We start from the raw sequence: 576,716 nt of genomic DNA on the forward strand, positions 1-576,716 counted from the left end.
AGCTGCACTGGTGAGCCAGCACCAGCGCAGCACACGGAAACGCTGTTTAAGGTAAAGGTAAAGGTACCCCTGCCCGTATGGGCCAGTCGTGACCGACTCTAGGGTTGTGCGCTCATCTCACTCAAGAGGCCGGGAGCCGGCACCATCCGAAGACACTTCCGGGTCACGTGGCCAGCGTGACGAAGCTGCACTGGTGAGCCAGCACCAGTGCCACACACGGAAACGCCGTTTACCTTCCCGCTATAAAGCGGTACCTATTTATCTACTTGCACTTAGGGGTGCTTTCGAACTGCTAGGTGGGCAGGAGCTGGGACCGAAAGACGGGAGCTCACCCCGCCGCGGGGATTCGAACCACCGACCATACGATCGGCAAGTCCTAGGCACTGAGGTTTTACCCACAGTGCCACCCGCGTCCCCGCTAAGATGCAGCTAAGATGGTGCCAAATGTATTGCTCTGCTTTCCTTTGGGCCACATCAGTGAAGCAGAGAGAGGGATCTTGTTGTCTGGGCAGCCCAGGACCTCCATACACACTGCCCAGGCTTGCACCCTGGGAGGTCACATTGGTGCTGCTAATGCAGCAGTTTGACTTCACCTCTGGAGGCACACTCCATTGTCTCTTGAGACAGATGGATGCCAACAATACTAGCTACAACAGAATGCAGCTTTCAATTCTAATTTCAGGGAGGTGAGGGCATCCTGTGGGAATCTGCTGGTGCCACATTTGCAGTGCCTGAAAGGTGTACTTTTTATGTATGACTCCAAGCATCTCTTGATCATTCTTCAGAAGAATGAAGAGATGCAGGGCAGGGCAAAGCAGAACTTTCTGGCATCTCTGTAGTCCTATGGATTAGGCACTTTTAAAAAGAAGTGTGTCTTTGGCCATTTTCACATGTCCTAGAGAACTGCACAAAGGTACTTCAGGGGCATGTGGGCCAGCAGTCATCCTCCTGCTTATTTTCTACCCTTCTTACTCCAAACTTTCCTCCTCCCCATCTTATGCCAAGTTTGTCCCATTGTACCTACTCACTACAGATACCTTACCAAACACTTTAGACCTGACTTTCACCAAATCAGAACCTAGTGACTTCATAAATCCTACATACCCTCCAACATTTTACAGATGAAAACAGACACACATTTGAGTGCTTACACCACTGTTTTCACACCAAGGACTGCTTGCTTGAGCACATGTATGTGAGCTCACTTACAAACACATCACTAGGTGCCTTCTATACAGCAATCTTCAGAAATCATCTGTCCTGCCCTGTTTTCTGAATCAAGTGTGTGAGTAAACTGATCGTATCCATTTCCTTTTTTAAAAGGCTGTTTAACAGAATAATTATAATCTCACAATGGACCTGGTTGCACTTCTTATGGAAAACTACAGCATTAAAAAGTTGAACAACATTTACTACTTGGATAAGCAGTTACTGGTGGCTGGAAGATTAAACTACTTCGCATGAACATGCACACTAACAGATTTTTGTTTTAGAAAAAGACCATCATCTCTAACGTTTCCACAGAAGACAAAACAAGGACTACTACAGGCCAGTCACTAGTATAGGCTGGTCTACCCCTAGGCAGAGTGAGGTGGTCTCCTCAGGTAGGTGATTGTTAAAAGGCAGCAAACTGATGGTTGGTTACTCTCTCTCTCTGTGTCTCTCTCTCTCTCTATATATATATACTGTGAGGAGGAGAGGCACTTGTAGGATTTTATACCTCAGGCACTGTTTTGCCAAAGGCAAAAAGGGCTCTTTATTAAGGATCTCTGAAACAAAGGCAAAACACAAGGAATGAAGAAAGTCTTAAATGTATTGAGTAGCAGGCTCATCATACACAAGAATAATATAGACTAACATACCAGGCAAACAGCAATCCTACTTTTTCTGCTGGGAGTCCCAGGGATGTAGCAGCAGAGTAGACCTCAGGCTGCCAGGCTATACAGCACCAATATTCCATTTAGGCCTGCACCCCACTCTGACTCAAACCCTGTGTTTTTTTTATACCATAGTCTGCCCCAAGTCATGAGGCTTAATTGCTAAGCTACCTTCACAAGGCTTGGGGGGGGGGTCGCAGGATATAGGAAAGCAAGTAATTGATGTAACACTCTGTTATCTGCGCACAAGGAGCCCTTCTGTGAGCACTCAAGTCAGCAGGGATCAGCATTACAATCACTACTGCTGAGCTTAGGAGAGTGGTGAAACCCTGCTTCCATATGGTGATATGAAGGGTTAAGTGTGCAAGGCCACCTCCATCATCTGCATTTCCACTGCATTCAGTGTTATGAACGTACCAGGGAGATATGGGTCAATGGATGCCCTCTAAGCATAAGAGACAAATCAGATCCTAAATGATGTGCAACCAGAATACTGTTCTGGCTGTCTACTTTGTGTCGGATGCCTAGCTTAAGCTGTCGTGATAGTTGATATGCATACACTTCTTGGTCAGTCCTGTACTCTTGTGTTTCAACTTCTATAGACCAATGAATAGATCGTGGGGTTGGCCTCAACAATTTTGGGAATATTGCTGAGCCTGGAAACAACAGTTTTAAGAACTGAGCCCAGATCCACGTGGTCCCAATCCACTGCACTGCTTGTTCACCAGTATTAAATGTTACCAGCTGTAACAGCACCAATCATCTGCTGCAGTTGATGGAGGAAAGAGGAAGTGTAGAGGTGCTCAGCCCTGACTCCTGTTCCTCCAAACAAATGACTATTGCTGTCAGAGCAGATGATAACCATCTATTAGGGACCATGTACACAAATCTGATGCCAGAAAGGCATCATACAAGAGTCCCAGATAGGAATCCTAGGTATGAGATGCATGATCTAAAGCCTTTGCTGTATATAAGAAACACATCCAACAAGGCAATGTGAACACATGAATCTGTTTCCATGTGCAGATTTTTCTTTTTGCTCAGGGCTTGCACATCTATACCTATTTAATGCTTAAGATGCTTTAAAAGACTTCCTTTCAAACTTCCTTCATTGTAAAGACCTTATTTTGCCATAAGGCCCATTAGAAACAGAGGGACTTACTCAAGTAAACATACTGTACATAAAACTAAATTTTAGTAAAGTCTTTGTTAATACTAATACTTGTACACTAATACTTGTGAGAACACTTGCCAAATGTAGAGAGGTGTCTGAGTTGAACCTGGCAACACACATAGCACAATCCTATGCATGTTTACTCAGAAATAAGCCCCAGTGTGTTCAAAAGGCTTACTCTGGTAAATTGGAATAGGATTGCAGCCTAATAGGAACCAAGAATTGTCCAAAATCCATTGCCTAAAACTGCTGCCAAAGCCCTTTCAAAACAAAATTCCAGTAGGGTGCCTTCCTTCCCCACGTTTTTGCATTATTACACAAAGCAAACAGAATTAAGATCATGATAAATATTTTAGCAGTCGTCTTGTTGCTTAACATCAGGTTTTCTGTTCTGAATCCTTTTTCAGCAATTACTCAGGCATGGTCTTGTGCTTTGCAGAATTAGGATCTTAGCTGGTCATGTCTCCCCACCCTCAAGCAATACAGGAAATGGTTGTTTATTATAGAATAAATCTCTGGCAAACAGCTGGCTGCTGCTCTAATGAAGCAACTTGGGTATGATGATTATAAAATGTAAACAGAAAGTGGGTCATATTCCCCATTTGCTGGAAAGATGACAGATGATACTGCCCAAGACCTTCTGGCTGCCTGATTGTCTGTTGTAGCTTCACTTCATGGGGGGGGGCAATAATGTATAATGATGGCATTCATTATTATGTTAATAATGAATAGTAATAGTAACAATGATGTTTATTATTGCTATCATTATTATTTCCCCTATTTTTTCCCCCAGGAGTAATTTAACATTGCTCCCAAGAGAAGAGAGAAGTTTCTATCTAATTCACCCACAAAGGTTTCATCTTGGCATAGAAAAGGATTAGAGAATAATAATAGAGGAATTGATTCACATGCGTTAGAGGGTTAAACCTGGCATCTTCAGAGATCAAGCTGGAGGAATAAAAAATCAGAAGATATGGAAACCTCAGAATGTATAGCAGAACTGCGGAGGGAAACCTGAGAAGGGGCAAGCAGGCAGGAGTAAATGCAAGGAATGGGACCCAAATTTTGGGGTTTGTAGTTAATGAAGTTGAATAGGTGCAAAATTGAGTCAGAGGGAATGGCAACATTGCCTGTAATTTGGGCAATGATCTGACCAGGAGAGAGGTCTTGATTGTGGAGTGACCCATAAAATTTCTCTGGATATTATAGGAACAATTGTTGCTGTGGAGATTTGTCACTATGCAATTGACATCCAACTATTTTTTTTATTTCCATTTAATCCAGGTGATACAGCAGATGCACCAAAGAGGTGCTTACAGTCAATAATGGGACAGTTGATTTGAGGGCTAGTGAACTGAAGCCAAATTAAAATAAGATGGAGATAATATAAGTATTTTTCCCCCAAAAAAATGTTTAGGGATACTCTCACTTTGACTCAAGAAAATTGGGGGAAATAAATACAGTAAATGGATAAAAGTACAAAGATTCACAAAATATTTAGGGGTATATGTATCCCCAGAAAAAAGTACTGGGTAGAATGACTGTGGAGGTTCTGTTCAGCTTGTAGTGGATGTGGTTCCAACATCCATGGTTTCACTCACAGTCAGGATTGCTCCTCAATCCACCATTGCTGTTGAATGCCCAAGTGGCCCCTTTTCCCAACTTTGGTGTGCTGGCTGCATCCCCACCCAAAAAATGAATGATGCAGCCACAGTTATCCATGCTCTAGCAGCATCCAAGCTTCATTGCTGTAATGGGTAATTCCATGAAAATGTCAACCTACGGACCCATTTTTTCATTTTCATACACAGTTAGCATGTTCTGTGTTATTTTAACAATAATTTCCCAAAGTTTCTTGATCTGGCCACTGTTTTTCAAAGCGGCATTTTTCACATAAGTAAAAAGTTAAAATTAAAAGCCCCAGAAGCATGGCATGTGAGATGTCTCAGAATTTTTTTATCTTCCCCTCAAACCTTCAGTTAATGACCTCTACAAGGAAATAGGTTAATGATTGTTTAATGTACTAATGGTTCTGCTTTCTCATTTCATAAACTAAGAATAAATTTTATGTTAGGACCAAAATCCGATGAGCTTAGGGCAATACGGTACAACTTATATTGGCTTAGTGTGTTATGTAGGTCACAACAACACATACATAGCCTATAGAGATGCAAAAAAATTACCTCAGAAGATGAAGGTCTCTTGCCTTATTGTAACCATCTCCACTCCTTAACAATGGAGAATTAGGTAGCCAGCTCAAAGAGAAGTCAGGGCTCCTGCACCTTTAAAAATAGTATGAAAACTACACTTACTGAAATTTCAACTTTCTTGCAACTATTAAATCCCACCTGTTCAGAATACATACTCTAAGCTGTCAGGGGTTTGAATAGATGAATTCCTTTTCTTCCTTAGCCTTCCATTCCCCCTTTTTTCTTTTCTGGTTTTGTGTTCAGATGAACATGAACATTTTGTATCTTAAAAGTACTCTGTCACAGTCTTATTAGCAGACTTGCAGTCTGCCTGACTTTTCTTTAGGTCCCAACCCCAGGTCAACAGCTATCAACATTCTGTAAACTCAGAAGCTCCTAACAGCCAATTTAGATATATTTAAAGCACATTCTTCCCCAGATAATCCTGAGAACTGTAGCTTGTTAAGCATGTTGGGGACTGTAGCTCTGTAACGGGGAACTGCAGTTCCCATAATTATTCAGGGGAGGCCATGTGATTTCAGTGTACATTGAATTAACTTTAAACTACATTATGTTTGGGTGTCCTCATTTCACTGCCAAATTGATTGCCAGTTAACCACTTAAGTTTGCTGTTAGAGGAAGTGATTGCTCTGAATAGTAATACTCTGCTGACAATCCTTCATAATCCAAAAAGCAGCCTTGTATGCAGAAGGTCACAGCCTTCTGCAGCACATAATAAGAGTTCATCTGCTCCTCATAAAAGGCAATTCCAGGCAAAGATGTTCCTCAGTGCATTGCATTACATAGTCAGCAGTTTCCAAATGGCCCAACAACAAAATTGCTGACAGCATGGATAGCTGTGCATGGATGCAAATCCTTGCACAATGGGGCAGAAATGTTCTTAAAAGTCAAAAGAAACTGTTGTCTGGCTGAAGAAAATTGTACTTGGAAGAACAAAGCTTTTTAGCTTAGAACTCTGATGTCATACAAAACCCAAAGATTTTGCAGGTACTGTTCTGGTAAATATAGTCATATTTGAAAACATCTGCAGAACTCCAACACCCAATATATTTGTAAGCTGTACTGAGGGCTCAGTTTAGGTAAACTGGAAATGTAAAAACAAAAATTGAGTATGTATGTATGTATTTGAATTTCTAAACTACCCTTCATCAGGTAGAGATCCCAGGGTGGATTATAAAATGGTGAATAAACAAACAAATAACAGTTAACATTAATAAAACCCCGAACAAGACAACTACAGTGTCTTAAAATTGTTGCAGACAGCAAACACAGTAGCTCCATAAAGACTTTGGACCATTTAATCAGATTCCGCCCAAAGGCCTGCACCCCAATAATGTAATAGTTACCCACGCCTCTCTTAAATTTCTGGCACACAGTTTCACCAGTAAAAGCCACAGCAGAAGCTTTTGCCAATATAAATAAAATTAAAACCAAATATCCCACAAGTGTGGGTGTGCAAAGAGCTGGATTCAACCCTGTCCCTCCAGCCACTCTTTTTTTCTGTGGAGCTAGTTCTGGATTCACACAGCCCACCATGGAGCTTCTTGGTCAGGGGTGGTGCCAATGTTTAGGCTGGCCGGAACCTGAAAGCCCCAGGCAGGCAGCAGAATAACAACCAGCAACTGGAACTAGTCTGCACCAAATACTTTATATATAGACCTTTAGAATATACCAGGAATCCCAGGAAAATGGCTCAGAATTAGGGTTGCCAACTGGCCAGAATAATAAAGTAAAAAAGATAGTTCTGGCATTCTCCATTCTCCTTAACAGATTTCATAGGTAGCAACTTGAAAAAGTTTTTAAATGGCATAGATCAAAACACTAGGTAAAAGTTAAAGGTAAAGGACCCCAGGATGGTTAAGTCCAGTCAAAGGCATCTATGGGGTGCAGCACTCATCTCGCTTCAGGCCGAGGGAGCCAGCGTTTGTCCACAGACAGCTTTCCCGGTCTTGTGGCCAACATGACTAAACCGCTTCTGGAGCAATGGAACACTGACAGAAGCCAGAGTGCACGGAAACACTGTTTACTTTCCCACCACAGCAGTACCTATTTATCTACTTACACTGGTGTGCTTTTGAACTGTTAGATTGGCAGAAGCTGGGACAGAGTAACGGGAGCTTACAAAAGGTGGCAACCATACTTTGTAGTGAGCCTGTTTGAAAGAAGGCTATTCTGTGTTCAGCATTTATCTTGAGGATTTTTAGTGCAGATATTAACATCCCAGTCTTAACCCAGATGTACCGTAGTCAGAAGTAAATTCCACCTGGACACTCCAGAGTAGAATGGCACTGAAATCAGCTCCATTCGACAAGGGTGGAATTTTGGAGTAAACATGCCTAGGATTGTGATGCAAGGTGACACCCACACCCTACACCTAAAGCACATTTATATCCCATAAAAAGTCATGTCTTCTTGCAAATAACCCTGGGAACTGTAGACTTGTAACAGAGCTACAAATCCCAGCATCCTACAGTTCTCAAGCGTCCGTGGTGTGGATGTGACCTAAACAGAAACCAGTTGCTCTGCAGCACACCCAGGAAGCACTGCCACATATAGAATGTAACAAGTGGATCCTTTCTCGGTGCCCATTGGGCTCAAGGCAGCAGAGCTATTTGCACGTTTACTCAGAAGCAAGTCCAGTGAAAGCCAACGGGGCTTGCTCCCCGGTACGCGTGCAAAGGCTCTTTTCCAGCCTTTTCGCTGACTCGTGACACGCTTCTGAATGGCGCGTGCACACGACCGCCGCCCCACGCGTGTTTACTCAGAAGCAAGTCCCGCCGGGTTCCACCGAGCCAGCGGCAGCAGAACCGCCGCTTTACGGAGGTCACCTTCCGGGAGGAAGAAGGCGGGTCGTCACGCACGCCCTTTGTGACGCGGCGCCGCCCGCTAAACAGGGACACCCGCTAGCCGCCGTTAGAAGCTCGTAGAAAAGGAGAACGGCTGGCAGCTCGGTGACGTCACCGGCTGCTCCTTTGGCCGCTGACGCTTTAAAAGGGAAGCGGGGGCTTCGCGCGGGAGGATCGGCTCAGTTATCGCCGCTCATTGCAGAGTTCCCCCAGGAAGTACGGCTGACGGTGAGTTCTCCCAGCCTGCCGGTAGAGGGAGCATGTGCGCCTTCTGAGTGGAGCGCGCGCGCGGGAGAGGAAGGCTTCCCTCGGGAGGGTCTGATGAACCGCGCCTTCCCCCAACCTGGTGCCCTCCGCGTGTGCTGGACAACCAACTCCCGCCAACCCAGCTGGGGGTGATGAGAGCCGTAGCTGGCGGAGGGTGTTAATCGCTTAAGCCGCTTCGAGGTCTTTTGGGTCACGGAGCGGTCTATAAGTGGAAAGAGCGCTCAAGCAAATAAAGTCGCTCCTCTTCCCGCGGCACAAGAGGGAAGCACGAGCATTGCTTTATTTGTGCTCGCGCTTTGCAGGGTGCGCCACTGTATGTAATGTTGCCCGCTTTGGATTATTTATCATGCCTTCGCTTAATAAGCTGAGATAAGAACGAGACTATTCCTTTTTCTTTTGTAGGGTGAGTAATCAAATCCAAAAGCCACACGTGCCCTCTTTTTTTGGTCCAAATAGGGAAACTAGGTGCTTCCAGAGATGTGCTTTGGGTGGGAGTGGTGCTGTTTGTGCACGGAAGCGCTTTTTTTCTTTTTCTTGCAGCATCCAGGTGGTGATTTCATCAAAAGGCCGGTTTGTATTCTTACCCCTCCCCAATTGAACCTAAGTGTACCATTTCTGGTAAAAATCTGACAAGTTTTTCTAAAAAAGAAAAACGAACCTGTTGCCAATATCTCTTCTACAGTATTTAGCCCCCTTCTGGAAGCACCCTGTAAGTCCTAGCGTTGAAACAATCCAGGATATTAAATCAACTTATTTAATGCCCAGGCTTGTTTTGAAATTGAACGGTATAGTTTCCCAGTCTGAATGCTCATCCTATGAAGGGGGCAAGTGGGGGGAGGCAAGAGGTTTACTTATATATTGACTTATTAAGCTAAGATATAGTCACCTCTACTTGCCCTGTATAGCATGATATCATTTGTGTGATATGTGTTACCTTCTCTTCTCCTCCTTCCCCTCATTGGCTTGCAGGGCCACACATAGTGTGGTGACATAATGCCACTGACTGCATTGCACAAGGCATAACACCATGGCTTAATGTTATGTGAACAAGCCTTGGACGTAACAGCTCTCCCCGATCTTCCTTGGGCATGGTTGTGAGGGCAAGATCGTAATGTTCTGTCTGAACCCAGACAAAGTGTTGTTTGTCTTAATTATGTTGGCTTGTGAAGTCTTCTTTTCCTAAAGTATAGTTAAAGCTAGCTGCAGTTTAGGCACTGGATGTAACAGTAAACAATGGTGAATTAAAAACAGAAATCATCCCACAGCTGCACCAGGGGAGGGCAGAGGAAGGGAGACCATGCTTGCCCAAGACTCCTTCATATAATGCTAAACCAGCACTTAGCATTGCATCTGAACCAGGTCATTGCCACTAGCTCCCCTCCTCCTCCTCCTCATCACTGCTGCCGGCTTGCTTAACAGGCAAAGGAGAGGTGAGGGGGAATGGTAAGCAGCATGAGCAGCTGCTTTCAGATGGGTATTTGGTGTGGGAGTGGGGCTCCTCATGCATGGAAGCAATTTGAAGCCTCCATATGATCTTCTTGGCATTAAAATGCCAGCCTATGTCCCCCCTCCCAACGCAGAGGGGCTGCAGGGTTGTGGGCTTCAGTAAATGGGCAGGGCAGCTTTTGGGTAATGAAAAAAGAACCTGAATCTTTGGGGAGATGGCTAGGAAATGTAGTTATTGATCTCCTCCCTCTGTCTTTTTGGTTAGCGTGTTTGTGACTGCCTGAACAAATTCATTGGGCTATATATATATTTTTAAAGTCAGGACACAAGAAATGGAGTCCCAAGAAATAAGCTTGAACCGCTATCGCATGCAGCGCACAGCAACACTGGCCCAGGAAGTTCTGGAGCGGGCAAGAACACGGAAGTTGAACTGGCCATTGCCTGCGACATTTGAAAGGAGGGCTTTTCAGGTAAGTGCTGTAACCAAAGGCAGCTGCTTCCATACCTGAACCTTTTAATGCTACCGAGAAGCTGCTGTTCCATTGTGAGTAAGTTGTAATAATACCTAAACAGAGCTGAATGTCCTCTGCGTACTTCTGGCCCACTATGGTTAAGAGCTCGGTTTCACTCTAGATGCACCAACAAAGAGATTAGACAAAGTTACTCAGGGGCGGTGCATCCAATTTTGCCACTTGGGGCAAAATGGGAAGTGCCACCTTGCCACTGACGATGACGCCATAACTGCTACTGCACACCCTGTTCCATCTGCTGGCAAAGAAGCACCACAGCCATTATAGCCCATTTCAGGCAAGATCATGCTGATTTTGAGTGAGCTCTTGCATGCTCTGCAAGATTTTGGGTGAGGACTCGCCCAAAGTGGATGTGATCTTGCCTGAAATCGGCGCTGATGGGCTTGCTTGGGGGGCTTTGCCACCTGAGGCAGCGACCTCACCCTGCCTAATAGCTGGTCCGACTCTGGTGTCATCTAATGATTCTTTGGGGTTCCCATTGTTCCCATTATTCCCAACCATTGGCCTTGCTGCCTGGGGCTGATGGAGTTGGAGTCCAGCAACAGCTGGCTATTCTGGTTCCAGATGATAAGGCCGTGTCTGCTTCTGTTGTGTATCTTACAAGATTGCTTGTATAACTAACTGAACAGGGGGTGCTACTTGGCTCATTACAAAGATTGCTAAATATAATTGTCACTGTAGATACTGCCTTTTCTCAAAGGTTTGCCCTGCATGTAGGTATGTAAAATATTATTTCATGTGCCATCTGTGTTTTCCTTTACCTGTTACCTTTTTGCCCACATTTTCTTTCTTGAATCATCAAGCAAGTTATTTTTGCCTGCCATTTGTTAAACGTGGGACTCTGAATAAGACAGAAAATGTCAGGTAAAACCAAATGGGAGGCAAACAGTTGTTGTTGTTTCATTTGTTAAAATGACACATACTCAGTCCACAGCAAACTGTACAAGACTGAAATCTTTTCTGAAGCAGCAATAATCCAAAAGAAACCACTCAAATGTTCTCTTTACTTCAGAAACTAAGAAGATTTTTTTCAATACCAGAAATGGAACTGAAATGAAAATCTCTCCGTAAAACTAAAATGTAAAAATGTCATTCTACCCCTTTAGAGGATTTGTAGTGTCTCATCAAAACCCTTGATGTGCATGAAGTCAAGGCAGGGTGGGTGAGCAAAAGAACAGAATTCTTCCATAACTCTTAGGGTAAGGGAATAGAATTCTGCCACAACTCTCAATATCCTGTTTCTTTGATTGGATAGCTGCAGGAAGCACTTGATAATAGCTTATAATAATCCTCAGATATTGGATAAAGAGCTGCAAGGAGTAGTTCAGAATCTTTTGCTACTGTCCATGAGCAACTGTGGTTCATCATGTTATCAGAACTCTGACAACCTGTGGTTAAGCTTAACTGGTTTGTCTTAAACCACAGTTTGTTTTCGTAGAGATATATCCTGCCTCTCTTCATCTCTTCATGGAAACTACAAGAAAGAAGATTCCACCTAAACATTAGGAAGAACTTCCTGACAGTAAGAGCTGTTCGACAGTGGAATTTGCTGCCAAGGAGTGTGGTGGAGTCTCCTTCTTTGGAGGTCTTTAAGCAGAGGCTTGACAACCATATGTCAGGAGTGCTCTGATGGTGTTTCCTGCTTGGCAGGGGGTTGGACTCGATGGCCCTTGTGGTCTCTTCCAACTCTATGATTCTATGATTCTATTCTATGATTCTATGATCCATGGAACCCAAAGCATTCATGTGTTTTCCAAGTAGTCACCCATCCAGGCACTGAGCAGACACATGCCTTATGTGGCTTCAGACCCTATGAAGCCTGTTTGTTTCAAGAAAATATAGTTAAAATAACCACAGTTTAAGGTTTAGCTCAGATCAGTTGAAACTCAGCATATGGCCTGGAACCCTGTCTCTATTTTGGTTTTGCTCTGAGCAATGAGCGTGTTGCCATTGCAAAGTAACAGAGACAGAAGCATTGGTTTAAACAGGAGATCTTCCTATAGTAGCAGCTGTGCATAGGAAGGAACAGTCATTTTGATGATGACATAGTTGCAAGCCTAACTAGTTTCTTGCTGTATCTAATGTAAGCATATGCTCCTTTTTGGCCCTGAGGGATTTTCCATCATCTCCCACCAGTAATTGGATTAAGTCTAAATATGCATTTCCTGGGAAAGTGCCACTGTCTTCCCTCATGAGGGATACTCCATGTGAGTTCTGATTAGCCAGAGACCTCTCATGACCAACATTTAGGGAAACATATTGATATGTTTAGTAGTGATTCTGTTAACTAGCATCTAATGTTCCTTACATGGGGTCACAAAGAGTCGGACACGACTAAACAACAAAATGTTCCTTCTGTCCAGAACTGTTATTAAAGCAATTGCCCATTGTGTTAGAGCTAATGCCAGAAAACCTGTTTCCTATAACTGGACATCTTACAGATCCAAAATATGTCCACAAACCCTGTGTTTCATGCCTGCTGTAATACTTGGATGCCTTCAGGGGCCATAGTTTGACCTTTCCCTTCCCTTTTCTCCCCGTTTACCTGCCTCTCATCTGTGTTTATTTTCTTTGGATTAGTCAGGAGCATCGTGGAAAGCAACAGCCAATGCTACATATCATGTAAGGAATGCCTTTTTCTGTTTTTGAAACTTTGTTAACTAGAATCTAAGGAAGCTAAGGTTGGAATCAGCACTCCCTAGGAAGGCTTGCTTGCCTTCAGTCACCCCATCACATCCTGAGCCAACAGTGTTCTTTCAGAGGATAGAGGAAAACATGCAAGTTTTCATCTTCTGCTTATAAAGGGCTCACCACCCAAATGAATTGATTACACTACAAAGAACCTTGGGTTCAGTTACAGCCATGCCACCACAAGTCATGGTGAAACTTTAGAAATCACTTCTGTTCACTCTCCCTTCCTCATGAGAAGTGATTATTAGTGTCTTCTCTTTCCAATCCCTAGTTTTCTCATTTCCTTAATCTTGCCGTCTGCTAATACTTGCATTAACCAACACCCAGTCTTTTGCATTTCAGCTTTTCCCTTTGAGGGTTTAGGATTCCACTGCAACTCAGCTGGTTTTTTAGTACCTGATCCATGCAAGGCGAATTCTTCTCCTCCCATCTTCACCTAGCTTAGTAATACCAATAAAGTGGTACCTTGGGTTAAGTACTTAATTCGTTCCGGAGCTCCATTCTTAACCTGAAACTGTTTTTAACCTGAAGCACCACTTTAGCTAATGGGGCCTCCTGCTGCCGCCGCGCTGTCGGAGCACGATTTCTGTTCTCATCCTGAAGCAAAGTTCTTAACCTGAAGCACTATTTCTGGGTTAGCGGAGTCTGTAACCTGAAGCGTGTGTAACCTGAGGTACCACTGTATAAATTTATAGATCAGGCAGCTTTTGGTAGCCTGTAACTGTTTTTTTTAACAACTAGCCATCTTGCTATTCTACATTTCTCTATTGTATTGATACTTCCAAGCTGCAAAATCATTTAACTCACTGCCAACCATTTCGTGAAAAGAAAACATTTCATATTCATTTTGACAATATTTGTTGGTTCTCGATCATTTTTCCAAGTAAGCAAGGCAGTATTTCTAAATTGTCACCATTGTGGTGGGCAATTTTCTCTAGATTAAAGATCTCCAATGCTGTGCCTCTGTGAATATATGTGTAAGATACAGGCTCATGTGTATGTGTGAATAGACTCGCAAGTAGATCCAACAGCATATATAGAACACTAAACTGTAGTTAATGAAAACCAAAGCGAAAGTTTTCCTTCTACAGTGGTGGAGGATAATGGAGGGGGGAACTCAAGCCTGAGGCTTGCTATGACTTGTTCCTATCACAGTAAACTATAATTTAATATGGAGATTTCAGTATAAAAAATGACATGCAAACACAACCACTTTGTTGCCTTTTTGGGCTGTATATTTCCCATTGTTTTCATAGTGACAGGACATTTTATTTCATGGAAACAGGAAGGCGAGGATGAAGATGCATGTCTTGCTGCTGCTTTTGCTTCTGTTGCTGAACACATGGGCCACATCTCAGCAGAATGCGAGGTAAATGGTTCTTGAGATGGAAGCAATGACTGCTGTCCTGGGAGTCAAGTACAGAAGCTTGAGTGACAACTATTAGGGACATAGGAAGCTGCCTTACATACCATTGGTCGATGTAGCTCAGTACTGTCTTCACCCACTGGCTGGCTTTCCAGGGATTTAGGCAGGGGTCTCTCCAGGCCCGGATATTGAATCTGACACCTTGTGCGTGCAAAGCATGAGTTCTACCAGCAAACCACATTAAGGCTATATTGCAACTGCATTTTAGGAAATACCAGTTTATACTGTGTTGAATTATCAAAACTCAATGGGCTGAAGGAACACCAAATCGCCATCAAGCAAGTCTGGATTCTGTTCCATGAGTATCTTTGTCAGCTTCCTCAGAGATCCCTTTGACAGGGTGGAAATGTTCAGGATTTTCCCCCTCCCATGAATCATTTATCATGTCTAACACGAAAGAGCCAACATTCAGGCATATTATATTTCAGCCTTGTATTTAACAAGGCTCTTGCAGCTAGAAAGTCCATGCAAGATCAGCCTGTTCCTCCTTTGATAGCCTGTATAGCTACTGTGATAGCTGTAGAAAGAGGAAAGACACTTTCTCCCTAGTCGGCATGGGACCACAGTGGGCTAGCGGAAGAGGAATGGAGCAATCTGCCCCCGCACTGGCCAGCTTGACAGAAGAGGCAAGCTTTTTCTTACTATCCTGCTGAGAGCTGAAGCCTGCATTTCTGGGATTTCCTGCCTCCATGGAGAAACTGTTAAGTTTCTTTGCAGGCTAGTAACATTTGTGGGGTTATTGGCAGGGCTTTCATTTTGACATTTCTTGGGGATGCGGGCTTCTTCTGACTTTGCAGTACCAATTTCTACACTGATTTAATTACCCCAACACTTCCAAGCGCTTGCTCTGAGGGCAGCGATCAGCATGGGCCAAATATGAATCAAGAGACATCCCAATTTCCCATTGTCAGGAAAGGGATCCAACCACATGGAGCAGAATGCGGGAGGAGGAGTTGGTCAACTTATTTATAGCAGAGATGGGAAAGCTGTGACCCTTTGGATGTTTTTGGACTCCAACTCCCATCAGTCCTGGCCAGCATGGCCAATAGTCAAGGATGGTGGCAGTTGTAGTCCAGCAACATCTGGAAGGCCACAGGTTCCTAACCCCTGATTTACAGTACCAAATACAGGCATTTGTCTGACAAAGTCCTTTCACATTTGTCCTTCTGGTGGCAGCAGAGACGAGGAAATTGTTACTCACATCTTCATGGGGCAGGCCCACATTAAGACATTTCGTTATTTTAGCACCACACATACTTCTTGGTTTAGTAATTAATATTTTCTTCTTCAACTCTATTCCAGAACTATTACTGTTGCGTACCACCATTTCAATTCAAAGAGTACGAAGTTGCACATATATTCAGATACCACAGCAGGGAGTCATCTGCAAACTTGCTAAAGGCATTTGAAAATGAGGTGAGTGTACTGAACATAATTCTCCATTTAAGCTAGGAATGGCTAAACTGCAGCCCCCAACCCCCAAATTACAGCTTGAGGGCCACAGGTTAGCCATCCCCATTTTAAGCAAAGATATGTTGTCCAAGGTTCAACTTACTCAAAGGAGTCTCTTGATGCCACTTCAACCAAGCCTCTGCTAATCTTCTAAATGACATATAAATTTGTAATTTATTTGGAAGAATTTTCCAACATTGCCTTAAGGGGCATTTTGTTATCAGTATGGACATCTCCTCCTGTGGACATCTTCCTACTGTATTATCCTATCCTTCCAGAATTATCCTTCCCAGGAGAGGCTCGGGCACTCTGCAGGCCCCGCAGTAAGTGCCGTCCCCAGTCTGCCCCCCTGCACCCCCAAATATGCCTCTAAAGCTGCTACAGGCGCCTTCTTGATACTTGCTTTGTGCTGATTTGGATTAGTTCTGTTTGCTTGAGGCTGGTGGATAGGCTGAACTTGGTCACATCCAGCTTGAGATTCCATAAACTATATCTGCTCTCTCTAGGAAAGTAAAAATGTCCCAATAGTGGAAGAACCTGGTTGTCCTGATACAGATACAGCTGCTTTAATTCCAGCAGAGAATGCTGAACATAAAATAAAAGCAAGTATAAGTTCACTTAACATTTTAAGGTTTTTGTGGGTTTTGTTTTTATCTGTGCAGGGTGCACAGGCATTCAGTTGTTCGATGAATTAGAATGCATAGTGCTTCTGGAATGAAATAAATGCTATTGGTTTTTACATAGAGGAAACCACAAACACACTCCATGGTGACTTCCCCTCCCAGCTCCATCAGCCGACATGCTCCTGAACATAAATAATCAGAATTCTTTGTTAGCTACAGTAATTTCATTTTAAAATTTTATTTATTTAAAACTTCTTTATATTGTCTTACATTTAAAAAAAGGTGGTGGTTGTTTAGTTGTTTAGAGCAATAGCCACAGGAGTCTTACGGGACAAACACAGCAATCTGGTATTAATGAGCTGCAAAGGTCTGGGAGAACATATGTATTTTTTGCAGGTTCTGGAAACCCAAGTACAGTAGGGAGGATCCTGTTCCAAAGGGTCGGCACCATAACAGAAAAGGCCCTCCCCCTTTTTGCTGCAGGATGGACCTCAGCAGGCTGTGGCACAACCAGGAAGACTTTATTAGATCATAGCAACCATGCAGGTCTTTATGGGAGAAGGTTTTGTGTCTGGACCAAAATTGTTTAGGGCATGGTAGCCCTACATTTATCACATCCTGGATTCACCTCTACACACACACACACCCCTGGCTATCTCAAAGGAAGCAATGATGGACAAAGGTCAAGGGGGCACTTGGCCAGCTGAACTTTACTTTAGCCCACATTCTCAAGCTGATCCACAAAAGCTGACTAGATGGTATGTCAGGCACATCACTCAGACATGTTACTGTGGTGTCCTAAGTCTTGAAGGTGGGCAATTTTGTCCACAAAGTGCCTTGGAAACTTCCAAACACAACCAATCAATAAGTCACCCTCTGGTTATGCAGTATGTAAAAATATAAATCTCACACCACCAGCAGCACATCTTACAAGAGGAGGATGTCCTTATAGTTATCCAGACACCAAATACCCCACCCACCCAACCATACAATTCACCTGACTTACTCTTGGGAGCCTCTCCCTCCAACCACCAGTCATGCTCTCACCTGGACAGCTGCTCTCCAGATACCCCTGGCTCTCACCCAGAGGTGTCTTTTCACATTCAGCCTCACCCATAGCTCTCACCTAAAGTGACAACACTTCATTGAGCAACCCACTTCACCAGTCAGCCAAGAGGATGGCATCCCTTTGTGTTACCACAAGGGCAAGGGTGCCAAATGTTGTCTAAGCATCTCAGAGCAGCCGCTCTCTTCCTCTCTCACCACCAGCGTTCTTGGTCTTGTCAGTTGTCTTCTAGGACAAGTTGAGTTTTGCATCTTTGCGTTCATATGCTGTGGTTAAGAAAATTTGATGAGAGATTTTTTGTCCAAATAGTTAAACATTTATTTTAGTAGTTGGAGCTATTTAGCATAAGAACATGAATGGGGTTTTGATTTGAAAAATCTTGACATGTATATTTTATATTCAGGATATCTACATTGAAGTTTCTCCTGGCACCTACACAGTCTCTGCCTCTTCGTATGACAACACAGTCAAACAAACACATCTGGTAGACGTTCGGTCAGGAGAAAGTGTAAATTTGACCTTTGATTTATGACCGATAGTCTTTCTGTTTCATCAAGGTAACAAATGAAATAGATTTTGGTGTCTTTCAAGTGTCACTTTTTAAATAATTTTTTCTCAGGCTATTTACCCTATATAATTAAATATGATCTCAGGTTTTATGCTGTCTGTATATTATAGTGTGAAACTTTGTTCACATTTGCCCTAACTTGAATCATGTGTATTTTCACTTTTATACTATGCAATGCCTTGTAAACAATAAATTTAAAAGTGCAAATGTTTTTGAAAAGACTTTAAATTCTTTGTTATTTGCCTTTCCGAAGGAACTGCTAATGTAATGGCAGAGGCTATTGAAATGAAAACAACAGAATAGAAAGGGGAGTCTTACTTAGTTACGTAGTTCCAGGTAACCGCAGAGTGCACCATTTAGTCAGTCACAGATATTGGTGGTCGAATCCTAGACTAAAATGCATTGCTGCTAACAGAGCATATTTATTCATCTGGAAAACATGAGTTTGACCAAACTGCGGGAGGCAGTGGAAGGCAGGAGTGCCTGGTGTGCCCTGGTCCATGGGGTCACAAAGAGTTGGACACGACTAAACAACAACAACAACTTCCCTTTTTGTTAACCTGGCTGGTCCCGAAAGTCCAAAAACAGTTACTTCAAAATATATTTGAATTTTCTGTTGTACTGTGGTTAGATGCACTGATCTCCCCTAGGGCCCATCCAGTGTTGAAACAAGAGAACACTTGTTAATTTGCTGGGGAAATTACCATATATATAATTTATTAGATGCTAATGATCCAACATCATTATCCTAAATATCTTAATATATTCTTGTGGACCCACAAAAAAGTAGAATAAAAAACAAGCATATGCTTTCAGTGGAGGGTGGTTTTTTCTTTTCTTTTTTACTGTGTTCCTTGCTCTCCTCCTGAGGATGGTTTGACATCTTTGTGACCCAAGACTTCCTTCACAGTAAGTTGCCTTCGAGGAAACTGTTCAGTAGTTTCAAACATGGCACTGTGGTTGATCAGTGCAGTTGGGGACGGATCCATATAAGGAACTGCTTTGGTTTCAGATCTTTCCTTTCTGCAGGTGCTGTCCAAAGTATAATTGGTTCCTATACATGATAGTATAACACTTAATTTGTGAGTAGTTAGATGAAGACAAAATAATCAAACAAGGTATGAAATAGGGAACCGAGTGTTTTGGGGGTTTCCCCCCCTCATGATTTATTATTTCAACATCCCTCTCTTCTGTTAAGGCAATTGGAGACAACTGTGGGGGGGTATGGCTCACGATTTGACTCGATATATATTACTACTTCATGCAAATTATTTCATAAAATTTATACACCACTTGATTGTAAAAATAAAAAACCCCTCAAGTGCTTTTCATCTACACACACACACACACACACACACACACACACACAGTTAACAAACCAGAAATCCCCAAGTATGTTAGTATCTGTGATACCATTAGCAGAAAAATCAGTCTCAGTATAGCTGTTCACCTCAACCAGTATGATAATGCCAGGTAGTTTTTGGCACTCTTCTACCTTCCACTTTAAAGCTCATTCAAAGTAAATATTGTGTACCGTGGCTGTTATGACGAGAGTTGGGATGGCTTCTCTTCCAGTATTTCCAACAAGGTCTCCTGATTTCTTGCAGCTTGGGCTTTTCAAAAAGACTAGAATCCGTGTTCACTGCATGATCTACCATTGTGGTCTTGGTCAAACCTGTTTCTGTACCACTTCTGGAACTGGAGGAGCATGAAGAAGAAGAAGAAGAGCTGGACACAAGAGTGGCTGGTTCTTCCTTTGAAGGCCCTTCCACTGCCAGTAATGGTTTACTGCTGAACTCTTCTTCAACATTTCTCTGGGATGGTTCGGTTAAAGAGGGTGGCCACCAGCAGCCACTGTATTTAGGGCAGCAGCAGAAAGCGTACTGTGGATGTCCAAGGAATGAGCATGTGTGTTGAAAGCACCTGGAGCAAGGGGAGATGAAAGAGCAACATGGCCTCTGGAGCCGGCAGAGGCCACCTACAGCGCATCCATGCATGGAGCCTGTTATAGCCCTACGTGAGCCACTGTAGTGACCGGGTCTTTGGAGTTGCCCTTCAGATGCTTTCCTGCTGGTAAGGGGCATCCGGATCATCTCCACAATCCTCTCCCACTGCACTGGGGAAATCCACAGGGCTACACCCAATGGGACTTTGGCTTTCTTGCCATTCCAGAAGCTGACTATAATTTCTTCATCTTCTTTCCCTGTTTTGAAGAGAAAAATATAAACTGGGGAAAGCCGTCACTCTCCTCAATTTATTAAATTTCTATCCTAATTTTAAGGAAGGGACTGGGGCTGTGGTGTTTTTATTGTATGTTTCCGTATGTGATCTTTTACATGTATATAAATGCTTAATTGTCTAAATAAAATATCTATATTTAAAAAAATCGATTCTGCCCTTCTTCCCAAAGGAGCACAGCTAATGCTAATAATAGTTTGCCAGTTTAAATCAATCTGATTAAGAATAGTTTGTCAGTTTTAATCAATCTGATTATGTAGCCACAAAAGGGTGGTCTTTATATTCCAGTCTAGAAAGTATGCATGATAATTAAATACCTGTTTGAGGGTTTTTTAAAAAAATATTCACCAGAGCTTTGACATAAGCAGTATTTTTCCACCATATGCATAATTTAATAGTAAATGAAATACGAAGAGTAAATGAAAACCACAGGAGCATACTGCACTTCCTATGTTCAGGGCTATATTATACATATACACACAAAAAGCTAGTTCAGCTACTGGCTCATGTTAAAAAATAAACAAACTGGGTTTTACCTCTCAAGGGATCCCTGGTTTCCATGCCTTGGATGGTAGTGCCAGGGCCATATCTTTTTTGCTGTGGCTCCCAGGGTGCCAGCACTTTATCACCTGGCAGTATGGAATGCCTCATTCCATTCACACACTCAAACATGTCACTGCTGGCTGTTTCTTGCACGCATGTTGTGTCCTCACTCAGTCCAAATGACTTGGCAAACTGTACAAGAAAGGTTCTTTTCTCACCCTGGTGCCAGAAACAAGATGGGGAATTAAAATGAAAAACTTAACAAGCTGTAGTCATGAAATAATCAGCAGTCACATCTATGATAGCTTAAGAAATAAAGGGGAGGAAATGCAGGATGCTGGCCATGTTAGTACAAAGTTTTTGATGTTGGAGGAAAATGTTAAGCTTGTGTCTTTTCATGCATGGTTTTTAAAAAGTTGATCAGGGTGGCAAGATAACAAGAAAAACAATTTAAAGCTGTAGAAAATAATTCTATACCAAAAAAACCACACCTTTTGCTGTTAACTTAAAGTAGAAAACATGCCGCTGTTCAGCTGGCATGCCTGGAAAAACTATTCTCAAAGGGCAAGTTCATAATAAAATGCTAAACAGATATAGCTCAGTGGAAGAGGATGCACTTTACAGGCAGAAATCCAGTTTAAAAGAATTAGCTAATAGATGGTATGGAAGATATCTGAATGAGACCTTAGGCAGCTACTGCCAGCCAAGAGTAAAGAGTATTGGGCTAAATGAACAATAGTCTAATCTGGTATAAGGCAGCTTCCTGTGTTCCAACCGTTGGTAACAACTTTAGGAATTGCAAAATGGATGTGGGGTTTATCTGCCTACAATGGCTCCCCTATTAATTTCCAGAGAGGAGCATTACAGTAGGCTATGGGCGTAGCCAAGGGGGTACAGGGAGGGGCAGCTCCCCCCCCCATAATCAGTAAAAATACATAGCTAACTGAGGTTCTCCACCCTAACAAAAATCCTGGCTACGCCCATGCAGTAGGCACATCTGTGTGTGTTGGGTTGGCCGCATTTCCTATGTTACAGAAAGCAGTCCTCTAATTGAAGGACTTATCAAAGGACAGGCAGCCTCTACTTAAATGTGTCCTTTGGTCTAAGTTTGGTTTAAAGATTAAAGAACCATTAGAAGGAAGAACTGGAGCCTTGAAGTTGGCCATCAACAGATAGGACCTGGACCAAAGACTGAGCTGGCCCATAGGTCGCAGTTTCCCCCACTACGGTGAGATATATGGAATTTATTTTTACGTTACATTCGTCTGATGGCATTCAGTTAATGAGTCCCATCAGTGGAAGCCTGCACAGTGACTTAGATTTGTACAATGGGGCTTTCCCTCATCTCTTTCACCTGTGTTCTGCCTGTGCTCCCCAAATTGACTCGGGGGGGTGTTAGAGAGCACCCCTAGAATAGCATGAGGAGGGAGGAGAGGGGGATTGTTCTGTCTGGCAAGCTTGTCCTGTTAGTATTATCAACATAGTACAATGTTGAATTCTTCCCAGTATTTCCTCATCTGCATAAATAAGCATATGGAATTTTTATGCTAATCACATTTTGTCCTTTTAATTAAAAAATCCTCTTTTTTTAAGCAATGCATAAGTGGCCACCATGTTGTGTAATGAAAGGAATCAAACACTACAAAACAAAAATATATTATTGCCAGTCACTCCCACTACATGCTGAATACCAGGCATTTCAAATTTGTCAGTCTTCCAGAAACTTTGATAAACAGCCTTGCCTTTTTCTTACACTTCAAAAACAGCACAACATTTTTTTTTTAAGTTTCAAGTGCTAACAGCTAATGAATTGAAGGTTGTTTTTCCTGTGTACAGAGGACAAAAAGTGTCAAGTTTATATATATTAACACGCTAAGACATTTCCAGCAAGTATAATGTCCATCCGTTTACTCATAACAACGGATGGGATATTGTCCCCAAACAGCATAAATCTCCAGATACACTTGGCAGGAAGGTTAAACACACACACACACACACACACACACACACATACAAGATAACCTGTGCCAATAAGTTGGACAGAGACTTGGGTCACAGCCACACCACACATTTCAACCACATAGCTTTGCCTAAACTAAGAATTTTGGCACTGGTAGTTTGTTAAGGATGCTGGGAATTGTAAATTGTGAGGGGTAAACTACATTTCCCAGGATTCTTTGAGGGGAACAGCATGTACTGTAAATGTATGGTGTAGTTGTGACCTTGGCAGCAGTAGGTCTCATGCAAGATGGACCTCAGACAAGTCAAATGAAATCTAGAAATTTCTGAAAATATGGGAAAGTGGTTGTCAAATGGGGCTGAAAGCTTGGTGGTAATGTGACACAATTTTCAAATACAGATTGTAGCAACTCTGTGCAATAAATGGCTAGAGAGTGGTCCTCATGATCCATCAGAATTCCCAATTATTCAGCAGGTAAAAGGAGGGAAGGATGCCACTAATATTAAAGAGTTTTTTTCTCCATCAAAATTAGGCAGACACCAACTTCTGTTGAATGCAGCAGTTGTGATTGACATACATCCCTTGCCCAGAATCTGATGCCTTTAGCAGAATCCATAAAGATTCTGGGGTGAATTATTAATGTCCCATCTACACATGCCAGAAAAAAATCATATAGCAACTTGCCTCTATAATAGCTTTTATTATTGTGCCAGGATAATAATAACCATCAGTTTCTCTTCTTGCCAAAACAGGAATGCCAACAGTGTCCAAGGATCTCTCCAAGTTTTTTACTGCCTCACATGTTCTAAGAGGAGGAAAATGGAGGCAGTGGCCGAAATGTAAACACCTTCAAATAACAGAGAAAGTGTTAATGCTTGTTTTATCTACACATGACAAGGAAAGCTACTTCATCTACAACAGCTAGAACCTTGATGCAGATGCAAAAGTTTTACCTCAGGAGTATTATTCTTCCGTACCCCTGTTTTGGCATCAACAATACCCCTCACCCCACTTGAAAAATCCAGAGATGTATCTACAATGCAACATCTATAACTGAACACTGGAATGGAATTTGCGTATGAGAGCTGGCATTTCAAAATGCAGCTCTTTTTTTGAACTCTTCAACTTTAGTCTGCCCACCCCCATGCACACTTGTTATTACCTTGTTGTGATGAGCGGTCTAACAACACAGGCAGGATGTGCTGAAATGGCACCAGTGCAGGTGGAACTGGGATTAGCTGTGAAGCTGCTATGCACAGGTTTAGCTGATGCTAGCATTGCACAGCAATGACTGTGGTACGGCAAAGAGAACCAGGTGCAGCCATCCATTCCTTTCGAAGTATTTCACTACCGAAAAAGAAAAGGGAAAAAAGCAACCACCCCATAAGGCACGTTAAGTATTCTGAAGGAGGAAAACATGTCACCATGACATAACAGTAATTGCGGCCACTGCTCAAGCTCATAGCTTGGGCGAGTTCTCCTGAATGTCATCTGCGACAGTTATGAATCAGGCCCTAACGTCTTACATTGAATGGGAATAGATTTGAAAGTACTAACTACTGGTAAGGAATTAAATTCTTTATCTGGACCAACTTTTTACAAAAGCACAATTGTGAGGAACGGCTGAGTTCTGCTCGGGATTTGAAGGTGATGAGCAAAACTGACATCGCTATAGAACTAGCAGCACTGTCCAAAATAACAGCAGCAGCATCAACAACGATAACTTGATAATCCCCATTTGGTGTCTATATTTGTATGGTCTTACTTTTTAAAAAGCCCCATCTCCATTTCCTAGCCACCATCCCGCAGAACAATGCCACTGTTTGTCAGTTGCAATCCTGTGCTCTTTTTTAAGGTTTTAGGATTCCCTGCTAAATACAGCATTTAAGATTATGTTTGAATGTGCAATTCCTGGAATCGCAAGGGAGAAGAAGGGAAGAAGGTAGATGAAAGTCTACTGGTAGACTTTTTGGTTTTTATTCTGTGAACCTCCCTGAGACCTCTGGGTATAGGGCGGTATATGAATTCAATAATTATTATTATTAATAATAATAAATCTCTATGTGATTATTAATTCAGTTCAAGTGCAAGAAAATGTGTGGAAAATACCCACTACTTCAGTATAAATAAAGCTGCAATTGTAGACACGCTCACATGGCAATATATCCCAGGGGTGCTTGCTTCTGAATAGACATGCATAGGTTTGTATTGTGAATTTTTGGTGAAATACAGCAACTTTTTATGTAATACAGAAAAAACACCAATGTAGCATGGAAGTAGTAAGTAGTAAGTACAGTAAGTAGTAAGTACAGTTGGTCCACACAGGTTGGACCAAACAACAACAACAATGGTTGTGCGTTTTTGCATAGGTCTCTGTTTGTAAATAAATTCTCTGAGCTTGGTGGAGAAGTTTAAATCTTTTTGTCCAGAACAGCACTATGTATCCTTTTTGCTGCTGTTGCCAAAATCAGTGGAGTTGGGCAGAGGGAGGAAGATTTGCTTGGGAGCCAGATCAGGTCTCCAGAATGGGGGTTAGCCACCTAACACAGGGGTTCTACTCAAGATGATCCTCAACCATCTACATTGCTGGTGGGACAACTCGGTTATTGGTGTAGGTAGGATTTTGCAACCTGCATGGTCAGTTTGCCGTCGTCAGTTGCAATGTGCCTGTTTTTCCAGAAACACTTCCCACATCTCTGCATATCACATTAGAGGTTGGTATGGGAATTAGACAAATCAAATCTATTAATAAGGCAATCAAATACAGGTTATAGCCAAGAGAAACATTCGCCCTGCTTCCCTTTGTGCACTCCATAACCTAACCAGAAACATAGGAATAGGTTATATAGGTTGTACTCCCAAAGTACCTCATGATTCAGAAAACACCTCAGGTAATGCTTCCATAGTTGAAATAGGTTTAGAAAAAGTCGTTCCATTTAAGTCATGCAAAATTATGGTGGGAAAATATTTTGATCTGTTCTGCGTTCTCTTGTGCTTCATAATCACTGCCTTCTTGCAACAAGGGAATGATCATACAGAGAAATGGCATGTGAAGAGAGAACTTACTCTGCGGCTGTCAAGGTAAGATTTGCAACGTGACAGTAAATGCCAGGCATTTATCAGGCACGCTGGCAAAAAGATTTTGTAGCACTTCAGAGATTGATACAATCTGACTTGATTATGGGTGTCAGCATTAAAAAGGAGATGGGTGTTTTTCAGAGTGCTCATCATGTGCTTATTATTTTGTTGGTTAACTGTTTTAGCATTTCCCAGGAGGAAAAACAAAAACAAAAGAGGTTTGAGGGCTGGGAGACAGGGCTCACCTCTAACAGAAGGACTCCCTTGAGAAAATATGTAGCAACTGTGCAATCATTAAGACATCAAATCATCTGGAAACTGTATACTGCTGACATGCTAATTCAAGCATAATCAAGACCTATATTATCTGTGCCTCACTTCTATTTTATTCTAACTAGGCCTGTCAACCAAATAAATAAAATTTACACCTGCTTTCTTGCTATTAATTGATTACAGTATATTACATGTAAATCAATTAGCATATTCCAAAAGTTATAGCATATAATCTTTGTACATACTGAAGGAAGTGTGAGGTAGTTTTTTTCTTATTTCTTTATTACCTGCCCTTCATCCTAAGGTCACAAGGTGCAAAGCAGCGGTAAAACACATTAAGAACTATTTAAAACAACTTACAACAATAAACAATTTGTTTATTCAAGTGTAAGGCTGCTATCTTATGCACACATACCTGTTCTATTGAATTCAGTAGAACTTACTAAGTTACCATCCATTGGAAATAAATATTATTTTTAATGCTTCTCTATTACAGTAAAACAAATAGCACCAAATATATACCCAAATCTACCAAGTAAATTGAAGCCATCTACCAACTAAACCAGCAAGGGGGAGGCAAGCCTAAAACTCTTCAGTCCATTGATTTGCTAAAATAGTAATTAGAACTCACCAGATACTTGCAGTACTAAATGCTGGGATCTTTCAGTTGGCTTGACTTCAACAATACGGCACCTCTCTGCTGAGAAGGAGTGTTATTGGTGGCTGTTTTCTGTTTCTAAGCAGGTTGCTATAGAGCCACTGCAAACAGGAACTTGTGTCTGATAGTACAGAATGTGTGAAACACACACACACACACATTCATAGTGTGTGAATATCAGCTGTGAATGTTTTCTCAGGTACATCTTATTTCTAAATTCAGTGACACTAAATACTGAAGAAAGAAAAATGACAAGGGTAAAATGAAGATTGTCCAGAGAATGCTCAAGTCTAATGAAAAGAACTTAATTCGTTCTGGAGGTCTGTTCTTAACCTGAAACTGTTCTTAACCTGAAGCACCACTTTAGCTAGTGGGGCCTCCTGCTGCTGCTGTGCTGCTGCTGCACGATTTTTGTTCCCATCCTGAAGCCAAGTTCTTAACCCGAGGTACTGTTTCTGGGTTAGCGGAGTCTGTAACCTAATGCGTATGTAACCTGAAGCATATGTAACCCGAGGTACCACTGTAAAGAAAAAACAAATGCTCAGAGTCACAGTGCACTTTGCACTATAGAGCCTTTCCTCAATAAAAATATTTCTTTATTATTTCACAAGATTTATATACCATTTGATTGTAATAAAACATAAAAGTGGTTTACATTAAACACATGCACACAAATTATAATATATAATTAAAATTATTATCTATTAAATTTAGCTTATTGATAAAGATAAAAACTATCCAGCTAGCTGCAACCACAGTCCACTTTGAGCAGCATCTCATTTCTACCCTGCAGAAATTTATTTAAATGTGACAAAGAAATAACTTTATTAACATGTATTTGGTTGAAAGAACTATTTCAATAGTTGTTTTAACTGTTGTGTTTTAATGGGTTTGTTTTAGTGCACAATTTAATTGTAGCTGTTTATTTTAATATTTTTGACGGAATTTTTTATTGTACATTTATATTTTTTGTAATTGGTTTTGCACCTATGAATTGCTGCTTTGGCAATTAAGCATGATATATATAAATAAATATTACTACTAATAAAGCCATGTGGAAAGAGGACTTTATAAGAAGATTCAAGCTTTTTCTATATTATTGGGGGGAGGGGTGTTCCTCCGATTGGCAGTTCAAAGACCGCTGAAGAAGCATCCTTCTTGGAATGTCTATATCAGTAATATTTATGATGCTCAAATCCTCAAGTAAACAATGGAACAGTACAATAAAATTGAGAGAACCTAAGGTCAGTTTGTTAGTTTCTTTATATTCTTGAAATAGAGGGAGTAACAGGAGGTATAGACACTCCTTCAGCTTCATTTCTTCCACTCACTATCGATGTTGTGACACTTAATTGTCCTTCTCTCACTGTGTGTCTGTATAATACAACAAACTTCTTCTAAGATATAGTTTGATCATGGAACAAGGATTTATTTAGATTTCGAAAAACAAAATATCCAGATAAAATTAACTCAATATTAGCATTTCCAAAGTTAGTGTGTTTTTACAAAACTGTCTTTTTTTGTTGTTGCTGTTCCAACAGTCAAGTGGTTTCCAGTTTATACATTCTGTGCAAACAGAATCTGTACAGAAACTTTATACATTTTATCAATTTATACAGTAACTTAAATTATATTTTTTTAAGAAATAAATGTTAGCAAAGAGAGAGAGGTTACTGTTCTCAGAAAGGAGCAGAATCTTTTTATTAAAATATAACCTAAAGCATTCAGCTTGAGTTGACACATTGGTGTCCTCCCCCGCCCCCTTGTAACCAAAATGAACCACGTATTACTGATCTCTCATATCAATCTGTTAAAATGATTCCAGCCATTTCAGTCATTTGAAACTTCCACACATTTTAGCAAGATTCATGTCATCACAGTCACAAGCCCTGAAATCACCACATTGTAGAGCAAGTTCAGTCTTACAAGCATCTTTGAAGAGGCAGGATTGTCTTTGGAGCTTCCAGACAAGACTTTATCTGATCTCGAGCAGACTATGAAGTCCTTGGAGCGTGATCGCTTTGAGAGCTATCTTTGGGTGCGTGGTGAGCTTCCCTGCTATTCTCCTCTGAATCATTGTAAAGCACAGATTGGAGATACCTGATGTATTTAATTGCAGCTCGGAGTGTTTCTACTTTGCTGAGTCGTTTCTCTAGGTATTCGGCAGGTAGGTGATGTCTGAGTTTGGCGTAGCCTTCGTTGACACACTTTACTCTCTGCCTTTCCCTTTCATTCCTTTTTCTGATGAATGCCGGGCCGCAAGAGTACTCGCATCTGCCAAAATTCCCACAGGGACCTTGAAATGGGAACGCACAAGGATCACTGTAGAAATTCTCAGCCGTCAGCTGCTCTGGTGTGAAAGGAAGCAGAGGCAAATCTTCGGGGCCAGCGAATTGGTTTGGGATCTCTGGGTAGAAATGGAGTGCAGCATAAAGGTCCCTGCAGCCAAGTCTAGACATCTGTCCAGCGTGGGAGTTGCTTAAGATGGGCAATCTGTCCATGGCATCCCAAAAGCTTCCCAAGCTGTGGTGTCTCAGGTATAGAGCTAGAAATGGAGAACTGTGTATCAGCTTTAGTGATTCATACATTGCAATAGGCTAGGTGTGATTGTCAGTATTTTTAGTGCAATTCTGATATTATGCAAATATGTGGGAGACGGCAATGTTGTTGTACTGACCTATTTAAATACAGTGTTCCATATGCAAAGGAGATATTTTAAAATAATCAATATAAGCATAGATACTTGCAACTAGATAAATCTCTTTAGCTTTACAGTTGAGGATGTGAAATCATATGGCAGATTTTCCTAGGCAAAAACACATGCCGTTGTCAGAATGACTGGTACATGAACTTCTCCATTATTCCCTGTACCCACTCTTTTTCTCTGCAGTGTGTGCCTTGCTATTCCTATCACTTACACTGATTATTAGCCCAGGGAAAGAGGGGTGTTGTCTGTGGAAAAGCTTGAAATGTGCTTAACTCTCTCACTGAAATTATTGAGGCCTACATGTATTCACCTTGATCAAATTGTGCCCCATATCTTTTAACAGAAACTCTCCTTTTCAGGCTGTGCCTAACATCAGAATTCAAAATTTGCCAACTCCTCCAGCCAAAATAATGTTGTATCTTTTATTCTGTAAGATAGCAACTCAACAACTTCATATAGCAAATAATGCGAAAGGTAATGGTAAATTAATGTTTCTCATCCTCCCTTCCAATACATTATTTTTATTATAAGCAATAGTGTAAGAAGTTGTTTTCTTCCATTTATCAGGGATTACTGGAGCAGCTTGCTAGCAAATATCAAAGTATTACTCTGACTGCGGGCATTTTATTTAATTGCATATAATCTATGTGGTTAGGATTTAATGGGAAGTTGCTTAGAGAGCAATCAATCTCCTGTAATGACTCAGGACCCACCAGCTGACCTTCAGAACATGTAAGGGATGAAATTGGCTCTCCCTGTGCCTCACAATCACACTTGTCAGTTTCCACCAGCCTACTCCAGCATAGAGAATTCCATAACACATGTACAGAAGAACGCCCCCCCTCCTCCTGCAAACAAATTGGGTCTGCAGCCTGTAATCTAGAGCAAGGAAGATTTAACTGAATTATAGAATCATAGAATTGTAGAGTTGGAGGATCATCTAGTCCAACTTCCTCCAATGCAGGAATCTCAACGTGTCTGGTCCCCCATCCAATTTGAAACCATACCAGACACTGCTTAGCTTTGCAAATGTGCTAGGAGTTTTATATTGCTAAACAGCAATCAATGAAACATATTTATTGATCATGCATTATAAAAGCTGAATCAGTAAATTGTCGATAATAAAAAATGGTTATAATAAAAATGTCAATTAATGTTTGCATTTTAACATTTGGAAAGATTACTGAATTCACCAAACCTTTAACTTGAATAGAAACCTCAGTTAACTGAATTATTTACTAAGAAGTAAAGTCTCATTAATTCAAATAATTTGCTCTATTCTTTCTGAAATTTGCCTCAGTGCCTAAGACAAAACACAAGATCATAAAACAAAGCTAAGTTTTTCATTCCTAGAATTGCTTATGGTGAAATGGAAAAGAATCCCCAGAACCACAAGGAAAAATCTAGAATATTAGACAGGGACTGAACTTCAAAATTCCACACTAAAATTATGTATGTTAGTAAGCTGATTCTTATAGCACTGTTCTCTGTAGATCTATTCTATAAACTAGAGCTCACAAAGTATATATTTATCATGTGCATCATTTAAATTTAACAATCTGGATTAATATTAACAAAAACCATGTAACATTTTGCTATTAGCCTCTATCTACCTTACATTCCTTACCTGAGTTCCACAGTTCTTGTGCCTGTTGGACTGAGTCAAAAGACAGATCTAAATTTATAGTCAATTGACAATATGCAAAGTAGCTTACAGTTAGATCTGCTCTTTTCTGGTTTAGCTTCTTCCACCCACACTGCAGCTATAAAGGCAACAAATATTAGAATTATGGGATAGAAAGTGTAACGTATTAGATGGTTTTTATGGTTTCAGACAGAAGCATATTTATACACTGCCAATGCGTAAGTTGTTGTAATAATTTACTAATTTTTATCAAATAAAGGTTCATATTTACACTGTAGAATAATTTGCTAGATCTTGAATACTTTCCCCACATATTTCTTCAGGTGTGTTAAACACACAAATCAAATCTCAACAAATTTATTTCAGACTATCTTTATAGTTATAATAAATGCCTGTGAATGTGGATATTTTCAAACCAATTTTAGGCCACTGGGAAATCATAAAATGCTGACATTTCTTAGTAAAAGTTAAGGCCAGTTCACTGTCCAGTCATCACCAATTTCATAGACTCATAGAGTTGGAAGGGACCCCAAGGGTCATCTAGCCCAACCCCCTGAAATGCAGGAATCTCAACTAAAGCATCCCTGACAGATGGCCATCCAATCTCTGCTTAAAAACTTCCAGTGTCCATCACCTTCCAAGGGAGTCTGCTGCATTGTCAAACAGCTTTTACTATCGGAAACTTCTTCCCGATGTTTAACTGGAATCTCATTTCTTGTAACTTGAAGCTATTGGTTTGGATCCTACCCTCTGGAGCAGGAGAAAACAAGCTTGCTCCATCCTCCTTGTGAAAGCCCTTTAGATATTTCAAGATGGCTATCATATCTGCTCTCAGCCTCCTCTTTTCCAGGCTAAACATACCCAACTCACTCAATCATTCTTCATAAAGCTTGGTTTCCAGACTCTTGCTCATCTTGGTTGCCCTCCTCTGCACATGTTCCAGCTTGTAAACATCCTTCTTAAATTGTGGCGCCCAGAACTGGACACAGTACTCAAGGTGGGGTCTGACCAAGGCAGAACAGAGCGGTACTATTACTTCCCTTGATCTAGACACGATACTTCTGTTGATGTGGCCTCGAATAGCATTAGCTTTTTTTTGCTGCTGCATCACACTGTTGACTCATGTTAAACTTGTGGTCTACTAAAGCCCCTAGAGACTTTTCACATGTACTACTGACAACCCAGGTGTCCCCCATCCTACATTTGTGCATCTGGTTCTTCCTGCCTAAGTGTAGAACCATACATTTGTCCATATTGAAATTCATTTTGCTAGTTTGGGCCCAGTTCTCCACTCTGTTATGGTCATCTTGAATCCTGACTCTGTCTTCTACAGAATTGGTTATGCCAAGCACTCATTTTAAATGTAATTTGTTTAGCAACTTAACTAAGCAGAAAAGTTTAGTTAGAAACCATAAGAAAAGAGTATGTACAAATACAAGTTTAAATCAGTATTTAATGATATAATTATTTAAGGCTGTACATGTACCTAAGATTGTGTATGGATGTAAATTAATAACAAAAATAAAAATAAATAATAAACAGAAGAGAGCATATTGTGAAATGGTAACCCCCCAACTCTGCCCCTTCTCTGCTCTCAAGTTCCCTCTTCCACTGGCAGATGATGACTAGAGCAGTAGTTGAGGAGAACTTATGATAAATCTGACCAAATACAGGTAGAGTTCATATTAAAATACACTGTTGGCTTATTTTCCCAACATAATTATATCAGTACCATGTAAATCAATGTTCCACATTATGAGGTTATCTGATTTTTGTTTACAACTCCTGGTGGTCCATCCTTGTGAGTTTATTCATGCTTTCATCACAGATGAAGCTCCCCATAATTCCACCTTACTTGGAATCCAGGTTAACATACACACAGACACCTGCTTCACACTCTCACCTAGGAGCAAGCCCACCCACAACCAGTCACCACCCATGGGGGAGTGTCCTCACCCTCATCACTCTCTGAAAGGAAGAACCCACCCAAATAATCAACTCACCTTTGGTGTCACCCTGAGTCCAGCCCGCCAGTTTCAGCTCACCACCGATGGCAGACTCCACATAGGCACGCTTCCCCCTCTGGAAACCAGAGATAGAGAAACCGGCCACAGCTGTGTCAAAATTCTTACTCTTCATGGGCAGGGCTGGCCGGCCAAACATTTTGACTCCTCCAAAGGGCTGCTGTTCTGCAGGTACAGCAGAAAAGGGTTGGGAAGGCTAAGATGGGGTCCACCTCCCAGCCAGCAGTAGCCCAACTACTGCTACCTGCAGGCCACCTGCTCACTTGACCTATATCCATCTTGACTGGCAAGTTTGACCACATGGGTAGAGAAAGTTATGATTCTTTCCTGGGTATGTGATTCCATTTCCTCAGACAGTGACAGCAAGCTCAGAGGGACCTTTTGGAGTGCAACCAACTGCATCCCTGTGGCAACCATAATGGAACTTATGAGCAAGTGGGCAGGTAGTAGTGGTGATAGCAGCCAATACTGCAGTAATAGCTACAGCAGGCAGACTATAGTGGAGTAGGCGGCAGCTGCAAGGCCAACTGGCTTGTAAACAGTATGGTGGGTGATGCATCAACCACCCTTTGTGATCTGCTGTCCAGGCAGGTATCTCACCATGCTTCATTATATGGCTGGCCCTGTATGCCTTGGGCACATCGAGGCTGGACTACGATAACATAATCTGCATACAACTCTGAAAAAGTTTTGGAAACTACAAATGGGAGCATGATGCTCCAGCCAGACTTCTTTCACAGGCCTATTACCGTATATGAAGCCTATTTCTCCCAGTTCTTTTGGAGTTCAAAATACTGGTCCACACCTTTAAATATATTGGGCCTAAACTATATACGGCTTTTAAGGCTTGCCATTTCCCATGCAAAGTGTCCACCTATTGTGTTACTGGCGCTGTGGCCAGTATTTTATTTAGCTGGGCCTTTGGCACTGAGGAATTCATGTTGCCCTGACTATTTTGCCTTACTGTGGTACTACAGTCACTATTATACTCTGCTGCATTATGTTTTCAGTAATTGTAATGGGGCGATTTATTTTGCTTTCATTGTTGTAAGCTGCTTTAAGGGATTTTCAGGCAGAAAAGCAGTCTAAAAATAATGCTGCTTTTTAGGGAGCACCAGAGGCTACAAAATGAAAGGTGGTGGTTAAACGTACCATTGCACAAATGCAAATTTGATCACAGCTTAGGTTTTTGGGAGAAAACTTGTTTTTGCCAAGTATGTTTAGGCCCAAGAAAATCAGGGTTGCAATTCTATGGCTGCTTATCTGGGAGAAGGCCTCATTGAACTCAGCAAGACTTAATTCTGAGCAGATGTCTATAGAATTGCAACTGAATCTAGGTTATATTCCGCATAGACTCCTTGAAATCAATGGAATTAAGTGCAATGACATCAATGGGTTTACTTACATTAATGACAAACACTGGCTACCCCCCCTTAGTTGGCTATGTACTTAAATTACCACCACTAAGCCAAACCTTCAAGTCCTCACACTGACAAAACAAACCAGGTTTAAACACACTACTTTAGGATGAAGGAATAACAGGCTTTGGTGAAATCAAGTCTTGGGTACACACCCCAAAAGTGTTGTAATTACAGCATGGCTTCAAATGCATTTTGAAAGTATTGCTATGACAAAGAAATCTTTCCTTGTTCTCTTCAAATTAATGACCAATCAAGATGAATGTTCATAGCCAAAAAGAAAGAAAGCACAATGGTTTTGAAATGGTAGAGCACAGCTGTAGGGGGGAGATACATAGCACTGCAATGGATTCATTTTTGTTCTTGCTGAAGGACAAGATGAGCATTCCCATGCTGCTGTGGGACAATAAAAGGATTTTCAGCGTCTAAAGCGAAAACACAGAAACACACAATAAAGAAGTTCAGCAACCTGTATAAGTTTGGGGCACAGGGGAAGTATATCAGTTATGGAAACTGTGGATACTATTTGCAGAGGTACAAAGCAGACACAACTGCAATAAGCACACTAGCTTGGTGCGGGGGAGATTGCCTTTTCAAACATCAATATATTGCTTCTGGAAAACTGAAATATTCCTACAACAGAAATGCTGCTTGGACAGTAATTGTTCCAGAGGGCCCAGATGACTAACAGCTGTCTGTTTGTTGCACTTAAAAAAAAAAAAGGTTGCCTGCAAATCCAAAAAAAACCTTAAAACTAGCCAATTCCAGTCTTAAAACTATGAATGCCTTCAAATGCATTGACCTGATGACTGAAATACCCAAATGGATTCCACATGGTATTTCATTTTAAAATGCTTCACTTGTCAAATTTTATGGAATCAAAATAATTTTTCCAAGTATAACTAACTCCCAGGACAAGAGAAGATTCTGAATAATTTATTCGCATTCCGTTATCCAGCTAATTTTTGAAGATTCTTATCATCCACCAACTATTAAGATTTAGATGAATAAATTTAGATATCACATTGTAGACACTTAGCAAGCAACCGAGGAGGTCCAACACTTCCTATTCTGTTCTACATTGTTTCATTTACACAGCACTTCAAGTCTCTAGAGTTCCCTGTCTTAAAGTTGCAGAGGTGCAAGCAATAAAATGCATACAACCAGCCAGTTTTAGATGCAACAGCTATACTGAAAGACCCAGGTTTTTGATACACAGCATCAGACAGTTAGAAAAGAACAAATATACATATATAAAAGTTCAATATGTAAAGTCACTTGTAGCAGAAATGTGGCACACCGTCTCATTTCTTCAAATAGATATTAGGGAAACTTGCATTTAAGAAACATAGTGAATCATCTCTCAATGTCAAAATTAGCACACAAATAATAAGCTTATGCTTTATTAGTAAAAGCAACTTAGTGGTGTACTAAGATTTTGGCTTGTTAAATATTTGAAGATATTCCTTCCCCTCATGTTTGTGCTTCCTTTGCTGCTAACGAGCAAAAATGGTCTTCCGATGAAGTGGAACACCAGGAAAACAATCTGGCACTTTACTTTCGTCCATTAATTTTCCTCCAACACGATTTGGTGATAATTACTCTACTTATTAACTGAGCACAACATGACGGTCAAACACAGATTTGCGCTGTTCTTGGACTTGGCGCTTCCAACGTTGCTGGGCATACTCCACTTTGTTCAGCATGTTGGCTCGGCTTCGGGAACGAGCCAGCACATCGTGCGCATTTGCAAAAGGCTGGTGATCCTGAAATTAAGGGAGATAAGTTTTCATTATTAAATTGTTATTGCTCAGCATGAAGAAGTTGCAGCTGCAGAAGTTGGCAACCCCTTTTCTGCTGTGCATAAGATGAAGTGCATCCACTTTGCAAACACAATACTTTGGCGCCAAGCAATTAAAAATAGCAAAGTTAGGGTTGAAGCTTGAGGATTCTGCGTGCTTGAGAATTTTCACTTGCACAATAGAACTTCCTCTATTTCTTCTCTCTCCCCCCACCCCCATGCCTCCTCTCCTAATCTGCTCTTCAGAGTTGAAGGGAAACCCCAGAAGAGGTTTAAGGTGCACATGGGAAGATGGAAGGAAGGGGAAGTTTTGTTGCACAGCCAAAAGTCCTTGCACTAAGTCAAACAGAACTACTTCATTGGATACTGCCTTGAAAATCAACTAATACTTCCATGAGACCACTAATAACCAGTAGATTGTATCCATGTTTTACTCACTGAAATTAATGTAATGAAATTAGACGTATCTAGCCAACGTTAGTACAGCTAATGTTGGTTAAACCCAATATAAATTGTTTTCCAGTGCAAGATTATCAGGAGTAGTAAAAGGATCCTGTGTATTCTTCAGTTTGTAAGATAGCATTGAAATTCAAACTACCAGCGCACTTGCGACTCTGTCTAAGCAACTACACTACTAATCAGCAACACCTATTGTTGTGAAGCTGTTTAGAGTACTCACTCCAAGATGTCAAATAATACTGAGCACACCTGTTTATATTCAATATCTTAAAAGAAAAGCAAAAATACAGCTGTTTAGGTGACAAAGTTGAACTACTATATTTATGTTAAGCACTCATGCCATCCTATTACACATACCACTGGATGAATGCCATTCATAAACATCAACATTCAATGCTAAACCTACTGTTTAGATTTTGGGCACTAAGCTATGTTTTAAAGATTAGCTTTAGAGAAGGGCATGTATGTGATATATACTAAGGATTAAATATCCACATTGTGAACTGTTTACCATGTTAACATGTCAAAACTGACTAGTACTTTTAGCAGCAATACTTCAAGGCCTTTAGGATTTTTTTTAAACAGCATACAGCAAATTGGATATGAGGTTTTAAGTGAAAAAGTTGCACAAGCTGCCTCAAACAACACCTGGACAAGCCCCAGGAATACATTTGAGCTGGTTAAAATATCCTATACCTGACGGAGCATGGGAAGGAGTGTTTCAGAATCTTATACATACCCATCACCATGTGCATAACATGTGACATGGTCATATGTACACCTTACCACGCCTATTCACTATCAGGGAAATAGGATGTAGACAACTGAACAATAATTCCTCTGTGCTATGGAAGATCAGTGAAGAACTGCCACTTAAAGCAGGACTTTTAAGTTTGGGGCCAAGCCTCTGAAACCATCTTCCATCTGGTAATCTTTGTACATCTTTCACTATCAACAAAGATACTCTTGTTTTCCATGGCATTTGCTGTCTGCTGATTAGTACCATTTCCAACAACAAGGGTTGTTGCCTATTTGCTATTTTAGTATTATATTTTTTTTAAAAATGTTTCTGTTGTATTTTTACATCAGAATTTTGAACGATCAAAATTCAACCTGAAATTTTGCAACTAGGGCCTTGAACATATGGATTTTGGAACATATGGAACATATGGATTTTGAATATTATTCAGACAAATAACTTACCCCAACGTCGTCATCGCTTTGTATTAGCTGTGAATGTCCAAAGAGGCGTCTCTTCAGAATAGGTTCTATCAAGGTAAGATACACCATATACAGCAGGAGGAGACCCAAGATGGAGAGATATATGATGATTGTAACCTACATGGCATAAGACAATAGTTCAGTTATACCATCTGAAAACACACTAATAGGGAGAATGTTGGCTGGCCAAGTGAAACAAACGGTCTATTACAGCATTGTAAACATTTAGGCATTCCATTCTCAGCAATGTATCCAAATGGACTTTTAAACCACTTAAGCATTTAGCATGAGCAAGTGAAACAAAGAGAAAACACACCAAAGCTATCAAAGGGGTCAAAGAGTAGGAAAATCAAAACTCAATTTCTTCAGATAATATGGGTTCATTTTCTCAGGGAAACCTATCATGGCTAAAAAGGTCCCATTCCAACTGAGTCTTTAAAAAACAGGAAACAGCAGCAAAAATGGGTTGGAACAGAACCTCTGGATGCAGCACAAAGTGAAATTGTGAAAGAAGATCAACAAGCGGGTGAGGGGCCTGGACTGCTCCAATGTAAAGCTTGTCACAAACTTGTTTTGAATGCCATCCATGAAAGCAGACTGTACATCAATAAACAAGGCCACTGTCAGCACAGCAGAGAAAGGTTAAGCTGGATGCACAAATTAAGCAATTCTGAAGCTGTTACCACAGCCTTGAAAAAATATTAACAAAATATTAAGCAATTCAAGAACTGGACACAAAAATGAATGGGGTGGGCAGATTTACTGTATGTGAGCATTTAAACATGACTGTCTCTTAGCACTTAATGTCATTTCCAATAATAACTTAAATAATTTATGGTACTGACATCAACAGACCAAATGCTATGCCTGTTAAGCATGCCTTGACTGGCAAAACATGTGCTATGGGGGTTAGCCATTGTCGCTTGATAGAAAAACATCACGAATTGTTGACCGATAAACGGTCTAGGAAGCATGAGACTGGCTGCATTCACAAGTGATGCTAAACAATAGTTTAGCATTATGAAGACAAGCCGTAACACTCTTTGATCTCACATGTACCTCCTGTGCTCCCATCTGGCATTGCTGTGAGGAGCTTGCAAGTTTCCACTTCTATTTTAACTTCAGTTTATTGTGACAACTGAACCTGGACAAACTGTAGAAAGCCCTTAACTGTGGTTAGCAGAAAGAAACCAAATAGGAGAGCTGGCTTATTTACACTAAGCAAAGTACAGAATCAATATTATATAGGGCAAAAATGTTCTTCAAAATCTAGCTACGAGCACTCTATTACTGTAGCTGCTGCATCACACACATAATACTCAAGAGTCATTATTTTATTATATTTTTTCTCTGGAAGGATTTTTATGCAATTTATGTAGGTTATGCTATACAAACTTTTATTTTATAGGTTTGTCTAATCTAAAATGTGGATTTTGGCAAAAGTCTTAACTGAACAAATGAGCTTTAACTGGCTTGAGTTCTAAAAAAAGTTAATCAAGAGGTATTTTACTTTAATAGTTTCAGAGCTTCTTTCCTCATATTTGCATTCACAACGTAAGCAATATGCCTCTACATCTGGTCCCGGAACTGGCATAGGCTCCACAACATGAAGACAATCACTGGGTGGAAAGGAAAAAGTGCTCAGAATAAGTTTAGGTCAAATTATACATTGCAAAAAACATCTTCTTTAGTGAGAACACATGCTGAATGTACCAAGAACTCACAATCTATTATTCATATTTTTGGAAGTTAGAAATAATTGACATTTAACCCAAATAATGATCTGCTTAAATATTTAATTTGGTGCAACAGAACTTAAGTTACTTAGGAAGAGGAAAACACATTAGAGTACAAATGTCAGCAAGGGAGTATCTAAGAGAAGGCCCTGAATCTCTAAATCCCTGTCTGACTTGCTAGGCTCTACTCCTGGATCTTCATCACCATCACGAGCCCTCAGTGGATATCAGCTGTGGTGCATGGAAGTGGTAACACCAGCTGGAGTGATGGTTAAATGTTCAGAGAAGAGATCCTTGCCCTGGCAACAATCCATCTGGCTCCCAAAATCACACATACCGTATCTCTTTACTCTAGCATACTGAAAGGTATTCTGACGTTCAAAAAGAGCATGCAATAGCCTAGGAAGCAATTTGTAGATCTTAGAAAAACCTTATTTCCTTCTTTTGCATGCAGGAACAACTGTCAAATTGAAAGTGGTGCAGAAGTGGAGTATTTTCAATAGGCAAGTGGTCACAGAAAGTTAGGCACAATTGCTACAATTGTCATCTGCTTTCCCTCCTACTTCACATTGTCAAGAGTTCTCCCACCATGTGAAATACCATACACTCTTTTTATGAAACTACCATGCGTTCTTCCTGTACGATCTACTAAAAGCCTAATCCTATACAGACAAGACAGTATTGGTGTGGAAACCTTTCTTCTCTGGTTTTAAGCACAGAATGAGGCTTACACTGTGAGGAACTGTACTGTACCATCCCTTTATCTTCATTAGAAGAGGGTTTAACTGTATATGCCAGAATGCAGTTACTTTTCTCAGTGAAAGTGAACATGTCCATGAAAAACCAAATTTACAAGTCCTTTGTATATGGCTGCTTTCATATACCTTCTGGGCAACACTTACTTATCACAGCTAATTTATTAATTGTTCCACTCTGTTTGTATTGACTCCTGCATCGTTCAAATGACAAGGGCAAATGATCACATTCATGATGGCCAACCTAAGGAGATTCAGTACATGGCAAAGGCATTAAATAAGTATGCTACTAGCCTCATAAAACCTTCCAAGCTAATGCCTATGACATCTAATCATTCTGGGTTGAGCCAGAAAGAAGATGAAACCATACTTCCTAAAGTTTGTAAATGAAACCAAACTTCATCCAGTTGGATTACTTTGGTATCATCTAAGGAACATATAGTAGCTATCGCCAAAGGGCATGTTATACATTGGTGTAGCTAGTCATGAAGAAAAACTTCCAGTCACTACACTAATAGACAGGACTGGTGCCAGCAGTAACCAGCCTAACCTGGCCAGGTCACCATTCACTAATCTCCTTGTGGGATGTTTTTCAGCACTATGGAGCAGCCTTGCTTTTGAAAGAGAGCAAAGCTTGGTTCCCATTTGCGGTGGCCGCCCACCATTTTTCAAGTTACCCAAAACGTAATGTCTGAATGTTACAATGAAATGTATTGATTTCATAGATCCACAGTCCAGACTGAATGGGAGCAGAGCTCATCTTCTGTTCAAAAGTGTTCTTGCCTCTCAACCATGTCTGGGACCATGGTGGAAGGCAGTGAGTGGTTTTGGTGTTGTTGCCACCCTCAGAGTGGTAGCAGTGGTTGTTGCTGTGGCCACCACAAGTAAGCCTGCGCCATGATTGGGTGAGGGTTATTCTGGATCTATTGTCTGCTCTATGCTAAGGGCCCCTATGCTGGCTCTGTTAACAGAAAAGCACCACAGTGTAGGTATTAGCATTCATTGAGAGGAAATACTGTTTTTCCCTCCAAGACTTGCCCTATATATTGAAAGGCACTATGAAAGCCACTGTTTCAAGTTCATATATACAAATTAGGCTAATCCACATGCCTTTGCTTGACTACTTTTGACAGCCAACTCAAGGTATGCCAAAATATTAGAACTGGAGTTTTGTCTGATTGCCTCAAGTGGAAGTGCTTAAAAATAAATCATTTTTGAACTAAAGGCTTTTCTTTCATAAATGCTGTTGTATTTCAGTTCCATCATAAAAAAGAAACTATAGTTTATTACTTATGTTTACTAAATAGCCTGAAATTCAACAGCTCCTTATCTTTTGCCTTTACTGCACCTTTAGGCTCAGCATAAGGATTAATTTCCACATTACAAAATTCTGTATCAACAACAGTACCTTTGAAATGGCAATTAAATAAAGGGCAAACATTTTAGTTAAGAGTACAAGAACAAGACAAAAGTGCCATATACTTACCAGTCTTTCTGTGAAACATTCTTACTGAAAATTTGGCCAGCATGGTCTTTGTAAGGAGGACAGATGCATTTACATCGGACATCTTCAGAATTCTGAAAAATAAACACAAGCTTAGAACTAAGGGATGTGCCATCAAGAACAAAACATAAAACCAATCAACAGGAGAAACATGTTTAAAAAATAATACTTAAGAGTATAAATGACGTATAATGACAATAGTGCCTCTCTTTTTACAGAGTATTTATGATTTTTACCCTGTTGGAATTTATATATGTCTTCAAAGGCTTCAACCTACCTTCTAAAAAATGAATAACAGAAAGAAAACTTAACAAAAATTACACTTCTGATTAGATGTTTGGCTCTATAAATTGAACCATGCTTGATCAAGTTAATTTGACTAGAACTGTAAAAATGGGAACTAGATAGATTACCTCCTTTGGTAGTGTATTAATGCGAAGTCAACACACCTCAAGCTATGTACCTTGAAGCCTTTCAGCAGCTTTGAGAAACAAGGTAAATCTTGCTACACACTTTTTCCACTTTTAAACTCCAGCAATAAACCCAGGGATTCTGAAATCCCCCACTCCAACACAAAATATCTTCCATTTCCCACTGTTGCACAAAGCCATCTAAGCAGGCAATCTTTTATACCAGTTTATACACCACAACTCATCATGAAACACCCAAACACAACCAGTTGTGCTTGATCTTTAAAAACAACTCCTACATTGGTCATGTGGTTTGGATGCCTATCACCTTCCAAAGCAACTACTCTATTCCCAACTTAAGAATGGAAAGCAAAATACTGGTTTAAAGACGCTCTTGAGACAAATCTTTAAAATGCAGTCTGCAAGTGTACAATTGGAGAATAGCCTTTACCAAAGGCGTCATGGACTTTGAACATGAACTCAGGAGGAAAGGGAGAAACGAGCTAAGAGTAAGGCACGTCAAATCCTCACCGTGATCCTCACCCAGAAACCTATGGCCTCCACAGTCACTTACGGACACATTGCTAAGACTGTGTTCATGGAAGACAAATTTACTAGGCTATGAGTGATTGCCAAAGAAGAAGAAGAAAAGAAGACATCTACAGATGTCTAAATACACAAGATGACAACATGAACAAAGGATAGCAATGCAAGACAGCAGTCAGAATTAGAAGCATCATAAAAATCCATAGTAACTGCTGTTGGCCACAAACATGATGCTAAAGCTAAAGGTGGCCACTGAAACTCTCAACAAGCCCAAGTCAACATCAAATACTATTCAGTTAAGTGGAATGTATTTCGAAGTTGAACATGTTTGTAATTATAAGCTTAAGCAAAATGCCTCCCTTTGCTCTTCACGACATCTGAAATGAGAAAACGACAAACATTTCGGGGTGGGGTAAATCGGATAAACACATATGACATAGCAAAAACCTCCCTGTCCGAAAACCGATTCTTTCTGCTGTGCTTTGCAATCCTCCTACCTCGCCCTACCACTTTTTCTTTTCTTTTTTCTTTTTCTTTTTGAAGGAGAGCTCCTACATGCGTTCTGCTTAAGGGATATTTTAAGAGTGCTGCAGAAATATGTATTTTCAGAAATTAAAAGTCGTCGATAACGAGAAAGCAAGCGTCAGCGACGGAGGTGAGATTGACAGCCCCGGCGTTGCGGGCGGTGGTGGTGGCGGGGAAACCGGGACGCCTTATTCCCTAAATGTATGGATTTTGAACATAAGCTTTTTTTTTTTTAACATAACCCTCCGGAAAGTGGGGCTTCCGCTGCCGCTCCCTCCTAGATGCAGAGATATTCCGGGGACTGGAGAGGAAGCGGGCAGACTCAGTGGAGGGAGAGGGAGCGCGAGCGCCACGGGAACGGACGGGGAGGGGTCGCGCGCGCGCCGCATACCTTTTCGCCGGCTACGTGCCCGGCGAGCGCGGCCAGAGCCAGGAGCGCGCACAGCGCCGCCCGCACTCCTCCCGGGGCCGCCATGCCCGACTCCCGCGCCGAGCCAACCCAGAGACCCTCCCCTTATCGCCGCGGAGGCGGGGCGCGAACTCCCAGCTCCGGAACCATCCCGACTTCCGCCTTCGACAGAGGCTCGGGCCCGTCCGCGGCTCGTCACGTGACGCCGCGGGGCCTTCCTTTTCGGGAAAGGGCCCTCCTCCCACCGCCCACTGCTCGAAGGGAGGTCTCGCGGCCTTACGGCGAAATCACGCGAGGGGAGAGAACCGGCGGTGTGGCCCTCTTCGTCTCTCACGCGATCTCCGCCGCGTCTTTTTGCTAGTAGAGAAGGAGGCAGCTCCCCTCAGCCCCCGCGGCAAGGCCTCCGTGGGGTTTCCTGAAGGAGCAGCGCTTCTCCTCTGGGAAACTGGACGTCAAAATTGAGACTCCAGACCTTAAATATGCTTACTTGAAAGTTAGCTCGATCGAAACCAAGAGGATTTGCCTTGGCGGGGGGAAGTGTTTTAAGATGAGAGCGTTCATGTGAAATGCTTTTATTATTTCTCTTTCCGAAATCTTACTTTTGGGGCGTAGTTTCCTCCCGCCGCGCTCCCCCAAATCCATTTTGCCACTTCTGTACCTCCCTCCATTCATTTTCCTGATGCTGCTGCCACGAGTCAGAATCGAGGCCACAGAGGTGGAGACATGAATTAATATTGCTTCATTGTCTGTTTCTGGTCTGGCTTTTGTTTATTCAACAGCTGTTCGCCGGGTAGACGTTGGAGAGCAAAAGCGTTTCTTAACATGAAATGCGTTCATGGCAAAAGCTTATGAAGAGGCACGTCACATAATACTCCAACTTGATTGTGCCTGCAATTTTGTGAACGCTTACAGTAGGGGGATTTCCAAAGCAGCTCAAGCTATACTAGACTGTTGCAGCCCTTTTTAAGTTACTCATTTTGAGGGAAATCCTCATTGCATATGGCTGAACAACCTTTATTTGGTTGTTCCAATACTACAAAGTTCCTGCCATTTAGTAGCTCTGTAGAAGAAGGAATTTCAGCAGGTATGCCACGTAACAATGTTGCATTTTCTAAACAGCTACTAAAGGTAGAGTTTTTTGCATCTGTCTGCCCACCCTAGTACACCCTCAGGGGCAGGCTTTGGTCTTTCAAGTGGTACCCTGTGTGAGCCCAAAATTTGGCACCCTGACCTTTTGCCTTACTTTCTGCTCAATTCGCTATATCATAGTTGTGATACATTGCACTCTGTTCAATGCCCAGTGCAGAGGAACTGGTTGTGCTGCCTCTGAGACCCTAATGAATAGATATGGCACAAAACCCTGCCCCCACTATCTTGCAGTGTGTTCATATTACTGCCTTAAAGTGCAGCAAAGTTAATTTTTTTCTGTGTGTTTTCCCCACCCCAACCAGCTGTTCACATCAGCAGAGCTTCATAGTGTCAGATTAATTTCTGTTTGTGTTCTTGCTCAGGAGAGTGTATTTACGTCATGTGTGCTTGATGCATACTTGTAGCATTGCCTTCCAGCACAATCCTAAACATGTCTACTCATGTGTATCTGACGAAGTGTGCATGCACACGAAAGCTCATACCAAGAACTAACTTAGTTGGTCTTTAAGGTGCTACTGGAAAGAAAAAAAAATTTTTTGTTTTGACTATGGCAGACCAACACGGCTACCTATCTGTAACATGTCTACTCAGAGTAAGTGTCATTGAGCATAAGGCTGTATACCACAACTTGGTACAGCAACATCTTTATCAGTCTTTGAATTTCTAGCATAATAATGTAATCTGTGTCATTTAATAGCTAGTTTTCAGTACTGGAACAATGAAGATATTTGCCTTGTTTTATCTGGATGTCTCAGACCACTCTTGAGCTTAAAGTGCCTTTAAATCTTTGTGCTTGTCAAATAATCACTAAGCAGTATGTGATAAGTATATTATAGCCTGTAGATTTCTCTGAGTATGATTCATTACCTGCTAATAAATATGTGCCCAGATTAAAGGAGACAGAGGGAAGGTTGCACACCCCCTGATTTTTAATCTCATTATAGCCATTTCCTGCAACTGCAAATTAGTACTTTGATGCCAGTTTCACCAACCCACTCTCCCGATCTGTTCAGCCACCTGCCCGCTTTTGGTCTTTACTGGGAAGAACATTGCCTTTGTCTAAATATTCATGCCAAGGAACTGAAAAAGAACAAGTTTTTTTTTCTTATGTATTTGCCATCTCAAAAGCAAGTGACATCTCTGCAGAAAATGTAATTAAAAACAACCCTGCTTTCATGTGGATATTCTTAGTTGTGGTTAAATCCAGTGGAAACAGTGTTTTATTTTAGTAGGGAGGCAAGCTTTATTTATAACTTGTGTGAAAACAAATTAACCACACATGAAAAACTGCTACAGAAAATGCATATTTTTTGCATGTAGTTTCACATCATTTGACTGAATTTATTAATTTGCTGACCCTCAATTCAGTTAGAGAGCAGCTAGGCAGTTTGCTACAGTTCTTGCCACAAACCTTTTACCTCAGGGTCATGAATGGTTGTGATGGTCTGATAATGGCTCACCTCACTGTAGACCATGATTCACCAATAAGAGTGAGGCATTCCATGCTGATTCCATTTTGGCCAGGTGTTGTGTCCTTCATTGTGATGGGGGATTGTCTTAGTAAGACAGGCGATAGAACCCACTCCATTTCCACTCCTTTCCAAACAAATGTATTGCAGCTGTGTTGTCCATATGGATTGCCTGAACAAATGGGACAACTCTTTATATCTTGTAAATATGTATCTTCCTTAAGACCAACCCCCACCCTAGCATAGGGGTCCTTATATAGGCTTATACTAGCTCTGTCCAGTATTGTGCAGAGATACCGTACATTTTTTAAGTGCTATAACCTATTTTACTTCCACATGTTTGTGAGTGGTTTGGACATTAATTAAACTTGGGAAATTGAGGTCTGTCACCTTTGTAGGGCAGGCTCAATGTATCAAAAGTCTAAGACTCCCATTTAGAATAGTAGACTCAATCTGAGTATATGAGTTGTATAGAAATTAGTTTACAATAAGGAACATTTCAATTGCTGTGTAGCTAACTTCTTGACTTGTTAGTAAGCGAAGGTCTCATTTTTAATGGTGTCCAGAAGTTAGCATTGCAGTGTATAGTTTCAAATTATTTTGTTGCTGTTATCAACTTATGTACATGATTCATGTACGTAGTCTAATATTAGAGTTTCCTTGCCTTTGGCAAAAAAACCCCAAACCATGCTGAATTTCCAAGTGGAAGTGAAGCTATGTTTTCAGCAGACTGGAACAGCAATTTCATTCTTCACTGCACAATATACTGTTTCTATCCACTGTTGCTTGCTTCTTCTTCATAAGTTATGTCACATTGACCCTAAAGGTCAGAAGCCAAAGCTTTTCTCCTTGATATTTTGGAATCCTTTGCAAAAGTGCATTCTTAAGTGATCCAAATGTTAGCTGCCCTTTGACCACAGAAGCCTCCTGCTCAACCATTTATTCATCAACGTACGACCCTGGTTATAGTTAATCACAGCCTTGGTTTCCTGCCTGTAAATTGGGATATTATAACCTACCTGCCAGTCTTCAGTACTAAACCAATCTGGAAGTGAGTCCAACTGAAGTCAGTGGGACTTACTTCAGAGTTAACATGCCTAGAATTGGGAATGGTTAAGGACGCGGGTGGTGCTGTGGTCTAAACCACAGAGCCTAGGGATTGCCGATCAGAAGGTCGGTGGTTTGAATCCCCGCGACGGGGTGAGCTCCTGTTGCTTGCTCCCTGCTCCTGCCAACCTAGCAGTTTGAAAGCACGTCAAAGTGCAAGTAGATAAATAGGTACAGCTCCGGCGGGAAGGTAAACGGCATTTCCGTGCGCTGCTCTGGTTCGCCAGAAGTGGCTTTGTCATGCTGGCCACATGACGCAGAAGCTGTCTGCGGACAAACACCAGCTCCCCCAGCCAGTAAAGCAAGATGAGCGCCACAACCCTAGAGTCGTCCACGGCTGGACTTAACGGTCAGGGGTTGCTTTACCTTTTAAGGACAGAAAACAGTTTTCACTCTTGAGCAGCTATAGACATTAATAATGGAATCTTATTTATGCTTCTCTTCTTTTTAACTGCTTTTTCTCAGGCTGAAGAGGCAAATGAGCACCACTTGTCAGATTGTCAAATTTGGTTCTGCTATAGTTTGCTTTTGGGAAGTTGACCTGAAGAGGTCGCTAGATATACATCCAAGAAACAGGTAAAGAAACCAAAATCAAAGTATTTTTAGCATGTGTTAATTGTCCTATTAATGCTGGGGTGTTCAAGTAATCAAGAACTGTCTTCAGCATGTAATTATTCTTGACTGTACTTTTCTGCATTTTGTTTTCCTTTGACCTCACGTTATACCATTTCTGTCTCCCCCCCCCCCCGAAAAAAAACCCCCACGCTCAAAAGAACACGCAACTAGGATAACAACATCAGGATAACATTTCATGTGTTTGAGTAAATGGGTTGTAGTTCACAACAACTTGAGCCATAATAGACATGTTAGTCTTTAAGGTTGCTATTTTTGCCTCAAAAGGTATTCCTCTGGAAATTGTCAAAGCCAAACTGATTTTACGCTTTTGCACCCAGTATTGCATTAGGTCTTCAGGAGATTATTTTTTTAAAAAACCACAACAATGCAACATCAACAACTGTAATAGACTGTAATCAACTGGATGCTTTTTGAAGTATAACCAGCATCAGAGGCATATGAGCACCAAGGCCCTATTTAACCTCCATGTTCCTGATGGAGCACCAAAAACTGACTGTCCCCAAACAGCTTTCACTGTATTGATTTTATGTCATCAGGCTCACAAGGTTTTCCAGAGTATGGTGACAGCATAGCAGATGCCCTACTTGCTCTGTGTTTCCATGACAACTGTTAGAAAAACAGCTCCCGTCCCCACTACCAATGTCTTTATTACATCTCACAGCTGTACTCCGAGTGAGACTTTCATCTCCTGAAGGTGTTTCTTCTTCCAATTAATCACCAATGCTTTGTTGAAATGAAACACAATTGAAATGTCTATGGCTTTAAGTAACACGGTTACAAAAAGCAGCACGGTGTATATATCTAGAAGGCACACAGTGTGACTAGGTCAGGACTAGGAGTACAAACACATTTAAGGGGAATGTAGATTGCTTCCTAAATCTGTGTTTTGAATGTTTCATTTATATGACAAAGAGGGGTCTGGAAGCAGATAATAAAGTACTAGCATTACATTGGCATGACCAAACTGAATAGAGGGGAGGCTGCCCGGGAACATCCGGATTCTGATTTTGTTCAAGTTGAAACCACTGCACGGCAGGAGGAGGGGGCAGTGTGTTCGACTATGCTCCCTGGCTCCTCATGATGTTGCACGTGTGACGTCACCCCCCCCAAATCATTTTCAGAAGATGGTGCCTCTGCGTCACCCCATTAACTAGTTTGCTGCCCTCAAGTGTACTGAGGAACACTGTCCTATTGCCAGGGTTGAAATAAGATTTAACTGCCAGTTTAGGCAGCTTCTATACATGGAATGTGTGTGTTGTGTGTGTGCTATAATAGTGTCCTTTGCCTCAGGCAAGAAAAAGTCTTAAGCCAACCCTGTGAATGACTGCTTAAAAGTTCTTGAATTGGCAGTGGCCAATTCATTAACTACAAATCCTGAAAAAAACAAAAAAAAAATTTTTTTCTTTCCAGTAGCACCTTAAAGACCAACTAAGTTAGTTCTTGGTATGAGCTTTCGTGTGCATGCACACTTCGTCAGATACGAAGTGCATGCACACGAAAGCTCATACCAAGAACTAACTTAGTTGGTCTTTAAGGTGCTACTGGAAAGAAATTTTTTTTTTTTGTTTTGACTATGGCAGACCAATACGGCTACCTATCTGTAACTACAAATCCTGAAGTTTTGGATCCCCCCAAAACCGGTGCCAAAGTTTTGAAGTAGTTTTGTATACCCCCCCCAACTGAGTAATTGATACATCAGAGTGGGCCATTTCGTAGTTAACACTCAGAAATCCAACGTTGTCTGATTCACTTCAAACTGGTGCCCAAGTTTTGTAGTTGTTTTGTAGGGTTTTGTAATGAGAACTGTGCATTTTGTAGCACCTCCCAAACTGAGTAATTGATAGTCAAACCATGGCTCATAGGCATCACCCAGAAATCCAACATGGTGGGATGTACAAAACATCCACATTTTTGAAGTCCTTTTGTAGGGTTCTGTTAATGAAGCTGTAGCCAAACACTGCAGCCTCATCTTTTGTTAGGGAAATTTACAGGCAAATGGCCCAAGATGGTTAGGAAATAGGTAGGTCTTCCTTGAGTGTTTTGAATAGGAAAATCCATTAGAGTTTAGGAGTAGTGGCACATCTCATCCCCCACCTACAATGAATTATATAAACAAGATCTGGTGAGTTTTAACAGAACAACAGAAAAGGGTTTTGGGATAGTGAGACAGAAATTGCAGCTTGAGAATGAAAGTGAGTTTTGAGCTCTGGAAGTTTAAAAGCATCTCAGAATGCTAGACTGCCTCTGGAGATCTGATGCAGGGCAGTGTAACTGCTGTTTTCAGGAGTTCTATGCTGTGTATCTCATCTTGTAAGTAAAATCAAATATAACAAAACACCATAGGTCTCCAGTGGTATTTACTTTTTTCTTCTTTGGTGATCACTCATAGCCAATTAAGATTGTCTTCCATGAATATGGTCTTAACAGTGTGTCCGTAAGTGATATTTACCTACTTTAACAGGAGACGAAGCCTGGAATTCTGCCCCTGGAACGTCATACTGCTTAGGGAAACTATTTCATAAGAATTCAGAAATGTGTGAGCAGCACATGCTTATAGCTGGCCTCAATTATTGTTGCCTTGATGACCAAGTCATTCTACTCATTCCCCCCCTCATTTGTATTATTTATTTTTGCAGTTTTATTTCTTTTTTTTTTCCTGTGGACACATGGGTCTCTAATTATAGCTGTCAGTTTAGACCTCATCCTTTTTTTCCATGTGGCTCAACAAAACAAGGTCCTCTCTCATGGCTAACTTAGATTGTAACCCACTGCATGCAGATTTGAGCATGTGCACCACTGAGGACAGTGGGCTTGCTTCCAAGTAAAGATACCGTACATAGGATTGTGCTGCGTGAATATTGACCTGTACTGTATCAGCTCATACCATGGGCTGCAAGATCTTCATGAAGCCTCATTTTAAAATGCCACAGGGCTCCTCAAGTTTGTAATTAACTCTAATTGGAACTCACAGAATGGGACAATTGCAAACAACTTATGACCTTATCTTGCAGAGAGAAGCCGGCAGGCTACAACAGAGTTCCCAAGCTTCCTTTGCAACAGTTCTTTAGCTCAGTGTGCGCAAAACTTCTATGAAAAAATAATGAAGTTGATATTGCAAATGCCAGATTAATTAGCTCATATGTCTATAGGTCATTTTATGTTGAAAAATGGATAATCATCTCTATTCCAAGGAGTAAACTAAAACTTCTGTGAGCAAGAAAGGAGCTCCAGCTGATGAAGCATCTAAGCCCCAGTGACAGAGCATTAAATCAACAAGCAAGTCATTCAAGAAGGTAAGTGTGTTCATTCATTCATTCTATTTATGTATTTATTTATTTCATCTGCTAAAATAGGGTACAGCAGAGGCATTGTGAGCTAGGAACTAAATTCCAGTGCAGGGCAGACTTGAGAGGCTGCAGTAAACAGCAACCAGAAATTTATATAATAATGGGCAAAACATAAGGGTAGGCCTCAATCCAAGTCAGACATTTAAGCATTAATTAAAAATTAGTTCAGTTTAAGAAACAGCTTTCAGTTCACTTTGAAAAACAGTTCAAAACTAGAGTATGAATTACGACTTAAAACTAGAGGGTAAACTTACACTTGCAAAAAACTTCATTTCAAGCTCGTGTAAGCTTTGGTTAAACTTATCAACCAAAGAGTAAGGATAGGTCTCAGCCCAAGTTAAAAACTCTGATTTTGGTTCTGTTTCAAAATTAGTTAAAATCTAGAATATTTTTTAAACTCCCAATTTACATTTCATCTACCCACAGCCTCCCCTTAATCCCTGTTTAATCCAGCCATTGTCCATTCCCCGGACAAACATTCCCATTGCTAGGGAGCTAAACTGACCTAAGTTTTCCATTCAGAGTTCTGCTCAGTGGAACTGAGTACAAACTCAGCCCAGTAGCTGAGCCACACTTCCTTGTGTTTTTCAAAGGACCACCATCTGATCTAATTGAAGTAGCAGCTGAGGAAAGCTAGACAGGGCTATAAATTAAGGTAACTTACCAAGGGAGTCAAGGGACGTGGGTGGCACTGTGGGTTAAACCACTGAGCCTCTTGAGCTTGCTGATCAGAAGGTTGGTGGTTCGAATCCCCACAACAGGGTGAGCTCCTGTTGCTCGTTCCCTGCTTCTGCCAACTTAGCAGTTCGAAAGCACAAAGTGCAAGTAGATAAATAGGTACTGCTCCGGCGGGAAGGTAAATGGCATTTCCGTGCACTGCTCTGGTTCATCAGAAGCAACTTAGTCATGCTGGCCACATGACCTGGAAGCTGTACGCCGGCTCCCTCAGCCAGTAAAGCGAGATGAGCGTCGCAACCCCAGAGTTGTCCGTGACTGGACCTAACGTCAGGGGTCCCTTTACCCTTACCAAGGGAGCCTATTGTATAAGTAAAAGGTAAGCCCATACTCACTAGTTCTCAAAGATTGTAGACCACCACACTGGTGTGACAGGAGAGGATGGCAAGTGTGGCCAGAAGATTCAAGGACAATCAATATTATAATTTGGGAATGATTAATGTTCTTATCTAGCTACATTGTTTTCTAATTTCTGGATGTCTCATGATCATATTATTAAAAAAAACAGTGGTGTTAGTTTATTGTATAGGAAAGGATACAGTCTTGTATTGTATGCTAGAGAAAAGATTCGTTCCTTCCCTCATTTATAGTAAAAGTTATTTTGACAAATGTGCTTGTGTAGGCTTCCAAACTTCCTTCCCAGAAAGCAAACTTGGAGCATGACCTTCCAACTGTCACAGAACCAGCTAGAGGGGCAGCAAAGCTGGACTTAATCTTAAGTGATGTCCAGGACTAGGAACAAGATGAATTTATTGTTGAACCAACTGGGGACGGTGACTGCATTGCTATTAAATGCAACAGTTCTTGTTGCTGCTCCTTAAAAAGCAGCTGGAAAAGGTTCAGAAAGGGGAAATCCAAATTTTAATGGGGATGCTGGAGTAGATGGGCACTGTGTCTGATCCAGCAGGGCTCTTATGTAACCCTGCCTTCCTTTTGTCCACATAAAAATTGCATTTCTACTAACAATGTTGGTTGGAGTTGAGCAGAGAGGCTTCTGAAGGAGCTATTATCATGTGCTCCTGTAGTGGAGGGACAGGGTCTCTCACAAAGATTTTCTAATAGAGCAGTTATCTGACAGTGTTTCCTGTAATTGGGTTTCTAAATAGAGGCACCACTTTCCCAGCACGCCAGCCTGAAATAACCTGCAAAGCCCTGTGAAAAGAATACTTCCTCTTATGATAAAGAAGCCTGGTTCTTTTTTCAAATGGACACATGGACTTGGTAGAAACATTGGTTGCTAGGTGACACAGACACTGCTCATGGACCCCAGTAATTTTGACATGTTGTGTTAAACCAGAAATCTCTGGGGGGGGACTCTCTTTCCCCAAAAGATCTCCATTTTGAGTCTTGTTAATAGAGTGGCTTCTGTCCTATCCAGATGATTTATTAGTGTTATGGACTTTCACGCCACCCACAATGAGAGGCAGGAGCATAATCTTAAGTTAAATATAGCAAACCTACCCTTTACTCCAAGTCAAGAACAGTTGGACTGAAGTTAGTGAAAGGTGCTCATTATTCCCAAGGCTGGTCCTGTAAAATCAATAAAGGCACTGCCTGAGGCAGTACCTAGGACTGGAAGCTCTTCAGTAAAGCTGCCTCAAATTGTCAAGCCTTTATGCAGATAAGTAGCCAGGGGTGATATATTGTGAGATCAGGAATTTTGAAACTGTTATCATGATCTGGACGTAAAACCATTTTTGCACAATGTACCAGTACGTCACCCAGGCCTACTGATGGAGACCTTTGGATGATTCAGAACTCTGATCTTTCAAGGTTCTAAATTGTGCAGGGAACAAGATGGTGATGGGACAGAGCTCTCTACATTCACGTGTTGGCTTTATGAGTAGAATGACTGAAGGGAGCTTTTGTTGATTTTATGGTTGCTGGATATCATGTTTGGATGGTACTGACTGATAACAGGGGACTTGTTAGAACATGCACTAAGCAGGTTGGGGGGAGGGCAGAGAAGTATATGTGTGTGAGAGGAATCATGTAAGATTAGACATGACTTGTTTTAGTTTTAACATGTACACAAGCAGCAGTTCTTGCTAATATATCGTGGGTGGAGGACCCAATCTACATACAGTATACTGGGTGTAAAAATCCTGCCGCTCCTTCAGGGTTCAGAGTGAGTCCTCTGAATGAGAGCAAGGGTTGCCTTCCCTCCTCTAAAAGTCAGTCTAAATGTTCGTATGAATTAATGTACTGTAAGCCCACAACTTAAGCACATTTAACTTGTGCGCATACAACTATATATGCATGGCAAATTTAAAACAATAATAATTAAGGGCTAGAAAAGGGGTGGGTTTCTGGGGAAAATGACTTTGGCAATCCCACCTGCCATTGAACCCATTGGGTTTTGACTATACGCAGTGTTGGCTTCAGGCGTGATCACCAGAACATAACGCTTGCGTAAGTTGCAGGCTTACTGTATACAAATTTGTACCCTGTGCCCTGAGTCCTTTAAATGCCTAGCAATAACCTTAGACAGATCTGTATTCCCTCCCCCCCCCCCAAGAATTAAATAAACTTAAACCTGGTTGGCTAACTTGAGACATAAGAACCAGGTGTATGTGATATGGCTACAGCTGTCTCATTCTTGGAACTTGAGTTGTCAGAATATCTAAAAGGTGGTGTTTGTTGACTGGAAAAGTATTGACCAACTTCTTTCTGAAGTAAATGTCAGACTACTATAGTAGCTACTTGGTTGTGAGGCATTGTGCCGTGACTTTGTCATATTCAGTATCGACTGGCCTGAAATTAAGCCACTAAAATTCAGTTTTGCTTGAATTGTTCTCTCAGTAAAGCAAGTCCAGCAAAGACTTTCATTTGTAGCAGTTAAGCCTAGATCCTGTAAAGGCACAAATATAACTGACTGTATCATGTGAGAGAATCAATGTGAAAGCATTGCCAATATGCTGAATACCCATTAAAAAAAGCCCGACCCTAAATGTAGAATATCTCCTCAGTATGGAAAAAGTGGATTCTGAAATGGCAGTAGACTTTCATGCTGATGAAAGGCCAATGCACCACTCATTACGCAGAAGAAGAAAGACAGAAGAACACAGGCAATGTCCATTCTGCTTTCATCATGACGCCTTTTAAAATAAGGCAGCCAATTAGATGTTGACAAAAACATGAAATAAGGTGCCCTTGCTATGTTCAAATATCTGAGATCCATTAGTATACCAATGCCATAAATAAAAGCCAGGACAATATGCTCCCCTGAGAGCGTAATTAGGTAGGAAAGAAGTCTGCAAAAGTTCCCCTCATTTGTCTCCCGGAACTCAGCATCAAAATGTTTCATATAGAAAGATAACTATGTTCTGATATATAATGACCAGGAGATAAATTGCTAGTTATTAACAGCAGCAGCATATGTGGTTGTAGCCTATCATTACTGGGATGAAGTGTGGGATAAAATCGCTTTTAAGTATATAAAAGAAATAAATAACATTAGAATACTAACATTCAATACAAATGCCCAGTAATAGCATTTGCTTTCCCCTTGCATCATGCGCCTCGGATAACCTGATTGAGTCTGTGGGTATTTTGCTCTGCTCTATGTTTGTGGTCTGGTTTTCATGTTTGAGAGTTGGTGGTCCCACAGCATGAGGCCAGAAACTTGTTTATAAGAAATATGTATTATTTATTGCCTGCATAGGCCTGATGGAATAGAAAAGTTTTCAGTGGCCATTTGAAAGTTGAAATAGAAGATGCCTTCTGAATCTCGGTGGGAAGAGTATTTCACAATCCTGGACTGATGACCCTAAAAGCTTGGTTCCTTGTTAAATGAGCCTTGCCAACTCAGGAAACGGCCAATAATGCTCCAGCAGATTATTTCAGTGATTGAGCTGGAATATAAGGTTTCAGGCAGCCCTTGCAGCACCCTAGACTGAAGTTGTCTGGACCTTTGAAAATTAATACAAGGACCAGGAACTTGACTTGGTAGTAGATGAGCAGCCAGTTCAAACGCTTTAAAAATGGGGTCACATGTTGTCGGCCAGATGTAACCAGAGGGGATCCAAATACCTTTATTAGTGCTGTTGGGGCACTAATAATTTCTGTTACTTGCTTTTTCCCCTCCAGTGACTTTTTGGACCCCCCTCTACACACATACATTTCCCATTCACTTTTATCTACTATACATTCTGCTATACGGGGTGCAATCTGTTCTAGAAGAATGAGAAGCCCCTGCACTTGCACTTGCAGAACTTGATCTCAGTCAGAGCCACCCTTTACACAGCAGCTCCATATTTTAGGGTGGCTTTACCAAAAAGAAAAAAGAGAGAACAAAAGATGATACAGATTAATATAAATTTTACATATGCTAATTTATTTGTATATATTTAAATTTGAAGATAATTACTAAAATTTAAATAGAAATGCAATACATTTCACCATAGTGGGGAAGATGTGAGCAGGTTAGCTGTTCAGTCTGCTTCCCAGGTGCTAAAAGTTAAAGAGCAACTTAAAGGCTACAGCTTTCCCTTGTTATGGTTCTTTATCTTTTAACTGGGCTCAGACCAGACTGCCATTCAGATATACTATGGTATGAATTTTTGTCTTTTTATATTGTAAACTGCCCTGTGTTTCTTGGATGAAGGATGGTATTGGAATACTACTATTGCTACTAATCTAGGACTGCCCTTAGTAAACACAAGGCCTACCATATTTGCACCAGAAAGCACCGAGGTTTCTGGATCAGGGTGTGTATTTGGCAAAACATACCATGAGAGAAGATAAAGCAGAAATTAAAACACCTTAATAGAAGTTTTACATTTTATTTATTTTCATAATCATCACAGTAATAAACACTAAAGTAGCCAAATGCCACATAAGTAGCATAGACAAATATATTTTATTTTTCAACTACATGTTGGCAGGTATACACACAGTGCAGTTCACCTCGCAAACACATAAAAGTTTTGTTTAGTAAATATAGATATGAGTATTGAGGGCAATGATGCACAGAAAGATAAAAATATATCCAAACACTTATACTTCAAATCTGTGAGCAACACCAGCGCTGTACATGGATGTTATCAAACCCATTGCAAAAAGCCAAACTACAAATTATTAAAATATATATACTAGTTTGGGAGTGCTAAAGATGTTGTAGCCATTGCATATTCTTTGTGGTCACTGCCAGAATGACCAAACCAGATCAAATATTGAAAACTAACGCTAGCCTAAAAGCGTTGGTTCTCTACCCCTTTTCATTCAATGCCAGTACTTATTTCCATTGAATTTAATTAGGGTTCTTCAAAATGTAAGTGCATATTCAGTACAAAGTCTACTAGATAAGTTTTACAAGGGATCTGTTGTGTCTAAAGTGTGTATTGCATCCTGTTGGTTTGACAACACCCACCCACACCCAAGTCTACCAAAGCTTCTTTCCTGCAAAGCATTTAATTAACTGGTGTAATTAGAAGCACATCTGTGATGCTAATCATATAGTCGTAAAGCTAACCATACAGCTCCATATATGGGAGCTTGGTATGGTGGCTTGAGGTGTACTATGGACAGAAGCTTAGAGAAAATAGCTTGAACAAGGAGCAAGGAAGAGGGGTGTCTATATACAAAACAGCTCCCCATGTTCTCAGGAAGGAAGAGAGTGCATGTGTATAAGATCATTTTACTGTATATATTGCTTGCTATTTTTGTTTATATGGATTGGTGCACAAGTATGTCCATCCTAGCCTGTTGTGAATATGGGTTAAGCAGATATATGCAGACTTGAGCACATACTATATAAGTTTTACGATTGCTTGAGCACACTTCAGTTTGCAGCTCAACACATTTGTAACGTAGCTGCTAGTGCAAGTTGAACTGCATGTTGAAACAATCAGACAATTATGTGCTACACATGTTGTTAATCCACACTGCGGCCACAACACACTTATTTTTGAGTAAATTTGCACAACTAAACGTATCACCCAGAACCAATTGAAGAATACCTATTGCTGGTAGCAAAAAGCTCAAGACCATTATAGAAAGCAGTGCCAAGAAGTTATAGGACAGGAATTGTCTGTGGTATTATCAGCCTAATGGAGAAAACCAGATAGTTCGCTGAAGAGTGTGTCATAGCATACAGCATTATTGACTTATGAGACTCTAAGGCCGAGTAGTCCAACTTTTTATTCCAAGTGGGCTGCAAGAGTGATTCAACATGGAGCCCATGGGCTGCACACTGCCTTGTCACGCATGTGCAGGGAGGGGGAGCCTGGCCAAAATCTGAGGCTCCCCCAGCCCTCACACTGCTTTCCCAAAGCTGGCTAAGTGAGGTGGACTTTGGGGAGGCACCATGAGGCTCTGAAAGGTACCTAGAGCCCTCCTAGCTCCTAGGCTTTGGGAAGGAGGCTGGGGGAGTCTTCATGCCTCTCTCCCCAAGCTCAGTGCCTTGCTTAGCCAGCTTTGCAAGGGCAGCGCAAGGGCTGAGGCGGGCCATCAAATATTGCTGAGAGCCGCCAAAAAAGGCCTCAAGGGTCACATACGGCCCCTGGGCCATGTGTTGGACTGCCCTGCTCTAAGGGAATAAAAGAAACAAGGTGCTGTCCCAGGAGCAAGGAGGAAGTGGTTCTGTCTTTCCCTGTGGAAATATGGAAATATGATGTTTAGAACAGTGGAGAGCCTGCTTGAATATATATCATTACTGTAATATTGTCTCTGGTGGTAAGTGTTAAAATTCCCTGTTCGGTGGATAATATTGAGTGATAATTGCTCTTCTTGGGAATCAAGCAGTCATGCCATTAGTGAGAATGACCCCAAAGGGAGTATGACAGGACACGGATATTCATTTTTTTTTAAGAGAAAATGGAAGGGGCTGCCATAGCAACATTGTTTCCCACAGTGTATTTTTATATACAGTACACTCATTCTCTCATTTCTCAATCTGGTTTTATACTATAAAACAATAACCATGCTGAAGAATCAGTCCAGAACTCAATGTTTTTAGATTATTTGGTGAGTTTGCTGCTTACAAGATAAAGGTAAATACACCTGAAATTCTAGTAATATATATATTGTAGAATGCCCTGGAGATACAAAGGCAACAAGTATCTGGGCATTAAGATGATGAATACATATTTAAACCAAGAATGAAATGTTTTTTCCCCAAAATTATCTCATAACCAGCCTTAAGGAGTGATGAAAATTATTATGCCAAAATGTTGGTAACTATTTAGAGGTCTGTCCATGTCTACTGATAATATATTTTTGCCAGGAGTTATGGGCTAATAAAAGGCTCACAGATACAATTTAAAACAATCACAACTGAGAAAATTATGCAACAAAATTTGAAGAAAATAAACTAAAATATTAATGCGGAACAAGTAGACATTAAAATTCTTATGTATGCTACACTGTGGTTCTAGATAATTTGTTTAAAATCTGGAAATCCAGTTACTTATGCTATTATGAAAAGCTGAGTATTATATAGATTTAAATTGTGCTCCACCTTCTTACTGTTGACATCAATATTTCATAATGAGAAATTAAGAACAACATTTTCTGAGATATTGAAATTTGGAAAATATCTAATAATACAAGCAACAATAGTTCCATCATACCACCTTCAGTACCCTTGAAAAAAATATATTCTCTTCAACTTACGTGAGCATTTGGATGAACTTATTTAATTGTAAATAAGCTCTGGTTTGAACCCAATCATGTCCAATTATTAATCATTCTCTGTTTAAAAATAATTCTAAAAATCTGATTCTCACAGCCTCTCATTGCAGCTAAATACAATTAGTTCAAAAGTTATAAAAATTGTCTTTTTCAGTCTCACAAGAGGCAATTCATTTCAATAATCCATTCATAACAAAAAAGATGTAAAAGAAACATTTTCATATTTAGATGACCATAAAGAGGACATCATTTTTAAGAGTGGACTCAGATGTGCTTTTAGAAGTCCACTGTCCACACTCTTGGCATGGTGAGTGAATGCCTGAAGTTGCCCTAGACTCCTTCCTTCATTTAGCTACAAGCTAGCTACAGTCTAGCAAGGTGGGGTTATCAGTATTGCCGACTCTCCTTTCAGCCACAAAGCCTTATTCTCTGAAGCCAGCAGTGCATTCTCTTCAGGCCTCAGAAGTGCTGAAATGAGAAGCATAAACCAGTGTGACAAAAGAGTTGGCTCTGTTTTGGTTTTTTGCCAAGCTCGATCTCATTATAGCAAATACATATGCATATAGCGCTAACTTGGGGGCTGGATGTGCTCATGCAGTCGTTCAACCCCACACTCCATAAGCACCAGGGGCTGCATGCAACCCATGCTGCTTCCCAGCCTGCCCACTCTGCTGACAGGGATGGCTATAAGACCAGCCTGGGCTGTACCACCTGTATGGCCAGCACAGGATATCCTGGAGGAAAAAGGTACCTGCCTTTTCCAGGGACACTTCCCAGGCTTCCAGCTGTGTCCTACAGCTCTGAACCAGGAGCGCAGGTGGCTGCCATGAGGATGTGCCCTAGAAAATAACTGTTTAGCAAGCAAGGCACCTCATAACTGTGTGTAAAATATATTTCCTTACCTAAAACCTCTGATTTCATAGATCCTATATATATTATTTATCAAACTCCTAATCAGCACTTAAATTGTGGAAAGGGGGCACAAATGTACTTGGGGCAACTGAAAGCCGAATTTATTATATTCTTGGTGTAAAAGAGCCTATTTCATCACCTTTGTAATACTATACCTCTTTGGGGAAAAAATATTCCAGAAATAAACCTCCCATGGTACAGTTAACACACATGCCCAGGAGCAATATGGTCCCCATCAACATTAAAAATGCTGAATGGTATACCATTGTCTCATTTTCTCTTTCTTTCTCCCTTTCTTGGAAACTTCCATGCTGTTCCCTGACTAAAATGCAGGAGTGTGTCCTAAGCACTTACTGAAAGCAGGATATCCCAGTGCAAACCCACCAAATGAAGCAGAAAATATACGCATTGCCTGTATGATAGGCTTTGGTAATCAGAACCAATGTTTTAAACCATATTCAGTCTGATTGGTGTTAAAAAAAACCTTAAAAAATATTCATATCTTCTTCACTCACATCTAGGGGCAAGTTCAATAATGTGACAGTTTCACCGTTCAGTTCTCTACTTACAGCAGCTTTTTCGTGCTGCACTAAACATACTTTGGATAGCACATGGTAAACTATCATGAAACCCTCAAATTATATGCCATCCCTAGTCAGGATCCATTTCCTCCACATATTCACTATGCCACTGATTTGACTGGATATTGTCACTCTAAATATATCTGTGCAGCTTTAGAGTTCAATACTCACTTCTCTTCGTGTGCAGAGGCATTAATGACAAAAGGAATTTCTACCCTGTCTGTCTTCCCCAAGATCAAGTGATACTTTTCAAGGTTTATCACACACTAAAATTAGAGGGAATATAAGAAAACAAATTAGACAACAGGTTAAGATCACCTCAGTAAAAGAAAATAGGGGATACGGAAAGTTGGGAGGGGAACAGAGTTTTACCTTCAAAGATTTCAGTGTCTGTAACCCCAGGGAGAAGTTTTTATCATTATCTTCTGGAAAGGGAGAGAAACATGTTCAGATAGAGATAAAATGCTATGATGAATCAATCATACACATACACAAGCTCATATTTCCATGAGATGTGTTAGGTCCCTTAGTGCGGTGAAGGGGTCCCTGCCAAATCAATTTGTCTAAAGCAGCTGGAGAAGAACCTGCTCTTCCCTCAACTTTACCCTTCTTAATAGTTCAGTCACTATGTAAATCTAATCCTTTGCTTGTTCTGTGAAACCAAGTATTAATCAATAGTGCTGAAGGATGTATTAATTTCTTTTCTTTTCTGAATTTTCTTTTCATGCAAGTAACCTTTCTTTCTGTGACCAGTTCCTTATATCTAAGTCACTAATTGATTCCTCTGTAGAACAGTGATAAGAAATCATTGCTGATGGGAAAGAATTCTTAGTGGTCTCAGGGTAGTTTCTGTTGAGCCAAATTTAGAATTGTAAAGGCTGTCATTTATACATGAGAGGTGCCAGTACTGCCTGGAAATAGTACTCTATCATTATTAATTATTATTTATTTTAGGGTTTAGTATTTCACTATGACAGTTAACAGTTAACAATTTCAATTCATATATACTTATTATCCAAATAAATATATAGATATTTCTAATTGTTGTTGTTGTTTAGTTGTTTAGTCGTGTCCGACTCTTCGTGACCCCATGGACCAGAGAACGCCAGGCACCTCTGTCCTCCACTGCCTCCCGCAGTTTGGTCAAACTCATGCTGGTAACCTCGAAAACACTATCCAACCATCTCGTTCTCTGTCGCCCCCTTCTCCTTGTGCCCTCCATCTTTCCCAACATCAGGGTCTTCTCCAGGGAGTCTTCTCTTCTCATGAGGTGGCCAAAGTACTGGAGCCTCAGCTTCAGGATCTGTCCTTCCAGTGAGCACTCAGGGCTGATTTCCTTAAGTATGGATAGGTTTGATCTTCTTGCAGTCCATGGGACTCTCAAGAGTCTCCTCCAGCACCATAATTCAAAAGCATCAATTCTTTGGCGATCAGCCTTCTTTATGGTCCAGCTCTCACTTTCTAATACAGTTATATAAATTATACTCTGAGTTTGTAACCCTGCCACTTAATCACAGAACTTTGTAGTCTGATTGTCTTTACTTGATGGTGCGGGAAAGGGATATTGAGAGGTGCTTAACAACTTTAATACTTTCACTTGTTCTAAGAGAACATGATTCTGCATGCCCAAATTAAGCTAGGAAAAACAATGTACTAACTATAATCCCCTTCTTGGTCAGTCCCCAAAGCATTCCTGTCCAAAGCACAAGCTTAAATTCACATAGAAATGTGTGAAATTGAAATTATAAAGTAGCTGGCTGGAGACAGCTGAAAGATGGTTTTAAAAGGCAATTGGAAAAAGGAATTTCAGCTTCTGCTATATGTACTTATCCTACTTTCATCTCTGGTAAATGGGTTTTGCAGGACTTCATATTGTTTCAGAAACCTACAAACTGTTTTTGACCAGAGGCAACAGTGAGGCTAAATAGAGTTTTCTCAACTAGAGAAAAGGATCCTTGGATCCTTTTAAACTTGAGAAAGTAGGGATTTAAGCTGTGTTCTTGTACATTCCAAGCATGTGTTCCATTACTGAGGATGGGTCCTTCCACTGTGAGTCACTTTAATCCAATAGGGTTGGGCCCAGAGTGAGTTAGTTGCACTTAGAGGATTGGAATTAATGTTAGTTAGTTCTTATTGGGGGAGACGCGGGTGGCGCTGTGGGTAAAACCTCAGCGCCTAGGACTTGCCGATCGCATGGTCGGCGGTTCGAATCCCCGCAGCGGGGTGAGCTCCCGTCGTTCGGTCCCAGCTCCTGCCCACCTAGCAGTTTGAAAGCACCCTTAAGTGCAAGTAGATAAATAGGTACCGCTTTATAGCGGGAAGGTAAATGGCGTTCCGTGTGCTGCTCTGGTGCCGGTTTGCCAGAGCAGCTTCGTCACGCTGGCCACGTGACCCGGAAGTGTCTGCGGACGGCGCTGGCTCCCAGCCTCTAGAGTGAGATGAGCGCACAACCCTAGAGTCTGTCAAGACTGGCCCGTACGGGCAGGGGTACCTTTACCTTTACCTTTTAGTTCTCATTGAAATCAGTGGCAAGTAAGGCTTTTGCGTTTTCCTTTTACAAAGAGTTTATATCCTACCCTTCCTCTGAGGATCTCAGGGCAGCAACATGGTTCTTTATCCCATTTTATCCTCACAAGAACCCTGTTATGTTGCAAGGCAGTGATTGACCCTAGGCCATCCAGTTAACTTCATGGCTGAGTGGGTATTTGAACCTGTCTTCCCAGTCCTAGTCCCACATGCTTAACAGCTCTAATGGGAGTTGTAGTTCAAAACAGCTGGAGGGCACCAGGTTGGCTAAGACTGTTTTAGCCCACCTTCCCTAACCTGATGTCCTCCAGATGGTTCTAGACTGCAGCTTCCATCTGCCCTAACCTGCAGAGCCAGTAGTCATGGTGAAAGATATTCTAACAAGTATTCCACACTAACTCCCCTAAGCTCGATGAATTTAGTCTGGATCCAACCAAATAGATTTTTTTTTTTTTTAAAAAAAAGGAAACTGACAGTGAATTGAGAGAGGTTTGGCTTTTCAGGGTACAACCACAACATATTTTTGTAATCTCAATCCAGCAGATTTAAGAAACAAGTCAAAAGCCTCCCAAACCTGTTTACCAAATAAACTTACAAATTGCACCATAATGTACAAAAATAGGTTTGACAAGTACTATACTTGTATGGCATCTAATCTGCCTGAACACTCACCTGCCACAATTGCTGAACAGTCCACGTGAATAGTCCCCATGGTAAGAACCAGGTGTTCTATGTGGCCAATCACTTTCATACTGTGTGGCAATGAAATCTTCTCACCTTCGGGCTTATAGGGTTTCATGTGCTCCTTTAATCTGCATAAGGAAAAGTCACTGGGTTTACGTCAGGAGTTTGTTCATTTTAGGATGCCAGTACTTGTGTTGTGTTGTGTTGTATCCTGGAACTGAGCATAGTCATTCCTATTCTGTAATTAGTATCTGATACAGATAAATAATTATTTTTATACAGCTTTATATTATTTGTTGTTAACTATACACCTGGATACTTTACCTTTCTTTCAATCTTTAGTCCTGACACATCTTGTAATTTTTGTTCTCATCATTCATATTTTTTACCAAGAGTTTGATTTGTCTTTATTAATCTTAAATCCTGCCACATCCCCCCTTTTTTTAACTCTTGTAAGACTTTCGGGATTGACTCTGTTGGTTCTTCTACAGATATCACCGCATTGTCTGCAAATGCTTTTAATTTATATTGTCTCGGTCCCACTCTTATACTCTTAATTTCTTGGTTACATCTTATTCTTTGTGCCAATATGTCTAAAATTCATATGAACAACAAGGGTGACAACGGGCACTTTCAGAGAAAGAAGAAAGCTCGGATGTTTTTGCTCAGTGGCAGATTGTGCTAGCCTGACTCGTGGGAAAAAGGAACAAATTAGTAAGACATTAAAACCTGGCAAGCCTTTTGTCTTTTGCTAATACACAATGTTCTACTGCTCTGTCAAGTAACATTTGAGGATTATTTGGATTCTTTTCATTTCTTACATACCCCCTCTTTACGCTAAACCAAGTCCACGTCTGGGGAGTGCTCAAGAAGAGTCTAGCGATTTTTCTGATCTACCAGAACTACCATTCAGCTAAAAATGAGAATTCTTCCCTCTGTTTCTTAGACTTGTTTTTTCTTAGGGCATTTTCATCACCGTGCTTATTTCAGCAATTGGATGAGCTTGGATAGGATATCTAATCCCTTTGGATCAAACCCACTGGGGAGTTTAGTCTGTGCTAATTTCTTGCCCCATTACATAATAGACAAGGTCGGGATGGTGCGTTCTCGACACCCACTTTCCTGCAGCGTCTCTAGAGATGTCCTTGAATAATAAATCTCTTCCAGGGCTGCATCCCATGCTTTCAGCCATGCTCTAACAGCATCCAAACAGGGTTATGGGCAACCACCATGTTTGGACCTTCCTAGGATGACCAGAGCAGAGTTTCTATAGGGAAAAGAAAAGCTGAGCATGATGGAATTAGATGAGACAGAGAGAGCTGGTGAAATGTATACATCTCGGGGATCTTTTAAAATTAGATGTTACATTTAAAATGTTGGTTATATAAACATTTAGTTATTTATTTTTAAAAGGGTTTTTTTAAAAAAAATGCTTCTGATATCACAACATACTATTGGCTGGGCTCTTACAGAATCCTTCCTTTTCATTTTCTTTCAGTGGGGCCTACACAGGGGACAGTGTCTCAGTGGATTTGTGACATTCCATAGGGTCAAACCAAGTACTTCTGAGGGAACTCACAATTCCACAATGCTTGCTATTCTTTCCTCCTCACCCTTAGCTTTGTCCTAACAGTGTGCCTGTACTGGACTGACAGTTTTTTGTTTTTTTAAAAACAGTCTGTCCAACAGCTATAATTCCTTTCATTTTCCATGAGAACCTACTTTCATTTGTGCCTCTTTGTGGTATTTTTCTACTGCACTGCTTTGCAATATGAGTCATCAGTGACTGATTTATGACCTATGCAGAGATGAGTCAATGCTAAAGGCACTTTGATATGGTTACTTTGAAGAACCCATTCTCCTATCTATTAAATGAGCTAGATGGATCAGAGCAAAAGACGAGAAAAATGCTCTAACCATTTCCTCAACTTTTTCTTCCTTTGATCTTCCAACAAGTTAAATATAGTGCAGTGTATGACCAGTTCCGATAGCTAAGACGCCCAGTCCTTTATATAATTTGCCATTGTTAAATATTCTGATTAACATGTTAATAATTTCCATAGTCCTTTTCTGCAAAGTACATTGCAATTACTTAATGTGTATTTTGTGCTTGATAATTAAATTGTATCCCACCCTCCATCCAAAGAATTCAGAACAGCAATCCTATTACTTGGCAGGCAGTCTCTAAGATAACTAGTTTGGGCCCGACCTTCTATACTTCAGATTATTAAGATCTGCTTATAGGAGATATGAATGCTTCTATGACATGGGCATTGATCGCAATGCACTTGTGCCTGCCTTTTAGTTAAACAAGTCAGTGTATGAACCCATGTTAATTTTTATTGCCTTGTCAAGGAAGATCTCATTTGGTTAGCTAAAGTTTAAACATTTATCAGTGTGTTGGCATGGAAGCATGCTCTGTGCTGCCCTGGTTGGTAGACAGTACTTCTGGCTGAGATACATGGCCAGAGAACAGATCACCATATGGCGAGTACTACATTCAATGTTCCCTCTCCTTCCGTCCCTCCTCCCCAAGAAATATAGGCTCCAATTTTCCTGGCACAAGTTAAGATTGCACAGCCTGAGCCCACAAGGTTTTAAGATAATTTCAAAAATTAGAGCAGACTGGGGTTCATCTCTCCCCACTGTGTCACAACAACTGAATATAAAAACTCTTCTGACAAAGGCCCACATTCATGTGCTGGGTTGTGGCAAGGCTTACACACTCCTTATATGCTCAGAGGCACTTCTTTCATTTGTATTTCACATGTTTCAAGATAGGGCACTGATACTGAAAATGGCTCAGCTTAAGCGCAAGGGTTGAATAGAGGTGCAACTATATGCAAATTAAGACTCAGTTAGGAGGAAGAGTGCATGACCTTCCGAGAATTCATCCTGTACCAATAACAAACTAATAATCTGCATACAGCTCTTTATTTAGCCAAAATAGCACCATCCACACACAAGAGAGGCATCAGCAAGCTTGAAATAACTCCCAACATTTGCAAAAATACAGAAAAAGAAACAAGAGAAAAGCCTAAGGGAGGGCCCAATGCTCAGGGGCCATAGGATGTTGTGTTTGTTTTGATGGGAAGCAGAACAAGGGAGGTGGGGGATAAAATTGAGTATCTTGCCCCAAACCCTGAACAACAGTACTCCACACTGCAACACACTACTTTGCTCAGGTTTTTTTAAGGAAAAAATTCACCAAATGGTATGACATTATTTCAAGAGAGGAGGAGCCTTGGAAGTCTTTCTTAAATGACTAGGGTGGTCCCACCTCTGACTGGTGCACTGGAAGAGGACTTGAATTCGAAGGATGTTAAGATTAACAGTAAAACAGAATAAACCTTTTATAAGTTCAATCAACATCATGCTATGCAGCCAAAGGCTGTAACAATCAGAAAAAATAGACAATATCATATCTAAAAAGGAGGAATACAAGCTCACAGCTATAAATAATTAGCAAAGACATCTATCATCACCTTTGCAATTAGCAACATGGATTTTAGCTGCTGACATACCAAACAATGCATCTGAGTGGATTGCCAGCTGGCCGAGAAAAAGAAATGGGCCTGACCTGCTCTTGTCTCTTTCATAGCATCTTGAAAAGCAGGAATAAGCAAGTTTTTCACAAGATGGAAACACACATCATCATCTGCTAATTCGCTGCAGATCAAACAGCTGTTAAGGCACCTTAGCAGGGGCCAGATCAAAAGCAGGCAACTCAGCCTCCTAGCAATTGGTTTTAGAGTGGCCAGGCAGGTGATATAGAGGGCAGATCTCCTGCACTTTTAATAGTTGTATAGAAGAGGGAATTTCTGCAGATACAGCTTATAATCTCGTTTGCATCTGACTGCCCCCATTGTTTGATCAGTATTCCTGTAACAAGATGTTTATGAGAAACTTAACATGAGATACACTCCGAAAAGGAATTCCAACTACAAACATCAGACAACATTTTCCCTCTTTTGGACACAGTTGTAGAGAGGGCTCCAAAGCACCATAGCCACAGACACAAAGTTATTCTCAAAGCAGAAGTGGGCAGAAGGTAGACTTAAGGTCAAAGTATAGAGACGATTTTCCTGGCTTGCTAATATTTTCATATCACTGCTGTTAAAACACAGTTACAGTAACCAGTTTGAAAAGCTGGCAAACCTACTTTCAAGTTGCAACACCCTAGGAAACTGCCTTATACCAAGCCCATCTAGTTCCTTGATCCATCTAGTTCAGTATTGTTACCACCTAGTTCAGAAGTGGAGAATCTGTGCCCCCACCACCCCGACATTGTTGGACTGCAATTCCCATCAGCCTCTGGGGTGGCACAAGTTCTGCATCCCTGGTCTGCACTAGCTGGAATAGGTGCCCAGAGTGCTATTGCACTTACATCATGTTGGTAAACCTCTCATAGACATATAGTTGGTCATTGTGGGAAATGAATCCTGGACTTGATTGCTGGATAAGACCATAGACTGAAGTTTTTCTGATGTTCTTAGGGTTTCAGACAGGAGTCTTTCCTGCTTTCTTAAGACTCAAGGGCTCCTTTGCATGTAAAACATCTCTACCACTAAGCTACAGCCTTTCCCTGTTGAATGAGAACTCACTCTAGAACAAGCATAGGCAAACTCTGGCCCTCCAGAAGTTTGGGACTACAATTCCCATCATCCCTAGCTAACAGGACCAGTGGTCAGGGATGATGGGCATTGTAGTCCCAAACATCTGGGGGGGGGGAGAGTTTGCCTACGCCTGCTCTAGAACAAAATTGTCAACTTTTTGTCTGGCAGTCCTTTACCTTTAAAAGTTATGCAACGGATAGAAATTCAACAAGTACTCAGTTTCCTGGTGTGGGAAATAGCATCTCCAATGAAATTTGTGTCTGCCATCCAGCTCTTAAAGGTAAAGAAGCATGCTCGCCAAGTCAGCACAGTGCAAATGCATTAGTGAAGCAGGTCTGGCACTCCCACTGGTGGATTTGCAATTCACTGACCTGCTCCCTTCCCCTATCCATCTTGGTGTGCAGCAGTGAGGTCAGGTGAACACTGTCACATGCTTTTAACTAACAGTCTAGAAAACAAACTCCTTACCCTAGTCGCTCAACACATGCAGATGATATGATATTGCTCTGACATCCAGTATCAACCACAACTTCCAGTTCCTTCCCAGCGCACTGTTGGGGCAAAACAGAGTATTTGAAAGAATCAACTGACAGCTTCAATTTTTATTTGTGCTGTAGTGTAGAATTCTGGAAACAAACACCATTCCCCCCCCCATTGTGATCTATCTGTGGAACCCTTTTTTTGTATCACCAGTGGAGGGCTGATTTCTCAGTTACTAATTCTACTCTTGAAGAAATTCATTCTCCAGCTTTACATGTGAACACTCATTCAAGTTCAGTATTCCATCAGCCAGGATATGTTTTTCATAATCTCATCAATTTTATCTCTCTATCTTACGTATGGCTTGGTTCACACTGTGCATTTTTTCCTCCACATGATGGCTCCAGGCATGTATTCATCCAGCAAACATGAAATGTAACCTCACCACACACTGTGGAGACAGATGCAGCTACTAAGAATGATCCCCCATGGTCACAATGGATTCTTAAAAACGCTGCTGTGAGCACAGATATTGCCGCCACATAAAGCTTTGGCTGTATTTGGATTCAGCCACATAGGGAATTGGGTGCAGCATTCTCACTGTAGTGCAGTGGCGTAGCGTGGGGGGTGCAGGGGGGGCCGGCTGCACCGGGCGCAACATCTGGGGGTTAGGGTTAGGGGGCGCAAATCCACGGGTTAGGGGGTGCAAATTACTTGCCTTGCCCCGGGTGCTGACAACCCACGCTACGCCACTGCTGTAGTGGAAGACTGGCTGAAATATCAAATGTAGGCCCATGAAGCATACCTGGCAACACACCAGGATGAGGTCTTCTTGCTCTGTTTTCTTTGGGCCATCCAGTTTCATTTGATTCAGTTTATTTGTCTGTAGTGAGAGTTCGTTCTTCTGAGAGCAGCTGCCCCGGTTGTGGCGCAACCTGGACATGTTTGTCTCCATCAACCGTCTCTGGAGGATGTTGTGCGGTTGCTTAAAAAAAGAAAAAGAAAATTAGGGTAGGGGGAAATATAGGTTGATTGAAACCAAACAGTTGAAGAATGCTGTCCTTTAAATACATGCATTATTTATGCAACTCAAGAAAAAAATATTTTGGCAGCATTAAATATGTATGTTTGTATCTAAACACACACATACAGAGTGACAAAGTATGTGGCCCTTTGTTGTTGAAAAGTCAAAGAACAGGACTCAGCCTAAAATCTGTTTGATAACCAGCCTCCTATAACCAACAAGGTTAAGTCTAATTAATGCATGAAGGGGTTAAGACCATAGAGTTAGCTGTCCTGGCAGGTGTAGCTCAGCTTGGGAGAGAGTAGGTAATCAAGACTTTGTTCCCCTTAGTCTATCTGAGAAGCTCAGCATGTGAAGAGTCTAAACTCATTACTTCAGTTTAGCTGAATGGCTCTTAAAAGCAACTCTTGAGTTCCCCTATCAATAATTTAGGAACTTGCACCACTGTAACTAAGTCAAGTTTCGTTGTCTGTCCAACTTTTTCTGAATGCTATATGGAAAAGCACATGAACCAGACCTTTGAAGAGTTTGTAAGTAACCTAATTTTTAACTTATCAAACATGTGGTATTTTCCTATATTGGGCAAGAGGAGCATTTTGCAACTCACATGAACATATTTTAAAGGTCTAATTGCCTATATTTCCATGCTTTACTTTGCTACATATTTTGTGTTTTTAAAACTCTGCTTGGGTTCTCTCACTGAAGAGTACTTTCCCCAAACCTGAATCTTGCCATCTAGGGAATTCTCCTTTTATACCTATTTTTTTTTCTTGCAGTCAACAAAGTCCTCATCCCAAAGGTTCTGCAAGGAGAAAATGGCAGGCTGAAATTTATAAAGAAGTGGATAATTTCTGTTGTCATTCAGTATTTACAAATGGTGGTTCAAAGATATTTCAGGACATTTTGACATATTTAGTTGCTTGGATGAGGAAAACAATTTCACATACAGGGGACAGGAGTGCAATTTGGAAAAAAGCATTATCACTCATTTTCTAAATGAGAGTATATTTATCTCTAAAGAGCGAAGCAGCATGTAAAATTTAGTAAGTGGCATAAATATGTTGCTATTATTTTAATGTGTGCACAAACACGGTAGGCTAATGTCAGAGATATTGGGGGAATAATTTTTGAGGATGTGGTTTTGTGATGCCCATTCACTGTTTTCTCTGAATTAGAACAGCTCCAATCACAGGTATATCTGGGATTTTATGTGGAAAATTTAAAAAGTTCGGTTGAGTTCTGTGGACTTCCTGGGCAGATTTTTCATTTTGCCTTTGGCTCTGGGACGCTGAAGATTTTTGCTCAGTTCTGAAGGCATGCAGACACTCGCAGCCTGGAAGCTTCTGAATAAATATGTATTAGGTTGAACTGCATTTATTATTAGGGATGTCACATGCCTTTAACAACTTCATGACATTCAAATTCCAATTGTGTTGCTTTCCAACTGCTGCATTTCCATACCGGAAAAAGCCATAGCCATTAAAGACATAGAGCTTCCCTGAACAAAAGTGAGGCTGCTCTAATTGTAATACTGTATATCCTACATAAGTAGTCTTATAGTACTGGAACAGGGACTATGAGTGCAAAAGCCAGACCAGGATGAAGATATACTATAAAGAATCAGGGAGTCTAGTATTTCCATTTTCTGCTTGGTAGTACATGACAGGATGAACATTCTCTCTCAGCCTTGGGACTCCCCATTTCTTGGGACTTGGAATGCAATGGTTGCAGTAATTCTAAATAAAGACTAAATGCAAAGTTCAGACAATGTTTATTTGATTTGGCCAAATAAATTACTATTGAGCAATTATTACTCTTAGTGCCAAGACTTTGTAGCTGTGGGCTTTCCCCAATCCCTTCCTTCTTCCTTGGACTCTCTTTTCATCCTCCTCCCTCTCTCCTTCTTTAGGATGAAGTTCCTCATTCTATCCACTTTTACTCTCTCCTTCTTCCATCTTCACTGTTGATTGTGTTATTTTGTCTTAAACTCTTATAGTAAATCAACCCATGTCAATCCAGTGGCTTTTAATGTTTATTTGTTGAGTTTTACTATACAAAACTCATTAGCATTACAAACTTGATTTATTTTTAATCTCATGCATGACACCATTGTACAGTTTACCATAAATTCTGAGGGATTCTGAAACAGGTTGGCTGTCACAACATTCACTGTCATCACCATGGAAATAAGAGAAGGTTGGAAATACTGTTGATACGCTTTCCTTCAAAATACTCTGCTATATACCAAGGATAGGATGATGAATATTATTGGAATAACAAAGTAGCAGCACTCGCAATCCTCCAAATAATCTCACATACTTGTGCAGATCAAGTCTAGCCATGTTTACTTGGAAATAAGTTCTGCTTTGTTTAGTGGTGCTTAATCTCAAGTAAGTGCGCATAGGATTGCAGCCATAAACTTCTCAGATGGGAAGTAATGATTCCAAAGTTGTATTCATTACATTTATATGAAAAACAGAATACTTAATGGGATCCAATTATATGTGCATGTAGCAGTGGGCTGCTGAACATACATTCCCTGAAACTGCAGCACCACATTGTCTGATATGATGGTAGTGAAGTTTTAAAAACCCAACCGACCAACCCCCCACTCCCAGAAGAGCTTTTTGTTTTCATATAACTTTTTTTGTCTTCATAAACCATTTTTTTAATAGTTTGAATTTCGGCTGGGTGGGTGAGAGAAAGAGAGACATGCACCTTTAATAGATGCATAGAAGAGCAAATACAGCTTGCATGACAGCTTTCACCTGCTGAAATTCCATCTTCTATGCAACTGTTAAAGGTGCAGGAGCTCCCTTTCCTCTGTTTCACCTGACTACCCACATAAATGCACTTTCTTCCTGCCCGCCCCCCCGCCTCATAGCACTGGAAGGGACTTGTGGGAATACTGTATTGGGCCGCTTCATCATGTGGTAAACACCCTCCATATAAGAACTGATTTTATACAGTTTATACAGATCAGCCCACTGAACAATTTTCAAATCCCTCATGTGGAAGAATGTGTTGTTAAGCAGATTTGGGTGGTTTGAACCAGAATCAGCCTCGTGAATGTTGCAGTGCACGTTCTAATTGACTGCAACTCACCACCTCCTTAAAGTAGAATGAACTAAGGGGGTGTTGTGAATTACAAGATGGAACAAGGAAATATTCACCAGACTGCTTTTGACACTGAAAAACACACATCAATAATCATTGTGAGAGTCATAGAGAGTACTCTTTTAAATTTAACGAGCTTGGTTTTTATTATTTTCCTCTATCCTGCTTTCTGTCCTTTCTTCACAAAGTAGAAGTGTTTAAATATCATGACACTGACTTTTTATATATAAAAAACACACATTCCTATTTAATGCCCCTGTCCTTTCTGCAATCTGTGACATAGCACTGTTTTGAAGCCTTTGAATATTCACACCTGGGGTAGGGTTGTGGGTGTGAGCATGCCATGCTTATTACATCACAAGGGAAACAATTGAGAAAGAAATGACACAAGGGATCACATCAAGAACTTGAGCCGCTACATCATAAAGCAGTAAATTATACTTAAAGGGGTAAGCCAACATAACAACAGAGAGCGATAATAAAACAAACTTACTCTCTGAGCACTGTATGGAACACTACTAAAAAGCACACTCAAGTCTCTCTCACATGTCACGTCACTTAAAGATGTTAATAGGAAGGAGAATTCGGAAGTGGAATCAAACATATGCCCCAGAATCAAGGCAGCCTTCACTTTCACATAAAACACCAATTGAAGCCTCAGGCCTGAATACAATACATACTCTCTCCAAGTTAAGGAAAACTGTATTTCTGTGAAGTAACTAACCATTTCCATAATGGAACCCTCAGGATCCTTGTCAGATTTGAGGTTCTTTGGAGGAAACCATGGCAGTTAAGCTACTATGATAAGTTTATAGGATGGCTGTGCCTGCTGTGGTTCTCTCTTCTTCTGCTATTCCTAAATTTCCCATGGACCCTCCTGGTTCAAGCTATATTATCTAGCAAGATTCATTTTGTGTCTGCATCTAACATAAATATTCCAGAAAGCATTCCCAGCACCAGCTTCTTTTTCTTTGCTATCTGCTTCTGTGAGAACCACTGGTGTCTTGCGGTTACTCTTGACAGAACTAGACTGCACAGGCCTTAAGGCAAGATTGGGGAATTCTTTTGTGTTTCTGCAGGCATCAACAAACTAAGCACTCAGCAAATATACATTAGACGATGAAAGGACAGAGGGCAAAGCTATAAATAATATTTCTCTATCACACATAGTATACTCCCTAGTTGTACAATAAGAACGCACTATATCTATTTCAAACAACCACCTCTGCTAAGCTGGTGAAAGAGACTGGCCCATGCCATGCTGGCTGGGGGCTGATGGGAGTTGGAGTCCAACATTTGGATAGTCACATGTTCCCCATTCCTATTCTCCTTCTCATTGTCCTTTGCAGAGATATCTCAGAAATATTTCCAGTGGCTTTTACAGAAAACCTTTTACCCAGCTCTGCTTATAGTTCTTTGGACCTGAAGGGGAATCATAGATACATAAGGTGGTAAAATACACATTTTTGCATATTTTCACTAATGCTTGCCTCTTTATGCATGACTTCCCCAATACACCTATTTTTGGTGACATATTTTTGAGTGGATAACTACATTGCAGCATTCGGAGCAGTGTGAATTTCAAAGAAAAGCTTTGTCCTAGTTTTGCATATTGTTTTGGGAAGTGTGAATTAGGTAGGTTTGCACTAAAATGTGAAGTGACCCATATTTCTTCCCCATCCTAAGCCCATACACACACTTTTTTCACAACAATGGGGATTTTCCTAATTATATAACTTATTCCTGAGTACTTTAGTGCAGGTTGGTAAGATGCAAAAGAGGACAATGTTCCTGGACCCTTAAAGGTTGTATGAGGAGTGACATTCAGTAGAGTAGCTTGTCATGCAACCATTAACTTTAGCATGACCTAGAAATAGATAGCAGAAGTATATAGGTAGAGAGCTGGAGCCTTGCAAATGAAATAAACTTCAGGGGGGAAATGCTGAAAAAGCCATGGAAGTAAAATGCAAGCAGCCAATATATACTGTATATATTAGATTATGAGTCATGATAGACAAGTAACATGATATTTTAGTTAACTAGCAATCAGCGTAATGAACAGGCAGTAATTGCTAAAAATCAGTATGTGTAATGTAACATTTAAAGCAATATTTCATACTGTCTTGCATATCTGCACTATCTTGTTTGACCTTTTAGTTATTCTAGACATAACCCATCTTTCCAGAAAGTTCAATGCTGCTAACACACACAAATAACTGTCTCTATAGGAAATAAAATTAGAAAATATGAGCAAGATACAAAAAAATGCAAACAAGAAGAAACTGGGCAGTGAAAACCAGAAAGATATAAGAACAGCAGTAAAAAAATCATCTAACAGAGGCTTCCTGAAAAGGAAGATTTGTACTTTGGAAAAGCTTAGAACTCCCTTTATCTGAATCTTCAGATTATCTGAATCTCCAGATTATATATGTATACATATGTTGCACATAAAACATGTTAATAACAAATAACAAAATAGCAAATCTAAAACAGCAATACCATTTATCAAAATGTGTGATGTTTTAAATAAAAAGGGAATATCATGCATTAGTTTATGCATTCTGAATGTTCTACAGGAACGGACTATAAGAATGGAGAAGGTTGGACAGGAAATGAAGTGGATAAAATAATCTGGCGAGGAAACACAGTCCATCAGCGGGTTGTTTCCAAGGAAGTGATCTTTTTCCCTGGCAAAAACTAAGGGGTGAGACCATCTGTCTTTGCCTCAAATTTTTAGTTAAATTATACTTTGATATTTCTGCTAGCATCCTTCTACCACACAGCCAGAATTTATAAAACATGGAATTTATATGCAGAAAAGGCCTTCCCAAATGATCTTTACAACTCTGGATTTTATTTTTACCACTATGTTAACTAGCTTCAATCTAAACACTAGTTGTACAATATCCCCTTTGGGTGTTTTTCATGGACAAAGGCTCGGGATGTAATTTTTCTTTATTTTAGTGAGGGCTTTGATAAAATCCCCCGTGATATTCTTGTGCAGAAGCTGGTAAAATGTGGCTACAAGGAGTTAGGTGGATTTGTAGCTGGTTGACTGACAAAACGCAACGAATGCTCACAAACAGTTTTTGTCAGCCTGGGGAAAAGTTATAAGTGGGGTGCTGTAGGGTTGGGTCCTGTGCCCAGTGTTCGTTCAACATCTTTATAAATTACTTGGATGAAATCAAATTTGTAGATGACACTAAACTGGGAGGGTTCTGGGTATCACAATTTAAGTATATTGAGAACCTGGAACGTGTGCAAAAGAGGCTGACCAAGATGATAAAGGGTCTGGAAACCAAGCTATATGAGGATTGATGGAGGGAGCTGGGTTTGTTTAGCCTGAAGACGAAAAGACTGAGAGGTGATAGGATAGCCATCTTCAGATATCTGAAGGACTGTCACATGGAAGATGGAGCAAGCTTGTTTTCAGCTGCTCCAGAGGGTAGGACCTGAACCAATGGATTCAAATACAATTAAACATTAGGAATAAATTTCTGGTGTAATAGTAAGGACTATTCAACACTGGATTGGATTACCTTGGAAGGTGGTGGACTCTCCTTCATTGGAGGATTTTAAGCAGAAGTTGGAGGGCCATCTGTTAGGGATTCTTTTGCTGTGATTCCTGTGTTGCAAGGGATTGGACCAGATTGCCCTTGGGATCCCTTCCAAGTCTACAACTCTATGATTCTATGTGTACAAAGCGGGAGGCCACATGCGAGAATTGTTGAATGCATAGACTACAAATTCTTGGCTGCAGCTCCTTGCCTTGGGATCAAGCTGAATGATAGATAGGTGTGCTTCATTTTTCTCTTACATGGGGATAAGGGAATAGGCGTCAGGCAATAACTTCTCCCGAGTACCTCCTGTTAGGTCTCTGTGAGAACAGGATGGGCCGTGGTTATAGGTTCAGGTAAAAAATAGGGGGTACTCCCTGGTTACTCCCATTTATTAAGAATGCAGTTTTGCATGAAAATAGAGGGTGCTGTGATGTTTAAACAATTTATCCCCAGTCCTGTCTCTGCTCTGCCCCTTCTCTGACCTCTTCTATAGTTAACAGTTTTGCATAACACTGCCACACTTTTATTTACTGAAGCCAACCCCTGCTAATGTAGCAGTGGGCTATTGCACTGTGTTAAATTGTGGCAGCATGCAGATTCCACAGGTTGTGATGTGGTTCTTTGGTGGCACAGTGGCAGCCATATATTCCATCTTTCTCACTGGCAGTGAGTATGTTCTGTTACAAGAGAACCAATTGCAACTTCTTGCTGGAAACTTCATTTTAATACTGTATTGTCAGTAGCAAGAACAAATCACAACCTTTCTTTTTTTAATCATAACATAGCATGTGTTACTTTTGAGACATACAAAGAGGTTGCATATTGATAAAAGCTGAATCCTACAAATGTGTGTAAATGCCCTGACCTAGCTGGCCATGTCGAACTGGAGCTTCCATTTCCTTGGCTTTGAAAGCCTTCACTCGATCTTCTAGACTTGGAAAGGTGTTAAGATGGGGAGCAATTTTCCGAAATTGTGGCATGATCCACAGAGGATCTTTCTTTACTGGCATTTGATATTTCCTCAGCATGACAGCCCGTGTATCATATATCTTTCCTCGCCTTTTCTTATGCTTGTTTTCTTTAACATATACACAGTTTTTTCGGTTCTCCTCCACCCATTGGTCCCCAAACTTATGTTGAAAGACATCTATGAAGGGGGTGGAAGGACGATAGGGCCTCCCATAGGTCATGGCATCGGGAAGACGAGGTGGATCCCTTGGGAACCTATCCCCATCAGCTCCTTTGCGACGCACATCATGGTGTTGGCGATACAGGTAGTGTTCCTTTGCTGTGAAAAGACCAGCTTTTATTCCTCTATAGTTCATGACTATGTAGTCCTTTGGCTTCTCCTTCTTTTTGGTGACAGTGGGTGTCATTACCCGCCAGTTCCCTATTGCTTCAGGCATTCCTCCGTCGGTCCCGCGTAGAGTTAATCCATACACAAAATCTGAACCAGGAATCTTTGCACACCTTCTGAGGGTCCTTCCTAGCTCTGGTTTTAGAATGAGGTGGTTCTGAAACATGGTGTCTCTCACTAGTCCAAGCCTGTCATTTTCTGTCCCTGGCTTGATATCATCCCTGGTCAGTGGTAGCAGTGGGGGTGGGCAAATGTCACTAACGCTGGCCCTCCTCTTCTGCTTATCAAGGTACCTTCTTACGAATGATTCCATTGCTGATCAATAAGTAGTAATCAAACACTTCATGCTCTCTCTCTTTCCAAACAAATATTTGATGCAGGCCTCTGTGGCCACTTGAGTGTAACCTGAAGCCTTGGGGTGACATCACAAACCATGCAAAATTTATTGTTGTGATTCACTGTGTCATCAAACCCTGATCTATTCATTCAGTAGATGTCAGTAAGTCACTCAATATGGTGTGTGTGTGTGTGTGTGTGTGTGTGTGTGTGGTTGGAGAGGAGGGAGGAGGGCATTTTCAAACGAAATGATGTTCGTTAAACAGGAGGGTGGTTCTCTCAGGTGTTTGACTTCCGTTTTTAGGAAAGTTAACACTTAATTTCTAAAGCATAGGTGGCTAACACTTTTCAGGACAAGAACTACATTGACCCATAGCTAAGCTTCTGGGTACTTTTTATCAAAGTGGGCAAGTGTAAATGTGGGCATGGACAAAGCAAGTGGATGTGGCTAAAGTGTAAAAGTGGGCTCTATTAAATATAAAATTATTTAAGCTCATTTATTCTTCCTTATTAAATTCATGGAGCAATAAGCATTCCTCCCCTTTTAAACTGCCACATGCCCTCTAGTTTGTACTCTGTCTCTCTGCCTTCTGGCTCTGAACTCTCACAACTACACAGGTGAAGCACTCTGTGCTTTCTATAGTTTCATAACTTCAGCTGCTCTTAAAAATGACGGTGAGAAGCCAGCTCTGTTTGGAAGCCATCAGTGTACAGGAAGTGCTGCTCACAAAGATTGCAAAGTACTGCAGAAGGGCCCTCTATAAAGAAATTTGGGGGAATTGTTTGGTGACCCATGGAGTAAAAACACAATGAACACATTTTTAGGACTTGCACAACACAACCATCAGTTCAAGAAATATTGTATTCCAGGTCAACAGAAGTATAGTGTCCTAATCAAGAGAAGTAAAAGCACTGCTCTATTCTGCCTTGGTCAGACCGCATCTGGCATACTATGTTTATTTCTGGGCAAAACAATTTTTAAAAGATATTGACAAGCTGGAACATGTGCAGAGGATGGCGACCAATATTATCAAGGAACAGTTATGAGGAGTGGTTAAGGGAGCTGGGTATGCTTAGGCTGGAAAAAAGAGACTAAGAAGAGATAGGATAAAGTAAAGGTAAAGGGACCCCTGACCATTAGGTCTAGTTGTGACCAACTCTGGGGTTGTGGTGCTCATCTCGCTTTATTGGCCGAGGGAGCCGGCACACAGCTTCCAGGTCATGTGGCCAGCATGACTAAGCTGCTTTTGGCGAACCAGAGCAGCACACGGAAACGCCGTTTACCTTCCCGCCAGAGCTTCCCTATTTAACTACTTGCACTTTGACGTGCTTTCGAACTGCTAGGTTGGCAGGAGCAGGGACCGAGCAACGGGAGCTCACTCTGTCGCGGGGATTCAAACCACCGACCTTCTGATCGGCAAGCCCTAGGCTCTGTGGTTTAATCCACAGGAGATAGGATAGCCATCTTCAAATATCTAAAGGGCTGCCACATGTTTTCTCTTGCTCTGGAGGGCAGGACCCGGACCAACAGGTTCATGTTACAAGATAGGAGATTCCAACTAAACATTAGGAAGAACTTTCTGACAGTAAGAGCTGTTCAGCAGTGGTATGGACTCCCTTGGAAGGTGGTGGACTCTCCTTCACTGGAGGTTTTAAGCAGAGGTTGGATGGCCATCTGTTGGCTGCTTTAGTTGAGATTCCTGCATTTCAGGGGCTGGGACTACATGATCCTTAGGGTCCCTTTCAACTCTACAATTCTATGATTCAGTGATCTTCAACCACCAAAATTTGGGAAGGGATCTCTGGAGGGGGCACAAATATGTCTTCTGGATGCTGGATACAGCTACAGGCCATTGGTTTACCACCCCTGCTCTAGAAAATGCTAAAGAAGTCTTTACACCACTAATTTGTAATCTTTGTACAGGGAGTTTTATGCAAAGCCATAGATACAGTATAGCATTAAATGCTCCATCCCTCTCCCTTTACTAGTTATATATTTCAAACACTGTTGTTCACCTCTGAGTATATTGTGATTACTACAGGGTGATTTGATGTGTAGGGCTCTAGCAAGTGCATTGTAAGACTTCACTTCAATGGGGTTGTGTCAAATGGCTACTGGTCCAACTCAGGGGGAATGGCATATCCTTGATGCAGTATTTACCCCAAATGATATGAGGAATGGACTGACAGTATATGGGGTGCAATTTTCTCCTCTGTGGTGGTCAGACTATACGTTGTGAAGGTTGGACTGGAGTGGGAATTCCAGAGTTTTAAGTTGGAGCAGAAATCATAGTTTTGACCAGTACTTGTTCTGAGGCTAAAGACTGGTATGGTTTTTAGAAACACCTCCTATATATTAAGCAAAACACTGCCACTTTCCATTTTCACTGTTAAACATCTAATCCTAAATTCTGGTGACATAAAAGCTATACAAGGTTAAAGTTTTTTTGTTTTTTAAAAAGATTCACTATATTCATCTTATCGTCAAATGTTGTGAGTAGACAACATATAGAACTCGGGGTGGGGTGGAGGATAAAAATCAGAATGGACACAACTTCCTGCTCAAATAGATTTTCATCCTGTTTTGTGTCTCTGATGTATGCTTCTATTTTCAAAAGCTAGAAAGCTTTGCAGATGTATGTTGTAGATCTCGAAGGAATGTAGCTTCCCCTTATGTGGGAGACAATAGACTTGACTGAGGGCCAAACAGATGAACATCATCAGGAACGCAGCCACAGTACTCCTCACCCACCCCCCCCCACCCCCCAAAAAATATTCTATCAAGGTCATGAAGCTAAGGGAATAATTTAAAAAACCCTCTCCCCAACACTGCTTTTACTGCTTAGTACCATTCTGAAACTGCCCTCTGCAAAAGACAAGACAGGCAATGCAGCAATAAGGCCCCAAAGCTGCAGTTCTGAACACAGTTCCCTGGAAGGAAGTTTCACTGAAATCAACTGGAACCATGTTGAAGTAGCAGGGCTGGAATTTACCTTAATAAAGAGAAGTTAAAGTACAAACTCAGGAAGTCATCACCTGTGTTTGATCTCCAGTTTTCTTATTACAAAACTACGCCTAATCTGATCAACTCATCAACTGACCAATTCACATATCTAACATTTGTACAGAATACATTGAATTGACTATATATCAGTATGGCTGAACAAGGCCATCTTTTCTTTCCTTTTTTAAATCACAATGTAAAGGATGCTTGATTGCACTTGCAAGCATGGGTATATAAATGTTATGTCAGGGACAGGACTTTGGGATAGAAGTCCAGCGTCCTGCTCAACAGAATGAGCTGGGGTGGCTTATTACCACATTTTGAAGGATGTGTTTTAATTATACATTTCCATCTGAAAAGCCCCCCATAATCCTTAAAGTCCAGAGTTCAGAATTACCTAGCTGCACCACCAAATATAAACTATTTTTGATAACAAAAACAGAAAACATATCTCATGTAAAGCTCTTTCCCCACCATTTCTTTATCCTCCCTCTGCATCCCCAACAGCTTAATTAAAATGCTAATTTTCTGTGGCTTCCAAAGACAACAGAGATCATTATCTTCAAAACATTTTTAAAACACCACTAGAATCAACAGACCAAAATGTTTTAAATCCATCCTTTTAATCTTATGTTTTCTCGATATAGATTTTTACACACACACACACACACACAGCATCTTACGGTGTCTTTTGAAGTCCCCAGCTTTTTCAGCCCATCTAATGGTAGCAGGTCAGCCGAGTCCTTGTGGTTAAACTGCACTGCCTGCTTCATTCTCCTCTGTTGTCGGAGAGATGCAGCTTCCCTCAGGTCCACATCCTTTCTGTCTGTTAGGAGCCCTGAGTAAAACATCTTTCCGATCTGTCTCCTCTTGCGTGCCTTTCTTTCTCTCCAAAGCTGCTGCCAAGCGTCTATATGGAAACAAATGCCCCGGCGATCTATTGTGGTGGACTTTATAACAGAATCCGCGTGACGTTTTTGAGAACAGCAGGTATCCCAGCCAGTGCGGCGTAGTAAAGGAGGGGTTATGTACACTGCAATATGTTACACACATCGAATATGGCATGAGTTGGCTCACAATCAGTCTAGGAATTACCAGCTTCCTTTTGAGGGGGCGGAAAGCAATGTTTTGCTGTACTAGGCTGTCTGTCTTGCATCTTTCACTCGCAGCTTGGGCTTTTCAAGGAAAGAACTCTTCATAAAATGAGCTAGCATTTTCTTTCAAAATAAACAGATGTGACCTTCTAATTTTATTTTATTTTTAAAGGCAGTCTGGTATATGTTTAATATGTATATATATTTAAAAGCAGAACCATCTGCTGCAGATGTATAAACCACAGACTAAAGTGTGCTTTCAAAATCAAAAGGCTGTGTGCATATACTGGCTTCCCTGCAAGAATCCTCAGACACAATATAGCTTAGTTAATGCTGCCAATATACAACACACGTGCAAGTCATTTAAGGCAGCTTTGGGTGCATGCTTATCGCACCAAACTCAGTGCTGCTTGGATGTGATAGTGGAAATAGGATAAACAAGTGGAACTTATACCAAAGCCAAAACAAAAAAAATTTTTTCCTTCCAGTAGCACCTTAAAGACCAACTAAGTTAGTTCTTGGTATGAGCTCATACCAAGAACTAACTTAGTTGGTCTTTAAGGTGCTACTGGAAGGATTTTTTTTTTTTTGTTTTGACTATGGCAGACCAACACGGCTACCTATCTGTAACTTATACCAAAGCATTCAGTATGCCAGCCGATATTCCAGTGCTTCAGCCGGCCAGCCAGCCAGCCAGCCTTTTTCACAATATTCCATTCCATTTCACCTCACACTCAGTTTTCCACCCTGTTTCCCAGAAGTGCTTGCTTTTAGCACCAAATTTAAAAGCCCCACTTGCAGAGGAAGCACAATCAAAGGCTTCCAATTGTTCCTTATAACCATGGCTTTACCTGCCACACAGGTGGTAGGATACCCTATGTGGGGCAGATGGGTAGGGCTGGTGAAAAACTGGCTTATGGCCCAAATTAGGGCCTCTGAACATTCCCCAGGGAGATTTGCCTGGTGCCTTCGTTACATATCTTTAAGTGCCAAGCAAAACCATTCTTCTCCTCCCAGGTCTTTGGCTAATTACCGTATTTTTCGCTCTATAAGACGCACCAGACCACAAGACGCACCTAGTTTTTGGAGGAGAAAAACAAGAAAAAAAATATTCTGAATCTCAGAAGTCAGAACAGCAAGAGGGATCGCTGCGCAGTGGAAGCAGCAATCCCTCTTGCTGTTCTGGCTTCTGGGATAGCTGCGCAGCCTGCATTCACTCCATAAGATGCACACACATTTCCCCTTACTTTTTAGGAGGGGAAAAGTGAGTCTTATAGAGCAAAAAATACAGTATACCATCTTTGCCCTTGCAAATTGTGTGTGGCAGTGTGTGTGTGTGTGTGTGTGAGAGAGAGAGAGAGATTGTTTTGTTTGTGTGTATGTATAAGTGTTTTTGTGTTTTTATATTGTAAACTGCCCTGTGATCACCAGTAGAAGGGTGATATGTTAATTTAATAATGATGATAATATTAATAATGATAATATTATGAAATTTGGGCTACAGGCTGGAGGTTCCCCATTCCTGACATATTAATGTAAAGAGTAATTTCATGGAGCCAGCCTCGCAATGTATCATGATCACACCTTTAGTTTTGATCCTGTTCCCACCCTTGCCAAGGCAAGGAATTGTTCTCCAGTCCAATACCAAGGCCAGACATGGGGCTAGTGCAGCCAGTGCCACACCCGCAGGTGTAAAGGAAGGATAGAGGAGTGTATCATCAATGTACAGTGGTACCTCGGGTTAAGAACTTTATCATTCCGGAAGTCCGTTCTTAACCTGATACTGTTAAGGTACCACTTTAGCTAATGGGGCCTCCCACTGCCGCCGCGCCGCCGGAGCACAATTTCTGTCCTCATCCTGAAGCAAAGTTCTTAACCTGAGGTAATATTTCTGGGTTAGCAGAGTCTGTAACCTGAAGCCTCTGTAACCTGAAGCGTCTACTGAAGTGTGTACACATATTGTTGACAGGGCACTCCAAAATTCCAGATGACTCCTACCAGCAGTTTCATGTAGTTGTTAAGCAGCATGGGGGATAAAATCGAACCCTGCAGAACCCCACACAGGGCTGAACAAAACTCCCTCTGAAGATGGTCATCCAAGTAGAGTTGGAACTACCGCAAGGCTTGGAATTATACTCTCATTCAGACACCAAAAGGCCAAAATGCAACTGCGGCCTAGCAGTTTAAACACAGGAGAGGTTTGTCCTGTCCCCTTTTCTTTTTAGAATAGCCCATTATGTAATGAATCATTACAAGCATACAGAACTCTGAGGGTAAAAGCAATCTCTTTTTCACCTTTGGAGGCGTTTGACACTTAGCCAGTTGATTAAATAAAGATGCTTTGTTTGTTCACCTCATCTCTGGGCTAAGGGAGAGAAAACAGAGAGCAAAAACAAAGCCCTCCCCCTAAATGGATGCTGTCTCTTTTATGTAATAGAAAGGAAGAGCTATAGGACAGAAGCCTTGCATCTCGTCTCGCATTAGCAAAGGTTCAATAAGCTCTTATTCGCAGCAGGACTAGTGGCTACATCAAAGCTGAGGTAGAGGAGTGCTATGAAAATGCAATCCTCCTTTTTGAGTACTGCTCAAGGGTAAATGCGTCATCTATTTCAGTATGCAAATGAAGAAGAATTTGGTGGCCTTGAAGGTTTGCATCATCCATAGAAAAGCTTTTCTAATTGCATTACAGGCCACAGTGGTATTAAAAACAGTCAAATACAATAAATCTTGGTGTAGTAATGGAGCTAGGTAGGTAATCTTACACTTTACACTTTAAAAAAACCATTTTTAAATTTATTTTTAATACTTTAAGAAATAGTACAAAATATTGTGCTAAGTGCATAAAATAAACCTCATGCTTTCTCAACAATTACTATATGCATATTTAAAGATGGTGCAATGATTTGCATCATAAATACCTTATATCTTGTACTGAGAAGAATGTAGATATAAAAATGTAGATGTGTGTGTGTGTGTGTGTGTGTGTGTGTGTGTCCACACACACACACACACTGTTGCACACCACCCCAATCTCCAAACAGTGCGAGATTCCAAGGGTTCCAGGCATTTACCCAGGGTTCAGTTTCCTTGGAATGAGGTACAGCAGAGAGAAGTAAGAAATGGTGTCCCTTAAGGGTTGGTATTGGGAGCTGTGCTTTTTAACTTATTTTCAAATAATATTGAGTTAGGAGCAGGCAGTGAGGTGGCCAAGTTTGCAGATGACCTAAATTGTTCAGGATTGTTAAAGTAAAAAAAGATTGCGAAGAGCTCCAAAGGGACCTCTCCAAACTGAGTGAATAGGCAATGAAATGGCAAATGCAATTCAGTGTAAACAAGAATAAAGTGAATGCATGTTGCAGCAAAAAGATCTTAATTTTACATACATGCTCATGGGGTCTGAACTGGTGGTGTCGGACCAGGAGTGAGACCTTGGGGTCATAGTATATAGCTCAATGAAGATGTCAACCCAGTGTGTTGTGGTCATGACAAAGCCAAATTCTATTCTAGGCATCATTAGGAAAGGAAAGGAAAATAAAAATGTCAATATAATAATTGTTGTTGTTGTTGTTGTTTAGTCGTTTAGTCGTGTCCGACTCTTTGTGATCCCATGGACCAGAGCACGCCAGGCACTCCTGTCTTCCACTGCCTCCCGCAGTTTGGTCAAACTCATGTTGGTAGCTTTGAGAACACTGTCCAACCATCTCATCCTCTGTTGTCCCCTTCTCCTTGTGCCCTCAATCTTTCCCAACATCAGGGTCTTTTCCAGGGAGTCTTGCCTTCTTATGAGGTGGCCAAAGTATTGGAGCCTAAGCTTCAGGATCTGTCCTTCCAGTGAGCACTCAGGGCTGATTTCCTTAAGAATGGAGAGGTTTGATCTTCTTGCAGTCCATGGGACTCTCAAGAGTCTCCTCCAGCACCATAATTCAAAAGCATCAATTCTTCGGCGATCAGCCTTCTTTATGGTCCAGCTCTCACTTCCATACATCACTACTGGGATTATGCTGTTATGCAAATATATGGTGTGACCTTATTTGGTGTACAGTTCTGATCCCCTCATCTCTTAGAGGATGTTTTAGAGATGGGAAAGGTTCAGAAAGGGGAAACCAAACTAAGCAAGGGGCTGAACTGACTCCTCTGTGAAGAAAGGTTGTACGCTTGAGACATTTTAGCTTGGAGAAATAGCAAGTAATAGGTGACATGGTAGAAATTTATAAAATTATGCAAGGCATGGAGAAAAACACTGGAGAAAGTTTCTCACCCTCATAACACTAGAACTTGTGGCCATCCAATGAAGTTGAATGTTGGAAAATTAAGAAAGATAATAGAAAGTACCTATAAATGCAGCACATGGTCCAACTATATAACTCACTCCCCCCAGAGGCACTGATGGCCACCAAGCTGGATGGCTTTAAAAGAGGGTTGACAAATTCATGGAGGAGGGGACTGTCAATGGCTGCTAGTCATGATGGCTATGCTCTACCTCCACAGTTGGAAGCAGCCTGTGCTTCTGAATACCAGTTGCTGAAAACCACAGGGGAGAGGGCCCTTTTGATCATGTTCTGCTCCCTGATTGGCCACTCTGAGAACAGGATGCTGGACTAGATAGGCCATTGGTCTGATCCAGCAGGCTATTCTTATGTCATGTTATGTTATGTTTAACCAGTTATCATTGTACTGAATTTGTAGCTTTTTTTGGACCTAGTATCGAAGAAACCTCAATAGCCTTGTTTTCTTTACTTAGGTTCTTAAACTAGAAAGGAAGAGTCCTGCTGGATCAGGCCAAAGGCTCATTCATCCAACAGACAAGTTACCACGGGAACTAAAGAACTCTGGGAAATGAAAACTGTTGTGGGGAAAGATCTTCCTAAGGTGACTTTCACATTAGCCCCTTTACACTAGAATTGCCATCCTTTGTTCTCTCACTTTTTTATGGGGCATCCAGATAACACCAGTCAGCCCGTGCATTCCAGTATCTTCTGTGTTTTTTTGACACAGGCTTCTCGTGGTAAAACACGGTTGCAACAGCAGCCTATCTAACATGAACAGGAAAGGACTATGGAGGCTTTTAGGGCTCATACTTTTAAACCTTTCCTAGACCCTTTTATTTCTTCCTGATAAGTGTAACTAGAATTAATTATCCCTTGAACGGCTGCTGTTAATTGCCCCTATGCCAGTTTCTGTTCTTGTGGGGGGTGGAGGCTTCAATTATTGGCTTCCTTTCCATTTTATATAGTCAAGTAGTTCTGTTTGGCTAAATTACCCACACCACAAGGATAGGACATAACGGACAATTAACAGAGGGACCATTAGTAGGCTCTTTCCAAATAATCACCCACCTTTGGTCCTCAGAAAGCAATAAAGCTGGATGAACTTTCAAGGAAGACAATGGTAGTTAAAATTGCAGAGGATATTTGATTAAGAGGACTTACTTGGGAATATATGGGAAGTCAAACCTAGACTAATTGTTTGTGTGGAACCTTTTGTTTTAGTTCCACTTCTTGATAATTGTGGAAAAGCAATGCCTTGGCAGCACCATTAGGCTCTAGTGTAGAAGCAACCTAAAACTGGAGGTTGTTACTCCAGATAGCCTTGCCCTGCACAGAATGGTCTAATCCTAAATACAATCAATTGTAGCTGCTAGCCCCATACCCAATCCTCCCAAATTGTCTGTGCTTGTACACAAAGCCTTCCATCAGTATTGGCATAATCAAGTACTGCTGCTGTATTCTATTTATTTCAATGGAGTTTGCCCGGGAGAGCCATATGAGCCTCACTGACATGAAAGGCAGTTGTACACAGCAAGTGTTTGGTGAACTGCACTAGGGGTTGCCAGCTAAACTGGGGAAAATCTAGGCTAATGTGTTTCTGTACCTTTAGTTGCAGGTTGATCTGCAGGAATCGGCTGCTGGAGCTTTTCATGATGTGGAGATAAATGCCTTCACCTGATAACACCTGCCGATAAAACCACTGCTAAAGGTTTTACCACCACAGGGGTAAGTTCAAAACCTGGCAGCTCTAATTGCAGCCCTTATCAACACATCTAGGACAAGGACAGTGTATTCCTTTGTCTTGGATGAAGCTTAACAGTTACCTTCTCACACCAATGAGATCGTAAGCATGGGCCTGTCTATTATTTATTAGGAGCATTAGAAATGCTGGATAATTGATGACCTTCACTTCACTTCAGGAGTCCCCTCCATGCCACTTGAGACTAAATGGTCCCACAAGAACCTACCCAGGTACTGGAAGTTGGTGAAACTGTTGTTCTGTTGAGGGACCTTTTCTAAAAAATGAGAGATGTGGCCTATCCAGTTTTTTAATTCTAAAATGTCAGATGTTAAAATTAACTGGAAAATTGAGTACGGACAACTCATTCCGCTCCATGAAAAGTTCCACGTGGCAGTTAAAATTGTGATGATTGCTACAGCAACAGCAGGTAGCCCAGTATCTTATAGAACTAGTTTTCAAGCTGGATGCCACTAGCATTTTCCAGACTGTAAACTTAGGCCTACCTGTAAGCAAGTTCCTTTGGAAGTAAATAAATGGATAGACAAGGCTGGATGGGTATCCAGGAAACTTTCTATGGAACAGACTCAGCTGGAAAAAAAGAGAACAAATTTTGTTGCTACTTTGAGCTCAGTTTTGTGGCTGAATTTTTGAAAGACCCTGCTGCCTGGGAAAAGTTATTTTTGAATTATTATGAGCTTGCATTTGCCTGCATTACTTGTTTATTAAATGGTTTGTTTTTGCTTTACTTATATGCTGTTGTGCTTTTGGATACAGTTATATTGAGGGAAATGTTGCTCGCTTATTCTTCTTATTGTGAGCTGCTTTGAGCTCAACATCATTGTTTGAATAGCAGCATGCAAATATTAAATCAAAATCAAATCAAAGGTCAACAGTCAGTCCTGGAATATGATCCTTCCTCCTCACAGGTCTTGGGTGGTAGACCTCTCTTTGCTTATAGACAGCCCATTCTCCTAATATAAAGCTAGGTGTCTCCTACGTTAGCCCTTTCCACTGGAATTGCAGTGTGTACACACCCTCATTTTTGTCCCTTTCTCAATTTGATTCCAGTACGCATGTTAAAAATGCAGGCTTGTTTGTCACAAAATTGATAACGCTGTAAATAAAGGCCCTATTCATGTATTTACATACGTGCATTGAAAGAGGGATGGGGCTGCTCTGCTCTTGTGTGCCCAGCGTCCTAGTGAGGATGTCTGAAGAGGAATCTCTACTTGAAAGCAGCTGTAGGATTTCCTCTTTGCATATGCACACTTGATGTTCAGAGGTAGGGCTAGGTCAGGTGAGGGGGGGTGGCTAGGGCCAGCAGCACAGCCCCACTTCTAATTCAGTGCTTCAGTGCCCAACCTGCGTGTAATACATTGGGAGGGCAAAAGTAAGGATTTGCAATCCTGGAAGTAGCAGGTTATATTAGAGCTCCCCCCTACAAACATTCATCACTCTCAGATTCACAAACAACATAAAGCCAGGTAAGAAGAGATTTCAATTAAATTAATGGCTTTGTGTTTATATAGCAAATATCTGGTAGAAGGGCCTTTTTCTTCTAGTCAACTATTAAAAAAAACCCAAACAAAAGCTGACAACAAGTGTATTGTCACAAGAAGAAAGCTCACTGACTCTTCTCCCCTCTCCAATGTTTGAGTGCTATCCTTGTTAAACTAGTCCTGGGAGACATCATAATAGAAACTGCTTAGTTGTACTTTTAAATTGATGCAACATGGTGCCCTCTTGTGGGAAATTGAGGGAAGATTTCTACAATTCAAGAAAGCTGCTCAAATCATAGGTAAAGGTAAAGGGGCCCCTGACCATTAGGTCCAGTCGTGACCGACTCTGGGGTTGCGGCGCTCATCTCGCTTTATTGGCCGAGGGAGCCGGCGTACAGCTTCCAGGTCATGTGGCCAGCATGACTAAGCCGCTTCTGGCAAACCAGAGCAGCACACGGAAACGCCATTTACCTTCCCGCCGGACCTATTTATCTACTTGCATTTTGACGTGCTTTCGAACTGCTAGGTTGGCAGCAGCAGGGACCGAGCAACAGGAGCTCACCCCGCCGCGGGGATTCGAACCGCCGACCTTCTGATCGGCAAGTCCTAGGCTCTGTGGTTTAACCCACAGCGCCACCCGCGTCCCGCGCTCAAATCATAGGACCAATATTATTATATATACAGTGGTGCCCCGCAAGACGAATGCCTCGCTAAACGAAAAACCCGCAAGACGAAAGGGTTTTCCGATTTTTTAGCGGCTTCGCAAGACGAAAGCCCATAGGGAAATCTCCGGGGACAGCGGGGAAACGCAGTGCGCCTTCTCCTCTGTTCCCGGACCTGTCCTGAAGGCTTGCGGTGGGAGGTCCGGGAACAGAGGAGAAGGCGCGCAGCGCTTCTCCTCTGTTCCCGGGGCTTGCGGTGGGAGGAGGGTTTTTCCTCCCCACCGCCAACATTCAGAACAGCATTCTGAATGTTGGCGGTGGGGAGGAAAGCCCTCCTCCCACCGCAAGCCTTCAGGACAGGTCCGGGAACAGAGGAGAAGGCGCGCCCTTCTCCCGCCGCCAGCCTTCAGAAGAGTTCCCCCAGGGCTGCCTAGGCTGCGGATAGCAGCCTGCTGCCCCGCGCAAGGGGCGCTCTGCTTCAGAGCACCCCTCGCGCGGGGCAGACATTCGCAGCTTGGAGAGCCCTGCGGGGAAGTCCTGCAGGGCTCCCCAAGCTGCGAATGTCTGCCCCGCGCGAGGGGCTATCCGTAGCCTAGACAGCCCTGGGGGAACTCTTCTGAAGACTGGCGGGGGGAGAAGGGCTTTTCTTCCCACCGCCAGCCTTCAGAAGGCTGTTCTGAAGGCTGGCGGTGGGGAGAAAAGTCCTTCTCCCCCCGCCAGCCTTCAGAAGAGGTCCGGGGACAGACTGTCCCCGGACCTGGTCTGAAGGCGGTCTCCATAGGAACGCATTAATTGATTTTCAATGCATTCCATGGGAAACCGTGCTTCGCAAGACGAAAAACTCGCAAGAAGAAAAAACTTGCGGAACGAATTAATTTCGTCTTGCGAGGCACCACTGTAGAAAGGAACAAACCGCTTGCAACCTTCATTCATAACTACTAGTATATCAGGGATGGTCAACATGGTGCCCTCCAGGTGTTATGAACTTCCATCAGACCCTGCCTACATAGCAAAAGGTTAGTTGATGGTAGGAGTTGTACTCCACAACAGCTGGAGGGCACCATGTTGGCTACCCCTGCAGTAGGTAATGTAATGGCAGAAAATAAAACAGATGGCAATGAAATAATTATATTTTTAATAAAAAAAATTTACACACTGTATACAACTGACTGCGCAGCTTCCTGAAAATTTCCCCATCTTAGAGAATACAAAACAAATCTGCTGTACAGTCAGTAACTTTTTAAGTTTTCAAAATATAGTGTTCACTATTTGTAAGGCCTCAAAAATCTGGAGACTTTAGAGCGCAACAATCGAATAAAAGACCTTGGAAACATCTCTCTGGACTCTTGTGCTGTGTACTTGAAGTAGTTCTGTGGGTGTGCCAAGACATCAAACAATGCCTTTATCAGCTTCTTATCCTGAAAGTGTAAGAAAGAACTCAGTTGTCATTTAATATACAGTAGTTCGAGAAAAAATTAGTGAAAGCACAATTCTTGGTCCAGTTTCTATTACATATTAAGGTAAAGGACCTTCCTATTAGCACTTGCCTGTACTTCAAAGTGCAACCCACCAAAATGCTAAGGCTTAGGCCAAGTTACCCACATATCATTGCTATCATCATTCCTGTGCTTCCAGAAGGCATGTATGATTGCTAGGCAATTACTAATGCTCAAGTTCACAAGTTAGAAACATCAGCATTTGCCATCAGCACTACTATTAGGCAGCAGGCTGAGACAGCAGCTTCAGGTAGCCGATTTACGGCAATATTAATAGGTAGCATATTGTCAGTTATTTAACATATACACTGCATGTTTACTGCATCAGTTATCAACATATCTTGAGTCAACATTGCCTCCACCACTCCCTTCAGACTAGTTTTGGTTCTTGGGGAACAGAGCGATAGCAGCATGTTGCTTCTTGTTTGGGAGATATGCCTGCTGATCCTCCTCCTGTTTAGCTTCCTCTCTGTCACAGTAGATTGTAAGCAAAGCATTAAAGCTTTGATTTCACAAACAGCAGTCACTCATGAATGGATGTTTTCTTTCAGGAGATTAACTGAGCAAGTTTACCTTAAGGATCTCTTGATGATTTTCTGATGCATACAGTCTACCATCTCTGACTATGTCTTCTATTAGTTCCTGATAATCCTCTGTTGGAGACACACACACACATGACTTGCAAATATTCATTTGAGTTACATCAGCAGCACATACATGTATCTCTAGGCTGAACAGGAGGGATACTTACTACTCCTTTTGGCAAGTCACTCTGTTAGCATTTCCCATTCTTTGGCTGAAAATGCTCCCAAACAGAATGTACTCATGCATTTGCATGTACCCATCTATAACCAAGACTACAATTTTCAGATTACCAGATTTAATACCTATTCTAAACAGCCTTCAAGTAACAAACTATACTGTTCAGACAAAGAGAAAGTGTTCCATACCTGCTTACTATTACTTTATATACTCGAGTATAAGCCAACCCGAATATAAGCCGAGGCACCAAATTTTACCACAAAAAACTGGGAAAACTTATTGACTCAAGTATAAGCCAGTTCACCACACCACAAACCTTGTGGTGACGGCAGTGGAGGAGGAAGAACAAGCAGCCCAAAAGAGCTGCTTTTGGGCTGCTCGCTCCTGCTGCTCCGCAGACAGCAGCAAGGGGGGAGGAGGAGGAAGGAACAGCCCGAAAGGGATCCTTTGGGGCAGCTCGTTCCTCCTCCACTACCTCTGCCGCTCGCAAGAGCACGCATAGGAGCCTGGTTGGGAGAGGCGCAGCGCGGCGCCTCTCCCAGCCACATCTCCTGTGCCTGCCCTTGCAAGAGGCCAGCAGCGGTGGAGGGACAAGTGGCAAGAAAGGGCTTGTCCCTCCACCGCTGCCTGCCTCACTCGAGTATAAGCCGAGGGAAGCTATTTCAGCATAAAAAATATGCTGAAAAAGTCGGCTTATATTTGAGTATATACGGTAATCAGTCCATGGCAGAAATCATAAGCAGCCTTGGAGACATATATAAATGCTGGCTATGTGGCAAACTTCAAATACAGCTTTGCTAAATAAATCTACTCTTTATGTTAAAATCTGCCTACAACACTCCTGCTTCCCCCCTGCCCCTTTCACTTTTTTTGTATAATAAACAAACAGCATTTACTATTTTGGTATCAAACGTATTAGCCTGTTTCCACTGGTGTGTTTTCAGGATGGAAATCAGGTTTTAAAAATGTGGAACAAATCCTGTTTCCAGCTAAGGAGGGTGGTTAAGTTTCCACTGAGTGGCAGCAAAGCCAAAGGATTTAGGCCTTTAAGTGCTGCACTTGCAGGCCTTTGGAATCCATCATGCCATAATCACATCAGATTATTACCCCAGGGTAGCTTGGAATAATTGCCAAAGAGATCGGATGTACAAGGAAGATGAAACTTCCAATTTTCTCTGCGTCTGCCTGAAACACTGATTAGTCCCAAATTCAACTTCAAAGTAGAAACTGTGAAGCCATTTGTACCATTATGAGAAAAGACACTTCTTGGGATACAGCAATAAACCAGTTACAGCTTTCCTAAATCAAAAAATAAAACCTACATTGCAGCAAAGCAACTTGGAGGTGTTCAGAGCCTAACTTGTCTCAAATACACAAATATACAATTTTGTGTTAAAATGTGAACTGGCACATAAAAGACAAAATCTGATACAATTTGAGAGTTATACCCCCCAACAGACATCTGTCCCCCACCCCTTACCATCTCCAAAATATTTTCACATTTCATCTCGTAAGGGACATGGTTAATACCCATGTTATTTTGTGTGGAAGCATGTCCTTACCTGACACATAAAAATTCACTTATATAAAATATTCTAGCTATATAAAATGTTGATATCCCCTACTCCCAGACTTTGAGATGGAAAGTAAAAACACAAATTTACACATTGAAAGACCCACACTTTAGTTCCAGCAGTTTTTAAGCTTTCCTTACCATCGTATGTTACATAAGGGACCTGGAATCCTTTAGCACTATTTCCTTCATTGGACTTGAACTGGACCCAGAGCTTCTTAGACCTGGAAGTGAAAGCTATAGGGCGTTCGTAGGTTTGACAGGTTTCATATGTGGTCACGGAATTGGAGGAAGCTTCAAAACAAAATGGACAAAAGGAAGGTATCAAACACCTGTTAGCTTAGGATTTTTCTTTTGAACAACAAAATACTTTTCTTTTATTCTCTCCTCACCAACCCACCCAACTATCTACCATCACCCCAACATGAATTGCCCTTAAGTTTTCTTTCTGCTTCTCCATTGCTAGGATCCATCCTAGTAAAGGGCAGATTATTTACTTGATGGCTACATGTCGTAGCCTAATATGTCCCTCCCATTACTTCCAGGTGGTTTAAAAGCATTGAGGGACAATGTTTCCAGGGAACTGCCACCTCCAGCCTAGGAACAACACCCTCACCATATGTTGCAACAGAAAAAGCTAGTGAGTGGGATATCTCAGTGAAGAAAGATGGACCATGCCTCAACACTGGAGCACTGAGCAACTTTCCAATTCTACTGAGGTCCTATCACAAGTCTATGGTTTTGCTGACAATCTGACAATAAATACAAATAAAAAAATAAAAAATAAAACGTACATTTCAAACACATTACATCTCTAAATTTGATGTGATTTTTAAAAGTATTTTCACTTCTTCTATGTTTTAAAGTACTGTGATTTTTTCTTGATTTTATCATTTTATTTATTTATTTATTTATTTATTTATTATGTTTGTATCCTACCCCACATCCATAGTTCACAACATAAAAATACAAGATAAAAAACACAAAATTAATATAATAATAATAATAATGATGATGATGATGATGATGATAATAATAATAATAATAATAAATCTGCTTTGAGGTTTTTTTTTTTAAAAAACAAGCAGCATATAATTTTTTTGAAATAATAATAAACTAGCTCATTGCACAAGGGAAAGAGAACACTAAATCCTTTTTTGTTCAGTAGCAAAACCTATCCCAAGCGCGTGCTTAATGCCCTGCTTTGTGGGTTGCATAGAAGCTAAGAAACTGAACAAATCTTCTAGATGGAATATTGACTCTGCTTTGAATGTGCTATGCGGCTTTTGCCAAGCTATTTTCTCTCAACCCAGTTCTCACCCATTCTACAACACAAGAGGAATAATAATAATTTTTAGTATGGAGGAAATAATAAAAATGCAGGGCTTTTGTTAAGATTGCAACTAAATAATGCATGTGAACACCTTGGGCAACTGAAAGCGAAATATAAGGGTTTATTATTAAAGGTAGTATAGAAGGAACAGTACAGAAATGGTGGTATAATTCAGGTTTGCAATCAATATTCCTGTTTCAATGTACCATATGAGAACCTTTGGCTCTGTTGAGGTCATTGGCAAAGCACACGTCAAGACTACACTCCAAAGATACAATTTGGCTCCATAAACATGCTATTTTTAGCTTTTAAAGATCTATTGCCTAGGAGCTGTGCCAAGCCATCAGCACAAGAAAATGAAGTGTTGCATCAACAAGAACAGGCCCAGCATGCAGCAAGCCATGACTGAAGCAGTAAAAATATCATATTATTTCCAAACTCACTTAATTCAGCAGGAGTAAAATCTTCTACGCCTCCCTAAATGCTTAGATTACTAGCTGAGTAAAGTACATTCAGAAAGGCTGCTCTTGGATGTGTATATGAAACTTAGTTAATGCCAAAAACAATGGTATTGTTTTTAGTAAGTTATACTAAGGCTGTGCATTCCGGCTGCAGGTGTCTGAAGCTGTGCACACATGACATTAGCCACAACCCATCTCTCCTGTAGTTTCTTGAGAAATACTGTTTAATGCATTTCCCCTCAAACCAGCTTCCATTCAGTTTGAAAACAGAAGCCACTTTCACTCCGCAGTTTAGCTGAGGTGTGAAAATTTGAAACAACTGTTGCACAAGCACAGATCACAGCTTCATGAATAGGAGTTGGGGAGTTGCATGCATAAGGAAACCAAACAGGTAATGCCCCCTCTGGTGTGTATAGCAATGTGCAAATGCAGCATGAAATGCTGCTGGGGGGGGGGGGGGAGCTAATGTGTACATAGCCAAAGTATCCCCATTGAATGGAAAGGCATGATATCAGTGCTGAAAGGCCACTACATTTCAGGATCTCCTGAGCTCAACAAAACTAGTGGCAGCAAGAAGCTGTTGGATTGAAAGCTGCTACGAGCATGGAGAGCCATTAGATTTGCAAAGGCTGAATAGTGGGAAATTGCTGCCAAACACAAATATGCATGAGTGCTTAAGGGGTTACTACAATAGAGCTGGATTCCTAGACTCAGCTAGGTCATGCCCCTTCTCCAAAGAGGGAGGGAGCGAAGCCTTCTTTTCCTGTTCAACTTTCTTTCCACAGCTTGTAACAGAATGTTTTTATCCAAGAATATTCTGCCTGTGTTCTCCTTTGCTGCTGCTTGGATAAATGCATGAATCTGACCTTTCGAATGTTTTGTAAGAAAAGCATTTAAAACTTACTTAACAGTGTATATATAGTCTGTTCAATGCTAAGAGTGGTAGAAAGAGGGAACCACTTCACAAAGCGAACAAAACTGGATTTGCAAAAAGTTTAACAGCCTACATTCCTAACACTTCACTGTGCTGCTTGACTTGGTGAGTTTAAACTCTGCTACTTGGAACTCCTGCTGGAGACTGAATTTAGCCTTGCATTTTGAATTCAGGCGCCCCGATTCTTTCATTATTCACCCCACACATGTAGGTCACAGGGATTCTTATTTCTCTTCCCACATGAACTATTCTACAAAAGCAGTCATTTTCAATGGTTGACTCTGCTTGCTGCTGCCAAAAGCCCATTCATCTTAGGACTTAGTGGTCTTGTGACTGCAGCCATCAGCAGATCATTTGCTCTCTGGCTCCACTCAACCAGCTGGCAGATGTACACCCCAGGAAAGGCAAGCATGTTTGTGTAAAAAAGTAAGATGAATTCCCTACCTCCTTCACCCACCACAAATCACTATAGTTCCCCACTAAATCTAAAATATGTCTGATCGGTGGTGTGTGTGTGTGTTTCACCCATGATGGGTGGAATTTATTGTTACGAAGGCTGTTAGAGCTAGATTTTCACGGGACTTGCTTTGGCACAGACAAAATGTAGCAAACATCCATCAGGAGAAATACATTCATATACCTGACACGGAAACCTAGTTTAACTTACAGCTTTTTCTCATCACCAGGTAGTCTCCACATTCATCTTCTATTGGCAAAAATATTTCCGGAACCACAATCAGGATGCGGCGTTTAGGAGGAGGATTTATACTCCAAGTACATTCTGTGTTTGCAGGATAATTTCCAGGATAGTTTGGGGATTCAATGTATCCAGTATACTCTCCAAGCTCACCACCACAGTGCTTGTCTGGAAAAAAGGAAATATGTTACCCATAGTCAGGGAAGAGGGGAAAGCAATATTCACACCTGTGCAATGCCACCAGCAGCAATCACAACTGATACAATTACTTTGGCTACTATTTAGGAATCATGCATATCTTTTATTCCTTAGACCATTTTTATTGAATAGCTGCTTCAAGATGACTAAAAACAAAGGAGCAAAATCCATATACAGTACAGCTTTGTCTGTGGAAATAAATGGCAGAAAAAGCAGGAAATTGGTATTATCTGGGAGGCATTTACAGCTGCCTTTTCCAACCTAGTGTCCTTTCAGATTTTTGGACTACAACTCCTATCAGCCCCAGCCAGCATGGCCAATGGTCACGGACAATAGGAGCTGTAGTTCAAAACATCTGGAGGGCATCAGTTTGGGAAAGGCTGGTTTAGTGTTTAGAGAAAGCCTGGCCTGGAAGAATTGCCTTAGGCTTAGGGTCTAGAACTTGGCACAACTGAAGCAGAAGCTGTTGGAGAGGACACCAACAGCTCCTTCCTATGTCCACTGATAAGGGCTACTTGGACACTGATACCAAAGAAAGCAATGAAGTCAGGTTAGGAAAGCCTACATCCCAAAGCAGGATATGGCTAACAAGGGGTGATTGCTGTTGGGTGGGGGTATGGCTTCTGCTCACTTAAGGAAAGACCAATAGCATCTATCCCCACTGCAGTTGGTACTAGGTCCTTTCATTTTGGACTGACTACAACATAGATTATCAATATTTACCTTTGCAATGAGTTACATTTGTTGATCCATCATAATCAGTGGTTGTGTTTCCAGGGCATGAAATGCAGTAATTCTGTCCAAACTCAGGCTGGTATGTTCCAACAGAGCAGCGGATACAACGATGTGTTGTAGTGTTGTAGAAATGACCAGGTGAGCACTGCACTGTAGAAGAAGGTGAAAAAGCAACATGCTACAATAACTTTGGTAAGCTGTGACATGATTAACTGCAGCCATTCCACTGAATGACAGTTCATCCAACATGCACACTGCCACAGATGAAGAATGTATATGTTAATTTCACTTGGGAGTTCACACTGTGGGCATCTATCTGTGGGCATCCATCACTTAGCAGGAAGTTTCAGTGCATGTGGAATCTGGCAAAATAAATATGTATTCACCCCACAAGAAGGTATATGCGTGGTGTATGCATGCAATTCCTTTAAGAAAGTTAAGTCCATAGAGGTAGGGCAGGGTTGGAGAACCTATGGCCTTGACTACAACCCCCCAAATTCCTTCCCATTGTTCATGCTGGCTAGGGGTGCTGGGAGTTGGAGTCCCAACAACATCTGGACAGCTTCAGGTTTCCCACTTTTGATGTAGTAAAAAGTCCTGAGGATTAGTCGATCCTGCTTGAATATGTTCTTTCTAATTAGTCTCTGCCCAACAAGCACTTTGGGCCATGTGTATGAATGGAAAAGGGAGGACTTGCCTCCAGCATGATTTGAGTGATTTCCAGCTGCTCAACCCCACTCCCTTGCCTCAGAGCTCATCAGTGGCTCTGCTGCTTATCAAAGTGAGGCCTAAAGGTGATACCAAGGTCTACGGCAGGAAATGTCACCTGCTTTGCACAGTGGCAGCATCGTAGCCAATGAGGTTATCTAAGGCACGGCTATTGCCACCATGGCGACACCATGTTGTTCCTGACACTGGATGTGAATGTGAGTTTTATTGTGAGAATGAGCACTTCTTCTGGCTATTAAACAGGATCAGTATTCTAAGTAAATGAATAGACTAGATCTCCAACTTTCATATTTGCAGTTGAAAGGAATGCTTTCACCCTTAAAAGGTAGAAATGAAAAGTGTGGTTGCCTATGTTCCTCGTGCATCCGTGGTTCTTACCTTTAGTCTCACAATTCTGAAACACTGTTGCACCGGTAAGTTTTGTCATCAAACCTCCACCACAGGTAAAACAAGATGTTCGACCTGGCTCAGGCTGATATGTCCCCAAAGGACATGCAAGACAAGGCTTAAATCCATCAACTGAGTATTCGCCTGGTGAGCACTGTCCTGTAGGAGAGGGGAGAGAATATACATTACTGTAAGCCAGAGGTTTTCAACCTTTTTGATTCCACAGCTCCCTTGACCAACTGCATTCTTTCTGTGGTGCCCTGTGGGGCTCAGGAGCCCAGTTATGTCACCTCTTGCCTGCAGAGCTGGCAGCCTCTCACCCTCAGCCTCCTCTCCTTGGGAGTCCTCTGGGCAGCTGCAGCTGCACCCCACCCCAGTCTCTGAGCTGCCCCACCCAAGAGAGGTGCCTTCTCCTACTGCCCCACAGGGGCCTGGGAAGCACCCCCTGGTCAGCCCCAGAGGCACCATTCACCTAGGGAGCTTGTAGCCAGGGCCGTTGCAGCAAACAGCTGTGCAAGCCTTTGGGATGCAGAAATGCAAGAGGGCATCAGAGGAGGGATGGAAGGAAAGAGGGACAGAAGCCAGTGTTGGTCGTAGCACCCCTGACCATTCAAGGCACCCCAGGGTGCCATAGCACATTGGTTGAAAACCACTGCTATAAGCCATGAATTTTTTGGCAAGCCTATAATATACTGGAGCCTCAGTTGGTGGAAAGTCCTATTGCAAGATAGAAAATGATAGTTATTAAGAATCTGAACTAAATGCAGTTCAAAATAAAAATAGGAACTTGCAGCTAAATAGGTGTCATAATCTGGCCACTGACGTGCATCCAATTCTGAGAGTTACCTAATCCTGGAACTAGAAATCAGCAGTTGCCATTCTATTACATTGTAGATACATAGCTAATTCTTGTATTTCTTTTTAGAAAGTACTAATAATGTATAATGTATAATGTATTTATGATGTTCCATTAAGGCAAAATCCAAATCCAACCACTTAACTGACTACGTTGTGAATTTATCCTTCCAGAAATGGAAAGTCCAAATGCAAAGAGAAAATGCAGGGTTTTCATGATATTTGAAAAGCCTCCTTTTAGAGTCTGTAAAGCACACTTCTGAACTAAACTGGCATTACTAATCAAAGTATTAGAAATGCATTCACTTTACCATGGGTACAGCACCCACATACAGAGGAATTCTGTCAGGCAAAATGGGGCCCAGTGCTCCCACTCTCCTCCCCACCTGCACCCAGGCACCACAACAGGCTACTATGAGAAATAGGACCTCTTCATGTACCTTTCATATCCCCATGCAACATACCTTTCAGACACAGTCATGGAATGTCTAATAAGCCATGTAGAAAAAATTAGGTCCAGGCCCTATCACTGAGCCTTTAGTATTATTTTCTACATTCCTAAACTGCTTTGGTACCGATATACTATACAGACCGAGCTAACCTACTGGAACTGATTATATACCCATATCCATCCTCTGCAGCTTCTTTATGTAAATCTCCAAGCAATATGTCTTCCAAACTTGCAGCAAGCTGATTGCCATGGCAGGCCAAATGATTAGGACTGTTCTGCAAGACATGGGATTACTGCTGCAGCTGTTTGGCTAAGCTGTGAAGTTCTGTCCTTTTAAAGAGCTGGTAAAACTAAAGCTGTTAGCTTTGGTTTATAGCTCTGATAAATCACTTCAATGAATGGTTGTTTTTGTTAGGGGGGGTTAAATTGGCCCTGGCATCATTTCAAGTTATTTAAGTTTGCAGCAAATAAGGCATTAACTGGTCATGATCAGGGATGAGGAATTTTGTTTACAGCTAATGAACTGAGTTTAATAGGGAGTGCCGCCTTGGCTTCTGAATAAAAAAGAAGCATGGAGCTGTATGCGCTTAATGCACCAAGGAAGAAAGAAAATTGCATGCTTAAATACTGACCCGTAGGTCATGACATCAAAAGCCCAATTTTTTTCCTCCAACACTTTTGAGGTTGTAAATATAGCCAATGCATGTTACAGAGCTGTTAAAATGTGAACTATCTAATGGATATGGATTTCTTCTTTTGTTCTGTGATGAGAGTTTTAAGACGTGCCACCTCAGCTACCAATATCCATTTGCTCTATCAATAAAGAGGCAAACTACATTATACTAAAACAACATATTGTAGAAAATTTCTGGAGACTACTATACAGTGGTAACTCGGGTTAAGAACTTAATTCGTTCCGGAGGTCCGTTCTTAACCTGAAACTGTTCTTAACCTTAAGCACCACTTTAGCTAATGGGGCCTCCCGCTGCTGCTGCGCCACCAGAGCACGATTTCTGTTCTCATCCTGAAACAAAGTTCTTAACCCAAGGTACTATTTTTGGGTTAGCGGAGTCTGTAACCTGAAGCGTATGTAACCTGAAGCATATGTAACCTGAGGTACCACTGTACTTTAGAGTAGAGAACTTCATGACTGACCGCATCTCCTTGCCATAAGCTCCCAGGATCACAGAAATTTAAATGCCACAGAGAAACATTTTAAACAAGCCTTCCTTTCTCTTATTAATAATAATTGGTGAATGACCTTTTTATCCATAATATATTAAGCATATATAAGCACAATAAAAATATATAAATAGAAATACAGAATTTATCACTACTGTAGCTCTTCAAATATTTATGCTAAACATTTTTCCCAACAGAAGGAAGCGCCTTCTCAAAACCAAATTCAGGTCTGTGATCCTCCTATATAAAAGGATGCAGTTTTATTTATACAAAGGAATCCTGAGCTCCCTTAATATAATAGAGCTTGCTCATTTCCCCTAAGTGCAACATTCCAGATTCTTATTAACCAACTTTTGACATCAGACACAGTTTGATCTTTTCCAGAGTCTGGGCATGCATACATACTGGCAGCCACAATTAAATTCTGAATATATTTTTTCTTCCTGACTGCTCCCTGGATATTTCCTACAAGCAGAACTTCAGGGGAATTTGGTAATGCAAATCTTGCCATTGTACAAATAATGTAAGAAAATCAGTAATTATCTTAAGAGAACTGAGAGGTCTTACAGGATCCCCTTTCCTCTATTATATTTTATATTCCTCTATATTCTTTAAAATCAAACTGACTCATATGTGTTAAGGTATGACAAAGAATCATAGATGTGGGAGGTCATCTAGCCCAAATCTCTGCCAATGCAGGAAATCTGCTGCTATAGCATCATTGGTTAGCTACACTTTAAAACAATGTTGACATAAATGTATAAACTGTATAGGAGAATATTTTATCATTGCCCACATTTCTATATGTCTGGCAAAAAAAGAGAGAAAAAGCGAAAGGTCTTATTCCTCTTAGTAAACTACATTTTCCAGATACAGAATGTTGCACAGATTACAGTGTCTGAAATATCGTAAAATATTGGACAAATTTAGATTAATGGAAGCTGATGTGCTATAGCCAGCATGGGTCATCTTCCTTCTGTCTAAGACTGTTCCTTAGTTTTCTTTTATTTCCACTTTCCCCCAAACTGGTGCAAGAATCTGATACCGAACTGATCAAAGAAGCACATGGCAAGGATGTACTGGAAGCTGGCAACTTTACCTCTCTTCAGGCTGCATTTCCACGTTATCTCCAGATGCATCAGTGCAAACAACACTGGGAAGGTGAGTACAGTAATGAAATGTATCCACACCCATATACATATTGATCGCTGTCTACGCCAAACCTGCATACACATGCAGCGCAGACACTGTCCAGACCAATGTAAACATGGCATGTGAGAAAAGAAGGCTGAACTAATGGGTGCTTTCAAATCATACCAAGGAGGAAGAAGCAATAGTGTTCATGACTCTGTAAGGTGTAACATCCTCACCTCCACATTCAGATATACTGTGAGCTCCAGCTGTTTTTTGGTTTCCGGGATTCTGTGGGTTTGGGCAAGGTTCACAAGTTATTTGGCCTTCATTGTCTTGGTAAGTTCCATTCGGACATAGAATGCAGCTTTCTTGCTCCCCATCGTAATATGTTCCAACACTGCAGCTAGCTGAGAAGACAAGAGAAACTGTCAGCAACAATGAATCGGTGATCATCTATGGGATGGATGAAAATGGGGATACCAGAAGGCAGAGAATTGAGTCCCATTATTTTTTACTTTGGGATGTTTTTTTCATGGTCATATTTAGGGTCAGGAAGTAAATTTTCTGTCTGGTCACATACAGGGGAAGGCTTCTGCTTTCCCTATAAATAGAAAAATTGACCCTCAAGTAAAGGCTTGATCATCTGTTCTGTTTCAAGAAGACTGCTCTCAGGTTTTTAAAAACCATCTACAGAAACCCAAATGGATTGTCCTACTTTGTGAGGGGTTGGCTTACATGGACTTTAAGTGTTTTTGCTCTCTGATTGTGGCAGAACCATAGGTCAGTGAAAATGTTTCAAGTTAAATAACTGGTAACAGGACTGATTGATAAACTCCTCTTCTCTGGGATAATTATAGCATAGAATACTTGGCTAACTAGACTACTGAAGTATAAGGCAACTTCCTGTTTAATTTCACTTCAGTGAAAGGAAGTAGAGTGACTCTCTCCCACCAAAATCAGTGGGATTTCAAAGTTCTTTGACTAACTATCCACAGCTACTGTCTGGGCTTTTGCATATTTAATAGTTTGAACAGAAGCAGCAGAAACAATCTCTCATTGGTATGTTTGGGAAAGAGACCTAAAATTGTTTGTTTGTTTGTTTGTTTGTTTAAATTATTAGTACCCCGCCCATCTCCTTGTCTTACTCCTCCCCGCCCCTCAAAATAAGGACTATATATTTCTGACCATTCTTTACAGAGTTATGTATCCTATCAAAGGACTGGTTCCCAGTCAGATAGTCCTCAGATAGTTCTTTCCATGGCTGTAAAATATAACCCTTTCCATCTCCATCCTATTAAAAGAGACCCTTATGCAGCATTCATTAGAATGGCCACACTATAAATGAGCTAAGTCTTTTCAGAAATATTTAAGGTCAATGCTTGCTTGTGAAATGTTATCCTCTATGATGTGTCCAGTTCCCTGAAAATCAAAGAGTGGGTGTGTCAGTGTGCACATTTTTAAAGCTACTGAAGCACAACTGATCACTCTGTATGGAGCAAAAACTGAAATAAAAATGTCGCCGCAGCCTTAAATGCTTCTGTACAAATATTAGTTTAAAAATTAAGCTGCAAAGTTTTAGTCCCACAGAATAAAGCACAAGGTGTGCCACACAGTACAAAAAAAGTCTGTTTTCACAACAAAGAGCAACGACTTGGAAATAATGGCACTACATCAAGGATTCAGCAAGCTTTCTTTGCCTGCTTTTTATTTCCCCACAACCTGCTTGTTTTCCTTCAAATGAGCTGAAGAACCATTTGCCTTCAGCAGGATTCATTCCTATAACCACAGTCTTTGTTTGTCTTCAGTGACCATTAAAATCCTATTCTTAATCACTGCAACGCTTTGAAAAAGTGAAAGCTATTCTGATGCAAAAGAAAGAGGGGGAGAAAGGCAACTCCAGGGAGCCAGGAATAGTAGTTATAAGGACATTTAAAGGCTCTTTCACTCTATTCAATACTTTTAGCCTTTAAGATTTTGATGCCATGGACAAACTCTATAGTGTCTCCATGATGGAAAAAGGTGAGCCTCATAAAAGAGGTCGTGATCCACAACTAACTGTTCCCCTAAGAGCCATGCCCTGACTTTATAAGAAAAACACAAAAACCCGATGGAAACTTATTTCTAAGCAGCCCTCTGTATTGTTTTAGGATCTTTTTGTGTTGGTGTTTATTGGTTCACAAGCTGTGGTCATATGGGTAAATTATGCGCATTAGGAGTTAGGTCTTGAGTCTATTATTCCTTAAGCAGCAGGTTGGCAGAATAGCCAGCTATTTATCTCTGGTTTGGAAAATTTATTCCCCTCTCCCCCAGCACCTCTTTCAAGATCTTTTCATTTGAAAGGAAAGAAAGTTGCAAGATGTTGGGAATCAGATACACGGAAAAAAACAGCAGGGGGGGGAATTTCTAAACAGAAAGTTCTTTGTGTCACTTTTTCTTTTTAGGAAAAATAAAACTGAGCCACAGTGAAAGTTAATGTTCTTTTGGTGAAGTGTCACTTTATATGCTTACAGTACAACAAAGACTGACTGAAAGACGCATTTGTGCCCCGTTACACAATTTTTAAAAAATCAGCGCTGATGATGGAAGTTAAAATCAAACAACATTAAAATGCAAACACTGAAAACACCATCCTAACAACATCATAATATAGATAATAAAACCTAAAATAACAGCATCAGATTTACTAAACATTTAAAGTCTGCGCAAATGCCTAATGTGTGCTTCACATGCCTATACTTGGAACAGTTAACAACTTACTGTGTGAAGGGGAGATTCGTTTATGAATATAGAGAGGGTAAAAACTGGGAAACACTTGCCCTTCTAAATTTATGGAGTTCAGAAGGATACAAATACAGCCTATTCACACGGTTTATTAGCCCTCATGCAGCCAGCCCACTGGATGCCACAGCTGAGCATTACAGAAATGAAAAGGAAAGAGTCACCCTGAGTCTTGTCCTCACACACTTCCCCTGCCATCTCCCCTGCAATTGGCCGCAATGAGGACTTTAGCAGAACTTATTCTCACTTTCCACTAATCCTCGCTTGTCATGTTGCACAAATCAGAGATTGTGGTTTAATATATGACTCGTGGTTTGAAGATGGCTTGCTCTGAAACTGACTAGAATTAGCAGTTTGAAAAGTTTCTGATCCATACATAAGGTCATATGAGGTTTTATGGAAAGTGAAGTTAAACACTGTTGAAGCTCACCTCTCAGCTGTGCAGGAAGGGAAAAAAAGAGGAAGGTAGAAATGTGTGAGCCCAAGACCCATGGTGGCGTCTTCCTGCTAATGCCCGTAAAGCTAAATCATGGTTTCTTTTTCCTGTCTCCACCCCACTTGGGTTATCTGTGCCCACAGCCAATCAAAGTGAGGTTTCCCCGCTCAGCACTTTGCGAGACGCTCCACTCTGGTGGAATTCCACTGCACTGCATCACCAGACTCTGGTCTTTCTTAGCTTTCTGTCACCGTTACGTACGCGTTAGATCAATGCATCTGATCACATCTGTGCTCACCACATTTGTTGCCCACATGCCTTTGACCCAGGCCACAGACTTCTTGTGTTTCCAGCACCCTGGCAGACTTCCTGGCCACATCATGATTCACACCAGACAGGCGAATATGGAATTGTTCTTTATTGATCACCTTCCGCAACGTTCTAATTGCTTTACGAAGTCTTTTCTCAGTCCTCTTACGTGCACAGCTCAGATTGCATGTTTCTAGAAAGGTACAGGTGGTCGCGATCAAGAGCAGAAAGCACTAAAGTGCAACAATACTAGATTCAAAAGAGTTGTCAGTGCAATAATGGTAGACTATTAACTATGGCAATACATTATTCTGTGTTAAACTTTTCAATATACCCAAAACAGACAGCAATTAAATGGTGAACATCTAGTGATAGTAGCTTTCTGACCATAGGGGAAATGAATATTAAAGCTTTAAAACAGGAGATACTTTTTTCTTTTTGCATGAAGGTGAAAGTGAAAGAGAGAGAAATCAAGGAACAAACTGCAATAAAGCTCCCTCAAACCCATAATTTTTCAAATGTATTGTGGGTTCCTTTCCAACCAACCTGTCACCTCCTTTTGGTTTGTTTCAAGCTCAAAGTCTGCAGATATAAACATTTCTCTAGCTGCCTTCAAGCTGCTGAGGTCTCCAAGAGTTCTCTTGCCAGAACTGCACGTCAGATTTACATAGTAGAAGTTCTTCTCCATTACTGAATTATGTTTCTCTGTGTGAAGAAAATTAAAGGAAGCAAGAGCCATCTATGCTGTAGGGCCTTTCTAAGGCTTGATAAATGTTGCCGAGAAAATGGTTATGGGGCTGTATGATTCATTCCAGATGCTAACAAACGACAAGCAACTGCACTCGATGGTGTATGGTACAGTCTGGTATTTGGACACATTTTCTATTTTATTAGACTAAAACCAGTGCCAAGGTCTTAATGCTGCCCAAATTAGTTTATTGAAAATTAGCTCCAGTGTTCCTTTTACACGCTTAAACCAGCTATGACAAAGCTCTACACCATTAAAAGTTCAAACTTGGACTGCCAGGACCTCAGTCAGTTTGCTACTAGGAAGATTTGCATGGCTATAGTTCTAAGCATTTGCTCACATATTGCGTTTCTTTTAAGAATGAAAGGAAACGTATCGAGGTGGCCCTAGGCTTGTGATTAGGTACCATGTCTGGGAGTCCAGACATTTACTGCGTCACTTGTCAGCAAACTAATCTGGAAAAATTTACAGCGGCACCTCAAACATGGGCTGAGCTGTGTACCTTTGCATCAACAAGAAATCAACTCAGTCAAGATGTATTCAACACTTTTCCTGGTGATGCACATACATAATCACTAGCCTTTGGGACAGATCCCATTTAGACTGCCCATATGTCCCCCTTCCCCCTTAATTGCCCTGTAACATAACTTGATAGGTAATCTGAAGTTCTCCAGCCATGGTTCTTTAAGCTGTAATGCTTTCTAATCTTTAAGCCTTCCCCATTACACACCTGATGTACAAGCACACATTCTGACTGCAAAGGTTCCTGTCTATTTTGCACTCTTGCCACAGCCCCCATTCTCTTTCGTCTTGGACTCAAAAGTCCATTTCTTCACCTGACCAATATTGGTCAGGGCAGCCTTGCTCCAACCCAGTTACTGACATTAACACTGTACCATCCCTCACGCAGCCTTGCCTATGACTGGCTACAGAAATTATTGTAGACTATCAAACTATAGAAAAATTATCTTAAACTCCTCTCATTGGATTCTTCTGCAGCTGAAGCTATTTTCAAACTCGGATCACCTTAGGCTATACATGTGTTCAGTTCCATGATGGGTGTTGGCTCCATATCCCACCTGGCACCTAACAATGGGTTATTAGGTGAGGAGGTCTGAAGCACCACATAGCAGCAGAAGTGAAAGGAGGCCTGGACCTGTCCTATCGCCCTACCGTTGGACAGAGCGGTTGCAGGGAAGCAGAATAATAGTGTTCTGACTAATCATGTATCTATAGTGCATGATCATGACCAAACATTACCAAGGTCCTTCAAAAAGTAACTACAACTACACATCACAAACCACTGGGAGCCTCTAGCATTTACTGATCTACAAAATTAACCCGCTTTAATCACGCATATTCATCCATACCTGGTATTATATGATGAAGGGCATCTTGAAACATCTTACTCTTTCTCAAGTTACATTTTCCTTCATTAAATTTAAAGGTTACGCTTGTCCTGATGGTAGAAAGATCTTCAGGAAGAAACATTAAAATTGTTACTTTCCTATGCAAGGACGTAAAACCAAGCAGGTAACTCGGGTGGCTTTCGAACACTGCATCATCAACACTTTGAAAAGAAAAAGTGACCACCTGCTTCTCTCTCCAAGAGAAAGAGCTTTCACATAAAGTCAAAGCAAAGCAATAAGCAGTTTGTGGAATGCTCTTCCCAGAGAAGCTCACCAGGTGCCTCCATTATACATTGTTAGGCACCAGGGGAAAATGTTCCTCTTCAACCAGGCCTTTGGCTGATTAACATTCTATGTCCTTTTAAAAGTGTTTGGGGGTTTCTTTCTTTTTTTCTTCGTTTTTATTATGTATTTTGTGTTTTTATTTTGTATTTTTATGCTGCAAACTGCCCTGAAATCTTCAGATGAAGGATATTTTAAAACTTAATAAACAAAGACAACATTTGCAATTCATCCGCTCCACTAATGCCATATGAATACTATTCCTGGCAACTGGTAGACTGTATAGCAGCATCCCTAATGCATTTAAAAGCAGAACCATCCCTTCTACTTCTTATTTTCATGTGTGAATGCTGTTGCTTTTGGATCCAAAGCCTACACAAATGAGGGATGTATCACCAGGCTTGGGGAAAATCCCAAAGTTTGCAGAACTACAAAAAAACTTTAGGGGAGAACGATGGGTTATGTTGGGGTGGGGAAACAGCTTAACAAGGACTGAGTGTGCTTAATGGTGGCCATGGGATGCTAACTGACAAGTGGAGCATGGAGAACAGAAAATGGTAGCAATGACAATCCTGTAGGACTGAATAGGAACACATTTTATTAAAGGTGCCACTCGTAAAGTCTGCCTTACACTGAGACACACTAATGATCCACCTAGACCAGCACTATGCGTCCTGAGCACAAGTCACTGCCAAAGACTGCTCCAAACCCTGCTAACCTGAGATGATTTTACAAGAGATACCTATGAATGAAGTTGAGATCTTTCCCTCTGCCACTGATCTATGCACTGTCTTCAAGAATCTACAAAAGGCTACTCTAGTTTGGTTGCCCTTTTTAACAAAACAGCAGCACAAAACTTGGGTTGCAACATTTATTCAGTTAATTGTTTAAAAACCTTAGGATCAGTTTTAAAAAGTGCCCCCAATTAACTGGGAAGCAGATTGGTTTTTTCAAAAAATTGCCAATAAAAGCACTTGCAGAATCCAAGGTTGGCAGTGCCATCTTAAAAAACACCCCCTTTTTTTTTCCTTACAAGGAAATGCCTCTTCTATGAGGGTACCTGCTACAATAAAGTGAGTATTTTCTGCATAACTGTTTTATTCAGATGCAAATTTAGTCAGATTAGTAAATTAATTGACCACAATTTCTTTGATTAAGCAGAACCCTTAAAAGATATAAACCAGCCCAAGCCCAACATGGAAAAATATATAGCAGATAATTTACCTAGAGCAGTTGACTCACTGGCATTTTGTTTTTTTTTCTTAAGTGGAGAAGGGCTGCCACATTTTATATTGTAGGAATCTTCAAGGCCTAAGAGACAGATCATAAAGCTATACAATAAAACAGAAACACATACTAGAATACTACTGAAATATATTCCTGGAAGCTCAATCCAGTTTCTGAATAGACTCTCAAGCTTACAGTACTAAGGCACAAGTGACGCATCACTAAGTCTGGCACGCATATTTATTTATTTTGAATATTTTGTCTGCCAAGTGATTTTCACAAGGGAAATCTGGTATAAATTCATGTAGCAGGAGATGAATACTACAGAATGTGCATATGGGTAGTGGCATATGATTTAATGAATATTTCCAGAATTTTTCTAGGGTTTCTATTCTTTTACTTAGAAATAACAACAACAAAATAATCACTGTGCTCTGCATGACTTACCAGAGGTCAGATGAATGTCAGAGGGGCAGATTAAAAAACACCTATTGCTTCCATCAGTCTTAATGCAGTGCAGAGATATTTTGGGTAAACTGACATCAGGCATGGACCTTTCTATAGGGCAAAATACAGATACACACAGAAGAAGAAAACTAATGACAGATATGGTTCTAAAATGCAAAAGTGAAGCTATGCATGGCACAAAATCAATATTGATGAAGAAGGAAGGCACAAACAGTATATATACATTTCCTCTTTTCTATAAAATACTGAAATTGGTGTTTTTTTAATGCAGGCAACCACAAAAGGAAAAAACAGCCCAGATTAAAAGCACAGGAAAGAAAGCATCAAAGACCTGAAAGTATCTCCTGTTTTGTTTTGTTTTTAAGCCAGCTTTGACAGACAGCCATGATGGCCAGTTAGAAACAAAATAGTACTGCAGGCTGAAGACATACAATAGATTTTTCAGAGGACTGGCTGCAATTTGAAAGATGGATCACTGCTCTTAGTATCACACTTTCACCTCATGGTAAGCAGATTCTAAAGATATTTGACTGCTCCAGAAACCTGGTTCACCAGATGCAACGGTGATAAAAGAAACATGGATGTATGATAAGAGAAGTGCACTCTCTTTCAGATCACTTCCAGCTCTTAAAAAGTACTGTCTGCCTTTGGCCGTGATAATGCGGATCCACACTGCTGTGCTCAATGGATCATTGTTATCAAAATTGCTTCAAATGTGCAGGAAACCAAAGTTGTAAAAACCATTGGGGGCTCTTGAATCTTACCAACACAGTCCTTTTTGTTCCAGTGTAATTTGTGGCCAGCATCACAGTGGCACTCATAATCCCCCAGTGTGTTTACGCAGGTATGCTGGCAGCCACCATTGTTGATGCTACACTCATTGACATCTATAGCAGAATAGGGTGGGGGAAGAGAGACATTTAACCAAAAAATTAGTGCAGTTCCTACTGTGCTCAGCATAGAGTAGCACATGCAAAACTACTGCTGGGTACAATAATACATTCACTATGCTAGGGGTAGCCAATGTGGCACCTGCCAGATGTTGCTGGATTCCAGCTCCACCCATATCCATGACCATTGGATATGTTGGCTGGGAGTCCAACAAAATCTGGAGGGCACAAGTTGGCTACTGCTGGACTATGGTATATATAGAAAGTGTGGCAAGATCTCTCTCTCTCTCTCTCTCTCTCTCTCTCACACACACACACACACTTAATTGTAAGCCTGTAAAATTCAATAGAATTTTGGGCCAAATAAGTGAGCTTAGTTCTGAAGCCTGGGGAACCGAAATATGCATATATATTATTTTATTAATCACCCTTTCTTCTAAGAGCCCAGGGCATAAGAACCCAGGATGCATAGCACAAGATAAACAACAAAATACATTACTAAATAAATGCATACAAAACTAAGATATTACAAAATAACAAATGACAAAACCCAGACACATGATTTGTCTTGCTCTAGATAAACCATAAGCCGCAACCAATGTTTCTTATTGGCTTAGAGTGGGTGCTTTGTCTGGAGCAAAACAAACCACAAGTGTAGGTTTGGACAACATGCTAAGCCAGGGGTCAGTAAACTTTTTCAGCAGGGGGCCGGTCCACTGTCCCTCAGACCTTGTGGGGGGCCAGACTATATTTTGAAAAAAATAATAATGAGCGTATTCCTGTGCCCCACAAATAACCCAGAGATGCATTTAAATAAAAGGACACATTATCTACTCATGTAAAAACACGTTGATTCCCAGACCGTCCGCAGGCCAGATTTAGAAGGCGACTGGGCCGGATCCAGCCCCTGAGCCTTAGTTTGCCTACCCATGTGCTAAGCCAAACCATGACTTAACTCACAGCAGAAGAGCCAGAGGTGGAGTAAAGTGTCACGGTTTGGTTTAATGTTATGTCGGAACCAAAATAAAATGACTTGAAGACCCAGGCTTTCCCCACAGAAACATTTTAAAACCATAAGAGACTGTAAATGACTTACTCAGCTTGTCAAAGCTACATCTACATATTTCGGTTAGAAAAAACTAAATTACTAAAAACTAAACTAAAAACATAATCTGTTTTTTGAAACCTTTTTGGATTAGGGCCTAGCCTTGGAGGTAGCTACCGTGCATAATACCTGCTGAAACCAATGGGCGTTTTGCAGGCAGCCATTCTGCAAAACCTCTCTCTTAGTACCCAAGTGTGGAATGCAACTGTTTGTTCTAATAGACATAGTTGCTTTCCAGTAAAAGTGAGAAGGAAAAGTTACTTCAGCAAATGCATGATAAATACACAGTTAGTAGTCTTTTGCTTCAAACTGACCAAAAAAGAGAAAGGCAAACATCTGAAAAATCTGCAACACTGGGTTTAAAACCCACATTTCCAATTGATGTTAAAGATGTTAAAGACAGCACAAGCAATAAGAATGCCAGCAAGAACTTTATATATACACTCACCTCCACAATGTGTGAAGCCATAGAGTGTGTATCCTTTGTTGCAAGTACACTCAAAAGTGCCTGGATGATTGATGCATATATGGTCACATGTTCTTTCAAATGTACATTCATCAATGTCTGCAATTTTTAAAGGGACACTTCATTATTTCACATTATGATTAGGAGACATTTATATACTAGGAAAGCTGGATGAAAAGAAAAGTACTCGATTTTTTTGAAAAAGTAGTGGATTTTAAAACACCATGAGACAGTTAGTATATCAAATGTGGCAAACCAAAGAGTAGAACTGCTGTTCAAGTGAATTCTTATGCTTTTTTAGACCACTGAAAACATTTTGTTATAAGGCAGCTGAGACCAGGCAAAGAGGAAACAATATTTCTCAAGCAATACTTAACTTTCCTTCTTCTTTTTCCTACTGACTTAACAACGGTATAAAACATTGGTCTACTGATTAAAATGCCACTGACTGCAGAATAATAAAGTGGTTCTTTGTATCTCTGGGCAGGCAAAATATAGTAAGTCGATAGCCAGCAGGTATTTTCTAAAAATAGAGGTGTTGGAACTTGAGGTTCTTTAGAAACTTTCCCTAACCAGCCAACCTTCCTAATAATCCAAGCAGGGAGGGGACAGCAAGGAAGGAAGGTGCAGTTGCTCAGAGAAAAATAAAAAAGTAGTGTTTATTGCATTGCAAGGGCCAAACTAAACATTACACACAGATGCATGTAACATCATTCTGATTGTCCATTAAAAGGTGGGAAAGACAGTTTGGAGGCAGGTGTGGGGAGGTGAGAATGAAATAGCTGTAAGGGTGTGCCTTTTCTCACCTGCTATTTCCACTCTCCACATTGCCTCTTAAAACAGCTCCTTCCTCCAACACAGATTTTAATAAATATTTTCTTCAATTTAAAAAGGAGGCCACTGCTCTGGAGGAAATTTGGAAAAATGGGCAGGGAAGGTGGTAAGCACCCCCTCCCCTATCAGTTCTCTAATCCCAACCACCCCCTAGAAGTGGCTCTTCCCATTTTTAATAGGGCAATCGGCATCCATACATTTTTTTGTGGAATGCCTTGGTTTATCCCAAATACACCATCTTGTTGGTACTAATACAACTGCTATATGACATTTAATACTGAAATCATTGTTCTAGAAATAACAGGACGTAGGTGGTGCTGCGGTCTAAACCACTGAGCCTCTTGGGCTTGCCAGTCGTAAGGTCGGCAGTTCAAATATGTGCAACGGGGTGAGCTCCCGTTGCTCTGTCCCAGCTCCTGCCAACCGAGCAGTTCGAAAAAGCATACTAGAGCGAGTAGATAAATAGGTACCGCTGTGGCAGGAAGGTAAACGGTGTTTCCATGCGCTCTGGCACTCCTCATGGTGTCCCATTGTGCCAGAAGTGGTTTAGTCATGCTGGCCACTAGACCCAGAAAGCTGTCTGTGGACAAATGCCAGCTCCCTCAGCCTGAAGAGAGATGAGTGCTGCACCCCATAGTGCAATTCGACTGGACTTAACCGTCCAGGGACCCTTTACCTTTTTACCTTACCTTTTACATTTTCTAGAAATAACCCAGCCAAACAGAGGCCAAAAGGTGAACATTGTACATAGACAACACCCAGATGGAGGTTGAGATCAGGGATTAAAAGATAAGTAATTGGTAGAAAAATGAACAATAGGTAGGTGCACAAAATACTGTATTCAACTAGCACTTGTGTAGGTTTTTAAACTGTTAACATATTATTATTTTACTTAGAAAAAAATAGCCTACTTCAAACACAAATTTGAATAGTAGCACAATTTTAATTAAATAATGAGCTAACTACTGATCGTTCCAGCAAGAATGTGGTTGGTAAACAGATTAGGTGGAAAGATGAGAGACTTAATACTAAAACAAACTGTATTCAAATGGTACTTTCACTTGAACTCTCATAAATTCTACATTTCCTATTTGTCATGCTACATCTGATCTTAAAAAAAACAACAACCAAACGATAAAGAACAGTGGATTGAGTTTTGGGTTCTTGGTAATCAGTTCTGCTTTGCAGAAGTCATTGTCAATGATGGCTTCATAAATGGTTGTCTAGAAAAATGGATTAATGCACCTACTAAAGCTGACAGAAGCTGAGTCATGAAATAAATTCAACTCCAGAACATTATTTCTGGAATTCATTAGCACCTCATTACTACCTACATGCTCAAACTGTTCCAAACATATTTATATTTTTATTGCTTGCCCCTGCACATACCTTGACAAGACTTTTCATCAGTTAATAATTTATAGCCTTTTTTGCAGCTGCAATCAAAACTACCAATGGTGTTTCTGCAAAAGTGATCACATCCACCGTTACTGGCCTGACATTCATCAATATCTGTAAATAAAGAAACAAAGGATACAAAGCTTGATTTCCTTTTCTTGACAGATCCTAAAACAGGTAAATACCGTAAATATCAACCATTTTCTGAGTGCTCCTCCCATCTTCTTATACAGCAACCATTAGATTCTCTATCTTTTTTAAAAAAAATACCCTGCTAGGCCACGAGGATTCTAGTTTCAAGTAATTATATAACATTTTAATATTTAAATTATATAACATTTAGGAAACATCTGAAGGCAGCCCCATATAGGGAAGCTTTAATGTTTTATTATGCTTTTATATATGCTGGAAGCCGCCCAGAGTGGCTGGGGCAACCCAGTCAGATGGGCGGCTACAAATAATAAATTGTTGTTATATAAAAATAGTTTTAAAAGTACTATCACGCTGGGCTTAAGTCAGATTCCCACTGATTAAACCTGTAGTTCATACACTGTGTGCATGAACACAATAAAGTAATAAAATAAATTTATTAAAGGTTCCTATGAGGCCAGAATACACAGCTACAAAGGAGGCTGCCTGTGACAGTTCTCAGTGATTTACTGTTCTGGTCTATCAGCCTCAGGCACGGCTGGGCAGCTCTGCTGAATTAGGTATGGCAGGATCGTTTTATGACTCCTGGGGCACGGAGGAAGCAGATTTATCTGCCCTCAAGAGGAGGTGCCCACAGAACCAGTGACAAATGCAGAAACAAGAGGTTAAGGGGAACTAAAAAAAACGTGCACGTTCTTTTGTGACATATTGGTTTGCCTTATAAATACAGTGTCGTAAATTAAATGATGGAAGGTGGGTAGTTCATTCTTATACATTCTTCTTGCAACCCATATTGGTTCTACATGAATGGAAGAAAAGTCAGAAAATGTGATGCACATGCCCAAGAACCCCCAGCCAATTGCCAATTCTGGGTTATGTTTACTATGTATTTTAGACATGAACACCCTAAACACCCATTTCTAACTGTTTGAAAGTGGAGACTATTTAAAGGATCATATGCAAATTACAGCTGAGCTTCCCACTTTTGCTTGTTTTCTTAATAATTTACAAATGGCAAGGTTTTCATTGGGATGCTGCAAAAGCAGCAATTTCTATATGAACATTGCAAAAAAAAAAAAAAGGTCTAAACTCTACCTTTGCATGTCTTCCCATCAAACTGAAGGGTAAATCCAAGAGGACAGCTGCAATGAACACCTGTTGAGGTGTCTTTACAAGTGCGATCACAGCCACCATTATTTACTGCACATGTTTCTAAGGAAAGGAAATAAAATCTGGCATTTGCAGAAGGAAAAACTAAAAGAGAATTTAAAAGCAGCATGTGGTATTTGATCTTTTCCAACTGAATTACTTCCATTCTAACTTGCCAATTTTAAATTAAGATATGGACAACTCTGCTTCAGAAAACTTAAATTATAGCTTCAAAAATTTTCAACAGAAGATGTGACAACTGTAGCCAAATGTAAAGAAGGGGGAAAGCAAAGCCATACTCACTGGCTCAACTCCATCTGCTGGGTCCCCGTTGCTGGTCCTGCCATCCTCCACATTTTGGAGGGCAAAGGACTGCAGTAGGGAATCTACTATGCTCATATCAGGCAGATTGCTGATCGGGCAATGGGAGATATTACAGGGAGGGCAGGGCCAGGGAGCTCATCCTGCTCTTCACTTCACATGTTGGTAACTACGTGAAGGCATGATGCCTGCATAAGATCCTGTGGGGTGGACAACTGACTGCATTCACCCAAAGGATATGGACTCAGGCTTCAGGTTTCCATGACAGAAGGTGCACCCTGTTCACTCAAATGTAAAAGAGCACTCTAAGTCAAGTGAAGGTGAATGGATGTATCAAAGAGGAGGGTGTGCTTAACCACATTATCCTCAGCAGGCCACAGGTTTTTTTTGAGCCAATTAAGAGAAAGAACATGCCTTAATTAGGAAAATAACATTTTAAGGTCTTTAAGATAGGGATTCTCATATCCTGCAGTATAGATGAATAGGCTTGAAATTTAAATTAATGTGAATGAACTCAATTCCTGGCCTTTGTGCAGAACTGCAGCTATGGCCCAAAATATGGCTATTCCTCCCCCTGAGGCAGACCAACAGACCGGAAAGTGGAATGGATTCAAATCACAGTCTTAGGACTGGATCCTCTGCATCTTTACAAAGTCTCCTTGTCTGGGACACTAACTGAAGCACAATATTTGAAGGCAAGTCTTATTTTATTTCAAGAGAATTTCATTTTAATCAAGGGTGCTTGATCATTCCCCATTGTACATGATTTCTACATGCTTAACCACATGACACGACTGGGGGGAAATTCTCTCTTAAGTTGCCAATAACCTCCTTTCATAAAGATAAGATTGAACTCTATACGCTACTACAGATTTCAAACTTAGCACAAGTAGGAAAGGTATAATCCCCTGTGCAAATGCATAAGTGCATTCGCATGAATCTGTGAGACAAAGGGAAAGGACATGATATATGGTTCAACGGAATACTGAACTGTCTTGCCGAGAATTTCCCATGCTAAACTGTACCAGCATGAAAGCAGGCAAAATTCCCATTGACTTTATTCAGTAGAATGGGTAAAAGTGTTTCCTGATGCTGAAAATAATCATATAAGCTACAACACTTAAAACTGGGAAAATGGTATTTCACAAAGGAAGGTTTGGTAAGTTATCAGTGTCAACTATCAGACTAGAGCGCTTCTTACCCATGAGCAGTCGCCGTTTCACCCGCTTGTCTACATCAGCTCCCGCTGTTGCATTGTTTTCAGAGAGCTCAGTTGTAGCCTCCTCTCTCTCTTTAAAAGCGAAAGAAAAGTAGTATCATAATTGGTCCTACATGCAGTAGGTCCTACATTTTGGTTCAGGAAAGAATCTCCACCATTTCCTCCAACTCATAAGTAACTTTGAGCTGTGTTTGCTTGAATCATTTGTCAACATAAGGAGCCCAATTCACAATGGCCGTGTTCAAGTATAAACCCTGTCATTAACTATTGTTAGGTAAATTCATTTGTGCATGAACTGTGTGCTAGTGCAAGCAGCCTCAATACGCTCTCACTTCACCTGTCCCTTTCTCCCAATGGGAAATGGCATGGCTGGCTTAAAAGTGCTCATGGTGTTTTTCTCCCAAACAAACCATTATAGGAAGCCAGGATGAACTTGAAATCCTAATGTAGAAGGACATGTGTGACCTGATAGGTATCATCATCATGACTTGGTGGGATGAGATGCAAAGCTGAAATATAGCAACTGAAGAGTATACCTTGTTCAAAATGAATAACACTTAAAAAAAAAAAAGAATGTTTCCACGTGTAATACTTAAAAGTATCTTTTGAGTCTCTCTCCTTCCATTTGACTCGCATTGAGAATATTGTTAATGCAGAACTGAATGCAAAGTCACAAAGTGGTTTAGGTAAGGTAATGTTCTAAAGGAAAGGTCTGTAGCTCAAGGATAGAATGTCTGTTTTGCCCAGAGAAGGTCTCAGGTTCAATCCCAGGCATCGCCAGCAAGGCCTGGGAAGGTCCCCTGCCTGAAACTCTGGAGAGCTGCTGGCAGTCAGTGCAAGCAATACTGAGCAGGTTGGACCAATGATCTGACTTAGTTGAAAGCAGCTTCTTTTGTTATGCAAACAGCAATGAAAACACCAGTAAAGCCAATGAAAACTCTGCAATTGCTCCTGAGAAATATTTTAAAGGAAAACAAAAGGGACAAAATATAACTCCAGCAAAGTTCTTTTCTCAATTGGAGTCTGGAGGATCAATATATTGTTTTTTTTATTATTATAAGCAGACCTCCTTTCCTTCCAAAACCAACCATTCAAAGTTGCCTAATCAGATGTGGGGCATGTTTCTCACTTTGAAAGGTATAGTTTGACCAGCCAGCCATTTTTGAGCAAAATACGCAGAGATGGCTAAAGGCTGATGTCATACATATTTTGTCTAACTGAAAAGAATTCAAGTGCTTACATACCAAGGCAAGTTTTTCCATTGGAATGCAGCATGTATTCTGGATGACATCCACAAACAGGTCCATCATCAGCATCTTCACATGTATGCTGGCAACCACCATTCCCATGGTTGCAAGTCACTAAAAAGAAGACAGAAAACTGAGCTTCAGAAGCATTTGCAAAGCCTTTTGGAAATCTGCAGCTCAAGGAGACTGTATCTGGAATATTATATCTTTGCCCTCCATGCATTTGGCATGCCTATGAACTATTTTATCAAGATTTTCATCTGTTGTGTATGTACTTTGACACAATTACCAAACCAAAGTTAATTATAACCACGAGCAACAAACAAATTAAACACTCATTGACATGCCTGCTTTTAACTGACTTAACAATTTAAATTAATTTAACGAAATTAAATTAATTATACTAGTCTTACATTTAAATTGTTTTTATTTAAATAGTTCATAATTGATGAAGCAATTTAAATCAATTAAATGAAATTAAATTAATTATACTAGTCTTACATTTGAACTGATTTCATTTAAATGGTTCATAATTGATGAACCAATGAAAAACAACTATCACGCTAATTCAGTAGGTGATATTTCTAGGAATATTTGATCCAAGAATAGTAGTTTAACACAGCTAAACGGCATGGGCAACTAATTATCTGAACAGAAGTTCACCTTAAAAACAGTGTATCTGAATTCAAAGCTGAACACAGGTAGCTCCTAATTTTATATTTGGCAAAAATCCATTGCCAGAAGGCAGCCCTGATCAAGAGCTAGTCAAAACTCAACACTAACTTCTTGTCAGTGATAAAATATTGCAGTACATTAAAGACTATGAGAATTTTGGTGCCATGGTCTGCTGCAGAAAGAACTTCATTGGATGCACCTTAAATCTGTTCTTTCTTTAAAAGTGCCTCCAGGAGCTCTGCTATTTTTGCAGTAACAGACCATAGAACACTCCGAGAACAGCCCACAGTTTCCCTAGGAGCCAGGAAGTAGGAGGGCTAGAAAAAGTCTTCAGGGAGTGAGAGAACCAAGCATAAACAAAGGATAGAGAAAGGGGACCAGCAGTGTATGTGGGTGACTGTGAAATATTGTGCTTTCTTCCAGCTTTATCTGCTTATAGGTTGTTCTTTGGGGTGGGAGAGTAGGCTGGGCTTAAGAATTCCCAACAGGCAGAACCAGGCTGCTGTCTTGTGGTGAGCCTGGCTGTAAAGTAGATACTGTTCTAGGAATTGCTATTAATTAAAAGAGCCATTTCATCACAATCTCTGAAATGATGCTTTTGTACAGTGGCATTTTGAATATCTACCAGTTTAATACCTTATCCCACCAAACTGAATTTTAGATAGCATCATGCTTGCAAACGAAGCCTCACATTAACTAACAGCTACAGGAATGCCATAATTCTACTTGTTCGCCTTGAGAAACCGTAAGTAAGTGTAGAATGTTGCATACAAATGCAGCCTCTCTGGTTTCTGGCCAGTTCAAATCCAGGTCTGCATTCACAGGCCACTCCTCCTTTCGGTGCTTCTTTGCAGATATGGGCACAGCCATGATTTTTATTCATACAGCTCATACCTTCTGCAAAAACAACAAGAGGATGCATCAGTGTTCTTTGTGACTTTAAATGCAGATGACACATTCTAGACAAAAACTGTTTAAATAGGTGACACATTCTAGATGTGAACTATTTAAATAAGTGCCAGGTGGCCTTGAATCTATCTTATTCAAACAAAGAATCCTGAATATTTGTACAGCAAGAGTAAAACCTTAATATGCAACACCACCACTTAATATTTTTCTCTGTGCTGCGCTAGATAACACAGGGTAACACCACTCGCCCTGAAGACACAAGTTTGCAGTTTGGGTGTGCTTCTGCACTCAGTCCTGAGCATGAACGCCTAGCTCTCTGAAGTTAAAGCTAGTGCACCAGTTGATCCCATCCCTTGAGTTGCCTGATTTGGCGTCAGTGACACATGCCTTAATTACCGGTACATCCCATTTGGATTACTGTAATGGGGCTGCCTTTGAAAAGTGCTCAAGAAACTTCAGCTGGCTCAAAGAGCTGCAGCCAGATCGCTGACCGGGGAAACCATATCCCACCTGGACTCATACCCAGCTATGGTCCTACGGGAGAGGTTAAAGAAATTGTTTTAAAGCAGTTAAACCTTTGAATGATCTAATTTGTTTTACATGTCTATTAAACATTATTTATTTTAATGGAACCATTACTAAGTATTAAATTTAACTTCCTGTTTTTCAGGTATCTATGTTCAACATAGCAATGGCTGACCAGAATTCAGTACACACCAACGTGTTCTTGATGACAATGAATAATGTCCCATTAGTTGACTTCTTTGCCCTTTCCGGACACCTCATAAAACCATTTTGTAATTTGTCTCCAACAGTTGCAAGCTGTTCACACTCTTAACACTCAGTTACCTGGAGGCAACAGGGATTGTCCTCCAAAATCATGCTGCCAAAACCTGAAGTCAATTAAACGATGAATAATCATTCCCTGGGTAACAGTTTTAAAGACCCTCTTTCGGCTTGATTCAGTGTGTCACTAATTAGCAGCAATCTATAGCCCTCTTTGGTGTTTTAAATACTGAATCGTACTGTGATTAACCTATGCTTGCATGTGATTAACCTATACTATACTAACATTTTACTAGCTAGTATAAAAATAAATCTAGGTAGCAATAATAGGCCATTACTGGTTTTAAATAAATGCTCGGACAGTTTTACTGGCCAAATCCCTTGCTTCAGGCTGCAGAGCAACCTCAATATCAGAACCTATCCCTTTCTAAAAATAAAGGTCCCTGCCAAGAGCCATAAAAAAATTCTTGTCCCCTCAGGTCAACTTTCCCCTTTTTTCACACTCAGAAAACCCTTTCCGTATCTATTCACCTGCCAAGGAATACCTGTATGTTTGTCATTCACTGCCTGCACATTACAAGGGTTTCTGCAGTGTGTGTTGTAATATTAATGTTGCATTTAAATTGTTAACTTGTCCTACGACCTTAGGGTGAAGGTAACCAATTGTAGTAGTAATAGTAGTAGTAGCGCTAACAATCATAATAAAAACTACCCATTTAACCTTTCTCTTAGGAGCTTTCAATGTAAAAAAGTCCATTCTTGAGATTGGGGGCGGGGCACAGGGAATATTGCCCCTTTTCAGCATTTCATCCATGCAAACAACCGCCATACCTACGTAAAAGAAGATGGAGATGCTATCCCTCCAAGTTGCAGAATTTATTCTCTGCCTCTCTCACACATGCACGCGCACGCAAAATGGAGCCCCCAATACTTCGTTTTTCTTTAAAGAAAATAACAATTGGGGAAAAGTGCATTTTAAACAGGCATTACAAGGATATTCAGAAAGTTGTGGGTTGGTGTGGGAGTAAACATATGAATTGCCTTTAAGTAACACCGTGCACTCTGACGCCATACCTCTGACGCTTACACAACCACAATGTCATTTGGTACAATAATCATTCTATATGGGCTAAGAATAATTGTTTACCAGCAACTTTAGTTGCTTGAGTGCTGGGAAACGGAACACTTTCATAAATAAATAAAAATTGACAGGTTGCAAGGAGACCTCCATACCTCACAAAGCAGCAAACATAAGCAAACAAGCAAAACTTAGCAACATCCAGTTGCAGTTTTTCCACCAGTTGGTAACACACATTTCTAGGTACCACTGAAAGGTTTTGCTGCAGCAGTAAGTTCAAATGCACAAACAGAAGCTTCTGTATGAAATGCAGTTAAATATTATTCCTCTGTGGTAGGTCTGCTACTGAAACATAAAATCAAGGAGGGCAGCAGCATCTACTGTGGCCAAAGGAACTAATACCAGGACACTTACTGAAACCCACATTTCTGCTAGATCCTCTATTCCAAAATGCCACATGTCAGTGACTTGTGCATTAACAACCACACTGCCTCATGGTTGGTGTAGTGGTGTCCAAACTTTTTTCAAAGAGGGCCAGATTTGATGAAGTGAAGGGTCATGGGGGCCGACCAAAGGGCCAACCGAAGTTGTAGACCTTTTTTTAGGATTGATGGTGTTGAGCTTTTTTTAAGAATTCAAGTTGTTGAGATTTTGGGGGGATTAACTTTCACAGGGGCCAGATTAAACCAACCAGCGGGCCGGATTAGGCCCCCGAGGCAGACTCTGGACATGCCTGCTGTAGTCTACACATACCCCTGATGCAACGATTGTCAATCAGGCAGGAAATGCCTTGGCTTGCAGGTAAGCATACAGATTTATCTGCAGAATTGCTCCTCGTAGGATTTCACCCAACTCTGTTCTGCAGCCACGTTATTATTCCAAGAAGACGAATGTGAACTGACAACATGGCCTCTGAAGGCTCTGTAACATTTTAATTAGGCATGCTGTCTTCTTAACACCTCTATTTATGGTACAGATAGACTCCTTCTAAGGCTGCAGCTTTGGACAACAAAGGAGAGTGCCTACAAGGGCTTTGATTATTCTGCTCTGCTGGCTTCTTGATTCCTTTCCCAGAGTGAGAAAACTAACAAGACAATGATGCCTCCAACCCTTCAGAATACACAAAATATCCACATGAAAACTGGCAATCACTATTATGCTGTCAGCCAAACTCTTTGCATCCCAGAAGATCACAAATTAGCCTTATTAAACTCTAGTGTTTTGTGGCATTTGGAAGCTTCAACATGCCATGTGATCTGTCTGTTAGCTAAGAGGTGTTTAAGAAGCATTAAGAGAATTAACAGCTTTAGATTTCTGCTAACAGTGTAACTTCTTTGTGCCATGCAGAAACCAATGGAGACATCATTCAAGCAGGTACTTTGGTAAAGTTCACTGAACTCAAACAAACACTTCAAATGCTGAATAGAGACTTGTTTAGCTTTGCATGGGGAGGGGCGGCGTTGTCTTGCACTCTTATACTGAAAGCTATTGAGTGGGGGCAGCACATTCCAAAACACTACAATTAAATAACAACATACTACCGGTATATACCCTTTGCCTGACTAGTTAAACACACTTTATTTGAAATGTAAAATAAATGTAAAATCTACTAAGTTGCTGAAGTTGAAAGCTTATTTAATCATTGATTAAGTGTTTCTATCTTTATTTATGAACAATTTAAAAAAGAGAAATGAAAGAATGTTTGTTTATTGTATTTCCATCCAGTCCTTCCTCCTAATGGAGTCTAGGGCAGGTAACAAAACTGTTAAAAGCAACATAAAAACCATTAAAACAAGTAAAATTCACCACTAAAATAGAGCACACAGAAAACCCATTTTCATATAGCTAACTACCGAAAGCTTGGCAAAATAAATACATTTTGATTGACATCTTAGTGCAGGCATAGGCAAACTTGGCCCTCCAGATGTTTTGGGACTACAACTCCCATCATCCCTAGCTAACAGGACCAGTGGTCAGGGATGATGGGAGTTGCAGTCCCAAAACATCTGGAGGGCCAAGTTTGCCTATGCCTGTCTTAGTGTCAACAGTGTAGGAGACAACTGAATCTCCTTAAGAAGGAAGCTCCAGAAATGGGGGACTGTGCTACTGTTCTGTGGACTTCTCCTGCAGATGCTACAGAATGGATCAAAGAGCATTGGGGAGGCCCTCCTTCACATGCTTGGGTCTCAAGATGTACAGGGCTTTGTACACCAGCATCAATACCTGTAAGTTAAATTTATAATTCTGATATCAACTTGAATGAGATGATGACTGGAGCGTCAGCATTTCAAAAGTACAGTATTTTATTGGAAAGTACTATGAGAATTAGATAACTTGTTATGTGAAGGATACACAATTTAAAGCAAAATGCTCTGGATTCTAGCACAAACTATGCCAAGATTAGGAAAGGATAAAAGGCATCAAAAATGCCTAATTCAGCACTGTTTGAGCTATTTACATCCATTAGAATAAGTTGTGTCTCAGATTATTTCTTCTGGGTACCAGCAACCACAGATTCAAGACATTAGGTTAAGGTGGGGCCTTGGTTGCAAATAAAATAATCCATTCAGACCTGAAAACAGTTTAACTTCTGACAAACTTCAATCAACTCAAAATGTGAATCAATGATTCATGGGGATGGATGTTCATGTGATGTCCACAATTTATCTGAGTTATTTTGCTCTGTCTTCTACTCTCACCAACCTCACATTTACCTATACAAAGAATTTTCCTTTGGTCCATGTTTCTGCTTTTCCACAAGCTATGTTATATTTACTGTACTTCCATTGGCCATTTAGATACTTCTAGTTGTATTATCTCAACACACACTTTAGTTGAAGACTGAACACTATAAAGGCTGGCCTCCTGGTTTGTTTTCTCTTTAAAAAAATGTTTTGGTTTATTAAAGAACGGCTTCATTCTATATTTATCTTTGCCAACTTTGCAAACCTATACAAATTTTCACCAAGTCGGGCCCTACTGACTAACCACAGACATTGGAAACTCCCTGATTTAAAACTACCACTTTCAAGTTATTGCCCCCAGGGTCTCTATTAAACTTTCGTTCACTGCAGCCTCTAATCAGGCATCCAGTTTCATTTCTGTGTGGAGGATTTACTCATGGTCTTAAAACTAGGAGTTTTAAATAACTCTCCTTACCAAATGCTTAGGTCATGTAGCTTCATGGAAATGGACAATGGCAGTATTCTGTTGCTTCCATTCTTCATTTCAATGGGCAAGCTTAAGAGAAAGCAAACCCTCTTCCTCTCCTATCAAGCAGAATCACTTATCTACCACTGGATTGATTCAACCTTTCTTTACACTAGGATCTTTCCCTTATAAAGGAAAAGTTCTCACAGTCAGTCCCCTTGTCCCCTCTGACACTATGCAAAGGCAGTAGGACATAGCCAGTTATGGCTCATGCTTTGTGGGATGAAGGGGTAGAATGTGTATTTTGTCACTGACCTATAGTGGGTATTGCTTGCATTTCAACAACCATGTACGGTAACTGTGCAATGCAGCCCCAGCTGGACAAAGATGTCCACCAGCAAGGATATGAGACCTCTCACCATTTCAGTAGCTGCTCAGGAGTGCCTTTCAGCAGCTTCTATTCCACATAATTCAGCAACAGCAACTTGGTTTATACATAAACCTGAGTGCAAAAAAACACCAAGCAGGTAAGTCTGGCAGGTTTTGGTGTTTTTTGCTGTTGTTGATGTTTACGTATATGTATAATACGTCCCATGTAAACCAGAAATCTTAAAGGCTGGGATTAGCCCTTGAATTTTGAGCATGCCCAATATGACTTGCTGAAAGACTCAGATATAACATACCCAAGTTACCATGTGACTCATGGGAACAACATGCAGAAGCACACTCAAGTAAAGATCATTACTGAGCCAACCCCTAGAGGGCTCAATTCAGGATACTTTGTGAGGGAGGGAGGGTGGCGCACCCTTTCTGTTTGGTGGAAGAGAGACTTTACCTTCTAAACGGTGAATACAGGTATGCTGGTTATCACTGAGGAAAAATCCATCATTGCAAATACATTCGTAGCTCCCTACTGTATTGACACAAATATGCTGACAGCCTCCATTGTTGAGCAAGCATTCATCCATATCTGAAAAATAAGAGGCAGCAGATTTGTACCAGCTGTTATTGGTCAACACAGCAGCCTGTACTAACCACACAGGAAAGGTCAATTAAGCCATGATGATAATAAAACACCCAACAGGTTGGCCAGTTGTCTTCATTCTCCCTTTCTCCTCACTGGTAGGATGGGCACAACAGAATTCAACACTACAGGGCCTGATCAATATAATGATGATGGTGGTGATGATGATAATGATAATGATGATGATGATAATAATAATAATAATAATAATATAATGATGGTAATGATGAACAAATACTCTTAATGAACATTTCCTAATATGCCATTTTTATGTAACTCTTTAAAAAAATTACCATACTTAAATAAAAATATTTGTGTAGCTTTCAGTGTTTCAAACTATTCCTACTTAAGGAAGCAGTCTTAAATTGTAGATTCAGTTGACAGGTCTTCCTTATATTTACACTTCATTCCGTTTTTCTTTTTACAATAATGTACTAGCATCTGACCAATGGCAACTTCATAATACCCACTTGAGCAACATTTGACTCCCTATTATCTGATGAACTGATAAATATGGGATTCCGTAAAAAAAAAAAAAAGCAATTTAATGCAGTTTTGTGATACTCAGTACTGCACAATACAAGTCAATAGTTGGATTTGCTGGGAGGATATTCTGAGGACAGAATGGAGGGTGATGACCTAAATGCTGCTGCCTCTCGCCTTCTGAAAGCAAGTCTTCTCTCTCTAAGCAGCACTGCCACATCTCTCACTCTCACTTTTAATTTAATTCCTCATTCATTGTCTGAAACATCTGTTTCAGGTAAGAGTGGGAAGGAGAAGCAAATCCTTAGATTGGCCCCTGGTAAGTTAGGCAATGCTCAAACTCTTTATGTGTTAGTTCGACATATTATTCCATAAAAATGGAATTATTTGTGACATTTGCATGTAGCCTCGTAACATAAAATTCTGACTGAATGTTAAAAATGCACTTGACGTTTGGTAAGCTTTCTGTGAAAAGGCACTATTAGGGTTCAAAAGACTGATTGCATTCTGCTGCAACACTAAACCATGCAAAGGCTTATTTTACTAGGATGCTCAATATCTATATAGTTTAGTGTCAACCTAATATCTGTACTTTTTGTAGAGCTTGAGAATATGTTAGCAGGGAGGGAGTACGTAAAGAGAAGGAATGGTAACAAGGAAGTGAAGAGTGAAGTTGTTGAATAAAGGTCAAAGAATGTAATGGAAACCAAGAGAGACAAGTAGGCTTTTAAGACCTTTCTGCGTGTTTCCAACCATATTCCAAACCAAGAAAAGAATAAACCAAACCACAAACAATGAAAAGAATAAAGGCTTGTTTTCCTTTTAAAAATGAAAAGCGTGTTTTCCCTGCAATATAAATTACAGGAAAGGAAGCTAAATTTGTGCAAGATTCTATGTAGATAAATGTTCTTTTTCTTTCATTCTGTGTTCCCTTTGGCTTCCCTGATCACTGACCCTAACCCTCCCCAGTAGCTTTAGGACAGTCTCGTTGCCTTTTGACTCTCTGGCGATCTTCTCTTGAGCTTCCCACACACCTGTCTCCAAGGTGGTTGGCCGCAAACTCTATGGCAAACCTTAGGGTCTGGCACTGAAACAACTTCAAGCAGCGAGTCATTACAAGTAGCAACAATCCTGTAATGTATTCTCCCTCAAAATATCCTTAGGAAGTAAGGAAGAAGACCAGAGAAATGAAATTAATTGAATTAATTGAATCTTAGGGGGAAGGTGGGGAGAGGATAGGAGAGAGAGAAGCTCATAAGATATTCTGGACCTCCCAAGTCTTGAGTGATTATTCAAAACATTAGGCATCCCTCCCTCTCACACACAAAACACTTGTGTGTATATGTGTGTGTTTGTGATATGCTGTGTCTTATACTTGCCAAGAGTATTGCTACCATTTTTTTCTGACAGGTTTCAACAGCTACATCAATTTCAACCAAGGACAGCAGCACTTCTTAAATAGGGCTGTAACAGTGGACAGGAGAAGAATGTGGACAAATGGACTGGTGGGTCAACAGGGTAGGAGGCACAATGGTTATAACCTTCCAGTACATTTAAATCTTTCTGCAACCCTTTGCATACAAGAACCCAGGAGCCATACTCTTAAAAGTACAGAATTGTGGGGGAGAGAAATGAGACCATTATACTTTTCCAGGGCAATATTCAACTAACTTTTGCCACTAGAGCAAGGATTAGCACTAGTGTAAGTGATGTCCGTCCTGCTTTGCACACCCGGTGCTGTCCCCAAAAAGCTCTTCCAGAGGGTTAGAGGAACCACCAGAATAGACTTGTGGGGGAAGAGAGGGGGAGAACATTCTGCGGTGCAAGGAGAAATCTTCGCACTGACAAAACCTTAGCAGCAGTATTACATTGAATACAACCCAAATACTTCCCCCAAGCATTTTGTAATAATGAGTCAACTGTGCACGAAGCATATTGCTTAGGCCTTTGGTTTGGAAACAATGATCTTTTGGTTCCTTTCTGTCATATATTTCTAGATATGCACTCAAACAGTAGCACCTCCATTTCAGAGATGGCAAAACTCCAAATGACCAAACCACCTTTTAGATTTTTCTCATTAAGATAACATTGCTTTTATTCAACCATCTTAAATTTTTTTATGCTCATAAGAAAATATAGGTGGCATTCAGCACTGAGGCTGGAACTCATTGTAGCACAATCCTTACCAAGACAATTATGGCCATCCTGAGCCAACATGAAGCCATCATAACACATGCAGCGATAATTGCCTGGAATGTTGAAACATTCGTGCACGCAGCCTCCATTGAAGTCATTATCACATTCATCAATGTCTGAGAAATAAAGCAAAAGTCAATATGATGGATGCCTGCTTGTTTGCTGTAGACAGGTCATGACATGACTGTATTATATAAATGCTAGCAGTTACTGCTATCTTAGATCATATTTGCCTTTCAAATAAAGCAAGTTCAACAGAGAATTGACAATTTCTCAACAGTAACATAAAGAATTAACCTTTTTATGTGCTGCTCTGATATTATTTTAAGAGTTTTACATATCCAGCTGGGAATGTCCTGCACCACACTCCATTATATGGTGCACAGAGGGAGAAAAATGTTACTACAGGCTTCTGCTGTAGCAATCACCTGCCTCCCCTCCCTTTCACCCAAGTAAGATCTTGTAGAAATCTCAGGATCAGTCTAAAATCTGGAAACCAAATTCTTCTCATAGAAAGTTTCCATGCAAAACATGCACAGGCAAGATAAAAGTGAAACCATCAGATTCAAATATTCATGTTTATATGAACATATGTGTATGCGTGTAATCTGAATACAGTGGATTTCTTATATGGTTAGAAGTGGATTTCTTATATTCATTCATTCAATAAATATTCATTCATTCAATGAATGAATTCTACGAAATGATCAACTCTTTAAAAACTCTAAACAAAAATATAGAACCACCCTCAGGCACTTAATGAACCTTTATGAACTTTTGATTGCCGTATACTAATTTTTTTGGCTCACGCCCTTTTCTATAAACTAACCCATATTGGATTTATTCTTTGCTCTTCATTTAATGAATTTCTGAATAAACTAACTAATTAATCCTTATTCACCTCCTTTGTATTTAAGGAACCTGAATGAACTCTTGACTCTATTTACTTATTAACCATGGACTACCTCTATCTACCTAACCAACCTTATTGGATTATTTTCCTGTCTAATTTAAATCACCATTAATCACTTAGAATTGTAGAGTTGAAAGGGATCTCAAACATCATGTAGTCTAACCCTCTGCAACGCAGGAAGCTCAACTAAAGCATCCATGACAGATGGATATCCAGCCTCTGTTTAAAAACCTCCAACGAAAGAGAGTCCACTATCTCACAATGAAGTCCATTCCACTGTTGAGAAGCTCTTACTGTCAGGAAGTTCTTCCTAATGTTTAGTCAGAATCTCCTTTCTTTTAACCTAAATCCATTGGCTTGAGTCCTACCCTCTGGAGCAGGAGAAAACAAGCTTGCTCCATCTTCCATGCGACAGCCCAGTTTAGATATTTGAAGATGGCTATCGTATCTTTTCTAGGCTAAACTTACCCAATTCCCTCAAGGCTTGAACAAGAATATTACCTTTTAAAAGTAACCTGAACAAATCCTTAAGAAAACATCTCTATGTATAAGGCTACTGGATGGATTTAATGGGAATCTGGGGCAAGAGGCCACAGTGAAGGAGGTGATCAAAGCCACTTTTCACTGAAATAAAAGTAGTTTCCTGTGAGGACAGAAGAAGGGGGTATGTTTTCTATAAACTTTATATAATCAAGCTTCTCTGAAATATATGCACTTTAATTTTTAGCCTCTACAAATTATTATACACATTATAGTATGGATTTATTAATTGCAATGCATTTTATACTATATGATCAAGCTGCTAGGAACTGTGAGCATATAATTCAATTTAGTCTCTATGAAAATTTGTTAGTTTTTGTACAATTTGGTATAAAATTACCATGCAGTGGCTGCTTGCTATTGTATTAGTATGGTTATTACATTTGTTATTAATTTGTATATTTTAACAGATTGTTTTATGGTTATTTTAAGTGTTGCATTGCTCATCTAATCCAACTATGCTATTCACTGGATTATGTTTTGAACTGATTTACCTGCCTTTGGTTGTTATTATAATCATGTACCAATTTGCATTACACAGCTGTCTGACTGGTGTTGACAGTGCTTCCTGTACCCATTGTGAAAAAGTTTAAACTGTAGTCAGCAACTTAAAGTACAAATATACATATATTTGCTTCTTCAGCATAGTTTATTCAGCTTTAGCTAGTAAAGAGGGGGACTAAGCATACTTAGTGTAAAACTACAGAGCACATACATACCTTCACACGTCTTTCCTTCTCCACTGTAACCTGGTTTACATGTACACTTGTACAACTTTGGAGTATTCTGACAAATTGCATCTGGGTGGCAGTCATCAATCCCTTGGGTACACTCGTCCACATCTGTGAAAAGAAATGCAACACAGTAAAAATACATGCAGTGATGTGTCCCACTCAGATGTTCACAGACAAAATGTGACCTTATGATTGTAAGATGGTTCTGCTTATTACAGTAGCATCTTCCTCTCATATAGAACTGCTAAATACAAAGCATAATATACAAATGACTCATTTATCTTTACAAAACTTTTTATCATACTAGGACAGCTTGAAGGTACTTCTGCACAAATCCTTTCCTGTCTTAATGAGATCAGGGCCAACCACAGCCAGGAATATTTAGCACTAGCAAAGACACACTTTGGGATGCAAAAGAACCACTCTATGGCGGCATTCACATGTAATACTAAGTCATGGTTTGTTTAGACAAAGTGTGGACCAACCATGAGTAACCATAGTTTACTTTCTGGCAGCAAGCCATGGTTTGTTGGCTGACAAATTGTGGCTTGCTTTAACCATGGGTTGGCATTACATCAGAACCCAACAGCCTTATTTAACTACCGTTTGTTTGGCTGCCCCACTCGAGATGCTGACTAAGCTACAGAGACATAGGGCAAAAGGAGCTAGGAAGTGAAATTGCTCACAAGTCTCTAGCTGGTACTTTTCTAGAAGTCCTCACTTTTAATTGTACCTAGCAAGCGTCCTTTCCCCACTCAACTGTTTTAGAAACATGCCTGTTCTTCGTATGGCACACGCAGCAGCCCTATCCAAGCCACCCACTCACGAAGTGCTGACTTGCCTCTACAATTTCAGAAAAAACCAGCACTCAGTTGGACCATAGTGAACTCCTTCTACTTCCACTGCAAGGCCCTTTTAGGTCTTGGCTGTTATGTGTCAGAGCAAAGTGAACAGAAGCAGCATGGATTACTAAACCTCCATCATGTCCTCCTCAGTTGACTTCTCCCCACCGCCCACTCCAGACAAACAAGCTTCAAATGCTCTTGCCTTTCTTCATAGATAAGCGACTATCACATTCCCATTTTGGAAGCCCAGGTCTGCACATTTTCCGGCTATACTATTTCTTGAGACTGGACAGCTAGTCCATTCTGCAGTGTTCCAAATGTGGCACCAACAGATATGTTACAATACCAGCAGTTTTATTTTCTGTCCCTTTCCTAGTAATACCTAGCATGAACTTGCCTTTTCACCACTGCTGCGCACTACTGCAATTTTCATTTAGCTACTCAGCATGACGTCAGTAACTCTTCACTGTTTAGTCAGACAGTTAAAACCCAATCATTTTCTACACGAGGTTATGATTTGTTGCCCCAGTGTGCATTATCACTTTACACTTACTTATGTTGAACATCATTTAACATTTTGTTGTTCATAAATTTAGCTCGCTGGACTGGGCCCCTGGTTAGCAAAATGGCATCTTTGTGGACCTCACCCAGCTGGAAGAGCTAGGCCAGAAATGAAGTTTCCTGAATGTAACCCAGATGTCTATCTGCATTTACTTACTGATATGCATGAGATTAAAGCAGGTGCATAGAAAAAAACTTCAGCCCCCCACACCTAGCAGTGGTTTCATCCATTACCAGCTGGCCATATTCAGGCAGTCAACACATGCAGGGTTTTCAAGCTAGCTACCATATTTTCATAGCTTGTGAGCTAGTGCACAGTTCCCTACAGAGATAGGAGTACTGATTTCCAAGGGGGGAAAGCCCTGAAAAGTAAATACATTTCAACTGCAGTATACTAACCAGTTACTGAAGAAATACGACTTTATTACTGTGACATCACTGTCATAAAATGTGATTGGAAAGAAATACTAACAAATAGTGTTTTATAGAAATGAACATTTAGGCAAGTCAGGGCCACAGAAACATTAAACTTTTACTTTTCATTAAACAGATGCTTATTCAATGGTGTGAGTTTTTTAAAACTGTTCCAAAATTAGCTTTTTGCACTGAAAACCAGAAGTCTCATCTGGTAAGAAGCATCACTCAAGCACATAGTCAGCAGTCACCTTTCCAAAAACAACAACTCACAAAGGATGTTCACAGCTAAATGATCCAGGCAGGAATTTCAGAGCAGGACAGCTAGGAAGATGCACAACTCAGAGAAAGGATGGAAATGTGTGTGTATAGGATGCTAAAAATTTCTGGGTTGCATGAAAACTTCAGGAAGGAAAAAAAGTGTACCAAACAGAAATAACACATACCTAGCAAGGCACCAAACATTTGCAATATTTGCTTTTTGATACAAAAATAATACTTATTAGGGGGCATTTATTATTGTGTTAAGATTGAAGAAGGTGGCCACCAGGCAGAGGGCCTTCACAGTAGTTGCACATAGAATGCTCTCCCAAGAGAGGGCTGCCTGGCTTCTTCTTTGTTTTATTTTCAGTACTAAACAAAGATATTTTCTCCCACACCTTTCATACTTAATGTTAGCACTACTGATGTTTTTATATTTGCTTTAGCTGTAGTTTAATATATAGGGCCGGATTCAGCTATTGAGTTTCATTAGCAAAAGTGTGAACACTAGTGATAATGGGCTTCTCCCCTCTTCTTTCCATACGCCCCCCCAATTGGCTACGGGGGTTAAGACAACCTCCAGAGCATCATGTGAGGGCACAAGAGGAGGGATCACGCCCTCTGGCAAGCTGAAATGCTTATGCTGATGCACATTTGCCAGTGCCATGGTGCTATGTTGAATTCCTCCCACACTATTTCCCCTTATACAGGCTTTCTCAACCTCGGCCCTCCAGATGTTTTGGCCTACAACTCCCATGATCCCTAGCTAGCAAGACCAGTGGTCAGGGATAATGGGAATTGTAGTCTCAAAACATCTGGAGGGCCGATTTTGAGGAAGCCTGTTTTAATATAGATCACTGAGGAAATTTCTATTGAATGCCTATTTAATAAAATAAATAAGTAAAGCAGTTGCTCTTCTTTTAAATAAATGGCACAGGTTGGTACAGTCAAGTCCGGTAATGCCCTAGGTTCTTCATTAGCATTGTTCTTGCAAGCATGCTGAGAATGCACTATATTTCAAGGTAAAATTATTCCTAATTTCATGCCAATGAGTGTGCTGTATACTTGTATGATTGTGCACTTATAATCTGATGTCACACACACTAAGGAGTCCCTCAAAAAGCTAAAATAAATCTCAATTGTCACAAGTGGTGAAAACAGAGAGTAGTTAATGCCCAGCCAAAGTAGTAACTAGCAGGAAAAATGAACAATCCAGGGGGTGGATAAATATCACAGAAAAGGGGGTTGGAGAATTAAAATCACTGTTGTAAAAGAGTAGGTTTAGGAGGCAATAACACAAAAAGTGTAACCAAATTAACAAATAGAACTATCCTCTTAGATGTAGCTAGAAAACTGCAAGTATTCAGTCACTCAGCCACTAAAAAAATAAATAACCAATGCTGGTGTCCCAAAGGATGCATTTAGTTGCAAACTGAAAATTAATGAAACCCCTTCATGATCAGTTCTCGTCACACACTGAATTAAACTCAGTTTGCATCATGACAATTTGATCAGGTGAATTTGCCCTAGAACCATCACTGACAAGAGTCCCAACATCTTAGCAGCAACAGCAGCAAAACAGAAAAAAAGGATCTATATAAAATTGATAGGCAAGAAAACGAAGCAGAAATACTAGCAGGAAACAATATAGTCTGCTTATGTAGCATATGCACCAATTGCAAAACAATTTTATATCAAACTGCAAACATTCACATCATAGCTTCCAATGAATGGCATTCCAATTCTCAAAACACTGACTTTATTTAAGTCACCAGGATTTACTTGAAAGTATTTTTCCTTTAAATCTACAAACGTGTTTTCAAGTGAATGTGTTCAGAATCAGTATACTACTCTGCTCTGCAAATAAAGTACAAAAAAGAACTTGCACCAATACCCTAGAATACTTTTTATTTCAACTTCCATCACTAAGTGTATCTATCATGTTCCATGATCACCACAGAAAAAGGTATATGTACTGCAAATTTCATTTAAATCTGCAAGATAAGCTATTAAAGTATATTTCCATGTAAGTCTACTTAAAAAGCAACAACTACAAAAAAATGCATGAAATACCTCATAAAAGTGCAACAAATGTAAATCTAGTTTTTCTACCTACTTGGTGATGCTTTTTTCCTATGAAATATGCTTACTCACAGTAATTTTTTAAAAAACTCAATAAAATACAACAGGCTTTAAGTATGGTAGTGGCAACAGTGTAAAAAAATAAACTTAATATTTAATCAAATTTTATTACTCTATATCAACATCTTTACATTTTTTCAGAGGTTTGGTATATGTTTTAGCAATACTTACTTTCTAGTAGGGTGAAAACATTAAAACAAACACTATTTCTCCCATAAAGCCAAAAATTGTTTATCATAGCCAACATTACAAATCAATGTAAGCCAATAATTTTCCCCAGTTAAAAGTTATCACATCTATTTGTACAACACCAAGAGTATTTTATGCATTATGCAACACACACTGAGAACTCAATTCTAAGAAGTACTGCAACTGAAAACCTTTGGGTGCACTGTACTATTAACACTAGAGTCCGTATATGTGTACTCAAAAGTAACCCCCCTCCCCCGCAGCATTCAATGGGGCTCTTTCAGGTAACCATGTATACTATAGATTGCAGCCTTAGCGTTTCCTACTAATTTTAGTCAATTGCTTTAAAAAAACAACTGGTAGATGGGACTCTCTACAACTTAAGAAAAGCTACAATATGTGTAAACTTTTATACCTGCATATAAGAAAAAAAAACCTATTGTCTTGCTCCCCAAGAGCTTAATTTTCTAGGAAGAACGCAGCCCATTTATCAGAGCTATGAGCCTACTACATACAAAAGCTCATACCACCACCACCGCTTCTCCAACGTGCCACGGCATTTTGTGGCAGCAGCAGCAAACTGACAGGTCTAATCTCCTGAATTACTGGAAGTTAGAGACACTGAAATCAATGGAACTTGACTGCAAATGACTGTGTACTGCAAACACCAGCAAAGGCTCTTGCAGCAGCAGCTGCAGCAGCTGCAGCCAGCGGAACAACTCGCGTTGTTTGTGTGGTGGAGCGCGGCCAACGATGATGCCCATCGTATGCAGAGATGAGCTTGGGCTTTCCCAACTAACCCGCGAAGCCTGTGCGTGCGCGGGTTGACAAAACGAGCTTAAACTTTTTAAAAGTCCCGACGGGGCGTCGAGTCCTTCGCATTCGCAGAAGGGGCGCGCGCCCTTGGGAAACATCCCTTCCCCTCAGCTTTGCCCACAGCAGCCAAAAAGCCTTTTGGAACCCTGCCCTGCAAACACACACACACAAAACCCAAAGCACCCGCGCCAGCCCCGTCGGGTGCCTTCAACCTGGGAGGAGAGGGGAGAATGGGACCCTGCTGCGCATACGAACCGGGGAAGAGGAGCCCGGCTGCGCGGACCTGTCCTTGGGGGGGCGCGTCGAACAGCGGCGGCGGCGACAGCAGCAGCAGGAAGAGCAGCAGCGCCTTCGCCACAGAACAGCAGCAGCGCCCGGACCCCATCGAGCTGCCGGCGCCAGTCGTTGCTGCTGCTGCTGCCGCCGCCGCCGCCGTTGCTCGTGCGGCTGCCGCCCCCTGGGGCCCGGCCCTGCGCGCGTCCACAAGGGGAGGCGTCTGCAAGCGCCTGGCCCGCCCCGAGCGTCGGCCTGCCCTCACGTGCGAAGGAGAGGCAGCGCGCAGGCGCCGGGTGTGGGACCGCAGACGCCGCTGCCTCTGCTCTTTCGCGCTCTTATACGCGAAAGGGCCTACGGACTGTGGGGGAAAGGTGGCCAGATACTTAATATACTTGTATCGGGGCACCTGAACGAAACGACACCACCTCCCTCCTTGTGCATGCCTGGCTCACAATGCAAGCCACTTTGAGCTGGTGGCCGGACTTTAAAATGCGTTTAAAAGGCAGGTGTTGGGTATTATCCTACGACGTGAATGGCATGCAAAAGGCGGGAGACGGGAAATCACGCCACTGCAGCCGGAGAAAAACAAAATACTGTAGCTGACTTAGGACGCTATAAACGGAAGCTCACCTTCTTGTTTGGCATCTGCTTGGGCAAGAAGCATACCGCAGCTCTAGGATTTCTCGGTGCCTGTTGTCTGCCATTGATAGTCCTGAGGAAGGAGTAGCCAATGTGGTGCTCTCCAAAGGTTTTGGACTCTCCCATCGTGGCCAGTGGTCAGAGATAATGAGAGTTGTAGTCCAGGGAGTTGTCCACAATGTCTGGACAGCAGCACCTTGGTTCTGTCTGGTCTAAGGCCTGTCCTGTTTCTTCCCCTTTCTTACTCTTTGCACAATACGTTGCTTCCTTTAGACTGGAATCCAAGGCAGTCTGCTTTCTGCCCTCTGCATTTTACTGAAATTGCCCTCACAATGCCCCAATGCGAACTCTTAAAATGTTCTCTGTTGTCATTTTTCTTACTGTTCCCTTCCTTCGAGGCAGCTGATCACTTTCTTCTGCTTTACTGCCTTTATGCCCTAAGTGTCTGCATTATGTTCTTTCCTGATTCTTCTCATACCTACCTAATCATTCTCTCAAGTGTTTCCATAGGTAGAAACCCCCTGCTTTCAACCTCTTTCTGTTGGGGGTCCTCAAGGATCTGCTCTTGCCCCTCTGCTCCTGTCCAATCTACATGCTAAGCCCTCCCACCAGATGTCAAAGAGAACAACAACTATCAAACTTTTAGAAGACATCTGAAGGCAGCCCTGTTTAAGGAAGCTTTTAATGTTTGATGTATTACGGTATTTTAATATTTTGTTGGCAGCCACCCAGAGTGGCTGGGGAAGGCCAGCCAGATGGGCGAGGTATAAATAAATTATTATTATTATTATTATTATTATTATTATTATTATTATTATTGGTTGATCTCATAAAATCCCATAGCTTTCAGTACCATCTAGCCACAGATGACACTCCCTTCTCCCCTCCACTAACTTGTTCCCTTCATTTCAATCCCACATCTCCAACTGCCCTCTGATAGCTCTACTTGCATGCACCATCATTTCAAGTTCAATAGATCCAACATGAACTTCTCTTTCCTCCCCAGCCCTCCTCCTAGCCTGCTTTCCTTATGCATTGAATTGCTATCCATCCTGTTGAACAGGCACGTTTGTCCCCCATATTGAGTAGCCAAGTCATGTAGAACATTGGCTTGTCACTGTCCCCTCAGCAAGAACTTTGCTTCATGGCCTGGCCCCCTCTAGGCTTCTGAAATATTCTCTTTGGTCTGCTGCTGTCTCAGCTTGGTCCCCTCACATCCATACAACACTCCGTTGCCAAAATAATTAATCTCTCTCACTGCACTAATCTCATGACACCCTCCTTAAATCGCTACACTGGCCAGGTACATCCCTGCCTGTGACTTTCACTCCTCAGCTGCAATGCCACTTATTCATCTGAAGGTTTCCTGTTTCCTCAAAAGACACTCCCCCTCCCCCCGCTGCCCCTTATGTTTAGAACTTCCAGACATCTGTGTGAAGCAACCTTTTCCTTCAAAACATCATCAAAGACACATTTTCTGTGAGAAATATAGTTCCTATTTTATTCTTACAAAGCTACATTTCCCAGAGTTTCCTAGGAAGAGGAATTGATTGTTAAACCACCCAAAGAACTGCAGCTCTATGATGTGAACAGGGTTCTAACAACTCACAGCATACATAATAAACTACAATTTCCTGGATTCTTGAGGGGATGACTATTTAAAATGGTATGATACTGCTTTAAATGTATGGTGCAGATGAGACCTAAGCCTATTGGGTGTTTTGTGAAAGACAACTATAATAATCTCCCTTATGTTTGTGCTTTGTTTCTTCCATATTTGAAAGCTTTTCTCTGTATGGTATTTTCACGTTTCCATTATATCTTAAGAGATGCCTAATTCTGTGGTGCTATCTCAGATGCGGGGCAAACCCACAGGTTTGTACCATTATAGTTAAAACACCCAATGTTAAAAACAAAACAGGCTAATCAGTTTTGACTAGCTATTTTAATCCAATTTTTCCCTGAGGTCATAAACTGACAACACAGTACCTTTGTACCAGCATTCTTCCCTTGGATATAATGGCATTAAAAAGTGCAGGGAATCAGCAGCAATGAACTTTATAGTAAATCAGTGTGATGTGCATATATTTTGCTGTTTATGATCGGACATGTACTTCCATGAACATATGAACATAGTAGAGGGCTGACCCCCTTCATGCATAAATCTTAAATGGTCCACATAGATTTCACAGTAGATTTATTCTATTGTGTTGCCTAAAGCACTTAAAAGTATTCCACAACTCTCAAACCTCACAGGGGATGTTTAATCAAATGTGACCAATACAAAATGGAACACATTCTCTTCTTAGTAATATTTTTCCTCTTCCTTAACTGCAGTTCTAAGAATTCTTCAAGCTCAGATGAGAGAAAGATTCAGAACTACCCAGACTTGTTTACATAATCCAGTGGTTCCAAGGTTGTTTGTATGAGCTTGTTATCTAGAATGTCACCTCTAATTTGTTTACATGGATAGGGTGTCACTGAAAATGGTGCTTGCAGTACACTGCTTTTATTCAGATCACCCCTCCTAAGACACATATTTCCATAATCAAGAACAGCAGCACTATTCACATAGATGGGACAGATTGAGAACTTGATAATGTTGAAAGTAGTGAGCAACAGTCAAAGTATTCTAGTAGGAGAGGTAAAACATAGCAGATCTCGGTAGTTATAGGAAGGCTGGGTAGATAGCTGTTGCTTAGCAAAATGCAGGATAGTGATTGCTCTAAGACTGCAACACAACATTCAGCATGCTTCCAGCTATGAAAAGGGTAAATGAGACACCATCTTCTTTTAGACAAGGCAAAGTAGGATCTACGTGAACCAGGATTAAAAAATCATTGCCCGGGTATGGGGAGAGATGTTTTGTTCAAAGTGTGAAGATGCCAGTATATTGGCAAAATAAGCATGGGAGGGGGGTGTCACACTGCAAAGTGCTTTACATTCCCAGAATCTATACAAGCACCTGTTCAACAGCGCCATCTAGCTAGAACATTTTCTTTGATAAATACAAGTACAGTATTACCGTATATTGTTATTAAACATTTGCATGTTGAATATGAATTAGTTCCTATTGTAATGCTATTAGAGCAGGGAAAGCAACAATTATGTGAAGTAGCTCTTTGCTTAAGGTAAGAATGTATTAAAACACCAGTTTCCATATGCTGCACACTGATGTCATTTGAAAAACAATGTTTCTAGCAATCCTAACCAGCACAAGTGAAAATATTAAAGCAGATTGTAAAGCCTAATTAGAATAAACAGCTGCCAAGGATGGCACGGTAGGTTAATTCTGTTGGTCCTATCAGAAGAAAGCTTTATTGTAGTACAGCAAAGTAAGCTGCATCTGGACATACGTTTAGATTTACAACCTGAAAAATAGAAAAATAAGAAAAATAATATACTGCGTTTTCTTTTCTAGTTCTATAAACTACAATGACTAGTTTTAAAACAGATTATTATTAGCATTATTAAACTTGATTCTGCATTTTGAAGATAAACTACCAATCTCTAGGTATAAAAGGAACTACAAACATGAGAAGTAAATAAACAATTTCCAGCTAATTTGTCAACTCTCCATCTTGAACTATGGCAACAGAAATCTTCCAAAATATATTCATTCTTGCTAAGAACTTAATCGGCAAAAGCAATTATGGTCTGTCTGTTTTGCTCTCTGGCCTGGTTCACACATCACACTAAGCCAAACAATAACCTAGGGTATATGCATGGAGAGGAAATCACTGCCACTTTGCTACTGCTTGGTTGTTTTGCTGCTGCACTGTGCTAAGCTAAGCCATGGCTTGGCTTAGTGTGTCACATGAACTTGGGCTTGTGATTTAGCTCTTTGACATAAACCATAAGTCAGAAACGAAGAACAAACCTTCATTTCAGCTTGTTTAGTCTCTAGAGAGCTAAACCACAACCCTTGTTCACACAACACACCAGGCCAAGCCATGGCTTAGCTAAGCACAGTGCAGCAGCAAAATGACTGGAGAAGAGCAAAGCAGCCACTTTCCTCCTTAGGAGCCTAAGTGCTCATGCATTTTCACTAAGCTGTGGTTTGGATTAACATGATGTGCGAACCAGGTTGATCCCACTGTCTCTCTCTCTCTCTCTCTCTCTCTCTCTCTCTCTCACACACACACACACACACACACACACACCAAGCAATAGACTATTCGAGTTCATAGTATAGTCTAAAAATGACTTAGTAGTCTAAATTACAAGCAGCCTAAAAATTACTTTGCAATGCAGAAATATAGCTGAGTTCATAAGCATTTTAAATGTTGATATGATTTAAAAGCTTATGAGCTATGAAAGAGAAGCTCTTTAATTAAAGAGAATTGAACATCACTACCTTAAAGTTAAATAAAAATAACCCATTTTAACTATGGGATAAGGCTTGCTAATTAAATACAAAGCAGTTTTTGCATTTTCATATAAATCTATGCAGGTGCTTGGATAAAAACAGAGTTATGAAGAGGAATTTTGTTAGCCTTTATGTTTTGACAGGAATGATTTTGCAGCCTACAGCAACTGCATTGTCAGAATTTGTGAATTGGGAGGGCATTAAAGAGAATAGCTCATCTACTGCATTTACTTCTCTTAGGCATGCTTGCAGTTGTGGGAGGACAACCATGTTTGAGCCAATTCTACATCTGTTACGACTCACATTTAAAAATGCAACTACATACAGTACACCAAATTTGAAACAAATAACTTTCCCACATTCATAATTTTCTGTTTGAGCCACTGAATGTAATTTTTGAAAAGTTATATCAGTTTTAAAAGCAGTTTGCTCTGCAGCATGGTGTCAGAAGTGCGTGCAGGAGCCAGGCCCTGTGACCAGTAGGGCTTCGCAGGACTGGGGCCTTCCTACGTTTGTTCTGGAGAGGCAAGGCACGGCTGCACAGGTGAGGCCGCTTGGTAACTCACTGCACCTGGTGGCAAGAGCCAGGTAGGGATATAAGGTCAGCATTTCCCTTCAGCTCTTGGCCACAGCAACACATTTCCTTGCTTCTCGACCCTCGGACCCTTGACTTTGTGACTCCCTGCTTCCTGACCCTCGGACCCCTGGCTTCTGGACTCCTGTTCCTGCTCCCACCCTGCCATCTTGCCCCTGGTCCCAACGTCCTCAGCCTGGACTTCGATCGCCCGTAGATGGACAGTGGCATATGGGGCTTCATATCTGAAAACTTCAAATTTACAGCTATCTTGAATAAACAGATTTGTTTTGTAGTTGTTTGATTAATCTTGCCTGGCAATGATCTATCACAAGAGTCTTGAAGTTCCAGAACTGTGCAGCAAAACCTTTCCCAATGGTCAGCCAGTCTCTTCCTGTATTTCCTGGTGGCATCTGAGAAAGCATTGGTGGTGGAGGTACTGCTTTAAAAAAAATCAGTCTGGCTGGGGTGGTACCACCCAGGAGCTCTCAGTGACTTCCACTGCTCTTGGGCATTCCTAGCCATCTTCACTGGAGAACACAGGGGCAGGTTTGAATGCTTGTGTCCACCTACCTCCTCTGATCTCCAGTTCATGAATATTATCACTGGTGGTTAACTGCACCAGAAGGCAGTATAGCTAACCATGATGTCTACATACATACTTTCGTTATTCGGTTTGCAGGGAAGTAGTTAACTGTGCCATCTACTATTAGAAGCAAGTCTTATCTTGGGTAGATACCCAATACAGATGATGCTGTTATTCTGTTCAATGCAAATTTTTCATAATACTATTCTGTAAAAGGAAGTCTTCAGAAAAACAACAGGCTTTTTCATTTTTCCGGATTCTTTGTGCAGTTGTGTAATATACTTTTAAGTGAGATAACAGAAAATAACATTCTGTTATTGCAGAACTAATGTCAGTAGAGCCATGCACCTCAAGACCAGCATGAGTATGTTTATCCATCGTGTATGTTGTGATAATGTGGGCTGCATCCTTTTCAGTCTCCAGTATGATTTTCTCAAGTTCAACCAATTCAAATTAGAAACAAAGTACAGAAGCAATAATAGCAACTTTTCAAAGTAATAACGAAATAAAACACAAGAAAAGTAAAAATAGTAAAATTTAATACATGTGCTATATTTTTAAGTTACTGGAATAAAAATGACCACAAGATGTAGGAAATAAAGAATAATGCTACTAGTTGGAGACTGACAATTGAAAACGTCTTTATCAGAAGTTAAAGAGGCTAACGTCAGACATGTATACAGCAAAGGCCTGTAGAATCTTGAATCTTAATACAGAGACCTAATGCTTGTATAGTATATCTTAGTGTTTCCTTAGCTCATTATGCATCTCCTAGGGATTTTTGCTGAGAATTCTAACAAGAACAGTTGCTTCTAGGCATTCACTAGATTTTTCCAATTGGAATTTTACTATTTAAAAAGTCCACAAATTCTGAACATTATGAGGGTATTCTAATATTTTTACACCGTGTTCACAAGCATCCAAAACCTCCAGCCTTTAACATATACAAAAATTAGCACACGAATGCTCAGCATTTCAAATAAAAATGTTCCATATGTTCTGCCTGTGAACTGGGTTACCAAGGGAAAGATTTGAAACCTTAACATAGCATTATAACGAGTAGCAGCATAAATTGGTCACAGTAATACTGCTCTCACTTACAGCCAACCTGAAGTATTTGCACCAGCACATGTGCTTGTGAAGCTGTTGTAAGGTAGTGCTAGCATTGCAAGATGACAAAACTGTGAAACAACTGCTGCTGTACCTGATCCTTACACATTTATAGACTGGCCCAGTTTGCACATAATACCAAGCCAAAACATGGCTTAGTGCAAACAAACAAACATTTGCTTTCTGGAGCATATATATTATGCCACAGCACTCCTCAAATCTTGCTGCTGCTTAACCTATGCCTTTGACCATGGTTTGACTTAATGTTATGCCTGAACCATAGTTTATCTGCTGCAGACAAACCTCAAGAGGTAAATCAAGGACAAGACAAACCATGAGTTTGGGTTTGGATGTAACACAAAGCCAATTTATGGCTGAACCCTTTTAGCTGCAAACACTGAGGGAGGATTGCTGCAGCGCAATCTTCACTTCAGGAACCTGAATGTTTGCTCTTTTGCACTAAGTCATGGTTTGGCTTAGTGTTAAATGCAAACCAGGTCAATGTTACATCTAGTATTTGATTAGACTGTTAGCCATTACATAGAGTACACATGGCTTAGGATAATCACTTATGGTGGTATCCAACTATTTCATACTCAGAGCAGACCCACTGAAATCAATGGACTTGTTAGTAATGACTAATAAATTGAAAGGCAGGTTCATGCCAAGACATATTTTGCTAACAGACACTCTTATTCTGGCCTTGTAATTAGGTGGGCTGTACTCTAATTAGGTTCTAAATTGAAAACACAACAGACATGTAACATAGCCTGTTAAGTACTGTATATAGTATTCTTTTCTTAGACAAAGACATTACAACATGATGAAAAGTTAAATAAATAAATGCCAGTTAAAAACACATTTATAATTTTCTCTGTGCAATTTCGTACCCATATGAAAAATATCACTGATCTCTGCACATCTGCATGAGTCACCCCTCAAAACTCTGCCAAAATAATACTGACAACAAAAATTAAAGGGGAAAAAAAAGGATTTGCTAATGAATTCAGTGCTTCAAGGCTATTAAAAACAATATTTAAACTTTTAGTTTTTCTTGCAGAACAGTGACCCAACACGTAAAAGCCAATTATGAAAATGTTTATAATAAACTATTAGATTTTCAATTGCTGAATGACCCTTAGCGGAAATGGAATGTGTGAACTATACTTTTCAACATACAGTCTGAAGGCAAGTTGAGAGAATGCCAATAGCTTCTCACTGTGCCATTTTCAATGGCAAAGAAATATTACAGCTTTAAAATAAGCTGCACAATACTCATTATCTTAACCCTTTCACATGAAAGTGTGTAAAAGCAAATCAGCAAATAAATTCTAAAAGTGATTTATAGGTTATATTTTCCCTATTACACGTTGGGCGTAGAGCTTTCATCCACATTTCCGTTCTCTGTTTTGAACTTCTTTCCAGAAGAGTTGTAGCAAGTGATGTAAATGTTTGGATGCAATGTATTAGCCGATTGAATTTCTGCATACTAATAATGGTTTGTTCCTTGTTGCTTTTTTACAGTGCTTGTAGCAAGAGACGGATCAGATGTCTATTCCTTTAACGAGGGATGCCTCCAATGTGATGTTGAACTCCTGCAAAGTCTGCAACACACGAATCAAGGAATTCACTAGGGTATGATCCTTTATGAGCGCTGTATCCTCATACATCTGAGCTGTGATGGGGCAGTCTGCTAGCAAGGCAATCCAATGGTGCAAGAGGTGATCTCTGTAAGGGAATGTTTTGAAATTTCAAACAAGTTATAAAATCTTTTTAATTCTTTAAAAAAGAAACTTATCACATTTCCTGGTATTTTAGTATCACAATTCTTCTTAATACCACTACCAGTTAGTATTGACAATACTAGGTTTAACTGGTGTGAGTTTATAAAAACTGAACTCTAGGTCAATCTTCTGGCTCAGTATCATTTCTTATTTGCTTCATATCTGAAATAACTTGGAAAAACATGGCCACTCGCTCTATCCAAAATGACTGGCACTTGATGCCAAAGCTATACCTAGCTGTGGTAGTACAGAAGGACTGGCAACTACAGGGGCATCTAATGCAATACAGTTAGGGCAGGCCTATCTGCTATTCTTATTCAATAGCAATCCCATTATTATAGGTTACTACTAAACGGCCAGTATGCAAATTAGAAGCCTCCATACTGACTGAATTGTTAGTTGCATAGAACACCAGTCTTACCCTGCCATGTCTCCTTTCTGCTGATTTCTAGGCTCCATAATGACCTTTACAGAAGCCACATCAGGCAACATCAGTTCTGCTGTGTTGCCAGCACAGCAGAACTGGCATACATTTTGTTGCACTGGCATTCTAGATCAGCCTGAGGCCGTGTCTTGGCTATACCTTTGCTGCTGCAGGAATCCACAGCACTAGGCTGCCCTATGTCAGTGACAATTAGAGAGCTAGAAAGGATTTTAAAAACAATCCTGTAGCCAAATTCTCCCAAGAAAGCGTCATCTCATTCACCAATCAACTTACACAATTCAGACCACAATGCACCACAGACAGGCTCAGGGGAGCTTCCAAAAGGTGTTTACAAGGCAAATTGCTTTAAAACGGCCCAAGCCACATACTGGAAACCATTAGGGGCACTGCTAGTTTGATTGGGAAATGCTCAGTTGTACAAAATTTGCAGCCATGAAGCAATCTTGTGGAAAATTTAACTGGGTGCATCTCCATGCCTTGATCCTTGTTGTGATGACCCTGATTTTCCCAATGAGGAGGGATGCAGAAATCAAGGCCTATGCATGTGAAAGGCGCTTTCTGATTTCAAAGGGCTACAACTAAGGTATAGAAAATGCCACACCATTCTCCATAAATTTCTTATAACTGTGCCCTGAAACCAAAGAGCTTATTTGCTGCCTCTGTGGTTCCAGGAAAGACTGTTTCACAAAAAATTCTGATTTGTCAATTTTTGTTTTGTAGCTGGTGTTTATTGTACATCTGAGCCAGTGTGGTATAACAGATAGAGTGTTGGACTATGACCTGGATGACCAGGGTTCAAATTCCTACTCAGTTATTAAGTTCACTGGGTGACCTTGGGGCAGTCACTGTGTCTCAGCCTAATCTACCTCATAGGTAAGTAGTGAGGATAAAATGAGGAGTTGGAGAACCATGTGCACCATCTTGAGCTCCTTGGATGAAACTGTAGTATATATAAATGTAATAAATAAATAAATCTAGCCTCCTTTAATATAAAATAGTTCATCTCCCTCTTCAGATTAATTCTTCTACTATTTGGAATAATACTTTCATATCCCCTCTCAGCCTTGTTTTTTTTTTTTTTTTTTTTGTAAACTACGTGCATCAAGCACTTTTAATCTCCTGTCAAGATAAATCCCAGTGATCATGTTCTAATTTCAGATTTCCAAAGTGGCAGAATAAGTGTAAGGATATGTAATTTGGTCAAAGGACTCAAAATCTGGACATCAAAACAGTAATAAAAGAAAACTGATCAGTGTGAAAGCAATTCTGTCACATTAGACCAGGCAATTATATACAAATGAAAATATGCTTATGGAAATACAATACCTGGCTCCAAGGCACACCAACATCTGAAACTTGCCATCTTTCCCAATGTTTCTAGGAGTGTTGTTGATGGCTGTGACAAAGCGACAAAAACTCCTGGCCCTTTTCTGCCAGTTTTCCTCTGGGACCAATTCATTTTGCTCTAGAGCCTCATAATATCCTTGTGCTTTTTCTGGAGACAGAGTCATATAGCATAATGATCAGATCAGTAGAAAAACTCAAAACCTTCCTCACATATTGGTGGCAGTATAATTATTTATACAATTAATAAAATATTTGAAGATGGCTATAATTTCACTTCTATTTTCCAGTCTAAACATACCCACTCCTTCAACCTTTTCCCATAAGAAGGTTTTCTGTACTTACCTAGAAAGTCCCAAATGAAGACATTTTTGAAGAGCCTGGGGGATTTAAATCCATGCTGAAACACCTGCTCAAGAGCTGAGACAAGCCCACCTTCACCACACAGCAAAAGTGTTAAACTGCCTCTCTGCCAATGGGATATAAAATAAATATTAGTTTTGAGATGTTTACCCATGGTATATTATGAATATATCTGTCAAATTACTGTGGCTTTTAAAAACAGACTACCAATAGTCTGCACTGACTGAGTTTATCAGTTAGTGGCACCCATTAGAAAAACGCTCAATAATAAGATTTCAACGACAATCAGATCTCACAGCAGCTACCATTTACTCACTTTATGAAATTACAAGTCAGCATTATTACTGATGAAATACCTTTCCACCCTGATTATGTTCACACACACACACACACACACACACACCTTTGTTCACTGCTGCTCAACATGGATAAGAAGCTCTCTCTGTGCAGAGCAACAGAAAACAAAGCACCCGTCCTTGGACCTTCACTTCTGTTTGATGAAGAGCTGGAGAAAATGAGGTGCCTTGATCAGGAAAGGACACTGTTATTTATAAAATGAGTACTACAGTATAAGTATAACACAAGACTGCTGTTCCACTTTGTGGCCTTTGGCATGTGAAATTCAAATTTTGTCCCCTAGTGCTTTTACTTATACATGAAACCACCGGGGAAGGTCAACCAGAGGTTTAGGTTGAGATGCCATCTATTTGCTGATGACATTTCATTTTTTCCCATTATTAAAAACCCAGGGAGGCAATGGAAATAATAAATTAGTGTCTGGCATCAGTTCTGAAGTGAATTGAACCTTAATCCAAACAAAGTAGAGGTACTGTTGTTCAGGAGTTTTGAAGATATGGAAGAAGTTGCCTCAAACATCATTATTGGAACATGTAATTCTAATGTTGTTTAACTTCACTGGCTACTTATTTGTTTGCTCGGTTTGAAGTACTGGTCTTAGCCTTTAAAACCCCAAATGGACTTGGCCCAGATTACTGCAAGGACCATCTGCCTCACAGGCCCTGTTCTCTGTGTCATCAACATCTCAGATGTAAGTAAGCACACGAGACGGGGCCTTCTGGATGGTGGTGTCATGGCTCTGGAATGCCCTCCAGTTGGAGATTCATTAGCTCTCCTTTTTACTGGTCTTTAGTTAGAAACTGGAAATATATTTGACAGCCTTTTAATATGTAATTTCTGTTACTGCTTTTATATGAAACAGGTCTTAATTTGTAATGCTACCGGTTGTGTGTGTGTGTGTGTGTGTGTGTATACACACACACACACACACACACACATATATATATATATATATATATATATATATATTGTGTGTGTGTGTGTGTATACACAATATATACAATACATACAATATATATATATATTTGTAATCTAGACTAGGAGCATAAATATAAGGTACAAATGTTAAACAAAACCCAATCTACTGGATATCACAAGACAGCATATCTAGTACTACAAATCAGAACAAATAGAGAAGCGGTTGTCCCAAAAAGTACCAAATGGGATACTATGATCTTTGTGATCAAAGCACAGCTGACAAATTCAAACAATTGGCATACTGTTTTATCAGACTTAATTCTAAGGCTTGGTTCTGATATAATACTGGATCCAGGGTTAAGCGACTGACTGCAGACTACAGGAGTGCATTCTATTCTCACATGCAAATTTTCCTGCCCCCTTTCACCTGGGTCCAAAGTTATTTATGACCTTTGTTAATCCTGGTTAAGACAAACACAATTTTGGATTACAAATTTACTGAAGAACTCTGATTAAAACTGACATCAAGAAGAAATGTAGCTGCAAGAGTCTGTATTTGGCTATACATAATTCCCTTCAACTCGTCAGCTGCATGTGCACATCTGTGACACACTGTTCTGCTGAACCAACATTCTTGTCAATTGTAGCTATGGTCTTTCATAAACTAACTAGCGAACACATAAATATAAACAGAGAAATATTATCAAGCTCAATGACAATGCTCACCTCTTTCTCTGGCTTGTGGAAGTGTTTGACAATTCCATTTACTGCTTCACCAATAGATTCTTGTATTTGACCTGTGTTTAACTCTGTGCAAGAAGGAAAACATGTATTTGTTTAAGCAATTATTTGTTTTTCACTTGGCCAGGGACTTTAGAAAGGAACTAGATCCAGGCTTCTGCTTTTTACATTCTAAAATAGGACAGATTTATCAAACTTTGTGCATTTATCTTTGGTAATATAGGGTTTTGGAAGTAATGAGCAAAACCCACCAAGCAACCACATAGGGAACAGCTACAGCTACTTTATTGGGTAAATAATGTTTGAAGGTGAAGGGGGAAACATTACACGAGGTTGAAATCTTGATAAATTAAATGAGAAGGCCTCCAACAGCAAGCAATGGTTACAACAGTAGTTTGTAGATTAAAATCAACTAAAGTGTTCTCATCCTTTCCTTCTCCCTTTCCCCCATCACCAGGAATGAGACTGACTCACATATTGTCAAACAAGCTGCAGCAAGACAAAAGAATATTTAAGTAGCCTAATGAAGATTTAAAACCAGAGTACTTCACTGTTTTTGAGATGGTGGAAGCAAGACATGCAACAAAATGTTGCAGAGTGGAGACCTGTTCAAAATTCCAACCAGTCAGCCATTCCCTTTTTTCAGGATAATCTGTTTCATCCCCACCTCACACAAGGCGGTCACTCAACATTTCATTCTCACTGAGCTATTTTTGGGTTTGTCCCCCATGGGATTCCCCCCCCCATAGACTTTTTGTACTTCCACAAACTGTGGGGCTCCCCCAAGTCTACTAATATGTGTATGGATGATGTTTTGGCTACATAAATAACTACACTCAGAGTTTGCTATTACTATATGTAAGATTACTAGTAAAAGGTTTTTTCAATCTAACCAGCTTACTTGGTTTGTTGTTTGGTGATATTGTAACGAATCTTCTAATCATACTTGGGGACTGCTGCAAAGGTGGAGTTCTGCACTGCCTTTCATCTACCTCAGAATGGGATGTCAGCAATTCTCCGACCAGGATCCTCTCTAAACTGCCATCATCCATCCCTTTTCCAAGCCACCTCCCACATGGAAACCTAAAGACATGAAATAAGAAAAAAGACACATGATGCAGCTCTTAATCCCAGATTTTAGCAAGAGGCTATACATTAAGTGATTCAGTAAAATGGCTTTTATTTCATGCTGGGCATACTCCATTTACTAAAATTTCTCATCCCTGCAAGACTGGTCCAGCACAAGAATTGAACAGTATTAATCAGAGGAGGAGTTATGTAACTGACTAATCCACAGGGGCCACATACATGTGCTGTTGGAAACAGAAATCTGAATCTTCTGGACCATAAGCAAACAAATATTTTGGACAGCTAACAGATTGATTGGATTTATTGACCAAATTGGATCTGAACCAAAGGAACACAAACCAATGACTTTCCCACTTCTACGAGGCCCTGGCAGCCTCTTGAAAAACCTCTCACAAGAGTCAGAGGACCCTGAAAAATGGGGCAAACTGTGGTGCGGGGGGGCTGAGAGGAAAGGAAGGGTTTGTTGGCATTTAGGTGGAGTCACCATTTGTAAGCAGGAACTCCCACTGACAGATGGTGCCTCCACCCAATTTTCAGCATTCCCTTCCAGCTCCCCTGTGCCACACCCCATGAGCCTCAGAAGAGGCATTTCAAGGGAACCTGGGGGCTGCTGAGTCTTGGAGAGGTGGGAGAGTCATCTTCCACCAACCCCCTTTGGCTAATATTTCTCTGGATGCAACCAAGTGTAATTAATAATGTTCATTAGATATGAAACTTCTTTGAGACAGGGCTTTTTTTCAGAACTCACCAGAACTAAGTTCTGGCAGTTCTCAGGTGGGTGCCAGGGGAGAACAGGGGAGGCATTTATGCTGAGTTCTGGCACCTTTTTCTAGAATAATAATAATAATAATAATAGTAGTAGTAGTAGTAGTAGTAGTAGTAAATAATACAGTGATACCTCGGGTTAAGAACTTAATTCATTCTGGAGGTCTGTTCTTAACCCGAAACTGTTCTTAACCTGAAGCACCACTTTAGCTAATGGGGCCTCCTGCTGCTGCCGTGCCGCCGGAGCACAATTTCTGTTCTCATCCTGAAGCAAAGTTCTTAACCCGAGGTACTATTTCTGGGTTAGTGGAGTCTGTAACCTGAAGCGTCTGAAACCCAAGGTACCACTGTAATTTATTATTTATACCCCGCCCATCTGGCTGAGTTTCACCAGCCACTCTGGGTGGCTCCCAATTGTGTGTTAAAAACAATACAGCATTAAATATTAAAAACTTCCCTAAACAGGGCTGCCTTCAGATGTCTTTTAAAAATAGGATAGCTGCTTATTTCCTTGACATCTGATGGGAGGGCGTTCCACAGGGCGGACACCACTACCAAGAAGGCCCTCTGTCTGTTTCCCTGTAACCTCACTTTCTGCAATGAGGGAACCGCCAGAAGGCCCTCGGCACTGGATCTCAGTGTCCAGGCTGAATGATAGGGGTGGAGACGCTCCTTCAGGTATACAGGACTGAGGTCGTTTAGGGCTTTAAAGGTCAGCACCAACACTTTGAATTGTGCTCGGAAACGTACTGGGAGCCAATGCAGATCTCTCAGGACCAGTGTTATATGGTCCCTGCGGCCACTCCCAGTCACCAGTGTAGCTGCTGCATTCTGGATTAATTGCAGTTTCTGGGTCACCTTCAAAAGTAGCCCCACGCAGAGCGCATTGCAGTAGTCCAAGTGGGGGATAACTAGAGCATGCACCGCTCTGGTGAGACAGTCTGTGGGCAGGTAGGGTCTCAACCTGCGTACCAAATGGAGCTGGTAGACAGCCGCCTGGGACACAGAATTAACCTGCGCCTCCATGGACAGCTGTGAGTCCAAAATGACTCCCAGGCTGTGCACCTGGTCCTTCAGGGGCACAGTTCCCCCATTCAGGACCAGGGAGTCCCTCACACCCGCCCTTCCCCGTCCCCCCAAAACAGTACTTCTGTCTTGTCACGATTCAACCTCAATCTGTTAGCCGCCATCCATCCTCCAACCGCCTCCAGGCACTCACACAAAACTGCATATGTGTGTGTGTGTGTGTGTGTGTGTTTTCATAGCTTTGCTAGTGTATACAAATAAATATGTATTGTACATTGACAGTATATAAATTTGTGTGTTTAAATGGACAAGAAAGCACTCTAAATCATACAAGCCAATAGATAATTCAGCTTAATTCCAATTTCAGTGAACATAAGCTTATCATAGTGGATATAAACAAGAAGAGGCATCAAATCATACTCTGTAAAACAGTGTATATTTTTTATATACAGATGAGCTTTATGAGAAACAAGTCTTGTGCGATATTAGAATATGTATCAGTAACTGATTTGGTCCCAAAGGGCAAGAAAAGGAATACCTATCAGACCAGTTGGCCCTCTTAAGTATTTTGAGCAGCATCTGGCTGATTTTACAAAGGAAGTTGATGCAGTTATGATACAACATTTTCAATACATCCTTTCAGGCAATCCATAAAAAATCTGAAATGCTGCTTACTTGTAAGTGTGACCCGTTACTTCATTTCTCACCATGACATATTCCACAAGCCACTTTGCATACAGTCCAGAATTATCATGTCCTATTTGTACTGTGGTAAGCTTTCCCAGGTTCTGACACTGAAAATTAAAAAAGGGGTGGGGGGAAATCTGCTGAATCAAAACAGACAACATCACAATGACTATAGTCTAATGAACAGAGCAATAATATCCAAACTTAGCAATGACTAAACACAATGCCACATTTTAGAGAAAAAAGCAAGTTTACAAACCAAATGGTAAGGGAACTTTTAAAATAACACAATGGAAAGTCTATAGAGATAGTTTTACACGTCCCTCTCCAGCTAACATATTTTAATCATAATTTTCTATAGGTTTGCTGGGCTCTCATAGAAGGATTCCAAAAAGGAAGATACATGCAATTTGTATTATACAGGTGCACATATATTTTAGGTTGTGAACTGCCCTGTGATCTTCAGATGAAGGGCGATATGCATATTTAATTAATAATAATAGTAAAATAATAGAAAAAGTCCCCAGCAATCTTCTGATTTTTGACATCTTTTTAATTTTATCTTTAGGTAAGGCCATACCTCAAATGTCATCTCCAGTGTATTCCTTGGAATGTGTAGGACTCCTGTTTCACCCAGTTCTCCTGAAATGCAGATCCATGGGTTGGCTGTGAACATTGAGCCACCAAGTTTTTTGCTAGGAATGATCAATATATGGTATGGAATCACTGTAAAACAAAAACAAAAAACCAATTTGGCTGAAACAAGTTGTCCAAGAACAAATGCAAATACAATTGAAGCAGAATAACAAATACCCATTATACTATATTCTTAGGCAGAAATACCATCCGCTAGGCTTGATCTCAGACTCCCAGGGAGTGAAAGAAAAAGCACTGAAAGCTTATTTTGGATAGCCAAACGGAAGCGTACCAATGGAGTCTAGTGATGCTAAAAGAGGTCCAACTATGGCTCCAAAAGCAGCATGTCTTTCAAAAGAGAACTGAGAACTAATGACGGATCTCTCACAAGGGGAGCTCAGAAGAGAGCATAGGAAACTTAAGAAAAAGAACAGGTCAAAAATTAGTTGCAGGCAGACAATGCTGAGTATGAAGAAGAACATAAAAAGGCAGGTAGGAGAAGGATAATGCAGAGAACTTAAAAGGAAGAATTCAAAATAGGCAGTGTTGGAGGTAGGGAAGATTTCAAATGCATTGCAATATGCTAATCAAATATACTAGAATGTATTGATGAGGTCTCACTGCTAATTTACCACACAGAATCATGCTTAGTGTTATAAAACAGAAATTTGTTTGAAATATATTTCCTGCGGACAAAATCGTAGTAAGTTCACACACTAAAAAAACAACCAACCATGGATTTTACACTCTGCAGAGTTACAAATTATATCATCTCATGAAAGGGGTATTGGTAGACTCCCAGCATGAGATATCTGTACGCTGTTATAAAATAAATGAGGCTATACAAATGTGTCAAACACGCTTTAAACCCCTTTGAAAAGTAACCCAACAATTAAAAGCTATACTTACAGATAGTTGTAAAAACATTGGTAAAACAAAAGTAATCAACAGCGTTGAATGACAGGAGATGATACAGAAATTGCTCTTTTTCATCATCACAGCGGAGGAATGCATAGCGCTTGTAGAGTTTTCTGACAAAGAACACAAAATTATATATTACTATAATAAGACTTCCCAGACAGGGGGTTGCTGGCATTTACAATGAATCAATCTATATGTGCATCATGTAACCACTAAGGTTTTGACTTCTAGCTACCTTACTCCATAGATGTTTCATGTAGGCTTGCAGCCACTTAACTGCCAATGTTTCAATTAGGAATGCAGTGGTACCTTGATTTACGAACTTAATCCATTCTGGAGGTCCATTCTTAGACCAAAGTATTCTTAAACCGAGGTGTGCGCTTTTCCTAATGAGGCCTCCCACCAGCTGTGTTCAGCTTCCATTTGTCTTCCGGGGCAGAGTTCGCTAACCGGAACACCTACTTCAGGTTTTGTGGAGTTTGTTGTCCAAAGCATTCGTTAACAGGGCTGTTCATAGACCAAGGTACCACTGTACTATTCCCCACACTTTTTTAAAATTATCATGATTTTAGCCCCCTGTGGTTTGAATAATAATAATAATAATAATAATAATAATAATAATAATAATAATTTATTTGTACCCCGCCCACCTGAATAGTTTGGAAGCATAGCTGATGAAGGCTCAAAAACCAGGGGAAGCAGAAGGAAAGGCCACAGGAAATATAGTGCCTTATACAGATGAGTATTCTCTCCTTTGGCTACGCCTTCTTCCATCCTTTCCCCATTTGCTCACCTATTCTTATTCACAATTTCCTGCTCTTTCCATTCCCTTTTCCTACTTTCCTTCACCACAGTCCTCATCAAAAGATTTAATGTTATTGGAAAAGTTGAGTTTAGGAAGAAAATCAGAGTATCCAAATATATAAAATAATTGTACACAATTTACAGCACAATCCTTTGTGTGTACTCAGGAATAAGCCCTATTAAGTTCAGTGGAAATTATTACCAGGTAAGTGAATATAGGAATGCAATCTTATTCAGTCATCAGAGTTTTTATGGAATGCAAACTACCATGCACAAGCATTGTTTGTTACCTTAATTTTCTAGTTATATTTACCCCCATTCATTGCCTTGAACAATGTGCTGATGTAATTAAGAAGTGAGAAAAATGTAAAGAACAGAAAATTCATTCCTATAGTACCAGAACAGATGCTAAGGGAATTCCTCGGCTATAATGTGTTTAGATCCTACCCTGCCTCTAAGGTGCTCACAATAGCTCACATCAGGATTATCCCATTATAGTCATTTTTCATAAGAGTTATATTTTTCAAAGTTGAAACCAACAGTCTTCCAGTTTAAGATAGCTGAAAGAAATACTGTTTTGGAGATGTCTTCATCTAGTTTATTTTGGACTTTCTGACCATCACTATACAAAATATGTAGCAAAGGGAATGAACCCAAATTTTCTGAATGCAAACTTATGCATGCCCTCTTTGTTCCAAGCCTATTCTTTTTCAAGATTATTCTGTTTCTCAAGCAGCTTTATCAGTACCTGATAAAATCATATACTGTGTTATCTATTTTCTTTGCTAAAGGCTATGGCAAGTCTATTTAAAAAACAACTACCACAAACCAACAGATCTCCGTTAACCTCAAGCTGGACTCAACTTACTTTGTGAGTTCATGATCAGAAAGAAGGTGTTTCAGGTGGCGGGAAAGTAATTTCTTTTCCATAGAGAGCCGAACCCAAGCTCGAGCCTTACCAACATCAGTTTTGATCTCACTTATATTCTGGATATGCCTGAGAAGGAAAAGCAGGTTATTGTGCTGTCCTACTTTTTACTGAGTTAGAAAAGAAGTTGACAGGAATGCATTGCACAGTACCCCAGGCGAACCAACAGAAAGCCTTCCAGATATTGCTGAACTACAACTCCCATTATCCTTGATTATTAGCTATGCCGGCCAGGATTGATAGGAATTATAGTCCAACCATATCTAGCAGGCATACACTGGCTACCACTGTAATAGACATTACAGTTTAGTATTTTATTTACAAGTCTGCCCCATTCACCTATAAAGTCAGAGTGTTTAGATTTTATTCAAATTAAGCTAGTGGGTAAGGAGAACTTGGCACTGCCCCTGCCTATCTCTTACATCATTGCATTCCATTGCTTCAAACAATCTTCTCATGAGTCTAGGTAGCAGAACTGAGCTGCAAGAAAAATTGAATGAAGCAATGAAACTCAGTGAGGAAAAGTGGGAGAGAGGGCAGGGTTTAGTTCCCCACACCCATGTGCTCCACTGCATGTTGAAGAAAAAGAAAGACTGATTGCTCCACACACTCCTTTATGGAGCAAACCCATGAATAAATACTGCTGCCCTCTTTAGTTTGGCCCTAAGATGACATCAACAAGCAACTAAAGTAGCAGACATAACCGTAAGTGCAAGTAAATATTGAAGTAGGATTTAAAGAGGTTTTACTAATCAGTGAAAGGAATATAAAATTGTGCAGGATGAACATCCCTCTCCCTCAAAAAACACAAGATATACCTAAGTGATCTTACTATCTATCTTTAGCACAGTTGATATCGAGGATAATAATTAAAAATAATGAGAATTTGCTTTGTTTTCATTAATGGCTAGGAACTCTCTTTATGCAAGAATGTTATATTCAGAAAGGCTGAGTGACTTGTTACATATACACACAGCAAATTGGTAGTCATATTCATGAAATGTTTGACTTCTAGGCCTCAGCATTAATCATTGTTTCCAGAAGAGAGAACGTTATTAGAAAGCTGCTAGCTTTGTAAATTCCTCCCGGACAAGCAAGGTATGAAGCAAAGTCAGTGGGGGGTGGGGTGGACTGGAGAGACAGGGATGGCCAGACAGAGACCTGGGGGCTGGATAGAGAGCCTTCTGGTAGCCCCCATGTCTTAGTTTTCCCTCCCTGTAATAAAATATTTATCAGCAATGACTACAACAGCAATGTCATATGACATAAAAAGTGTCCCTGTCTATATTTCTCTATCATACAACAAATGCTCAATAGATTATTAGTTTGTTCTGAAACCATTCACTTCTTCCTGCTCAGCATATATACCTACTGAATCTAACTGCTACAAAAGATAAAGCACTCATGATTTTTGCATTCTGTGCTTATTCATATATTTAAGCTATTTTATATACTGCTTAATTACTAAAGGTAAAATAAGACAATCTTAATACTTGCCACTTGAGAGTAGTTGCCATATTAATGTACTACATATGCTAAAGTCTACTTAAAATGCATGAAATGGACAGGCACTCAACGTAACTCATTCCATCAGTGGAAGGATTTCTGCTTGCTCAGCAGAATTTTCCCCTCCTGCGCCCCTAAATCTGGTCTGGGTATTCTCCAAAGTCTGTGGAGCAGCTTTGGGGTGTGCACACAGAGATGGGGAGGAAAAGGAGCAATGCTGCTGAGTGCTCCAGATGGCTGGAAAGCCAAACAGGATGTTTATGTTATGGGACTGTACCGTGGGAACCAGGGACAGTCTATTATGTGCTCTGAGCACCGGATGTTAGCTCAGAGTGTCACATGACCCTGTACTGGAAGTACATGGGTGGAGTTTTTCTCTCTCTGCAGCTGGGTATCAGAGAGTGCAGACATGTTGTTCTCTGCACTGAGGAAAGACAGAAATAAAGGCATGTAAATACATTTCTGTCTGTCTCTTTCCCCTCCCTGGGGATGGCAGGGAGTGAGGGAGGAGGAGAGTGGCTGTGTTCTTCTTTCACGTTTGAAGAAGGATCGGCCGATAAAGACCTCGCCTTGTCTTGCCGGGAGTCGCTGACGGGGAGGTCAACATGGAATCAAGCCGGGCACCCGGAGAGTGGCCAAATTCCTCTGAAGATATGGCTTGATCCAACATATGGTAGCAGAAGCTGCTGGTTATCTGATCCATGGGAATCAGCATGAGAGGTGAGAGGTTGATGGATCGTGTGCCATCCTCTGCACCAAGGAAAGAAGATAACGTCTGCATTGCAGCCAGAAGCTGAACAGACGGAAGGACACCAAGAGGGGGTGTTTTCCAAGCAACGGAGCCCCAAAAGGTATGCTGAATATCGGGCTAAAAGTGTGAATGCAGAATGATTTATTCTCTGGTTCACGAGAGAGCTGCGTTTGGCAAAACAAGCTCTGAAAGAAAGGCTTGCATACCAGAAATTCTTGCGGCGAGATAAGGATGAAAAGTATGCACAGTTGCTAAGCAACGACAGTCAGTAAGTGGAAAACTACTGACACCTGGGGCTGGCTCAGTCAGAGCTGGGAAAGCGAAAGTTGTTTTGACTTTGAGGCAGCCTGGAGCTTGCCTGCCTGAGAGAGAGAGGCAGAAAAACAGCTCAAAAAGGAGCTTTTGGATTTTAACTAGCTCGAGAGTGGAGAGCTGAGACTTGGATTCAAAATGGATGCCAAGGACAGGGGGAGGGAAGAACGGAGTTCTAATTCCCCCACTGATGAAGCTACTGGAAAGGATGCTGTAGCTTTGAACGTTGTACAGTGCTACAATTGTGGACAGGCTTGGCATCTTCAGCGGAACTGTAAGAAGCCACGTCAGCCAAAAGGAGCAAAGGGCCGCTCAGCAAAGCCTGAGGCAGCAGGCAAAGGTCATACCAAGTCTATGGTGGAACCTGCAAAGGCCCTGATGGCGAAAGGAACCACGCCAGATGTTGGGAACGCGTTTATTATCGACACTGCAGCGACGGTTCATATGTCCCCGCACAGAGGACTCTTTTCGACGTTTAAGAAGCAAAGCTTCGCTGTGGAACAAGCCAACGGTCAGAAGCTGGAGGCGACTGGGGTTGGATCTGTGTATCTTAAGAGTCTGAACTTGACAATACAAAATGTTTACTTGGTTCCTGAATTGAAGTTCAATCTGCTGAGTGTTTCGCAGATTGCAAAGAAAGGACTGAAACTGTCCTATGATGATAAGAGCTGCAAGATCTTCAAAGATGGAGAGTTATATCTTTCTGCCAGACAGAAAGGTGGACTATATTTGTTGGACTTTGACCAAAGTGATTACATGGAATGTAATTCTGAGTCTAACATGATTTCTCTTGCAGGTGTGACCAAAACAAGCGCCAAGAAGGTGGCCAGGGTCGACAGAGCGTTTCAGCGGGTGTATGCTGATGTGATTGGTCCTCTAGAACCATCTAGAGGCAATGCAAGATTTTATCTTGTGTGTGTGGATCATTTCTCTAACTTTGTCTGGGTTTATGTGTTAAAGAAGCCACAGGAAGCCTTAGAAAGGTTTCAGGGGTTTTGTGACAAAGTTAAAGATATGCATGATGCTAACATTGATTGTCTTTTGACAGATGAGAAGCAGATTTTTCTTTTACAGGATTTCCAGAGGTTCCTGCACAAGAAAGGGATCAGACACAAGGTTGCTGTTTCAGCGGAAGCGTGGAACAGGGGTGTTTGTGTAAAAGTGAACAAAGAATTGCAAAAGGGGATGAATGCGCAATTGCTTAGTTCACATCTGCCACATGAGTTCTGGGCGGAGTCACTCATGTCGTTTTGTCATGCATGGGTGAGAAAGGTTTCGAAAGAGTTGGGAAGTTCTCCTTTTGAGAAACTGTTCCAGAGAAAACCTTCTGTTGCCCATTTCAAGGTTTTTGGGTCTCATGTGAGGACAGAAGCTCCAGGTGGAGTAAAGAATGCCAGAGGCATTTTTGTGGGATATGAAAAGGGTCTCTACAGAGTAATTTTGTCTGAATCTGGTCAGGTGATTCTCACAAAATTTCTAGAGAGTGCTCCTGAAAAGGAGAGAGTGATAGTGCACACATTTCCCACAGAGGACGATTCAGATGATGATGATGATGATTTCACAGAGTACAGTGGTACTGAGAGTGACAGTGATAGCTCAGAGAGCTCAGTTGTCACAGTCATTGAGAGGAAATCTCACACAATGGATAGACCTTCACAGGTGAAGGATGAACCACTGTTTACTGTTGGAACTGGTTCTCCTAAGAGTCCTGAGGCTGAACCAGTGAGCAGAGAGGATCAGCACCTCATACGCAGGTCTGAGAGAGTCACAAAGGGTGAACCACCCAAAAGGTACTCAGAAGAGTATGCTAATTTAGCTGTTGCATGTGTTGCTGTTGTAAACAACCGAGGACAGGTTGGAGCTGTGTCTAAGTCAGAGACAAAGACACAACAGAGAGTTGCTAGCCAAGGGAGTGCGGATGCACTCGTTCCTTGGAAACCAGACAACCAGAGAGGTACACTGGGGAAACCAGTGGCGGGGAGTTCCAAGGGTGGAACTGAAACAACAGGGGAGTGTTATGTGTATAACAACTGTTTGTTTTCTTCTCTGGATCACGCTTTGCATGCCGCAACACGCATTGATTCTTTTGGGGGAGGTTGTTACGAAAAAGGAGCAATGCTGCTGAGTGCTCCAGATGGCTGGAAAGCCAAACAGGATGTTTATGTTATGGGACTGTACCGTGGGAACCAGGGACAGTCTATTATGTGCTCTGAGCACCGGATGTTAGCTCAGAGTGTCACATGACCCTGTACTGGAAGTACATGGGTGGAGTTTTTCTCTCTCTGCAGCTGGGTATCAGAGAGTGCAGACATGTTGTTCTCTGCACTGAGGAAAGACAGAAATAAAGGCATGTAAATACATTTCTGTCTGTCTCTTTCCCCTCCCTGGGGATGGCAGGGAGTGAGGGAGGAGGAGAGTGGCTGTGTTCTTCTTTCACGTTTGAAGAAGGATCGGCCGATAAAGACCTCGCCTTGTCTTGCCGGGAGTCGCTGACGGGGAGGTCAACATGGAATCAAGCCGGGCACCCGGAGAGTGGCCAAATTCCTCTGAAGATATGGCTTGATCCAACAGTTCTACTGTGCAAGTGGAAATCTCTGTGTTGATGGAACAAGTTAGTTAGTTAGTTGGTTGGATGCCACTTTTTAACTTTCAAGCTCAACTTGTTAACTGGGTTTTTCTTCCACAGTACACACATACATGCAGACACACCAGCCCTGGCTCCTTTGGGACAGAGGACAGGGCAGAAATTTAACAAATATAATAATAAACTACCCTTTTAAGTTCATTCCATGCATCCAATGGAATAGACTTGCCTATAAATGCTTATGATAAAATAAACTTAACCTATCCAATTCCTACAGCTTCACACAATTTTGAATTAGGCCTTTTCTCCACAGAGTGAGTTTAATTTACAAGAAGTTATTTCACTGTAAAAAGAAAAACAGACACTGACTTTTAATCACTTAAGGAGAACTTTGGAAGAGAAGAATTAGAACTGCAATCCTCAACTTGCTTACTAGGAAGTAAAACCCACTGAACACAATGGGACCTGCTTCTCAGTAACCATTTTTAGGATTGCACTGTCCATCTCAAATCAGGAAAAAGAGGCTAACTAAAAAAGCTAACAGGAGCTATTTTAAAGTCAGCTGTACTTAAAATATTGATAAACCTTTCATGAAAGTTTTGTGTTTTTGTTGTTTTTTAAAACCAACCTCATGTCTTGGATGAGAGATACTCTCAAGGGAGACATTGCTGGGCTGGCATCCGACTTCCTTCTTTCTGATTCAAGTAGTATTCCTAAATTAAAGATAACATTTTGTATTAGTACAAATATTGATTTGTATTTACATTGGTAAATGCTTTCCATTTTAGCAATGCACTTAGTCAGCAAATGAATATTTGGGCTTACTGCAAACATTCACAAGAACCTAGCAGCCAGCCCACAGGGCTCTTTTGGATAGTCTGGAGGTTGCTGACTCCCACTGTGGAGGAAGAATCCCTGGAGCTCTAGATGATATGCTTCTAGATATGACCCCTGCCCATCTTGGATCCAGATGATAGTTAATGTGTAATTGCATGAGGGAGTGATCACTGCCACCTATGGCCACTCTTAAAAAATATAGCCCTGGACCCATTGGTTTGGACTACCAACCAGTTCCAAATATTCTCACCATAGGGAAGGTCGTGGCAGGTTTTGAGACTGAATCACACTTAGTCACCCTGATGGATGAAATGTATTGTGATCAGGTGACTTGGCTTCAGCTTGTGTACTCCTTCAGAAAGAGCATGTTCATAGCTGGGGGTGCTCCTGGATACATATTTGTTGCTGTAAGCTCAGGCAGTCTCAGTGGCTAGGAATGCCTTTTACCAGCTAAAGCTATGGACATTCTTGGGCAGGGATAGCCTGGACACAGTTATGCATGCACTGCTAATCTCAAGACTCAGTTATTGCAGTGCACTCTATGTGTGGTTACCCAGGAGCCAGGTCCAGAAGCTCACCTGGAGCAAAATGCTGCAGCTAGACTGTTCCTGGGGACAGACTTCCACCAGCGCATAGCTTGCACTGACTGTTCATATGCCCACCTTAAAGACCACCTGATTCCTTGTTCTTCTGCCCAATCAAGGACGTCCTCAGAGGAGTCACTATTAGTTATCCCCATGAGTCAGACATACAGCTGGTGTGCTGTGGACCTAACTCTGTGCAGCTCCCTCCCAGTCACGATCGAACAAACCTGTTCTCTGTTAACTTCTGGCACTTAGTGAATACCTTTTTATTTCAGCAGGCATTTTTCTGATTTTATGGTTAAGTTTAACTGATTTTATCTCATTTGTATCTTTTTTGTATTCTTATTGTGCAACACTTAAAAGACTTGGTGTGAAATAATAATATACACTGTTGAAGTTAATAAATAAATATAACTTAATAAATCTGTGTTTGGTGCAATCACTCTTTTGTGACTTTTTCTTTCTCAAAATGGAGAACACTGTTCATAACCTTCATACAAACTAACAATACCTGAGGTACTGAAGCTTCCGGATGTAGGTTTTCGCTGTCTATTTTCTTGGTAATGTAACAAATGTGACCACAAAGCAGACTTCCCCTAAGATTTAAAAGAAAGATTGTCAAATGCAGCATAAATTACTAATTTTGAGCATTATTCATATCTTTAGTTTTATTTCAAAAATGTTCCATATTAAATCATCAGATACTACTGTACCGAGACAAAATCTCTAAAACAAATCTACACACCAACCTTTTCCTATATTCACTAAATGATTCCATTAAACTGCCAATCAGCCTAAAGCAAGCTATACACATCAACTACTTCCACTCCGACCAAATATTCTCATAGCTGAGCCTCTATTGTGTACTCCACTACCCAGTCATTTCATATCACAAGAAGTCTGAGAAAGCAATATAAATATAAAATGCAGTATTCAAAGGCATGCAAAACTGGTATGTTATCCAGATTAACCTAGCCTTTGTTGAAAAGGTTCTCAACTTTACTGTAACCTGCCTTTGATAAAGAGAAATTTAATAAGCTATCACCAACGTGTGTGGCAATACTAGTGTTGTGTTCTTATGACACACAGGTGGGTGTCCTCCACTTGTCCTATCAGCCCCGGCCAGAATGGCCTATAGTCAGAGATTTATGCAAGTTGTAGTCCAGCAACAGCTGGAGAGCTATAGGTTCCCCATTCCCGTCAGATCATGATCAAAAGGAAACCCATCCCTCAATAAGGGACATGGTAATGTTGACAGACCAACTTAAATTCTACTGCCAGTCTCTGCCGAGCTGGGCAGATTTTACTATGCTGTTTTTGACAGACTTAATTTACTCTGGATATTTGGGTTATTCTTTATAAATCCAAGGCTACAACCCTATGTCTACTCAAACTTGGGAATAAGGCCCACTGGATTTAATGGGATTTATTCCCAATATACGTTCACAGGTACCTGCATGCAATCCTACCGAATGCCACTACATTTATTCTAGGACAGACTTCTAATTAAAGTCCCATTTTATGTTTATTTTCTATATTCCTGAATTTATCTTCTGTTTTCCTGAACGGGCTGTTTTGTTTTAACAGAATTTGTTTGCTCCTGGTTTGTCCAAAGCTCTGGTCAAATCTCAAAGTCTTGCCAAGACACTTGAATTTGGATATAATAAAATACTGTACAGTACAATACAGAGGTAACGCATGTGCATGATCTTACTACAGCTAAGCTTCTCATTCTTTATGAAACCCTGATAAAACTGGGGCACCATTTCCTAGCTGCAGATTCAATGAATCCCCACTGGCATCAGATATAGAAAGGAAAGTCTGCACTTCATCTATGTTGTCGCCAGCTTCCAAAATTTGATTCTTGACCTTGAACCAAATCATGGAGCTGTTCCTCATCAGCCAGCTACTTTCCCTTGTAAACAATGCACGGCAACCCATGCATGCTCCCCAAACCCTTCTGTCCTGCTTTAAAGCATCCACGTCTTTCTTGTAGAGAAGTTGTCTTCCAGATCATGGCTTGGGCTGCCAGATGCTGAGTCCAATCTTAACACATTAGGTACCAGTGTCCTGGCTCTTTCTATCGCCCAGAACAACAGAATTCTAGACAACCTTTCAGAAATCCTTGCATAACTGGATGTAAAAAAAGTGGTAGCAGCTACTAAAATGACTCCTAAGCAAGAACTGGATGGCCTAGTCTCTCATGATTGTTACAAATTTAATTCCTGAGTGGCACAAAGACCAACCAGCACGTGGGTTTGTCCAGAGCAATCTACAGATCATCAAAAATACTATCTGAAAGCTGATATCTACCTAGCATAATAGGACATAATGAAACCCATTCACTCATTTGTTGTAATAGGACCCAATTTGGCTCCTGTCACCCTTCCCCAGCATTCCAGACTAAGTGTTCAGGTTAATAGCAGCAAGGTGATTATATCTGTAAGAGAGAACTCATTATTTCAAAGAGAAACATGCTATAACCTATTATGACTGCAGCATAGTTTGCAAGGCATGTGGAAGAGAATACCCTAAAGGACTAGTTCACATAGGGCTAATAACCACCAAATATAAAACGTGGGTAAGCTATAGATAAATTAAAAGAAGCATAAGAATAAGTGCAACTCCACACATAAGTTATTTCCTCCATGGAGATCACCACCATGTAACCAAAATCAGTTTACCTTAGAAGGAATTCAGCCCTAAGGAGATCACTTTATCAGTTTCTGCTTGCCTGATGGAACAATCTCCCTTCGCCCCCCCCCCCCCAGTGCACTGTTATGGGGGTTCTCCTGACCCCTTCAAGCCAATATAGGAGTGGGAGACACAGGGGGAGGAGAGGGTGGGAAATCCTGTTGTGCTAGTTGAACTCACACAAGTTTCCACCAGTGGGATCCATTAATTAAATCTGACACTGTCATAAATGTCAAAATTAACATGTTCTATCATACACACACAAGCATCTGCCAGAAAGCCAGTACTTCTCACCAGATGTGAGTGGTAACAAAGCATTCATAAAATATGATGCAAATGAATTAAACAACTTATTGTACAGAAATAAAACCTGTGTAGGCTGTATCTTTGAAGCATTAAAGGTGAAGGAGGGAATCAGGTAAAGACAAAAACCAGGTTTGCCTTCTGCTCCAACTGAGCTCTCCCTTCCTACTCCAAGACCTTTCATCATTAACATGGGATGGGAAGAACAAAGGGAAAGATGGAGACAGGTAAAGTCAGTATCAGATGACGCTCTGCTAGGCTTGTATTAAGTACCGTATGGTTTTTAATATCTCAATGTATTTAATAAATTTTAAGAGTTATTTTGAGAATGCTGGTCAAAAAGCAAAACATAAAACAAATACTACTATACATTAGCTAAATAAATTTAGGATATAGCATTATTCTGGAGTATAAAAAATGTGAGACACTAACAAGCATCTATAAAAAATGTGAGACACTAAAGAGCATCTATAAATTGACTGATGAATGCTAAAGATTGTTATAGCAGATAATATTGAGAAAATTAATGAATAGTGGTTGATACATATGACCTCAAATATTCAAATATTCAGATAGGATCCTTCAGATGTTAAACTTCTGACTTGGCATTCCAGTAAAATTATATACTTGTACAAATTAGATAAAAGGTAGACTGTACAAAAACTAAACTAATTCAAGTTTATAGCTGCTTATAACCATACTGGATGAGTGCAGATCATGAATGTTATACAACTGCAGCCTAGTCTTCAGCATGTTTATTCATCGGTAACTGCCAGTGTTTCCAGTACGGCTTACTCCCAGATAAGTGTGCATGTGTTAAGTCTTGAAGAGTGGATTAAAGTATTTGCATATTCCATTTTATAACTAACACCAAAAATGTATTTAACATGCAAAAAGATTTGCATTGATATTTAGACACAGAAAAAAGTTACATTAAATATATAATTATTAAAATTCATTATCTCCCATAACAAACATTGCTATATTTCAAGCAAACATGGGAATTAATATCATATTACTGATTATTGTACATATAGCAGGAGAATTAAAAAATGCCTTTCTCAATCTAAGTAATTCTCACCCAGCTGCCATTGAACTTCATTCCTAGTGTTGGATAGAGTTGCTGTTATTTAAGGTTACCAAGACCAAAACAGAGAGTTGAGGAAGCAGCAACCAGAGAAGGTGGAGAGCTGCTGGGAGGGAAGGAATCAGTGCTCATTAACCTTTCCCTTCTTTATTTTGTTTAGGTGAGATATACCATGAGCCAAGGAAGATCTGGGTAACACTGATGATATCAGAATTAAAAAAGATGGTGACAGAAAAAAATTTTGGGTCACATCCCAGACTCGCTATAAAGAATTTGCTGAGAAGTTAAAGAAAGGCTAACATGGAAACCAGCGCATCTTATAAATACACCTGATTTAATAACAACACAGCAGAAATGGCTAGAGATTTATAACAAAATTTATTATAATTACTGTTGTTGACTTCAAGCTTTTTAGTCCAAGGATTTCTTGAGTGTTTGCAAAATGTGAAGTGCCTTTTACAACTGATCATTTATCAGGGAGGGTAACATATTACTAAGAAAAGTTACTTAGGGCAAGAAGTGTATGAGTATAAATACTGACAGCTAAAAATTCACTAATGTATGGTCAGGAATCAGAATGTAGTTTTTAATTGTTATAGGTGAACATTATTGGAGACACACAGAAAAATGTATAGGCTACTAAGGAATGTTGAAGTAAATAATTATTCAAGTTCATTATTTCTAACAAACATAGTAAATATTGAAATTATTCTCACACTATTAATTAAAACAATGTTCATTTAACTGGTATGTTCTAAAATAGGAATAAAGAAACTGAATAGGCTCAATCAGATTAATGTAAGCTGTATTGGCATTTCTGCTCTGGTGGCTCACTCATACAGGTATCAGGACAAGAATATGCAATGAATAGATTTTTCTCATTCTTATCCATCAAACTGGAGCCAAGAAAGATTTTTTCCCCTCAAGATGTTTGGATTTTTGACCACTTATTTTTATTTACCCCTGGCTTAACTTCATATGACTCAAGAAAATCAGCATGCACTTTCTGCAATACACCTACCCCCTGCCTGTGGCCCATTGTGGCCTGGATTTCACTGCCTGATTTGTGAAAAGCTAGAGAGTAAATGATCCTGCCTTGCAGTAGGAGACTGGATTAGAAGACCCTTTTAAATTCTGGTTTAGGACTTATGGTACTGATGGCCCTGTAAACAATAAGGCAGGCAGACAATACAAAAGAGATTTAATGCGTAAATAAAGACATCATTGTAAACATCTCTCTCAATATTACACTTACATGATGAACAACATATATGCTGGCTCCAGTGCTGGAACAGATCACGTAAAGAGCACAAAAGCCCAAGTGAGCTTATAGTAAATGAAAATCACATTGTGTGGAATTATGAATGAAAAGCTCACATGAAAGGTAACAATTCATTTCCTTGAACTGCATGCTGAGATATGGACAAAGTCAAGGGAGAAGAATGGCATGCGTACAAGAGATGACAACAAAGAAGGAAAAATACTCTCAAAGCTGACAGGTAAGCAGTATCATACATCTTGCAACATTAACTGGGTTGATAAATATGAGGCCGCAATCACAAATGGAAGAGCAAGTTGGTAGCTAGGCAGGGCTAAGACGATCCAGCAGCAAGGGGGGGGGGGCAAAAGCTGGGTGTAGTATGGAGGGAGCTGGGGGTATAATCTTCTACTGATGATTTTTCAAACAACAAATTTACAGAAACAGGCTTCTGTGGTTGAAAACCAAAACTGGTTTTACAAGGAGGAATTGTGATTCTTTTTTTTTCACTTTTATTTCAGAAGTGCTTGGATATACTGCACTTCTTCCATCAGATTCCTAAATACTCTACCACAACAGACCGTTCAGCACTGTTTGCCAACATCTTCAATCAATTCAAAGAATTAACCTTATGTAGGGTTGGCCGCTTGCTGGTCTGAAAGGCCCAAATCTGAGTTGTAGCAGAGTATACTGATGCTCTATCTTCTAGGATGAAAGTAGTACAGCTTCTATCCTATGTAGTATATAAGAGGGAAGGTAAGAGTCAGACAGCATATACCTGCACACACAGAAACTGTTACAGTCTAGAAGTGGATTTGGGCAAAGGTAGCTCTACCTAAGTTATCAACAAAAAACCCAGGAAGTTCTAATCTACAAAACAAGATATAAAGGCCACCAAAGCTCCTTAGATAACCAAAATTCAATTTTTTTGTTCTCCTTTGAACTTATGTATAAGTAACGGCAATTTCATACAGGAAATCCATCAGTGCGGTTTCTCTTTAAAGGAATGAGACTTTATGCCTTACTTCATCATTTTCTAGTTAAAAGCTCAAAGTAAAGGTTAAAAAAAACAAGGGAAAATAAGAGTCAGGACTTCTTGCACTGGATCCAGAAATCCCGTGAGCATAGCTTTGCTCACAGAAAATGTGTTCTCTGTCCTGTTGATGGATTGGGGAAGAGGTAATTTTTTGAGTTTCTCCTTTCCCCAGCAACCCCACAAAAACTTTCCTTGGGGTATTGGGGAAGCATTCAGAAGTGTAGGAGGCAACCATGAGTACTGAAAGAGGAATCTGTCAAAATTATCTCTACCTCCTCCATTGAGAAGATCCTCTGCTGGATCCAACCCTTAGTATTAAATTAAGCAGCTCTACCTAAAATGCAAATTCTAATTTAAATAAAATATTTAAATCTCATTCAAAAAAATTCAAGCATGTATCAGCACAACTCATTCTTTATATCTGAAAACAATACAAAAAGATGGCACATTTTTAAAAGGTAAGTAAATATTTGAAAAATTGTAGAGTGGTAATTTCAATTCTTACCTGCTTCACCTGCAGACCATGGCTCCATATCCTTTCCAAGAGATCACAGAGACTAGCTATTAATGTATTCTCTTCTACACCTGTAATGTTCACCTCACCATGACCAAGTTCGACTGCTTCACGACCCATTTTTTCCACTAGCATTCTCTTTGTCTTTTGAGACAGAAAGAGAAATGGACAGTTACTATTTGTCAGATGAAACCACCAGAATATTAAATAGCCTTCACATCATGTGAGCAACGTGTTAGCTGAGTAAAATACAGTGATTTTAATTATAAAATGTGTTGTTTTAACTGGCAATGGTTATCTGTTGTGTCATACTGCCAGCGTTGTTCCCTTTTCTGCCTTGTTTTTCTATAGAAATCAGACATCGCAAACTTGTTCAGCACAATGGAAAAGTTGCTGACAGCAAGTGAATTTAAGTCTATGGTTTGCCTGTGTGTGCAAATCCACAACACCTGTTTTGCAATATTATTTATGTCAGAAATCAGATAATAAGAAAACCGGAGATTCAAAACACAATGGTCTAGAAGATCAAAAAGAAATGTGAACAGAGAATTATACTTGCTGAACAGGGCTTTCCCGCCCACCCCCTTCCTGCTGAAGCCCTTGTTCCCCCCATATCCATACATGAGCATCATGGGCCCCACTGGCATGTCATGGGGTGTAGCACAGGTGGTTACAGCCAGAAAAGGCATTTGGAAACATCCCTGCTTGGAAAACAAACGTGTGTTCTGCGCATACTATAGGCACTCTGTATCCTCCTCTGAGTTCAAGCATTATATGACTTATTTCTAATCTGTAGAACGTATGTTGCCATTGTCCTGCAAAAACTACTCTGCAACTATACTTGTCAGAAATTTTTTTCCCCTAATGGAAAGTTGATAATCCTAAACACATTACCTCTGTGGATGAAAATTACTGCGAGTGCCCCATATTTCTCATCTTTGAATTAGGAAAATACAATTAAAGATCTCAGGATTCCTGCACCCCACCTAACCCTTGGGTAGAAAATCATAGATTAAACTGGAATAATTCTGGGAGGACATGTCTACATACAATCTAGAATTTCTAATTAACAAAGGTTATACTTTGCACATTTGTGCATGTCTGCTTATGTAAAGTACCGGTAACTTCAGGTTCAAAGAGAAAAAAAGTTGTGGTATGTTTATGAATTATTAGGAAACTGCACTCATGATGATGCTGTTTGGGGATTCTCCACTCTGTAGAAATTATCTATGTTCACGAAAAATTATTTACCTGCCTCCAACCAAAAATAACTGCCCTTTTCCTAGCATGCATTGTTATGTGATACTAGGGAGCTCACAACATGCATGTGCTAGAACAAAACTGTGATACAGATATGTTAATATGGGAGAAACTGTCAGTCCAATGCTTCCTGCTCTGCAGTTTAAGATGTTTTCTTTGCTCTCTTTTCTTCAGAGGGATATCTGTTGTCAGATTGGCTGTGCTGTGGCAAAAGCAACCACTGGAAATCTCCTGTCTCATTGGGCTGAATGACTACTGGCTGCTTGTTCAAATTGTCTCCATGGTTGAAATTTATACATTAATCCATCATAGGAAACCAACAGGGTGAGTTCAAAGGAAAAATAAAAGGTATCCTCTGTCCTGTTCCTCTCCCTATATAGCATTCCATAATTTCTATAGGGGTGGACCAAAGAAGCTCCCCTCACCACTTTGTGGAGAAGAGGAAGGGCTTTACAGTGGTCACTGTGGTAGGGATAGTTCTGTCTCTGCTACCAAAGTTGCCAGCACAACCAGCAGCTTCTAAAATGTCACAATTTTAAGCCCTTTTTCATCTCCCCAAAACAGCAAACATCACTGTGTCACACCCTACCTCTCTGTTTCAGGATTCACCTGAAATGGTGCCCCCAAAAAAGGATAAATGATGAAACAGGGAGAAAGGGGACCACTTTAAGATTCCTCACCTATTAAGATTATGTTTTAGAAATATTCAATAGTTATCAACAATCTCATCATTACAGCAGCAAATCTCTTTATCTATAAATTATTATAGAAGCAGTTTTTCTTCTTGGCTTAAGGAATGCGCCTTTGCATTTCAGTAAATTAATTTACATTGCGTGCTACAGCAGACAACTTTAACAACAGGACCTTGGTTGACAATCTGACACAGCAACACATTTTCCTCCAAATGCCCCAGGAAAAATTAAACAATTGATAATAGACTTTACAGCTGTTCTTATAAGATGGTATAAAATGCTAGAGCTATAGAGCAATTGTGACAGGAACAGAACATGATACAGTTTCAGCTCATTTTTTACACAGGTCTTTGCCACTATCAATAAAAGCATCTCATCTTTCTCAGGTAACAACTTTAAAGCAGAGACAGTCCTGTGTCTCTGTCTTTTCTTACAGATATATTATTTGCCTCTAAGGTTTATCCTCAATCATCTCACACTGCAGACTTTACTTCTTATACCCACTATTGCTATCATTTGAGAATTCCAATTTGTCAGTCTTGAAAGATGGGCTTAGCTAATAGAGGGGCTCAGCTGAAATACAAGCATGATTTCACACACACTGTTCAATCCATCTTCCTCTAGCTGACTAATAGCAGATTACTTAAGGCTAACCCTTGGCACCGCTAAATCAACAGAATTCTTTAAGGTAAGATCTGCTTCAAAACTTCACATAGTTATGGATACATTCAAAACATTTAATACTGAAACCTGCATCAGAAGCTTGCATCAGACAGATACAAGTACCAGAAAACCAAGGTTAGATGCTCCTCCCTGTTCCTACATAGAACTGTAGAGTTGGAAGGAACCCCAAGGGTCATCTAGTCCAACTCCCTGCATGTACAATCATGTACAAAAAATTGCAACATTTATGGGCACCATAAAACAGCCTTAAGAAGAATTGCATCAGTTGTGGCTCTGAGACCAAAAAAGAAGAAACCATGACCACAATATGGAAAGAGTACATTATCTGAACTGTACTCTTTTTTATGATTAAACTTATGTTTAAACTTGACTATCCACAAAATTCCTGTACAAGGGGACTTCCCCATACTTTACACAAGAGGGAGCAATTTTGAGGCACATCCCTTTCTATGCATGAAATTCCTACCTCCATTGAAGTAAATGGAGGAACCTTCCATCTCAATATAAAATATCATCAAGGCACCATAAGACTAGGACATAGTCTACTACCTAGCTCCAAAGTACTAGCAAAGGCTGCCTCAATAAAGACCAGCACAATACCTTATTTCGACATTCCTTCAGCAAACCTTCAACAAATTTCCAGTTGGTCTGGGCAATTACTGATGGTGAAAGGTTAGACAATTTGGGCTGCCGAATAGTGCTGCCAAGATTCCGAGCTTCTTGGATATACTTCTATAAACAAAGAGGAACATACATATATAGAAATGCACAACTTTTATAACGCTTAAAGCACTTATATGTGCAAGTATATGTTTTGCTCTTTTGTCAAAGAAATATCTAAAAAAATAATGGCATATTGAGTTCTCAAAGGACTAATGCTTTTATTTTATTATACTGGAGATCAATAACTGGCTATTGTTATTGTTCAAGAAAAAAACTGAAGCATTTTATTGCATGAATAGAGAACCATTGCACTGATTACGTTATCCAATATACTTGTAATAGCATAATAATAAGATGATCCCAGGTTTATATCAAATAAAATGCATTTGGACTGAACTTTTCAGACACTGTAAGAGAAATTCTCTTTGGACTCTGAAATACATACTTAACTATGTATTTTTGTTCAGTACCATAACCGAACACCATGTTTTCATATTATATATAACAAGACACACATGCACGCGCACACAATGTACCTACATAAACACAACATACCAGGTATAGTTCTGAAACAGATTTAAAAGAGTGCCTGAAAGGCCAATCATGCTGGTCCAAGTCTAAACAAAATTGCAACTGAAGGTCTGGCAAAGGAAAATCCAGCTGCTGGCAAAACAGGAAAGACAGCAAAACAAAAAACAAAAACAAACCAAAAATCATATAGCTCATGTTAGATGAAAGCATGGTAAGCAGACATGAAATAATGAGAGCGCACATGCAAAAACAGGACAGAGACTGCTTAAGACAATTTGTGTCTTTCCAAAGTGAGAAAGAATAATGGTGTAATGCAAGTTATAAATAACAGATTTCAACAGAGAAAAGAATAAAATGCATGCATCAACACATAAGACAAGATTTTTTTTTTAAAAAAAGAAAATGACAGAAGCTTAGAACTCAGTTTTTACATATTTGGGGTAGCAGAAGACTGTTCTTCAGTGATTATATAACTGCCCCCCCCCAATTGACATCAATGGCATATTGATACTTTTGGCTCTATATGAAAAGTTTACAGGATTCCTCTGCATCCTTGGTGTAATACAAATCAAGCAATTAGGCAAAGTGGGAGATTACTCTTTGGGTATTGGAAGATGACAACCAAAGCTCAGAAAGTCTAGTGGAGAAGTCATTATCAAGGCTAGAGGGAAGGCATGAGAGAGAAAGCAAACAGGGTACAAACCACAACAAAAAACAAACAATATAACCAAACTGCATAACCACACTGTAAGGCTGTTTCCCCAAAACATACATGCAAACAACATGGGTCCTCATAGATGTCAAGAAGATGTCCAGCCCACCTTTACTCTGTGTCATGGGTGCGAACTGGTAGTTCAGCAGAATGTCACTAATCAGGAAGGGGTAAGGTGTGTGCAATCCAACCCTCACATAAGGCAGGTGATTGGTGTAAATTGATGTGACAGTGTAAATTTACACTTGCCAATACAGAAATGTGGGAAGGAAAGAGGTAAATTTGTGAGACACTTCTTCTTCCAGACAGATTTTGCAAGATAAAGACCCATCCTATGGACTGAGATGATAAAGCTGGAGTTATGCAACCATCACCTGCAGAAACGGAGTTGGCAGTTCATGGAAGGTTTAGGGAACCTTAAAGGGTATAAGTCCACGATGTCTTAGGCTGCTGTGCACAATTGCATTTGGCACAAAACATGGCTTGCCAATGTAATGTCCATGGGTGCACATGGACCAGAGAGGCCTTCTTGGAACCCACAAGATCTCATTGCTCTACCCCTTCTCTGATGAAATTATGCTTGCAAGAAGCCTTCTATTGCAACCAATATGAGGCTATGTTTCAAGGTCAACTATGTCAGGATGGCAATTTTGGGGAATTAGAGCTGGGGAAGGGACCATCAACTCCTCTAAGTCTCATTGTTGTGCAGCTGCATTCTCCAGGAAGTTCACACCACCTCCCAACTAGCTTGAAAAAAAGCAAACACATTTTTGAAAGCCTAACTGCTGGTGGGAAGGACAGCAAACATATGTAGCCATGCTTGCAGTGTGTGTGTGTGTGTGAGAGAGAGAGAGAGAGAGAGAGAGAGAGAGAGAGAGAGAGATCTGCAATAGTTTCTCCTATTTCAAATGTGCCCAAAGGCCCCCAAAGACAGACAATCCCTGGCAAAGAGCTTTATTTTTAGAAGAGGTTACCATTTATATCAAATGAAGAACTGGGCTATGCTTTTTCATGGGGTTGGGAAAAGCATCTTATACATACAATCTGATAACCTACGTTATTATTCTGTAGAAAATAAAGACATTAGATTGGAAATTGTGCTCAACAGTTTTCACCTCTCTCTGATCATTGTCAAGACGAAGGTGCTCTGTGTGCTGCTTCTGCCTGTCTTTCCGCCTCCACTGTGCAGGTGCATTTCGTTTGGTCCATCTAAAAAATTATAATCGACATTTAAAAAATGTATTCTAGCTCACAAACTGAAATTGGGAACATATATGTCTGTTCTGGACTGCAGTCAATATGGAGATAGGGTCAAAAGTAGTACAACATACAGTTTAACCAGAAACCTATACTAGGTCGAACCCCACTCAACATATTTTTGTTATTAATGTTTGAAAACTGACTATGATAGTCAAAGTTTATTTGTGGAAGTGGAGATTACAAGAAAAACTGGATGCTTAATTTCTCACTTCTCAATTTTGTCCCCAATCTAGTACGTAGCTTCAAAACTTAACTCTAGAATGGTTAGCATATCATCTGTAAGTTCATATGTTCATGACAGTCACCATTACATCCAAATCTCAACTGTCACCAGCAGACTACATCTTATGGTTATCACAACCAACGGCCAATTCGAAAGCTGAATGGCCCTCAAATTGTGCAATTTGTTAAGCAGAAGATCTTCCAAACATAGTTTACTCACTTATTGCTTGCTGGCCCCGTAGAAAGAACATCAGACTGAAGTTTGGGGAAGAATCCAGGTTCATATTTTCCTTGTCCAATCTTCATATCTAGCAAGTGGGGATGGACTGCAGTATGATCTATTTTGGCAAGCCTTAATTCAATAGCTTTCTCTGAAGAAAAACAAAACCATTACATAAACATCTTAAACCGTATCATTCTGACAAGAGGTCGTCATGCGTGATTAAAAAGGAGAATAAAAGAGGCAAGTGGGAAAACAGGAACCCCGGGTCTATAAAACACAAGTTAGAAAGCTACTGTCAGAAATATGTATCCTGTTCAGAGTGCTAAAGGAGTATAAAGAACCCCCTTGAGAGCAAAACATTCATATTTCCATTTGAACCCATCTCTTAAATAGTGTCATTTATTAATAGTATTTTAAAACTACTGCATTTCTGAAGATCTTCATTCTATCTGCTCCTAGCTGAGCATTAACTTGGTTTTACCAGGAGACATAACTATAGTGCCTTTAAAGATTTCAGTGCTTACCAGCCTCATCAATGGTAGTACACTTTTGATACATGGAAGTGCGCAAAGTTGGTGTTCGAACATTTAACAGTCTAATTTTATCCACTCTAGAATCAAACACTCTCAAAATAGGGTCTTTATCATCATCATCATGGCACATAATCTTGTTGTCGATAAAGGAAGCAAACATCTGTGTCTCCAAAAATCTTGAGAGGAAAGGCAAATAAGGTTCTGGCTGGTCAGACAAGAATGATGCCTAGTAAATTGAAAGAAAATGTGTTTGTCTCCCCATGTTAAATGATTTCTGAAGGATATGAAGAATACTTTCGATTATCAACACAATCAAATTATTTTCTATTTTACTATATTTTAAATGTATTGTTTTATTATATATTTTATTATATATTTTACTATACACTCTGTTTTGAAACAGATATACAGGTAAAAAGGTAAAGGACCCCTGGACAGTTAAGTCCAGTCAAAGGCAACTATAGGGTTGCGGCGCTCATCTTGCTTTCAGGCCGAGGGAGCCGGCATTTGTCCACAGACAGCTTTCCGGGTCATGTGACCAGCATGACTAAACCGATTCTGGTGCAACAGAACACCGTGATGGAAACCAGAGCGCATTTAAATACCGTTTGCCATCCCGCCGCAGCAGTACCTATTTATCTACTTGCACTGGCGTGCTTTTGAACTGCTAGGTTGGCAGGAGCTGGGACAGAGCCATGGGAGCTCACCCCATCACTCAATGGTTGTCTAATTTGGCCCTTACCAGCTAGAATCATCATAGGCAGATAGCTATGCACAAAGGAAATGTAGTGGGGGAGGGGGCTATCAGTTTATAGCAAAGTGAATAACCTGTGACTAATAAGTCAGTTTACAAAAGTAGTATTTTGTTTCTGATCTATCTTTTTAACAAGATCTGATTCACACCACCCATTAAACATTCCAAGGAATTAAGTCATCATACAGTATCCTTCTCACAATTTACCACATTGATCTTAACAAAATTAGAGCTAATTCTGGCTGATATAAAGGGCTACTTTACAAATGAACACTCTTTTGGTGCCTCAGTTCCCAGTCCTCCAAACCATAGTTTGTATGATTGGGACGGCGCCATGATGCTTCATGTGCCCTACTCTCCTTCCCATTATGAATATGGATCCCCTGTCCTCTGCTTTCATGGTGTCCATCTTTATACTCACTTTATCAAAGTTCTGCATCTGCTCTCTATTGGTGAACCATGACTCTTTGTCTTGACTGGGCTGAATAACAAATACTTCATAATCTGCAAACATCTGAGTGAAACGATTAGCAAAAACCTCCCGCACTTGAATATTCAGCTGGTAAATTCTGAACTCTTCTTCATCACATTGCACTTTGAGATCCTTCTTGCTGCTACCAGTCTCTTCTCGAACTTCAAGCTATAAGGAAAAAGAACTGGATGCTATAATTATTCAAATAGAAATTCTGCATTTAACTTATGTGAGGTCAAGCCTGTCAGAGACTAGGGTTATGCCCATGATGAATATTTTTTGGAATTACAGGAGCTGATACAGGATGGTGCTGTGTTTATATTCATGGCAAGAGCGGAACAACAACAGTGCCTTTTTCCTAATGCATTTTGAGTACGGTAAATTGTTTTCTAAGTGAAATTGTTTTTACAAACAAGTAAACCAGTTGAATCTGATAAAAAATTATTTCAGGTTTAGGGGAAAGGAACAGACCTGTTCACAGTCATTTTTAAAAAATATTGACTAATATCATCTGCCAGTAAAATCACAAATTACTTATTATTTGGGGGAATATATATCCATATCCTGTTACTAAGTGATTTCACAGGATATGGAGCAACCCAGTAAGGTCTAAACTCATTTATAATAGTCCAACTTGGTAAATTGTTTTATACAAACATTCTTTTTGTTCACCAAGGTTTAGAATAATAGATTTGATGATGCTGTATGTATGTTATGTTTTTACCAATATGACTTTATTTTTGTAACTCCAAAAGGAAAAAAAGAAATAATTGGTTTGTTGGCATAACTAACAGCCAGTTTCCAAATACTATTCCATATCAAGCTTCAAGTATATCTTCACCCCCCAAAAAAGGAAAATCAAGGTGAGGAACATTTATAGCATAGGCATTTCAAAATCAAAAGCTTGCCAACATCAAAAGTTTACCATCATGCCTGCTGTCATGACTACTAAAAAAATGCAAAAAAATATTCTCACAACACAAACAGAAATCAACCTTAAAGGAGAAGAGTTATGGGATACAATTCAAATACTGTACTGCAATAAGGTAATGAAAATGACAAATTAATAAATCAATGGCACAATTTAAGCAATACTCATTAAAGACCTTGTATTAGATCAGTGGTACTAGAGCACCACAAATTAAAACAAAAACTCATAGGCAGCCAAGCTGCACTACAACTATGAATGTTGACAAACATATTTGCTCCATACGTAAAATAAACTCCATACATCTCTGTAGCAGACAAGTCTCTCTCAAAATTACACAGGCATAGTGGCATGCAACAAAACTGGGATTAGAACCAAGTAGTAACACAGATTCACAGTAAAGTTCCTTAGCAATCCAGTATCAGCTGCACAATGTTCTAGTGTGAAGCTTCCATAAGTATTATGAAATTACCTTTTCTAGGCTCACACCTGTTCTTTTAACAAGTGCTTGAAGTCTTGCTATGGTCTCATTTTCTTTCAGCAGTTCATATGAATTTAAAGTTGTTCCTCCTAGGTTACCATTTCTCTTATCAGAGACTATGTCACATGTTTTGAGGCTCTTCATCTTGGAGGCACTTTCACTACAGTGCAAGTTTCCCTCGGGTGAAATCCCAAAAGCCATAAGGATCTCAGAGACTTCCTGAATGAATTCAAGTTTATTTGGAAATTGAGGCAAGTCTTCTGGCAATTCAACATAGTGGTTGTCTATGTCCACAAAGCACAAATTTGCCTGAGAATTAAGTCAGGAGAGATATAAGAGAAATCATGAGCAGATATAAAACATTGACACATATTGCACATGTAAAATGCCTGTGTTGTTATTTTGCAATGTGCAAAGAAATCCTAGGCATCGTAATGTGTAAACAAACACTCATTAAAAACTGGAAATGTATATAACAACTTGAGAGTGAATAATTTGAATTAGAAAGGAGGATAACTGCCCAACTAGAAAGGATTAAGGCTGAATTCCTAGGCACACTTTGGAGTAAGTCTTACCAAAATTAGAAGGCCTTATTTCTGATATATTTTCTTGACTCTTTGATACAGTGTCAGATTATTTACAATGCTTGGTCACAGTGGATTAAGAGGAAACACACATATCCTGTTCTTTTCAGCTGTGCTTGAAATGCAGGAAGGAAAGTAATCTGCATTTCCGTAAAGGAAATTTGTAAGACACGTAATAATTGTTTATGCCCTCAACAACAATTCCTTACTGTAGCATACAATTCAGAGAATTGCAGAGGGCAAACATCTTTGCATTAGACTTAAATATGGTGTCAACATTCCAGTTCCAAAGCCACAACTGATGCTGGACAGCAATACCAGCATCCAGTGCTTTAGAAGAGAACTGAAGGGCATCTAAGCTTGCATACACTATGAAGGCAACAGCCTTGGCCAATTTATTAAGGTCCTTCTTAACACAAATGTCAGCCTAAGGCTTTTTCTTAAGTAAGATCCTGGCCCATAACATGGACACATGTGCTATGAAGGTGGCAGCTGCTGTTGCTCAAATAGTTAGGTGATAAGGTTTCATAACACGACCTAAGAATTTGCTCCCTTTTTATTGTCTGGATTTCTTAAAAACTCATCCTCATCCACAGGAGCCAGAATCATAGAGGTCAACTCCAACACTGAAGCATCTACAAGAGTCACTTTCATCTTATTCATGAACTGCTGTGGCAATATATAGTGGGTTGAATTCAAAGTAGTGCTAAGGCGTTTGCAGGAGAATGTGCATACTGGCCAGAGAATGTACAAAATGGAGTCTATATATACACACATACCTAAGTCCTTTTGTAGAGAAGGTCTATTAACTGGGCAATATGTATAATTCTTTATGCATAAATTATGTGCACAGTGGTTGGTTGTACTGCACATTAACCACTCAACTCACATTACCTGTTATACCGATAATTTCCTGGATGAGTTCTGTTCCATTTTTGTTAACATACTTTAAAATTACCATTGAGAAACTATTCCTAGCAAAAGGAATACGGCTAAGGGATACTGCTAACAAAAATATGTAGCCAAAAGCATACCTTCATCTTACAATCTCAAGTGTAGGTCATATTAGCAAAATATTCAATATCCTGAGAATCACATTTAATTTTTAAAGCAATTTCTAAATTTTAAAGTTACAACAATCAGTTTGAAAGAATGTCAGCTTTTTCTTCTTCTTAACTAGTCCTTTACCCAATCTACCCGAAAACAAATTACACATTGTTCTAGAGAGACTCTTCTAAGTGGAAGAGAGGGAATAACACTAATTCAAAATTCTCTCCTTTGGAAACAGTTAGCAAGCAGTGAAGCCTGACTCGAGTAAAATTTCTCACCTCTTGAGGGAGCTCCAGCTTAGACCGGTCATCTAGTCCATTGGAGTGCAAGCCCATCAAATATGGGACAGGAGCATCTAAAAAATGCAGGAGAGAGGCTGGAAGGATGGGAACATAGACATGCTGCCATTGGAATGGAAACATCAGTGCTGTGATTGTCTCTGCCACAGTCATCAGTCTCTGGTAATCTAAAAACAGGAAGTAGTGAAGAAGAGAACACACTTAGAGAGCCACCATGAAAATGCAATCATCAGCACAAACCTAGAGGCTTAATATAAGGAGCACTAAGAAACAAACACAAGGCATTGCACAATACATATTCTAAAAATATCAGTTGCTTAGTCTCTGTGGAAATGAAAGATAAAGTAAAACATAGCTTTTTACCAGATATCATGCAGAGAAGTTTTTATTATTATTTTAAAAATAACTTGCACCCAGTAGAAAGGAAAATGATATATGAGCCACAGACCAACCTCCCATTCTCCCCAATATGTGGGATTCAGGAGAGGGGAAATAGCGCTATATTGAGCCTGCTAAAATCCGACACATATGGCCATTGCATCTTCAGCAGACTCTGTTGCAGCTTGAACTTTTATAATGAACTTTTTCTTCAATATGATATTAAAAAGTTGATACACATAGGCAATTTGTTTCCACAGAAAGGTTTTATCACTTCAGGTTAACCAGTTGTAGTATTTACAAAGTCTACATAAATTATCACAGTAAAAATAATAATTCAAGAACGGTCGTTGATTCAGTTCAGATAATCACCAATTGTTAATGTGGCTTAGCTGAGCCAGAAAGGATATATTTAATTTTCAAGCCTTAAGATATTTTGGGCACTTAACAGCGGAAGGAATCTGAACAAGAGCAGACCATATTTAAACTTTATTTTGAATAGGAACTTTAAAACAATGTGAAGAAAGACAATGAGGGATGGATAGAAGAGGAACTATTGAACCTGCAAAAAAAGACTTCCAGCTTTTTTATCCAAACTAGGTTGACTTACTATGATTTGATAGCTTACTATATTGAGTGATAGTTGAGTAAGTCATACTCAGAGTAGACTCATTAGGTCAATGGATTTAAGTAACACGTCATTTATTTCACTTGAAGTATGACTTATGTTGTCTATCAACCATTATTATGATCAGCATGTTTATTAAAAAGGCTGTTTATAAACTTAGTTCGAATGTTTCAGGGAGAAAGAAAAAACAGTCATTTTCTTACCACAAATTTTTGTTCTCAGTCCTCATATTCCTAATCCTCGGGATGGTGCCTCCCTCTGGAGCACTTAGGCCGGGGCATTCTAAATTGCTTCTCCAGGTGAAAGGACTACCCAACTCCCAGACTAGATTGGAAGAGCAAGCAATACAGGAGGAACAAGCAATTCAGGAGATGATGTGGACGGAACACCCTCCAGAGGATTCTGATCAGAAATTCTCAGTAAAAATATATAAATATTTTCCCCCAGAGCCTCCAAAAGAGCATTACTAATTCTTGTGACATACCTGAACAGGGGGGCAGGGAAAACGGCTGAGGACCAAACGCTACTATTCCAGCACCTTGTGCAGAATCTTATCGAAGCTCTGAGAAGGAACTCAGCCTGACTAAATGCTTTGTTACACAGACTATGGGTGGAATTCAGTGTCCCACTATTGCCAGTTGGCATGATCCTCCCTCTCCTTCCCCCATGCACTGTTCTGGGGGGTTTCCCCAAGCCCCTCAAAGTCAATTTTGGGGGGTAGCAAGGGAGGGGGAAAGCCCCATTGCACGTGGAAAAGTCCTTGTGCAGAACTTCCGCTGAATTGCCAATGGCGCTGGTTAGGTGACTCCTGCCCTTAGTCTGAAAGCTGGGTGGCCCCTCCCCCCTGGGGAAGCAATTTTCAAAATTAATAATAATAATTTTATTATTTATATGCCACCCATCTGACTGGGTTGCGCCAGCCACTCCGGGTGGCTCCCAGCAAAATATTAAAAATACTAAAACGTCAATCATTGAAAACTTCCCTGAACAGGGCTGCCTCCAAATGTCTTCTAAAAGTCAAACAGTTGTTTATCTCCTTGACATTTGATAGGAGGGTGTTCCACAGGGAGGGTGCCACTACCGAGAAGGTTCTCTGCCTGGTTCCCTGTAGCTTCTTGGCTCGCAGTGAGGGAACCACCAGAAGGCTCTCGGTGCTGGACCTCAGTGTCCAGGCTGGATGATGGGTGTGGAGAAACTCTTTCAGTTATATAGGGCCAAGGCCATTTAGGGCTTTAAAGGTCAACACCAGAACGGTCCTGCTTAAGTGATCTAGAGAGAAGCGCCATCCCAAAGATTACAAATGGTCCCTCAGGGGTCTCTAGGGCATTTATATCCTTTGGAAATGTTTACAGGCATACCCAGAGCAGGTGTTCCATAAACAAAAGGCTGGCAACTGGACTGACGGTCTTCCTACTCACACATGTTGGAGGTGATTTTCACCAGTTCCCCCATCTAAGTACCATGTTATCTCCCACACTATGCTAAAGGATTATCTAACATACCTGAACAATTTTTTATTGTAGATATTTATATACCAGAATTTTTAGAAAATGCAAGGGGAAATGAGTTAAAATAACCGTATTATTCTGTGAGCAGGAGGCTGCATGGAGCAGAATATCTGCTCACCTGGGAATCCAGGTGGACGGCCATTGCCGCACAGCGTGGCCATGGTGGGTTCAGGGAAGCTGCCATCTTCCAGTGCGGCCGGGGAAGGGGATTGCTGGCACTGCCCACCTCTGGCCATGTCAGGATCCCAGGTAAGGACAGGCAGTGTCCACTCAGCCAATCAGAGGCTGGGGCTTGTGGGCTGCAAGCAGCCCACTCCTAGCCTATTTAAGGGAGTGGCCAGGTGTTGGCCGCCCTTTTGGAGGATTGTTGTGGGATTTTTCCACCCACCCACCCAGTCTTAAAGGGCCTGCCCAGCTGGGGGGGCGGGGCATGGACAGACACATTGCCTTGCTATGAACCTTGCTATGGTTTATTCAGTCACCATATTTGGGGTCAGGGAGAAATTTTCTCCTGCAAGCAAATTGGCAGGCTTGTAGGTTTTCACTTACCTCATAGCAACCGTCACAACTTTGGCAGATAAGGCATTGGGCTGCATCCTTCGTCTCAGAGGTACCCCGTTAGAGGGGTCCAGGAGGGGTGATTCTGTCCATGAGTCCATTGTGGGGCCAAGGGGTCAATAAAACTCTCCCAGTGGTGGCCTGTGCAGGATTGTGGCATCTAATCAATGTTGGGGGTGACTCCCCAGCACAGGTTTGATCCCACCAGGTTCCTATCAGGTAGCAGGCAAGCTGCCTGATGCAGAATACATACCCAATGCCTCAGCCAAATCTACTCTTTCCTGTTATCAATAAAGTTGTGGCATAATTCAATCCAATACCAGTTTCCTGTGTCATTTTTGTTGCCTTACCTTCACCTGCCATGGCCATTATGCGCCTGTGGTGGCAACTTTATTCATGGGGTCTCTGGAACCAGCCCAATGACACTTTATTATTTTATAATAAAGCTGTGATCTTATACCCACATACCTGGCAGCAAGTTTCACTGAATTCAGTGGAACTTGCTTCAGTTAAACAGCCACAGGATTGCACAGTAAGCATTTATTTAATTACTTTTTCAGTTACCTGGTACTGATGCAGAAAATTGTTTTATCTAGCTAGAAAATATCTGCAAGCACAGTATAACTTTCAATAGTATAAAGGTTTTTACAGGTCTGAAGAGAGACAATAGCATTTTAAGCTTTAGGGTAGCTTTTATCACCAATTATACAGGTATAGTCAAGCACACATATCACCAATTATACAGATAAGGTTTTTTTTTATTTATGTAAGAGAGTCAAAATTTAGAACAAAGCATTCTGTTAGAAATTAATGGCTTTTATATAAATGTGAATTCAGTATGAGCCTTATGCTGAGATATCATTAGCAGCGTCACCAATGACATCCAACTTTATTCCTGACTATGCTTTATCTAACCGACCTCACCTCCTTAAACTCATTTGCACTAACTACCTACTGCAGTCTTGAAGGAAAGAATTAAAAGAAATCAAGAAAGATCACACTCAAGGTATTTGTTTCATTGAGGAAACTTGTGAAAATTTTACTGTGTTTGATGTTTTAATTTGTTGGAAGCAGCCCAGAGTGGCTGGGGCAACCCAGTCAGATGGATGAGCTATAAATCATCATCATCATCAATGAAATGCAGACCCATTTTACAAGATCACCAGATTTTTTTATTTCATAATTTTAATGATCACCAAGGTATACTCAGACTACATCACTAACCCAGGAGCAGGGAATTGGATTCAGTTGGCAAGCCCAATCCTTACTGAATCCTTATTGAAAAACTGGACAGAGACAACATCCATGTGGAGCTCCACTCATGGAAGATGCCTCCCCTTGATTTTTAGGGATACCCCATATTGTCTAAGCTCCTATGCTATGGCCTGCTCCCATTCAGCAGTGCTTTCCAACCCTCAGTAAAGCATTTTGAAGGGCAGGGAGACCTGCCCTGGGGAGCAGGAGTAGGAAAGTCAGCTTCTGCCAGTCCTGCTATGCGTACTTTACTGTGGATTCAATGCATCAAGAACAGGTGTCTCTTTACCACATTGACCATCATTTATAATATAAAAGGCTATACTCACGCTGTGAATAAAGCAATATCTGAAATTCCAAAAGAGCACAGGTGAAGAGCTGAACCATATTCTCTACTCCAAGTAACTCAAAAACTTCTTTAACTGGAAAGTCAAATAATGGCAATTCACTGGTGCTTGGCCTCTGGCAGATAATTGGTCCATAAACTCCTGAAAATTTTAGTGATCTCCCTGCAGGTGGTAGGGGAACTTCATAGAGTATATTGTAGATAAAGCTTTCCAAAGGTAATGGTGGTGGTTGAGGTGAAGTTACAGCTTGGTGAAGTTGCTCAAGCACTCTTCTACACGCCTTCATGAAAGACATTGGGGTTATCAGACAAATGCACTTAGAGACATAAAGAGTGTCTCTGCTAATATCATAGGAGTTAAATCGTTGTAGCTTTGTTACAGAGGTGCCATTACAGTCTTCTATGGTGCTACAGATATCTTTGTCATTGGTAGGTGGAGTATGAAGAATATCATATTCCGCATTGTGCATGTGATATAATGTCTGCATTGCACTACAGATTTGTTTGCTGGTAACTTCCTCATAAAATGTGAGAGAAAACCCAAATGTCCGAGAGCCATCTTCACGGGTAATGATAAAAGAATGGAACTGAGGTTCTCTGGCATCAGCTTGTGTCTTGAAAGACAGACCCTTAGGCATACATAGCTGTGGGAGAAAGGAAGAAATAGAAATATTTATTTTTATTCAGCCAGGTATTTTATTAGATGAAAACACACAATAAAAAACTTGTGTTTTTATGCTGCTTTTATTTTGTATTGCATTTTAGTTTTTTGTGAGCTGCTCAGAGGCCAGCTACTATTGGGTTGCTATACTGACAGTGGTGCTTATGACACTGGTAGCTAAGCTATCTCCCCTGCACCTGTCTTATTGAAAATATATTTACTTGGGTAGATGTCATGAGTTACTCAGTGCCTTCAGGCACAAATCTGAGAGAGCAGACTCTAGAGGAAGATGAAGAGGCAGATGAGGAGGACTAGGGAGGAGTCCCAGCTGCTGCTTCCCTCCCTGTGAGGGCACACTGTTGGAGGCTAGGAAAACTTAAGAGCTGCAGCCTGGGGTGGCTGAACAGAATTCCAAGAAGGAGGGTTTAGTATTTCAAAGCCAAACAATGGCTCCACCAATGGGAACAGACACTCCCACCCCAACAGTTGATGCGCCTGCAGTCTAGACATTCTCAAAAGACTAATTTTCGCAAGTGCTCTCCTTTGGCTATAAAGCTTGGGTTGGGGGCACTTGGGTTGGGACAACTTTGCTGCTCTTGTATGGTTTTGAACACTGTGCCCTGAATCTTGGACTTTGGAATTATGGCTTTGCTTCTAGCTCAGTTAACTCCTCCACCCTGTTTGTAGAAGCTCTGTTTGAGTTAGCTTTTATCTGTTGCTGCACCTATATTGTACTCTGCTTTAATTAACATTCTTTTTTCACTCTCAGATTGCCTCTGTTATCATGTCTGGAGCGGGAGCTAGGACAGTAGGAGAGAGGGTCAAAAGAACATATAGAAGTAGACATCATGCTTAAGAGGACAGGAAACAATATGCCTTCATGATATAGGCTTAGGAAACAATATGCCTATGTGATATATGTTTATAAGTAACTTTAAGTAGTCCATTTCCTGTCCCTTCTTAATCTCTCTGTGAATTCATGTGCATGTGTAAGTGTGTCTCCCAATCAGCCACGTTGTAGGTCAGTCTTCCCAAGCCTAGTGTTGTCCAGATGTTGCTGGACTCCAACTCCCATCATCCCTATTCATTGGCTATGCTAGCTGGAGCTCATGGGAGCTGGAACTGAATAACACCTGATAGGCTCCGTACTGAGAGTGGCTATTCTAGGCTGTGCTAAAGTTGGAATAAAAGTTGCTCTTAGTTAAGTCTTCATAATTTGGCCTGATTTCTGAATGAGAACAAACTTTCTAGAAGCTAATCTACATAAATGTATGCATCCTGGTCCAACATACAAATATGAATATTATAGCACCAGACCATTAGTGCAAGTGCAACAAAGAAAATTAAGAACCAACCATTCCCACTGCATCCTGATCAAAAGGATTCCATTCAACATTTTCTGGATAACGAGCAAGAACTTTGGACTTGAATGTGCGTCTTAATGGAGTTTGTTCAAAGTTTTCACCTGAAAAATGAATACGAGAATCAAAATAGTTTCACTTCAAGGTTTTTTTTGTGTAGATGCCAGAAAGCACACTGAGTAGTAAAAGGAACAGGTTCGAATAGTTCCTTAAAGAGAAACAGGAAATGGAAAGTAGTGGTTAGCAAGAAAGTAAGCAAAATGAGGTTATAATATTGGTTGTATCTTACATACAATTAACTATGTGTGCCTTTTCTTAAATAGGTTCAGCTCAAATTATTTTATTTTTCTTCATTTATTTCAAAAGTTAATCATGAGCATGTTTATTTGTTCACCAAAACCAAACCCCATTTTAAAAGTAATCCAGGAAATGCACACATAGGTAACAGATGCTAAAGTTAAGCAAAGTTTAGTGCATACAAGATCAATGTTAATAGCTTTGTTATGTATTTATACCTAGAATCCATCATCTGTTAGAGAAATCAGCTGAGAAGGGAAAGCTAGAAGGCACAAAATGGTCAAGGGACAGAAATACTAGAAGAGAAATATCTGTATGAAAAAGTTTTGATCAGTTTTCCCTGTGTTTTTTTTTACCTTCTGCTGAACTTGAAATGAAACGGCTACCACCATCTTGGGCTTTAGAGGCCTGTATATACTGGCATAATGCTATATAACAAATAAAAAGAACACTGTATTATGATTAAGTAAGTGTTAACTCTTATTATAACTATAAATCTCCTTCAAAAATAATTTCACTCAACAGGTCTATCTCCATATTTTCCAAATGCATTCAGGATATCAAACAAGCGTTACATTAAAAATCCCTTTTCAAACTGGATAGCAACAGACCTCTGAGCAGCAAATGAGAAACATCAAGGTCAGTCACCTAAATAAACATTCATATTTAGTAAAAGGATCAGGTTCGAATAGTTCCTTTAAGAGAAACAGGAATTGGAATTGGTTAGTTGATATGGATATACTGTTTTTGGAGGAACTGTGATGGTTTTGTGCTCAAAGTATAATTTCAAACAAGAAAATACAAGTGCCAGCTTCTTGTGGGATCATCTTCTTGGTAGAGCTTTCCCCATTCTACAGATAAGGCACTCTTCTCAAAACAGGATGCTGGCTAATTCACATGGATGTGCACTCAATCGGATAAATTTTAGCATTAGAAATTGCAGTGGAGCTATTATCATGGCTGCCCTGGCATAGCTAGGTTAGGCTCGAAGTGACCATAAGAATGTAAAGTATAATGAACAGTAGAAGTAAGAGAGGCAGGGTCAAGAGTGCTTAACCATTAAGTTCTCACCATGGTGACTAGCCATGACTGGGGCTACCTAGACCTAGGAAGCTTATGTAGAGCTTCCAAGCAATAAGGCAACACTAACAACAACAAAAGATATTTAAAGCAACAGGAATGTTGATAAGGTTTATTCCTAGGCCAAATGGCTAAAGTGTCTGCCCACAAGCTTGAAGGACTGAGAGACTACCAGTGATTTCACAACACAGTCCTACGCATTGGTACTCAGAAAAAGCACCACTGAGTTCAATGGGACTTCCCACCCCACCCCCGCATGAGAATGTATAGGATTGCTGCCTTAGGCAAATGTAGTTTAATATTGAGTAAACTATGCTTCTTTCTACTGGAGACATATGAATACCCTGCCAAAAAAAGAACCTCAAAGAACATATTGCTGTTAATTATTCTGGTATAACTATACTTTGTATTCAGGTGACAAATAAACAACTTTCATTAAATTCATTAAATAATTATAGAATTCAAGATGAGGCTCCTTTTAAAAGTTGCCATTCCATGCAAAAATAATGTAAGTCAAAAGATGAATTGTCGGCCAATTGGTGCCAAAGAAGGACAGAACTTTTTTTATGTACGCTACAACAGCAGCAAGAATACTTATAGCAAAGTATTGGAAGACACAAGATTTACCCACTTTGGAAGAATGGCAGATGAAGATGATGGACTATATGGGACTGGCAGAAATGACTGGCAGAATCCGGGACCAGGGAGAAGAGGCGGTGGAAGAAGATTGGAAGAAATTTAAAGACTATTTACAGAAATATTGCAAAATTAATGAATGTTAGAATGATGTTGGATAGAAATTAAGTGGTTTCCAGCTGTAATGCTTTAAGAATATGGAAGAAGGGTATAATTAGGTAAAAAAAATAACTAAAATGGTGTTGGATTGGAAATAAGTGGTATTGGCAACAAAGTTAATAAGAATAAGCAAAAACGAACTGATAATGGATGAAAATACTGAGTTATAAAATGTTAAGTTATAGAGATAAGATAAATGAAAGAGGGTAAGGATTTGCTGATTTGATTATCTAAATGGGAATACAAGAAGGGGAGGTGTGAGGAAGTCAAAGAAACAAGCAAATGAGTTTTATGTTATGAAAAATAATTGTTTTTAATTTTTCTTGTTTTTTCTGTATGTTTTACTTATTTTTTTGTTTTTATTTTTATTATTATGTGTTTTTGTATATCTGTCTTTGTAAAATCTTAATAAATATTTCTTAAAAAAAAAAAGATGAATAACTTGCAAGTATACTATTAACGCTCCAAACACCAAGAATTTTACTGTGCTAAAGGTCAAACAAAATGGTCAAAATTGCTATGCTACATCATACCACAAGCCTATTAAAGCTACATTCTCTACTTCCAGGCCCCTCCGGGCCTCTGAACTCTACCAAGGTGACATTGTCTCGTCAATGCAATTCCCCCCCCATTGGCTCTGCTTTACACTCCAAGTACTTTTACCTGGTTAGAATGTTTCCTTGAACTGAAAGCCTCTTGCTTCCTTGGATGAAAGACAGAGAGTGGTCAGAGCGTGGTCAGAGAGTGTAGAAACTAGCCTACTGTACCTATAAAGGTACAATTTACATTTGTTGCCTCATCCACGTTTGCATCTGACCGTGCCTAGCACTGGCATGGCCCTCAAGACGTTGTCCAGAAGAGAACACAGCCCTTGGTCTGGAAAGGATTCCTCACCCATGCTCAAAACTTCTATATTGTTTTGAGCAATCCTTGGTTGCTTCCAGCATCTGATAATCAGAAAGGTATACTGCTGTGCAATGAAGATTTCAAATTCAAAACTAATAGCAGCCTCAAATGCCATTTGAGAATCTTAATCAAGTAGTTTACTACAGAGTATTTAATAAACCTAAGGACTATGAGCAATGGCCGAATAGATTTTAAATGCAGTACTTCTCTCACTACACTTCATGCAGATATAAATGCTTTCTAAATAAAGAAGGGGGGGATTTTTACTCCAAAAATAAACCTTCATCAAATGAATAGGAAAATGAGCATGTAGAGGGTGACAGCTGCTATAACAATAAACCAAAATTACATGAATTAACATGATTCAAATAAAAGCAAAGCTTTCATCACCACCTGCAAAATGAGATGGGGGAAGCCATTTCAATACTTCATTTATTCTCAAATACACAGTAATTAAATGGCAAAAGAAGCTGATTTCACTGTGTTCTACTCATCAATGGAAAATGATTCCAGATTATACGTTAGTGTTTACTCTTTAGGGCACACTCATTCTACAAAAAATGTTGTCAACATTGGACTTGAGATTCATGACAATACAGAACACGCACAGTGAGGTCTATTTTATAAAATGTTTGGAAAAGTAAAAGGTTTAGAGATGAAATGTGTGACCCCCCTATACACCACAAAGATTCCTGAAAGAAGAATGAAATACAAATGTGTTACATTCCATCTTGCAGCCTCAACTAGGCACACCAGGTAGCTCACATATAGGAATAATGCTGGGCTTACCTGTTGGATATTATCTCTGTGTGAGAGAGAATAATTTGTTCCAGAAACAGAGAAGAACAGAGAAAAAGTTTCAAGAAACAGCAGAAGGCTGAGATTGTTTTGTCTATGCAAGGACGTTTTCTGTGGGAACTGCTCTTTAGCCATGCACAGTGTTACAAGAAGTACTGACAACAATAGTTCTGTGTATCTTGTTGTGAGTCTCTTGCTTGCGTGTTGCGGTGAGAGTAGCAGAGAGAGTGTCTTGGACTCTTGTTGGACTCTAAGCATGCCTTGACCACAGCAGTGGTGAATGTCTTTATGTATCATTATGGTTTTATGCCTATCAAGTAAACTTCTATACTTCACTGAATCTGTACCTTCAACCCCAAAGACACTTCCAAGGAAGGAGCTGCGTTGAGATGTAACGCTGCTGAGTATGGATACTGGCACACACACACAGCAAAAGTGTTGCCGCACCCAATCCTTCTAAATGATCCATCAGAAGTTGATGGATTGATCCAATGTTACCAATGCCAACTATCGGGGGTGAGAGGAATAACAGAATAATGCAGAGCAGTTCCTAGAAGAGCCTACCCTATTGCACTAAGCTAACTTGGTTTTGAATGATTCTTTTTTAAGAAGGGGAGAAGTGACAGGAATCTTGTTTGCTTGTTTGTTGCCTGCCAGCCATGAGTGCTAGTAGTGGGCACTTGCTTCACCCAATAAAGGGGCTCTACAGGTTGCATCCAGCACTGCAGCTCCACTGTCACAATGGACTTCCATGTGTGTGATGGAACTTCCTCTCAAATCTCCTTCAGCCCCCTTTGCAGCCTCAAAATTATCTCCAGAGCACTGTAAGATGCTGTGAGAAAGAGGTGTATGTGTGGCTATGTATATGTGAAATGCCAGAGAAAGAACTTTTGTGTGTGTGTGTGTGTGTGTGTGTGTGTGTGGTGGCAACTTTGTATATTTTTCCTGGTAACCCTGTTTTTACTGGACAAAAACAGTATCATTGTGTAGGGGGGAATCAATATTGTGTGATATCCACAATCAAGAACAGCAGCACGTAGCTGACATCCCATGATAAGCATCTGGTGGCAGCAGGTGCTGCGAGGACTATTAAGGGAAGTTTGGACTCAGCAGACCAGCCAAATTATTTACAGTGGTACCTCGGGTTACATACGCTACAGGTTACAGACTCCGCTAACCCAGAAATAGTACCTCGGGTTAAGAACTATGCTTCAGGATGAGAACAGAAATTGTGCTCCAGCGGCACGGCAGCAGCGGGAGGCCCCAATAGCTAAAGTGGTGCTTCAGGTTAAGAGCAGTTTCAGGTTAAGAACAGAGCTCCGGAACGAATTAAGTTCTTAACCGGAGGTACCACTGTACTTTGTAAGGAACCCATGGAAATCACACTCACCTATCTTTTTTGTAGGTCTGCAAACCTTAGGGCTCCCCTAAGGCTGTCAGTACCTCCCTCTTACATATAGATACTGCTGTCTTAACTACATTTAGACACACACCCAGAGAATTGAGTTTTATTAGTACATTGTTTAATATCCAATGTTAAACTTACACCATAATAGCAATCTACTTCAAATAAATAAAATAAAAAGGGCAGATAATAAAGGTGACAGAAGCATTCAGAGAGCCAAAACATCTGTCTGGCCATGGTAAACTTACTCTTACACCTAACTTGTGTAAGATTTGGATTTGCATAAAAAGTCTCAAGCCCAGCTAGTTAGAACAATGCCTGAAGGACGATTTGAGAGGAAATGTATCAGTTCCCCTTATGCTCACTAATGCACTAACAGCACATTTTTACGAAAATACAGTTATAAACACATGAAGATGCAATAAAAGTTGCTAGCTCACACAACAATGACCTTAAATAAGCATGATCTTTATCTATTCACTGACTCCCAATAAATTCAATCTACGTAAAATAGCAATAAAAAGAAATATATCATCCAACCTTCTGTCATCTAATTGTTTCTGTATTAAGCTATCCGTAAAGCAGACAATTATTGATCCAAGTTAGTCTTGCAGTATACAGCTGATTAAGTCTTGTTTTCAAAATCAAACTGGTAGCAACATTGAACTAAAAAGCCAAGCTTGGGTTTCCCAACACACACTATAAATACTAGCAACCTGATCAGCAATATTTATGCAATTGCTGCCTATCAAAAACATTCTTCTCTCCCACACACAAAAAGTTTCAAGAGTGACCAATTACTTCTTAACCCCATTACTGAATAAGATTCTACCAATTAACAAGACAAGCTAATTTGTTAGTGACCTTGTCATTAGCAGCAAGTTTTAGGCAGGCAGCCAAGAGAGAAATAACAGGAAGCTCTGCTCTACTTCTTTATGCTTGTACCTTGCTCTGCTACTAATGACAGCTTCTTTGGTTCCTGTAGAAAGCGATTATCCTGAACAAGGCATCAAACTAGATGTTCTGGACATCTGATACCATCTTGAGGACTCTTCACTGCTGGGCAGAGAGGGGGGTAACTGCACACAGAAGACAAGAGTGTAGGGTGGGAAGGTGGAGCAAACTGGGAGGTTGTCTGATGCTAGAGGGGAGGGTGAAGTACACCTAAAAATAACCTACTACTGCCACCCATCTATGATGACATTCATGAGTCTTACAAGTTGGATGAAAACACTCAAGAGTTCTTCAAAATTTAACAAAGCATTCGTCTGCGTTTAACTTTATTAGCCTCAAATAACCCTATTCAGATATTCAGTCAAATGCATGAGAGCCCCAGCTCCTAAACGGTGTGGTGGACCATGCTGCTCCTAATGTCCCTATGTACGCCTTGACTGCCTCTACACCCAGCCTTGCTAAAAGTCAGAAGGGGGATTCTAAGTGCTCAATCACAGGCAGAATCCAGTAGTGAATGGAGTGGCACCACAGGTAGGGCAACATTGCTGACCTGGTTTCCCAATAATGCACATCTCTGTTGGTTACAGGGAAGGGGAGGGATAAGGCAGCAGGGAGCTTGGTACAGGCACAGGTGGAGTGGCAGTTTCCCTCTCCTGGTAACTGGCAGCAATGTGCAGTGTTGGGAAGCTAGGTCAGCAGTGCAGCCCCACTTATGCCACCAGTCCTGCACACTAAAAGTTCAGAAGGAAATGAGCGGGGACATCAACCCACACTCCCTAAATAGTCTGTGCCCTCAAACATTCAGCTGAATATCTGGATAAGACTATTCATAACAATTGGCCAAGGACTAACATAACTCACAATGTTGTTGTATGGATAAAATGGGAAAAGGGAGAACCATGTAAGCCACATTGAGTTCCTTGGAGGAAAGGTGGGATATAATTATTATAACAACAACAAGAATAAGAGCTGGAGTCTGGAGGGCCACAGGTTCCACATACCTATCATACCTGTGCATCGAATTGTGATTAATTTATTCCACGAGTTCGACTTGTCTACTTTTCACTAACTGCAATCAAGTGTCTACCCACTTCTGAATGTGTAAAACCCCCCACCAAACTCCTATATCTTCCATTGTGGGGTTTTGTTTGTCTTGACCACCATAGCCTCATCATCTTTTCTGCACTTCCCTCTAACTTTTTCTATTGCATCCTCAGTATTCTCAGTCCTTCCCCTTCCCATGACTTGTGCATGCAGTTCAGAGGGTTTGTATACTGTTAAAATGTTTAGTAGTGGCAGTATCCCATTTTAGCTTTCATCTCTTATTAACTGGTAAGATGCTGAATTCTAGCAACATTCAATTTCCTAAGGCAGCACAGGGCAGTTAAATATACACCATAATCTGGACTCTATTGGGCAGATTCTCCCATTTTATGATTTATGCCTGAGGATAAAGCAATAACTTTTGGCAATTTGATTAAGTTCATGAATAATAATTTTTAAAAAAGAACTAAATTACTTCAAGGATCAGCAAATGTAGGGAGACTAATACAATTCATGTTTTTAGGCCAATATCCTATCTAATTTATTTAAAATATTTCAATTTATAATATGTAAAGCCCAAAATAATGCAAGGTATTAACAAGCAGCCATATATCTTGGAAAGGAAGCAACTGACCCTAAATGACAACTTTGCAAATAACTGTGGCCTATTTGCGGAACATGGGAAGCGGGTGGCACTGTGGTCTAAACCACAGAGCCCAGGGCTTGCCGATCAGAAGGTCGGCGGTTTGAATCCCCGCAACGGGGTGAGCTCCCGTTGCTCAGTCCCTGCTCCTGCTAACCTAGCAGTTTGAAAGCAGGTCAAAGTGCAAGTAGATAAATAGGTACCACTCTGGCGGGAAGGTAAATGGCATTTCCATGAGCTGCTCTGGTTCGCCAGAAGCGGCTTAGTCATGCTGGCCACATGACCTGGAAGCTATCTGCAGACAAACGTCAGCTCCCTCAGCCAGTAAAGCGAGATGAGCGCTGCAACCCCAGAGTCGTCCGAGACTGGACTTTAACAGTCAAGGGTCCCTTTACCTTTACATATTTGTGGAACAAAGCACAACAGTTTTAAAAAGAAGAGGAAATAATACTATCTACCTGTAGTAGTGGCCCGTGGGGGAAAACAGTGTTGCTGACCTGGCTTTCCTGTGTCATGTGTCACTGACAGTTACCAAGAAGGGGAGGCACAAGGCAGTGAGGAATGCAGCATGGGCGCAGTGGTAGAACAATCTGATGCTCCTGCCATTGCACCCACATTGAGTTCCCCACTTCCTTGTTTCTCCCTCTCTTGGTAACTGACATCAACACATGGCATTGAGAAGATAGGACAGCAACATGACCCCACCCACACTGTCCTGCCAGTCGCTACTGTCTGTCTGACAGCCTCAAATCTGAGCAGAATAATCAATTTGCCATGTACAGTTAGATTAATATTCCTGACAATGTTGCATTATATGAATTATTTTTTCCATACAAACTCTTGCAAGCAAGATTGATTATCCTAAGGTACTAACATAAAAAAAACAAAAACATTTTCATAGACTTTCAAATCTGATGAGTGGTCAGGGAAACAGTTGTTTGTTTGTTTGTTTGTTTGTTATTAAATTTGTATACCACCCTTGAGCTGAAGATCACAGGGGGGGTTCACAATATTTAAATACAAAATGAGTTACTATTTAGCTAGTAACACAAGATGTAACCAGGTAAAGTTTAATATTATGCATACAGCTGAAGTTTTAAAAGTTAATTGTTCATTTGTGGAATTAGATAACATAATATTTAAACACCTTGAGACATTTCTGAAGTTAACTATGATCTAAATATTTGCCTCAATATTGAGCGGAGTCAATTATTGCTGTAATTTTGAGTTTTGCAGACACACATTGTAAAGCTAACAGACAGACTTTTAAAGGCTGCTTAGAGAAACAAAAGGAGTGACTTGTTTACTCAGGTTTTATAAATTATGCTCTCCTACTCAGGGTTGTAAATATACAGCCAAATACAAAAACATGGTATCACAACATCAGCCATAAAGCAGCCTATCATATCAGCCTGCAGTCTCCAAAGAAGCTTCACAGCTGCTCTTACTTACATCAGCTACTCCATTCTTCACTGCAGTATCAGCTACCACAGCACGTCTGCTCAGCTCCCAAAGAAACAAAAGAGCTCTTTGGTATTCTGCAACATGGCAAGCAGCATAAGCTTCTTCAGCGGGAGAAAGAAAACTGGGTGATATAGGGCAGCAACATGTACAGAGGATTTCACAAGTGCCATTGCAAACCTCAACCTCAAATTCTTGCCCTATCACTGCAGAATTTATGAAATAAAAGCCATTTCACATAACATAATGGCTTCTCCATCAATTTTAATACCAGTCAATGAATAAGTTTAATCACTAAGAACTCTATTTGCACTTTACATAATTTGGGAAAGAACTAGGATCCGTTTAATTTAGTGCAGATGTACTGCAGCTAACTGGCCTTTGGAAATAACTGCTCCCATTAGTGGTCTACTCACATACACCACATAAAACAGGATTTAGCTCACTGAAGTCTGCAGCTATGCTTCTCCCACCCCAAAATTCACACTGGCAATTCTGGAAGGTTTTGTGTGGAGAAGTTGGTGAGGTGTGGCCACACAGTCAAGCTTGGATATAGATATAGAACATTCATGTTTAAGCATTTTTGTTCATCATTACATGCAAGTATCTACTGAAAACCCAACAGATGCTCTTGAAAACAAGTAGTCATTCTAGAGGCCAGCAGGGGTAGGGAAAAAGAACGGAGCTCAGACCTTTCTCTACCCAACGTTCTAACTTTTTAATGTTTTTAATGTTTAATGTTTTTAATGTTTTACTGTGCTTAAAGTTTTTAATTTGTTGGAAGCCTCCCAGAGTAGCTGGGGCAACCCAGTCAGATGAGTGGTGTATAATTTTATTTATTTATTTATTTATTTATTTATTTATTATTATTCTCACAATCCAATTTTATTTTATTATTTCTAGCTTGCCTTGCCAAAAAATGTTCAGGCTTATAGAACAAGAAAACTTTAAAATATAATATAAATAATAACAAATAAAATGAGGTAGGGGGAAAACCAGTTCAATAAAAATACTAAAATGCCATGGAAATCAACAGTACAATGCTATACATGTTTGCTTAGAAGTAAATCATATGGAGTCCATTAAGACTATATCCAAAATAAGTGTATATAAGAAGCTGACATACTATTGTTGATAAAGAAGTTGGGAATGGGAAGCCACTGGAGTAGAAGACATCAAGCTGTGTCAGAGGCAATAAGCCTCCAAATATCAGTTGCTCAGATTGACAAGTGATAGAATGTTGCTGCACTGAGGTCCTGTTATGGTTTCTCATGAGTACTTGGCTGACCATGGTGAGAACTGGATGCTAGAATGGAACATTACCATGATCCAGCAGGCTGTTCTTAAGTTTATATGAAACTGAAGGTGTTGAGAGAGGGAGTTACCCAGGCAGGAGACTGGAGTTTTAATTGCAGACACAGCTCAAGCACAGAACAAGAAAAACAACAAAAAGGACTTGCTTAATGAGTAGAGTCCATTCCCAGACATGGAGTAAAGGCCCAACAGGACACCATATCATTGACAAGCGGAGGTGGGGGAAGGCCCACATAGTTTCTGTGTCATTTCACTCAGGAAGAGTGGAGAGAAAACAAATGATCCACCCAGCAAAGGTATCTATGGTGCCTCTGACTTGCTGGTTCACTTGGTGGGCAGCATAGGGAGGAAAGAGGCCACCTGATAACTTTTCACTTGGAAAAAATATCCATGGTGTCTCTGCTTCACTCCGGGTCAGTGTTAGAAACTGAGATATGAAAGCTAGGAGCTAAATGGCACCTTAAACCTAGGTTATGGGCACAACAACGGAATGTCTAGGTGCAATTTTTTAATAACAAGAATACAAAGCTGAAAATGAATGAATTGCAGCTAAAATATTACATTCATTTTTCATATGGTTTAGTCCTTCCCCTGCCCACCCCACTAATATCCTTAAGATGGTCTCTTCTCCAGTCTTCAGACAGTAGCTGTATGTAGGGAGGCAGAAAAGGCCTCCTTTCCTTCCACTCTGCAGTTTTGATCTGAAATCTTAGGCAGAGTACTGCACCCAGAGCTCAAAAACTGTGTGCGCTAATGAAATTCCCTGTTGCAAAATGCGCCTAGAACAATGGGAGTTTCGAACACTGCTCAGGGTGGAGTGACAAGAGGCCAATCTGTGCCAACAGGAGCAGGTGACTGAGCAGTGACTCCACCCTTCTTTCTGCCTCACACCCACTGGTATTGACCTACTCTGCCGGCCTTTGTCCATACCTAAACCTGACTTCTCTTCAGCCCCTACAGCCCAAGGCAGCAAGAAAGAGTCCACCAAAGAGCTGCAAGTGAGTTAGCACAGTGGGAGGCAGGACACAAGCCCCTTCTCTCCCATCACCACCCATTTAGCTCCTTACAAGTGGGTATAGGGAGGGGAATATTTTGGCTTTGGTTGCTCTCTCCCATAAAAGCTCTCTGTGTTCTGCCTTATTACAAATTCTCCTCCCATGAATGACAGTTCACTCTTGCAGAAGGTTTCAACTGAACACTTACAGAGGTTGTCTGAAATTGGGCCAAAGCTCACAAGTTACGCACCATTGCTTTACTGTAACTAATATCACTTTAAAGTTTATAATAATAAAATCACATATATGAAAACTGTTATTATATACAACTACCATTTGTAAGTTATATTCTTGAATAAACCCTAGAAGGCAGCATAACATTTATTTCCTAGAATAAATTTGTATAGCCTTGCTAAGTGTTCCAGCAACAACTGTCAGTTTCCCAGTGAACTATGGGTAGTGTTAAAAAAAGTTTTACTCAGAGAAGATCCATTAAAATTAATAGACTTAACTTAGTCATAGTCACTAAATTAATGGATCTACTCTGAGTAAAAGTAGTTGAATACCATCCAGAGAGATTGTGCTCAAGGCAATCTTAACTCTGAGGAAAACTGCAGTGTGCAGCAAATTACTGTTAGTGTTTTTAAGAATAGCTTTTATTTAGGAATCCTATTTTCCTTCCCTCCGCCTCTCTACACTGTAATACCAGTGCTTTATTTGAACAATTGCCACTTATTAGACAAATTGTTTCAGCAGAACAAAGATGCCTTTATAGCTAAAAATGCCTTCAGCAGAGGAAAGTCTACACAATATCCCTTTTTACTCCAGTAAATATATCTTTCAGGAAACACCAAAATTTTAAAAGTCTGCTAAATTCAAATTGTAGAACTCAGAGGAATTGCAGTAGGAGCTGTGTCAATTTTAAATCTAAGGACCAAGGTATGAAAACTGTTGAAACTGCTTTAATACACAACACACATCACAATTATAGTTTGCAAAAAGCATAAAGCAAGATGGAAACAACCTCACCTAATTTATTTGGACTTGAAGTTCATCCTAAACTTACTCTTAGAAAATTTTCCCTTTAAAATATAGTGGCTTCACCAGACTACATCACTTTTGTCATCTGGCTTAATTCTTTGTCATCTAAAAAATAACAATGCTTTATTCCACCCTGACACATTTTACACAGCAGGGGTCTCTATTCATTCCTTTTCTCCAAGAGGCTTCCATTCCCCTTGCATGCATTTAATGCAGAAATTATCTCTGACTTTGTACTTCTCATTTTGTCTTTTGGGTCTTAACTTTGTAATATAAATATAATATTTTTTTCACTTGTCAACTATTAATGCCATTTTGCCTTACAAATGTGTCTCAAAGTCAGTGCCCAGCTGTACATGCCACAGGAACAAGTGCAGAAAGTCTGCTTGTTCCCAAGCTAAGGAGCAGCTGATGTGCTCCAGCCAATGTTGTACACAGGTTCATAAGCCCTTTTAAAGGGTAGCAGCAGGGCCCCAAGCATCACGCCTGCTTCAGGTTCCATAACCCTCTGGGTAGACTTGCTTCTAAAGCAATTGCATGGGGGACACCTCATATGTGAATTGACTCATGGTTTGGTGAGTCGAGGGATGACCTGAGTTCATTCAAATCCAAGCTCAGTCACGGGCTTCCTGGATAGTTTTGGGTAAGTCACTATTTCTCAGTATGTTCCAAAGTAAATAATAATAATAGAATTAATAAGTAGCAGGGTAAAAATAATATAATATTCAATAATATGAATAATATGAACAACCCACTCAGAGTTGTTAAGCTGTTAAATGAGATATTGTGAAACTTCTAGCATCTTGCATGTATCATTTAGATAAATAAATAAAAAGTACATAATATAATACAACTTTCTACTTCGGGATTCCTAACAAAATAACATGGGCAAAGAAATCCAACCTGTGGGGAACTCTGTGTGGTGGAGTCACCAACTTATTCAGAGCCCTACTGTCTCATAGTGCATAAGACAACTAGTTTATCATTTTGCAAACCACAGCTGCCCATTGCAGCCAATGGAAGGAAATAAACTATGCAAGTTCCACGGCTAGCATAATTTTAGGAGTTTTGGGAAAACAGATCAGGATAACAAGGAAAAATTGGATATGGGGATACATGGACTCTCCTGACATATAAGTCTGCATACTAGACTGGAATGTTATATATCACTTAACACAAGATGACACCAGACTTTATTCCAGATAATCCAGAGATTAGTATTTCCATAGCTTTGCGCACACTAAGGAGCACACTATATGGAAAGCTTAGTACAAAATACTTCACCATTTTATATGAAATCTATGCCTCAAAGTCTATGAGGCAATATGGAAAAACAACAAGGAAGTAAACATAAACAGAACTCCCAATCATGCAAATATTCTTCATTTTCAACCATTTATTTTACAGACAAAATTATGCAGTTAGTTTAATCCTCCAAGAAATTACACATACCTTATTAAAGTAGATGCTAAGATCTGTACAGCAGTTTATATGTACCAATCGACTACCAGTGCCAAAACAGAAAAAGTTAACACTGATCTGGTAAAATATATATAAAAAAATTAAAAATTGTCCAGTAGCACCTTAGAGACCAACTAACTTTGTTCTTGGTATAAGCTTTCATGTACATGCACACTTCTTCAGATACACTGAAACTGAAGTCACCAGACCCTTATATATAGTGCTAAGGGTCTGGTGACTTCTGTTTCAGTGTATCTGAAGAAGTGTACATATACAAGCTGATACCAAGAACAAACTTAGTTGGTCTTTAAGGTGTTACTGGACAATTTTTTAATTTTTTTATATATTTCGACTGCGTCAGACCAACACGGCTACCTACCTGAATCTAGAACTGACCTGGTAAGAGTAAGCAACAACACATAAAATGTAAACTATTTTTGTTTACAAGATTAAGAAATGCATAGACATGAGTACAGGCATGGGTACAAGATACAACCAGCAAATAATCATTCTATGTATTGAACGAATAATCTTGGGGTTCCTTAAAAATTAATGGCTGTAATTCTATGCATACTACCTTTTGCTCCACAAAAGCATGCATAGAGTGGGTTACACTGTTATTGTGTCATAAGCATTCATGGACTAGAGCCACATAATTATTTATATGTATGTAAAGGTAATGGACCCCTGGACGGTTAAGTCCAGTCAAAGGCAACTATGGGGTGCGGCACTCATCTTGCTTCAGGCCAAGGGAACCGGGTCATGTGGCCAGAATGACTAAACCACTTCTGGCGCAACAAGACACCATGATGGAAGCCAAAGCACATTTAAATGCTGTTTACCAGCCCACCGCAATGGTACCTATTTATCTACTTGCACTGGCATGCTTTCGAACTGCTACGTTGGCAGAAGCTGGAACAGAGCAACAGGAGCTCACGCCGTCACACAGATTCGAATTGCCAACCTTCCGATCAGCAAACCCAAGAGGCTCAGTGATTTAGACCACAGAGCCACCCACATCCCTTATATGCATGAAGTATTAGCAGTTATGGGACTCTCAAGAGTCCCATGAACTGCAAGAAGATGAAACCTATCCATTCTTAAGGAAATCAGCCCTGAGTGCTCACTGGAAGGACAGATCCTGAAGCTCAGGCTCCAGTACTTTGGTCACCTCATGAGAAGAGAAGTCTCCCTGGAAAAGACCCTGATGTTGGGAAAGATGGAGGGCACAAGGAGAAGGGAACGACAGAGGACGAGATGGTTGGACAGTGTTCTCAAAGCTACCAGAATGAGTTTGACCAAACTGCGGGAGGCAGTGGAAGACAGGAGCGCCTGGCGTGCTCTGGTCCATGGGGTCACAAAGAGTTGTACACAACTAAATGACTAAACAACAATTACCAGTTATATAGGTTTTGAAGAGGGAAATTATTAAGTTGTGCCAAAAGACTATGAAAGGCAAGAGTTCTAGACTCGCAACCATTCCTTATACTTCTGCAAATATGGTTCCTAAATTGCTGCTACCAGTGGTTTCATCTTGTGGTCGAGTGTCTTCTTTTTCCTCCTCTTCCATCTCCATGAGCAGCCCTTTGCATCCTACCACATCTTTTAAACAATTATTTATTTTGCAGGATTACAAAAATAAATACAGTACCAGTTTCCACTGTCAGGAATAAGTGGGCAGAAGGATGTTAATCTGAAGTCAGGGCAGCATTTCAGGAAGAGGTTAAAGGAACAACAGTGTAAACACACACAAAAATAAAGTGCACTAGATTTCACCTCCCCGCAGTGAAATTAATGCCACTGCTGTGGCAACCGCTGCCACATGACCCTTAAAACTGCTTTTGCATCCCACAGCGACAGCAAGATGCAACATCTCCTTATTATGAAGGCCAAGTGCTCTGGGAGCAGAGAGAAGAGGAGGAGGAGGGAGGAGGAGGAGGAGAGAGAATGAGGGTCCTGTTGCTGCCAAAACAAAGCAGTGGCTGCTTCCACCCGCCGCCGCCGCCGCTGCCGCTGCCAAGTAGCCCAGGCACAGCAGCTCGAAGCCCCTCTCGCCTCAGCAGACGCGAAAGAAGCCGCTTCTCTAAAGGGACCGACGGCAACCCCTCAGCCCCGAACTGGGTCGCCCCTCACCCGCGCCAGGCAGGGGCTGAAGTGAAGCCGCTGTCAAAAGCGCCCCCCCTCCCGGCCTAAATAAAATGATGACGATGATGCCCCGGCTGGGCTGATTTACTCTCCCCTCCGCCGCCTCCCTCCCTTGAGGGCAGAGCACGTCGACGCCGGGCGGCAGAGCAGCCCTCGGGCTCTCGGAGGGAGGCTGGCGGGGCTGCCGTCTGACTCACCCGAGAGCTCGTCCGGCTCCAGACCAGTCTCGGTGTCCAGCCCGCAGATCACGAAGTAGTCGGCGAAGCGGCCAGGAGCAGACGAAGAGGAGCCGCTGCTGCTGCCGCTGCTGCCGCCGTCGCCGCTCATGCTGGACGGGGCCCCCAGCGAGGCGGGACGGCTCAAGCCGCCCAGCAGCAGCGAGAGGGAGCGTTCCGGGGCGCTACCGCCGAGGCTCCTGGCCGCCCAGCTGCGGCGGACGCGGCTGCTTCAGGGGCCCCCGCTGCTGCCTCCATGACGGAGCGGCCAGGGCCGCATGGCATTGTGGGTAGCAAGGCCTGACACTCGGGCGAGGGAACACACATAACAGGGCGCTCTCCCCCCTCAGCTCCTCTCTTCCCAGATGTTTCCAGGGGGGGGGAGGCGGGAGAGAAGGAGGAATAGAAGCGAGGACCGCAATGCTGCGCAGGCGCAGTGAGCAGAAAGGATGACGTGATGCTCCTTGCAGTGTGGTTTCTTGAGAAGACTCTGGGAGGAGCGGCGCGAGGGGATAAAGCCCATTTCCTCGCCCGCTGTTGGTTCTTTCCTCAGCACCGGATAGAGTTAGAGCCCAGTCTTTTCTCTCAACGGACATTTCCGCCTCTCTGCTTCTCCCTCCCCTTTTGAGTTGTTGCCCTCATCGCCCCTTCTTCACTTTTAAACCCTGCTTCCTTTGTACCGTATATCTGGAAGGAGAGGGAGCCCAGTATAGAAGCACCATCATTATTAACAAATTCTCCTGGATTTGTGCCCATGTTGTTTGGCCACATGGCAGAAAAGGAGGTTATAGTTATTATCACATTTTTCTTGATTGTTCCAAAGGTTTTGCATTCTTATTATTACTGTCCTCCTCCTCCTTGGCCCACAGCAGGGATTGTTCCCAAATTGTTTTTTCGCGGAGAGATCACCGTGCGAAGACAGAAATATGATTGTTATCTAATTTGAAACATGATTCTTACCCTAATTTTAACATAGCTACATTTAGGTAGTGTTAGGAAACTGCCCCCAAAAGAGTTGTACAATCTGCCAATAGTAATAGGAGGAAGACCAGGTCCATGGGGCAGCTGTGGGCAGTAGATCAGCTAGGCTTGTTGCTTGGGGTCAAAGCATGCAGGTGGAGGGTAATACCACCTAGTGTGGCAGATACTGTGGACAACATTTCCCCCTCCCTGCCTCCAAAAAGCAGTTTTCTGCAAAGAATTAAACAGAAGCATAAGAAGCTGTTTACCATTAACTGATTGAAAATTAATTTTGCTTTCCAAACAGACCCTCCAAAAGCCGTTAAAATGTAGAACTCATTTGGAACTAATCAGGGTTTGAGAATGGCAGGCACAAAGTTCTATGCATAGCCCTATACTGAAGTCTGCATTCACATGAGCACTATGCTTCCAGCTTACTCCACTCTAAAATTCCCCTGCTGCTATATACTTCACGCTTTTTTCAACAGTGTTAAAACTGGCTGAATTGCTGCAGGAACATTCTGCACTTGTTCCAAGTATCCCATAGGGCCAGTATTAAAGAGATGGTACATGAGGCTCCTGGCAGCAGTCAACTGAAACAGATGCAAAGAGTTACCATGGTAATTACCAGAGGAGTAGAATCAAATGCAGCAAACATGAAAAAGGGACAAGGGCTAATGTTGCTGGATGCTAACGCAGAGATTCAGACTTCTGCTCTGCAACTCAAACAGGCCTTTTTGTCAGCCCAAGGGTTAGAGTTTTTCTTGCTCTAGCGGACAGGAGAGATGAGTAAATTAAGGGACTGGTAGCAGTGAGGCAGAAGCCTTTATTGCTGCAAATCCTCTCAACAACTCATCCCAGCTCTTAAACTGAAAGTTTCAGAATTTTAAATTTGGCTACCTTAACTATTAAGTATTTCTATTAACTATTAAGTATTTCACATGTAACTTTCTTCAAAAGCTGTAAATACCAAGGGCTAAGTAGAAGCCTCAGTAGCTGGATATCATCCAACTCCCAACAAGTAGAAAATCAGAACTTTATTAGTACAACACAATTAGCTACACTTTGGGATATTCATCCTGTGTTGTATGTGTATGTCAAAAATCTATTGTAGCAAATGCTCACAGTACTTCACTATAATAACACAAGTCATAGAATGGCAGATTGTTTCAAGCCTTTGCTCTACACGACAATTGTTATTCAGGTTTTTCTCTACCGTTCTAATGTTTGTTATTTCAAATAGGAACAGATGCCATTTTACACCTAAATGCTACACACAAGAACAAGAAAATTCTCCTGGGTCATTCCTTTCCCAGCCAATTCTATTGCTTCATACTCTCTGCAGTCACTGCATTGATTTGCATTCTGAAGGTTACCTGAGACTTCTCACACATAAAAAAAAGTACAAAATGTATTTGACTCAACATGCAGGTACACATGCAATAGTGTTACGAAAAGTTTTGTAATATTTGTATTGTGGAGAAAAGAGTGAAGAGGGGTGAGTTTTCAATCACCCTTCTGAGTGTTTAATACAGATCGAGATATTCCATACAAAAGCTCACATGCAATAAAAAAAAACTGAGGAAATTAGGAGGATACTCTTAGTTCAATTTATTTAGCCTGGATCCAAAGAACCACACATCTAGCTCCATACAGGCAGGGGAACTTTGAACATGGATTTATTTAACTCTAGCCTCTGAAGCTGACAGAAGTTTCAAAAATATTCTGAGATATAACATGGGGGTCTGCTTTTCAAAGGGGTATAAAAGTAATATTTCAGTCTGAGTGCCCAACAGGGGCGTACCTAGGAGTGGCCTAAACTGAAGCGCAGGCCCAGGAGGGAGTGCAAAAATTGCAAAGAAAGGTGGAAAAAATGGTGATTGCCAAGGGTGCAAGGATGGGGCTGGGGTTGTCAATACAGCCCTTTACCAAGGCGCAAGGAAAAGGGTTGGCACCAGCACAGCATAAGGGAGCCTAGGTATGCCTCTGGTGCCCAAGCGCCTTTTGTACAGTTAAATCAGTTGTCCCCCACCCCCCAGCTAGTATACTAATCCATTAGGTAAGTCCATTGTTGTGTTGATAGTTTTATTAATAATGGGGAGGGGGCAAGAAAATGAACACCCCCCCCCCACAAATTTAAAAACCAGATACCCACAAAAAGTATCTCAGCACTTAGTGGTCTTGCCTAACTTAACACACACACACACACACATGTGTGTGTGTTCTCAATCACAGACCACCATTAAGGGTTAAATATGAATATTGTTCTACAATGTGGTGTTCGAGGCAGCTCTTATTTGATTGAATAGCACAGCATTTCCCATAAACATAGCAACTCCCTCCATCTCCATTTTTTATCGTTCCTTCAAGCTTGCGCCTTCTCCCGTTTCTACCCCTCCATTCTTTCATAGAATCGTGGAATCTAGAATTGGTAGAGTTGGAAAGGACCCTACTGATTATTATCTTGATTCCCACCCTCCTGGCTCATATATATTTAAATCATTTGATTAGATCAATTGCCTCTATACTAGACTATATCTATATCATGTGTTGTTATTTACACCCATTTTTTCCTCTTTTTCTTCTTCCCTTTTTTTTGTTCTATAATATGTTGCTTGTCAATTATTTATTGCATTCCCTCACTGCTGCCCTTTCAAAACAGCTAATATTTAAGCAATTTCAAAGTGAACCCAAATATTAATAGGTGGCAAAGGAAGATAATTTAGGTTATTTTTGTATTAAAATTTTTACACCCCCCCCCAAAAAAATATTAGTACTATTGTTGAAATTGTTATTCATGATGCTATCATTGTTACACTCTTCTGCATCAAGTTTAGTGAAGGCATGTTTAGTGAAGCTTCACTGGTTCCTCCTCACCATAAGAGGCATGAAGGTATCCATTATACCAGCAGAAAGTTCGGATCATGCAAGGTGCTCAGTGGTCCAGTTTATGTTTATCTCTATTCTTTTTGTTATTTTTAAAATTTCTCACTACTAAAATTTTTCTTCCCCCCCCTTTCCCCTTAGTTTTCTCTAGTCCTTCTTATGTTTTCTCTTCATCTTTTTAATTAGTTTTGTTAACAGTATGGAAATGCACATTAAGACTGAGGCAGTAAAACTAAGAATTGTACATTTGGCTGAGCAGGATGAATGTCTTCAAGTTTCCTATATAGATATGAAAAGATGGCTGATTTAAAGGCTATTACGTTGAATGTGAGGTGACTAGGAAACCCAATAAAAAAGACACACATTACCACATACATACAGCCGATGAGACTGCACATTGTTTTCATTTCAAAAAAAGATTGCTTTATCTGTTCCAAGTAGAAACATATAAAGGCAAGTACAGTTTTCTTAAACTACTCACAGTAACCAGTTTAACTGAAGTTTTTTCATGTCTAGCCTGTAGTCAGATTTTATCTGTAGTGTTTAACTATTGATTTTCAGACCCAACAGAATATGTTGATTCTTACTCAGATTGCATGCTGTTTAAGGCTTTAAAGGTATTTTAAGCCTGCTCTCTCCCCCCCCCCCCATGATTCTCCCTTAGCACTTTAATAAACATCTGACACTCTGCATGCCTGTTGCCTGAAGTACAATTAGCATTTACATTGTATTACATTAATTCTACAATTCTACAAGACAAATTCTACTAGGAACAGGAAGGTGTTGACTTTATGGAATGCCCTCCCTTAGGAAGCCTGCCGAGGCTCAACACAATGTGCCATTTAGGTTCCAAGTAGACCTGGGTGTTTAGAGACACCTTTGATGGGGGCTGAGGGATACTCTATGAGTTACACTTGAGCCCATACAAACCAGTTGTTGGAAACTGCGGAAGGGGAGTTGTGCTCAGCTCCTGCTTGTGTGCTTCCCACAGGCATCTGGCTGGCCCCTGTGACAACAGGATTCAGGAATAGATGTCCCACTGGCCTGATTAATCAGGCTCTTCTTATGTCTGTTTGGCTGTTTTATGGTGTTGTCGCCATCTTGATTTGTTATACTTTGTTGAAAAACAACGCTGATTTTTTAAAAAGCATTTTCACAAGACTTCCAGTGAGCGTAGTACTCTGCATTTGAAGAATTAGGTCACATACATTTAACTAAGCAGATGGAACTTCATCTTTGGGAAAGCTGCTTTCTGCATGGATATAAATCTCTCAACCATACACAACATATAATTTTCTGCATCAGAATTTAATCAGTTTGAAAGAAGGGCATGATGTATACCACGTGCTACTACTGTTCATGCTGTTCTCTTGAGACAAATGGGAATGAAAATTAAAGAAATAAAACAAATATTTGGGCAATTGTGAATGTTGCTCTGCACAGAAAACTGAACCCACATGTGGGAAGAATTGAGACCACAGAGAACTGTCTCCATTTATTAGGTTTCTATGAGGCATGTTATGTTCCCTAGTAAATGCAAATAATGAAACAAAATCTTACCGAAGTAATATGTAATTTGGATAAGACAAGATATACAAATGTTGCTTTTCCTCTTGCACCAAGCGGCAACAGAAGCCAGGAAGTCATAGTTAAACCATAGCTTTCTGTTATGTGCAAATCAAGTGCTACAGGTAATAGTGTCCAAATAAGCCAGGATATAGAAGCCAGCTTTAAAACATGGCTTCATATTCTGCCATGGCTGGAAGCCATAAACTACCAGGTTGGACATAACAGCAATAGTTAACTGTGGTTTGCTGGCTTGTTTGCAGCTGCATTCAGATTTCTGAATCATGTGTGTATCTTAGCTTATTTAGCTGAAATTTTATTGTCCAAACATAGCCAATGTGTCTTATTAAATTCATCCCTTGTAACCCTTGCATCTCCCCTTCCTGTTTTTCTCTTCCCAAGTAGCAAATAAAAAACAATAACAAGGGAGCCAATCATAATGAAACAATGATCAGATAAAGCCTTACCAGAAGAAGGTGTCCGGGTGGCAGCAGAATACAGTTAGGGAGAAGGCCAAACAGATATCTCAGGATTCCAAAGGCGCAAGATGATGCAACCAAGATCTTCCGTTCTATTACCAACCATGCCACAGAAGAGCTTCTTCGGAGGACCTCAGTGGACAAGAATTGTATGGAATTTTTTGTTTATGCTCCACTGTGAAGAGCCATGTATGTTGACAATACAGCAATGATAAATGTGCAAAATAAAAAGTTACTGTGTTTATGGAGCAAATTTCATAACCAAAACTGTTCTATTTTCAGTTTATTACATAGAATTAAAACCATACAGCTCTGTAAAACCTAGGCTGTTACGTAGTGCAAAAAGATGTCTGAAAACTTAATTCAACCAGTTCATTGTACTGTATTCTTGAACAGCAAAGACAGAACGAAGATTACCTCTTATGTTGTCTCAAAGCAACAAGAACACTACACAGTTTGGAACCGGCAGAGCAGGAGTATCACCTACACGAATCGCCTGCCACAGTTTTACTAAGGTCAAAATGGTTCAGCATTATAATGTGGCATTTGTTGTGACAGGTGTACTTTTAGACATTTCTGAACCAACTTCTGAAAAAATCTAACCAGTAATAAAAATATACCTAGTAAGATAACATTTGGTTATGCCACTATACCATTTATTATGAGGTCAGGTCAACACTTTTTTAAAAATAGGCAAAAAGCAACAAAAACTGCATATGCAGAACACAAATGACGAAGTATATTAATGTATCTTCTGTGTAGTTGCATTTACACATAATACTGTAATAAAATGATTCAATCCATATTATATTACAAAAGAACAAGGCTGCAGTAGGTATTGGTACCTGCCAATATTCACATATACTCTTACATTTCAAAAGTTCCTCTGAAAAGTGGTGCTTTTCAGGATGAGAGGAAAGCTATTTTACAAGATTGCAGAAAAATATTAGAATGTTTTTATTCCTAATAACCCAAAGCACTTGAGCACTAAGCACCATGCAACTTCAAAAACAGACTTATGGGTAATTTCAACCATGTAAAGTAATCTCCACTTTTACCAGCTGAGTTTTAGAGTGTGCCCTTGTCTTGCTTTAAACTCAAAAAGGGCACACTACAGCAAAAGTTACACATTCCATTGCTTTCAATGGCGCTTGCAACTAGCTTTTAATGGATTGTAGCGTTTTAGTGAATAACAATTTCTGCATTTCAAACAGCATAATTTTGCCTCTTGTACATCAGATTGCTTGCCAAACATCTATGGACCTCAGAATCTTTCACTACTGGAGCCATCATCTACCCACACCGCCAATGTCTACCTGTTCACCACTGCTTTTGAGCAATCACAGAAGAGACCTGTAACATTCTTCAGTCAATGCTTATCTGCTGAAGAGCTGCACAGCTCAAGGGAACTGCAAAGGGCCTTTGATTACAGACTAAAGGACACTGTGTACCTTAGATGAGTTGTGAACCAGGTAGGAGAATGCCATTTTGAGAGGGAAGGAGTGCCAACGTATGGGAATGCAACAGGTACTATATGGTAGTTCTTCAGACTAGCGGGCATGTAGTACTTAACTGTCTACAGACTAAATTTGGCATACTAGCCTTGATTCAAAGGAGGACAGCAGAAGCTGGCAAGTACTGTAGTCTACTTTGTTTGTAAGAACTGAAAAATGGCTAAAATTGTTTCGTAACAAAAATAACCGCACAGAGTAATCAGGCCTAGAGATGGATACACTTGAGTGGCATTCTGAACTGGAACAATATAATAAAGCCCAGAAACAGAAACAAAATACCCCTAGCAACAATAATTATTCAAGGAAAGGTATCATTACCGTGGGGAGTAAAAACCATAACAGAGCTCTTAAAATTTCAAAAATAAATTTAATCATCAGTTAGCCTTCCATCAAAACAGGGACACATCTTCCTAGCACGTCTATTTACAAGATGTACAATTTGTACATGATAACCTTAACCCAACGAAAGTATGCATGTAGGCATGGAGCTTCCTCATACTGAGGCACTTACAAAATGTTTCAGCTGCAGGGGCATGAAAACCAATGAGGGATTCCGTGCCTGAAGAACCACTGTTTGGGCACTTGGAGCACCAATGGATCTTTACACCAGAGGTTATGCTATATGGCCATGCTGCATAAATAAAAACCTAGCAAACATTATATACTTAATTAACTATAATGACAGATTGTTTCTGCTTACTAACTGAAATTGATAATTCCTCAAAGTGTTTCCCACATTTTTGCATGCACTTATAAATGCATGCAAATAATTATTTTTGACAGCTGATTAATTAGTTTAATAAAATATTAGCAATTTTGGAAACAGCTGCCATACATATGAAATACTGGCAAAATATATATATATATAAGTTAGCATTTTTCATGTGCCATGATAGATAAAAGTCTGATCAACCCCAACCCCAGCAAAAACATTCATATGACAGGAAAGTCACTCAATGTTTTTCAGTGTCTCCACAGTTGGCATGAAGCAAAATGAAACCCAGGAATTTCTGAAACACTGGTCAAAATATCTCTTCCTGCTCTCCCACAAGGAGCTCGTTAATAAAGATTCCATACAATCCATTACCCACTGGGCTGTAGAAACAACTGTGCAGTCTATTACTTTTTCAGAATTATGAATGATGGTGCAAAGATGAGGGGGGAACAGGAATGAATTTATCACGTTAAGCCTACACAAACAAAATCAGATAAGGCATACATACACATATACATATACATATGTATACATATGTATATGTATATTACATATATTACTGATTAGTTAGAATGAAGAATGCTTTAAAAAAAGTATATGGTTCATCTTAATTTCTTCTGACAGCAGTTATTCTGTCTTTGTGCCCCATAAATAAAACTCAGCAAGAAGTCCAGAAACATTTTTATCTCTTATAATTCTCTCCTTTCAAATTGTGAAAGATGCGATAGAAAAGTGACCATAGAAATAGTGCTGATCCTGAGATGAAATATGGGGCATGAAGATCCAGGCTAGTTCTCATTCAAACTTTTGTTTAAGTTTCTTCTGAAAAATAGCTGGCAGAATGGAGAGAATAGCTAGAATCATGAGAATGAAAACAGAGTTCCAGGAGACTGCTTCACCTGCTGTTGTAAGCTGGTAGAGCGTTGTTCCAGCTTTAATTGCTACAAAAGATGGTGGCGCAACACCTGGAAATAAAAGACAAAAAAATGGATCAGGGGGAAAAAATTAAACACAAAACAGTTGTGTGTGTTTTTAATGTCACCAAATCTTATAGATGATTCAGAAGTCATGAAGGAAGAACCTGCTCTCCCCCAACTTTGCAATTCTATGATTCTATTTTTAAAGCATTTTTATTTAGGTTACCACACTAAAGTATTATCTATATTCCAGCTTGTAACTAACATGTAAAAAGGTAAAGGGACCCCTGACCATTAGGTCCAGTCGTGACCGACTCTGGGGTTGCGGCGCTCATCTCGCTTTATTGGCCGAGGGAGCCAGCGTACAGTTTCCGGGTCATGTGGCCAGCATGACTAAGCCGCTTCTGGAGAACCAGAGCAGCGCACGGAAACGCCGTTTACCTTCCCACCGGAGCAGTACCTATTTATCTACTTGCACTTTGATGTGCTTTCAAACTGCTAGGTGGGCAGGAGCAGCGACCGAGCAACGGGAGCTCACCCCGTCGCGGGGATTCGAACCGCCGACCTTCTGATCAGCAAGTCCTAGGCTCTGTGGTTTAACCCACAGCGCCACCCGCGTCCCTAGCTAACATGTACAAGATGGTCTATACAATAAAATACCGCTTATAAACCCCCCAATAACTAAAGCAATCAAGTGTCACTGGCACTTTGCCTTCTCTACTTCTGTGACTCAGCTGACTAGCCCAACCAAGCCTTGCAGATTTAATAAGCCAGAGAAGCCAAGGATCCAAAGCGCCTATCATGGGTCTTGGTTCTCCAGATAACTTTTTCACAACTTCAGGTTGCGCAAGTTGAAAGGTATTCAATACAAAGTGAACAGTCAGGAGCCCTGTGTGATCACTGGCACTGATTCAGAAATAACCATGGCATCCACACTGTAGTGGATGCTAGCAACTTTATCTGAAAAGCTTCTTGCAAAGCAGTCACCATCCCCCTGCTGGCCAGACTGCAACAAGCCTTTTTACTATTCTGAACAGATCCAATGAGCAGAGAAAACAATGGTGGTGATGTAGGATTTCTTCACCACAATCATGCCACAGAGTAGGCTCTAAAATGGAATGTATCCTATGATAGATATGTAGAATTTCAGCGCATTTTTATTTAGCTGTGAAATTTATGGCCCGCATTCCTTAACAACTAAAAATAAATAAAGCACTAAAATAAGAATATGCAAAAACATTTAATCAAAATTTATACAACTGCCCAAGAGATGGGGCTGTGTACTAATGAAGCATGCAGAAAGGAAAATAGTGTCACATTTAGCAAATCTTTAATATTAATCTGAATTCTTACCTAGAAAAGTACCAATAAAAAATACTTTCAATGGTACATTTATTACAGGAGATGTTATATTGATAAACCAATTAGGAAGGAAAGGAGTTATTCTCAAAAATATTATGTAGTTAATGAGGTGCTCTCTGTGTCGTTCAACCTGTTGGGATATAAAAATTCCAAATTAAAAGAATCCTATTTTAGAAATATAGCAGCAATCTTAATTGCATAATCATTCCCTCTATTTCCAAAGTTTACTTGCGAGTGCTGGTCTTCACATAGCTAAAATGGAACCATTCACACACAGGAGGGAGAAAGCAGCAACAAAATCTTTGGGGAGGAACTAAGGATGTTGGCAAACCCCAAAAAAACCCAAACGAGGACGGAGTGGCCAAGGAATGCTGACTGTTGGATGAAAAACCCCTCTCCAAACTGGGTAAGAAAGAGAACAAAATAGAGCATCATGGAGGACCATGGCTGATTGACTGGAACAGGGAACAGGAATACCCTATACTGCAATGCTTTGTTGTAGGTCCAACTTTACCCCTCTAATAGTGAACTCAGGTGGCTGAGGGTTAAACTGGGCTATCCCAAAATAAAGAAACAATTTCTACATAGGGGATTCTCTAGGTAGGGGTGTGAAAGTTTGTACAGAAAAAATAAAACAATAAAATTTATTATTATTACTACTACCACTGTTGTTACTACTATTACTACGAAGAAGAAGTAAACGACCCAGAAAGCACCTGAGAGTTTCCAGGCTTGAGGGCACAGACATATCAGCCCGCTAGCAACTCATTTCATTGTCAACAAAGGGAACCTGTGGTTGACAGATTGCCAAATCCCCATATTTGCTGTTACTCTGGGGAAAGTAGGGGTGGGAAGAGATATGCTACAACTGGTTTCAAGCTGGCTTGCTTGAAATTAACATTAACCAGTGTTTGTCAAGTCAGACGACACAAGCTATGGTTTAGCACGAACAGCATGCAAGCCCAAAATTTACTTCTAGACTCATTCCTGTCACACTGAACTATGGTTTAGCATGAAATACAGGTTGTGACCAGGAGTGGGGGGAAATGGATACAGTGGTCCTTGGTTCTTGAACTTGATCCGTTCCAGGACTCCGTTCAACTCCCAAAACCGTTTGAAAACCAAGGCGCAGCTTTTAATTGGCTGCAGGAGCTGCAGGAACTTCCTGCACTCAAGCGGAAGCCACGTCGTAAGTTCAGCTTCCAAAAAATGTTCACAACCCAGAACACTTACTTCTGGGCTTGCGGCGTTTGGGAGCCGATTTGTTCAGGAGCCAAGCCGTTTGAGTAACAAGGTACCACTGTATTTGTGTAATTCCTATCCTCTTATACTTAAATGTAAGCATTTAGGGTAGATGTTCCACCAGAGTGACTTTACCTGCTGTGACCATTTCACGGCTTTCTCTGTTAAATATCTATAAACAACAGGTCTTCCAACTAAATAGGACAGCATATAACAGAAAGAGGCCCCAAGTCCAGAGCACTGCAAATGAATGGAAAATGAGACTCTCATATATTCATCCTTCACATGATTAACATGCAATGGGGTTTCAAATAATCAATGTAGTTAAGCATTTATCTATACATTCAGTATTACTCTCTCTTAGTTAGAACTGTATCACCTCAGACCACCTATAGGGGACTGCTTTGTTAGTACTCCCCTTTATGTTAAAAAGAAAATCTTTCATGCAGAAAACTAGCACATCTGGGAGAAAACTAGTCTAGAACCTCTCTTACCATGTATGAGTTGTCTGTATGATTCTGCTGAACACACACTTCAACTCTAGTACAAGAAGCTTCAAAATAGCAGTAACTACAGAAAACTCTTTTTAAACTGATTTGAATTGGACTTTTATTATACAAGGGTGTTTGTGTGTCTGTATCTGGGGCCATCTGTTGTTACAAGTGACTAGCTGTCCACAACATGGTGCACTGAGGCCACCATTTCCAAATTACCTTCACATAGCATTTTGCAAATGACCCTAACCATAATGCCCTTCCTTTTTCCGAAGAAGTTGTTTCAAGTCTTGGAAAGGGATGTACATCACACCCTAATTAATGCATTTAAATTGGTTTCCAGTTGCTCACTTTTATAGCCACCAGAGAAAAAGTGGGCAGAATTGAACATTGCACTATTACAAACATTCTGTCTGCACAAGCATATTAGCTTGCCAGACTGAACAATCCTCCTCCCGCCCACTGTTCTGGGGGCTATACTGACCCCCCCATCCAATTTTGAGGGATTTGGGAGAACATGGGAATTAAGGGGTAAGCCCTGTTGCAGAGGCAGGATGTGAATCCCACCCAATGTTTCTGTTTTACTCAGAGTAAACCCATTGAAATTAATGGACCTAATTTAGTAACTTTCAGTAATTTCATCGGGTCTACTCCAGGCTAAACTTAGTTGAATACTATCTAGTAAAATTATTGTTTTGCTATCACTTATTCAACTTCGTCCATTAGAAAGTACTCATTTCTGAGAGCTGATTCATCACTACCACCCCTTATGTCAAAAGCAAATTTCAGCTGCCCCAGGAGAGCAAGATTTAGTATACTGTCCTCACTAGTAAATGCTACATTTCTATTAACTATTCTATTTCTTTGTTAGTGTTAAAATTCAGTGGAGGAAAAGCCAGGCCTACTTTACATAAAACAATTATTGCTATTAGGCACTGATTTAACAGAGCCAGCTTATTTTAAATATTTAAAATATTTAACTTATATTTAAAATATTCTTACCCTATCTTCTAATCAGTGCACCCAACTGCTCAGAGTAGACACAATGAAATTAATGTACGTGTTTAACTTGAGTCCATTCATTTCAGTGGGTCTCCTCTAAATATGACTAACGTTGGATACAACCTGATGACACCTTTTCAAACCCAATAAAAAAGATAAATACACAAGTGATAGTGTACAGAAGCAGAACAATTCTTCTCTCCTTACAGATGTGGGCTCCACTGGGGAGGGAAGTTTGGGTCTTCTCTCCCCACCAATGACCCCAATCAAGATGCCCCCTGCATCTCAATTAGGCTTAAGGGAAAAGTTCCCGTTGGCACCCACTGCAGCATAACGGAAAGGTTAAATTAAACTTCTCCTTATGCTGCAGTCTCACAGCACACCAGGGAAGAGACACTTGCAATTAAATGGGAAAAATCTATTTAGAGTAAGTAATGTGTATTTTGGCCCTGAGGCGAACCTCTGCCAGCAGGTTTTTAGGTTGCTTTCAACATTCTTTCTGTGTCGGTTTCTATGTTGTTTTTCAGTTATATTACTATTTTGTTTGTTACTGTCTTATTGTAAACAGCTTTGAACTTCCTAAGAAAGTAATAGCTAAACATTTAATAGCTAAACATTTAATTAATAAGAACTCCCCTGTTCATTACTTCAACTGTTACATATTAAAAGGTTAGGCCTGTACTATTCACATCATCTGCTGCTGCGGTAAATAGCAAATACCTTAAACAAATATTTTGAAGAAAAGCATTCTGTATTTGTAATTAATACTTACCAAACAAACAAGAAATAGAGCTAGGGGGAAAGGGTAGAGAAATCCTGAAAGTATACTCAGAAATATTGATCCAGGAATAGCAAAGGTTTGCAAACTGGATGGTAGGTTTAGTTAAGGACATTACTTCACTGTTTTGAACATGCAGAGTATACTAATGCATGTTTACTCAGAAGTTAGGTCTGACTGTTTTTAATAAAACTTTCTCCAAGGTACATAGGATTACAACCTTAAAAATTTAAAACCAATACAATTTTAAATAATTTATATATCAAAAGTATTGCCAATGAAAACAATTTAAAAGATGGTTTAATATTTGAAATATGCATATACTATTTAGGCATGTGGACCCTTAAAACCTCTCTACACTGGGCCTCTTCATATACTGTATTTCATTTTTAGGTACGCATCTAAAGTTCTAGAACATACATGGCAACCACATCTGCAAGGGAAAAAACTGTCACACAGGTGTGCTTATAAGGGAGCTGGGCTTTGCTACCTGTTGAATGTACACATGCTGGTAAACCTGGGACTGCCACTGATCAACAAGGAGCAGCAGCGAAACATTGCAGGCACTGTTTTATAAAACACCACAGCATAAATGCTGAGTACTCTGGGAGGAATTCAACATCACATTATAATCGTTGTTTTGTCAACACAAGCATTTCAGCTTGCCAGATGGAAAAATCTCCCCTGTGTGTGTTTCTGCAGGATCCTCTGACATGCTCTCCCTTCCCCACAGTCAATTGGGGGGGTCCACAGGGGGAAGAGAGGGGGAAGCCCCAATGTATTAGCAGGACTTGGGCTGGTACCTGGCGCTCAGTCATAAATCTGAAACATTCATTCAGCAATGTACAGAACATACTATTATTATTTACTGAATTTATATACTGCCTTATACCTGGAGGTGTCATGGTGGTTCACAGACTATGCTGTTCTACTAATTTAGACACCAATAAAGGTTCACATTGGGTTTTTTTTTTAAAAAATCTGTGGTATTTCTAACCTTTATTGGGTCCCAGGGCAGGCATATAATAAATGAATCTCAGCTTTACCTCTGTGTAGGCTACTTACCGTATGTTCTGTGAACCAAACTCTTACAAAACATAATTTGTACTATGAAGTGCTATTCAATGGTACCATTAAATAGCCTTGTTTACAGCTGCTAAAAGTTGTTTACATAGCACTAACGGAGCATGCCTCAAACAACTTTTAAATAGCTAAGTGAATCAAAGACTCATTTCTATCCAAGTGTTGTTAACAACCTAGCAATAGCAAATTAGCATATTCTATCCCCACAGGGTGAATAACCACTAATAAAAATAAAGCTGCTTGTTTTAACAGGTTGCCTATGTGTTAAGAATTTTTTTTAACAACTTCACAGCACAAAAATATTCCTTTATGCAAATAAGTCAAGTCTTCCTAAATGCTCTTAACCCCTTTGACTTCTTATGCAGTTTTCACATCTTAAAAATACAGGATTAAACCAAGTTAGGTTGCTTCTTAAAATCACTTTCAAAAGTTCCTTCAATTATTGATTACTACACTTAATGTTCTGTTAAAATTGATAAATCTCTCCCACTTGAAATGAAAAAAAGCAGGCTTAGAGAATCTGTGGCCTTCGGGAAGTTGCTGGACTCACTCATCCAGCCAGCATGGCTAATGGTTAGGAACATCACAAGTTGTGGTCTAACATCTGGAAGACCACAGGTTCCCCTTTCATGGAATAAATCAAGCCAGGGTAATGCAGGATAATCCCTGCTCAGATTCCAAAGGCAGTGGCATTCTCTCTGCTTTCATTATCCTCTAGGATTAAATGATTTAACTCACAGGAGTGTTTCAAAACCAAGTCATTTGCAAAGGAAACCTATGTTCACTTAGATGTAGCTTCCATTGCCTACAATGAAGCATATTCTTTAGTAAGTACTGTATATTTAGGAATGCAGCCTTGGCTTCTTGAATTTAATCCCCCAATAATACAATGTACTCCGTTTTTCTTTTTTTCTATCTTTCTGGTGCAATCTTACATGTCAAAATTCTGAAATAAACATGTTCAATGCTGAAGTGGGGAAAGGGCCTTCTTATACAAACCAATGAAAACCCCACACTGTTAACTACCAGCAGTTCCATATTGAAAGATGCCAAGTACGGTCACACAGATTCTTAATGGCTCTTAAAGTTGTTCCCCACATTCCATTCCACGTTGTTCAAAAGCCCCCCCCCCCCATGGAGGTACAGGGGATGGGTACCTTTTCTTCTATGAACTCCCATCTATTCACTTATCTTCTGACCCAATCCAAATAATCAAAAGGGTCCATCACCACCACACAGAAAAAGCCTAGAAACTATTTCACGTCATATTCCAGAAAGCCACAGCTATGTGTATTTTTCAAATAAGGATACAAAACGTAAGTAGCAAAATAGGCCACTAAGACTTGTACATAGAAGTTGTCCTTGTATTTAGAGAGAACTTTTCCTAAGGCTTTAGCATCATCCATGTCTCTGGGAACCTTTATACATTCTCTCTCCTCTCTGTAGGGGAAAAAGAAATCAGGTGAAGTTACCAGCATAAACTACAGATGCTTGCTCCAAAGAGCAGGGATACTAATGGCACTGTGACATAATGTATCATGCACTCTTAAGATTTCATGTAAAATACTAATTACACTGTTTGACTTATTGGATTTTGTAATACATACAGCCAGCTTTAACTACTACTTGATGTTATTCTGTAACCTGTTGAGGTATCAAAGGTACTACATCAAAACATCAGTTGTTCAGAAATTACTAGACAGTTTGATATTATCAAAACCTTTGCCTCCGTTCCAGCAATTATTAATCAAAGTCAATGTTCAAAGCAAGGCCACACATCGTATTCAACATAATATCCAGGCACAACTTAATAACTTTTAATACAAGCAGATGGAACACATGTTCATTGCTTTAGGAGAGAAGAGTAATTGTTTGTGGTGTTTAGACTTTTTATCCACTTCACTTTCAAACTGGACAAAACATTCCTTCAGAGATAGAGAAGGGCTTCAATAGATAACACATCTACAGAGAATACCCCAAATCTCTGCATCTTTGGAAGCAAGTAATTCCTTTCAAATACCTGTAGATATTATTTTTTGGAAAACACTTGGGTGATTCTTAGCAGAACATACAAAGAAGCTCTATGGCCACATCTACACTACAAATGTAAGCCACTTCCACACAGTGTTTGGAATTCCCCAGGTGCCAGGTGTGTTTTGCTACTGGAGCTGCTCCAGTTGTGACTACGTGGAGATTTCTGGGTGACAGGTTGGTGATTGCTATCTGCACCGAGTCTGCTGACTTGTGCACAGCAAAAGACATGCATCTTGTGCTTCTGCATTGCCCTGTGAATCATGGAGCCATTGCTGGTCATCTTAGTCCTCCATCATCACAGACCACAATTTAAAAACCTCTGGCTTAGTCCATTGTTAATACCATTTTCATTTCCACTGTGTGTGTTTCTCCTTCTTGCATACTGGGACAAGTGAATTGTTGTAAGAGCAAGCTACAGTCAAGCAATGTAGTTGATATCATAGAATCATAGGATTATAGCATTGAAAGTGACCCCAAGGACAATCTGGCAAACCCCTAGCAAACAGATATTCCATTGCGGCAACCGTAACCTAGGTTTAAGGTGCCATTTAGCACTTAGCTTATATATCTGAGTTTTTAACACTGCTTCAACGTCAGTTAAACAGTAACAGCTAACTATCACAAATCCTTGAAACAGCAGTGCTAAGCATAACCAGAAATCTACAATTCCAGAGTTTGTTTGGTTTTTTGGAGAGGGGAGCTCCAATAGTTAAAAACTACTTTGAACCCAGTATCGTAACAGCTTTTTGTAGTGTGAATGTGTAGTGAAATGAGCATTTGTCCAAGTTTTGTCTGATGACATAATTTTGAATTGGACAGCTCAGGTCTGCCAGACATTAACAGGTGGTTAGTTTAACTTCTAATCCCAGAATATACAACTATCCACCTGGGAAATTTGCACACTGTGACATATTAAAACTAAGGTTGGGGTTAACCAGCAATATGAAGTGTTTTGGTATAGTAGTACAACAAGCTTCCATAATGTATTGTCTGAACAAAAAATCTTTGTCAGTAATCTTTAAATGGTTGTGTCAAATTTCTGACAGGAATGAGCCAGGTAGCGTACCTTGTGGCTTACTGGTAAATTCTGATATCAAAACTAGACATTTATACACATGGTTCCTTTCTGAAAACTCAATGAACTGTGTCCTTCACTTCTGAGTTCTATAAGTTTGTAAGGTTCTTTAGGTACATTTGCTGGAAACAAAGCAAATTCTTTGTCATACTTACTCACTCAGCTGTGGAAAGTTTTTATATACCAGAAACATAACAGATGCAGCTATTAAGAAGATGGACAATAATATGAGAAGGGACATTCGTGCAGATCCACCTTCTTTATGGGCCTTTCCTGAAATGGAACAAAAATATAATTAATTCATGAGTTCTTACAAATCATATTTGAGGGGTTGAATTGAGGAAGGGCATTTAGACTTCACCCCTTCATGGATCACTGCCTTGCCGTGGCGAAGGGGCTTGAATAACTCAGAGAAGCTATGAGCTATGCCATGCAGGGCCACCCAAGATGGACAGGTCATGGTGGAGAGTTTTGACCAAACGTGATCCACCTGGAGCAGGAACTGGCAAGCCACTCCAGTATCCCTGCCAAGAAAACTCCATGGACAAAGACAACAGGCATATAAAAGTTATGACGCTGGAAGATGAGCCCCTCAGGTCGGAAGGCGCCCAACATGCTACTGAGGAAGAGCGGAGGACAAGTACAAGTAGATTCAGAGGTGATGAAGCGGCTGAGCCAAAGCCAAAAGGTCACTCAGTTGTGGATATGCCTGGAAGCGAAAGGAAAGTCCAATGATGTAAAGAAAAACATTGCACAGGAACCTGGAATGTAAGAACCATGAACCTTAGATGTGGTCAAAAATGAGATGGCAAGAATAAATATTGACATCCTGGGCATCAGTGAACTAAAATGGACGGGAATGGGCGAATTCAGTTCAGATGACCATCATATCTACTGTGGGCAAGAATCCTGTAAAAGAAATGGAGTTTGACAAGGTAACTAGAGCTCACTCAAGTCTACTTCCCTAGCTTACTTTAGTGAGGATAATCAAGCAATAAGTTCATCTCTTCTTAAATTTGCTTCTATTGATGGATAAAGGAAACATGCCCATGACCAACTTGCCTGAAACAACTACGGTATTTCACTCAGGCAGGCAACTGTGTGAGACTGCTACTACATAGTAAACTGGCTAGATCATCCACCCTGCTTATCTGTCAAGAATAATAATAATTCCAGAGTGTTTATTACAATTGGTGGTGCCATGATTATGCAATGTGTACTGAATATTCCCTCTTGTGATGTTACATGGTTATGAGCTGGCAGGAAGAGTACAGAGATGATGAAACTGCCACATAAGTATGAAAATCATATGACGTGGCATAACAAGTGTTCTGAATTTAGCAATTTGCCTTGAAGTTACTACACTTGTGTAGCATGCTTTCATAAAGCCTCATATGTCTAACAGAAGGCACACCATCTGCACAGCTACACCTGAAGTTTCATTAGTCCTCTTAAAATCAGTGCCTCCGAGGAAGAATCTGTATAAAATCATTACTGTCAGCAGAAAGAAAAATAATTGTTTAGTAGCAATTGAATTTCACATTTCTTACAGCAGCAAAATGTACACTCTGCGTGTCACACTATTCCAGCAAGCAAACATCACAAATCATGGAATTGTATCTGTGCTGTAGGCAGCTATGCCTACAGGTAATTGTATGAATGTGCATTCATGTTAGGTCTGAAATATGCACACAACCCACAAAGACATATGAAAATTTAAAATGCCAAACTCGACAAGGGTTTTGAGAAGATAAGCTGATAACCGTTTTTACCTGATTTTTTTTCTGCCATTACATTTTTTTTAAGCTCTTGAAATTATGCTCATTTTAAAAGTTCAATTTCCACATTACATGCCAATTTCTAACAACTGCTATTGCATTGGAGGCTAAACAAAGCTTACAAGTTTCCAATGCATTACACTTTTAAATTTTACTTTGATTAGAGTGCTTTTTGCACAGGGAGTATATCATGATTCAATTTGGAACAAATTCTATTGCAAATAAATTTAAAAAAAAATCATTAGGACCACTCAAGTGACATTATATGCAAAGAACTGAGAGTTAACATTTAACTGCACTCAATCATCTCAAGTACAGTAGATATCTGTAATTACAACTTCAATTTGGCAAAGGCACTTCAATTACTATTCCAACATGAGAAACGGTTCAATATAAAAGTGATACTGAACATTATTTTGATGCACTGTTGTGATAAGCCCACTGAACCAAAGGAATTATGTTAAAACTAGAATGTACTGTATACCTTAATTTTAAAGTCCTTGTGACAAAGCCAACTTTTTAAATGTCTTTGACACAAGTAATTTCACTTACAGGAGTTTGCCACAACCAGCTAAGAGTCAGAGTAAGAACACGTAATCATAAAGTAGCATTTACTGTACTTCCTCTATTCCTTACCCACTTATATCTAAACCGGATAACATAGCAAATTTATAGAATAGGCTTTAAAATTTGAAGTGCAGCAACTCTGAATAACTATGTCAAGTTCTGAAAAAACAATGATTTCCAAAGCATCTAATATAATGTGGCTACAACAATGTCGCCATGCCAGCTTAGACCAATTACATGTTTAAACACTCTGCTCTTTCAGGCATACTCTGCTCCTTCAGGCTGTAAATGTCAAAATGTCCTTACCTGTACCAAGCTACTAGGGTTCCCAATTTTAAAAGGCAAAAGGCAGGACTGGTAACCCAGGGTAAAATTTGAAGTGCCACAAGACCATCATCTTAGGGAACCTAAGTACATGTGGGTCTGGTCAGTCCGTGGATGGTAATCCTCTCAAAACCACACATGCGCTGCCTTGGGTTCCAAGACACAAGAAAGGCAGGCTATACATGCAAAAAAGTACTAAAATGGTCTGTATCCAACCTATGAATTTAATGTATCATTTCTGCTTTCCTGAGAGAATGATATTCCATGTACTGTTCTGGGGGATCCTTCAACCCTCTGGAACACCATCTGGGGAGGGTGCAGACGTTGGACATGGGATAAGCCGTGTTGCACTAGTGGGAATAGTTGCACCGGCTTCCACTAGCAAACCAAGTTAGTTGAATACAGCCGTATGGTTTCCTTCAGCCCCTCAAATAAATGTAGTTACCCCAGTTTTGTATTTAACCACTCACCTGGTTTCTACTGCCAACCAGGAACTCAACACAGATGGGTGAGTGGACTAGCAAAGAGAACCAGAGTACTTTTTTCTCTTTTGCCAGCCTGCATAGCACCCATTCTGGCTAAAAGAAAGGGGCTTCACTTCCTCTGCAGCCACCACAGAAATACAGTGGACTGGCGAAGAAGAAACAGACAACTCAAGTTTTTCCACTGTCAGGCTGTTGTGTTTCTAGCGTACAATAAGTAGGACCTCTCTTAATAAAAAAAAGCAGGCAAGTAAGAAACTTGGGAGGCTAGGAATAGACTCAGTCCGTTCTGAGCAGCCCTACATGAACAGTATCTTACGTCTTAAAACTAATGCAATCAACAGCAGTGTTCCCATCTAAAATGTAACCTGTCAGAAAAGCATGAGAAAGTTGTTATGAGATCTGTCTATCCGAAGACATGCAAGTTATGGCAAATATGGCAAAGAGAACATTTCACACACACAAACATGCTTCACTAATACGCTGGGAGAAAAATGTTTTTGGAGAGAAACATTTTCTCACTTGTGAGCAGTTTGCTCTGCCTTCCCGCAGTTCAACTTTACCCTGTATCAGTAAAATGAATTTCCACTCAGAACCAGTAATGACACACTAGGTCATCACAAGGTTATTCTAATAAAACAACTTCTCTTCCCAAGCCTACTCCCACAAAACACAACATATAATCCTACTTTATTTTCAACTATCAGCTATCTATTCCAGGTGGGAAATGTATGCTTGTGGAAGGTCGCAAATCTCCCAGAAGACAGTCTTTCATACAGCCTAGAGGAAGCAACTTAATCCCACCAAGAACAATTGGACATCCTTCCAAATAAGTCTACAGAGATTGCAAGTGTTTAGTGAAAGACACCTCAGATTTGGGATACGCATTCAACATACAGTATATTCCCAAGAAAACTTTGCTGAAGAGGCTAGACATACCCCATCACTGATAACCATCTGGCAGGCATCACATATGACATTGAAGACATCCCTTTCTAATTCAGTCACAACTACTGTGCCAATTTTATTCACATGAAGGTTTGGAAAGACTTGGGAGAAGTTATTCACTATTGTCTCTAAGACCTTAAGAATCAATGGAACCTGTCATAACCTCACAGCTGGAACTATGCACAGAAGTCCCCCTGTAAATATTACACTCTGAATACAACAGCTGAAAGTTAATGCATTTTAGTAGTCAACTCCTGAACTACATTCCTTACTCCACACCACTTTCCTAGGCCCCTAACAACTGGTTTCCTTCATGCATAATGCTCATCATTAGTATTTATCATATTTAAAGCACTTCTTGTTATAGGAAATCTGTTCTCAGAAGACCAATGGCTACGATTCAAACTCCGAAGCCACCACAGTGCAAACTGGTCTTGATCTGGTCAGTGTCCAGAGGGGTGACTGCTTGGGAACCTTGGGTTCCATGAGTAAATAAATACATAAAGCAAGCTAACAGCAACTTGTCCAATAGGAATGAACACAACTTTACTGCTGAATGCCACAGGCCACCCACAATATCCCAATTGCCCAACATCACCTTCAGAGATTTATGACTAATGAGTCTTGAACCTGAATTATCTGCTTTGAGGTCCAACGTGGAAGAACTGCCCCACATCACGCCATATGGGCCTCCACACCCATAAGAGCACAGTAGGGCTCCTGACAGGCCTCGGGCCCCCCAGAACTTGTTTTCAAAAGGTCTCGACTTAAAAGGCTTAATAAATGCGTCCCTTTGAGCATCTGCAGAGTGCCCAAGAAAACCGAGAACCGGCCAGCCACGGATTATGTGGGAAGACTGTTCAGTTCGGGATCTAGGCGAATTTGAACCCCGGCACTTCTTGTTTTGGGGCATTAAACGCTGCTTCGGAGCATGTGCATTTTCCCTCTGAGTCACCCTCCTCCTTCCTCTTCCTCCTCCTCTCCCTTCCCGCGTCTCCTATCCTTCATTCTCCAGTGACCCCGGAACACCTCCAGGCACACCGCTGGCTTGGTTCCAGCGTCCCCCCCATCCACCCACCCATCCATCCATGAATCTCTCACGCGTTCTCCTCCTGCCGCTTCTGCTTCCCACCTGCAAGCAGCTCCTGTTGCCTTTCCAAGGCAGCCTCCGCCTCCTTCGCTGCCGCTGCCGCCTCTTCCTTCTCCGACGTCCTCCCGGACCCTCGCTGGCTCGTGCCTGGCTGCGCCATGGTACCCCCTTCGGCGACGCCACCAGCCCCTTCGCCGGCCGGCAACACACAGGCCCGGCTCAGCCTCCGCCGGCGCCAAGAACCGCGAGAGGAGGCGGGATCGGCCGCAGCCCTCCCATCAGCGCCGACGCCGCCCGCTCGCCGGCTCCGTAGGCCGCAGGCGCGCACTCTGTGATTCCGCCCCGCCCGCAGAGGTTCCCTCGCCGCCCTTATGCCATGACCTTTGCTCTTGGGTTCCTGGAAGGGCTGCCCACGTTTTCTAGTAAATACCGTGGAAGTCGGTTTCTTTCTCCAAAAGACGCCGATTCGGAAGGAACGCAGTGGTTCCACCATGGGCGTAGGCAGGATTTTTGTTGGGGGGGGGCAGAACCTCAGTTTGCTATGGATTTTTATGGATTTGGGGGTGGGGGGCGGGGAGAAGGGCAGCTGCGCCCATGGGTTCCACCCAGGACCGGGTTTAGGTTTGATGAGGCCCTAAACTACTGGAGGTAATGGGGCCCTTTATATGTCCAGTTGTCCTTTGTCAGCAACAAATTGTTGATGTTTTTGTGTGGAATATATGCTATAGGTCCATATACAACACAAAAGACTGTTGCTGTATGTAGGTTTTATTTTATTTGGTTTTTTTCCTTATATTTTGGAAATGTACATCCACGTGTTTTTTTTCTTTAATTTTTTGTGTGCCCCCCCCCAAAAAAGAGAGTGGGGCCCTAAGCTATAGCTTGTTTAGTTTATACATAAATCCAGCACTGGTTCCACCGAGTAGAAGCGCTGTGGGACATTTCACTAAGTGGCTGCTAGTTATGATGGCTGTCTGCTCATGAGCCTCTCATACGCATCTGGTTGGCTGCTGCAGAAAACAGGATGCTGCGCTATAGGCCTTTGGTCTAATCCGGCAGGGCTCTTCTTATAAAACCCAGGGTTTTATCTTTTCTTGGCTGGGAGTAAGTCCAATCTCACACTGTGGCACTTCCTTCCAAGTAAGGGCCGTAGCTCAGGAGTACAGCATGTGCTTTGCATGTACACAGTCTCAGGTTCATCTCTAGATCGGGCTGAGAAAGATCACTGCATGAAATCCTGGAAAGCCACCGCCAAGTCAGGGTCGAAAATACTGCTAGGTGGACTAAAAGGTCAGGCTCAGTACAAGCTAGCTTCCCATGTTCTTATGCAATATGCATAGAGTGATAGTGGTGTACAATTGGCTCCAGGACAAAAGAGGAGCAGGTTTTTTATCTGCATACTTTTCTGAAAATAAGCCACAAAGTTCAATGGGCTGCAGGCTGCAACTTGATGGAAATGTATGGGATTTCTTCACAAGCAGGAATGCAAAATGTTGTATTATGAGCTTGGATGGTAGTACTTAAATCAAACATGCTAGTAAAACTTATTTGTTGAACTTTGTAGATTTGTGCTTCTTTGTGTGCCTCTTTCCCCCAATATTTCCTCAAAGGGATATCACTTCCTCCCAATATATACAGAACAGTGAATGGCGTACAACCTACCTTCCCCTTGTCAAAAAGACTATCCAGTAAAACTAGCTACTTTAAATAGCCAGTTTAAAACCAGCCAAGCAGAAACCCTAATTATATACCACCATGACATTTACTTCAAATTCATTTTGATACAAAACTGAAGGAAGTTCCTGTACTGAGAAAACCACGACAGGATGTACACAACTTGGTTAATGATGTGGCATTAGGGCCATGGTGTTTTTGTAAAAAAAAAAAAAAACTCAACAACTTTGGGTTTTCTTTTAAAAAGCTTAGCAGTTTTGGGGGTTTGCTTTAAAAAATATCAACTTTTGAAGTGTCCTGGTTTTTATTTTTTAAAATATGGCAACCTTATGCAGCATATCTGTCTGTGGGTTGTGAAACACAACACTGAAGGCCAAGTGCATTCAAATATTCAAAAAGCAGAATTAGCCTCTAAGTTGTATACATTACAGAATGTCTATAATGTTAATATTGTTTCATGCTGCTCCAAGCGGTGTGAGATTCTAAGGGTTCCAGGCTTCGGTTTCTTTGGAATGAGGGACAGTGGAGACTGTGGTGTCTTTATGATAATATAGTTTATTTACATAAATACAACATGAGCCTACGATGGAGGGGTTCACAGCATTAGCACCCCAAACGGGTCTTGTTTCTCCCATAGCCACAACCTTGGATTTGAACAGAAATAAAACATCTTGCTTTGTCTCTCTGGCTTCCCAGCTTGCCTCAGGCCTTTTGTCTTTCTAACTAACCAGGGAGGGAGGCCCACGGGCCATTGTCTGACTGGCCTGGCTTTTCCAGCAGTTGAATCTCTGCTGGATCCAGTAAATAGAAGCAGGGCTCAGGCATATACTGTAGCCTACCCCTCCCCAACTCATAACAAGATGTAGCAGGCAGTCAAATTGGACACGTCAGCAAAATGCTGGCCAATCCACTAAACTGAACTCAAGGTGGCATACTTGGGGTTCCTTGAAAGTATTTCATCCAAGCATTGACCAGACCTAGAGCTGAATAACCTCAGTAAGACCGAATCAAACACCACTAAACCATAACTGCCACAATCATAAGATGTTCCCGCTGAAGCCATGTAATCTGGCAGCATCATCTAGGGGCATTCAGAATTAAAGGTCCTGTGCAGGATGTTTCCTTGTTCTATGCATGCCAAACATGCACAGTATGATTTTTAACAGCCTTCACTCAAAAGCTTTAATATGGGAGTGAGGGGAGGAGTCAAGAAGGGAGAAGAAGGAGAGGTAATAAGACTGGGGTGACTAACTTGTCACCCTCTGGATGTTGTTGGACTTCAGCTGCCAACCATCTTTGACAGTTGGTTATGGTGGCAAGTTAGCCACCCCTTCTCTATTTTCTGCTGCATAGTTCCACAGTCTTCTCTTCATTTATAGTACCTTCCAAAATGAGTACAGCGAACAATATACAGTGGAACCTCGGTTGTCGAACGTAATCCATTCCGGAAGACTGTTCGACTTCCGAAACATTCAACAACTGAGGCGCAATTGCCGGTCGGCAAAGTCAATGGAGCAAAAATTTTAAAAACTCTCAGGAAGCAGTTCGACTTCCAAAAAATGTTCAAAAACAGAAGCATTCACTTCCTGGTAGTTGGCATTTGGGTTCTGAATTGTTCGGCTTCCGAAGCGTTCAACAACTGTGGTTCCACTCTAGTGGATTTAGGTATGCAGACAGATACCCCACCATGAGAGTTCCCCAAATCTTCACACCAGAGCTAAAGCAGATATCAAGGACCTTCTCGCTGAACAACTCTTTCTTTTGGAACTATTGTTAGATCTTTCGGTGCCCATTTAACACATTATTAAATACGATGACTATAGTGGTATGGGCACTTCCAGCTACAGTTCTGTAAACTGTTAGCTGTGAACACACCCCACTAGGCTCTACAAACAAAGTTGTGATTAAATTAAACGTGAAAAGTGACATACGCTGTGTATAAAAGTTTCTCTGCCTAATAATACCTTGTAGCAAATTAGATCAGACTTGGTAATTGGGTCTTCTGTTATTTAAGACTGTATCTTTGTTACGGTATACCAAACAGAAATGAAAGTACAAGCTGAAAGACTAACAGCTTCAGCACATGTTATAGTTGACGATTCAGTCTGAAGTGATTGTTCTCAGTAGTATCAATGTTCCAGGAATAAGTTCTAATCTAAAGTAATCTTAAACTATAAATTTTACTTCAGTAAAATAGATCACCAATAGATTTACTACCTGATCCTCAAGCAAACTGAATGAAAATGTAAACCAGTTTAATCCCTATTGAGATAATTAAGATTTCCACTTGCTACCTTTTTCCTGGCTATGCTTCTATATTTTTAACAGCACCACCATCACCAGAATATCTGATCCTGCAGGAAGCCATGAGGCCCTTTCATGGCATGACACTATGTAGTTGGAATAGTGGCATTGAATTATGCCGCTTGAAAGGACTAGTGAAACAAAGGCATGTGTCATTCTTGGCATTGATAGGAGAAAGTGGGATGCATGATCAGGCCTCTAATTCAACTAATTCAACTGAAAAATTAGATTCCCCACTACATTTTGATATCTCAGTGAAATGTATCTGTCTGGTTCAAAAGACCGACATTTTGAGTTACAACTCTTCTACCCTTAAAGCAGGTTTTTTGTCTTGCAGAACCTTCCTGCAAAATTTTCAGGCTTCCTCAAACTCGGACCTCCAGATGTTTTGAGGCTACAATTCCCATCATCCCTCGCCACTGGTCCTGCTAGCTGGGGATCATGGGAGTTGTAGGCCAAAAAAACTGGAGGGCCAGGTTTGAAGAAGCCTGCTACAAATGTTAAATTATTGAAAGGTATTTCTGTAGAGACAAGATAAAATCAGCAAGGGTTTAAAAATGGAGCTTACAGCTAAAAGGCTAAAAGAGTTGATCATTCCAAATTATCTGTAAATTCCACTTTTCTTTATTATTTAAGAATCATTTTGATGTATAAACACACTAGTTCAAAGTAAATAAAATTGCATTATGCAATTATGATAGATTAATTCCTCTCCATATATGCTCTTATTAATTTGTCTCTGCTTTTTTCTTTATTATGCTGTTTCTCCACACTTTAATTCCCTTATTTCCTCTACTTTAACTTTCTTCCTTTGATAGTCTGAAGTTTACGGTATTTTCCATTGTAAAAGAGCACTATAGTTACATATGAATTATCACTAGCAGAATACTCCCAACACTTGATGGAGTATTTCTTATAATGAGATTAGTAAATAGAACTAGCCCAAAGGTCTGTCCTGGAAAGCGCATAGTGTCACTTACAGCAGTTAATGTGAGGATGAAAAGCCACTGTGGACTTAGCTGCTAAACAGGATTAGTGTTTTATTTGGGAGGGTGGTGTGGAGATTATGAGTACTGCACTAATTTCACCCCACAAGCAACGATCTGCATGAAATCTGTGCGTTCATCTTGAACACTGCAGGTCAGATATTTATTTTGATCTGGATATTTTAACTTTGGTTCCTAACAGAACCATGGTGGTTTCTTGCAGTTGAAGAAAGGGGAATAACCACAAACCCTCAACTATGTGATATCAGAATTCACTGGAACTTATCTCAAAAGTAGAACTTTTGAAGATACAGTACGTGGCTAGGCACAAACCAAGATGTTGCCTCAACACTTGAATGACCTCTGGTGTCGTCTTTTGAAGAGCAGGGCAGACAGAGTCATTCACATGGTTCTTGTCCCAAGCAATGGGACTGGACAAGCAAGAAGAGACTCCTGTGAGTGGCTGGATATGCTGACAGCAATCCCCAAATCTGAGCCATCTAGCATTATAGGAACCTAGGAAGATGCCCTCTGCTGGATTAGAATATTTGGCCATTTGGCCCAGCACAGTCTGTTCCAACTGTAGTGGTTCTCCAGGGCTTCAGGCAGAGAACTTTTTATGTTTATTTTATTTATTTAAAATAATAATAATAATAATAATAATAATAATTTTATCATTTACAATTTCATCTCCTGCTCTGATCCTTTTAAGATGACTTTTGAAGGACTCAGGGTATTCTTAAAAAAACATACTTTTTGGGTGGTCCCCCTAACATCTTTAGTTACTACAAGGAACATCATGATTATATCCAAAATTACCGTACTTACAAGGTTTGTGAATGTAAATAATAATATTATTATTAATAATAATGTTGTTGTTGTTGTTTAGTTGTTTAGTCGTGTCCGACTCTTTGTGACCCATGGACCAGAGCACGCCAGGCACTCCTGTCTTCCACTGCCTTCTGCAGTTTGGTCAAACTCATGTTGATAAATAAATACAATAAAAATATTATTCAACCTAACATTATCAAGGTGGTAAATATTAAAATGAACAATAAAAGAGGTTTCACACAGGTGTTCTGGAAGGTGTTATATTTTCTTGTACGTACTGTATATTTTATGTGTAAGGATCACAAAGGAGTAATAGGCAGAGTAACATATCAGGAGACTTTGAGAGGCTAACTATGGTTGGGTTGGAGGAGTAAAGAGGCAGGAAGGGATACAGCAAGGAAGAAGGGCAGAGAGATAGGCTGTTGGAAAACTTAGTGTCAAGGACAAATAATTTACAGAACTGGAAGTGCCTGAGGAGGATACTCAATGTATAGATGTGGAAGTGGAGTGTTTCATAAGAACCCCTTTCCAAATTAGTGGAGAGTGAGATTGTGCACACCGCACCTCCACACAATGAAGATTTTGGGTTTCATCTTTTTTGTCATAAAAAGGGTAGATTTCACAATGTGGTATAGGTAGATGCAAGGTGACTTCTCAAAAGACTGAATAAGATAGACTTCTATATGATTTGAACAGTAACTAATTTTCTATGTTTAAATGATCTGCAAATACTGTTTGTATTAATTGTTCCAGATTTTTTTATCTATGGTGTAATTATACCAAAGCAAAGCATTTTACATATAATTATTTTCTGTTCTATACTACAATAATTTCCTACCTATACTTTCACATTCATTACATACTTCCTCTGTCTCTTTCATCTTTCATCATGCTGTTTCTCCCCAGGCTCTCATTGTCTTGGTTCCTCCCTCCTTGCATTAGTCTGTTGACTGTTTAAAGTTCATCTAAGTGTTGACTCATCGCTTGCAAAAGACTTGCCTACTTCCAACACTTAACTGGTGAGACTCTGAGTAGCAGGAAGTCCTATTCAAACTGAAAATATTGTAGGAGATTATTCTGGCAGCAGATTTTACATATTAAACTGACCTGAATGAATAATTCTTGAATATATTAAAATTGTTTTAGAAAATGTACATCATGAACCCCAGAGACTAGAGTTATGTGTTACAAGAGGCTCCCCTGATGTATGGGTTAGGAGGTCTGCAACTCCAAAACTTTAATGGAAGAAATCTTGGGAGGACTGTACTGAGGCACATCTGAAGTTCAAGTGCAGCTCTGTCTCTCTTTCCATTTCATATGCTCTTGAAATGATGGAACAAGCCAAGGTTCATAACCCAACAACAAACCATGGCTTATGACTGTTGTTTGTTAGGAACAAACAAACCATGGTAAAGCTAAACAAACCATGTTTTAGTGTTGCAGGCAAACCATGCAAGAGAGAAACTAGGTCATGTTCTGCTAATTTCAGATGAATTATCTGCAAATATCTTTTGAAGCAAAACCTTAAATAAAATTAACAATCAATATAATCTACAAAGGTTGGAAGGCCAGATTTTTAATTAAATTAGGTACAGGTTGAGGGGTAGTAAGACTTATTTCTGGAGGAGACTCTTGAGAGTCCCATGGACTGCAAGAAGATCAAACCTATCCATTCTTAAGGAAATCAGCCCTGAGTGCTCACTGGAAGGACAGATCCTGAAGCTGAGGCTCCAGTACTTTGGTCACCTCATGAGAAGAGAAGACTTCCTGGAAAAGACCCTGATGTTGGGAAAGATGGAGGGCACAAGGAGAAGGGGATGACAGAAGATGAGATGGTTAGATAGTGTTCTCGAAGCTACCAGCATGAGTTTGACCAAACTGCTGGAGGCAGTGGAAGACAGGAGTGCCTGGCATGCTCTGGTCCATGGGATCATGAAGAGTCGGACACAACGAAACGACTAAACAACAACAACAACAACAGACTTATTTCATTGAATTAGCTGCTGAAAGTGATCTCAGGGACAAGTTGTTGCAGGGGTGGGGAACCTCTGGCCCACAGGCCTCCCCATTTTGGCCTGTGAGGCCATTTCTGCCAAGCTGTGAGTGCCTGATATCATATATATATATATGTATGTATATGTATATATATAAGGGACGTGGGTGGCGCTGTGGGTAAAACCTCAGCGCCTAGGGCTTGCCGATCACATGGTCAGCGGTTCGAATCCCCGCGGCAGGGTGAGCTCCCGTCTTTCGGTCCCAGCTCCTGCCCACCTAGCAGTTCGAAAGCACCCCTAAGTGCAAGTAGATAAATAGGTACCGCTTTATAGTGGGAAGGTAAACGGTGTTTCCGTGTGCTGCGCTGGTGCCGGCTCGCCAGAGCAGCTTCGTCACGCTGGCCACGTGACCCGGAAGTGTCTCCGGACAGCGCTGGCCCCCGGCCTCTTAAGTGAGATGGGCGCACAACCCTAGAGTCGGACACGACGGGCCCGTACGGGCAGGGGTACCTTTACCTTTTTATGTATGTAGGTGTATATATATATATATATATATATATATATATATGCGCACAGATCAGCTGACTGTCAGGCATTGCAAAGCCCCTTTTAAAGTGCCCCCAAAGCCACCTATTAGCTAATGTAGAATATTCTGAAAGGCAATTTGCACTCTGTACATTTGTCTGATTGACATGAGGATGGCCCTGCCCACCTATCAAATTTGGCCCGCAGAAGGTGCAGGACATAATGATTTGGCCTGCAGGCTCCAGCTTGACTGGATCTTTTTTTGGGAGAATAACAGGTCAAAAAGGCTGCAAATCAGTAGGATGAGCGTTGGGGTGAATTTGATTACCCAAGACTATAAAACCATGAATATGTACTTGGGCATAGCCATAAAAACACTATAGGATGAATATAGTGGTGATTGATGACGTTAATAGCTTGTGTTTGCATATATGCGGCCAGTGTTCAATACCACGCATGGATGCTGACGGTTGGTTGTCCAACGTTACAGCAGTAGAAAACGCGGGCGGACAGCTCCAAGGCTTGGTCCATCACTTTTTGCTGCCTCTTAGCACCCTCCTTCGCATCTGCCTTATCCGAAAACATACAAGGGAGAGTCGTTTATATTTGCACTAATGGAACCAGTGAAACCACTATATTTCCTGATCCTTATTCTACACACGTAGCATCCACACGTTACACGTTGTCCTCGTTTCCCCCCTCTGCACGGCCAATGTTTGAGTGGCATACGGGGGGCCTGGGAGGAAGCGCTCCGAACGGACTACAATTCCCGTGATGCCCGGCGGCGGCGGCGGCAAGAGTCGAGCGGAAGGCGTCGGGCCTCCCAGCGGCCGCGAGCAGCAGCTCTATCCGGGGCCTTGGCGCGTCTCTCCTCCTTTCGCGCCGCCGGCTGCCGCTGTGGAGCGGCGGGTCCATGTGCGCATCGAGCGGCGCTGCTGCCCCTGCTCTCCTCCGCGTCGCCTCGCCTCGCCGGGCCTCGACCCTCCCGCCATGGATCCCAACACCATCATCGAGGCCCTGCGGGGCACCATGGACTCCACGCTGCGGGAGACGGCCGAGAGGCAGCTCAACGAGGTGAGCGGCCAAGGCGCCAGCGCGGCCCGGCCCGGGGCGGGAGCGGAGCGCGCCAACAGGGGCAACCCCCGCGACCAGGCCGGGCGGCGGGCGGGCGGGCGGCAGGAGGCAGCCCTAGGCCCGCAGGCGCCGACGGAGGGTAGATTGGGCGTGGGAGCCGAGGAACAGCCATGCGGGGCCGGGCGGGGTGAGGGGAAGGCTACGTGCGCGGTGGGTCTGGCGAGGGGAAGGGAGCCTGGCGGGGGGAGCCCTGTGAAGGGTACAAGGGAGGTCACCTCCAAGCTCCGGAGTGAAGGGAAACTTGGCCGGAGGGGGGGGTGAAACTGGGTTGTCGCGCGTGTCACTTTCCCCGTTCACACGCACACGCGGAGGGGCTGCTGCGGGAGGAGGCCGGTGGCAGCAGGAGAGCCGCCCTGCCGCGCCGAGCTGCCTTGTGCGAAACGTGGGCAGGAAGAGGGAAGTAGGCGGCGTGTAGGGAGAGCGGAGAGGCCTTGCTGACGAAGTGTGGACGGGGCGGAAGGGAAGGCCTTGCCCGTGGTCGGCCCCGCTGTCAGGCCGCCTTCGCGCTCCCTCCAGCATTGTCCTCAGGCACATGGCAGCCTCCTCCACCCCAGGGGGAAGCGTGGCAGGGGCTGAAGCCGCTCCAGTGCCGCCACCGCCGCCTCTGGGCAACGAGGCAGGAGCGCCCGATCGTGGCACCGACGGAGTTTTTAAACTGCCCCTTTCGAAAAGTGGTTTTTTTAAAGCGGTAGCCTAGGATGCTGTTAGCCCATATATGGGCGCAACTTCTGAGTTTTTAGGTTAGGCAAGCTGAAAGGAGGTTGGTGGGTAATAGAGCCCTGTAAGAGATCTGAGACGGTCTAGTGATCGGAAAGGAAAGCCTGTTAAGGCTTTTGGAATTAAATGGTTTCATAAGTAATGCAGCACACAGACTTCAGCTGCGAACTGTCAGCTTGACTGCAGGTTAGCGAACTTAGTAACTCAGAAACTGCATTTGGGACAGTTTCTGGGCTCCTTTCTGTTCAGGATGTCCCTTGAGGCTTGAAATCTAGTTAGGCCAGAGAAACTTACTCTTTACCAAAACAAGTCTTCTCAAATAATTCCTAAGGAGTAATAGTTACTATTACTCATAAACTAGTTAACATGCTTCTCAAATTGAAAGGAGTAACAAAACATCAGTATGATGCTGTGTGTTTGAGTGAACAGCTGATGGACTTTCTAATGGCATTTCAAACTACAGTATTTTTATTAAAAGAATAAAGACTAACTAGATGCCAATGTTTGGTATAATTTCAAAAACGTGGTGCCTGCTTTGAAAAGTGTGGTGTTCTTTTAAACAGACAACTTCCAAACATAGCCTGAAAGCTTTGAGGCTGCAGAAAGCAGCAGGAGAACGGTGGACGAGACTGTTTTCGGCACATTGTGGGACTTTCTTGCACACAATGCTTTCCCTTGGTTTTCCATCGATTAAGCTAACTGAAGATGAATGTACACTACTGAAACATTTGAAAGACCTACATTTTAAATATTAGAATGGAAGGAGGCTTCATACAGACAGTAAAATTATGCCCAAATGGGCTATCTCCTCATATATTTGTATGGCTGACTGACTACCTTATCTGAATTGACTTGGGCCTATGTGGCAACAGTCACATAATTGAGGATGGTAGTACTCTTTCAGTGGCAGCTTGTATTGTATTGCTGACACTAGGAGAGTCTGCTATGCTTTTCATATTCTTTGGTTTGCAATAGGTCATCTGGCCTGTACTACACACATGGTTCAGAACAGATGTAGGTGATTTATGATAAGGTAAATCACTCTTTCTGGAAAGGTAGAATGGCGATACCTGAGTCACCATAGGTAACAATGGTTTTAGAACCCAGAAAGTGTAGGAAGTGACATCACTATGGAGGTATAAAAGAGACATACTAATTGACCAATTAAGACTGGGGCTTGGACTTGTCAACAGATGTGGTCATGTAGCCTGCAGTGTTGAAAATGAAATGATTGTGTCATGGCTTCAAGAGGAATTGGGGAAAGCTGCTTTTCTAGGTCTATTTTTATATTGTGGTTTTAAAATTATTGCTGTTTGTGAACAAACATGTTCAGTCTATTTATCTACATAGGTTAAAAAAAGTACACCTTCCAATGTTCCATCGTAATTTGCTTGTGGCATGAAACTGAATTAATAAACTAACAGTTCCATACAGTTCTGGAAAATATGCTAATTTACGGCTAATATGCAACATTTTGGGTTTTTTGAACAAAAGTAATATACACATTAATATTGTAGTATCAAAAAGATCACTAGTATGGCTGCTACACAACATGTGATAAGCAGAAATTTGGAATTATGATCATATTCAGCATAAGTGCAAAATGTGCTTATAGCTTGAAGCTTTTGCCAGAGGAAATATTGTGATACAATTGAGTGAAATACTGCATTAGAAGTGGTACCAGTTCACTTAATGGTCTAGACTTGCTTTTTGTGCATTGAAACATGATATTATATTGTAAGCTTTAATCAGACTTGCATTATATCATTTTGAATGAACAGCCCATAGTTTTCCTGGCATATGTTTAAATAGCAAAGTCCTCGCCTCTTGTCTGAGCTCTATAGGTAATGGCAAAACGTTAACAACATTGTTCTTCAAATGTAGGTCTTTTATATACAGTAAATGCTCGTTCAGGATGTTTGTCCTGATAAATAATGCCAATAAAAAGATTACAGAGAAGTACTGTGTATACAGGTTGAAACTTTTTATCCTTTTTCTCATGTATATATTAAAAATGTTTTTTGGGAAAGTTTCTTGTCATTTGATTTTTTTTATTCTTAAAGTTGTGAGGTGTCCATCAATATAGGTAAATAAAAAGACTTGTGTATATTGTGCATGCTTTGTTCAATAAGTCTTAATCTGAAAAATGTACATTGACCCTAGACTAGAGCTTTGTTCATATATTAGGTCGTTTATTGTTATAAGTAATTCTTTCAGTATTTAATGATATTAATAGGTTCTAACTATGGTGCTTGTGGATCTTTGAGTTATGCTTATATGTGGTAAAACGAAACTCCAATATGCTCTTAGTAATGGGAACTAGGTAGCTGATCACGTACAATGAAGGGTTCAGTTACCTTAACCATCTTACTCTTAAAAATGGGCTCTCATCTGCTGCTTAACATAGGAATACTGTATAGGAAGCAGTCTTATATCATGCAACAGTGTTAGTCCATCTAGTTCAATCTTATATCACAGGCTGACAGTAGCGCTCTGGGTTTCACAGAGTCTTTCCTGGCCATGCTTGGTAACATCAAGAAATGAGTATGGGACCTTTTTCATGCAAAACATGTGCCCTAATACTGAGCCACAGGCCTTCACTAAACAGCCCTTTATATATGATTGGAGTAGATGTCATGTCATCACATCACATTTGAGCAAAATAAAATTATAAGGTGAAATTCAGCAATGCACACCTGCTTGTGCTGTATGACTTCATTTCCTCTCCCCCCCTTTGTGCTCCCATAATTTGTTCTGGAGGGTTCCCCAAGTACTTTTCAAGTAGATCTTGAGGGCAGGAGTGAGAGGAGAGGCTTGCGACATCTTTTTGCATCAGCAGAAGTGCATTCTTGGGCTCTGACAGTGTTGGATGCAACTCGTAAGTTTACAGCTGGCCAACAACAACTGAGCAGTAGACAGTTGCAGCTGGAATGCAGTGGGTGTCCATTGCTGGACTGGTTGCACATTGGTTGAAAACCATGTATCAAGTATTGGACTTGAATGAGGAAAATTACCACTCTGCCATTAGTGCTTGACTGACTGCCACCTATATATCAGTTTAACGTATATCATTCTTTTTGTAAATCACTTTGAGGTTTTCTGCAGTCAGGAGTTATACTGTATAAGTTTTATGAAATACATACATACATACATACATACATACATATATTATGGAGTTGTGAGGTTAAAATGCTGTCCTGGGTTCTTTAGTTGAAGTGTGAGAGATAAATGCAATAGGTAGCTAAACAGATGTGCAATACATAAGTCTCAAAGTTTAGGATGTGGAAAATCTGTGACCCTTGAGCTTCCATCATCCCCAACCATTATGGTCATTGGTCAGGGATAATGGGAGTTGTAGTCCAGCAACATCTTGAGGTTCACAGGCTTCCCACCCCGGTTTAAGATTATTGATGAAGTGCATAGTGGTGTACTGTGAATAGCGGTCTTATTTAAATATAACTTATATTACAGCTTCATATGTGTCTGCCTATTCAGACATTATCCTCATTGAGTTCAGCAGAACTTACTTGTAAGTAAGTGTTGAGAATTGTTCTTCAGTTTTCAAGATTCATATAGTTGCTGTGGAGTGTGCCTTTTGTTAGCAATTAAATGCTAATTTTTGCATATTGTGTAGAGTCCTACAATGTAAGGAATCTAGAGCACATTACTTTCTGAGAGCTACTGGATTTCTCCAGTGTAATGTGTCCTCCTTGTTGTTTAGTCGTTTAGTCGTGTCCGACTCTTCGTGACCCCATGGACCAGAGCACGCCAGGCACTCCTGTCTTCCACTGCCTCCCGCAGTTTGGTCAGACTCATGTTTGTAGCTTCGAAGACACTATCCAACCATCTCGTCCTCTGTCGTCCCCTTCTCCTTGTGCCCTCCATCTTTCCCAACATCAGGGTCTTTTCCAGGGAGTCTTCTCTTCTCATGAGGTGGCCAAAGTACTGGAGCCTGAGCTTCAGGATCTGTCCTTCCAGTGAGCACTCAGGGCTGATTTCCTTAAGAATGGATAGGTTTGATCTTCTTGCAGTCCATGGGACTCTCAAGAGTCTCCTCCAGCACCATAGTTCAAAAGCATCAATTCTTCGACGATCAGCCTTCTTTATGGTCCAGCTCTCACTTCCATACATCACTACTGGGAAAACCATAGCTTTTACTATACGGACCTAGTCTAAAGAAGAAAAGCTTCAGTGATAGAGAGCAGAGGTTTCTTAACCCCTCCTCCTCCTCCTCCCTCCTAGCTTATCTCCAGCCTCCACAAAATGTTGGGCTAGTGACAGCTGCCAAAATTGCCTTTATGTGTACTGCCACAGCCTAGTTTCCTACTGGGAGACAGGAAGCACCATCATTCTTCATTGGGTCCTAGATTCCCTCCTGTCCTGCTAGTGGCTGGATAGAATGCAGTTGCATTTAATCTTGTTTTAAATGTTTATGCCTATTTTGCTGTTTGTTTGGGTTTTTTGTTTTTGTTTTTTGCTTGCCTGGTGAAATGTTAGTGTGGAAGAAAGAGAGGTCACTATTAATTCTTCCACAAACTTTAGAAAAATACCTAGGAAGCAATTATACATTTGTTTTGGTTTTCCAGATTTCTTCAAACTAGAAAAAGAAAATGCTTATTAGTAGTAATCCCTCTGATTTCTAGTTGAAGAATGCATCCTAATAATCTCATTCCTCTTTCCCCTATCTTCAGACATTCTAACCCTTTTAAAGGTTTTGGAGGTCTGTGTTAAGAAGTAAATAATGACTTGAAGTGATTACTGCCATCAAAAGATGCTAAAATAGAACCTTTAAAAATCTGTTGTAGTTTTTTGTTGCTTAGTTAAAATGTCAGTAAACCATGGCAACTAAAAGCAGTGATAATGGTTCTTTTAGTTTTTTGTAGTATCCCACCTTCTATTATCTACAGGAACATATTAATAACACTTACTTTACCATTCTCTTTATAAAAGAAGTTTAGTTGAAATGCCTTTTCCTTGAAACATTCTTATGGCTTAAGTGACTTGCTTGTATGTTACCAAATTATGAAAAATATTTTTAGATTGCCTGTGTTTGAGCTTCTTTTTTATTTTTAGGAAGCTGGTGTGTTATAGCTATTATGTTGGTGTAAAATTGGAATGACCCAGAGTGAGCAAAGTGGTTTGTGTGGCTTAAGCTTTGCTTAAAACATTAAATATGATCTTACATAACTTTTGAGTAAGTGAACTTTGATAAGAAATAATACTTCAAATTGTGTTTAGTTCCTGAAAGAGTAGTGTAACATGCGGTGGAGTGGGAAGAACAACTCTGTTAATAAGGTTGCATAGCAAACATAGATTTTAGAAATGTCACTGGATTCCTTGGCTCTTAAACAACTAGGAAGTCATGCCCATGACACAGCATTTTGAGGACAAGGCAGGGTGTTTTATCTTGTTTACTCTTAAACAAGATAAATAGGCTTTCTTTAAAATGTTAAATATTTTTCAGTTAGTTTCAGGTTCTTCTGCACGCATGTGAATAACAATGCAATATGAAATGGCAAGTCTTAGGAAGTAGCTTCCCTCCATTGTTACCATACTGTATTAACCTATTTGAAGGACTTGAATATGTAGGATTTATTCTTGCCTTCAGACATCATTGCATTTCAGTTCTGGTTCTTGTCAGTAATAGCAAACCAAGAAGTACAATACAGGTAACTTCTTTTACAAGGGTTTGGTTCCAGGGGTCCATGCATATACACAAAAATGTGTAAAGCCAGGAACCCCTGGAACCAAGCCCCCTGCAATGTGGAGGACTGCTTGCCCAGCTTTGGGAACCCTCTCGCTTCCTTTGCAAAGTCATTTAAGTGCTTGCCCTGCTTTGGGAGTGAGGAGGGAGGGCTCTAGATCTCTTCCAGAGACCACATGCCTCCTTCCCAAACTTATCCACTAGATGCTGCCAGACAGGTGGGTGGGTGGGTGGAAATAAATAAATGGATAGTGCTTTTCCTCTGCTCTCCGTTTATTATTTATTCCTTCCCCACTCATGCAAAGCTTATAAGTTAAATAACTGTAAGATGCAAGTTACCTGTGTAGTAAACTAAGAAGTGTTTTTAAAACTTAGTGTAACACGAGCTTTTGCATGGAAGGGTTTTATAAGAGAAGTTTCACTATCTTCTCTGTTGATGAACTAAGAGAGACAATTGGTTGCATTATGATGTAATTTGTGCCACACCAGTGATAAGCCACAATTTGTTCACGTCTTTCTCTCTTTGATTATGAGAATAAAAGGCTGGTATAAAGGAAGGGAAGCATACGCAAATGTGGCAATTTGAAATGCTGCTGGACACTTGTATTACAGCAGTTGTTCTGAGGATGCTTAATAATCAGCATGTGGAAGGAAGAAGGAGAAAGAGTGAAAAATGGGACAATGAGAAAGAAAACCTTGAAAAATTAAGTAGTCTCCATATTGAATGTTGGTTAGAAATTGGAATCTGATCCACAGAAATCTCGCAAGCATTCATGATGTTCTAGAAAAAACAAGTGTACAGAAGATTAGAATGGAAATATTGATTGAAATTCAAAGAAGTTTCCACCTTCCATTTTATTCCCTGTTTTCAGCTTTCCAATTTTAGACAGGCATGTTGTTTATATGCAATATAGTTAAAACTATTTTTTCTTTAAAAAATGTGATTATACCAAAGTCTGCCTGAAGTTACATTAATAAAAATACCTAACTTTTAATATGGCCAAGGCTGTAATTGTACCTTACTAAGCATTTTATAATGAGAGAGCTTCATGTACACAGACACAAATAGCAGATGATACAATATCACCTTTTTGCTTGAACTGAATTCCTAAATTAACAGCATCCATTGCATGCCATTTTGCACCTCTTGCTTTAACGTGTTTGCATTTTCCAGCCTTGCAGTTTGTTTACAAGGGCAGTCTTTCTGATTATAATTCTAACAAGTTAAGTAAAGCAGCACCTTGGAAGAAAGCAATATTTCCATGCAGTTCAGATCAGAAGCATTGTCTCATTTTCTCTCAGTTATGACTTACCAAGACTTCATGTCTTAAGTTAGTAACAATAATAAAACAACAACAAAGTCTGATGAATGAATGCATCCTCTATTAAAGAGAAGTGGTTGGCTTAAAGCTAATGCATCTTTTCCCAAATTTGTATCAGTAGCATGATGATATCACACCTCTTTAGGTAGCATATTTGAACCAAGATTAGATTGTTCTGGGTTCATGCTGTTCTGCTGAATAGGTTTCTTTTTATGTCATGCCTGTTTGTCACTATGCCAATTTTTTTTATATTGGCAGTGAACTAAAAGTGAGTCACCAGTGAGTAGTTCATTATGTTCAAACAACTTGGATTTGTAATCGGCTCCTAAGATGACTCGGCTTTGTCTGGTGGTTAAAGGGAAAATATTTTACAATGAGTTGTCCTAGTTTCTCCATACACACAATGAGGGCGAATGGTGCTTTTGGAAGGTGTGATGAAAAAATCATTCTGTTTTAGAAACTGTTCTTGCCAGTACAGTAGAATCTACTGATCTATACATGCCTCTAGTAAGAGAAGGAAGAAGTTGTCACCCTATTGATCTATTAAACCAGGTGTCAGGGACCTCTGGCCCTCTGGACATTGCTGAACTACAGTTCACACCAGCTCAAGCAAGCATAGCAAATAGTCAGTGATGATGGAATATATAGTTCAGCAACATCTGGAGATCCAACAATTCCCTACACCTGCAATAGACCCAAAATAGAGGCCTATTTGAGCATCTTTCAAATTCACCAGAACTCTTCAGCAGGCTAGATGTTATGAAAAAATGATATAGAAGGACGACATATTCTTGAATGTGATGAAAAACCAAAATATATAGTTTGCAATAGAATGGAATATGTATTGTGCAGATTTAATTGGGTTAGACAGTACCTGCTTGAAAAGGGGATTTCTGGTTGCAGCATGATATGGTGAAGCAATAGCTACTAATCTCTTTTGAAAAATAGGAACATTAAGAAGCTGCCTTATACTGAGTCAGACAAATGATCTATCTAGCTCAGTATTCTCTACAGTAGACTTGCAGCACCTCTCTGGCATTTTAGACAAAGGATGTTCCAAACCCTATCTGGAGATGATGGAACTTGAACCTGGGACCATTAGCATGCAAAACAGATGTCCTACTGTTGAATTATAGCCCTTCCATGGTGTAAGATAAAAAATAAAGAAGACAATTATTCAGATCTGTTTTTAGCACTAATTTTAACACTTGTAAGGTAGAGAACATAAGTGGAGTACTGATGGCAGTCCTTACTCTAGCAAAGCTGGAGATGAATTTTAGATGGTGAATGGAATGTGAATGAAATATAGAGCTAAGGCCTCTTCAGTGTTAGGTGGCAGAAGGTGATCTTCCAGTTCTATATTTTCTTTTCCTGGATGGTTAATTTTGGTATTTAAAAAGATGCAGATTAATGGTTTCATTAGAACCTAACTACAGTTGTTGATTTATCAGTCCATTTGTAGCAAAGGTGACAGCTGTAGTGGTCACAACACCATGTTATAAGAAAAAACTGCTGCTTTTCCCTTATAGGGTATTCCAGAGCCCGTATAGAGCCCTTCTAAGGTTCCCTATCTGCAGGAGAAAGTAACAGAGGCCAACCACAGTATACTGTACTGAGAAGCAAAGCGACTTGGAAGCCTGATCTTTATTAAAGGAACTGTTGCAACAGGGTCCCCACTCACCACATGCAGGAAGGAGGAGAACCCTGAACAGTGGTGCACAAGCCCTTATATTTGTTGTTTAGTTGTTTAGTCGTGTCTGACTCTTCGTGACCCCATGGACCAGAGCACTCCAGGCACTTCTGTCTCACCACATGCAGGATGGAGGAGAACCCTGAACAGTGGTGCACAAGCCCTTGTATAGACACTTGAAATTGTCTACCCTGTAGTCCAAGACCACCCCCCTGAAACATCATATATACATCACAGAAGGAGGCGGTCTACAGCAGAAATCCTGTCTGCCAGGATAACTGATAATAGTCACTGATTGCACTACCTGGGCAGTCTGGCCATTCTTTTGTGATGGTCAATACTTTAGTTCCTGAATCCAGGTCAGAAGCTCACCCTATTCATACACAAATGCGGCCTTTTTGTTTGGAAGCAAAAAGACAATGGGAAGGCTTTCTCCATTTGCCTCCCTTAGTGCAGAGGAATATTTGAGCTAATTGGGAGAGACAAAATGGTTTCAGGATTGCTCTCCCATACTATTTCAGACACGTGGTGTTTGTGTGTGTATATGGTGCATTTAATATGTACATGGTGAGTCCTTTAAAAGATGCCCTGTGGATACAGAGTACACATGTTCCACGGGGCCTCTTTTAAAAGACTCACTGTATGTATTAAATTCACCATATATGTATGCATTTATGGATATTAATATTTATTCTATATTTGAGACCTTAAAATTCTTACAACGATCAAAAGATACCCGTGTTTCCACTACAGCCGACACCTTTGTTGCAAGAGGGCTGATCATTGTAGTTTGGACTCTAATGAAACTAAGGGCTTAGGCTTATAGCCATTGATCTGTATACTCTTCCCCTCCTTCAATACTCAACCTGTGATTTTCCTAAAGTGAGTGCTGGGACTTCTTTAAAAAGGGGCAGGCAGGTGCTTGGAGATGTATTTTTCTTTTTAATATTTGCTGCCAATTGTGTGTGTTTATAGGGCTAGAGATTCTGAATATCTGCGTGCTACTATTATGTCCCCTTTTAAATCCAGTCTTGAGTGGCTGTGGGCATTCTCCCTGCTGCCATTCCCCATTTATTTGTAGCAGGACTTTTAAGAACAATTTCCCCTCTGATCTCTCTGGAGAAACTTTTAAAGCAAACCTTGGAGCCGTTGTTGTTGTTGTTTAGTCGTTTAGTCGTGTCCGACTCTTCGTGACCCCATGGACCAGAGCACGCCAGGCACTCCTGTCTTCCACCGCCTCCCGCAGTTTGGTCAGGCTCATGTTTGTAGCTTCGAGAACACCATCCAACCATCTCGTCCTCTGTCGTCCCCTTCTCCTTGTGCCCTCCATCTTTCCCAACATAAGGGTCTTTTCCAGGGAGTCTTCTCTTCTCATGAGGTGGCCAAAGTATTGGAGCCTCAACTTCACAATCTGTCCTTCCAGTGAGCACTCAGGGCTGATTTCCTTAAGAATGGATACGTTTGATCATAGAATCATAGAGTTGGAAGAGACCACAAGGGCCATCGAGTCCAACCCCCTGCCAAGCAGGAAACACCATCAGAGCACTCCTGACATATGGTTGTCAAGCCTCTGCTTAAAGACCCCCAAAGAAGGAGACTTCACCACACTCCTTGGCAGCAAATTCCACTGTCAAACAGCTCTTACTGTCAGGAAGGTCTTCCTAATGTTTAGGTGGAATCTTCTTTCTTGTAGTTTGGATCCATTGCTCCGTGTCCGCTTCTCTGGAGCAGCAGAAAACAACATTTCTCCCTCCTCTATGTGACATCCTTTTATATATTTGAACATGGCTATCATATCACCCCTTAACCTCCTCTTCTCCAGGCTAAACATGCCCAGCTCCCTTAGCCGTTCCTCATAAGGCATCGTTTCCAGGCCTTTGACCATTTTGGTTGCCCTCCTCTGGACACGTTCCAGTTTGTCAGTGTCCTTGAACTGTGGTGCCCAGAACTGGACACAGTACTCCAGGTGAGGTCTGACCAGAGCAGAATACAGTGGCACTATTACTTCCCTTGATCTAGATGCTATACTCCTATTGATGCAGCCCAGAATTGCATTGGCTTTTTTAGCTGCCGCGTCACACTGTTGGCTCATGTCAAGTTTGTGGTCAACCAAGACTCCTAGATCCTTCTTGATCTTCTTGCAGTCCATGGGACTCTCAAGAGTCTCCTCCAGCACCATAATTCAGAAGCATCAATTCTTCGGCGATCAGCCTTCTTGATGGTCCAGCTCTCACTTCCATACATCACTACTGGGAAAACCATGGCTTTAACTATACGGACCTTTGTTGGCAAGGTGAAATTTTGTTTGTTTGTTTGTTCCATTTCTGTGATGTTCCTCTAAAGCAAATATCCCTCTGTGACAAGATCTCTTAATCAGTACTCATGGTTGATAGGTGTAGTCTGAGACTTCCCCCACCCCATCAAGAATAAGATTGTGTTGGTTTCCTAAATTGTTGTTCAAGCTCTTTTTAGTAGTCTCATCTTAAATTCTATAAATTTGTTGAGGAGGAAGATAGCATGCTTACAAAATGTTTCCTGGCACTACAAGTGTGTAAGTCACTTGCAGTGAACAGCAGGAATTGTCTCTTACACACACCCTAGGACTTTAAACTCAACTTTGATTCATTCTGCATAGATTTGTGTTGCATGTTCCTAATAAACATTGGCAGGTTCATAAGAGTGGAGTATCATGCTCTTGAGATAGAGATAAGGTCCTAGCCACAGGCACAGTGTTCTCAAACCAGGAAGGAGGGAAGAGCACCTTTGTTTGTGAAATGTGGAGGGGAAGAAGGAATAGTCTGCAGCTCAAAAATCAAATTGTAATAGAGGGTAGAGGAGAAGGATTCCTGAGCTGCCATCTTTCCAGACATGCTGTGTGGGAGGTAGAGAAATCTTGAGTACAGTCAATTCTCAAATTATGTGGGGGGTTATGTTCCAGGGATAGCACATAAAGCCAAAATCACATGTAGTCAAAACACATTGGGTGCAGTTGTGGTTAGGATTGCCAAAGTCTCCCCACCCCCCCAATGCCTGTCCCCTTTCTGCCTCCTCCTTAATTTTGTAAAGTGTTTTTCTTTTGCCAAGTGTATAAAGCCGAATGTGTGCAAGTTAAATGTGCATACCGTATTTTTCGCACCATAGGACGCTCCGTCCCATAGGACGCACCTAGTTTTTTGGGGGGGAAATAAAGGAAAAAAATTTTCCCTTTATTTCCCCCCCAAAAGCAGGTCAGGGAAACCGAACCAGGTCGAGGAACAGCGGGATGGTGGCGCTGCGCCTCCCTGCTGTCCCCCGAGCTTGTGGGGCTGGCTGATGTCTGCCTGGCGCGCGGGGCGCTCTGCTTCAGGGCGCCCCACCCGCCAGGCAGCAGGCTGCTATCCGCAGCTTGGGGAGCCTTGCGGGGAACTCCTGCAGGGCTCCCCACGCTGCGGGTGTCTGCCCAGCGTGAGGGGCGCTCTGCTTCAGGGCGCCCCACCCGCCAGGCAGCAGGCTGCTATCCGCAGCTTAGGGAGCCTTGCGGGGAACTCCTGCAGGGCTCCCCACGCTGCAGATGTCTGCCCAGCGTGAGGGGCGCTCTGATTCAGGGCGCCCCGCCCGCCGGGCGGCAGGCTGCTATCCGCAGCTTGGGGAGCCTTGCGGGGAACTCCTGCAGGGCTCCCCACGCTGCAGATGTCTGCCTGGCGCGAGGGGCGCTCTGCTTCAGGGCGCCCCACCCGCCGGGCGGCAGGCTGCTATCCGCAGCTTGGGGAGCCTTGCGGGGAACTCCTGCAGGGCTCCCCACGCTGCGGGTGTCTGCCCAGCGTGAGGGGCGCTCTGATTCAGGGCGCCCCGCCCGCCGGGCGGCAGGCTGCTATCCGCAGCTTGGGGAGCCTTGCGGGGAACTCCTGCAGGGCTCCCCACGCTGCGGGTGTCTGCCTGGCGCGAGGGGCGCTCTGCTTCAGGGCGCCCCACCCGCCGGGCGGCAGGCTGCTATCCGCAGCTTGGGGAGCCTTGCGGGGAACTCCTGCAGGGCTCCCCACGCTGCAGATGTCTGCCTGGCGCGAGGGGCGCTCTGCTTCAGGGCGCCCCACCCGCCGGGCGGCAGGCTGCTATCCGCAGCTTGGGGAGCCTTGCGGGGAACTCCTGCAGGGCTCCCCACGCTGCAGATGTCTGCCTGGCGCGAGGGGCGCTCTGCTTCAGGGCGCCCCACCCGCCGGGCGGCAGGCTGCTATCCGCAGCTTGGGGAGCCTTGCGGGGAACTCCTGCAGGGCTCCCCACGCTGCAGATGTCTGCCTGGCGCGAGGGGCGCTCTGCTTCAGGGCGCCCCACCCGCCGGGCGGCAGGCTGCTATCCGCAGCGTGGGGAGCCCTGCGGGGAACTCCTGCAAGGCTCCCCACGCTGCGGATGTGTTCCCGAAGCGCCGGGCGCTCTGCTTTCAGGGCGCCCGACGCTCCGGGAAGCAGGCTGCTATCCGCAGCCTAGACAGCCCTGCGGGACCTCCCGCAGGGCTGCCTAGGCTGCGGATATGTTCCCGAAGCGCCGGGCGCTCTGCTTTCAGGGCGCCCAACGCTCCGGGAAGCAGGCTACCATCCGCAGCCTAGACACGGCTAGCGGAGCGCTGCGCTAATCCCGAAGTTTGTGGCGTGCGGAGCTCAGCGTGCCCCAAGCTTCTGGGTGCCGGCAAGGTCTCCGCTAGACGGCTAGCGGAGACCTTGCCGGCACCCAGAAGCTTGGGGCGCGCTGAGCTCCGCACGCCCCAAGCTTCGGGATTAATGCAGCACTCCGCTAGCCGTGGGAGAGCTGGGTCTCCCATGGCTAGCGGATAGCTTCCTGAAGCCTGGAGAGCGAGAGGGGTCGGTGCGCACCGACCCCTCTCGCTCTCCAGGCTTCAGTGAAAGCCTGCATTCGCTCCATAGGACGCACACACATTTCCCCTTGCTTTTTAGGAGGGAAAAAGTGCGTCCTATGGTGCGAAAAATACGGTATGTTGTGAGTCTACTGTATTATTTTATGGGAGCATGCTTGTATTCCTCAAACTCACTTCCTTCTGCAATGTAAGTATGAAGGATTGGTAAATTCAGCCAGAAGAACAACTCTGTTCATCTGAAGGAGTGTGTACCATGTGACTGTACACCCTCACCCACACCCATGGAAAATGAACAGCCTGGTGGGAAGATGGTCTGTGATTTAGCTTCGGATTTCAGGGAAGGAGCCAAGAGTTCCTTATCTGCTTGACCTGCTCATAGTTAGTCTGTCAACATTATTACCCTTAGTCTCATTCTCAAAATCACTTCTATGGATTAGGCTTTTTCAGAAGCATGCACTGAAAGGGTAGGGAAAACACCATACTTACAGCATGCTCAACATCCCACTTGAGATTACAGTGGAGTGGTAAAGGGTTAAGTAGCCTTGATTCTATGATCTTTATTACACACCCTTGAAGAAAATGCAGGTAATGGAGCAAGAGAAAGTGATGCATATATTTCCACTTCCTGTGTTAAAGCTGATAACATCTCACGCAGCCAGATAGCAGCTCTTAATAAGATTATGCCAGAGTAAAGGGCATTAAATGTGATAGGCATCTCTTCTCCCAAATGGGAAAGTGGGAGGGGGAGGAAAACAGAAGGGAAGCACACCCATAGGAAATGAAAGAGGGGGGAAACTCTCTGCTAAGAGGCTCTGGGTGCTGTTTCTTAAAGAGTTGGGCCCCCACCTCCTGCTGTCTAGCTTTAGTTGAAGAACATACAGCACTCTGAAAACTACAAAGCTTTATTTGTAATGGTTTCCACAAATTATTTTGACATCTGACTACACCGTATTCACTTACTTTACAGGCTCACAAATCAGTGAACTTCGTTTCAACTCTCCTTCAAATCACTATGTCGGAGCAGCTGGATTTACCAGTAAGACAGGCAGGCAAGTATTGATTTTATTTATTTATTATAGTATGTATGCTAATATTATTTGACCGTGGGCAAAAATACGTAATGATAAGTAGAGTTTAAAGCTGTTGTAACCTAGATAATATGAACAGAACCCATACGGTCTTAGAAAATAGGTATGGGTGTTTTGGTGGGGGAAAACACTTGTACTACCAGTCATCCTTCAACAGTGGTAGAACTAACATACATATTTCTCCATACAAAGCTCTGTGTCTTCAGTGTGCTTATGATTACATGACAGTGGTGTGTTAATATTTTGAGATGAAAGTTCATCTCATCCTCTGCCATTTCATTTCTTTAAAAAGTACATAATGGGAGCTGAAGTAACCTATTTGCTAGAAATAGTACTGCTGGGATAATACCAGACTCTTCAAGCTAATTGTGTTTGAGATGCATGCATTACTAATTTGACTGTTGGAATAACAGCAGGCTATGCACATCATTTGGAGTCCAGTCATGAATGTAGGCATAAAGATTTGCTTCATGCCAGCTGAGGTGTACAAGGGAAATACTATGCTATGGTTCTCTTGTGATATAAGCTGAGCTAAAGTAAGTTCCATAGCATTCTGAAGGCTTTGTTTGCATGGCTTGCAGCTGTATTATATTTTTGCATCATGGTACAGTTACATTTGAAATACTTTGTTTTTACAGTTGGTTTATACTTCATAAAATCTTAAGTTCAATACCAATATGATGAATTGGAAATATAAACATGGATAAAATAATGATTTGTTGAATTCAGTAGTATTGACAACTCAGTCACATTTACCTTAACCTCAGTCCCCAAACATCAGCGCAAATGAGAAAGTTCAGAGTAATTCTGAAAGATTATGTGAAGTTGGGTAGGTTTGACAGTGAATAAATTTCATACCCCTCCAAAGGATTCACTTTTGCCCAAAGGTGACACAGTGATGATCATAGCATAAAAGAGTACTCAAAGTCAGTTTTGAGGATATCCATCAGACATCAGACCTGTATCCCATAATTCCATCACATAGCTTATAGGGGGCTTGTCTCATCTTAGCTGTACAGTAGCCCTATGAAATAGGTTAGACTGATCGTGAGTGGCATAAGATCACCAAGAGAGCTTCATATCTGAGTAGGAAGTTGGTACACAGGTGTCAGTTGTGACACTGTGACCACCTAATCACACTGACATTCTCCCTTAGATATATTCTGAGGTATGTTAGTCACAAGCTGCTGCTTAATCTCCAAATATGTTTCATTTGGGTTTGTTTTTTTTAATATGTGTTAATCAGTATTACTACAGAGACATCATTATCTTAAAAACGGGCTTGGACAATATTAATATTGAATGCTTCTCTTGACAGGTGTTATCTACTTGAAAAATATGATAACTCAGTATTGGCCTGACCGGGAAACTACACCAGGAGACATCCCACCTTACTCAATACCGGAAGAAGATAGACATTGCATTCGTGAGAATATTGTAGAAGCCATTATTCATTCTCCTGAGCTCATTAGGTATACTCTGAGTCATGATCACAGAGCACACTCTTTCCCAACTCTTTCCTTGTTATTTTAAGCCTTCATTGTCACTAGAAATTGTAACGATGTTGCTATGATCTCAAATAAATCTAGGTAGGTGCTGAAAAAGGTATGAACATGACACCCATGTAATTTGGTAATGAGGCAAGGGAGGCGATCTAGCTGTATCACTTTGGAGAAGCATGGCTATTTAAATAAATTCATTTGTGTGCATAAAACTATTGTAAACTGCCCTGTGATCCTTGGATGAAGGGTGGTTTAGAAATTTATTTTTGTTACTTAATTATCAATTCATTAATAATAAACTTGAAATTTCATTTAGTACAACATTGCTTGCTCACTTTAATTAAGAATTCGGTTATCCTACAAAAAATCCCAGCTAACGCATTGTAACAATATTTTTGTAACTTCTTTTGTTCCAGGGTACAGCTTACTACTTGCATTCACCACATTATCAAGCATGATTATCCGAATCGCTGGACTGCAGTTGTAGAGAAAATTGGCTTTTATCTTCAGGCAGATAATAGTGCCTGTTGGCTTGGAATTCTTCTCTGTCTTTATCAACTTGTGAAGAACTATGAGTAAGTTTCTGTCTGTCTTATAAACCCATAGAAGAGCCACATCAGTGATGTGTGGTCCCAGTTCTCCTTGTAGTTTACACAGCTAGTTCCTAGACAGTAGAGTTGTTTGAATTGTCAAACTGAGCAAGCTGTGGAATCGGCCCATTTTGATAATTGAAGGGAAGGTTGCGAGTGCAAAGACTACTTCCATCAGGATCCCTGTACTAGCCTTTTATTTAAAGTGTCTTAAAGTTCAGAACATGGTGGATGCTGCTTCCCAGTCTCCTCTCTCCTCCCAAAGTCCTTGTTCTGTGTCCCACCATTTTACTTAAATTTTATAATCCTAGATGATTTACAAGTGTCTAACCTGCTTTCATGAGAGGTGATTTTAAAAGTTTAAATGTCTGTCCCAGAGCATGGATTGGAGCACTTTACAGAGTTTTATTGCTGAAGCTACACAGGTTTGGTCCTTGGGACATTTCCTGGGAACTTTAATTAAGACGCTTGAGGACCTTGGAGGAGGACTAGGATGTAACTTGTCTAATTGCAGGTGTTCACTTCTTCAAAGTCATGCTTCTCCCAAACATTAAGGAAGTCTGACTGCCACACTCTGTTGCACTAACCCACCAATCTAATGGTGTCCCTTGGCATCTTTATTTTAATCAGTGTGGCATCTAAATTCTTTCTAATGTCAGTTCTCCTCCTCCTTAAAGATATAAGAAACCGGAGGAGCGGACTCCTTTGATAGCAGCAATGCAACACTTTTTGCCTGTTCTGAAGGATCGTTTTATCCAGCTTCTCCCTGATCAGTCTGATCAGTCTGTCCTTATCCAGAAACAGATCTTCAAAATTTTCTATGCTCTTGTTCAGGTAAGAACATTTTTTTCATTCCTAGTGCAATATTGCCTTGAATAACGTATCTACTGTCTGAAGCTATTTTTCATCAGTGCTTAGCTAAGGAAGTCAATGACTCATTTGGGATTATTTTCATCCAGAGTGGGTTTTGTAGGCTTGTTCGTTTTGAGCTTATTTTGGTCTCTATCAAGGGAATACCCCCTAAGAACATATTCACATGGAATATATTTTGAGCATATTTTGTAACCATTGCTTTTTTGTTTGTTTGTTTGTTTGTTTGTTTAATAGTACACATTACCCATGGAACTGATCAATCAGCAAAATCTAGCAGAATGGATTGAGATTCTGAAAACAGTTGTGGATCGAGATGTACCAGCTGTAAGTGCTTGTTACATTCAGGCCAGCCAGTTTATGAGCATGCAAAGAAACCATATGTGTAAGCTGAAGCTTTCTTTATAGTTTTTGCTTCTGTATTTCCCACATCCGATGTGATAAGCTACTTTTCAAGTGGAACTATTGCTTGTCTTATCAGAAGTGGGTATTGCAGTGCTGGAACTGCAAACAGTGTTCCCAACATGTTTGTGGTTCCCTTGCTTTCATGTGACCTGTTCCTTTTGGATCATCTGAAAACATAACTGAATTTGAAGGTATTTGGGGGCCCTTTTCTATATGCTATTTGTCCCACTAGAATATATACAGTATTTTGCCTTTTAAATAATTGCATGGTATACTTTAAGCAAAGATCCTAATTTCTCAGAACCCCCCAAATAATGTGAAGTACTCATTCTGTTAATCTGCTATTGGTTCCTAAAGGAAACCCTTCAAGTGGATGAAGATGATCGACCTGAATTACCATGGTGGAAATGTAAGAAGTGGGCACTGCATATATTGGCTAGACTTTTTGAAAGGTAATGCTTTTCCTCAATATTCCTTTTCATTTTTTAAAAATATAACTTTTGTGATGATGTGCACAATATATTGCAGTATTATATTGGACTTCTCACTAATGCAACAGGTATGGAAGTCCTGGAAATGTTTCCAAGGAGTACAATGAGTTTGCAGAAGTTTTCCTAAAGGCATTTGCTGTTGGTGTCCAGCAGGTAGGAAACTCTCTTTCAAGTCACATGCTTGATTAATAATTACTTGCGGTTTACCATCCTTTCCCCCCTCTTATTTTTCTCCAAATACGAAAGATTATACTAAGCTTGCTAAGAAAACACTTGAAATAAAAGTTCTGTCCCCGTCTCCCCGTCCCCAAAAATAAAGTAGGAACTGCTACTGCTTAAAAGGGTTTGATCCCTTGTTCTTGGTGTTTTGCACCATTTATTTTTGGATTACCAAGGTCTTTAATGATGGTATAGATTAGAGGTGAGCCTGTTGCCCTCCAGATGTTTTTGGACCACAATACCCCCCACCATTGGTCCTGCTGACTGTGGTTAATGATAGGTGTTGAAAGTCCAACAACATGTGGACTACAGGTTTTCCATTCCTAGTACTGAATGAAGCTTGAGTGACCTGAGGTCATATATCAAGTCAGACTATTTGCCCACCTGGCAAACCTCTGAGTTTCAAATTGTGAGAGGGTATCTTTTCTCTAATACAGCTGTACCTTGGTTGTTGAATGCCTTGGTACTTGTACGTTTCAGCTCCCAAACAATCGAAACCTGGAAATGAGTGTTTTGGTTTTCGAACTTTTTTTGGAAGCCAAACATCCAATGCGGCTTCCTCTATTGTTTCCGGCATGCCTGCACAATAGGAAGCTATGTCTCGGTTTCCGAATGTTTGAACAGACTTCCGGAACGCATTTTGTTCGAAAACCAAAGTACGACTGTATTGTGATATTGGATATTGAATGTGGGATCTTCTGCATGCAAAAGATGGGCTCTACCACTGAGCTATGTCACATCTCCAAAGGGGAACATAATTTGTGAGACCATAATCAAGTTTCCTTCCACGTGAATTGTTTCAGTGCTCCTGTTACTTGCAAATCATGTAGGGATGTGCTGACCATTGCTGGTTTATATAAACTACCAGAACTGGTGTTATTGGCACACTCCAAAAGGTACAAGCTCTCGTTTCCTAATTCCTTCTCATGCTAATAGGCACTTTCTAAATCATGTGTGCAGAAAGCTGTGACCTAAACACAACCTAAGGTTAGTTTTTAGCAGTTATCAGCAAGATGCTTTAATCTTTAGAAACAACCAACAGCAGTTGTTTTTTGCTTTTTTAAAGGTTTTGCTGAAAGTGTTATATCAGTATAAGGAAAAGCAGTACATGGCTCCTAGAGTTCTGCAGCAGACACTGAACTATATCAATCAGGGGGTGTCACATGCAGTCACTTGGAAGAATCTGAAGCCCCATATCCAAGTAAGTTCTTTTCCCATCCTCCTTTCTGAATGGTGACTGCATAACAGCATGAATACCTTAAACCTTTTTCTAGCCCTGTGTATTTTGAACTTGAACTTGAACTTCTTGCTATGTTAAGCGGTTTTAAATTTGGTTGTATTGAAGATAATGCTCAGTAAATACCCATAGTTGCTTTGAAAGCCATCAATTAGAAGAAACTTGGTGTGCCAGAGAAATTAACTACAGAAAAATACTTTAGACCTCTTGATTCTAAGTATCTTTGTAATTTTTAATTTATTTTATTTTTTGCATATTTGAGACAATTGTATATTTTTTCCACAGCAGTAAAACTTCAGAGTTCATTAGATTATTTTTCTTTTCCCTTAAATATTTTTTAAAGGTATTGGCATAGATATTTAATAAATAATAATATATTTCTCAGCGATTTCATACTGTGGTATCATATGAAGCCAAAATAAATCAAATTTACATATAGTAAAAGTAACCATGTTGGCCATAGAAAACACTGAAAATCCATATTGGGGCAGTACTTTGAGTAGGCCAACCAAATTGTCATAAAATAAAGTGCAAGCTTGCAAGTTCTTGAGAACTCTTCATTGCACTAGATTACCATCTAAGGTGGTGGAGAATATATAACCAATGGTATTGCTGTGAGTCTGCATCTGGACAGAGTCTTAAAACAGTGTGGCAGAGGATCTAATACACATCCAAATGATGTTCTTTTAGGTGTTATGCAATTATCAGGTTGCACAAAAACTGTTGGCAAGCACCAGCGTAATAACGGCTAATTCATGTTTTCATTTGATTTATTTAAAGTTCTGATTTAACTTGTTCAGTTTATGTTGTAGACTGCCCTGAGAACCTTTTTTTTTTTTGATAGGGCAGCCTATAAATGCCAAACATGCTTCTAACAAATCATATTCCTTATTATTTGCAGGGAATTATCCAAGATGTTATTTTCCCACTGATGTGCTACACAGATGCTGACGAAGAGCTATGGCAGGAAGATCCATATGAATATATACGTATGAAGTTTGGTAAGTAGTTCAAAACTAAGTTTATTTTTCCAGCTAGGTAGTACTAATGAGATGCTGCATATGTTAGGGACATTCAATCCCATCCCTCTAGCTGTTGTAAGAGAGCTTTGCACCACAACTTTTACTGTGGCATCCTGTATGAGGAACACAGAACATAACTGGACAGGTCTGTTCTGCTTGTCTTGTACAGGAAGCCTTCACAATAAAGGAAATGCCTCTCTCCACCCCTTGCACAAACTAGTTTGTAACATTCAGAGGTTAATCCTAACGCAGAAAGTACTTTGTGGATATATTTTACAATACTTAGGTTTTGAAAACAAAATTAATATGTTTACTACTTCCAGTTACTACTTCCAACATGTTAGGCGTTTTACAGTATTGGGATCTTTATGTTATTGTTTGTGTTTTTAAAAACTCCTTGCATAAGTTGAAAGAGGAAATTGCTGCACTTAAATTTTAACAAAACCTGGTGAGTGAGGACTAAAGTGGCTCTGTTGTCTGAATTCACTTCTTCTTTTGCACTAGTTCCTTTTATGCTTCAAAGACCAAACATTTAGACTTCTGTGTTTTGCTTAATAGATGTGTTTGAAGACTTCATTTCCCCCACAACTGCTGCACAAACATTGTTGTTTACAGCATGTGGCAAAAGGAAAGAGGTATGCTTTTTAAGGATTACCTGTAATCCAAGAACAGTAACTTTTTCTGGTATTTGTGTGGGCCCTCATATAGGTTTCAGGCCCAAATGTTTCCTATGATTAATACTTAGCCACTACAATTTACATGTTATTGTCATGTTGAAATGGAATTCTAACAAACAGTTTTAATGCTGCTGCTGTTGTTAGAATTTTGTTTGTTTGTTTAATGAATCATCACTGCTTGAGCAGAGCCCAGGATGATGCACAACAAAGCTGACAACAAAATTAAATCACTGATGAAAACAAACACACAACTAGTACAGTGGTACCTTGGGTTACATACGCTTCAGGTTACAGACTCTGCTAACCCAGAAATAGTACCTCGGGTTAAGAACTTTGCTTCAGGATGAGAACAGAAATCGGGCTCCGGCGGCGCAGCGGCAGCAGGAGGCCCCATTAGCTAAAGTGGTGCTTCAGGTTAAGAACAGTTTCAGGTTAAGAACGGACCTCTGGAACAAATTAAGTACTTAACCCGAGGTACCACTGTATATTCATAAAGGAACAAGTATTAAAAACACAATGCTCACATAGCTGTTCAGGGCAAACATGACCATATCGGGTGGGGTGTGGGGGGGTGTACACACACGCGCACACACACACTATATACACACACACACACACACACACACACACACACACACACACGCAAACACACTATATCTATTTATCAATCATCTACCTATCCACACACACGGACAGGCCTCTTCAGGAGAAGCCACACAACTGCTTTCTTCTAGATGGAAGGCACTACACCATCCCATACTGCAGCATTAATCATTCTCTGGACCTACCCTGTCAATCCATCACAGCTAGTTTGCACATGCCAAGAAGGTTTGAGAAGACAGGTGGTCCGCAAAACCCCTACAGATATCCTGTCTACATCAAGACACAGCAACTCAAACTGTATAAATATATTTATTTGATTATGCACTGAACAAATAATAAATGGATCCCACAAGATGGTGCTCCCGAATCTCACCAATATCTGTTTCAATTGTGATATCAAATTCAGAGTAATTAGAAATGATTTTGCCCTAAAAGTGATTAGCAAATTTGTTGGAGGAGAACAATGTTCTTAAATCTGGGCTGTACTTAACTGGCCATTTAACACCTCAAGCAGCCATGTAGCATCTGAATACCTATAAGGTAACTGAGCAGTGTTCATTTATTAGAAAAATGAAAAGAAAGCCACAAATGACATCATAGACATAAGGATATTTTCTAATATTTTGAATAATAACTGAAATATCTCAAATTGTCTCTTTATACTAGGTTCTGCAAAAGACTATGGGTTTTTGTTATCAGATCCTCACAGAGCCAAATGCTGATCCTCGTAAAAAAGATGGTGCTTTGCATATGATTGGTTCTTTGGCTGAAATACTTCTGAAAGTAAGTGCGCTCAAAACTTCTCTGCCTAATTTTTGCCATATGAAGAAGACACTTTAAAAATCTTGTAGCAACACATAAATCTTGTTAACTCAAGTAATTACAGTGGTATCTTCTCCCATGGCAACAACTATATTTACTAAAATCCTTTGTTAGCACATTTTCGAAGTGTGACATGACTGGCACTAGTATCAATTTGTATTTTGCTATTGTTAGAGGAATGCTAATTCCTGGCCAGGTTTTGTGACTTATTTGTCACCTTTCGAAGACGGAGACCCAATATTTCCAGGCAGTGGTTAACAAAAAAATCTATATTGCCTGGCTAAATTAGATCCAGTCCATTGGTTGGATGATCCATATTTCCTCAATACTGAACCCTCTGACAGGCACACACAACTTGTGCACATGAGGAGTGAAGTTCACCTTTTCAGTTGCTTCCCTTCTTCAAAGCTCAGTGTGAAGTGTAACATGACCCCACACCTTCTGCTAGTTTTTCGGTGTGTAGAAGACATGGTGTGTGTGTGTGTGTGTCTTTTTTGCAGTAGGCTTCATGACAGGTGAGAAACAGCAAGATGCTGTTGCATGCTTATTCCAAATCCCAAAAGAAAATGAGAGAAAATATTACTCCCCTTAAGAGGCTGTGTGTGTGTGTGTGTGTGTGTGTGTGCGCGTGCGCGTGCGTGTGCATGCATGCATGCATGTAGAGAAGTAGGGAGGGCAGTCAGTGCCAGCCACAAATGATGCCTGACTGCTAAGCCAAGCCAAAATGTGAACCTTTAGCAGTGAGATCTCTGACCATCTGTGAAAGGTGGAATTGTGTTGCTGTAACTGACCAGGTGGGCAACCCTACCTTCCCAAACAAACATTTACAATTTGGGTGTATTAGGCTATTTGAGAGAGGGTTAATCCTGTCAGCACTGGGACAGGAGTGCTTAAATGCAGTATATTGCCGGTCTTGAATTTGCACACTTTACATAACTGCCAATGTAGGAGATGCTGTGGTGTAGATATCTTATCTACCTCTTGACCCAGATGCTGGGTTTTCCTATTGGATTTCTAGAATCTTATGAATTGACAATAAACTTTAGCACTCATCTAATTTTTGACACTTTCCATAACAGGCTTTTGTTAAGTTGAGGCTGGAGAATAATTTTTCCGTGATTGCATTTTGACACTCTGTAACTATGAATCATTTAAATGTTTGCGCCTGTCTGTCACAGGCTCTTCTCTTTGTTTTGATAGTCCAGTTTTTGAAAGCTGCTGCTGTTAAATCTGGGAATTGCTAGTTTTGTCCAAGTTCTTTTTTAAATTTAACTTCATGTTGACATACTCTTACTTTAAAATTATCTTAACAGTCCTTTCTGACAAGCTAGATTGATCTCTAATTGTCTAACATTTTGTTGTCTTATATTCCAATAGAAAAAGATATACAAAGATCAGATGGAGTACATGCTGCAGAATCACGTGTTTCCTCTCTTCAGCAGCGAGCTAGGCTACATGAGAGCACGGGTAAGTGTAAAACCAAGTCCAGTCTCATCTGCTCTTTCCATTGGTAGCCTCTTGGTGAAGATATCTAGTGAAGGGGAGGGCTAACATTGCATAGCTTCTTTCACAAAAGGGCTATGTGAAATCGTGAGGAGCATATGATTTCTAACAAGTGGTTTTGGATGGTGTGTGGGTTGTGGCCAGGGCTTTTGCAGAAGGGGTGGTGTAATCTTGTGGAAGTTGTTATCTGGGTTCACAATTTTTTTTAAAGAGGCCACACTAGGAGTGGCAGTGATCTTGAAGATGCCATGTTTCAATATCCTGGAATTCATGATCACAGCTTTTCTCGCAAGTTCCCTGTTAGTATAACTCCTCTGTGAGAGTGGGATAGGGGTGTTGTGGTTTGTAAATTTTAAGAGCAGTTTAGCAATGGTACAACCTGAAAGTGAGGCAGTCGGTTCTTCATGCAATTAAAGCCACCATGTGATAAGTTTCCTTTTTTAAGAGACCATCATGCAGTTTGTCACTTGACTCCTGACTTCTCCTCCCCATGAAAGGCTGCAGGCATTTGTGTGCGTAGCTTCAAATCTATGTTTAGTGGCATGGTCCATTTGCGTTCTGCTTATAGACCATGTTGCTCACATACAACCTGCGGCCAAAGAGCAACTTGAGATCATAGTACTGGTCTAGTGATGTCAAAAGACAAGCTTACCACTGATCAGCCTCCAAACTCTCATACATGTCTATCTAAAGGGGAAATAAACATTTCAGTGTGATTCTCACATTTCTGTCTTGCATTTGTGCTTTTCTCAACTGTTGTATGGGATAGGTATGTCCATAATTACCTAAAATTGCATATCATCTTCTCCAGGCTTGCTGGGTGCTTCACTATTTCTGTGAAGTAAAGTTTAAAAGTGACCAGAATCTGCAGACAGCCCTTGAACTGACAAGAAGATGCCTAATTGATGACAGAGAGATGCCTGTGAAGGTGGAAGCTGCCATAGCACTGCAGGTTTTGATTAGTAATCAAGAGAGAGGTGCTTTTTCCTACCCTTTGACCTATCAAGTAACCTTACTGTGTTGTGTAGGAGTGGCAACCTTTTTTATTTGGAGGGCTGGATTTCCTTGGGGCACCATCCCAGGACAGTGGGGTTGCGGCCAGTGGTGTGTGGGGCCACCCCACTATCTCCCTCTGCACTTCTGTGCTCTTTCTGCCTCTCCTTCTCCCTCTTCCCCGTGCAGCAATTAGACTTAAGTAAAAAGCTCCCGATAGTGACAGTGAAAGCCTTCCCCCCCAAGCCTAAGTTTTCTGTGGTTGGGAGGGGATTTTTCAAGGAGGTTGCAGCTGAAGAGAAAAACATTAACCTCCACACGTGCTTCAGTTTCCCCTGAAAACTTCTTCACACTCCACAGCGAATAGGCTTCAAAAAAATACTTTCACTGGCAGCTTTTTTCCTAAATCTAACAGCTTCACTGGGATTGGGGGGTGCACACCAGATCCAACGGTAGGTGCATGATTTAGACTGAAGGAGCCTTTTGGATTCTCTACTTGGAGGCTGAGGCATCCTATTGCTGGGGAAGCAGTATTCCTAGAGTAACATCCATAATAAGGATAGGGTGGTGGGTGGCAGCGGCACGTGGTCCAGGATTGGCAATCTGTTTTCCATATCAAGAAACTGAGCACAACTGAACCAGAACAGGGAGGGGGGAAAGCGTGGGGGAAGTGGTAGTGGTGTTTTGCAGCTTATAATTTGTACATACATTTGAAAAGATGATTGAAAGCTACATTCATGCCAAGAAGCTGAGGATTACTTGAAATGGCCTTTATCAGAGTGTGGCTTTGTAAAAGAATGCCTAAAGCAGCGGTGGCCAACTTGGTGCCTTCCAGATGTTGGGGCTACAGGTGACATCATTCCTGACCTTTGGCCCCATTGGCTGGAGAATGATGGGAGTGGTGGTTCAACAACAGCTGGAGAGCACCACATTGATTACCTCTTGTTTAAAGTACTTCCTGTTTTCCTGTAAGTTACAATAAAGTAATCTGTTTTCCCCCCCCTTTTTTTTTGCAGCTAAGGAATATATTACCCCATTCATTAGACCTGTAATGCAGGCTCTTCTTCATATTATTCGAGAGACTGAGAATGATGATCTTACCAATGTGATTCAGAAAATGATCTGTGAATATAGTGAAGAGGTTACTCCTATAGCAGTAGAAATGACCCAGCATTTGGTAAGTCACACTATTTTACCATGCACATAGCCTGTATAGTATGCTGGCTGCTGTTTTAATATCCTGATGTTATGCTAATGTAGACAGTCAATTACATATTCTAACCTGCTTAGTTTGCTGCCAAAGTAAGTGTGTTGGTGGTAGCAAAACATACACAAGAAATATTTTTTTTTTTTAAAGCATAATAGAGAAGATTTAATTATACATATCTGAGATACTCTGAATTTTTCAGTGAAAAATGACTTAGTTAATACCACAAAAATCCCAAATACTGTAGCGCTGTTAGGCTATTTTAAAGATTTGGGGTTGGAGCCAGAGTTACAAGAAGCAGAAGTCTGCTCTTGGGACTCTCTGCTGGCGGGCAGGAGGAGGTAATATTTGCCATTTTCTCTTTTCCCTGGAAAGCTGCTCCAGGGGGATAAAGCTTGGGAAGTGGTGCTGGGGCCTTTGGGTAGAAAGCAAAAATATCCTACCCTCCTCCTTTGTTTAGCAGTCCCCACCCCACCCCCTGCAACCGCTTAGCTTAGCTGTGTTTTTTTTTTTAATAGATTTTTACATTTTATCAGTGTGCATCCCTGATTAATTGTATTTTTTAAAAAAAGGTGTTTTTTTTAAGGAAGCCCAAATTTTACATCAGGGTTGAGTTCTTCCCCACCCCACCCTGATGCAAAGTCGTATTTGATAATGTTCTTTTGCAAACACTCCTGAAAATGTTGTTTGTTACACAATGATTCTTTAGTCTGCTGTTGAGCTTCCTATTAACTCTTAACTGAGATTTTATTCTTTCTCTTTGTAGGCAATGACTTTTAACCAGGTGATTCAGACAGGGCCAGATGAAGAAGGCAGTGATGATAAAGCAGTAACAGCAATGGGCATCTTGAATACCATTGATACGCTCCTCAGTGTTGTTGAAGATCACAAAGAGGTAAGAAATTTATTTTGCTTGTATCCAGGAAAAGCTGTAAAATAGCCTTGTTTTAAGAGGGTTGGTAGGAAGCCAGCATCAGTATTTAAATTCTGTGAACCTATTTTTATTGAAAATACGTTACTGTTTTGTTGTTAACCTTTGTTAAACTGTAAAAACAAACTCTAGTCCTGACTGAATTTTACAAAACTGCTTTGCACTTTTATACAAATTATTTTTGAAGAAAGATAGAGGTCACAAGACAAACACCTGCTATTCTAAGTACCTCAGCGCTTTGCAGATTCCAGAGGGAATCAATACTCAGTAGAATTCATTTTTGTGAGAAACTATGTGTGGGCCTGCTGTGCTTTAAAAATAGACCCAAAGTTAAAAACCTGACCTGTATTTATGATATGAAACAAGTATATTTTCATACCTTTCTTAATAGGATTCTGCTCCAAGCAATGGTGAAAGGCTGAAAACTTTTAAGGCAGAGATGGGGAACTTCAATTCCCTGAACACTGGCCATGCTGGCTGGGGCTGATGAGAGTTGTAATCCAACATCAGGAGGGTCATAGGGTCCTGATCCCTGCTGGGAACAGTGACTTTGATGTCATCCATAGTGCAGATAACAATACTTCATAGCCCCCTCTCTGGTTCATGGGATTTCATAGGAATACAAGAGAGCCTTGCTGGATCAAAACTGATCTGTATAGTCTAGTTGGCAGCCAAATGCCTTCAAGAAGCATAGAATCACAGCAAAAAGCAATTGTATGTCCCCAGTATCTGGTTTCAGGGGTACCGTGCTTCTGAAAAACGAAGGTTCCGTTGAACTTCCTATTCTTTTAGATCGGAGCCGCCCAACTTTTCCTACCAAGTGGGCTGCAAGAGTACTTCAACATGGAACCCATGGGACGCACATTGCCCTGTTGGCCATGGGGGCGGGGAGAGAGGTCAAAATTTGATGCACAAACCCAGTCCTCATGCTACCTTTCCAAAAGTGGCTAAGTGAGTCGCTGGGCTTTAGGAAGGAGGTGCAAGGCTCTGGCAGGGTCCTAGAGCCCTCCTACCTCCTTCCCAAAGCTGTGAAAGGACTAACTAGGCTTTGGGAAGGAGGTGGGAGGACTCTCGGACACCGTTAGAGCCCTCAGTCCTCCTTCCCAAAGCCCAGTGCCTTGCTTACCTGGCTTTAGGAAGGCAGCGTGAAGGCTGTGACGGGGTGTGTGTGCCATTGTTGCTGAGGGCCACCAAAAAGGCCTCAAGGGCTGCATGCACACCTTGGGCCATGTGTTGGACTGCCCTGTTTTAGCTAGTTACTGATCTATAAGAGGACCCATCTTTGAATCCTATGACTGATAATTTTACTCAGAAAACTAGCTTCTTATATGTAAAAATAGCAAAGGGAGCTTTGTTAAGCTTGTTGCCTGTGCAGACTGCTGGTGGGCAGTCTATTTTTTTGTCTTCCTTGTTCCTTCTTCTTTGCATTTTATCTTAATGCTTTGTTACTGAAGCTTCCTCACAAACTATCCCTATAATTAATTAATTAATTCATCCATCCATCCAGCTCCCTCCATCCCTATTGTAGCTAATTAGGCTATGACCCTAGGTTCAGAAAGGGGTTCCTGGCTAGCTTGCAGCTCCAAAGTTATTCAGCCGTGCGAGATGACACAGCAGGTATGAACAAGACAGGAGTACAATTAAGAGCCGATTTAAAGACTGACTTTGCAGAATTTCTATCATGCTGTTCCAACTCCAAAGAAAGCTCCAGGCAGTTCATATCAACATAAAAACAAAGCTGTGAAAATAAACCAGAAAGCTAGATATATAAAAAGCAGTGGGTAAAACAAACAAATAGTAGAAAGCCAGAAATAATTAAAATGCTCGTAACAAATTAATTAAGCACAAAAGGATTCAGTTGTAAAGGGAGGCAAACACATGAATCTCCCAGGCTCTCCATTGTGCTGCATGAGTATGAAATGGCACACAGCCATGTTGACTAGAATCCTTCCTCCCGGTACCTTTTCCTATTGTGTTGTGACTTTTTAGATTGCAAGTCTGATCTTTGTAAGCGGCTCTGGGAACCTCTTTTGGCTGAAGAGCAGGTTCAAAATGTTTCAGATATATAAATAAATAATAGATAGGTGGTGAGACTGCAATATCTGATTTCTCTGCATGCCTTGTATTTGAGACCAGTGGCTTCAGAGTCGTCGTGTGTGTTTTAGGACATATGAACCTAGCAGGTGTGTTCAGTGAAATGGATGAGAACTTTGTTGAACAACCTTCTCTGTGACAGAGATAAGAAGGCGATATGCTTAACCCTTTAGTACTCAAACATCTATTAAAGACATAAATTTGATCAGAACTTAACTCTTTTTGTTCTGATGCTTATAAAACAGTCCTAGTGTTAAACACTTCAAATAATGGCAGTGACCACCTTTGTAAATGTGCTTTGCCTCTGATTACTCTAAGCTTTTTGAAACAGGCCACCCACCCAAGTAATTTGTAGTTGTGTGATTTATTTAAAACTTACCCTTTTTTCGTTAAATAATTTTTATTAATTCTCAATTACAAAAATCCAGTATATGCCACATTGTATCAATACTAGATTACCCCGCACATTTCTCATTAACATTAAAAAATAACCAAAAAAGAACACATTTTTACTCCTCCCCCCAAAAAAATCCCCGGACTTCCTTCAACCCCCTCTTCTGGTTCTTTAAATAAACCAAATCATCTTACATTCCAGGTCCCTTTACGCAATTTTCCAACTACTAAACAATTAAACTTGTGATATATTGCACAGATATTTGAAACATTCAGACCGCTTTATACATTACACATCTATGCTTACAGACTATTTCCCCTTTTAAAATTATCCTTATTGTTGCTTTTTGCAAGCATTTAATCCATGTCTGCTGATGTCCCAATTTATTTACAACCGCTGGCCCCTAAATAAAAACCGTTTCCCAGACTGTTACCCATTCTTTTTTCTTACTTTTGGCATATTTAAATCTCTGGAAGAGGCTTCCCATTAGGACACTTCACAATTTCAGCCCTCCTTCCTTCCAAATTTCTCCCTGTCTCCAAGGTTGTGATTTCACTCAAATTGCTCTAACTATTCCTGTCTGTACTCATATTTAAGGCTCCTTGAGAAGCTGCTACCAGTTAGGACCATTTCCAGTATTTAAAACTTATCCTAATCTAAGGTTCAGGGAAAGTTACAGCATTCTATATCGATCCTATGGTTTACTAGCCAAGTTAGACAAAAGCAGCAAAGATAAGGTCCTATTAGAAACCTTGTCCACCCACCCTCATAATTTATAATCCCATCTAATTAATTGTTTTCCTGTACTCTACTTCTGAAGACCCAAATTCGTCCTCCAATACTTAAAACAAGCAATTTATGACATTGACCATGTTTCCTTTAAACCATTCCTTTCAGATTACCCAGCAGTTGGAAGGTATCTGTTTGCAAGTAATAGGAACAGTGTTACAACAGCATGTTCTGGGTAAGAGGTCTCCCCACCCTTCAGCTATTACTTTGCATGTGGTGCACTGATTGGATCAAGCCAAGGTTCATGACATCTTCTTTTCCTGTTCCAGAATTCTATGAGGAAATCTTCTCCTTGGCTCACAGTCTGACTTGTCAGCAGGTCTCAGCACAGATGTGGCAGCTTTTGCCTCTGGTCTTTGAAGTATTCCAGCAGGACGGCTTTGACTACTTTACAGGTGAACTTCCTGCATAGCATAGGCAGGCCACTGCAGAACTGAATGATAATGGTACCTTTTTGTACCTTGCAGCTTTTCATATTGACCAGGAGAACACATAAATAACAACTGTTGATTAATCTTTTTACTGCAGATATGATGCCACTGTTGCATAATTATGTAACTGTTGATACCGATACACTCCTGTCTGATACAAAATACCTAGAAATGATCTACAGTATGTGCAAAAAGGTAAGCAACTCACTAATCCTCCTATCACTGTAGCTAAATTTATACCATTGGAGTGTTTTGATCTGCAGAACTGGCACTGCTACAGGTGCCAAAAAATATTTATTCCATTTATTCCATTTATTTCTCATTTATGTGAGAAATCATTCATTTCATTTGGAGCTTCTTGCCCACTGACATAAGGCAAGTGCCTTTGCTCTGTTCTTTTCAGTGCCTATTTAAATCATTGTTTAGACAAACCTATCCAGACACCTTTCTTTTGAAAGTTTTTTAATACCTGTCTTTCACTAGGGTGTGTTTGGAATTTTAATGTTTTGTTTACTTTTGTAAACCACTTAGATGTTTTATTACACATAAGCAGTAGATAAATTTTGCTGAATAAATAAATCCTGTAGATATCCATTATGCAGTATAGATCTAGGAAAGAAAGACTTGTGCCTTTCCAGCAGCTAATCCAAATTCACATTCAAGAGACTGCAAGGTCCAGCAACTCTACACAGACCTAGATAAGCTAAATTATTGGGACCTATGGAATTGCATGTCCATTTTGCTTAAAAAATACGTGGTGGATCCAACTATACAGAGAGTCAGTAGACCAGGGGTGGGGAACCTGTAGCCTTCCAGGTATTGTTGGACAACTCCCATCAGCTCCAGCCATCATAGCCAATGATCAGATATGATGGGAGTAGTAGCTGAGCACCATATGAAGTGCCACACATTTCTTAATCCTGTATTAGTCCATAACCTCTTCTGAAAGCTCCCATGCGCGTAACCATGCAGTAACCAGTCATACAGTTGTATTACTCTTCCCCTGAAGTGGATTAAAATGGCTACAGTCATGTGTGTGCATAGTTTCTAATCTGTGCCTAGTAATACAGTCCAATTGTGTTTTGCATTTAGACTGTGTTGCTCACATACAGCATTGTGGCCAAAGAGCAACTTGAGATCATAGTACTGGTGCAGTGATGTCGAAAGACAAGCTTACCACTGACCAGCCTCCAAACTCTCAAACATGGAGATTGAATGTGGGCTGGACTCATACTAAGTGTAATTGAAACATATCTCTTTGTATTCAGTCTTTGGCTTACTACTGTGCGGTATTGTGGTTGGTTTTTTATCATAACCTTGCCTTCAAAGTCAGGTTATTAAAAAGTGGTGGATGATTTTAGTTGGATTAAACATGAACACACCAGTTTCCATTACAGCTGTTTTTGTACATGACCTCACAGTGATTTTGCAGCTGAGCTGAACTGGAAAATTATTCATGCTGTGGCTGACTACAGAAATCCCAGTGCTTTCTGAACTTTGCTCTGCTAAACAGATTATTAGAGCGGTTAGGTCTAATACCTGTGATTCCTTGTTAAGATGGGGCAGGTGTCTGTCCCCAACCTGCTGCCAAGTTTCGGGGAACTTCAGTCGAGAAGAAAGATTGAAATGTATGCACTTATATGCATGCAAAGGAGGTTCCTTGAATTGTGCCCTACATATCTATATACACTATTTTAAAACAGAGACTCCCAATTTTAATGCAAACATCAAAAATGAGCTCTTACATATATACTGGCTTTCATTTAACTTGGTGATTGGTAGTGTCAGTTTTACTGGTACGTACTAATAATGTATTTTCACACTAAGGCATATTGTTACACATTAACATGCAAACAGCTGCTTGCTTCTGTGTAGAAGAATCTCCAGAATGGGGCAACATTCCTGGGTGCTAGATGATTCAGTTTTTCCTTCCCCTTCCACAGTCGGGCACAAAATGCTATGTCTGTCTGAAATCTGGAAGAAGAATCTGTATATACAAGCCTGTTTCTTCACCTGGATCACCAGTGCAGGATTAGGCTTGCGTATTGTGTAGCTTTGTGCTCATTTCAGTTGGCAGAACATTTTCTATTTCCACTGAAATAAACAGCAAATTATGTTGGTGAGAGGGACAGAAACACTCACATGTCATTAAGTTATGTGATATGATAATTACCAACAAATGTTTACCTAAGTTACAGTTGAATGTATAAAAACGGTCAGTCACATTCAGATCCTTTACTGGCTAACGTAACCAGGAATTCAGTTTTGTGGATGTAAAATAATATTCCCTAGGTGAAATCCAACACTGCTGTTCTACTTGTAGAACAGCTTTTGATCTTGCAGAGGCACCCACCATAACAGAGAAGAGGAAATAGTCTTGACCAGTTTCTCCCTGCGGTCCCCCACCACCACCCTCCACAGTGGTCTGGAGGGTCCCCCAATCCTCTGGAACGGATTTTTTTTGGAAGTTATAGAAGGCAGCAGCAGGAAGGAGAAATCAGTGAAAATCTCCTCCACTTACATTAGCAGATATCAGCACTGGATCAAAGCCATTCTGCAAATGGAACAGTAGTATTGGGATTTCAGCTAGTAACTTCTTTACGCAATTAATATTTTTTTCATATGGTTCTGGTACACACAGTGCAGCCTGCCTGTGCAGATGGGAAGTAGAATGACAGAGTTTTCTTAACAATTTTGTTCCTTTGAAAATATAAAGAATAAATGCTACTAAATATCCAGTACTGAAACTGATGGGGTATAATTGTATTTCTTAGGTCCTTACAGGTGTGGCAGGAGAAGATGCAGAATGCCATGCAGCAAAACTGTTAGAGGTGATCATTCTACAGTGTAAAGGTCGTGGCATTGATCAGGTAAGTGGAATGGACTTTTGACTGCCAAAAATATATGATAGCTGCAACTCTAGAGGAGACACAGTCACCTACCCTTTTCATGTTTAAACAAAAGTGATGTGCTGGGCTTTGAGAAGGAGGCCTGAGGTCTCTAACAGGGTTCTAGGGTCCCCCCACCTCCTTCCCAAAACCTAGTTTGGGCTTTCCCAGCTTTGAGGAGGAGGTGGGGGGCTCTTGGATCCTGCCAAAGCCTTGCATCCCCTTCCCAAAGCCTGGTGCCTCGCTTAGCCAGCTTTGGGAACGTAACACAAGGGCTGGGAGGTGTCAAATTTTGGGCTTGCTCCCCACCCCCGGTGTCAAGACAGTGTGCGGCCCATGAGTTCTGCATCAAAGTACTCTGGTGGCCCACTTAGTATGAAAAGTTGGGCCGCCCTGAGTTAAAAGATGCATCTGGTTGGGGTTATTAATGAATATAAAAATCAGGGGTTATTACTGAATGTTGTCACTATAAATGTTTTGCAGTGTATACCTTTATTTGTGGAAGCTGCTTTAGAGCGGTTGACCAGAGAAGTTAAAACAAGCGAACTGCGAACGATGTGCCTCCAGGTTGCCATAGCTGCTCTGTATTACAATCCCCATCTACTTCTGAATACTTTGGAAAATCTACGCTTCCCTAATAATGTGGAGCCCGTTACAAATCACTTCATTACACAGTGGCTTAATGATGTGGACTGTTTCTTGGGGTAAGTTTGTGTCTTGGGGATCACAGTGCTGATGCACGGTGCTCTGAACCTTTTTATGCACAGGCAAGAAATTGTGTCCACTCAGTGCATGTCTCATCCACCTTTTCATATGGCTTCTGCAGGGCTACATCTATTGGGGATAAGTGAAAAGAAGCTTTATTGTACATTTAAGACCTATTTGCTCTTGTACTTCTCTAAATTAAGGTCTCCATTGGGTTGTATGCTACTTGCCTTCTTTTTCCTAAAGCTGAAAAATAATGTAATATGGAATTTCCTCTTGCATTTCAGGCTTCATGACAGAAAAATGTGTGTCCTAGGCTTGTGTGCACTTATTGATCTGGAACAAATACCACAGGTTTTAAATCAGGTTTCGGGCCAAATCCTGCCAGCTTTCATCCTTTTATTTAATGGCTTGAAAAGAGCATATGCTTGCCATGCTGAGCATGAAAATGATAGTGATGATGATGATGAAGCAGAAGATGACGAGGAAGCAGGTAAAGCATTGACCCCTCTGGTAGCAGTTCACCAATATTTATCATGTTCTGGTGACAGCTTCTCAATGAACTTTCAATCCTGGTACGTCTGTCTTTCGATTTTCCTGTTCTTGCTTTTACCTCCTTGCTTTATTTGTTCTCTTCCAAATAGGATTCAGATGTTTGTATCTTGGCCTGTCATTTCCTTCTTTTTCACCTAGTGTTTTGTTTCCTATGTTACACACTATATTTGCTATGGTCACTCATTTAGTGTTTCCTCTGCTTTATCCTTGTATTATGAACACTTTTAATATCAGACCAAGTAGCTTAGTTTCTCGTGCCAAGTATCTTTACTTTTCAGTTTGCTTTTTGAAAAGCAAACCTAATCAGACTTCACTGTTGCTTCATTGCTCTTCACTTTGTCCAATTTTTGTATTTTTTCTCTTATGTCTCTGTGTTGGGCTTTTATTTCTCATTTCAAGCTGTATAGTGCAAACTGAGAAAGTTTTCATCTAAGGCATTGTAAATGCATTGAATTTTCCCAGATAAAAGCAAAACAGAATCCTAGAGTAGCCCTAGGTTAAAACTGTGGAATTGTTATGAAGTACAAATATTACATAAATTAATGGAGAAAAGTACATTGCTGTTTTTTATCCTTGAGCCATATCTTCTTACAGAGGAACTTGGGAGTGATGAAGATGATATTGATGAAGATGGACAGGAATATTTAGAGATTCTGGCAAAGCAGGCTGGAGAAGATGGTGATGATGAAGATTGGGAAGAAGATGATGCTGAAGAGACTGCTTTGGAGGGATATTCAACCATTATTGATGATGAAGATAATCCTGTTGATGAATATCAGATATTTAAAGCAATTTTTCAGAGTAAGTCCAACTGCTGTTTATCTTGCATAGCAAACTGGTATTCTCTTTTTTGCGTGGGAGGGGACTCCCATTGGAATTGGGAAATGGGGTAGCAATTAGGCGTGCAATTAGAGTTCAGGGAGGAATATGATTTAAAACTGCAGCTGAGGTATTCCACCACACGCCAAGTATGATATGGGTTAAGTTTGAAAGTGGGCAGGTTTTTTTTGGTCTGCGAGTGAAGAAATCTTCCTTTTCATGTTGTGGCACATCCTTGAATGTGTCTGTACCTCAGTGTGGTTCGGTTACCTCAGTGAAGCAACCTAAGGTTGTCGAGGATGGTTATCATTCTGCTTTTTTGTTATGTCGTACTCCTCATGGAGGCCATTTTGTGACTGGTGTCCCCAACATCCTCTCAAAATTCAAAATGTACCCACTAATCCGAAAAGGTTGGCAACCCCTGTCCTATATCCCTTCCCAATTATTGAGGTGTTTGCAGGAGTCACTGTTAGTGGTCTCTTATGACTCAGTTGCATGGCCAGTTTCCATCAGGAGCTGTGTGTTCAGTGTTGTGGGCCCAATCTATGGAACTCCCAATTAGCTAGGATCAGACATTCCGCTCTATGTTGAACTTGTGGTGCTTGGTGGAGACTTTCTTTTATTTTAGCAGGCATTTTAAGTGAGCTTTGTGATCATATGGCTCCTTTTAACTGATTTTATGATATATGCTATGCCCCTGTTGTACCCCACTTAGAAATTGTGGTATATAGGTATTAAAATAATTGTATTAAAATAAAAAAGGGTGAAACTAATATTTAAATTTGAATCAAAATGACTGCAAATATCTTAAACTTTTGTAACACCTAGATACATTTCTCATTATGTGTAGGAATTAAACTAATGTTTAAAAATTGTTCCTGACCATTAAAAGAGTTCCTGACCTTTAAAAGCATGTCATTGTGTTCTCTGTTATGTGCTCTAACTGAACTGATGGTCTGGCTACAATGAGTCTTACATAATCTACTTTAGGCACTAAAAAGCATAGGCATCACATGTTGTAGAGTTGTAAGGGAATTTACCTTTTTGTTGCATTTTCAAGTCTCCATGGGCTTACATAATGGGTGGTATCAGTGAAATAATATAGATCCAAACTGGGTTTTGTATGTGTTACAAAAACTGTTGACCCTTTTCCTTAATTGGTATTTCAGTTAACTCCATTGTAATTTGTTTTAATAGTATACTTTTATCTGTACGTTGGGCTAATACAATTATTGAGATTCCATCTGCTCCTTTCTTCCTTTCAGAATGTTAATTTGCCATGTAATTCTAATAACAATACAGTGGTACCTCGGTTTACGAACTTAATCCGTTCCGGAGGTCCGTTCTTAAACCGAAACCATTCTTAAACCGAGGCGTGCTTTCCCTAATGAGGCCTCCTGCCGCCAGTGCCCTTCCACTGTTCAGATTCTGTTCTTAGACCGAGATAAAGTTCGCAAACCGGGACACTACTTCTGGTTTTGTGGAGTTCTTAAACTGAATAGTTCATAAACACAGCTGCTCTTAAACCGAGGTACCACTGTACTTCCATTTTAGTGGAATGTGGAGTATTTTGGAAAGAACTAGGCCAATAATTGGTTTAGAGGGAAATATTTGGACTTGAGAGAAGCCTGGGTAGTGGCGGAGTGAGAAGCTTTGCAGAGCAAAGAAATTATTACCTTGCTGAACTCTTAGCCTATCTTTAGTCTGTCTGTTAAATGTCTACATGTCTCTTTGTTCTGTAGCAATTCAGAATCGTAACCCTGTTTGGTACCAAGCATTGACACGTGGTCTTAATGAAGAACAAAGAAAACAGTTACAGGATGTAGCAACTTTAGCAGATCAGCGAAGAGCAGCCCACGGTATGCATATTTTCACTATGTTTGATATAATCCGTTACTATTAAGTGCTTGCTATAGTATTAGCATTTTATTAAGGGACCTAAAAGTTCTCTGTCTCACCCTGTTCTAAGAAAAAAGAGGACCTGCTTGTAGGGGACAAGCTTTGCGTTGATCTTGCAGCTTATTGAAGTACCAATTCTTGAAACGGAAATTTCTGGGCTTGATGCCACCTAATTGACCGTTGATTTTTCTTGGAAGTCACATACGCATGTGTATGTGTTTTCTAGCAATTCAGATGGAGAAAGGGCATGGCTGTGGACCTGCCTGTCTTCCAAGTGTTTTTGGTTTTTTGTAAAAATGTTAGAATTCTCTTTCTTTTCCTTTTGGCAGCTGGTATATGTTTCAAGTTTGCACGCCCTGTTTCTCTTTCTTGCCCCTGATACAAGTGGGTCTTTGCATAGGATTAACAAAGTTAACGTTCATCATTCAGATTTTGTAACACCTTGTACATTCAGAATTGTAGAGTTGGAAGGAACCCTGCTGAGGGTCATCTAGTCCAACCTCCTGTAATGCAGTAGTTAAAAAATAAAGCTTGGATTATGTATCTATTATTGCTTTTATAACTCCTTTCTTCCAAGGAACTCAAGGTGGCATACACATTCCCCCCACCCCCCATTTTTGGGAATTTGAACTCTGATATTTCATGTCCTAGTATTCTGCTTGAAATTGAGTTTGTCTCTGAAGATATTTGAAAATATAATTTCTTATTTAAAAAATGGAAGCCCTTCATTGCATGAATGTGCACATCAAGAGCTTGATACAGCTGTGACAAGACATGGATTGTGACTTTCAGATAATTATATTTTTCTCTCCCTTTCAGAATCCAAAATGATTGAAAAGCATGGTGGATACAAATTCAATGCTCCAGTTGTGCCAAGTTCATTCAATTTTGGTGGTCCAGCCCCAGGAATGAATTGAATTATCACTACTTTTCCTCCTACTGTGTGATTGTAGTGAAGAGCTTGTGTTCCTCCCAATAGTGGTTCCAGAACTGGTTCATGTTATCTACAGCTCACTCTAAATGAATTGGTAGATTGAACATTTAAAAAAGAAAAGCCAACCCAGGAAGTGGGACTTGATCATGCAACCGAATACTGGAAAGGTTTTATGAAGATAGGAAGAACCTGACACTTGAGCTTCAAATGACACGCTGTGGAAATCAGAAATCAAGAGGTAATGTCATGAAGACAGCTTCCTTTCTATGAAGAAAAAAAGGCATTGGCTGCAGGACTGTTGGAAAGGTCTCATTTACAGTACACAAGCTAGAAGGCCAATTTAATTTTTACACCTGTGGGACTATGAGTATTTGCCCAATCTTTTCCCCTTACCCTTTCTCCTGCTGGGTATCTGTTCTTTTAATGTACATAAAGGTAATTGGATAGCCTTACTTAACACTTCATCATTTCCATTTATCAAGATTGTTCATATGTAGAATATCGGACACTTATTGTAGCACTACATAACTGATTAAATCTGTAAATGATTTAGCATTTTCATATTGAAACAAGCCTGCTAGCCTATGTACAAAAATAGCAAAATGTTTGTTTATAAAAAAGGGATGTTCTGGGGAAAAATTTCAAGTTATTTAAAACTAGCAGTTTTGTACCTGGTGACTTTGTGGTGCAGTCACCACTGGTTGTGACTTGAATTTGGTTATGTACAAAAGGGGTTAGTGGTATTTCATTGCTGCTAAAAAAGAAAAAAAATGGCAACACCCTCTGTGTCCTTTGTTTTTTCTTAAAGCTGTCAATGTACAAGTGGAAATTTGGATACAGAAACCTTCATGTTTTAAAGTGCTGAGAGGGGAGTTCATTTTCTCAGCAGCATGTGAAATCTGACATGAAGATTTGCTCTTACAGGAGTGTATTTTGAAGTGTGGTGGTGAACATCTACATATGCAATCTATTAAAAAAAGTAATTTGGCTAACTTGGGTTGGATCTGATTGAAGTTTATTCCCATATTTGGGAATATTATTATTCTCATCCTTTTGTTCCTTTTCTAGGACCTGGGTAGAGGTTTTAACATCTCTATTCTGTCTCTTGTTTTCATACCCACCCCACCCTGGCCTTGTGATGTCCAAAAGCAGACATTCTTTCATTTGCCTGATCCAGCTATATCAGTGGCTTGGTTCATATCCCAGCTTATTGTACCAAGATATTTTGCCTGAGCACATAACCCTTTCACGTAAGCTGTGATTAAAGCAGGGAGACTCTAACTAGGGTTTCCCTTTAAATCTGAACTGAGAAATGGTGGTTACAGTTTCAGAATAAGCCAGGATCACGAACAGTGTTTGAGATTGGCTTGTTTGATGGATAACTATGGCTAATCAGAGACTTCCTGGTTTAGTTGTGGCTTGCACAAAGGGGCTGCATGCTTGGGCAAAAAGATTTGCTCATATTCTAGCTTATAAAGCTAAGGTATGATCATGTGAACATGGCCTTACAGTTACCAAGTCTCATTTTTGAAGCTACAATTTGTTCTCCCTTGCCTCCAGGTGGTATATTAGTTAGTATATTAACTAGAAAGGTAACAAAGTCCTCCCTACTGGGACCACTATTAAAACGATTCAGTGAAAAAGCCAACATCAAAATGATGTGTTTGGCCTGGCTTAGGGCCCATCTATAAAACACATATATAAAATCTTAAATGCTGAGGTTCTTGATCTTGCCTTGAGATCACTGGTGTCAAATATTTTAAGTAAAATGTTTTACCCCTCCTGGCTGTTTTTTTTATTCAATGTCATCTGCTGTTACAATTGATGCTGAACAAGCTACCTTAATTTAAGTGTAAACCTCCAGAACTTTAAAGGCAGGTTGAAAAATGATCTGAATTTATATCTATAAAATGAAACTGAAATGAACATATATATTATGATATTCAAAAATGCAGTCTTCGGAAAAACAATTTGTGTGATGCGTGTTTGTTTTGTATGTATCTATTTTGGGGGGTGCTTGGAATGTAAGGGTTCCTAACAGAATACCTACCTCTCACTTGTCTCAAACCAGACGAAGGGCTTTCCCTTTTCACTCATGGGTTCATTCTTGACTTTGGTCTTCAATGTGGATTTGATTAAGGCAGGCTTATGTAGCATCCAAATTGCTTGAGAGAGGACGATCTTCCATCTATCTTTTTATTCAGGTTCTGGTCAGACTAGCATAATAAAGTTGGATTCCTGAACCTGTCCTGTAGACATTTCATTGCCATTCTGTCTTTTGAGCTTTTTAAAATTGCATGTCCTGCGGATTTTCTTTCTTTCTTTTTTGTAGCGGGTACAACTTTGCAAATGCTTTGTTCTCATTTGGACATCTCTGGTAAGGTTCTGGTATTTAGAGAACTGGGCCCCTTGGGTTGCTGTAATAAGACCTTTCCTCCTTGGACTTAGCACCACAGCTCCTAACAGCAAACAGTTGCAGCACAAACTTGTTGAGTAGGATTAATGTGGTTTGTTAATTCGACTGAATTCCCATCAGCCACAGCCAGCATGGCCAATGGACTCTGCCCCTATGGAAGCTGAATGCTACCCCATCGACTACCCTAATATATTTATACAAATCCCATATAGTGTGTGGTAGCTTAGTTTACATTGCAAAGCTGAGTAACTTAGGGAGGCTTGCAATACTTATAAAACTCAGGGTCATCCAATTAAGTTGAATGGTGGACCTGAAGATAGACAAAAGTTGGCACTACTTCACACAGCATGCAAGTAAAACTGCCATTTGTTACAGAAGATTGATGCCCAGCAACTTGGAGAGCTTTAAAAAGGAGATTAGACAACTCATGGGGAAGGTCTCAATGGCTACTAGCCACAATGTTTGTATTACCTCCAATAGCAGACAGCCATTTGCTTCTGAATACGGTGGTACCTCGGTTTATGTTTACGAACTATTTGGTTTACAAACTCAACAAAACCAGTAGTAGTTTCCCGGTTTGCGAACTTTACCTCTGTCTAAGAATGGAACCCGAATGGTGGAAGGGCACCGGTGGTAGGAGGCCTCATTAGAGAAAGCACGCCTCGGTTTAAGAATGGTTTCGGTTTAGGAACAGACTTCCGGAATGGATTAAGTTTGTAAACTGAGATACCACTGTGCTGGTTGCTGCGAATCAGCAGTGCACTTATGCCATTTGTGGGCTTCCCATAGGCTCCTAGTTGGCCACTACAATAACAAAAAAACAGTAAGTCTGATCTGATCCAGCAAGGCTGATGTTCATATGCTTAGGGCTATGTATGTCCTTCATGACAACCCTAGGCAGCTTTTCGGCATGGGGAGAAAAACTTGGGGAGCAAAATTCTGCTGTTTGACACATATGGATATAAAAAGGTGTTAATACTCTTAAAGGTATGTGTATGAACTCATGCCTGTCCAGCACTTGTGTATCCATACATACACTATCAAAGAAGTTTGGGATCTTTTGCTGGAGTTATAACATGCCTCCATTTATGAATATGTGTTTTACCCTTAACCTTATGCCCACAAAAAGTTCTTACACCAAAGGAATAAAGAAAGCTTGTTTTATTATATGAAATAAGTGTTCTTGAGACAGAGGGATGCCAATGGAATGTGCCTTTGGGAATAAAATCAAATGGTTAGAGAGATACAGCACCTGATGTAGAGGCCAATACAGGAGGTATATTTTATTGAACTGGTACAGATGCACCATAGTATTTCTTCTCTCTGCACTTCTCCCAACTTTTTTTCACGTGTGGACCCTTACAAGGTGTAGGGAACTAAATACATTTCCAGAATGCCTTCAGAATGTTTGTGATAAGGCCGGTACTAGGGTCAAGGAAGGTTCATAATGGGGAATCTCATGTCATATTTAAGTTATGTCAACTTTCCTCTGCCATGATCTACAGTAATAAACTATAGAGTAAGTTCAAATTGACACACACACCTATTCATAATACATGCAAACTTCACTTAATTGTTTGCTTATAACTCAATACACTATAGTAATGCCAAAAGTTTTTTACGCCTTTATTTCATAAAATTTTATACTGCTTGTGAAAAATCTCAGTGGTTTACAAAAACAATAAAAGTACCAGTAAAACATTTAGAAATAAAAGAGAAGCAATAAGCTAAAAACAAAACACCTCAACATCCTGTATTGCTGGCTAGGCTTGTCTAATCAAAAATGCACTGAGAAATCACAGTTGAAGGTACCTGCCTGATTTCAATAAGCAGAGAGTTCCAAAGTGTGGGTGCAAACATTTTGGAGCTTTTTCGTATTAAAAGACCTATGTGACAAACCCCATCCTCTTGGTTTCAACTGCCAAACATCATGTTGTATGGGAATACGCATGCTACAGCAGCAGTGCATGAAGATGCTCTCAATATGTGGTAGTAGAAACTATAGAGCTGCTATGACCATTTTAAGATCACAGCCCACTGACTCAGGAACAATACCATAATTTATTAATTCCCTTGTCAACAATTAACCTGAACATCTTTGAACTGCCACAAGGCTCTTTGCAGTCTAGTTATTTCCACCCAGATAGAAAGGATGCATAAGGATTTATTTATTTTTTTGTATGTAAGTAGCACCATGATCCCACTTCACAAATATATGGATACTCTTTGGTTGTTCTGACACTTGTTTTACCAAATGTCTCTGCCCTGATGTCCTTTCTTCATTAATGAAAGTGGCCCTTCACAAATGCATGCTTTGTGTACAAAATAGCACGCAATGGCTCCTGAAGCAAGGTATAAAGCAGCTATGGCAGTTTTCTTTCTAATTTTATAGAATGTTTAATCTTGGTAGTATTGGCTGTAGTCACAATTGAAACAGTTTTACAATCTGGAATTGGGGAATAAATTTTGGTGAGTGATTTTGGTCCAATCACTATTTTTTCACCAGCCTAACCTACACCACAGGATTATTCTGAGGTAAAACCAGGAGAGGGAAACATAAGATGCTAGCTTGAGCGTTTTGTAAGAAGATGTGAGTTATAAATCTTTCCTGGAATGTCTGCTTGTGCAAGACAGAACTGCAATGGTGGAAAATTGCCCCCTCTGTGAACTGTGAAGGTGCGACAGCCGCTTAAAGAGATACCTCTTCCCTTCTAAAGTGACGCTTGGCCAGGATAGGAGATGGATTTGGCGCGGGGGCAGCCAAGTTGCCTTATATTACAGGATTCCGATGCATCTTGCAAAGCAGGCCCCTGCTATGTTGTCTGTAACGTGGGAAGTCGTCCATGCTGCTAAAAGAGGTTTTACCTATATGCGAAATGGCTCCAGCGAAATATAACATCAATATGCATGATGTCGATTTACGGGGGGGAGGGGTGATTAAAGGACTTCCTTAGGACCGTTCAATTCCCACCCCCGGTGGCCATAATACAGCCTTTCTCAGCGTGAAAAGCTCAGACTAGCCTACCCCCCACGACTGCCATCACCACCGAGTCCCGAGGGCGAATGACGGCGTTGGCCGCTCTAAAAGCCGTAACACCCCAGTCTCTTCCTCACTCGCCTTCCCCATGTTAGAATCTGCCTAACCGGGGGGGGGGGGTTTCCCTTGAAAACCACTACCGCCGGGGGAGGGGGGGACGGGACATTTTCGAAGGCCAGCCGATATCCTCTCTGCGAGCGCATCCTCCCGCTTTGCTAACAAAAGGGGAAAATGGCGCCCGTCCTTCTTTCCCTCGCAGACACACTAGCGCCTCGTGCGACGTGATACAAAATGGCGCCTCCAGAGGCCCCAAACCCAGCATAGAGGAGAGTCAATGTGGCGCGGAGGCGGGCTTATCCGGCAACAGCCAATAGACAATGAAACCTGTAGGTCGGTGGCCCAATCGTGGCCGTGGGCGGTATTTTCTGCCGCAGCCTGTCCAATGGAGCCTTATACAAGTGCTGGTGGCGGGGCCCGCCCGCACGGCTCTGGGCGGCGCTGGAGTAGGCGGGCGGGCGCTGAGACGGCCGTTTCCTGTCCTGGTGCATGGTGGTCGGACGGAGGAATTGTTGGAAAATTTCTCGGCGAGGTTCGTATATAAATGTGTTTTTACCCAGTGTGCCTTATTCTAACCGCCGCCATCTCCGGCTGGGACGCTTCACTCTTGGGTTCGGCCTGCCTTAGTCCCCCTGCGGCGGCGTTGTATGCAGGGGAAAGTGAGGGGAAAGGGGGCAGCCCGCGTTCGTATCGCGGCTCACAATAATAATAAACGCCGAGGCGTCGCCGCCGCCGCCCGCGCTTTCTCCCCCGCCTCCCTCTTCCTCCATATTCCCGCCTTCTAGGCCTCGGTGCTTCCCGCTCTTTTCTCCCGCGATGCTTTTGTCCCCGAGGAGAGAGAGAGTTCTCACATGAAACAATAAACTCGGGCCACGGGGGGGCTCAGGCCACTTTCGCGGGGCGTGGGCTGCGGGGGGGGGCGCCTCCTTTTGGCGGCTGCGTCACTGGACGGGGCTCGTCTTCCCACAGTATCTGCGTAGCTGCGCGGGAGGCGCCTCGTGCGGCCCCCTCCGTGCCTTCTCCATCATCGAGCAGATGGGGCTGCGGTTCCTATAAAGCCCTTCGTGCTGCGAGGGGCGATTCACACGCGCAGTGCAAACACGGGGGTGGTTGGAACCCGCTAGACTCATTCCCGAGGAAGCATGTTTAGGATGGCAGCCTTAATCGATCGCTTTTCAATCGGTTAGCGACCGGTTAAATAACACACGCAAGTTTGGGTTGGCTAACAAGCAAATAAATGCAGATTTAAGGGTGGCAGGTTCCAAAGAAAGCAGAGTAGCTTATTTGTTTTATGCTATGCATGCGTGGATTACGATAGGGACCCTCTGGGAAGAGGCATTCCCTGCTATGGAAAGAAATGCCTCCTCTAAAGTGGTGGCTGTCTACCATAGGCCCTGGTTTTTGAAATCCTCATTTGGTTCTGTGGTTAAAATTCAGTTACAACAAGACTAAATGTTGAGGGTAGGCGGGATTTTCTTCCACAATGCACATTGTTTGGCCAGCATCCAAGAAAAATGTGCAAACTAGTCATGCACATGTTTGCTAGGAAGCAGGTCTCAAGTGAATGGGGTTTAGAGACTCGCTTTCATGATTTCAATAGAAATTTTAAGTTCATGGAGGTATGTTGTGGCATAGGTGTAACTAACAAATGTCACTTGAGAGACTTAAAGGACAATGTAATAGTATTTGAAACTTAATAACATACATGCTATTTAGCAATAGCATAGCTATATAAAATAAACATTACTAATCTTCTGCATATATGCTGTGTTTGGGGAAAACTTCACAGAAACTTTTATGATGTATTTTACAAGACCTTTTAGCTTAAAATGCTCCTGAACAGAATGCTGCATTTTTAAGCATGCATACTTTGATTTATTTTCAATCAGATTGATTCCCAAAGCAGGATACAATTTGAAGTTCACAATGCTGGCAAGATAATAAAACATAAGAAGGACAAGAGAAGTTCAAGAGGCAGCATAAGAACTAAAGGATGCTAATTACAAAGGATCAAGAACCAGCATAAGAACTTAGAAGAAAGTTCCCATATCTGTTAGAGTGACCCAGTTTGCACTTGAGGCAAAACCATTGTTTAGCAGTACATTGACAAGCCTTCATGAGCCCAGATACACAAACCCTCTACTCTCACTGAATTTAGTTTTACTTTCAAAGAATCTTGGTTTAGTGCTACATACAAACCAGGGGTCCTGGTTTAACATCGATTATTATCAATGGCTAGTTAACCCAACTCCATAACCAATGGTTTGTAGTCTGCTTATTTAGAAATTAGGACCACTGAATACTCAATACTCAGCTGAATACTCAGCTGATAATTTTTAAAAGCAAAACTTAATTTGACTTGTCCTGTCTACATGGGAACACATGAGCTCAAGGCTTAATGTGGCATCATCCACATTGTACTAAACCAGTGGTGGGGAACCTCCAGCCCATAGGCCTGATTAGACCTGCCATGCTGCCAGATTTTGCTTGTGATAACACTTCGGGTGAACTACATCTACCTTTCTTGTGCTGATATCATATGGTGTCAGGTGGGGGAATTTCAAGCCATGGCTGCAAAGGAAGAATCGAGAGCAATCTAGTATGCTCAATTCTTCACTTGCAGCCAAAATGTGGTGCTGTTTCCATTAGGCACCTTTTTCTGTTGGCCTGCATGGTTACATAAAAAGGCACCAAATTAAAAGAACATCAAATTCAAGCTCTGTTTGCAAAGAGAAAATAGCAAGGTGCTGCCTTGCCCTAGATGGCAGACAGGAGGAGAGAGTGGATGAGCTGAGACTCCAGTCTTCACGTATCTCCAAACTATAGAATGTTTTGGGCACAGCCTTACGAAGACTTGCTTTCATGGGTGAGTTTTCCTCCCTATGGCTTCAGATTTAAATTGTTCAAATACGATCATAATACAAATTCAGATTTTTTAGAAAGAATGATATGGCATATTTTACACCAATATTTCCAGTCCATTTAAAAAATGCTAGTGCATTTTCTAATAGTTGGCAGAGGAGAGGCATGCTGATATCCTCAAAACGTATCATCGCAGCTGGGTGTAAGCCAAGGGTGGGCAACATACAACCATATACTCTTATGTGCCACATGAGTTTTCTAAGCCTAAATTATGCTTTGAGAAGTCTAAATATTTCACATAGATTAATTCCATAATAAGAATATCAGAGAAATATTTCACTTATATTTATACACTAGAATGGAAAATTAAATTGTTTACTATAATTAAAATAAGTAGGTTAAGTGCATTCTTGAATCATGGTGAAGCTTAAGTGGCACTCTTAACTGTTGAGCAACTTCTCTATAACTCTGTAAAGCACAACTTTCATGATACCAGTTCTTCAGAAGGGTACAAACCCTGAATGTGAAAACTGATGATAAGGCACCACAAAGTAAAGATTAAATTGTTTTTACTACTTTGTTATGGGAATACGTCAAGAAGTTTGTTCATACCACACAGTTTTTCTTTGATACCAGAGTTTGTTTTCTCCCTAGCTATTCACAATTAGCATCTCCAGGAAAAACAAACAAACTCTGTTTTGAAGACATATCACTTCCAACAGTCACGGATATATACAAAACATACAAGGCAATCTGTTCATATGACCCCTTGCTTATTTACTTCTTTATTATATTTGTATACCACCCTTCATCTGTAGATCTCAGGGTGGTTCGCACATATATTCATTAAATAGTCTTGCCTTTAGACTGAAATTGTTTCTAAAACCGAACTTTCATTTATTCTTCGTTTTCCTAATAATATTTATTAAAATGAGACTGATATGACAGATTGCTTGTATTAGTCTTGTTGAATAGAGGGATGCTCTGTCAACTATCACTAAGTCAGCATCTGAATTGAAGCAGTTCTCTAATATACACAAACTTTTCCATTGTCCTGATAAAAGTGATATGTTCCTGAGCTCAAAAGTCAAACTGGATGTGATGGTAGCAGTTACATGTGTTGAAAAATGGAAGCACCCCAATCGTGTAGAATGGGGAAGTTGGTAGGTTTCTGATTTTATAGGCAAAAGGCATAATAATAATGAGCGCAGAACCCTTTCCTTGCCCACAGCTTCTCTTCAGCAGAGCCCCAGTAATGTACGTTCAGCGTGCAGACAGGTAAGCAGCATCCTGGGTTCAGTGCCCATCACCCACACCCTTTCTGGCTCTCAAAATCTTACACAAATAGACACCAATTTCTGCATCATTGGATTCAACTACCACTATTCTCTAGTTTGGCTTTTGTGGAATGAGGGAAATGATTACAGAAATCTGTCATGAAGTTACAAGGTGACCTAAAGCAAGTCACTACGCTTAGGTTATTAACTTAGGAAAATGCTCTTGTGTTAAAAAGCAAACATGTAATTCTTAACCATGTTAAGAATAAAATATGTTTCTGTGCAAGGAGAACACAGATCTGTTCTGCTCATGCAAGCTGGTCTTCACGCTCCTCTCTCCTTCAGCCCTCTGTGCCTTCAAATCTGCCAAGAAGGTTCAAGGGCTCTGGAGAAGATTTTGGAGGCATGCATAGGCGAGGAGAAAAAAGATAAGGGCATGCTGTTCTAGCAGAACTCCACTCCTGCTTCTGTGGATTCTGTCCCAAGCCTTCAAAATGATAGGATTTTCTTTATTAAGGTACAGTGCCTGGATATCAGTTTCAAAAGTGAGATAATTGTCTGTTCCAAAGGGGAATAGCAATGTTTACTAATATTTGTTCTGTTAAGTCACCAAGGACATATTAGAGATATCTGGCTTTCTTATATTCTTTAAGAAATCTGAACCATACTTCAATGTCATATACAAATATTCACATTGGCACTCTGTTATGTGCATCATTATTATATTAGATTTCAAATAAGGTTAATTATTTTGTGATCTGATCACTCTAGCAAGGACACTATATGGCGGCATTAAAGACTTCCTGGTACACTAGTAATACTACATTATATTATTTCAGGTTTCTAAGGTTAAAGCTGGCAATATACTGCACCACATACACATCAGAGAGCCAGGAGCAGCATGTTCTATCTCTGCAGAGATTGGGCAAGGAAAAATGCACTTCCTTTGCGCACTCATTCAAACAAAAGTAATTGAAGATGGGTAGCATAAATAAATAAAAGGCCCCCCCTTTCTCTCTCTCTCTATATTTGTAGTCGTCTGTGGTTGCGTGAGACTTCCTTTGCACAAGCACAGGCCAATGGGGGTGTCTCTCATTGCTTAGCTTTGTGACCTACCGGCCATGTGGAGATGGTGCATGTGGCTCCTTCGCTGCATGGTGTGACTTTTCTTCGGGGGGGGGGGGGGGAGATCAACAGGGCTTTGCTCAGCTATGTTGCTTGCTAGCCATGTGGACCTGGTGTGTATGCGTTTTCTTTGCCCCTTGAAGGGTTAAAAAAAGATGGCAGAAGAAGGAACAATGAGAATAGCCATATTTGTTAAATGTGGCAGGCATGGGGTTTGATAGAAATATGTGTGGTTTCTGTATGTGAGAGAGGGGTAGATGTAGGTGTGGGGTGCAAGTGTGTGAGAGAGGCAGAGGCATTTGTGCCTGGTTGCATGTTTATGGTGAGTGCACATGAATGCTGTGTGTGCATGTGTTAGAGAAAGTGTGGTGTGTCCACCTTTCATATCTTTCCTGATACTGGAGAATGCTGTTTTTAAACAACGGCCTCATTCTGTGGGGGTAAAAAATAATCAGAACGGGTAGAACATAGTTGACGTCCCTGGTAAGAAGGGGGAGGGGAGCAGCAAGGAGCGTACTCTCTCTAATGTTTTACACTACACATGTCATACTCGCAGCTGTTTTGTGACTGGCTTATATGTGACATTCAAAATTTGAAATGTGCCCACTGGTGTAAAAAGGTTCCATACCTCTAGTTGCACCTGCAGCAGTTTTCCAAGTAGAGGGAGCACTTGAGTGGCTCAGAAAAGCAGGGATGGTAAGGGGAGGTGTTTGTGTGTGTGTTTGAGAGAGAAAGAGGTGCAGCAGCAATGGCGGTAGGTGCCAAGGTGGTAGTGCTGGACACCCTGAAATGGCGGCAGCTTTGGAGCAGCTGAGGTGCTCCTTGAAGCTCCCAAAGTGTCCATTGCCATTGATTGTTACCATAATAGAAGGCAGCACTGAGTCTTAGACTGAGTTATACTGGCACTTCTGCACACAATTATCAAAATATTTTTAAAAACACTTCTGTTAATTTACTCATTACACTCTGAACCTTCAAAACATTCTTTGAGTACTAGAGCTTAAAAACAACAACCAGGACTATACTTTTGTGAGAATGGTCACAACATCCTTACAATATAGCAAGGATTGTGGTTTGAAGTTTCTGCATGCTCTCCCTAACAGTATGCACCGTAATTATAAAAACTGGCAAAATGGTATGTTTTCCAATGAAAAATTCATCAGAAATATTACTTGGTGTGAGGAATACTATTAAAAAAAATTCTGAGTGTCTTGAATCCATTGTTAATATTTTAAAATTTCTCTTTCTTTTCCCTTTAGGTAGACAATGTTATTAGCCCAGATAAATCGAGACTCTCAGGGAATGACAGAATTTTCAGGAGGAGGGATGGAGGCTCAGCATGTAACACTCTGTTTAACAGAGGCTGTAGCTGTGCAAGGTGAGTAATTGGATTAATATCCCAGTGCCAATCAGTGTGGCATTCAGGACAAGAAAATGGCTATCTTGATGAATTTATGAAGCATACTATGACATTTTGGGTTTTGAAATGCATCACATAAGATAATTGGAACCTATAGCAAATGCCTGAACCATTTTTCCTTGACCCTAAAATTTATTTTCTATAGTTTATACATTAAACAATCATTACGTTGTGGAAAATATGTGTTATGAACCTCAAGTAATGCTGAGAATTTTGTTGTTGTTAGATGGAGACAACTTGGACAACATGGAAGGAGTAAGCTTACAAGCAGTTACGCTCTCAGATGGTTCCACAGCCTACATTCAACATAACTCTAAAGGTATATATTTGAGTTTAAAATTGCTACAACCAACTGGCTGTTTAATCAAAAACCAAATAATATCATAGATGTTTGCCATTTCATACCAAGATCACCTTACAAAGTTGAATTGTGTTTCTATGTAATTATCAATACAGGCTTGAACAGAAGATCACACTTTTTTTGTCTAAAGGTGAAATCCAACTAGCTCACTTGTTCTCATGGGAAGGGCTTTTTAATCCAGCAGAGTTTTTGTCAATTCACCCTTCCTCCTGCAGTCCCCCGTGCCATATTTCAAGCTGTTCTGGAGGTACCCCATCCCACTTGAATGGATATTCAGGGGAACTACAGGAGAAAGGGGAATTGCCTCCCTTCTTTTTTCAGTTTTGTTATTGTTTATTAAATTTCTATACATGTACTGCTCTTCATCTGAAGATCACAGGGCAGTTTACAATATAAAAACACAAGGTGTCCACTAGTCAAAAGTCCTTCCGGTGATCAGAGGGGCACAGCTGGATTCTACTCATTTTTTAATACATAATACATTTAATACATTAGTTGTTAACACTGAAGACACAACACCCTTGTGTCTGTGCTCATGGTCGCAGACGACTCTTAATGCCTGCTCCGTGTCTAAACAGGCATGAGAGAGAAAAGTCTCCATAAGCAAATACCTCTGGACTCACTGTTTAATCATTTTAAATAAGTAGAAAACAAGTGCTTAACGTACATACCTTTAGAATGACTTGGGCTACACTTCTGTACACACCTACATGGAAGTCAGTTTCTTTGAACTTCATGGAATATACTTCTGAGTGGATGCATACAGTGTTGCATTGTAGGATACTGATCCTGTACTCAAGATAGTAAATGGGCCTTATCACGCTGCTCCAAAACTTGGAACATGTTTCATTCCCTGAAACAAGGCAGCAGTCATTATTATCTGGTGTGTTCAGGAAAAGCTTTTTTATGGTGCAGGTGAGCCATACAAGGATCTTTTATAGTGCAAGAAATACTGGAATACTAGCACATACTGTGGGATGCTAAGGATAATGAGAGGGGTTTGCTGCAAGCAAGACCTTGAAATGATGCAGATGTGTAAAAATGTACCATGGTATTTTAAGGGGCAGGTTTGTCCTGCTTGAATTGTATAAGATGCTACTTTAGCTGTGACCTTTGGAATGTGTTGATTGCTTTATATAAATTTGTTTATTATAAAATGTAAATAAAAGAAAAAGAAAATTGCTTCTGCATGTGGTTCACTCTTTCTTGATTGAGGTTATAGTCACTTGAGTTTTTAATGTGCATATATTCCAGATGGCAAATTAATGGATGGTCAGGTGATTCAGCTAGAAGATGGCTCAGCTGCCTACGTTCAACATGTTCCCATGTCTAAAAGTAGTAAGTATATTACAGTGAATACAAGTTTAAAGCTGTTGACTTAATGACAGTGCAATATAATAAATGATTTAATTGTAACTTTAAAATTAAAATATTGTTATTTTTTGAAGTTTACTCTTTTAAGCAAATTTATTTTCTAATGGTGATAAAATGTTAAAATTGGTCTTGCAAATCATAAATGCATTAAGTAATTGAAGTGAAATTTTATTTTCCTGATACAGGAGATAGTCTTCGGTTAGAAGATGGACAGGCAGTTCAGCTTGAGGATGGAACTACAGCTTTCATTCATCACACTTCAAAAGGTAAAATGCATTTGGAATAGTCATTTCTATTATGTTTAATTTCCAACTCCACATTGTTGCCAACTAACAATAAACAAATAACTGAATCATTTTTTGTCATTGTCTTAAACATTATATAGTAAATTGTCAGCTGCTTCAATATTCAAACCTTTTGTTCCATACAAGTGAAGGGAGGTTTCAAAACAGTATTACTTGATTAACCATGTCCATCCTTTGAAAGCAATACACACAAAAATGTGGTCTATGTGTTCTTTGTTGGTTGATTGGTTGGTTGGTCTAAATATATACTGCTGTATCATAGAAATATATCACAGCAGTTTACAATATAAAACCATGCAGTAAAATCATAAAAAATTAAAAGCAAGTTAAAAGCAAAAGAATTAAAAACAAGCATCAGTAGATAATTATGAGGAATATACTCTTAATGGCCTGCATAGGCCTGGTGGAACAGAAAAGGTTTCAGCAGGTATTTAAAAGTTGGCGTACAAGGTGCCCATTGAATCACTGGTGGCAGGGTGTTCCACAGGACTGGGCTGATGACATCTCAACAGTTTATACACAATTTAATTACAATTGTCTCTTGTCTTTAAATAATTTCTCAGACAGTTATGACCAGAGTGCCCTGCAAGCTGTACAGCTAGAAGATGGTACCACTGCTTATATTCACCATACAGTGCAGGTTCCACAATCGGATACCATCTTAGCCATTCAGGCTGATGGCACAGTGGCAGGCCTTCATACGGGAGATGCTACTATTGATCCAGATACCATCTCTGCTTTGGAACAGTATGCAGCCAAGGTAAATTTGAAGGACACCTAATTTTGTATGGTATTTGCTTTGTGAAATTTAATAGTACAATATCTTGAGAGGAGGCCCAAGTGATGTTTCGGTTCACCATTTTGATTCAAAATGGTGCCCGGCATCCCATAGCTTTATTTCAAAATATATTTCTGCTTTTTCTTTATTTTAGGTGTCTATTGAAGGAAGTGACAATGTTAGTAGTACTGGGATGATAGGAGACAATGAACAAGATAAAAAAATGCAGGTATGTATCATGATATAATTGAACTGAATTGATGGGTGGGGTATAAATATTATTATTATTCTCCATAAGCTGCCTGATTTCATTTTGAATGTTTCTGTTTCTGTATCTAAGAAATGCATTTTAGATTGGCTATGCTGTCAAGTATATTCCTCCCAGAGTCATCTGCCTCCTGAACTATCTTGCAGAGAATAAAATCCACCTAACTAGAGGGGTTTTAGTCATTTGGATATTGAGAAGCATTGGTGGAAGGGAATTGGCATCAGGTTACGTTTTCCTGTTCCCTCTTCTTTTTGAAAAGCCTCTCCAGCATAGGGGGACCACAGTGAATGGGTTAATCTGCAATGTGTGGGGAAGCTGCTAACTGGATTGAGGCCCCTTCTGTGTGCAGGAGGGCTGCTCATAAAAAGGTGTCTCCATCCAGCTGGTTTATGAATAAGTTGGGCATATGCAAAATAAGATGGGCTTCCTGCACCTCTAACCTTCAACATCATTTTTTTTGACACTATGAATCTGCTATTGGGGTCCACTGAAGTGCTAACGAAATAAAAATATGATTAAATTTCAAAATGACTCCAGTTTAACATTAAAAATAACTTGCTTTGGTATCACATTCCAAAAGCTTTGTCTAACACAAAAATTATAGGGGTAGATTTGGCCCCACAGTTCTAATTTGTCACTTGTGCCTTTTGATATATTATCAACTTAATCTGCAATGCTGGGTTTAGTACAGCTTGAGCTGGCCAGCACAGGTGGGGCAGGGTGGCTATTCTGCTGGGCTTTCAGCAGGCACAATGGGGATCTCCACAATGGCTGAGCACCACCACCAATGGAGCCTTTCAGAGAGACAATTCTGCCTCATCCTAACCCTCTCTAGCACTGTGGCTCGGGGGTTACCATTACCCTGTTTGTGGAATTTACTTCCAAATAAACCAGCATAGGAATGTTCTGAAGAGGTATTTATTTGGAGAGAGAAGTTTCATTGCCAAAGTTATGTCAAAACTAAGTAGTGAGGAAACTAAATGAGTGTTAATTAATTAAAGTAGGTGAAAGTGTTTGAAGTATTATAAGTTATGAGTAATTACAGTAATTACTGTACCTTGCTTATAACAGCAGTACCCTGTACTTCCATTATTAGATGCACACCTGGATGTGCTCTTTCTCTCTTTGGAAATAATTCTGTTTCTATGAAAGAAAGGTACCGATATTTTTGTAGTCAAGCAAACACACATTCTCTTGACAGTTAAAAACAAATCTAAATATAGAATGCAAGAATATGCAAGGTTTTTATTTATACCCCACTCTTCTGCCCATAGGCACTTGGTACCATTTCACAACAGAAGAAATACAAATCAGACAATCTCTCTTCAGAGCAATTCTTACCCTGCCAGGGGATGATCTGCTGTATACAACAGACCCTGCCAGACCCTGATCAGGGCTGAAATGGGGTCTTTTGGGTGGGGGCGTGGCTGTGTCAACTCCAGGGTGGTGCAACAGAGAAGCCTTGGATACAGTTGTCAATACAGTTGTGTAATGCTTCTAAATGCCAGTTGCTGGAGAGCACAGGAGGGAAGAGGGCTCTTGTGCTCTGGGCCTGCTTCAGAGTTTCCTACAGGCATCTTGTGTGGCCATTGTGACAACAGGAAGCTGGACTAGATGGGCAATTGGCCTCATCCAGTAGGCTCATCTGATGTTATGTTCTTATGTTAATCTTAGCCCTCACACTATCTCAAATTTCTTGAGAGAAGAATGTAGGTACATGAGTTAAATTGACAAAGGATTTATAGTATGGTTATAAGCAAATTTCCCTGAAGAGCTGGTGATATGCTGCTGGGATGCTGGATGCAATAATCCTATACACGACTGTGACATGTTTGGGAAAGTCTTGCTCTTAAGTTTCGCTCCTGCACACAATACTGCACAAACAGTACTAAGACATTCACTCACCAGTTCAGTTCACATTGAGTTCGTACCTGACTTGTTCTTAATGCGTAGTTGACCACATCTACGGATGAATGCTATATCAATCACTAGCAAAAGTTTAATTAGGAGGTCTTCATGCCTGTGTAATTCTGTGCACCCTTTCCCAGCCTTTAATCCACTGGTGATTAATGTAATCTTTGCTCTGTACTTGTGTTAACCAATCAGCAATAAGCACATATGTGGCAATGCTGTAATATTCAATAAAAGGGACTCCCCGAGACTTGCTCGGGAGATGCCTCCCAGATGACACTCGCTACCTGTCTGTCGTTATTTCAACCCAACAATATGCCATGTTACATATCTTTTAATATAATTCCTGGGATTTTTTTCAACATTTCAGGGAGCTCATAGCAGTGCACCCCTATACAAAGCTAATTATTTTAGAATTTAGCAATTAAATCACATGAGAAAGCCAGATATCCACATTTCATAGAAAGTTTGATGTTTCAATATATGTCTGAAATGTTCGTGATGTCATTTCTTTCATCTTAGATTGTCTTGCAAAGCCATAGCACAAGAGTGACAAGTAAATCACAGTCAAGTGGAGACAAGGCTTTTCGGTGTGACTATGATGGATGTGGAAAACTGTACACCACTGCTCATCATCTTAAGGTATTCACTGAAATAGTATCAAAGCTTCCCAATTGTTTTTGGCAATATAATGCTGGCCATAAAGTCATGCAATTGTATATCAATTGGCCAGGTTGCAATCTGGATTTGTGTCCTTAATACCACTTATACCACTGCCATGTTAAGTGGCGCAGTTTTCATTGTTTTCTTCATTGGTGACCTTATTTGACAGATGATTCTATAAAGCACAATAATTGTGTATTTGTATCTGTGTTTCTGACTGAGACGCTTTATGTCTCTAGCTTCTCTGGGTAATGGGGCTGTGGTCCAAATGGAATAATGTTGAATTGCTGATAGTTTTAAAGGAGTTGTGTGTCGTGATAGAGCTTCTGATTTTGTTTGCTCCTTCAGCTGGTAACTTGCAAACAAAATAATGTGAATATTTTAAACCTGGTGCCTCACAATATATATTTAAGGCATAGAGCTTTTTTGCTAGTTCTGTAGAGGAAGATGTTTTCTTGATTTGGGGGCAGAGGGAGCTATCTTTCCTTCTAAATATTTTGACCACAACATTGTTATGATTGTCCCTATTTTTAAAAACCAAGTGCCTTCCAAGCATTCTTACATACACAGTACTTCTGTGGTTTTCAGATAGCAACCAACTTGCACAGGGGACATAGGTCTGGCATAGCTAATTCCTGTTGTCAGGCATAACCAACTAGATTTCTGCTGTGGCCTCCCACCTCTCTGTACAAATAAGATTGAATATACACTTTGCTCATGTCTCCTGAGCAGACTTCTACTCAGGGGAAAGTCCCTCTGACTTTTGGTGATTCCTCCTTCCCTCTGCAGCCTCTAGTGTCACCTCCCACACTGTTGCGTAGGGTTGGGGCTCTGTGTGGAGCATTATGGGAGGTGGCGCTGGGGATTGCAAGGGGAAGGAGGGAACCGGCAAACGGTCACTTGCCCACCATCACCACCAACAGGATTTCTCTGCTGGAGCAAAAGCTTTTGTGGGCTGATTATATGTCTATAAGGACTCTTTGAGATGACTGCCTCATAGGGCCCCAGTTATGGAGCAGTGAAAACTTATATTGAAAAATACATACCACAGCCTGAAATGATTGGCCTTTTTCAACAGGTACATGAAAGGTCACACACGGGAGACAGACCATATCAATGTGACCATCCAGGTTGTGGAAAAGCATTTGCAACAGGTAGGGTCGTGGGATTCCTTCATGCCCCCCACCTTTAATTTTTTTAAATGAGAAGTTGTGACTAGGTTTCTTATAGATTGACTGATGACTTTTTGCATGAATGAAGAGAATACTAGCAGAAATTGCACATGTCTAGTTAAGAAGACATAACTGCTTATTTTGGGGACTTTTAGATATAAAATAGGTTTTGTGATTGGGCAAATATATGTGTCATGAAGACTAGGTTAAGCATTTAACTTTTTAAATAGTTTATCATTCAAAAGGAGGAGGAGGTATTTCAATGATACAGGTTTTCATAGAGGAAAACAACATAAAAAGAGATTTTGAGGTTTTCTAGATATAAAGCCATTCGACTTTAAGGGGATGATTAACCACTAATTAATACTACAGTAAAATTTATATTCTGAAGCAGTTTGCCTTCAGGTGTTTCAGTTTGGTTCATTGTTTTTAAAAGCTGCCAGTGTTTCAGGTCTCAAGAGCAGGACTTATGACAGTCTTCCATTTTGCTAGTGTGAAATAAATAGATATAAAACATGGAGATCAATGGAAAATAAAGTCTGTGTAGAACTAAAGATGTTTAAAATTTGAGACAAGATGGTTATGATCATCCAGATAGTCTTAGATTTTAAAACATTATTTATACTGTATTTTTCAAGGTTATGGATTAAAAAGCCATGTCCGAACCCACACCGGAGAGAAGCCATATCGGTGTTCAGAAGAAAACTGTACTAAGTCCTTCAAGACTTCAGGAGACCTACAGAAGCACATCAGAACACACACAGGTACATGGCATATTTATTGTAGCCATTGTCTATTATTCTGATAATAACAGTTCATGTATAGAAAATGGAGGGTTTTTATGGAATCTAACTGATTGATCACAGTTTGACTTCTGCAATCATGGTAAGCATGCTCTCTGTTGAGCTCTTAACTGGTCTAACAATCTATTTTGAAGCCTTCAATATTTTGAAATTGCAACTCCTTTACTCTTTACACAAAATATTGAGCAAAAATACTGATATTTCTGTAGTTGTTCTGACACTAGCAAAATGTGCTCTGTATAGATAGTTTTGGTTAAAAATCTAGCTGCTGCATTTTGCAGCAACTGAACTTTCTGTCTCATAAGTAACTATAAAAACGTAATGTGTGAAATGGCATGTATTCTTGAATCTAAAACTTTACTCTATTTTGCTGACCCTAGAACAAAGTTACTCATACAATCTCTGCTGAGCAGTGCATGAGATTGCAGAGGTCCTTGCACTTAACCAGGGTTTGTGTACCTTTGGAATGAGGCATGCTAGAGACTGTAGTATCTTTAAGTTTATTTACACATATTTATACCTGAGCTTTGATGGAGGGAGTGCAGAACATTACATCCCAAGAGTGTCTCTTGTTGCAAGCTTTAGTCCAGAGCAGAAGCCAGTCTTTGCATATACAGTGGTACCTCGGGTTACAGACGCTTCAGGTTACAGACTCCGCTAACCCAGAAATAGCACCTCAGGTTAAGAACTTTGCTTCAGGATGAGAACAGAAATTGTGCGCCGGCAGCGGGAGGCCCCATTAGCTAAAGTGGTACCTCAGGTTAAGAACAGTTTCGAGTTAAGAACAAACCTCCGGAACGAATTAAGTTCTTAACCCGAGGTACCACTGTAGCCTCTCTCAACCAGCCCTGCATGTAGTTCTGGCCCCTCCCTTCTTCCCCCAAGCCTTGTGTAAAAAGGGGCATTTTTTCCTGTGGTGACGTCATGTCCCCAGGCAACCTCCCCCTCCCATCTCCTCTACAGATGTTGTAATGCCACTCCCATCATTCCTGACGGTTGGCCGTGCTGACTGGGACTGATGGTGGGAGTTTGAGCCCAACAACATTTGGAGAATCCTAGGTTCCCCACCTCTACTCTAAAGTAACCATAACCCAGCTACTTGCTTTCTGAAAAAAGTGATAAATATCAACGGCAGGATTTATAAACCGGTTGTGTGACATTCTTCTAGACATTCCATTCCTTATGTTTAAAACTGGAAAGGGTGTTGCTGGGCGGATCTAAGTCTGTTTCACTTGTTTTCTGCCTGTAATTTGATACACAGCATTAAGTAAGGATTACAGAAGCTATGGCAACATAACACTATAGCATGTACACTTAAAATCTCATACATCTGTTTGGCAGAAAACTGACAAAACATACTAAGGAGTGATGTGCAGAGGGTGTTCCCCCCCCCCCCACCAAAAAGCTAATAGTTACCTTTCTGAATAGTTACCCTTGAAGGTTTTTTAGCTTCCAGTGTTGTATAATAGTGATGGGGTATTAGATAAATATCTCAGTAATACATTGAATTATAAAAATTGTGCTTTCACCCATCCCTCTTAGGCTTCTCTCTGTGGCATGAAAGTATACAGAGATTCGACAGTTCTTAGCAAAAGCACATGAGAAAATACAGCACATCAGCATGAGGGTACGCCAGCAATATAACATTCATTGAAGGGTTTTTAATAGTATAGCCATATTTAAGATAGTTGTGTGTAAGTTAAACAGTAGGGAACAGATGCATTTTTATTTTTAGAATTACTTCATAGGTGAATTTGATACTAGACATTTGAACATGTCTAATGGTGTACTTACAGGTGAATAACTAAAACTTTACTTCATAAATTCCAGCCACAATCCAGAGAACCCTAAAGCTAGCAAAATGAGTCTTTTTGACTTTTTCTTTCTCAAGCAGCAGCTCTTCATACTCTGTGACAAATCACTTTTGAAGCCTTGGGGATATTCAGACATTGTGGTGGAGTGTGACAGAAGGGGGGGCGGGAATCGATTATTTGTCGGGGGGTGCACAGTCCCATAAACTCCCTGAATTAGCACTCTGGATTGTGGTTTGTATCTGAAGAATGTAGTTTCCAAATAACTAGCAAACTGAAAGGCAGAAATGCCAGCATTTGTTAAAGAGCTCCCTGTGTTGCATAATATATACAAAATGTTTTGCCTTGAGGGTATCCCAACTGCCCTTTTTAAAATGTTTTGTTGAGTACAAAAATTACCTTTTGATTGTTTTTATGAATTATATATTATGCATACACAATCTGAATAATGATGTTGATGGGTTGTTGCAAATACATACACTCAGCAGCTTCTAGTGGGTTCCTACCCTTTGCGTGTCGAATGAGAGTAATGATGCAGAAGCAAACAGTAGCACACCCTGAAGTTCCTCCCCTGTTGCTTCAACTGTTTATGGTTCTGATCCTGCATACTTAAGCTTCCCCAAGTTTAAAAAGTATGTTTTGGTATAAATATAGTTACAAATCAGGCACTAGAAACAGATATTTACCTAAATCTCCGCCAAAACGTATAGCTCATAATAAAAATAGACAAAAGAAGATAAGATTGGAGGTGCTGCTTAGTAACAAACTTACTATGAATTTTTTAACATATAACTTAGTACCAATTTTTTACATATAACTGAAGTGAGGGAGTCGTAAGATGCTTTAAAGTAAGTGTACTGATTAGCCTATTTCTATTTTTGTTTTCCTAGGTGAAAGACCTTTCAAGTGCCCCTTTGAAGGATGCGGTAGGTCGTTCACAACATCGAACATAAGAAAGGTTCACATCAGGACACATACAGGCGAAAGACCCTATTATTGTACAGAGCCAGGATGTGGAAGAGCATTTGCCAGTGCAACTAATTACAAGAATCATGTGAGAATACATACAGGTATCTGAAAGATAGAATTTTACTTATAATAATTTTAGATGTGACAAAGACTTTCCAGTTATAGTTTTGAAAATGTATCTATTTATTCTGTGTAGGACCTATTCTGTTTTGTTCAAACTATACTGTGCTGCTTTTGCTTGGAATATTTTTGATTGTATAAATTGTTTTTAATTGTATGATTATATTGTAACGCATCCTGGAACATTATAGTGAAGGACAGGTGAGAAATTTTATAAACAATAGAATTCACACAGGTTGAAATCACATGTAATGTTAAGCACACAGTTTCAAAGGTGTCTTTAGCAGTGGCGTAGCGTGGGTTGTCAGCACCCGGGGCAAGGCAAGTAATTTGCGCCCCCTAACCCGTGGATTTGCGTCCCCTAACCTGTGGATTTGCGCACCCTAACCCCCAGATGTTGCGCCCGGTGCGGCCGGCCCCCCCTGCACCCCCCACGCTACGCCACTGGTCTTTAGCACTGGCCACTTCGTTTCTTGAGAAAACTTAGCCACACAGTTGGGAATGGGGCTTTCATCCTTTGCTCCCCCTACTGGTTTCCCAACAAAAATCTTCAAAGTTGCTGTTTCCTCCAAAGGTACTGTTTATGCCTCGCCCCAGTCCAGGTCATGACATAGTTTGGCATCTTGGATTAGACATAGGGCAGCCCTGAACCAGGTCCCAAACCAAATTCAGGAGAGGGGCTTGTATAGCCCTGAGTTTAATTAGTTTTAAAAATACCAAAAACCCTGTATAAACATGTGTTTGGCATAAGGAGATAGAGGGAGGACAGACCAGAGTCTCTGCCTTTGTCTCCTTTTCACCACCAACCACGTTTAAAACCCTGGTGAAACATGCAGTCACCCAACCACCACCACCCCTTTTGATAGCTGTCTAAACCAACTTGGGACTAACCCTTGATTGGCCTGATTTAGTTTGGGATCTGGGATTTGTCCAGAGTTGGGCACACAACCCTACTGTTTACTGAAAAATAACCCTCCTTCCCACATGTCAATAGAGAGGGAGGGAGACCAAACATACTTTTAAAATTGTATGATTAACATAACATGTAGTTTGGTCCCATTTCTTGTTATGATGAGCCCACAATTGTTCTTCTAATTCCATAGCTCAAGTACATTCTTTTACATATTTGGCATTCAATAATGTTTATATTTCTCAAACATTGTGAGTGGGGGTGGCAGTAGAGACAGAGGTTATTTTGTGTGTGTGTTCTTTTCAGTTAAAGGAACAAGAGCATTTTAAATTGTGCACACATCCCATATAACAGACTTGCAGATCTAATAAACAGAACAATGTTTGGCAATTAGATGCATTGTCATGTGCTAAGGATATTTTGTAACAGAGAAAGCATCTCTGATAATGAATAGTCCAGCTGCCTGATTGTATAGAAGGGGCGAGGCTGTAAGAAAGCTGCTTCCAGCTGCCATTGGCTGAGTTACTGTGATCTAAGGGGTGCTGTTTGCCATTGGCTGTCCTTTTCTGATCCTGTAGTGTGGTAAGGCAAACAGAAGGTTAGGAAAGAAGAGACAGAGTAGCCGGAGTGTAGGAAAGCAAGGTTAGAAGATAATGATGATGGTGATGATAATTTTATTATTTATACCCTGCCCATCTGGCTGGGTTTTCCCAGCCACTCTGGGCGGCTTCCAAAAAAATATTAAAATACTGTAATACATCAAACATTAAAAGCTTCCCTAAACAGGGCTGCCTTCAGATGTCTTCTAAAAGTCTGGTAGTTGTTTTTCTCTTTGACATCTGGTGGGAGGGCGTTCCACAGGGTGGGTGCCACTACCGAGAAGGCCCTCTGCATGGTTCCCTGTAACTTGGCTTCTCGCAGCGAGGGAACTGCCAGAAGGCCCTCGGTGCTTGACCTCAGTGTCCGGGCAGAACGATAGGGGTGAAGACGCTCCTTCAGGTATACTGGACCGAGGCTGTCTGCTCTAGAGAAAATAGCAGAATGAGAAGTCTGCAAGGGGTTGAAAATAGAAGTGATAGAGAGAAGTGACAATCCTTGAAACGAAAATGGTAAGAGGCAGAAGTTCAAATATTGATTTGAAATACCCTGCCAAATCTTTGGCTGCACCCTCTAATAAATATGAATGTAATATTTCTAGTAGAGGGAGAAAGATTTGCCAGAATACCAACATGCAGATTGCAAGTATAGGAACTACTTCCTGTTCCCATATACGAAAGCATTTGGACCACTGCCATTTTTAATACAAGTATCAGTGATACAAAAATTAAAAGTGTTGCAGTGCAGAGTAACTTTTACTTGTCAATGCCTTTTTCACATTCCATATTGAATCTAAAGACAAATTCTAAAGACAAAGACAGTCACCAAAGTTTATTTGGTATAAAAAATAATCAAACTGAGCTGTGCTGTGGTTCCTAATTTCCCTGTTGAATTAGAGATTCTCTTTATAATCATAATGAAATAGAACATTTTTATGCCATTGTTAGGATAGTTGCAAGATTTTCTAAAACAGCATATTCTGTTTTCCTCACTACTTTTGTCATCTTTCTGTCTAGGGGAGAAGCCGTATGTATGTACAGTCCCTGGCTGTGATAAACGTTTTACAGAGTATTCCAGTTTATATAAACATCATGTCGTACATACACATTCCAAACCATATAACTGTAATCACTGTGGGAAAACGTACAAGCAGATTTCCACGCTTGCGATGCACAAGCGGACAGCACACAATGACACAGAGCCAATAGAGGAGGAGCAAGAAGCATTTTTTGAGCCACCTCCAGGTATGTGACTATATCTCATATTAGCAGCCTAAACTGTTACACCTTTCAAATACTTCTTTACATCTTAACCAGAGGAGGAACTAAAGCACTGAAACTAAGGAAGTTTAAAAAACTTTACTTGTACTTAGCAGCAAGGGTCTGTTGTTTGTTTGTTTGTTGGGTGGATGAGGTGTGAAGTGGCAGACAATTTAGTACTTCCAAAGCAGTGCCTGCTTCCACCAAACTGGTTTTAGATCATATTGTGTTTCTTTTTGTCCTTGTGATGCAGATTCTTTGACCTGTGAGGTCTTCTATTTTGAATGCCCCATATTTCAAATCCAGTAATGGGTGTGTGGCTATTCTGCTCTGCCTCGGTACACTAGCCATTACTGCAATATACTAAACTGACGCTTACATGGAGCTGTCCACCACAAACCCCAAGATGTCTTTTAGGAAAAGTCACTGCCAGTTCAGCCCCATCAATATTTTTGTTGTCTTGATGTTTGTTACTTTGCTAGCAACATAAATTGTCACTTAGTTGTTAATTCATCCAGTTTTGAGAGAGTTTTTGTAGTTCTTAAATCTGCTTGGGTTTTCACCACCTGGAATAATTTTGGTCTTGATTAATCTAAAAGCTTAGCCATTTTACTACTCAACCCTCACTCCAGGTAATTTATTAATACATGAAATAACGTTGGTCCCAATATAGATCTTGGGTAGAGCCTACCTCTTGCTTCCCACCATAGTTAAAGCTGCCCTTTTTTCTCCATTATGAACCACCCCTGCTTGCTGTCTAGCTTCATAACTGGTTTTGTCTGTAAGGTTTGTCTTCAAGCTCATTGGACTGGCGGAAGGGACTTTCATTTCTCTGGCTCCTTGCCCTATTGCTGATACAATACAATTTAAGCCCTTTTAAGTAAACTCTGGGATTCCTAATTACTACATACAAAAAAGGAGATTAGGATGAAAGTTTATATTTAGCTGGGGTTAAACATTTCTTTAGATACTACACTGTTTCATCACTTGTTACACAATGGAGTCTCTCTTTTTTCCTTGGAAGGAAAGTGTGTTAGTTAATGAATAATTCTTTGAATGGACCATTGATGATAGTTGTATCCCAGTGCTGGCAGGCAAAGATTAATATTTAACTAAAGCTAAATCACAGTGTTTCTTTCTTTAGGTTATAACCTATGCAAACATGATATGAATTCAAATCACAAAGGATAGCTGGCATAATTCTTCATTTCATTTTTACTGTAGATTGCATATGAACTAAGCCCATCTTTTTTTTAATTAAACAGGTCAAGGTGAAGATGTTCTCAAAGGGTCTCAGATAACTTATGTAACAGGTGTAGAAGGAGAGGATGTCGTTTCTGCACAGGTTGCTACAGTGACTCAAACAGGACTGGGTCAGCAAGTGGCCCTTATTTCCCAAGATGGAACTCAGCATGTGAGTATTTTAGCATATTAATGCTATCCCTACAAAATGGCTTTCAAAAGTGGAGGAGATGTTTCCATTTAGTCATCCCATTTGATTATGCTTACAAATATTAAAATCCCTATATAAAACTCAATTGGTATTATGTTGGTTCTATTTTAAAGTGTCAGGCATACAACTTATTCTGATGTAGTAATATCGTAAGCACTAATTACTGACATTGTTTGGCAGAAAGCTAGAGTGAGTATCTCTAGTAGTTACAAGTTGCAGAAATAAATTTTGTTCCTACTTATTAACTTCTACCATTAGGACTGGCTCCAGTCAAACACGTAGGACTGAAGAAAAGGGGAGAAAACTATTGTTTTTGATGCAGCAGAAAATGCCCCGAGAATCCAGTTTCCATTTTTCCTCTTTGGACAATTTATGAATGGCAGAAGATGTTAAGATTTATTTTAATTTTGAAATTAACACCTGACACATTGAGCAAACAAATAAACGTGGGACCATTGTAACAGAAAAAATGTAGTATGGTCATTGAACAATATGATGTAAGAGCGTTTAGTAAAGTTCCTATGGAAGCTTGAATTCTCCCCCCCCCCCTTTTTCTTAATGCTTTAACTTCTACTTAGCTTGTTTAAACTTGGTGGTGTTTATCTTCAATGCTACCTGGACAGGTTAACATGTTGCTTGCTAAAAATGCACAATACTGTATGATTAAGGTCTGTAACTCAAATATAATTATTTCCATTTAATTCAACAATTATGTTTTATTTAAGGTTAACATATCTCAGGCTGACATGCAGGCCATTGGAAATACTATCACTATGGTAACACAAGATGGCACCACAATCACAGTCCCTGCCCACGATGCAGTTATTTCTTCTGCGGGAACACATTCCGTTGCAATGGTCACAGCAGAGGGCACTGAAGGACAGCAGGTAATTTTGCTACTAAATATATGTAAGAATGTATTTGTATATATGAAAATTTTACTAAGTATTAAGTACTCAGTGAAATGCTACTTAGCATTACATGGACAAAATTGAATGAACCCAAGCAAATAATATGCCAACTTCATTATATGCCAACTTCATTAAACTAGCCAAAGTTCATTTTAAACCAGGATCCTTGGTTTGAACATAACACTAAGCCTGGATTGTATTAGTGAAACAAAACTCAGCAGAAGTCCTCCTCCCAGCCCTTAAGGTAGGGGGGTGAGGTGCAAGCCCAAGGCTTAACTGGATCTTGTTCAGTTTGTCCATGTGTGATTAAATCATGCCACAGATACAGGGGTTTTTAAACAATTCTTCAGATAAGCCCGATCTACTTCTTAAAGAATATTAAGAATGAGAGGCACTTTGCAAGAGAGCATTTAAAGGATTAATCATTTTTTATATTCCAATGTTTAGCAAATTTTGTATTTTTATTTCAAAGGTTGCCATTGTGGCTCAAGATTTAGCAGCATTCCATAGTGCTTCACCAGAAATTGGACATCAGCAACATGGGCATCATTTAGTAACTGCAGATTCAAGACCTGTTACATTGCTGGCAACATCCAATGGAACACAAATTGCAGTGCAGGTAAGTATGGAATAAACTTCAGATAGTTATTTTTAATACAGATTTATTTATTTTGTCCCTATGCTTTACAATCTACGGCAGAGGCGGGGAACCTTTTTTGCATCATCCAGATCCTTATCAGGATTGGCCTTCCCATCGAAATTTAACTGGTAGGTGGGGCTGCCTGCCTGTCAGTCACCTGATGTCACAATGAAATCATTGTGACGTCAGATGAATTAGCACTTTGAAGTCCCAGAATCAGGACTTCAAAGCACCACACTAAAGTGGAGGGGGGATCTGTTTTAGCCTGGGGTTTCATTGCAACCCCTGCCCTGTTTTTCAGGGAGAGATTTACATTGAATCCTGCTGAGCTGATGACCAGAGGTTAAAACCTGCTCAATTTAGCTGCATGCACTACTTCCCCACAGAAAACTAGCTCACACAGTATAGTATTTTTTTTAAAAAAAAATGTTTTTAATTTGCAGCAGAAAATTTATTTCAGTACAACATTTTGTTTATTTCAGCTTGGAGAGCAGCAATCTTTGGAAGAAGCCATTAGAATAGCTTCCAGAATACAACAAGGTGAAACACCAGGAATGGATGATTAACTCCTAATATGGCTAAAGGAACAATAGACTTATTTACATTTTATTTTCAATCAACAAAGGTCCATGCCAGCTGAAATCTATAAAAAGTTTGACATATTCTTGCTTATTAATACTCTGCACACACCTTACGCAAGAGTGAAGAACATTTCATGTGTATAATGTCTCTGTACATGAACCTTGGGAATATATGATGTCCACCTCTTAGACTCTTTCTCTGCCCAGGACAACAGAATTAGGATTTTATGTTAAATTTTCTTGCTTATACTTACATCAGATTTCAAACCAGATTACAGGGAAGCAGCAGCTACTATAGAAATACTGGGATGAGTTTTGAAGTCACTCAAAAACAATGAAGGCATTGCTGAAGATTTCGTGAGTTTAAACTGTAACAACAGTAATCATTTCAAAAATCATTTGGAAGCGGAACAATTTTAAATGTTTCTCACATACAGAAGAGTTCTGAATTTTGAGACCTTTGTAAATAATACATTTTGAAGTGTGTTTCATACACAATCTGAAGATTCATCTTCTTTAGCTTTCCCATCCCAACTCAGATTGTAAATAAAGACTGTTCATGCTGGAAGTGCTAATTAGAATACATTTGGATTGGATTATGTACAAAGAGAAGCTTTGTTGTTCAATATTAAAGGGATGTAAATCTAATGTTTCTGCATTTTTCCCTATCATCATTATCCTATTTACTAATTTTGAACTCAGTTCTCCAAGTGTGGATGTATATATTGCCAAAATGGTACCATTCACACACAGGAGGAAGAGGTATTAGCAGGTTTATGAAAGTATTTAAGGAATAAACCCTTGGGTGGTGAAGAATCAAAACAGCTCAGTGAAGATAGCATGCTCTGTGGCCACAGAATTCTGACTGATTATTGGGGAGTGGAACATAAAACAAGGATGGGAGGGATTATTATGGGAACAGCTGACTGGTAACCTGAACAGGAGCACTCTACACTGCAACATTTTTTTGCAGGTCCCACTTGTTCTGTAAATCAAATTCCACTTACGATAGAAGTATAGCAAGATTATGTACTAACCTAATTAGAATAATAGCATGAAATGGTTATTTCTTTATTTGCTGCCAGAATTAACTAGTCCAAACTTCTGTTTAAACTTTAAATGTGGTGTAAGTAAGATATAACAGCTATAGTGGAGCAATTACTGGTTATGTACTACATTTTGCAAACAATTGCTTCTGGGGCAGGATATCCAAAGGTGCAAGCCCTTCTACCTCCTGCTGTCTTTCATAAGATGTGTATACTTTTCAAACCATCTGAGAATTAACTTACATGTCACTGATCAAGCACCTGATTGTGTGAGTTGCTCAGTCAATACACAAGATTAGTGGGTAGTTTTACTAGACAATGGCAGAGTAAGAAGGAAAGATCCGTTGCTAGTTCCCTTAGGCAGCACACTTTGGGTCCATTTTGTTTAAAAAAGCCAAGTGTAAAAATGCACTAGCAGAATATTAGTGTAATAAAGCAGCAGGAATATCCCAAGAAGCAGGGGAGGACCAGATACAGGCTATGCCACTATATGCCTATTAGTGATATAATTTGCAAAGCAAAAGTTACTTTGGTGCCTTCCTCCCATGTAGTAATGTCACATGTTTAGTTTGGAACGAATTATACTTCTCAGATTGTAGATACCCATTTGCTGGGAGGCTTATTAAGGGCAACAAGCTGGACATACATAAAATTCACTGAAGGCAGAATAGTACATAAAGCTGCCTTATAAAAGCTCTATTAGTCCATGTAACCCAGTTCTGTGAACTCTGACAAGTAGTTGCTCTTCAGGGTCTCTCCTGATCCTTTTTAACTGGAGAGCCAAGAGATTGAACCTTGACATGTGCTGTATCACTGTGCTATGGTCCCTCCCCAAAAGAAATCCTTAATTTGGGTGGTGCCAGAGACCAAGATAACAGCATAGTAGTATACAACTGACAACAGCCCCCCCCCAAAAAAACAGATTACTCCCAAAGGAATGTGACTGTTGTGGTTCTGGTTGTGTAAACATCACACGGCTGACTATGTGACAAGTGTTCTTTGGGGGTATGAATGTTCCAAAGAGATCTCTGCCTCTACAATAATAATTTAGGGCAAGGAGATACAAATGGGACTCTTTAGAGCATGGAGTAATCTAGACTTCTCTTGCTACAGTTCTGCTGAGAAGAAATATGAGAGTAGTCAATGAAGATTACTTACGTTATCTGTGATTTTTCTAAGTTCCTTACAAAGTCCTCTAGGATCTGTGTAATGTTTATATGGGAAGGCACTATAATCAATATAGTGCTGAGAAAGAAGTCAAAAGATTATAACCATAGCCTTTGTTATCGTTAAAGGTCAGCATTCCCTCCTGTTGGGAGAATATCAATATTGACTTTGCAAGATTATGGGCTGTTGCACATGAACACGCACCCACAGCAGCAAATACTAAATTTTAAGAGACAATTTTGCCAGTGGGAGGATGTCAGGGATTGAAGGCTGTGATGTCGGAGAAGAATAAAAATAAACTTTAAGCAGCAAAATGGAACACTACAGCTGCAGTCATATATTCTTACCTGTAATAAGGCCAATTGAATTCAATAGGATTGTCTTGCTGAGTAAAGGCAGAGAATTGTGCTGTAAGTAGTTTACAGTGCAATCCTATTCATATCTGGGAAAATTTACAACTTGGTGGTATTTAAAGTATACCTGTATTTAGTAATTTTTATTATCTTTTGTTGTTGCGTAAGCAGGAAAAACACTGACTAATGAAAGAAGAGAGTATTTTCCTTTATTTTGTCATTTATCTGGATAGATTGACCAAATTAATATCCATGTATTGCTGTCTGTTATAAGTCATACTGTACATTCAAAAGTGAATGCAGCTGTCAAGTTACTAGTCCACTGATGTACTTTCCAGAGCTGCAAGACAAGTCTGACTCTAGAGCTTTCATAATGGCCAACATTATTTCCATCTGGCATGTCTAAGGCAGCAGGAATATAGTTCTACAGTATGTGGATATTTGTAAACTGGGTTAAATGCAAATCTGATGAGAGTACTGTCATCAGGCAGTTCCATACCACACGTACCAAAAAACCTACACCTATCTGCCTTTCAGCATCAGTACATTGGATGCCTACTTTCGTGGTTTTGCTCCATAACAATCCAGAGCAAACCTCAACGTTAGTTAGCAGAGTAAGCACAATGCAGGATTCCAAAAAATAAACCATACACAACCAACCAGATTCATCCAGTAATTATTTACTGAAGGTAAATAGCATAACAGTCACAAATCCAACTCTTCAGGATTGGCATAGTCATTAATAATCCAGTTGCAGCAAAACCTTAACTTAAACTTAACAATAAGACTAAAAACTTAGGCACTTCAGCATACTATGTACAGATCACCACACAGGAACAAAGTAGAGAGAACCAAGAAGGAAAGAGAAAGTCAAACCAGCCTCCTTCAGGCCTATTATTATAGGAAGCATGACCTTGGGAGAAAGAGATAAAAGGACTAGTTTGAATCAACTTGACTCAGCTTCTCTGAAGGAATAACCCAAACATTAGGAATCTTTTGCTTACCAGGCAGAAGAGAAACTTGACTTGTCAGCTAGAAACCTCCAGCTTCTATCACAGAGAGAAAGTTTCAGAACCTTATTGAATCAACAGAATAGAACTCTGCACTTTAAACCAATACTTTCTGTACTTAAAAAATGCAACCCGTGACACCTACATGTTATTTCCAGTCTAATCTGAGAGCCATCCCATAGACCCTGAACACTAACTTTTGCTGGATCAGTAACAATTTTAACTCCAGTCTGGGGAGGGGGGGTCTGTTTAAATATCTGCCAATGTATCTTTCCAGCAGTGTTGCACTGAATATATGTTTGAACACCTTATTGCAACCATTTGTAGAGGACAAAGATAGAGCTTGGCAAGGTGAGTAGGCATATTGGATTGCCTGGTGTAGTAGGAGACTCAGAAGAAACCAAGGTCTCTTGACCAAACTGAGCTATAATTGCAAATACTGCAAAGCTGTATTGAATTTGCAGTGCAAAAAACATTGTCCCCAAATAGCAGGTAGAGTGTAAAAACTTGCATCTCACTCAGTTATGCCTGATAAATGACTTCCCAAAGAGCAGGACTGGTTCAGAGGATAAAGTTTGTGTGGCATAGGCATCAAATTGAAGTTGCCTACCCAAGAGATGCCACATCTTCCTTGCTTCTTTAATGGTTAGGAGGAAGGCCAGTAGTGTTTTTAGATGTATGGAACCCAGTGCTTTCCAAACCAGGAGTGACACCAAGAGTGGAATTCACAGTAAAATGCTGACAAATTTTAATGATGGTTGTTTTTTTAATCTGCAGATTGCTGCAGAAATGTGGAGAACTTAATTTAAGATGGAAGGAATGAGAAATTGAAAGAACAAAAAATGTCAGATTCTTCCATTCCTAGTTCTGGATGTTTTTCCAGACTAAAGGTCCTAAATGCATCGTTACAGTTTCCTCTAGTTAGGAGAGTAGTTGTTGGATACACAACATTGCTGAAATGATTAGCTTTGGTTAAATAAAAGGCAGGTGCAAACATTGCTATCAATTCAGCAAAGACTGACCAGGATAATGAACAGATAATTAAGAGCACCAAGGTCAAATTAGCCCATGAGAGCTTATCAGTCATAACATTACTTGTATCTATCTGTAATGTTTAGTGTAATGTGCCCTTTTTTGTTTGTTCACAAGCTGTTTGTGAAACAAGGTTGGTTAGTGCTCCAAGCAGAATGTTACATTTGAAATAGCACAGTCACCAAATACCCACCAATCACATTTGTGAGCTGCATTCATACTCTCACCACAACCGGAGCTCCTCAACATTTCACCTCACTCAAAAGCCAGGTTAACTCACATCCCTCACTCACTGCCAGCTCTCCATCTAGTCTCCCACCTATTTTAATATACCGGTAAGCAAGTTGATGTTTCTTATAGATGAAGCCTACAAAATATGAACAGCCCATAACCATTATGTGCAGGTGCTGTCTTAAAATTCTTCTTCTTTGGCGATCACTCGTAGCCAAGTAAGATTGTCTTCCAAAAACAAATAGTGCAGTACCTACTGATAGAGACATTAGAAAGGATCAAAAAGAGGGCAGAACAATTATTACACTGTGCATGTATTGGCTTTTTATAAAGCCACAATGCATATATACTTGGAGCAAGCCTGTATTGAACTCTATGGGACTTACGCCTGAGGAAGCATGTGTAGGCTGCACATCATTCCTATATATTGGTTGAGAACAAGGAGTCAAGAAGGCAACAGACTTTTGCCAGTGTTTGTTTTTTTTTTTTTTTTTAATATTTTTATTTTTCCATATAAACACCATACAACAAACATAAACATACAAAAACAAAAACAAAACAAAAAACATGTATCATTTCATATCCTAATTTCATATCCTATCTTCCCCGACTTCCTCATGCTTCCCCTTTCTGTATTCCAAATTCTTATCGATTGTTCAGCAAATCTTCCCTTATTTTAATTTAAATTTAGACTATTCTTCCTTATTTTCCTTGTCTTAACCATTACTAATAGTAACCATTTACTTTCCAGTCCAACATCATTCTAACTTTCATTAACTTTGTAATATTTCTTTAAATAGTCCTTGAATTTTTTCCATTCTTCTTGCGCTGCTTCTCTTCCCTGGTTTCGGATTCTGCTCGTCATTTCTGCCAAACCCATATAGTCTATCACCTTCATCTGCCATTCTTCCAGTGTGGGTAGTTCTTGCGTCTTCCAGTACTTCGCAATGAGTATTCTAGCTGCTGTTGTAGCATACATAAAGAAAGTTATATCCGTCTTTAACACCCCTTGGCCGACAATACCCAAGAGAAAGGCCTCTGGTTTCTTGGGGAAAGTATATTTAAATACCTTTTTAAGTTCATTATAGATCATTTCCCAGAATGCCTTAATCTTCGGGCAGGTCCACCAAAGATGAAAAAATGTACCTTCAGTTTCTTTACATTTCCAACATTTATTGTCAGGCACATGGTAAATCTTTGCAAGCTTGACTGGGGTTATGTACCACCTATATATCATTTTCATAATGTTTTCTCTTAAGGCATTACATGCCGTAAATTTTATCCCGGTGGTCCACAACTTTTCCCAGTCAGCAAACAAAATATTATGACCAATGTCCTGAGCCCATTTAATCATGACCGATTTAACCGTTTCATCTTGTGTATTCCATTTCAGCAGCAAATTGTACATTTTGGACAAATTCTTAGTACTGGGTTCTAACAGTTCTGTCTCCAATTTTGATTTTTCCACCTGGAAGCCAATTTTACTGTCCAGTTTAAACGCTTCATTAATTTGATGATAGTGGAACCAATCTCTCACCTTCCCTTTTAATTTCTCAAAACTCTGCAATCTCAATTTGTCCCCTTCCTTTTCCAAAATTTCCCAGTATCTTGGCCACTTGGACTCCATATTTAACTTTTTAACTGCCTTAGCTTCCATTGGCGACAGCCACCTTGGAGTTTTATTTTCCAGCAAGTCTTTATATCTGTCCCAGACATTTAGTAGTGCTTTTCTGACAATATGATTTTTAAAACTTTTATGTGCTTTAACCTTGTCATACCATAAATATGCATGCCACCCAAAAATGTTATTAAAACCTTCCAAATCCAAAATGTCTGTGTTTTCAAGAAGTAGCCATTCTTTCAGCCAGCAGAAAGCTGCCGCTTCATAGTAAAGTTTAAAGTCTGGCAGGGCAAACCCCCCTCTTTCCTTTGAATCCGTTAGTATCTTAAATTTAATTCTGGGCTTTTTGCCCTGCCAGACAAATTTAGATATGTCTTTTTGCCACCTCTTGAAACAATCCATTTTATCAATTATTTGCAATGCTTGGAACAAAAACAACATTCTTGGCAATACATTCATCTTTATAGCTGCAATACGGCCTAACAAGGAAAGCTTCAAGTTGGACCAAATCTCCAAATCTTTTTTCACTTCTCTCCAAGTTTTTTCATAATTATCTTTAAACAAATTCACATTTTTAGCTGTCATATTTATACCCAAATATTTCACTTTTTTAACCACAGTCAACCCTGTCTCATTCTGGAACCTTTCCTTTTCTATCTGTGTCAAATTTTTCTCCAAAACCTTTGTCTTAGACTTATTCAATTTAAATCCTGCCATTTGACCAAACTCTTGAATTATTTCCAAAACTCTTTTCGTGCTAGCTTCTGGCTCTTGCAATGTAAGTACTAAGTCATCTGCAAATGCTCTCAGTTTATATTGTTTAGCTCCGACCTGAATCCCTTTAACCAACTGGTCCCTCCTAATCATATTAAGCAAAACCTCCAGGACCGATATAAAAAGTAATGGGGAGATAGGGCACCCCTGACGTGTCCCTTTTTCAATCTTGAACTCTTCTGTAACCACATTATTTACAATTAGTTTGGCTTTCTGTTCAGAGTATATTGCACCTATACCATTTTCAAACCCTTGGCCTACCCCCATCCCCCGGAGGTTCTTCAACATAAAACTCCAAGAAATGTTGTCAAAGGCTTTCTCGGCATCCACAAATATCAAAACAGCTTTAGTGTTTATGTTCACTTCCAGCTTTTCCAAAATGTCAATTATATTCCTTACATTGTTCGACAAGTGCCTTTTTGGGAGAAAGCCCGCTTGGTCCCCGTGAATCTCCTCCATCAAAACTCTCTTCAGTCTTTTTGCCAAAATATCAGCAAAGATTTTGTAATCCACATTCAATAACGAGATGGGTCGGTAGTTTTTAAGTTGGGTCTTTTCAGTCTCTGTCTTTGGTATAAGTGTAATGTAAGCCTCTCTCCACGTATCGGGTGCCCTTTTCCCCTCCATAATCTCATTGCAGACTTCCTTCAAAGGTTGTATCAACCCTTCCTTCAAAACTTTGTAGTATTTGGAAGTCAGTCCATCCGGTCCAGGGGATTTGCCCAGCATCATGCCTTGAATGGCATCTTCTATTTCTTGTGCTGATATCTCCTGGTTCAATATTATCTTACTTTCATGCGAAACCTTTTTCAGCCCATTTTTCTCGAGGAACTGTTGTATGTCCATTTCTTTTTGCGGCCCTTGTGTGTAAAGTTGTCTAAAGTAGTTCCGAAAACAGTTCCTAATTTCCGCTGGGTTGCTTATGTTTTTTCCTTCCACTTCTATATTTGTTACCGTGTTGAGTTTTTGTCTCTTCTTTATTTGCCAAGCCAGTAACTTGCCACATTTATCAGCAGATTCAAAAGTCTTTTGTCTCATTTGTTTAATTCTCCACTCTAATTCTTGATTCATCAGTTCCATATATTGTGTTTGATGAAATTTGATTTCTCTTAGAATCTCTTGGGATTTTGGCTTCGATCTTAATTGTTTTTCCCCTTCTTTTATCTTTTCCAAAATTCTCTCCTTTTTCTCATTTTGCTTTCTCTTCTTTAAAGTATTTTGCTGAATCAAAAACCCTCTCATCACGGCTTTGCTTGCGTCCCATACTATTCTTTTTTCTACTTCAGACCTTAAGTTGATTTCAAAATAGTCTTTCAAGGTTTTTTGGGCCTTCTTACAGATCTCTTCGTCTCTAAATAAGGTGTCATTCATTCTCCATCTGAAGGAACCAGTTGTTGTTTGCCTCATCACCATCTTTACAGCATTATGGTCGGAGAAAGTTTTTGGGCAGATTTCTACTTTTTTTATATTCGGAGCCATACTGCTAGTCACCCAGATTTGGTCAATCCTTGTCCATGTCATTTTGGCTTCAGAAAAGAAGGTTCCCTCTCTTTCTAATGGGTGTTTTGTTCTCCAAATGTCAATCAAGTCCATATTGTCAGTCATTTCAAAAAAAGTCTTTGGTAGTCTTCCATCTTTTGTTATTGCCTGTCTTTGTGCCTTGTCCATATTTGTTGAAACCACTCCATTCATATCTCCCATCAAAATTAAGTTGTAATCCATATGGTCCATCAAAATTTCATGCAACTTCTTAAAAAATTCAGCTTTCCCTTCGTTTGGTGCATAGATTCCCACTATCAAATACTTCTCTCCTTGGGATTGAATTTCAATTGCCAAATATCTTCCTTGATCATCTTTAAAAATTTGTTTCGGTTGCAATTTTTCTTTTGCATAGATCACCACTCCTCTCTTTTTTACTCTGTCTGAAGATATAAATTCCTGTCCCAGTCTTTTATTTATTAATAATTTTCTGTGTGCTCTTGTCACGTGGGTCTCTTGTAGGCAAATCAAGTCCAATTGGTCTTTCTTTAAGGCATGAAATATATTTTTTCTCTTCCTGGGAATATTTAAGCCATTACAATTCCAGGTTAGAAGTTGCAGAGCCATGATGGGATTATTTACTCCTTCCTCCTACAGCTCCCTGTTTTTGTTCCTCGTCTGTCGGTGGTACCGTGTTCGTGTCCAGTGATGGATGCCCTTGTCCTGGAAATGTCTCTTTCTGTAGGTCTTCTTCGTGTTCTCCCAAGAACTTGTCTTTATCACTTACAGTCTTTATTCTTCTCTTCTTTCCCTTATATTTAAAAGACAAGCCTTGGGGAAATTCCCACCTGAATGGTATGTAGTTCTTCTTCAGCAGTGTCACCAGGTCTTTATAATGTCCTCTTGCGTCCAAGATACTCTTAGGGATGTCTTTAAAGATCTCAATAAAAGAGTCTTCAATTCGAAGGGCTGTTTGATAGTGCAGGTTCAATATTTTATCTCGCTCCTCCTTTGATCTTAAGGTAATAAGACAATCTCTGGGTCGATTTCTCTTCTGTCTTATTCCCAATCTAAATGCACTTTCTATCTTAAAATCTTCTTTCTTCAGCTCCTGCTTCCAAAAATCAGAAAATTCTTTTGTCAAATCATCCACCAAGTTCTCTCCTTCCTTTTCCGGCACAAGTCTGATCCTCAGGTTCCTCTCCTTGCGTTGCATATCCTGCATAGAGAGTGCCAGTTCATATTCATCCAATTTCTTGTAAACTGGTGGAAATTTTTCCTCCGCAGCAGTTGCAATTTCCTTAGCTTCCTCGGCTATCTTTCGTGTTATAGATGAATCTTCCAATAATTTCCCAATTGCTTCTGCATTTGAGTTCACTTTATTCCCTAGGTCAGTTATACTTTTAGTATTTAGGTCAATTTTCCCAGAGATTTCTTCAATTTTTTTATTTGTTTCAGCAACTTGTACTTTAGTTTCAGCAACTTGCAATTTAGTCTCCGCACCTTGCTTTTTTAGTTCCTCCAAAGAGTCATTTATCTTCTCCAATACCTTGGCAAATGATTCTTCTGTAGACATTGCTTTCGCTTTTGGCTTTGCAGCCACTATAGTTCCAGAGGCTCCTGTTACAGAAGCCCTTCTTTGCATGTAAGTGTCAATTTTGTATTGTCTGCCAGATCTCAAGGTTGTTTCTTGTAACTCCCCTTTCTCTTTACCATCTGCCATAACAAAGTCTTTTAGTCAAGGTCATTCCCAGACTTTGAAACTCACAAACAAAGTTCTCAAATTTTAAACTCCACTTGTTGCTGAAACAATTTGTAGGTCCTCTAGGGGGCGTAGAGTCAGTTCTATACTTCTCAAAGTAATCCCACACTCTTCAAAAAAGAAGGAATAAAAGTTTCCTAGTCCCTTTCAATTTTTCTTTCCTTTTTCAAGGGGATCCCAGTCAATAGTGCCCTGTAAGTAACTTTGTAATACCACAGAAACAGTGTTTCAAATTGGAAGTAACCAAAGTCAATTTGAGATATTTTTTAACTTCTTATAGCAACAGTCCTTAGCCGGTTCCTTTTCTCCGGCAGTCCGATCCCAGGTTAAAGAGCAGCGATACTTAATCCAATTCTTTTAAATTGGCAGGGAAACACTTTTAAAATCTTCTTCCCCCCCCTCCTGCCTTCGGGGGGGGGGAGTTCTTTACTTTGGTGGTGGATTTCTTAAATCCCGCAAGTTTCCTCTCAAGCAGTTACAGCTAGAGTGCCTTTCGCTTTGATCTTGCTACAGAACGGAAAGCAGACTTCCTTTTTAGTGCTTGTCCGTCTCGGTGCCCAATTTCTTTACTTTTAGTGTCCAGTTATATTTTAGCGGTCAATCCTACTCACGGATAGTTGTTCTTTTAATCCAATTTCCCGGGAAGAAGTCAGCGCTCTCCGCTAATGGCGACGCGGCTTCGCTTCGCAGGCTGGGTGAAGACGACTCTCAGCACCGCTCCAAGACCCCTCCGCTCCTCCGGAGCCTTTAAAAAGGCTATTTCGCAGCGTCGGGGGGGCGCAAAGGTGCCCGCCGAGTCTCCAGTTCACAGGCAACGCGCCTGTGATTTTTAAGGGTCCCCGCTTCGCCGTAGCTGACAGGACCCGAACCCACGAAGCAGATCTCTCCCGGAGCTCCGGTTGAGATCCGCCATTAAGCGCCGGCGCTAACCGGAAGTCAGACTTTTGCCAGTGTTTGTCCACGGACAGCTTTCCAGGTCTTGCGCCCAGCATGACTAAACTGCTTCTGGCGCAACAGAACATCATGATGGAAGCATGGAAACGGTATTTACCTTACCGCTGCAGCAGTACCTATTTATCTACTTGCACCAGTGTGCTTTCAAACTGCTAGGTTGGCAGAAGCTGGGACAGAGCAATGGGAGCTCACCCAGTTGCACAGATTCAAACTGCCGACCTAATCAGCAAATCCAAGAGGCTCAGTGTTTTAGACTACACCTCCACCCGCTTTTAAATCTCATGTTTCCGACAAGGTTAACATGATAATTATAGTTGTTTCCTACCATATAAACAACCCTGTGAGGCAGTTTAGGCCGAGAGATGGTAACTTGTCACACGGTGACCATGTTTCCTGGCTGAATGGGGATTTCAACCATGGTCCTTGTGTGATTATAAAATACTTTGTGGCTGTGCATTGGTGCCTACTCTCTGCTAAATGTGCCTAGGGCTGAAGCCCAAGATGCTGAAGTGTGATTCAGTGGTAGGAGCAGGGCTTTTTTCAGTCAAAACTCACACCTCTCAGGCGGGTGCCATTGCTATTATAAGAGAACAAGAGAGGTGTTCGTGGCGAGTTCCACCATTTATAGAAAAATAGCAGTAGGTACGAGGCATATACATTAGGTGTCTAATTATTCAGCTGGGATTGCAGCAAGGGTGAAGTGCTCCTTTTAAACCCATTTGGGCGTGTCTTTGGAGAAGACACCGGAGTCATCAAAAGACAGTGTTGCAAGTAGTTTCTCTTTCCCTCTCTTTAACGTGTCCTGAAAGATGACACGCTTGATGAAATTCACACTCAAATGCCCCGCTCCTTTTCGAAGAAAAGCCAGTCTCCTTTTTATTTCTTCCTCCTCAAAGGCCATCTTTCTCTACCGCAACCACCACCACCCTGCTGCTGGGAGAGAGAGGCGGCTCTGCTCCTCCCTTCGCAGTGGAAGTGTTTGGCCGCAGGGAATTCTTGTCTGCGCAGGCCGGGCGATGCTCCTGCTTCTCTTGGTGGCTGCGAGTTGTTTCCTTTTAACTGGGGAAGCCATTTAAAAATCCCAGCGCGTACGCTCGCCTCTGAGGAGAACCTCCTTCGGAGGATACATGTACCAGGGGGCCTCTGGAATCTAATGTAGCCACAGCTAACCCGCGGCCCCCCGCCGATTATTTTTAACTGTTGGCGCCAGCAATTTTGCTTTTAGTGATGCAAAGTTGCCCAGACGGCCTTGAATGAGCTTTGCGGTGAGCGAGGCTGCGACGCCCGGAGAAAGCTAGCCTCTTTATACCACACGGTGCTTCTTCTTTGGGTACACAAGCAGATAATTTTGAAGAGCAGCAGACGATTGAGCCACATGTTATTCAGACCCGGCGAAGCTGCGCTCAAACAGATTTAGACCGGGCCGCGCGCCGCTTCTCGAAAGCGCATTGGAGGTGTCCCCTGGCTAGAATTGCAGCCTTTAAACTGTCAGGATGATTTATAGATCACAGCCTCGGGCTCACCGCTAAACCAGTTTATCAGGCCGTGGGTAAAAGGGACCCTCCAGCGGGTGGCTGTTGCTGACACACAGTTACATCAGCAGCAAGCCAGTTTCGGCCAAATGCAGACGGCGAGAATTGCAGAGTCAGAGTGAGTCACGTCGCGCACGGGCCGGCGCTGCTGCCCCTCCTGACTCCATCCCTACCCTGGGGAAGCCCCCTTGCTGCCCCTCCTCCTGCTCCTCTGGACTTGCACGAGCTCCAGTTCAAACGCTGGCCCTGCTGCACGCGCAGCTAACGTCCCCTCAGAGCTCGAGCCGCTCCAGAATAAGAACGGTATTAGAATACGCCCGCCCCTCCTGCTCCCAACCCCGAATTCGCGCCAAATTGCCGTCTGACGCCACCACGCACAGCCCCGCCTCCCGCCTCCCATGTTTTCAAACGAAGGGGGCGTGCGTGATTGGCTGGCGTGACCTGGCACGTGACTAACGGTCGCGGGAAAGCCGCGGAGTCCGAACGGGCGAGTGTTGCTGCTGCTGTGGCAAGAGCCAGAGCTTCGTGGAGGAGCACGAAGGCGAGGCACGGGTCGCGCGTCGTGTGAACGGGCATTTCAGCGCAGGGAGGAGGAGGGAGGCGTGGTTTACTCCTGTCAGCGTCCCGTCTGAACAAGGGAAGGCCTCCCGCGGATCTCGGCCATGAGTTTCCTGAGTCTGCAGCCGCAACAGCAGCCGGTCGCGGGGCCGCGGCGCCTGGCGGCGCGTCGGGCAGCAGCCCCGATCCGGCAGAAGCTGCTTTTTTCGGGCGGCGGGAGCGACTGCGAGGAGGAGGAGGAGGAAGACTGCTACGAAGAGGAGGAGGAGGAAGGTGGCAGCGGCAACAGCACCGGGGAAGACTCGGCTTTCCAGGAGGCCGACTCCCCGCTTTCCGTGAGCCATACCCCGGCTCGGCGCAGGGAGCCGCCGCCGCCGCGCTCGCCCGAGGAGGTGGCGATGGAACTGGCGCCTCCCGCGCTGCCGGGCGACGAGGGAGACTCGTGGGAAGAGGAGGGCTTCGGCTCCTCGTCCCCCGTGAAATCGCCCGGAGCCTACTTCATGGCTGGCTCGCCGCCGCTGAAAGGACCCCGGCGCTGCTGCGGCCGACCGTCGCCGCCGCGCTCCCGGGTGCTGCCGTGCCGGGGCCACCAGGGTCCTGTTTCTGTGCTGCCCGAGTATCCCGACACCCCGCCCCACAAGACTTTCCGAAAACTGCGCCTCTTCGACACCCCGCACACGCCGAAGGTGAGAGGAGGGGGAAGGACGGGCGGAGGACAATTGCAGGGGGGGGGGATCCGGAGGCTCAGTGGCGAGTGCGGGGCTTGGGGGGGGGAGAGGCTAGCCTGCCCCACCGGCGTGTCGGCTCTGCCGGGGAGTTTCCATTCAGTCGCTGCCGCCGCTTGGCTCGCTTCCGTCTGAGCACGTGGGCGCTCGGTAGATCTCCGGGCGGCTCCCTTGGCCGACCACCCCGCGTAGTATGTACTCCGTGAAACAAGCGTTAGAGGCTGCCTCGCTTTTTTATTTTCTGAAGCTTGTTGCAGACCGTTTTGGGTTGATCAGAGCAAAAATGTTATTTTCGGGGGAAAGGGAAGACAATGCAACTAGCGGTGCTCTGAGGAATAGGTGCCACGCCCCTTTCGCCTTTGTCGGTTTCCCCCCCTGAACTGGCAACTTAGAGAGAAGTGAATCCGTATGGTCCGCCCATGCAGCCTTTTCGCTCGTTTAAAATTAAGAGCTGCCATCAGACCGTTCTCCAAAACATGTTGAAAGTTGAAAAGAGAGACTGTTGGCGAATGCAAACCATACTTGGCAGGTGAAGGCCAGTGCTTTGAAAGTGTGGTGTGCCCCCATGAAATTTCAGCGGCTGCCTGAAATACCTAGATACCAAATGCAGCTGGTGAAGCAGGTTATCGTCAATAAACAGAGGCAACATGTTGGTGTATCTGTGTATTTTCCCCTTTTTTGCACTGTTTACATGTGGATTGCCCTTTTAACAGCAGCCAGCATTGTAAAGTGCAGAATACTCCCAACTAAACAATGGCTGCTGCTTGATTTCATTGGTTGGAGAGCCTTTTAAACATAAATTCCATTCAGCTACTCTTCATAAGTTGGTGCCAAATACTTGAATAATTTTTTCCAGTTCCAAGCCTGTACATTGTGCTTATTACATAACAAGCTAGCTTGCCTGTTACAGAAATATTGGCAACTTTGGTAAGCCCTGCCCACAGATTGTCCGTTAAGATTATGTAACTGAACTACAAATGGTGCCTAAAATAGTTTTTACCCACCTTGCAAGATGCAGGGCCAGTTTGCCGCAGCTGTTTGTTCCCCCACAAGAAAGCTACTCTGGACACTTCTGAGCCCTGAGACTGTCCTTCCAGTTTGCTTAGTGAAATTGAAATGTTTACATTCAGAAGAGCAGTTAAAAAACACTCCCCTTTACATCATGAAATCAAACTGCTTTTGTAACAGTTCAGAGAGGGAAGAAAACTTTTTCACTAGTTTTTTTAAATTCCAGCTTTAAATTTTAAACGTTTTCATGGAATGTAATAATATATAATAATAAATATTATTATTATACCATTATTGTCCATGTAAAAGAATCTTGAGAGGAATAGAAGTATTGGATAACTGAATGAATTGGAAGGCCATCTGCTTGTTTTAATGATACATGCATACATTTTGTTAAATGTTGTCTCATAACTGTCTTTGTTATAGTGGGTGAATTGTAGGCCAGTGAGTTCTCTGTTCAAATCTTTGCCTCAAGTATGAAGCTCACCTGATGCCTCTGGGCAAGCTACTCAACTGAATTGCATTGAACTAATTTGAGTATAATATATACAGTGAGGCATATAAATAGAAAAAACATAATACTATGCATGTGTACTTGGAAGTGCGTTCCAGTAACTTAACTATTCCCTGGTAAATGGGCATAGAATTGCAGCTTCAGTGACTAAGCTTCTTGAATAAAAGATGGAATAGTAATATAATAAGTAAAAAAGAGAGTGCTATATAGCGCTTTGCCAGATAAACTTGCAGGATGTTCACATCCATGACCTGGGCATGGCGACAAATTTCTTAGTTGCTTCCAGTTTAAGTTATTGCAGTGTGCTCTACACAGGGCTTTCTTTGCTCTTGACATTTAAATTGATCCATAATGAGAAGTAAGGATGCTACTAAGTGCTCATGCATGCTTATCTTAAAACAGCTGCAGTTGTTTTCAGTCCATTTCTACACACAATTCAAAGTGTTGGTAATTAAGTTGTTGTGGTCCAGGGGTTTTGGTTGGTGGTGGTGTTGAATACCTGTTGTTATCTCTGCAGTGGAGTCTCTGTCTTCTGCTTCATAGAGCTCTTGAATCAGTATGAAAGAGGAGCTTTTTAGCCACTGAGGAGGAGTCTCCTCACCCTTTGTGCTGATTGGAGCCATAGGGAAAGAAAGGAGGTGAGTCAGCCACTGAGGATCGGCTCCTAGGTCACTCTGGAGAAGAACACCAATGAGTTGGAATTGTTCTGTATGCTCCAGAGCTAAGCACTGAGGAACACTGAAAACACAAGGGGCTTCTGTTTCAAGAGAAATGTGTGCAAGGTCTGTTACATACAATGGAATGTCATGGGAAAAACAACTTAAGTTGCTCCAAAAGAAGATATTGGAGCACTCAAATTAGTTGCCCCTGCATTGCAGGGGCTGGACTAGATGCTCCACAGGGTCCCTTCCAACTCTACAATGCTATGATTCTAAGTTTAAAACCCTAAATGGTGCAGCCCATGGAACACAGGGCTTTTCCCTTGTGTGCCATTATGTTTATTCCCTAAGATCGCGGAGAGGTTATTATTCATGTTTTGGTGTCTGGTTGGGATGTAGGAGAAGATTGGGTTTTTGGTAAGATTTTTTTTTAAAAAAGAAACTTCGTAAAATTGCTCTTGAGTGTTGCCAATCAATGCACTGGATGAGCAGAATGCTAGTATTGTAGATAAATAAAATTTCATACGTGAAGCTGAATTTATTGTGTCTCCAAAAATATTTTGGCTTTGAGGGAATCTGGGTTTTCTAACTTTAGAATCAGGATGCAAGTAAGTAGTAATTGTCTTAGCAGCATGGGGTGGAACCAGGGAGCCACCCTCCTGCCACCACCATTGCTGCTGCCTATCATTGACTCCCAGTTTGTTTCTGGGATTAATTCAAGGTGGTCACACACATATTTAAAGTGCTTAAAGCCCTAAACAATTTAGGCCCCAAATATTTGAAAGGCTGCTTCCTTTCCTACACACCACCTTGGAGGAAGCCCTTCTGGTAGTTCTGCTGTCCTCAGAAGTTTGTATTTGTTTGTTTGTGTATATCGGGGGGGGGGATGAAGATGGCCTTGGAGAGGGCATTCTCTGTGGCAGCCCCTAAATTGGAATTCCCTCCCTGCAGTGGTACATCTGGCACCTTCACATTACAGCTTTGGGCGCAGGCTGAAGATGCACTTCTTAGGCATTTGACACATGAAAAATGTGTTTTTAGCAACCACCATATTCTTGTGTCTATTTGTTTTAACAGTTTTTAATTCTGAATTTTTAATTTTAGCCCGTCCTAGGACTGTCTGGTGAAGGGAGTGTCATAATTTATTGATAATAGATGGGATAAAGTGATAGCAAGGTTGAGGCCTAAACTGACACTCCCACTGATGTGCCCATGAGGCCCTGACATCCCTGCTACTAAGCCCAGTCCAAGTAATCAGTGGCAGTACTAGTGTTGGGAGGGGATATTGACCTCACCACACATGCTACTATGGGCTAGCTGAAGAGCCAACTCTGTATATATGGCATGAAAACTTTGGATCTAACCAATTAACGTTATGTTCTCTTGGTTATGTTTGAGAGTGAAGGGAAGTTCTATTACAATGACTAAATTGGTTACCACCTTCTCTCCTTTGAAGGAGCTGGTGTTTCTTTATTCATTAGATTTAACTGCATGGTAGATAGGATTACACTTTCTGGTTAACAATACAATATGAACTTTGCAGTGAATAACTATATAATTTTCATCCCCATTTTATTTTAAGTAGCCTCTGTGCCAGGTATGTCCAAAGTCTGTTTTGGGGGCCTAATCTGGCCCACTGGTCAGTTTAATCCAGTTTATTTTCTGGGGTAAAAAGCTTAACAAGATCAACCATAAAAAAAAGCTGAAAAACTCAAAATCCTAAAAAATGCTCAACAACTTCAATCCTCAAAAAAGGTCAATACAGTCATACCTCGGGTTACAGACGCTCTTCAGGTTGCGTTTTTTCGCATTACGGACCCACCAAAACCTGGAAATACCAGAACAGGCTACTTCTGGGTTTCAGTGGTCGTGCATGCGCAGAAGCGCTAAATTGCACTATGCACAGAAGCGCTGAATCACAACCCGCGCATGCGCAGATGTGCCACTGCAGGTTGCGAACGCTTCGGGTTGCAAACATGCATCCCGCACGGATCACGTTCGCAACCCCAAGTGTCCACTGTAACTTTGGTCAGTCCTTTGGTCAGCCCTCACGGCCCTTCACTTCATCAAATCTGGTCCTCTTTGAAAAAAGTTTGGACACCACTGCTCTATGAGCACTATGCATATTATACTTCAAATACATCTTACAGAGATCACAGTTTTCTTACGTATTACTATTATTTTAAAATGCTATACTGCTAATTTCTATTGGTGATTCTTTTTCACCCTCAACCAGACAAAAAGAAGTATGTTTTCACAATTTCAGCAATGTTTAATATTTGCTGTTGCCAGTGTGGGCCTAAATGAAACCATTTATGTTCTGAGAACCTGGCTTTTATCAGAGTTTTGAAACTATATCGAAGCAACCGGTCAGTGGCCAAATATAATACTGAAAGTTTGGTGATTGGTGGCACGGTGGCAGTTTATTTGTATGTATGAGGGGGCTTTGGATGTCTGCTTTCTTTTGGTTTAGAATATGGCATGAGAGTCATAATGGATCAAAAAAATAAAAAGGTCAAGATACTTCAGTACTGTATTGCTGTATATGGTGTCAGTTGAGTTCTTCTGTTGCCTGTGGTTGAGCAAAAGTTGTAATAGCTTCCACAGTGTATGGCAAACTGTTGGCTCTGACTACAAACTGGAAAGAAAAGTCATCTCTTAGTTGTGTGATTTTTAGTAAACTTGAATGAGGTAAGAAGGATAAAGGACATCTACATCAACAGGACTCAGGTATGACTTTCTAGACTCCCATTTATTTATTGTCAAATTTACCAGTTCATTGATTAACGCTTGCAGTCCTAATAGTGGGTGGGTGGCACCACTTCGCTGTGGTTCCAGTCCTACTTGGGTGGACATTTCCAGGGGATGATGCTTGGGGAGTATTTTTCAGCCCCATGGAGCCTTCAGTGTATTTTCACATATATTTGGAACTACTAAGTGGGGTCCTCTCGAGCAGTGTTCCCCAACCTTGGGCCTCCAGCTGTTTTTGGACCACAACTCCCATCATCCCTCGCTAGCAAGACCAGTGGTCAAGGATGATGGGAATTGTAGTCCAAAAACAGCTGGAGGCCCAAGGTTGGGGAACACTGCTCTAGAGCTTCGGAGTATGTTGTCTGTTCCTTTACATCTGCAGGTGTGGCAGTGGATGTGCTGGACCATTGTCTTGCCTCTGTAATGGACTAGATCAGATAAGACTGAGGAATTGTTAGTGGGCTGTCCTAAACAGGATGGATGGGAGGTTGCCTGCTCTTGATGGGGTTACACTCCCTCTTAGCAACCGGGTACATAGCTTGGTGGTACTTGTGGTTGCATTTCTGTCACTTGAGGCTCAGGTGGCCTTAGTGGTGTGAAGTGCCTTCCATCAGCTTTGACTGGTGGCTCAGCTGTGCCCCTACTTGCACAGGGATTGCCTAACTACTGCTGTCTATGCTCTTGTAATCTCTAGGTTAAATTACAGCAACACGTTGTACACAGAGCTCCCTCTGAAGATGGTTCAGAAACTTCAGCTAGTGCAGAATTCGGCAGCCAGGTTGCTTACTGGAGAAAGACAGTTTGAGCATATTATACCAATCCTGGCCCGACTGCACTGGCTGCCAATTAGTTTCTGGGCCCAATTTCAAGTGCTGGTTTTGACCTATAAAACCTTAAATGGCTCAGGACTGCAATACTTCAAGGACCACCTCTTTCCATATGAACCTACCCGAACCCTGAGGTCATCCTCTGAGGCCCTTATTGTGTGCCTCCATGAGAGGTCTTGAGGGTGGCAATACGAGAACGGGCCTTTTCTGCTGTTATTCTCTGCTTGTGGAATGCTCTCCCCAGGGAAGTTCACCTGGTGCCTTCATTATACACCTTCAGCTGCTAGGTGAAACATTCCCCTTCAACCAGGCCTTTGGCTGATTAACATCTGATGCTCTTTTAAATGTGTTGTGGGAGAGGAGATTATTAGTTTGTTCTTACTTTTTACTATGTGTTTTGTGGTTTTCATATTGTGATTTTATGTTGTGAACCACTCTGGGATCTACAGCTCAAAGGCAGTATACAGATTTTAATAATACTAATAGTTACTCCTAATTCTTTCACCGAGTTAGCAGATTTGATTAACATGGGTTGATATGTACATGTTCTTGACTGCAAGATGAAAGTAGGCATGGACAACTAGTCATGCACATTGCTGTTATCTAAAAACTGTAGCAATTCCTTCTGTCAATAACTGGTCAAAGCTGTTATGTGTAGCTTACAGTGTTTTACTGGTTGGAGTTGTACATCTGTTCTGCTGATTTTAAGTAGGCAACTTCAATGTATAACTAAGTGTGTAATGGCAAGAGCTGGACAGAAGCATCTTTAGTTAGCCTTCTATATTTTGGAGGTGATCAGATCTTGCTCTTCATCCAGGTGAAGATTTTATGAACTAATAGTTGTATTATCTGATCAACACCTTGTGTTGCATTTTGTGGCATGCCTATAACACCAGCTGTGATTTAAAGAAAGGGTGGGAGAGAGATGTTTTGTTTGCCAGAACTATTTTTCTTTTCTATTAACAAAGAAACTCTTGATTCAGAAATGCTGTTGATTTAAAGCGTTTCACACCAATTATTGCCTTGGATCCCAAGAAGTTCCACTAGAAGGGGATTGCCAGAAGATGACTCTTTCCTCCTTTGGCATCTCCCCAAACACTTCAGAAAGCTTCTGGGGGTGAGGGTGAGTTGTGGCACAGTGGGCTAAAAACAGAGATCACTTTAAAGCTGGGTGGAGACAACTTCCATTTATGTCCATATCATTAGCTGAGAGAATGTGATAGTTTTTAGGTGTTGTTAGTATGCTTTAAATGATACTAATATGTTTTCTACTCTGGGCTCTTTTGGGAGGAACAATAAGATAAAAACTGATTAAACAATATGTCTAATAGAACTTAGGAAGCCTGCAGGTGAGGCGAGGTGTGTGTGTGTGTTTGTTTGTTTGTTTGTGTGTGTGTGTGTGTTTAGTTCTGCTTTGCTCATTGCTCTGATAGCCAAAATCAGTTACTGCATTATATTGATTTTACATATGGAACAATGAATAGGAAACCCATTTATGCCATAGTAATTCACCATAGGGGAAGCACAAGTGTTATATTTGGAAAGATTATTCATTCGTTTAAATTCCAAATAATCATTAACTTGTTAAGTCAACATGGGACAGAACTGTTAATTTACTCGTTTCCTTTATTTTTCAGAGTTTACTTTGTAGAGCTGAAGGAATGGGATCAAGTTCAGCTAAACTCCGAGGTGGCTCTCTCTTTATGAATGTTGGAAAACTAGTAAAACAGGAATCTGATGTGGGGCAAGCACCTCACGTGAACATTAATCCCTTCACTCCAGACTCTCTCTTCCTTCAGTCATCAGTTGGGCAGTGTCGTAGGAGAAAGAGAACACATTGGAATGAGTAAGTGTCTAGAGCTGGTCATTGATAAACTGCTTAAGAAATAAACTTTTGATAGCAATCCTGTCAATGAAGGGATTGTACTTAACTATCTTTATTTTCAAGTGAATAATTAGGTTTAGAGTTACGGAGGCTTTAAGAACACAAGTGGTTAAAATTGTACAGCAGAACTTGTAACATTGCCTAACATTGTGAGATATTAGTTTGTAAGTTTGCTAAACATGGGCTGCATGAGACTGCTAAACATGGGCTGCAAATATAGCTCTTTCTCTGCTGATGTTATATTCAGTTTCCTCGTCTCCATTCTACACAGTTGGTTGTTGCTACAGTAGGCCCCAGGGAAACATGGGTAAATTCTGACAGCTTCACTTTTAGCATGAGGTCTAATTTGGGCCTGAATGTAACATTTTACATACTTGTTCTACTTCCCTTTTTTTAGGAGTCTGACTCCTATCAGTCTCTCTTCCCTGCATTTGACACAAACACACATCTTACTGTGCTGAGATGTTGGCATGGCACAATATTAATTGACATAATCTATCCAAACAACCATTCTGTCACATCACCTCAATGCAGCACAGCTTCCTTCATGACTTTTTGTGCACACACCTTCTTCTACATTGTCCCTACTATTGGCATGGGTGAAAAAAGATGTCTGGAAGTGGTCTGGTAGCTATGGCTTTGCACAGTTCATGAATTTGATTAAATTGCTTGGAAAGTAAAATGTAACTTATCGATGAAAGTGAAGGTTTCATAGCATTTCTTTTACTTATTGTTTGTGTCACAGCTCCTATGGTGAAGATATGGAAGCAAGTGATGGAGAGCCTGAAGATGAAACTACAAGACCTGCCAAGGTAAATAAAAATAAAAAGCAATCCCCATTTATTCCTAAGTAAGCATTTTTAAAGTTCCATTGAAATCCATAGGATTAACCTTTTAAGAAGCCCTTTTCCTCAAACTTGTTTGTCTCAATCCTTTTAGCGGATCAGCATAACAGAAAGTAATATGAAATCACGATATGCAACAGAATTTCATGAATTGGAAAAGATTGGATCTGGAGAATTTGGTTCAGTATTCAAATGTGTGAAAAGGCTTGATGGTTGCATCTATGCAATAAAGCGTTCTAAGAAACCATTGGCTGGCTCAATTGATGAGTGAGTAAAAAATTAAATGTAAACTATCCTATGTCCTTGTATTTCACTCCTCTGCACATACTCATTTTTAAAATAATCCCATCAAGGCATGTAAGGATTTGCTCACGTATTGTCTTTGCAGCTACAATACTGAAATGTTTATAGTTGCAAAACTATCATTCATTCACCTGTACATAACAAACACAGCACCCCTATGCCATAGTTCATATCTCTTCCAACTCAAAAAACTTAACTGCTCTTGTAATGTGACCAGCATTCTATGCTTGCTTCCTTAAACCAGTTTCAAGCTTTATTTAATTTGTTTTAATACCACAGGCAAAATGCTCTTAGAGAAGTCTATGCTCATGCAGTTTTGGGACAGCATTCACATGTAGTCAGATATTTCTCTGCTTGGGCAGAAGATGATCATATGCTTATACAGAATGAGTATTGTAATGGTAAGTAAAGCTCCTATTGAATTTACCTTACTATGAATTCTGGTTATTAAGGGAACATAGTTGTAGTAAGATGCTAAACTTGTCTGGGAAAGGGGAGGGAGATCTGCTGACTTATTTGCCAACAAAGTCAATGATGCACTTGCTAAGTCCTTTTTCTTTCAATGGAATTTAAGCATGTGTAATGGGGTACAGGATTGCAGCCATTGGCTTGGACCCAGCCAGGTATGTCTTACATGAGCAGAAAGGCATTTGTGCTTGTAGAAGACAACCTAGCAAATTTTCTTGATTGCTCCATCCTTCTGAAGCCCCCCATGCCCCATCACACACTGTTCTGGAGGGTCATTCACCTTTTAAGAAGTGGCTTTTGTGGTGTGTGCAAGAGGCAGAAGTGGAGATTGGACCCTAGTTTGTACAAGCAGTGCTCTGTTCATCTTAGTCTCTGAATCAGTAGCATTTTATATTAATGTCAAACACATGTGGTTACAGTTAGGATAAAGCAAGTAGAAGTAAAAGATCAGATGAATTTTAGACAATTTATGATACAACAAAATTCAAATAATTTGTGAGCTTCTTAAATAGGCAGGAAGTGAATGTTCTTACAAACATTTCAGCTGATTAACTAGACTTGCTTCCTGAGTCATAAATTGGGGATCTTCATTCCAAGAAAAAATTCAATACCCAGTCTAGAATATTTCAGAACAAAAATATAAATAATCTGGTTTGCTTAATATGTGGTTGTACTTATATAGCTTTACTCATGTATCTTTTTTAGAGTCTCTTTTCTTTTGTCTGTTATTGTCCCTTAACCCTAGACTAGACCTCTAGAACATGTGGCCCAGGGAATTGGATAGAACCCCTACAGCCTACTAGCTCCTTGACAATGCAGTGCCTTCCAGATGTTTTTGGGACTACAATTCCTGTCATCATTGGCCACAGTGGCTGGGTTTGATGGAATTTGTAACCCAACAACATCTGGAAGATACCATGTTGGCTATATGTGCCTTACATTATTGTTGCAAGAACTACATCTAGGTAATACATGTTAAGTGCTTTGAGCACTTTAAAAGTGTTACACAAATGCTAAGTATTGTTAAACACAGCATGCATTGGCCTTAGAACCAAGGTAGCAACATGGTGCCCTCCAAATGTTGCAAGACTATAGCTCCCATCATTCTATACCATTAGATGTGCTGGCTGGGCCTGATGAGAGTCCAAAATGTCCTGAGGGCACCACCTTGGCTACCTCTGGCCTACAAGAAAATGAATTTTCTACTTTTACATTATTTAATTTTGCTTCTAGGTGGAAGTTTAGCTGATGCTATAAGCGAAAACTATAGAAGTATGCGCTATTTCAGTGAACCAGAATTGAAAGATTTGCTTCTACAAGTTGCCCGTGGTTTAAAGTATATCCATTCAATGTCCTTGGTGCACATGGATATAAAGCCCAGTAAGTATTCAGAGATCTGGTATTTCCTGCATTGAAAGTGTTTTTAGAGATGATTGAATATGTGGTAGTAAAATAACCAGTGAACCACACCTTAGTAACGGAAACTTTTTCATTCTGAATACAGAAAACAATGAAAGAAATCAGTTCTGAAACATACAGCTGGCCAACTGCTGTTCAGTTTATTTTGGATCTTTTTTTTGTTTTGTTTTGTTAGATTATGCTTGTTTGCTGGCTGTCCTGAAATTTGGCTTCTTTCCCAGAAGGCTGTTGGGTTAATTATTCAAAGAAGCCAGCAGATGGTGCAAATTCTGAAACTAGATTATATTTTGACGAATGTCTATTTTTATTCCTTGGCAGGTAATATCTTCATATCTAGGACTTCAATTCCAACTACTATATCTGAAGAAGGCGATGATGATGAGTGGACATCTAGCAGGGTTGTTTTCAAAATAGGTAGGGGAGCATGGAGTTACATTTTCCTGTGCAACCTTTTATTTGTTTTTGCTTTTGAGAAAATAACCCTTCTTCCCATTCTTCTTTAATGTAGGTGACCTTGGTCATGTAACTAGAATATCTAGTCCACAAGTTGAAGAAGGAGATAGTCGTTTCCTGGCCAATGAAGTTTTACAAGAGGTAAACAGTGTTTTGCTAATGGGAGTTAAATAATTAATTGTATCTTACTGATGACTAGGGTTTGGGTCCTCTGATTATGAATGGAAGGATCCTCCCTTCATTGAAGGAGACTTACATTCACAGGAGGGCCCCTTCTGAAAGCAGAACTCTTTATTAATAGTCACTTCTTTCCAGCAAGTTGAACTCATTGTGACTTAAACGAACATAGTAAAAGCATCAACAAAGTGAAAACTTAGGATCTATGCCTTGATATATTGTTCTGGTGGGATTTTGTAAACTTTTATTTCCTTTGCAGAACTACAATTACTTGCCAAAAGCAGATATTTTTGCTCTTGCATTAACTGTGGTGTGTGCTGCTGGTGCCGAACCACTGCCAGCCAATGGGGATCATTGGCATGAAATTCGACAAGGAAAACTCCCTAGAATTCCACAAGTCCTTTGTCAAGAGCTATTAGAGTTACTGAAGGTAAGAAGGTGATCTGTGTTCCTGGCATCATGCTACACGTTCTTTAAGGGAAGGGTGGTCAGCCTTAATTTTCATCTCTTTCCTATTTCAGCTTATGATAAACCCTGATCCAGAGAAAAGACCCTCAGCAGTAGCTCTAGTCAAGCATTCTGCATTGTTATCTACTGCCAGAAAGAGTGCTGAGCAACTACGAATAGAACTGAATGCTGAAAAATTCAAAAACTCTTTGTTGCAGAAGTAAGTTGAATCCATACTGTGGCAACTTCAGTGTCACAAATCTAGGAAATAATATTAAGAGCCAAGTAGCAGAAGACTCTGTTCCTTGTTACAAAAAAGAAAACCTAGACTTTATTATGTAACCTCTTAATTTAACTCCAGACATAAGCAACAAAATAAAACATTTTGCAACTTCTCTTGAAGCACATTGAACGTAGCACCCAGTGATTTGAAGTACAGCAGACACCATATTTTTTGCTTTAGGTATTGTTTAACAAGATACCAACACTGAATGGAAGCTGCTTGAAACTCTGGTTCTTACAGTGTTTACTTTGATTTGGTAAAGACTGCTTCTAAGTACTCGGGGGCAGGGGGGAGGAAACAGGTTCATATAGTAACATCTACCATGGGGAGAGCTTTGCGTTCCCAAGGAGGAGACAGTATGTACATCTCTGAATGGGAAGGATATGTGCAAATTCTCCCTTTGTATGAGACCATGCAAAGTGTTCAGATGATATGCAAGTCACATTAGCTATGTGGTCCCTAGTTTATTACTAAACCAGAAAGGTGTGGTTCAGTGGTGCTGACGGAATACCTGTCTTGGCAAACGATTGCTGAAAACCTTTTTACTGGGTTTTTTGAAGGGGAGAACAGAGGTTTTTTTGACAGCATATTTGCCCTGAAAGCTTCAACTGGTGGACATTTTTAGTAACCCTAGTTGCAACTTCCTCGGCATTGTGTCCATGTGTGTTCCTGTGCATCCACGCAGCAACAGTTGATGCAGTTACAAACTATTGGGTGACACCACGGTATTAATATTGAACTTGACCAGAATTAGTCTGTGAGGTGACAAAACATGCCAGTAACAAAAAGTGGAAGTTATGAAGTTTGACGAGGATTAGGGGAACTTTATGTATTAAATATGCCTAATAAATACAACTACTAGGTCTCAGCTTTTGGTTCTACAAAGTGGAGGTCAAAATGCAAGGTTTTCTCTTCCCTCCCTTTAAAGGGAAAACACATAAGTATATTTACAGGATGGTGAAGAGAGCATAATATCAAATGTGTGCTCTCTCTTGAAACGTTCTACCATTCAAGCAAAATCAGAGTTCAGGAAATGACTGTTACCTAGTTAACTTGAGGGAAAGGTACTAATGGAGGATGAGATTGCAGAGAAATGGAATGAATTCTTTGTATCTGCTTTCATTGTGAAAGATGTGATAGAGCTGGGGAGAAAGTGGATAGGAAGTAGTTTTCTCCCTCTTAATACTTGAACCCAGGGTCAGCAGATGAATTTTATATCAATAAAATATCAGAATTCCTTGCTCCAGCATGCATTTTAAGGTCGTGTTTGGTTTTATGATAAATTTTTATTGTCCAATTTTCTGTGAATTAATTTTTTTATGTACGCCACTTAGAAATGTGGGCACACTAGAATGGAAAGCAGGACTAGATAGGCCTTTGGTCTGATCCAGCAGTGCTGCTGCAGTGTAATCTTGTAGAAAGCTCTGTGTGATTCTGCTAATAGTGTTGGTAGACCAGAAAAAAGTTACAATAAAGTTTGCACCCTGAATTACTGTTCTTGTCTCTTTAGAATGATTTTGGATGAAAGTTATTTGGTGGCAAAATGACTTTTTTTCTATGTTCCAGGGAACTTAAGAAAGCACAAATGGCAAAAGCAGCAGCAGAAGAGCGAGCTCAAATTACAGATCGAATGACAACTAGATCTACAGCACAGACTAGAACAACTCGTCTTAATGGAAAGAAAATGAACCGTTCAGTTAGCCTGACAATATATTGAATTGGCCGTTCCAGAAAGCTTTCAAGAAGATTGTGGGATATTCCTGGACTAGTTTAGGAGAGGAAGAGGATTCTGTTTCTTTAAATCACTGTCATTGGTGTTATAAAGAAGTCTTCTACAATTTTAGTTTTGCCAAATGCAGTTAAATAACTGTAGGATCCAGGCTTCCTAAGAGTGGCACTCTGCTCATTGAGGTCTCTCACCACAGGAAGGAGCAAATGTGATTTTTCACCAACCCTCCCTCCCTGCAGCTCCTGAAAATCTGCTTCAGAGGATATAGGGACCCTCCAGAAAATGGTGGGAGGTGGTGTGGGAGCTGTGGGTGGAATTGGAGAAAATTGCTGCTTTTGTCCAGCAGAAGCCTCCAATGGGTATCAGGCTTTTCTGTGAATGGAAGAAACTCTTCTGTTGCAGAATGTCAAGTCTGGATCTGACCCTATGTGTCCTCCTGCTCCTTAAAGAAACCAGGACGCTAACTTTCAAGCCTTTTAGTTACACTGAATACTATACCATCCAGAGTTAACCACTATAGTGGTTTGCTGCTTCTCATTCTTAATGCATTTCAGGGGAAAGAGCTTTTCCTAGTAGTCTAATGGGCTTTTTTGAGTAAACTACTCTATTTGGAATGGAGGGAAAAAATGACATGGGGAGAGGCCAAAGGCCAACAGGCTGAACCATACCTGGTGTCAGGTAAACTCTTGTGAATTTTACTTGTGTATTCAACTGGGAGCACTTTGTTAGGCATTGCGTAGACCACAGGAAAAAGCCTGTGGAAACATGCCATGTGAAACTGCTGCTATTTTTAGTTTGTATTTGCTGTAAAACTGTAGCATTAAAACAATCATTGTGTTAGTGGGCTTTTAAAAAAATTATGTGAAAAATATCAAAGCTGCCCTGCTGAAAGCAGCTTCATTCTCTGAAGCTAGTGTATTGTGTACAGAGTCAGTGCACCAATTTTATATTTGAATTACATTATTAGTGTAAATGTTTGTTTGTCATTCTTTCTAATAAAGTTCTCCAAAAGTTAATTCCTCCCCTTCACCTCATCTTTCCTTTATGTGTTAATATTTCAGTGTACCTGTTGGCATATTTTTAGAACTTGTACATAAGTATACTGTTACCCTTTTCAAACTGAATGTATAAAAGTGTTATAGTGTACGATACTGAAAGCTGTAGTTTGAGACACCAGAAGCTCCAGCTAAAATCTATTTCAGTTTTAGTTGCAAAATTAATATAATTGGCCCTCCTAATGATCTGTTCTGATATTGCCAAAATAGATGTTACCAATTACAGGCTTTTTGGCTTAAACCAATGTTTTCTATATGAATGTTTAACTTTGTTCTTAATTAGTATTGAATCAGATTATTAAAGTGACATTTTGAAATTAATATTGTCATGTTTTTGTCAGCCTTGAGTATCATATCCCATTAATGGTCTATAAATCTACCTGTGAAGAATATTTTTGCGCGTGCACACACGCACACAAACACTGGGCTGGTCATTCCTGCTTGTTTATCTAAATCCTGTTGAGGAAACTCATGTCTGTCTGCGTTTGAGGTAATACAAGGGTGTAGTTCTTTCCAGTCTGTCAATAAATATGAGCTCTTTATTGTGGTAGTTGCCCAGTGTTTGTTTATTTAATATACTGCCTTTCTCCAAGTTGGGATTCCAAGGTACCTTGCAGAATTTAAAAATATCAATTACAAAATATAAAATAGACAAAGTACAGTAATTAAAATACATTACGCACATAAAGCTAGCAATTTAAATATTTGCCCAGTAATCAGCATCATATACACCTTGGTTTCCTAAGGCTTGTCTGAGCAGGAAGGTCTTGGCCTGCCAGCAAAAAGAACAAATCTACCCTGGGAGCAGCCACAGAAAAAGCTCATGTCACTGCCAACCATGTTTCAGATGTGATGGGACTGAGGGGAGATGCTCACCTGAGGATCTTGGCCCACAGGCAGATTCGGATAGGGAGATCACAATCTTTCTGGTAGCCTGGATGTAGGCTACACAGGGCTTTATAGTTCATAACCAACACTGCATTGTGGCTGGAAACGGACCGTTGGCCAGTGATGTTTTAACAGGAGTACCATGCTCCTTGTAACTAGCTGCAGTCAGTAGTCTAGCCATATCCTAGACCAGCTGACGCTTCTGACTACTTTTCAGAGAGTGGAGAGAGTTATAGTAGTCCCAACAGGAATGTAATTAAGGCGTGCATCACCATTGGCAGATCTGATATCAACGAAGGGCTTCAGTTGGTGCATGAGCCATAGCCACCACCAAAACCTGGGCATCCAGGTACAGGCTAGAATCCAGGTACAGTCGTACCTTGGATCCTGAATGCCTTGCGAGTCGAACCTTTTGGCTCCTGAATGCTGCAAACCCGGAAGTGAGTGCTCTGGTTTGCGAACGTTCTTTGGAACCCAAACGTCCGATGGGGCTTCCGTGGGTTCTGATTGGCTGCAGAAGCTTCCTTCAGCCAATCAGAAGTTGCGCTTTGGTTTCCAAACATTTTGGAAGTCGGAACGGACTTCTGGAATGGATTACATTTGACTTCTGAGGTACCACTATATACCCATTAACAAAAGTGGCAAATAGGCAGCCTGCTTAGGGAAGTTTTTTAATGGCGTTTTAATGTATTTTAATCTGTTGGAAGCCACCCAGAGTGGCTGGGGAGACCCAGCCAGATGGGCAGGGTATAGGTAATAAATTATTATTTTATAAATATAGCTGGCCATGCTATAATGATCTGGGTCCATTACAATAAGGCACACAGGAAAGCCAACTGAGTTACTGAGACAAAGGAAAAGTTTTGCATAAATAACGAACAGGTACAACAGCAGCAGAACATGCCATTCACTTGAAACCAAGATAGGATGGAGTTCCTGATGGGAACAGGGCGTTACAACTAACCATCAGGAAAAAGTTTAGAGCCTCCAATTTAGCGATGTGTTCCTTGGCAAGAGTACCTGTTTTGCTCGAAAGTCTTGCATTAATATAATTACTGTATTTTATCTAATGGAGCATGCTGCCTAGGAATGTTGAATTTTCTCATGATAGCTTTCAATAAAAGGCTGGGAAAGATTCACCAGGCATGTTCCATATATGAATATCCATAAATCATTTTTTGGACCAAGGCCCCATCTTGTGCTGGCCAGTCCTCCACGGGGTACAAGCCAGTGTGCATACCCATGTGATTGTGTCCATTCAGGCGCAGACATCACACACGTAGAAAAACATACATGCTCACTCTAAAAAGAAGGAACACACACCACACTTGCCTGACTTCCTATTACATGGAGGCCTGTATCACAATCATCCCCCTCGCAGCACAAGGCTTGATGGCAAGGTTTAAATCTACTTTTGATCCAGCACTAAGAAGCATGTGAGAAAGAAACTTTCCCTAGGTGAAACATCAGGTGACCCCCATTCTTGATACTACAGGCAAATTTTACATAGAATTCCTTCATGTTATGGTGGATAAAATAATTGCATACCTAGATAACAGATTTAAGCAAATAGTGCAGTTTAAGAACAACCATGGATTTATATTTGATGTTAAATTAAAAAGTCCATATCATTACATGGGGCACTAGCAAATTGTATTTTAAATGATTAATCATTTCACAGGGTTGTCAGCATAAAATTGGGAGGGGCACACAGAAAGTACAATGCCCCTTTGTAATAAACAAAGTAAGTATTAAGCATGTATAAATTATACTAAGAAATGCTGACAGACATGACAACTCTAGTTACGCAAAATGAGCAGATCTGGCCAAATCTATGACTGCCCGTGTCACTCGTGCATATGGTATATTAGTAATGATGTTACTGCCATGAAGGAGCAGGACTCTTGTTTACTCTGAAAGTGGAAATGGGAAAATCATCTACTATGTGCTTGGAAGTGGGTAGCAGCTGAGGTGTCCATATCCATGCTACAGTTTTATTTAGCACATTTCTAGGGCACCTTACAACAATGCAAGTACCAAAAAAATGTGTACTTCATGTCAAAATGTATAACCTACTCAAAGAAGATAGCTCAGTTGACAGATCATGAGTTGGGCAAAAATATTTCTGCATTGCAGGAGGCATTGGACTAATTCTATGACATTTCACCTATTTGAAGTGAAACACTGAAATTAGATTCATTTAAGAATTTGACACTTAAGGGTATTTTGATTCAGAAGACTGCAGCTACACCTGCTGGTGAAAGTAGATAAATAGTTAATAGAGACACCTTTTGGTTTATGGTTTTCTCCGCCCCCCCCTTTTTTTGGCCTGGACACTCTTATGAAGCTAAAACCATTGTCTGTTTACACAAAGGTTCCCTGACTCACTATAGTTGTTAATACAACCATCTCAGTAATTATCAGCAACCTGGCACTGTAAACGGTTAGAGGTATGCCTGTGTATTTGTATATTTAAGCACTAATTAGCTGTGATAGCAAATTTTGCATCTCATTGATATTCATTGAATCACAGAATTGTAGGCTTAGAAGGAACCCCAAGGGTCATCTAGTCCAACCTCCTGCAGTGGGGGTGGGGTGGGGAGTATCCATGACAGATGTCCCCTCCCTACAGTTTTATTCTTTAAATGGCAACCAAGATCTCACGTCCTGCACCAGATGAAGTGGGGCACATAACCTTGCGCCATAATAAATTTGTTAGCCCTTAAGGTGCTGCATGACTCTTATTATTTTCACACTTGAGTTGCTGCAGTGTACACAGAGGCTCTGGCTGAAACATGAAGAAGGGGAAGGAAGGTGCAAAAACAAGCTGCATTACTCCACTTTACTGTGAAAAGCTCAGATTCTCATGTTATGGATTTTATTTATGCAAAAACAGTAGCTAGTAGTGCACCTCTTTAAAAGTCAATCTATTCACAGAGATTTGAAAGGAGACCTCAAAGTCCCCCAATTGACCTCAAAGGTTCAATCCCCTATTGATGTAGGAAATCCAGTGTTTACAACATTCCAACCTCTGCTTAAAAACTCTTAAGCAAAGGAGAGACTGCTACTGAGACAAGCTGGTCCAGTGTCAAATAGCTTTTACTATCCGGATGTTCTTCCTAACATCCAAATCCCTTTTCACCTCATTTTAACCTACTGTACCCTCTTGACCAACAGCAAGCAAATTTGCTCCATCCAAATGACAACTTTTCAAATATTTGAAGATGACCATCAGTCACCTCTTAATTGCTCCTCTCTAGACCAAGCATATACAACTTGTTCAATCTTTCCTCAAAGGACCTGGTCTCCAGGCCCCTCTTTATCTTTGTTGCCCTCCTCTAGGCATGTCCCAAACCCTTAGATGACTTCCCTAGCAGATGTCCTGCTCTGTGTTTATCAGTGCAGTGTCATTTGCCTGTCTACCTTGAATGCTTTGTTTGATCCTGTGTAAAGTATTGATGCCTACAGTATTCTTAGACAGCAGACGTTTCTATTATAGTGTGTTGTAAATTAATTAAAATATTTCTGTCCCACCATTCAGCCCCTCATGGGGCCACCAAGGCAGCTGACAGCATCAGTCAACACACTAATCAATCCATAATGCAATCAAGACTAAACAGAAATCCAGATATTAAAACCCCAGAGGATGGGAAAACAAAATCAAACGAAAGGTGTGGTAAAACAAAATGGCTTGGGAAGCACACCAGAATAAAAAGAGGGCCAGCCAGGCCCTGCCAGAGTAGAATGATCCACTCTATGGGTGCTGCAGCTGAGAAGTCTTGTTTTATGCCCTAGCCAATTTGGCTTCTGGTGGCAATGGAACTTGAAGCAGGCCTTCTGACAATAATATCAGTAGGTACCTAGTATTGTGGGAGAAGTCCTTTAAATATCCAGGTTCCAAATTGTTAAAGTCTTAATAAATAAATAAACAAACAGGACATATTCCTTTCAAGTTCTGGTTGCGCTGCCAGATTATTTCCATCTTGTTTAAACTTAATTTCATCTGAGTTCAAGCAATAAGACATCTTGCAAGAAGACTTAATCTGGGTGACAATCACTTCAGGATGGTGATTGACACTTTCCTGGATGATAAACCAAGCTGGGGGGAAAAGTTATCTACCAGTACGATTTCCTCATACTTTACTCATCTGTACACCCTCAGTAAGTGTGCTCAGTAGGACTGCAGCCTACATTTTCAATTGTATAGTGTATAGCTGCAAAAATATTTATTAATTGGCTAAACAAAGAGTCATGAAGCTTTTACGGGAAAGGTCATGGTAACCTTTCTCTGCTGAACCAGGCAGAGTCTATTGAATGCTTCCTTTTAAAGGTATGAGTCACGTTATGAGATGATGAGGCGATTTCCCTGCTACTGCCTAAAAGCACCATTATCCTGTTTGGTTGGAAATAACTATAAGCTGGATTTGCAGAACATATTTCTGAATTTTCAGATGGTAAGTCTGAATGTGCAAAAGATTTGTGTTAAATTAAAACATTCACAAACTATATTGATAGTGCACCTCATTAAAGACAAAATAGATTTGTACTTGGAATCTACACATCTCTGCTGTATGTTTACAGATATGCAAGCACGCCCTTTATAATGGGGGGGGCTGGATGCTGATTTCTCTATGCTTGCTCACCAGATCATTGCACACATCTATAATTATATCTATCTGGTCTCAGGTTAAACACACTTAGAGCTCACATGGGGTTTTTTTAGTGAAATGGGGAGAAAAGGTAGTTTGCACAGAAATGGAGGGCTTAACACAAATAGACTGGCTCTAGAGGGCACTTAGTCAGCGTGAGTGTGAGCTCCCTGATTTATCTTTTAAGATTGTTTTAATGAGTATAGAAACCTATTAACTTTTAACTTTAGTTTTTAGTTTTTTAGTTTTAGTTTTAGTTTTAAATTAGTAAGTAGGAGGACGCCTCCTTCTATCGGGGAGACAACCATCGACCTTGAAACTGGGGCGGCTGCATGAAGAGAGAAATGACTAAGCAATTATACAGCCCTGCCTGTGGGAGAGGAATTGGGAAACGTACCAGAGATTCCAGAGATTTAGACGACACAGAGGAACTGAGATGCCTGCCTCTTGCTAAACAAACAAAAATTAGTGAATCTGAAAGTACAAAGGATTTTTTTAATATTCCGGTTTCAAACTCTTTCACACTGCTAGCAGAGATGAATGACGAGGAAACCACTGTGAAAGAACCTTTTGATAACCTGCCTACTAAACCTTCAAGCAATAATAATACTGGTATCCACTCGAATGACTGCACTAGAGCCCGTGAAAGCTGCATTGATGAGATACTATTTGAACACTCGACTACTCTAGACCTAGTTGCTAAAACAGTGGACTATATCTTTAAATACATAAAAGACATCCGAGGATCCTTGGAGAAGATTATCTCGCTTGTATCCCTAACAGGTAAAAACAGTTCCCCTGATGTACCACCTGAGATGAAGTCCATACAAATGCCCAGAGCACCCGTTTTACCTCATACCTCCTGTATAATTCCTCAAGTTGCTGGCAATCAGAAAAGTGAGCCAAGTGAGCAAATTAAGAAGGAACAACACTTTGCACCTCCTCACAAACTGCTGCTGCAAGCTACCAAAATCTGCCTAACGGTTTGCCCCTTTAGAGGCAAGGTGATAAACTGGCATTATAAGAGTGATATAAGGAGACACCTAGCGGAGCTTCTGAGGGTAATCCCTAGCTCTATTGACCTGAAGCATACTGACCATATTAGCAGCAGACCTCAGAGGCAGAGAGTGCTGCTCTCCTTTAAAACCAAAAAGCTCCCTGCACTTATTATGTCCTCAAGAAGCCTTATAATTAACTATGGAATCCTTGCTACAAGAGTCTTTACCAATACCAAGATCTGCCCCCTCTTACCAAACTGCTTGTTCAAAAAGAAAGCAGACAAGTCTGAGGGTCCGCCAATTGCCACGACCCCAACTCCCCTGGCCGCAGATCTAATCAGCTGGATTGACGCCCCCCTGCCTCCACTGACAAAGGCTATACATCTGGAGAATTCTACGGAGCGTGAGTTACTTCTATCCTTCTCCCAATTGCCAAAACTGGAGCGAACAGAGATAATGGACAGATTGGACGAGTTGCACGTAACGCAGAAGATCATGCTCATGTAAATAAGATGAATTCCTCACCAATTGTAGATCAGTCTACACAAGCCCAAGTGGTACCTGTTTTAACGACCTTTTATCTGCAACCTGGCTGTACACGGCCTCGGGATGTCAAGCCCGGGCAGGATACAGTGGAAGATTCGACAACCCTCTGGTCAAACTCGGAAGCTGTGGCAAGACTGAATGCTCTTTTGGAGGCAAACCGAAAAGGATGCCTCCCACCTGCCTTACACTGCATGTTCCCTACAGCAACCGCAGATCCAAAAGGCCCACCCCCCTCAATCTTAGAGCATACTTTAAATGCAGAGTCTATGGACCTGTCGTTAAGTGATACTCCCGTGCACCAGAATCCATCCCTGCAGCTACCAATAATTAAGCCTCAATCCATGGCTGCTGCTGCGGTAAGTGGTGCTCGGAAATTGCCTGGTAAGCAAGCTACAATTACTTCCTTCTTCCAGCCTATTGCCCCCCCTCGCCGCATGCATTCCCAGGTGGATTCTGCCGTGCTGGTTCCGCAAGGCCCAGCATGACTTGAAGGGGTGACCAGGAGATTAACTTACTTTTTTGTCCTGGAATGTAGCTGGCATTAAACCTAAGCTGATGGATCCATCCTTTGTCGCCTACATAAAAGGCATTCGTATTCTTTTGCTGCAAGAGACCTGGGCTTGTGAGGGCTTCTCCTTATCAGGGTATAAGGGCTTCTACCTGAATGCACAACAGAATTCACTATCACCTGGTAGACCACAAGGTGGGTTGGCTACCTTAGTTTCTTTGGCCTTAAATCTGCAGGTGGAACAAATCGACATCCAGTCGTCATCCATGCTGGGTGTAAAGCTATAAACAGCGGAGGAAGTGTTTGTGGTGATTAATGTTTATTTGCACCCAACCTATAAGGAAAACCTGGTGGACCAAAGATGGAGGGGAATTCAACTGACTCTTGAAACTCTCCTAGAGAAATATCCTGAAGCCACCTTCCTAGTAGCAGGAGATTTCAACGGCCGATTGTCTCACTCTGATAAATCATTATTTGCTAAATATAATAAATATCCCTCACTACCCATTTTAACCTCAGACCTTTTACCCAGGAACTTTAAAGACAGTGTTGCTACATACGCAGGTTTTAAATGTAGACAAACTTTGATGGCTCTTAATTTTCACCTTCTAAACGGAGCTCTCAGTTCTGATTACCCTGCTGAATTTACTTTCTGGTCAGGCTCCTGAGCCTCTACCATAGACTTTATTTGGACATCAGTAGACTTAATTCCCAAAATTTCCAACTTTAGGGTGGTAACGAGGCTGGAAAGTGACCATTTTCCATTAGAACTCTCTCTGACCCTGGATGGAGAATTGGCTACCTATTCCTGTGTGCCTATTACAAATAACCAGCTTCAGATGAGGCCCACTGCCTTAAAATGGACCGACAATATGGCTCAACGGATAAATGAACTCCTGTGGTCTGACCAACTGCAAGAGACAAGGGACTCCCTTATCCAGGCAGTTGAGCCACTGCCAATATATGACAATTTAGTAGAACTGCCAAAACCTTCGTTGGCTAAGGCCCCGGTAATGAATAGTAACCATTTCTCTCATAAAAAGTGGTTTGACGAGGAATGTAGACACTTCAAGAACAACCTATATAATGAATTCTTGGCATATAGGGCATCAAATGACCCCGCACCTAGCAGTCACCTTATGAACCTCAAGAGAAGGTATAAAGCACTATTAAAGGAAAAGAAGCTTGCGGCAGAAAGAAATGATTGGAAGAACCTTCTAAAAGCTGCAGAAATTAGAAATCCCTCCTCCTTTTGGCACCAAATCTCTCAATACCTGGGTAGACCGTTGTCAAGGATAGAACCCCAAATTTCAGCTGACACCTGGGAAAGCTTCTTCTCCGATTTATATGCAGCTCACGCTGCCAGCGGAGGAAGGTTAGATTTGGCCCCCTTGCCTGAGTGGGATCCTGTTACCTGCTCTGAAGTGGAAACACTTATAGGCCAATTTGAGGCCGGCAAGGCACCCGGAGACGATCTTATTTCCATAGATGTTATTAAAGCCAATAAGGATTGGTGGTGTCCACCCCTAGCAGCTCTTTTTACTTATATAAACAAAACAGCACAATTTCCTCCAAGCTGGAACTCTGCACTGATTGTGTTAATTCACAAGAAAGGGCCGTGCACAGACCCAGCCAATTTTAGACCAATTAGCCTGCTAAATGTTATCGGGAAGATCTATTCAAGATTTCTACTTAACAAATTAACGACCTGGATGGAAAGCAACAATATCATCGCAGAGGAACAGGCGGGTTTCCGCCTCGGAAGATCAACAACAAACCAAATCTTAATCCTAAATCACTTGGCCACCAAGTACGCTGGCAATGGCCTAAAAGCCCTCCACGTCGCCTTTATAGACTTTAAGCAGGCCTTTGATCTAATTCCCAGGAACCAGCTATGGACAAAATTGGCAGCGACATCTATCGACCGCCGCCTTCTCCTGCTGATTATTAATTTGCATACAAATACCCTCCTGAGGATTAGGCTAGATAGTAAGGGGCTAGTCTCCAATCCGGTTGCCACCACTAGGGGGGTAAGACAGGGCTGTTTGCTTGCCCCTGCTTTGTTTAATTTCTATATTAATTCGCTAGTGGTGCATATGGCAAATGCTGATTTCCATCCACCAAAACTGGCAGGACGAGCCTTGAATGTCCTACTGTATGCGGACGATGCCGCCCTATTAGCTACCTCCCCCATCGGATTAAGGAGGATGCTTCGAGCTCTTCATGAATATGAGACCCAACACGAGCTCCAACTAAATTATGCCAAGACCAAAATAATGGTCTTTGCTGCTCGACTGAAACCTAATTTATGGTCAATTAATGGTATCCCTTTAGAGCAGGTCAGTTGCTTCAAATACCTGGGTCAGGTTGTAAGATAAAATAGGTCCTTCTTGGCGCACAGAGAATACATAGCCTCGAACGCATCCAAAGCAGCCTTGGTGATTAGAACCCTGTACTCCAAGAAACAGGCACAAACTGTCAAAGTTGCCTTGCGACTCTTTAAAATGAAAGTCCTCCCTCTTCTGCTGGTGGGCATTGCCTTGGGCTCACGTAGGGACTTTGAAAAATTGGAATCTATCCAAACCCAATTCCTCAGGGCCATATTCAGGATCCCCCCCTCTGTGGCAGGTGCGATCATGAGATTGGAAACCGGTTGTCAAGCCTTTAGGTATGTGGCCCTGAAAGCGAAGTTATGGCTATGGCTCAAGCTCTGTTTCAGACCGGTGGGTTTGGCCCCCTTGATTCTGAGGGATAACTTTAAATCTCCATGGGAAGGGGAGATAGTGGAGGAAGTGCAGAAGTGTGGGTTGTCCTCCCTTTATATAGAGTCCATGACGTATAGCCACGCAAAGGCGGTGATCGCTCAAAGATTAAGGGATATTGCCAGACAGGAGGACATAGCCCGTGTGAAACCTGGGTTGTTTCTGGGGGAGCAGTTGTATTGGGCTGCTCCAGCTCGCTACCTGGCGGATATCCACTACGTGGAATACCGCAGACTATTTACTGCGACTAGGCTGAATGTTCTTGACTCGGCGGTTCTGAAGGGAAGATATGGAGGAGTCCCATATGACCAGAGATTATGCCACTGTGCATTGGGTGAGGTAGAATCCACAGAGCACATTTTACTGAGCTGTCCCATCTACAACGATTTAAGACAGTACCTTATAACTCCATACTTACCCCAGCTCAGTTCCCGACAAAGAGGAAAGCAGACAGCATATCTGCTAAATAAGTCTTCTGGGAAAACAACTTTTGTCAGTGGTTAAATTCCTTTTCCTGGCACTCAAGTGTCGGAAACGTATAACTGAATGCTTTGATGCGGGTTATCTGTGAGAGGTCTAGTACTGTGGCCCTACCTTATTTATGTACCCCATGATGTTATAGTTTACAATTATTGTGTAATGTTTTATTTCTGACTATCGGTCAAATAAAGGAAATTGATTGATTGACTGGCTCTAGAACACTCCTAGAAACTTGCTAATACAGTGGTACCTCGGGTTACAAATACCTCGGGTTACAGACTCCGCTAACCCGGAAGTAGTACCTCGGGTTAAGAATTTTACCTCAGGATGAAAACAGAAATCACACGGCGGCAGCGGGAGGCGCCATTAGCTAAAGTGGTACCTCAGGTGAAGAACGGTTTCAGGTTAAGAACAGACCTCCGGAACTAATGAAGTACTTAACCCGAGGTACCACTGTACATAAATACACATTGCCTTGTTCAAATTATATTGCTTTGACACTCCATTCCAGCTGTTGCCATGGCTGGCCAAACACTCAGGAGCACTTTTGCTCTTCAGGTTTGGACCTATAAAGCCTTATATGACCCCAACACCCAAGGACAATTTTATACAGAGTTTTAATGTATTTCATGCTGTAGTTTGCTTTGGGGACACTACTCCATATCTGAAATAAATATAATAATAAGTTATAAAATAGTAGAAGTAGTAGGAATAATATCCCTTTGAATCCCAGTCATGCATTTATTACAAAACTTTTTCTGACCATTAATGCTTTTATTTTAGTAAATATAAGGGGCTGCTGGAAGCTTAGGCCAATGCAATACCACTGTTATGTCTAGAGCAGTGATAGAAAAAATATGTTAATTAGAAACATATTGGGAAAATCCTAAGCAACAAGTGGGATCTTATTCTCACATCTAAAGCACAATAGGTGAATATGACAATAGATTCACCAGAAGCGGCTTAGTCATGCTGGCCACATGACCCAGAAGCTGTCTGCGGACAAACGCCGGCTCCCTCAGCCTATAGAGTGAGATGAGCGCACAACCCCAGAGTCGTCCACGACTGGACCTGATGGTCAGGTGTACCTTTACCTTTTTATATAAAAAAGCAGTCATACACACAACAAAAGAAAGATATTTTGCTAATAAAAATCCACCCTGTACAGTCAAGCTGACAGAGGGAAGAGAGGTCAGAATACTGCATCTCTTCCAGCATCAGATCGTTTCCACTTTCCACATCCTTGCTAGTTTTTCAGAAAAGAGAAATGTTGATAATATCAGCGGAGGCGAAGCTTTTGAGACCATACCCGGAAGCCCTCAGCTCAGCGAAGGCTGCAGTTCCTTTTTTAAAAATATTTTTTTATTAAACAGTTTTAACAAAACAGTTTATTAATCGAAATAACCAATTACATTTCCCCCCCTTTTTTATTCCCCCCTTCCCTACCCCCTAAGGACTTCCCTCAGCTCCCCTCTCTGATTTCTTTGTACATATCATTCTCTACATGTTAAAAATTGTACATATCATTGCCTTGTCTGTCATATAGTCTACTAATAAATTTGTGGATGTTTATTCAAAACCTGCCAAGGAGTGCAAGTCATTTTGTTGTTCAAAGGTTGCAGCTCTAAGCCCATTTACTTGGAAGTAACTCTGAGACTCCCCTTCAATGGATCACTGCCTTGCCGTGGCGAAGGAGCTTGAATAACACTGCTATGCCGTGCAGGGCCACCCAAGATGGACAGCTCATAGTGGAGAGTTTTAACCAAACGTGATCCACCTGGAGCAGGAACCGGCAAGCCACTCCAGTATCCCTGCCAAGAAAACTCCATGGACAAAGACAGGAGTGCCTGGCGTGCTTTGGTCCATGGGGCCACGAAGAGTCGGACACGACTAAACGACTAAACAACAACAAACTCTGAGCCTCGCCGCCAAGTAATTCTGATTCCGCGCGCGGGGGGAGGGCACTTCTGCGTCTTGCAACCCCGAGGAGGACCTGACCTCTTCGGCTTGGAGATTCAGCCCCGCCCACAATCAGAGGCAAGGCCGGGGTCCACTTTTAGACGCCAGGCTCTGGAAGGTCCGGCAGCGATTAGGAAAAGCAGCGCCCTCCCCGCCCCGAGGGCTCCTGAGCGCGGCGACAGAGGCGCCCTCTCGCGAGGCGGACGCAGCCAGCAAGCCGTGCGCTCCCTCGCGCGCCGCCCTCCTTCGCCCGGCCCTGGCAAGGCGGCGTCGGGGCTGGCCGCTGGGCGCGGTTACGGGTGGGCAGGTCGAGGCGGCCACCCGTGTCTCGGCAGCCTCCGCCGGGGAGAGAGAGGCGCGAGGAGGCGGGAGCGAGCGCCGCGGAGTCGCTGCAGCTGGCGGGCCATGGGGAGCCCGAAGGACGAGCTGCTCAAGCCCATCTGGCACGCTTTCACCGCCCTCGACTTGGACAGGAGCGGCAAAGTCTCCAAGTCGCAGCTCAAGGCAAGTCCGGAGGGAGGCAGCCAGGCCCTCCTGCCTCCAGGGCGCCGGGAAGGCTCCATCCAGGGCTGCGCCTCCTGCCTCCTGGGCTGTCGGTGGCCGACGCTTTCTGCCTTATTGGCGGCGAAGCACTTCCCTTTTTACGGAGCGCTCTAGGCGGCTGGCCCGGGGGGAAGTGGCGGGGCGGCGGGGAGGGAGAGAAAGAGAGGAAGGAACGACGGACTGGCTGGCTGGCGTGGCAGAAACTGGGTGGTTGAGCGGGGCTCTCCAGACGCGACACCTCGGAGAGCGCTTCGCTGCGCTTTTGGGAACTGAATAGAAAGGGAAGGCAAAGAGCAGCCCCCCCCCCCAATCCTCCGGCCGGTCTCGCAAAACAGACGGTCCCCTTTCTTGGTCTAAGGGAGCAAAGTGCTCACCTCCTCCAAATCTGGTGAGACGACCACCCATTGCAGCATTATTAACATGGGTAAAAGCTCCCCTGGTGGAATTGATATAGGTAACAGGGTTTTCCTCCTCAGGACCTGGACTTGGCAACCCTCATTGTTCAGAGCTGCTCTAGGCTCAGTTTCTCCGTTTCAGAAGCAAGGAAGGAGAAGCACTTTCCTATTTAGGAGCACAGGAAGCTGCCTTATACTGAGTCAGGCCCATCAGGCTGACTGGCTCTTCAGGTGGGAGTCTGCCCCAGCCCCACCTGGAGATGCTGGGTCTTGAACAGGGCAGGAGGGCCTTCTGCAAGTAGGATGTTCTACCACTGACTGAGGTAGTGGCCCTCTGCAAGGGTCTCCCAGGGAATGTAAAGTAACAGCCTCTCAGCCACAGGGGCAGTGCCAGCCCTGCAATACTTCGCTGCGGTTGTCGTTTGAGCTCCTCGCAGAACAGTTTAGCGAAGGTTTTGCTTTAACGAGATGATTTGTTTAAACTGCTTGGGTGCCCAAGATGAGAGTTTTCATGCCCATCAAAGAAGGAACTCCAGGAGGGCTGAGTTGCTGTCTTGAAAGCAAGCAGATGTGGTGAGACTCAAAAGCTGTTTGGCCCACTTAATAAAAGGCTCATCGTCGATAAAATAATTTTATTACTCAGACCAGTCGGTTTTAAAGCTGCTAGATAGTGTTGATCAAGCAATATCTTTTATGACAAATCTTGAAAGTGAAGTAAATGGTTGCTTATTTTTTTGTCAAGTGTCTTAATAAAGATGTCATTAAGTCAGAGTTGCTCTTTTGTTTGGCTGCCCTGTGTCTTAGCCAATTCAAAGGATGGGTTAACTTGACTAGTATAACATTTACACCTGATGCGTTACATTTTCTGTGAGCCATTTCCGTCAGGGCCATTTGACACAACCCTACTGGTGTGTTGACTGTCTGTCATAGTAGGTTCAGTGGAACTGTGCAGTGTTGTGTGACTAGCCTTGCCATGTGTCATCTCACAGATCGTTCACCATGCTGCAGTCATGGGTACAATCTGTTCGAACCTAGGCAGTACCAATAACCCATTTAAAGTAGTGGAACTAGAGTAACTGCTTTAGAAGTGGCTGCAGATAAATTTATTAGGCACATCTAAAAAGTATTATTGGATTATGGTCCAAATCACTTCAGTACCAGATGTATGGTTTGATTGTTTCAGTTAATCCCTTGGGTGGTTAGGTGGGGAGAGAAGGCTTGCTTTAGGTGGCAGAATTTGGCATACTGCTAAAGGGCAGAAAATTTAAGAAGTGTAGCTAATTATCATACTTGAGAAGGGCTGTAGCTGTGAGACAGAGCATCTGCGTTGCATGCAGAAGGTCCCAGATTCAATCCTGCTTATCTTCAGCTAGGACTGTGAGAAGACTTCCAGTCTGAAATCATGGAGAACCACTGCTGCCACTCGCTGTAGACAAAACTGAGCTGAATGGGCTAGTGGTTTGGCACTGCGTAATACAGCTTTCTATTTTTGTGCCTATATTTACCACCTTGTAAAAGTCTGTTTGTCTTTTCTGCTTCAGATACCAAAATGTCTTCCTCTAGAATATTCTCTAATATTACTTGTTGTTGTCTGCTTCATAATTCATTTATTTCCAGTGGTAGGACTGGACTCGGGTTTCTGGAACAGTTTAGGAAGAAACAGTTTTACCAGGTCTGGCTGTTTAGTCGTCTAGCTAAGTATTACTTACTCTGACCAGCAGCAGCTCTCCAGAGTATCAGACAGATGACTTCTCCACCACCTTTTACCTGATTCTTCTAACTGGAGATGGCAGGGGTTGAACCCAGGGCCTTCTGCATACAAACAGAGCATGTGTTCTGCCACTGAACTATGGTTCTTTCTCCCCTGTAGCCTGCTGTTCTAAACACTGAAGTTGGGTAGCAGGCTGCTCTGAAGCAAAGGCAAACTATCTGAGGAAAGTTACTTGGGAAGGGAACCTTTTCCATTAAAAAATTATTAGATGAGTAGTTATGTCAGGCTAAAGATCCAACGTGAACAGCTCTTGGTCTGAAGCATAAAATTGCACCCTAGAATCCTGTTGTCTCTCTGACGTCTCTTGAAATATTAATGGACAATAATTGGTGATTATTTTTGTACATCTTTCTGTGCTTTGTAGATTTACAGCACGTAGTCCAGGCTATCCCAAGCCACGATTGGGGCTGCCAGGCACAATTGTAATGGAGCTGATTAATATGTACTGTTTTGCTATCACAGTTCTTCCATTTTTGTGTTTCATAGCTAACAAACTTGATTTCATCCTTTGCACCATAAGAATGCCTCAAATACTGCTCCCTCCCACTTTAGTTGCTTGTTGTGGCCAACACTTTTCTTTCTACCCCAGTGGCCCACAACATTCAGGCACCCAAATAAAATAACTGGCTTTGTTCCAGCTCTGTGTGGAGCCTGCCAATATTGGGGAGGCAGAGATTCTATACTGCTCTCTTATTCAAGTACAAACAGGAGAAGTAGTGAAGAGGGTCCGTTCTTTTTCTTGCCACATACTCCGAGGAGTGTTCTCCACAGAACTCTCACACAGTTTGTGGAACTTTGATCTATGAATTTGGGCACACTCCATCAGACACTTTTGGCCCTAAATTCCTCTGGTTAAGCCAGCTCTGCAAAATGTTTTGAATAGGGCTCTACACCTGTGGGATGCTTCAGACACTAGGTCATTGTGCTGATTACTGGGCCAGCTGTAGTCTGTGCTGCTGATGGCCAAACTGAACCCTGTCAATAGCTCAGAGCAGTCTTTCTAGCTGTACAATGAAACTGAGGGGACTTGGTATGCTGCGGAGCTGTGAGAGCAAACATGATTATTTCTGAACTCTTGTCTGCATTTGTAAGGGAAAACAGAATCCCACCAGCTCTTCCTGTGTGTGGTATTTTGATTTACTTGTGTGGTGTTTGGTCCTGTTCTGTGCAACTGTTCTTGGGCATTTGAAACATTTTGCATTGAAGAAAAACATTTGGAACATTTTGCGTAATGTCTCGAGTTGCAGATCCTCAACCCGGTCAAAAACTCATGTACTTAGATTGCATATGCTGAAATTGTTGCCTTGGAATTTGGAAGTGGCTTTGGACATTACGGTGTAGATAGACTGACCAAGAGAAGTGCAAACACCTTGCTCTTCTTGTTCCTTGTACTTCTCTGTAATGTTCCAAATAGAATATTTATATCTTGCCACCCACACAGCCCCACCACCTAAACAGTGAGAGATGCACGCTGTCACTGTATCAGATGCATGCTCACCTTAGTGCAAGGGGAGACATGATGTGTTGTATTTTGGGCATTATGGAGAAGTGTAGGGAACAGAAAGTATTTGTGTTTTCTGTTCTTTCCTCATACTTGTAACATTCAGAGCAACTCTGAAAAGCCTCAAGTTAGTATAATGGGGTACTGGTATATCCAATGTCTGTGTGAAGCTATAGTGTAAATTTTCTCCTGCTTTTCATGTTGACAGTCCTTGAGGAAAAAATCCTGCCGTTTAAGCAAGGAGTTGGAGAATTAAGATGTTTCTCAGTTAAGGTTGTCTGCATCACACCAACTTTTGCACTTCTTTATGATGAAGTCACATCATGAAGGGTTGATGGAGCTTAGTATATTTATTGTCCTTCTAGAATACTGTTATAAGTTTTGTTCAATTACTGTTTTTGCATTTTCAGACATCAACGTAGTAAAATCACAGCATCTCTCTTCTGTGTTTTTTTTTAGAAATATTTATTAAGATTTTACAAAGACAAATATACAAAGACACATAATAATAAAATAAAAAAATAAAAAATAAAAAGATAAGTAAAACATACAGAAAAAAACAGGAAAAATTAAAAACAATTGTTTTTCATAACATAAAACTCATTTGCTTGTTTCTTTGACTTCCTCACACCTCCCCTTCTTGTATTCCCATTTAAATAATCAAATCAGCAAATCCTTAGCCTCTTTCATTTATCTTATCTCTATAACTTAACATTTTATAACTCAGTATTTTCATCCATTATCAATTCATTTTTGCATATTCTTATTAACTTTGTTGCCAATACCACTTATTTCCAATCCAACACCATTTTAGTTATTTTTTTTTTACCTAATTATACCCTTCTTCCATATTCTTAAAGCATTACAGCTGGAAACCACTTGATTTCTATCCAACATCATTCTAACATTCATTAATTTTGCAATATTTCTGTAAATAGTCTTTAAATTTCTTCCAATCTTCTTCCACCGCCTCTTCTCCCTGGTCCCAGATTCTGCCAGTCATTTCTGCCAGTCCCATATAGTCCATCATCTTCATCTGCCATTCTTCCAAAGTGGGTAAATCTTGTGTCTTCCAATACTTTGCTATAAGTATTCTTGCTGCTGTTGTAGCGTACATAAAAAAAGTTCTGCCCTTCTTTGGCACCAATTGGCCGACAATGCCCAGAAGAAAGGCCTCTGGTTTCTTCAGGAAGGTATATTTAAATACCTTTTTCATTTCATTATAAATCATTTCCCAGAAAGCCTTAATCCTTGGGCACGTCCACCAAAGGTGAAAGAATGTACCTTCAGTTTTTTACATTTCCAACATTTATTATCGGGCAGGTGATATATTTTTGCAAGCTTGACTGGGGTCATGTACCACCTGTATATCATTTTCATAATATTCTCTCTTAAGGCATTACATGCTGTAAATTTCATACCTGTGGTCCACAACTGTTCCCAGTCAGCAAACATAATGTTATGTCCAACATCTTGTGTCCATTTAATCATAGCAGATTTCACCGTTTCATCCTGAGTGTTCCATTTCAACAGCAAGTTATACATCCTTGACAAAATCTTAATTTTGGGTTCTAACAGTTCTGTTTCTAATTTTGATTTTTCCACCTGGAAGCCAATTTTCTTGTCCAAATTATATGCCTCCATTATCTGATAGTAATGAAGCCAATCTCGCACTTTGTTTTTTAGTTTCTCAAAACTCTGCAATTTTAATCTATCTCCCTCTTGTTCCAAAATTTCCCAATATTTCGGCCATTTGGCCTCCATATTGATCTTTTTCTGAGCTTTTGCTTCCATTGGTGACAGCCACCTTGGTGTTTTATTTTCCAATAAATCCTTATATCTTGTCCAAACATTGAACAAAGCTTTCCTGACAATATGGTTCTTAAATGCTTTATGTGCTTTAACCTTGTCGTACCACAAATATGCATGCCACCCGAAAACATTGTTAAAACCTTCTAAATCCAAAATGTCTGTGTTCTCAAGAAGTAGCCAGTCTTTCAGCCAGCAAAATGCTGCTGATTCATAGTAAAGTTTAAAGTCTGGCAGGGCAAATCCACCCCTTTCCTTTGCATCAGTCAATATCTTAAATTTTATTCTGGGCTTCTTGCCCTGCTAGACAAATTTAGAGATATCTTTCTGCCACTTCTTGAAACAATCCATCTTGTCCACAATTTGCAATGTTTGAAACAAAAACAGCATTCTAGGCAATACATTCATCTTTATAGCTGCAATTCGACCCAACAAGGAAAGCTTCAAATTTGACCAAATTTCTAAGTCTTTTTTCACTTCCGTCCAACATTTTTCATAATTATCTTTAAATAAGTTCCCATTTTTTGCTGTCATATTAATCCCCAGGTATTTCACTTTCTTAACCACAGTCAAACCTGTCTCATTCTGAAACCTCTCTCTTTCAATCAGTGTTAAATTTTTCTCTAAAACCTTAGTTTTTGACTAGTTCAATTTAAATCCTGCCACTTGACCAAATTCTTGAATTAGTTCTAAAACCCTTTTAGTACTAGATTCTGGCTCCTGTAACGTTAATACTAAATCATCTGCAAATGCTCTCAATTTGTACTGTTTGGCTCCGACCTGTATACCTTTAACCAACCGGTCCCTTCTAATCATATTCAGCAAAACCTCCAGGACCGATATAAAAAGCAGTGGGGAGATTGGGCACCCCTGTCGTGTCCCTTTTTCTATCTCTTCTGGATGGAATTATAGATTGCTTACTATAGTCTTCATGGGTACCCTGTCGGTTTTTCATCCCAGCGCTATTACACCTTATTAATGTTTCTCTAATTTTAAGGTTGAAGCCTGACTTGCTGACAAGAATCATGCAGTTCATTCAAAGAGAATAATTATTAGACTCAGTGAGACACAAGGAAGGAGGAAGTTCCACTAGTAGAAAGTTGATTACATTTGGCAAGAAGCTTATTAAGGAAATAACACATCTTGCAGTGCTCCATGGCATCGTGGAACTTGGTATTATTGTACTTTATATGTCACTTGGAATGAACGAAACACCTAGAAATAAAATGTAATGGGCAGGATTCAGCTAAGGAGTCCTATCAGTGGAAGGTCTGCACAAGGACTTCTGCTTGTGCAATGGGTTTCCCCCCTCTCCTCATGTGTTCCCCCAAATTGGTTCTGGGGTGGTTGGGAGCACCCCCAGAACATTGTGTGGAGAGAGGAGAGGGGGGAATAACTCTGTCTGGCAAGCTGAAATTCCTCCCCATGAACTGAAAGAAAAAAAAAAATAATAATAATAATAATAATAATAATAATAATAATAATAATAATAATTTATTTATTTATACCCTCCCATCTGGTTGGGCCTTCCCAGCCACTCTGGGCAGCTTCCAACAGAACATTAAAATACAATAACCTATTAAACATTAAAAGCTTCCCTAAACAGGAATGCTTTTCTAAAACACACCCTTATGCATATGATGTCACCCAAGAAGTCTGGCTATAAATGTGGTCTGGTTAATGAGGACTTGCACTGCTGGATTCTGAAGCTGATTCAAATTACTACTTTTTAAAACTCCCATCTTCAAAAGTAAATCTACTATAGTGGCAGTAATCTGGCCACTGTCATGAGTATGTGTGAGGAGAAAGAGGATGAAAGAAGGACTTGTATGTGCTCTGTGGTTGCACCTTGTTTGGTGGTATCTCAGAGTGCTTCTCAGACTTGTACATTGGCATGCTAAGCTTGCTGCCCTTGCTGTTGTAGGTAAGGATGAAAGAAACCTCAGAAAAGGTTAGCAGGTTAGTTGGGCATGGAGGCTGAGGTGCACACTGGGAACCTATTCAGTAGTTAATAGATAATGTTTGGAATTTGGAACATCTTGGCTGATGGCCTAAGTTTTTAACATGAAGGTTGTGCCATTAAGGCAGATTGTGAAATTTAACTGTAAGAGCTTTTTATGTGGAAAGTTACTTAGCAACCATGTGAACCCTAGAAAAATAATTATTGGCCAAAAAATTATTCCCTTTTGAGAGAGGCTGAACTTCCTAATATCCCAATTAAGCTTTTTATTTAAAAACAGTTTAATATAAATGCATACATAAACAGGAAATACACCTATGCAAATAAATTTATGTCATGTGTCTGTTACATTTGTATTATATTACAAGAAGGAAGAACAATATCTGCTTCACTGCGAAGTCCACAAAGGTTCTCTTCCTGTATCTCTTCTATTGGTATAGTCAATAAAGTCTCACCAGGTTCTAACAGAAGTATCTTGTTTACCTTGGTCCCCTTAATATTTTCATTTTGCTTGCAAGTTTTTCCAGAAGTCCTCCTTGCCAGACCCTTTTGATACCAAGATTCCAATGTATTATTCCAGCATCTGATAAAAGCCCTTGCTGCAATTATTTAGTTTGTTTTTTAAAACAAACAAACAGACAAGTGGCTTACTAGTTTCTTATTTATGTTATTAGCATCTTGCTCCAAAAGCCACTTTTTAAGCAGCAGATTACAGCTCAGCTAAGTTAATTATACTGGTATCCCCTCCCCATTTATATCCCAACTTTCTTCTGTCATGGAACCCAAGGCGGTAGCACTCACTCATCCAAGGTACTGACCAGACTTGCTTACCTTCAGCAGGTTAGTGGCCTTGTATGCTTTCAGACCACACCCTGCAGACAGAGGTTTAGAGCATGGGTTGGCAAACTAAGGCCCAGGGGCCGGATCCGGCCCAATTGCCTTCTGGATCCGGCCCGTGGACAGTCCGGGAATCGCCGCGTGGATCGGTGTGGATCTGATTCTGATTGTTTGGGCTGTGCAATTCCCTCCCCCCCCCCACTGCGGCAGTGCCTCCTCCCTCCCTCCTCCTGGCTTCTCCCCGCCCTGTGGAGGAAGGGATCTGGGCTTTGATTAGTGCCAGCAGCAGCAGCGTAATCACTCGAGCGGCTGCCATTTAAAGCGGTCCCTCTCTGGAGCCCTTTTGTGTGCCGCTCATCATATCCGCCGCCTCCGCCGCCAGCCCTTTCCTCTCGCAAGACACAGGAGCTGTGGTTGGCTGAGCACCCCTCTCAAGCAGCTGCCATTTAAAGCAGCCCCTCTCTGGAGCCCTTTTGTGCACCGCTCATCGTCCTGCTGCCGCCCAGCCCCCCACAAGGTCTGAGGGACAGTGGACCGGTCCCCTGTTGAAAAATTTTGCCGACCCCTGGTTTAGAGTATCTTTCTTCTTGCTATGCTAGTTTATTGCAAACTCCACCTGTGGTCTGAAGTAGCATGCTTACCACCTTATTCATAGCCCCATCAGGTGTCTGACCTTGCACACAGCAGATGTGGAAATTCACATGACAGTCACCAGACAGCAGGTGTGGACTTGCATGACTGAAAGTTTCATATTTTTTTTTTAAAAGAAATTTATACAGAGAGTTGGGTGAAGGGTTATTGTGGAGCTGTCCCTCGGATGTGGTCATTTTCAGTGTTTAATACCTTTTTTCATGAGGAAGCATTCCAGCATGTGACCCTTCAGCTGCAGTTTGAAGTGCTTCAGCTGAGACACAGGCTCATTACCATATCTCTGCTGCTTTGTGAGAATTAGGCCAAAGTGGGGTGGGGAGAGCAGAACTTGGAAACAGCATCTCTCTGAACAGAGGAGGATTTAGGGGAGCGTGACTGGGCATGCAGCCTTGGTGGTGCCTCGAGGGTGAGGCGCCACAACTGATGTAGAATGGAAGGTGAGAGACGGGGTGCCAAACATTGCTGGAATTTGAAACCCCAAGGTCTGCCACTGCTCTGAAACTGATAATCACCTGGAAGTTTCAGCTTAGAGGAGGAAATGCATCCATAATAAATATAAGGAAGTACATTGCCAACTAATCAGTAGTACAGCAGGTCTGTATAACCTGTGATATTGTGAAGTGGACTACTGGGGATTTTGTGAGTTTGAAGGATGCCAACAAATATAATCCCACCTGCTTCTAAATCAGCATGCTCTGCATTTTCTTTTATTTAATCTCAGAGAGGTCAAGTATATTTGTGTGTGATCCTATTAAGAATGGGCTGCGTGGTTTTTTTTTGGGGGGGGGATTAAAGTATGTTGCCAATAACCCAGGAATAAGAGGGTGGAGAACCCAAATTTGGCTCTCTATTTTTTCTTTTCTTAAGTTAGAACATGGCTGCTTCCTTAGTTTTTTAGCATTGTAGATGGAAGATGATGTATTTAATACTACCAGTTCTGCAACTGAAAACATATTCTATCATCAAATTGACTGATGTGTATGGTTTTGCTGTATATTGTTGCATTCTCATTGATTTTCTCACTTGGGGTTTTTTTTTAGGTCCTTTCTCACAACTTGTGTACATTGCTGAATGTCCCACATGACCCAGTAGCCTTAGAAGAGCACTTTAGGGATGATGATGAAGGCCCTGTTTCAAATCAGGGTTATATGCCTTATTTAAACAGATTCATCTTGGAAAAGGTATGTGCCTCCAGTTCTGTGTATAAATACTGTCCTGAAGTTCTTCACTCTCCCCAATTTCAAATATCATTGCTACATATCAGTAAAAAGAATGAACGTGCAAAGAAAGACACAGCTCTTCTCCAGATTCTTGAATACAATTCAGAAAAGAAAAAGTAACATAAACTGTGAAAAGAGAGTGTGTGTTAGATGTGGAATCCAGGTACACATCTGCTAATTTCTGCCATGTGTGAAGCAACTCTTAAATCCAACTGCTGTACAGGTAAATTTATTGATAGGCTAAAAAAGAGTCCCAGACATGCTATAAGCATCTTGTAATCATGAACATGTCTGGTGTTGTAGCTTACCAATATTGATTTGACTTTTTCTTTTTAAATGAGAATGAAAATATTTTTTTGAAACCTACAAAACCTGTTCCCCCCCCCCTCCCCTCAAAAATTAGTGTGGGAAAGTCTGGAGAATAGAGACAGACCTGCTAATAAATTAGGTACAATTTAATGACACTGAACTAAAGGCAATGTTCTTGAGTCGAGGAAACCCAAGGAAGGCCAACTTTCTGGTTGGTAACTGCAGTTACGTTTGACTGCAGTGAGAACTTTTAGAAGTCTGTTTCATTTCATTTTAATGGTTCTGTTTCACTGATTTCTGGATTTTCTGAAAGGCAGTGATGACTTGCTCAGTGTCTTGATTGACATCAGCTTCTTGTTTAGCTATCAAGATGCAGAGGAAACTGTAATATTGTTTCCTTCCTCTTCCTTCCCCCTCCCACACTGTCAGCTATGCAGCTCTCAAGTGGGCATCATGCAAAATGCTGAATTACACCCACCTCCCTCCACCCAAGAGAGCTGGTGATTTACAGGATCAGGAGATGGGCTTGTTTAGTCCAGTATTTACTGTGACGGGCAGGTTGTCTTTCCCAACCTTGCAGCCAAAAATCCTTAAATGCACACACTCACCACCATTTGATACCAGAGACAGAACCTTTAAACTTCTGTGTGTCATAGAATGATAGTCAACTCCCCAACTCTGTCTGATCTTGGACAAAAGTTTTTAGCAGCCCTGCTACCGTAGTCCCTTATAACCAGAGATGCTAAGAATGAACCTTGGACCTTTGAGATGCAAGGCTTGCATTCTGCCACTTAACTTCACCTCTTCCTGGTAATTGGCACGCAGCCTGTTTCTGAACACAAGTTGCACTTATTTGAAAACATTTTTTTTTTGTTTAATTGTCATGCCAGTGGTTTTAGGATTAATCACCTTTGGGCATTGCATCTTTATGGTTTTGACATGTTTGGTAGATATGGGTAGCATTCTCAGGCGATGAACACTGGTATTTTGTATAAAAAGGGCCAAGTAACGTTTTAGCAGGTCTTCTATACTTCCCCGCCTCCTCCCGATTCTTTTGGTAGAAAACTGGAAACTCTGGCTGGCTGTATTCAGTATATTGTTCTGTTGTCCCCCCCCCCCCCATCCAACTGGTGCCCATTCATAGATTACTCCAGATATCACTTTCCTGTGAGAAGTAATGGCTATCTGTGCAAGAAAAAACAATGAGCTCTTGGCTCCACAGGAAATCTGTTATTCTGCTGTACATATCCCGTGTAAATCTTATTGACCACACCCGTCAAGCTCTCAGAACACTTCCTCTTGTGGTCCTGATTGCAAATGAATTATTTCTCTAGCTCATTGTGGAGACTGAGTTGCCCTTTAACAAAGTCTACATTGTTGAACCAAGGGAGCGTGGACAAATGCCCAGGCAAAAAGAAGCAAAGAGCAGCAGACATTCCTTTTACTAGAGTAAGGATTTTGAATAGCTGAAACCCCTAATTAACAATAAGCTGTGCTAAATCAAAAGATGTCATGTCCCAAAGGCTCATGGTTTTAATTATCTACTCTTTGAAGACTGAACTGCAGGCTATTCCGCTTGGCAGGCTGGGTTGGGGAGCATAAGAGTAGCAACAACTGTGATTGCCATGCCGCTGTCATGTCAACAGTTTTGCACAGTTGCCCTTAAAACCCATGTTTTAAGAGAGATTTTTCTGTAGCCAGAACTACCATAGGCATTCTCTGCCCAGTTTGTACAGCTGGCTCAGCTTCACCCTGTCCTATTTTAAAGACAGGCTGGTAATGAGCTCACTATGTGCACAAGTTTGGATTCTCCAGCCTATAGCCTATTAAGGACTAGCAGCAGAATAAAAGTGGAATAGAGAGACCACTGCAAAGTCTGCCACTCAAGTGTTTCCCCATAGGTCCCAATTAAAGCTAGACCTATGGGCTAGAAGACCTTGGTAAGTCCAAACTTAATAGCCTCTGATCATGAGCAACAAAACCTTGTTCTCTTCTTTATCTACTCAATGAAAGTAGAACATGGCTGAAATTTTAGCATTAATAAAAGATTGTTTATAAATTTATAACCATATTTACAAAAATATGGAATTAATGAAGACATTCACACAGAACATTCATAGGGGAATCATAGCTATGTTATAACATTACACTATGCACAAAGTCAGAACAGTCAGAACTCATATATCACGTGTTTAATGTTACAAAGCAACTAGGCTTAGATAGTAAAAGCTGCCTGTTAAAAAACAAAACACAAATTGGCAAGACACCGAGTTGCCCCTAGATTATGAGGCCCTGGGCTGCAGCCTGCTCAGCCTGTATGTAAATCCAGCACTGCTTACCCTGCACAACTGTTACTTGTCATGAGCAAGTAGAGGATGTGTGATATATATTGCTTTGGGCAGAGCATTCTCTGTGGTGGTGCGATTGCTATGGGGCATTTGAGGAGGCCCACCAAATCAATGTTTTGTTTTAGCTTTGGGTCTCTTTTGCGAACTTTTTCTCTTTCTGCAGGTGTTAGGACATCTTGCTGCTGTTATTCCTCACTGGGTATCTTTAGATCATTAACACTGCTTTGCTTCTACTAGGTTCAAGGAAACTTTGACAAAATCGAATTCAATAAAATGTGTTGGACTCTGTGTGCCAGAAAAAACCTTGCAAGAAATACCTTGCTCCTTTCTGATGATGATGCTTTTAAAGTGTGGGTCATCTTCAATTTCCTATCTGAGGACAAATATCCACTAGTCATTGTACCAGAAGAGGTAGGAAATTGTTATTTCAAGTATCCGAATGTTCTTTGTCCAGCTATGCCTAAACTGGCCATTTTTTTGCCGTTGCTGTTTCATTGAAGTAGTTGTAGAAATAATCTTTATGAGCAACATTGTCTTGGCAGTAAAATTAGAACATGATAGTACACACATACACTTCCTTTCCCAAACTCTTCTGGCTTTTTCTGATGGGCTACGGATCACAACAACAGGTTTTCTAAAAAGAAAGAGACCAGCATTTTCTATAATGTTCCATATTTGCAATTCTCTTTAGGTGTGTTCAGGAATACAGCAGTTTGTTACCTTGGACAACAGCTGCACCTTAGGATTGCTTTCATGCTCTTTTGTCCCTAAAGTGTATAGCATTCATCTCCTTCATTTTTGCACACTCTGAAATGTAGAGCAGGAACCTTTTGGTGATATGGATACACTGTGCTGAGTTGACAAAGCTGACAGCAACAGTGTAGGAAGAGTCACTGATCTTTTTTGTTTTCGTATGGATGGTTTGTTCAGAATCTGTGTTGTCTTTTTTTGTACAGATTGAATACTTGCTTAAGAAGCTGACAGAAGTCATGGGATTAGGCTGGCATCAAGAACAGTTTGAACATTACAAGATCAGCCTCGATACCAGCTGGGAAGGTCTTTCTGCTTGGGAATTGATTGAACTGATTGGAAGTGGTCGATTTAGCAAAGGGATGGATAGGCAAACGGTATCTATGGCAATTAATGAAGTCTTCAACGAACTAATATTAGATGTATTGAAACAGGTGAGATCTTCATGCAAGTGCTGACCATGTTGGTATACATAATTTATACAGATAAATATGTGACTTTTTGACTAAATAACAAAATTTTGCACCAAGGTTGTCAAATTTTACATTATGATAACACAGATTCTGCAACCTGTATAAAAATAATTTAGATGTTTCTATTTTGCATGGTCCGTATAGTTAAAGCAATGGTTTTCCCAGTAGTGATGTATGGAAGTGAGAGCTGGACCATAAAGAAGGCTGATCGCTGAAGGATTTATGCTTTTGAATTATGGTGCTGGAGGAGACTCTTGAGAGTCCCATGGAGACTCTCCTATCAAGATCAAACCTATCCATTCTTAAGAAAATCAGTCCTGTGTGCTCACTGGAAGGACAGATCCTGAAGCTGAGGCTCCAATACTTTGGCCACCTCATGAGAAGAGAAGACTCCCTGGAAAAGACCCTAATGTTGGGAAAGATGGAGGGCACAAGGAGAAGGGGACGACAGAGGACGAGATGGTTGGACAGTGTTCTCGAAGCTACCAACATAAGTTTGACCAAACTGCGGGAGACAGTGGAAGACAGAGGTGCCTGGCGTGCTCTGGTCCATGGGGTCATGAAGAGTCGGACACGACTAAACAACAACAACAATTTTGCATAACTTTATTCTGCTTCTGCTGGTCATCAAAGGGACTAAATCAGTGAAAATCCTCCACTGTCTCTCTTACAGCTTCTGAGAATTAATCAGAATGTCAAATCACATTTTTGTGACTTTGAGATACAGAAGCTTACTACTACTACTACTACTTTTTGTTTTAATGGAAGTTAAGATTCTCAGTATCTTGGATTATCTGCCAAGTATTAATTTCTGTTTTCCTTTGGTGTAATCAGAGAATGCACCATGGTATTTCTCATACCCATGCATTGTAACACAGTGTTTCTAAACAGAGCTTGAGAATAAGAATACAGCTCATCTAGGTGCTTATATTATATCACAATCCAGTGATTTGGGTGATGGGAGACTTGCTAATAGTTAACATGCATGATTACCATATTTTCATCTTTGTGTAATATATTCAACATATCTTTAATATTTGGGATGCTAAGAACTACAGAGAAGTGTTGCAGAATTTCTTCAGGCTTGTCGTCTTGAGCATGAATTCTAAAGAAAAGTGTAGTACTTTTTAAAGCCTTCTGCTGCTTAGTTGTGGTGCCTCAAGTTTGAATATGACTTGAAACATGCAGCCATGTGGGGAGATAAAGAGGAAGCAAGAACCTTCTCAGAGGTGCAGGTGCAGGAGAGTGGGGGTGGGGGTAGCTGGCTTGAACAAAACACCACTAGGGTGTTAAGTTTAGTGAAAGCAAGTGTGTGAGTCAAGTGTTTTTAAGATTTACAGGAACCTAGGTTCAGATGTCCATGCTTGGCACAGGTCAAACAGCCAACTTTTTCTCTTGTTTTGAGCAAAAAGGATTTGAGCCTTCCATGTGAATGTACCTATTTAAGTCTTTATGCCAGCATGGACAACTTCGCCCTAGGATTGTTGGCTTCAGCTGCATTTCCCTTATTTAAAAAAGTCAAAGGGACCAGATAACAACATTGGACTACACTGATGGGTTGTCATTCTCCCTCTCCCGCTCTTTCTGTGCAACCCATCTTCCCCATCAGTATAATTGTACAGCAACCCTGGGCTACTTTGAAAGGCTGTTTGGTTGATATGCTGCTGCCCTGTCACAGCTACATTAAAATCCTGGATTTTCTCTGTTGCTTTCTCTGGGAAACAATCTCTGCTAAGGTAGACCAGGTGGGGTGGAGCAAGTTTAAAAAGAAACCAGGAAGTCCATTCAAAATAAGCTAAGCAGTCATTCTTTCATCACCTGAATCTACAGGGGGAAAAACTAGAGTAGCGCATGTTCCAAGCAAGATCTCCCCACAAACTTCTTCAAAATAAACCAGGAAGTTCTTTCTCTTGGGTTTGTATGATTCTAGATTCCCCTCTAGCACTTGCCAATCATAGATATAACTCGCTGCCCTTACATAATATATCTTGTCAATGTAGTCTATAAATTCAGCAGATTATATGATTGCATAAATAATGGAATTGCTCTGTTCTTTAAACTTGCATTTCTCTCTCTTTCTGTGTGCTACCATTTTGAATAGCTTTACCCAAAGTGGATAAATCCAACAGGTAGGTGTCCTTGCTTTCTAAACGTATAGTAGAGCTATTTTGACAACTGTATTCATCGTTAGGACCCAAATGTGGTAAGGGCAAAATAAATATAAATAAATAAAATGAATGTCCTGTGAGTAAAGGAGGAGAAAATATATTCTCCTCTGCTGAGCCTTTGTCACAATTGTAAGCTTGGAAATGAGATGTGGAGCAGTTAAATAAGTACCTTTGGATTGCTAATGAAGTCTTGTGGGCCTCAACCACATGTGCTTTTATATACTTACTGAGTGCTTTCACATACATGCATGTTGAACTGAGCCCATGCTAGATGGTGCACATCTGTGGGAGACAGTACAGTTTTTGTGTGAAGTGTGATGTTTGCATGATGCAAGGTGAAGTACTGTGGTGGCTCAGATGTGGTGTCAAACCATACAAACTTAAGAAGGGCCCTCCTAAATTTGGCCAAAGGCTTATCTTAATCCAGCTTCCTGTTCTCACAAGATGCCCAAGGGAAGCCCACAAGCAGAACCTGAATGCAAGGGGGCTCGCCTATCTTGCAGTTCCCAGCAACTTGTATTTAGAGGCATACAGACTCTGACAGTAGAGTTAGAATATAGCCATTACTTAAAATGCCATCGCAGTATTAGGCCCATTTTTATTGTTTTAAATACCATATTATGTGACTGATGCATTGTGCTATTGATTGATTGATTGATTGAGACCATTTATGTAGAAAAGCAGTCTGTAAATATTGCAAATTAAATAAACAAATTTTGGCTAGTAGCCACTGATGGCTTTGTCCTTTGTGGTTTGCCATTTCCTGAAGAAGCAGTAGGAGTCTTGGGTGCTCACACTTCGTCTGAACAAACAAACCATGGTTTGCACTTGCAGTACAGATTATGATCAGACAGCACAGTTTGGTCTTGGTTTGCAGGTCATGCACAAACCATAGATTACTCTTTCACATCTATGGCTTATTTCAAAGTAGGTTTGGAAGCCAGGAAATATTCCACTTTTGCAGTTCTTGATTTCCACATTACCTATATCAATACCCTCTTCAAAAAACATCTGAATTAATTATTTGGCATGGAGTTGCTGAAAAAATGTGGAGGGTATTATTGTACAGATTGTATAAGTTTCCTGCTAGTGTGTTGTGTGAGATAATGTAATGTTTTCTAACTACCGTATTTTTCTGTGTAAGATGCCCCCATGTATAAGATGACTTCTATTTTTTTGAACCCCAAATTAATCAATATTTTAAACTGCGCCAACACCTGCCATCGGCCAAAGTTGTAGAGCTTTTGGGGGGAGATTGCCTGGATCATGGTGGCAATACTGTTGACATTTGCTCTATAAATTGTAAATGGTATGTGTATATTATAGCTGAAGGAAACGTAGCTGTACATATGTATAGTCTTTTCAGAGACTGATGTAGTGAAGTAATGACCTGGATGGGTCATTGAATGGAAGCTTATATGAAAACTGTACACACTTCCAGTTTTTTAAATCAATTTGATTCCTATTGGTTTTGGTACTAAGCAATGTTCCTTCAGTTATGCAGGGTGGTTGCTATTGTTCTTGGCAATTTTTAAGTTTCAGCAGGCATAGTTGAAATATTTTCTTCCTAACCAAGACAGGTTTAAAACTGAAATTAATTTGATGCTTTTTCATAAAATGGGTTCATAAATTTATCTTTGAACTAATAGGAAAAAAATATTTTAAAGGACCTGATCCATGTCTGTTGAAATAAAAAAATGTATTAATTACATTTGGATTTCGCTTCAGAACTATTAAGTCAGAAATTCTAATGCTAAAATAATTTAAATGAGCCATTTCTATTTTACAGGGATATATGTGGAAGAAGGGCCACAAAAGGAAAAACTGGACAGAACGCTGGTTTGTTTTAAAACCCAGTATTATATCGTACTATGTTAGTGAAGATCTAAAAGACAAAAGAGGAGAGATTATACTGGATGGCAACTGTACTGTAGAGGTAAAAAAAAAATGCATGCAGTGTAAAAGTACACACTGGAATGCCTGCCCCCCCTCCCCCCACAGAGGATAGATGGCAATATAATTTAAACTTTTCTATGCAGGCAATTGAGAATACATCTTTCCGCAATGGCTAATTGCTGTCTGCTTTTAGCTTCTTTCACATGGTTTTTACTGTACGGTTTTATTCATTTTTTGTATGTAAACTGATTTGATACTCTTTTATGAAATTGCGGCATATATTTTTTAAATAAATAAATAAATAAATAAATAAATTAGTTTTTTTCTTTTAATAACTATCAGCATAGTGGAATATTTAACAGAATAGTCACCATCTGTATGGTTACATCCCAATATAGAGAAACGCATAAAGAGGACACAGATCTCTTGCTGGAGTGGGCTGCTCTATTAATTCCAATGGGGGGGAGGTAGACTTTTATGTGTATTGCAGATTTTCGCTGCTTGGAACTACGCTGTATGTGTGGGGAAATGTTGGGTTAGGGTGACAGGCTTTAGGAACGAGTGCGTATGAAACCAGCAAGAACTAATGATATTAACGTGCTCAGCCATTTAGCATAAGTGTAAAATGCATTAATAGCTATGAATATTAATCACGAAATGCTTGTAAACCCATTGCTGGGCAAAGAAGCTTCCTGTAGTCCTACTGACATAGGAGAGAGAATATCAGGAGCAGGTGCCCCTGTTACGTTGCTCCAGTTTCGTTATTGCCATTAGCAAAGTTAATCACTTTGGTTGTAGCGAATCATAGGTGTTATCTATGAGATGAGCAAGTAGTGTTTGTTGTGCTAGCACATGTCACTGCAAAGGCTGCTTTGGGGGTTGGATGCGTCTTACCAAGGGCACCCAATGCATGCAGTCTTTCTTTTGGTCCCCTGCCGTACACTTAGCTCAGTGACTGGGGGGCTATTGCAGTCTCCATGGCAGACTTCAGTATGTCAGTGTTGGGCTGCCCAGAACAGAAAAAATAACTGTTTTTGTAGAAATATTCTGCTTAGTGGTCATGCTTGTGCTTGTGCCCAGCCTTGGTCACTGAGAAGTTATAGCTATAGTGTGAAGATGCTCAAAGGTACAGGGCAATAGCCTACTATTCTCAAACTTTGTCAGTAGATTATTATTCCATGTTCCATTACAGAAAACAGGAGAAAAAAATTTCCCTAAATTTTTACTAGCAGACAGTTTTTAGACAAATGTTATTTATTTATTTATGAAGACAGGAGTGCCTGGCGTGCTCTGGTCCACGTGGTCATGAAGAGTCGGACACGACTAAACGACCAAACAACAACAACAATGTTATTTATTAATGCTTATTTATACACAAGCAGGGAATGGTGTCCATATATTTTATTATTATGAATATATATATATATATATATATATATATATATATATATATGGTTCTTGGGTGTGCATTTTTCTCTGTTTGATTCTTCTGAGCTAACTTTTACTAGAAGATACATATTTGCAAACTTTTGTGTATGCAATGATATATTGTGTTGTTATTGTATTGTTATTTAAAAGGAAATTATTATTTTTCTATAATTAGGCTTTGCCTGACAAAGATGGAAAGAAATGTCTCTTTCTTATAAAAAGCTTAGAGAAATGTTTTGAGATTAGTGCCTCTGATAAGAAGAAGCGGCAGGAGTGGATTCAAGGTGAGAATGACGTTTCTATGTTATTACACACACCTTTGGGAGTTTAAGACTAGCTGGGGAAAGCTGTGAAATATGTAATATGTTTGGACTGTGTAATGAATTTAGGTATGTGAGTATACGTGGAAAAAATAATACTTTAAAAAAATCAGGAACAGCAGGAATAATCTAATTTTTTTTTGCCAGGTCTGCATGTACACTACATAGCAATCTAGTTTTGTTAAATGTTTTTATGTGTTATTTTATTTTATTTATATACTGCCCTCCATCACAAGATCTCAGGGTGGTTCAAAGAATAAAATAACAAGATAAAAATACAAATAAATAATTAAAACAGAAACAACAATAACCCACCTCCCCACAGACATATTCAAAAGGCTGTTAAAGTATAATTGTAAGGAAATTTTGAAATAAAAGTAAGGAAATAAGGAAAAATTTGGATATGTAGAAGAATGGAGAAAAGGAAAGGAACCATAGAAGGAGAGGAGGAGGTAGAAGTCAACTTAATTTGTATGTTTTAAAATTTGTAACTTTATTTGTTGTAAAATCAAAAATGATAAATAAAATATTAAAGAAAAAAAAGAAAAAGAACAGCTGAAGGAATATTAATCAGCCAAAGGCCTGGTTGAAAAGGAATGTTTTCCTGGCACCTAAAAATATATAATGAAATATATAATTATATTGGCATTATAAGATGAAAATGAGTGGCATTATCATTTAGACTGGCAAACTAGGAGCATCACTTCCTTCTTCACTTTGGATTAGAACCAGAGAATACACCAATCCATTATTAACCCACGATGTGTTTCACATGCCACGCATGAAACCTCACATGCTGCCGGTCTTCTTACAGACATGACAACTTGACAGATTTTTTCCCCAGTGTCAGTCTGGAAACTTGTATGGGTCTTTGATTATCTTGTTTCAGAAATAATACTGAATTGTGAACTCAGTAAGATTAGCAGCTATAAATACTTCCGCTCTCCTGATAAGAACAGCTATTCTCAATAAGTTCAACACGGTTGCAATAAAAAAATGAGTCATCACTACACATTACAGAATTTCATTTATTCAGTATGAAGCTGGGTTGGGCTTTTTTGCAGAAGTCACTGTAAATGGTACCTTTTAAATCTCTGTCATTTAGCAAGAAGTTAATTTAATATGTTAGACACTAAAAAGTACCGTGTACTAATAATTGCAGCAATCTGAATAGTGAACAATGTCTCAGTTCTGAAAATGGTACTTTTGTAATTTCTCCTTGTCTACACACTCTGTGTCTCTCACTAACCGCCCCCACCCAAAAGAAGCAACAAAGTACAGAAATAAACTAGCATTTGACTTTTGTGGTATTGAAGCTGTCACAGCTATAATTATATCAGTTGATAACCGGGCTGCTTGCTTAGCAGCAGAGTGTGCTGGTCTTTCAGTAGTACAGAAAATACAGGCTATGTTTTTAGAGTCCCAATTTAGAAAATTATGGGCTTTAGGCACTAAAATGGAGAATGATGTCAAGCAGTATTGGAGGACCACTACAGCTGTGTCTATATTTACTATTTTTAATGTTAGTTTATAAGAAAACAAGCCTTAAAGTAACGAGCTGCAAACCTCCCAGACCTGTTTCTTAGGATGTGTCTGTATAGGGAGAGTTGGAAGGGGTGGGTGCATAGCAGGTTTGGACTTGAGAGACCTGTGTTCAAGCCTTAAGCTCAGCCAGAGATCAACTTGACTTATAATGCAGTACTTATTGCTAAATATAAGTTTATCTGTTATGCAAAGTCAGGTGCTCCTGAATTAAAACTTTTTAATGATACAAAACAAGAAGCCATATATGACAAAAGCATTAGCTCACCCCTGTTTTTGTTAACTGGTACTGTACTATACTATAACTTCCTTAGTCCTCCTATACATATGTCTAACATAACCTAGAAACTGTGAGTGCAACTGCAGAAGAATCTTCCTTCTCCTAAGCCTGACCACTGATTCCATCTTTCTACCCCAGAATTATCTTCTCTGACAGGTTGGCTCTGCTGCATTTCAGACTTCCTATCCTATTCCTTTGCAAGGACTTCAACTTGCACAAACGGGTTTTCCTCTTCATGAACCAAATGGCTTTGGTGGGGTTAAGAGAACCCCCAAAACGGGGGGGGGGGAGTGAGACCATTCCATCTGAGAAGTTGAATTGCTTTCCCTGATGGAATGATAAACTTAGCAGGACATTAAATTCCTCCAGTTTACTTGAGCGTAAGTCCCACTGCATTTAGTGAGAGTTTCATGGAATTAAAGATAGCTAGGTTCCATTAGGCTGCAATCCTGGGGCCTGTGAAGTATTCCCGCCCCCCCGGCTCTTCCTTGCCTTACTACAGTGGTACCTCGGGTTACATATGTTTCAGGTTACATATGCTTCAGGTTACAGACTCCGCTAACCCAGAAATAGTACCTCAGGTTAAGAACTTTGCTTCAGGTTGAGAACAGAAATCGTGCACCGGCGGCGCAGCAGTAGCAGGAGGCCCCATTAGCTAAAGTGGTGCTTCAGGTTAAGAACAGTTTCAGGTTAAGAACGGACCTCCGGAACGAATTAAGTACATAACCAGAGGTACCACTTTATTTGTTTTGTGTTCTGTAATGATTGAGCCTTTACTGCTACATCTCACTGGCATCACCACAATCTGACTACCTACACAGTGGTTGGGCTTGGTGACAAAATATACTTCAGTCTCCCACACCACTCTGTGGAGAACAGGAATGAATATAAATACTGATATTCTTAGTTTGGTGACCACAGTGTAGGGCAGAGCTTTCCAAACTTTTCATGTTGGTGACACACTTTTAAGACGTGCATCATTTCGTGACACGGTAATTCAGTTTTACTAGCAAACCGGAGGTTAAACTAACCCTTTTCCAGCCTCAGGGGGAGCGCGGGGAGTCGTCACATGACACAGCTAGACATTGCAGCTGACACACTAATGTATTCGCAATACACAATTTGGAAAGCTCTGGTGCAGGTGGTTAAAGCAGCATTAAAAGTCTAGATGGCATCAGACCTAACAGCTGCAGGAAAGGAATTTGTATACTTAGAAACAATATTCTTGTTGATAAATGGATCATGTGCATTCTCTCATTTTTCTTTTTAAACAATTAAAACAGCTATTCAGACAACTGTAAATCTACTGAGATTAAGTAGCCCTCCACCTCACAAGGAGGCACGACAGAAACGTAAAGAGCTACGCCAGAAATTGCAGGCTGAACAAGAAGAACTGGAAAGGCAGATGAAAGAGCTCCAAGTGGCAAATGAGAATAAGCAGAAGGAACTGGAGACTGTTCGAAAGGTGGGTGCAGGCTGTGGGTCATGTTCTGTGTGTCTTCCCAGAATGCACTCTTAAATATTGTTACAAATTGTGCTTCTTAGCAGAATGTATGTTCCCTGATTGCAGATATTGAAACAATGTAATACAATCTCCTGGCACTATGCCCTAAAAAAAAATACCTGTCTCAAATAATCAAGCTCTGTGAATTGGCCTGTTCCCAAATCAAACATTCAGTTCATTCAGGGAAGAAAGGATGGTGGTGAAAATGATGCTTCTTCAGATTTCTGTTCCTGTATTACCCCAGGAAACTGAAGATCTCAAACAATTATTCTTGATTAGATGTTCTTTCTTTCTCTCCAAGAAACTCTCCAAGTTTTTCTCCACCACGCAAAGCGACGGAGCTTGTGTGTCTTGAGCAACAACCGCTCTCATTTTAAAACTCACGCAAAACAGAAATGCTGAATAATAAAGCCCCCAAGGTATTTTATTGAGATGGGTCTGATGTAAAAGTGTTGCAATATCATTCCAGTAATCTGAACATGGTTTACTTTGTCTGTCTTCCAGTCAAGGGGAGGTAGGTTCCTGAATGGTGACAGGCACACAGTTCAACCTGAAGGGAATTTACAGATCTGGGAGAAGATAAAAGCTTCAGGTCCTTTGCATTTCCTTCCTGCTTTATTTACATATGCATGGGCATATTGTACACAAAATACAATAGAACTGTGCTTCAAATTAATGAAAGGATGCTTGGGCCACACTAGCTAACTAGATCACAGTGATGTCAGAATGGTTATGGTATTTCCACAGCTGAAATGTGATATATGCATAGAGCCGTATCCAGCGTTCTCTGTCCACTAGCACAGCCCTTCTGCTGGCGGAGTTTAAAGGTTGTACTACAAAGGAATCCAATGCAACAGTTGTGTTAGTGGATGCTTGTTGTATAACATCTGATTTGTGTGTGTGCAATGTACTTGTGTTTTCCCTTGTACAACAGCTGATTCTTGTTGTGCAATCTGTTGCACAATAATGTTTGGTTATTCGGTTGTGTGTTTCCTTGCACCACAACATTTCACCACTGTGTATTACTAAGTGACTTTAACTTTGTGCTACATAAGATAAAAACCCATAGTCCAAGACAGCTTGATTATTAGTATAGTCCAAGGGTAGAGAACTTGCAGTCCTCTAAATGTTGTTGGGGTACTTCATTCCTGGCCAGTAGCCATACTGCCGAGAGCTGAGGGCAACTGCAGTCCAGAAACATCTGTAGGGCCACAGGTTTCCTAACCCAGTGTAGTCTGAAAACAGGACATTTTGCTGCCTAAATGCACAACAGAAAAACTTTCATAATAGTGTCCTTCACTCCAGCAGGACAGAATGCAGAGGTGTAGGAGTTTCCCCTTCACATGTTAAACCAGCCTCTGATGGAAGAAGGGAGGATTTCCAGTGGCAGAAAAGAAAACTGGAACGTACTACTGGGTAGTAGCAGGGGTGCCAACTTGAATAAAATATTGTGGGGGCCCAGGTAAGCCCCACGCTGCATAATCAATCACATTATGCAGTGCACACACCATTTGAATGGGAATGCCCATCAACTTTGTGGGGGCCCGGCTCCTCGAATATTTTAGGAGTTGGCTCCTATGACTAGTAGTTAGTTTGGTGAAATTGACTGGCAGCTTCACTTGCCCCCGGAGCCCACACGCTTCCTCTGCGTGCCTCTGTTCCCTCTGGGCAGCTTCCAGCTGCAGTGTAGCAGAGCGTAGCACAGCGACAGAAGCAGAACCGATAAGCCGTGTGTGCGTAGTAAATCAGGTCAGACGCTTGGTGTCCTCCTTATCTTACAAATAGCTTTATTCTCGTAGAAAAACAACAGATCGTAAATCCCAGTGACACGGAACTCATTTTCCCGGTGCATTCCAAACCGGAGCTGAGCTCACTCTGTGTAACAGAGTAGAACACTCCCTCTCAGTGTTCTTTTTTGCCACGCCTCAAAGAATGTGAGACGTCACTCAGAACTTCTTAACCCTGTAAATTCTGACTCTCTCCATACCCCCTCTCGTATCACATTCTGAGAGGACTTGTGAACACACACATTTACAGACCTCTGTGTGTTCCACACCTTCCCACCTGCCTGTTGAGCCTCCTCACAAATCTCAGGTTCGCACTGTGCGAGACCAACCCACGCATTTGTGACTCGAAAGCTCTCAGGTGGAATTCCCTTTGTTGCCCGAGATGATCGCCTGGGCACAAACTGGGGTGCTTCGTCTGACCCACTGGGGCCAGCAAGTGTGTCTTTTTCATCAGACAACTCCCCCTCTGACTTGACCTGTCTGTGAGCTTTCTCCTTTATTCTAACAGGAGATGAGGGCTCACTCTTGGACACTCCTTTAACAACCTGTGGAGACGCCTCCCCCTGGTGCTGACCCTGATCATCGATCAGGTCACCATTACCTGGCTCTCCCTCCTCCTCAGATTCAGACAGACAATCTGAGAGAATGTCAGGGCTCACTTTGCGCCTTGCCCTACTTTCCTGCTGCTCATAGAACTCAGCATGTTTACTGATCAGAAGCTTGGTCTGATCACCTTCTGGCCATGCAAATCTCCATCCCTTTGTCGTAGGCCCATACCCACAGAAGATCATTTCCTGGTACCTTGGACCACCCTCTTGCTGCAGACACTTTGGTACAGGCACTAAGGCTCTGCAACCAAACGAACGGAAGAAATGCACCTGCGGTCTCTGTCCGTTGAGCAAGAAATACGGGGTGTCACCTACCACTGAATTGTAGCACCTATTCATCGTGAAATTGGCCGTCTTTACTGCCTCCCCCCAGAAACTTTGAGGCAAACCAGAGTCACACAGTAGAACCTCTGATGCTTGAACCAGAGCTTTACTCCTCAGCTCTGCCACGCCACTCTCCTGAGGCGAAGTCACCTTGTGACGTATCCTCCTCTGGCGAAAGAAACTCTTTAGAGCAGACCCAGTGACCTCTGAACCTCGGTCACACTTGAATCCCTTCACCTTGGTGGAGAACCTTAGTTCCACCTCTGCAACCCAATCCTTGATCAGTTGCGTTGCTTCCTCCTGCGTTCTCAGCGAGAACGCCCAAGAGTTCTGAGTGAAATCATCTGTCAATGTCAGCAGAAACCTGGCTTTGCCCAGACTTGGCTGAGGCATAGGCCCAAACAGGTCTGCGTGCACAAGCTCAACAGGCTTTGTGGTTACTCTCTCCACCCTGGGATAACTGTATCCCTTAGTCTTGGCTTTCCTGCAAGCCCTGCAATTTAGAGTTTCACCACATTCTCTTACCTTGCACCCTTTGGTGCACTCTGATAACATCTGAACGTCCTCACAAGACCCATGTGCAATCCTCTTGTGCCACACGCACGCACATGAAACATGAGTGTGAATGGTGGCTTTTCCAGCATTCCCCACTCCCTCCAGAGGTGTTTCTAGAACAAAGAGGTTGTTCTGATTTTTCTCAACACGTACCAGTTGCTTCCCCCCTCTGGAAATTGTACAGACATTGTTCTCAAAACAAACCATATACCCCTCCTGTAAAAGACATGGTACAGATAAAAGACAACATTTCATTCCTGGCGACACGTAGACTTCCAGCTGCGCCTGCAAAAGAGAAACAAAAACATTCCCAACATTGGTTACTTGTCTCTGTGACCCATCAGCAAAACACACTGATTTCCCAGCTGAAACAGCTCTGCAGTTCTTTATCTGGACACCAGGTGTCTCAGGCACGAGATGTCTATTTGCAGCAGAGTCTACTATCCAACACAGCACTCTGTCCTTCGTTGCCTTAGCAACAGACTTCCCTCTGCCCCCGTCCTTGGGGCCTCTGCAAGTGCTGTTCTCCAAAACAGCCATTGAAGCAGACAGCTGATAAACACCTCCTTCCCCTTCCGGCCGTCCCTGGGACTTCCCACGCTGGCCTCTTCTGCCGGGCTGGTTGCCATGGAAACCTGGCTGGTTCCCATGGGAAATGTCCTTGGCAACATCCTGCCCTTTCTGCCTTGCTCTCTGTGAGCAGCAGCGGCGCAGAGGGTCAGGTGAACCGCAAACATAACAACGACGAGTGGAAAACTTTACAAACTTGCCTTTGGACTTCTGTGCCCCCCCACTCTTGCCAGCAGCACTCCTTGAGGCTTTTCTGCACTTGGGGATGTGGCCTTTGGCTTCCAGCTCCTGCCAAACAGCCTGGGCACTCTCAAGACCCTTGGACTGGCCCATCTGGCCTGCACCACCATTCCTGGGTGCACAGCTTCCAGAGGAACAGCTTGCTTCTGCTTTCCTCTTCCCAGCTCTCAGCTGCTCTCCAGCACACGGCCCATCACCCAGGCGTGTCGAAGCATTGCAGCAGCTTCCAAACACAGCTCCAGCCCCCATTGGGCTCTCTGGGCGTCCCACAGCCCCATCTGGACGTGGTGCTCTTCCTGTGCAGCGTCTGGCCCCCTCTGGTTTGGCTCCCACTATCTTCAGTGCCTGCCACGCGACCCAGGGCTCCTTCCCGTCCACCTCTTCAAAAGGGACTGCACACGATTCATGGCTGTCTGCCATCTTCTCCCCCGGGGCCCAGCTTACTTACGAACAGTAGTAGCTTCTTCACGCACCCGGTTCCAGCACAGCTCCTCCCAGCGAGCTCCTTGCCTCACGATCAAAGGCACAGCTCCCAGCTGGCTTCAGCTTCTCTCTCCAGCGTCTCCCACTGCCAGCGTCTCCCACTGCCCTTCCTGGCAGGAGATCACAGCACACACCGGCACGGACTTGGCTTGCTTCTCGGCGTCAGCTGACTTTCCATAACCTTTGGTGAAATTGACTGGCAGCTTCGCTTGCCCCCGGAGCCCACACGCTTCCTCTGCGTGCCTCTGTTCCCTCTGGGCAGCTTCCAGCTGCAGTGTAGCAGAGCGTAGCACAGCGACAGAAGCAGAACCGATAAGCCGTGTGTGCGTAGTAAATCAGGTCAGACGCTTGGTGTCCTTCTTATCTTACAAATAGCTTTATTCTCGTAGAAAAACAACAGATCGTAAATCCCGGTGACACGGAACTCATTTTCCCGGTGCGTTCCAAACCGGAGCTGAGCTCACTCCAAAAAGTCTGTACCCTCAGCAACCTGCCAAAGAGACAAAATGCCAGACTAGTCCTTTGCAACTGTCCACTGCTTCACACAGAGTAGAACACTCCCTCTCAGTGTTCTTTTTTGCCACGCCTCAAAGAATGTGAGACGTCACTCAGAACTTCTTAACCCTGTAAGTTCTGACTCTCTCCATAGTTAGTATACAAGCAGTAGTGAAAGTGGAAGTGTGAAGCAGTGGACAGTTGCAAAGGACTAGTCTGGCATTTTGTCTCTTTGGCAGGTTGCTGAGGGTACAGACTTTTTGGAAATTTGCATGCTGGGTTTTAAACACCTGTGATAGATGTGAAGTCTCAGGGATTCATAAATGGGAGAGTTTAAATGAGTAGCATATTAAGCACCTAATTCAGACCCACAGCTGAATTGTTGACAGAGGGCATATTTGAATTGTACCAGTGAAGGATTGAAGATCTGAACTTGTCTTACTTCACCCAGTGCAGCCACCACTTCAAAGATGCTGGTCACAGGCCATGCAGCTTATCCAAACCCCACAGCTACATCTCTCCCCACCCCACACCCTACCCCAATCACATAGACTGAGAGTTATGAGATCAGGAGGAGTGCCGTAGTGAACAGGGAACTGTGTTTTGATATTACAGTGGAACCTTGGTTCTTAAACTAAATCATTCTGGGAGTCCGTGCGACTCCTGAAACTGTTTGAAAACCAAGGCATGGCTTCTGATTGGCTGCAGGAGCTCCCTGCACTCAAGCGGAAGCCTCAGAAGCTGCGTCGGATATTCGGCTTTCAAAAGATGTTCCCAAACCGGAACACTTACTTCTGGGTTTGCTGCGTTCAGGAGTCACTTTGCTCGGGAGCCAAGCCATTTGGGAACCAAGGTACCACTGTAGTACATTATTTTCAGGTGGCACTAAAAGGACAAAGCAGTTACCATTCATAAATCTTGGGTCCAGCTCCCCAGTCTTCTTCCTTTGTTGTGTAAAGTAAAGTAGCACTGCATACTTTCTCACCTTGACACAGCAAAGTTTGGCTAAAAAGGGGGCTGGGAGTATGTGTAGGAGAGACATGCAGGGATCCAAAACACATGGGCTCTTCAGTCCTCTAAAGAATAGCTCCAGAAAGGTTGTTGCTAATGTAGGAAGGAAGGAAGGGAGGAAGAAAATCAGACACTCCCCCATCTATGCACAGAAGCATTTTAGTATAGGCTTCTCTGGGCTCCAGCCTTTGCCAGAAAAACAGAGAACCAAAGTAATACTGGCCCATGCCTTCTGCATGAGTGTGTGCATGAATCTTTGGTAATGCCTATTCTCTCCCATGTTTTTGTGGGGCTCAGAGTATGCTTATCTGCTTATCTGCAGAGTGGCTTATCTGCTTTTGATAGGACCATCATTTTGGCATGTGGCACTATTTACTTACCTAGGTGTGGTAAACTAATCGTATATCCTGTTTGACAGGTAGTGATGGTGTAACTTTCTCCTGTGTGCTGTTGTTTGTCTGTGTCCTGTTCTCTGGTTGATGTGAGTTACTTGGTTAGGAATGCTTTAAATGTAGCCTCAGTAAAGTCTGCTAAACTATCTCACCATTTCAGACCTTTCAATCCTTACAGCTTCATGATTCCAGGGCCTGAGAGTTATCTCAGCTTAATTGAAGATATTTGTTTTGATTTTTAATCTATATCCCACCCTTCAAAAATATGTTGTTTCCAGATTGATTTACAAACCGTTAAAATGAAAATACAATTTTTAAAACCAAATGCCACAGCAATAAAGTAAGAAATAGTTGATCTGTATCTGTGCATATAGATAAATTAGTGGGAGCTATCTAGTTCTTTCTTCTCTGGCACAGGAACTTGAAGAAGCTGCAGCTCGAGCTTCAGAAGAGGAGACCAAACGTCTGCAGACTCAAATGGAATTGCAAGATCGATTCAGTCTTGAGCTGGAGAGAGAGAAAATGGTAAGTTCAAGGAGAGTAAGGCTACATTCAGACAGCACTTCATTCTATCTTCCCAACATTTTCTTTACTTTGAATTTCTATGTTTTATGTGATCTTCCACACAATGTAAAAGCGACTTCTGGAAATCTGGTGAAAGTTTAGTGCTCAATTCCATGTTAATTTTTTTAGTAAAATTTTTTTTGTTTGCAACTCCATTAACTTGGAAAACCATGGGAGTTTTACGCTGTGATATTCCCATGCTTTTCATGATCATGCCGCCACTGCACACGTAATGAGATTTGGGGCATGCAGTTCAAAAGTTTAGCACAACATGGTGATATTTTGATTTAAAAGCCACAGTTCCATAATGCAACAGGCCCTGCAGTGGTAAAAGCAACATTATAAATTGGGACAGAAGCACTAGCATCATAACTTGTGAAACTAACATAATCAAACCGCATCTGACTGCATCCCAGGTGACAAAGTCAGTAAAATAAAACAATAAAAAGAGCAAAGCAACCAGTAAGTGAGGCAACCAAATAAAAATTCAAATGTTGTTGATTCAGGATTCTGCTGAGTGCTGTATAGTTCTGAACTTGACCAGCTAACTGGCACAGAGGAATTAGGGCATATCAAGGAGTGGAATCATTGTGTGTCTTTTCCTCAAGATCTGTCTGTTTAGATTGTAAGCTTGTGTGGGCAGTTGAGTCAGTGTCAATGTCGTGTCATACTGTACAGTGCCTTGTTTCTTTGGGCACAAGAAATAAGCATTAGCTTGTGCAGAATGGAAGGAACAGTAAGGGGGAAATGACGAGATAGAGCTGGGTCAGAGAGACTGAATGCTTTGAAAGCAAAGAAGCTTGAAATGGGCAGGCAAACTGTGCAATAGTAAGGCAGTGTTTCTCAAACTTGGGTCTCCAGCTGTAGCAGGACCAGGGGTGGGAGTTGTAGTCCAACAACAGCTGGAGACCCAAGTTTAAGAAACACTGCCGTAAGGAGACACATGGCGTCATAGTGACAGGAGAAAGGTGTATGGCATCTTTGAATCTGCTGAAGGATAATGTAGCAGGAACTAAGGCAGTAGCAGCTGGTGAGGTGTGATGGCACCCACCTGTCCTTCAGTTACCTGAGCTGCTGCAGCATACTGGGTGGCATGAGAAGGCAAACACACTGTTGAAGCCAATCTGGTACTCCTACTGGTCTACCACAAAGACCTCACTGCTCCCTTGCCCCTCTCCATCCCGGTATGTAGCAGTTACATGGACAAACAAGAGACCAAGTCAGTACCTTTTCAGTATAATGATGAAGGGGTTAACTAGGTCTTACCAGTTAATCCTCTGAGTTTTAAAGTTTACATAACATTTCATATTTTAGAAGCCTGCAGTTTCATTTAAAATGTAAGAAACAAAGGTATGCTGATCATTGCTGGAAGTAAAGGCAATTTTTAATACTTTGTATTCCATCCCTCTAGTATAGTAATGAACTTAGAACCAAAATAGCTTGAAGAAGGGGCAAGTTCTAGCTGTTTAATTTGTGAGTCTAAAAATGATCTATCTTAATAAATAGATTAAAGCTTGACGGTCCAAATTAATAATAGGTACATAGAAACAAGGCCGGGATTGCAGCAATGTATGGAAAAGAAAGGGCCAAGAGGTTTATTTGCTGATGAAAAGGAAAAATCACAGCTGCAAACTTATGAGGGTTTGGGGGATGGGAAACTTGGTGGGCAGATGGAAGGATTCCTCCCTCCCTTCCTTCCTTCCTTCCTTGCTTGCTTTCTCTCTCTCTCTCTTACATAAAAGGATGAATGCTGTTATTGGTTGTGAAGTATGAGAAAGCATCCTTCTCTTCCATATCACCAGGTGAGACAGAAAATGGAAGAACAGGTAGCCCAGAAGTCATCTGAGCTAGAACAGTACTTGCAGAGAGTCCGGGAACTCGAGGAAATGTATAAGCAGCTACAGGAGGCCTTGGAGGACGAAAAACAGGCACGCCAGGATGAGGAGACTGTCAGGAGACTTCAGGGCAGGTCAGTATATATTTTTATAGCAATAATAATAAAATCTTAGGCTACTCAGTACTTCATACTGAGTGAGAGGGTTGCCATTCATGTATCTAATAGAGTGGAATGCTTGAAGAGAGAGAGATTTGGGAAAGGACAAAGCAATCTGAATATCTCTGCAGTCAGGCAGAATTCTCTTGTCCTTGAATCATTGTATTTTCTGCCTCTGGCATTCAGTAGCATGGGTGGCAGCAAAGTGAGTCTCTCAGGCACAGTTGTCTGTCAGTCAAGAGACAGATTTAGTGAAATCTGATGGGTGAAGTCTGTAAACTGAGCTATAGGCTGAAGTGGGTGATGAAAACATCCCATGGGCATCAGCTAATCTTATATGGGAGATTATTTATACTCCAAGCATGGTTGTCAAGCAGGGTGGGAACACGAAAGCAAAAAACCCCTCCCACTGACCTGTTCTACACAACTCTTTATTAGTTCTGGAGAATAACTGTGTCTATTTTTGATTGTTAATCAGATTGATAGATAGTGATGTTCCTAATGTATACACTCTTTCCCAATCACTATAAACTCTTTCTAGACTACTGGAGGAAGAATCTACAAAGAGACAAGAACTGGAGAAATGGCATTTGGAGCAGCAGCAGACCATTGAGGTGACTGAAGCAGAGAAGCAGGAGTTGGAAAACCAGAGAATGATGAAGGAACATGCTCTTCAAGTTGCCCTGCAACAGTTAGAACAACTGGAACTGGATAGGAAGGAAGCACTGGAACAATATGAGGTGAACTAGTGCAATATTTTAGGTAGTAAAATGTTTGGGCAGTGGCACTAGCAGAAATCTATCATTTGAGTGTCCGCGTATTGTTAATACTTAAACCAATTTAATCTTGCTTTAGGAGGTCAAAAAGAAGTTGGAAGTTGCAGCAAACAAGACCAAGAGTTGGAAAGATAAAGTTGCTCACCACGAGGGACTAATTCGATTAATTGAACCAGGTAGGAAAGTACAGTTTTCATTCATGAATCCACACATGAGTGGTGCTATTTTTGTCTCCAGTAACCTATTGTGGTTTCCAAGAAGTCTGAACTGTTACTGAGTCAGCCTGGGCTGCACTTCCTGTTCGTGAACTGGGAAATGCTGCAGACTGGAAAACATGATTTTTATTTTTATTTTTAAATCTGAATAAAGGGGACTGTGCTGCAAACAAACAATGCCAGCTGAGATTGTAGGTGCCTGCATGGCAAGACTCCTCACAAGCACTCTTTGGTAGGGGTTTCCCCCTATTTAAATGATATATTGCATTTATTTTATACAGTAGGATTGTAACTTGCACGCATTTAACCTGGGTTATCACAGCTTTATGTGTGATATCAGGCCGGCAACCTGATATCACACAACTTAAATGCACGCAAGACAGGGAGCTAAAAGCTGTCAGAAATGCTTCCTGGGCTCTGGGAGCCTCTTGCATGGGCTCATTGAGCTGTCCAAGATCTCATAAGAGCTTCCCAGAGCCCAGTAAGCAAGGCGGAGGGCTTAAAAGCTCTTTGTGCACTGTGTTTCCCCACTGCGGAAAGCCCTTTTAAGCTCTCAGACTCTTAACAGGCTCAGGGAAGGTCTCGTGCAGACTCTGGGAGGCTCCCACGAGATCTCTCAGGAGTCTCCCAGAGCCCAGTAAGAATGGTGGAGAACCTAAAAGCTCTTTGTTTCGCATTGCAGGCCAGGTCCACTCGGTGTGCTGGCTTCAGAAAAGTAGAAATGTTTGTGTGTGTGTGTGGTTCTGGAGTTGTTCTGACTGTATGCAATTTTGGCTTTACACACAATTCCCCAGAACGTAATCTCTGCATAAGAAGTGATCCTACTGTAATTATATTTTATAACCCACCTGGGATAACTTGTTAAGGAAGTGAAATGAAATTAATAAAGAAAATGACAAGTCCTAGATGGTAGCACAATCCCCTGGTTTTGTTTTGATTATTTCTGTAACATGTTTCACATTCCGGCTGTGTGGAGATCATACTCTAGTTTTGTTCTTATCAGCTACGAGATGCATTCTAGTTCAATTTAAGCTTCAGCAGGGTACTTCTTAGTGTTTTTCCTGAAGCGAGGAAGTTGCTGTTTCAATTGCCTATTTAATCATCCTTGTTGAGTAAAAACATAATGAAGGAAATACGTGATATATCAGCAAGCACTAACCGTTCCTATGAGCTTGATCTATTGGTTCAGCAAGAGTCAGGTTTCTGAGTTAAATTCTAATAAGAGATATGCTGCTGCTTCAGTTGGCATTAGGGTAAGAGCTTCTCTGTTACTCACCGTGATCCCAAGACTATTTGAAAAGCTGGTGGATCTTGGAGAATTGGCTCTGACACATCATTACTAAACAAATTTATTTGACAGAATTTCCGCAAAATAGAATTAAACTGATTTCCAAGAAAATGTGTGTGAGATAAAATCCTATCTACGCTTCCATAGTAATTTATTTATAAAATCCATATCTTGCTTGTTCTGCAAAGCAAAAGTTCAATACAATTTACAATAACACAAACCCATTAATTCTTAAATATTTTCCCCATGATAAGCCTAGAACAGTACATGACTGATATTGGGCAATTGTTCCCTGTTTTTCTGGGGTTATTTGATGTCCATGGCTAATATTAACCATTTGTAAATACTCTTTGTGCAGGCCAGGCCCACTCATACATACTATGAGTGGATATCTCATAAATGAAGCCCAGGTTGGAGAGAAGGCTGATAATTCCTGACTCCAGGTGGCCCATTGGCACAAACTACAGTTTGTGTACTGAGAAACTGGGCTCCAGGTAGCACAGCATGAAAAAAGGAAGATGTGATCAGCAATGAGCTACATTACCAAACTTTTTGCCTGGCTACATAGGTGCTGTGTAGTTCGTACATTAGGGCTCTTCGTTGTAGAATGACTACATCATTATTTTAACATTCTTAACACAACAACTATTCTCTAATCATTTTAGCATGGTGGCTAGAATATTGTCTATCAGTCTTGGAAGCCTGGGTTCAGATCCCCACCTTATAGGCTTTAGAGCATCAGCCACAATCTTTAGTTCTCAGTTCACCATTTGGAAAATAGGACTGACAAGGGAATTAGGTGCATGACATTTTGGGGATGAGAAGGGTAATGTTTGCAAAAAAGGTCAAACACTGAAAAGCTGTATTCTGGTTTAATAATAGGCACAGTTGTTCAGAATTAAAATGATCAGGTCCGATTTTGAACTTGCTATATAATTTTGAAAAACCTATCACCCTGAAATGAAAATGAAATGAACATTGTTTGCTAGATCAGAAACCAAAGAGCATACATTGGATGCACATCCAAGTGCAGAGATCTCTGTCCATGTGCATTACTTTCGATGGCATCTATATTATGGCACAGCTTATTGCAAGTAACTAAGCAAGGCTAGATCTGGAATGGGTCATACCTATTCAAAGTACTACAAGTAACATATTGTGTCTTATAGGTTCCAAGAATCCTCACTTGATCACCAACTGGGGACCAGCAGCCTTCACTGAAGCTGAACTTGAGCAGAGAGAGAAGAGTTGGAAGGGGAAAAAGGGCACTTCTGAGCAATGAATGGTGTGTGGGTGTGGGTGGGTGTGTAAGAAATCTAAAAGGAATAATTTTATACCAGCTTTGTTTCAAGGTTTCCATGAACAAGTTGCACAGGACTGCAAACTATTAAATGACTGGTGCACATTAATGTCTAATGCATTTTCATGCTTGTACACACAGGGAACATTATTATAGCAGAATTGGCCGGAGGTCAAAAGTGTTGGTTTTCTCCACACAAATTGTGTTTGAAATGAATTCAAACCAGTGGATCAGTGGTTCTCATTCTTTTTCCTCTATGGACTGCTTTAAAATTGCTGAGGATCTTTGTGGCTCACTCAGTTTTATTTTATTTTACTTTTTGCACTTAGTGGCAATTATAATGAACTGCATTAGATAATGACTTTTAAATTACATTTAAATTGCTTCTTTTAATTCTTATACATTGTATTCCCTAGAATTCAAACTGTAATGCAATAGAATATGATATAAGAATTAAAGGAAACAATTAAAAACATTTAAAAATCAGTATAAATATTGAAAGCAACAGACATGCCAGTGCCTGTTCAACCACATATCCACAGACCACCTGAATGAAGCTTATGGAACACCAGCGATCCATGGACCACAGTTTGGCAACCCCAGATATAGATCAGGAAAGTGGGGGGGTTCTAATTCCCACTTGATTTTTAGAATTTGGCACTGGCTTAGGGGAAGGAGAAGTGAAACAAGGACCAATTGAAATACCTTTTTGGTTAACAAACTCTGAACTGGTTTGAGGCTGTAACATATTATGTAAACTTTTCATCTCTGCTTGCTACAGTCCAGAATCTCCTGGAGAAGCACAGTAGCTTTATCTGCTAAAGCTGTGTTGAAATTCCCCAGAATTCCTTTCTCCGTAGATATTGGCTGCTATCTCAGGAAAACAATTTTGAGGGAGTAGCATCTTAACAAGCCTGAAGTGTGTAAGGAGAAAGTGGGGGAGTAGCAGTACTTTAAGCAGTTCCTGGGTTTTGTTTGGTTTCTTATCTTTTAGCAGTAGCTATCTGCAAATTTTGGACAACTGTTTGCAGTTTTTAGGAATATATGTTTTGTCTTTCTTGGGAGAAACCTTTTGTCAGAATTCTGGCAATCCTTTTCTATTTCTAGGAAGTCTGCTTAGGAATTCTTAGCCCAATACTGGTAAAGTGTACTCCTGAACATTTCACTTAACATACATTTAAATAATTTTTGTATTATAAATTCTTATATGCAGTATTCCTGCTACCTGTCTAGGTTTGGCAAACTGAAAAATTACAATGCCAGAAATATTGATGTGCTGGGGAGATTTTCTCCTCCCCTTGGGTGTGTACTAAACTTTTCAGATCAATCAAGCATTGTGCTTCAAACACATATCACTTAAGAAAAATCAGTATTGAAAATCTCTCTCTCTCTCTCTCTCTCTCTCTCTCTCTCTCTCTCTCTCACACACACACACACACACACACACTATACATATTCACTGTAGACTTGCATTGCTCAAACTTTTGATATCTGAGAAGCAGTCTTTCTTTCTGGGTTAAAATTGAAGGCATGCTTTGTTCTTCACTCAGATATATATCTCTATTCAGCTTTCAAAATAATGGACAGTATAATCTGTGCAAATGCAGGATAATAGTGTCAATCCTAACTGCCAAGTGTTCCACCCTCCCTTTTACCCAATGAGTAAGGTGTAGGGGTGGCACTGTGCTTTATTGGGTAGTGCTAATGTTTCTAGGATTCCTCCTCCTTCTACTGTCCTGTAGGCTTTAAGGCATCTTGGAGTGTTGCTTGGGATGCTGCTGCAGCTCATATATTGGTGAGAAAAGGGAATCAATTGTTGCATTGGGTAGCAGATGTTTTTTGCCATAACGGCTTAGTTTTTTAGGACGCATTTTGTCAGTCCTTCTCATGGTGTACAGCTTGGGAATTACTGCTGACATTAGGCCTTTCTTTGACTGAAACAATTTGTGTAACTTACTATGAAAGTCTATGGGTGTAAGCCTGTGCATACTTACCTAGGAGTAAGTCCCACTGAGCCTACTGGGTCTTATTTCCTGAATAAACATGTAGAGGATTGCATTGTTTGCTAACCAACTACTTCCTGAATCACAGACACCTGCTCATGTAAATTGTTGACTAACTGTCCTTGCTTACCAAACTTGTACAGTTTTTCTGTACAGCCTGAATATTGGTGCAACTAATACTTGGTAAATTATTTTGACATAAATGTAAAATTTAATATTTTATACTAAAGTGTTTGAATATATAATAGTATGTATTATTCAATTATTTGTGCCTTCATACCACAGGAACAAAAAGTGATAACCTTGAAGTAGGGTCGGTTCTCTGGAGCTCATGGCAGGCAGCAGGGTGCACAGAGACAGAACTATGCAGCTCTTTCCATTCATTTGACTGGGATATACATGAGTGTTTCATGCAAGTTGTCTTGGAAGTTCATGGATTCTATCCAGTAATAATGCCGGCTGAAGTGTGATCCCCACAACCAGTGATTTTGGACTTTTACCAAGTAAGACAGAAGAGCATCAGCTATATTGGGCTATTTGTGTAATTAGCTCCATGGTTATTTTTTATGTTTTCTTAACTGATTTTTTTTTAATTAAAAAAACCAACAAATGGTTATGTGCATGAATATTAATGAAATCCAGTTTCTCAGACTTTTAGTTGCTGTACAATAAGCATTCTTTTTATGCTGATGATGCATTCACATTGAATTACCAATACTAGCGCTAAAATCTGAGAAACAAGTTGGGATTGTATTTATGATGTCCAATTTAATGTGTAGTGTTAAGTTGTATTAGGTAATCTAACCGTTAATATTTTTCCTTACTGCAGTAGTGTATTGTAGCAGTTTAAGGAAGCACCAGTAATTCTTGTTTTCACATGTTCTGTTCATTTTTACTAGAGCATCTATTAAAACGAATTAAGTGTAATTCCATTGTTTCTATTCATCTCTTATTAGGTCAGGGGTGGGATGGGATGAATAGCATTAAATACCAAACGGAATGAAGAACATCTTGCATCTTACAGGCACACTTCACCTGTATGTCTTAGGTAATACTCTTGTAATGCATGTCTGAATTGTGTTGATACATGAAGCCACTTCACAGAATGACATAAACCCACATGTGTCTTGGTTGTAACACGAAACCCTGTAATAGAGATTTTAATGATCACAGCCTTTAATTCAGCAACACTGGAGCATGTTATGGAGTTTAATTGGGTGCATCTTTGTTAAGATTCTCAGGTGAACAAGATGTGGGCAGTTTTACCCACAGTTGATAGGGGAGGACCTACACTGACCCCATGACCCCTTCTATGTATCTTAATTCCTTCAAGAGATGGAATATTTATCCTTTCTCCTGTGCTTAGCCATCAGTTAATGGAAGAGCATATCCATTGCAACATACAGGTAGAAGCTTCTGGGCAAAGTGTCTAACAGGAGGTAGACTAGGCATAGGCAAACTCTGGCCCTCCAGATGTTTGGGACTACAATTCCCATCATCCCTGACCATTGGTCCTGTTAGCTAGGGATGATGAGAGTTGTAGTCCCAAACATCTGGAGGGCCAGAGTTTGCCTATGCCTGAGGTAGACCTCTGCCTGAGACTTTGAACAATGGCTGTCAGATGGATTAGCCACTACTAGGATGGGTGAAATTATAGTCTGTGTCCTATATAAGGCAGTGTGTGTTCTGGGGTCCTCACCCACGACTTGCAGAACTTTCTACTTCACTGGGATACTTCCCTGCTTCTTTCCAGCTCTGTCTTCCCATTTTTTCTTCTGTTCCGAGGCTCTTGTTGACTTCAGCTGAATCACCTTCATTGTGTCTTACTCAGAGAAAAGTCATAGCCATTTGGTGGTGCTGAATAAGCATTTTCAGTCTTCATAGAGAGAGACCATTTAGTCTCTGGTTCCTTCAGTCTCCTGTATGACTCTTCTGTAGATTAGCAAAATAATGGTGCAGGCAAAGTGCTGCAGTTTGCATACGTAGCAGCATTTATGTCAGAATGCAGTCTTCACAGCTATTAGAGGTTCAAAGGTAGGCTGCTTCACTTAGTGTCATACTAGCCCAAAGCTGCCCAGTGAATTTCATGATGGAGGAGATTTAGGCCCTGTCCTTCCCAGAATTGTAGGGGGGGAAATTGATGTATCTGTTGTCTTAAACTGTCCCCTAGTGGTGATATGCTAAAGAAGGAATGCATTGCACAAGAATGAATTCATTCAAGTGGCATGTAAACAGAAGTCAGTTTTATTGACTTATGCCTGAAGCCAAATTCAACCCAGTTAGAATCAGTAAGTGAAGACCTGCCTACCCAAAATAGCTGACTGGCAAAACCAGACATTCACTATGCCACCCCACCCATTATAATAAAAATTGCCTTGTAATCCAAGGCACAGAAGACTTGAGTTGAAGGCTAATAACAGATGATAAGCTTATAAGTTTTCATCATTGGAATTGCACACTAGTTTTAGTTGAGTAAGAGCTTTACTTGATAGGCTAGTTTAAGTGTGTAAGGAGAAAGTGGGGGAGTAACAGTACTTTAAGCAACTCCTTGATAGGCTAGTTCTAAGGGACACACTCATGATCTTTGCACCTGCACAAAAGCCATTCAGCATAAGGTTATATTCTGTCTCTGCAACAGAGGTGAGGAGCCTATGATCCTCAAGATGTTACAACTCCCATCATACCTAATCCTTGGCTAAACTGGCTGGGAGTCCCAACAGCACCTGGAGGGCCAAAGACTGCCTATTCCTGCCCTATATGATGGTTTTGCTAACGTGATCTATCTATCTATCATCTATCTATCTATCATCTATCATCTATCTATGTATCTATCATCTATCTATCTATATCTATCATCTATCTATCTATAGATGTGTGTGTGTGACATCATAGGGGCAAGCATTCCAAATGATGAGAATTAAGTCTGCAGCCTTATGCAGAGCTAAGCATACCCAAGTCCAGTGATTTCAATCTGGTCTTACGGATTTCAATGAGTTAAGGGTTACCTCGTGGCATAGGGCTGGGCTGCATATCCCATACTGTTTGTAAGCTTCTCCCTGGCCCAACATTGTGAAGTAGCACTGGCATAATATGTCTTCAGATGAGCAAGATCTGCATGGAAAGAAATGTACAAACATTAAAAGCCCCACAGGAAGAACTACTACATAGAATAGGTTTTCAACAGCTTCATCCTATATTGTTAACATGAAGTGGTCACAACTGAACATCAGTTTATATCACACATGTATGAATTGTGATTTCTTTGAACTGGCCCCACATCTCTGTAATGTTTCGCCATCTGGGATCTGACAGGTACCACCATTATAGACCTTTTGCAAAACCTGACGATGCATCTGTTTTCTTTGATTTACTTTTGGGATGTGCTTGCTGGATTGATGGTTTTAGTTGTATCTTGTTACTGGATTTTTAACATTTTGGGGGGGGCTGATTGGTTTGTTATTTATTTCTGGTTTTATTAAGTTTATGTTGTTGTAGCCTATTATATCTTGCAAGCCAACTTGATAGGTCTTTCGCCCTTAAAGGTGACCTACAATATTTTTAATCATCATAATCTTTTGCTAGCTGCAATGTTTAGGGGTGCTTTGACTTGAAACATTGGGCACACTGCTCCCCTTTTGGAACAGGTTAACTCTGGTTAGAGCAGAGCTTTCCAAACTTTCCATGTTGGTGACACACTTTTTAGACATGCATCATTTCACGACACAGTAATCCAGTTTTCCTAGCAAACCAGAGGTTAAACTAACCCCTTTCCAGCCCCCGCAAGAGCACAGGGATTGTTCATGCGACACACCTACACACTGCAGCCGACACACTAATGTGTTTCAACACACAGTTTGGAAAACTCTGGGTGAGAGGGTGTCCATTTTTGTTAGTGGTTTGTCATGTCGATAAATTTCAAGTGCTGGGATCTTCTTAAACCTTTTAGAAGAAAAGTGTCTTTCATGGGTGGGGAAGGGCCATGGCTCAGTGAAGGAGCACAAGCTTTGCACAGAAAAGGCCCCAGGTTCAAATTCCTGCTATTTCCTGGGAGTGCTGAGAAAGATCCTGCTTGAAACCTTGGGTTGCTGCTGCCACTCATTGAAGACAAGGCTGAGTTAAATGGGTCCATGATCTGGTTTGGTATAAGGTCTACAAGCAAAAAACATTAGAAAAGTATTTTGTTTTGAAATATGAAATATGAAGCCAGCACCTGAATTGGTGCACTTTCGGGTCCTGTTTTTATTCCATGAACAACGCCTCAGCTTTGCCTACACATAGAACTAACAGCATGTCATCCTGGCATTTTAATATACTGTTATGATGAGACAATGTGTACCTATTACCAGAAACGTCCTGGAGGCAATGTTGGCCTAGTATGCTGAAGCCATAAACCATAGTATACAGCTGCCCTGATGGAATTTCAGATATGATAAGAGAGACCTGTTTAGATAAACTTCCTTTATCAACATAAATCCAGTGAGAACTTACACATTTGTCACTGAGATGGCACCTTTATGTTTTTCTCTTTCATTTCAAATCTGATGTAGCCTGCCTTCCTCCTACAGTTCCTCATCAGTAACTAAACACATACATTATTTCCCTCCAAAAGATTACATTATTGCATCCAGCAGCCTCGCAGTGGCATTCTTTGCATTCTCTAATTGTGCTCAAAACAATACTTGCTTGCCAATTGTTCTGGCAATGGAGTTAATTATAGAGGAACACCTACCAGCTGTCTGTACTGGTTCACTTTGCCTGGCTGCAGGCTAGAAAATCTGACTAGGTGAAAGGGCAGCAGTGATTATGTTTCTTAGAAAAGCTGTGCTGTTTAAAATAAAGCGTGTTTTGAAGCACGTTCTCACTTTTGCCTTAGAATGTTCTAATAGGATCTTTGAAAAATGTTGAGCCACAATGATACCAGTACACATGGGCTTTAACCTTCCACTTGCACTAGCTGTCCCTAGATATGAAAGCTCAACACCAATCCCATCCACTGTCCACGAATAACAGGGAGGGAAGGGAATTAAGGGTGGTGGAGGTGTGCAGGAACCATTTCTCCTTTCTTACATTGTTGCACAGGAGGATGGAGGATTTGTCCTATCTGTACTGAGATGGAGATGGGTATTTGTGTGTGTGTGTGTAAGAGTAGGGACCGGAATGCACATTGTAGCTTGGGCAAAAAGCCCTATGCATTAAGAGGGGAGATGTTGAAACAAATAAGCAATATGGGGGTAAGGTTAGGGGCAAAATGGAGTGCGAAAGGCAGGGGGCACCAAATTTTGGCATTGCACAGGGCACCGCTGAAATTTGAGACCCCCAAGGTCTGCTGTTTCTAGAACTTTAGGTATGTATGGTTAAAGTCGATTAAGGGGCATGGTTACCCTAACATAGGCAACTTCTAAGAAGAATAAAACTCTTTGTAGTTTGGGAAGTGTCAGTGAAAAACATTTAAAAGTGTGGGATGAATGATTAACGGGCAGACGTATAACCACCCCACATGCAAATCAGGATAAATGCTCATTGCTGCATCATCTTCCAGTAAAAAAAGCAAAACAAATGCCCAGTAAAGACTGCACATAGGCTAATCTCTGTGTAAACTTTGTGTATGAAAAGCAGGATCACAGGTCACCTGGAGGAGCCATCTGATTACCAGCCCAGTGGAATGAGCTGCTCAACCCAACCTGAGAAACGAGCTTCACTCTGAGAGCTGGCATAGAGCAGTTTGCATCTCCTGGTTGTGGCAAGGGGCCAGGCGCTGTCCAGAATCATTATTCCTGAATTACCTTGTGCTCAAATTGCCAAAGGTTTCATTAGGTTCCATGCAAATTAAACACAGCCTTTGGCTGTCTGAAATTCCACCAAGATGCATGGAAAAGCAAAGGAGGCCTTAAAGCTGCTCATTATTCCCTTCTTAATAATTTACAGATATGCAGGAATAGATTATATGGCTGTAATTCTGAACAACACCTGTCATCATCCCTGCCCATTGGCCATGCTGGGTCAGGCTTATAGATGTCCAACAACATCACAGGGTGGCGGGAGGTTGATTGGGTTTTCGTATGTTATTTGTGGTTTAAGATTGTGATCTGGCCTGCTGTATACACTAAATGCAAGTTGCAAGTCATGTGGATATGCTTGGCTTTCATCCAATTTATTTTCAGATTTTTAAGAAGATTTTTAAGTGTTCATGAACACTAGATGGCAGACGCAGCCTATGAAACAAGTTCAGCATGATTAAGTTTTGAAGGGAAGGAGGGGTAGGCAGTCACTTGATAGATCTGTTCCCTTTACAGAGCAGCAGGGATCTTTTTTCAAGTGTTTTTCTTTTAATGTTGAACACAAAATTGTCTTTAGCCACAGAAATTATTCCAGAATAAGCAACGGATGAGTTGACCAAGCAGCAGTTGGTGTTACAAAAAAAAAAGGAAATGTCTTAGCTTATACATAGGAAGGATAATGTTGAATCTTATGTTCAGTAGTTGGAGGTATAATGTATTTAAGGGCCACACCATCATTTATTTATTTATTTCATTGTGACATGTGAAAGCCTTGGATTTTTTCAATAAGACTTAACGACTTGACTAGACAATAAAGGGAAAGAAGTGACTGAATGTGCAGAACACCTGCGTTTACTGGTGTCCTCTTACTGGCATAATTGTGCATAATGTAGTTTAACATACAGTATATATATAGTAAAAAAACAATTCACTTTAAAAACCAAGAAATTATGCACACATAAAAAGACATAAGCACAGGGTAAAAGTTGTCCTTCAACAAGTGATTAAAGTAAGAAAACATCCAATATCTACAATGTCCAGGATAGTCACCAATGTTCTCTTCACTCAAGAGGCTACTGATCCTTCTGTAGTCTGTATGAGAAGCATTCACAAGCAGTGTATTTTGTTTCCACATAGAACAAGCAGTGAGATTGTAGATCTAGTTTAAACACCGAGAGAAGGCTCTGTCGCATATGCAAATTTTGTTCTGCATGCCATATAAAGTCCAGAGGTGTCTGAGAGTGAATTTTAGTTTCCAAATATGGTAAGTTTTCAAATAAGGATGTTGTCATCGGTGTTTACTTCATTCAGTACTAGCAATGTCACGTTTCACCGATCTCTGCCTTAGCAAAAGGGTTGCCGAGAGTTTAGCCAACTGTGCTAACACTTTATAAGCTCCACTATTTAAAAACACTTCCTCATATTACAGCTGTAAAGTACAATACAAAAGGGAAAGAGCAATTTGCTCTTAATATAGTTTTTGAGCTCCTCTGTTGGCAGAAATGGCTTGCTGGCAGCTTCCACATGATGGAAAAGCCTCTGCCTGCAAACTGAGGCAAAACATGGATATAGGCCTCCATTTCTTAGTATTAGTCTTTGGAAGCAACTGTATACTGGCTGGGAAATCCTCACTGGTCAGAGCACTCACAGGACTTGAGCGCTATTTGTAAATTAAATTCCATTCTATATGCCGTGGACTCGTTTAATAATAGTCCTTCTAAAAGATCCTTACATCACTAGGACATCAAGTTACTCTCCAACACTGCCAACTTGTTCTGTCCTTACAAATGATACATTTTTAGAGTATTTCAGTTATAGACTCTATCTTATTCCCAAGGCTTCTCAAACTCTTGTCTGAAGGACATGTTCTTGCTCCTTTTGCACAACTAGCCTGATAAGTGATAAGCACTTGCAGATAAGACTGAGGCACTGTTAATGGATGGATGGGAGACTGCCTCTTCTTGATGGGGTTACACTCCCTCTGAAGGAGCAGGTATTTAGCTTGAGGGTACTTCTGGGTCCTTTGCTGTCGCTTGAGGCTCAGGCCTCAGCAGCACAGAGTGTCTTCCATCAGCTTTTGCTGGTGGCCCCGCTACGCCCCTGTTTGGACAGGGATAGTTTAACTACTGTTGTCTATGCTCTGGTAACCTCTAGGTTTGATTACTGCAATCACTGCAGTTGTAGATGGAGCTGCCTCTGAAGATGGTTCAGAAATTTCAGCTGATGCAGAATTCAGTGGCCAGGTTTCTCATCAAAGCAAGACATATAACGCCAAATGTGGCCTGATTGCTCTAGTGCTGATCAGTTTCCGGGCCCAATTCAAAGGGTTGGTTTTGATCTATAAAGTACTGCCTCTCCCCATAGGAAGCAACCCAGACCCTGCAATCATCATCTGAGGACCTTCTTTGTGTGCCTTCTCTGTGAGAGGTCTGGAGGGCAGCAACGTGAGAACAGACGTTTTCTGCATTGGCTCCCTGCTTGTAGAATGCTCTCCCCTTGGTTACATATCTTTAGACGCCAGGTAAAAACATTCTACTTCATCCATTCCTTTGGCTATTTAAACTATCTATGGTCTTTTAAACTGTGGGGGGCTGGTATTGGTTTGTTTTTTAAATCTATGTATGTTTGTGTTTTTAGATTGTAAACTGTCCTGTGATCTTCAGATGAAGGGTGATACAGAAATTAAATAAAGAAATAACATAAAAATAATTAATAAATTTGGGGAAGGAAGAAGGGGTAAATGGAAAGGCCAACACCCATACATAAGGGCTTCTGTCAAATTATCAACCTGACCAAAGCATGTTGGCTATTTGCAGTTTAGTTGCGCTGCAGAAAGCTTGCTGGGGAGACCACGCATTACAAGGAACTCAAAAATAACTTTAACAAGGTTTTAATAACAAAAACAAAAACTCCTTTTACACTAAACATATCAATAAGCATGACCCATCCACCAACCCAACCCCCAGGGTACTGAGAGAGCTAGGTGCTTCTCTTTATATACTATACCCAATTGCTGACACAGCTTAATTAACACAACTTAGCAGCACCTGCTATACTGTTTCACAGCTGTAAAACTGGGTCTCGTTATTTGCTCTGGTCCTTAAAGACTTACACATCTTGTGGAACAATAATGAACCTTCACATTTAAAGAGACCATTCAACAAAGCATACAAAGGAAGATTCTCCTAAGGTTTATCAAATATGCGTGTTTGTGTGCATACAGGTGTAGGAGTTCACCCACCATTAGATTCACAGTTAACTGGGTTGAAATATGCTGAAGGCAATTGATCACAATATGTTGTGATAGTTTTGCTGAGGTGTGTGTATGCAAATTGACATTAAGTTCTGCAGTTGTTTCAGGTTGAGGACAAAGCTTAGATCTATTTTATGCAAAGCTATCTGCTTCCCTCAGAGAAGCACAGGGCATAGGCTATCTGACCTGTAGCTGCTATTTTTATTTCATTTCCCCTGTGACTCTGCTCAAGAATGAACTCTGTTAGCACACCCACGAATGAGTCCAAACAAACAGTTTGGGATGCAGACTATCTGCAAGACAGAGAGATGATTTAGCTATTGCTTGCCCCTTTCGGTTCTGAGTTCTTATTCCCCTTAGCAACACACTGGCTGTAAGAGAAAAACTTATTCATGCTCTAGAAATGTAATATTTACTCAAAACAATTTTATTTGCCTTGGCTTCCTCCTGGTGCCATAAAGTGATAGCCAACATCAAGTACTTAAAAAGCCAGCATGTGCACATGACTCATATTTGTTATCCTTATTAATAAAAAAAGCTCATGTTTTTTGCTGTTTGGTGCAATCATGCGGGACTCAGGTCTGGAGCACGTCTTAAGCATAGCCTGTCTCTGGAATCTGCAGAGATTTGCCCTGCTCCATTTTTAGACCTTGTGGGTGGAAGGCTAGGTAGAAGCCAACTTTTTATGCCATTACATCACAAGAATCAAGGACTTTAGGCTGAGGGGTCCAAGACAATTAATGAAGAGCAGCTGCTCACATGAAAATCACAATAAGTATGTAAGTATTAATAAAACAGATTTTATTCACAGCAGGATAATCTCATAGTTGAAATTAAACATGCACACACACCCTTAAAGATGACTGGAAAAGGATTAGCATTCACAAAGCAAAGGTCCAGCTAAGCTCTAATTAACTGAGTTGTTAGCTAAGCTATTTACACCAACCAACAGACATTGCCCACCCAGTTATTTCACAAAATGGCAGATGCAATTACCAAAATTGAATCACTGCCCTATCTTGGCATGTCAAGGAGGTGACGAAAATGTGACTTGTATGGTTGCGGGCGGGGGGTGGGGCGCGCAGGTGGGCGGGCGGGCGGAGAATGAACAGGTTTTGAGTTTTCTCCATGAGGCACTTTTGAGCTATCTAGTTTGAAATTGAAATTTCTTAACATGGCATTGGGAAACCAACAGAAATCTATCTGCTAGAGCTAGCCACATATTTCTCAGGTTCTCTTAGCAGGCTGGGCAACATCTGTTCACCTTATCTAGAAGTGCATTTTTAAAAAGAGAGAGTCTGTCCACCTTCTTTCTACTTCTCTGTGCACTTATATATATTCCATGGGTCTGCAGTATCTGAGATTCTGCTAGAAAACACAGCTAGGGGTTGTAGGATAATGGCTAAGTGGGGAATAAATGGCAGCAGCCTCCCACAACAATACATTCTCAGACAGATGGTCCAGCTCACTTTGAGCTGGCAAATATTCCTTACACTTCTTTACTGAGTTAAGCAAGTTCTTAACTATTATGATGAATAATGTTCATATATGCTCACAGCAGGATGTACAGGGTGTTAGGGAAGGAGAAGTATCTCTGGTGGGAGATACTTTATGCCTCTTCTGGGATAGTTTGTCCACCTTTGGTCCCCACCCTGCACTCAGATTTTATCTGTGGCTCCTAGAAGCTGTCAGCATGTGACAGTGGCCTCACCCTGGGAACCAGCTTTGACTGGCTGGCTAAACAGGTGAGGGTAGTTGATGGGTCTCAAGCCCTCCGTTGAGTTAGGGACTTCTCCTGCATGTGAAGGGTGCAGCCTGCAACTTAGATGAGCAGGACATGGTGGGGATGATTTGCAAAATTTGTTTATGTGGGATTTATCAAACCCACTTTAAATCTGTGGTGTGTACACACCCTTGGATGGATCCTGACCAAATCAGCCAGGCTTCAAAGTGCTTTGGACCAAGGCAGGATGTTTTCCAAAGCTCCAAACCAAGGTACTAACTGGATCTTGTGGTTGGTGCACACCCCTACTACCTCGTATACATTTCATTTCAAGGAGGAAATGTGCCAAGTTCCTTGTTGCTGAGACATTGGGAATATGGCTGTCAAAGAACTATGTAGTCATTGGCCAGTTTAAGAGAATCGGGGAATGGAGTATGTGCAAGAAGGAGATTCACAGCAATATCTCCCCCAGAAAAGCAATAGTATCTTAAAAGGGCAAACCTGCTTTTGTCGACCAAAATGTAGCAATTCCAGCTCCCCCCACCCTTTTAAAGCTGTACCCTGGTCATGTCTCTTAGCACATAGTCTTTCATCTGAAAGCAAAGTGATAAGAAGATAAGAGCTGACCAAAGGTCAAATAAGCCTAGCATTTTGTTGTGACGGATGGTCAGCCAGAGGCTTCTGTGAAGCCTACAATCAGGGCATGACACCCAGGAAAGCAGGAGTGATTCACATTCTCGACATGTGGAACACCACATCATCAGAGTCTACTATGTGTATCAATTTGCACCAAACTGTGTATACAAGGAGAGCCTATCTGCAACACTGTTGGAGCACCGGTGTCATTTTCACATCAAAACTTTTCAATGATGGGAGTTATAATTTAATGAAACAGATCTCCCAACTTTTGTGGTCTTGACTATAGCGCTTCTGGCTCATGAGATTTCTTGGAACTTGAAATCAGCAGAATCCTGAACCACCTCACTTTCCTTGTAAATGAGAGTGCACTGGACAAAAAGACAAAAGTACATGATATCAGAGAGCTGACTCAGTTCCTGGAATCCTCGGGGACAGAAATGCTGATAAAGTGAGAGACAACCCTTTATGTGCTGAACCCAAACAACATTTGTCTGAAAACAAGGACTGTAGCAAGGATGCAATCTACTACAAGATTGCTGACGAGGACACCCTTAGAAGGCAAGAGATGGAATTGAACATATTTTACCAAGTTTGGCTACAACTATAGAGTAAAGGAAATTGTGAAAGAGAAAAGGAGGTTCCAATTTTGTTATTTGCCACTGGTGCCGAAAACTGGAAGGGAATTTTATTAAAAGTAGACTAGTTACATTCTTAGGCTGTGTCTGCATCTTTAAATGCAGGTGCTGTGGAAGTACTACTTGATGCAGGTGCAAAACCCAACTCCTCCCAATGGTGACATTCCTTTAAATAAAAAAGCTATCAATGTTTCATTACGCACATTGGCTCAACCTAGACACACACCAGTGCTGATTTGGACTTCTAGAAATCTACAAATGTAGATGTGAGCTTGGATTGATTTCCCCAGGCTCCAGTCATTGCTTTGATGCTGGGAAGCAGTGCTTGGACAGATTATCCAAAATTTGTGAGGTTTACAAATGGAACCCCTGCAGAAGAAAAAAAAAAGTATTGTTCTGTGTGAGTAAAGACATCACAGACTGTGACATCCTCCAGAAATGATGGAGACTTTTAAAAAAACCTATTCAGTGCTATAAATACATCATAAATAGAGGTCATTAAATGACAGGGAACAAGAGCTTTCCAATGTAAACAAATAAATTCTGCATTGTACTGCCCTCTCTGGCCTTATAAAACCAAGTTGAGCCAAGGAGTTGCAGTACATTGCATGACAATAGAACATAATAGAAATGATGCTGAGGGGGCGGGCTTTGTCATTGCTGTTCCAAAACTTTAAATGACACAAATGTGAAATTATAAGTCTGTCCATACTTGCCCCATGATTTACTCCCTGCTGTTATTTGATGCTGCAGAATTGCAAAAGACTGGAAAATATTATGATTTAATAGGAAAAATTTGGAGTAAATTTGGAAGAAGGAAAAGAAAAAGAAAAGAATCCTGGAATGGCGGGCACTATTACAAACTGAAAACACAGCTTGACTCTGGAACTTTCTTGTTAAGTTTATAGTTTAGTGCTAATGGGTTCGGCAAACAAACACTTGTGTTTATTGTGACAGAATGAACAGAATGTACTATGGGGACAGCATGATTCACATTTCCATAGGAGGCTTGCTGACTGAATTAAATATTGTGCCCCTCTGCTGTGGTTTGTTGAACATGCTGTGTTTGTCGACATGCTGCAGCCTTGTTCCATGAAAAGCTGATATCTGAGGTTGATAAAATATATCCTTTTATATTTTGGACACTCTGTCTGAGGTCTTCCTAGTAAATCAGCCTTGCTGTGGGTCTGTCTATTAAGTGGCTTTATTGTCTCTGGCTGCTTGTTTGATATTTATTTATACATTATCAACATTTTTATTTGTTAATTCGACTCATAAATGTTTATTTGTCCCCCACTTCCCCCCAATGGGAACCCAAAGCAGTTACTATGATACAAAAACAAATACAAAGGCAAACAATTAAAAATGCTATCTGCTAACAATCAGCCCATAAATTAAATAACAGAATCATAGAGCCCAGATTGATCTTAGTCTGGACCCCCGGGTTCTGAAATGAGGGGAAAGACAGATTGGTGGCTATGGTGACTAGGCCTTTGCTAAATTGCCACAGTGGGCCATATTCTGAAGAAGGTATGGATTTGCCGCTCTGGGCCCAGAGTATACACTGGTAAGACCCCAGGACAGGTGTGGGAAACCTTTGGTCCTCCAGATGTTGCTGAATTACAGCTCCTACCAGCTCCAGCAACCACACCTGCCCTAAGTAAAGCGCTGCCAAACTTTTTGGGCCAATGGGCACATTCAGAATTGTGAGAAAATTCCATCTGCCATGGAGGCCTGTAAAACAGGCCAGGCCACTGCAAACGAGCTGAGCAGGAAGAGCAAACATTTTCTTTTGGATTGTGGATTTTTGAGGGGATATTCACTGAGTTCACATCCGCACCATACATTAAAAGCAGTCTTATACTGTTAAGTATAGTAATTTAATTCACTGACATGGTAAATGCTTGCGTGCATTATTACCATGTGTTTAAGTGTGATCAGTTGGGGTAATCGAATTCTAGAGAGTTCTCTGGTAGTTCTCATGTGATTGGCTAATGTTGGTCACATGGAAGGTGTCTAGTAAAGGAGAGACTTCGTTTTATGTGGAGCACAAGTGTTTTAGAATCCACTTGTGAATGTTGTTAAATTGGATAGATCGTTGGAGTGCTTCTTTTCTGCTTTGAAAGAAAGAGAGCAAAGCTGCAGCAGAAGGTAAAAGTGGAAATCTCCCAGGGGAGCTGCAAGGCATGGCCTAATTGAGATATAGAAAGCTGAGTCCTGAGCTCTGGAAAGAGAGGAAAATGCAGTTGTTTGGCAGTTAGAAGAAGAGACTGTAAACCCATGCTTGGATAAGAATGTGACTGTACATATTATGATTTAATTCATCTATAAGTTTATGCAAGTAAGGTTTTTGAAAGTTAAGTCTGGATATTGGTTTAATTTCCAAAGAAGGGTGTCAGCCATATACAGTGGTACCTCGGGTTACATACGCTTCAGGTTACATACGCTTCAGATTACAGACTCCGCTAACCCAGAAATATTACCTTGGGTTAAGAACATTGCTTCAGGATGAGAACAGAAATTGTGCTCCGGCGGCATGGCAGCAGCAGGAGGCCCCATCAGCTAAAGTGGTGCTTCAGGTTAAGAACAGTTTCAGGTTACGTACGGACCTCCGGAACGAATTAAGTACTTAACCCGAGGTACCACTGTACACGATTTGAGCTTCTTAGCTGTGACATTTTGCTACCCTTTCTTCAACATTTCCCACTTTAACAGGCATAGCTTAACTGTAGTTTGTTAAGCATGGAGGGAACAAACCACAGTTCCCAGGATATTTGGGGGCTGTCTAAGTGGTATGAAAGTGCTTTTATGTATGGTGTGAATGTGACCTGCGACTTTTTGTTATGTACCAGCAGGCGCACTGTTGCCTCTGGATGCTATCATGGCAGCTCCAGCCCCAGGGGCACATCCCTAAGACAAAGGGAAGCTGTTTGGGGGACAGTAAACAGAAGTAGCATGATGAACTTTCGGCCTGGTGACCAGTCATTTACCAACAGAGAACCAAATTTTGGTTGTAAACAAATGAGAAATGAAGGGAACCAATTAGCAAGCAGGAAAAGCTTTCTGGGATGTTGGGGAGCTGAGAGAGGTCTCAGACCATTCTTCTCTAGGCTCCATATTAGCACCATCTCTATTTCACACAAACAACTCCCCCCCCCCCCGTCTTTTCTGTGTGCTGTACTATATCTTTTCTCTGGAATGCACACAGTAAGAAGAAAATGTTCCTTTTGGATTGCATTCTTGATGCTTGTCAAAACTTTGCCTTGAGACAGGCTTTACTGTGTTGAGTTTTCCACATACATTTTGTACAGTTTTTTTTTAAACTTGTTTCAGGAAATTTTATTTCTACCTTTGCAAAAAAAAAATTTGTGATTTTTACAGAGAGCTAGATTTTCCCTGATGTTCATGATATGGACAGCTTTGAATAGATTTAATTTTTTTCAGATTTCTTTTCTTCTTCCTCATTACATTTTATATATTCCTGGGAGGGGTTCAGGCTGCACTATTTTATTTTGGAACATTTTTGTTTAGTGTTTCCTTGAACTAATTTTCTACTTAGATGTTCCTCAGTGGATCTTATATCCTGGACACCAAATTGTTCTCTGCTAAGGGGGGAAGTAAATGAGCATCTAACACCACAGGAGCCTGTTCCCTGAAATTCCACTCTGGAACTGGCAGCTAGTGTTCTTCTTTTTAATATGCTATAAGGTTAGGACAGCTAGGAATGTAGTTAGAGGCTAGTGGAGCTTAGGCAGGCCTGTTTAGGGTTCAGAAATTGTAGTTAATTGTAGTTAATTAATTGTTATTAATTTTAATCTTACATACCAATCCATGCACATAATAGCAAGGATTAAAACTAGATTTTAACAAAGTTGATTTTTCCATGTAACCATTGTATCCTAATACCCACACATATATTGTGCTTTGATTTTTCATTTAATATTGTTTGTGGCTTATGTGTACATCTTCCACACTCTGAAATTAAATCAAAATGGCAGTGCCAGCAAGTCCAGCTGTGTAGGCTCAGCATTCCCATCTGTGTCACTCCTGGGCCAAGATCTATCTGGGGGGTGGGGAGGGGTCTCAGTGAGGGCATTTTGTCCAGGACAGCCTCAAGCCTAGACATAGTCCTGCTGCAACTTAACATGCTGGCTAGCTTTAACTGAACACTAGCATCAGGGCAATAAAATAGGAAATAAGAAAATAGAAAATAAGGAAGTAATCCTTGCAGTTAACTTTCTGGCATTCATATATGCCTTTTCCTTTTGAGCAACCTAGTGAAAAATATCAATGGTTTTATCTGTTTTAAGGAACGTGTGTGTGTGTAGAGCAATCCTTATAGAAACCAGCATATCCAGAGATCTTAACAAAATTTTGTTTCAGGTAGCAAACTAGCTGCTGTGCGTTTGCTTTTGACTGCTTCTCTCTGAGGAAGGAGGGGCATTCCTTCTGTAGCTTGAAACATGCTATCCTGTGTCACGCGAGCTGTTTGCGTTATAGATGCAAACATTCCAGTGTAAGCTAAGCTTATCTTGTGTCTTTTCCACCGAGACTTGTGGGTTTAGTTTTCTTGAGTAGTCTGCCTGAACATTGTCCAGTAAGACTTCATCTTAATTGATTAGGACTTGGAACGTACTTTCTTGGACAAATTGCATTCTGATGAATAGTGCACTCTCCCTCACAGCTGGGCTGCCAGAAAGCCAAGATATTATTTTCTGTCTAGCAACCATCCCAAAGCGACCCTTAGGTAAAGTTCAGAATCCAATTTCATTTTTTAATTCATTTAATTCAATCCCATACATTTCAACATTAAGCGACTGGAATATGATTGGCTCCAAAAGTTTTACCTTGAAAAATTTCGCTGTGATGTATTCCATCTTCACCTACAAAATGTCCTATCGTAGAAACCATTCACTATAACTACAAAGTATGATGTGGAGGCTGAGGAATGTTTCTTTCCCTTAGGTAGGGAAACACTGCCATCCTAACTTCAAGAGAATAAACACTGGATTGTCTGAATTAATTTTATAAGATTGCGCCAAAAGCCTAAGACCAAGCAGAGGAATGATTATGTGACTTTTCTCAAATGCCTCAAAGGATCCTGCTTTTCCATATTCCGTTCTCCTTTGACCTGCAGTGGGTCATGGAAAAAGTGAAGTATCTGTTGAATGCCCATATGTAGTGTTGCAGCATTCCATTCTTAATCTGACCTCAGAGCAAGGAAGGAGGACTATATTTCAAGCATACTGTTCCTAGTCCAACCAAGGTTAGCAGTGACCAGTCCTATTTCTTATTGAGGTAATAAACCAGTGTCTTGGCTGTGCCACTCCAAACTGCAGAGGAGAACTCACATGATTGAGTACCATTGCTGCACCTAGAAAATTAGATGCCAGAGCAAAAAATTGTAGGCTACCCTGACATATGTTTAGGGAGTGTGTGTGTGTGTGTGTGTGTGTGTGTGTGTGTGAGAGAGAGAGAGAGAGAGAGAGAGAGAGATAAGGATAAGCTTCTTCTTCAATAAGAACTTACTCCAAGGGACAAGCTTAAGCACCAGTTGCCTGTTTGTTCCCCCCATTTTTAAAAAAACTCAGCAGTCTTGATCAACTGCAAGTCAGAGACAAAGAATAAGAGAGTGTGTGTAAGCTTAGGTATTTCTCCTCTAGCTAGCCATTTTGCTCCAAATAACCCAGTTCCAGCTGATTTTTGTGTCTGTGGGTAGAAGAATATGGCTACCTGGCTGAACAACTCTGCTATTGTTTACATTAGACCTGTAAAACTTGCAACTCAGTAAGCCACATCATGCAACCCACAAGCTACATATTGTGTGCTTGACAGCTCTTCCTTCTTGTTCCTTCCTTTTTGTCATTCCAGGCAGACTGCAGAAACAGATTAATTTATTGAGCCCCCTTCTGGGCTACCACGCTTGACAGGTGTACATCAATTTGTCTGGTGAGCCATCAATTAAATTATATTGAATGTAATATGTGTTTGATATTTATAAAATGTGGATGACCTGTTACTGTTGTGAACAACTTTGAACTAAGCTTTGTTACTTGAAAAGTGGCACACAAATATTAAATAAAACAAAACGGTGCTTAACATATACAGTCATTTAACTTGAGATGAAAGGAGCCTCCTGTTTTGCCAGACATTATTGACTTACTTCTTTTCTACTTATGATTCACTTTCTCCTGGCCTCATGGAAACTGCTTATACATGAGCAGCTCACACATGGCTGCGAGATCTTCCTTTGTGACCCCATGATTCCGCTGGGGGCTGGTTGTGTGTGTCTTTCCTACAAAATTGGAATACAAAAGGAATTCCCCCTTTCCCCTTTCAATGGAGTGCTCATTCTGTGAGAAAGAGCCATGTGATTGATTCCCATGTGCAGCAGGCTGGGGGTCATCCAGGAGGTGATTGGAGATGTAGAAGCAGCAAGAAATGACATGACACTGGCTTGGGATCGAAATAGTCACAACAGTATTGATATGTAAGTCGGCTTTGGCATAGGCATTTAGTATATATCCTGAATCAGCCAACCTGGTCACTGGCTGATAACTACCTCAGTACTGATCATGGAGTTAAAGATGCAAATCAAATGGGGCAATTTCAACAGGTCGCTATTTGGGGGTGTTATATGGCCCATTAGCCCCTGTATGGGCTTTTGGACAGAACCCTACCCTTGGACCCCTTTACCAGGTACCCTGAATTTGATTCTGGATCAGGGGGTGGGGCACCCACAGCTTATACTAAGGTTCCAACTCAATACCCTTTCCCCAATAAAAGTTGTTAAAGTTGTTGTGTGCAAGGCACATCCCTCCATCCCAGACAGGGTCAATTGGTCTGCAGGCAACTTCCTCCCTGATCCCAAAATTAGACCGATAAATTCCACAGCCTGGCCATACACATGCACTGCCTACGTACCTCTTGGCAGAGCCAACAATATACAGAGTGGGAAGGTGGGACATCTGATTCCAACTGTGCCACATACTTGCAGCGCAGCTGGCTTTTATGCTATGGCAGTGGACCTGAGTGAGGACTGTTGCCAGGTCTGTTGCCAGAGCACAACCCCCGCTCGAGGGCCATGATAGGCCCATTTGAATTTGAATTTGAATTTTTTGGGCGGACAATCCCACCAGCCACTGTAACTGGCTGAGGCTGACAGTGATGTCAGCCTTTCCTACCCCACCCCCAGCTCCCCCATGATAAGCAGTCTTTGTACAACAGAAAATAATATTTAAAGGGCACCATAAACAATCTGTAAACTGAAGTCTCTTTCATTTCAGTTGTTTTGAAGTTTGCATTTCACATTCTTTTTGTTTTAAGCTTTATTGTTACTGAGGGATCCACCCAGACGTACGTTAATTGCCATTTTAATTTTTATGGGGAATAAGCAAATCCACACATCAATATGTCAAAAAAGTAAGAACAAAACAATCATGTGAGATGAACTTGTTAAGTTAACTAGACAAATTATAATGATAAGAAGAACTGCAGAGGTCAGAGAGAGTACTATAAAACAGTACATGGAAACAACTTACAGTGCAATCCTAAACATGTCTCCTCAGAATACTGTATGTAAGTTCTGTTGAATTCAGTGGCGCCTACTCACAGGTAAGTGGGGTTAAGATTGTGTCCTCAGTCATTTCCCAACTTAATTAATAGTAAAATTCTGAAATATTGTAAAGTACTAAACCACGGAATTAAAGGCCAAAACGAAAATAATTAACTGCAAGAAAATAGATCCCCTACTTAAACTTTAGATCATAGAATCATCGTAGAGTTGCAAGGGACCTTGAGAGTCATCTAACCCCCTGTAATGCAGGAATATCAACTAGATCATACAGGACAGAAGGCTTTCCAACTTCTGCTTCATAAACTCCAAGGAAGGAGAGTCCACCACCACCTCTTGTGGGAGCTTGTTCCACTGTCTCCTTACTGGTAATTTGAATTCAGTGTTTCAGGTCCTAGCCTGTGGAGCAGGAGAAAACAATTTTGCTGCATCTTCCATGGGAAAGTGCTTTAGATATTTGAATATGGTTATCATATCTACTTTCAGTCTCCTTTTCTAGGCCACATAACACCCTTTATCATCTTGGTTATCCTCCTTTTCACACATTCCAGGTTGTCAATATCCTTCTTAAATTGTGATGCTCAGAACTAGACATGATCAGGGCAGAATAGAGCGGTACTATTACTTCCCTTTATCAGGGCACTGTGATGTTGATGTTCTTAAAGAAATGGGAGTGCCTGATCACCTCATCTGTCTCCTGAGAAATCTCTATGTGGGACAAGAAGCTACAGTTAGAACTGGATATGGAACAACTGATTGGTTCAAAATTGGGAAAGGAGTACGACAAGGCTGTATATTGTCTCCCTGCTTATTTAACTTATATGCAGAATTCATCATGCAAAAGGCTGGGCTGGATGAATCCCAAGCCGGAATTAAGATTGCCGGAAGAAATATCAACAACCTCAGATATGCAGATGACACAACCTTGTTGGCAGAAAGTGAGGAAGAATTAAAGAACCTTTTAATGAGGGTGAAAGAGGAGAGCACAAAATATGGTCTGAAGCTCAACATCAAAAAAACTAAGATGATGAACACTGGTCCCATCACCTCCTGGCAAATAGAAGGGGAAGAAATGGAGGCAGTGAGAAATTTTACTTTCTTGGGTTCCATGATCACTGCAGATGGTGACAGTAGTCACGAAATTAAAAGACGTCTGCTTCTTGGGAGAAAAGCAATGACAAACCTAGACAGCATCTTAAAAAAAGTAGAGACATCACCTTGCTGACAAAGGTCTGTATAGTTAAAGCTATGGGTTTCCCAGTAGGGATGTATGGAAGTGAGAGCTGGACCATAAAGAAGGCTGATCGCCGAAGAATTGATGTTTTTGAATTATGGTGCTGGAGGAGACTCTTGAGAGTCCCATGGACTGCAAGAAGATCAAACCTATCCATTCTTAAGGAAATCAGTCCTGTGTGCTCACTGGAAGGACAGATCGTGAAGCTGAGGCTCCAGTACTTTGGCCACCTCATGAGAAGAGAAGACTCCCTGGAAAAGACCCTGGTGTTGGGAAAGATTGAGGGCACAAGGATAAGGGGACGACAGAGAATGAGATGGTTGGACAGTTTTCTCAAAGCTACTAAAATGAGTTTGACCAAACTGCGGGAGGCAGTGGAAGACAGGAGTGCCTGGCATGCTCTAGTCCATGGGGTCATGAAGAGTTGGACACGACTAAACAACTAAACAACAACAAATGATGTTGATGCAGCCTAGAATAAAATTACCTCTTTTTCCCACTGTACCATACTGTTGTTAAACAGTTCACCCTAAATGGGATAGTGTGTATAAGGATGAAATGCTGTGTCAGTGTAAAGACGGTCTTTGCCCTATCCTTCCTCACATGCTGAAGTGCAGAGAGGAAAGGAGAAAAGTCATCTAAGGATAAACGTCTGGAATGAAAGATAAGGCTGAATCTTGGAATTCTCTGGTAGTCACAAACAAGCTCTTTATTTACATTGCACATCATGCAGGATAATGCAAAACAAGTGGCTTGAGGTAATTCCAAGAGAGAAACAGACAATGGAGGGGGAAATTGAATTCTGGCTGAGAAACAGAATGATTTCAAGACATGGTCTAAGTTTCCTTTCAACATACTAATCCTTGGTGTTGACAACCATGTGTTCTCAAAATGCATGAGTCTGAGACTGAAAAACGCAGCAGTTAGAATTAAGGTAATCAGGAGATACCCTCACAAGATCACATCTAAGGTTTTGAAAACATGCTGCTTGGAGGGGGGCGGCGGTATTTCACATCTGGTAGTCTCTGATACAATGTTCTTTGCATTCCTAAACTTCTCTTCTTACAACAACCATTCTTAAGCAATGAAAACTCATTTATGTGAGCCTTGAGCTGCCTAGTAATGTTGAGTTCAAAAGAGCGGAATGAGTGAGTTTGCTTGGCATCAGACTGGAAAGCAGCACTTCAAGGTGGGTGAATCAAATGGGTGTCAAGGAGCTTCAATGTCCCATCCATAGCCATTACACTAGAAAACAGATCCTGGAGAAAAGGGGCTGGGCAGTCTGTAGTACAGGGGTGGGAAGCTTGCTGGACTACAACTTCCATACAACTGACCTTGGCCATGCTGGCTGATCAGTGTTGGGAATTGGAGTGCAACAACATCTGGCGCCACAGGTTCCTCCTCCCTGCTCTTGTGAATGATGCAGGGTCACTTTGTTGAGCAGTCGTTTCACCTTTATTCACCACAACCTTGCCTCCACCACAGATACCTTTGTTGTGTTTGCTGGTCTCCACTAGTTTACTGCATGACTTGTGTTGGCTGTGAGACCATATATTGTCTGTGAGTCCTGGAAGACCTGATCTCTGCCTTGCAGGCCTTTCGCCGCATGGCCTGGGAGGGTGGGGCCCTGCCTGACTCCAGCTCCAAAAGCTGAGGCTGCTGAACAGACTATTGGGCTGGGGTGTTGTTTGTGGGGCAGCTGTTGCTGTTGGTTTTGCATCTTTATTATAGATCTTGTTGTGATTTATGTGGAAATTGTTGAGTTTGATAGTGTATTTTTATGTTTTATTTATTGTTTATGACTAATTTTGTTATGTTGTAGTTATGTATTTTTTCATGTCATAAGCAGTCTTGAGCCTGGTTTGAACTATGGGAAGGTGGGATATAAATAAAATTATATATGTATGTATGTTCTGTCAAATGGTGAAAAATGGTGCTGCTTAATTTATTTAAAGTCCAAATGTTTTAGGAAGGTAGGATATTTAGATCCCTAGTTTCTTCAAAGGGCTACATTTGCCAGAGTTCCCTGTGAAGAGAGTTAAATTGAGTTGTTAAATCACTCTGGGAAATGTAGCTTTGGGAGAGGAATGGGGGTCTCCTAACAACTATCAGCACCCTTGACATACGTCAGCTGCCAGAATTCTTTGGCAGAAACCATGACTGTTTAAAGTGGTAGCTTAGTGCTTTAGATGCATGGTGTTAATGTGGCCTCAGTCTCAGTATAGAAATCGTTCTTGGCTGGAATGTGAACCCAGTGGCAAAACAGCTGGGTGATGCTCATTCACAGACACGGCATCAATGCTCAGAAGGGGCAAGCACCTGGACTGTGGGGAGAGCAGATACTGACAGGGGCAGCTGCTGACTGGACTACCTGAATCTAGCTATTAATGCTTGGCCTAGAATGAACTCTGGAATTAGAAAGGGCACCACTTGCTACTGCTGAAATTTCAGCACATGTAAGATGTGGCTGGCAGCATTGCCTGGTGCCCCTCAAAGGTCCCACAACTTCATTGCAAGTCTGGTTCATGCCCGGAGAATGTGGATACTACTAGGGTCTTGGCACTGGAGGACCAAGTGCTGCTGCCTGACCTTAGCCTCTGATCCCAGGCACCGTCATGGAACATAGAAAATTGCCTTATACAAAGCCAGACCATTAGTCCATCTAGTTCAGGATTGTCATCACTGACTGGCAGTTTCTCTCCAGGGTTCTAGGCAGGGGTCTTTCCCAGTCCTATCTGAACATGCTAGGGATTGGACCTGGGGACCTCTTCTTATACAAAGTATGTGTTCTTCCACAGACCTGTGGTCCTTCCAGATGGTAGTAGGCTGCCACTATCTGCTTGCCACCTGCTGCCATGTCACCATTGGGATTGGGCCCAGAGGTGGAGCATAGGTAGGTGTATCTGCTTCACTTCCTCCTGTCTTCACTTCTCCTTCTGGGACCAAGCTCCACTGTGAGATGAAGGCAGGCTGCAGTGATAGCAAAGGACAAGAGGGAAAGGAGCAGCAGTTGTTATTGCTCTTTTGCAGAAGCAGCTGGATTTCCTTGTTAGGTATGTTGTGGAAGAAAGGAGGGCTGCATTTCCTTCCCTCAGTTCTTAAGGAAACCCCTTGAGGGGGTCTCTGGACAGAAGGGCCCTCAGAACCATGGGAAAGATACAGGCTCTGCATCAGGGATGGGGTGCTTGTGGCTCCTCAGATCTTGCTGGAGTACAGCCCCCATCACTCTTGATCCTTGGTCATGCTGGCTCAAATTGATGGGAGTTTGGAGACCAACAACATCTGGAGGGCCACAGTTTCCTCACCTTTTCTCTACAGTGTCAAAGTGGCAGGGCTTGGTTCCAGGACTTTTTGGGGGGGCACTTGGACAAGATGCTCTCAGTAGGCCCTCCTCCAGCTCACTGCTGTTGCCCCTGCCCATTTGTTTACCTCTGGACCCCTCAGAGAGGACAAGGTATGCAGAGGTCCCTGTGAGTTATTGTCATCCTCTTTCTGCTTGCTTGAAGAATGCGGGTGACAGGGAGCAACCGCATAGAGGAGGACCAAGGGGTTCTAGGTCATTGCAAGTCAACCCTCCAGCTGGGTTGGGAGTCCTGGCAGGTGCCTGAAAATGCTGAATCCTGATGCCAGTCCTCCTGAGTAGCTTTGGTAGCCATAGCACAATAAAGAAGGTTGTTGGTTCAGATGTACATTTCATATGGGGATCAAGAACACATGTGGAATGAAGTAGATGAGCTTGCATGTAACCAAACTAGTATAAACTTGAATATCACAAGCAAACGCTGAAAGCATTAACTGATTTACCAGATAAGAAGAAGAGCTAGAATATAGTTTTTGGCAGATTACCACTAGCGTCATTGTCTTGCTGCTATAAACTGCCAAGGACGCTTCCTAATACTGTGGCCAACTGATACATATAATATCTGGTTAAAATCAACAACATCTATTGCATCTATTTGGGGGTCAGTGCCAACATTTAGTTGTTATCCCTGATGTAAAACTGCTAAACTCTTCCTCCAAAACTGTTGACAGGTCCCAAAATGTAGAATGAGTTATAATATATGCTATATTGTGTGTGTGTAGTTTGGCTTTGTAAAACAGATGTCATCATGGCTTGACATGGAATTATTGATGATAAACACAGTAAAACTAATTAGAACTCCAGAGTCCTATGTGTACCACCACCAGCCAGCCGTACACTGGAATGTGCAATTGGACAAACAGGCCCTGCAGTGACGCAAGATGCTGCCACGTGGAGGCTTCCTCTTTCATACTGAGAGCAGTTCTGCTGACCCCAATAATGCTCTGGACGATATGCACACTCGGCCTGACAGCAGGGAATGCTTCGCAGTTGCTCTCTTGAGCGTTCAGCCCTGACGAAGCCAAGAACGAATTCCAGCTCTCCTCTGTATTGGGTTGTCCCAATGCATACACTTTTTTAATGAAGGAAAAGAAAATGGGGAAACCTTCAGGAGCCTCTTGTTTCTTAAGATGGCCTTGTGATGGATATGGTGCCTTTCACAGGCTCCTTTAATATAAGGAGTGGGTGCATTTGTCATGGGATCTCTCAAGGTATGGCAGTGATATACCATGTTTCAGTGTTCACCTCTCTGAGGCTGCTCTATACCATCTCCAGCAGTTGTAACTCTCCCAGAAGTTAAGCAGATACAGTATAATAAAGCAAATATTGCTTATAAAGCAGTACTTGCATGTTGCGGTATTTGGCATGCTCTCTCACTGGAGGTGGATGGGGCAGTGCAGAATACTATATGTAGTGATAGAAGAGCCTTATTGGTGGCTCTTGGGGGCAAATGAAGCATGGAGTTCAAGTTTAAACTCATACAATCCTCAGATAATTTTTTAGACTGAAAACGCATCACAACTAGCAATGCTAGTTGACAGTGTTTTAGCACACTGTGGGTTACTCATTGTGATGAGTTGGTTACTCGTGATTGTGACTGCCCCGTAAGATCTCATATAGGATCTGAACTGCAACCTCTTCCTCCATTCCGTCTTCTGGATGCCATTTTGGAGCAGTTCAGTACCTTATAACTCAAAGCACAGATCTATTTTTATTGAGTTTGCAGTAATATACATTAAATGAACACAATGACATCCATACAAAGAAAGGGCTATAAATTGTAAAGATATGGTTTCCCTAATCTCTGGAGGATTTATCAACATCATGATGGGCTCCTTAGAGGGATTCAGAAGGGTATGGAGCCATGGACTGGTTGGACGAAGGCTCAGAGCCCAGGGATTGTTGGTGGGAGAAAGATGAGTGGTCACAGGGAGAAGAGGAAGAAGACTGGGAGGATGAGGTGTCAAAAGCTGAAGAGGTAACAGGATTTAGTGAGCTCAGAGAGTCTGTGGCAGAGAGAAATCTAGAATCAAGAAGAAGAAGAAGAAGAAGAAGAAGAGTTTGGATTTGATATCCCTAAGGGGTCTCAAAGCGGCTAACATTCTCCTTTCCCTTCCTCCCCCACAACAAACACTCTGTGAGGTGAGTGAGGCTGAGAGACTTCAAAGAAGTGACTAGCCCAAGGTCACCCAGCAGCTGCATGTGGAGGAGCAGAGACGCGAACCCAGTTCACCAGATTACGAGACTACCGCTCTTAACCACTACACTACACTGGCTGGTGCAAGAGAAAAGGGAGGCTAAGAGGCAGAGATGAGTTCAGCTGGGGAAGAGGCATGGGTGCCTCCCTCTCCTGCTGCAACAAGCTCCTCTGTCCCTTGGTCTCCTAGAACCAGGAGAGGCATGAAGAGTCTGCGAAGTTAGCTTTGTGCAGACTGCTTAGAAAAAACCCTGGAGAGGAGAGGACCTAGGCAGCTCTGAGGAGGCGAGGATCTTCAGTCTCGGCAACTGCTTCATGGGGGCAAGACCCAGCGGAGATGAGCTGCATTGCTCCGTGGTTTATGCTTCAGGGATCCCTTTGCATCTTGACACTCTGCGATCTGCACTGTTTCTCCACATGCGCTGAGCACCCATGAAGCTGTCCACTGTTCCTGCAGTCCTCTGGATTAGGGCCCAATTTTTTTTTTATTCTAGAATCTGGATAATGAGGAAAGTTTCAAATCAAAGTTTCAAGCTCATGACTAATATGGATCATAAAAGTCACACATACTCTCCTGGCCAAGAATAGAGAAAGTGCTTGTAATGTTCTTCCAATATTTTAAATAGTGCTTGGTGGAGTCCTTCGATGGAAAAGTACTTCCTTTCGTGTATCCTGAATCTTCCAACATTAGGAACATGTTAAGCTGCCTTATACTGAGTCAGGCCATTGGTCCTTCTATCTAACTCAGTATTGTCTGCACTGACCGGCTGTGCCTGTCCAGGGTTTCAGGCAGGGGACACTCCCAGTCATACCTGCAGATGACTGAACCTGGGGAAATCTGCATGCAAAGCAGATGCTCTGCCACTAAGCTGTAGCATTCTCAATCTTTCAGCTGCAAGGTCTGGAGTCCTAGGGTGGTACTCACCATGAATCCCACCCAGAGTGGACCCATTCAGGTTAATGGGCATGACTAATTTAGGTTCATTGATTTAAATAGGTCTGCTCTGAGTAGAATTTAGTTGACTACCACTCCTAGTATTATGAGAGAGGAAGAAAAATGGTTTTCTACCCACTTTCCCCACACCATGAATCATTTGTTAAACTATTATCATGCCCTGGTTTTACCTCCTTTTATTCTGTAAACTGAAAAGCCCCAAAATGTTCTTTTCCTATTGTTGTTTCCTATTGCTTGATGCAACTTGAACTCAATACCACTTAGTATGTCACAAATACCCCTGCTCCATTTTGTATTATTTTTCCAGAAGACAATACAGTACAACACCAACGTGGAAGTGCTCCTAATATGTAGCAAAAACACCAACTAAAGTGGCAAACTCCAGCAGAATTGCTCTTAGCTCCCCTTTTACCAGTTTAATTATGATATGATCTTTGTATTTTATTTTGTTTTTTTTTTTTTCCTTTGCGGGACGTCAAGGGATGGAATTTCCCAGATCTGTTTAATTTCAGGCACCCTTTGTCAGACACTCCCAGGCTTTGGCTTATGCATTTCACCCTCCCTCTTTCATCCCATATGGGGTTGCCAACTTTTTTTTACTGGCTCTGCAGCTATGCCTTTATAACAGCAGCCTGACACACAGAAATTAAGCAGGTGAAGGTTTCTCCCTCAATTTATGTGCATGCCAGGAAAAGCAGTGCCTGCTTAATTTCTTCCTGTCAAACTGCTGCTCCTTCACTGCTGAAGCTAACATGGGAACTCTGGGGTGAGACTCCATAGCATGCTGGAGGCTGGGATATAGCGTAGTGACAACTTCCTGGGACTGTGCTCTCAGACCTCAGAGTCATCTTCAGGCGCAGAGTGAAATAGGGATATGCAAGATCACTCACTGCAATTGGCAGGCAGTGTGTAGCCTCTGAATTGGCCAGGCCTGGTATAAATCCTGGGAGTCTGAACTTCTGCCCTTGCTGGGTCAGGACAGCAGTATCTTCTAATCTACATGTTTTGCTGTTGTTTCTGCCTCTCCGCTAAGTCCCCCCAGAGATTCTGGGTTAGAAAACACACACACACAAAATCTCTCTTCGGATCTGGCTTTTGGTAGAGCTAGATTTGTTCACTGAAAATCCTTAATGCCATGAACAGATGATCCAGGGTAGAGTTACTTCCCAAATCTGCCCCACCCACCATTTGTGGTCATGCCTTGCAGACACACAAGTAGCTGGATGCCATTTTTCACTTCAAGAGGATATGTAGTTCCGGTATTGAATATAAGGGGTGGGGACATAGGTAAAGGTAAAGGGACCCCTGACCATTAGGTCCAGTCGTGACCGACTCTGGGGTTGCGGCGCTCATCTCGCTTTATTGGCCGAGGGAGCCGGCGTACAGCTTTTGGGTCATGTGGGCAGCATGACTAAGCCGCTTCTGGCGAACCAGACCAGCGCACGGAAACGCCATTTACCTTCCCACTGAAGCAGTACCTATTTATCTACTTGCACTTTTAACGTGCTTTCGAACTGCTAGGTTGGCAGGAGCAGGGACTGAGGAACGGGAGCTCACCCCGTCGCGGGGATTCGAACCACCGGCCTTCTGATCGGCAAGTCCTAGGCTCTGTGGTTTAGACCACAGCACCACCCGTGTCCCTTGGGTGGAGACATACACTGGGCCAAAAAGGTTCCCCACCCTTTTAGCATATTCTTTCAGACAAAATATATTTCAGGGAAAGGTGACAAATACTCTGTGAAAATTGCCAGGGACCTACAAAATGCAAGGCCCAATCCTATGCAGATTTCCTCAAAAGTAAGCCCTACTGTGTTCATTTGGGACTCCCAAGTGAGTGTACTTAAAATGACAGCTACATAGGAATTGTAAGGATTTGCCACTATTTAGTACCTTACAGAAGAAAAGTTATGATTACTGATGTTCCGGTAAAGACAGAACCAAGGAAATCAAAGCATTTTCTGCAGTTTAGTAAATCAGGGAAAATGTGTTTGCTGTCAGGGAACAAAATATATTGCTAATTACTATACCTGTCACCTAGCATATTTTATTTGTTTTTAGTTGATTCAATTTTTTTCAGTGCTATTGGACACCAATAAGACTAGCTAAAGTTCTGTGTTGAAAAAGCTGTGGGAAGCCTGGATGTGATATGCATGTATAGTGGGAATGTATTATTGTACAAAAATTTTGGATCAATGTTTTCACGGCTATTTCTATTACCACTAAACAACCACTGCAGCCTAATCCAGCATTAACACTCCTCACACTGAGTGTTACCTCAAGTTGTCTTTAAGGATTTTAAGTATTAACGGGTTGTTTTTTTCCCTGACTGCAGCATGCCTGGTGATAGCCCAGCAATGGAAAAATCAATCAGAAAGACCCATGGCTCTGGTTTAATGCTGTGTGGGATGTGGCCTTAGCAGAAAGACTTACGGTAGCTATCATAGAAGAGTTATACAAGGAACTTCCAGAAGAGACAAGTTTGACACGGTATAGCATCCTTTTATTTCCTATGCAAATGAATGTGGAAGAGATTTCTTATTGCCCATTACTCAAACAGCAGCACTCTTAAGTGGCATTTATTACCTTCATACAAAACCATATGACAGTTCTGGGGAAATGTGTTGCTCCTGGTTAAGGGAGTTGGGTTTGTTTAGTTTGGAGAAGACTGAGAGGTGAAATGATAGCCATCTTAAAATATCTTAAGGGCTTTCCCATGGAAGATGGGGCAAGATTGTTTTCTGCTGTTCCTTAGCAAAAAATAAAAAATAAAAAATGAACCAATGGATTCAACCAACAAGAAACGAGATTCTGACTAAGCATTAGGAAGAGCTTTCTGGTGGTAAGAGCTGTTTGATAGTAGAAGGTGGTGAACGTACCTTCATGTATGTGGGTGGGTGCAAGGTTAAACAGAGGTTGGATGGTCTCCTCTCTGGGATTCTTTAGCTGTGATTCCTGCATTGTATGGGGTTGGACTAGATGTCCTTTGGGGTCCCTTCCAACTCCACAATTCTATGATTCCAGATTAGGTAAAAGTAAGGTAAAAGGTAAAGGTAAATGACCCCTGGACGGTTAAGTCCAGGCAAAGGCATCTATGGGGTATGGTGCTCATCTCGCTTCAAGCTGAGGGAGCCAGCGTTTGTCCACAGACAGCTTTCCAGGTCATGTGGCCGGCATGGCTAAACCACTTACGGTGCAACGGAACACCGTGACGGAAGCCAGAGCGCACAGAAACTCTATTTACCTTCCCGCTGCAGGGGTACCTATTTATCTACTTCCACTGGTATGCTTTTGAACTGCTAGGTTGGCAGAAGCTGGGACAGAGCAACGGAAGCTCACCCCGTCGCACGTATTCAGACTGCCGATCTTCAGATCAGCAAGCCCAAGGGACTCTGTGGTTTAGACCACAGCGCCACCCTTTATTCCAGATTACCTTGTAGTTGAAGGAAGTGTGGGATAAGGTAACCCTCACAAAAGAGCTAATCAATCAAAACAGCAACTGTGCATCTCTCTGTACATTGCTGTAGTAAACACCTATGAACATTAGAAAGATAAAGAAGAGCAATAAAACAAAGGAAATAGTACTTAAAATAAACACATACATGTATGGGTGTGTGTAAACACATACACCTGGGCCTTAGTTACTCCATATGTTTATTTTGAAAATTGAGACATTTTGCTTTTTCTGCTCTAGAGCCAGAGCCAAAGAAATAATCTAGGCTGCACACCAGCGCTAACTAAACAAGCACATGTGTCACCCAAGGCAATAAACAGCCTGATAAATGATGTGATGATAGGTGACTCCTCCTTCCCTATATAAACTCCAGCTACTAAACACATTGGCCGTGTCACAAACATCATCATTGTGATCACCTTCCCTAACAGCTGTATTATTACAGAGTTTCTTTTTTGAAAAATAATAACGTATTTATTACTACTGGCCTTGTATATAAAAATTCTGCATTGGCACACAAAGGAGCTAAGCCAAGGGTTCGGTTCCTCATCCTCATAAATACAATAATGATTCAGCAGGGGTATTACCGTATCTCTTTCAGAGTGTATATATAGCTAGATTTAAGGCCAATTAATAACATTACATTTTGACTATTTTGGGAAGGGGGGGGGGTCAGCATTCTTTTCTATTGGGCGAACTGGTTGTGTGCATCAGCCCACCACAGTCACCAACTGTCAGGATACCCACATGCGGATTTTACAGAGAACTGTGCTTTGGGAAAAGTTTAAAAGAAACTTGTTTCAAATGCATCTTTTACAGTTGTTTTGATGACTTGGAAAATAGGCTGCAAAGAGAGGTCACAATGAACCCATAGTGGAATGGGAACACTTCCTGTCCGAGAGGCACTTGATTTCATCAGGAGGAAACAATCATGTTTATAGAGGCAGAGGCAGTAGAAATAAAACATCTAAAAAGCCAGACTATTTAAAGTGACATGGTGTCAGCGGTGGCTAAAACATGCTATGAATTAAGCAACAAGCACAGAGTCTACAAACGGAAAGAACCTCTGGCACCTAAGAAAGCCACACATCTGGTCTACTACACATTACACGGAAGAAGGAGGTACAAATATGGCCAGTACAACTTCAGGCTGAAGGTGGATGACACATTTTCTAATTTTCACCCTTGCAAACACGTTCAAACAATCACACACACTTCTTCCATATAGCACATGATTGAAAGTTCTGCAACAAACCACTCCCTTGTTTATTGTAGAAAACATGACCTCCTTACCTGCAGTATTGTGATGGAGCTGAGAATTGTACCCTTTCTTTCTGCATAATGTAAGTATAGAAAAGCTCTCAAACTTCTAGGAAGAGCCCAGAAGCAGTACAGTTTTTTTTTTGGGGGGGGGGGGAGAGCCAGCAGAGACACAAGTAATGCAAAACCTTTCCAGATAAGGTGATGTAGTAAAAATCATTCCTATGCCGAGGGATGAAGATGGCTGATGTGTTGTGTTGATGAGAGGTCGGCCATCTTTGGAAAGTCAAGCGGCTTATCTTGGCTCAGCTATGAGAACCTGCATGGGGGGTTGTGGGGGAGCTCAGGGGCAGAGTGGCATAGGAGGACCCTGTGTGTGCTCAGCCATCATATGGCATATCATATGCACTATTTCAGAGGCTGGTGCATGTTGGCATAACACACAGACATGTCTTGAAAAGCCATGTGGATATATTCAAAGCATCCATTCACATGCCACTAAGTGAGCACAGGGATTGCTGCTTCCAGATTCTCTGCTGCTTTTGCATGGTAGGCAGCTAATAAACAGGAAACTAAGGCTTAAAGGGAGGCAACCAAGACTATACAAATGAAAGGGGAAACATTCTAGGTGGAGATAATTCTGGATTAGAAGGAAAGGCCAAAGCTGGTTTGGGATTGTGTGAAACTGTAACCTTCAGCATTTGACAGGGGGGTGAAATGAGCCCTACTTCTCTGTTGAACTTTGCCTTGCTAACTTTAGAAAGTTTGCATAGGATTAGGTGTTTGGAAATCAGGGCTTTCTCATTTTTGTAAATGTCATGATGCTGTTTCTGTTGTTTTTGGCACCTTGAGCAAGTCTTGTGATTTATCCAAGAGATGTTTTAGATCATACAAGAGATGTTTTAGCTCATGATTCAACACCCTGATTCATCCTACTTTGCAAATATTGTTTCAGGGTACAGTGGTCGCAATCTGATTTTCCAAGGAATAATTGATAAAGAATGCACAGTAATTACTGCAAAAGCCAACATGTTCTTACTTCCTAATTAGAGAAAATATTGTTTCAACTGAATCATTCTTCAGTAAGCTATTCTCTTGCAGAGTGCCACACAACAAATTCCATAAATACATAAATACCACCCCCCCAAAAGCCGGTTTTAGGGAGTTGGCAAATAGCAGTAGACAGTAAATGATAAATTGCATAGTGGCTTGTATGTGTTGACTAGGATATTTTCCTACTGCCACTTTTGAATTCAAATCATGCTCAGATTTTAAAAAGTATAATGCTGATTGCATGAAAAAGTCATAATACCCTTATTGTAGGTCTGAAAAGTATATTTATATAACTAGATAGTGACATTTTGACGTTCCCCCTTGCCTAGAGTTAGAGGGGAGAGCAACACTGCCACCTTTTGGTCAGAAAGGACCTTTTACATGGTCTCTTACCGATGCATAATTACATTTACTTGTTTCATGAATTAATCCAGGGCTTTTTTCCAGCAGGGACTCGCCGGAACTCATTTCTGGCACTTCTCAGGTGGGCACCATTGCCATTATAAGAGAAAAAGGGAGGTGTTAGAAAAGTAGCACTGGAACAATCTAAAATATAAGACAAAGAAGATTTGCTATGCTTGTTTCAAATTCATCCTCCATGCTGTTTTCTGATGGCACTCTGGTTGCTGTGCTCATTTGTTTGTTTTTTGTAGCACATGTGTATGTGTTTGCACAGCTTCAACACAAGTAGGCTTCAGTACCATTTTACTATCTGCTATCAGGTGGAAAAAAACATGTATGGAAGGAGGCAGAGCAGGGTACATTTTGTATGCTGCCAAAGGTCTGCATCTCTCTCCCGACCCTGGCAAAAAAAGAGAGAGCATTGTTGTTTTTTCATTCCAGGAAAGGCCAATTGGCTAGTTGGTCCAGACCACATTTGGTTGAGAGATGACTGGTTATTCGTCAATTGCCTGAAACTGATCTGTCTGTGACATCTGAAACATATCCTGTAAAGCAAAAGTGGGGGAAACAGAGCCAGACACACTTTCTGCCCCCCCCCCAAGTATGTCCTCCCCTTCTATTTCTTTAGACTGTTTGTAGCAATCTGAGTTCCTGAATCTGGGTCTTTGCTGAACGTCCAGTTTTGTGCTTAGTTATTTCTCAAGGAAATGGTTCAGCTTAACACTTTGATAGGTAGCCTTATAGAGCTGCTGGACCATAAACCAAGAGCTTATACACTGGCCACTAATAATAAAACATATGATGTAGATATTTTTCCACATCTATTATGCTGTCTTTCTGACATACAAATGACATGAGAAAACTTGGTAAATTTGTTTGTATAACATTATTCTTGTTTATAAAACCCAATTAAAAAAAAAGAAGAGTCAAGAGAGGACTTCCAATCTCAGAAATGAATCTAGTTTATTGTGATTCCTCCCTCATTGTTTTGCCATTTTCTAATCTTTATTTTCACCTGCTTCTTGGGAGAAAAGCAATGACAAACCTAGACAGCATCTTAAAAAGCAGAGACATCACCTTGGCAACAAAGGTCCGCATAGTTAAAGCTATGGTTTTCCCAATAGTGATGTATGGAAGTGAGAGCTGGACCATAAAGAAGGCTGATCGCCGAAAAATTGATGCTTTTGAATTATGGTGTTGGAGGAGACTCTTGAGAGTCCTATGGACTGCAAGAAGATCAAACCTATCCATTCTTAAGGAAATCAGCCCTGAGTGCTCACTGGAAAGACAGATCCTGAAGCTGAGGCTCCAATACTTTGGCCACCTCATGAGAAGAGAAGACTCCCTGGAAAAGACCCTGATGTTGGGAAGGATGGAGGGCACAAGGAGAAGGGGACGACAGAGGACGAGATGGTTGGATGGTGTTCTCGAAGCTACCAATGTGAGTCTGACCAAGCTGTGGGAGGCAGTGGAAGACAGGAGTGCCTGGCGTGTTCTGGTCCATGGGGTCACAAAGAGTTGGACATGACTAAACAACTAAACAACAAAAATCTTTATTTTGGGGGGGGGTTGATCTTCATCCTGTTGTGAAATGCCTAGAAAGCTACCGCAAGACAGCAGAGACACAGGCAAAACAATAAGAGCAGCTGCAGAAAGGGCAAAAGAAGAGAGGAATCTTAAACATCCTGTAGCTAAACAAACAAAACAGGAAAAAATGATTATGATTAACTGCTTAAAACAAGGCTCAGGCTGGAGAACAAAAAACTTCCATGTGTGAAATGAATGCAGAAAGCAACATCTCCCCCAGTTCTAGAGCCATAGAAAAGAAATATTCTGGATTCCAAGCAGATGAAGGGAACACAGTTATAACTACTTAATATTTATTTAACACACCAATGTGCCCGCTGCTGTACAGACAAAATGTCTTGGTCTACTCAATCCACAGGCTTAAATCCTGAATATGCTTCTGAATGAACACATTTAGAGCCATGTTGCATGTGTAGCTGTTTTCTCCACAATGCAGGCTATTCATGTTCAGAAATGCTACTTCTGGTCCCTTATTCAGTGAGCATCAAGCTGCACACCTGGGAAGAAAGCAGTTCCTCACCCAAATAAGAGAGTGGGAAAATGCACTTTCAGCAAGTGCATGAACATCCCATAAAATGGAGACATTTTCCAATGCATGCATGTACAATGGGACCCAGTGATGTTCACTCCCTGGCCATCAGCCATGCTATGTACAGTGATCACATATGCGGGCATGAAAAGAGCACTTATCGGCCATGGTTAAGCATCAGTCAGTCCCTAGCAGGATGTAAGGAATCATTCCCATCTACTGCTGGTGGACAGTGAGTTATTCTGCTCTTCATGTGATTATATTGCTCCTGTTACCTGCTCTTGGGGAAGGAAGACCCAGCAGAAAAGAGTGAGTACTCCTGTTATCTACTCCTGGGGAAGACAGTGTGTCTGCTGATTGGACAGGAGTCCACATTTTGCAGTTAAGTTTCACAGAAATCCTGTCTGGCTTTTATATTGCTCATTGGCCTCAAGCAGCAACATGAGGAACAAGATGCCATTCCAATAATCTCTGAAGCATCTGAGGTAGGGAATTACCATCTTAACTTTGCTGGTTACTATGAATTGACTCCTCAGGACTCAAGGAATAAGGGGTGTAAACACCCTGATTAGGAGAAAGCACTTTTTGCATCCTCAGAGGCACTATAATCTCCCTCCCCCCCCTCTCTCTCTCTCTCTCTCTGTGTGTGTGTGTGTGTGTGTGTGTGTGTAGGGGGTGTGGTGATCCAGGGCTCATCCACATGTACCTTTTGCCCCACTTTCTAGGCACAGACCTGCACTTTAAAGTGCCATGTCTGAGAGCTCCTTCCTGGCATTTCCCATGTGAAAACCTGCTCCTTAACACTGAAATGGAACAAACGGCAATTAGGGTTTTCCGCAGACCTGTGCTTAGAGATGTGGCATGAAAAGAAGTCTGGGTGAGCCCTCAGTAACACAACCTGGCTAAAGCTAGTTCTCTTTATTTCTTGGCTTTAGTGGGGTGGAGGGAGAGGGAGAAGAAACAAAGCTTCCTTTCTCACTTCCTCTGTGTTTCAAGCTTTGCTTGAGTTTGGCTTTCCAGTCTTTAGTAGGGACCAATCCCTTATTACAGGTTTGCAAAATGTTTGAGGATGCTAATTCCCAGTTAGATCATTTTCTGCAAATAAAGGTTGGACTTTGTTGGCAGCATTGGTCCTACTATTAGACAGAGTGAGGCTATTTAACTATTGGAATATGTATAGGAAAAGTTACCGTAATTGGCACCCGTCTGTCTCAGGAGACAATGGAAGAGTGCATCTTCCATTGTATAGGATAGCAGGGCATACTAGCAGTAGATTGTATAGGATAGGAGGGTAATTATTAATAATAACGGCATACAGTTTTATTGAACTACATCTTTCTGTTAAGCACTAGTATTTTTAACAGCCTAGTACTTGATTATTGTATTTAACTATATAAATAATTAAAAGTGATTGCACTCCAACTCCCATTAGCTCCAGCCAGCATGGCTAATAGTCAGGGATGATGGAAGCTGGAATTCAACAACATCTGGAAAGCCACCCCTGCTCTATAGAATAGACTTGCATAGGTTGTGGCATACAAGGGGCGTGATAAACTTTCTGCTTTTTGCTGCCTGCCTAGGACTGCAAACATGGAAGTGGGGGTTGCTAAACACCTCGCAATCCATGCTTGGATCACTGGTTGTGCAGCCCGTTCTATAATGTCCATTACAGCTGCTCTAACTTGGTGTAAAAGTATTCATCTTTGAGCATGTGCAAATACTTGGAAATAATAATTGATTTGTTATTTTCTTCATTCCTGTTCCTTTGGCCTCCTTCCATCATCTTGGGAGCCCTCATGTGCATTAGTTTTCTTCTGGTTTTTCTAATGCGTGCACAATGACATACACATAGCTAACACTTCATAAAGAAAAAGAAAAGCAATTGATTTAAAGAGCTAATCCACAGTAAAATGAGATTCCCTGGCCTCTGCACTACTGTATGAGACTCCAGTTTGCAGGCATTTGTCTTCAGATGCTTCCAAGCCAATCTCTGATCTCATTTTTGCTAGTGCTCAGTGCATTCCATGTTTCTGAGTAGACAATCGGCAGATGAATATGGGACAACTTCCTTGGTTCTGTTGTCTGCAAGCCGAGGAACACATCATCCCCCAGGGAGCCAGGCGGGATCAATTAAAATAGTTTGCATTTTTGTTTAGCTCCTTTTGTTGCTTTGGCAAGAAGAAACAACATAACCTAAGCTTTTTTCATTCCTTGTGGGATTGGGGCAGCTTGTCCTCTTAGGAAGAATCCTTCCTAACATATAGGTAATTTATTGTGCAATTATTGTACTCTTCCTTGGTCAGTTAGATTATTTTCTTCATCCACCATGGGTGCTCTAACTTTAAAGGTCAGACCACACGTAAGATTACAACCTGTACTTAAACACATTTTTCTAGGAAATGTGCTTTGTGCTTATTTATTCCAGGTCCTGTTTCCTTGCTACATATCGTTCTTCTATTCAAATGTGACTTTAAAAAAGGGCAGCTTCCCTGTGGAGCTGATTCTACCACAAAGCCAGACCCACCTTCTGTGCTCCATTCTTTTCCTGACCTGAAAAGTGCCCTTTCTAGGGTGGATTGCACCAGATGCAGAATGCTACTTGTGATTATGAGAGACTAGTTCAAGTAGCATTGCAGGACAGCCCAACCTTCAAAATAAGAGGCTGGCCCAGGGTGGGGTGTCACTGGTCAAGAAGCTGGTGATTCTGATTAACCATTTAATTAATGAAACGGAGAGCCACGTGCCTTTGCAGAGAACCCAAGAGAAATTGAGGCTCACCTAACCATGGGCTTGTCTACATGGGATTTTATGGTGTTTGCAGTTGTCTACATCCCCAGTTTATTTGTTTAGTCTGCATGGAGTTAACTCCAACAACACAATCTCAATGTTTTTCGCTTTGTAAATTTGGGTTTACCTGATATGGGGATAATCCAATAAATTGGGGGTAGGTCAGGTTCCAAACTGCTCAGGGTCATAGATGACTTTTTTCAGTGGGCTTTTGGGTGGGCAGATCATTTGCCCCTTTATGATACTCCCTTTCCATGCCCGCTTCCTCAATACTTTCATTTTTTTCTGGCTGTGCTCATAACTATTTCCATCTTTGCTGACCATCATATATACAGATGGTGACCATTTTGTGCACATCCAATTGATGTGTGACTGCTGATGCGCGGGGCCTTTAGGACCCAGAAGAGGGCAGAATGAGGGTGTAGTAGGCTTATGCATGTTCCACCAACTTGCGTGGCAGCTAGAATCAGAATCCCCATGCAAAATGTGCTCTCTCTCTCTCTCTCTCTCTCTCTCTCTCTCTCTCTCTCCACAAGACTGTGCAAGAGAACTAAAATTATTGATACAATGAATGACAATTTTGGCTTCTGTTAACACCACCTCACTGGCTATGGTATTATGCTTTATCCAACAGAATCTCTTCTGCAGGGGCTGTGGAATGGACTCATATAATGAAAGATGAAAATAGATGGGTGTCCAGTGGTTGCTACATTTAGTTAAGATGTAGCTCTCCACATCAATACTTACGCTTTCATGGATCTTTCCCTGGGATATTTCCCAGCTTGATATATTGACCTTACAAAGTGAGCACTTTCCCCATGAAGTCACTCTTCAGACTTCTGCCTATACTAAGGGAGCTTCCAGATGGAAACCTTCCATCACAATTGGCTCATTCAGATGCAGTTTTTCTGTATGCACATTTCTACACATCTCATTTTTCCCAGTCATTATATTCCTTGCTATTCTCTTGTGCAAATGTGTTTCCACACCAGCAGTGGTTGCAGATTTGTGTAAAGAGTTATTTTTACTTACCATATTTTTGCAGCAGTAAGGGGCCAGTATTTTGATGATGATGTCATGTGGACACTGCAAAAACAACAACAAGAAGAAACTTGTGGGCATGAGGAGCAACAATTCCACAATAAACCCCTGCCTGAAAGGACTCTTACGTCTACCCTATGCTAATCTCAGCAAAAAAATTTAATAGACATATATTTGTGGCAATGCCATGGCAAAGATGCATCGTCATTTACTCCAAGCCTCTGACAAAATTCCACAGGTTTCAGTGCCTGGGTCAGCTGCAGAGGAATGCAACCGCCATGAGGTGTTAGATTTGGCAAACAAGACTCCAAATAAGGATTTTAAGAATAGTTTAATACTGGCCTGAAATCCTGAAGCACAGTGTTTTATATTCCCTTAGTTGTGTGCCTGTGGAGGCTGACAGACCAGGATTTGAAGAACATCTGTGAGGGAATTTTAGAGACTCTCCCAAATCAACATTTCTCTGGCTTTTTATTGTTATTAAGAGATGTCTGTTTAATGTTAAAACTTCTAATAATCCTCTTCTTCTTCTTTGACGATCACTCGTAGCTGAGTAAGATTGTCTTCCAGGAACACGGTTTTAACAGTGAGTCTATAAGTGACTGTGGAGGCCAGTTCTGGATCCACATGTCCTTCCACAGTGGGGATGTAGGTTTTTGGGTGGGAGTTGATCGCGCTGAGGGTTTACCAAACGTTCCTTCTTCTTAGCACGTTTCTCCCTTTCGTCCTGAATTTGAGCATCTTCAAAGTCCATGACCACCTTTGGTACAGGCTGTTCTCCAATTGGAGAGCTCGCATGCCAGTGTTTTCCAATTGTTGGTGTTTATATTACATTTTTAAAAGATTTGCCTTGAGAGAGTCTTTAAATCTCTTTTGTTGACCACCAGCATTACGCTTTCCATTTTTAAGTTCGAAATAGAGTAGTTGCTTTGGAAGATGATAATCAGTCATCTGCACAACACGACCAGTCCCATGAAGTTGATGTTGAAGAATCATTGCTTGGACACTGGTGATCTTTGCTTCTTCCAGTACACTGGCATTAGTTAATATCATTCTTTAGGATTTTTTGGATCTTTGTTCTAGAACAGGGGCGGAAGCTTATGGTACCTCATGGGGGTACCTTCTGGGCTGTGTGCCACTAGTGGTTGGGGCTAGAGGAAAAAATGAGTGGGACAGTGGATGTGACTCTTACCTTTGTACAGTAGGCCTTATTCCGCCCATATAAAATTTGGAGATTAATGTGTGTACACATGTGTGCAATGTGTGTACAAGCACACACAGGCAGATACCTACATCCAAGCAAGTAAGAGACATCATCACTGTTCAAGAACACATGCCAGACAGGCAAAAACACTCAAGGAAAGTGCAAAGCAGGACTGGTGTACCAGGTCCCACGAGCCAGATAGAGGGGCCATATTCAGCATCAAGGTCTGTGGTTCTCTCCCTAGTCTAGAAATACCCTCCACCCCATGTTAACCTGAAGAAGAAAATCCCCCAGAACTATGAAAGCTATGCCCTATCATTAGTAAAATCTGAACTGGAGCATCTAATGTATTTACATCAGGAACACACACCATAGCTCACTATAAAAGCATATGACTCTGGCCCTCTTCTCCACAGGCTGTGGCTTAATCACACAACTATCACACAACTACTGTGAGTCAGTGTCACTGTTGCTGCTTTCATCACTGGGTGGGAAGGTCACAGAATTAGTGTGTGGATTCACAATTTGGGAGCCACTGGCGGTTCTTCTACCAGGGAAATGCATAATGCCTGCAGGGGCTATCTCTGCATTCCCCGCTGCCAAACTGGCAATGGTTCCTCTGCTTTTTCTTCCTTCTTTTTAATGACCAGTGAGCAGTCTCTACCAGCCATTTGCTGTAGTTTATATAAAACAACATATTTGCTGTATTCTACAGGGACAAAAAAAGAGCAGATAAGGGTTACTTTGCTGGTTAAAATAATAATAAGTTACACTTTGGTTGAATTCAGCGTATGAACATTTCAACTAGCTTAAATTATTTATTTCTTTAAAAGCTTATTCGGTTTTTTGGAAGTAACACACAAACAGCAATTGATAATTATATAAGTGTAAATCAACAAACACAACTCTTACCCTTAGAGGAACAAACACTAGAGGTGTGCAAAAGATTCATATGAATGCTGAATAATGTGCTGGGGCCTTTGAGGGATCTGGAGGCATCTGCAAGGTAAGCTGGGGTCGCTACAAGATAGGCATGAGTTGGAAGAAATTAAAGAACAACAACATGAATACAGAATTATACATGTGCAACTTAGTCTTCATGTACAATGCTTTGGCACCTCATGAAAAGCCAAGGGCTAAATTGGAAAGGGTAGGAAAATGAACAAATCTAACAAAGAAAAAATCAGCAAAATAATATTTAAATATGTAGTTAAAATAAATCCATGGCATGTTTCGGGCACTGTCTATACACTCTGATTCTGTGCTGCTTCTGTAGCTCTAAATAAACATTGTGGGGTGCGGAAAGATTCTCATATCCAGTGGATGAACATTGCAGAGATATTACCTGTGAATGCAAACAAATTCAGGGGGAGGAGCGCTATGACTATCAGTGGTGATGGCCAAACCAAGTATGCCTCTGAATATCAATCTGGGGAGGAGGAAGCAATTGGGGAGGGCTGTCACTTTCATGTCTTCTTGCTTGGGTGCTTGTTGAAGGCAGAGCTGTCCACTGTTGGAAGCAGGATTCTGAACTAGGTGGAGCTTTGGCCTAATCATACAGGGCTGCTCTTATAATATTCCCCTTGTTCTAGTGGAACACATGCTGGTGCCCATACAACCTTAATTTAAGAACATTGTTGAAGGAGCCAGGCAAGTTTCTTGATAAGTTAATGGCCTATTTTTGTTGCTAAAAAGTGTGGCACTTACTGTAGCAACTTTATGGTGAGTACAGCACCTATTTTTTTAGGGGAAAATATTACTGTGTGCAGCAATATTTATTAGGCATCCTTGCCAAAAGGAAAAAAAGAATCTGCATAAGGCAATCTGATTTGATATGTTTCCTGCTTCTAAGAAATACCACTGCCAGCAAAATCAACTGTTTAGAATGGAGCATAAGTATAGAGGACACTTTTAAATAGTAAACTGGAATACAAAGTACTGTGTCCACTCAAATGTACCTTCCACATTTCATCAGCTCAGCCTTGGACACTATTTCCCTGCTTAATTGTGCCTTCCAGAATTCAGGATCTCAGACATCAGGAATTTCCAGCTCTGGTTTTGGTTCCTCAGGGGAGGTGGTCTGAAGGATTGGCACAACAAATGCTGCAAGGCAAACAAGGCAGGAGCATTCCTGTAAACAAGATGATCCTTGCACATTCAGCCTTGCGTTGCAACACGGGATTTTTCACGTTGTTCTAGTCTTAGGTCATATAACAAGTGTCACTTGAGAAGAATGTGGGGGGGGGGAGGATGTAATAGGCTAGCCATGTGTCTGGTAGAACCCAGTGTTAGACGTGACTTCTCCAAGGAAAAAAGGCTTTAATAATAAGCAAGTGTATCAGGTTTCTCAAAACACACTGCTAGGGTCATCTGAGCAGCTGGCAGGGATACGAGCTCTGTGACCTGCCTCTGAACCTTTCAAGCTCATTTCCTGTCAAGTGTCAGGCCCAAGAGGACAAGCAAAGAGCTGTTAAGTTCTTCTCTAGAGTCGTCTCAAATTAGAATTCCAGTAATGGCTTGAATTCCATTCCACTTGTCCTCAACTGGCCACTTTCAGTTCCTGTGAAGTTTGAATTGTATGGCACAAGCTGTTGTGGGGAAGGACCTTAGCTTAGTGGAAGAGCATCTGATTTGCATGCAGAAGGTCCCAGATTCAATCCCTGGCATCTTCAGGTAGGACTGGGAAAGACCCAGGCATATAATATAATATAATATAATATAATATAATATAATATAATATAATACAATATAAATCACACAAACACACATATACACATTATATGTTTTTACTGATTTTTTTGCACTTTTGCTTTTGTATTTAATGTGGTTTTCTCGTATTTCCTTTTGTTTTCAACCTGTTCATTGCTTTGGAAGCCTTTGGGCCAAAAAGCAGTATATAAATGACCAACGAATGAATGAGAGTTGCTGCCAGTCTGAGCTTAGATGGGCTGATTGTCCTACATCTTTGGGAGTTGCAAAGGAGGAAGAGGTCAATAGGTTCCATATTTCGAATAACAACCAGATACAAGTTAAACTGGAGATGGTCACAGACATGCTCAGAGACCACGTTGACCAGCAGATATATACTCAGATTGTCTGGAAGTGGGCAGGAAAGTTTAAGGAAGTTAAACATTTTAACACTTATTAGGGATATTTGAAGATCCTCGCTCAGCACAACCTGAATGGCAGAGACAGATCATGTTCAAATGCTCTTGTAATCACATGCCAGCTCACTGTTCCCATTCTTGCCTTCTACAACCTTCATTCTCCCCAGAGTCACATGCTGCCTTGCTAACTGTGTGTGCATCTTGTCATCTTCCAGAGGTGCGGGCACATTCGGTACTTTACCTACATGTATGGCTGCAGGTTGAAGCTATAGAACAGTGGTGGGCAACAGGTTGGCAAGCAATTGTATCCCACCCCAGTCTTCTCTAACTAGCTGTTATTCTGTTTACTGTTATGCAGAGTTTAAAAATCCATCCGGGATTCATTTCTGTGAATGTTATTCTATTGCAGGTACACCAGCTGAACCAGCAAAGTGAGGGCAGGGGCCATAGCTGAATGGCAGAGTTTATGCTTTGCATACAGAGTCCCAGGGTTCAGCACCTTCCCTCTTCAGCTTAAAGTGTCAGGTAGAGTCAATGGGCAGGACTTCTGCTTGCTTGACACATTTGAGATAGTTGCTGCCAGTTAAACAGACAGATGGGGAAATGGCCTGATCTGGTATAAGACCATTTCTGAGGGGCCTAGCTGTTAAAAGCTGGACCCTTCAGTCAATTCACCTGGACAGTTCACTTCCCTCAGCTTTAACCACTGGTTTGTGACCTGTAGAATCAGCTGGCTTTCCTAGCCTGGTCCTCCTGATGGAAGCAGGAATATGTTCAGTTAGAACAGGAAGTTCTTGCATCTTCCTTTACTGGAAGCAGTTGGAAATGGCAAGACAACTAGATGAACTTGCATTGTGTTTTATTAAACTCTTCACTGAACTGTGTCCACCTCCAGCAATTCAGAAACAAGAAAACTTCCACTGTGTCCTAGCCTGTCTTGGGGCCCAGGATGCACCATGGTGTGATAGAAGCTGCCTACAGAATATTTTCAGTTAGAACAGGGTTTTTTGTTTTTGTTTTTGTTTTATACCTTTTTGCACCCCTTACTGGAAGCATTTGGAAACTAGATGAGCTTGCATTGTATTTTGTTACTGAGCTGAGGCCACCTTTGGCAATTCAAAAACCAGAAAGCTTCCACCCTGTCCTAGCCTGTCTCGGGGCCGCACAGTGCAGTGGATGCTGCCTACATAATATTTTCAATGAGAACAGGGTTTTGTTTTTGTTTTTAGCATCTTACATTACCAGGAGCATTTGGAGATTACTTCTGGATGAGCTTACATTTTATTTTTTTAAACTCTTCACTGACCTGAACCCATCTCCAGTAACTCTTCCAGTAACAAGGAACACCTCAGCCTTGAATTTTGAAACAAGGGCCTGTTTAAACAAAGAATGCTTTAAAAGGAGAATATATCTTTCAAAAGAAATTGGGATACAGTTCAAATGCATCTTTTAAAATACATGTAAAGCATTTTTGCTGCTTTGCTTGTGGACATGAAGGATGCTAGCCTGATTAAACAGGAGCTAATTAAATATTAATGAAAAAAATAAATATTTAGGAGGAGAAATAAACATTCTGTTGAAAACTAGATGCCTAACACCTGGTGCATGTTCACTTGGAAATAAATGGCACTAGTTAACGGTGATTACTCCCAAGTAAGTAGGTATAGAATGGTGCTCTAAGACATGAGTAGGCATCTGGTCCAATTGCCTTCTAAATCCAGCCCGCAGATGGTCTGGGAATCAGCTTGTTTTTACATGAGTAGAATGTGTCCTTTTATTTAAAATGCATCTCTGGGTTATTTGTGGGGCATAGGAATTCATTCATATATATTTTTTCAAAATATGGTCCGGCCCCCCACAAGGTCTGAGGGACAGTGGACCAGCTCCCTGCTGAAAAAGTTTGCTGACCCCTGCTCTAAGAGATAAACAGTACAAGGAAACCATAATTCCCTTTTCTCTAATTAGTGCTTAATGTAATGCATCTTATGGAGTTGAACCTGTAGTCCATCTAGTTCAGCATTATTTGCCCCAATTGGCAGCAGCTGTCCCAAGCAGGTGAAGAACAAGATATACAGAACCTAACTGGATTGGCAGTGGACTCTTACTTCAACACCTGTCAATGGGACAGTGTCCTCCACTACACCTGTTGGTAGCAATCTGACATAAGGGCCATGGTGGGCTGCATGATGCCCACGCTTCTGTCCTCCGGTACCTCATTGCTGTTCCCTGCAAAGTTGTAGATAACCAACAGTAGGTTATCAATAATGCCACAGAGGAACAACCGCTCTTGTGCTTGTTCCCCCAAAACCATAGTTCCACCTCCCTCCTGTGCTCCACACGCATATCCTTAAATGTCCACTCACTGAGAAGTCTGAGAGACTTCCTGGAGTTGTTTCTGTCTGTCTATCTTTCTCCTGTGGTGGCTGTGTGCAGATCACAGCCAATCAGAAAAAAATAACTATGGAGAGCAGTTCCCACCCCCATCTCCAAAGGGATTTTTTTTTTTGTAAAAAACAAAATAGCTCACAAATAGGTAAGAAAAATTAAATAGGGCTGGGGGGTTTTCTGGACCTTTTTCGTTTATCCATTTACATGCTTCTGTTCCCTAATCAGGGCCCATTAAGTAATGTAAACTTATGGGTTGCAGTTGTGGAAAGAGCTACCCTGCCAATCAGGTGTGTATAGTTGCAGCTGGGCCAATTAGGTGCTTGCATTTGCGCTCTGTGGCTGTTAGACTTTTCTGAGTTTGCACTGATGTGTGACGGTTCCCTTATTCTTAGAGCAAGAGGGCTATCGAAGTAGCGGCCAGCAACAGTAAGTGTCTTTATTATATTTTTATTTTGGTTGTAACAATGCCAGACCCAGGAACTTATTGTATTATGAGTAGAAGTGGCTGAGAGGCAGAGCTCAGTGTAGGAAGAGACAAAGGAGGTTGCTCTTCTCTGAAGCGAAAGGGCCAGAGGAGGTGTTGAAGGAAACTGGACAAAGAGATAAAAGGTTACATTAAATTGGCATACAAAGGAAAGGCATAAGAGAGGAAAGGTGTTGTAAGAGGAGGAAGGAAATGTAAAAGCACCAGAAAAGAAGAATGAAAGAAACTGGCAGTGGTTTTTTGGAGTGGGGTGGGGAGGATAAAGTACTAGTAGAGTGTGAAAGACAAATGGGAGAAGAAATGATAGGAAATTAGTAAACCTACTGAGAGACATGTGGTGATGGGAAGAAAAAAGGCTTAATCACATTACCTCCAGAACAAATGTTGGTACTTGTGGAAAAATGAGGTAGGGAATTTGTTTCCATAGGGAAAGCACTATGGGAAAGAATCTAGCTATTTCCAAAGATGGAAAGATCAATAGACAGCGATGTTAGTCAGCTAATTAAGCCAAGCTCTGCAGCTGCCACCATTTTGAAACTAGGTCCACACCACCATTTTCTGACTAGTGGGCCTCAGTAACTTCCAGCCACCTTAAGTAGGCCTGAAGATAGAAAATGTGGGAACCTCCACAGTAGAGTTTGTTTGCGTAGCTGTTTGCAGGCTGAGCAAACTTTGTTCCTTTACAGGTTTCTCTTTGCCTGACCCCCAAAAACTCCACTTCAGGGAAGGTAACTATTCAGTATTTTGAACTGAATCTCATGCATGTTTGTTTTCAACTAAGCTCACTGGGTTAAATGGTGCTTACTCCAGAGACTGTGTAAAGTGGTGCTGGCTGGGGCTGATGGGAGTTTTAGTCCCAGGTTTGGGAATGTTGCCTTTTCCTATACACACCAAGGGTGGCTGTCTTGCGGCCTTTCAAATGTTGTTCGACTCCTACTCCCATCCTCCCCAGCCAGCATGACCCATGGACTACAATTCCCATCATCCCTGACCAAGGCATCTGGAGGCCCACAGGTCATGCAGTATAAATTTATGCTTGTTTACTCAGAAGTAAGACTCTATCAGTTCACTGTGACTTGTTCCCAGGAAAGGTGATATAGGACTGCAGTTTTACCCACATTGTAAATTCCCAGTTACTGGATATTATGTGTGAGAGAGTGCCATTTCAGTCAGGGCTATTCTTACGTTGTGTTCATAAAACACTTTCCATATCCATCTGTGTACACAGTAGGCCTTGAAATCACATTGGAAGTACATTTCCCCCTCAAAAAATTATGGGCATTGTAGTTTAAGGGTTGCTGGAAGTTCTAACTTTGTGAGAGGCAAACTACAGTGCCCAGAATTGTTTGAGTCAAAGATTGTGCTTTCAAGCTGCAGGGTGTGTGCAGCCTAAGGAGGGTTGGATACAGTCAGATGTGCTTGGCTGTATCCATTTTCTACGGACACAGCCTGTGTTTCTAAAAGGATGGGATGAACTTGCACTGTGGAATCCACCCTTAGGTACAATGGCCTCTGGTACCCTTCAAGTATTTTATACTGACTGCCAGCATTTTGAGTTAAGTCAATATATTTGTTTATACTGTTTTCTTCTAAAAACAAAGAGTATTGTGTCTTGTGGCCCTTAAAGACCAACAACATTGTTGTAGTATAAGCTTTTGTGACCTGGACCCTACATCATTAGATATATGATGTGTACCCTCATTTGGCATGTCTATATATGGGAATAAAGAAAAACTTATGTAAGCAGTAGGGGCAGAAGGCTAAGAAATGTGAGACGCAGTCAGTGACATTTCTAGGTAGCTTGAACTTGATATATGTGAATTTTGCCCAGAAATGTCATAGAGTGTACTGCTTGCATCTCATGGCCTTTTTTGTTGCCAGTGTTTACAATTATGTATTTTATTATGTATTTTATAATTTTATTATGTATTTTACCTTCACACCCATGTACATGTACAGTGGTACCTCATATGCTTTACATATGCTTTAGGTTACATATGCTTCAGGTTACATACTCCGCTAACCCAGAAATAGTGCTTCAGGTTAAGAACTTTGCTTCAGGATGAGAACAGAAATCGTGCTCTAGCGGCGCGGCAGCAGCAGGAGACCCCATTAGCTAAAGTGGTGCTTCAGGTTAAGAACAGTTTCAGGTTAAGTACGGACTTCCAGAACGAATTAAGTACTTAACCCGAGGTACCACGGTATAATCTGCCAGTACTTGGGGCAGCTGTTGAAGTGAACTCTAGACCACAGCAAATCTACAAGTCTTTACTGACCATAGGACTGTGACTGTGCAAATGTCATAGTGGGACTTATTTCTAAGTAAACATGCATTAAATAATTCTGTTGATCTGTTGCAACAAAGACCAAAAAATACATTTCTGGAATGCAGTGACACCTTTTTATTTTTATGTGTGCCTGGATTTAAGCCTTTTCCCCATTGAATACTGTATGTTGTAGTCCAACGCTTACTATCTGAAGGACCACTGATTCTTCATCCCTGGTATAGACCTGTGGTGAAGCAAAATGTTTTTTTCATAGAATCATAGAGTTGGAAGGGACCCTGAGGTTCATTTAGTTCAACCCCCGGTAGTGCAGGGAATATGCAGCTGTTCCATACAGGGATCAAGGCTGCAACCTGTGTAGTTAGCACCATGCTCCTTTCAGCACCATGCCACTGAGCTATCCAGATTGAAGCTCATGTTTGTTTTATTTTTGTGGATGCCTGAATATATATCCTGTTCTCACCCCCTTTTCTGGTTTTGTTTTTTTCTAAGCAAGTTATAAAACAACATTTGGAGGACCACAGGTTCTTCATCCCTGGCATAGACCTGAATCACTTTCTACCTTTGTCATGCACAAAATGGTTTATTAAAATTTTGAGTGTATTGGATCCATATGAGGCAGATTATCTAGATCAATTTCAATCTAGTTTAAGGTCTGCTTATGGGTCATAGAATGATTAGGTTGTCTTTGTGGATGAGCTATACCTGTAACTAGACGGGTGGTTCTGGATTAGCTGACTGGGATGGAGTTTGGAGGTACCAGTTTACATTGGTGCTTGTCTTACTTAGAGGGTTGACGGACTACAGTTTGATACCATGGTTAATTGAGCTATATGGTGACCCCCAAGATTACATTCTATGCTAATTAGCACACATATGAAACCTTTGGGTGATGTCATTCAGGCGCTTATGGACTTATCATCAACAATATACTCACTTTGCCTCAAAATGGAATGTTGGAAACTTGTTAGTCAATGCTTATAAATGGCTTACTGGGAAAATTAGGATGTTGGGAATTCTTTCAGGCATATGAAATGCATTGAAGGCAGACAAATGAGGTCAGCCCATTTTAGAAACTAGTGGTCAGCTTTCACACCATGATGTTTGAAAAGATCGTTCCTGAACAAATTGAAAACAAGGGATGGAATTAGACACAGATGGGTTCCACTGACAATGCCAGATAAACTGTATTGTGAACACTTTCACGAGGGACTATTACATAAGATGTGGATTGCTGACAATTTATAGAACAGTCCACTGCATGTTGGTAGAAAATTGATATTTCTGTTAAATAGCATGGAATGAGAAGTGCATTCACATGTGGCTATATAGGATTAGATGACAAAGACCTCTTAATAGAGCAAGTGAACACTGATTTGTTTGTGATGCTCAGGAAATAAACTGTTTGACACCCTGGCTTTTGGTCTGTAGCACTCCTTGGGGATCTGATCTGTTCCTCATGCAGATGTTTTGTTGATGACTTCATGCAGGTGCCCCATGAGTGAGTGGGGAGAAATGTAGCTCAGTAAATGCCCAGTTTGGAAGTGGCCTTTGTTCATGTACAGAGCTGAATAATGAGCAAGTGAATTGACACGTGTCCACTGCAGAATAACAAACATTCAGTGCCACAAATGTTAATGGGGTGTACCACTGTGAACACCAAAAGATGCTTGCCCCATAAAGTATCAAGTGCCCCACCATGTCCCAGCCATGCGTCTTTATGAAAGAGAATGTTAGATTTTATGCATTGAAGGTTTTATGTGGTGAATTCCTTCCAACAAGCAACATTTGAGCACCGCAGAAAACCACCAGTGGTATTCAGCTAAGTTTTCCCTCACAGCAGTCCCATTGAAAATAGTGAACATTGTTAGGTCCATCAATTCCAGTAGGTCTACTCTGAGTAAACCTTAGTTGAATACCACCCCAAGTTTCAATATTCTCAGTGTTTCAGCTTATTCAAAATAATGGATTCCTACAAGAAAGTGTTGTCTTCAGTGCATAAATTGTGGGGTTTGTAAAAGAAAAAAAAAACCCCATTCAAACTGAAGATGACTGCTGAAGCCAAGGACAGAACATTTTTGTGGTGTCCCATCCCTATGGCTTGACGTTGCTGCGGCTGCTTGGATAACAGACTCATTGGCTTTAGTGACCAATGTAAATAGAAAAAAATGACCCAATAGAGAAACTGTTACAGGAAGTAAGCATAGATGAACCATAGTGAACCCAGGACGACAGACAGAAGGTTAGATATATTGGCATGTTTGACTTGGGAAATACAATTTGATGCCTTAGTTCTATACGATGCATACTAGACTCATCATAGTTTTGAATTAGAGACTGTGTGAGTCTGTGTCAGCACTTGCTCTCCATTAATTTCCAGCAGTTTTTTGTTTGTTTGTTTTATTGAATTTTACATTATTATTTCCTCCCCCATAATTACATCATAGCAATTAATAACAGATTAAATTTCCCACTTTCCTCCACCCTCCCCTTGACTTCCCTCAACTTCCCCTTCTGTTTTTTTTTACATATGAACTTGTCCTGCTTACAATACTATTTCCAGCAGTTTTTTGAATATCACTCTCCTCACACACATTCACTCATTTTCTCCTCTCAGGCTTTATAAAACTAGAAGAGTTGTGAAATTACCATATTTTTCTGTGTATAACACTACCCCATGTATAAGACGACCCCTACTTTGGGAGTCCAAAATTAAGAAATCAGTAGTTTAAAGTTGTTCAGCTTTTGCTGAGCATTTTTGGAAAACCATTGACAGATGCTGGATGAGATATGGACTGTACCAGGCCTTACTCTGTTCAGTGATATTAGAGCATACAAAAATTCACTATGGTCATACTTTTAGTTTAATAGAATATGCCACTGGATGCAGTATGTAGTGGGTTTTTTGTGCTTGGGATGGGAGCTGGAGTACAAAATCAGGAGGACACCACACTGGCAACCAAGGTTCAGGTTTCCACTTGGACGCAAACTTCTCTCTGAGTGATTGAGCCAGTCACTCTCAGCCTAACCAGTCTCACAGAACATGTATTCTGCCTTGAGGTCCTTGGAGAACAAGTGGGATAGAAGTGTAGTAAAGCAGAGGGTCTGAACAAGAAGAGTCCCAACTACAAACTTCTCTATTTTGAGGAAGGGTATTAAATTTATTAAGGGACACGAGTGGCGCTGTGGGCTAAACCACAGAGCCTAGGACTTCCCGATCAGAAGGTTGGCGGTTTGAATCCCTGCAACGGGGTGAGCTCTCGTTGCTCTGTCCCAGCTCCTGCCAACCTAGCAGTTCGAAAGCACGTCAAAGTGCAAGTAGACAAATAGGTACCACTCCAGCGGGAAGGTAAATGACGTTTCCGTGCACTGCTCTGGTTCGCCAGTCATGCTGGCCACATGACTCGGGAGCTGTCTGCGGACAAATGCCGGCTCCCTCGGCCCATAGAGCGAGATAAGCGCCGCAACCCCAGAGTTGGTCACAACTGGACCTAATGGTCAGGGGTACCTTTACCTTTACCTATTAAATTTATTGGACCCCGTTTTCAGATTCTTTGTCTCCAGTTTGTTACAAGCCTCTTCACTACTCCGTTGCAGTCCTATCTGAAAAGATAGGCAGTGCAGCACCCACCTGCTCAAGCTTTTTCCTCCCACTAAAGAGAGCAAAAAGTGCTTTGTGCTTTTGAAGAATTTCATTTTCTCCAAGTGCAATTATGCCCTGAATGACAGAGTATAAAACAGGAATTCGCAGGGGAGTTCGCAGGGGAGTTTTTAAGAGGTAGCTGTTATTTGACATGCTGAGAAAAGTATTACTTTCTGACTAGTCTGTTAATCCAGCAGTTTAGCTGTTGGAATATTTTGTGATGCAACTTTGGTAATTTCATTAAACGGCTTATGTAGCCAGGCATTATGTGAAAAGTCTAATGCCACTCATTTAGGTCATTTGGACAGACAAGTATAGAAAATTAGGTCCATAGGCATTCCCCAAATCATATAGCAATACAGAAGCAAGCATGTGATTATACAGTAGAGGCTGTAGTGACATCTGCTGTTAACACTTCAGTCTTACTTTGCAGCCCTTGTATACCTGTACAGGGTTTTTGGCTCTCTCTCTGTAACTAACTGCATATTGAGTCTCTGCAACTGCATTACAAACCCTTTACCCATTGTCTAAATTAATGCTGCAATCCTATACACATTTACTTGGGAGTAAGTCTCATTGACCTCAGTAGGAGTGGCTTCTGGGTAGACATGCAGGATTGTGCTAAATGATCAGGATTGTGTAAATGATAGAAGCATATCCTTATCAATCAGTAGCCAGGCTGAGAATGTATTTGTGGGATTTGTTAGATGTTTGTAGGTGGGAAGAGCCACTCTTAAGACATACTAGATGCTGTACCAGTTCTCAGTGAAGAAACGGTACAAGTCACAGCCAGTCATTTCAGAAGGCAATCAGCTATAGACACTTCCTGGCTTATTTAGGACAGGTTTTATTAGTTGTCAGGAATAAACAAGGGCACAATCAGCTGGCAAGTACTTGCATGGAAGCCAAATTAAAACAAACTGCTTATACTGGGTTGTGCATTCAGTGTTTCATTTTCCACAATGTTTTGGTCTAATTTACAATGGTTCTAACTTGATAATCACTGGCTACAGCTGAGCAGTAGTCATAACTAAGTAGTTGCGTTCGTTGTGGAACACCCTCTCCATCGCCCAATTTCCACTTAGACAGTGCACCTAGCCAGTTCAGTTGGTGCATGTTGCTTATTAGAGATTGTATTCAGCAACATGCACAAAAGATTCTATTTTGCTGAATTGAATCAATTTGCAGCTTATGCACATTAAAACTTAAATATACAATGTAAGATCAAATATGGAATTTAAAATCTGAAATTTAAATATAATGCATTTTTTTCTACACAATACAGTGGTACCTCGGGTTACAGATGCTTCAGGTTACAGACGCTTCAAGTTACAGACTATGCTAACCCAGAAATAGTACCTCAGGTTGAGAACTTTGCTTCAGGATGAGAACAGAAATTGTGTGGCGGCGGCGCGGCGGCAGCAGGAGGCCCCATTAGCTAAAGTGGCACCTCAGGTTAAGAACAGTTTCAGGTTAAGAATGGACCTCCAGAACGAATTAAGATCTTAACCCGAGGTATTACTGTATTATGAATAAAGCTCATTATTCGAGTTTAGCTCCTTTCACCTTTTTTTTCTTCTATGTAACATTTGTGATATCTGTACCATGGGATGCTCTTGATGTTGCTTGATAGCCAACTGCAGTACCCCACTTGCGCAACGGACATCTGCTGGCTTAAGTGGGACTTTCCCTTTCTTTCCTCCCCCTGTGGGAGCCAGCAATTGTGCAGTCGGGGTGGGAAGTGCAAGAGGGCTTTCTCTATGTCAGCACACCTATCTGGACAGCTCCCTACCTTCTGCTACCACCTGATGCCCTATGTTTCAGCAGGACTTTATCTGCTGCTTGTTCGATTATGTCTTTGTGATTGTACTTTCAGCATATTTCGTTAGGCTTCTTGAGTCATTTGAGTCTTGAGCTAGAAGGGCAGAAGTGCCCTCCTCTTGCTGTTACTGTCTCTGATCTCAAAGCTTCAGCCTCCTGTTGATGTAGAGAACAATTCATTCCTTTTTCTTCAGCTTTTATTGCATTTTTTTGAAGTTTTGCAAGCAGTGTTCTGTCTTTTGCAGTATCTATATCTATAGATAAACATATAGTTTTTGAAATGCTACTGTTGTAATAATGTTGATGTAATTCAGATTTCAGGGTTCAATGTGTTGAAATATCACATTGAAAGATGGATCACTCTCTTACTACATCACTACCACTGAGGAGAAACTCGCCTTTAGCTGCTTTGCAATACAGTGGTAGCCATTTCTTGTCTTAACAGCTTTGTACATTCTCTCCTGTACCATTGTGAGGCCTTTTGTTGAAGACAGAGCATCAGTTTGAAGTGTGGGTGGGGAGTAGATTTGGAACATGTTGCCTGCACCCAGAGGCATTTGTTTTCAGGGTAGAGGATGTGCAATTCAGGCCACTGGCGGGCCAAACTGAGAATGTCTGACTGCCTCAACCCAGAGCCCCCGGGTTGTAGCTGTCTCTTGGGGCAGGCCTCTCATTCACCCTATTTGCAATCTCTTTCTCAAGTTTTTTGGCCTCTGCCCCTTTCCTCGGAGCGGAACAGCTTCTTGTTTTGTTTTGCCTTATTTTGGCAAGTCCTTCTGTGTAGGCTTATGTGCATTTCCAGTTTTCCAATAAAAAGGCTAATGTGCTCAGTTATATTTTAAACCTTTTGGGGAGTCTGGGGTGGGAAGGAGACAAGAAGCACTATTGTCATGCAGGAATTTCATGATGTAGATTGTTTGGTTGCATGTCCTCCTCATTCTCTGCTACCGCCTCTCACCAGTTACATAACAAGTCGTGTTCTCGGCTTGTTGTGAAGAATTTTGTGTCCACAGAGAGGCACATGGAGGACCAGAATGTGCAGCAACATGGTAAACAACAGCTGCAGGGGCTCTATGGCATGCATTGATCTTGGACTCAAGTACCAAAAGGCTGTATTACTTCTAGGAAGAGTGGGTGGGCTTTGTCTAAGGTGAGCATAAAACTTGGGGAGAATTGGTGAGGTTGATTAAGTATATTGATTTTTACCTTGCAGAAATATTCATATGTTTTGAGATGCTTCTATATAAAAGGGGACTTATTCAACTACACCGTACTACATTGTAAAATGTAGGCTATAGATCTGCTGGGTCTTTCGGAATCCATCCTTAACTAGTCTAAGAGTATAAACCCAAGTCCATGCTTTATATATTGTAGAACATGAAATTGCACAATGAACCCTAAATGGTGGTGTGTGCAAGATAAAAACAAATTTAATAAATTTGCTGAATGTAGAGCATTTTTACCCAGAAAAGTAGCATTATTTCCCCATTTAAATTTGTTGGCATGAATGTTTGGTAATTCATGCTCTGGTAACTTCCAGGTTGTTGTTGTTGTTGTTTAGTCGATTAGTCGTGTCCGACTCTTCGTGACCCCATGGACTAGAGCACGCCAGGCACTCCTGTCTTTCACTGCCTCCAGCAGTTTGGTCAAACTCATGCTGGTAGCCTTGAGAACACTATCCAACCATCTCGTCCTCTGTTGTCCCCTACTCCTTGTGCCCTCCATCTTTCCCAACATCAGGGTCTTTTCCAGGGAGTCTTCTCTTCTCATAAGGTGGCCAAAGTATTGGAACCTCAGCTTCAGGATCTGGCCTTCCAGTGAGCACACAGGACTGATTTCCTTAAGAATGGATACGTTTGATCTTCTTGCAGTCCATGGGACTCTCAAGAGTCTCCTCCAGCACCATAATTCAAAAGCATCAATTCTTCGGCGATCAGCCTTCTTTATGGTCCAGCTCTCACTTCCATACATCACTACTGGGAAAACCATAGCTTTAACTACGGACCTTTGTTGGCAAGGTGATGTCTCTGCTTTTTAAGATGCTGTCTAGGTTTGTCATTGGTTTCCTCCCAAGAAGCAGGCGTCTTTGGTTAGGCTACTCTAATGGGGCCACATTTGCAGGTTGTCCACAACATGGCTGCTAAGTGCAAGCACACATTTTGTCAGCGTTGAAACCACTGCACTACCCTCCTAGTCCATTTTATTTTAAAGTTTTCTAAGTTGTCTTATTGGACAGCATCATTTCTAGGCAGCTTAAAGGTAATGGGGCCCCTGACCATTAGGTCCAGTCGTGACCAACTCTGGGGTTGCGGTGCTCATCTCGCTCTATTGGCCGAGGGAGCCGGCGTTTGTCCGCAGACAGCTCCCGGGCCATGTGGTCAGCATGACTAAGCCGCTTCTGGCAAACCAGAGCAGCACACGGAAACGGCGTTTACCTTCCTGCTGGAGCGGTACCTATTTATCTACTTGCACTTTGACATGCTTTCGAACTGCTAGGTTGGCAGAAGCAGGGACCGAACAATAGGAGCTCACCCCTTCGCGGGAATTCGAACCACCAACCTTCTGATCGGCAAGTCCTAGGCTCTGTGGTTTAACCCACAGCATTCTAGGCAGCTTACAACATAATAAATACATTATATATTTGAGGAAAATATTGGTGCTTAACTTTAAAGCTCTATACATCTATTGGTACCTGAAGACTTGGTGATTTGAACATAAACCTACTCAGGGTAATATTTGAAGGCCTTTGTCTAAGTGCCCCTGTCAGCTGAGAGCAGCTTTCTTGGTTTTGGCATTCTGTTTATGGAAGAGTCGCCTCAGTTATCTTTCTGGCACTTTTAATTTCTAACACATAATGGAACTGTTTCAGTTAAGAACATAGGAAGCTGCCTTATAGTGAGTCAGACCTTAGGTCCACAAAGCTCCACACTATCTACACTGACAGGCAGCAGCAGCCTTTCAGGGTTTCAGGCAGAGGTTTCTCCCTTCTCTGTCTGGAGAGGCCAGGGATTGAAGCAGTGATCTTTTACATACAAGCCACATGCTTTGCCACTGAACCACAACCCTTTCCCTCTAAGGGAACTGATGCTTTTATCCTGCTGTTTATTTGCTAATGTTGTATTTTTGAAATCGGTTTTATTTTTTCACACTTTTCTTTTTTGGTAGATTTATGTAAGCCACCCTGAAAGAATTTTTGCATAGAATGAGGGGGTATGTACATATATAAAATAAATAAATCATGATCTGTATTCTGGTACACATTTAGCTCTGCAGCAATTAAAACCTGGAAAATCTATTAGTGTGAGCATTTCAAACTGAAGTTTACTGAATGACAACAATACTGGCTGCACCAAACACACTCTGCAAATAAATAGGCTTGTCCTAAAATCACAAAGTAGTCCAGCTGAGGGCTAACACACAAACGTTTATGCTGGAGGAGCTGCTGTAGCAACTGCACGTTGCATTTAGAGATTGTACCTTGACCTTTGGGGCATGTTGACTTTGTTAATATACCACGTGGAGTGGTCAAGGACATGCCTTTTACACACTGTTGCAGAACTAGCTTAACTTTGTTCCTGAATCCGCTTCATCTTCCTCAATGGCAACTTTTCAGGCTGCTGTACACATCCCTACCACAAAATGAGAGACGGCCGGCACTTTATCATGTGCCACAAGTCTGGAGTAGATTAGAATCAACTTACTTGGACAATGTTTTTTGGAAAAAATTGGATTCGGGCCCTGGAGGAAGGGATCAGCTGCTCTGAAGAGAATAAAAGATCAAGAACCTGGAGAGATTTCCAAGCCTGCCAGTGTTCAGTTTCCTGCCACTGGTCAGGCTTGTTCAGTTTATTTAGGACGCAGATGGGACAATGACTAAGAACTCTCCATTAGCAATTTGTTCCTAAAACTTCTGGGTATTAAGAGGGACAACAGTTCTTATATTTTCAGGAAACTGAAGTGCCATTGTTAAATCAGGTTTCAGAGTGGTATAAGAGAACTTCTAGGTCCAGTGTGTTCATGGGTATGAAAAAACATACTTACACATCAAGGGAACTGTATAGGTTGGAAACTGTATGAGAAGGTTAAATGAAAAAGGGCAGATTCCTTGCCTTATAAGATATTCCATATCCTGGCTAGAGCTGGGTGATGCATTGGTAAATTGTCTGAAACGGGTTCAGATTCCAATACAGGTTTTTCAGCTGACAATACAGTATATTGTGGCAGCTTAAATTACCTGCAGATGGCAAAGGTGCAGATGGAGCCTAAAAAGGTTCTGGGCAAGCACCTTTTCAGGCTCACTCTGCAAGTCCCCACACAGCTCGCGTGAGCTGGAGCGATATGGAGGCTCGCCCTGAGTGGTTTAACAAAGCCCCAATGCCCCTCTGGCTTGTGTGAGCTGGAGAAGCATTGGGGCTTGCTCAATAGGGCTGGGTGAAGAAGCAGCTAAGGTACATTCCAGACATCATGATGTATCAGCATATCATGGTATTTAGCTATTGATACATCACAATGTTGACAACCAGATATCGCCCAGCCCTAATCCTGGTTTTTGCCAAACAGTGTATGCAGCTCAGTTTCCCTCCCCGAGACCATTTGTTTTCTATCTTCTGTCTGGCTACAGATGATTTAGGTGATAAATTTTAGAGGCAGCTGGATATTCAGTCACAAAGATTTCTGAACCTTGAGGAATTGCCACTCTAGTTTATTTAGAAAAAGAACTCTTTTGTTTTCCTGGAATTGGGGAAGAAGTGAAGACAACGGTATAACTGGACTACTCATAACTTACTTGAAGCCAGGTCCTGGTGGTAACAGAGGATGGTATCGGTAAAATACAATAGAAAGATAATAAGGGAGTCTGACAGGTTGACAGGCATCATCTATTGTAAATGATTGAGATCAAAATGCTCTCCCAGCTCCCGCTTGATGAAAACAACTTTGAAGCAGGCAGGCAGAAAGTCATATTTAACCCATGAACCACACAGACAAAACAGTATCCAATAACGTATGAACTGAAGATTCTTTGGCTCACTGCTGAAATACTGTATTCTGAAATATCAAGCTTTGCTGCCATGAATGAGTTTAAGCACTTAAATGTCCACCTGGCTGCATGATTGGATAAAATGAAGGATACCATTTAGGGCTGATTTATACACGTGTTTAATGTTGCTTGATTATCACATTATGTGACAGCACATTATCTCAGTGGTGCTTAGCTAAATATATGATTGGCAGTGCATCTGAAGTGATGGCAGGTCATTTCTTTGTTGTTTTATATGTGGTGGTTTTTTCACCGATAACTTGACAGTACTCAAATGTTGAACACGTATGCAAGGATTCATCCCCAGGACACCAAACGTAGGACATAACAATGACAGTGGCAAAGCTGTATGCAGCAGGGCTGGACAACCTCTGGTCCTCTAAATTCTGTACTCTGGCTGCCATTAACTACAGCCACCCATGGCTAATGGTTAGGGATTATGGAAGTTGTAGTTTATCAATATCTAGACCTCCATAGGTTCCCCACTCCTAGGCTGTAGTAAAATAAAACTCCTAGAAAGCTTTAGAAAGCTTACCCCTCAATGAAAAGGGAGGCTAGAAGCCTTCATGATGAAAGTTCTCCATGCTCAGGAAGATGTTAACATGGGGAACACTTTCCAATATGCATCCCATATACATGCATCCTAAGGCGATGTAGCCCTATATGGGACATCTCCCACACTTGAATGTTTGAATTGGATACAACACCAAGATCTGACTGAGGAAATTATAAAGGACTTTTCATAAGTACAGCTGCAGTTGTACTTAATGCAGTTCAGGCACTGCTCCTCTTTGGTTGAGTCTCACACCAATAATACCAGAACTGGGAAACAGCATGGGGTGGGTGGGCAATATAGATGATGCAGCTCAGTTGTGGAGCTCCATAACTTGTCTAGGCCAGGGAAGATGATTAGGTCATTTGTTCTAAGTGCATACTTGGTTTAAAAAAACATAAGAGTCCACTACTGCCAGATGTGGTTATCCTTATTTATGACAAAGTGGACATAAAGTTTTCCCCAGGGCAATTTCTTGACCACAAAGAATCAGGACAAAAATTGAAGTCTCTATGCAGCAGCCGAAAGGTTTATTGTAAAAGTTTCTGGAGGAAGTGAAAAAGAAATGATTTTCTCATACATTTCTGATACTGCCAAATAAAAGGGACTCAAGTTAATGTGTCTTGATGTTATCCATCTGGTACCAAGACCTTCTGGTGACATGGCTGGCTAAGGTGGTTCCTCAAGTACCTGCCACAATGAAAATGCAGCTCACTCATCAAGATCATTCAAATATGGGGAAATTTGTCCTTCCCTGTCTCTTGAATCATCTGCCAGGTTTTCAAGTATGCCACCTGAAACCAGTTGAAAGGGGTAACACTGTGTTCTTCAGAGTGTCAGGTCTGAGAAGTACAGTGGTACCTCGGGTTAAGAACTTAATTTGTTCTGGAGGTCTATTCTTAACCTGAAACTGTTCTTAACCTGAGGTACCACTTTAGCCAATGGGGCCTCCAGCCGCCGTGCAATTTCTGTTCTCATCCTGAAGCAAAGTTCTTAACCCGAGGTACTATTTCTGGGTTAGCAGAGTCTGGAACCTGAAGTGTCTGGAACCCGAGGTACCACTGTATAATAATTTAAGACCATTGCAAGACTCCTTACCCTTGTAGCTTACAGTCAAATGACGGCTAGGAATAGTGTCATGAACACATCTGCCCCAAGCAGAGAAACACAGCAGGAGTTTGGAAGCAGTCAGACAGCTGGGAGCAGTTCCCCTCTCCCGACACAGAATGGAATGTAGATAAGGTGTCAGCAGAGAGTGGGAGGAGAGAAGTCAGCTTGCTGAAGAAGCACAGGCAGCTTCGGAAAACAGGAGGGGTAGCTTTTTGTCACTGGAAGAGGAGTTAATTAACCCCTGGAGCCCAAAGAACAGACGTATGGGAAAGGTCTTAGACAGAAAACAAACCCGGAAGTATAAGGGTCATAGGTTCAGGATATTCTGCAGAACCCGGAAACATTCCCCAGAAGGGTCAACTGACTCGTAAAGCAAATGCTCAGTTAGACATCCAAGGCTAATTGTTTGTATTGCAATAAATTTTCAAGCTAATTACGACTTGTGTGCTGTGTTATCAAGATGGCAGCCTCGGCTCCTGACAACTAGGTTGCCCCAGAGGTCAGTCTTAGGAGGACAATCTCACAATGGCAGGTGGAAGCTACCAATGGCTTCCTGATTCAGTTGTTAGCAATGCAACGTGGGACCAACTACATAGAAGTGACCCACACTGAGTATGAATCTGCTCTCTCCAGAGAATATTTATCCGAGAAACTAACTTCACTTTCAGTAAAGTGCAGTGATAATTCATATAAGTGAGTGTCATCACTATAAGCTATTTTAAACCTTAGATGAGAAAAGAAAATGTTCAGTGCTTTTGATATTTCATCAAATAAAGACCAAGGGAACTAGAAGATGCCATGGCTCACTACTCACCCACCAGGTTTGGAAATAGACCGCTTGAAACCGTGTGACAACAAGTGGTAGCTATGACAGGTCACATGCTTATGCATCCGGAACTTTAAAAGCAACCTGATCTGCTATTTTGCCCCAATTCAGAATGTAATCCTTCTGTTTATTTTTTTAGTTTATTGGAGGTTCATTGCAGGGTCTTTCAATTGTAAAATTCCAAATACGGATGTTTCGGTATTATCTTCAAGCGCAGGTCAAAGTATGCAGCAGTGCTTTACAGCTGGTGTTTGTCTAAGGAAGGTGGAGCTATGTTCTGCACAGAAAAGTTGGAAGAAACTTACAAAAATAAAGTTTCGGCTGAAAAATACAGAAAGTAGGAAAGCCATAATTTGTGCAATTATAAAACTAATAGTAAAAAGGATCTCAAGAAAATCTCTGGACCCAGATCTGTCAAACATGCAAGATCTTACGCAACTCCAGAAAAATAAGTTGATTCAAACCTTTTTGTATATATCTGAACACACCCACACAAGATTGTGAATCAGCAAAGCAAAAGTGGTAGTTTATTCCTGATTAATGTAGTAATGTTTGCCAAGAGAGCTTCCCACAAAACAACATGTCAGACATCATACAGGGTTTTTGCTCCTGTTGCCCCCTTGCTTTCCCAGTGTCCATGCATGGCACTTCGCTTGCTGGGGCCAGAAGTTGTCCTAAAATAAAGACCATCTGCCATAGGACGCTACTAGCTGTGCTGTTTGACATAATTAAAGAAAGATGTTTTAGGCCTGGTTCAGATGTAAAGCCTGGGGAAAAAAATTCTTAAGTAATTTTTATTTGCGTTTTTACATACAGTTCAAAAAGAGTAAGTAAAGCTTAAAAGGAGAAACATGAGAACAAAACCAGGACACAAAACAAACGTATTGCTCTGCTTTCCTTTGGACCACACCAACAAGGCCAGGGGGCGGGTCTTGTTGTCTGGGCAGCCCAGGACTTCCACACACACTATCCTGGCTTGTGTCCCGGGGAGGGCACTTTATTGCTGCTAATGCACCCGTTTGGGTGGAGGTGTACTCGTTGACTCATGAGACAGAAGATGCCAATATTTTAGACATGGAGGCTTTCCTCAGTGCTCTGCAGGAGATACCCCAAAGAGGGAAGGTATTTGGCAGGAGGAAAATCAGCCTTGATGGGATAATGTTTGTATCACTCAGGTTGGCTGTCCGGCTCAGCCAGGAGGCCTGAGTGGAGTGATGCTTCTGCTCAATCCAGCCCCTACTCCCAAGTTTGGCATAAAGTGGGGGAGCAGGGAGTGGATTGCTCTGCTCTTCTCTAAAAAATAAATGTGATTGTAGGTAGATTCTTCTGACCAAACTGCGGGAGGCAGTGGAAGACAGGAGTGCCTGGCGTGCTCTGGTCCATGGGGTCACAAAGAGTCGGACACGACTAAACGACTAAACAACAACAAGGTAGATTCTGCATTACTGTTCATATTTTAAACAAATAATCATTTTAAAAAGATTTAAAATAGTCCATTAAAACAACTCCCTATTGGCCCAGCCTGCATCTGCTAAATGCCAGCCTCAGATATGTTCCATCCACATAACACAATGTCAAAATACAGTCCTTTCTAAGTGACACTAAATCTAAATATTAGCCAAAATTATTTGGCAATCTATTTGCTAGCCACATAAATAAAGCTTTTATGTAATAATATCATGTAACACAGGGAAAAGAATGCAAAGCAAAGAAGGATGATTCAACTAGGGCAAAGGTAAAAATGGTTGAAGTTCACCAAGTGAAAGTGGGGTTTAATATTTGCAAAAGGATCTAGATAAATATGTTGTGCTGCACCATCACACAGTGGCAGTTACAAAAATGGACTTTAACCATCTGTAATGTTCTCATATGGATACAATATTAGGAATCATGCACATTGGTGGGTGGAACATGGCAATATCGTGTTGTTGCTTAAGAATGTGGTTACAGAACTAGACTTTAGATCATATGGGAGCCAAATGTTTGGAAAGAAATGAACATCATGTGGCAGCAGGCCAGGTAGAAGGTGTGATAGTTATTCCTGGAATGAACAGGGATTTTTTTATTTGTTTTAAATTCCAGCTCAGCATTTCAACTTTCTGAAGTGACCATTTGGTAGCCATAAAGAGCCAAAACTCTTGCATGATAGCAGATATGAAAAATAAGAACACTGTGTGCAGTCACTTGCATTCAGCCCAAAGACACTTAAAGATCAAATAAAGATAACTGCCTGGCTATGATGGGTTGTACGTATTGGAATGTTAATAATGAAATCACTATACTAACAAAGCATGAGAAAATTACATGCATAGATGGTGGTGCTAAACTTTATCCTAAACCACTTCCCCCACATCTGTTAACTTTTTGCATTTAGTGTACTTTGATTCACAGATTTAGGATGCTGTAGGTCGGCTTATTGTGTTTCCAATTAATTACTGACAATCCTGTGCTTAAGATAGGAAGAGGAAATTGATTAGTATGACACACATAGTATAATGATGCACAGTTATTTTATTCCAGCTGGAAAATGGAGACAGTGAAGCAAAATAAGTGAAATGTCATTGTAAATAATGTATTGATATTGTCACAGTAGCATGCTAAGCCAGTATCTGGGCCTATTTTGCAGGTCTTAGACCAGCACATGCACAATGACTTGGAGCTGAAGATGTGATCTGACAACAGGCTTTGCAACTGAAGAGATACAAGGTGATGCAAACACTCTTTCTGTATTGTTATATCTGTAAAGTGCAATTTACACATGAGATAAATTCAAACAAACTCATTAGCTTTTGCTCCTATAGCAATACTTTCACATACCCAGGTAGCATGTTTCCATTCTAACATTGTTGCTCCTAATTTGTGCTTCCTAATTAGCACCTATGGGACACGGGTGGCGCTGTGGGTTAAACCACAGAGCCTAGGGCTTTCCAATCGGAAGGTTGGCGGTTCGAATCCCCGCAACGGGGTGAGCTCCCGTTGCTCGCTCCCTGCTCCTGCCAACCTACCAGTTCGAAAGCACATCAAAGTGCAATTAGATAGATAGGTACCGCTCCGGCAGGAAGGTAAATGGTGTTTCCATGCGCTGCTCTGGTTCGCCAGAAGTGGCTTAGTCATGCTGGCCACATGACCCACAAGCTGTACGCTGGCTCCCTTGGCAAATAAAGCGAGATGAGCACTGCAACCCCAGAGTCATCCGCGAATGGACTTAAGGGTCAGGGGTCCCTTTACCTTTTAATTAGCACCTGCTTTTCCAGCTGTTTTTCAAAGTAGCCCATTTTATATTTGCTCTCTGTCCTTCTCAGTCTCCTATTTTCATTCCTGTTTTTAGTTCTCTCACTCTTTCATATTCATTTTAGTATGCTCTAATTCTGGATGTACCTTTTAAATTTAAAAAAAAAAATTCTGTGCAGCGATTAGAGCACTAGGATGTATATCAGAAGGGCTTAAACAGCACAGTTAAACTCACCTGAATACTGAACAGAATCACTCACACAAATGGCTTATCATGCAGAGCTAATTCATAGTTCTCTGTCATGTGTGAAATGGGCTTTACAGTACTTTGCAGTTTGCCATCTTTTTAAAAAAAAACAAACTAGTTGTGTATGTGCCCTGCAAATATGTGTGAGAGAGAAATTTCTGTGGAATAGTGATGTAGCAGGATGCTGCAAGTGAGAAGAAAAATCAAGAAAACCAGTTATACATAGAAACATAATAATCCCCCCCCAAAAAAAAAACTAATGCTGGAAGGGGCAGGACAATATTTATTTTTTGTTTTATGTAAAAGCATTTATAAACAATTTAATACTTTTTAAAATCTCAAAGTGGTGTACAACAACAAAAAAATTAACAATATCATTAAAACAACAATACAATATAAAACAGTATAATATAAGTATTTTAAAACAAAAGAAAGAATTAGGGATCCACAGCAACACAATGCCACCAACTCCTAACTCACAGAGACAGTCCAGGAGGATGCCATGATCAGTGTATTGAAAGCCACTGAGAGATAAGTAATGTATTTTTATGTTGTGAAACAAACAAACAAACAAACAAACAAACAAACAAACAAACAAACAAACAGGGTCATCCATCCAAGGCCTATTTTGTCTCAAAGCTGGGCTTGAACCCAGACTGAAATGGGTCAAGATAATCAGCTTCCTTCAAGAGTGTTTGCAGCTGGATTGCTGCTATTCCATAGTAAAATGAAGGTCTTAGCAGGATTGCGGGCTCTGACTTCTGGAAAATCCCCCAAAGCATTAATAAATTCCTCTAATTCCACAAGTCTTTGGCAGTGGACACTATGAAGGACCCCTCACCACTGTAGGAGGAAGACACATGATGTAAGACCAAACATAACCATGTCTGACCATGACAACGGTTAATTCAAACCTCTCCCTCCCCACCCATATTCAGCCCGCCACCCCTCACACCCTGAGGTAAAGACCAAATCAGGGTATATATGCGACATCCTATGCATTGGGCTGCTGACAACTTTGAACGGCCCCATGGATTTCATGGAGAACATGAAGTTTAGATCTTACCCTACACTTGTTAGAGCTATTGAACTACCAGAACCAGTGCCATGGAATTCTCCCAACACCACACCTTGAGGCTACCAAGGTACAGGCCTTCATAGCCCACCCCAGGATGGAAAGGCTTCCTGGTGAACAAGACAACAACTCTATGGACCACAGAGACTCCCCTTCTCTGGACCTCCAAACAAGGTGGATGTTGCACCAGATATCTGTTAAACCTTGAATCAAATCCACTCTGCCCAACTCACCCAGGTCTCAGTAATACAGGCTAGACAGGTTCCTTCATTCGTAATCAAACTAAACAGTAGCACCAACTCAGTTGGCACCAGGTGCCTGTAATGAATGTCCTGTATAGTCATCTAGCTCACCCATACACCCAATGGCCCCCCTACCTGTGGTCACTTGTATAGGGTCACCATCAGTCTCTTCTCCTCTACTGTGTCTCACATCTTGACTCATACACATTCGCTTCCAAATCTCAGGCCCCTGAATAAGAAGCTCCCAACACAATTGCCCAACAGATCACATTGCCACTGACCATATATCTTGTGGATGTGTCCATGAATGGTTGCCATGCTCTTATCAGGTCACCATTTCCCAGCACTCTGCCTCTCAATCAAAATACTGGGTTAGGCCTTTCACCCAGGAATCAACCCAATCAACAAGTCAAACCAACCAGGTAATTAGTTTGAGGATGACCCTACAGAATCCCTGTGGAGCTGATGATTAAGGCAGATAAAGGTGCCTGCTATTAGGAACTGCCAAGTCAGGGCTGGCTGGCCATTCTAGGAAACTAAACCCCTTTGCAGAGCCAAACTGCCCTGCAAGAACATCACAGGTCAAAGTGACAAGCAAGCAGCAGATGCGGAGGAGATGGTCTGAGCGTTTTCTGCATCTGCTGCTACGGGTGACTGCTAACACTTCATGAGAAAATCTACTCAAAATTATGTTATCTACATTCAATTTAATATCTGGGATGTGAAAGATTGTGAAACATTTGAACATTAGGAAAATAACAAAACAAGTACAAAGGTTACCACCATAAGATGCTTATATTGCATGCAAAGAAACCCAAGAATAGTGCACTATCTGAATAGAAAATGTCACCAGTTTATGGGCTATATAATTTACTTGCTCTATTTTTTATCATAGAAATTTCACAAAATCTTGCTGTTGGCAGCTATGCCCTAAATTACAGTGTGTTTTGGGGCACATTTAAAGATAAATTGGAGGGCATACTTAGAATAATTTTTTTGATGAAGTGTTAATACTCAATGAAAAGGCCTCCTAAACCAACTATTTTCCCGTAGACAACGGAAAATGCCAGATGTCTAAGCCTTCCTATGGCAGTTCTGGTGCTAAAAGGCTCAAGTAATCAACTATTGTTGAACATGCCATTTGTATATTGTATCCATTCATGTTGCATGTGGATTTTTTTTTATTCACTTAATACAGAAGCACAACTTTTCTAAGCAAGTAATAATAGTGAAATATTACTGGCCGCCTGTAGTATTAATGGAATGTTGTGAGTTTAATAATGATAAAACACACTTAAGAACAAGTCTTTTCCACATACAAGATGGCACTTGCCTGTATAAAAATATGAATTTTATTACAGGGTTATTTGGAATATAGTTTAACTGTACAGTTATATGAGGCAAGGTATTTATTGTATACCACTCGGTAGAGGAAAGAAGGGATGCTTTCTTAAGAAGTATCTTTATTACAAGTTGGTTAGCATACACTAGTTATGTAACATACATAAAATAATTAAAATTGGCTAGTTACAACCATAGAAGTAGTGTACATTTTAAACAACTATAGAACAGAATAATTATACAAAGTACATATAAAAGTACTTCATATACAAAGAAAAATACATGAATGTGCAAACACCATTTTTCATAGGTGGTGGTTTATCGGCTGAAAATGCTAGAAAAATCCTTCATTCCTGTTTGTTTTTGGGATTCCAATGTATTTAAAACAGATGTATTTCCTAGTCTGAGTACAATGTGAAATCTGTATTCACTATTTACTTTAAAAAATATAGAAAAAGTAGTGGTTTTTTTTAAAAAAAAGGTAAACAATTTCAGTAACTGAAATTCTATAAATGAAGTCAGTTTGGTTAGTTGGTAGTGACCCAGTTCACATGAAATTGTAAACCATGGTTTGATGTTAGAATGAAAAGCCACAATGAGCCTTGGGCTAATATGCTCCCTGCCTCACCTCTAGCACACTTGTGTTGAGCAGAATGAAAGCTCCCTCTTCCCTTTTACATCAACCACATTTGAATATTCTGTCCAATTCCTAAACTGTACCTGCTATTAACTATCATTAGTGAAAATACCCCAGCTTTGTAAAATATGGGTTCAAATTGCCTTGTTTTCACTAATTACAGTTAAGACCAGTCATCACCAAACTCAGCCCTCCAGATGTTTTGGGACTACAATTCCCATCATCCCTAGCTAACAGGGCCCGTGGTCAGGGATGATGGGAATTGTAGTTCCAAAACATCTGGAGGGCCGAGTTTTAGGATACCTGGTTAAGACTAAACGGTTTGAGTGGGAAGCATTTGAGCTGTTCCTCTTTGCTGCACCAGAAGAGGAGGGAATAGCATGCAAGCTCAACACTCGCTGGTTTGTTATTGTTACACTTGACCATAGTTTAGCATGACATGTGAATGTAGCCATTAAGTTACAAGCAACATTACTAAACACTAGAAAATACTGACCAGTATGTACAAACTCTGACATATTAGCTTGATATTTAAGCATATTAGTACTTAAAACAAAAAACATGACATGTTAGCTATCTAGAGACTCCACACTCAAAGTCATCACAGATTGCACCAAGTCAAACTTGTTATTAATTCTGGACTGTAAAAAAACCAACAACATTCCTCAAAAATTTTTAAGATGAACAAACACAATGTTAGCAAATGTAAAAAATCTAAAAACATTCTTCCAATTCATGTGCAAAAATGTTTTTAAAGTATCAAATCACACCATATTATGCCCAATTATGTACATATTCTTTATCTGTAATCACTGTTATCTAGCTAGCATTCTGCTATAAATAATTTACCTCTATCCTTCAAATGTCTGCTTTCAAGGATTTCAGTGCAAGTGTTTGTTTTGTTTAGTGCATTTATCATTGTGTTATTTCATTTTACAACGAGCAGAACAGCACATAAATTAATATACAACTTTTTATATTTCTTAGGCTTTTCTCCCAAGTGATTTGTAGAAGGTTTCGACCTTTGTCAGTTTTTTTGTTGTCTTCATTTATCTACTGCCACAGATAAAGAGAATGTAAATAAAAAATGATGTATCCTTCAACTATCTAGATACATCTGGAGACAAAAATATCAGGAAAGAAACCTTTCTTAAACTTTTTTGGTGTCTAGAATAAATGCCTTAAGACTCTGTCATGCATATTTATTGGTTTCCAAACCATGGTTACAGGGCTAGAGGATAGCCTGCACAATCCATTCTTTCCATCCCCTCTGGATAATCTTTTGGGAAGTGCAGCAGCTCAGAGGGTTGGAGAAGTCTCCTGAAAAATGTGGGCTGTGTTGTGTTGGGTGGTAGTGGGGAGGGAAAAATTACCTGAAATTTGGTTGAGGAACCTTGCATGAGCCTGATTATAGACACTTCCCCCTTCCCACTATACAGCCCTGTACAACCAGAACCAACATTTTTCAGGAGGGTCCCTCAGCCGCCCGGAAAGGCTTTTCAGAAGAAAAAAATAGTTGTGCAAACTGTATTTTGTTTATGCACCTGTGGGATACAATTCTTAATGGGTCTTGAAGATTTTAATAATGCTGTATAAGATTTACTAGCCTGATAATTGACTCCCTTGCTGAAACACTGGAAAATAGAGGGTTATTTGGAAGAAACTGTTCACAAATAGCAAGTCTGAGATAACAGCATATCCCAGTACAATACCGCCTGGTCATCAGGCCTGCAAATCTATTGAAGAGAACCATTTTGTAGGCAGAGAAGTTAATTGATTTTGAGTGTTTTCCATACGGAGAGTCATAATACAGGCTATATGGTTAAGGAAAGGCGATGTTTTGAGTATTTATGGCTGAAATATAAGGCTGCTTGATCTGCAATAACAAATCTTGTTATAATCCAAAGTGATTTTATTTTGCATATGGAATCATTTCCTTTCTGCTGTTGGCAGCAAAGCAAAATTCCTAATTATGCATCTGAAATACAGCTCTGTATTCGGTCCATCCACTGCTGGGCACTTGGTGCATCTTGGGCACAGAAATTATACACACGTTTACTTGTCTTCAGCTGCAAAATGAAAAGTAAAGATAAGAAAATTGTGTCCTTAAAATGCATTCAATTTCCATACTTTCTTAAGCATAATTTTAGAGCTTATTGTGGCCAATTTATACTTTGTGCAGCACACATTAATTTGGTGTTTGTAGATCACATGTCTCCCAGTGATAAATTGTAATTTTTGACAGGAGGACCCAACTATTGAGGAACTACTGCCAGCTCATGGTTCCCATTTCCCCTTCAGGCATTAGAAGGTTTACCAAGAGATAGGCTGAAGACAGATAGCAGACTTGCCTCCTTCCGAGTGTTTAAATTTGACATCTTAGATATTCTGGAAATATATGAATTGTCTTTCTTAAAGAGAATAAAATACATAGTCTTTAATAATGGCTAGAATTGATACTTCTTGAGATACTGTATTGCTTGTATTTCATCTTCCCAGAAAAAGTGCTAAAACCCTCAAAAGGTTACTTTTTGTTTCATTCCAATATATATATAAAATTGTCAATTTTGGTTATAGAAGAGTTCCATGCATTTGGGCTGACGATGGCTTCCAAACAAGATACGGTGGTACCTTGGTTCTTGAACAAAATCCATGTTGCATGTTTGGGTTCCGAAAAACATTTGGAAATGGAAGCAATTACTTCTGGGTTTTTGGCGTTTGAGAACCAAAATGTATGACAACAGAGCTGTTCAGGAACCGAGGTTCCACTGTACAGGCATTGTATGAACACTTGTGAACATTATTCCTGTGGGCTCTTTTCCTCCTCAAAGAAGGTTTTGGGAGGATTGCAGAAATCCAGCATTGTGATACATTACAATGAATTAGTGATATGGGGGTAGGAATTTATCTGTTCAGGATTATTGTCCTGCCATGTGTAATTTCTACTTTGACAGGCAGAATATTCAGGACATTTTTGCCTTACACTTGAGCTGAAACTCATATTCAAAAGGATGCAGCCATGAATAGCAGTGTGCTTTTTTATCAGCATTCAAGAGTAAAACCAATATGTGTCAATCAAGAGCCTTACCTTAGCAGCAGACAGCAGTCTTGTTTTATGTATTTTATTTTTTTAAAGTTTTCTTAAAATGGAGACAGGGACTAAGGCTATCTGATGAAAACTTCAAAAACATGAAGTTTGCTTAGTGTGAGTGTATGTGTGTGTTTGAGAGACAGATGCAAACACACAGAGGGAGTAGGGATTTTTGGTACTAATATGAAGTAGTCCAAGGTCTGTAGCCAATATACTTACATCAAAGAATGCTCTCTCATTAGCATGCTTTGGAGCACCCATAGTAGGTGAAGCAGGTATCACACTTTCTACTTCTGCAAGATCGATATGGCCCTTGCAGCATGCATCCTCAACAGAATCGTAATATCTTAGCTAGTAATGAAAGAAGAAAATTATACACTATGAAAAGGAACAACAAACAGATTACACACTGGAGAACCTAACAATTGCCATAGTTTTCACAGAGTTTGAACCACTAGAATTTGGGTAGACTGCAATTTACAATAATATTGGAGTAACTTGCTGCTTATAAATTCTGCAAAGAAATACATCAACCTAGGTATTATTCAATGGCAGCTCTCAAAATTCCACTCAAAGGCACTTCAGTTCACAAACTCAGCGGTGCTGGCTGTACACGTCCCAAGAGCCAGTGTGATATACTTAGGAGTGTTGAAGTAAGAGCTAGGACCACCGTTCAAATCTCCACTGAGGCATAAACCTCACTGAGTGACCTTGGGCCACTCACTCAGCCTAACCTACTCACAGGCTTCTTGTGAGGATGAAATGGGGAGGGGGAAACCATGCATGCTGCTTTTAACTCCTTGGATTAAAGGTGGGATATAAATGCAATAAAATAACTAGATCAATTCTAGTCTCTTTAGGGGAGGAGGGATGCAGCAGAGCACCCAAAGCTTCACCTTGGGGTTGGAACATTTTTTTCAAAAAGATCTTTGATTGCCTAAAAATCTAACTGTCCTCTGCGTGAGAGATTACATAATAAACATAGACAGATGTTACAAACTCAGGAGCTATAATTAGGCATTTTGAATGGACTGTATTTTGAGGAGCCACCCATGGGTGATTAACTTGCAGAATTTATTGTGTTCAGAGGCAGCGTACCTCAGGATCAAATGCTGGGAATAAAACAGGGTGTGCTACCATACCCTGCCCAGTACTACTTCCCAGGAGCACCTGTTTGACAGCCACTAGACTAGGTCTTTGGTCTAACCTAGCAAGGCAGTTCTTATGGACCTATGTACAAGGTGCTGTGGAAACTCTCAACACACAAACTGAGCAGTTCATTTGCTGCTGTTTTCTGAAACACAGATTCTAGTCCGACGTCAGAAAGCATCTCCTTGCTTCACTAAATCTGATAAGGTGCCCAAACTCAGGCCTCTTAAAGAAACATCTGTAAGCAGGGAGATCAGATAGTACAATTGCTTTCTCTCCCCCCCCCACTCAGCCTAGTGGTATAATTATTTATTGCAGTCTCTGCAAAACTTATTTTGCACGAATAATAAGATTATTCTATTAGAAAACAGAAGTAGATCTTACTTGGTGTTTAGTAACATCTAGCACAAACCAACGAGGTTTCCAGCCTTTCAGCAAAGCTCCTCTTTTGTAAAGTGTACCTTCAAATGATCTTAAGGAAAAGAAAAGAAATATATATATATATATATGCATTTACTCTTAAGCTCCCTAGTGTCACCTAAGTAAGCATTTATGTATCAGTATCAGTAATTACCTCATATTTCTCGTTAAATCCATGCAGTTAAATCCATATTTTCTCTAATGAGAATTGTACATACATCCCTACAAGGTCAATGCATTTGGAATAGTGTGATCCTTGGATAACCATGAGGTTTAAAGTGTTTTATCTGTTATCAAAAATACTGTTTGTATTGTATGCCAGACTATGTAGCAATTATTTCTCTGTGTAGAGTCTTAATGCAACTAGCATCTTGCCTCTAAATGAAATATGGCCATTAGGAGGAAAGAAGCCAGATGCCTTAGATTGTAAATAATAATTTAATGAGTTTCCCCAGCCACTCTGGACATACTTATGAATTAAGCTGAAAATAAAAATGCAGATTTAATAAATGGTATCTCATTATTCAAAAGCATTAAATAGTCAGCATACATCCCCAGAAACGTTTCTTCTTTGAGCCAAGGATTTACCTCAAAATTCTTTTGAAGAAAAAAATGTAAATAATATGAATAAAACAGTATTTTAAAATAGCAAAATTTATAAGAGAGATAGTAGCTAGTTGTTTGTACTTGATTTGTCAGGCTTCCTATTTCAATATGGTATTGTTTTAATACCCTGATTACTTTTTTGTTATATTTGATGAACTGCAGTTTGAAACAGCAGATTAAGAAATGGATGTGACTTTCCTTCCTGGCTGAAAAAGAGGTGAATCATATGCTAACCACTCAAATTACCTATTTTCATCATTCTTTGATGTGAACTGATTGTACAGCGTAGTTACTCTCCTTTCCACACCATTGGAGGGTGAGATGTTGGTGTTCTGTTCTTCACCCAATCCACTGTCTGGTAGATGTAACAAAGACCTCTTTTGATAAGAATGCAGATTGGCAGACATGATTGCTGACGAGCCAGAAGGATGTCTCCGATGCTTTGAAAAAGTGATAAAATTTCAAGAAGTTTTAAGATGGAGGGGTAGTCAAGGTTTCAACAGACAAACATTCTAAACTGGGATTCCTGGCTGGTTTAAGTTAGAACCACAGTGACCATTAAAACATTTTGGCAAGAGTACAGCACACCAATTCACAGAGTGAATTAAAAGTGTAAGGAGCTGAATTACTATAGCTGACCTCATTAGACAATACTATTTTCTTCATGCATTGACAAAACAAAGAGTATAACTATTTCACAAAATTCTTAAAATTAGAAATAACCAGGAAGAAGGGAAAACCACCACTGTGTGTAAGTCCAGATCGAAGCAAATCTAAAACTGCCACTTTTACTTTAAACAGGTAAGAATCCAAGACCAGGGAGAAGAGTCGGTGGAAGAAGATTGGAAGAAATTTAAAGACTATTTACAGAAACATTGTAAAATTAATGAATGTTAAAATGATGTCGGAATGAAATTAAGTGGTTTTAACAGCAATGTTATAAAGGAGTATGTAAAAATGGATTATTAATAGGTGAAAATGTAAAGCTATAATATATTAAGATAAAGAATTAAGATAAAAACAAAGAGGGAAAGGATTTGCTGAATTAACCATTTGAACTGGAATACAAAAAAGGGAGGTGTGAGGAGGTCAGGGAAATAAGTAAATGAAAGGCAAGATATGGAAAGATGGATTTATTTTTCATTGTTTTTATTTTTCCTATTTCTTTTTTACTTTTGTAACTCTTTCTGAAATTCTAATAAATATCATTTAAAAAATAAAAAATAAACAGGTAAGAATTCAATTTCAGGAGGTGCTTTGGTCACAACTCTTGCCAGTCTTTGTTTGAAGAAGGAATGCAATTACTGATCTGTGTGCTTTCTGCCACTTACATTGTCCTGCCTTGTATCTTCTTTAACATTTACTTTGACTTTTTCCCACAATGGCTGCCACCTTTCTGGGCTTTGATTTAACTTGTTCTCCAATCTTTCGATTTCCTGAAAACAATGGAAGGGGTTTTTCCTGACATTAAATATTTCTGACGGTTTGTTTGTATCATTAAAACAAAAGCTATAACTGCTTGCCATGATGAAAAATGATGAAAAGGGCTGGATATGTTTTTAAAAGAGTATTTGCAAAATTCAGGCCCAGTGCTATGACATCAATATTACAAACTGCCAAGAGTAACATTTACCCTGTTTTTTTCCTAAGGAACAGTACCAAACTGTAATAAAAAACAAAAATGAAACAGAAAAACTTATTTAGTATGTATGCCAGACTGTAAGTTGTTCTTGTTGTGAAACTGGGAATTTGAACTCTTTGGTAGCCTCTTGCGACATTTTATTAATGTATGTTCCTGTGTGAATTTATCGTGAGATAGGCGTTTGATTTGTGCATCTGATTAAACAATATTTAAAATTAGCTATGGTTTAATGCGAATGAGCAGCAAATCATGGATACTTGGCTCCTCTCGTGTTCCTGTTCCTGTTCCTGCTGGGCTGTCATGAAACAAGCCATAGTCTGGTTTATCATGTTGTCTGAACTTGGGCTCATGGTTTGTTTCCCTTGAAACAAACCATAAGCAGATGAATGCAGGAGCACAAGGAACACGAAACTTTGTGAAAGATACTATATGAGTAAATGTCAGCTATACCTTTAAACCAGCTTTGCCATTTAAGTGTTGTTCATGTTAACTTATCATGACACACAGTAATAAAACAAACTATGGCAGCATTGGCTAATATCAAAGTTTTTGTTACTTAAATTGAATAAGAGCATATTGCTTGTTATTGAACTTCTGTTGTGAAACATTTGATCTTAATCCTTTAATAAAAATGCAGCGTTGTATTTATAGCAGGTATTAGCTTATTGGTCATTGTATTATCTTCTGCTTCAAAAGAGAAAGAACACTGAAAATAAGGTGGCAAGAAATGCCCTCAAAACTCTAATTTTAGGAAATCATCTGCTATGGTATGGCTCGGAGCCTAATGTTTAGCTCCACGGCCCCAAGAGCATTGTGCTCTGCAAATACAGCTCTCCTTCTGTTCACAGGGTTAAAAGTTAGGATCTAAGCCTCTATGTTCTAAAGCGAAGTATAAATTCTAGGACGGGTTGGCAAGGTTTACCTCACCTGGGCCAGTTTACTCCCGTGGAGATTGCTCCGTGGGCAATCGCATCTGTGCAGACGCGATTTCTGGTGTCTGTGCAGACGCAATTTCCGGCACCGTGGAAGCGAGTCCCCACTCTGCCGGTTTAGCGCAGCATGCGGGGACTCGCCAAGTGGGTGGCTTGGTTCGGGGGTAGCTCATGGGCTGTTTAAACGACCCCTGTGGGCTGCTTGTGGCCCATGGGCCGCAGGTTGCCAACCCCTGTTCTAGGAACATTGAAAATGTCATAAATAGCTAGTTGGAGCCAATAGTTATTATGTTTCAAAACCACATTTTATTTACTGCTAAATTACAGTTCTTTCTTCTAAACTGCAGAAGGATCATATGCTAAGAGAAAGGAAAAAACTGAATTCAAGTATATAAAGCCGAACATGGACTATTATTATAGGCTAATTTTGAATCCATTTTCCATAGTACGGAAGCACAGCAATTACTGATTGTAAGCTGAAAATATTTAGGCATTTCCCTGCCCCCCAAATTGATATGTTTGGTATGCATTTTTTATTGCTTTAAAATAGCAATTAGTTCAGGAAAATGTCTTGCTGCTGCTTATTATAAAAACTATTTTAAAGATTTTAAAACACATCTTCCTAACACTTGTCTGCATTCAATACCCTTGATACTACCTAACCATTTTTCAATGGAATTTATTATTCCTTAGAAGTTAGCAGGATAACCACACTACATAGCAGCTCCACTTAGTTTAGGCAGACGTGGAGTTTATATGAAGCTAACCAATACATGCCAGTGCAGTTCTGTTGTACAATGAGAGAAGCTATAAGTTCTTTGTGTGAAATAGTTAAAAATACTCCAAATTGGGCATTTCACAGACAATATCCTAAAGACCACTCACAGACTTTAAAAAATCTTGTGATGCATTTCAATATTTCCAGTAAAGGACTAACATCCAAAATGTATTGTATTTTGCTAACTTAATTTCTACAGACAATTGGTTGGCTTTCAGTTAGTCTGGGAAACAGGCATAGGCAATCCTAACTCAGAAAAAGGAGTGGTCTTTCCTTTGAGCCAAAATATCATTTTGCTCTATTTCTGCTTTCTTAAGGGAAATACATTTTTAAAAATTGAATGGCTGTTACCTGACACCAATAGATGCTTAAAAAAATTATACTCACATTTAATAGGCTGGTGATGGCATCTGGCTGCACTTTGCTAATGTTGTCATAGCATGGCCAGACAATTTTCCTCTTACTGTGGGAAGGTGACACGTCCATTTGGTCAGGTTCATCCAAGGTACTACATTTTGCAGTTACCATGGCCCAGTCATAAGAAGGACCAGTAGCCAAAGTCTCCTCTGTGTAGTAATCCCACTTTTTAAGACTGGATATGTTTACATTAGGTTTTAATGCCTGTAGAAATTAATGCCAGCAGATTAATAATGCATAATGGCTTTCTGGTATCATTGTCCCCACTTCCTCAAAGGCCAATTGATGTGCACTACTTCAGCTGCTCTTCTGTACTTAACGTTTTATAGATAACATCTGGAACATACCTGACCTGACCTCAAACTTTTTGCATTGCTGAAGCAAGCTGCCTCAATTGTAAGAACAAGATAAATATTCAGTTTCCTTATTAGGGTAATAAATTCAAATTTCAGTTTGTCCATACTGTTCAGGGGGTACATTATCTCTTTATTTCAGTTCTAACCTTGGAAAGCCGTCCCTTTCTTTCAAATTCCATTTATCAAGGATATATTAGGCTCCTCATTCATCTAGCAAAATAGGTCAGAAAGGTCCTTTTGAAAGGATGTAATAAAATGCTGCTAGAAATGGGTGATATTATTAAAGTAAATATGCTGAATATTATTTATAGACTCAGAAACTCCACCAATATACATGTTTAAATAAAAATAGCTTTGCAGATTTTTGGTTCTAAGATTTTGTGATGAGGAGCTGTCACTAGTTCTACTGATCCTGGTTTCAACTCTTTCCACAGTGCCAGGCATGTACCTTTATAACTGTGTCACCAACAAAGCTATAGCTTTTCAGTAGTAAAACTAGGTTTAAATTCAAGAATTAGCATGAGATCACCTCCTGAGACCATGTCCCAGCGCCTTACCTGCTGCTTTGCCAGCCAAGATGCTGTTTTAATGCAGAGTTATAGGATATTCTAGTAATAGGCACAAATAAATTAGAGGGAAATATGCTTGCCTTACATTGTCTGTACACCTTTCCCCACAACACAAGCTTAAGGTTGCAGAACCAAAGCTGTTATTCCCCCTCTCCTAAAAAAAGCAAACTGCACAATTACTTCCTCATGCCCAGGTGGTTGTGTTTGGAAAACATTAATGCTTCATGCCAGATAGTGAAAAGTGCTTTTGAAACTGAAGGCTCTTCACAGTACAGGATTTTGCTTGTTAAAGAACTAAAAATATCCAACTGAGCATGCCCCAGCCATTGGATAGGCTCATGGGATCTTGGCCATGGTTCTGTAGTCCTGTTTATGCTAGTAAACATTCAGGTCATCTAGGTAGTTCACTCAATGAAAGTCTCAAATGAGACACCAAACTTTATTCAGGTACCAGGATTATGAAGATCCTAAACCTTTCTGCTTTATACCTCTGTTTCAGCTGGTGCATAGAGGTAATTGAAGAAAACAGGACTTCTTTTGTGAATTTTGTCTATGCATTCCCACATGCAAACTCCTTTCTTGCCATGTTTCTCTCCTTTATCTTCAAACAGTGTTCCTAGAAAACAAGAAAACATAAGAAGTTGAAGGAAAGAACTCTCCTTGCCAGATAGTGAAAATAACTTCTGAAAATGAAGGACCTTTACAGCACAGGGTTTGCGTGTAAAAATATCCAACTGAGCATGCCTAAGCAGAGAAGCGGGGTTTGGAGCAGAACAATGGCCAGTGAGGGACAGCATTAGATAGCTCCTCCCTGTTCTCCAATGTTCTTATACATAAGCTTGTGACCTTCTAAGGCTTCTTTTCTTTTCCTATAAGTTTGGAAAAGATGCATCTGATTATGTGTCATGAGTACTTTCAGATATAAACATAATTGTAAGAAATTCAGCTGCCTTTTATTAACAGCTGCCTGTGACATCACAGTGTAATTTAACTGCTAATACCTGTTAACTAGCAGCACTAAATTGTGGCAAAAACGAGGACTCCTCTCTCAACTTGCTTACATGCCACAAGCAGGGAGCCACTGCAGAAAAGGCCCATTCTCAGTTGCCACCCTCCGGACCTCTTGTGGAGGAGGCAGCACATGAAGAAGGGCCTCAGAAGATGATCTCAGGATCTGGGTAGGTTCATATGGAAAGAGGAGGTCCTTTAGCTATTGTAGTCCTGAGCTGTTTAAGGCTTTATAGGTCTAAACCAGCACTTTGAATTGGGCCCAGAAACTACTGTATTGGCCTGAATATAAGCACTTTGAATTGGGCCCAGAAACTACTGTATTGGCCTGAATATAAGCACTTTGAATTGGGCCCAGAAACTACTGTATTGGCCTGAATATAAGCCTCACTTTCCCCCCAAATTCTGACTGTGAAAAGTTAAAGTACAGCTTAAATTCGTAACCTTACAAAAATTGGCTTTTACAGTATTGTTGCTGAAACAGACATATGGTAAAATGAAACGGGTGTGAGTGCCTGTGGAATTTTAAGGGAGCAGCTTATATTCAGGTATAGTATTTTTTTCCTTTTCTCCCCTTGAATTTTAAAGGGGTGGATTATATTTGGGTGCAGCTTATATTTGGGCCAATACAGTAATTGACAGGATTGGCGTTATATGCTCAAACCATCTTGCCCGGTGAGCAACCTGGCCTCTGAATTCTGCGATGTGAACTACTTAAGTGAGAAAAATAAAATTTCATTCTAATGGGGCTCCAAAGGGAACAGAAGCCTTCAAAGCTCTGAAGGCAGGACTTATCTGGGAGCAATGAACACACTTTACTTTTGGTGATATCACATATTGAGCTCTACCTTCTAGGGCAGAGCTTTCCAAACTTTTCATGCTGGTGACACACTTTTTAGACATGCATCATTTTGCAACACAATAATTTAGTTTTACTAGCAAACAGGAGGTTAAACTAGCCCCTTTCCAGCCCTGGGAGGAGCATGGGGAACATTCACACGGCACACCTACCCACTGCAGCTGACACACTACCGTGTCGCGACACACAGTTTGGAAAGCTCTGGTCTAGGCAGTGTGGATATGTGGTTCCTAGGCATAGTGTCCTCCTTTTCCTGGTTAGGAAAAGGAGCTACTTGCCAGGAATTTTAAATGTCATAGGTAACTTCCAATGTCACAAGCTATAAAATGCAATCCATTACATGTCTGTTCATAAGTAGGCCCGCTGAGTTCAATGGAGTTTACGTCCTGGTAATTATGTAGATTGCAGCCACAGAACAAATTTCAAGATAGCAAAGGGTGGCAGGTATATTACAACAACTTCAATGTTAACTTTAGTCAGTGCTTTAAAATTAAAATAAAAAGTAACACCAGCAAAACTGGGATCCTTACCATGTTCCAGTCTTTCATAGTCTGAGTCCAGCAAGAATGTTTTAAATCGATTGGAAACATAGTGAAATGCTACAAACTTCAGGTAATACTGATTGAATTCAAACTCTGTTGGATACTGGTTGTGAATCTGAAATGCACAAATGATAGCAACATATATTACAACAATAATATATATTATTTTAAAAAACTAAACTTAAACAGCAAAATATATTATTTATCTTACTTTCATCGATCAGGCACCTCTGCAAGCTTTTCTGCTACAACCTTATAACTGCTAGATTAAAATGGGTTTTTATCACTTCTGTCAAAGCACTATAGTGCTCTTAGGGAAAGGTTCCAAATATTTGTTTTAAAATTCTGTGGTCTTAATAAACAAACAATCTACTGTTACTGCTATTTTCATCATCATGCCACAATGCCACTTTTGAAAAGTTGTTACAAAAGCATCTCAGTTTGATTTGCTGAAGACTGATATTTTGTTTTCATACCTTGTATCATTATGAAGTTGCTAGCTGCATTGAGAGTTCTTGCAAACCAAATCATGGGACAGAAAGTGGGGGGGGGAACATAAAAATGCAGGCCTTATTTAAAAATATTTGCAATGCCTTGAAATTCCAGTTTTGGTTCAATAACAGCAATGAAAATCTTGCACCACACTGTCTGCTGGAACTGTATTAAAGCCAACTAGGGCAATGTAGTATTATTGTTTAAGTGGGCTAAAAGTGAAGTCAATATTTCTTCAAGTACTAGGAGTTACAAGGAATCTGTGATTGACTCACTAGGTGTTTTTTTTCAAAACCAAAAACCTGGAAAGCAGCCGTGGGGGGGGGGGGGGCTGTTGTCCTGAAAATCTGTTAGCAGTAGTGGGGAAGGAGTGCTTTACTTTTCACCCCTCCCACAGATGCTGCCTGCCCACAGAAGGAAAGTAAAGTCCCTCACAGATCTTCCACATAATATGTAATTTGTCCTTTTTTTCTGCAGGAAAAGAACAGAGCAGGTGAAAAGGAGGCTGAATGGCTCCAGTATTCCCATTTTTCTTTAGGACCTTCAGTCACAACAATTACAATTTCTGTTAATTACTTAAAATGGATAAGTAGCATTTACTGAAGATGTGCATCCATGCCAAATGGGTTTTGAAAACAGATCTATAAGTTCCCAAGTGGTGATGATGATGTTGATAATACTATGAAAGGAAAAAGCTACCCACAAAAACAATTCATTGAACATTTTTTTATATTCCACCAAATTCCTAGTTTTCACCAAATTTCCTAGCTTTCTTCAAGTCTGGCAGGCAGAGTCCACAGCATCTAGAAGGTAGACATTGGCTACTCCTAGGACAGATAGTTACTATAGAGGTAGTGGGGTGGAAGGTGTTCTCATCATTTCAGTGAGATTTCATTTTAAGTGTACCTTTGGATTATACCCAGTCTATGTCTAGCCTACAAAGAACACACATGGCTGAGACAGCAACATATGCTGTAACTTTTCCTCACTACAGTAAGGGTGGGGAAATGGAAAGAGGTAGGAAGAGAAGAAATAACTTTCACAGATAAAAGTTTTATGCAAATGCAGCATTATAACAACACATTAAAACTGACACGGGATTCTGGAGAAAGTGATGGAAGCTTTCTAGTGTGACATCACTGTCACAAATTCTGTCTTCCTAGAAACATCTACAAGATCTACCAGATGTTGCTATTGTGAAATAATGATTCACATTAATAATTCAGCTGACACCTGGAGATACTGGCATAAACAATGGCTTTTTGTAAGATGATGCAGTTCTAATTTAAGAATCCCTGTTTTATATGTTCTCTCTAGTTGAAACAAGGACGGCTTTTTTCCACAGGATCATTCCAGTCTCATTCAGCATGTTAAAAGTGGCATGCCATTAAAACCTTCACTTATTGCTTCTGATTGAATTTGCACAGCAGATCCAAAATAAAGAAACAGAAGGATTCCATTGTCATCTTTATGCAGAATTAATTAATTCCACAAAAGCATGTTCTACACAGGCAAGACTACAATCCAAAAAGTAGTTATTCCAGTGCAATGCTAGATTTGACCATAGGAATTAAAAAACTTTGATAGAGGATAACATTATATGCAGAAAAAGAAAGTGTCTTGAGACACCTTAAAGGCTAACCATTTTATTATAACACAAGGTTTGTTGAACTATAATCCATTTCATGTACAAGGCAGCATGGCTATGATTTTCAGATGCCAGGAGCTAACAAGTGATGGCTATCACCACCGCATCCTCTTTACAAGCTGATCTGCGCATCACATGTCCTCTGTTGGAAATATGATACTGAGCTGGATGATCCAGAATGTTCATTTTTGTTTCTTGGTGTTGACTCAGGTAGATGGGTTAGCACCAGTGAGCTCTGCAAATGTAGAAAAATCTTACCTGCAGGTGTCTGCAAATATTGGATTGGCCTATCAGGCAGCCACTATTTGTGATTGCCACCAACTTGCCACCTTTTCCCCCCAAAGCTTTATGGCAATGAAGAGGGCTTTAGGGTTCTCTAATTTGTGCTGAGATGTGGAAAATATATATTAAAAAAGAGAGAAAGATACTGCTGCTGTCACTTAACTTTACAAACTGCTTTGCAAGTGAGAGCTAGGGGGAGTCCTTTTTGCCAGAGGACTAGAGGCATAGCATCTATGGAGCAGATTTGTGGATACTTGCTTATATTTTCTTTGAGAAGTATGGTAGAAGTACATTACACTACTACCATGAAAACAGCTTTAATTTCACATTTTTCTGTCGCACTAAATTTATTTATCCTACTGAGAACATAAAACATGTTCCTCTTTTTCTAATATATTTGTCTATTACCCTGGAATGTTGGTACTTTGCATCTATCTATCTATCTATATTAGAGATAAAGATTTGCTCAACTTACCTGGTGAACACAATCCAAGAACTGCAAAAAAACAGGAGCAAATCCACTCCCCTGGCAATTGAGAGTCAAATTACTGCGCTGGCTGAACTTATGACCAAAGGACAGCCATTCTTTTTCCACTAGCATTCTGAAACCTTCAAGTGTTCGATAGAATGGATCGCTAAGTAATTGCACGAGAGACACCACCTGGATATCAAATGACATTTGTACTACATTAGATACAGCACATTAGAAACAATCTAGTATGTTGCATGAGAAATATCTGGGCACTGCTGTGGTGTATACCTTTCCTTGTCTCTTTCCCCCTACCAACTGTTTAGTGTACCTAGTACTTCTATCTTTGAAGTGTGAGACCAATCAGCAGAACTGCTGTGAATATGTACAATGTCAATATTGCTTGTAGAGTGATGCAAACCCTGCGTCACCATCAGATACAGCTTGCCAGAACAGTAAAGAATTGGGAGGGGTGAGGATGAGGCTCAAAGGAAAAAACAAGTTGTCCAACTTTTAAAATTTCTACTGCCCAATCACTCTGGGACCACTCCTCTGGTGCACATGGAATACACAAACCAGGAGCCCTTGGTTTCATGTTATATCTAAACCAGGGACCATGGTTTATAGCTCCCAAACAAGCCACAATTGATAACCAATCTTAATCATGTTTGCTGATAATAACTACTTAGGGAGCAACAAACTGCAATCCCTGGTTCGGGCACAATGGGTTTATCCTGCTCACACTAGGGGATGAATGAAATCAGAGCACACTGCTTTTTCACATTAGGCCATGATAACTCAGAAACTATGTTAGATATAGTAAGTAACCTGTTGCAATTTTAGAAAAAACAACATAGTCAAAGAGATCTGGAATTACTGTTCATTTCTTCCATGGTTTGTTACATAGGACTAAAATTACTGGCAGTTTATTTTTACACCAAGCCTTTTCTAAACACCAGAATTATAGGACAAGAGTGCTTGCAATTATGAATGTATGTGAGACAGATCCAGTTCCACACAGAGAGAGACACTACACATCAGTGGGCCATCAGCAAAAAAGTTCATTTCTTTCTAAAGGATTAAAGATTCAAGGGATGGGTTTTTTTAAAAAAAAAGTTATATAAAAGAAAGCTGTGAAGGGTTTTAAGTCTGATGCATTCTTTGGTATCTGAAGTTATTAAACAGACAAAGTAAACTGGTCAGAGCAAAGTGATCTTTGCTGGTCATTAATATGTTATCGGCTCACCTGTGCTGTGATATCCCAGCCATCTTCTAGGCAAACCAAAACTGAAGAACCATTCTCAAGCAACTCCGATATAACCACACCCAACTGCATTATTCTGTGAAGCTATATACAGTATGTATATATAAAAGATGAAGAGCATATGTTAGAATGAAGGGTAAATTAGTAAACAAAATGCTTTCTGGAATCAAATTATGCTGATACTCAACAAACTAGTCTTGTAAAAAATGAGTATTAGAAAGACTTATTTTTATATGAATATTATTCAACACCCTTGTCTAAAAGCCACAATCAGTTTCGTTTAAGTTTCACTGAGGTCAGAGGTTATAAACAACAGATCAAGGAGGGAGAGTTGGAGAACATGCTATACTGATGCTTTTTTTACTGGCATCAGAAGTAATGCATAACCCAGCTCTAAGATCTAGGTTATGGGAAGGATTTTACCCATATTAAATCCAAAGAGGGCTTAGAACAGTCCAGAAGTCTAATACTGGCAGCCTTGATTGATAATCTGATTTAAAAGATATTCTGTAATCTCTTCAAGCACCACTGACTCTTAGTCCATATAATAAAAAAGCTTGTGATTATTCTGTGTCACACTCTACAGCTGCAAAACGTGAGTGTATATTCTACATTGGAGTAGGAAACTTGTGGCCCTCCAGATGTTGTTGCACTGCACTTCCCATCAATCCCAGCTAGCATGACCAATAGTCAGGGATGATGGGAGTTGTAGTATAACATAACCTGGAGGGCCTCAGGTTCCCCAACCCAAATTGGGGGGCAAATGAGATACAATACTACTACCAATTGTGTGACTTGCTTTTAAAAAGTAAACTCCAAACATGGGGTAGGAAGAGATCCGGCATGGGTGGCTGGAGGCATTAATCTTTGCCCATCCAGGGGGGTCCTGAATGGGTATTAATTAACTTAATTGCACTAAGAAATTGGTGGAAATAGAAGTTTCCCCCCTTCAATATAAATAGCAGGTGTGAGACCAATTGGGACCCCTGCAATGAAGAAAGGCTTAAAGCCCCCATTTGCCCCATATCAGGGCTCCAGTCTGGATAAGCTGCCCACCGCCCAACTGCAATATACTTTTAAAAAGCCATTGATTCTCAAATAATGTCTGCTGTAGAAAATCCTGGCTAAAAATATTTAGATGCAGTAGACCATAACTTTTTGAAACAAGTGTCTAATCTGCAGAGCACTCAAGCAGAAAATATCCATTTCAGTTCAAGGAGACTTGTGCCAAAGTACTGAATGAATACAATATGGTGGTTAGATCCTTAACTACAAAGGATAGCCAACAATAAGAGATTCAGCCACACTGTTATTCATGTTACATCAAATTAAATACTGGAAATTTAAACTGAAATTGCTTTAATAAAAGCAGCAAAAGATCTACACTGACTTTGAGAAAGTAAATAATAACAACCATGTACTACATATTCATGACTGATTATAATTTATAGGGAGCCATGTAATGCTTCATTCGTCAAATCTCACATCTGTCAATGTGAACACTGAAATACATCTGTCTGCATAAGAATACAGCATATGATATTTAAAGCAGTTATTGAAGAAAAGGAGAATTTTTCACTGGACAGAAATAGCACTTTGTTATGCATCAGAAATCACAAGACATTTATGACTCCACCATATCACTTTACCTGTGGGAACCACTCTGATTCTCCAAGTGCTTTAAGGAATGTTATTTCAGAATCTGCAGGAATATTGCTAGGGACACAAGCACTCATGAGCTTTTTAAAACTAGCTTTCACTTGCCGGATGTCACTGAACTCGACAGGAACAAATTCACAATTTAAAGCAAAATCAAGTTTGAAGCTCTGTGGACAAAGAAGGTATTTACTTGTGTTAATAATGTGCATTTAAAGTAAAATATTGCTTTATTTTACTTTAACACCTTATTAATAGTGTTACTTTAATATTGAGTGGTTTCCCACCCTGCTCCCATTTTCATGAGCTGAATGGCTGTTATGCAAACAGGCTGCCACAATTGGATGCTACCCAATCCTCATGAGTCATAACAGGTGTTGATTTATTTAACAACCTTGATATTGTGTTACGGATGCTATGAATTGTCATTTTTTGTACTATTTTGTATAAACTGAAGGTCTAACTGATCCTTGCATTTCATTGCCATTTAACCCACCATGTGCAGTTTTCCCCTTTTGCACTCATGTGTGCAGACACAAGTGGACTCTTGTCTACAAAAACTTATGCCGTATTATGTTAAGTCTTTCTGTTGCTTTTGGAAGTACAGTTGATACATGTTCACAATTCTTAACTCAATGAGCAATAAATGTGTATCTCTTTCACTGGTTCAGGGAGAGAAACTTCTATACTTGTGATCGTTTAAGTAGTCATGCACTCTAAAGATATCCTGCAAACTAGCACACAGTTATGAACATTTAATGCCTAGTGAAATCAGTAGGGCTTAAACCTGCATAATTCTGTGCTGTATTGCACCACAGTTAGATACAAATCTCCCCTTTAAAAGCAGCCAAGCAAAAATACAAAGTTATAACTGGAAAGCATCCATACCCTTAGTTGAGATTTTTCTCCAAATATGTAGAGGGAAGCCTGGCGTTTCAGAAGCCGGTTTTGAAAATATGCACTACTGCTGGTATATGAAGGTGAACCATCTTTTCCTGCTAATCTTGCACCCACATCGAGGAATGGCATTTGAGTGCTGATAAACCGACTGCTAGAACGAAGACTTGCCCACACACCTTTAGAAAGATTAAAAATAGCATGAAATATTTCATATTTTCATGGAATTGGACTATTTTGTAACTCTCCAGTAAGGAATGTGCATTGTTTGAAAAGAAAACATTTGAATCTCAGTTACAATGTTTTTGGATAGGTCACACATAATGCACCTGGAAAAAATGTGCCAGCTCTGGGTTGGACTAGATGATGCTTTGGGTCCCTTCCAATTCTATTCTATGAAGTAATGCATAGCCCAGATCTGTCTAAACTGAGATAATAATTGAAACCACATCACATTTAACATTAATACAGAACTCTTCCTATGCATTTCTATGCATTCTGTATGGCTGCCTGGTGGGTGTCGCCATGCTCCTGCCATACTGTTACTGTTACTGTTCAGTGTAGGTGGGGGAAAGAAGCTGCTAGTTCAAAGATGTTTTATTGCTTGCTTTGGCTGCCATCACAAAACCACTTCATGTAGCTGGGTTCTATGCTGCAACAGTAAAACAAGCAACATCACATCAGTTGGGCTAGTGAGCCACGTGGTTAGTTCTCAAGCCCATATAGATGCAGTAATGGCACTGGGAGTGAACCTATGATCTAGGCCAGATGTGGGAAACCTTTTGTGCTCTGTGTATTGCTATACCACTGCTGCCATCAGTCCCATCAGGGTGGCCAATGGCCTGAGATGATGGGAACTTTAGTTCAGCAACACCTGGAAGGCCAAAGGATCTCCACATTGGATCTAAAAAATCCACTTGCTGCTATGCTTGCATATGTTACAATTACAGTGTGTAGCTTGACCATGGTGTCAGCCAAACTACAGAGATGTATGATCTAGGCCACAACCTTGCTGCCTCTTTTCTCCAGGTGTTGTTTCATATGAGAGTGTATAAGGCCACAAGAGGCTCTATTCTAGCACCAATAATTCTTTAAGAACTGCAAGTGCAGCAACAGACCAATCTTACAGTGCACTGGAATGGAGGCCATTGGCTTATGCATATAGTACCAAAAATAGTAGTTTGAGTACTCCTGGTGAAATAGGTGCACACTTTGAAAAGCTGATTTTTTTACTAAAACGGTAAAAATAGGGACATGCCTGCTGATATATCGAAGTCAGTCTGCTTGCTTTACATGTGAACATAGAGGACACAAACAAAAATGGTTTCTTAGGAAATTGAAGCTGGTAAGCTGCTGTAGTCCCTTCTTTGAAATAAAGCAAACTGTAGCAAACACTTCAGTAAAAAAACACCATGATTACCACTAGTAAAAAAAACCCCATGATTTGTTACCGAAGAATCACAGAGCTTACACAGAAAATAAATGTTAGTCCTCATTTTTAAAAACTAAAAGCCAAAGGATGTCCAGGAGAAAGCAACCCATCCCACTTTTTGCTATCGACAAAGGAGAGCTTGATTATAATTTGCACCACATAAAAGCAACAGTCACAGCTAATTGAAAAGCACATGCAGACTATAACAGGTACCAGTGATGAGTTACAGCGATTAAAGGGTTTACAGGTCTCTACGTGTCACTCCCCAGCTACTATTCCTTGCCACAGAAGTTTTTTATTAAAAAACAACAACAAACCTAAAGTGGCATACAACACGTTTCCTGTTCTCATTTTGAGATCATTGTTTTATCAGTGCTAATAACTATGTCACCAAGGTCTATGTTTATTACCTCTGTAAAATGTTACTAAATAATGATTTTAAAATTTATGTCAGCATGAATGTTTACTCAGTAGATAACAGCATTTCTTTACTCTGTGGCTACTGAGTATCAAAGCTTGGATGATGAGATAATATATTCTTTATCATTTTCTTGCAATGATGGCAAGGATACTTATGATCTAGAAGTTATTCCATATCATCCTGCAGCAAAGCTGTCACATGGTAACTAAATTGCGTGCCTAAGCAAGTTTACATGGTTTCTCTATACTGATATGCATAATCATGGAGATGGTAGAATGTACTATTAGTGCAAAGAATACGGTACCTTGATGGACTCTTCCTGATTTGGAATTTGAATGTGTGAAACATTTATCTCTGTACCCAAGCACTGGCAGATAGCAGTAAGGACAGGAGGAAAAGGAGGAGCAATGGAATGCACATTGCAATGAGACAGTCACAGCAAATTGAACAGGAAAGAAGAAAAAGGTTACTTGTACATTTCTATTTACTTGATTAAAATAAAACAACTGCTAATTATATTTGATTTTAATGGCTAGCGCCAAGGAATTGCCAAAAAGGAAAAAAAGGAAAGCAAATCAAGCTAAAATAATTTGGGAAAAAGAATAGGAGGGGAGAAATTCTATATTAAATCATTTACCAAACAGGATAATGTTCATGGCCACTGCAATTAATTGCAGACATGCAAAACAGCCAAAATCATGTGCCATTGTATTATACCAAATGGAAACTTGTCCATTGTGAAAAACATTTTTAAAATGTGTGAGATTTGTCAGTTAAAAAATGTTTAGCACAACTTATCTCTATTGCCCACTTTGATTGCCAGAAGCATAAAATTAATCTAAATGCGGGGCAGACGTCCACATAACCTTACCTAAACGGATCTACATTCCTAAAGCACCATGCAAAGCATGTGGTTATTTACAGTCACATTATTAGCATGCATTATTTTGTTCTTGGGCAGTCCTGTCCAGCAGCACTCATGCATTGTGCGGGAGGAAGAAGACGACCTAGTCCTCCCATGGGATTAAGTTACTTAGGCCATTTGGTATAATGGAAATGTAGTTTTAAATAGAAAACCACAGTAACAATGACTCCTGCTTTGTTTTACAAACTCTTCTTTTCTTGCTTAGATTCCAAATTTTTCTACAGAGACATCAAAGTATTTGAGAGCAGTAGGGGACCATTATTCCTGTGGAAACATTCTATTTCACTAACATTACCACTTAATATCTAGATGGCTGGAGGATAAACTGGATGCCAAACATTGTTTCAGATACCTGATTAAGTACCATACCATACTTGAGCCAAATAAAAAGGGGAATTAGAAGCAGAAGCCTCTACTTCAAGTAATATGTTTGTACTCCTGCAAAATGAAACTATTTGGTCACATTTCTGACAGATACCATAAACAATGGAATCTAGTATGCTTGCCAGTACATCCACATTTTAGAGAATTCTTGCTTTTATTTGAAAAAATAATAATTCTAGTAACTGTAATTATGGAGATAAGGGTAAAAATAAGTAAATATAAGGCAATGATTGCCAAAGAGACTAAATCTAGACGGGGGCTTCTATATGGAGCTTCTAATTTTTATGGTTGCAGACTTTCTTTTTAAAATCAGGACAGAATACGTGTAAAAGAATAAGCTTCACTGTAAAGTTAAAAATAGTTGTCATCACTTCTGCTGATGCTGAATTGTTGGATTATAATAAATTAGAAATCATATTGGTCAATGTCAAAAATGTTAGTATATTTAATTAACCTGCACAACTTAACCTGATAATAGTGAACATTGAAAAATTTGCTTCCCTGACTGCAATTTTTTTCCCTAAAGTTACAGTAAATTAATTTTTTTGTTTATATAGAATGTGACACAGAACAGTCATGAAATGTACACATACAGTACTTCTGAATAAAACAGTCAGAAATGAAGTATTCACTGTCTGCATGGACACTCTGGAATGGAAGATATGGGAAACCACAAGCTGTGATATTATGAGGGGGATCCCAGACTGTGTTCAAGTGTCCTGCCATGGTGCATTCTTATTTACTCACTTCCTAATTCAGTGGTAAAGTACTTCCCTACAGGACTTTGGGAGTGAATAATGGCAGCATGACAGGAGAGGAATCATAGATTATGCTCTACCGACTGAGTTATGCTCCCCATAACAGGGATGAGTTATTATTCTTCCCACCATGTTCATTTCCTGCCACTGTTACATATGATCTGGTTCCCAAGTTATATGACGGCAATGCTGGAAGATCTCTGTGACTGACAATTACTCCTAGACAGAGGCTTTCAGGTTTAGAGTGTTGCTACTGACTAGCTTCCAAAAGAACTGTGGTACTTTCTTCATAGATTCTTTCTCTGTAGGCACAGTACAAGAACCCTTCTATATTATACCCCCTTTGTGCTAAACTAGCTAGCATGCAGCTCTAAACCATGGTTAACCACAGATATGCCACAGAAAATGTGAGTAAAGTGTTGGGCTCATGTGCTCTCCTCATCTTTCCTCCTCCAAAGATGTCAGTTTCAAAATAGGTAGGTGAGTGATCTACGAATCCTAGTTTAAAACAAACAGTAGTTAATTGCTAAACAAGCAAAATTCAAATGATGCACTATGAAGTTGGCTTGTTTAGCAACTAGGCTTTGTTCCTAGTTAACATATAACACTTAAATACAGATTCTTTGAAATGCTCCTGGCAGCATGAGAGCCTGATGGCTTGCTTTGACTTCTGAAGGTCCACTTATTGCTAAGCCTTGATTTAGTGTAACATACAAACTGTTTCATAAACTCAAGTAATACACTAATAGGCCTTGCTAATGACCAGTGTAAAACACACCCATGTACTTGTGCACAATCCCACCTTGCTTTCTCAGTTTAATGCAGTTCAATTGGTACTGTCATTTTTCAGTCAAGAACATTAGTCATATTGTAGTCAACAGATGAACCTGCCTTAAATTCAAGAACTCTGGAGTAATTGGGCAATGAAGTGAGCCTCTAGACAGACTACTGTCTTCACAATTCAGCACCTTCCTTACTTTTCCACAGTATATAACCAGTAATACAAAGCATTACAAATTCTACTCTCACTTCATTGCTAAGGGTGTATTACATTTTAAATCATAATTTCTATTAGTTTCTAAATCTATTAGTTGCTAGAACATGATTTTCCAATGACACCTGTGCAGATATATTTAACTTCAGATTTAAAGTGTCACTCTTCCCAGTACTTAAAACTCCAATTCTGGTTATTCTATATCACCACGTTCAAGACTGACAAGCATACTCCTTCGGCTTCTGCATGCGCCGCTTTATGCAAAGGAATGTTTACACTTAAACACTCTGCTGACTGCACAGCCTCAGTTAAGTGAGAATCTGGACTGGCTGTGATACAATTCAAAGTGATCAATATAGGTTGCAAATGAAGATAATTATTGGTGTATAAAAATAAAAATAATAATAATAATAATAATAATAATAATAATAATAATAATAATATAGTGGAAAAGTAATTTTTACTTCATCATTACAAGTTTGTTCATACATTATTTTTGTGATACAAGTAACTGAAATAAAGCAATACTCTTCACAATTCACCTTTGAGCTACCTTATGGAACAATTAGAAGCTACAACTGCCTGAAGCCCAGTAGTATTTACAACTATTATCTGAAGTGGAAACACTGGCCTGGAGATATCCACATATTGTAGAAGTGTGTGTGCACATATTTGCATGGCCATAGCAGCTTGTTAAACAGTTGCCGCCTCCTCCTTTGTGATAGGTTCTGTGTGTGTAAATGACTGCATGGGCTCAGTTAATTTTCCACCCACAAGACAGGATTGGTGGCACCCATCATCTGCTAAAGAGCATAGCCCCAGTCTAGTGAACAGAATTTGCATGCACAGCTCTTGGGTGCTGGCTGCAGGAATCCAATCACAAGAACCACATGCATATCCATTTGCATGTGCAGTTTCTATTTCAGCAAGGGTAAGCCTGTTCTCAAAAGTGGATCAGGTGGAGTTTGGTAGACTAGTTGGTAGTATTTGGTTTATACTGAGAAACAGAAGGATAACGCAATAGCAATTCCTCAAATGTTACCATTATTTTCATATTACATCCCCGTGTAGGCTTTGAACTAGTCTTACTAACCTCCTCGGGCAAAGCTATTGGATAGATTTACATCCAACTGTCCTGGCACTACCTGCTTAAACACAGTGGACATTCTTGAAGCCCTCCTTTCAGTGCCTAAAGTCAGTCAAAAAGAATGGAGAGATTAAAAGTACAGTATCATGCAAGATGACATTACCTATTTGTTATCCTGACCTGAGGCCCAAGAGGTATTTTAAAAAATTACACAGAAATGTTCTTTTTATGACTTATATATCTAATTGTTGCTAGTTTACAACATTTAAGAGACATTACACATAATTAAAAAGTATACATTTGCAGCATCACAGAAGGTTAGGCATGGCTAACACAATCAAAGTATTTAACAACAAATGAAGCAAGGCATGCACAATTTGGTGATGGTGTTATGTTATGAGAAAAGCCAGAATTTAGATACACTTGATTTCACCAACTGATTAAGCCAAATGGACATACTTGGCAAGTTGCATGCTCCTGTGTCTAAGACAGCAGTTTTTACCTTTGCATGAACCCTATCAGGTTTCATCACATGACAACTGAAATAGAATATTAATGCATTTCTTAATGACTTCATCAAAACCTATCTACAAAAAGCTTATTACATTTTAGTCTCTTTGCTTAAAAAACCCCTATTCCTATGTTTGTTAGAGAACGAAAAGTAATCAATTTCTTCAGCATAAATTTCTAATACTTTCATATAAGCACTGTACATTTTTTCCACCTATATGGAATAGAATTTCATTAACAATTCTGCTTAAGTCAAGTCATTTTACTTTTGAATTTACCCTGAAAAAATTTATATGCAGAAAACACGAAAAATTTATATGCAAAAACCAGACAGGTCATCTATGTGGACAGTGAACCATTCAGACAACGGCACACTGAGAGAATATAGAGATAAAACTAGGAAACAAAACAAAATAAATAATAACACAGTCAGACTGGTCTTACATTTAGCATAGCTATATAAAAGCATAACATTACCTGGAGACAAAGCAATTGTTGGCCTGACAGTGAGAGTATTGCCATTCATTTTACAATGGACAGAAATTGCATTCAGTAAGGCTTGAAGGTATTTTTCTTGTTCTATGCTGTTTGATGATTCTAGTGATGTAGGAGCTATGCAAACAAAGGAGGGAATAAATTATATTGATCCTTTATACAGCATATTTCATGTCATTGAAGTGAAAGCATTACCCAGTGTATGCTCTTATTTAGATAGCTGAATAAGATCCAGACATGATAAAGAATGTTAAGAAAATGGTAAATATATTCTGGTATTAAAAATAAAACCCAACAAATAAAATTTGATTAAACTATTGATCACCAACCTACCTCCAAGTATCAATGGGAAGTACAAATTACCCTCCTGTGATCACAAGTATAATATATAAAGAATAAATTCCAGTGGCAATAATTTTGATTTCAAAATATCAAGATACCATCACTCTCCCATTAAAACAAGCCTGTTTACATGCCAAACTATGGCTTACCAGGACCACATTAATGTGCCTGTTCCTGCAGAGGAGTCTGCAGCTGCTTTGTTTCTTGTTTTTTTTGCTGTCTCTAAGATGGGGTGAGCTCCCATTGCTCAGTCCCTGCTCCTGCCAACCTAGCAGTTTGAAAGCACGTCAAAGTGCAAGTAGATAAATAGGTACCGCTCCGGCGTGAAGGTAAACGGCGTTTCCATGCGCTGCTCTGGTTCTCCAGAAGCGGCTTAGTCATGCTGGCCACATGACCCAGAAGCTGTACGCCAGCTCCCTCGGCCAATAAAGCGAGATGAGCGCCACAACCCCAGAGTCGGTCACGACTGGACCTAATGGTCAGGGGTCCCTTTACCTTTAAAAAGCTCATTATGGACGTTTACTTAACATGCCCCCATATATAGTTTCCTTTATGGCTATGGAGGCAATTTCTTCCTTTTTCACATATAAAAACATGTCTGCTCACATTAATAAGGATAACATGCCAATGATGAATGTCACTTTTGCTATGCTGAAAGCTACTCCCAAAATACTTCCTGGGTATAGCTCATTAATAGGGTTGCAAAAAATACAGGCAAAGACTGAGTCTGGTGGCTGGAACTTAGATTTCTGAAGAGAGGAACATGTTTGCTTCATGAAAATACCCTTCTTTTTACAGTTATCCTCATATGAGGCTCTCACCCATTTTATTTTTCCACAACTAGTTTTGTTCTTAGAGGCAGACCCCTTTTACTCCAGGCCCTTTTTACACCTGTTTCCTTCCCCATTCCTATTTTCCCATTTTAAAACTTTGCCTTTTTCCTCGTTTTCCCCCTTCTCCCGCCCTCCTGCAAGCCCAGTCATTGAGGGGCCCCCAAACAGTGTAGAGAAGGGGGTAGTCTCTATTTGTGCATAATTCTGTTTATGTAACCACCAAACTTTGGACTACACATGATGTGATTTTAGTACGGTGGTTTTCTATTGGGGTAAAGCCAAAGTTCTACCTCTGCTGCTATGTTTTATTTTTGCAAATTGCTCAACTCTTGTAGTTAAGCTTAAGGAGTAATGTAATCTAGTATTTTAAAATACTGAAAGTAGATACCAGTACACACCCACACAAACTTGCACAGCTATGCTTTGTAGATTATTTGCTGAGCCACTGTGGAAAATTCATTTGTGTGTATGTATTTTACTTACAAACTCACACAAAGTAGTATGCCATTCATAGGATTATGCTGAAGTATTTAAGCCATGAACATCTATCCTCATCATGAACTCTTGAATGATTCACCGCTTATGTAACTTGTGCATAACTATGAATTATTCTATCCTCTGTCCTCTTCAGAAATTCCATAGGGCAAGTTGTTCAGGCAGGCCAGCAACACCAATGTTTATCTCAGGAATAAACCCTTTCCCTCCTTTCCAAATTAGATGAACTCTGAGGTTCATCTCCATGTTGGCTCTGTGCCTCACAAAGGCAGAACAGGAATTTTGTACCCCAGGGGAATGCCAGATGAGGCTGCAGCATGCCTCCACCCCTCAGATTCTAGTGAATGAGAAGCATTCTGTATGCTGCTTACTGGAGTGATACTGCAGAGCAGCCTTCCCCAACCTAGAGCTCTTTTGGTGCTTTAGATTACAGCCACAATTATTCTTGAGCACCGGCGGCTGATGGGATCTGGAGTCCAATATATCTAAAGGGCACCGGGGGGGGGCGCACTGGTATCCACATAATTCCATGACAACATGGTACAGGCCATCATAAATAAGACTGCTGTAGGACTGAACTTCCATGTTATTCTCTTGTTTGATGAACATTTTAGTAAATGTCTATGACCTCTAGTATCCACTTCCTGATGGTGGTTTCTCTAAGACACTTCAGAAGGAAGTTCACAAGAAGGCATAAGCAATTCAACCCATCATTCATTCCATTATGCTCCTAAGTATTTTTATTTCAATTATCAGCCCCATTGCAAATATTTGCAATGTTTCAGAGAGAAGGGGAGAAATACAAGAGATGGCCCTGTATTTATAATGGTTTGTGTCCAACGTAAGTCTCTTGTTTTTACACTTGTACGATGGGACTCCCCACTTTCACAGTGTGACTCATAAATCTTTCCAGAAGTTGTCCCACCCTCTACAGCAGATCTGGACAAAGCATGGGGTGTACATTGGGGAAGGAAGCCTTGTTGCACAAGTGGAAATCTTCACTGATGACCCAAAGGAGTTGAATACTGCCCTAAATGTTAAATTCCATGGCTGGCACCCACTATGATACCATGGAGCATTATTTTGGGAAGACAAAAACTCGAAAAACATAATAAAAAGCAGACTGCGTAAACTTATATTGAAGACACTTCTTTCCCACAAAATATCCTGGAAGTGAAACATGCACTCACCTGATGTTTGTGTATTTTGAGATTTGAAAAGGCCAACAACTCCTTTGCCATGAAAGCCACCGGCTCGAAGCAGAAGTGTGCTGGTTTTTGAGTTTTTCCAACAGACCACTGGCAAGCGATTGTGTCTGTAACAGCGAGCTACTCTCTGCAGGCTGCTGTCCTGCACACACTGAGGTACCACTAGTAGCCCTGGATAGCTAAATCAATAAGGGGGAGGAGAGAGAATTAGATGATTCAGATAAGCCAAGCTGTAGTACCAGGCTACAAGGAAAACAGATGTGATCGAGGAACACTTCTTACTTATTCCAAATGTTTCAGTTATTCAGATACTGTGTGAATTCAAAACCCACCAATCATGTTAGCCAAGTTTGCATTTCTAAATCTAGCTCCAGTTCTACCCACTTGAGCCATCTCCAATGATCCAGAAGAAGAGGGGAATAACAAGATTAAAGCAAAGCATCCAACTTCCCTTTATAATTTTATTGATCGCATTGTCAAAATGAATAACTTTCTTTGCTACATCATTTAGGGATATAATTAAAGAACATTATTTTTGAAATGTTTACGACACATTATTTTGTTTCTCAGCATAAAAAGGTCTCTTTTGCCTGCCCCGTCACTAACAGAGGCAAAACCTTCACCTATAAATAGTAATGCCTTCTTTCCCAGTTGTGGTATTCCCTCCTGTGAGGGAAACATTTCTGTCCTATGAGGCTTTTGAGTTGTTTTAATTCCCTTTTTTATATTGACTCTTCCTGGTTTTATGCTTTTTTTTGTTTGAATTAGAGTGTTGCTTTTATTATTTTACAATGAGGTAGGTCCCTATGGAGCTGAACTGTAAAAATTGGCATATTGAATAGAAATGATAACATCAGAATTTATCAAGTTCTATATTAATTTATTTTTGTATTTACAGCTCACATTTAAAGTACAGTATGATCACATCTTACATAGATTTAACTTGCGTGATTTCAACTATACACAGATGGAAGCAGGCTGGTTGAAACTTCAAGTTAAATCCAAGCAAGGAGGAGAGTTTAAAAGCTCTTCTTGCACCAGGTCTGCCATCTGCCATCCTGTGAAGTCTCACATGAGCATCCCAGAGATGGTGCACTGAGCAGACATTGCACCTCAAACAAGACAGAGAGCTCGTTATGCACTGGATAACCCAATATTGTGGGGTCATCAGAGTTCTTGCACAACCATCCCTAGCCTCTAAGTTTGTGCACTGAGCAGTTTGGGGTTACCCAGTGTGAAAAGAGCTTTTAAGCTCTCCACTTTGCTTGCTGGGCAAGGCCTGCATGGCACACAGGCTCTGGGAGTATGGGGGATTCTCTCTACCCCTCACCTGTTAGCCATTGGGTGGAGCCAAGGGTTTGGGTGTACATGATTTTCATGTGGTACCTCTGGTTACATACTTAATTCGTTCCAGAGGTCTGTTCTTAACCTGAAACTGTTCTTAACCTGAAGCACCACTTTAGCTAATGGGGCCTCCCACTGCTGTCGCACCACCGGAGCACGATTTCTGTTCTCAACCTGAAGCAAAGTTCTTAACCCGAGGTACTATTTCTGGGTTAGCTGAGTCTGTAGCCTGAAGCGTATGTAACCTGAAGCGTATGTAATCTGAGGTACCACTGTACAAGGAACTCTTGGAACTGAACATTGCGCAACATGCAATTGTACTGTACACAAATTAATTCAAATAACTAATAATTTATCCCAGCACATGAAGTGGTTTACTTATTATTTTCTTCCTTGATCATTTTATCGTTGACGGATACAAACAGTTGATATGGTTTTTGATGAGGCTTGATAGTAAAGCCAAACACAGGGGTTGCCAGGTTTCTGTTTTTCCCTCTCCCTCTTCTCCTGCAAGCTTTGCTGCTATCACCCTGAGCATCTTTGGCTAGCCAGAGCCAAGAAAGACGCCCTTCCAACTTTTGGAGGGCTTGATGGTTTGTATTTGGGTGCCTTAGTCAAGCAGCAGCTGCCAAACAGCCCACAGCCTTCTTCTCAATCTTAAGAGCTGGGCGAGAGGGCAGAGATTACAGCACAACTGCCAGAAAGAAGGCTTTTATCATTCATCATGTTTACCAGAGGAAGGTGGCACACTTGCCATGGCAAGTGAAAATGAAGAAGCCTGCGGATACTTTCCAACAACAGCACGATCCTTAACATGTTATTATATTACATTTTAAGATTAAGTGTTATTAAATAGTTCCTTTGAAAGCAGTAAGGGGGTCACTACAGCAACACAGAAAGAAACAGCATGGTACATTTCATACTTGTCCTAGACTGATTGTTTACAGGCACTTACTTTTTATGAGCAAGAATGTTTAGATGCTCTAATTTAACACACTAAACACTGCCAGTACTTTGGCTCTGACAAGGAACCAACTCTGGCTTGCATCAAAATCCATTTAAACAGCTCTGAAATGATAGTACGCAAACTGCTAGTTATATAATTTATTTAAAAAATAGAGCAAGTTAACAAAGAAACGCAGCTGCTTCAGATTCGACTCCAACCCTGGCCGAAAGAGAAAAGATTCCAGGGACTCCGGATGTTTTTAAATAAGGTGAATTTGAACATGTGTCTAAAGTCATTTACATAAAAGTTAAGATGATTAAAAATTACATTTCTAATCTATATGAATATTTCCTGGTTTTGAGAAATGCACAGTATGGTCTTGTATGACATTAAGGAAAGTGAAACTCTTATGTTTCTGAAAAATAAATTCCCAGGGCTGACTGCAAAATTCATTTGACACCCCCCCACACACACTTCTAAGAAAAGTGAAGGGGAAATGCACTATAAATTGTAGAATAGCAATTGTTTGATGCAACCTCGTATAACTTTCCTTCTTTGATTCAAATCAGAAAGAGTGCTCAATACATAGTCGATGTCATGTAACCTCCCTGCAAGCCTTGTGCAAACAAAATCTATGAATTCTCAATAAACAGCCTGTGTATAGAGACCTGAAAGAACAAAAACAGATCTGTCCAACTTTTGTTACTGATGAACACTGCTAGCCCCTCAAAGCACATGTGGGCTTTAAGGCCTTGTGGATGGGAAATTCTAAGTCTCTAAAAGACTATCAAAGGGGCTGGGTAGACTCTGGCAACTGCAGAAAGATAGAGGCTTGCTGACTGGTAACACCCCACCCTCCAAACCTTCCCCAACTCTTGAATATATTCCGCAATTCTATACAAACTTACAAATGTGTATATGTATTTTAAGGTGAACCAACTATATAGCTTTTCTATACATCAACAGGCAAACCACCTAGAGCAAAATAGCAATAAATAAAATAAAATAGCAGAATAGCATTTTATATTCAACAATGAAAACACCAAATGATAAACCAAATGCTTTTATTAGCTACCTGCAGGATTGGCACAATTTCTGTTTCCTGCAAATTCTGTTTTCTTAGGTGCAGAAACCTATTGCTTCCATCCAGCACAGCTTTGTCAGGAGAATCCAGAATCTGGTCTTGCTAATTGGTGGGGATGAGCCTCTGGCTCATCATTTTGACGATTAAGTCAATCAACTTGAGAGCAATTTAATTGCTACAATAACTGTTCCAGTTCCAGCTGAAGTGTCCAGTGTTTGGGGGATCAATTTCAGCTTGTGCAGCCTGATGATATGGGTGAGGTACTTGCAGGGCTGTATCCAACTATGTGTCCTCTGGATCGCTGCCCATTGTGACTGGTGACATTCTGCTTGGGGGTCTTGAATTGGTGGGTCAAGGGTGTGCTCAATGCTTCGTTGCATGACGGTGGAAGTGACTTCCGCCCTAAAGGAGATGATGGTGCAGCCACTACTGAAAAAGCAGGCACTGGATCCAATCAATTGTAACAACTATTACCCAGTTGCAAATATTTCTTGGGGTGGGGGAGGAGGATAATTGAGAGGATTGTGGCAGAACTGCAGACATTATTGAATGAGACTGATTATCTGGATCCATTCCACTCTGGGTTCAGGCCTGTACTGGTATTCTTCTGGACCAACTCTGTGGATGGGCATAGTGGCACTTTGTTATGGTGGCTCTGTTCCACCTTACAAGGTCATGTCCAGAGATTAGCATAGGGTGACTGCTCTTCAGCCTCCTGGTATTTACAGTTCAGAGTGCCATGGTACACCATTTTGTCCCCAATACTAATCAGCATCTATATGAAGTCATTAGGAGTTTGATCCACCTCAAATCACTAAGATTGGGGCTCAGAACCAGATTGTTATCAGGGGAGGTGGGTGTAGTTTGGCCAAAAGCACCTTGAAGGCCAATAGTGAGAAGTCATGGCATGTAAAGTTAGTAAATACTGTGCTGGACTATTATTCCATCTAGCTAACTATTGTGTACACTGACTGGCAGGATTTCAGACAGGAGTGTTTGCCAGCCCTACCTGGAGATGCCAGGGATTGCAAAGCAAGAGCTACAACCCTTCCCTTCTAGAATTAATAATATTTCACATCAACAAGGCTTTGTAATATTTGTCAAAACGCAATGCCATTTGGAATGTATTTTATGGGTTGTGGTTTTAATAATTATGACAAGAAAGTTGGCTCACCTTCTGCAAAGAGAATACATCCTGTTCAAGGCCGTTATTCGAAAGTACTCTGTTTTTGAGCGAGAAGAGCTACTACTGATAGTTCCCAATCCCAAGCGTTGATAATCTCTAAAACAAGCTCTTTCCACTAGCTGTTCCATAGTTGATTTCTCTGATGCTTTCAGAGTAGCACTAGCGTGCATTTCACTGTCATCTGAAACTAAAGTTGTATTATTTTACTATCTTAATATTTAGTGAAGCAAGCACACTGCAGAGTGTAATACATTAGCTGAATTCAGATATTTACAGAAAAGCCCCTCTAAAGTTGTCTTACCTGATAGATCATCCTCCTCATTCCACCCAGGACGATTCACTCTTTCTTCCACAATTGTCCCCGTTTTCTTCTTTAGTAGGTACTGTCGGCCAATTGTCATCTTCCCTGCACGTTTTGCTCCTTTTACAATTGTTTTTGAAAGAGTGCTACAATTTAGAAAAGAACCAAAATATCTGTATCGTGGTTGAAAGAGGAAAACTGGACATTATCCCTTCCAGGAACTTCCTCTCCAACAGCCACTAGAGAAATGTGTGGAATATATACAAAGTATAGATGTGATCCCATGCCTTCTAATGAATATTGTACATGAAAGGGTTTTTTGTTGCCGCATGTTCTCAATCTTTGTATTTTGTATTTCACAAATCTTTGTATTTCACAAATAATCAGAGGCATATTTTCATGATGCAGGTCCCTCTCTCACCAACAGAAAGATTTGGGAGCAAGAAATACAGAAAATCCCACCTTAGTGATCATAATGTTGCATATTATAATTATAATTATTATGCCATTTTCATTAGAATTCTCACATATATTGCAGCATCTCCTTTACTAAATCATGCTATAAGCATGATTTTAAAACTTCTTAAATATAACTCCATTGCAGAACCCTTTTTGAAACTAATAATGTAGAATAGTATTTATAAGAAAGAAGCAAACATACAAAAAGGGACCATTCCTTACCGAAAGGAAGTGTTCTTTTCTTTTTGCTTTGGTAAGATTATCTGAGGTGCAGTTTGACCAGCTGCAAAAGCAAAAGTGCTAAAGATGGACTGGGGGTAGCGAAACTTCATTAGCTGTTTCTTAAATATCTCTACAACTTCAGGGCCCACTTCTTCATCAAAAGCTACCTTAATCAGCTATGTATAAAAAAGATGCAATGAATTAAAAATAAAAGGTAAAATAAAATATAAGAAATATAAAATCAAGTTTCTAAAATATTATGAAATATTATTATAAAATAGTATTACTGATTTATGAAGCAATTCATATAAACTTTATGGTTAATTAAATCATTTTTGTAATGCATTGCTTACAAATTAGAAAAGACAAAAGAAAATGTATAAGATCAAAGAAAATCATACAGGAGTTTTTGACAATAATAGTAATAGGGAAGTTTTTAATGTTTAGGGAAGTTTTTAATGTTGGATATTTTATTCTGTTTTTAATCTGTTGGGAGCCACCCAGAGTGGCTGGGGAAACCCAGCTGGATGTGTGGGGTATAAATAATTATTATTATTATTATTATTATTATTATTATTATTATTATTATTACTCCAACACACTGTATGTATTTATTTAAAAACAACAACACTATGTGGAATGGTATAAGTTGAAGGTGTTATTTTGGTTTGTCTCATGAGTAACAAAGAGAAGAAAATGCAAGCATTAAAATGAGGCAGAAGATTTCTATGCTATTTTGCTTGAAAAACAATTAAGATTAATCAGTGTCACATTTATGTTGAACTGACACAACATTTGGGCAAAATGACAAACTATTTTCCATAATATTGCCCCACTGTTTGCAAGCCTGTCCATCTTCTCTTGAAATGCTTTGGAAATATGGGCAGGGTAAATGCCATCAGAAACATAGCTGTCAAGTGTCCCTTATTTGAAGGGACAGTCCCTTATTCCAGCGCCATGTCCTGCTACTGTCCCTTATTGATGGATGTCCCTTAAATGTCCCTTAAATTTCAAAGGAAGCAGCTCCTCTCCCTCCCTCCCTGCCGGCCAGGGAGGAGGGAGGCTCCAACTGTGTTGCTTGGCTGTGTTGCTCACCCAATAAGAAGTCTAAGAACGACTGGGGGGTGGAGCTTGCATGCCATGTGTGTGGCTAGTTAATGCAAGCTGAGGGGTTTTTTGAATGCTGGTCGCCATTTTGTTGCATGTGCTGCTGCAAACTTTGCAGTGCAAAGCCAGGCCGGGGAGCCATCTTAAGTTGAGGCTGCATAGGCCTTGTGGTACATGTGATTCAGATTCTATTCAGCTGAACCTCTGGTTACAAAGTTGGTTGGACAGTGTTCTCGAAGCTACCAGCATGAGTTTGACCAGACTGCAGGAGGACAGGAAGACTGGAGTGCCTGGAACAGGTGAGGCTGCAGGTCCCTTATTTTGGCTGCTGGTCCCTTATTTTCAAGGCTGCTGGCCCCTTATTTTCAAATCTGTAAGTTGACAGCTATGATCAGAAAGCTGAGACAGAGTGGAGGATAATAGAGTATGTTTGGGGAACCTGGAACAGGACTCTCCCAAATGCTCCTTCCTACAGAAGCTGCTTATGAGACTGGCACTGCATCCCCTGGCCTATTTGCATGTCTTGTAACCAAGGTGCTTCAATACTAAGGGAAGGCAAAAACTGCCATGCTTAAAAGGCCTGGAAATAAATAGGCAATACTGAAAGTGGGCAAACAGAAGTCAGGTACAGTAACTCATGACCCCACAGAACTATGGCCCAGGTTTATGGATACATTCCATATATACTTTCACTCTTTGATGGGTATTTTGCTTAAGTTCTCTATTGTACTATGAACAAGTCATGGGCAACCTATTTTTAAATGAAGGCGATGGCACTTTATTAATTTATGAAAATGACATCCAATGTTGCATAAAAATTGTCCAGATCGTGACCTTGCTAAGAAAGCCTACTCTACATTTCTGTCATAAATTTGAGGCAGATGCATTGAGTGACAAAGATTAAAATAGTGTTCTTGGTACATCTGCCTAGTGTACCTAGACCCGGGGTCACCAAACATGGTGCCCTCAGATATCTGCCTTGCACTGGTGCTGTGAGGGGAGTGTGCTTGCTTTTTTTGGATCTGTGTTTTATTTGTTTTTGAGTTTTGTCTGTTGCAGTGGGAGAAATCTGAGCATCACCAGTTTTCTTCTGCAAAATGAGTATTTTGTGGTGCCAACATCAGTTGCTTATTTTTCCAGATGTGGCCCTTAAAAGGAATGCTCCTAGGAAAAACTATTATAGTTGTAATGGTTTCCATTATTTTAAGATGATCTCTCTTTTCAGTTGAATTAATTCATACTCTGCCTTTCTACAGAAGATGTCCAAGGTAGTTAACAATAATAAACCCTTAAAACCTTAGTTAAACTAACAGGGCTTAAGTTAACTTAATTGTGCGGGAGTTTTTTTAAAACAACAACAACAACACTTTTTATTTATTTTAAAGAACAAACATGACAACAACAACATTGGCTGCCTCCATTTTTTAAAATTGTGTTTGATTGTGGCCTTTATATGCAGACTTTCTTAGTGGAAAGTTCAGGGACATGAGAGTTGATTTATTTTGGAATTGGTGATATTGTAAATATAACATGCAGAAGGAAGTAAGAGTGTTCCAAAAAAACCAACAAACTATGAACTTTAAGCAGCTTTATTTTACCTGAAACACAGCAGAGGTAATTTGTAGCCCTTCCTGCATGCTTTGTTGAAGCTGGTTCTGGATGGTAATTTTCTTCTCCTTAGTTATTGAGGCAATGGGAACGCTCCGAATAACAGTTTGTTCTCCCACTAAGAATATTAGTCAGAGGAGCACTGAGTCACGGTTCAAGTTATCAGAGCTGTTCATATTTTACACACTCTACTCAATATGTATGATCAGTCTTACACAGATGCATAAAAGATGCAACAAAGTCAAAGCCATAATCAAAGCTGGAACGTCTATCAAAATATTGAGCTCATTTCATGAATGACATGTTAAAGAGCCTATCAGTTCCAAAAAAAGGGAACATGTACTTCCTCAGTCAGCTTACCAAACTGAATCAATTGATTTATTTTATTAACATTAACATTTTTAAAAAAATAAACCAACATGATGCCTTGTAACATCTATTCCTTCAATTACACCAAACTACATTAAAATGTATTATGACAGATATTCAGCATATGTATGTTTACAAGTATGTAAGTAAGTAAGTCCTACTGTGTTTAGTGAAGCTTACACCCAAGAAAAATGTGTTTAGGATTGCTTAATTGAGATTGCTCAATTGCAATTTCAGCAACTTGGCTATCTTCATGAGAAAGATGAATTTAGAAAAGTTGTACATTATGGGATGACAAGCATAGCTCTAGTGGCAGTGGGTCAAAGTTTACAGTTTTGCAACAAAAGGGAAAAATTGTTTTGTGGGGCACTTTTGGTTGTGTGGAAAGAGCCATTTATATAAAAGTGTTAACATGTGGCAACACTTTTATACATGAATTCCAAACATTATAAATGGCGTATCTAGTGTATCACTGTCATATCAATTATGCGAAGTCAGTATAATATCAGATTTGTCACCTGCTGCTGATACAGAAGTTGCTGACCCTCAACCTGGCATTTATTGGCTAGTGTCTTAAGTCTTCGGTTCAAGCCACCACTATGTTAATGAGAACTAAGTCTATGTATTATCCCAATAAATATGCGTGCACTAAAGAAGTGATGCATCAAATGACAAAATATTTGATGCATCGCTCTCACTACATATCTATTTTCTGCAGCCTGTAGAAATAATTGGAACACACTGCTTTATTTTTATGTAACTCACAGAGATTTCAAAGTAGAATTCTTATCCTCAAAAAGCTACAGTTACAATTTTCACTAAACAAATAAGATAATTGTTAAATAAATAATTGCTATTTTTTCATCAGCCCAAGATAGCAGTTTTAAAAATTGTTAACATTATTTGTTCTCATGACATTTTAAAATACTGTAATTTTTAAAATTTCTGCTCTTTTAATAAAGTGAAGGATTATATAGATTCAAATTACTTTCCACTCTGGCAGAAAGAGTTGTTGCAGAAACCAGTTCACTAATTTCTCATTCACTGGCTATATATCTAACACTCATGGCAAACTAGTTAAACACTAGCCACATAAGAACCACAGAACTAGCCAGGAATAAGATAAATGAACTGTAATTCAGAACTTACAACTGCTACAAATGTAAGCAAAAAACACTGACAACTTTCTCAGTTTAAACATGTAACACCAACTTCTTGATCCTGTATATAAGAACACAAGAAGGGCCTGCTAGATTAGGCCAATGGCCCATCTAGTCCAGCATCTTGATCTCACAGTGGCCAACTAGATGCCTATAGGGCATGAGTGCAAGAGCACTTACCCCACTTTTAATTCCCAGGAACTGGTATTCAGATACTTACTGCCTCCAACAGCAGAGGCAGAACATAACTATTGTGCTAGTAGCCAATGATAATAAAGGTCATGTACTCAATATTTCTGCCTGCACAAGATGAAGTTTCCATATTATTTGTGCATATCTGCCACCATCCATCCATCCATCCATCCATCCATCCATCCATCCATCCATCTACTTTTATTCATGTGAGTAATCCAGGTAATCCTTGAGTAGTTGCTCTTGTCTTTTTAACATGTTTCTCCTACTCAGAGTAGATCCTTTAAAATCATGAACATGATTAATTTAGGTCCATTAGTTTCAATGGGTCTCTTCTGAGTATAACGTAGATAGCTCTAACCTATAACCAGGACCTTCACATGTCATGCTATACCACAGCTTAGCATAAAGCCTCTCCTCCTCCCAGAGGGGAGGTGTTGTGAGCGGGAGCCTTTCCCGCATCAGCAGGGGGGTGTACTCGGCCCCCTGCATCACTCACCCGGCTGCCGCGCCCCGCCCACCAGGCCAGCCAATAGGGTTGGCTTGGGAGCGAGATCTAGCTGCATTCAAGCGGCCGCAGCAGCCCCGCGCCTCGTTCTGTTTCCCTGGAGTCGTCGGATCACCTGCCCGCCCTCCCTCCCTTTAGGTCATATTTATGCTTTGACCTTGCTATGGACTTTGGTTGGTTGCCCTGGTTGACCAGGGGGCCTGGTAGGAGTTTTTATCCATTTGGCAGATTGGCACCAGCCTCTTAGTTTTTTGCCTACCTCAGCAAATCACCACAACTTTTTTGTACTGGCGGTTAGGCACTGGGATATGTGTTGTGCGTTGGTGGGTGGGGTTTGGCCATCACCTACCCCGCCCCTCGTTGGATATTCCATTAAAGGAATCCAGCGGTTGTGGATCCTGTCCAATGCCCTGCCGGTGCCTAGGGCCATGGCACAACCCCCAGTGACATCAGGGGAAGCTTCAAGTTGTATTTGCATAAACAAGCTCCTCCCACTGTTTGTTAACCTCCAAAGACCCCTGCTGCGCGGGTGGGGTCAAATATAGGTTGTTTGACCCAATGCCTAAGCCAATACCACACGCATGCTGTAACCAATAAAAGTTGCGGCCTACTTTAGCCCATTAACCTAAAATACATGTGTCCTTGTGTCTCATTTTACCAATATGCACGTGGAGGGTCCTCGACTCACAATGTGCATAAGCTGAAATGAGCCCAAGCAAGCCTTTGGCTCCTGGTAGGAGACCTCAGCAGCATTTACTTTGCTTGCACTTAATCTCAGATTGTTACTGCTTGTGAACAAAGGATAGTTGTTTGTAACAAACTAAAAAGTCTGATCCATAGCCCAAAGTTTGAAGTTGGCTTGTTTTGAAATTGACTTGTGTTTGCTATAAACGATAATCTCTGGTTCACATGCTATGAAAACCTGAGAAATGCTGCCAAATTCCATTTCCAGGTGTAAGGGAGGAGGACAGGTCTAGGAGGTCTGCATTAACCCAGATAACACAGATTATGCATGCTGTATTGAACCATGCTCTACCTTGACATGCAATCTAGGCCACAGTATGAGCATGAGAATGAAGGATATGACTACATCACTTTCAAGACCAGAAATGCATAATTAACAGTTGAGGACATGGAAATTGCATCTGACCAATTTCCTGGATCACATTTTTTGTTTGTCCATATAAGCACATCCATCCATCCATCTACCTATGCTCCACATATATTTCTTTATGTCTATGCTCCAGACAGTTCAAGAAAACTTTTTTATGAAGCCTATCACATTACAGTCCTATCCATGCATTCAAAGGAAAAGAGGACTTAAACTGAGAAGCAGGCTTGTGCATGCTGCCTCCAAGTTCCCTCCATATGCCTAGTGTCCCCACTCCACTGTAAGTCTTTCCAAGTTCAGCGGGAGGGTTTGAAGGGGGCTTCTAAGTGCATTCGGCAGATAATACATGGTTCCCAATCATAGGAAGGCTTGTAAATGTGTCCAGCTGAATGTGCCTAAATGCCCCCCTTCAGACCTAGTCAATGTGATAAAGTTGGGGTGCAGTGAGTGCACCTGACATGTATGTTCTCCCCAGTTTAAGCCCTTACATGTTCTTTTGAACACATGAATAAGGCTTATGAGAACAATTATAATAATTTGTTATTTAATTAGCTATGCAGATTACAGAAATTCATACCGATCAAAAGGTTGAATTATAGATACTGATCCTATTCTGGCACATTTGTTTTAAGCGACTTAAATGGACTGCGGGTTAGCTTCAAGTGTGTTCTGAAGTAAAAATTTATTTTAACATTCATAAAGAAGACCATACCTAGTTGATCATGAGGTGTGCCTTTAAATATAACTCTGTACGTAGTAAGGAACAAAGCTCCTTCTGCAGGGAGAATGTGAGGGCCTCCAAGCAATCCTCCAGTTGCCTCCTCTCGGCCATCAGGATCCAGAAGCACACGGAGACCTTCACACACAAACTCTTCCCCTGGTAGCAAAGCTGGTCGTAGAATCTTGGGCTGAGCCCAAAGACAAGATTTATATATATATATACACAAACTGTGTTACACATAGTACACTACAGGTGTCAAACTAAAAAGGATTGAGCTGGAATTACAGCTATAGTTTGTAAAAGACAGGTTATTGTAAAAATGGGTGTATTTTGTAGAAAAGGGACTTAACAAAGAGCCCTAGTCCAACACTCTAACCACTATACCACACTAACAATCACATTGTTAGCATTCATAGAAGGGATAAGGTGTGCCAGCTGGGCGGATAGTCATTTATCTGGTCTCCCTAGGGCTTTCCTGCACTCTTTCAGATTTCTCATCACCATTCATGGTCAGAAACATCCCTCTGCCCCTGTGCTTACTGGGCAGACTGGATTTCAGCTAGGATAAGAGTAAGAACTGAGTAAAATAAGTTCCATCTTTTTAGAAAAGTGGCAAAGATGCAAGGCTCTGATGGGCTGGAGCAGGGGTGGGGAATCTCTGGTTCTCCAGATGTTCTTGGACTCCCAACGTTGCCTACTTAGTATAGCCAATGGTCAGGGGGCGGGCGTGATGGGAGTTGCAGTTCAGCAACGCAGGAGGGTCACAGGTTCCCAGTGTCTGGGTTAGAGTTTCTGCCTCTTCAGTCCAAAAGGGAAAGCATTATTTGCTTAGATGCTGTTTGACTGGAAAAGGGAGTGGGTCGATAAATAATAATACTTAAATCAACAATGGACATGCAACAGCAGCTTATTTTGATTCAGAGGTTTGGCTGATACTTTTTCTCTAGTTCATATTTCACAAAACTATAGCCAAGCTGCTTATTTGTTGAATTTTTCATTTTTTTCAGCATCCTTTTAAATGTTCCAAATATCTCCCCAATTATATTAGAAAAAAACCCCCACAGAAAACTGAGCAAACTTGCCATATACCTAAAATGTAAATAGTGTAAACAAAGTCCAAAATACTTGCCTTCTGAATTGGTGGCAACCTTCTACTTTCTCGATGAACAGCCTCCAGAGTCTCAATGTGCATTGCTACAATTCCTGGGAGCAAACACCACCGCAAATGAGCAAAACATAGCAAGAAGAAAACAAACTAAAATAATTCCACCCTTCTAAAAACTGCTTTCAGAAAGCCCAGAATAGGGCTCTCACATGACTATGTGGACACCGACAGACTAAAATTAGAAGTGCAAACCCTTATTGTCAACTGAAAATAACACACACAAAGACGCTCTTTTCAAAAATATCTTTTCTCAGACAGTGCAAAATATATCCCTCTCAAAATATTTCAAGACTTCACCATAGCTCTTCATACCTGGTATCATACAATGAAGACTCCTGATGTGATCCTGTGTAACTCCACTTTCTGTGCAAACCTTGTCTATGAACCTAGTAATGAAGCGTACGACAGCATTGGCAATGTCATTGTTCTCAGAATCCTCAAACCCACTTTCAGTATCATAACTCTCAGCCACACTGCCTGCAATGCTAAAAAAGCAATTCTAATCAGTTAAATCTACATTGGAGCAAAATAAACATCACTCTATTTGAAAATAATGTGGTTGTCCCGATTACATACCTATTTGTGACAATGCTATTGCTTCCACTCTCCCAGTCGCCCGTTGCTGAAGTTCTTAGGAGTTTGTTTTTACTGGTGTCCAGTGGCACCAGCAGGTATACCATGAGGTTAGCAAAATGAATTGCCTGACTGAAAACCATACTTTCTTCACTTTGTACTAGTTGCTGTTGAGTCTCTTTACTAAGTGTTGGCCACAGACGCATCTGCTCAGCAGCTAAGTCCATGGCAGTCTTTTCTTGGGCCTGGGCATCAGAATTCTTCTCCTAGGGGAGAAAATTAGACAGTAGAATATTATACTGTAGCTTTAAATTATTTCCGTTCTTTTGGAATGGGGACAAAGGCTGCCTATAAATTATTTATGAGACCATATAACACCGGTCTTGAAAGACCTACACTGGCTCCCAGTATGTTTCCGAGCACAATTCAAAGTGTTGGTGCTGACCTTTAAAGCCCTAAATGGCCCCAGTCCAGTATACCTGAAGGAGCGTCTCCACCTCCATCATTCTGCCCGGACACTGAGGTCCAGCGCCGAGGGCCTTCTGGCAGTTCCTTCGCTGCGAGAAGCCAAGTTACAGGGAACCAGGAAGAGGGCCTTCTCGGTAGTGGCACCCACCCTGAGGGACGCCATCCTACCAGATGTCAAAGAGAAAAATAACTACCAAACTTTTAGAAGACATCTAAAGGCAGCCCTGTTTAGGGAAGCTCTTAATGTTTAATAGGTTATTGTATTTTAGTGTTTCGTTGGAAGCCGCCCAGAGTGACTGGGGGGACCCAGCCAGATGGGCAGGGTATAAATATATTATTATTATTATTATTATTATTATTATTATTATTATTATTATTATTATTATTATTATTATTGTTATTATTATTATTATTATTATTATTATTATTAGAGAACCTTTGCTGAAGAACCAAACATAAGACAAAACACTGTGCAAAGAATAACTATTCATGAACCACAATGCAGGATTTGGTACTGAAGTTGCAGTTTTCTTGCTCATGGGAAATTATGCCTCTACACCGTCCACGTCCTGCCCCCAAGTTGTGCTACTGCATACTAAGCGACAGCAGAACATTATAGAAAGGGTTCTCTACTGGTTGATGTCTCAAGATGCACTTTGCTTTTTGCATCCACATTGCTCAGGGGTGGGGCAAAACCTGGATCTGCCTGCAAAAAAAATTCAATTCCCAAATGCCGTACCCATCTTATCCTTTACTTTCCATTGCATCGGAAATTAGATCCTTGTGCAAGCACAGGGCCATGGCTGGTCTTAAAATTTAAAGAACTATTTCTGACATACCTACAGAATCCATAGAAAAAGGAATGCACAACATGGAGCGATTCTGAAGGCAAGTCTAATTCACTTATAGCCCTTTCAGCACAGCATCAATTTAATGTACTTGTTGGTGGGTTTAATTGTTTTTGTTTGTTTCCTCATTGCAGTTTTACAAGCTAATATATACATTAGGATTTCATTCTGCTTGCAAACTCTTGGCTCGTTCTCATAGTGAATATGAATTGGCTCGAGAACTAACTGCCTGGCATTCAAAACTGCCTGGCACAGATGATACTGTCCAATCTTCTGTAGTGCTTGAGTCAGTGAGCCACGTGTAGCTATAAATAGCTTATAGCACTGAAAAAGTTTCATGTTTTCACATGCCAGATTTCAAATCTAACAGTCGTTCTCTGTAAACGAAGTGGATGGCACGTAGACACAACATATTGTAGCCTAAAGAAATTAGGGCAAAGGTAACTGGCAACTGTTTTCACATAACCTCATTTTTTTAAGGAAAAAGCAGCAGGAACCTACAATTGTATGATCAGCCTTTTAGACTTCTGAAGAATATGAGGGAAAGCTTCAAGTGTGCGTATGTGCTACAACTGCTTCTATTTCCCAATTCTGCTACCATTGTTCTCTGTTGCTTCCCTATAGTACAGTTAATACTGGTAGCAACTTTCCTGTTCATGGCTTTTCCTTCATGTTTGATAGTCCCTAAAGTATTTAGAGGAACATTACTGACATGCTAAGATGGCAGAGTGCCTTCTTCTATTACTTTGTCTAGAATTGCGAAGTTCCTGGCATTTTACTGGTTTTGCCATACTGGAAAGATGCAACCTGTTCCTTTTATAACAGGACAATTAGGTCATGCCTATACTTTACTTACTTATTTCATTTATGTACTAACTTTTTCTTCCAAGGAGCTCAAGGTCGTGTGCATGGTTCTCCTCCCCGTTTCATCCTCACAACAACCCTGGGAGGTAGACTAGGCTATGAGACAGTGACTGGCCCAAGATCACCCAGTAAGCTTCATGGCTGTGTAGGGATTCAAACCCTTGTCTCACAGGTCATAGTCCAACACTCTAACCATAGTCCAACACTCTAACCATTACGCCACACTGGTCCAGATGTAGCTCAATATCCATCCCAGCTTAAATCATTATAACACCCACCCACCCTGCATAATCCCTGTAATACCTGCAGTACAGGTGCAATAATATTATTGACACCAGCTATCATGTCTAATCTGCATATCTTTGTTTAAAGATGACTCTGTAGTCACACAAGCAGAAAGTATATTTCCAGAGTCATGCAGCTTCATATTTTTGATCTGTCCAATTTCAAATACCACAACACTGTTTATGAGCCCCCAAAAGGGAGGAAAAGGTTAGAAAATGAAAGAAGAGAAAGAGAGCAACATAACACAGAATGATGGCACACTGTACAAAGCAACACGAAATGGGAGCCAGTTTATGCTGCAGCACTGACTTGCCTTTTCAGCTCTGCACTGGACATAAGACTTCAAAGCAAGTCAATGAAAGGGAGAAGGAAAACTTACTTTATCTGTGGCTGAAGTTACTGTAAAAGCCACAAGCAAAGGGCTGATTTTCATATTAGTTTTCTACACATGTGCTCTTAAGACCCACCCAGGGATGGTGGTGGGCAAGATTCCTGCGTTGCAGAGGGTTGGACTAGATGAAGCCTGGGGTCCCTTCCAACTCTACAATTCTATAAGCATGTATTGGATATCATACATGTTCACACAAGCTGGTCACTGACTCTCTCTTTCACTACCATCCACTTCTCATGCCCCCCCAATAACTAATGCTTTCCCCTCTGCTAGCCATGGTCAAAGAACCATGTGGACAAGTGGTCTTTCTCCCCAACCACTATGCCTACACATCTTGATGAAAATTTTACATTTTTACCCCACACTGACCAGATTGATGCTTATACCTCCCCAAGGTCTTAAATTTGGAAAGAGCTCTGGTAGGGGAAAATCTTTGGCTTATGCTCGGGACAAGAATTTTTATTTTTCATGAATGCTGTGTGCCTCTGAAAGAACTTTTAGATGCTCCTGGTACAAAATCTACAGTATTACAATGCCAATACAATTATACTGCATGATATAATGGTCCAGAACAAAAGTTGTTGTGGAATTAGATAAGACATGACAGCTGAATTAGCCTTTGGGTTCCAATACAAAGTAAGCTCCAAGATTTGTGCAGCTAAACTCATACACAGTTATTCATTACTGCTATTGGGGGAAAGAGTTATTTTGGAAATTATGTTTATGCACCAGGGTGGAAAATCTGCATTTTAGGTTTCCTTTGGCACCAATATTCACAACATCTACTATCCATTTCTGATGGGGGCGGGGGGACATTCTTAAGGGAAGGCTAAAGTTTTGTCTGGGAATGCTGTCTGATTTGAAGCAGAAGGAACAGAGTGCTGCCAAAGCTAGAAAAACATGCAGTAATGCATGTTAGGACTGTGAGCATATTAAGATATTCTAAGGGAAAGCAAACATTTCTTTTGTATTAATGAATTATCCTGGATAGTTGTGTTGCTTTATATATAAAACATCTTAAATCTTGTCCACACTATTAACAAGTTCATTGCAACTAGTACCATCAGATTTAAGAAGTCATTCCAGTATTTAGGAAAACACCCCTTGCCTGGCATATTAATTCAAGAAGGCCCAACAAACTATACAATATCAAACATTTTATTTAACTAAATGCCAACTGACTTGAACACAGATTTATTTTAGCTTATTTCTTTGCTCATTAAAATTTCTATATTATTGTTTTACTTACTTTCTGCTTTAAGTGTTGTGGATGATTGTCTTCCTTAGCTGAAAGATAGAGTGAACGAATTTGATTTTCCACATCACTGTAAAAGTTTGTTTCCCAGAACTGCTGGTTAGCCCATATTGGATGATCTTGAACACAGGTGTAAACAAACTGACTGACTCCAGGAGCTAGTTTCTGAAAGCACAATGATGAGTCATCAGATTAATTTTCAAGAGTAGGAACAACAATGTATTCAACTGTTGTGGCAATAAAAATCATTAATGAGACAGACAACTAATCTTAATGATGTATGTGTACATATAACAATCATGAATATATTCTCTCCTATACATTCATGTTGAGTAAACTAGTGGGCAACTCAATAATAATTCTGTTTATCTGAAGACAAAAATCTTACAGAAGGCTCATTCTTGAGTATGAATGTTGCAGCAAGACAGATAGAGGTACAAGATCCAAAAGTGAGAACAATGTGATAGTGGAATATGTAAGCTTGGTTTGCTCTATTTTCACCTGATTGAACTCCAAAATTTGCACTGAAATTTGTGTGTAGAGAGTAGCTTTTCAAAGAATCTGAAGCAGGTCTACAAGGTACATAAAGCAGTATTTTCAATTACACAGTGCTTTTTTTATATCAAAGCAAATGTCTTTTCAAAGGTCCTGCAAATAATGCAGAGATGGCTCTGTACCCCCCCCCCCCATTTAATGTACTTGTTGAAACTTCAGATACTCCACCTACATTGCAGCATTGCATTCCTTCCATATTTATATTACAAAATGAGGATTAGCTTTTAGGGTCACTGAAATCAGATGCACTGCATATTTTGATCTGTTGTCCAATCATATACAAAGTTATACAACATTACAATCCATCCCAAAACAATCCTAAGTTCCAAATTATTCCAGACGTTTCCCTGATTTCTATTTCTATTCGACCTTTCTGAATTAGCTTACAGGTGTTTCATTGGAACTGTTATTCAGTGCAACCAAACAGCAGCCAGCAGATGGCAATAGATTTCTGTGGAAACTACATGCCATTTCTCTGTAAAGGCAGCCTAATAAAATAGTGGCGCTGACTGTCTCAACAACTGAAAGATCAGTGCTGAACTCTGCCTAACAGATCTGCCTGTAAAATAGAAATCTTACATACACAAAAATATCAATAGTATGCCATGTGACTACATTGTTTTCCTTGAAATGATATCCATGCTTCCCCATTAGTCCTGTACTCCCCTGATCTTAACCTCTGCTAGCCTACAACAAAACCTAAATGTACTCCTCTCAGCTAGCTTCTTGGTGTGGTTCCATATAAGGGCATAAGAGACAATAAATTAGATTTCAGTCCTGATCAGACAGGGATTATGCTGACAAGTGGCCTATCTGACTTGGGAGATGATATGGGAGTTAGCTTAGTTGGTAGAGCATGAGGCTCCTAATCTTAGGGGTGTGGGTTTGAGCCCCACTTTGGAAAAAAAGGTTCCTGAATTACAAGGGGTTGGACTAGATTACCCTTGTGGTCCCTTCCAGCTCTACAACTGTATATATATATGATTCTATACAGCCTTTTATTCTGGATGGGGTTGCAGTTTGATAGTGCTTTTAGATCTCTAGAAGCCCAAGTAGCATTACTGGCACAAAATACCTACCCTCAATTTAGGCTGGTACAGTATGGCCTCTCCTAGACGAAGAAAATCCAGCCTCACTTACCGTATTTTTTGCTCTATAAGACTCACTTTTTCCCTCCTAAAAAGTAAAGGGAAATGTGTGTGCGTCTTATGGAGCGAATGCAGGCTACACAGCTATCACAGAAGCCAGAACAGCAAGAGGGATTGCTGCTTTCACTGCGCAGCAATCCCTCTTGCTGTTCTGGCTTCTGAGATTCAGAATATTTTTTTTCTTGTTTTCCTCCTCCAAATACTAGGTGCGTCTTGTGGTCTGGTGCGTCTTATAGAGCGAAAAATACGGTACATACACTCTGGCAACATTGTCTATGGATGGTTACAGTGTGTTGTACATTGGGCTGTCCTTTAAGATGGCACAGAAACTACTGTTAGTTCAGAATATGGCTACTAACTGCAACTGGGAATTTGGAAGACATCTCACTGATCTTGAAATGGCTTCACTGATTTCTGGGTCCAATAGGAAATGTGGGTTTTAACTTTCAAAGCCTGAATGACAGCACCAGAATAACTCAATGCCTGTCTCTCTCCCCCCCCCCCCATAAACCTGCCTTTCATGAGAAGCTGTTCTGTTCTGTGACACAGACTTTTCTGTTGTGGCATCTTATCTTTGGAACTCATTTCTCAGGTACAGTCAATAACAACAACAACTCCTTCTGATGTTTTAAGTAAAACAAGAAAGAATTACTCTAAGATGAATGGGAAACATTGGAAATAATAAGGGGCCTGGTGGAAGCGCAATTTCATAAAAGAATTATGGGAAAAGATTATAAATTTAAAAACAAAGATATTGGAGTATTAAATTTCACATGATTTATTAATAAATTATATGGTTGACTTAATAAAGAAAGAACACACTGAGATGTTCTTCCTATATGGCAGCTGTCACTAGAAAATGCCATGCAAAGAATTGAAGATCTCAGGGGACATCTAATGTTAATGAATGGATAGATAAAACTTGGGAATTTAACTTAATGTCTAAGTTGACATTTTCTGAGGTCAAAGGAAACAACAAAGATGAAATACTTTTGTAGCAAAGGGATTCTGTTACTTAACTACAGTCAAAATAACCTTCCAAATATATGGTATGGTTTTGAGATGCTATGAATTTTAAAGTACTAGTAGTTCTTTTTTTGCAGGCCCAGTTGCAGCAAGCCGAAGATTGCTGGGATGGGGCACAGGTAGCAATAACTACATGACAACATTTTGGGATCGAAAATGACCGCAACTTTATTGATTACAGATGCCAGTAGGCTTTGTCATAGGCATGGGGTATGTATCCAAAATCAACCAACCTGACTGCTTGCTGATTACATCATCAGGGTCAATACTGGGTTAAGGGACCCCATATGACACACATCGAGGACACCATTAAGGGAGTTCTATGGTCTGTTAGCCCCCGCCTGGACACACAGTCAGAATTCTTCCCCTTGGACCCATTTACCGGGGTACCCTGATACTTTGATCTGGAGGAGGGGGAAGGGTTAGGCTCCTTTCCACGCCATCTGATTAGACTAAGGATCCGGCCCAATGTGTTTTTCCACCAACAAGTTGTGACAATTGCTGTGAGGTAGGTAAAACCTCCAAACCAGCCCAATTAGGCAAATTCCTTCCTGGCCCCCAATAAAACAATCAAGCAATTCCACGGCATTCATACGCACCGCCTGCTTGCCCACACATCCAGGTTTAAGTGGTTTGAGGAGAGACCTGAGTAAAGACGGGCTCAAACCAGGTCCACTCCCAAATGTCCCCCTGCAGTTTGGCCATGATTGGCCAATTTAATTTTGAACAGCAGAAAAGTCCTATCATTCTCCGATGACACAGCCCAGCTGTGCAGGGACTTTTTGCCCCCAACCAACTTGCCCACAGCCACACCAGACCACAATTGCTGCTGCTGCTGCTGAGCAGCATGGTAAGCGGTTTCTTCCTCTTCTTTATCAGTTTCATGTTATCTGTTTAACTTACTTTATTAGTATTGCAGTTTATGACTGTTGTGTGTTCTTCTTTTGGGGTTAGAAATAATATTTATTGAGATGGTATTGTTTCTAGTTTTGCAAACTGCAAATTGATAAACAATAGTGCAATCCAGGCCTGCTCACACCAGACTGTCAGGAGTTTGGACAGAGCCAAGGTATTTCTGCACCCAGCTTTGCCAGCTGGGTGCCATTGACAGAGAAATACATCACTGTGTCCGTGCTGACTTTCCCCTTCTGCCCACCAGTGGAGCCCAGTGGAAAGCCCAAAGACTCAAAATTCCAAGGCAGGGGATGGGATGGGGCTGAGCTGCCCTGGAATCTGCTGGATCTTGAGACAGTCTCGCAGCAACTGCAGGCCAGCATCAGGCCTGATTTGGGTTTGACCGCTGCATCAGTATAGAGCTGGTGCAGGGATCAGGCCCAATCATCCTGCCGCTGCTACTCTCTGGTTGCTGGGAGGTGCTGTGCCGCGGATGCAATGGTAGTTCTGCTGCTCTGCAAAGCCCCACCAGTGTGTGAATAGATGTTAATTGCACCCCACATGCTTACTGCAGCAGTCCAGGATTCTGGTGCTGATACTGGCAATCTTAAGAAGCACCAAAAAAATATTCACATAATGATTTAATAACGGACTCCCTGAAATGGTGGCTAGATAGATGAGGAAGGAGCAGTCAGTGAGCTTATCCAGACTCATCCTCATAGAAAACAACTATTAATCTGTAATTACCAGTTGTAGGGAGTTCCTACAATATCCTGTACACTTCTTTAAATCACAGGACACTGTGAACTCTCCCTCTTCTGCAATAGAATGTACACCCAGCGAGTTTATACAAAAAGGGACAAGGGAGCAAGGTTATTCCTACATCTGTTGGAATGGACAGGATCTTATCTGATTGTTGCTGGAGTAAGTCTTGTGGAAATAACCTACAACAATAAAATGCATCTGTGACACACCATGATAGAAAAACTTATAGAGATGTAGAACCAGGAGCATGGCCATCTCGCGTGACTTGTTTTGAAGGGCCCTGCAATCACAATTTAGGATGTGTATATGTGCATAGGTGTATACATAAGAAAATACAGTTTACAGCTCTTTTATTTAGGATATGTACATTTGTATCATGACTGGGCACAAGAAATCCTGATCAAATATAAGAGTGTGCTCTCTCTCTCTCTCTTTCTGCAAAGTAATCTATTGGGGCATGATCCTGCCAAAGAACCTTTAAATCTCATTGGCTTCAGAAGGGAGAGATTTTAAGTATATGTCTAAGACTCCCACTGATACCCTTTGGGTTTTAAAGTGCTCTACTTGGATAAATCATGCTCAGTATTTTCAAACTGCACTTCTAAATGTGCAGCCTTAGTACAGTCTTAACAATGAATGTGCAGATTTCTCCAGGGTAATGCAAGGTACAAATATTTAATTTCCAGTTCCAAGATCACAATCACATTCTATACACTTACAAAAATAACGTAAAGGTCATTTTTGCCAAGATCATTTTTGTGCCAAGTTATAAAACCCCAACAGGGAGCATCCTAGATGCTCTGACATATGTTCATAACAATTATTGTGTGAAAGGCGCCACTATAATGTGTATCCAAGAATGTTCCTTTGTGTGCCAATTTCAACATGATTAAAATGGGTAAAATATTGATACTGAAGACTACCTGTGGCCCTACATCTATATGCAAAGCATTATGATAAGCAAAATAACTCTTAGCTAAAATAGTGGTCGCAAGAACATTCAAATTTTAAGGTTGCTTTTTGGTTCAGACACCATACTAAGTGTATTCAGAAGCTCAGGGTAAACACAATCAGCTCTGCTATCCACATGATTATGGCACATGAGATTGAATACCCAATAAGACTTATGTTTCTTGAAAAAATGGCCTAAGAAAAAAACATATGAAAATAATCATTATTCCATTAGTATGTTCATTTCATGGAAAAGGCTTTGAAAGTACGCAAATGAGGTAGGGCCCTAGTGATACAGCTTATTGGCGAAAACCATTTCCTCAGAAATAATGTACACAAATCAAAAACCGAATGCCTTGTCTGGGGAATAGGTAGGAAAGCATGGGTGGAGGAGGGCGTAGAAATATAAACAATGTCTCAGACTATGAATTATTCTGCTAATCCCAAGGGCTAGATTTACAAAATATCTGACCAGTGTTTAAATTCTTAACCTTAAATTGAATACTGATTAGAACGTTTTTTAGAGAGGAGATCATAGACCAGTGAGAAATCAAACAACTGTCATGTAATTTTTTTTTTGCAGGGGTGGGGGGAAGCGGCGGGGAAGGGAATAATTATATATAAAACTTTTAGCTGAGTTAATCAAGCAAAGGGAATCAATGATCTAAAAGAGGTCAGTTATATAATCTAATTCACATTGTAATTTCTCAATGAAATGTCTAATATTTTTCCTTAGATTTTATTATATCTGTGCAGTTAAAGTTAGTCATTCCTAAGGAGGCCATCCTAAACTTGTTTACATAAATTCCACTGAATTCACTGGTATGTATTTCTGATCAAACAGCACAAACTCCATAGCACAGACATAGTGAGGCTGCGTATACAGCATACATTTAAAGCACATTCTTCCCCAACCATCCAAAGAATCCTGAGAATTGTAGTTTACCCCCCACAACAACAGTTCTCAGCACCCTTAGCAAACTACAGTGCCCAGTATTCTGGTGGTAGTGGGGGAGTTCTTTAAAATGTACAATAAGTATGCAGCTGGAGGATCATTCTGCACTTTTCTGTGAAAGCTCAGTGGTTTAGAGCACAGCGCCACCCGCATCCCTTATCTGGCTATCTAGGGTAATGTTGTGGCCAGGAGCCATCTCAGGTTGGGGATCCAATTCTTAAGAGGTAGTATAAGAGCTTCTAAGACCAGCTATTCTATTGGATAAAAGCATCTCTGTCTCAGCTTTAAGCATTAACCCACAACCAGTTCATTACTGAAGTGAACCTTTGTTTAGGACATCCATTTTCTTTCTAGAACTAAATGGAAAGGAGAGGAAATGCTATCATCAGCATAACGTGAATGCCACACCACATCCCAAATCTCTAGACATCCTTACACAAGAGCTCATGCATATGCTATGTAGCGCTGGAAACAAAATGTGCTGGATCCCTAAGTCTAAGCCCATGGGGTTGAGCAACAGCTTCCCAGTACCACCATCTAAGATCTGCTTTCCAGGAAGAACTAGAGTCATTATAAAACAGTGCATACAAGCCACATCCTGGGCAGGTGATTTAGATGAATATTAAGGTCAATTACATTGAAAGTAACTCATAGGGCAAAAAAATCAGGAGGGACCATCTTCCCCAGGTCAGTTCCCATGGAAGATCATGCACAAGGGCAAGCAATGTTATCTCAGTCTACAGGGTGGAAACTAGAAATTTGAAAAAAGGGAAAAGGCAATCTATAGGCAGAAGTATTGCTAGGAGAAAATATGTACATAAATTTATCACGCACTGTTTTGCTACGACATTCCTTTAACAACTAACACTGGAAAATTAACATAATAGGCCGTCTTCCATCAAAAGGAAGGGAAACATTGTATCTTGTACAATTACGTGTTATTTATATTTTAAACAAATTCCAATTGTATTACTAATGGTAAACAGAAACACTGTTTTCTGCCCCAAAGGCTAAAGTTGTTTGCTTGCACAGGACATTACTACACACAGTGAAGAGTGCTCTTCCTGACTTAGATGAATCACACTCTTTTGATTTCTTAGGTCTAGTAATTTAAAATTGAACTAGAGTGAAGTTATAGTGGTGTTTGTATGAAATTTTCTTCCAGGCCACAAGTATGCATCTGTTGTACTGACTTGTTGTCCATGAATTTAATGCTGACGGCTATGAGCTTGTGGATTTCTTCAGTCACATCCTGCCCTGTCAGGTTTTGTAAGAGTCTAGTCACTGGGTATTAACTACTGGAATTATACTGGACATCACATGAGGCACAATATATTGTAAACAGAAATTCTTTCTCGTTATTTTAATTACACATGTGCAATGCCCCTAGACTAAACGTCTTGGAAGCCACAGGCTTCATGAAAACTTTAAGAAGCAATTGCCAGATCACATAGCTAGCCTTCCACCAAAGCAGATTTTCTGATTACTATGAAGCATTTTGCACTAATATTACTATTTTAAAGACACAGAATTCACAGCATTCCTACCTGACGACCATGCTAACTTGACTTAGTAAACGTTTTTAGAGAAAACTCACTGGTTTACTGAATTAGATTAGAAGAAGCTGCTTCCATTTTGAAAGTTTGGTATACATGCATCCAATCTAAACAGTATTTAATTTTCAAAGTTTATTGTGAGCATCGGTACCTATAAAAAGAATTTCTTCATAGATTAATAGAAAATACTGTTGCACTCGGGTCCTGCTTAAAAGGGTTTATCATAGGCATTTTACAGGTAACTGTGAGAACAGAATGCTGGACTAGATAGGCTCTTCTTAAGTTCTTAGCAAACTACTAAGGAGCTGGAATGAGGGAAGGATAATATCTGATGGTTTTTAGGAAGTCATTTACTTCTAGAATAGAGCCAGACATTAGAAAGACTAGGTCCTATTTACATGTAATGGAAAGCCATGGTCAGAAACATACAATGGTTTACCACAAATGAGCAGTATGCTGGTACACACTGTGCAAATCACTGCACTGCTGCTACCTTTTCCGTGCCAGCTGTGATCCCAAGAAAATCCCCACCACACCCCAGATTTAGGGGGAAAACCTCCTTAGTAAAAATTTTCCACTGGGATAGCAGGCAGGGAAAGGGTTAAACATCTCAATGCGCTCCATGCTGATGAAAATCATCCTTTTAACTGTAACATAAACCAACCCACTATGCATTTGGGGTTATGTCTAAATATGACCATGAATTGAATGAATTCTGAGTAAGACAACCAAATCTCTGACAAGCTTGGTTCTTTAAACTAGTGTGTTTGCAAAGTGTGGTATGCGGATGGGGGTACATGAAATGGCTTCAAAGGGTATTATTAAAACTAAATTCTCACAAGAAGGGATCTCAATTAATATAGAGGTATACAAACACTTATTATCAAATTTCCAGAAAACCACAACTTACCCTATAAAAAGCAGTTGTTAGTGGCAGCAGTGCTCCAGCAATGTTGTACTCTTCTGACGTTGAACAATCCTTCAAGTTGAAACAAAAAGAGGAAGTTAGCAAGTTATTCTAATCAGCTTGCATTTTCAACTGTAATTAAGAGGATTACCCACAGAGAGCTTTGAAGACCAGAAAGAACCCTACTCAATCATGATAGAAGCAAATGTAGCCTCCTGGTAGTTCTTTAAAAAACCAAACAAACCTGAAACAATCTGGAAAGCAGAAAAAACTTCCATCTGAGATGTCTATTTACAGCTAACCAATCCTTTTGGTGCCTATATTATAATAAAGCCTCTTTACACTCCAGATTGCATCAGTGTAGTCAGGTATAGTGTGGTCAGTATATTTGTGTCAGTGCGCCAGGTAGCTCAGTTGGTTTAGAGTATGGTGCTGATAATGCCAAGGTTGTAGGCCACCTGCATATTCCTGCATTGCTGGTTAGGCTAGATGACCCACAGGGTTCCTTCCAACTCTACAGTTCTATGATTCTTTGATCTTTGTGCCTGTGTTGGGAAGTAACTGAGTTCAGGGAAGGCACCTTAGGGAACACCCATGTCATTTAGACAGCAAGAGACCATTTTAAAAAATAGTCTATTTGTGTAACTTGGGGATACCAGGCTGTGCCACCCCATACTGATCAGATTTCATCAAGCAGAATGAATGAGGGAACTGTAGGGCTCTGGATTATAGGTTGCAAAAGAAAAAGTAAGGCACCCTGGATTGTCACAAATTGCCAGACAAATCCAAGAAGGACATAGGTTTGACATGAAGTCACACTTCCCTCTGTATAAAATAGAAGTACTATATTCAATTGCAATAAATAGAACATACAATATTATTTTGTGGAATTTCTTTTGAATATAGAATCCAAGTTTCATTGACAATAGTATGGTTTTTAAATGCAGATAATGGTGAATAGTGTAGTAATGCCAGGCTTTATATATAAAAATGCTAAGATGCTAAAATCCAGGATTCACAAACATACTTCTTGCAATGATTTCTTCCCCACTCATCTGCAATCCCAGAGACTAGATACAATAATTAGCCATAGGCTGTTTAACAACAATTGCCACTGTTGTGATGGTTTCCACTGGCCTCCAGTAATGTTTGAGATTTTCTTCCTCTTGAGCTGCATTAGCACTACTGCAGAGTTCTAGATTCTGTATGTACTTTCCTTACGCTTCTGACAATTCATTCAGTGCATTTAGATTTTGTATGTATTTTTAGTTTAATTTAGTTTCCACATGACATCAGTACATTAAAATAAATGACAAAAACCACACAAGCAACAATGTAAAGAGCACTGGAAAGCTAAATTTAGAATATTTGTTCGGATTGTAACCATTTGATTTCAATCTCCGTAAACATTTCAAAAAGTTAACTGAGCTGCCAAGAATGCAACTCAGGTTTTTCCAAAGTGAGTATAAATCAAGCGATTGCAAACCAAATTAAAATCAACCCACAATTGCAATAAAAAGAAGCAGATGGTTCTTTATGCGTTTTAGGGTTTAAATATGTATGCGTATATTTATTCTTGCCCTTAATAATTTATACCACTATTTTCTTAGCAGCAATTAATCTACTTGGAAAGTTAATACTGGAACCTGAAAGGACCAAGAGCATCAGGAGTGATGAGAACAAGGAAATAAAAGGGATTTTTAAAAAATAATAGAGCAAGAGGAAAAAGAAAGTGTATGCTAGAAAAGGTTTAATATTCAGTATGCTTAAGTTATGGTATCAGTGAGACATCCAAGAAGGTGGGGTGAGTGGGAGCACAGTCAATTACACACATATATATATATATATATATATATATATATATATATCTCAAGGCTGATTGTGACCTCTTTCTCTTGCTCATCAGATTGGCCTCTACATGCCTGAGTGACTGCCACCTGGTTATGCTGCACTGTTGCCTCTTAAAATTTGTCATGTTAAGGCATCTGAAGGCAGTCCTGTTTAGGGAAGTTTTTAATGTTTTATGTTTTATCAAGTTTTTACTATTCTGCTGGGAGCTTCCCAGAGTAGCTGGGGAAACCCAGCCAGATGGGTAGGGTATTATTATTATTATTATTATTATTATTATTATTATTATTATTATTATTTTCGAGTACAAACCATGGAGGGGGTGGGCAGAGAGATTGGACAAATCAGAAAGCAGGAGAGATGAGACAGATTAGTTGCTCCTTTGTTTCTCTTTTGCTGTAGCCATTTTAGGAAAAAACCATGGCAGGAGAGGGAATTAGAAATGGTACCATAGGAAATAATGAAAATTGTCAGGTGAGTGTTCTCATAATAAGCTAACAAACAATTTCTTAGGAACTTGGTTTTTTGCTCCATAAGCAGCACCTGTGTGTATAGTTGTTCTACATTTACTAAAGTGAATCATTATTTTCCCCATTAAAACATTATTAAAACATTTCCCCCAGTCAACCAAAAACCAAGTTCTATTCTGAAAATTATTATAAAAGGTGCATGAAGGGATATACTGTGCTACAGCTTCATGCCCAGCTGTCACACTACCATGAAATCATACTAGTTGCTCCTTCAAACAATCTCCCCCAAAACTTGACAAGCCAAACCAAAAAGCTAGGTCTGATTTATTCATGTTTATCGGATTTGTTATTAAGCTTGGAACGTACAATGGTGTTATTAAAGGCTGACTAGTCCATAGATTATCCTGTTTCTGGTGCATTCCCCAGCACAAAAATGGTTCAGCAGGAGCCAGGCATTCATAGGTTTGAGTGAATTCAAGATGGAAAGGGGGGGGGGGGGAATGAGGGTTGAATGCAATTTTTCACTAGTCAGACTTGGAGACAATTAGTTCTACTGCAACCCAAAACAAATTTTACCTAGATTTACCCTCAATAGTATTGTTAAGTTTTGGCAATACAAAACATCTGTCTTGAGCAGCTCTACAGTACTTTAAAACTAACAGCGGTCAAAATCAGTGATGACACTGATAGAGTAAGATTCATTGTTCCTTCATTCTTCTCTTACAATAGAAAAAAGCTCAACCGTCACAGAAGAGTGATTTCCTACATTTCACATCAGTATTGTCACATTGCAACAAAAAACTATTAAACCTAAGGGCTCATGTTCTTCACTTCCCCCCCTTAAGACAATGATAAAATACAAGAATGACAGCCCCTATGTTTCTGCACATCTGAGTTTCTTTAGCAAAAATGCCATGCATGTTTCTGAAAACTGTCATGAGGCCCATAGCAATAAAGTTCAGCATACTCAGGCTGTAATCTTCTCCCAAGGAAATGGTTGGGATGCCAAGATGCCTTTTGACTTTTATTTCACAGCAGGACTTCATTCGCTGCAACTCTGTCCAAACCTTAAACTACAACATCTGTGATATACTGGCCCACAACAGAATTTGTAGAACTATTCTACAAATAGTTTTTAAATTAAGCAGTGGGATGCTTTATAACACATGACAAACTAGGAAGACAAAAAATATCAATAGACGCTGAGCATTACTGCTGCTCCAGAGGATAGGAACCAAATCAATGGATTCAAATTACAACAAAGGGGATTCCAAATAAGAATTAGGAAGAACTTTCTGATGGCGAGAGCTGTTCTGACAATGGAACGGACTACCTTAGAAGATGGTGGACTGGAAAAACACATTTTTCCCAAGATTAGGAATAGAGTAAGAAGATGGTATATGCATGATATGCACCAAGTGTGCTTCCACAGGGGGTTCATCACTAACACTACAGACACATCTTCAATTCTCTTCAAGTGGTGTGATATTTCCCTTTTACCTGAAATGGTAGGATATTTCTCCCTCATCCAGGTCTTGTTCAAGAACTGGATTCTTCCTTTTTTAAGGAAGTTGATGTCTGCAGAAGCATCAAACAGGACTCTGAAACTTTTATTCCAGATGAAACAAAAATTTAGGAAAATGAAAATAAGAGTGATAGGCAGCTGAAAAATGTCTGTTGTAGAAGGCCTAAACATAGCATTCTGTGCTGTTAGGAGGAAAACTAAGCAGATGTTAAGTGGGTTTTTTTTATTAAACTAACGTGCCTATATGAAAGGTACTGTATAGAACACAACACCTGACCTTTAATTGTCCACAAGTCACACATTTCAAATGAATTAATAATAATAATAATAATAATAATAATAATAATAATAATAATAATAATTTATTATTTGTACCCCGCCCATCTGGCTGGGTTTCCCCAGCCACTCTGGGCGGCTTCCATAGAAACAAAAAATACACTAAAATATCACAGATTAAAAACTTGGTAGATGGCACCTGCAAGCTTTCATTAACTTATATGATAGTTATATCATAGTTAGATATCTATAGTTAGATAATGAAAGAATCCATTATTTTCCCATACATTCCTTGTTGGGTTAATATTTTGAAAGTGTGCAAGCCTACAATATAAACCTAAAGTGATTTAATTGCCATAGCTTCCTTCTCTATGTTGTACTTTTGAAAGGAATCTAGGAATGTTTAAGAATTACCAGCTACTGTTCCCAGGAATCCCAAGGGAAAGCCAGGACAGTTAAAAAGATATCCTACTTAACAGTGCTATTTTGCAAGTATGATAATGCTACAATGGAGTACAGTACATAATGAAATATAATTATTTATTTTATAAAATTTATATGCTGCTTGATTATAGAAAAAACCTCAAACCTAAACAGATGACACCAGACACAGTAGGATTGGGGGCATGTGGGTTATGGCTTTCATAACAATTTTTTACTTTTTGAATGTTGTCTAGATTTCTACAACTGATTTAGGGTATTTTTGCACTGCTGAATCAGGAAATGGCATCCGTTTCTCTCCATCAGGTCAGGTTTACTGTAAACTGAATTGTGGGCATTGGCAAAGGTAAGTACACGTAAATTGCATATTGCTTCACCATTTTTCAAATTTCAGGGCTTGAACTTCCCTTTCTTGGAACTCCTGGAATGCTCAGCGGCAGGGAGGTCTCTCTTCAGAGTCCAACAGTAGTCAGGCATCATGGCTGCGTCCCAGCGACCCTGATACCTGGTCTCCATCTCTTTCATGTCCTGATGGAATCTCTCCCCCTGCTCGTCACTCATTGAACCCAGGTTCTCAGGAAACCGGTCCATATGTGAAAATACGTAGTGCATCTTGACGCTCATGTTGCAGCCCAGGTTTCTGAAAGCAGTCAGCATGTTGTTGACAAGTTCTGCATAGTTTCTGACCTTATTGTTGCCAAGAAAGTTCTTCACTACCAGAACAAATGCCTTCCATGCTTCCAGTTCCACTTCGTTCATTGACTTTCCGAACTCTGGATCTCTGATGAGCTGATGGATCTGAGGACCATCAAAAATGCAAGCTTTCAACTTTTCCAATGTCAATCCTGGAAAAGCCTGGCACAAGCAAGTGAAGCAGTCACCATCCTTGTCCAGAGCCTTGGTGAACTGCTTGATTAAGCCGAGCTTGATGTGCAGCGGTGGGAAGAGTATTTTGTCTCTGTCCACCAGAGGGTCGTTGATGACGTTCCTTTTTTTGCAAGGCACCAATTCCTCCCGCACAGGCCAGTCCTTCTTCGTGTAATGCTGAGCACGGTCCCTACTATCCCACATGCACAGAAAACATGGGTACTTGGTGAAGCCAGACTGTTGTCCCAACAAAAAGTTCACCATCTTCAGGTCAACACAAATAAACCACTTATGCTGATCATAACCAATTTTCTCCAGCACATACTTCACCGCTTCATAGTTCTCCTTCAGTGTACTCGAGTGAGCCAGGGGTATAGAGGTAAACTGGTTGCCGTTGTATAGCAGAACACATTTCAGTGATCGCTTGCTGCTGTCAATGAACAGTCTCCAATATTTGGGTTCGTACTGTGGCACTCCAAGCTTGAGCAGAACCTGCGCAATATCTGCACAGTACACCAAGTCCTTCTCTTCCGAGAAAAAACGGAGGTACTCTTGATGCCTGTTGCGGAAGAAGCTGATGCGAGCACTGTCAGAGAGGAGGTTTTTTTCCTTCAATCTGGATGCCAACAGTTTGGCAGAGTCCTTTGACAAGCTGAGGTCGCAAACTAGATCATTCAACTTCTTTTGGGAAAATGGATGTGGAGCATCATCTTCAAGAACCACTTCTTCTTCTTCATGTCCTTCAACACTGGAGGCATCTTCGTCACTAATGTCAGGAAGTTCTCCGAAGATATGCACTGGAATTTCATCAAAATGAGCTACAGGACGACGTGCTGATTGAAGATCAGGATACTTGAGGCTGCTCTGGTTCTTCCTGTTGATCCCAGCCGCACCAATTTATGGAAGATTTCGAGGTTTTATGACTTCAAACTGATCCCTTTTCGACATAATCACCCAGAACTATCGGACCTGAATACTTCTTGTCATTAAAATAATCATTTCCAATCAAAACAATTATTCGACATGGCATTTTACCCCCACCAACTTCTTCTAAAATGCTCCACACAAGCGTACATGTGAACAAAAACGTAAAAAAAGACATGTGGCCATAGCTCAAAAACTTGACCTGATTGAGCAAAACCAATGTGATTTTTGGATTCAGCGCATCAGATTCATCCTAAATCAACTGAAAAAACGCAGACAACAAATTTGTTGTTGACCGGTGTAATCAATGATTTGCAATATACTGCAGGCTTCAGTTACTTTAGATCGTATTCCAGTTGATCAAAACCATGTGGTACAAATGCCTTCAGAATCTCACTCTCACCCTGATATGCAAGGTATAGAAAAACAGAGTGCATCTGCTTTGACTATCCTTCACTGGTTCCCAATGCTTCTGGCACAGTGGAACATTATGATAGTGGCTACATGCAAAATGACAATGCAGCAATACTCTTCATAAGCTGAAAGGCAACTGTGCTAAGGTTAGGGGGAGGGTGGCCCAAGGCAATTTGGCACCTGAGGTGAAACATCCCACTTCTGCATCCACAATTGGGGGGGATATAAGGTATTGTCCTCAAGGGCTGTCTGAAGCCCAGCAGCAAAGCTGGGTTATGGAAAGTCTCCCCTCTGGCTGAACCAGCAGGAGTGGAGGCATTTTGCAGAGGCTTGCTGCCAATCCCTCTCTGCCCCTAGAGGCCAGGGATACCAGCAGCAAAGCTGGGGGGCAGAACCGCTTGAGGCGGCTGCTTCACCCCGCCTTATGAGTGGAATGGCTGTTAGGGAGGAAAGGAACATGAGAGAGGTGGCTTAGTATGGTGTGAGAACCAGATATACAAAGTGCATGCGTATCAAAAGTTACATTACAAATATAGTGATCTCAAAGTAACATAAAAAGCACTAATAAATAATTACATATGCAGTTTGATTATTTATGCATCCAGCAACATAAACTGATCAATTGTTAATGTTCTTATACATTTACTAAGAAAATATATAGAGAAAAAAATAATGTTTCCAAAGAGAATTAAAATAGTAATGGTGGGAATTAAATCTGCTATGTGTGTCATCTGGATGACTAGCAATGAAGTCTCAGTAAGCAGCACGTAGCAAGCACATTAAACAAAGCTTAATTAGAAGATCAGGGCTTCAAGTAATTTGAACAATTTGCTTGGTCATTGCTCTGAATCATCTCAGCCATCAGTCACATATTCTTGCATCGATTGAGCTTAATCTCCAGATGACTTTAAAGTTTTACAGGCTGAAGCAAACACCGAGTTAAAACAAAAAGCAGGAATGTGAAACCCACATAACCCATGGGACAAGCAGAATCAGATTAGCACGTAACAGGCATCTCTCTGTTTAAATTACTCTCTTTAAAATAGTCAACTCAAGATAGGGAATAATTCCTTCGATTTTTCTTTTTTCATTTGATCCTGTCTTGAAGCTACACCTCCAGCATTCAGCCTTACATGCCCATCTCCTCAGTTTGTAGCTCACTCTCAGTTGTGCTCAGGGAAGTCAGAAGTCAGAATGAAAGCAGCCCTCTGCTCCAGGGGATACAGCCCTTTGGCCTATGGGGGCACATTTTGCCCCAGTCCTTACTGCATGCACATCTACAGAGAATGCAATTTCATTTAACTCTGAGGAGCCTATTAATACTGCTTCCACTAGCAAAGTCCAGAATCTGAAGGTAAGGAAGAAACAAAGAAAAATTGTGGCACAATGGCAGGGTTGCCATACATCCGGATGTTCCCAGACATATCTGGAATACTGTAGTCGGCAGCAGTGCCTGGGTGAAAATCCGGATGTATGGCAGCCCATGTTGGCAGTGCTGTTTTTCCATTAAAAAAGGTTAGTAACTTAACCGAATTTTCACTGTTTGAAATATGGCAACTCTACACAATGGCAACTATAAAACAAATAGCACTCTTCCATTGGATCACAGGGGGTGCACAAGGAATTTATTTAGCTCCCCCTGCAAGACACACAATTTTCTTTATGAAAATCCCCACTGCTCTGAAGCTACCGCTGTTATTGTGACCACTACAGCAAAAGAAAAATAGTATGAGTAATTCTATAAATATTTGTCGCTGTGAGGAGCAGTGAACTGAATGTTACAATACAATAACCTCCCTTTGGAAATACATAAAATCTTGGAGTGTACATGTGCGTGTTAGGAAGTGAATCAAGAAAGATGAGTCTTAAATTACATGAAATCTTCCTAAAACTTTACAGTTATTTCCATTTGCTAGAGGATATGCCATTGTAGAAAAGTACATAATCACTTCCCATAACTAGATTCTGCAACAATTTAGTCAATGTAGTAAAACTGCTTGCTATAAAAAAAGGGGAAAACCCCTGCTCTGTCACAAGAGAACCAAAAAAAAGGTAATCATGAAAATCCCCTTGTAAAAGGAGGATCATTTTGACATCTAGCACAATTTAGAAATACCATCTCTGGGCTTTCTGAATTCCCCAGACTGTTATGCAGGGCTAAATTTCTAACTCTTAAATAAAAATCATAGGAACTATGGAGAGTATGAATTTAAGAATGCATTGCTGGTACAAAAACATGTAAATTGGCACAATGATAAAAATACTTAAGAACATAAAGCTATAGAGAAAACAAAGTAACTTCAAAGAAACAGCATCTGTTTTATCCAGGTATAATTCTAATAAAAAATTGTGCAAAAGACAGGAGGAAGAGGCAAGAATAAACACACTGCATTTTTCTATCTGGCATCCGTCTGTCTTGAGAGACAATTGAGTGCACTTATGGGAGTGAAGTCAAACTGCTGCTTTAGCAGCACTGAAGAGACTTTTCTGCCCCTCACTTACCTCTACAGCGTGTACAGAAATTGCCTTCTTGGACCCACTATTGGCCTTGTCCACTTAATCTGTTGGAGCCGGTCTTCACATCAAGAAGTCCCTAACTCACTGAGGGTTTGAGATGCATTGGCTACCCGCACCTAGTTTAGCTGGCTGGTTGAAGCTGTTCCCTTGCTGTGACTGCTGTCACATGCTGACAGCCTCTAGGAGCCACAGGTGAGAGCTGAGTGCAGGGTGGGGACCAAAGGTGGACAAACGACCCCGGAAGGAGCATGGCCTGTCCCCCACCAGGATTGGATTGGATAGTAATGAACAGACAACTAAGCAGAGCACACACACTTCTCTCACCAGAGCCATTAAAGTAGCACTTTAGGCTGTGATAAAATTGTAGTCACACCCTCTGAAGTTATTGATCAGGTTTTTCATTTAGGTTAACCATTACCCACACAACTTTGGCAATGTATGTCCAAACCCCAGAGGAAGGCAAATGCTTTCTGGAACAGTTAAAAAAACCGGATGATGCAGACAGCCAAACAGATAACCCTATTGTAATACTGACCTCAGAAAGTTTCCATGCTAGTTTAGATTGTGGCAATATGAAGAAGATAAGTAGCTTTGCACAGCTGTATTATATTATAAATAATTGCTGAACTTCTGATCTACCTAATTGTATTTTGTTGTAAATGGCTCATTTATAGAGCTTAATCCCTAGACCTGGCCCAGAGAGACGTTTTCCCCCCCCTAAAATGTATATATTTAAAAAGCTTATCCCTCCCCCTCAAATATTAGTTGGAATTGCCTTTTTCTAACCTGGTACATCATTATTCTTCTGTTTTAAGGATCTTATATCTGATATAATAAATGCATACATTGTTCAGGTTGAACAAACTAATTTATAAACTTACACATTGAACACAATATTTGAAATGGTTTTAGAAAAATGAAAAGTTAATGTAACTCAGAATCACATAACTTCAGAAGATTACTAATTAGGAAACTATATTTGCAACAGAACCATATAGCAAACAGGAAGTTGGGGCAAGCCCTATAGTCAACAATTTTTGCCTCCCTTGCAGAAATAAATTGCATTTCATATTTCATTCATTGCTGTTAGTCTGAACTTTTCTTATGAACTTGACCTGCCATCAATATATCCTTTGCCCAGTTCCCCACTCATAGCTCGCCCCCCTTTGGTTCCTGCCTTTGGAATGTTTGATTTATCTTGCATACACTTTTCATAAAAGACATGTCATCTCTCTCTCCTCCTTGTTCCATCTTCTTGCACTTACAAAATTGTGGCTTGATTGCTCCAATTCTGCCTCTGAGTACAGATGAATGGATTTCTCCAATTCCATTCTGTTTTTATTCAACTTCTGTATTATGCCCTGGGGTTGTGCTCTTCTAGGTGCCTTCCAACAGGACAGGAGCATTTCAGAACATTGATAACAGATTTTGCTTTGGTGCAAAAAAGTAAATACAAAATAGTACTTCCCTCAAAGACAGAAAGAATTTCCCAAAGGAATAAACATTTAAGTTGCATTTCTCTAGAAGTGTTCTGAAGCAGAGTTAAAACAAAATATGGTACCTCACTTCCCCTGAAAATCATGCTTATTCTGCTGAAAAGAGAAAAAAACTACTTCCTCCAGAATATACATATTTTCCTCTTTTGATCTGTTTATTTATTTAGATTTTAAAATTGTATTTATTGCATTATATTTAGCACCAAAAACAAGCATTTGCATGTAATACAGGAGCATAATTTATATAATTAGCCAGTTCGCATAATAAGCACATTAGGCCAATCAAATTAAGCTAAATCAATTAGGCTAGTGCCAATTGGACCTTCCTCCCATTAGAAACAGCAGGTACATAGGAGCAATCTGATTGGGATAATGGCAAACTCAAAGGATTAAAGTTCCCTTCCACCCATGCCATGGTCTTAACCTGGCTTCCCTGACCATATTGTTTCCCCACCCCACATGACAAACATCACATGGCCCTGAGAAACAGTACATTTGGCAGAAATACTAATGACAGCTAACCAATAAAAAGTTGAGGGGCTTATTAGTGACACTGATTTTAGTTTAATTTATGAATATCAAACATGCACTTTAATCTTGGATTCAGAGTCTGGGGAGACACACAATAGATTGCTCTTTTTACAGAATAATACAAACTCCATGACTTTTCTCCTGTCAACACTATCATCACAGTTGACAGACATGTTTTAATGCACTATGTGGTTGCAGAAGCCAATTTTATGTTTTTATAAATTTCTATATAAAGAAAACATTTCATTCTTTATTGATATTTTTAAGCTTATCTAGAAGGAGAAGACAAGTTCGGCATTTAAAAATAATCTTTATAAAGAAAACATTTCATTCTTTATTAACATTCCACATTTAAACTGAGATTTGCACGCTGCTTCAAGTGCAAGTGATACGAGTAACACACACACTTTTACTTTATATGGAATTCATTGCTATTTAATAGTAATATCAGCACAGATCATTTTCTTGTGTCTTGCCAATCTATATGATTTCCCACTTCCCACTGTGCCCAAGTGGTAAAAGAACCACTGCATCCATGTCTCCGCTTATGTACCCAACTAACTATGCTCTCTCACTGTCACCATTTCCCCAGACGTGGCTGGTATAGGAGGAAGACTTGATAAGCAGAAGGGCAACAGTCCATGCACATCCTTCCCAGTCAATCCCCATTCTTCAAGTCACCTACAGCTTCAGCTGGAGTGAGAAGCTCAATTGGAGAGCTCTTGCAGTTGCCTAGTGTGATAGCTGTATCTATATCTATGGTCCTTCCTCCCTCCCTACACAGATAGCTTTTAAAAACCTAGAGCTAATTTACACCTCCTGGTACTCTATGGGAAAGTTAGAGGTGCTGAAAAAGCACCAACCATATTGTTTTATCAAGCCGTGATAGTAAAATTTCATTTTAGTTTGACTTTATTTTTGCATGCTATATTCATTAAATGTATTAATTTCATAGGAAAGCAGTAGAAGCAGAAACTGTCTTATTACATGTGAAATTAAACGGATTGCCTTCCAAGGGTTTCTAAGCAAAAACCACAGCTTGAAAACAAATAATTGAAATAGCTTCTCAATGATTCTTGAACATTTTGCGGATTACGACATGGCCCAAATGGAGACGTCGTTTATAGCAGTAGTACACAAGTTTAATAAACAATATAAAATTATCTAAACCAAAAGGAATCTAATTAACATAAGTAAAACTAAATGTAGTATTTGTTGTTTGGCTAATGTATTTGTTACATACAACTTTTTGGACCAACAGTGGTTAGGAACAACATATTAAAATAGGGAGATGTGCAATACTAAGAAAATCTAGCAAGAAATGTAATCACCTGCTTAGCTTAAATGCAAATGGCTACTTTAGGTATGTCCAATGTGCTCCTCAACCCTTTTCAAGAAGACCAAGCATTTTATTAAATTGCTAATTATAGAGTATGTTGTTACTATATTCGCAAGATACTTAGATTTATCTGTGAAAATGCTGCTGCAACTTATGTAACTGTTATTGGGTACAACTGACTTTAGATGCCCTTGGGGGTCAGTTGTTTATTTTGATGGAATATGATTCAGGCTCTGTTCACAGAGTTTTAGCCTAAGGTATTTGTACAGTTAAGCCTAGACTAAAATGAAAAGTTAGAAATTGTGTACGTGCCAAAAAAAATTATTCCCATCCCATAAAATAAAATGAAAGGGTATGTGAAGAGGTTGAACGGAGGACCGAGAGGGATAGAATACAGTGGTACCTTGGGTTACAAACGCTTCGGGTTACAAACGCTTCAGGTTACAGACTCTGCTAACCCGGAAGTAGTACCTCAGGTTAAGAACTTTACTTCAGGATGAGAACAGAAATTGTGCAGCAGCGGGAGGCCCATTAGCTAAAGTGGTACCTCAGGTTAAGAACAGTTTCAGGTTAAGAACGGACCTCTGGAATGAATTAAGTTCTTAACCAGAGGTACCGCTGTATATTAAATTCAAAGCCCCAGTTGTTCTTCAAACAAAGCGCATTGTCAGCAAATCATTTCGACAGAAAAATGGTTAATGAATACTAGTGCTTATATGTGGACTGAAAACAATGAACTTTCAGCCATAATTTTTGGGCAGGATTCATCGAACCAGCCCTGTGAAGGACTTCTGGTCGTGCAATAGAACTTTCCTTCTCCCCCTACATGCCCCCCCAATTGTCTCGGAGGCGGTTGGGAGAACCCCAGAATAGTGTGTGGTGGGAGGAGAGGGGGAATGATCTACCTAGCAAGCTACAATGCTCACACAGAGAGAACAATGAAGGAGAGGGCTATGTTCTGCTCTCCACAATTGGTGGCAGCCATATTTCTAAATACCAGTTGCTGGAAACCACAGGAGGGGGGCAGAGCTCTTGTGCTCAAATCCTGCATGCTAGTTTTCCACAGGCATCTGGTTGGTTAGATGGGCCATTGGCCTGATCCAGCAGGCTCTTCTTATGTTCTTAACAGTTAGAAGAGTGCAATATTGAATTCCACCCTTTAGTCTAAAAAAATCTTGTCAAGCAAAGGTACATAGACCTATTATAGTATATACATAATTGTTCTGAATATAGGGTATTTGATTCATAGGGGTTTTTTTAAATTCTCATAAATGTCTACCTCCTCACACTCAGCCAAGCAACGGAGGTTATCAGACAGAAAACATCAACAGAAATTCTGCTCTTAACACATTGCATATTTTATTTGCTATTCTTTCTGTAACTGGGGTTTGTTTTTTGGCAACATGGGAGAAACTGGTGAAAACTATAAATAGTGATTTAATCTAACTGAGCAATTTTAGCATCACATTAACTTTAATCCCTAGTTAATGCACAAAGAATGAAAATATGCTAACACATGACAAGGCATAGTAATATGATATATGCAAACATCTCAGGTGAAATGAGGCATGAGGTATATCAAATTTTTCATTCAACAAGTCCTTCTGCTACAGTTATCCACAAAACAGTTTTATTGCTTGAACTATTCTGCTGAATGCATGACCATTTGAGAAGTTTGATTTATAAACAGCATAAAATGAAATTTCATTTATTCTCCTAAGAAATGAAAGTGACTGTCAGCTCTCAGACTGAATCCTTCTAGACAAACCCTTCTTCCATTTTGTTTTTATTAAAAGTATTTTTATCCTGCCTTTCTATCGAAATATACTTAGGTTACAAAAAAGTATTTAAAATCAAAGAATCTCATACCATATTTACAGAAATGACCAAATAAAAATGGAAAAAAGCAGAAAATATACCTAAGAGAATAAACAGCAGCATGCAACTAATCATACAAAAAGTAGTAGATGGTAAGTAACTATAACATACTATATTTCCAAAGAAAAAGGTGTTTGCTCTCTGCTGGAGGGAAACTGGCAGGTCCCTGGGGAGATAACAGTTCTAAAGACTAGGGACAATCACCAATTATGATGATCTGAGTACTGGGCAGCTTGCTTTAGGAGTATATGGTCCTTCAAATATCAACCCACATCTAAAGGCTATCCTTGCCCATGTCCGGGAGATAAGAGCTCATTCTGGCAAAGACCAGATAAGGCTGGTAACATGTTTCTAGAGTATATTACTTCAGACTGCAGATAGTAATTCACATGGTTGAAAGACCCTCCATATCTCTGCACAAACAGAACCAGGTAATGGACAGAAAGGTTTTATCCCTGGCATGCTAGTTTTTATGCAAGGGAGTGTTCTCATACAAAGGAAGATAACAGTTGTGTAAGTCCCAATATGCATCCTGAAGTTGTGTAGGCCAGACACAGTTTTGCAACCTAATCTGCACTTTTGTGAGAAGTAGGCTTAAATTACTCTAATACAGATGTTCACCAGTCCTTGGCTATGAGTTTTTGCTAGCTCATAAAATTCTGAACTCAAACTGCAAGCTGCATTCTGATTTTAAATGCACCATGTCTTTGAACTGTGCTCCATTTGATTGTCCTTCTATGATAGTTATGAGATTCTGTGAACATCAGCTGAAACAAGTGAGCAATATCAATCATGGGCAGGCAATTCCCAGTAAGCCTGCAATACTTTGTCCTTTTCGCCTTGGAACATCTACGTTAAAACAGCCTAGGACAGCAATGTGTTTTAAGTGTTTGCTGCCAGCATCAATCCTCTTAGAAGAAAGCACTTGGTTAACAAACCCTTGTTACAGCTTGGGGTTTGTCTGGAATGAGATAAACCATGAGCCAAGGTTCAGATGATATGCTAAGCCAAATCATGGCTTGGTTTAACAATGAAAAGGACAAGGGAAGAGCAAAGCAGATGTTAGCATAGTGTGACTTAACATGATATGTAAAAACAAACAAACAAAAAAATTCCTTCCAGTAGCACCTTTAAAAAAAATTTTTTTTGTTTGTTTTGACTATGGCAGACCAACACGGCTACCTATCTGTAACTGGAACTATGATATGTAAAGTAGGCCTGTGTGTAATTCTTTACTCAGGAGTATTTTCATTATTATATATTTTTTTAAAAAAAGTTCATAGCAAAAGTTCTTAAAGTGCTTTGAAAATTCACTGTTGTTTGATTGAAGAGGAAATATTGAAACCTCATTATGAAACTTGTTACCCAACCATATCCAACCACTGAAATATCTTTGCTGCCCATTATCCTTCAGCACTCATAATAATAACCTGGTTTTGCCATTTTAAATTGTTTATGTATCTGCATGTGGACAAGCCAATAAGTAGTCAGTTAATGAATAATGAGCACAATATTGTTCAATATAAATGAGACAACCTAATTAAGAGCAAATGAGGTTGAAGCCACTTTATCCCTCACCTGCGAAGGGGGCTTGTTAATCAGTTGCCTTTTTCCTGTCCTTTGTGTTCTTGTGCAGTTTTTAGGGCTTGATGTTAGAATTCCTATCTATAGTACCTCAGGTATGTTACTGGATATGTAGGTAGTCCCCATGTAGCCATTTTGTAGTATGATCTGTTATGGTAGATGATGGGGTTCTGGTAAAAAACCAAAGGAAATCATGCAAGTCTGGGCTCACCTTTGATCTGCAGCTCTGGATCAAATCTATTTTTCCAGAGATATTTTACTTATTATTCACAAATACCAAAGAGCAGAAATGTCTATAAAGAGTTTTGGCATTGGTCTTTTAATTGACAACCTCCCTGCAGGCATCTTGAAAATTAATAAACAGTCATAATGAAACTGCACATTAAGGCAATGATCTTTGAACTACAGTACTATGCAGGAAGAATCAAAAGGACTCCCCTGGGTAAGAAGCATAGCATGAGCGGGAGGAGGTTTGGCAAAAAGAAAAACAGGGTTAGGCAGAACTTTGAATATTGTAGTCTTGCTTGTCTGATGTTAATGTTGGTGTTTGTTTCATTTGAATTTACTGTTGTGGTGCTTCTGGGACAGAGTGGGCAAAAGATGAAAATGAATAAATGAGAATAGACTGCAGCTTACAATTATATTATGAGAAAAATGCAATTGGACGTTGTGATTTATTTTGTTTAACTTGAATGCTGTCTTAACTTGCACTTTGTTTAATTTGTGTTAAGGTCCTCTCTTTATTTTGCAAGTACTCCAAAGCTGACGTTCTCCTACATGTTTTTGATTCAGTGCTCTATGTACTGTTAATTCCTTTCCCATGTAAAGCATATTATACAGATACGGTAGATTAATTTTTACAGCCCAAACACACTTTTCACTTTCCACATTCAAAGATTGATTTTGAATGGGCTGTGAATCACAGTTTATTAGACATAGTCTTTTTACTGTATTATTATCCTTGTATAATAAAGTCAAGTGGTGGTCCCTAAATAAGACAAACATATCTGCTGGGCAAACTTTTAAAAATCTGTGAAATGCAATATTATATATGATTCTATACACACATATAGGTACTATGTATAACTAACTGTGTTACTGTATATAATTATATTTTCAAATGACTTTTGTTGGGATCCTGTTGGGAGCAGTCAGTGAGGGTGGATGGTGCTGCATACCTGGCCTCCCGGCTACTTACTGGGAGAGAGGGGGGTGAAGAGGTGGGGAGATCTGCACTGTGAGATGCATTGGTGGAGACAATGTGGTGCTCCTGCTCATGGGCTCTCACAGTGCCAACTTCCCTACATACTACATGCTATTCTATAACAATTTTAAGGAAATCAATAATGATGCATATCCTGTCACTTTTGGCATTTTTAATGAAATGCAATTCTAGTGTTTATTATCTAACACAGGCGCCTTTTTAGAATGATTCCTTGGAGAAGTAAATATGGAACATTTGACTGGTAAAATTTCATGTGGATTTTTCTAGTTCCTGGCCATGTCCTCAGACACCCATGTATATTTTACAATTCATAAAGTAGCTGGCTTAGTTCAAACTTCTTGGTTTAAAGTAGCCATATTTTAAATGCATATTTAGTATCAACAGTTATCCCAATATTCCAAATCCAAGAAAGCTTCATGAGATAACATTGCTTTTGAGTAGCAGACAATTGCACAGGGGGAGTTCTTCGGTTTTGTCATGAAGAAGCTTGAAAAAGAAAATAACCCTGAAATCAAAATCATAAGCATTCTGAAGAAAGTTCTTTTCTACAGAAAAATACTCATGGGTCAAAGAAAAACACAGCTATTAAAGTTTCTGAATAATTTGATTCAATTCCGCTAAATATTTTTGTATACTTCCATAACCCAAAAATTTGGTCTCTGCCATGAAATTCTCTTGCTCTTGAGTGATACCAGGGGTCATCAACCTTTTTCAGCCGTGGGCTGGTCCACCATCCCTCAGACCATGTGGTGGGCTGGACTATATTTTGAAAATATATATGAAAGAATTCCTATGCCCCACAAATAACCCAGAGATGCATTTTAAATAAAAGGACACATTCTACTCATGTAAAAACACGCTGATTCCCGGACCGTCCGTGGGCTGGATTGAGAAGGCGATTTGGCCACATTCGGCCCCTAGGCCTTAGGTTGCCTACCCCGATATAGACTTTAGTGCAGTAACTCCCCCCCCCCCAGCTACTTAAAAAACCAAACAAACTGACGCGCTATTCATCACTTGTAATTTCTCATTCACTATCTAGTAGTAGGTATAGTGTAGAAAGCATTCAGATGCTATAAAATAAACAAACCAAAACAAAGCTATGTGTTAGCAACAATTTGAAGTGTAAGACAAATGTTACCAAAGAAAGATGGAACCCTTGCTGTCTTTCAGGGAAAAGAAATGCTTCACATTTATTGTGCAAAAAAAAAAGGTTAAGAGTGATGCTCAGAACCCCAGGAGCAAAGTTTTGTAGGAAGAGGGAAGAATGCTAAAATATCACCCTGCTAATTATAAATGGCAGTTATAATCAGCTAATTGGAAATACAGCAAAATATACAATGCAATCTAGTACCTCACATACATGAACATTTGTAGTCAGTAAATTACAAGTTGAAGCTAAAAGCAATTTTTAAGTACCTGCAAAGTACAGTTCATCATCCGTACAATGTAATCGAACTGCTGATGATCCAGTATAGCTCGATTTTGCTGAACATGTAGGCTTAGTTCCTGTGTCAAACATTGCCGTGCTGCTTTTCCTTTTAGGGCTCTCAGTGCAGCAGGCAGAGTCTATATAGAGAAAAATGTATTCCAATTGCACAAAACATTAGTTTAATTGAGTTCTTTACTAATACTTGGATTATATGTAAATAAAGTAAACCAAATCAACAAAGTCTCTAAACGATCAGCATTTAAGCTAGTGTTAGGTTTAAACTCTTTAAACTCTCCCAGATTTTCATATACAGTGGAACCTTGGTTCTCGAACGGCTTAGCTGATGAACAAATTGGCTCCCGGACACCAAAACCTGGAAGAAAGTGTTCCGGTTTTTGAATGTTTTTCGGAAGCCGAACGTCTGGTGCAGCTTCTGCTTGAGTGAAGGATGCTCCTGCAGCCAATCGGAAGCCACACTTTGGTTTTCGAACGTTTCGGAAGTCAAACGGACTTCCGGAATGGATTACGTTCTAGAACCAAAGTACCACTGTATTCCTATTTCCTAACCGAACAACATTTTCATGCTAAATTATAAAACTGAATGAAATGTGGGGGCTTAGAGAAGGAACTTCTTGGTTGTGGTCTCAAAAGTTAAGGAGTATGCAACATACTGAGACATGGCAGTGCCCAGTCTTGTAGGTTTTAATGAATGTGTGAAACGCACTGCTCTTTCCACAGACTTTAAAGATGTTGTATAAGTAGTCATATGACTGAGGGTGGAATTCAACATTGTGCTAGGGAGATTGTTCTTCATCAGAAGCATTTCTGCTTGCCCAATGGAATGATTTCCCACCTCTTTCCCTTATGCACTCTTTCTAGAGTTTCTCCTGACCCTCTAGAGTAGATTTGGGTGTGTATGCAGAGGGAAGGCAAGTGAAAATAGTGCCAGTAGGAACCCTTGTGCTGGCTTCCACTAGTAGAGTGGGTTAATTGATCTAGCCCTTAGTTCTTTAGGACATTGATTTGTTTGTATTAATAAAATAAAGGCAATATCCAAAGATGCCTGCCTGCTTCCACAACAAAAATCTATTTGCACAACAGTATTTCCTGTTTCTCTTCTCCCTGTTCCAACCCTTCATACCTTCAAAGTCTGTCTCCAGCTTTGAAGTAAGGGAACAAACCAACCTGAAGCTGGAGACAGACTTTTAGGGTATGAAGGGCTGGAGCAGGGAGAAGAGAAACAGGAAATACTGTTTGGACCTGGTTGTTCACCGGGTGGAAAAGAAGAAAAATTACTTGGGTGGAGGAGTGACCTCTCTATGTATAAGGTAAAGAAAAACAGGGAAGATTTGCGGGGTGGGTGGGTTCCATGTACAGAAATGTAACAGAGAAGGGGCAAACAAGAGGGTGAGGTAAGATTCCAATTTTAATTTAGAGTAAAAAGGAATCCACATATTCACATGCACTGCCTCCACCCTAACTGGTACCTCAGTACTTTCAGTCTGATACTTGATGAAGAGGACAATGAATAAATGAAAAAGGACTGCAATCTGGCAGGAGTAGTAAAGAGGTCAATCACTTAACATGTATGAGTTTAACTTGGAAGTACTCCTCAAATAGTTTAGCAGAATTTTTTATTACCTTTTCAGTCTCCAAAATTTTATTTTCAAATATAAAAGAGATGCAGTTTCTAACAACTTCCAGCCTTTGTGCACTGTTGAAAACCGTACTTGACTTTTCTACTATGGAAACTAACAAAGAAAGAAGTAGAAACATATGTGAAACAATTTCTTGTAAAAACCATCACTAAAGAGCTATTGCATTAGAAACATTCCTAGAATAACTCCTAGGGTATCTTTGTTTTATTTTGCTACATTTGTCCTCATTAAATGCGCAGAAGAACACAACCCTATTAATGCACAGTCACGTCTATCATATTGATACGTGGGCAGACTTGACTGACATTTTCCCCCCAAAGAGGAAAACTGTGCAAGCATGTCAGAATTTAAAATCCATATGAATTTGGCAGGGAATATTCAGGAGCAAGAACAAGCAGAAATCTGGCATTTTGATGATCAATTTCCCCTGCAAAACCCTTGTGAATTACGGGTTATACTCCTTTACGGAAGTAAGATACCTGGGATTCCAGCAGTGGAGAATTAAAAGGGATTTGGGGGCCAAGCCAGGGCAAATAATGAGAAATGCCATTGGCTTTTTGAAAACAATGGCACCCTGGGGATTCCCCTAGCAGAGAAAACTGTGTCTTACCGTTAGAAATCCAGCATGACACATGGCCCCAAATGAACAGCTCAGGGCCCATGCCAAAGTAGGCATCCTTATTTCAACCACCGTATTACCCAAATTGTCAAGAAAGCAGTCCTCAACTGCTGAAAACAGTCTAATATGTAATAATGACTCAAGTTAGTTAATGCACTGATGATGGTAAGGACAAATAGAAAAGATGGCTGGCTAACTGGTATAGCTATTATGGCAGTGGGGAATCCATTAGCAATGCAGAACCCTGCACACACGATAGGCTATGTAGCGAATACTTCCGTGCTTTAATAGAATAACTGTCAGCTCTTGTACGTTGGGTGGGAGGATCTAAGCACCTCAGAGGAGGGTAGGACACAGACCTATTCAACAAACTAATATGAACACAGAAATATTTATTTTGATACCACAGAGTACACTTATCTATTTTCTTAAAACTGCTACTTCCCATCACATCAAAATATATTCCACAACCATAAGAACTCATAGATACCTAAAGATAGGACTACTGTTAATGACAACTTTATTCTTATCATTAAACAAGTCAGTGGTTTATTTTGATGGCTAAAGTGTTACTCCCTTCTTAACTGTGAAACCCTCATCACCTTGAATCAATGTGGGAAAACGTATGAAAATATCCACATTTATCCTTTCAGGAGAAATTGTTACAGCAGAATTAAACATAGGGTGGCTTCTCTTACCAACAGGTGGGCCAGCAGGAACAACACATTTCCTTTCCACACGAGAAGCAGGTGGTGCACTTTGGTTCTTAGCCAAACTTTCCTGGATTAGATCCTGAACATGATTCTCATTAATCTTGGGGAAAGGAAGTACATGAACTCGCAGGTGAGATCCTTCCGTAGGTCGTGGAACTTTCTGGAATGCCATGTGAGGATTTGGATTCTCCTGAATTAAAATAAACACTACTTGAATTAAGGTATTCAGTACTTTCTATCAATATTTTATAACAATACAGAGTATCATCTTGGTATCTAAACCAATAAAAGACTTATTTGACATATTATTTCACTTAGCAAAAGCGTGGAAGTGATTGTGTAACCCTAAGAGGAGTATCAAGCCTTCACTAGTAAAAACTTAAGCACATTTGATTTAAGCATGTGCATAACACATAAAATAAATGAAAGTGCTCCATTTGAATGTGCTTCACTTTGGATTGAGCCCAAAGTATTCTTTTGTGTTTCAAAAACATCAAGTTTGTAGCTTATTGGAAAGTAATAAAACTTTATGCACTGTCTTTGTGTAGAATTTTAAAATGACTAATGCTCCATCACAAATTCATGTAACTGTAATTTTTCAATGTTCATTTTTATAAGATCAACCTTTAAAAACAAAAAACAAAGTTGTAAGACAAGGCTAAGCTTGTATAATTCTGAAACTGAATAGATGTGCAATCCAATCCTCTTCTATACAGCACATGCAATTTTCCAAAATGATTAATACTAGTTCACAAAGCAAAAATTATACAATGTAAAAGTATGTACACTGTGTTTTTATGCTGCAGTATATGAACTGTGGGTAGTCCTATAATCTTTATGCTATAGCAAAACATTTCTGTTCTCACTCCCTACAACTTTTATGTGGTTCACAACAATAACATAAATTCACACAAACTATTTTTATAACAGTGTTGATTTAAAATTTTAGTGCTAAAATACAATCACAATACATTGAACCCAGAACATCACATCAGCTGGGCATACAATAACACTTAACTGTTCTTTCAGACAGTGTTTATTTAAATTATAAGCCTCATTTCAAGCTTATTTACACAGAAAAACTCTCACAGGGGATTTTAACCTCACCTCCTTTTTCACTTTTCCATGTGTGCTTGCAACAAATCTTTGACACACACTATCTCTACAATATTGTTTATACAGCCACTCATCTCACTTGTCCTTTTCCATCATTTGATTTTGGCCTTAATTTAACACACTGCTTCTGTTTTAATTTTGTTTACATGAGTAATCTCATCATAAGCGACTCTGTAAAGAAGTCATTCAGTCTCACACTAAAGCAACACTTTCCCCAAAACAGCACAATAATTAAACTCACAGGAACATGCAATGGCCATTCTGAGGCTGTCCCCAGACATCTTCTCCCTCTCTCAGATTTTAATCACAAATGGCACAATTCTAGCTATCAGCAATTCAGTGGTATGGTAGAAAAGATTGTGTTAATGAAGGTTTATTCCCATTTTCCATTGTTGGGAACCCAGAGCTTAACAAAAATAATGATGAGCCTTTGTCTCATCCACATACACACACCTCAGCTGGAAAGTCTCCAGAAACATAAATGTAACAATAATGATATCCTACAGATCACAATACATCTGCTCCGTTGACACACAGAACAACAATAGCTGTCATACTTTCAGTATTGAAGTAGTTCTAGGGTTGCTCAAAAATGGCATTGGTTCTGGTTAGTAAAGTCAAGCAGAAACTATTGTTCCAAGCAAGAAAGTAGAAGCCACAGATACACAAGTAAGGGGACTAGTTTCATCTTACTTTATCTATATGGCTCCCATTTCTGGGCATGGTTTTGGTTGTTGCATATCTGACACAACTTAAAAGTAAGTGGCATATTTAACTAATATTAAGAAAAGATACCTTGAGTTAGGTTCAGTGTAAATGGGTCTCCAAATGCAATAATCATTGCAGTTAAGTTATACAAACAAGTACCGTATTTTTCGCTCTATAGGATGCACTTTTTCCCCTCCAAAAATGAAGGGGAAATGTGTGTGCGTCCTATGGAGTAAATGCAGGCTCCCTGGCTTCAGCGATAGCAACGCGAAGCCTCCAAAGCCTGCGCTCCGGAGGCTTCGCGTTGCTTTCGCTGAAGCCAGGAGAGTCTGGTCTTTGAGGCTGGCAGTGGAGGAAAGCAGCGCTTCCCCCCACCGCCAGCCCAAGAGGCTCAGGGGGCAGCAGGAAGGTGCGTGACGCCTTCGCGCTGCTCCAGGACCTGGTGTGGAGGCTGGCGGTGGGGGGAAAGCAGCGCTTCCCCCCGCCGCCAGCCCCACAACTCGGTCGAAAAGCCCGCAGGAGCCGCACGCTCTTTAAAGGGTTCACGGCTCCTGTGGGCTTTTGCGGGAGATGGGGAAATTCCCCCACCTCCTGCAAAAGCACACAAAAGCCGCACGCTCTTTAAAGGCTGCGGGCTTCTGCAGGCTTTTCAACGAGGTGGGGGAATTCCCCCACCTTGTAGAAAAGCCCGCAGGAGCCGCGCAGCCTTTAAAGAGTGTGCCGCTCTTGGGGGCTTTTCCCCAAGGAGGGAGAAGGGACTGACTGGCCGAGTCAGTCCCTTCTCCCTCCTGTGGGCTTTTGCGGGAGATAGGGGAATTCCCCCACCTCCCGCAATAGCAGGGAGGTCTGGGAGAAGTGCACAGGCTGCATGCAGCCTGTCCGCTGCTCCCAGAGTTGGGGGGGGGATCATATTTTTTCTTTGATTTCCCCCCCTGAAAACTAGGTGCACCCTATGGTCAGGTGCGCCCTATAGAGCGAAAAATACGGTAACTATATGTATAGCTTCAACATACATTCAAGGCTAATTCTATTTAAATTTTCACTGCTTCAATGATTCCTATTTAAATTTCTACAGCTTCAATAATTTGAAGTGAAACATTATTCAGTGACATTATAATATGTGAATGCTTTGTACTTACATTTTTTAACAGCTGGTCTGCAAGTTCTCTGACATGCTTTAACATTTTTGATGAATTGCTTTCCTCAGATTTAATTCTCTCTACTTCAAATGCTACCAACTTAAAGGGAGAAAAAGGTTTTAGTTGAAAAAAATTAATTATTTTCTGGAGAGTAAAGTAACTCTTTTCAGGATCTAAAATAAAGTTTAGTATAATGAAGACTTTGAGAAACAGTCCTGCTGCCAATGACCCCAAACCAGAAGCTGCAACTGGCAGAAGACTGGCTCAGCCCCACTAATCTACACAAATAGAGGCTTGGTCAGTCTGAGTTGTCCATTTTGGACATTCATGAACCAGACTTTGAGCTTGACCGGGCACTCTTCAATCCAAGAAAGGACTTGTATGCTACATTATATGGTACTTTTACTGTTGTCCACTGAAACACCTTCTGCATGCACCCGCATTTCCCAGGATTCATATATGCTGGTTTATTGCCCAGTCATGAATTTGAAACCAACACTCCTCTAATGAAAAGACAAGTCTGTCCCATCATATTGCGCACATCATGCAACATCTCTAACTTTGCTTTTGTGGAAACAGACTCCAGAAGTAGAATATTATATTTAATGAACCATTTCTAATCTGGTAGTATAGTTCTTTAAAATAATATTGACAAATGTCAATTCATATAGCACATTTAATATGCTAAGCAATATTATTATTATTATTCATTAAATTTCTATACTGCCTTTCATCCAAGGATCACAGGGCAGTTTAGAATATAAAAACACAAAAATATGTAACACAGTAACAAAAATATATATGAAAATCCCCCCCCCCTTTCAGTTAAAAGGCCATAAATTGTTTAGTTAGCCGAAGGCCTAGGGGGAGAGGAATGTTTTTGCTTGGCACTTTAATATATGAACCTTCCTGGGGAAAGTATTCCACAAGCAGGGAGTCACCACAGAAAAGGTCCACTCTTGTGTAGCCACCCTTCGGACCTCAGATGATGATTGCCGGGTGTGGGTCGGTTCAATATGCAGTTCATGTTTTAAATACAAGCTATATTGCTACAGGAATGTTTTGTCAAAATCTGTTTTTGTGTGTATTATATTCAGCATTCAGAAGTGTACACAGCAAATCAACAAAACAAACTGATTGCAAGGGAGCATAGAAACACCGTAAATAAATAAACATGATTCCCCAATAGTTCATTATTCTTTTTTATAAATTGTAAAATTTATGGCACTAGTCATGCCAGTTATGAAAACCCAACTGTTTTATTTTAAAAGCAACATTTGCCCATTCCCATTTCTTCTCTGCATTAACAAACTCCCATAAATGTCATACAGAAAGATTTGTAGGAGTATGTAAAACCATGTTATAATATTGCCATTGCAATTTTTAAAGATTCTAAACTGTCTGTAACATGCAGTAGTCACTTTTTATTTATTACGACAGAACTTGCAATATGTTCTCATGCATTCATTATGCCTGGGAATATTCCCATTGTTTCCACACCTTTTTTTAAGAACTTAAAATCATTTTCGTAAAAAAAAATGCATTCAGCAGAAAAAATCCCAATTTTTTCCAGTGAAATTATTTGCAGGAAAAAATGTAATGACCACACAAAAGGAGTGCTTCAGAGGTAATTCACTGCAGAATTTTTCACAATGATATATTTCATAATGGGGAATCAGTGTGGTATAGTGGTTAGAGCATTGGAACTTGGGAGACTAGGGTTCAAATCCACACTCAGCCATGAACCTTGGGCTAGTCACTGCCCAGCCTACCTGACAGAATTGCCCTGGGGATAAAAAATGGAGGGGGAGGGAAGAACCATGTATGCCATTTTCTTCATTGGAGGAAAGGTGGGGTATAAATGTAATACACAAATAATGTGACAAAAGCATTATTTTTATGACAAAAAAAATTGTTACAGAAATTTAAGTATGAATATTTTCTCTCACTTTCATATTTCTTTTAAAATGTTTCTACCTCATCAAAGAGATCACAGGATCTGTAAGGAGGACCTCTCTCTGACACAAAACCAGCAAATGCCATTCCATTCAGGATTTTGGTAAGAAAATCATTCTCAATCAAGCCTCTCTGGCCCAAGAAGGCTGCCTGCGGAAACAAGTAAATGTTAACCATGTAAACACATTTTTTCATATCATTGTACTTAAGAGTCAAAACAAGCAAACACAAAAAGATGGTTGCAATAGAAAGTAAGATACAAAAGCAAAGAATGAGCGCCTAACGCTTTTTATAAAACCAAACAGTGAACTTGCATAGCATCAAGGTTACTGTAAACAGAAAATTTTCCATCAACACACACATTCTCATTCCAAATATGTTTGGAATGCATTCAGAACTCTGTTTTCTTTCAGCAAACAAAATTATGCAAGGTAAGATGTAAAAGTTACACATTAAATGCATTTAACAGCTATGGGGTAAAAAACAACAACTAACTAGTACTAAAGCAAAATTAGGTGACGATACAAACATGAGCGTTTTCAATCTTGGTACTATTTGAGGGGTTTTTTGAACCACCTAATATGATGGCTCCCTTCCCCTTCTTCTAGGGCATTGGAGCATGCAATAGGACAAGTAAAGATGGAATGTGGGTGGGGCAGACTTGTGCTATAGAAGGTCAGGGGGAAAGTCTGTTGGAAAAACAACTTGGCAGATGAGTTTTGCTTCATGCTCAATGTCCGGTTGAGGTCAAAAAAATCCCCCCCAATGGTCAAGTAGGCTAGGAAATGCTAGCTTGTTTATTCTTCCTTATTTTGGCTCACTTGCTGGAGCCATCTGGATTATTTTACAAAACTATTCACTGAATTGTGAATTAACATTTAATATGATACACATTATTCACTCCTAATCTCTGCTAGTTGCACATTGTTATCAACTGGATGGTGCATGTTAATGTGTTGGAGGTTAATGAGTGTACAACTGTTGCTTTAAAGAGCAAAGGGGTAGACAAAGTGATCACCATTTCATTTTTTAGTTTAACTGCTATCTGTAGGCTAAAGTATCATTGTAATTATCATTGGCATGCAGAAAAAACATTATCAGGATTCAGCAAACTAATCTACAGTGGAGTATCAAACCACATCACTGACCTATGCAAGACAACTGCTGCACTAATAATGCTAAGACTTTTTTAACCTCTTAAAACAAAAAAAATGCATGATCATCTAGAAGCTGATAACTTAGCTTTGCTTTTACCTTGTGAAAGTTTATGACAGGTTCTGAATGAATCCTGATTAGCTGAAGACAAGATCTATATCCTTGGAAAAGCTGTGCAAATAACCTAAGAAAGACACCTCGCACTTCTTTATCCTGTGAAAAGACAAGCAAGTTGAGTGCAACTATCTCCTATTAAACACAAACTAACAGAAAAATGCTTCCTCTATCTTTAGGCGTAACATACCAAGAGGCGCAACTGGTATGGTCAAGTGTAAAAGTATAAAATCCTTTCATATGAACTCCAATGGCCCAATAAAAAACAACAGTCAGAGTGTGACATCTTTGTAGTGAAGTTTAACATCTAAAGTACATTTTAGAAAGATCTTTCATTAGGTCTTGAAAGGTGAAAGATTTACCTTTCAGTTAGGAATAAAAATGTTCCAAGCTTAGCCTAAACCAGAATTTAACCTATTTCTACTTCTGGACAGCTTCTTGCCAGAATGGATGGTATCACAAAGAGTAATACTAACAATGCCTGGGCTTTGTTACTCATACCTTCTGAGGTATTAAATCTACCTGACATTTAAGGATAAGGAAACATGATGATTCCAATCAGTCTCCTGAGCTCTGTCTTGTTCTCTGATTCTCCCGCTTCATCCCTTTGCACATCAAGAAAGTAAGTGGTGCCCAAGCAGGTGGGAAATCCAGATTATCTGTATGAGCAGCAGTTTGGCTGCCAGAAGGATCTATCATCAGTAATCAACTCAGGAAGAAGAAGAAGAGCACAAATCTGCATGTTGAGATTCCTGCATTGCAGGGGGTTGAACTAGATGGCTCTCAGAGTCCCTTCCGACTCTATCACTCTTTGATTCTTATTAGTTTTCCATTATAAATACAGTATTGTGTATAAGTGGTATTCTGAATTTGCATTAGTGCTAAATTTCAACGATAAAAAGTACAATGCGGGCTTACATCAGAGGACACTGATGAGGTACTGTATAACCTCATAAACCAGTATAAAGATATAGGATGCTAGTCCTACGTAGAGTAGACGCACTGAAATTAATTGGTATGATGGCCATTAATTTCAATGTGTCTACTCTGAGTAGAACTTGGTTGGATACATTGCCTTGTCAGATAGTGCCTTTCAATTTAACAGCAATTGTAAAAATAATAATGTTAAAATGAAATGATGAAAAAATGTAATAATTATAAAGTATTTATGAAGAATACAGTAAAAGGAAAACCTTCATTTCAGGAAAAGCATTATTTTTTCTGTTTATTACAAAGCTAGAAATAACTGGGTCTTACCAACATTTTGGAATGTGACAGAGCTGTTCGAGGAGGAGGAAATGCATAATCTGCTGTTTCCAAATCTGGATGTAAAACCTACAATTTTAAAGAACAAAAATTCAAAGGAAGCACTCTGTTGGCAACATTTTCCTAAGTTTATTTTTCTTAATATAGACCCTTCCACAAACATATTTCATATTAAGCCTGACAGCAAAGGCTTGCATCCCATTTAGATCCTTACCTCCCTACTCCTATGAGACTGAACAGACAAAAAGACTCTAAAAAAAATATCAAGCAATGACCAGTAAGAAAATAATTATAGCTCAACAATAAAGCAACTCTTAACAATAAAGCTATTGGTCTTTTAAGTCTGTAAAGGGGGAAACAGGACAGACAGAGTTGAAGATGTATGTAACAAGGGGTATAAAACAAATAAATGTTTCCTTTACAATTTCCTGGTGATTCTTGCTTTGTTTTTATGCTTGGTCTATGTTGCTCTAGCATATTAGTATGAAATATTTGCCTCTTTATGTCAGTTGGTAACAAATTGAGAAAACAAAAGTGATGCATTAAAGGGTAATATTGGAAATTAGACTTACTAGAGAGAGGGCAGTTTGAGTCTGGTGGAGTAGTGGTTCGGGGAGCTGGGAGAGATGAATACATTCGGGAATTTTAATTGTACCACCATCCAGATCTGCTATAATTACATCTAACTGAAAGACAATGGCAAATGAATGAAAATGTTATATGAAATTTCACATAATGCATATGAACACAATTGAAATATTTTTTAAAAAACAGCAGAAAAATCTCATGGGGTGCCTCTTGACAACTGTGTTGTGACCTCTGGTTCTGACTCCCTATTTCAGGGGATGAGGTCATGAATTTACAAGGAGCATCAGCAGGTGAGAGGGAACTACACTGAAAACAGACCTAGACACCCCCAAATCCATGAAAGCCCAGGTGTAAGAGAAGCCTGTTTTGCCAGCAACTCTTAGGCTGCTTTCAAATGACCCCAACCTAGAAATCCTCCCCAAAAAACTGCTGCAATGAAGTCAATGACTGTAAAAGCAGGCTAGGTCCTTTTAACTGAAGAAGCTTTGCTCATCTGGTGGGGTGGGGGCTAGTCACAGAGCTAGAGCTCTACTGAAGGCTCACTGTGGGTTTGCTTGCTGTTGAAGCAACATAATTTGAGCTTCCTCCTCTGATGCTTCAGCCAGAGGTGCACATGGAGCTATCCAGGGTGCTAACTTGCTTTGTGTGAACATGCATCGTTGGAACCTGAACTTGGCTTGGCTTAACTTTGCCTCATTGGAACCTGAAACTTGCTTTGCTGACATTGCTTTGGTGAAACCTGAACCCATGCCTAACTCACTCCTGCATGGACCTGTACCTAGAGTGAATGAGAACACCACCTGCAACAAACCACAGTTTTGATGATGTATTAGAAGCAAACTATGGAAACCTGTATCCTGATAAACAGTGCACTACTAGGTGCACAGTTGAAGTGTTGATATTGAATAGAACTGCAGCATGTACTCAACGGATTGATTAGATCAACTAAAACATTATTATTGACAGACATATTTCTAAAAAAGCAGGCAGCAGATAAAAAATGTTAAGTATTTATCATAGAATAAATATCTCCTTTTCTGTATTTCACAGGAGGGAAAGGATCTACCAAGATGTTGTGTACAGTACTGCAACAAATAAATATGTGCATTATCTAAAAAAATGGATGATAGATAAATGTTAAATAGTAAACCATCTTTTGTTTTCTTCTATTTTGTATTTGCATACATTTATGTTTGTTTATGGGATGACTAACAATACATTTAAAACCATTTTATGACTTTAATTTGCTTTATCCACTTGCTTGTTACAGTTCTTTTTATTATGAAGACGATCTACCTGAATTTTATGCTCAATCATTTCTCTGTATGGCAACGTAAGGAGGGATAAAACTTGGTTGAATATACTCACAAGTTCATGAATCTCATTACGGAAGACAGAATGCACACCAATAATAAAAGGTGTGGGTGAGCTGAGAACTTCAAGCAGCTGTGCAGGGAGAATTGGAATGTATGGGTAACTGGGGGAAAAGTGAAGGGAAAAACTGTAGCAACTTGTTGAACATAACATATTACATGAAGTAGCTTTCTTATACTTACCATTTCCCATATATACACCTTTTAATTTTTTTTTTAAATCACACACTATTTGCACTATAGCAGCAAACACACATTTATCTACAGAATCACTTGACTCAACCATTTAAAAATTACTTCCCACCCCAACACAATATTATTTATCCATGAGTTACAGATAGAAAAATCTGATTTTTGGATTATCAATATTTAGACAGCAAGTATTCATTTTAAATGACTGTCAGTTCACTAGTTAAATCTGTATTTTACAGATAACCCTATGTAAATATATTTTAAACAGTTATGGAATATAAAAGTTATTTCAATAATGTACAGTCTACTAATGTGAAAATTAACAATACAAACTAGGCAAATAATTTATGCTCATTTAAGCAGAAGGAATTCTGAAGATCTGTTAATGGTAATAAGTTGTACCTAGATGAGGTTCATGCCCTTCATAAGTAGTTAATTATCACCCTGGGTGTTCCCAAAGCCACAAATCTAGGACGTTGCTAATGCATATTGTGGGCACCCCAGCTATGAATGTTGTTATGCACAAATAATAAAATCTGATAAAGTGGACTGTAGTCCATGAAGGCTTAAGTTGTAATAAATTTTGTGAGCCTTCAAGAGTGCAATGAGGCTCTTGTTGTTTTTGCTGCAGCAGACTAACAGAGCTACCCCTTTGGAAACACAGTATGAGTGTAACACCTACACACTAACCACGATAGTGTCTGTCCACTTCAGATAGATCTGAACAGATTTAAAATAACAGATTTAAAATAAGGCCAACCCTTCCTGGAATTGGGAGGCAGAGAGAGACAACCAGTGAAAGTTGAAATATGTTTAAGCATCTTCAGCACACCAAGTTTCCCCAATGTGCTAAGGTCTACATTGGCTTTAAACCAGATTACATGAGAATCTAATATAAACTTGTATTTCTGGAGTTCGAAATCTTAGAAATTTTGAGTATTACATTCTTTAAACACTGTTGTTAATTCTGGCTTTTGACTGCAAAATATAATGCATTTTACTGTTTTCCATGTAACAAAACATATGAATATAACCGGTTACAGCTACCAACCTCTTTTGAACAATATATTTGAAAATACGTTTTTCAATCAGGATTCTAATTTTGAATTTCTGAATTTCAGTTCTGATGCTAACTCTTAGATGAGAATAGATCTCAGTGTTTTATGTATTAAAAGGAAATAAGTTGAATGAGTTGCATGCAGTAACATAATCTTCTGTAAAAATGTCTACTATCTAATTAGAGGGAGTCCATGTGAAAAACTCACACCAATATGCATTTGGTGTTCCTCAATGCCACGAGTTGCACAAAAGAGCTTACCTATATTTGAGAGGAAACATTAAAGATTCAAGTGCTCTACTGGCATCGCTCAGTCTTTGGAAACTTGCAGAATGAAAGAGGACCTTATTTTCTGTAAGAACTGCGCAGAACAGACTCAGCACATTTTGAATTCCTTTACAAAAAAAACACAAACAAATTTTAGAAGATAGAAATGCACTGCCAAATAAAAGTTAAAATGAAGTAATTAACATTTTTGGAGTCACTTTAGGAAAATCTGTGGTAAGAATATAATGTGCTACATCTTGGGGATTTTCTCTTTTCCGTAACACTCAAGTTTTGTTTGTTTGTTTCTTTTATTTTAAGGCTGGCCCGCTCCTCTATGATTATTTCCCTATGGTTGGAATATTTTGTGTTAGATGTCTTTCAGGATATTTGATCCTATTTTCCTAACAGTGCTCAATAGTGACCTGAAATGGCATTTTGTACAAGTATTTGCGCTTCCGGAGCCAGGCAAGTGGTTAACTTATCAACCAAGCTTAATGTATCAACCTTTACATAACAGGTCTCTGAATTCATTAGGTTGTTGTTGTCAGTGGAAGAACAGAAAATGTCTACTAGAAGTTATCTGTAAAGTATAAACTGAAAGTTTTAAGTCTGAACAGAAGCCAACACAGGTTATGCAAGCGACTGTAAAAGATTAGCTGGCTGTAAAATCTAAACAATTCTCACATTAATTGAGTTAATGAATCAAATGCTACTAAAAAAAGACAGACAATAACTTATTCCAGACATAAACAGTATACCAATGCAATGTCTAAACATTTTAATGCCCTGGGGCCAGCCCTACTATTTGGAAAAGGGAGGCAAAGATCTCAAGCAGCAGCTTGTTTTAGGCTCCTTGCTCAAGTCATTCCTCCTAAGCCTGCCCCCCACCCATCCTTCTCTGCTGCAGATTGGAGCTATGTGTGCTACGGGCATGTCATACACCCTCCAAACTAGCCAGCTGCACAGGAGGATATTATTCACTTGTTAGCCTTTAAGTAAGTTTCAATTGTCAGTTCAGTCTGCTGCTGTACAGGAGGGTGGGTGGGGAGGAAGAAACACATATTGTCCTTTGCCTCAGGCAGCAAAATGTTTTGGGCCTGCCCTGTTAAAGAATGTACTACTACATTATGTGCTAGATTTGTTTTATTTTTAGAAACTCCAAGTTGCAGTGAGAGTGAAGTGCATAACTTGCAACATGTGGTAGCTGTTAGGTGTCATCATATTTGGAAACACTTCCTCGACGATGGAATTCTGAAGGCATTTTATGTGGGATTATTGGTTTGTTGTTCTTATTTTTACTATATATTTTGTGGTTTTATATATTGTGAACTGCCCTAAGATCTGCGGATGGGGGGTGGTATACAAATTTAATAACTAACCAACTAACGTACTAACGTCACATTAGTTTTTGAAAAATTACTTGCAATAACCTGCTTCGGTCTTAAGTGTCAATGACCTTTTAAGGATCCAATTACAGATTAAAATGCTTACAAGTACTACAATGCTATGGCTTGGAATTCAGACTTTATTCCCACTGGCAGGAGCATCACTGGAGAGGAATTTCACCCATGTGATACTCCTGCTATTGGGAGTCAATTTCTGCAGATTCCACCCTACCCCTACAGTGCCTGCAACTTTAAGGTGTCTAAAATTGGAGAGAAAAATTCTGCTCTTGGGTGCACATCCTTCAGGTAACGCAAATGGGTCAGTGCATTTAGCTGTTAACCAGAAGGTTGGTGGTTTCAGCCGACCCAGGGACAGCTGTGGGCAGGATTCCTGCATTGCAGGGGGTTGAACTAGATGGCCTTCGTGGTCCTTTCCAACTCTGCAATCTTATGATTCTATGAAGAGAATTCCTCCGCTCCCCATCATTGAAACTGTAAATGTGCAGTCAGTCACCCACACAGCCTAAAACAACTGGGCTTGAGGAAAGCTAAATGCCTTACACGGGGAAGCTTCTATCTTCTTGGGATCACAGGCTAAACAGAAGCAGCTGACTTGTCAGGCAGCTTGTCAGTCCTCACTGGCTGAGGACCTCTGCCTACATTCTCTACTAGAGCTGATACTGACTGTCAGCATGATGGCAACATGGGATTTCTGGAGATTTGAGGGAAGTAGTATGTGCTTTTTAAACCCACAAGTTTCTTGCATACTTTGGGTGTCATTCTCCACCACCTCCCCTGGTATGCAGGAAATAGCCCCTGACCTGTTGTTTCCCCTGTTTTCTCTCTTGCAGTATGCAAAAACTATTTTACTGAGAGGAGCAAAAGCAAGCAGTGGGGAAAAGATTGGGTTTTTTAATTATGTGACAGCAATGCATGGCAAAAGATTATGACAAATGAAAAGGTTTGAAAAAAATGGTTTACTTCTAATGCTTTAGCTGCTCAAGACCCAGATCAACATTTTCCCTTTAAAATCATTCTTATGCACAGGGTTGAATTAGAAGACATACATTGCGTCAACAGATCTTATTTCTATTATAATGCACTCTGGTGATGTTTAAATAAATAGGTAATTATAATAATTCTGTTTATACCAGCCACACTTATCAGTGCCAAAGATAATTTAAAAGAGTTATATGGGCAGCATAGATAGGTCCTTGCACCCAAGAAACGTATGATCTAAAATAGACAGTGAAGAAACAATTAAGGGAAGGGAAGACCAGAAAAGGAAGTGAAGAATGAGCACAAATGCCATTACAAGTGAGCAGAGAAACCAAAGGCTATGCAGAAAAAAAATGGTTCTGGTAGAGAGAGGTGGGCATGATATACAGCAATCAAATCAATACACAGTAGCAAAATCACCAAATACCAACCAATCACACTGGATATACATTTGGGAGCTGCATTCAGTACTCTCAATACAGATACAGCTCCCCAGCATTCCTCTTCTCACTTGGAAGCCTGTTAGCTCACATTCTGCACCCCCACTCTGCTTACTCCAATCTCTCACCTAGAAAAAAGCCTATCCACAACTTGGAGTGGATGGGTGCATGCCCTTGCCCTAATTACATCCTGGTCCGAAATTAGTGGCCTACCACCTCCAAATGAGTAGGCTCCCCCCCCCCCGAAACCTGCCATAGCTGGGGCAAATTCTTGCTCTTTACAAGTAGAGCTAGATGGCTAAATCTTCTGGCTCTCGAACAGGCTGCAGTTCTCCAGGTGGAGGTGTAGCAGAAGTGCTGAGGAGCCTACCCTAAATGTGAGTAAAATAAGTGAATCAATGACAACCACAAACTTTCAGATTCAGTCATTCCTTAATTTTCTTTCTAGAGGTTTTACAGCTCATAAGGCAGGCTCATGATATATCACATTCTGCAAGTAGCTTCCTCTGTAACTCAAAATTGCAGTTGGGGTGAGTAAGCATTTTTCTACCTGCAGGAATTTGTTCTTGGAAGCAAGTAAATATGTTCCATAAGTTTTTCATTTAAACTAATGAAGGGCTTGAGTATATGGTTTCAGCTGTACAAGATCTGGAGTTCATCAATTTCGCCTTCATCGCTTGGTGACATTGCAAAAAAACAAAAACCACACACTGAACATGTTACTATTTAGAAGCCAACATTTTACAGAGTTCAAAGACGACAGAGTATGTGAAAGCCAAACAATCCCTACAACACTACACATTTTTTAAAAAGAAAGCATGTACGGTATTAAAACACTGAAAGTGTGCTGATCACTAGTATAACTTCCTTTATTTTCTACATAAATAAATGCAACATGCAAATTTTGACAGTTTCTTTGCTTTCAACAGAACTTTTACAATTACCAAAAATTACAGCTTTTTGCATCCCTATAGATGAAATATATCCATGTATATACAACTCTGGTCAACAAGTCGTACAAATCATGCCCACTTCAGCTGCAGCTAACACCTACATGTATTCTGCCCAATACCAAACTGGCTGCTGCTTTAAAAGTAGAACTGTTAGACCGTGGGGTTTCTTGCTAGCAGAGCTTTTAAATCTGTGGTTGACCCAGATAAAATGGGACAGTTGAAGGGTAAGATAAATTGTATTTTATTTTTTAAATCACAAAGCCTGAGTAGAGGGTTATATATTCAGACAATTGGGATCAGTTTCACATACTTTGGATGCCAGATTGTGACTGGGTTGTTGTTCATGTAATTTAACTCTTCACTTCTGACCACTGCTACAATGGTCTTTAAAAATTACTTATGTTCAGATTATCTAAAGCCACTATTTTGGAAAGCGGTTTGTCTGTCTGTCTGTTCTCTATAGGTCTGGATGCCTCTTAAGATATGATTACCAAACCTGGCATGAGGATTCTTGATGTGGGGGTGGCGGTTTTCATTGACTTTGGAACATTCGCTGCCATTGAACCAAAATGGTGGACTGAAACACAACTTCGAAATGACTTTGTCCAATTTGGCGTTAAATGTCCAAACTACATTAATCTGTACACCTCTGAAGAAACTATCAGCCAGTTTTATGTGACTTGGGTGTGACAGTTCCAAGTAGTGGCAATTCGGCTGGCTTTGAAAATATCATTGCTCAATTTGGCATGACGGTTGCCAAGATGGAATTCTCTTTGTCTATATTTGGATGCTAGTTATCATGCAGAATCAAGACAGCAGACCAAACCTAATTAAACATTAGCATACCCACACTTGGTGTGTTTGCGTGCAGCCCGAAAACTCACAAATTACTCTATCCATATAAAAATCACAATATTTTCTGGTTTCTTTGACTTTCTACGCAGTGCAAGGCACTTCCTACTACTTACATATATAGTACTTGATAGTACATGGGAGTAGATGTTCTCCACCACAGTACACAAACAAAACAGATAAGCTTTAGATTTTATATATATATATATAAAAACACCTTATAAATGCATTTTTAAAAATTTAAGCCACAACTGATTTAATTAAAATCATGAATATAAACAACTTTATATTTTGGCAATTAAACAGTATAGACATTTTATTAAATAAAATAAATATATATGTATTTTTATTTAGAGGTGTATATTTTGAGAGTAACAGTCTACATATGCCTGAGGGGCATATAAAGGTAGGCTTTATAAAAACAGCTTTCTAAGCTCTTGATGTCTGCAAAACAAAAAACACATGGGAGCTGATGACTGCAATCCTATACTCATCTACCCGGATATAAACCCTACTAAATCCAAAGGGGCTTTCTTCCAAGTAAACATGTATAGGATTGTCCTGTAAACTGAGCTTCAGAATATATTCAAATATTCTGCATTTTTAAAGGAGCCTACATCTGCTATTGTAAGTCCTAAGAGCTAAATGTAATAACTGTTTACTTCTCTTCCTTCCTTAAACAAGTCAATGAAATAAACAAGCAAAAGGTCCTTTTCAGCTCTTGAATGATAACTTATTGCAACAGCAACTTCTGAAGACAGATCAGTGTTGCTTCCTGGTGCTGGAAGGCAGAACTATATTTGTTGGTAACCTTGAACTTCAAGGTACATCCGTGACACTGACTAGCCAGGGCACAAACAGACTAGACAACACAAAAACATATCAACAATCTTTCTCATGTTGATTATTACAGATTAAGATTCCATAGTCAAGCATACATCCTGTTGAACATTATCCATATGCTGGAAATTTTTGAACAGAGGTTTCCTGACTGACCTTCACTGTTTTCAAGTATTTGAAATGATATGTAATTTGCACTAAAATATCTGACTTCCTACTTTTAAAAAATGCAATCAATCAGCCTGCTTCCTGTTGTTCTTTTTAAGAAAATGATTTAAGAGACACGCATGCACACAAAAGTGCATAGTTCATTGTTCAAACTATTACAATATTATTCCATGGTACAATGTTTCAGAAGTCTAAAAACATCGACTGTAAGATGCTTAAATAAAATGAGCAATTATAGACACTGGATTAGGGTATTTACCAAGATCAATAAATTCTCTAACCAATATGATGCAACAGGTTCCGGGCTCTTAGAACAGGTTATAATTAAAAGCTTAGCAAAAGAAATAATCTGTAACCTAGTGAGACTAATCCACAAAAATGGGTCAACAACTTTGAGAAGGCTTTTCTGAAAGATTATGGTGGTTGGCACAGCCCAGTACAGAAGTTGTAAAAGTTTTATAATGCAACATCTTAATAGGAATGGGAAACAGGCTTGATTAAGAGACAGTTTAAAGTGGAAGAGACATTTTGAAATATTATTCCAAGAAAACTGGTACATCTGCCTAGTAAACTGACAGTAATTTTAGGAAGTAGAAACAAACTCAAATGATATTAGTTCGTTGTTTATTTTGGGTGCTTAATATAATACAAAGAATTTAATTACTCTCTAGATTTACTGAATTCAGCATTATTAACAATACTCAGTTCAAACCAGAAACTCAGCACTGCCCAGGACTCAGCAAAGGCCAAACATGTATGAACCCTGATACTCTAAATGAAAAGGAGATAAATGCTAAAAATCAGGAACTGTCAGTACCTATATATAGGCAAAACAGACTTTATGTGAGCATAGAACAGTAAACATAGAAAGGAGGTGAGCATTCTGAGTATTCTGGGGTGCGGCTTTCATCTTGCTTCAGGCCGAGGGAGCCGGCGTTGGTCCAGAGACACCTTTCTGGGTCATGTGGCCAGCATGACTAAACTGCTTCTGGTGCAACAGGACACTGTGATGAGTGCCAGAGCGCATGGAAACGCTGTTTACTTTCCCACCGCAGTGGTACCTATTTATCTACTCGCACTGGTATGTTTTTGAACTGCTAGGTTGGCAGGAATTATTTTCTATCTCATAGCTTTTTGCCTGGTGTAAAGTTACATATATAAAGTTTTTGGAAGAAACAGAGCAAATACTATAAAAGTATTTGGCCATCAGGTTACTCCGAAAGAACATCTTAAAGTTATTAACCTGAAGGAGCGTCTCCACCCCCATCGTTCAGCCCGGACACTGAGGTCCAGCTCCGAGGACCTTCTGGCGGTTCCCTCACTGCGAGAAGTGAGGTTGCAGGGAACCAGGCAGAGGACCTTCTTGGCAGTGGCGCCCACCCTGTGGAACACCCTTCCATCAGATGTCAAGGAAATAAACAACTGACTTTTAGAAGACATCTGAAGGCAGCCCTGTTTAGGGAAGTTTTGTATGTTGGATGTTTTATCGTGTTTTTAATATTCTGTTGGGAGCCGCCAAGAGTGGCCTGGGAAACCCAGCCAGATGGGTGGGGTATTAATAATAATAATAATAATAATAATAATAATAATAATAACAACAACAACAACAACAACAACAACAACAACAACAACACCACCACCACACTTCAGTTTAAAGATAATAATGTGAGAAAGTTAAAAATATGAAAAGTTGTAACAGGCCCAGGACAAATGCTGCAAGGTACTATTTAGGCCTGTTTACATTCACAAATCCCTTTGAGTCATGGATGGATACAGAAGCAGCATACAAATACAATTGCTTTCAGTCTTCATTCACTAGTTTTTACACAGCTTCTCTGTGTCCCCACCTTTCATACCCATTTATCCCCACAGCTCTTTTTTAAAAAATAAAAAATTGTACTTTATTTATTAAATTTGTTAGTAGCTTTACCTTTCCCAAGGCAACAGAAAGTGACTTACAACCAAGTCTCACAGAACACGAATAATTTCTCTGCTTAGGATATGCATTCTAACCAGTTATCTTCCTCCACACCAAGTATCCCCTATTTCTAATTAGATCACAATACTATCACCATCATTATTAAATATCTTATATACATTCCCAGCAAAGTAGTAAGAGGATAGTGGAAGACTGAGCTGGAACAACCAGGTGGCATGTTGAGTTACGGAAAAGCTAAGCAGAATGTGGGACAATGAAGGGAAGTTTTGACAGCTGCTTCCTCTGCTATGCATTTTTATGGCTAAAAAGAGTCCAAGATTACTGTACTCTGTACGTCTGACAGTATAACAGCATATGGATATGTATTTGTTAACTGAATGAAATGTTCCAGTGATCCAGCAATTACTATGCTAATATATTAGCATATAGCTTACCATATTGGCCCGATTATAGGCCGCACCTGAATATAAGCCACACATTTAAAAGTTGGGGGGTGGGGAGAGAAAAAGACAATACCCGAATATAAGCTGCTCCCTTCCTCACTTTCTTCCGTCCTGGCCTTGGGGGAGAGAATGGCGGACTACGTGCAGGGCAGGCACCACTTCACCACGCTCCTGGTGTTGTTTGGCCTGCACTCCTAGCTGTGTAAATGGGCGGGGGGAGCCATGTTATGTTGCCGGCAGCCTTTCCCCTTCCTCGCTCTCTCCTTTTCTGGCCTTGGGGGAGAGGACGGGGGACTATGCGTGGGGCAGGCACCACTTTGCCACGCTCCTGGTACTGTTTGCCCCGTGCTCCTGGCTGCATACTGGATTATTTTTGTAAGCTCGCAAATATAAACCACACTTTAACTTTTCACAGTTGGAATTTGGGGGGTGGGGGGAAGTGTGGCTTATATTCGGGCCAATACGGTATATGTTTATGGGTCAAAGTATGGGGTGACAGCTCAGCTTCAAGATCCTAGAGCCATTTTAATCTGGTTTTAGGCCTGGTTATGGAACAGAAATTGTTTTAATTGCCTTGGTGGGTGAAGTGAACATGAGAAGTGCACCCATTAGTTCCATTGGATCTCTCTACAGCTTTTGATGCAATTAGTGTGGAAACACTAATTGAGGGGATGAGAAAATACCCTTGCATATTAGTTTGAGAACATGTCCACCTGTGCAAACAGACAACATTGACTCTAGATGATGGTATTGTGCAAAAGTGTGTACAACTGCCAGTTGCTATGTTCAAAGGAGCATGGGGGGGGGGAAATCGCCCATGCGTGTTTCAAAGGCTATGTGTATAAACATACAGCCTCAATTGTTTGTAGCTTCCACCACTATACAGTGGTACCTCAGGTTAAGAACTTAATTCGTTCTGGAGGTCCGTTCTTAACCTGAAACTGTTCTTAACCTGAAGCACCACTTTAACTGATGGGGCCTCCTGCTGCCGCCACGCCGCAATTTCTGCTCTCATCCTGAAGCAAAGTTCTTAACCTGAGGTACTATTTATGGGTTAGAGGAGTTTGTAACCTGAAGCGTCTGTAACCTGAGGTACCACTGTATGAAAAGTAAAGCACTTTTAGAAAAACGAGGAGTCCTGATAGATACAGCACTTCATCAGTGTTTGTATTTGCCCATTCTGGATGTTCTTTTTATTTGCATTCTTTGTAACTGTTTTTCAGAATAATCAAGCCTTCAAGTTGCTGAAGGTTGCTTGGCAATTCATATCTAATAGGTCACTGGTAGGTTGACCTTCTGTAATAAACATGATCTGGGGTGGCCTTCAGACATATCAAGTGTAATATTCTAGTTGTTGTGGTCATAACATCCTGAAAGCTTTGATAGAGCAAAAGCAGATGGGTGATGCAGCACTACCAAATGTCACACAGACTCTCAGATGCCATGTGTACTCTAAGCCCATGTGCCACAAAAATGTACGGCATATTGGCTGAGTGTGAACTCACTCAGAGAAAGCAACTGCTTTGAAAACTATCAAGTTAAATTTTCAAAGTTCATTATACAGCTAACACTACTGCCACAGACACTTATGCTTTGAACTTCAAAATTTAAGATAGCTGTTTATTCTGTATGCATAAATTAAAATTACTACTTTAAAAAGTACTGAATATTTGCAATAGTCCAGTACTGAAGTTGCGAATTCCAGTAATCATGATCTGTGGGCATTCAAACAGAGATTCTCATCCTCTTTTGCGGCAAGAAATTAAAAGTTAAACTTGTAATTATTTCAGACTTGTAAAATTACTGCTACATTTGTTTGGTGTGTGTACATATGTGTTCAGTTCTAACTCTCCTTTCCTCCTCTAAATCACTTGCTTTCTCAGGCCAAAACACCTTGGCCACTAAGTATATTTAGAAGTGAGATGGACAGCTCTGAATCCTATGGTTCACAGTTTATTTAGGGAGATATTGGCCCAAGCAGCACGTTACTACAGTACATAGTAAAATAAATAAAAATAAACTGTTTATAATATTCAAAGAAAAGGCTCAGCAAATAAATAATGAGAACTAGCTTCATAAGCATTTGTTAATTAAAATGTTAACCTGCCCTTCTTGCCAAAGGACCCCAGAGCAACAAGATTTGTGAACTTTCCAGAAGTTTGAAGAATTAATATATCAGGGAGCAACTGCATCTGCTCTGGGTTCATCCACGTTCAGACAGCAACACATCAAATTCAAATTATAGCTGCAAGTTCAGGAATAGATACTTGGTTATTTTTAGCTGACTTTGCTGTGGTTTCCTCAAGTGTGTACATGAGTGTTTTACAGACACTTATCTGTTGTTTATGCATTATGTATTTGCCAAGAAACACTGTTAGGTCTGCAATATATACACTTGCCATGTAATGTTCAAAGTGGTCCTTTGTCTTTCAGCAGTCTGCTCCTAATCTAGATGCAGAAAATAACTGTCCATGGAACTATGCCAGCTATTTTTAAATTTTAGTTAATATTACTAGATGTAAATGATACCATATGTTAACATTTTTTTTGTTCAGATGTATATTTGTTGATCTTAGTAGAATAATAAAATAGAATAATAAAATTTAGAGTTGGAAGGGACCCCGAGGATCATCTAGTCCAACCCCCCTGCAATGCAGGAATGTGCAGCTATCCCATATGGGGATCAAATCTGCAACCTTGGCATCATCAGCACCACGCTTTAACCGACTGAACTATCCATCCTGACTTTCAACTTTTGTAATAAGCTGCTTGCAGCTCCACAGCCCAGTCTGAATTCATAAAGCAACTCAGGCCTTTAATTATGGTGATCTTGACAGACCAGTAAAAAATACAAACTGAACCTAGTGAGAGAAGTTATAGTTGTAACCAGTCCTGATGGCTGTAGTTCCAATGTAGGCCTGAAGGTTTCCATATGAATGAGAGCAGTTCCACCCCACTTACACACCTCTAGTCAACATGACCCACAATAGGGTTAGTAATTCTGGACAATTTATTATTTTTCAGATGGACCCATATAGTTGACTGCAGCTGAAAAAATTCTGGAAAATGGGATTCTCCCTCTAGGCATGATTTTAACTGAAACCAAGTTTAAAAATAGGTTATTTGATTTCATTGCTCAAGTAAAGCTCTTAAAAGTGATATCACTTTCAATATCTGGGGAATAATAAGTCTGCCTCTTGTCAATTTATCATAAACAGATATCTTAAAATAAAGCCTATTTTTAAAATTATGTTTCATTCTTTCATGGATTATTAATGATTCAAACTATTTTGGACTATTGCCCTCAAATGTAGGTTGGTGCCCTGGATATTTGTCTGTTCAGAGACAATGTGTCCTGGGTGGTGTTACACAGCCTTCCTTTTTCTGGAAAGGGGGTTTGGGTGGGTTACACATCACCATTGCACAATGTTTCTCTAAATAATATAGCCAAAGTAAAAAATGATGAATTTGTTTTGTAATTGTTGACTACTCTGTATTTGGTAAACATATGGGAACAATTTGTTAAAAACAGCTCATGTCTGTGCAAATGCAGCTCTAGTAACATGTTTCAACGTTTATTTTAGGTTTGTTCTCTCATAACTATTGCTTTCCATAGGACACATTTAATATGTAAAGAATGCACTGCGACATTCAGAAAAATACTAGTTGCCTTTATAGAGGACTAGTTGCTAATAAATTTGTTTGCCATTAAGGGGTGAGAAACAATTATTGCTTTAATCTTAATTTTTTAGAATTGTGGTTGGTGGAAGCAGAGATTTAAGCAACTACGTGCCTCTTTATTTCACAGAGGAAGTAGCTGCACTAGGGTGGTTGGGTATAACTAACTTGCTGCAAAACTGCTCTATATTTAGATTACAGGCCTTAATTTAGAACAAAGAAAGAATAGAATGAAGATCCCACCATTCCATTCCAAGCCTTCCAGACTAATGTAACTATTCATCTGTCTGCATGCAAAAGACTAGAAAAAATGATGCAGAAATTTTATAAAAAACTAGTTATTAATCCAGTGGTTTTTTCTTATCAATTTCAAATAAATGACCTTTAGTACATTAACATCTGAATAGAATTAAACATAATCAGAGTTGAAAGTTGGTCTGAGTTTAAACAGATTATTTTATAAAAGGCATGAAGGATATATTGAGGCTTAAATAAACAGAGATCATATAATACAGCCCAAGACAACCATATTTTGTTAATTATAGCTATTCCTACACTATTATGTCTGAGAAAAATGAATTAATGTTTTCTCAGAACTAGGGGCTCATAGAACACTCTCTATAGTTTGCTCACTTTTCAATATTCTTTTACAGCTTTTTACAGAAGTAGTCATGGAGGGCCAAACAGATCCTGAAAACCCCTAATTAGTTTGTGCCCTTTCACAACTCTTCAAAGCCACTGCCACTCCCTTTCATATCATCTGCACTTGTGCCATTTGAGTCAGTGATCCATAGAGTCATATTACCATACTGGATATTATGTCACAACAACAAATAAAGCACATTTACTTTCTGTAACATCCTTCCCAAACCTGGGACCTTCTAGATGTTTTGGTCACAACTCCCAGCATCCCTGTCCATTGGCCATGCTGGTTGCAGCTTATGGAAGTTGTAGTCCAAAGCATATTGAGTGCATCAGATTGGTGAAAACTGTCTGATACAGATCACATGGGTAATTCTAGCCAATCAGGGATCATTCTAATAACTGAACTCTTGCAGCTCTTTCAAAACCACTACCCCCAAATTATGGAAATGTGGGACCCTTCTGACACTGATGAAGATTTTAACAACAAAACCCCCGCTTCCCATACCTAAACATTTTTGCTCAGCTCTATTTGCATTTTTATTATCTGTGCTGACTTGTTTGGTTCCAAGGACAGGGGAAAGCACAAATAATGTAACACTGTAATTAAGAATCCATACAGACAACTTGGCATAGAGCAATTCAAAGTAAAAATAAAGTTGGCAAGAAAGCAGGAGAGCAATGGATGGAAAATGTTAAGTGTACACACTAGTCACACTTTATCACAATCTAGAGGCTTGTTGAGGTGTAAACCCTTGTTTCACTTAACTCCTAACAAAAGCCAGGGATTCACTGCATTGTTTAGCTTCCCATGTCAACATCATATAAAATTGTAAGCAGGGCTTTTTTCCAGTATGAACTCACCAGAACTCAGTTCCGGTACCTCTCAGGTGAGCGCCATTGACATTCTAAGAGAACTTCTGGCACCTCTTTTTCTAGAAAAATAGCACTGATTGTAAGTAAAGTAAAATCCACCCAAATGTTGTTCTTCCTCAGCTGAAAAGCCAGCTTTCTTACATATGCATAATATTCAATAGGCTTCTAAGCCAATTCAGCAATATGTCCAGTACCTCTCCTAGATTACCAAAGGTGCTCTATAAATACTCAATTGCCTTTGTCCTCTACCTCCAAAACTATGAAATTTGTTGGGAGAGTTCCAGAAAAATGCCAGTGCTAGGCAACAATAATTCATTTGCATTCATTGAAAATCAATGATGATGAATTATGCAAAAGGGAGTCTAAGCCAAAAGTCTTTCCAAACATTCCACAGCATGGCTTTAGATAACGATACTCTACAATTTGCTTTGTCAGTATTGTGACCTGAGGGTAGCTAGTTTTCCAACTCCAACCACTTACATGAATTTTCTGTGGCTTGGGGTGCATTCATGCTGTCTGAGAAACTTGTTTCAAAATTTTCCAGTCTTTCATTCCCGCATAAGGCTTATTTTAACATTTGAAAGCAATCTGTAACAGAAGCAGAACCACGAGTAGGCTATGACAGAGTAAGCTAAACATCTTTCCTAAATTTAGTTTTTGTTGCAAATGGTCTGCTTAAAATTAGTGGACACTAAAATTTATGTTTTCACTGACCATGGAAAAGCTAATATGCTAACTTCTTCGCCATCACAATGAACTTCTTCAGTCTTCAACATGTGGATATATTCTTACCATAGAATTTTCTCAAGGGGAAAAAAGTATGTTTGTGCCAATGTTCTGGTTCCTGTGTAAGTGGCTCAAAAACTACAATGAAACTATAGTAAATTACTCATAAATGAGTTAGTGAATGTCCCAAACTTGTTACTCGGCACATTTTTGTACAAGTGAACAAAACATTCTGTAATACCTGTTTCATTTTGGCTTTTTACCTTAGACCGAGAACATTAAGTATAAGCTCTGTGGTTGGTCTACCAGTCCAAGGGCTTTCTTTTATACTATAAAGCAGCTGCTGGTGGATTCAGATTCAGCAGTGGGCAAGTGGGCTAGTGAAGGTAGAAAGGGGCATTTTAACTGTTTCTTTGCCAACATTTGTTTGCTTAAGATCATGCTGCTTTTTCACCTCTAGGAGTAAATATATTTAGATCTATATTTTTTACTCCTTAGGGAAAAGAGCAATGGAAGGGGGGATGAGTAGACAAACAGCTGGAAATGCCAGACTTCTGCTCAATCTAAAGTCACCCACAGCTGCTTTGCACTATAAAAAGTTATATCATGGAACATGCTGTTCTGCCATGACTCCAAGAACATGCATGGCTGTAGGAGTTGTTTGTTTGTTTTTTTACCCTGGGAGTAAAAAAAAACTCGCCAGAAACCTCACAGCTTCTGTACTAAACACATATTTTTCTGTTAATTTACTACACAGCAGACCAATGAAACTGTCATCAGCAAAAGTAGCAAAAGGGACTGTAACTCTGTAGCAGATTATACACTTGTCCCTGTTTCAATCCCTGATGTCTGTTGGTAGGACTGGGCAGTCTCCTGTATGAAACCCTGGAGAGGGTGCCAACAATACTGAGGTAGAGGAGGAAACAGTCTGACTTGTTATAAGGCAGCTTCCTATGTACTGTTTAGTGTAAACATTCACTCGCCCCTTGTAACTGTTTCTAGATTTGCGCTGAAACATCCAACTGAGTAAAGAAGGCTTTCAGGGGCACACGCCGTAAGGATTATTTTTTCAGCAAGAGCTTGAAGGTTTTGGGGGAGTTAACTGCTGAGTGCTATTACAACTGCCACATGACTTTCCAATGAAATACGAAAGAGGAAAATGTACCCACAGAGTGCTTCTTTTTTGGTACTCTGCAGGGAGCTCTACTTGAAGCCACATCACACATCACAGCTATACTTCTGTTGTCCAAGGAACAGAGCAAAACCACAAGGTGAGCACACGTACCCTTCAGGTCCGGTGTCACTATGAACCTAGAAAGATAATTTTCCTACCACTTAAGAAAACACTATACCTCAACTTTCATCCAGAAGATGGGAGTACATCTTAACAAGGGGTAAAAGCTGACTCACTGCACAGTATATATGCCCCATGCAAGTACAAAAAATATTTAGCTTCATTTCTCAACAAGCTGTCATCCAAGTACTGTATCTTTCTTTGCATAGAGGAGCTGTTATGTATCTTCTCTCCCAAAACCAGGCTTTACAGATTTGCTTCCACTGAAAACTTGGTACCTTGTGCATATTTCACCCTCTCTGTGTGCTGCATTTCTAGTTTGTCCCTGTTTATTGCAATATGTTCACCATTAGGAATTAAATTGAAAAAAAAAATGTTTAATACTTGGTTTAATTTCTCAGCTACAAAGAGATATTTTAAACTTTAGTTCAAAAAAACAAAAGAAATATTAAGGTTGCACAGCAAAGAAACAAGCAGCTGAAGAAGAAAAAAGTACAGAAAGAAATATCACAAATTAGAGCTATGATAATATTATGGTATGACAGAAACACATCTACAAAGTGTGATAAATTCCTCAAGTCATTGTGATTTGTACTAGCTTCAGACTCATTTGTCTCAAGTGTGTGCACACATGCAGAGAGATACAGCAGTAAAGTACTAATCAAACTGGATACAGCTGCAAGACACCCAGGTTACATTCAGATCATTAGGACATGTACAACTATGTTCCAAAATACAGAAAAAGCAACATCTTGAGTTTTGAAACTCAAAACCAGCAAAAGTTACTATTGCATATGTGCAGTCACAGTTTAGAAACAATGGCAAAATATAAATATAAAAATAATAATAACCCCAAAACAGACCTACCTAATTGTTGAAACAGAAGAGCCACACTGGTCCCTGTGACAGGAAGACTATCATGTAAAGGAGTTTGTATCAGTTGCCTGTCTCCTGCTCCCAAGGAAAACAGCTTCTGTAGAAATATATGTTAATACACTATTATTGCTTATGCAATATGAGGTGAGTTGTTTTTGCACCATTGTCATCAGATGTATATTAATTAAGTCAAACTGTTGTTTATGTGTTTACACTTGCATACTATTCAATATCCTACAATTTTGGGCCCCCAAACACAGTTGTCATGTTGCCAATATAGTTCTAGCAACTGCTGTGAGCACAGTGAGCAAGCACTTGTCTCTCTCTTGCCACCAATCACTAACCGAGTGTTCTGTGAATCACAGAGAACACCGATGGGGTGGGGAGGTATCTCACTTCTCCCTGGGCTTTGCAGCATGGTGAGTCTTTTACCAGCGCTTATCTTCTCCAAGAAGATAATGGACCCAATGGACTTTGGGGTGACTTAGCAGCAGCTGCGGGGAAGGGCTGGTCAAGATCAGGACCACAGAGTGTGGGTGAGGGAATTAACCCTTTCTCCCTGAGCCATAACCCCAATGAAAATCATTGTCATTGTTGCCAACATCAGTTTCCCTCTACTGAGGAAAATAGCAGCTCAAGGGAGGATTGTTTTGGGACTGTGGAGGGTTAACACATACACTCATGTGGCACTATCGTATCAGGCTCCTGCAAGTCTGCTTTTTTTTAAAAAAAGAAAAAGACTAACAAGCCACACTGAATGCAAAACAGCATCCAAGAATTGGCTGCTTTGTCTGTACAGTGGTACCTCAGGTTGAGTACTTAATTGGTTCCGGAGGTCCGTTCTTAACCTGAATCTGTTCTTAACCTGAAGCACCACTTTAGCTAATGGGGCCTCCTGCTGCCACCGCGCCACTGGAGCACAATTTCTGTTCTCATCCTGAAGCAAAGTTCTTAACCTGAAGCACTATTTCTGGGTTAGCAGAGTCTGTAACCTGAAGTGTATGTAACCTGAAGTACCAGTATAAGTCCATTTTCTTGTAATCTTGGTTGTAAGTCCATTTCCATATCCATAAAACATGAAAAAGAATGAAAGATCACTGTTCATCCAAGCCAGGCAATCCACTGAAAATTGGAAAGGAAGCAACTAAACAAATGGAAGGAGTGTGGAAAATGGCTCTGTCAAGTCAAGTGGAGGCAAGAGGGACAGAAGTATACAGAGATTCATGCTTACTAAAGCAGGCTACAGGATACGTTGCCTGAGAAAAAGCATAAAGCATTGCATCCAACACAGTAATTCCGTTTGCAGAATGACTTCTGCTAACACAACTTCCCATCCCTCTCCTTACCCTATGAACCCCTTGCACAGATGCATCAAATGCACCATAGGGCTCCCCCAAGATTTGGGAGGAGGAGGAGGGCAAGTTCCACTGTGCAACTGGAAGTCATTCTGCAAGCACAATTACTTCATTGGGTACTACTTGGAAAGGTGCCATATACTAGGTTTGACTGAGAGTCCATCTACTCTCAGTGGCAGCAGCTCTCCCATCACCTGCTACCTGATCCTTCTTTAAGCTAAGAATGCCAAGACTGCAAAGCATGTGCTCTAAAGAGAGGGTGTTGCGCAAGGACTGAAGCATGGGGGTTAAGAAAAAAATGTATATATGGTATATAGTAGATTGGTCAAATAGTCATTATGTCAGCACTACCTTCAATGAGTATATAAACTACAGTAATGTACAAGCAGGAGTTGGGAATGAAGCTAACTAATGAGGAAATGGGAAGAAGAAATTCTGGCTTCTTTTCTAGGTAACACACTACTCACACTACTTCAGTACAGTCTACCAACTCAAAGTATGACAAGGACATTTCAGTGCCTCCCCCTCTTCCCCTGATCCAGGGTACTACCAGCAGAGTATGTTGGCAGTAGGGAAATGGGAAGGAAAAGGCTCTTGCTGATGGTATTCACCATCACACCCCACTTCTGAAATTTGCTATAGCAACTGAATTACCCTTGTCATGACAAAATCATCCATACTTACATGTGAATTCTGTGCAGCTATTTTTCATCATAAGGCACAAATTACTAGTATGCAATAGAGCATGGTTTTCTTAAAACCTAATTTCATCATCATTGTATTTCATTGAAATCTGCATTATCATTGAAGACTATGTGGTAGGTCCACTGAAACAATGAACTACACCAGGACTGACTCAATAAAATCAAGTTCAGAGAACAGAAAAACTCTGCTCCCCAGTATCTCATGCAAACCAAGAAAAAACAGAATATTTTGAAGCACTGGTAATAAAAAAGGTTGAATTCTACAGCAATGTTTCTGAATTCATACTATGCCGTGAAACATGCATTTGAAATGACAGAATTAACCCTTTGACCTTATGGTGGAATGGAATTCTCGCTCTCTTTAGAAGACGGGCCACTGGGACATACTCAACTGAACTATGGTCCTCTATTAAATCAAAATATTTAAAGAATTTATTTTTTGCTTTCTTCATAAATCAAATTAGCTGAATAAATACCCTTTTTTCCTATTTACCTGTGACCCTCCAGCAGCAGGGACAAAGCACGAACAGAGATTTGCAATGATACTCTCCAGTGAAACATGCAGGTTGTCCACATACACAGTGTAGACCAAGCCAAGGCAAGCCTAAAACATGAAATAAAAACATATTACATTGCAACCTGGGGAAAAGATAATACTAATAATTATTGGAAAATATACATCTGTAGTATAAGGAATGCAATTTTGGAATATTTATACATGAAAAAAATATTTTGCTTAATTAAAATGCAATGCTAAAATCTAAAGCTTTTGAGTTAGAACTATATAGCTTTATCAGTAGTATGTTTCCGTAGTAGTAGTTTCAGGCCTGGTTTTAGAACTGAAACCAACTTGGTAACCATGACTGATCTTTATGAACAGAGAGAAAAGAGAATGTTGTTTTGCCTCTACCTGTCAGCAGCTTTTGATGCAATTGACCATGGTGTTCTTCTGAAGCAACTCAAGGAGATGGGAGTTGGTGGTAATGTGGTACATTAGTTCTGCTCTTACCTGCAGGGTTGCTACCAGACAGTTCTAGGAGATTGGTGCTTAGCACCACGGCTCTTGGGCTGGGTCCCATAGGGCTGCCCCACAAGAGTCAATTCTGTTTCCTTTTTCTATTGAGCATCTATATTAAAGAGTTGGGAGCTCTCGTCTGGGGGTTAGAGCACAGTTTCAGCAGCATGCTGATGAACGCAGCTTTCTGCATTCCACTGAAATCAGGAAAGGCTGTGAAGATGTTGGACAAGTGTCTAGAGGTAGTGATGGACTGGATAGAGTCCAATAAACTCAGCTTAAATCCTGCTAAGATGGAAGTGTTGTGGGGGGTGGTTCCTGTTTCTGGGAATTAGGTGTATGATCTGTTCTGTTCAGAAGCACTCCCCTGTGAAGGAACAGGATCACAGTCTGGGAATACCCCTGGATTCCAACTTGTTACTAGAGTCTCAAGTGGCTTCTGTGGCTAGCAGAACTTATGCCCAGCTTATGATGGTTTGCCGTCTATGACCATTCCTGGACAGCAATAGTTTTGCTCAGTTGTCCATGCTTTAGTGACCTCAGATTTGGGATACTATAATACGTAGGGTTAGCCTTGAAGGAGGTCTGGAAGCTGTAGCTATTGAAGAATGTGGCTGCTAGGCCAGTAAGTGGGGTAGCCTGATAGGACCATATGTCACTGGTTCTGAAAACACTGCCCAGGTTGCCAGTACCAGACCTAATTCAAGACATTAGTGCTAGCATCTAAAGCCCGTAACAGCTTGAGACCCAAGTACCTAAAACAGGACCGTTCATAATATGAGCCAACTCAGACTGTATGGTTGGCAAGTGAGCCTTGTTGGTACAGCTGTCACTGGGAGCTGCTCTGACCCATGACAGGGTTGTTTCAGTAGCAGTTCCCCATTTGTGGCCCTCCTGTCACCCTCATTACTGACTTGCAGGAGGAATTTGAAAACATCCCTGTTTGATGGCTGAAGGAAACTGTTCCTGGCACCCCTAAGATCAGTGGCTGAGTTTTATTATGGATGTGCTCGCCACCCTGGGTTCCTTCAGGAGGAAGAAGTTGAATGAATGAGGGGGGAAGAACTAATTTTTGAGTGACACAAGTATAAGGAAGCCTTTTTAAAGAAGTTGCTGTTTGTGTACCGCATATGAGCCTCAGAAATAAAAGTTGCAGGCTGCAAGGCCAGCTCCTGCTGAGGCTTTCCATACTAAACCTAAGGACTGCAATTAAGAAGCTCCATAGCTTGAGTTATCTAGAAGCTCAGTCTCAAATTCGTGTGTAAGTAATAACATATTGTGCATAATCAAAAATACAGTCCTGTACTGCAAATTTTAAATAAAAACATTTTTTTATTAGTCTTGTGCCAAACATTTAACCATTTCATTTGGAGTGCAAAGAGTTTTGAGTGAGGCTGAAATATTTTCCCCACTTTGTTACCTAACCAGTTGCTTGTTTACTGAATCAGCTGTTGCATCTGAACCAACATTAAGCTATGTAAGTGAATCAACTCAATTACTTTGACCAAACTAATTGCTCTGAAGTTTACATTTTTAGTTCTATATGAGTAGCTAGGAGATTCCAGGGCTAGAACCAGTTTGCGGCAGCTGCCTGTGGTGAGCTGTCAGAACTGCAGCTTGGATTATCATCTGGACAGGAAGGCTATAAAGGCTTCCTTTTGTGGGATGGGACCTTGCCTGAGCAAGATGTTCTTTCTGGTTTTGATGTGTTCTTTGGCTTCAACTCCTCCCTTAGTCCCTTGGTTCCAATTCACCAGTGCAACTCTTACAGTTGCCTATGGCTTAGCCCTGACATTAGGCTGGGATAACTAAATATTTATTTGGTATATATGTGCTTCTGAATATAATGCTTCTGTGAAAAAAAGTGCATAGCATTGATGTACCAGTGAAATGTGATTTGTATAAAATGCAGGCTATTTCTCCTTGTGCTGTCTAAATTCTCATAACAGTGTAAATATATTTCAGTTCAAGAATACTTGCCACTGTTACTTATCAAATATCCAACAAATTTGTACAATGGCACATTATAAATGACAGGTTCTTTACCCTGAAAATTTCTGGATAATCTAATCTGGACACCAACACCAGGCTTTTGGGAGCAAATACTTCTGCAGGCTGGATCAAACCTGTCTCCTCCTCTCCTTCTGTTTCTCTTGATCCCTTTGAAAACAGACATACTTTAGTCAACAGATAAGATGGTGATCACCTTTATGAAGAAATAGTATTTTTTAAAAATAAAACCCAAATATGTCCTAGAATTTAAAATAAAATATAGCTTTTATGAAAACATTAGAACTTTAAAAGAACTACCATGCAATTTGTACCTCATGGTTCCCAAGATGACTTATTGCAACAAGCAAATAAAATAGCTAAGCACAGTTTTTGCATAAAACACAATGGGGAAACTTCTACGTTGAAAGCAAAAGCAACTCTGCTTCCTACAAGTTAGTCAAAAGCTCCTCTTTGAAGCTATCTCAACATAGCAGTTTTCAATAAAAGTGTGAACTCATGTAGCTCTATGTGTGAACTTATGACATTTCTAATCCTACCCATAAATTTCACCCTACATCATGTCATTCAGTAGACAGAATCCCAAGGGTAGCAGAGAATCACACCTCAATGGCCCACTGGGATTTGTTGGATTGGTCTCTCACTAATCACTACCCCAATCAGCTGTTGCTTCCTAGACAAGAGGACTGGGCAGGCCCCAAAAGCTGCAGGTAGGTGGTAAACAGAGATTGGTATTTCAAAACGTGAGACCCGAGTTCCAGTTTTGCTGACTGTCTCAAAAGGTTCTAGTACTGCAATTTTCATTCAAAATCATTATTTCTAGCAGTGTGACAGAAGCAAAACATGCTTTGGCTTGCACTGGATATGCCAGTAGTACCTGTTTGTAGCCTAGGAGTGTCAACCATTCTCAGGAGAATTCAAATACACATCAACTTGTTTCTTACTGTAGCTATCCTACCAGGAGAGGACACTGGGACCTACTATCCAAGCTAAAGGGCAGATTGAACTACTGGGCTATAGCAAAAGAGTACAAATGAAAAGGAAGTTTTTGTTCATTCTACCTCACTGCTTACAATACTCTGCTAACTGTTGACTGGAGCTGTCCATGAATAATTAAGCTGAATAATGAATGTCACTGGCATACACATTTGCTGTTTCTGTGATGTTTTCTTTGAATATTAATTGTTGTTGGGTTGCTTCTAACATAGAAGCCTGTATTAGCTAAATTAAGAGTTTCATTTTTTAATCAAAAAACCAATTTGAGTACAAATAGGATTTTTAAATTCGAAAACATTACATTTTCAGGCCCTTGAATGATCACAGCAGGCCATATCTCTACATCTATATGAGAGACAGGGATTTTCTTTTCAAACTGTATGGCATGAAAAATAAAAACAACCAAACATGTTTAAAGGAACCTTATAGCAAGGACAGCTCACTTTTGTGTCAGAGTAAATGTATACATGTTTATCCTTTTTATTGGACCATAAAGTTATGGAAGAATGTACAAGTTGTTAAAATTACACTGAATCTCAGGCCAAACCCTATTTTGTGTACCTTGGTTTCCTTATTCTCTTTTACTAATATGTTAGCTAATATGCTGGCAACTCCTTACCTATTTTGTACCTCTTCTTGTACAAAAGTATATCATCTTTTGTAAAGTCAACCATCATTATCCTTAACATACTGGTAAGGCCTATGAATGAACTGACCAACTTGAATCTAGTAGCTTTAAATAGGATGCTTCTCAGTAGTGAACAAGACACAGAGCTCACCTACACTTCCACTTCTCCTGTACCTAGAAAGGACGGGTCTGACCAGTTTTTCGCTTGTCCCATGCTTTCTAGGCATGGGTCTGACTGGATTTGCCTTTGCCCCTCCATTTCCCCCTGGAAAACTTGTTCTTTAGTGTTAAATCAACACAAATAGAAATCTGTGGAAAACCTGATTCTGATTCAGTGCTAAACTGCAGGTTTTCCTGGGGGAAAGTAGAGGGTCAAACGGAAACTTCTGAATGCAAGCTAATCAAAGCTTATTAAGTCTTGTTGCCCTGAACTGTATATGGTATAGCAGTGACTAATATCCTTTTCACTTGTACTACGCTGTGCTACAGGACTGTCAGCTATTATCAGTGAAAAATACTTTCTAAAATTGGATAAACATCTTGCTGTGGGAACTACCAATACATTTTAAAATAATTTAAGAGCAAACACTGCACAATGCTGTCTAGCAGTGTTTATAGCAATGGATATGCCCACAGTAAATCCTCTCAGAACATTTCTATTACCCAGTCTCAAAACCTTATTCAGATTCAATACATCAAATAGGTAAGATGAACTGATTTTTACAAGCAGACTTCACTATAATTAGTATGGAGATCAGCTTTATACTACATCAGGAGAAAAAGAAAGAAGAGCTAGAAATAGCTAACAGAACCACAATTATTATTTATATTGCTGAAGTAAAATCTGACTTAATTCCAGTCATTCTCATTGTTTGCTAAGTTACTTCTTTTTATGGAAAACAGTTTTATATCTAGTAAAAATAGATAGTGGAAACAGTTGGAGATTACTGTTTCACTTAAAGGGAAAAAAACCAAACAACACCCTAACAATCACCTAAAACATTCAGGTAGGTAGCCGTGTTGGTCTAAGGCAGTAGAAATATATTTTTAAAAATTAAAAAAAAATTGTCCAGTAGCACCTTAGAGAGCAACTAAGCTTGTTCTTGGTATAAGCTTTTGTGTGCATGCATACTTCTTCAGATACACATTGAAATACATTGTTTTCTTTTACTAAATCAAATTGTGAAAAACAGTCCACATGACTACAAAGGTGAATTTTGATAAGATTCTCTGGCACTGCAAGTTAGGATTGAGATCACACTGGGTTCTACTTGAGTTCTTTTGGTGAAATACCAGTAGGTGGCACTGGAGATTCTTACAGCTAGTACTTCCAGGCTTCCTTCATATAGGGATGACCCATGACACATAGGAGTGGCTTGGAAGACTTTTAAATTCTGTTCAACTTAGTCATTTCTTTCAGCTGGGTACTCCTACAAAAACCATGCTATTTGAAGGTAAAACAAACAGATGTGAAGGAACCGTACACTAATCTTCCATGCGCTGCATCGTTTCCCATCTTGCTTCCAAGAGTAAGAGTGACAAACATCTGTGTGGCACAACAAAATCAGTGAACCTTTGTTTCACTACCAGCAGAAATGAAAAGTACCGTAATTTTCCTACAAACAACTTGTAACAGACAGTGTGAATAAGAAGAGCTGCATGACCTATACAGCATTTGAATGAAAACTCTTGTATGGTTCAACAGGAATCTCTTCTCTGTCAAAAGTATATTTTGGATTTGAATGGGAAGACATGGAGGACATATTTTATCTTTGTCAGAGAGCAGAGAATGTAATCTGAACTGCAGTTTAACTGTAAATTAGGAAACAATCCCATGGAAAACAAGCCCTCCCCAATGAACAATGCCTTCTGCCTGTAGAGATTCAGCTTTCATGGATCAAAGGACCCTTTCAGATGTTTTTATTCGTGGCAACCTCTCTGTAGAATTACCTCCCAACTAAACTAAAGCCAATGCTAACTCTGATGCCATTCTGGTACAGTGGTACCTCAGGTTAAGTACTTAATTCGTTCCGGAGGTCCGTTCTTAACCTGAAACTGTTCTTAACCTGAAGCACCACTTTAGCTAATGGGGCCTCCCACTGCCGCCGCGCCGCCAGAGCACGATTTCTGTTCTCATCCTGAAGCAAAGTTCTTAACCCAAGGTACTATTTCTCGGTTAGCAGAGTCTGTAACCTGAAGTGTATGTAACCTGAAGCATATGTAACCTGAGGTACCACTGTACTTCCTTTAAAAACACATTTATTTTCTCAGGTCTCTGTTACAAGTTAGTTGTATTAATTTAACTCTGCCCTGGCCTAATGGCTGATGTTTTTATTTTGTATTATAATAGAGAGAGAGAGAGAGAGAGAGAGAGAGAGAGAGAGAGAGAGAGAGTGTGTGTTTTACTGTGCACCACCTTGCAATTTCAAATGAAAGGTGGCATATTTATATATTCCAATAAATATTTAAAAATGGGAAGAGAAAAGGCTTTTATGTCCATAATGTTTCCGTTTTTTTTTTAGAAAAGGGAATCAAGGTAGCTCCTGAAGGCATAGTTTCAAGTAGCTAGCTCCAAATCTGAGAGAGAAGATCCATATTTTTCATTAAATGGAGCTGGTTAAAAACCAGTGATTAAACACAAGTCTTATCGCCTGACACTGTTATGTAGTTTCCTAACAAAGCAACATATTTTTTTGCAGACATTGCATATGGAGCCTATAAAGTTAACATCTGCACGTCTTACTGTTGCACATGTAAAATTATGTGTAGATATAATACATCCTAATGTGTTCAGAAAATATTGTACATTTATTGAAAGTATGTTCATCTGTGTGGATTTGTATTAGTCTGGTTACATGCTGTTCCGCTTCTGCGTGGCATTTCTTGAAGTCTGAGCAACAGAACAAACCACGTGCTCAGCAAAAAAATCAGAAGCAATTTGACAAATATTATATGGCTATGGTGCAAGATGTCATCACTAAAGATAAGGTATTATAAATGGCTTTTTAAAATGCAATTAGTTTCATATTTTTGCATAAAAGGACAACTGCAAGAAATCTAGCTAGAGGAAGCCTAAACTTTTCAATTCACATTGAAAAGAGTGTCAGCATTCCCTAATTCCAGCATTTCAACCATGCTTACCCATGCAAAATTTCTATCACAGAATTCTCTTGCTGTGGGAAAAGTGAGATTTACCCAGATTTATTCCTTCACAAAGAAATGAGCCAACTGCATAGACAGATCTCATTACCTTACAAAATGCTAGGCAGAGGAGATGGCTGCACTTCAAAAAGCTATTAGTAAGCACTTTGTAGAACCAATTACAAAAGCCCATATATGGTAATTACAGCAAACATTGCACAAAGTTTATACTAGCCACAATCAAAGCCAAAGAATGATACATGTTCTTTCATTTCCAACATTCCTGGCATTGTTTCACTAAGTGACACAATAAACTGTAGACAACGTTCTGAATTTCCAGTGATTGTACACTCCCTTTTCCCTGCCAACTAATTTCTTCATATCTCTGATATGCTATTTACAGGATCATGCTTAATTACAAGTAGGAAGAAATGACAATGCACAAACTATTTATACAATCAGCATTATTCACAAAGGTGCAAAACATTACAACTTAAAACAAATTCCCCCTTTAATTTCTGGAAAATGTGCTCTGAAAATGTCCAAGACCAGTGACCTATTGATAATACAATCTCACTAAATCAGAATGGGCTTGTTCACATAGCACATTGCATCATAATTTTAAACAAGCTATGATTTCTCTTCTCATGAGGTGGCCAAAGTATTGGAGCCTCAGGTTCATGATCTGTCCTTCCAGTGAGCACTCAGGGTTTATTTCCTTAAGAATGGATAGGTTTGATCTTCTTACAGTCCACTGGACTCTCAAGAGTCTCCTCCAGCACCATAATTCAAAAGCATCAATTCTTCTGCGATCAGCCTTCTTTATGGTCCAGCTCTCACTTCCATACGTCACTACTGGGAAAACTATAGCTTTAACTATATGGACCTTTGTCGGCAAGGTGATGTCTCTGCTTTTTAAGATGCTATCTAGGTTTGTCATTGCTTGAAAAGAAGACTCCCTGGAAAAGACTCTGATGTTGGGAAAGATTGAGGGCACAAGGAGAAGGGGACGACAGAGGACGAGATGGTTGGGCAGTGTTCTCGAAGCTACCAACATGAGTTTAACCAAACTGCGGGACACAGGAGTGTCTGGCGTGCTCTGGTCCATGGGGTCACAAAGAGTCGGACACGACTAAACGACTAAACAACAACAACATGATTTCATGTGAACAAGCAGTGCATTTGTGCATGCTGTTCAAAGGTTTCTGTGGTGCTCCTTCCCCACCCCTGTTGCTGCTGCACCATGAACAAAAGAGGAGGGGAGTCTAATTTGTCATGTTGTCTGAACCCAGGTTCATGGTTTGTTTCTCTCCAAACAAACCACAAACTCAATTTCAGACACTTTGACAAGCAAAACTTGGGCTTCTTTTTCTGCAGCACTTTTCTGCTGTGAGCACTGGCAGCATTCTGTGGGTTCACAATAAACCATAGTTTGTTTTAATTATGGCTTAATGTGACGTACAAACTGGGCCAGTGTATGCTCTCTCTTTATTATGTTTTGAAAAAATGAAACATTAGAGAAATGTTTTTTAAAGCATTAACTACTAGAGGAATTTTGTTTCTGTAGAAACTACCAAGAAAGAGAAGGGGGGAGGAAGGATACTGATTCACCAAAGAATGGCAGACAAATTGCATTTTAGCATGGGATTTGGGAACGTATTTTGCAATTCCTGTGCATCCTGGGTGAATAGTACTATTAATTATGTCTAAGATAAATGATAACCTCTTGCCTTCAACAGTCTCCAGCCAATATATCTGACCTGCTGCTAGGAAATTATTTTATCTCTGTTTTAAGTTATAAATTTATCTTGGTGTTTATTGCCCTCTGTGTCACACTACTGAACACATAACTGTGGTTACTCCTTAAATTTCTGCATTCTAAAATACTCTATAGAACGGGATGTTCTGTGGTGGAAAAACCATGGAGATTACCTGAAATACTGTAGCTGTAGGGGTATAGTCATTAAAACATATGGAAACCAATCCTTATGAGGAATGGTTGAGAGAGCTGGATATGTCTAGCTTAGAGAAGAGAAGACTGAGAGGTGATATGATAGACATCTTCAAATATATGAAAGGCTGCCATATGGAAGATGAAACAAGCTTGTTTTCTGCAGCTCCAAAGGCTGGAATCCGAATCAATGGATTCAAATTACAAAAAAAAATGAGATTCTCACTTAAACATTAGGAAAAACTTTCTGATGGTAAGAGCTGTTCAACAGTGCAATGGAATACCTTGGAAGGCGGTGGACTTTCCTTCATTGGAAGGTTTTAAACAGAGGCTGGGATTCTTTAGTTGTGATTCCTGTATTGCAGGGGGTTGGACTAGATGATCCTTGTGGTCACTTCCAACTCTACAATTCTATGATTATGGAATCTCAAAACAATTTATTTCAATTCAAGGTTTTGTAGATAAAATGAAGGGAAAATGTTTTTCTACATCTGCAAAAAACCTACCGTATTTTTCGCTCTATAAGACGCACCAGACCACAAGACGCACCTAGTTTTTGGAGGAGGAAAACAAGGGGAAAAAATGTTCTGAATCTCAGAAGCCAGAACAGCAAGAGGGATCACTGCACAGCGAAAGCAGCAATCCCTCTTGCTGTTCTGGCTTCTGTGATAGTTGTGCAACCTGCATTCGCTCCATAAGACGCACACACATTTCCCCTTACTTTTTAGGAGGGGAAAAGTGAGTCTTATAGAGCAAAAAATACGGTACTTAAATTTTTCGGCACATTAACAATAATTCCACATAACACATTTCTCATTTGTTCAAGCTGATTCTGCTGAATTTCTCCATTAGTACAAAAAAAAAATCACCTTCCCTAAATATTTTATATTTGGGGGAAGAGTATTATTTTTCAGATAGGCTCATCTTTTAAAAATTGTCTACACAGAGCTATCCTATATTAGCCTATACCATGTATGTAGCCAATGAATTTGCAGCATCCACCATCCATCTGATCCCCTGCCCACTTCCTCCAGTGGGAGCTTCTACTCAATCCAAGTGCCTATTATAAAGAACCACCCTCCTAGATCTGGCCAAAGGCCCATCGAGGCCAACATTTTGTCTTCACAGTGGCCAACCAGATGTCTATAGGAAAGTGTGCAAGCAGGTAATGAGCACAACAGTGCTCTCTCCCTTTGTTATTATCAGTAACTGGTATTCACAATCATACTGTCTTCAGCCATATAGAAAGAACATCCAAGTAGGTTGTGGACTCCATTGGAGGTTTTCAAACAGAGGTTGGATACCATGTCAAGTCATGTATGATTTAGCTAAGATTCCTGCATTGCAGGGGGTTGAACCCTTGGGGTCACTTCCAACTCTGCAATTCTATGATTTTATGATTTAAAAAAACAACAACAAACCACCCAAGTTGGTGACCATCATTACATCTTGTGGGAGTATATTCCATATATTCCATAATTTAACTATGTGGTGTGTGAAGTACTTACTGGTTTGTCCAAAATTATTTATTATTATATTAGTTATTAAATTTCTATACCGCCCTTCACCTGAAGATCACAGAGCGATTTACAATCTGAAAACACAAAAATACACACCATAATAACAAACAAAAACAAGACCCCACAGTATTTATTATTATTATTATTATTCCCAAGTTCCAGTATTATAAGGGAGAAGTGCTATCCACTTTCTACACACCATGCTTATTTTTATGCCCCTCTCTGTCTCCCCTTATCTCCCCTTTTCTCTAAACTGAAAATTTCCAAATGCCATAAACTTTCTTCATAGGAAAGTTGCTCCAGCCCCTTGATCATTTTAGCTGTGCTTTTCTGGAGGAGTGATGCAGAAGCATGAGCTTGAGACCACATAGCCTTTTTGAGGTGAGAAGACCAGAATTGTACACAGCATCCCATGCAGTCACACCATAGATTTATGTGACAACATTATTATATTGGCAATTTTATATTTATTCTTGTTCCTAATGATTCCTAGCATAGAATTTGCCTTTTGAACACCACCTGCACAAATGAAAGTTGCCCTTTCATTTGTGGAAATCCTACTCATAATCCAACCCAACGTATGGTTTAATTGTTGTTTTGCTATTATATAATCGTATTTATTAACTGTATAGCTTGATTTTACTGTTGCAAATTGATTCTAGCTGATATTGTAAGCTACAACGGCTTCAATTTGAAGATAAGCAAGATATAATTTTATTTAATTTTTGCAACAACAACGGTGTCTAAAAATTGAAAGAAGGACCTATTTTTCATAAAGGCTTCTTATTAAACAACGATGTAAAATTCCTCCAAAGCCTTGGACTGCAAAAATTACTTTGCATCATAATTAATACAAGTCTTCTAAGCACATTTAGAGCACGTAAAATACTTAGTAAGAATGTGATTAACAATTCCAATGTGATAAAGCAATCAAAGAAATTCCTAGAAAACCAAAGCTAGT

General features: G+C 40.6%; 14 protein-coding genes and 4 long non-coding RNA genes across 61 annotated transcripts in view; 9 read left to right on the forward strand and 9 right to left on the reverse strand.

Annotated features, from left to right (window-relative positions):
- Positions 1-8,123: 8,123 nt before the first annotated feature.
- AKIP1 (A-kinase interacting protein 1) lies at positions 8,124-20,562 on the forward strand. Of its 5 annotated transcripts, XM_083600240.1 has the most exons (8): positions 8,381-8,777; positions 10,139-10,290; positions 12,931-12,972; positions 14,327-14,410; positions 15,770-15,883; positions 16,426-16,521; positions 18,012-18,165; positions 19,784-20,562. In XM_083600240.1, exons 2-7 carry the CDS (start codon positions 10,153-10,155, stop codon positions 18,138-18,140), a joined length of 603 nt encoding a protein of 200 aa, XP_083456366.1. In that variant the 5' UTR covers positions 8,381-8,777; positions 10,139-10,152; the 3' UTR covers positions 18,141-18,165; positions 19,784-20,562. The 5 variants fall into 5 exon arrangements, with proteins under 5 accessions (XP_083456369.1, XP_083456367.1, XP_083456365.1 ...); XM_083600241.1 differs by lacking the exons at positions 8,381-8,777; positions 19,784-20,562 and adding an exon at positions 8,127-8,335 and having other exon boundaries at positions 10,143-10,290; positions 18,012-18,395; XM_083600239.1 differs by lacking the exons at positions 8,381-8,777; positions 19,784-20,562 and adding an exon at positions 8,127-8,335 and having other exon boundaries at positions 18,012-18,150.
- Positions 16,762-24,595, reverse strand: LOC310755859 (uncharacterized protein C11orf16 homolog; the record flags this gene model as incomplete). 2 transcript variants are annotated; one of them, XM_083599231.1, is made up of 5 exons in its annotated part: positions 16,762-19,230; positions 19,711-20,379; positions 20,951-21,176; positions 23,602-23,764; positions 24,080-24,595. In XM_083599231.1, the coding sequence occupies 5 exons, from the start codon at positions 24,244-24,246 to the stop codon at positions 19,019-19,021; spliced, it is 1,437 nt and encodes a 478-aa protein (XP_083455357.1). In that variant the 3' UTR covers positions 16,762-19,018. The 2 variants fall into 2 exon arrangements, with proteins under 2 accessions (XP_083455357.1, XP_083455358.1); XM_083599232.1 differs by having other exon boundaries at positions 23,602-23,722; positions 24,080-24,246.
- A 3,736-nt stretch (positions 24,596-28,331) lies between these two features.
- Positions 28,332-34,854, reverse strand: ASCL3 (achaete-scute family bHLH transcription factor 3). The gene is made up of 3 exons (XM_083600177.1): positions 33,282-34,854; positions 31,349-31,396; positions 28,332-29,471 (listed from the first exon to the last, which is right to left on the reverse strand). The coding sequence occupies exons 1-3, from the start codon at positions 33,439-33,441 to the stop codon at positions 28,921-28,923; spliced, it is 759 nt and encodes a 252-aa protein (XP_083456303.1). The 5' UTR covers positions 33,442-34,854; the 3' UTR covers positions 28,332-28,920.
- Positions 34,855-35,640: 786 nt separating this feature from the next.
- TMEM9B (TMEM9 domain family member B) lies at positions 35,641-44,209 on the reverse strand. The gene is made up of 5 exons (XM_083600294.1): positions 44,069-44,209; positions 42,179-42,270; positions 39,712-39,820; positions 38,184-38,318; positions 35,641-36,486 (listed from the first exon to the last, which is right to left on the reverse strand). Exons 1-5 carry the CDS (start codon positions 44,150-44,152, stop codon positions 36,331-36,333), a joined length of 576 nt encoding a protein of 191 aa, XP_083456420.1. The 5' UTR covers positions 44,153-44,209; the 3' UTR covers positions 35,641-36,330.
- Positions 42,375-96,259, forward strand: LOC310756428. Of its 8 annotated transcripts, XR_014544865.1 has the most exons (7): positions 44,484-45,677; positions 45,827-48,387; positions 51,597-51,740; positions 86,066-86,200; positions 88,194-88,321; positions 89,330-89,445; positions 95,999-96,259. It is a non-coding gene; the product is annotated as an uncharacterized lncRNA (long non-coding RNA). The 8 variants fall into 8 exon arrangements; XR_014544861.1 differs by lacking the exons at positions 44,484-45,677; positions 86,066-86,200 and adding an exon at positions 42,375-43,447 and having other exon boundaries at positions 48,277-48,387; XR_014544862.1 differs by lacking the exons at positions 44,484-45,677; positions 86,066-86,200 and adding an exon at positions 43,476-43,807 and having other exon boundaries at positions 48,277-48,387.
- On the reverse strand, positions 57,300-83,796 carry NRIP3 (nuclear receptor interacting protein 3). 3 transcript variants are annotated; one of them, XM_083599917.1, is made up of 8 exons: positions 83,042-83,796; positions 70,766-70,945; positions 69,949-70,031; positions 64,853-64,992; positions 62,027-62,079; positions 61,826-61,920; positions 60,917-61,000; positions 57,300-60,629 (listed from the first exon to the last, which is right to left on the reverse strand). In XM_083599917.1, exons 1-8 carry the CDS (start codon positions 83,207-83,209, stop codon positions 60,614-60,616), a joined length of 819 nt encoding a protein of 272 aa, XP_083456043.1. In that variant the 5' UTR covers positions 83,210-83,796; the 3' UTR covers positions 57,300-60,613. The 3 variants fall into 3 exon arrangements, with proteins under 3 accessions (XP_083456043.1, XP_083456044.1, XP_083456042.1); XM_083599918.1 differs by lacking the exon at positions 60,917-61,000; XM_083599916.1 differs by lacking the exon at positions 57,300-60,629 and having other exon boundaries at positions 60,649-61,000.
- Positions 78,364-79,397, reverse strand: LOC310756332 (cilia- and flagella-associated protein 77-like). Its single transcript, XM_083600152.1, has one exon. The coding sequence runs from the start codon at positions 79,329-79,331 to the stop codon at positions 78,501-78,503; it is 831 nt and encodes a 276-aa protein (XP_083456278.1). The 5' UTR covers positions 79,332-79,397; the 3' UTR covers positions 78,364-78,500.
- LOC310756541 lies at positions 89,698-92,641 on the forward strand. Its single transcript, XR_014544922.1, has 3 exons — positions 89,698-91,259; positions 91,622-91,646; positions 92,528-92,641. It is a non-coding gene; the product is annotated as an uncharacterized lncRNA (long non-coding RNA).
- On the reverse strand, positions 92,741-139,256 carry SCUBE2 (signal peptide, CUB domain and EGF like domain containing 2). Of its 4 annotated transcripts, XM_083597986.1 has the most exons (23): positions 138,957-139,256; positions 133,459-133,581; positions 131,277-131,402; positions 128,419-128,553; positions 122,432-122,557; positions 120,983-121,099; positions 119,721-119,810; positions 118,145-118,261; positions 116,891-117,013; positions 114,650-114,766; positions 112,971-113,093; positions 112,186-112,296; positions 111,736-111,822; positions 110,191-110,295; positions 108,619-108,777; positions 108,062-108,265; positions 104,786-104,956; positions 100,919-101,086; positions 99,800-99,961; positions 98,849-99,046; positions 95,595-95,747; positions 93,692-93,771; positions 92,741-93,040 (listed from the first exon to the last, which is right to left on the reverse strand). In XM_083597986.1, exons 1-23 carry the CDS (start codon positions 139,084-139,086, stop codon positions 92,888-92,890), a joined length of 3,078 nt encoding a protein of 1,025 aa, XP_083454112.1. In that variant the 5' UTR covers positions 139,087-139,256; the 3' UTR covers positions 92,741-92,887. The 4 variants fall into 4 exon arrangements, with proteins under 4 accessions (XP_083454112.1, XP_083454113.1, XP_083454114.1 ...); XM_083597987.1 differs by lacking the exon at positions 118,145-118,261 and having other exon boundaries at positions 138,957-139,197; XM_083597988.1 differs by lacking the exons at positions 108,619-108,777; positions 110,191-110,295; positions 111,736-111,822; positions 112,186-112,296 and having other exon boundaries at positions 138,957-139,197.
- A 6,411-nt stretch (positions 139,257-145,667) lies between these two features.
- DENND5A (DENN domain containing 5A) lies at positions 145,668-207,606 on the reverse strand. 7 transcript variants are annotated; one of them, XM_083597701.1, is made up of 25 exons: positions 207,108-207,498; positions 191,225-191,296; positions 190,566-190,675; positions 188,533-189,193; positions 183,857-184,044; positions 181,936-182,253; positions 180,485-180,703; positions 179,301-179,535; positions 178,774-178,924; positions 178,187-178,280; positions 176,384-176,488; positions 175,766-175,897; positions 172,521-172,673; positions 171,608-171,712; positions 166,149-166,233; positions 164,845-164,929; positions 159,004-159,132; positions 157,320-157,441; positions 156,355-156,500; positions 155,763-155,881; positions 153,109-153,290; positions 152,193-152,275; positions 150,174-150,297; positions 149,811-149,979; positions 145,668-147,983 (listed from the first exon to the last, which is right to left on the reverse strand). In XM_083597701.1, exons 1-25 carry the CDS (start codon positions 207,235-207,237, stop codon positions 147,800-147,802), a joined length of 4,101 nt encoding a protein of 1,366 aa, XP_083453827.1. In that variant the 5' UTR covers positions 207,238-207,498; the 3' UTR covers positions 145,668-147,799. The 7 variants fall into 7 exon arrangements, with proteins under 7 accessions (XP_083453827.1, XP_083453829.1, XP_083453830.1 ...); XM_083597703.1 differs by lacking the exon at positions 176,384-176,488 and having other exon boundaries at positions 207,108-207,606; XM_083597704.1 differs by lacking the exon at positions 171,608-171,712.
- A 255-nt stretch (positions 207,607-207,861) lies between these two features.
- On the forward strand, positions 207,862-215,324 carry LOC310756505. Of its 2 annotated transcripts, XR_014544911.1 has the most exons (4): positions 207,862-207,909; positions 209,329-209,516; positions 211,231-211,424; positions 212,943-215,324. It is a non-coding gene; the product is annotated as an uncharacterized lncRNA (long non-coding RNA). The 2 variants fall into 2 exon arrangements; XR_014544912.1 differs by lacking the exon at positions 209,329-209,516.
- Positions 214,878-230,941, reverse strand: TMEM41B (transmembrane protein 41B). Its single transcript, XM_083599796.1, has 7 exons — positions 230,464-230,941; positions 225,388-225,505; positions 223,435-223,563; positions 221,035-221,128; positions 218,902-219,006; positions 217,516-217,654; positions 214,878-216,210 (listed from the first exon to the last, which is right to left on the reverse strand). The coding sequence occupies exons 1-7, from the start codon at positions 230,912-230,914 to the stop codon at positions 216,041-216,043; spliced, it is 1,206 nt and encodes a 401-aa protein (XP_083455922.1). The 5' UTR covers positions 230,915-230,941; the 3' UTR covers positions 214,878-216,040.
- Positions 230,942-239,462: 8,521 nt separating this feature from the next.
- IPO7 (importin 7) lies at positions 239,463-281,786 on the forward strand. The gene is made up of 25 exons (XM_083597832.1): positions 239,463-239,809; positions 255,116-255,197; positions 256,555-256,708; positions 257,155-257,313; positions 258,006-258,162; positions 258,436-258,525; positions 258,961-259,055; positions 259,163-259,247; positions 260,380-260,514; positions 261,452-261,551; positions 262,131-262,207; positions 263,519-263,635; positions 265,052-265,141; positions 265,989-266,154; positions 267,187-267,347; positions 268,144-268,272; positions 271,694-271,760; positions 271,855-271,980; positions 272,114-272,211; positions 274,791-274,886; positions 275,388-275,608; positions 275,897-276,102; positions 276,759-276,965; positions 278,726-278,842; positions 279,702-281,786. The coding sequence occupies exons 1-25, from the start codon at positions 239,510-239,512 to the stop codon at positions 279,797-279,799; spliced, it is 3,333 nt and encodes a 1,110-aa protein (XP_083453958.1). The 5' UTR covers positions 239,463-239,509; the 3' UTR covers positions 279,800-281,786.
- A 2,107-nt stretch (positions 281,787-283,893) lies between these two features.
- Positions 283,894-309,544, forward strand: ZNF143 (zinc finger protein 143). 10 transcript variants are annotated; one of them, XM_083598634.1, is made up of 17 exons: positions 283,894-285,858; positions 290,305-290,433; positions 291,850-291,968; positions 292,237-292,329; positions 293,626-293,709; positions 293,925-294,011; positions 294,614-294,810; positions 294,983-295,057; positions 297,530-297,649; positions 298,749-298,824; positions 299,481-299,606; positions 302,347-302,526; positions 305,069-305,296; positions 306,577-306,725; positions 307,490-307,651; positions 308,148-308,294; positions 308,798-309,544. In XM_083598634.1, exons 3-17 carry the CDS (start codon positions 291,857-291,859, stop codon positions 308,879-308,881), a joined length of 1,920 nt encoding a protein of 639 aa, XP_083454760.1. In that variant the 5' UTR covers positions 283,894-285,858; positions 290,305-290,433; positions 291,850-291,856; the 3' UTR covers positions 308,882-309,544. The 10 variants fall into 10 exon arrangements, with proteins under 10 accessions (XP_083454760.1, XP_083454757.1, XP_083454765.1 ...); XM_083598639.1 differs by lacking the exon at positions 290,305-290,433 and adding an exon at positions 289,420-289,466 and having other exon boundaries at positions 283,895-285,858; positions 293,931-294,011; XM_083598638.1 differs by lacking the exon at positions 283,894-285,858 and adding an exon at positions 285,901-288,192 and having other exon boundaries at positions 293,931-294,011.
- Positions 309,545-322,253: 12,709 nt separating this feature from the next.
- On the forward strand, positions 322,254-338,284 carry WEE1 (WEE1 G2 checkpoint kinase). The gene is made up of 11 exons (XM_083598616.1): positions 322,254-323,101; positions 330,537-330,745; positions 331,530-331,596; positions 331,724-331,896; positions 332,212-332,333; positions 333,634-333,780; positions 334,138-334,233; positions 334,328-334,413; positions 334,709-334,879; positions 334,971-335,116; positions 336,746-338,284. The coding sequence occupies exons 1-11, from the start codon at positions 322,520-322,522 to the stop codon at positions 336,894-336,896; spliced, it is 1,950 nt and encodes a 649-aa protein (XP_083454742.1). The 5' UTR covers positions 322,254-322,519; the 3' UTR covers positions 336,897-338,284.
- A 12,259-nt stretch (positions 338,285-350,543) lies between these two features.
- On the forward strand, positions 350,544-389,989 carry SWAP70 (switching B cell complex subunit SWAP70). 2 transcript variants are annotated; one of them, XM_083598828.1, is made up of 13 exons: positions 350,544-351,257; positions 361,261-361,401; positions 364,335-364,508; positions 365,054-365,281; positions 369,278-369,424; positions 370,988-371,096; positions 374,238-374,419; positions 381,341-381,448; positions 383,290-383,456; positions 384,022-384,220; positions 384,336-384,432; positions 386,929-387,044; positions 389,348-389,989. In XM_083598828.1, exons 1-12 carry the CDS (start codon positions 351,159-351,161, stop codon positions 387,039-387,041), a joined length of 1,764 nt encoding a protein of 587 aa, XP_083454954.1. In that variant the 5' UTR covers positions 350,544-351,158; the 3' UTR covers positions 387,042-387,044; positions 389,348-389,989. The 2 variants fall into 2 exon arrangements, with proteins under 2 accessions (XP_083454954.1, XP_083454953.1); XM_083598827.1 differs by having other exon boundaries at positions 350,546-351,257; positions 386,929-389,989.
- Positions 389,990-403,052: 13,063 nt separating this feature from the next.
- On the forward strand, positions 403,053-468,652 carry LOC310756434. Of its 6 annotated transcripts, none has more exons than XR_014544869.1 (7): positions 403,053-403,240; positions 406,961-407,038; positions 418,742-418,896; positions 435,611-435,644; positions 436,389-436,430; positions 453,605-453,684; positions 458,739-458,941. It is a non-coding gene; the product is annotated as an uncharacterized lncRNA (long non-coding RNA). The 6 variants fall into 6 exon arrangements; XR_014544870.1 differs by lacking the exons at positions 435,611-435,644; positions 436,389-436,430; positions 458,739-458,941 and adding exons at positions 463,180-463,234; positions 467,116-467,182; positions 468,323-468,652 and having other exon boundaries at positions 403,055-403,240; XR_014544871.1 differs by lacking the exons at positions 435,611-435,644; positions 436,389-436,430; positions 458,739-458,941 and adding exons at positions 463,180-463,234; positions 468,323-468,652 and having other exon boundaries at positions 403,057-403,240.
- Positions 457,103-576,716, reverse strand: part of SBF2 (SET binding factor 2) — a 233,040-nt gene continuing 113,426 nt past the window's right edge. For 2 of the 5 annotated variants that reach the window (XM_083595458.1, XM_083595460.1), the window contains 37 exons: positions 567,556-567,669; positions 564,988-565,098; positions 562,427-562,532; positions 546,319-546,451; positions 544,804-544,912; positions 543,420-543,533; positions 542,839-542,916; positions 541,567-541,680; positions 540,334-540,462; positions 538,357-538,455; positions 535,379-535,583; positions 534,045-534,154; positions 532,391-532,540; positions 513,640-513,708; positions 504,874-505,044; positions 500,772-501,034; positions 500,508-500,680; positions 500,160-500,233; positions 499,022-499,217; positions 494,960-495,087; positions 492,255-492,430; positions 491,574-491,719; positions 491,261-491,459; positions 486,695-486,891; positions 483,817-483,951; positions 476,820-477,007; positions 475,925-476,101; positions 474,258-474,359; positions 473,018-473,203; positions 470,109-470,235; positions 468,200-468,327; positions 466,757-466,990; positions 464,349-464,453; positions 463,264-463,457; positions 462,376-462,463; positions 461,062-461,193; positions 457,103-459,820 (listed from right to left, as the gene is read on the reverse strand). In XM_083595458.1, the coding sequence (XP_083451584.1) occupies positions 459,722-459,820; positions 461,062-461,193; positions 462,376-462,463; positions 463,264-463,457; positions 464,349-464,453; positions 466,757-466,990; positions 468,200-468,327; positions 470,109-470,235; positions 473,018-473,203; positions 474,258-474,359; positions 475,925-476,101; positions 476,820-477,007; positions 483,817-483,951; positions 486,695-486,891; positions 491,261-491,459; positions 491,574-491,719; positions 492,255-492,430; positions 494,960-495,087; positions 499,022-499,217; positions 500,160-500,233; positions 500,508-500,680; positions 500,772-501,034; positions 504,874-505,044; positions 513,640-513,708; positions 532,391-532,540; positions 534,045-534,154; positions 535,379-535,583; positions 538,357-538,455; positions 540,334-540,462; positions 541,567-541,680; positions 542,839-542,916; positions 543,420-543,533; positions 544,804-544,912; positions 546,319-546,451; positions 562,427-562,532; positions 564,988-565,098; positions 567,556-567,669 (5,259 nt within the window). In that variant the 3' untranslated portion in view covers positions 457,103-459,721. Of the gene's footprint in view, positions 459,821-461,061; positions 461,194-462,375; positions 462,464-463,263; positions 463,458-464,348; positions 464,454-466,756; positions 466,991-468,199; positions 468,328-470,108; positions 470,236-473,017; positions 473,204-474,257; positions 474,360-475,924; positions 476,102-476,819; positions 477,008-478,985; positions 479,049-482,835; positions 482,932-483,816; positions 483,952-486,694; positions 486,892-491,260; positions 491,460-491,573; positions 491,720-492,254; positions 492,431-494,959; positions 495,088-499,021; positions 499,218-500,159; positions 500,234-500,507; positions 500,681-500,771; positions 501,035-504,873; positions 505,045-513,639; positions 513,709-532,390; positions 532,541-534,044; positions 534,155-535,378; positions 535,584-538,356; positions 538,456-540,333; positions 540,463-541,566; positions 541,681-542,838; positions 542,917-543,419; positions 543,534-544,803; positions 544,913-546,318; positions 546,452-560,019; positions 560,128-562,426; positions 562,533-564,987; positions 565,099-567,555; positions 567,670-576,716 lie in introns of those variants that run through there. The other 3 variants (XM_083595457.1, XM_083595459.1, XM_083595461.1) reach the window with 3 other exon arrangements.

Source organism: Podarcis filfolensis (genome assembly GCF_964270895.1).
Source record: "Podarcis filfolensis genome assembly, chromosome: 1".
NCBI classification, from domain to species: Eukaryota; Metazoa; Chordata; class Lepidosauria; order Squamata; family Lacertidae; genus Podarcis; species Podarcis filfolensis.

Coding starts and splice junctions, on each gene's coding strand:
- AKIP1 (XM_083600241.1), top strand. CDS start 10,153: ATGGAGTCCCAAGAAATAAGCTTGAACCGCTATCGCATGCAGCGCACA. Junction 12,973..14,326: donor CAGCCAATGCTACATATCAT/GTAAGGAATGCC, acceptor TCATGGAAACAG/GAAGGCGAGGATGAAGATGC. Junction 15,884..16,425: donor TAAAGGCATTTGAAAATGAG/GTGAGTGTACTG, acceptor TGCTCTCTCTAG/GAAAGTAAAAATGTCCCAAT.
- ASCL3 (XM_083600177.1), bottom strand. CDS start 33,441: ATGTTTGGCCGGCCAGCCCTGCCCATGAAGAGTAAGAATTTTGACACA. Junction 31,397..33,281: donor GACTCAGGGTGACACCAAAG/GTGAGTTGATTA, acceptor TTGCCTTTATAG/CTGCAGTGTGGGTGGAAGAA. Junction 29,472..31,348: donor AGAAAAGAGCAGATCTAACT/GTAAGCTACTTT, acceptor CTCCATTTCTAG/CTCTATACCTGAGACACCAC.
- TMEM9B (XM_083600294.1), bottom strand. CDS start 44,152: ATGGCGGCCCCGGGAGGAGTGCGGGCGGCGCTGTGCGCGCTCCTGGCT. Junction 39,821..42,178: donor AATGTTTCACAGAAAGACTG/GTAAGTATATGG, acceptor CTTTCCACCCAG/TGATTGTCTTCATGTTGTGG. Junction 36,487..38,183: donor AAAGCGATGACGACGTTGGG/GTAAGTTATTTG, acceptor CCTTAATTTCAG/GATCACCAGCCTTTTGCAAA.
- LOC310756332 (XM_083600152.1), bottom strand. CDS start 79,331: ATGGAATCATTCGTAAGAAGGTACCTTGATAAGCAGAAGAGGAGGGCC.
- NRIP3 (XM_083599916.1), bottom strand. CDS start 83,209: ATGTTTTACTCAGGGCTCCTAACAGACAGAAAGGATGTGGACCTGAGG. Junction 70,032..70,765: donor TCATCCTGGTGTGTTGCCAG/GTATGCTTCATG, acceptor TTGCCCCAACAG/TGCGCTGGGAAGGAACTGGA. Junction 61,921..62,026: donor AGACACTGAAATCTTTGAAG/GTAAAACTCTGT, acceptor CTCTAATTTTAG/TGTGTGATAAACCTTGAAAA.
- SCUBE2 (XM_083597986.1), bottom strand. CDS start 139,086: ATGGGGTCCGGGCGCTGCTGCTGTTCTGTGGCGAAGGCGCTGCTGCTC. Junction 122,558..128,418: donor CTGTATTCACCGTTTAGAAG/GTAAAGTCTCTC, acceptor TTGTTTTTGCAG/AAGGTATGAGCTGTATGAAT. Junction 117,014..118,144: donor TGATGGGAAGACATGCAAAG/GTAGAGTTTAGA, acceptor CTTTATTTACAG/ATATTGATGAATGTCAGGCC.
- DENND5A (XM_083597701.1), bottom strand. CDS start 207,237: ATGAGCGGCGACGGCGGCAGCAGCGGCAGCAGCAGCGGCTCCTCTTCG. Junction 156,501..157,319: donor CAATGTTTTTACAACTATCT/GTAAGTATAGCT, acceptor TTTGTTTTACAG/TGATTCCATACCATATATTG. Junction 150,298..152,192: donor TCCACAAGCCAGAGAAAGAG/GTGAGCATTGTC, acceptor TCCCATTGGCAG/AGAGGCAGTTTAACACTTTT.
- TMEM41B (XM_083599796.1), bottom strand. CDS start 230,914: ATGGTGGAACCACTGCGTTCCTTCCGAATCGGCGTCTTTTGGAGAAAG. Junction 219,007..221,034: donor CTCTATTTCTTGTTTGTTTG/GTAAGTATTAAT, acceptor ATTCATTTGCAG/TGCTCTGGACTTGGGGCCTC. Junction 217,655..218,901: donor CCGTGAAATGGTCACAGCAG/GTAAAGTCACTC, acceptor ATATCCCAACAG/GTTGAACGACACAGAGAGCA.
- IPO7 (XM_083597832.1), top strand. CDS start 239,510: ATGCCCGGCGGCGGCGGCGGCAAGAGTCGAGCGGAAGGCGTCGGGCCT. Junction 256,709..257,154: donor CATTCTCCTGAGCTCATTAG/GTATACTCTGAG, acceptor CTTTTGTTCCAG/GGTACAGCTTACTACTTGCA. Junction 258,526..258,960: donor TGGATCGAGATGTACCAGCT/GTAAGTGCTTGT, acceptor TGGTTCCTAAAG/GAAACCCTTCAAGTGGATGA.
- ZNF143 (XM_083598634.1), top strand. CDS start 291,857: ATGTTATTAGCCCAGATAAATCGAGACTCTCAGGGAATGACAGAATTT. Junction 295,058..297,529: donor AACAAGATAAAAAAATGCAG/GTATGTATCATG, acceptor CTTTCATCTTAG/ATTGTCTTGCAAAGCCATAG. Junction 308,295..308,797: donor GAACACAAATTGCAGTGCAG/GTAAGTATGGAA, acceptor TGTTTATTTCAG/CTTGGAGAGCAGCAATCTTT.
- WEE1 (XM_083598616.1), top strand. CDS start 322,520: ATGAGTTTCCTGAGTCTGCAGCCGCAACAGCAGCCGGTCGCGGGGCCG. Junction 330,746..331,529: donor AAGAGAACACATTGGAATGA/GTAAGTGTCTAG, acceptor TTTGTGTCACAG/CTCCTATGGTGAAGATATGG. Junction 332,334..333,633: donor ACAGAATGAGTATTGTAATG/GTAAGTAAAGCT, acceptor TTTTGCTTCTAG/GTGGAAGTTTAGCTGATGCT.
- SWAP70 (XM_083598828.1), top strand. CDS start 351,159: ATGGGGAGCCCGAAGGACGAGCTGCTCAAGCCCATCTGGCACGCTTTC. Junction 351,258..361,260: donor TCTCCAAGTCGCAGCTCAAG/GCAAGTCCGGAG, acceptor GTTTTTTTTTAG/GTCCTTTCTCACAACTTGTG. Junction 369,425..370,987: donor ATGGCAACTGTACTGTAGAG/GTAAAAAAAAAA, acceptor TTCTATAATTAG/GCTTTGCCTGACAAAGATGG.